Genomic DNA, 576,716 nt, shown 5'->3' with positions numbered 1-576,716 from the left:
TAAAAGCTTGTCTCTCTCACCAACAGAAGTTGGTCCAATAAAAAATATTACCCCACCAACCTAATCTCTCTAAGATGAACAAATAGCTTTTCAATTTGACTGGCAAATTCCAGGATGCCCAATATTTCCAATTTTATTTGCTTTTCAGTGGTAGTGAAGAACTCAGCAGATTAAAGACCTTTTTTTTGATGGCCTGATGTCAAAATTTAAAACAGGAAGGAAATGAAAATCAACAAATATTTTTAAAAGGATTGATCAGGGTCATAACAAGCAGCTAACTCAGCATTAACATATAAAATGGACCATGAAAAATTATATAGATCAGAAAAAGAACCTGAAAATCTATACAGAATTGAATATTGTGTCAGTGGGGAAACTTAAGGACAGGAATAATGTGACAGATTAATTTAAAATAGATTAACAGATTTGTAGATTTTAAGTCCAGACGGGACCATTACGATTATCTAGTCTGACCTCCTGCATGACGCAGACTATAGAATTTAACTGAATTTATTCTGTTTCAAATCCAAGAGCTGTGGTTGAACTAGAGTATATCTTTCAGAAACGCATCCAATCTTGATTTAAAAATTTCCAGTGATGGAGAATCTACCAGGACCCCTGGTAATTTATATCACAGTCCAGAGCTAGCTGTAACTTTCACCCCTCTCAGGTGATAGGCCCTGAACCTTCACCTCTCTCAGGGTGGAATCCTACAGTTCTCCCACTCCAGACTGAGTGCCCAGATTACAGTACCCCGTGTACCAATCATGATTACTCAGTAGCCCAACTGGATTTGGCTACCATTAGTTCTTAATGAAAAATAACGCACAGAACTACTTTTAAATAAAATTAATTATGGAGGGGTTTGCTGTTGACCTTTTGTTGGGATTCTGTTTGAACGTTTGGAAGCACCAGGAAATTTTAGCAGATAATGTAAATGTTGTGGTTGATCTTATGGATTTACCAGGTCCACAGAATGGTTATTGTCTCTGATATGTGTGAATGATAAAAGGAAAAAAAGGGAGGCAATTTAAAGACAGTTTGTGGAACCATTACATCTGAATTTCCTGACTTAAAAACATTTTTTCCCAACATTCTAATGAGGTTCCTTTGTATTTCCATCCGGAGCTCTCATAAAGTATTTTGTTTTGAGATGGAAACTTCATTCAGCTTTATAACATTCCTGCAGGGACAAATAACGAGTGCTGAAGTGTTCATCAAAGGATAAAACTGTATCTAGAACATCCCTTTAAAATTCTTAAATTCACTTGCTGAGTCGAGAGAGAATGCCAAGAGGCATGATGATGAACAAGGCTTCTTTCAAGAAATGCCAAGTACAGACCAGCAAAACTACACTGTAGACCCTTAGAATTTAATTTCAAGCATTTTTGAAATTTCCAGCACTTAACTTATTAAAAATAGCAAGAAACTGTACAATCTGCAGAGGCAGCACTTTAGACAGTGATCTATGTATTTACACAGACCAATGTCCTACGTATAGGTTAAATCCTTAAATTACAGTGTTCAGCTTCAAAAGGAGTGAATACTTCACGATTCAATTCAACAGAAACTAAGCAGCAATATCCATGAGAAATGAGTTTACAAACAACTCAACCAAAGTCCTAAAATTGCAAGATTCATATATATTATTATTATTTATTATTATATTACTACTACTACTTTTAATACATAGACTGTAGTAGCATGCAGAGTACTCTAGGAGGAATAGGGGCCTCATTGTGCTGAGCTATCTAAACACACATTCAAAATCACAGACCCTGTTACCAAGATCTTACAATCTAAGGAGTATATGCAATGGCATTTGCAATCAATAAATTTAAATGATATAGTCAAATAAAATTAACATTCCTGAAAAATATTTGACATATGCCAGATAGGGTCATTATAGATGAAGGGCTACAATCTGATCTCCATTACCTCAGTGTAAATCTGGATTAACTGAAGGGCCAGATTCTGAACCATATCCAAGTAATCTATGAAGTGTTTTAGTGAGAAATTTATTTTGCTTAAAAATATATTTTCTCTTTTTTTATAGAGTTGTGACTGCCAAATTCCAGGTTTTACTAAAGTGACATAAAAAACTTGAGTGTAGTTTTAGCTGAGTTGGTCCCAGGATATTAGAGAAACAAGCTGAGTGAGGTAATATCTTGTATTGGACTAGTTTCAGAGTAACAGCCGTGTTAGTCTGTATTCGCAAAAAGAAAAGGAGTACTTGTGGCACCTTAGAGACTAACCAATTTATTTGAGCATAAGCTTTCGTGAGCTACAGCTCACTTCATCGGATGCATACCGTGAAAACTGCAGCAGACTTTATATATACACAGAGAATATGAAACAATACCTCCTCCCACCCCACTGTCCTGCTGGTAATAGCTTATCTAAAGTGATCATCAGGTTGGGCCATTTCCAGCACAAATCCAGGTTTTCTCACCCTCCACCCCCCCACACAAATTCACTCTCCTGCTGGTGATAGCCCATCCAAAGTGACAACTCTTTACACAATGTGCATGATAATCAAGCTGGGCCATTTCCTGCACAAATCCAGGTTTTCTCACATCCCCCCCACCCCCATACACACACAAACTCACTATCCTGCTGGTAATAGCTCATCCAAACTGACCACTCTCCAAGTTTAAATCCAAGTTAAACCAGAACATCTGGGGGGGGGGGGGGGTAGGAAAAAACAAGAGGAAATAGGCTACCTTGCATAATGACTTAGCCACTCCCAGTCTCTATTTAAGCCTAAATTAATAGTATCCAATTTGCAAATGAATTCCAATTCAGCAGTTTCTCACTGGAGTCTGGATTTGAAGTTTTTTTGTTTTAAGATAGCGACCTTCATGTCTGTGATTGCGTGACCAGAGAGATTGAAGTGTTCTCCAACTGGTTTATGAATGTTATAATTCTTGACATCTGATTTGTGTCCATTTAGTCTTTTACGTAGAGACTGTCCAGTTTGACCAATGTACATGGCATGTACATGTACAATGTACAATACATGTACAATGTACATGTATTGGACTAATTTCTGTTGGTGAGAGAGACAAGCGTTCAAGCCATGAATGCTTGTCTCTCTCACCAACAAAAGTTGGTCCAATAAAAGATATTACCTCACCCACCTTGTCTCTCTAATAAAAAAAACAAGTGATTCCTGGGAGTGCAAAGAAGGACTAATCAAAGAATGAGCATTGTCTGCTATTTAAAAACAGACATTCATCTGCTGATCCTATAGATATCTCAATACATAGTGAATCATCGAATGATATTAGACTTTATCCTGCTCCTTGTGAATTGAACGTGCATTTTGGCATTGGCTTCAATAGGAACAGAATCAGGGTTCTTCCTTGTCCATAGAATCATAGAAATGTAGGGTTGGAAGGGACCCTGAGAGGTCATCAAGTCCAGCCCCTTGCACTGACCCATGACCAAGTGAACCTAAATCATCCCTGACAGAATTTTGTTCAGCTTGTTCTTAAAAACCTCCAAAGATGGGGATTCCAGTACTTTCCTTGGAAGGGTATTTCAGAGTTTAACTACTCTGAGAGTTAGACAGTTTTTCCTAATATCTAATCTATTATTTCATCTATTTTCTCAATGAGGAAATCACAACTTTCACTCTAGTTAAAGGGAAAAATTTAGCCATATTTAGCCACATAAGAAATAACTTCATATCTATACATTGCTTTCACAACAACAGATTTATTTTACATTATGGCTAAAAACATTTGTGGGGGAGGGGACCTGGAGGTGGGAGGGATCACTGCCCATAATGATAGCTGAAGTTCTGGCTGTGGAAACCTCACTTTATTGATTTAGTAGGCTCCTGTGTTTTAGCTGATATTTTCCATGTGTATTTTCCCAAAATATCAATGCCCATTTGTAACATAAATCGCACATCCATGCACCACTACATGTTTTCAGACTCTGCTTTCCACACCTGGTGGCAGAAATGTAGGGGACATTTTAACTGTTTTCTAATGTAATGCAATGCTGTTGTCACAATATAGTATGTGCAGATCAGAGAAACTGTCAACGTGATGGGCAATGGTGATCTTGAATGCTTTTGTACTTAATCTGGAATGAAATTTCCTAAACTGAATGTATTTGCTTCCACTGTAGCAAGAAAAATTCAAAATGTAAGTATTTGAAAACAAACAGACAGAACTGATTCAGATCAAACTAGTGTCTCCTAATCTTGCTTGCCCAGAAGTGGTGAACTGGCAACGATTCATCCTCTGTTCTTGCATAGCCAATGTCCATTCAAGCTGAAATCAGCTTAAGTTCAGCTTTATAGCTAAAACTGACTTGGGTCTGCCTTGGTTAAGTGCTAAAAAAACTAATTCAGCAGGTTTTAACTGACAAAGTTGTTAAGAACACACAGCTGCGGAGGAAAACTGTAGTTTGCAATTGTAATGAAATGAAATCTCATGTATTTAAAAGAAGAACATTAAGTGCATTGAATTGACTTGAATAGAAAGGTCCAGACCTAGAACCATGACTTTGAACAGCCCTTTAGGACTGATATTGTGAGTAAATGCTACTTAGCATGAATTAATGTTGTAGAATTGGACCCTAACCCATTTGCCTTGATAAAGGATATATCTACAGTTACCAATACATATGCTAGTACCATGTTCACAAAATGTCACTGTAAGTAGGTTAACATCCCCCCGCACTCTAAATAGACACACATCATATATTGCCATGGAGTTTCACTTTGTTGGTAACTTAATAACAAAAACTCCATAAACCTCATCTTACATTTTCTGCCCCCAAGTTTGGCTATTTTTAGGATTTTCCCTGAGAGCTCTGCTTTCTCCGAACCCCTAGTTCCCTCTGCCCCAAAGGGATAGTCCCAGTCCTCCTTACCCTGGTTGGTGCTATCAAGATCCACCTGGCAGTCTGAGTCAGCACTACGTGCTTGGCATCTTTGTGCAAGATTCTAGCACATGAGTCTAGGATGCGTCAAAAAAGAAGTCCTGCATTCCTATGCAAGTTCCTTGAACCTACCACCCTATTAGTTATTTATCAAAATGTCCTTGAAAGAAATATTTGGAACCATGATACTGGGAGAAATGTAACTATTGAATTAAATGAAATACCTTGAAGTCTATTTGGTGATGTACTCTATATATCCTCAGTTAAAGGTGCCTCTGTAACATACCATGTGCTAAAAAGTATTCCTTCTTTCCTTCAGTGACAGATCAATACAGGTGATTCCGAGTGAGCACACACAAGCTTGTTCTGTTGGACTGAACTGATTCCATTTCCTCAGCATGCGGATAATTCCTGGAATGTTCTGGCAAACTAATTGTACAACTAAAGCACTTATCAATTTTATAGGGCTGCACGAGTTCAAAGCTAAACCAAGTTCTCAGTATTTAGCTATGCAACTTTTGATAACTATGTAAAAAACAGGCTTCTTCAAAACAGAGTTTCGTTGGTAAGAAGCATATCTTCTGATCTGTCTGTGTTTAAATCCCTGAAACAAATATTTGTTGTGTATGGAACTAACAACAAATGACAAAGGAATGCCAGAAATAAAATGTGTATGTTATCAGATGTATCTTTTAAAAGAGATGAGTTATGCAGTTTAAGGGCCTGCTCATACTCTGACTGAAGTCCATAGCAGAATAGGTTCTGAGCTTTCTTATACTCATGAATGGTTCTGCTCCCTTTTCTTGGGAATGCCCCCTGTACTGGGGGCCAGGAGAAAGGAGTGGCATGGAGCTGCTTCTCTGACTCTTCAGCACTTGAACATTCCTTTTATACAAAGGGAAACCCCAGGCAGACATTTAAGCTGGCTTTCCAGCTGCTTTGGCCCACCAAGGTGGTTGTCCAGACTGTTTCCAAAATCTCAGAATGTTGTTGGCACCACAGCCATGGGTGTCACAGGTGCCTGGCTGCAATTACCGCAAACATAGGTATGCCATTGAATAAACTTAGCATGGCCAAAACCAGGCTCCTCATCTTGCCTTCCAAACCTTCCTCTCTTCACATTTTTCAGCTCCACTAGCCACCCAGTCACTCAAGCCTGAAACCCAGATATCGTTTTCCATTTTTCCCTCTCTGCAGGCCAGGTCCAGATTCTGCCACCACTTCTTCCATACCATTCTCAAGAGCTGACCTTTTTGGTTGGTCTACACAGCTAAAATCTTTGCCCTGGCCCTTATCACCTTCCTTTTGAATTACTGCAACCTTTGACTTTCTTCACTCCCACCCTGACCCTCTCGGAGCTATTCAAACTGCTGCAGCTAAAAAATCATTTTCCTGGTCCATCCCACCATCAACCCCAGCCTGGACCAGTCCACACAAGAGATCCATTTCCTGGACACTACAGTGCTAATAAGCGATGGTCACATAAACACCCTATACCGGAAACCTACTGACCACTATACTTACCTACATGCCTCCAGCTTTCATCCAGACCACACCACACGATCCATTGTCTACAGCCAAGCTCTACGATACAACCGCATTTGCTCCAACCCCTCAGACAGAGACAAACACCTACAAGAGCTCTATCAAGCGTTCTTACAACTACAATACCCACCTGATGAAGTGAAGAAACAGACTGACAAAGCCAGAAGAGTACCCAGAAGTCACCTACTACAGGAGAGGCCCAACAAAGAAAGTAACAGAACGCCACTAGCCATCACCTCCAGCCCCCGACTAAAACCTCTCCAGCGCATCATCAAGGATCTACAACCTATCATGAAGGACGATCCCTCACTCTCACAGATCTTGGGAGTCAGGCCAGTCCTTGCTTACAGACAGCCCCCCCAACCTGAAGCAAATACTCACCAGCAACCACACACCACACAACAAAAACACTAACCCAGGAACCTATCCTTACAGTAAAGCCCGTTGCCAACTGCGTCAACATATCTATTTAGGGGATACTATCATAGGACCTAATCACATCAGCCACACTATCAGAGGCTTGTTCACCTGCACATCTACCAATGTGATATATGCCATCATGTGCCAGCAATGCCCCTCTGCCATGTACATTGGCCAAACCGGACAGTCTCTATGTAAAAGAATAAATGGACACAAATCAGATGTCAAGAATTATAACATTCAAAAACCAGTCAGAGAACACTTCAATCTCCCTGGTCACTCGATTACAGACCTAAAAGTCGCAATATTACAACAAAAAAACTTCAAAAACAGACCCCAACGAGAGACTGCTGAATTGGAATTAATTTGCAAACTGGACACCATTAACTTAGGCTTGAATAAAGACTGGGAGTGGATGGGTCATTACACAAAGTAAAACTATTTCCCCATGCTTATTCCCCTTCTCCCCCCCCCCCCCCACCGCGTTACTCTCACCTTCTTGTCAACTGTTGGAAATGGGCCATCCTGATTATCACTACAAAAGGTTTTTTTCTCCTGCTGATAATAGCTCACCTTAATTGATTACTCTGATTACAGTTTGTATGGCAACACCCGTTTTTCATGTTCTCTGTGTGTGTGTATATATATATATATATATATATATATATATAAAATCTCCCTACTGTATTTTCCACTGCATGCATCAGATGAAGTGGGTTTTAGCCCATGAAAGCTTATGCTCAAATAAATGTGTTAGTCTCTAAGGGGCCACAAGTACTCCTCGTTCTTTTTGCTGATACAGATTAACACGGCTACCACTCTGAAACCTTCCTGGTCTGTCACTCTGACCATGGCACGGCTACTGTCTGAGTGCCCCTCATCCACTCCATCAAGACCAAGTCCTTATCTTTAAGGCAGGCTCTACATAACTTTGTCTCACCCTATCTATCTGGATTACTACTATCTAATCTTACTACATTGTCACCTGCCTCCTCTGCTCCACCAATGGTGTGAGATTTCCTCACCCATTTGCCTGCTTCTCCCACCTTCATGGTTTCTTCAGTGTCATCCCTTATGCACAGAACACCTTCCCTGAACTAGTTCATAAAACCACTCCCTTATCCTATCTTCGGCCTGGTCTACACTACGAGTTTAGGTCGAATTTAGCAGCATTATCTCAATTTAACCCTGCACCCGTCCACACAATGAAGCCCTTTTTTTTGACTTAAAGGGCTCTTAAAATCAATTTCTTTACTCCACCCCTAACGAGGGGTTAGTGCTGAAATGGGCCTTGCCAGGTCAAATTTGGGGTACTGTGGATGCAATTCGACAGTATTGGCCTACGGGAGCTATCCCAGAGTGCTCAGTTGTGACTGCTCTGGACAGCGCTCTCAACTCAGATGCACTGGCCAGGTATACAGGAAAAGGCCAGCGAACTTTTGAATCTCATTTCCTGTTTGGCCAGCATGGAGAGCTCACCTGCACAGGTCACCATGCAGAGCTCATCATCACAGGAGACCATGCAGTCCCAGAATTGCTGGAGAGCTCCAGCATGGACCGAACAGGAGGTACGGGATCTGATCGCTGTATGGGGAGACAAATCCGTGCTGGCAGAACTCCGTTCGAAAAGACGAAATGCCAAAATATTTGAAAAAATCTCCAAGGGCATGTCGGACAGAGGCTATAACAGGAACCTGCAGCAGTGCCCCATAAAAATTAAGGAGCTCAGGCAAGCCTACCAAAAAACCAGAGAGGCAAACGGCCGCTCAGGTTCAGAGCCCCAGACATGCCGCTTCTATGATGAGCTAAATGCCATTCTAGGGGGTGCAGCCACCACTACCCCAACCCTGTGCTTTGACTCCGTCCAAGGAGTGGAAGGCAACACAGAAGTGGGTTTTGGGAGCAAGGAAGACGATGATGTGGATGAGGTTGTAGACAGCTCACAGCAAGGAAGCAGAGAAACTGGTTTCCCCAACAGCCAGGATCTGTTTATCACCCTGGACCTGGACCCAGTACCCCCCAAACCCACCCAAGGTGGGCTCCCGGACCCTGAAGGCAGAGAAGGGACCTCTGGTGAGTTTATCTTTGTAAATATTATACATGGTTTAAAAGCAAGCATGTTTAATGATTAACTTGCCCTGGCATTCACAGCCACTACAGCTACTGGAAAACTCTGTTAATGTGTCTGGGGATGGAGCAGAAATCCTCCAGGGACATCTCCATAAAGCTCTCCTTGATGTACTCCCAAAGCCTTTGCAAAAGGTTTCTGGGGAGGGCAGCCTTATTCCGTCCTCCATGGAGGACTTTACCACGCCAGGCCAGTAGCACGTAGTCGGAAATCATTGCAGAACAAAGCTTTGCAGCATATGATCTCGGTGTTTGCTGGCATTCAAACAACATCTGTTCTTTATCTCTCTATGTTACCCTCAAGAGAGTGATATCATTCATGGTCACCTGGTTGAAATAGGGTGGTTTTAGTAAGCGGACATTCAGAGGTGCCCGTTCCTGCTGGGCTGTTTGCCTGTGGCTGAACAGAAATCTTCCCCGCTGTTAGCCGCGCGGTGTGGGGAGGAGTAAAGCCATCATCCCAGAGAATTGGGTGTGTGTATGTGCGGGGGTGGGGTTAGTTGGGTTTCTGCTGCATGTGAACCCGGAAACCGCAGCCTCTCCTTTTAAATTGCCAACCCATTTTTAATGGCCAACCCAATGGCTACTTTGTATGGGCAATGGGAGCGCTGCTATTTGAAACCATTCCCACATGTTATGAAGGTTAAAGAAGCCAAAGGACTGTGGCTTACCATGGCTGTCTACAAGCCGAATTCTGTTGCCTGGCCCTGCGTGAGTGATCTCTCACACCAAACCGGCATACCCTCAATAAGAGGCAAAATGCGACCTTGTAATGAAAGCACATGTGCTATGTAATGTTAACTGCAAGGTTTACCATGAAAGAGTGTACCCATTGTTCTATAAAATGTGTCCTTTTAACTACCACTCTCCCTTTTTTTCCCCTCCACCAGCTGCATGTTTCTCCTTCCCAGAGGCTAGCGAAGATCAGAAGGCAAAAAAAATCGCACTCATGATGAAATATTCTCTGACCTCGTGCTATCCTCCCACACTGACAGAGCACAGCAAAATACGTGGAGGCAGACAATCTCAGAGTGCAGGAAAACACAATATGACCGCAAGGAGAGGTGGTGGGCTGAAGATGGTAGGTGGCGTCAGCTTGCTGAAAGAAGGCAGGAGTCAATGCTCAGGCTGCTGGAGGATCAAACTCATATGCTCCAGTGTATGGCTGAGCTGCAGGAAAGGCAGCAGGAGCACAGACCGTCGCTACAGCTCCTGTGTAACCAACCGCCCTCCACCCCAAGTTTCATAGCCTCCTCACCCAGACGCCCAAGAACGCGGTGGGGCGGCCTCCGGCCACCCAGCCACTCCACCTCGGAGGATTGCCCAAGCAACAGAAGGCTGGCATTCAATATGTTTTAAAGTTTTAAAGTGCTGTGTAGCCTTGTCCTTCCCTCCTCCACCACCCCACCCAGTGCTTCCCTCCTCCACCACCTGGCCCGGGCTACCTTGGCAGTTATCCCCCTATTTGTGTGATGAAAAAATAAAGAATGCATGAATGTGAAGCAACAATGACTTTATTGCCTCTGCAAGCGGTGATGGGGGGGGGGAAGGGTGCTTAGCTTACAGGAAAATAGAGTGAACTGGTGGGGGGGGGGAGTGGTTTCCATCAAGGAGAAACAAACAGAACTTTCACACCATAGCCTGGCCATTCCTGAAACTGGTTTTCAAAGCTTCTCTGTTGCGCACCAGGCCCTCCTGTACTCTTCTAACCGCCCTGGTGTCTGGCTGCACGTAATCAGCGGCCAGGCGATTTGCCTCAAACTCCCACCCCGCCATAAACATCTCCCCCTTACTCTCACAGATATTGTGGAGAGCACAGCAAGCAGTAATAACAATGGGAATATTGGTTTCGCTGAGGTCTAACTGAGCCAGTAAACTGCGCCAGCATGCTTTTAAAAGCCCAAAAGCACATTCTACCACCATTCTGCACTTGCTCAACCTATAGTTGAACAGCTCCTGACTACTGTCCAGGCTGCCTGTGTACGGCTTCAGGAGCCATGGCATTAAGGGGTAGGCTGGGTCCCCAAGGATAACTGTAGGCATTTCAACATCCCCAACGGGATGTTCTGGTCGGGAAAGTAAGTCACTTGCTGCAGCCGTTGAAACAGACCAGATTTCCTGAAGATCCGAGCGTCATGTACTTTTCCCGGCCATCCCACATTGATGTTGGTGAAACGTCCCTTGTGATCCACCAGTGCTCGCAGTACCATTGAAAAGTACCCATTTCAGTGTATGTACTCGCTGCCTTGGTGCTCTGGTGCCAAGATAGGGATATGGGTTCCACCACAGTTAGGGAATCCCATTGCAGAAAAGCCATCCACTATGACCTGCACATTTCTCAGAGTCACTAGCCTTGATATCAGCTGCTCAGTGATAGCGTTGGCTACTTGGATCACAGCATCCCCCACAGTAGATTTGCCCACTCCAAATTGATTCCCGACTGACCGGTAGCTGTCTGGCTTTGCAAGCTTCCACAGAGCTATTGCCATTCGCTTCTCAACTGTGAGGGCTGCTCTCATCTTGGTATTCTTGTGCTTCAGGGCAGGGGAAAGCAAGTCACAAAGTTCCATGAAAGTACCCTTACGCATGCGAAAGTTTCGCAGCCACTGGGAATCGTCCCAGACCTGCAACACTATGCAGTCCCACCACTCTGTGCTTGTTTCCCGGGTCCAGAATCAGCGTTCCACGCCATAAATCTGCCCAATTGACATAATGATGTGCACATTGCAGGGGCCCATACTTTGTGAGAAGTCTATGTCCATGTCCTCATCACTCTCGTCACCGCACTGCAGTCGCCTCCTCCTTGCCTGGTTTCGCTTTTCTTGCAGGTTATGGTTCTGCATTTCATGCTGGATAATGCGTGCGGTGTTTATAGTGCTCATAATTGCCGTGGTGATCTGAGTGGGCTCTATGTTCTCAGTGCTATGGCGTCTGCGCTGAAAAAAAGGCGTGAAACGATTGTCTGCCATTGCTCTGACGGAGGGAGGGGTGACTGACAACATGGCTTACAGGGTTGGCTTACAGGGAATTAAAATCAACAGATCAACAGGCTTTGCATCAAGAAGAAACAGAATGGCCCCCTCAAGAATAGAACTCAAAACCCTTTAGCAGGCTGTTGATTTCATGGAGGGAGGGAGGAAGGGAGGAGAAAATGAATACAAAACAAATCTGGTCTATTTCTTGTTTTGATCTACTTCATCTATCTTTATACATCTTGCTGGCTGCAAACGGTGCAGTACAACTGCTAGCCATCGTCATCTCCTGGGTGCTCGGCAGAAGACGGTGCAGTATGACTGCTGGCCATCATCGTCTCCTCGCTGCTCATTAGAAGACGGTGCAGTATGACTGCCGGTAGGACTGAATCACCATGAGACGAAACTTAAAAGGGAAATGACCTGGCTGAGTCACTCCCATGTTTGCCCAGGTGCCCTGACTGACCTCACCGAGGTCGGCTAAAAGAGCACCCTGGAGTATGGCGACGATGGCTACCAGTCATACTGCACCTCTGCTGCCAAAAGGCAATGAGCTGCTGCTGCGTAGCAATGCAATACCACAACTGCCAGCACCCAGCAGACATACGGTGATGGTGAGCTGAGTGGGCTCCATGCTTGCCGTCGTATGGCGTCTGCGCGGGTAATGCAGGAAAAAAGGTGTGAAACGATTGTCTGCCGTTGCTTTCACGGAGGGAGGGGGGAAAGGGGGGGGACTGATGATATGTACCCAGAACCACCCGCGACAATATTTTTGCCCTTCAGGCATAGGGATTTCTACCCAGATTTCAACTGGAGGGTGGAGACTGCGGGAACTGTGGGATAGCTACCCCCAGTGCAACGCTCCAGAAGTCGACGGTTGCCTCAGTACTGTGGACGCACTCTGCCGACTAAATGCACTTAGATCATTTGTGTGGGGACGCACACAACTGACTGTATAAAAACGCTTTCTACAAAACTGACTTCTATAAATTCGACCTAATTTCGTAGTGTAGACATAGCCTTTAAATCCCTCTTCAAGGCTCTTTTTGGGTGCAATGCCTATGGTAAAGTACCGATGGATAACAACTAGGCAGATGGCTGGTAGGGATTTCTGATATATTTATCTCATTCATGTGTTATTTATATATTGAGAGAGAGAGAGAGAGGTTGTTACAATAATGAAATAATAAGGGTAGAAATTGATCTTTCTAGTCTACTGCGTTCCATTCTGGTCCCAAATATCAAAAAAGATTTCAGAATTAGAAAAGGTTCACAGATGGATGACAATAATAATTATGAAGAGAGATTGAAAAGATTAAGATTTACTGTACATAGGAGACAAAAGGGGACATGACAAAAATATACAAAATAGTGAATGATAAAGAGAAGGCCAATCAGGAACTTCTATTCACCATGTCTCATAATACAAGCACAAGGGGATACTCAATGAAACTGAAAAGTGGCAAATTCAAAATGGATAAAAGGAAATACTTTTTTCACACATTGTACGATTAACCTATGGAACCCATTGCCACAAAATATAATTGCAGCCAAGAAATTATCAGGATTCAAAAAGGGATTTTAAATCTATATGGATAACCAGAAAGTCCAGAGTTATAATAATAAATATTTAAAAAACACACAAGCAAGAGTTTAGGGAAGTTATAAATGCTTCAAAGCTTAAGCCAACTTCCAACTACTGGGGAAATTAGGAATAAAACTTTCCTTGGGACAAGGTTCTTGTGCACATTACTCTGAAGCAGCTGGTACTGGCCACTGTCAGTGAAAAGATACTGAGCCAAATGAGCCACTGGTCTGAGCCATTATGTCAATTTTTATGTTTCCTATCTAGTTTGGGAACCAGAATGGAAGACAATTGTGGAATTCTTGAGCTATAACATTTTCCAAATTCACTGGAATGTGGGGTTATATTATTTTTCTAACATTTTAAAGAAAAAAATGTTTGATGCCAATTTCATTTCCAGTGGCAGAGAGAAATCATATTTGGGAAGGGTGGCAGGAATCAGCTGACAATCTCTGGATTTCACCCCCAATTAAAGGTATGTACATACACAACTCTTGCATGGGGTGCACTATTGTTTGTTCTGTATTTATACTACAATTAATATTTAGTACTTATACACTCTGTTACATGTCCAAATTAGGCAAATTTTGAACAGACACTCCTCAGATTTCGGCTGTTACTTCGAGGGGGCAGGCACATTGTCACTGTCAATTAGTGCTAATAATGATCATCATCCACTACAACAGGGTTGGTAATTGAGTCAGCGCCACTTCCATGCTTCCTGAATTTCACTGGCATGTCTCTGACCTTGCTTTTCCACAACTTGGGTCTATAGAAGCAACATTTTAGCTATGATGTACAGAGACTTTTAACATATGAGTGGAAGAGGGGGAGGCAGAGGCACTAATCCCTTGTTTGGTTCAAAAGCATCCTTGCTGACACTCCCACACTGACAAATGACTGGCAGGTTGCAGCAAATGCATTTCCCTTTACTATAGGTGACACCTTAGTAAAGTGTTAAAATCAGTTCTTGATTTGGAATGCCTTATGCTTCTATTAAAGAGCTTGTCTCAGATACATAATAAGGCCTTGATACTAGAAACACTATCGCATCCTGGCTCCACTGAAGTCAATGGCAAAACTCCCATTGACTTCAATGGAGCCAGAATTTCACCCTTAATCTTGTACTTAACTCTGGCATGTAACCAGTTCCACTGAAGTTAAAGGTAAAGGTTAAAGTTAAGTATGTGTGTGTTTGCAGGATCAGCGCTTGTCTCCACCTTCCTTTTAAAAATAATATCTTACATTATTTCCACTCTTAAATTTTGCTCATTATATAAGAGGCAGAAAACTCTGGAAAGGGGAGAGTGAATCTATCACTGTGCTGTGTTTTTGCATAATTGTGGTGTATTTTTGTTGCTGTGCTGTGGCTCTATGGTATGTGTGCATGCAAATATTATAGTAACAAGGGCCATATAATTCCTTATCATATACAAAAGTTGCAAAGGTTTAATTAAAGATGGTTTTTAAATTGATGTAACAAGAGGGTCACACACTTTGTTGCTTCAGTAGGCCGAGTATATTGTACATTCTAGGGAAGGGGTGGGCAAACTTTTTGGCCCAAGGGCCACATTTGGGTATAGAAATTGTACGGCAGGCCATGAATGCTCACAAAATTGGGGTTGGGGAAAGGGAGGGACGAGGGCTCTAGCTGGTAGTGTGGGCTCCGGGGTGGGGCCAAAAATGAGGGGTTCAGGGTGTGGGAGGGGGCTCCAGGCTGGGGCAGAGGGGGTGCAGTGTGGGGTGGGGATGAGGTCTCCGGCAGGGGGTGCAGGCTCTGGGGTGGGGCTGGGGATGAGGGGTTTGGGGTCTAGGAGGGTGCTTTGGTTTGGGACCGAGGGGTTCGGAGAGTTGGAGGGGGATCAGATCTAGGGCAGAGGGTTGTGGCGCAGGGGGTGGCTCGGAGGTGCAGGCTCCGGGCAGCGATTACCTCAAGCAGCTCCTGGAAGCAGCAGCATATCCCCGCTCCAGCTCCTACGCGAGGCGCCGCTCCTGCCGCCACAGTTCCTGACCAATGGGAGCTGTGGGGGCAGCACTTGGGGCAGAAGTGGCATGCAGAGCGGAGCCCCCTAGCTGCCCCTATGCATATGAGCCAGAGCGGGGACATGCCACTGCTTCTGGGAGCCACACAGAGCAGCCCCCAACCCTCCTCCCCAGCTGGAGCGGGGGAAGCCCCAGATTAAAATGGCTGGTGGGCATGATGCGGCCTGTGGGCCGCAGTTTACCCACCCCTGCTCTAGGGACTTTGTGTCATACATTTCCCCTCTCCCCACAAGATAACTGTGTGCTACCTTCCCATTCCCCTCTATTTCAGGGACCCCATGCAACCCCCCCACCCCCTGCCATGCCAGGGGCTTTACCTGTCCTCCATTCAAATGTTAACCCCCGGAAGGAGCTCTGTGTGACCCCCATTTCCCTCCACCTCATAGCAGAGGCTCTGTGCATCCCCATGTTTGCCTCCACTCTTAACATTGCTCTCCCTTCTCCCCTCACTTGCCAGAGGCTCAATGTGCTCTCCATTTTGCCCTTCTCCACATACCATGGCCCCCCATTATTCCCTCCCAGTGGTTCAGTCCCTCCCCATTCCCTATTTTCCCCATACCAGGGGCTCTGGGTGCTCCCCTTCCTCCCATGACACGAGTCCCCATTCTCCCTCCCATGCCAGGGGCTCCATGTGAGGCCTCATTCCCCCTCCCTCAAACCCACTCCCACAAAAATCTTGTTTCTTTTCTTTCTGTTTAGGAGATAAGCCATTCTGGGTGCCAACATTTTCAAAGTATATTTTGGGAGGAAGAGCAGAGCCAAGATGGGCAGGGCGGGTGTTATGGGGGAAGGTGTTAATGGCTGTTACCAACTGGTTCTTTGATCTACAGAGAATTACAAAGGTGACTGAACCTGCTGGCTCTGCTAACCAGCTCTAAAGGGCTCCCATTTTTTCCCTTCCAGTTTTCACCAAAATCAATAGGGTTTGATCACTGATGCCCAGAACATTCCCTGAATTTTTGGAATTGATCGGAAACAGACAACCAGAGAAATGCCACAAAGCTGAGTGTAAAACATTGCTTTGCAGCTTATCCTAGTAAACCAATGCAAACCTCTGTATGGACACTCTTTCCTTAACCGTATATTATATAACCTTAATATTATATATTTTAACATTAGCTTTAATAAAATTTTAAAATTTGATTTAGAGTAAGTTGGATTTGAAAAGTTATTTTAAACAGGTGCAACTTTTGTGAATAGGCACGGCCTAAGTTCTAGCCAAAGTATCCAATAGCTGTTGTCCTGTACCATGTGTAGTCACACCAAAGTGAGTGGCGAATGCTACTTTCTCATTTACTAATCTTTACATCTACTTTGCACACTAGTGTAAATGACTACACCTGCTGTAGCGCAATAGAGAATCAGACAGCCCGTGTTTGTTTCTTTATACTTTTGTAGTGTGTCTGTGCTATGTATCTCTCTGTCAGCGTGGTGCTGAGCTATCTATGTCTCTTTATATCAATGTGCTGTGTCTGTGGTTCCCTGTTATCCTTGTGCCCTTCTGGTGCAAGTGTTTCTTTGTGTTGTCTTTTGTGTCCCAGTGTTGTATGGCATGCTTGTGTCTTTGTGTCACTGTACGTCACAGGGCTGTGTATTTCTGTCACTTTGTAAAAATATCATTATTTATATTGCAGTAGTGGCTTGGAGCCCTAGACATGGACCAGGACCCCATTGTTGGGTGCTGCACAAACACAGAACTGCGCGACGCATCGCTGTGCTATGTCTCTTTGTGCCACAATGCTGTCTCAATGGTGCGTCTGTGCCCGAGCTCTGTATTTGTGTGTCACTGTTTGTCTGTATTTCCATGCCATTGACTGTCCTTCCTCTGTGTTGCAGCAGTGTGTGTCACTGCACTGTGTTTTATGTTGTTGTGCTACCTGTGTGCGTTTCTGATACGCCTGAGTGTCTTTGTGTCCTGGTGTTTGGTTAAACCAGGCTGAAATAGGAAGGGGCGCGCCTATCTTGCCCCTCCGAGCAGGAGCCACGGTGCCAGATCACTGCTCGGGGACAGGAGAGGGAGCTGTGCTCGCCCCACTCCTGCTCTCCCCCTGCCCTGCCTGGCTCTTTGTCCCTGGGCGGCACTGCGGTCTGCATCCGTGCCGGGGTGACGCTGGGTCTCCCGGGAGGGGGTGCGCGCTGTCTCGGTGTTTCCCCCGGGCTCTGAGCGGTGCCTGGGGCGCCCTGGGCCGCTGCGTTGGTCCCTGGCCCGTGTCTCCTCCGCTCCTCCCCGCGCACCATTTTCTCTCCCCTCTCAGCCAGGCACAGGAGAAGCAAAGCGGCGGCGGCGGCGGCGGCAGCTCCGGCTCCCGCCCCTTCCCCTCAGATGCCCTTTGCTACCGCTGCAGGTTTATTATTACAGCGCGGGGCCGCTCGCTCCCTCCCGCCTCCCGCGCGCTGGGGCTGGCAGGGCGCCGCGGCTGTGCAGCTCCTTGGCCAGCCTCCCCGCCTGGCACCCCACCAGCCCGGCCCCGGATTATTTGTCTGGAAAGCAGCAGCAGCCGCTCTGCGGGGGAGGGTTGACCGACGGCGGCGCGCGCCAATGGCTGCTCGCTTCTCCCCAGCTCGGCGCTCAGGCCCAGGCAGCAGGGCCGGCAGCACCGCCGAAGGGAAGAGGGGCGAGCCGAGCCGAGCCCCGAGCCCCTCCCCCCTCCAGCGAGGCGGCTGCCGCCGGGTTGCCTGCGCTCCGCGCGGTGATTGGTCGCCTGGCTCTCTGGCTGCTAGACAGCGGGGGGACTTTGAGTTGAGCATTATTGCAGACTAAGCAGTCTGGCTCTGCAGCAGCAAAGCGGAGGGGGGGAGGGGGGAGAAGAGGGAGAGTGTGTGTGTGTGTGTGTGTGTAACGAGGGGAGGAGGGGGAGAGCTGGCAGCCAGCCAGCCACCATCAGAATTAGCTCATTGTTCAATAGAACCAGCACAGGCAACCAAACCCTAGCCTGGGAGAGCGGGAGAGAGAGAGACTTTTCTCCCAGCCGCCCCCACCCCTTTTCTTTTTTCCTCCAAGGCTGCTGCACTTTGGAAGAGGTGCAGTCATTCTTTCCCCACACCCCCAACCCTACCCACTCCCCCCGCCCCAACTATAAATTCCCTTCTGGAGCATGCTGCCCTCTTTTTAATCCACATTTGTGTTTCAGATCATGTAGAAAGGACAGAAAGGGAGCAGGGGCTTTTGTCTGTAAGTATATGCAATTCCAGTCCACAGCTCGGAGAGATCTGCATCCCCGCCCTCTCTTTTCTTTGTTTCTCCTCATTTCTTTTTGCCCTTGGCTGGACTCTGCTGCAGCAAATTCACTTGCCTCCCCCCCTCTTAACCCCCAGCTGTACATTTCAAAATAGGCTTTCTTAAAGAAGAGAAACGTGCAGTATACATATTTGCTTAACTATTTCTGCTTTAAGGCTGGATTTTTGAGTTTGGGATTTTTATGCACTAATGGAGAAAATATGCAGGGGTTTTCTGAAGCTGTTATTCCCTCCCGTTTTTGCAATCAGCCACAAAAATGCATTTTTTAAATCGACAGCACTTTGCTTTGCTAGCATGCATGCACGACTCTCGGGTGGCATTTTCTCCCGCTTGTAAAATGAATTTCCCTTTTCGCCGCCCTGGCTGTGGATTCCTCTCTAGCTGCCGGGTTATATTTTTAGAGAGCAGTCATTCTTCTTGCAGCAACCTTAGGCATTTTTGCATGTGCAGCAATTACAAAAAATCAGCCACACTTTAAGTGTTTTTATGCAGATTTAGTGATCTACTTTTCAGCAAATGTTTATATACACGTATCTACATGCGTACTTGCAATCTTGTATATAGTGTTTGTGTGTGTGTGTATGTATATGTATGCGTGTAAATGAGTTGTGACTAATTAAATTAATATACTTAGTATAAGAATTTTTTTCCCATACATACTAATGTTACCACCAGCGGTGAGATAGAGGAACTGTGCTGTGTACATAGTAAATAAAGCGGGGATTGCATTATAGTACAGTAATTAAATGTAGAATTGAGATGAAATGGTATAATGTTAGATATTCATTATTTTCCTGTTTAGGAATTGGGGGAGTGCGTAGGGGTGCATGTGTGTGTATTTGCGAGAGAGAGAAAAGGGGGTTACGTAATGCAATGCTATTTCCAAAAATATCCACACTGAACCATAATATTTTATGAAAATGTGACTTATTTTTGCTGTCTAGATTGCAAACAATTATAGGTGATAGTAAGTCTGGGAACAATGAACAACCTTTACATTCAGTACAGAATGATCTATTTTTGTCCTCTTGTCTAGTGGGTTAACCATTAAGTATGGTGCACTTCAAAGATGTGCAGAGTGCTAAGAATAGCACAGGGCTTTGCAAATCCAGGTAACAGGGATTCCTTTGTCCTATATTTAAGCCTATAGACCACTAAAGCACACAGAAGCATGCTATATAAATACAGGTCGTTAGACTAATTTGCATGCTTTTTGATCTGAGCCATTGAAGCGTATATTTAGCCAGTATTATATCAAATGAGCCAAAACCTTTTGAATTTTGTGACAATTATGGTGATATGATATTTTTTAAATCATTTGTAGATTATTCTCTTTGTGGTACCGGAGAGAAACTGCAGTCCCAAGACTTAAGAGTCTAAAAATGGTAAGAATTAGTTGTTTTAGCAAAGAATCAGTAGTTTCCCATGCTATCAAATATCAGAATTAACCTCCTTCCCCCACCCTCACCACATTCAGAAATATGACCTTTATAGACATCCTTTGGGATTCTGGGGATTTTGCCATACAATGATTAATGCACTTTGAAAGCTTTTGTGAGTTGGATTTTTCATTTTTAGATATTTTCAACAGAAACCTGAAATCAGTCTTCATGCAGTGAGGTTTATTTAATCAGAACAAGAGAAAATGTTTACTGTGTTGAAAAGAAACATCATAAGTTGCATAGATGGGAATATGCAGACAAAGCAACATGCCACCAAGTGCATCACAAAAACCAACAAACAAAAATTGATCATTGCATGTAGCAAATAAAACAGTGTTAGTATGTATAGCAAATACCTAAAATGCAAAACACATTTGCTTTTTATGAGGTCAATTTTCAACAGGAAAACCTCTTTTGGGGAGCTAATTGCTCCCCAAAAAAGGAAAGGTAGGTCTCAGCCCAGCTGAATTGAGGTTTACTGTATGTTGAATATAATTGTTGAGCAACACTACACATTTAAATCATTTAAATTTCCCTCTTTTAGTATTTTTCATTGCATTTTTATTTTTATCTATTTCTTATACCATAAAATATTTATCACAGATATATAAATAATCTTAGAGGTCAAACATGGTAACCTCTAGAATTAAATATAGCATCTTCTGACATGGGGCCTTCCAATTTAGGAGGTGATGGCCCTGAGACAATAGGACAAATACTGAGGAAAGTGTCTTAGTTTTTTATTACTATTTTTGGCTCTGATAAGGCAAACTGAGTAAAATTTTATATTTCTTGTCCCAATAATACTTTGTATTGAAAATGTGCCCATTACTTGAAAAAGTTGGGAATCCATGCACTGATAAAATTGATACACCTTGGCTGCTACATAGACAGGCTTGGCAGAATTCAATTTTTTATTTATTTTTTTGTAATTGATGGATAATATTGATATTTTTATCATCAATTTAACTGTTCACAGTTGTGCAAAATCTGGGGTGGGGGTGGGGGTCAAACAATTGTTTAATGACAGTAGACATTGAGATTCAAAAACCTAATGCTTTGTAATAGTTAAAACGTAAGTTATCATCATCCCATGTCAAAACATACAAAGTAAATAGCCTTAAGTCAAACTCTAAGAAGTTCTCAAGCAGCATTTTTCTTACTTTGCCTGTCTGTGAATTTCAGTTATTATTGATGGAAATATTTTTTGTCAGTTTGTGTGTATAGTAAAATCAATGGTTACCGACGTTTAAGGATAAAATGTTTACATAAACCCTATCAGGCTTCTTAGAAGAGCTCATTAATAGTTACAGGAGAAAATTCTGTGCTGGTTTATACAGGTGCCATCCCATTGTCTGAAGTGGAATTACCTAGGGTGTATATTAGCCCAGAATTTGGCCTGAAGCGTGAGGCATCTAAGTACAATATTTGCATAAAGTTAAATTAATTTGGATAAATTATATTTGTCTGATTCTTTTGTTGAAAACTGTCTTGATATGAAATCTGTTATGAAGGCCCACTTTTCATATTTGTCTACTGAAACTTTATCAGTTGTATCTTCAAACGAGTCATGCAAATTCGTATTCTTCCTGGAGTCTACTTTTATGGGAAGATTTAACTCATTTTCATACAAATGAATATATTGGGGTAGGGAATTGAAAGGGGAAATAAACTATGAATAGAAATCATGTTAACAGTCTTTCAATTTGCACCAATTTTGGAGTTTCTGATAGGATGTAAACCATCATGTTTCCCAATCTGCCAACACCAAGGGGGACAAACTGCCCATGATTTGTAAAGATTAATACAAATCTTGAGATTGCAGGCAGACTGTTATATTGGATATGAATTTGACACATGTGTAACAATCGCCCCCTCACCCATTTAGACCAAAAGTGGCCGTTGATTTTGCCAGCAAATAGTTCTATAAATCAGACCAGTATGCATGCCAAACCTAACATGTAAGTTAGAGCTATCCAAATGCAGAAAAATAATCAAACATAATTACCCATCTGTTAAGTTTTTCCATTGTTAACTCTGTAGTGCAACCTAATTGAAATTTCAGTTGGTTGGTCTTAGAAAGTTTTTTGGGATAAGCCAAGTTCCACAACTTATTTGTGATTTTTTTCATCAATATTTCAGCATGAGAGAGACCAGATTCCACGCTGGCTTGCACCCTGTGCAAGGTTGTATGAGGTGTAAATCTTGGCAGAATTTGCCTTCCTAATCCCCCCAACCTCCCTTTTTGGCGCAGTACCACTGACTGTAATGAAATCAGACCACTGACATACTTCTTTCATTACTAACACGAACATAGTTGCTATTGACATAGTAATAGTATAGTCATTTATTCCAAATATATATTTTTTTTGCAGTTCACATATGCAGGACTATTCCTTCATTTAAAATGTTAAAAATAATAATAATTCATGTGCATTGGACTGAGTACTGCTTCCATGCAATTATTAAGTACTTTTAACTACCTTTGGTATTGCTGCAGAATCAAGGGCTCAGTCCTGCTGTTACTAAAGTCAATGAAAGTTTAGTTGTTAGACTTCAGTGGGAACACTTTTAGGCCCATTTCTTTTAACCTTTTGGTCTTTGATCAAAATGAAGATGTATTATTTATTTGGTTAAACCTACAGTAAATTAAAATAGTGACTATTGAAGGCTTGTTAAGTAGCACAGATTCATCCTTTGCATAACTCCCTTGAAGTCTGTTCACTTCTCTAGGAGTTTCTTTATGTACTTTTTCCTATTACATGTGTTTTACAGAATGTATAATTTCAAACATCTTAGAGGCTCAATTTTGAGTATTTACTCTGCTTAATACAAGTGGCTTTTTCTGGATTTACACTTATGATGTGCTAGTATCAGGTTAAGGAATCTTTCCCTGCACTCTGTAATATTAACACTAATAATACATTAAAACAGGGTTGAAAAGACAGAAGAATGTACATAGTTTTCTTCTGTGGATTTTGGAGACATTTCATGCACATGGCATAGTTTGAAAGTAACTTTTAAGTTTAAAGGATCAGTCCTTAGCATGTGTTACTTTAATTCATTTATTAATTCCATTCATTGTGAAGTAAAAAAGGACCCCGTTTTACTTCTTTATGAGGTATAAAGGGCAGAAACTTTGGGGTTTTCTTCTTCTCCTACCTCTCCCCCCTTTAACATTAGAATTGCAGGTCATGGCTTACTTTTTTCCTGCACAACATAGATAATGAGGTTTCACTGCTAACTGAAAAGGGAAGGGATTTTTATTCAAAATGTTTTTTAAAAACCCTTTTTGTTTTGTCATTTGCTTTTGTTAAAATCTGTTTAACTCATATGCCTAACAGTTGGAAGAAAATATCTTTGTCAAAGATTCAACACTCTGTTAAGGGTTAGGAAGGCTCCCAGTCCACATGTCTGGGTCCTCCAAGAAGACCTGCAGCAAAACCAGAAAAGACAAGACTTGTTGTTTTGAAGGTAAAAATGAATAGGTGGTGGTGGTGAGACTATGCAAAGAAGCAAGAAACGGTACAAAGCCTGTCCTTCTCCCTGATCATCTTTAAAAAGGAGTTCAGTGTAAAGAGAACTTGTGAAATATTGTGCTAAGGGATGGGTTTATAGAAGTAATTCCCAGTGACCTCAATGGGAGTTATGTTTTGTTTGTCAATGACCAAATAGATTCTTTTGAATTCAAATCTGATCTATATGAGGGAAAAATTAATATTAAAATGTTAAATTTCAGGACAGGCCATTATTTTCACCATGGCATATCACTGTATTCCAGCATTCTTTTAAATCAATACTGCTGCGAAGGCACAGGGATTCAGAACCGTGCATTGACTGAGAATGTGGGATTAGTTGAATCTGAGCATATCCGAGAATGTGTGCATGGTAGGATTAGATCAGTTGACACCTCTTACAGCAACATTTGTATCTTCAGAGACCTCATTACCAACTTCTTTGTTGACTTCAGGCTTTGCTGCCATGTATGGAGAAAAATTTGTCCTGGTATTAAAAAATAATTTAGGTGTATTGTGGCAGGGATGCACCCCAGTGCAAAGGTGTTAGATTCACTGCCAATGAAGCATCTGCTCCTAGCTGATCCATGGTCTCACAGGCTCAGTATCTTATGCTCTTCACTTGGAAGAAGGACAATATGATGGTGACATATTGGAGAGAAAAACAATGGAGGAAGCAGGATTGGCAATTTCCTGGGGGGAAAAACTACTTTAGGACAAAGTGCTGGTAAATACTAGTTTAAACTGGGATGTTGGGAAACATAAATTATTAGAATATACTAATAAAAATTACAGGAACATTTAGCAACTTGATATTAGTTTTGCAATAATATGGTCTGTTTGATTTTAATTAAATTAAACCAAAAAAGCATCATCCTAAAGCTGTATACCAGGGGTCAGCAACCTATGGCACGCGTGCCAAAGATGGAACGCAAGCCAATTTTTAATGGCACGCTGCTGTCTGCCGGGGACCCCGCGGCAGACAGCAGCGTGCCACTAAAAATCCTGCCCAGCCTGGCCCGCTCTTCTCCGCCCCCGCCCCCCCCAGCTGATCTCCTCTTGCAGGGCAGGCAAGCTTCCCCCTCCCCCCGCCTCTTCCCCCAGCAAGCTGGGTTCCTGCCCTTCCTTCTCTCCCTCCCTGCGCAGCTGATCGGCCCTTGCTATGGAGGGGGAGAGGGAAAAGCGGAGCCGCAGCGCGCTCGTGCTCTCTGTTCTGGGGACGGGGGTGGAATCAGCATATCCCCTCCAGCCCCCTGCCGTGAGCCACTCAGGGCAGGGGGCTGGGAGCACCCCCATGACCCCAGCCCACACCCCCAGCCCTCTGCCCTGACCCCTGCACCCCCCTCACATGTCCCCAGCCCTCTTCCCTCACCCCTGAAATCCCAACACCCTCCAGCCCTCTGCCCTGACCCCTGAACCCCCCTACCCTAGCCCTGCGCCCTGACTCCAGCACCCCCCACAAATACCCAACCCCACTGCCCTGACTCCTGCACCCTACTCACACACCCCCAGTGTCCTGCCCTGACTGCTGCACCCCCCACACATACCCAGCCCCCCCACACCCTATGCCCTGACTCTTGCAGCCCCCACATCCCCACCCCCACCCTGAGCACCAAACAGGACCTCCTGCACACACACACCACCACATTCCCACCTGCACCCCTCGCACCAAATGGGAGCTGCCCAGGTAAGCGCTCCACATCCTAACCTCCTGCCCCACCCCTGAGCCCCCCCCCCCTCATTCTAGCTCCTGGCCAGACCCTGCACCCCAGCCCCCAGCCTGCTCCTTGACCCCCAGCCCTGTACTCGGAGCACTCCCCGCCTCATCTCAGTGTAGAGAGAGGAAGAGAATGGCTAGAACCAGGGAGAAGGTAGGTACCTACTCTATGTAGACAGGGCCGGGACCCCAGACCGACAGCGGGGCTGAGTGGGTCTGGCAGCCTGGACGCTGGCTGGCAGGAGCTGGCGGATGGACCCCCAGACTGGCAGCGGGCTGAGCTGCTCAGCCCACTGCTGGTCTGGGGTCCCGGCCACTGGCCCCGCTCAGCCCGCTGCCGGTCTGGGGTTCTGGCTACCAGCCCCTTGCCAGCCGGGATCCTGGCCGCAGGCCCCGCTCAGCCCACTGCCGGCCCAGGTGAATGGAACCCCAGGCCGGCAGCGGGCTGAGCAGGCCAGCGGTGTAAGATCAGCATTTTAATTTAATTTTAAATTAAGCTTCTTAAACATTTTGAAAACCTTTTTTACATATGATAATAGTTTAGTTATATAATATATAGACTTATAGAGAGAGACTTCTAAAAAACGTTAATATGTATTATTGGCACACGAAACTTTAAATTAAAGTGAATAAATGAACACTCAGCACACCACTTCTGAAAGGTTGCCGACCCTTGCTGTATACTATTGCCTTGGTGATCTCCAACTGAAATTGAAGTTTCTGAATCAGGGAATTCCCCCTTTAACAATGAAAATTATATGTTTGTTTAGTAAACAAAGAAGGGGAATTCCCAGATTTGGAAGTTTCAGTTTCTGTTTGAGGTAAACTGCCAAACTAACTGTCCTGTCCAGTACTCAGTCTCTTGATCTGGCAGGCTGGTATGCAACTGAACTCAATGAGTACAGTGACTCAGGTCAGAATATTCCAGTATGACTAAAGGTGGAAGACCACTTGGCCCAATTCCTGGGTATTTTGAGAAAGATCATGATGATGGCAAAAAGTCTCAGATGCAGAAACTGCAAAGGAAAAGTGACTGGGAAGGCAGACCGTATGAGGATACATTTTTTGCAAAATGCAGTAGAAAGAACAAAGTGACACCAGAACCAGTGACTTTGGCTAAACGTAGGAAAGTATCCAGAATCAGACGGGGAAGATGAAGGTACTGATATTACCATATTGCCAAGTACATCAAAAGAGCTCCAGATCAAGGTTGTCCAAAGACAATGAGAAAGATGTATCACATTTTCCCACCACAAATGGATATGTTTATAGCAAAAACAATTCTAGAATTGAAATAAAAGATAGAATTTTTTTACGGCTTGTGATACAGCATGGCCAGAAGGCAGCAGGACAGTGCTATAGGAGAGATATGTAAGTCCCAGGATGAGGAGAAGCCTTATTCCCTGTAGAGGGAAGAAAGGTTTCTACAGATTAAAAGCACCTGAAGCCAATTAGAGCACCTGAAGCTAGTCACCTGATAAAAACCTCCTGCTTCAATCAGCCAGGAAAAGGAGTTGGAGCAGAGTGGTTTGGAGTTGGAGCAGAGAGCAGTTGGAAGGAGTTGGAACAGAGTGCAGTTCGGAGGAATTGAAGTAGAGGAGAGTTTGGAGAAGTGCCATGGCTGGCTAGAAGACCAAGACCCTAGGTAAAGAGACACCTGGCTTGTGCAGAGAGAGAGAGAGAGAGAGAGAGAGAGGGCAGGAAGCCCCACAAGCTGAAGAGCAGGAGAGGGAAGTAGCCCAGGGGAAGGAAGCACTAGTTCAAGTGGTTTACCACTGTCCCTAGGGCCCCTGAGCTGGGACCCAGAGTAGAGGGTGGGCCCGGGTCCCTCCCTCTCCACTCCCTTCTCTGGGTTACTAGTGGTACAGTAAATACCCTAATTCAGGGGCAGGAAACTGCACCCTGAAACACCTCTCCCCCCCCACTCTCACCCCCCCCCCCAAAAGAGGAAACATGGCAATCATAATCGTACCGGCAATTTGCCACACGCTGTAATATTCCCTTTTTGGTTACTAAGCATCCAACTTTTCATGCAATGATCAGCAGCCTAAGCCCAGGCTACAAAGCACCCAATCGAAAGCAGGTAGTAGGTGAAATGTTAGATTCAGTTACAGATGGCTTGTGGGTGAAAGCATGCAACAAATTACACGGAAAAGCAATTACATTAATACAAGATGGCTAGTGTAATGTGCACAATGACCCAGCAATAGCTAACTGTGTGCAAATAGGGAAAACTGAAGTTTATGTATCAGTATGTGCTACTGTAAGCAGTAAGATGATTGGAAAGTACACTGGCAAGAAAGAGAGGCTAAGGCATTAGCAAATGAACTGTAAAGTTGTGGTGTTAAGATCTGCCTGGCAGACAATGAAAAAAGGATGCAAAGTATAGGAAGTGATTTGGAAGAATATGATGACACTTTGGTTACGTATGGATATGTATCACATTGGCTAACTCTACTTGAATAGGACCTTATTCCAAAGGATGCTGATGAAACATGTTGTAGATGTTGTAATCCCCATCAGCCTGGTTAAAAAGAGTCAAAATCTGTAAAACCCCAAATCACTGGTGACACATGATGGAATAGTCGTATAATATGCCTGGAAACATGCATTAAAAACTGGCCTCATTATCTCAGGGTTGATCATAAGGCAGAACTTGAAGATAGGATGATCAGTCTAATTAATCATCGAGGGATTTAATGGAAGCAAAGAACATGATCAGTAAATTGAAGCACTTGACACACTCCAAAGGGACACAAACAATTGCTGTTGCATGAAAAATACATTTGGATCTACTGACGAATGAAAATCTTGCACCACACAAAGCAAAAGTACAAAAGAGATTTCATGAGGCGATTACTACGCATATTGGCCAACCTCCTTCGTCCGAAATATGCAGGAAAAAAATGGTCAGTTGAACAAGAAAAAATTACAATCCAATGGTTGCTCATCAAAAATCCCGACTAGCATATTTACTTGCATTTAAAGAAAAAGAAGCTCAGTATCCAAAAGCTCAGTATCCAAAATCAATGTTTTCATACACTATCAAGGAAGATTTCCCCTGTAACACGGTGGAAGAACCTGAAGAATACTGATACTTCATAGAACTGATAGTGCAATTGCATCAGTGTCCAGCAAGCATAGAACAATTTTTTTCAAAGTTTGGACATATCCAATCAAAACTGAGGAATAGGCTCAGAATAAAATACTATCAAAGTTGGTATTCCGCTCCAGGATGCTGCATGGCCAAATGGACTTGGACTGGTAGTCTGTAACTCTGTATGCATGCTTCTGATTGCTCAGTGCCTCAAACCTGCAACTCTGCATTATCATTGTTTTCATATAATTGAATGCTTGAATTTTGTTTATATAATACTGAAAACTGAAATGAGTCATGACATGTATAACTTCCTTTAAAAAATACCTAACCAGAAAGTATACAGACGTTCTGATGTTCAGTATTATAATTACATATATTAGTATTATGCCCACTGCAGTTTTTATTTGTGAAATCCTAAATTAATCTCTGAATCTGCTGCCTTATGTAACCACGATTTGAATTGGTAACTAAAACTAAGTGTAATGTGGTGCACATTTATTAAACTGTTTTTAAAATGGAAAATGCCTGAAACTGGGACTAACTAGTTTTCTGGACCTGTAAAAACCACCTCTGATAAATTCCGTGCCATCCATGGGTGGAAGGCAGTTCTCATCACTAAGAAAGGGAAGCAGCAAAACCTGCATTTGAATTCCAAGGAGTGGGAAGGGGGGAAGCATCCCATTTCTGTCTAGAAGCTCAAAAGGAAATTGATGATATTGCTATTCAAGTTGGGCAAAGAAATGTATGCAATACCTTAAATTTTATACTAAAAACCTCATCCTGGTTTAACCGATTGAAAACAGGTTACTCATGAGTCCCTGAATATAGTTGGTACAGTTTATGATTGCAAATATTACATGATACTTACCTAAGTTTAGTTGGGACAACTACTGACAGCCTTACTGTATTCTGTGAAGATCATTGACCATACTTGGCCTGGCAAAGAGGCATCTGTACATATTTCAGACTTATCCTGATGAATATCAAGAGGATGAGGGACTACGATTGGGCACGAAACCCAGGTTATTAGTAGACACACACAGGCCAAATATAACCTGGGTTTCATGCATGATAAAGCAGGGCCCTAAACATCAGAAAAGCCCCAATACTGCTCATAACTTGTTGAATACTGAGCCTGGGGCTAGAACTGAGGTCTCCTGCATGGTAGATCGGAGCACTAGTCCGTAAGTATGATCACATTCTGAAGTGAATGGTGTTGCACAGGTTTAACCAACTGTAGAATTTGGCCCACAGAGATAGAAAGAAAGATCAGTTGTGAGATTTTTATCATCAAGAGCATTAGTGTGGGTGGGTGGGATTTTTTTTTTAAATGTTCTTATATATTATACATAGGATACTTTTTTATGGTTTTATTTAGTGTACTTTATTACTGAAGACTTGAAATTTTTTTCCAATCTCAAACAAATAAGATGAAATAAACAAAATTTACTCTGCTTAGAACTTTTTCAAGTGAGCTGCTCACAATTACAGAAAAACAAAACAAACTAAGGGATGGAGGGGTGTCCAAGCTGTACAGTGCAGACACTCTGAAGTTGAAGTTCAAATAGTTTTTCCTTTGTCCCAGACTGCTCTTTGTGGACTGTGTTCAAAAAAGCTAAAATATGAAAAACTAGAAATAATAAATTCATGCGCAGAATTGTGATACTTCACCATCAGAAAGTGGGGTTCAGGAAATAACTCAGTCAATAGAAAATTGTTTCCATTGCAGTTCCACTGTCCTACACGGAGTTCTGACAAAGATTGAATTATTTTTTGTGTGAGGTAGAGAACTATAATTATCATCCCCAGAAAGACTGCATAAAAGTAATTCACAGAGGTAGACAATATTGATTGGGATAAAATATTGAAATAAAAGGGCAATTTTGATTGGATTGAACAATGTAGGTTGTATTGAACAAAGGTTTATTCATTACTCTGATACCTCATTAAGCCTTACCAGGTGGGGAGAAAAGTTGGAAAGGTGCAAAATGTTCTCCTCAAATGTTTAAAATGGAATGATATTAAATAATTTGAGTCTGGCACAAAATACGGATTAGGCTGCTAGATTGGCAAATTCACTCTAGTATTACTGAAAGAGTCCCTGTATAGAAGTTCCTTTGACTACCGTTGTTTCCGTTTCTAAACACTAGACTTTTAAAAATCTCACAATATAGAACCACATATTCATTTTTTAACTTACAGGATAATAGATGCATTTGGAGTAATTTTGTTAAAACTAAACTCTTTCCTATATGTTCACATAGCACACATTATGGACGTTTTTGAAAACAAATAGCATAATGATGTTTAGGTATTTTATATTAAAATGATTAGAAACCATCACTTAATATATACATTATTCCTCTAAAAAGAACTATTGAATTCTTAATATTGTAATGTTCAAAAGCATGTGTTGCCCATTTTATGCCATCAGACAGCTGCTCAAAGATCGTTAAACTTTTCTTTATGTTGACATGAATGTATCTGGTGATAAATTCTCCAGTATAGAAGTAGTGGGTGGGTGTAATGCTTGGTTACCAGAGGGAAATCCTACAAAGATTTCGAAGTGCAATAACACTGGCAGGTTCTTTTACAGTTAAGTTGTCAGCTAAGGAATTAAATAAAGCTACAACACCATCATCACAAAAAACAGTGCTTGCTAGGCAAACTATTGTCATTGATATATTTTGCTTTCCAGTTGACTAGAGCTCAAATGATATATTACGTTATTTACAGCATACATGACAGAACACAGGTTAATTTGCCATACTTTTTTATGTAGGGTAACTGAAAGTGATATACACTGTAATAATGGTAGTGCAGTGATGTAGGCAAATGTGGCAAGATAAACTTTTGAATACTTATCACAATGTTGGACAGAGCCATAGATATTACACCCTGTTTCACTGAGATAGTGAATGCTGGTCAGGACAGTTGGAGTTATTTCCTACCCTTTTATAAAAGTGCCTTTGGATCTTTAATACTTGCCAGAGATAGAGGTGACAGCATGCGAGTGCCCTATGTGGGATCCAACTTTCAATCCTGAGTTCTGAGGGTAAGAAAAACCCACAACTGGCCCATGTCAGCTGACTCAGTCTTGTGGGGCTCAGGCTGTGGGGGTGTTTTGTTGCTGTGTAGACTTCTGGGCTCGGGCTGGAGCCCCAGCTCTAGGACCCTGCAAAGCGGGAGGGTCCCAGAGCCCAGGCGCCAACCCGAGAGCCAGTGTCGGCTAGCATGGGCCAGCTGTGGGTTTTTCTTTGCTGTGTAGACATATGTTAAATCGCATTATGCAGAGGCAGTGTACCTTGCCCCTAGTTGACATAGCATATTGTGGTAAGCTTCCCATGTATTTTGTATGAGGAACGGGATATAAATTTCAGGCTGTATCTTGGAGGATTTCTCCTTCTGAATACCCAGCCCACATTATCATTGCAGTAAGTTGTCAGTACTGGGTATCAGGCTAATAAAAGTGGCCCCAAAGCAAGAATATTGCCAACTAAGCTACACAGAGACTCGCTATGCTGAGGACATTTTGGGCCACTTTTGTAAGGGGCCTCAGCTCTGCATCCAATTTTACAGTTGCCATTTATTGCAGGTACAAATATTACACTTAGGTGTCTAACTACCTGATTGTACTTGCAAATCTGGTAGTTAATCCTCTGTATTTGAACCCACAAGTGGTTGTATCTGCAAAATTAGACAATACTTTTTGTAATCAGACCTGTTATATTTACTTCATAGAATCATAGGACCTTGAGAGGTCTCGTGTAGTCTAGTCTTAGTCCTTCACTCAAGGCAGGACTAAGTATTAAAGACCACACTGTGCCAGATTATTGCGGATTGACCTCACTGTGCCAGAAAATTCCACTACAGTTCAATGACATGTGGAGGATTTATCCCTGTAGGAGAACATGTGCTTGCACAATCACTCTCCTTCAGTATTATGCCAGTAGAAGACAACTTAACATACTTGTTGTAAGGCAAATTCAATTAAGCATTTAAAAATATAGTGGAACAGTTGTTTTAGCAGATATGAAAGTAACCAAAATAAATAAAAAGTAGAATTTTCCTTTAAGTTTCTAATTTTCTAAATATACAGATTGTGACCCTGATCTCCTTTGCACTACTCTGCATCATCAGTACAAGCCTCCTGCTGTGGCGTAACAACAAAACATCTTAAAACACTACACCCATTCACAGTGATGTGGTATTGATAATGTGACTGACAGGTCTTTCTAATGACTGCTGTTCTACTGCTCAGTAAATCACATGAATGTTAGTTGCACAAAGAAGTGTCGTACTTCTAAACTTCATGTTGTCCTGCTATGGAAAAGGAGGCAGCGGGAGACACAAACTTCGCTTCCATTTTTCCCATTAACCTTTTCTAAAGTATTAGTGAAATAATAATCATTTACAGCTTAATTACTTGCATACACAAGTGTGATTGATAGGTGTGATGGACAAGCTTCTATACTGCTGTAGTTTTCCTCACTGAAATCATGCTAAACAATGTGCTTTTTGGCTGTTCTTTATCCACTGTATAGTAGTAATCAAAGCACAGTGTAGGGCTGATGATTTCTGGAGTAAAGGAGGGCCAGGGAGGATGAGTGCATTGATAAAGCTCTTTGCATTTTATGAATTTCTCTTTGGTTTCCATTACACATCATTATGCTTCTCTGGCTCTGCATTTCATCTGGCATCATACTACAGCTGTTCTTTATTCTTCCCCATCTGAAGACTCAAACTCCCAACTGTAACAAGATGAAAAAGCCTAAATGAGACAAACAGGCTTTTCCTTTCATTTCCCATCTTCCTCACATTCCTCTCTGTGCTCAAAAAAATGAATAGAAAGTTAATTCATTAATTTCTTTTGCTTACCACTTTTTCAATTTGTCAGTTTCAGAGGACAGGATGTCATCTGCTCCTCCTCTCACCCCTACCCTGACCCATTGGACTTGATTTAATTAGTTTTCAAATATAAATCCTCCCTTATAAATCAGTCTTGTTTGACAGTGTGTCCTTCCATCTTAAAGCTTCCCCATATTCAGTGGGGATTGAAATCAATGGGAATTAGGCACCTAAATGCCTTTGGAGATCTAGGCCAAAGTGCCCCCAACATCTCTTCTGCCCAGGGCCCTGTATGTGGCCAGAGCAGCACGGTTCAAGGAGGGCATATGGGCAGCCTGAACTGAGTATGGTTAGTGCATAGCTTCTGCTGGTAGGACCTCCTCAACTGGGGAGAATTTCAAAAACTTCTGATTTCTCGTAGTTCTCTATGGGGGCTGCTTCCCTGAGTCCATTTCTGCAACAGCCCATCAAAATGGTGGATTCCCACTTGCTTGTCAGTTATTCTTTCTTAACGTGTTTAAGACATTTTAATCACAACCTTCAGTGATTTACTCTTCTGTGAAATAAGATGTATGGATTAGAATATCTTAGGTTACACTGGAGTTTCCCTTTCCAGGAGATTTAGAAGAAGAACTGACAACAGACTCACATGCAGCTAAACACTAGGAAGCCATAACCCCCTAAACAACAGTTGCTTTGTAGGATAAACCTTTCTTTCACTACATTAGTAATTTAGTGGGCATTAATTATAAAAGGCCCATCACTGTAGTAAGTACAGAATACTACAGGTGGGATTTTTAAAAGTGCTGAGCATTCTCGCAGCTCTTCCATTGAAGTTAGTGACAAAACCCCATATTGCTTTCAGGCTTCAGGGGAAATCACCATGCCTTCTAATTTTTTTCTTGAATGAGTTAAATAAGACTGACTAATCTAATGTTCAGATAGCAGTGCTACAAAATAGTAAAGAGTCTGTTTTAGAAGATATAGCTAGATGTTGATAATGGGCCACTGATTTTAAGCAGAACCTTCCATTGAAGTCAGTGGAGATTTCAGCTTAAAAATGGATGGCAAGTATATCTCAATGTAATTAGAATTGGGAAAAGTTGTCATAACTGAATGAAAACTGAGAAACCTCAGATACTGCATAGTAGGAAGAATCTCCTTAGGAAATCCTTGCTGCTCACTGTTCCTGCCAAGCAGGCAACTATGCCTGTAATATTGTTATCCTGAAAGAATGTGCATTAGAAAACAACCAAACTGTGGAAGAGAAGCTGCCAAACAATTTCAGTGGTGCTGAGATGGAACCAGGAAACAATAATTCACAACTTCCCTTTAGGAGCCATGGTGCCATTGACTCTTCTCTCATTACTGCACACATTGAACAAAAAACCCCAAACCACACAAAGAATCTTAGAGAGGATGCAGGTGTGGAAGTTAGCGATGCAAGGTGCAGTATTATCTTCAGTGCCCTTCACTGGTTGATTACATGCTAGATCCCCAGAGGACCAAGTCCTAAAGAACTGTTGCTACCAATCCGTCTTGGAATAAATCTGTGCCACAGAGCCCTTGGAGCCCTAAATTTACAGAGTTGCAATGGTGGGACTTTCACAGGTTTCTGTTGAGTGGAAATTACGCCACAGAGGTAGACTGTGGATAAGGTTTATCCTGTTTGTAGAATGTTGCTCTTTTCATCTCCTTTTAAAGAGTGGAAAACCTGTTCTGTTCTTTCCTCTGTTCCTTACAGTGGAAGGAAGCATATGGCCCTGTATGCCTAGTGTTGTGTTACTTATCTGGCTAATTAAAAAAGCTTATCCTGCATAGCACATCTTTCAAGGATTTCAGTGCTTCAAGGAAGAGTTAGTTGTTAGGGTCGTTGAGCTTCTCTATGCAATCAGGATTTCTGGAGCAGTGATAGATTCTTTCAACACTCCTTTATCCCACATCTTGGGTGGAATACTCTGAAATGACCTGCAACTCATCAAAAGCTGGAGTCTTTTGCGTTCAGAGCAGTTCATGATCTTTATCACAGGAGGAAAAAAAAATCTGGCACAGCAGCTTTGACCCAAGAATTCCAGACTGCTCGGTAGTATGTGAACTCTTGTGTGCCTGCTGGAGATTAGGATTTTTTTCAGCCGTGGTTTAGGGAAAAATGGAAAGAAAGTAATAACTTTTTATGCTTTCTTTTTTGTTGAGTACTGGAAGAAGCCAGATAAGCAGGTTAACAAGAATGTGTACCGAAGTTGTACTATAAAAGGTACAATATGTGTGAGAGACATCTAGACTGATGCTTCTCTGAAGGTTAGATCTGGGCAGCATTTGAAAGGTGCTGCTCTCAGGCCATAGCAACCAGGAGTGGGGAACAACTGTTTCACTTTACCACTTTGTGGCTGATTATGTAGCTCTATTCCTGTTCTGTTATAAATGTCATGCAAATGTTATAGAATGAAGACGGAACATAGTGTCCTCAATAGCTGTTGTGTATAAATATGAGGGCGTTATATAAGGGGAAAGATATGTTAGAGTGAAGGATAGGTGACAGTTTTAGGGCTCTGACACCATGGTTAAACCTATTACTCCTGGAGGCATTCTGCGCCAAAAAAATTTAAAATTCTGCAAATTTTATTTGTCAAAATAACACTACATAATCATGCTAGTTTCAATTAGTTTGGTAATTTATTTCAAAATACCTGTCAACAGACACCCACAACCCTTCCCCCCCAGAGCCCAGCCATGCATTCCCCCCCCCGCCCCAGGACACACACAAAAATTCCCCCAGGAGCAGAGAGTTAAATAACCCCTATGACATCCAATTCCTGTTTCTGTGCCCCCTATTTCCCCAGAGCCCAGCTGTGGAGGGGGTGGGGGGGGAAGATGTCAGACACCCACAACCCCTCCCCCCAGAGCCCAGCCACAGGCCCCCCCAGCCAAGACACCTGAACCCTTTTTTTCCCCCCCAAGAGCCCTGCCAGGGCCCTCCCCCTTTGCCCGGATGGCTGCACACCTTCCCTGCTAGAGCCTAGGGATCCAGAAGGAGAAACAGCCTGATGCTCGGTCCTAGGCTTGCATGGAGTTTTCTACACGCTACCCTCTCCTTCCCTTGGGGCATGCTGGGAACTACAGCCGCCAGAAACCCTCTAGCTCCTTTCCCCTCCCCTCCCCTTGGCAGTGTCTTCTTTGTGCAAGCTGAGCTCTGCTAGTGGCAACTAGCAGCACTAAAGCCCATTTCTGTGGGGGAAAGGAAATTCTGTGCTCACGTTAATTTCTGCAAAATTCTGTATTGCAGTGTCGCAGAATTCCCCCAGGAGTAATCTATTCCTTGCTGTAGTGGTATGAGGATTCTCAGTTTACATATTTCTTGAGGTGAATGAGGAAAAAGGTTCTTTGCACTATTACCTAAATCCTTTCACCTGCTGTGAAAAGGGGTAGAAGTAAACAACACTGTGCCCCTGTGTATGCAGTGATGCTCAACTGTGCTTGGTCCTGACTTTGTTCCAATATTATTGCCTTTGTTTTGATTTTTATAGCAAAAAATTTGAGAGGTTTTTTTTAAGTTGAAGTTTTACATTTAAACTTAGTTTCTGTGTCTTAAGTTAATAATAAGCTCCACATTACAAATTGAGGTCAGCTCCAGGCAAGATGCAATATCAGCTTGGCACATTGATTTTACTCAAAAGTTCTTGGGTTGATGTCTTCCTTTTTTAGTGATTTACTAAGACTTTAGGTATGATGCTTTGTCTCTCACATGATTTTGCTGAAAACAATAAAATCTAGGATTATGAGGAACTAAGATGCCTAAGGAAATGTTTAGGAGTGATTTGGCTTAGAGCTCAACTCTGATTTTCTTGCTGCTTAAGTCAAGCCTTCACACATGCAATAACCACAAAAATATGTGCCAAGAAATAAAAATATTATAATGTGAATCAGAGTTGCTGTGGGAAGCCTTTATCTACAGTATTTGCTTCATGTTAACAGCTGGACTGTTGTAAGTCTTTTTTCTTATTCTGTGCTGGAACATTTCTTTTTTACTTTTATATTTTTGTATATCTGTTCCTGAAATACTAATCTGAGGCTGTATGCTGACTGCAAGTTCTCTGTGTTTTTATAGTACCCTATTAATCAGCATCCCTGAACGCCTATTCAGTTTCTGCCGTATACAGATGCTGCAACTAGATGCGTAGGTTTTAGATGACGTTGTAATTTTGATTGATCTTGAGTCATGGATCTCAGTCTTTTCCATATAAGGATCTCTTTTCCCATTTAATTGGGCTGCAGTCATGACTACTTTCCAGTTTAATAATATGGGAAAGAAAGGGTGGTAATGACCTCCACAACACCCGTTCATGACCCCAGCATTGAGAATAACATAGGAATTGCCATATCAGGTGCAGGGAAGGAATTTTTCCCTGATCAGAGTGGCAGTGACCTTAGGGTTTTTTTGCCTCTCTCTGCATCATGGAGTGTGGGTCACATGCCAGCAGTATCTGGTTTTCTCTCAATTAATTCTCTGCCACTCTAGGGGCCTTGGGCATTGTTGCACCTCAGTCCCTCCTATTCTCTGCCTGTGGCACATAATAATTTGGTTTCCTGCAGGTTGTAATAATTTGGTTGTCGGATTTAGTGTGTGGATGACTGGGGGTGTTGGTAGCCTGTGATAAAACAGGACATTAGATTAGGTGATCTAGTGGTCCCTTCTGGCCTTAAACTCGGTGACTCTATGGCAGTAATCCCTGAAAGGCTCATTTACTATGCCATTGGTTCTGTTCTTTCAGTTTCTTAAAAGGGTGTGCGTCTTCTTCACTGGGTGCCATATCAGTCTTATAGTATCCACTTCAACAAATAATGGACTCTACGTTCTATCAAAGGAAAACTCCCCTTTCTCCCTCACCATCCAATAATCCTAATAGTGTGTAAAAACTATCCTCAACCTACCTCCTCCCCAGATGCATGGGTGAATAGATGACCTGGCAATATGACTAGGGGGTTGGATACGTCAAACCAAGTGGGAGAGTTCACAAGTTCAGGGGACTTCAGAGGAAACTCCCTACCAGCAGCTCTCCTGATTACAACAGAGAAACTCTAGTCTGCGTACCTCAGCTGATCTCAACTGTGGCACGAGGAGAAAGGCACTCTCGCAAGAAGCCGAGTCCTGAACGATATAGATCTTTACAGGTAAAATCAGTACTTTGAATTCCACCCAGTAGCCAGTGCACTTCCTGTAGTATTGCATCACCTTCAGTTTGAGTGCTCTCAAAATGCAGTCCCACATGGGAGTGCTTTATGTTAGTCAGATGATGACAAAAAGAATAAGTGTAGTAAGGTTAGCATCCAAATGCAGATAGAAAAATGCCTTCTGTTCTGTAGCTACCACCTTCACATACTATAGTAGGTTTGGTGCCAACTATACCTTTGCGTTACAAACCATAGTGACATTCTGGCAGATGCACTAGTTCATTCAGGGATGTTATAGAATACTTGCCAGTTCTTCTGGCTCCTCCCGCAATTTACCAACATTATCCCAGTCTCATCAGGATTGAGCCTTTGTTAGTTAGTCCTCGTAGATGCCCCAGTGTCTAGTAGACACTAGATAATCTTTTCCACTGCCACATCGTGACAGCAGAGTGACATTTGCAATTCCTTGTGTGACCAGTAACACATGGACTGCAGTATGTTCCAATAGCCCTTTTTGTAGCACGACAAAGGGTATATTCAAAAAGCACACACTCTTTTTGTTGTTGCCCAGTTGGTGGAGAGGATGTGAAGCGTGTTTCACCACATATTAGTTACGCAAGCTAGACACTCGCTACTGTAATGAAGTCACCCAGTTTTATGCAAGGAACATATATAGGTGGGGGCATCAACTCTTTTTGCACTCATAAAAGGGCCACACGTATTAAATTTGTTGCATAGAATGTTATTGACCAACAAAGCATCAGATTATGTAAAGTCGACTTACATAGATATCCATTAGCAACTCGTGTAACAGAGCCCTTAGGCACTCTTCTCCACAGACATTAGCAAAGGATGCCATCAAAGTCACATGAGCTTTATGAAAGTACATTTTCTACACATCACTATACCTATGGATAACTCTGAATTTTATCTGTATAGTGGCAGACCACACTGTTGTGCATGCATTTTAATGACAAGTTAAAAACATGTAAGTTAGTCATTATCAGATTTATTACAGAATGATTAAAATTCCTTTCTGAAGAATTCTTTTCCCTAGCACATTGTATTTGACAATGGGCTTAATTTTCTAGAGTATGCATCATAGTAGAACACCAAATAGCACATTTGGAAAATTGCATTGGCACTTAGTGTGTGTAAAGTGAGTGCCAAACTGTGTCCAAATATAGGAGTTAGGCTTCTTATTTGGGTGTCTGTTTGTAAAAGTCTCCCCATGAAAGAGGAGACCACAGAAGAGTAAGTTGCTTGCAAGGACACACTTGTGCAATCGTGCATTACAGAGCACTGGTTTTCTGCGGAAGAGGATCTTATTTATTTGAGGATAAAAGAAACACTTTGACTTCAGAATGTGCTAGACAGCTAGCTTACATAATGCCATTTAGCAAACATCTACAGTGGTGAGATCTGGGGAGCCCGTGAAAGGTGTGTGCATTTCTGATGAACCATGGAGCCCTGTTGTGTAGGGGACACTGGGTGTATTATCACAGGTGTGAGTGTAGGGGCTAGGGCAGAGTTGGTGGCTCTGCCACTACATGGATCCACCAGGCAGTCTCCACTGCAGACGGAGGAACACAGAAGCTATTCCAGCCCTTATGATGAAATAGCAATTACAGATTGGGGGCTGATAAGTATTCTTCCCTCCAGACCAAAGAGATCCCTAGTGCATAGCTTAGGGGCACTGGGGAGGCAAATTGGGGCTTAATGTAGCGAGGAATGCATATTGCAATAAGATATATTAGAACACTCCTAATTCTAGGATAGGCATTTTCAAACATTTACATAGTGTGGGCTACATCTTCATAGAATAGGAGTCTCCCGTTCCACTTCTCTGCCTGTTCTGGATTGCATGAATCATCTCCCCTACCATTTCCAATCCATCATAAACCTAAGAGAACAGCAGCAATTGCTTACATGGCAAAGATAATATTAAGTGTTCAGTGTATTTTTCTGTCTAATGTGATGCATTTTGTGCTTTTTTGGAGAAAAGTTAATGCCACTGTCCTTGTTCTTCATTTCATCTCCTCCCATTTGTTCTGTTCTTCTCCCCCTACTTCCCAACATGTACTATTTTGCTGCCTGGTTCCCTTCTCCTCCTGCACTTGCTTCTCTTTTTGCTTGGCTGCTTTTTTATTCTGAACATGCTGCCCAGCCACCTGATCATCTTCTTCCTCAGCTCTCCTGGGTTTACTGCCTAGCTCTGTAGTTGGACAGTTGTCCCTGCTGTTGACTGGCGGCTCTAGTCCTGTTTGTGGCACTGATTCTAGCAGTTCCCATCTTTTCCTCCTCAATCTCTAGAGGCAGTCACTAATAGGGACACCTATGCTAACTCCTCTGTGGTGAAGAGCTTGGATATTTGCAGGAGCAGGTGGTGATGAGGATGAACCAACATCCAGTGACTGGTTACTGGTGGCTCTCTGAAGACAATCAACAAGTACTCTGCAGACCATAGCATGAGAATCTCTCTTAGGATGAGTTTTTCCCAGTATTTTATTCTGTTTCATCATAATGTTGTTTTAAAGTCCAAATTGCTCTGTCTGGTTAGATCAAGACTATTACCATGAGTTTCTTTGATGTATATTTGGTGGCCAAGACTTTTAAGGCTAAATCTCGAAATAAAGATGAGAAGCACTGTTTTAGGGGAAGCTGCTATATTACATCATTCTTTCAGCATGAGCAAATTACAAAATTTTACTTTTAAAGAAAAGTTGTGTTTTTCTTTGTGATAGACACTATTGTTCATTGCTGCATATACTGGGGCAAACTCTCTGAATTGGGCTTATCTCCCCTTGGCTTTGCATCTTCAGATGCATAGTTGAGGCAATCCATTGTGTGTTTGAGATTTTTGAATGAAGACAGAAGGAACCTGCAGTATACTGATTATTATAAATGAGCAATTTTATGCGGTTTTTCCTCATTTGTTGCACTGAAGGAGAAACATTTCAGTGCATAAGCACAGAACACTGAAATGGAAGAAATCAGCAACTAATATGTGTGCCTCAGCCAACCAGAAAAATAAAGTGAAGAGTCAAATAACTGCTGTGGGAGACTGACAAGTATATTGAAGAGCGATCAGTCTGAGCATTGCCAGCTGTGACATATGGAACAAATATGGGAACTCATCGAGAAGATAGGATTAAAAACTAGGAGTTGGACACTAAAAACTGGAATGCTTGATGTTTTGAACCATACAATACAAGAAACAAAAGTAGGAAAATAAATCACGTGGAAAGGCATTTTTGGAAACTGAAGAAGCTGACGTGGCAACTGGCTAATAAAACTGGAGAGAAGAACACAGATTCATAGATTGCAGGCAAGAATGGACCACTTTGACCATCTAATATGAGCTCCTGTACAACACACACTGTAAAACTTCCCCCAAAATAATTCTTAGAGCATATCTTCTGAAAAACATTCTATCTTTATTTTAAAAATTGCCCTCAATGGAAAATCCACCATGACCCTTGGTAAATTGTTTCAAGTGATTGATTACCTGCCTTCTTCTTCAACGTATAGCCGAACAGTCTGCCGTAGCAATTGTTCACCATTTGGTCCATTCCTGTGTGGCCGCAAGGGCTTGACTGGTCAAAAGTCCAATATCAGAACAGACTTGATGCATCCGTGTAATAGGGGGTCTTAATTACCCTCTCTGTTCTAAAAAAAAAATAAAAAAAAAAATTATCCCTTATTTCCAGTCTGAATTTGTCTAGCTTCAACTTCTAGTCATTGGATCGTGTTGTAACTTTTCTCTGCTAGATCAAGTATTTGTTCCCTAGTAGGTACTTACTGAATGTATTCAAGTCAATCCTTAACCTTCTCTGTGTTAAGTTGAATAATTTGAATTCCTTGAGTCTATCCCATAAGGCATGTTTTCTAATCTTTTACTCATTCTTTTGGTTCTTCTCTGAACCTTCTCCTATCAGTAGTCTCTTTGAATTGTAGAGACCAGAACTGTACACAGTATTCCAGCAGCGGTCACAGCAGTGCCAAATGCAGTGGTCAGATCATCTCTTTGCTCCTACTCAAGAGTCCTCCATTTATGCATCCCAGGATTGTGTTAGCCCAGTGCCCATAGTATATACTGAGAGATCATGGCTAGCTGATTATCCACCATGACCCCAAAACCGTTTTCAGAGTCACTGCTTTCCAGGATAGAGCCCCCCATACTGCAAGTATAGCCAGCATTCTTAGTTACTAGATGTATACATTTAGCCATATTAAAAAACATTATTTGCTTGTGCCCAGCTTACCAAGGAGTCCAGATAACTCTGTTATCCGTTACCTGTCCTAATCATTATAGACCACTCCCCCAACTTACGTGGAAACGATCAATGATGATTTTATGATTTCTTCCAGGTCATTGATAAAAGTGTTAAATAGCATAGGAGCCAAGAACCAATCCCTGAGAGACCTACTAGAAACACACACACTTAATGGTGATGATTCCGTTTATAATTAAATTTTGAGACCTGTCAGTTAGCTTGTTTATCCGTTTAATATTTCCATGTAGATTTTATCATTTTAGGTTTTTGTTTTTGTTTTTTTTTTTAAATTAAAATGTTATGTGGTACCAAGTCAAATGTATAAGCCTATTATGTCATTACTATTACCTTTATCAACCAAATTTGTAATCTCATCAAAAATATATGAAGTTAGATTCTATCAAACTATTTTTCATAAACCCATTTTGATTTGCATTAATTATATTACCTCCTTTTAAATTTTTACTGTGAGTCCCATATCAGCTGGTCTATTATCTTGCCCAGGATCAGTGTCAGACTGACAGGCCTATAATGGTCATACCATTTACCCTTTTTAAATATTGGCACAATGTTAGCTTTCTTCCAGTCTTGTGAAACTTTTTTCCAGTGTTCCAAGATTTACTGAAAGCCAACATTAATGGTCCAGCAAGTTCCTCAGCCAGCTCTGTTAAAACTCTTGAATTCAAATTGGACCATTGGACATGTCTAACTTTAATGGCTGCTGTTTAACATCCTCCCTAGATACTAGTGAAATGGAAAGAGTTTTATCATGTGATGACATCTTTTTTCCTCAAGTATAGAACAGATATTTATTGAACACTTCTGCCTTTTCTGGATTATTATTTATAATTTCTTCCCATTTCCATCTTGTAATGGACCATTACCATTGTTAGGATTCTTTCTTTTTGTTCCTAATGTACTTAAACTCCTTCTTATTGTCCTTAACTTCGCTGACCATAGATTTATCCTTTCGTCCCTTTGTTTCCCTTATCAGTGTACTACGGTTACTAGCTTCTGATTCATACTCATTACTATCAACCTCCCCTTCCTTCCATTTGTTATTTTTTTAATTTTACAATAGCTGCGGAAATTGCATCTTGATCTTTGTGCCTGCTAGCTTGAGACTTTCTCTAGATCCCAGGGCTGCCTGCTCGCGGAATTTCTTTCTTCCCCAAGCCCATATGGCTAGGGGGAAAGAGAGGTGCACCACATAGCATGTGATGAATGATGCCATAGGCTTTCATTTGCAGGAAATTCATGTACACAGTTGCTTTAGCCAAATGCCAATAAAGCCATATTACTGTTATGGCTATCATATCTTTTGGTGTCTCCATTCTCTTGCTGCTCTCCCACACAAAAGAACACCGTTGGAGTGACAAATGGAACATCATCTTCTACACAAAGTGATACATACAATATACTTAAGGTACTCTAGGGGCAGATTCTGCTTAATCCAAATGTACACTAACTCCAGTGGAGTTTCTTGGATTTACCGTGGTGTAACGGAGAACAGAATCTGGCTCTTGTCTCTGAGGCAAGACTTCCAGAAGTTCAATTTCAGTGTTGTACTAATGAAATGTGTCACATGAATGCCATGTGATGGCATGGTAAACTTCTCTCCTTAATACAACATAAATGTATACATTTATATTCCACCAGGTGTATCAGCCAAGGTTAACAATTTGGGTCAGCCAGGAACTCTTCCCAACTAGCCAAGGGGATGGAGGATTTCCTAAGGTAAGGCTATTTCCATAATTGTCCTTTACTCATTTTCTCTCATATAAAGATGCACAATTTACTAAGCTTGCAAGCTCTATACAAATACGGGATTGTGAAAGTTTATTAGTAAGGCTATATTTATGTCATGGAAACCATGACTTCCAGAGACCTTGGTGACATTTTCTGCTTCAGCCTGCAGGACTGGAGCTGGCAGCCAGTGGGGCCCTGGCAGGCTTCCAGTGACAGGCGACAGCCATTTCAGGGACCCCCTGCAGGTTTTGGGTTGGGGGTGAGGGTGAGGACAGGGAGAGAACCCTGCAGTTCCCAGCCACCTTGTGGCAGGGGAAACCATGGAGCCGTAGCAACAAAAGCCACTAACAGGTCTCGGCTTGTTTATTGCCCATGACCTGCCCATGACTTTTACTAAAAATAACCATGACAAAATCTTAGCCTTATTCATTAGGTTTAATTTAAGATTATTTAAACCAGAGGTTCTCAACCAGGGTGGGATGGGGGATAGTGATAGCATGCAAAAAGCATTCTAATAATTCAGTAGTTGTAATAAAATTGCAGGGGAGGAGGATCCAGATGCCAGGTTGCAACGCCACTCATTCAGATTTGGCCCAGCTGCCCTTCCATCATAACAGAAGGGCAGCAAGGCCAAATTGGAGTTAGTGGTGTTGCAACATGGCGCATGGGATCACATCACCACTCAAATTTGGCTTTTTCACTATTGGAAGGGTTGGGGCTCCATAGAAAAAAATAATGTTAGGTGGGGTATGATTCAAAAATGGTTGAGAAACCGTGGCTTAAGCTATTGCCAACTCTTACAGTTTTATCATGAGTCATTTTATGATGGTAAGTGTTTTTCTTAAAGCCCCAATTCTGAGTCAGGTAATTACATGAGAATCTCAGCTTTCATAGAGAAATTAAAACGTTCTAACCTTCATGGTTGCAGAGAATAGCATGAAAACTAGAAGGCAAATAAAAAGAACCCAAAATTTATTAAAGTCTCATGTTTTTTAAGCTAGTCTCATGAGGTTTTTTTAATGCTTGGTGTTAGTAATGTTGGAATAGCAACTTATTAAAAGAAAGATTCAACTATCAGGAGTGGTTATAAACGGTAATAAAAGAGGAGACAATTTCTTTTTGCATCTGTCAGGGTTTTGAACTCATGTCTTACCTGCCTTAAATGAAAGTTGCACAGTTTGACTAAAGTTGTGTTTGAGAATCAGTAAGTATGTTAACACAAATACGGAAAGTGTGGTATATCTTGCAGGATTTAAGTGATTTTACTCTGTAACGAGCGTGGTAAACTCATAATTGGATAAGAAATTTGAGGAGCAAAATGAAACAGTTATTCAAAAACCAGAGAACATATTTGTTTCATTCCCATATCCTTGTTTGCTAATGACTCAAAATCTGGCAGTAATGTTGGCAAGTAAGCAAAATGGAAAACTGTTTAGATTATGTTTGTTACTATCTAGACTGAGAATTCCTGTGAACAAAACTCTGCTGTCCCATCTGGATAATAGCACAATTTCCATGCTTTTTTGAGGAAAGTATAAAATTCATTAGACTTCCCTTCCACTTATGAGATTTGCAGACTGTCTTTATGTGTGAGCTTGCATCTTTTAAAATTAAGATATGTGGCAGTAAGCTAGTACAGGGACAGACGTTACCATTATTGGCACTCAAAATACTGTCAAAAGTTCATCAAGTAGGCCAGTAGCAATGCTAGGTTAAGGTGGAGTTGGTACGTGAAATGATTTACATGAAATGATTTATGCAGTGTTACTGTAGCCAGGTAAGTGCCAGGATATTAGAGAGACAAGGTGGGTGAAATAATATCTGTGTAAGCTTGAAGGCTTGTCTCTCTCACTAAGAGAAGTTTGTCCAGTTAAAAAGATATTACCACACCCACCTTGTCTCTCAATGAAATGAATTTTTAGTAATTTCATAATCTCTAATAGAAAGCCGTTGCAGATCACACAACTGTTGTAGTCATACTGTCTCAGTTGGCAGTCTTCATTGTGAACATTGTTGTCCTGAACCCCTCTATCCACATTTATACAAGTTGGTCCTGCAGCACAAAGTTGAAGTGCGACTAGGTCAATGAAAGAACAATCCTTTCATTGCCCCTGGACTTGTGAATAACTGGAGTTCTTATTCGATGCCTGCAGTATGGAAACATAGCCTTAAAAAAGTTACCAAAATTGCTTAAGATTTTTGAGAGAGCCAGAACTATTACATTTTATTTATTTTCCATCTTAACTCTATTGTGTCCCTGCTTTTCCACTGGGGTGCATTTGCACTATCTTTATCTGCAGCTTCAAAAGATATTTTTGAATACTTGGGAGGATCAATATTTAGAACTATCTCCAAGTTTGTTTTGATAACAAAGTCTCAAAACTAAAATGAATATTTATATGTATAGCCTGTCTTCCTGCACAGTATGAGATTCAACAGAAACAAAGTGTATTTGGAATCTAATTCTTACATCAGGTTTATAAAGTTAGTCACAGTCATCTTCAGTTTAACAGCTTTATGAACTCTTTACTAATCCCAAACAGCCTGAAATAATGAAAGAATAATAATAAAGTGAACAGATTTTTGAACTCATAATTGCAGAAAAAAAGACCTTTTCTTTCTCATGGAACAAGCAAGTATACAGGCTATATTAAATAGAGAGGATGTATTTCCAGACCCCAGAAGGGTCACATGGGATTTTCTATTTTATGATTATATGGCAGAATTTCAGGACTGAGATTGTTTTCACAGCTGAAAAGGAACTGCCCAACACAAAGCTTCTGGAAACATGCCCAGATCTTTGGTCTGTGTGTGTTTTTGCATGTGTAAGTTTCTAGTTTTCTTCCCATCTCTTGTGATAATACATAAGTAACAAATTAGTCAACAAAAAAGCAAAAATATTAGTGCAGTTGGGGTTTCAGTTAAGTGGAAGAAAGTGTGTGTTTAGTAACTGGAGCTCAACAAGCCATGCTTAGTTCTGAAGTTCTCTCCCAGGCAAAACTCCCATTTCTGCTCCAGGAAGGACAGGGTAAAATGATCCTTTCTCCACCAAGCCCAGGTAGCCAGTCTTGGGTCAGAGATTGTTCCATGAGGCCTTGGGGAAGGGGAGACAGGAAGAGCTCCAGTCCCGCAGGCTGCAGATTGGCTGCATTGCTGCTCCCAGCACATGCCCTAACAGAAGCCTCTGATCAATGCATATCCTCCCCCCCCCTTACACCTATTTATATCCACTTCACCACCCTCTAGGGTTGCTAACTTTCTAATTGCACCAAACTGAACACCCTTGTCCTGCCCCCTGCCCCCACTCACTCCATCCCCTCTCCCTCCGTTGCTTGCTCTCCCCGACCCTCACTCACTTTCACTGGGCTGGGGAGGAGGTGTGGGGTGTGGGCTCCGGGAGGGAGGTTGGGGGCAGGGGATCTCAGGGCTGGGGCAGGGAGTTGTGGTGCGGGCTCTGGGAGGGGGCTCAGGGCTGGAGTGCAGGTTGAAGGAGGGAGTTTGGGTGTGCAAGGGGGTGAGGGCTCCTGGAGGGTGTTGGGGTGTGGGAGGGGGTTCCAACCTGGGACGGGGTTGGGACGCAAGAGGGGTCGCGGACTCTGGCTGGGCAGTCAATATATTAGGAAGGGACTCAGATTTCTTAAGTAAACAATATATTTTTCTTTTAAACTGATCAGTATGCTTCTCCTAATTGATAAGGCTCAATCATATTTTCACTTTAGTTCTCTTTTTAAAAAAAACCACAACAAAGCAAAACACAGATTTTTTTATGTCATTTCTAACAACCATTAACATTCTGCCCACAAGTGTCATGTTACTAATTTTACAGGGTTTACATTTTAAGGTCCCATTTGGCAGTCCATCACTATTCAGCAAAATGCTTAATTACATGCTTAACTTTAAGCACATACTTAAATGATTTAGTGATTTGGGGCTAATTATTGGGATGTTTAAATATTTGGGATGTGATTACTGAAAACCAGCCTAGATAGTTCACTAATACTGCACCACGTTATTAGCACAGACTCAGTGACAGTATGGTATATTGCCATTCCCTGGGCCTGTTGGAGAAGGGTAAATGTTTTTTTCAGTAAAGTATTACAGGAAAAACATTCATTAGTAAGTACCAGCTGTCTAAAGAAATAGCCCATTTTAAAGCCCTAAGCTCTAAAAGGTACATTACACTAACTTTGTGATCTTTTATAATTCAGACAGGTTTTCTGTGCACCAAACTACATGTAGCATAAAAAGGGAGCCTGGGGTTAAAAAAAACAATTGGTAGACCAACTCATTAATGTTCATTTTCTGTGCTCTCAGTTTATGGGTTTCAACAAGTACATGCACAGTGCTGTCAGGAAGCAATCTACCTGAGATGTATTTAGTGTAAACATTGTAAGTTAGATTTTTCACAGTCGCCTCAATCCAGTCTGTAAATTTATGCCCACAAATTTCAAATGCATCATTGTTTGCACACACACACAGAGCCTGCATTTGGGTATGTGTCAGAGAGAGAAAAATCAGGTATTTAGCCATCTGGCAACCATATTTAATTATGCAAATGTCTCTGTGTGCTAACAGATGTGCAAGATGTGCACATGCAGCTTTAGGCCTAGATTGCCCTCAGCTTTTCCGTAGGTGCATTTGCAGACTCATCTTCCCCATCTCTTTATACCCACCTGCACAAGGCTGGTTTGCAGTCGGTAAAGCAAAGGGACTTCTCCTTACTAGGCCTCCAGGGCCAAAAACTCCCCCAGAGATGGACAGGGAGAAGAGAGACCCTTTGTGCAACCAGCCCACAGAATTAGCTGGGTGAGTTGGGGTCGGGGAACAGATTGCACCATTTTGAAGGATAACAGTGTAGTGTGTGCACTTCCTGAGCATTGTGAGGAGTCGAAGGAAGGATTATGGCTCCTAAAGCACAAGCCCACCTCCCTCCCCCCAAGCTCCTCCTGGGGTGGGTTGATTCTGCACTGGCTCCAACCTGTGTGGGCCAAGGACTGAATTCCACCACCTGGCCTTTAGAGGTGTTTTTGTTAACTTAGTCTTATGAGTCTGCAAGACACACTGGCCCAGCTAAAAATAAAACAGACATGAAAATTCCAACTAGAAACTTCAAGGCTTCTGGAGTTGTTTAAACAATCCTTTTCCTTCTATGGATCTGATATTTATATTTGAGTAGACTGTGTTTAATATGTAAACCACATTTACAAGGCTATAAAAGTCCAAGGATATAAGGGGGCGATGAGGAGAGAGAGAAATACATTTAACAGCTTTCGTAGAAGTACAGCTAACTATTTTTCTTTCCTCCCGTGCAGGGAAATCTTACTATCCCAAAGGAAGTTAATCGCAAGAAGAACAATGAGACTGAAGCTGCGTTCCTGACTCCAGCAAATGGCTATGGATATCATTTCACTGAAATCAATTACCTCTACTCTTTTTAATCATAATTCCTCCATTTGTATTACATATGGTATATGGGTGTTGATGAGGTCATGGTGTCATATATCGGGAATTGTTTCTGTGTAAATCATCAAGTATAAGAAGAAACTATGGGACTCTGAGCCTTGCTTTAGAGAATTACAGTGGATAAATGTGTATCATACAAACAGTTTTTAACATTCTGACTCAAGTAAAAGCTCTCAGAATTTCACACTGTGAATCCATGTTTACCAACATTACAGGTGGGCCTTCAGGCCTGGTTCTGCCACAACGTCTTCCACTACTCAAACTCCACCGCTGACATGCAACCGGTAAACTGCTGCCTCTCCATTTCCACCATTCCTAACTGCTTCTTGCAGAGGCTGAGAGTCCCTCTTTTCCCCTCCCCCCCCGCCCCATTTAGATGTAACAAGCCTAGTAGTTTATTTTCATCAATTGTCTGTATATCTCTATATTTTATCCATGTACTCTTTTGATGTATAGAAGTAGTATGAAACTCATGGTTTCCTTGTGGTAAGTGATTGAGATGCTGCCACGGGATTTGAGACACTGATGAATGGTGCTATTTTGGACTTTAAACATGCTCCTTGGCAAGGTAGCTCTGATGGAGTTATTTTTTATTTCCATGTTCTGAGAAGGTGTTGGTACTTTGTTTTCCTGAATGTTGTTCTTTAGATGGGACTGACTTGTTTCTTGTGTCTTCAGTGTGGCTTTCTTATTCAGTGTTGTAGGGTGAGTAACTACTCAGAGTAAAAGTGAGGGACTGATTCCGGATCAGGGTACGCTCACAGACATGCAACCTGTAGTGGGAGCAATCACAAAACTGTAATTTAAGTCAGTCTCCTTTCTGTATCCTGTCCACATAACTTAGAAAAAGATGAGCAATAAGTTTCCAATAGTCTTTGGAAGTCTCTTATACTTTTGGGGGTGGGGGAGGGAAGGCTTTTTTGGAGGAAAAAAAAAGGGCACTTTTTAAAATCCTCATAAAATACGTGATGTGGTAGGGATGAAACAGTGATTTTTTTTTCTTAAAACTTCAAAAGGAAACACTCTTATAAAAGGCAAAGAGTATATTTCAGTGTCATCAAAGTGTAGATTTTACATTTTTGTTCTTGCTCCCAGGGTATTAAGAAAAGAAAAAAACCCCAGTACCATCTACTCATGGAATGTTGTTGTGTTAGACACAGTCTGAAAGCCCACCTTAATTTTTTTATATAACTCTGTCTTTTAGCTCTTCCTTTTACAGGGCAGGCCTTGTTCTGAACTGTTTTACCTTTTGACTGTTAAATACCAATGCATGCACGACACTGCTTAGGTTCTCCTCCCCACCCCCCCTTATTCCCTTTCTTGTAAGTTTTCTTTTCCAATAGATTAGATGCATCAACTGTGCTGTATATAGAGCAAGAAACAGTACTCAGCAGTTGTGTCATTTATGTATAGTTGCAATTGTGTACTGTTGAAAATGCAGGCTTTTGTAACAGTGTGATCTATAATAATGCACTGCAAGTACCCAATGTATTTTAGCTATTTTAGTAGGATTTGCTCAATAAATATGCAAGCTGTAAAGGTAACCATATTGTCTCTGTGTTTCTTTACCATAAGGGGAGAACTACGTTATTGTTTTTTGTACCAGTCTTTGAAGTGACTTTTGTGGCAATAAGGCTGCTTATTTCAGAAACTTCTACGGGTGTGACAATTCCATTAGAACCGTTGTCTGCTAAACAGTGACTATTATTACATAGCATAACAGATGTTGGGCATGCCCAATAAAAGCTTCTCAGCTATGCCACTTATTTAGCTTCGTACATTGCATGGAAAAATGCGTAGACAGAGCAACACAAAATTCAAATTGATTTAAAAACCATTAATGTGTTTATCATTCACAGTCCTGAACAAACCATTAGGTTAACCTGAAGTAGAATATACTATTCTCTTATAGGTCAAATATTTGCTATTATTGGAAATGAAACATTCAACCTCATTTATATTCTACTGTAGCATGTTATAGAAAGGCTGTATCTCCAATGCTTTGGATAATTGTGGCACTGTACTTCTTTATTCATGACAGATGGGTGAGATGGGATTCTGATTGTCACTTTTAATAAAAAATGGAAAATATAAGCATGGGCTCATGTGTACAGCAAGCACAACATGTTTGTTTATTTATTTCACATCAATAGAAGTCATTACAGTTACTGAACAGAGATATTGCTGAATGAAACTAGAAAACATTCTAAGTTTTGACTGGACTTTCTCTGCCCTGTGCTAATTGGCTATTTGCTCCAACCCTCCCCATCCCTCAAGTCTCTTCACCTCTTCTCCATCCTTTCCCTGCAGCTTATGTCCACCTAACTAAACATGACCCTCCCTCCCCAAAAGCATGGCACTAACATGCCATTTGCTGCCATCACACTGCTCATGCTGCCTATGTGTTAGACCCCCTTCCCTACTCGTGTTTGTCTTGTCTATTTAGACTGCAAGCTTTTTGGGACAGGGACCATCTTTGACTGTACAGCACAGTGGGGTCCTGGCCCATGACTGGGGTTCTGAATACAAATGCGGTATTTCCTTGGGTTAATAAAAAACAGCCTTTAGAAAGTCACTAGATGCAATTCTTGATAAAAAGTTTCTTCTACAGCAGCAGTTTGGGTGTGGGGAGGGACAAATTACGTTATACACACTAAATAAAGTGTCAGGTTTCAGAGTAGCAGCCGTGTTAGTCTGTATCCGTAAAAAGAAAAGGAGTACTTATGGCACCTGAGAGACTAACAAATTTATTTGAGCATAAGCTTTCGTGAGCTACAGCTCACTTCATCGGATGCATCCGATGGAAAATACAGTGGGGAGATTTTATATACACAGGGAACACGAAACAATGGGTGTTACCATACAGCCTGTAATAAGAGTGAGCGGGAAAGGTGAGCTATTAACAGCACGAGAGCTGGTGGGCCGGGAGGGGGGGAGAACCTTTTGTAGTGATAATCAAGGGGGGCCATTTCCAGCACTTTACAAGAACAGTAGGAGAGGAAATAAACAAGGGGAAATAGTTTTACTTTGTGTAATGACACATCCACTCCCAGTCTTTATTCAAGCCTAAGTTAATTGTATCCAGTTTGCAAATTAATTCCAATTCAGCAGTCTCTCCTTGAAGTCTGTTTTTGAAGTTTTTTTGTTGCCACATCTAGGTCTGTAATCGAGTGACCAAAGAGATTGAAGTGTTCTCTGACTGGCTTTTGAATGTTATAATTCTTGACTTCTGATTTGTGTCCATTTATTCTTTTACGTAGAGACTGTCCAGTTTGGCCAATGTACATTGCAAAGGGGCATTGCTGGCACATGATGGCATATATCACGTTGGTAGATGTGCAGGTGAACGAGCCTCTGATAGTGTGGCTGATGTGATTAGGCCCTATGACGGTGTCTCCTGAATAGATATGTGGACGCAATTGGCAACAGGCTTTGTTGCAAGGATAGGCTCCTGGGTTAGTGGTTCTGTTGTGTGGGGTGCGGTTGCTCGTGAGTATTTGCTTCAGGTTGCGGGCTGTCTGTAAGCAAGGACTGACCTGTCTCCCAAGATCTGTGAGAGTGATGGGTCGTCCTTCAGGATAGGTTGTAGATCCTTGATGATGCGTTGGAGAGGTTTTAGTTGGGGGCTGAAGGTGATGGCTAGTGGCGTTCTGTTATTTTCTTTGTTGGGCCTGTCCTGTAGTAGGTAACTTCTGGGTACTCTTCTGGCTCTGTCAATCTGTTTCTTCACTTCAGCAGGTGGGTATTGTCGTTGTAAGAACATTTGATAGAGATCTTGTAGTTGTTTGTCTGAGAGTTTGGAGCAAATGCAGTTTATCGTAGAGCTTGGCTTTAGACAACGGATCGTGTGGTGTGGTCTGGATGAAAGCTGTAGGCATATAAGTAGGAATAGCAGTCAGTAGGTTTCTGGTATAGGGTGGTGTTTGTGACCATCGCTTATTAGCACCATAGTGTCCAGGAAGTGGATCTCTTGTGTGGACTGGTCCAGGCTGAGGTTGATGGTGGGGTGGAAATTGTTGAAATCATGGTGGAATTCCTCAAGGTCATCTTTTCCATGGGTCCAGATGATGAAGATGTCATCAATGTAGCGCAAGTAGAGTAGGGGCGTTAGGGGACGAGAGCTGAGGAAGCGTTGTTCTAAGTCAGCCATAAAAATGTTGGCATACTGTGGGGCCATGCGAGTACCCATAGCAGTGCCGCTGATTGGAAGGTATACATTGTCCCCAAATTCTTCAACAAAAAAACTTCAAAAACAGACTTCAAGGAGAGACTGCTGAATTGGAATTAATTTGCAAACTGGATACAATTAACTTAGGCTTGAATAAAGACTGGGAGTGGATGTGTCATTAAACAAAGTAAAACTATTTCCCCTTATTTATTTCCCCTCCTACTGTTCTTGTAAAGTGCTGGAAATGGCCCACCTTGATTATCACTACAAAAGGCTATCTTCCTCCCCACACCCCACTGCTCTCCTACTGTTAATAGCTCACCTTTCCTGATCACTCTTGTTACAGTCTGTATGGTAACACCCATTGTTTCATGTTCTCTGTGTATATAAAATCTCCCCACTATATTTTCCACTGAATGCATCTGATGAAGTGAGCTGAAGCTCACGAAAGCTTATGCTCTAATAAATTTGTTAGTCTCTAAGGTGCCACAAGTACTCCTTTTTAAATAAAGCATATTAGTTTCAGATGCTTTTATCACTGAACCTAGGAACAGATGAGTTAAAAAAACCAAATGGAGCTACAAGCTAAGGAGCTGTCCCTTGATAATTTCTAGTCACTGAGCCAAGTTCATCCCTGGTATCATTCCATTCAGTATAATTTGTTATTCCCTCTTAGTGGAATGATGCCAGAGATTAATTTGGCCCAGTGTTTTTGACTATAAACAAACAACCCTTCTCTCCCCCTGCCCACACACACACAGTTTTGATTTAGTTGGGGATTGGTCCTGCTTTGAGCAGGGGGTTGGACTAGATGACCTCCTGAGGTCCCTTCCAACCCTGATATTCTATGATTGACCCACATTCACCCAAGAGCTAGCTCAATTAAAGTCAATGAACTGCGATGGGTTTGGGATGAAGTTGGCATACTCTGTTTTAGAAAGTGACTGTATTGAGTGTTTGGTGATTCTTCATCAATATTAAAAAGATGATGATTGATTTAGTGTGGGGGAGGGAGGGCCGCAACATCTGCAGGAATCAAACGGCTGTAAGAGCAGCACTGAAAGCTATCATGTCAAGTATCTTTATAATAAAAGAATGAAGAATCTGTGGATAATATTTTTCAACCAGGCTGCAAGACAATAGAACAGACTCCCCAAAAGAGCAGTTATTATTTATGTCAATACATGTATTAAAAGGTTCTCTCTCTCTCTCTCTCTCTCACACATACACACACACACACACAACTGTAATAGCTTTTTCTGTCTTACTGTACTGGAGACTTGAAGTAACCCTTGGCAATTTTCATACCCTTCACTTTTGATGGAGGCTTTTTTGTTTACACACACACACACACACTTTCAGACAAATTTAATTGACCTATTGGTCATTGCTGAAATTTTTTTAATTAGCACTGACATTTTAAGGAAAGTATGATTTCAAGACTTTAGATGATCAAATGATTGAAAAACCATGAAAAGTGCAATCCATCATTTGTTGACACCATAATATACAATAAAACAAACAAGCTCATCACTAGGTTCTCAGAACTACTTGAGTAGTATATGTCTGTTCAATAGACAAGCTAATAAAAATTTCAGGATGGCATTATGGTCAAGTGGATAGATCAGGAAATTTGGTTTCTATTCTGAGACCTGATAATGATGCACCATCCAGCCTCTAGCAAGCTGCTTAACCTTTCTGCCTCCGTGTTGTCATTTGTAAAATGGAAATAATGTTCACTAGGGCTAGCTGGAAAACAAGGTTTACATTTTGTGAAGAGTTTCGAAATTTCAACATTTGTTTTATTCCATATTGGAATGAAACCTAAATCTTTCCAATTAGAATAGTCAATAATCCAGGTATTCAAGCACTCACTGGGATATGGGAGACCAAGATGCTCATTCCTGCTCTGCCCCATTTGGGTCTCCCACCTCCCAAGTGAGTGCCCTAACCACTAAGATATAGGGTCAGTCTCTCTCAATCTCTCTTGTTGGAGCTGTTCCACTTAGCACAAATAATTACAGAAACACTGTGGTGGGAGACTCAGGTTTAGGTAAGTGCCCTTTCCCCTGGTCTATTGGCTACTGTCGGGAGTCTCTTTCGTTCTGAGCTGAAATCTTCCCAAACATTTCATCAAATCGGATACATATCCACAAAATTTAATTAATTAATTAATTAAAATCAGTTCTGACACAAAAAAGTTGACAAAACATTCCCTTGGAGCTCTCATTCTTACCATTTTTGTTAAAGCATTTGATATATAGGAGGGGAGAAATACTACACAAGAGCTACTTGTTACTAGTTTTGCATTAAATAATTAAAACACAGAACTAAATCTAAACTGCATTTGTTATGAAAGTTAAGTTATTCACCACAAGAAAACAAAATGACCATAGTTTGACCCAATTAATAAGATGGTAAATGAATATAACCGTTACTCTTCAGATCATAGAGTTTTACTACAGAAGAAATAGGAGCTAGGTTAAAATAGCTTTTTATTTTCATTAGATTATTCAGTAGAAAAATCAGCTATGAAGTCCCTATTGTTAGAAAATTAACATAAATGTATTATCCGATCTTAATACATAACATTAGAAAATTTACATAAAAACTGCTTTTTATATCAGACTTCAATTAAGTTAGCTGAGTTTATTAAGCAAAAAAGCCTGAAATATTAAACCCTTACTACTGTAACAAGTAAATGTAAATGTAACTTTCTAGATCCGTTTCAAACAAAAGAGCAAATTTAAGTTAAAATGGTTAATTCAAATTCTAGTGAAATCAGATTAAGTAACTAAGCCTCTTCTGCATTTCCCTCATTGTGCTATTGATGAAACAGAGGAAATTTTTTCATAATCACGGAAAAAACCTCTAGGAAGCAGAGCTTGTTGGAAAACCCTTTTTTCCCCCCTGCTTAAAAACAAAAGAAGTTAAGAGAAAAATCCATTTTTGAAATTTTTCAAAATGAAAAATGTCGGGGATTGTGCAGGACACTTCAAAAACTAATGTTTCCTTTAGTTTCATTTCAAAACATTTAGAAACATTTTAATTTTGTTTCTACTTAAAATTTTTCGTTTATTGGGTTCGTTTTTTTAAATTGAAAGTTTTTTGGCTTTCCATTTTGGTTATTAGATTTTCAGGGTTATTTCATCTTTTGCTCCATTTTGGGGAAAGTGATAAAGTATGTGATCTTGGGAAACAGCTTTAAAAAAATGTTTCCCAACTGAAAAAAAGAGATGAAAGGGGGAAAAAAAGAACAAAACTGAAATGGAAAGCCAAAATGTTTTGGTTTCCAAAAGTCAATATGAAATGAAAATTTAAAATAAAACTTTTCAGTTTTCCAGTTGGAAAAAACTTAAAAGTTGCATAAAAGAACATTGAAATTTTCCCATGGAATATTTTGATTTTAACAAAAATCACATTTTCCTACTGTAAATTTTTTAGCTGAAAAATGTCAACTAACTCTGCAGCTCAAACTCCTCATAGTTTATGGGCAATAATGTTAAAAATACAACACTAATTACCCGGTAAAGTAACAGTTATATAGATTGGGATCCAAAACAAGTTCATTATCGTTTTAGATGTACTAAAGATTTCAGAAATCTTCAGAGTTAAAATGAGGACACTACTACAATCAGCAAGTATCTCTAGAACTGGAATGATCTTTGAAAGGGTGGCCACTGTACCATTTCAAGTTGGGTAGATGGAGGCAGAATGAGGGGACTGTAGGAAGAGGGAGGAGAGAATGGAAATTTGGAATGAGGAAGGGAGAGAAGAGAGAGAGTCAGGAAACTTGCAGAGGAAAAGGAGGCTGAGACAGAGTAAGAGAGGTAGTGAGGAAAACAGTGTGTGTTTGAAGAGAGGCAAGATGGAGTAGGAAGAAGAGAGTGAAACAGTTATTGGAGGGCTCTAGGGTAGCCTCTAGGAACTAAATGGACAGAAGGGAGAGACTGCAAAGGAAGAGACTGTAGGAGGTTTTGGGAGAAGGAAGGGAGATTGGGAGGAGTGAAGGGGCTTTATTGGGAGAGGGAGCACAGCGTGAGGGATTTGTGGAAAATAGAGAGTGGTGCTTAGGACAAGGAGAAGAGAGTGGGAGAGCGTAAGAAGGTTTGGGGCACAGGTGGAAAACTCTGGGGGTACAGAGGGAGTGAGGAATTAGGTAGCCTGGAGGGGGAATAAAGGAGATATAGAGAAAAACAATGAGGGAGTTTTGGGGGAAGGGGAGAGTGAGGTGATAGAAATGAACGGAAGAAGTGTGGGGAAACAATACAGGAGATTAGTAGGGGGCAGAGAAAAGAGCTACTTGTAGAGTAAACTGTGAGAGTAATAATCCATGGAATTCAACAGAATTATTTGTTCTCTTAAACTAGATATGTGCTTAAGGGGCTTCCTGACTCAGGGCTTAAGAGAGGCAAAGTTTGGAGTCACACAAGTTACACCCCACTTTGTGTGGAACAGTTTCCTTTTCAGAAGGCTGTTCCCCTAAACTCTCAGCTACTCATCACAAGAAAAGGAATGTTGAAACTCGGAGCCAGATAGCAATAGTTAGATAGTGCCCTATGATAAGGATATGCGTGGCACGGGCCAGCAGGAGCAATGGGACTGTATCATTGCACTGATATTAGAAGGGTGCAGCAGTGCACTTCCTTTTCTAGTGGGCTGGCTCCACCGGCTGAGGCAGAGGAGGAGAGGAAGACCCTGCCTCATCTCCGCCCCAGTAGTTTGTGCCCCAGGGGCTGCTAGCAGGAAACAGTCCCTGTGGTCATGAATATGCTATGCCAGCATTCACATAATGACTGTTTTTATTCTTAGAGTTTAGCCAATGGACATGATAAAGCAGAGCACACATACTGCAGCAAACACAGTTCTCAAACTCTGTCACCTGCTTTAAGTCAGAGTGCCCAGCTCTGCATCTGGATAGTCCAATGGCACTTAGCTACCCAGACATCTGTTTTAATGCATTAAGAGCATACAGAGCAGCTACACTGGCTGCACTGGTTAATTGAACAATGTTGTAATTATGTTCATACTTTCAACCTACTATCTACAGAGCTGGTAGATCAAATATAGAAGTGTTGTGTCGGTTGGAATCAGTAACATGTCAGTAAATGACGTGTAACAGCTGCCAGTTACATGCTCAGGAGTTGAGTGAGGTGGAGCGTGAAAAACAGAAGTGTCTCTACTCTCCACACCAGTACATTAACTTAAACCTTACCCCTTCTTTTGGCCCGTCAGCATATAAGTGACAACTTACACTGCCTTATCAGCTTGTAACTCAAATCACTTTTCATGGCACCTTGATCCTATTTCTTTTCTATAGACTAATTTAGTCTTCTCTCCCCAAAGTCCTAGCAGCCTGCAGGAAATGGTCTCACAGTACATGTTGCTATGCAAACTTCTCTCAACTTGTGACTTATCTTCTCTTCTCCTACTTCTACTTCTTGACTGGAGAGGAAGAGATGTCAGCAGATGTTTTATCTAAAGAGAGAGTATCCCTTTAAGAGAGGAGCCCAAATACAAGGTACACAAATCCTCCTCCCAGTACAGCTGTGAAATTCCCACTACTTAAATGCAATTCCATTAAGAATTTTGAATTCTCTAGAAGTTCAGCAGTTTAGACTCCAGGTTTTGCTGTTGCTATGACTCAGTCACATTTCTACAAGACTATTACCTGACCAGAACTGTAGTTTGTTAAGTTTTAGGACTACGATTCCAGCATTGCCACTGAGTTTATAGTGGCTATATTCTGGATTTACTTTCCACCAATTATGAAATGAGCGACATCAATAACTGTGCTGACTCCTGTGCAACTGTTGCTAGTACTAAGTTTGTTAGCAGGCTGGCAAGGCAGACTTTATCCAGGAGGGTTCATTTCCCTTTGAGTGACTTTGGCTTGTTCACTGTCCCTTCACGACTGTTTGCTTGAAGGTAAGTTTCTACCTATGACTCACTAGCTCCATTGTATAGTCTGTTTTATTGAGAATCTCAGTTGCCATCTACATTTCCTGTGCAAACCTAAATCTACCCCCCTCAAGCCACCTGTATCCTTTCAGCATTTTATATTCCATTTGTTTTCTTTTCAAATCTGACACAAACTCTTTAGTCCCCCAGTTGAATGTGCATGTCTGAAACATTGCACAGTAAGGTTTCAGTGAGAATAGGGCTTTTTTTTCTTAAGGTGGTCAAACAGAGTGACCACTGCAGTTGAAGTTACTATGGCAGCAGGAAATGTTTGTCGGTTTTTGGAATGCTTGCCTAGACACAGCAGGAAGTGCTTAATTCACAATTGTTACTATTTAAAACTACACTTCGATCAGCAGAGTGGGAATGAAAAGTTGTAGATGCATACATGCAGACCTGGTTGGGAATTTTTCAGCAAAACTTTTCTCTGGAAAATGCTAATTTGTTGAAAAACTATTGGCAGAAAAGGGTTGGTTTCAACCTTTCAACACTTTTGAAATTGTCAAACCAAGATCTGACATTTTCCAATTTCTAACAGGTTCTATTTAAGTTTGACTTTAAAAAAAACAACAACTTAAATTTCAAAACAACTATATATTTTATATATCAACAAGATTGAAATCAAGACAAGGTTTGAAAATTATGGAAAACAAAACATTGGATTGACCCGATCCAAAAAATGTTGGTTCCCAACAATTTGAGGTTTCTACTTTTCATCCCAATGCTAAATGGGATGACTTTAAAATACTTGCAGGGTGGGAAAACTGTTCTTCCCCCAGCTCTAGACACATAGTGATCCGCATACTGAAATTTAGTAATCATAGCAATCCAGTAGAATTCACTTTATTGGGGCCCAGAAGGGACAACGAGTCCTACCAATCACTTTTGCTACAACCAATTTTTGACAGGCCGTGTGCGCAAAAAATTTCTTCTGTGCAAATTGTTGTGCTTCTGTGCAAATTTATGTGCGTGCGGTGTTTTGCCGGGTGCGTGGGGTTTAGGATCTGTGTGCACTCGCACACGCGCACAGCTTAGAGGGAACAGTGGCTACAACTCACTGTGCCAGTGAACACAGAGGCGGCTCATATAACACACCAATACGGTGAGCTCCATTACCTGCCCATCCTTTTTCTTGATTGAATTTAATATCCTAAGCTATCTGGGGCAAGGACCATCTTTTGAAATATTTTTGTAAAGTTGCTAGCACAACAGAGTACCCTTGGTTGTGGCCTAAGGTGCCACAACAATATAAATGTTAAATAATAGTGTTAGTCCTCATTTACAAGTGTCAAGGTTCCTTCCCCACTCTGAACTCTAGGGTACAGATCATAGAATCATAGAATATCAGGGTTGGAAGGGACCTTAGGAGGTCATCTAGTCCAACCCCCTGCTCAAAGCAGGACCAATCCTCCACTAAATCATCCCAGCCAGGGCTTTGTCAAGCCTGACCTTGAAAACCTCTACGGAAGGAGATACCACCACCTCCCTAGGTAATGCATTCCAGGGTTTCACCACCCTCCTAGTGAAAAAGTTTTTCCTAATATCCAACCTAAAGCTCCCCCACTGCAACTTGAGACCATTACTCCTTGTTCTGTCATCAGCTACCACTGAGAACAGTCTAGATCCATCCTCTTTGGAACCCCCTTTCAGGTAGTTGAAAGCAGCTATCAAATCCCCCCTCATTCTTCTCTTCCTCAGACTAAACAATCCCAGTTCCCTCAGCCTCTCCTCATAAGTCATGTGTTCCAGTCCCCTAATTATTTTTGTTGCCCTCAGCTGGACTCTTTCCAATTTTTCCACATCCTTCTTGTAGTGTGGGGCCCAAAACTGGACACAATACTCCAGATGAGGCCTCACCAATGTCGAATAGAGGGGAACGATCACATCCCTAGATGTGGGGACCTGCATCAAAACCTCCTAAGCTTACTTTTACCAGCTTAGGTTAAAACTTCCCCAAGGTACAAACTATTTTACCTTTTGCCCTTGGACTTTCGCTGCCACCACCAAACGTCTAACACCGGTTACTGGGAACGAGTCCGTTTGGAAACGTCTTTCCCCCCAAAATCCTCCCAAATCTTACACCCCCTTTCCTGGGGAAGGTTTGATAAAAATCCTCACCAATTTGCATAGGTGAACACAGACCCAAATCCTTGGATCTTAAGAACAATGAAAAAGCATTCAGTTTCTTAAAAGAAGAATTTTAATAGAAGAAAACGTAAAAAGAATCACCTCTGTAAAATCAGGATGGTAAATACCTTACAGGGTAATTAGATTCAAAACATAGAGAATCCCTCTAGGCAAAACCTTAAGTTACAAAAAGACACAAAAACAGGAATATCCATTCCATTCAGCACAGCTTATTTTCTCAGCCATTTAAAGAAAACAGAATCTAACGCATATCTAGCTAGATTACTTACTAAGTTCTAAGACTCCATTCCTGTTCTGTCCCTGACAAAAGCATCACACAGACAGAGAGGCTTTGTTTGTCCCTCCCCCCAGCTTTTGAAAGTATCTTGTCTCCTCATTGGTCATTTTGGTCAGGTGCCAGCAAGGTTATCCTAGCTTCTTAACCCTTTACAGGTGAAAGGGTTTTTCCTCTGGCCAGGAGGGATTTTAAAGTTTTTTATCCTTCCCTTTATATTTATGACAACAAGACACTGCACAGGGTAGGCTCAAGCGACTTCAAAGGTTGCCTAGCCATCCATTAGCTTGCAAACAGCACACAGAGATGCTTATAGACCAGCACATAAGACTCTCAGATGCAGGTACAGAGTATTTTCAAGATTTACAGCACCTAGATGGCCCTAAAAGTCCAATTATAGAAAATGTACACAAAAGGCAAGAAGGTTCATTTGTTCACATACACATGTAAAACATATCCTATTTGCAAAGGCTGTGGAAAAGTCTTTCAAAGGGTAGCGATAAGGATGTTATTGGGTCACTCATTTAAAAACTAGACTGGACAAAGCATTAGGAAATAGTATGTGATCTCACACTGGCAGAACAGATGGACTAGATGACTTGATGGGTCTATTCCAGCAGTTCTCAAACTGTGGGTCGGGAGACCAAAGTGGGTCACAACCCTATTTTAATGGGTTCACCAGGGCTGGTGCTAGACTTGCTGCGGCCTGGGGCTGAAGCCAAAAGTCCAAGCCCCATCTCCCAGAGCTGAAGCCCTCAAGTTTTGTGGGGGCGGAACTCAGGCTTCGGTCCCCCTGCCAAGAGCAGAGGGGCTCGGTCTTCGGTCCCCCTGCCGGGGGTCGTGTAGTAATTTTTGTTCTTCTTCGAGTGATTGCTCATGTGTATTCCACAATAGGTGTGCGTGCTTGCCATATGCACCGGTGCCAGAAGTTTTTCCCCAAGCAGTACCCATGGGGGGAACGCCCCCCGTGACCCCTGGAGTGGTGCCTGCCTGACGCGGTATAAGGGGAGCTGCGTGCTCCCCCCACCCTCAGTTCCTTCTTGCCACCAGTGAAGGTGCATCAGAACTGCTCTGCTCCAGCTTTGCTGTAGCTTATCCCCAGAACTGTTTGTTTGTTCAGCGTTAGTACCTGTAGTTAGTTAGCTGTTTAGTTAGTTTAGTTAGCCAGTGAGCCGAGGCCAGGGCATGCCCTGAGCCCTGGGGTTTAAGTCGTGCGGCTCTTGTAGGCTTTCTATGCCAAGAAGTGACCCTCACGCAGACTGTTTGCGCTGCTTGGGAGAAACCCATATCAGTGAAAGGTGCAAGATTTGCAAGTCGTTTAAGCCTCAGTCCAAAAGAGAAAGGGACATTAGGCTCCAGGCCATCCTGATGGAGTCAGCGCTGACCCCGACCCCGGCATGCCGCTCTGAACTGGTACCCAGCACCGTGGTGTTGGTACGCAGTGACCCTCCGGTGCCATTAACCAGTCGGCACCGCTTCCCATCCACGGGGCACGCCAAGAGGGCCAGGAAGACTCCTTCTTCGCAGTGACACCACGGGAAGTCTGGGACAGAGGCTAGGCCCATGTCAGGCAGTCATCGATCCCCACTGGGCCCCAGGCCTCCGACTCACGTTGAGTGGAGTAGCCCGGCCCCTTCGGAACAGGCCTCTCCGAATGTCCGGATGCCGTCCACACCTGAAGCCCTCCAGGCGGCCCGGGACGTTATGTCCATGCTGGTGCCCGGAACGCTGTCGATGTCGGCCCCATGCTCCAGAGGCAAGCCGCCATTGGGGTCTCCACAGTTGCCTCTGGCCCGGTACTGGTCTCGGTCAAGGGAACGTTCCTGATGCCGATCACCGCCCAGCGATTGCTCGGGACGGAGTCCAGGTGGATTGCCCTTGACGCCGACCACACTGTTTGGCTGGGTTCTGTCCGGCCGGGACTCACAGCACCTCTCATCCTCAAGGAGTGAATATCGGCGGGACCGCAATGGGCATCGCCATCAGTCCTCGTCTCAGAGAGGGTACCACAGTCAATCACGGCACGGTTGACGAAACGTGGACTCCCGCTCCAAGTCTCCTCCAAGACATTGCAGCCCCGGGCATCGATCGCCAGCATTTCACCATTGCGGGTCCTCCCATCGAGCCCGTTCACAGAGCAGCTGATACTGCCAGTACGGGTCCTTCACGTTGAGATTGCGGTCCCGTGGCCGTCGTAGATCCCAGCACCATTGCTCCTCCCGGTCCAGAGACAGCAGCAGATCTTACTCCAGCCCAGTCTCCATTCGTAGCCGTCCTTCAATGGGCCAGGCCAGCCAACCCGAACAGCCGGCCCCGATGGTGCCACAGCAGGTGCAAGTGGCACTGAGCGTCGTGGCCAACCCAATGGTACCAGTGGGCACCGTGGTCTCCAGCACAACCCCTGGTGGGAGCTTGCTCAGTGGGCGGAGCTTTGAAGGCACCATCAGGCTCCCTCTCCAAACCCCCGAGAAAGGAGGCGGTGGGACATGCATCCTCGGTACCGTGCCCGAAGTCCGATCAAGTGGCAGACCCTCCGGTGCCAGCCGACACCCAGAGCACTGCACCGGCCTCTTCTCCCCACCCGGAGGAGGCAATTGCAGCCCCACCCCCTCCATCCCGCAGAAGGACCTCACGGCCCACCAAGATCTCTTAAAGAAGGTGGCAGCAAACCTCCACCTCCAGGCAAAGGAAACGGAGGAGCCCTCAGACTCCCTGTTTAACATGTTGTCCCCTTTGGCACTGGGTAGGGTGGCCTTGCCTCTCCATGAAGGGGTGGCTAAGCTTTCAAATGCCCTGTGTCAAACACCAGCCTCATTGGCCCCCATCTCTAAAAAGGTGGAATGCAAGTACTTTGTACCCGCTCAGGGGCATGAGTACTTGTATACCCACCCTGTGCCCCGGCGTCGAGTCGGTCAACCACAGAGAATGGCAGGGTCAGTCAGCCCTGACCCCAAAGAACAAAGACTCTCAGAGACTGGACTCTTTCAGAAGGAAAGTTTATTCATCTTCGAGCTTCCAGTTACGAGTGGCAAACCATCATGCTCTCCTGGGCTGGTACAAATTCAATCTGTGGGGCTCCCTGCGCAAGTCTGAGGACTCCCTTCAGGAGTGTGATAGGAAGGAGTTCAAGGCACTAGTGGAGGAAGGGGCAGCAGCTGCTAGGGCATCCCTGCAGGCAGCCTCAGATGCTGCGGACATGGCCGCACAATCAGTGGCCTCCGCGGTGTCCATGAGACAGACGTCATGGCTCCTGCTCTCTAGACTGCCCAGCGAGGTGCAGTCTTCCATGCAGGATCTCCCATTTGACGGGAAAGCTCTGTTTGCAGCGGAAACAGATACAAGGCTGCATGGCATGAAAGACTCCTGCATGAGCCTCCAGACTCTGGGCCTCTATGTCCCAGCTCCGGCAAAACCCAAGTTCAAGCCGCAGTAGACTCCTGCCCAGGCCGCCGTCCCGAAGTACGAGGCTGCCCATAAGAAGCAGCGGGACTATAAGAGACGCCCTCAGAGGCAGTCTCGGCCTGCCCCCCAGCCTGGGTCCTCCAAGGGCAAGCAGGCGGGGAAAAGGCATTTTTGACAGGACACTCGGGGGCACCCCGCTAGTCCTCATCAGGGATCCACCCCCAATAGTTTCCCTTCTCCCACCGGTTGTGTGCTTTCCTCCCAGAATGGCTGCAGGTAACCTCAGAACGATGGGTCCTCAACACCAACTCCCTGGGTTACACCCTTCAGTTTACCAAGCACCCCCTGCCCCCATCCCTCTTGGGGGACCCCTCTCACGAAGCTCTGCTCGAGCAGGAGGTGGGGCGGCTCCTAGGTCTAGGATCTATAGAGGCAGTGCCCGAGGAGTTCATGGGCAAGGGGTATTACTCCCGTTATTTCCTTATCCTGAAGACCAAAGCGGGGCTCAGGCCATCATGGACCTCTGAGGTCTGAACCAGTACATGGTGAAGCTCAAGTTCCGCATGCTTTCCCTGGCCTCCATCATTCCCTCCCTGGATCCCGGGTAGTGGTACGCTGCCCTCGATCTACAGGACATGTACTTCCACCTCCACACATTCGAGGGGCACAGACACATCCTCCATTTCGTGGTAGGACAGAATCATTACCAATTCACGGTCCTCCCGTCTGGTGTGTCCACTGCCCGCAGGGTGTTTACAAAATGCATGTTGGTGGTAGTGGCCTACCTCAGATGGCAAGGGGTCCAGATGTTTCCCTATATGGACAATTGGCTTGTCAAGGGCACCTCCCAGTAGGAGGTGAGGGATCACGTGGCGCTCCTCCTGTCCACGTGCACCGCCTTGGGCCTGTTGGTCAACAACATCAAGTCCATGTTAGTCCCAGTCCAATGCATAGAGTTTATTGGGGAATTCCTGGTCACAGTGTAGGCCAGGGCCTCTCTCCCGCCATACAGATTCAAGATCCTGAAAGGTCTCATTGACTCAGTCACAAGGTTCCTGGTGACAACAGCCAGGGTTTGCCTACAACTCTTGGGTCACATGTCGGCATGCACGTACGTGGTCCGTTATGCCAGACTCAGAATGAGGCCCCTCGAGCTCTGGTTGGCCTCGAAGTTCTCCCAGGCCACGGACAGGATGGACCAGGTCCTCACTGTGCCGGACTCTGTGATCATCTCCCTAGGGTGGTGGTCTGCCCCAAACAACATGCTCCAAGGGGTCCCGTTCAGGGACAGGACCCCATCATTGGAGCTGGTGTCCGATGCGCCGGACCTGGGTTGGGTGGCCTATTTGGGGAACTTTCAGACCCAAGGCCTGTGGTCAGCTCAAAACCTGATGTTGCATATAAACGTCAAGGAGCTCAGGGCCGTGCGGCTGGCGTGCGTGGCCTTCCGCTCGCACCTGGAGGGCAAGGTAGTCAGGGTCCTCACGGACAACACAGTCTCAATGTTCTATATCAACAGGCAAGGCAGGGCCCAATCCTCTGCCCTCAGGCTATGGGACTTCTGTATAGCCCACGACATCCACCTGAAGGCCTTCCACCTACCAGGCACCCAGAACAAAAAGGCGGATCGCTTGAGCAGGGACTTTTCCTCGCAACACAGGTGGTCCCTCCATCCAGAAGTGGCTCCTCCCCATGTCCCGGTTCTGCTCCAGGGGGGCATGGGGAGGAGCACTATCTCCAATGCCTTTTTCCTGTCCTGGTCAGGCCAGCTTCTCTACATCTTTCCCCCATTCCGTCTAATCAGCAGGGTCCTGGAGAAGATAGACGGACAAGGCCTATGTCCTCCTGATTGCCCCAGCGTGGCCCAGACATCATTGGTACAGGACCCTCATGGGCCTGGCGGTAGCTCCGCCGTGGCCGTTGCTGCTCCACCCGGACCTGCTCTCTCAGGACCAGGGCCACCTCCTCCACCCCAACCTGGTGGCTCTTCACCTTGCGGCATGGCTGCTCAGTGGTTAGGTGGAGAGGAAAGGATGTTCTGAGAGCAGGTTCAGCGCATCCTCCTTGAAAGTAGATGGCCCTCCACTCGCCACGCTTATTTGGCGAAGTGGTCCTGGTTTTCTAGGTGGATGGCGGACCAGGGTGTCTCCCCGGTGACCGCCCCGATCCAGCTGATCCTTGATTACCTCCTACACCTGAGGGCCCAGGGCCTGGCACCCTCGCCATCCAGGTGCACCTGGCAGCCATGTCAGCCTTCCATCCGCCAGTGCAAGGACACACGGTATTTTCCCATGCTATGACTGTCCAGTTCCTTAAGGGTTTGCACCGTCTTTTTCCGTATTCTAGACCCCGGTCCCGCAGTGGGATCTAAACCTGGTGTTGGCTTGTCTCAAGGGGCATCCATCTGAACCACTGGCCAAGTGCTCCTGGTCTCACCTCTCATGGAAGGTGGCCTTCCCGGTTGCAATCACGTCAGCCAGATGAGTCTCAGAGCTCAGGGCCCTGACCTCAGAGCCGCCATACACGGTCTTTCATAAAGACACGGTCCAGCTCCGGCCACACCCCATGTTCCTCCCGAAGATGGTCTCTGCCTACCACATGGGTCAGGACATTTTTCTACCAGTCCTCTGCCCCAACCCTCACGGGTCCAGTGAGGAGCACCGTCTCCACACTCGATGTGTGGTGGGCTCTGGATTTCTACTTCAAGCAGACCAAGCCATTCAGAAAGTCCTCGCAACTGTTTGTCCCCTCGGCTGAGCGCACGAGGGGCAAGCCGATTTCCACTCAGCGGCTTTCCAATTGGATCACTTTGTGCATCCGTTCCTGTTATGAGCTGATGGGTGTCCCCTCACCCATTGGGAGGGCACACTCAACTTGGGCACAGGCCTTGTCGGCTGCCTTCGTGGCCCATGTTCCCATCCAGGACATTTGTAGGGCTGCCACATGGTCTTTGGTTCACACGTTCACCTTGCACTATGCGATCGTCCCCGAAACCAGGTATGACACAGGGTTCGGCAGGGCTGTCCTCAGTCCTGGGAACTTGTGAACTCCTACCCACCTCCAACAGATATAGCTTGGAATCACCTATTGTGGAATACCCATGTGCAATCACTCAAAGAAGAAAAGACAGTTACCTTTCCCGTAACTGGTGTTCTTCAAGATGTGTTGCTCATGTCCATTCCATATCCCCTCTGTCGGAGTTGTCTGGCAAGAAGGAACTGAGGGTGAGGGGAGCGCGCAGCCCAGGCAGGCGCCACTCCAGGCTTTGCGGGGGGTGCTCCCCCTACGGATACTGCTGGGGGAAAACTTCCAGCACCGGTGCACATGGCGAGCACACACATCTATTGTGGTATGGACATGAGCAACACATCTCGAAGAATGCCAGTTACAAGAAAGGTAACTGTCTTTTATCAGAAGGGGGTTGCGGTGCAATGAAGTTTGAGGAACCCTGGTCTATTCGATCTCCATTTCCTGTGATTCTGTGTTTGTATCCTATTTCCCATAAGGTGGGTCAAATGATCTCTCATTTGGGGGATGGTAAGGCCCTAGTCTTGAGCTGCTGGGGTCCCTGAGATGCAAAACATCTAAACCTGGCTTTAAATCAGCAACTGGAGGATTGTCCCCATGTAGGGGAATTCTTAGAGATCACAGAGCTGCAATGATGGCTCTAATGCCACAGCTGTCATGGTCAGGAAAAGGAGGTATGGCTGAGGCAAGCTGAAAACTTGGATCCCCGGCTGCTACAATGGGCCCTCAGGGACCAAGATGTCCCAGGGTCAGGCAAAAACAAAGGACATCCATTCCCCTGGCTCCACAGCCAAGGTACAAAGGTGGGGCCTGAGTTGCCTCTCATTGATGTAACTTCAATTAAACCTCTTCCTGCCCAGGCCCATTGTGAAGTTTGTACACCCCACCCCACCCTTCAATGCACATTCATAACACCCATTAATGCGAATGTGATACAGAAGGGCAACCCACAAGGAAAGCACACAATTTTGCATATTGACTGGACAATAGATTATGCACAATGAGATGGTTGTCTGCACGTCTGAAAATCAGATCACTTATTTTTTAGGTGCTAAATATGGACCCATTTTTTAAAAGTCTTGGCCTATACATTTCAGAATATGCACTGGCAAATTCATTTAAAACCCCTCATGCTCCAGGACTGGAACATGAAGAAAACAATTTTTAAAGAAAGAGGACTGAATGTGGGATTAACTGTGAAATTGCTTTCAGAAATACGTCGCTTTTAGATTTGTATTCTTCTTACCTAATAGAATAATATGCTTCTTCCGGTCTGTGCCAGCAAACCTTAAGACCCAGAACATACTGAGAAATGCAACAAATCAGAGATCTAGCCAAAGACTATTTGAGGTGTGCACAGGACTCTTCAGAACATTCTTCTCCATGTTGCAAGTGAATTAACAAAATGGTGAAATCTCCTTCCTTCTGCAGTAGTACAAATTTAGTAATACCTATGATGGCTGCAGGTTTGTTTAACACAACGTTGAAGCTGCATAATATAGATTGTCTGCTTCAGAGGAAGTAACACAATCATTTCATAAGCACATAATCCTCAGTGATTGAACCAGTTAATTAAAAAATAGTGCTGTTGAATAATCCACTCACACTCAGGGAAACCTTTCTGGGGGTCTGTCTGACATGTATGCTAGTCAAGAATTTCACTGCCACATATTACTTGAGTATGTATGGCCAGATTCTGCCTGGCCCTTGTGTGGGGCATGGAAATTTAGCATGGCATGCAGGACCAGATTAACTCTTCTGTGGGACCAGGTCTATTAGATTTTGTGGGGCCCCTGTATACAAGTCTTTTTCTTGGGAGGAAGTTTGGTGCAGGAGGAGGCTGGGGCAGGGGATTGGAGTGCAGGAGGGGGATTCTGATCTGGGGCAGGAGATTGGGGTGCAAAAGGGGGTGCGGGGTCAGGGAAGGAGTTTGGGTGCAAGAGGGGATTCTGACCTGGAGCAGGGGGTTGAGGTGGAAGAGGGGATGCAGGGTCTGGGAGGGAGTTTGGTGCAGGAGGAGACTCCAGGCTGGGGCAGAAGATTGGGGTGCAAGAGGGAGTACAGGGTCTGGGAGGGATTTTGGTTGCAGGAGGGCGCTCCGGGCTGGGGCAGGGATTGGGACGCAGGAAGGGGTGCGGGGTCTGAGAGGGAGTTTGGGTGCAGGAGGGGGATTCTGACCTGGGGCAGGTGGTTGGGGTGCAGCAGGGGCTGCAGGATCTGGGAAGGGGTTTGAGGTGTACACTCCGGCCGGGAGGCACTTACCACAGGTGACTCCCAGCGGGCAGCACAGCAGGGCTCAGGCAGACTGCCTGCCTGCCACAGCCCCATGCCGCTCCAGGAAGTGGTTGGCTGCTGGCATGTCTCTGCATGCCCTGGGGGGAGAAGGACAGTGTGCCTCCATGCACTGCCCATGTCTGCAAGTGCCACCCCCGCAGTGCATGGAGACAGTGTGTGTGTGGGGGGGGGGTGCGGAGAAGCAATGCGTGGAGTCCCCTCCCCTCCCTCTGCTGCCAGGGGCAGCAGAGACCTGCCAGCCCCCTCCAGGAGTAGCGTGAGGCCAGGCCAGGCCGCCTGAGCACCCTGGAGATGGCTGCCTGTGATTTATATTTGCGGGGCTCCCCTTGAGCCAGGGCCCTGGGCTGCAGCCCCTAAAGCCCCTGCCTTAATCTGGCCCTGATGGCATGGGAAGAGCATACAGGGCTGTCTCCCTCACCTTGTGGGGCCCTCACATATGGACCAGTGTTGTGTCTTTTGCTCTGTACAAGAGGCAGGTAATATGAGGGCATCCTGTGGCACAGTAGGGTCCAAATAACTATGTTTAACCCCTTAACAATATACAACATGAGAGGCCTAGCTACGCACAGCAGCTCTGGCAGGGTCCTGTTGGCATCTGAAACACAGAAGAGTGAGGGCCACTCAAACTATTTAAAGGGCTAGTAGTAACCTATTCCTGTCCATTACAGCCATGCAGAATTGCAACACTTAAGCACTAGAGTTCAAGTTTGTTTTGACGATGTGCTTCTTATTGTATGTGCCCATGCGTCTCAAGCCCGAGCCAACCTGAGGATATACATTCCTAGCAGCGAGGCTGCAGTGTTAAAAGCCTGTTCAATGTGCCTATCCCAAGTGGGTTTTCTGTTCTCGCCGACATTACAGAAGTTATAGCTACGAATCTCAGGCAATACCAGTTAGCGAGCCAGCAGCATGGAAGCATGTGGATTCAAGTCACTCAATAGTATGAAGTTGCTCTAAGTTTTTCCTTTTGCTTGGTTCTATGAGAGAGCAATTTGTACTACAATGGCTCTGAGTAGAGAGTGACCCCTTGCCACAAAGGACGTTATGTGGATATTTGCTGTTAATTGCTATCACTCTATTCATTTTGACAGGTTTCAGAGTAACAGCCGTGTTAGTCTGTATTCGCAAAAAGAAAAGGAGTACTTGTGGCACCTTAGAGACTAACCAATTTATTAGAGCATAAGCTTGAGCTGTAGCTCACGAAAGCTTATGCTCTAATAAATTGGTTAGTCTCTAAGGTGCCACAAGTACTCCTTTTCTATTCATTTTGGATTTGAGAGGCTTACACTAGTACACTGATTTTTCAAGTACATCAGAGCATACCAGTTTTGGGCACAAGCAGCAAACAATTTCTTCACTATGGAAAGAATGATCTGTGAAACTGGAAAAAAAGCAAAGCCAAGAAGCAGTAGGCCAGAGAGCAGCTAGTCTTTCAACACACTCAGGACTTCATCTTGCTAGTTGCAAAAATTAGACCCTGAGTGCAAGGCAAGGATATGTCCACATGAGACCCTTTGCATCACTGAAGCACCATGGAAGGGCTATTGAGAGAGCCATATTCACATTGGGGGGGGGGCGTTAAATGAGGCATTGCACCTCTGCATATCATGGATGGCTTAGCCCTCAGACTGGCATATGGGGCAGGAAAACCAGAAGGGGAATCCAGGTGATCAAGGAGTATATGTATACACTGAGAGAATTTCAGGGTAGCAGTAGCTGATATTCAAGCCTAAATTGGAGGAGGGGCAGGGGTGAAGGGTGAATTCCCTATCCAAGTTTTGTTCTGCAGAGCTATTTTCTCCCCACCTGTATAGCACCTGAAGGAATAAGAACAAATATGAATAAAGCTAAGGCCTAGACTGTGCACAAGAGTTTAACTCCCCTTTTATTTTGGTAGGAGCTGGTGTGTGTGTGTGTCCACCTTCCCCGCCCCCTCCCCCCCCACCCCATTGATCACAAACTTAAATCAATTTAATTACTGTACATATTTCATTAGTGTTAATGCCAATTCAGGATGCATTTTAAAGTCCATTTATTTAAACTGGTACAATCCAAGAAGTGTCCACACAGGGATTCTCCTTGCTCTAACAATAGTGATTTTTGTACCACTGCAACTAAAATCCATTTAATTTGTGTATAGACAAGATGTAAATATTTGATGGCCAGGACTAGCTGAGAAAGCATGTGTTGAAAGATGGAGAAGCATTCTGTTTGTGGGAGTATCCTCTCTCCCCCTGGTTAGTCTAAATAAGTCGATATGCCTAATGCTGTGCCCATAGTAGGAGCTGAGTGCATGGGTGCTCTGGGACTGGAGTACCCATGAGGAAAAAGCAGTGGGTTCTCAGCACCCACCGGCAGCCCACACTTATGCTCAAATGAATTGGTTAGTCTCTAAGGTGCCACAAGTCCTCCTTTTCTTTTTGCAAATACAGACTAACACGGCTGCTACTCTAAAACCTACTTAGATATAAGCTCCCCCCTGCCACCTTCAGGGTGCCTGCCTCACATGTGGCTGTGGTTCACCCATTCTCCCAGCTACTGTCCAGAGACAGGGGTGGTCCCTGCATGTACAAGCGAGCAGAAAGCCCACTGATCAGTTATGGAACACGTGCGTGGATATCACTGTGTTATGACTGTGGTCAATTATGGGCTCCATTATCAAACTTCCTGGTCAGTTACCCACATCGATCCATCTGTCAAGGCCTCAAGAGAGCCAAGCCTGGATCAGCGGACATAATTGAGTTTGAGGTTGTAAAGTCACTGTATCCCTAGGTGTGCTGGAAAGATTATGTACACTGGAGCTACAGCTCACTTCATATAAGTGATGGCCGCATAAACACCACCATATACCGGAAACCTACTGACCACTATTCCTATATACTTGCCTCCAGCTTTCATCTAGACCACACCACACGATCCATTGTCTACAGTCAAGCTCTACGATACAACCGCATTTGCTCCAATCCCTCAGACAGAGACAAAGACCTACAAGATCTCTGTCAAGCATTCTTACAACTACAATACCCACCTGCTGAAGTGAAGAAACAGATTGACAGAGCCAGAAGAGTACCCAGAAGTTACCTACTACAGGACAGGCCCAACAAAGAAAATAACAGAACGCCACTAGCCATCACCTTCAGCCCCCAACTAAAACCTCTCCAATGCATCATCAAGGATCTACAACCTATCCTGAAGGACGATCCATCACTCTCACAGATCTTGGGAGACAGGCCAGTCCTTACTTACAGACAGCCTCCCAATCTGAAGCAAATACTCACCAGCAACCGCACACCACACAACAGAACCACTAACCCAGGAACCTATCCTTGCAACAAAGCCTCTTGCCAACTGTGTATTCTATTCAGGGGACACCATCATAGGGCCTAATCACATCAGCCACACTATCAGAGGCTCGTTCACCTGCACATCTACCAACGTGATATATGCCATCATGTGGCAGCAATGCCCCTCTGCCATGTACATTGGCCAAACCGGACAGTCTCTATGTAAAAGAATAAATGGACACAAATCAGATGTCAAGAATTATAACATTCAAAAACCAGTCAGAGAACACTTCAATCTCCCTGGTCACTCGATTACAGACCTAAAAGTCGCAATATTACAACAACAAAACTTCAAAAACAGACCCCAACGAGAGACTGCTGAATTGGAATTAATTTGCAAACTGGACACCATTAACTTAGGCTTGAATAAAGACTGGGAGTGGATGGGTCATTACACTAAGTAAAACTATTTCCCCATGTTTATTCCCCCACCCCCACCATTCCTCAGACGTTCTTGTCAACTGCTGGAAATGGCTCACCTTGATTAGCACTACAAAAGGTCCCTTCCCGCCCCCACCGTCCTGCTGTAATAAGTGATCACTCTCGTTACAGTGTGTGTGGTAACACCCATTGTTTCATGTTCTCTGTGTATATAAATCTCCCCACTGTATTTTCCACTGAATGCATCCGATGAAGTGAACTGTAGCTCACGAAAGCTTATGCTCAAATAAATTTGTTCGTCTCTAAGGTGCCACAAGTCCTCCTTTTCTTTTTGTGAATACAGACTAACACGGCTGCTACTCTGAAACCTGTCATTACTTTAGCTCTTTTCTTGTCCTGTGTATCTTAAAATAGGCAAAATGATTTATACTACTTGTAAAAGTTATAACTCCAAAGAAATTTGTATAGGTGCTGCCCTACAAGTTGAAGTCAAGACTTAGCAAGATTCAAAAAAGGGACTGGACATTTTTATGAATGTGAATATCCAGAAGTATTATAATTCTGGAAGAGATAGTAACCCTCATGCCAGGGTTTAAGACAATCTCTATCAATTGAAGACTAAGGAAAGTGCCATTGTGGAAGCTAGATATCCCACATCGAACTACTGCAGAGTTCTTCCACCTTCCACTGAAGCATTTGGTGCGGGCCACTGTCAGAGACTAGTCCAATATCTGGTCAGTATGCTACAGTATGGCAATTCCATTATATTTGTTAGAAATAGAGCTGTCAATTATTTTAAAAACAAATAAAGATGGAAAAAAATTCCAAAGGATGAAACATTCCACTGACATTTTTAAAACAAAATTTTAAATGTTTTGACTTTCATTTCAAAATGGTGTTTTGTTTGGAAATATAGCTATATTTAACAAAAACACACAGGTAAAAGACCTGAAAATGAAGCAAAATGTTTAGATTTTGGTCAACCAAAATGTTTGACCCAAATTCAAAGTTTTCCAGTTTTTTGTTTTGCCAGGGAGAAACAAGTTGCCATTTCAGGTCAACTCAAAGGGAAAAGTTTCAGATTAGAGCTGACTGCACAAATTAAGTTGGTAATTAGAAGGTAGACAATCTAGCTAAGAAGCAGCTCCTAGTTACTGCCCAGAGGGTTTCCCAAATTCCTGTCTGAATTATTCTTTATAAAGGTTTCTGTAGTAGAGACGGTCTATCACAAAAAGGTTAAATGGTTATAAGGGACTACACCACAACAATCAGGAACTTTCCAGAATGAGCCACAGCCCATAATGTGGGGGCTTCCATTTGAGTACCTCTTTAAAAAAATGTTGCCGGGTATGGTAACATCTGTACATTTGGCTTGCTTCAGTAGGCTTTGTTGTGTAGAACAGAGCTCAGGAGGGCGTACACAGGGTTAGCACAGATACTTTTTACCTTTTAAGAAAGATGACTAATATCGACTTCCATATTGGACGACTTCTGTTCAAAACAATAAGATGATCCTATGCACAGGGCCCATCTATGCTACAGGGAAAAAAAGCCTGAGCTTAATGTTTGTTGGCTCAAATATATAAGCTCAACCATGACCTAACATTATACATTGACTTGGGCCAAGCTGAACAATTGAGAAACTTAGCACACTTATTTGAAGGCTTTTAATATAATGATTTAGCCAATTACAAATGCTGTAAGCCAGGTTGGACTTTTAACAATTTGAGCTCCATGTCTTCCTGGTATTTGTAATGGCACAAGAAAGAAAAAAAAGTGTTTCATTTCCACACTGCACACAGATTACCATGAGCTCCCTTCATCTGTTGCTCATGGTAGGGCTAGATAGGAGCCTAAAGATAGGCGAGAGCTTGCTACTCATCATCGTGTGAAGGCAAAATAATGAAAAAGGTAGAAAAGTATCATCAGATTTGCCTTATGTTTTGAAGAGTTGCTAAATAGCACTCTTAGGCTGTAGGTTCCTTTACTTAAGTGTTCATTTAAATGCAACTAGGTTGGTGTTACAGGTTTCTCAAACTATATGTACATTCATCTAACCAAATAAATCAAAGTTCTATTACAGAAAATCACTGAGTGACTGTGCTGTTTCTTGCTCCATAACTAAATCTGAGAGTAAAAGGAGTTCACTGTGGTTTTGTAAAGGACTTCCAGAGAAACACTGATTTCAGGACTACATCTTTGACAATTGAAATATAAGCAAGAGCTGAAACAGTGGAGAAAGGCAAAATAGAACAGATGCTTATGGGTATTTGAGATTATTCCTATGTTACACTCATGTGGAAGTCTCATTCTGGTGCATATTCTTCTCCCTGTGCATGAGAGTGACTTAATGGTATTGGGAATTATATGTGCCTTTTGAATGGAAAATAGGATAGAGGTGACTTAAGGGAACATTATTGTGTATTCTGTTATTTGTTTCTTGCAAGGAAAATACAGAATATTAAGGGCTCCTGCGTCAATCCCAATACACCACTGTGTAGGAGGACCATAAATAGCTCACGGAGCAGAGGGTGAATTCCCTCAGTGCACACACAGCAAAACGACTCTGTAAGAAGTGCTACACTGGTCCCTGCACAAACCCTAGCACAGGGAGCATGTTGGAATGGGCCTGTAGCCCATGGCACCATGAAGATTCTTGGCTGCTCTGGATTGCACCCGTCATAAAAAGTTTTTCCTCAGAAGTCCTCCCCTCAATGTTTTGAAGTGTCGCTCACTTCCTATATACTTCAAATCCCCCTTTAAAAGAGTATTTAGGTCAATCTATTTTTCCCCCACACACTGAAAAATAAAGATGAATGCCTCTCTTTATAAGTCTATGCCTTCAATAATGACTCTACAACCCAACTGCCTCCAAGTCGTACCTTCTGTCAGACGTATTCAGTCTCATTATCTCTTAGTTGTGTTGTAGAGGTATGAACTAGAAGATAGTGTGGTTGAAAACATTTGTGGCCTGCAGGAAGTTATTATAGGTGATAATGGGTGACTTTGAAAACCCAGGCTGGCTTTGCTATAAAAGTAAACTCATCTCTTTACTTATAAACTATGCAAGTTTGATCTGGAATTAGTGAGACAAACACAAAACCGCACAGTGCTGTTTTTACAGCAATACTTTACAAAGTAGAACTAAGCTAAGCTGATGAGATAAGTTAGCATGCAAGCAGAAAAGGAAATTTTTGAAACCTTTATAGCTCAGCCACAAACTCGCTTTTTACCAGACCACCAAAAGGCACATTCAATATGTTGCCATTTATCACCCTTTGTCCTTCAGTAAGTTTTCAGTCCAAATTACAATGTTTATATCAAAGACACCCTGAAAACTAATTCCACTTTACCAAAATCCAAGGATATCACATCTGTCTTTACAGCTGGTGTTTAGACTGTTTCTCCTTCGTCCACTAATTGTGTGATTCTATCAAAAACAAGCATAACATATCTGCCTGGCAAAATGTAATCTTTATAAATCCATGCCTATTGCTCATACTTATTACTCTCCAGAAGTTGAGGAATTCCCCCCCCCTTTCTTTAAATTGTTAATATTATTCTGTAGTGATAGACAGTAGACTCTTGGGGTCATAACTCATCTAGATAACCTTTCACAGAAGGAGAGAGAGCCATCTGTATAATGAAGCCGTGCTGACAAGGAATAAAGAAAAGCCTACAGGTACTAAGACACAAAGGGCTTCCAACAGATCTCCATGGGGATCTGTGGGGGGTTTTGGGGGACAACCCAATTCCTGTGCCTAGGAGGGACAATGGCAAGGCAGTGACTGAATGAAAACTGCTAAGGAAGTGATATTGTCTCCTCCTGCTGTGACTTCACTCGTCCACTGGATTCTCATCTACATCCCAGCAGGATTTTCCCCTCTGGGCCACATGGGATCTTCTCTGCATTAGCTCCCTGTGTCTTTAATGTAAATACGAATTGTATTAGTGCAGCATGTAGAGACCTCCCAGCTGAGGTTGGAATCCCCTTGTGCTAGGTGTTCGGCCAATACAGTTCCTGCCCCAAAGAGCAAATCTAATGGGACAAGACAAAAGAAGGTGAAGAAGGAAACAGAGGCACAGAGAAGGGACATTATTTGCCTAATATCAGGTTAGCGATAGAGTCAAGAGAAGGATTCAAGACTCCTGACTAGAGTGCTCTATCCACTAGCCCATGCCGCCTCCTAGCTCCATTAGTGTCAATAGGGCTACTCACATGCATAAAGTTACTGTTTATGCCTTGGAAAGGCTAGGGCCTAGTTCAAGAGTAGCAACAGAACCCAGTTCCTTCTTGATTCTCACCCATCTGCTCTGGCCACTTGACTATAACTCAGTGCCAACAGACATGAACATAATGATGAAACTAGAACCCTTGCTACCAAAAGCTAGAACATTCTTAGCATTCAAATCTTTGCATGTATTTAACTGCCCCAAATCTAATTGAGACAGAAAATGTTCACATATGTAAACAAGTGCAGTGCAGTGTGTGTAGACACCTGGATGTATCATCACTTATTATCTACAATAAGATTTCTTCCCTGTGCCTCAGAAGAATGCATCTATTACATCAGTAGTCTTTGGCAGGACTTTGACGGTTAATAGGACATGACCTGAACTTATTCCTTGTGCAACAAATAAATACTGTAAAACCCAGGATAAACTGGCTGACTTCCAAACTATTTCTTGGAAAGTGTTTAAGTATTTTCCAAAAGGCAACAGTAATGTAGCAAGTTGTCCAGCTTGGCATGTTAACAAGACAGACATGCCAGAAGTCCAATCCTATTTGCCAGTGTCAAGACTCTCGAGCATAAGTGGCCATGTGCAAGATGCCATTCTGTAAACCAGAGATTAGTATTAGTCATTTTCTCTTATGAGAAACAATGCAGCAGGCAAGCTAAGTGCTTTCCAGCCAAGTACACTGTAAGTTCCCTGGCAAAGCAGTATTTGGTTGCTTTTTAAGCCATAAGTGAATATCTTATTTATGGTGAAAGTTTTCTCAATTGCAGTTCAGTTTTATTAGTTAGTCCTGCCTAGAGTACAGGGGACTGGACTAGATGACTGCTTGAAGTCCCTTGCAGTCCTACACTTCTATGATTCAAAGGCAGTAAGAATTCAAGTGATAGGAAACTAGAAGTGAACAGAAGCCACAGGTTTCAGGTAACTGTCCTGGCATGATTGCTTCACAAGCTTTTGACATTCCCGAGTGAGTTTTCATGTTAGCTTAAGGATCTAATGCATGACCAGCACAACTCTATCCACTAGCGCACAAGACAATTGTTTGCAAGAAACAGTGCTGGTCTGTGGTTTGATAAAACTATCTGGCCTTTTGAGGCTAGCTAAGTACAACTGATGTGTGTGATATTTTGACACTTCCAATTCTGGTCCTGCTGAAACTACAATATTCAGAACAGCATGAACGTGTCTTACAGTATCCCTTTGAACCTGCAAAAAAATAAATAAATAAACAGTAAAAGCATAGTTGGAGAGATAGGAGAGGTTCAAGTCAGTTCTTATTTTGTGGTATGTTTCCCATATGGTTTGCACTTGAAAGCTGTAATGTACATTAATTTAGAGTCCATGGGGTATGTTTTGTATAGTATACTTAAACAGTGTATTTTGGGACAGATAGCTTCTCTTCTGATTCCTCTTGCCGTGAAATTTAGATGTAGGGATTATCATTCCTAGTGATGCACTTACTGATATAAATCCCTTGCACACTAATTTGATTACAGATTTTTCTTTAATAGAATGTCCTTAGAAGGGAGCCAAGCAAAACAACTTGCAGCAATAAACACCCTTCAGCAAATTTTTGCTTTAAACTGTGTTTCTATGGTCAGTATGAGATCTTACATTTCTTATTAGCTACAGTAATAAGCAAATGTGCTTACAGCTATACAAAATTCAAATGCCATTTCTGTAAATGGAAACTTCACCATTAAAATGTTAGCCAGTAGCATGTTGTGCCAACATACAATACTATTTACCTTGTAATAAGTATACAGTATACACGACCACTGAAAGAACCTGATAGAAGGGGGAGACGGGGGAGTTCGCCACACTCTCTCTCTCTCCTGCCCAATAGGTTAGATGTCTATATATCACTGTACTTCAAAAAAGGCATTTTAAAAAAAAAGTCTAGTCTTTGAGGCTCATTGAGGTTTGAGCATATGGACCTATTTTTACATTTGACTCAGGAGCTTTTTAGAAAGCTGTAATGTCAGTTACAGCAATCTACACTTTATAGAGTACTGGCAGAAGAGAAAATCTCCTCTGGACTATAAAAGATAGGGTAACAGAGCCAAGTGTTTAGAGTAGCCTCCTCCAAAGTGCTCCAAGTTTACATCCCCACCCCCCAACAACTTGAATGCCAGTTGGGATTAGGGTCAATACTGCCCACTAGTTTTGTGTGCCCTCACTTGGGATGGCCAATATGACACTTGAGGTCTGACTTTCTTTTTAAATGAGGTTGAGAATCTAAAACTCTCATTTAACTTTCATCATGCCCAAATATCTCAAGTTGGTTCCCCCAAATTGAGACAAGATTAAACACAATGGGATCTTTAAGGTTGACAGTCCATTCATCTTCTGCACAGTAGTCTCCATTACACCTATGAAAATATCAGCTAGTGGTGCTTGTTGTCATCCTTTGTCTGTGCTGTGCAACACTAAGGGCTTGCAAGCCCCAGCAAAGTGATATAGTCCATTGCATTTCTTGCATCTTTCCCCATGTGTCAGGGATTGTCTGGGTGTTATGGCATGTGCTATGCCATGTCTTTCTGCCTCAGGTCTCTTCTTATATTATTTTGCATTCTTCTTTGGTCTACAGTGACTTCCCACCCACACTCAGTTCATTCTGGAAAGTCCCTAAACTTCAGTGTGGATTGAGTGACTTCTGGAAATTCTAATTGTCATGTCAAGGGTTAATTCTGGGTCTCCCAGTAGCCTGAGTTTTTTGTTCCAAATTCCAACAATTAGCTCTGGTCAGGGACTTGGTTGCCCCTCAGAATTGCATTATTGGCTCTTCAGCTTTTGGTCAGTCACAGCCTTGGTCTACATTACTGGGTTAGGTCGAATTTAGCCGCATTAGGTCAATTTTAAAATGAATGCGTCTACAAAACCAATCCCGTTCCATCGACCTAAAGGGCTCTTAAAATCAACTTCAGTACTCCTCCCCGGCGAGGGGAGTAGCACTAAAATCAACCTTGCTGGGTCCAATTTGGGGTAGTGCAGAAACAATTCGACGATATTGGCCTCCAGGAGCTATCCCAGAGTGCTCCAATGTGACTGCTCTGGACAGCACTTTGAAATCCGATGCACTAACCATGTACACAGTAAAACCCCGGGAAATTTTGAATTTAATTTCCTGTTTGGACAGCGTGGCGAGCTCAGCAGCACAGGTGACCATGCAGTCTCCCCGGAATCACAAACGAGCTCTAGCATGGAGTAAACAGGAGACACTGGATCTGATTACTATTTGGGGAGAAGAATCTGTGCAGGCCGAACTCTGATCAAAAAGAAGACATGCTAATATATATGCCTCCCCCTCCCCCCCCAAAAAAATCACACAGGACATGGTGGAGAGAGGCTACAACAGGGACACACAGCAGTGCCACGTGAAAGTCAAGCCTACCAAAAGACAAAGGAGGCAGATGGTCACTCCTGGTCAGAGCCCCATACATGCCACTTCGATGCTCAGCTGCATGGCATTCTGGGGTGGGGAGGCAGGGGAGACCCTACCACTACCCCACCACTGTCCGTGGACACCTGCAAGAGGGGAGTCTCATGTAACAGGGAGGAGGATTTTGTGGATGAGGAAGAGTAGGAGAAGGAGAATGCGCAGCAGGCAAGTGGTGAATCCTTTCTCCCGGGCAGCCAAGACCTTTTCATCACCCTGGAGCCAATACCCTCCCAAGGCGGCATCCCCGACCCTGAAGACGGAGAAGCCACCTCTGGTAAGTGCACATTTGTAACTAAAGTACAGGGTTTAAAAACAATAGTGTTTAATGTTTGATTTGCCCAGAAGAATTGGGACGCATTCGTGGCCAGTACAGCTACTGGAAAAGTCTGTTAACATGTCTGGGGATGGAGCGGGAATCCTCCAGGGACATCTCCATGAAGCTCTCCTGGAGGTACTCTGAAAGCCTTTGGAGAAGGTTTCTGGGGATGGCTGCCTTATTTCTTTCTCCATGGTAGGACACTTTACCACACCAAGCCAAGTAGTCTGGAATCATTGCAGCACAAAGCATGGCAGTTAATGGTCCTGGGTTTTGGTCACATTCAAGCAACATTCGGTCTTTATCTTTCTGTGTCAGCATCAGGAGAGTGATATCATTCATGGTCACCTGGTTGAAATAGGGGAATTTTTGTGAGGGAACAGTAAAGGGATCATCCCGGAGAATAGCCATGCAGCAGGGGGAGGGGTGAAGGGATCATCCCAGAGAATAGCCACATGGCGGGGTGGGGGGGAGGTGTGCTGCACATCCACCCAAAAACCGCAGCCCCTCCTTTTAAATGTGAAACGCAACCGGCATTGCTTGCTATAGGAAAGGATGGCACTGCACTTTGAAACCATTCCCACATGTTATGATGGCGGTAGAAGACAACCCTGTGTACCAAAATGCTTACCATGGCTGCCTGGAAACTGAATTCTGTTGCCCAGCCATGTGTGATGTGTCACCATACCGGTAGGCACTCAATATAAAAGGCAAAATGCGACCTTGTACCTAAAGCACATGTGCTGTCCGCTGCGAATTGCTTGATTCACTGAGAAAGAGTCTCCCTTTTGTTCTCAGAAATGTATCATCTTAAATTTTACTCTCCCTTTTTATCTCCCCCGAGGTGCAAATGTTTCTATGCTCCCCCTATCATCTCGATCCCTGAGGTTATTGCAGATTAGAAGGCGAAAAAACCCACACTCATGATGACAAGTTTTCCGAGCTCATGCAGTCCTCCTGTACTGAGAAGGCACAGCTTAACGCATGGAGGCATTCAGTGGCAGAGGCCAGGAAAGCATTAAGTGAGCACGAAGAGCAGAGGCAGGAGGCAATGCTGAGGCTAATGGGGGAGCACACGAACATGATGAAGCATCAGTTGGAGCTGCAGGAAAGCCAACAAGAGCACAGACCCCTGCTGCATCCATTGTATAACTGCCTGCCCTCCTTCCCAAGTTCCATATCCTCCTCACCCAGATGCCCAAGAATGCGGGGCAGTGGGAGGAGGCGGCTCTGGGCACCCAGCCACTCAACTCCAGAGGATGGCCCAAGCAACAGAAGGCTGTCATTCAAACAGTTTTGATTTGTAGTGTGTCTACAATAAGCAATGTGGTCTTGTTCTTCCCTCCTCCTGCACCCCACCCAGGCTACCTTGTCAGTTCTCACTTATTTTTAAAAAAATAAATAAAGAATGCATGGTTTCAAAACAATAGTTACTTTATTTTCTTTGCCAGCTGTGATCGAAGGGGGGAGGGTGGTTGGCTTACAGGGAATGAAAATCAACAAAGATTGTGGATTTGCAGCAAGGAGAAACACACACAGCAGTCACACAAAGCCTGGCCAGTCATGAAACTGGTTTTCAAAGCCTCTCTGATGTGCAGTGCACCTAGCTGTGCTCTTCTAATTGCCCTGGTGTCTGGCTGCTCAAAATCGGCCACCAGGCAATTTGCCTCAACCTCCCACCCCACCATAAACGTCTCCCCCTTACTCTCACAGATATTATGGAGCACACAGCAAGCAGCAATGACAATGGGAATGTTGGTTGCACTGAGGTCTAATCTAGTCAGCAAACAGCACCAGCGAGCTTTTAAATGTCCAAAGGCACATTCTACCACCATTCTGCACTTGCTCAGCCTATAGTTGAACTGCTCCTTCCTACCGTCCAGGCTGCCTGTGTACGGCTTCATGAGCCATGGGAGCAAGGGGTAGGCTGGGTCCCCAAGGATAACTACTGGCATTTCAACATCCCCAATGGTAATTTTCTGGTCTGGGAAGTAAGTCCCTTCTTGCAACTGGTCAAACAGCCCTGAGTTCCTAAAGATGCGCGTGTCATGCACCTTTCCTGGCCATCCCACGTTGATATCAGTGAAACAGCCCTTGTGATCCACCAGTGCTTTCAACACCATTGAGAAGTACCCCTTACGGTTTACATACTGGTTAGCAAGGTGGTCCTGTACCAAGATAGGGATATGTGTTCCGTCTATTGCCCCACCACAGTTAGGGAAACCCATTGCAGCAAAGCCATCCACTAGGACCTGCACATTTCCCAGCGTCACTACCCTTCATAGCAGAACATCAGTGAGTACACTGGCTACTTTGATCACAGCAGTCCCCACAGTAGACTTGCCCACTCCAAATTGATTCCCGACTTACTGGTAGCAGTCAGGCATTGCAAGCTTCCACAGGGCCATTGCCACTTACTTCTCAACTGTCAGGGCAGCTCTCATCTTGGTATTCCTGTGCTTTGGGCAGGGGAAAGCAACTCACAAAGTTCAAGGAAAGTGGCCTTACACATGCAAAAGTTTTGCAGCCACTGTGAATCATCCCATACCTGCAACACTATTTGGTCCCACCAGTCTGTGCTTGTTTTCTGGGCCCAGAATTTGCATTCCACTGTATCAACCAGCCACACTGCCACCATGCTGTCCCAATTGGTGCAGCCTGTGCTTTCAGAAATGTCTGTGTCCATGTCCTCATCACAATCGTCCTCGTGCTGGCGTCTCTTAGCCTGGTTCTGCACATATTCCAGGATAATGCATGAGATGTTTACAATGCTCACAACAGCAGCAGTGAGTTGAGTGGACTCCATGCTTGCCATGGTATGGCGTCTGCATGGGTAACCCAGGAAAAAAAGGCACAAAATGATTGTCTGCTGTTGCTTTCACGGAGGAAGGCAGGGAGGAAGGGGCAACTGATGACATGTACCCAAAACCACCCTCGACAATATTTTTGCCCCATCAGGCACTAGGAGCTTAACCCAGAATTCCCATGGGCAGTGGAGACTGTGGGAACTGTAGGATAGCTACCCACAGTGCACTGCTCCATAAGTCGATGCTAGCCATGGTATTGAGGACACGCTCAGCTGACTTAATGCGCTTAGTGGGGACATGCACAATCGACTGTATAAAATAGATTTCTAAAAATCAACTTCTATAATATCGACCTAATTTCATAGTGTAGACATACCCACAGACTCTATAATGAGACTTTATGTTCTCGCAGGTTGAAAACATCCCTATTTCATTTTACCTGGAGTGCAGTACTGCTCAGATTTCTGTAATATACTTTGTTAGCCACCTGCAGGTGAATTAACTGAAAAACAAACATATCTGTTTCTGTCTTCTGACTGGCTCCCATTGCTCACCAATAATCAGCATTGCATTATAGCTCTGGTGGAGTGTTTAGCTGCTCCATTCTTCACTCAGATTAATTTCTGTTTCCTTCTGGTACCATGTGGTGTCCAGCAATCACTCTAAGCCCAAGGTGCTTTATTCTGTGACCATGGGCTTCTGCAGCCCCCACCTCCCAAGACTTCCTGTCTCAGAAGTCATACCCCTTACAGATACATTTCCTAACACCACAAATATCAATGATAGCCTTGTAATTTAGGGACACATTCTGACAGGTGATAATCAAGCTGCACTTGCTTTACTGAATGAGTAGTCCCACTGAAACAATAGGACTACTCATCGTGTGAAATATACTATTCAGCATGAAGAGGAGTCAGATAATCTGGCCCTTTTTGGACCAGATCCTCAACTGGTGTAAATCAGCATAGTTTCATTTAAGGTCACTGGAGCTATGGTGATTTCTGCCAGAGGTCTTTAATGGGTTAATTTATTCAGTGTGCTGAAAATCTGCTACAGAGGGTAAATACAAAAACATAGAGGAATCCTTGTAGCACCTTAAAGACTAACAAATTTATTTGGGAATAAGTTTTTGGGGGCTAAAACCCACTTCATCAGATGCATGGAGAGAAAAATACAGTAGGCAGGTGTGTATGTGTGTGTGTATATATATATGTATATATATATATATATATATATATATATTACAGCACATGAAAAGATGGGAGTTACCTTACAAGGGTAAATGGTTACACTAGACGCTTAATTATTATTATCATTACTGACAAGGTGCTGTTTAAGTTAATTAGCCAGGATAAGCTTGGGTCAAATATAGTTTAATGTATTGTGTATTGTGTACTCCCTACTAACACTGAATATCCTGAGTTTTAGGCAAGGAGTATTATCTAGGTCTAAGCAAAAGAAGTGTCATCACTTCTCTTCATAGGTCACCACAAATTAGTAACCCACCATTGTTTTAAGTAGTCTAATTTCATATATGTCCCTCTCTTGTCTCCCCTGTAGTGAAGAAATGGCTCTCAAGTATTCATGGATTTATCCTCAACATCCTTGTGAGGAAAGTAATATTGTTACCCCCTTTGATCCAAACAACCACAGTTTGGGGCCTTGTGGGTTATTTCCTTTAGGAGAAGACAAATCAAGTAGTTCCCTCATTACATCCCATTTGTTTATAAAAAAGTTTTCTCTGAACACAGCAGGAATCAAAAAGGAGATAGTTTCTTTGCTCACAGCTCCAAGACCCTTTTAGCTGGCACTCAGTACTGAGAAAAGCCTAGATAACTTCTTAGGTAATGCTCAGCCCAAGTCTGGTGCATTTTTGTTCCCTTCTGTGTCAGGCCAGGTCAACACTACGGACCTATATTGGTATAACTGCATCACCCAGGGTGTGAAAAATGTACACCCCCAAGTGACATAGGTTGGTATAACTAACCCCGTGTAGACAGTGCTATGTCAATGGGAGAGCTTCTCCTGTCAACATAGCTACTGCTTCTCAGGGAGGTGGATTAAGTATGCTGATCAGAGAAGCTCTCCCATTGGCATGGTAGCATCTTTACTAAAGCGCTACAGCTTATGTTGCTGTGTGCCTGTGCGAGAGAGAGAGAGAGAGAGAGAGAGAGAGAAAATAAGTCACCCCTGAGCAACAGTCACACTGACATAAGCCCCAGTGTGAACAGTGCTATGTCAACAGGAGAGCTCCTCTTGCCAACATAGCTACTGCTGCTTGTGGTGGCTGGAGTAGGTAAACTGACTGGAGAGCTCTCTCTGTCAGCTTAGAGCACCTACATTAGAGAGCTTAGAGTGGTATACCTGCACTGGTGCAGCTGTGCCGCTGTAAACTCGAGTGTAGCTGTGCCTTGAGATGTACTCAAACCTTCACAAAATAACCAGCAAAAGGCCTCTCCCCGCATGTGCCTTGCATATGCCTTTGTTTTGGGTGGGAATGTGCTTGTATTGGGGGGCAGGCTGCTATTATTTCTACTGCCTTGTTATTTAATGGAACGTAATGGCTTCTTACAACTGTAAAATGAGAGGCAGCAGTTACACCCACCCGTTTCAAAGAGGCTTAACCCAACAGTGGGGAACTGAGGCAGAGAGTACGGGCTCGTCCAACATCACACAGTCTGTGGTAGAGCTGGGAATCGCACCCACATCTCTTCAGTCTGAGTGCTCTGTCTTAAGCATTTAGCCCTGCCACACCTTCCCCAATCTCCCTCTCGTAAAAGCTCCCTTTAATTTTCCAGCTCTTAGGGTTGTTGATTCACAACACTGCTCAATGCATACAATACTACACAAATTCTGGAGTTGTGCAATGACTAACATTTGTTTGAGGTTTTAGTTACAGGAATTCAAACTGGTATGAACATAGGGTACAAATTTCCTTTCCTGCAAGAATGACCTCATTAACTCTTGTCCAGTCTAAATCTAGCTTCTAACTCAATTTCTGTGCAAGGGCAGGACCTTTACCTTCCAATACTAAGCATTAGAAGAAATGTAGTACTCTGATAGTTCACTTTTACTGGCATTTACAGGAAATCTCAGTCATGCTGTACATGGTTTTCAGAAACATGTCTGAAATTTGGGTTGCAGTTTGATTTTTTGACATTTACTTCTGCATAATTTGTCAGATATAGACATTGCTGCTCTAAACACCCCATAATTAAACCTGAACTACAATATTGTTTTTATAATTTTATCTTTTACAAACAGCTCACACTGGGTGTGCCCACATATCCTCTAGACCAGAGTCATTGGAGGGGTGTATTGGACTATTTAATTTATACAAAGGAAGTTAATCATGCTGAACAGCAAGCAAATAAAATGTAAATTAAATATCATGTAGACCAGTGCAAGATAATACTCATTGGAAAGAAAAATTTGAATTACTCATACACATGGATGGCTTCTAAAACTAACTATAACCTGACAGGAAATGTCATAGGTTACACTATGCTCCCCAAAGTTAATTTTAGTTCAGGGCACAACAGGGATCAAAAAGAGAAAATAAGGTGTTTAAATGTAGAATGGAACAAAATAATAATTCCATTATAAAAATGGATGATTTGCTCTCATCATAATTACTATGTTCAGTTTGTCACCCGATCTCATAGGGACAATAGCAGAAACAGAAATGGTTCAGGGAAAGACAATGAAAGTGTTATGAAATAGAATGCTATTCTAGTCAATTTCCCCACATGGACAAGAAAATAGAACAACAACAAGGTATACAAAACAATGAATGGTATAGAGAAGATCAGTCCTATTTACCCTCTCTCTGAATGCAGAGGTAAGAGGGCATTCACTAAAGGTAAGAGAGCTGCCAATTTAAAGTGGAGATGGAAATACATTTAACCCAAAGCATAATTAACCTGTGGAGCTCAGCACAACAAGGTATCACTGAAGCAAAGAGCATAGTTGGATTCGAAGACACTAGCCATTTACATAAATGAAGCTGTAATCTGCTGTTACACTATATAGGATAGGTTTCGGGGGGGTAGCCATGTTAGTCTGTACCAGTAAAAATGAGGAGTCCTTGTGGCACCTTAAAGGGTAACACATTTATTTGGGCATAAGCTTTCGTGGGCTAAAACCCACTTCATCAGATGCATGGAGTGGAAAATACAGTAAGCAGGTATAAATATACAGCACATGAAAAAGTGGGAGTTGCCTTACCAAGTGAGGAGGTGGGGAGTCAGTGCTAACGAGGCCAATTCAGTTAGGGTGTATGTGGCCCATTCCCAACAGTTGACAAGAAGGGGTGTTAAGCAAATACTCACAAGCAACTACACACCACACAACAGAACCACTAACCCAGGAACCTATCCTTGCAACAAACCCTGTTGCCAACTCTGTCTGCGTATCTATTCAAGGAACACCATCATAGGACCAACCACATCAGCCACACCATCAAGGGCTCATTCACCTGCACATCTACCAATGTGATATATGCCAACGTGGAGAGGAATATGCAACAAACTTCGCCACTTGAACTACAATTTCCCACACACTTCACTCCAACTTACTGGAGTAGATAAAGCAAAAACAAGTTTATTAACTACAAAAGATAGGTTTTAAGTGATTATAAATGACAGCAAACAGATCAAAGCAGATCACCAAGTAAATAAACAAAAATGCAAACCAAGTCTAAAATACTAGAAAGATAGGATATGAATTAGCAAATTCTCACCCTGGCTGATGATACAAGCAGGCTGCAGATTCTTAAGGGACAAGCTGCACTTGCTTTACAGCTTGGAATCTCCAAGTCTTTCATTCACAGGCTAGAAATCCCTTTAGCCTGGGTCCAGCACTTCCTCCATTTCAGTCTTTGTTCCTCAGGTGCTTCCAAGAGTCTTCTTATGTGGGGAGTGAAGAACACCAGATGATGTCACTCTCCCTGCCTTATAAAGCTTTAGCATATGGCGGGAACCTTTGTTTCAAAACTTGGTTCCCAGACCGGTTTGTGGAAAAATACTGACATCCCAAGATGGAGTTCAGAGACATGTGGTCTGGTCTCCTGCCCCTGCATCATTATAACCAACTCTCATTGGCTATGCAGTGATTCTGAAGGGAGGCACAGTTAGCTAGCAACTTCTGGGAGGTGTTAAACCCTTTTGTCATTAATCACATGCACTTCAATGGCAAGTATCCTGCTTACAAAACTAGCAATAGAAAGTGTTGATAGACACAATTTTGTTTGAGTAATAAAATTCATAGGAACAATTAATTGAATAGGATTTTTAAAATACTCAGCTCCATTCGCATTCAATATGTACTAGACATTACTCACCATAAGTGCCTTGAAGTGTCCTTTATTTGAAGGTAAGGTCAGAATAATTCTCTATGGGTTGGAGAGTCTGGATCTATAAGCCATCATCATGAAGAACTTCTGAGCCTGGATAAGAAAACAGCAATGTTATGCTGCTTCTAGTCTCATCCCCTTTGGTGTCTCTTGGGGGATTGATGACAATTATTCAATAACAGTTTTAACAATAATTCAATAAGACAACTACGTGTAATACAGCAAGAAGTCAGTCCATTATTTTGCTGGGTCCTGTTGCTCCGGTAGAAAACAGCCTCTGAATGTAGACAATCCAGTCCAGTCACATTACCAAGAATGCAACTGAAACTCAAAAAGAAATCTTTCTTGCTCCACAGCTCCCTCCAGCACACCTTACTATCCGTTACTACTTTCTTTTCTCCTCTATCCCAGGTAGGAAATTTCCCCATTCCCTCTTGCTTTATTTAGATATACCTGTGCTGTACATCCCTCTGAGAAGGAAGTGAAAGATCACTGTGAAATGGATTCATGTCTCAATGAATACTAGAAAGTTGTTCCTTCCCGAAAAGGACCACACAACTGAAATAGCTAGTTAAGCTCCTACACACTAAATCAAACCTGCCACAATGCAGGGTGATGACTAGATAATGCACTCGGGCTCCCTTCCAGATGAAGTGATTCTACAATTATAGAAATCTGGGATAAATGGTTTCATTGTGTTCTGTTACTCCTGAATCTACCTGTGACATTTGACGTGCTTGACCATGATGTTACTGCTGAGTCTGTATTCAAGACCTTGAGAATACACAGGAATGCACTGAGATGCCTGCAGTCCTCTCTCAATGACTGAACCCAGAGGGTTGCAATAGGTCAATCAACCTCCCACTGTGCTTTCACCTATGGAATCCAAGTGAGCCATTCTCTCCCCTATTTTATGCAACGTCTACATAACACCACTGTGAGAGGTAATTAAATATCATTGATTCAAATGCCAGCACAACACAATACTATATATTTCCTTCCCATTCAATACAGAAAACATCACCTGCCATCCATCCTAGTGACTAAGTAAAGTAAGTGCAAGGATGAAGAGTTGCTGACTAAAATGAACCCTTGAACCACAAGAAAAGGTAAAGAGGTGATTTCGTCATAGTCTGCAAGTAACTATATGGAGAGAAAATTTCTGATAGTAGAGGGCTCTTTAACCTAGCAGATACAGGCATAACAAGATCCCATGAGTGGAAGCTGAAGCTAGACAGATTCAGATTATAAGTAAGGTGCACATTCTTAAGTGAGGGTAGTTAACCATTTGTTTGTGATGGATGTGGTGGATTTTCTATCATATAAAGAAAAGGAGTACTTGTGGCACCTTAGAGACTAACCAATTTATTTGAGCATAAGCTTTCGTGAGCTACAGCTCACTTCATCGGATGCATACAGTTTCCACAGTATGTATCCGATGAAGTGAGCTGTAGCTCACAAAAGCTTATGCTCAAATAAATTGGTTAGTCTCTAAGGTGCCACAAGTACTCCTTTTCTTTTTGCGAATACAGACTAACACAGCTGTTACTCTGAAACCTTTCTACCATATGTAGTCTATAAATCTGGTCTGAATGTCTTGCAAAAAGATATATGCTGTATCTTAACATGAAATTATGGACTTGATGCAAAAATTAGTGGGGAAAATTCTACAGCCTGCATTATGCATGTGGTTGGACTAGAAGACCATAATGGCTTTTCCAAGCCTTAATAATCATCTATGTCTCTTGGCAGACAAGAGCTGACAGCCCACAACTGTGGCACTCCCTTCTGGAGAGATCAGGATAGCCACGAACCTCACTGCTTTAAAATGCCAGACACATCTTTACAATCTAGCCTTTCCTTATCTTACATCACACTTTCTCCTCTCCAACCTGGGACAAGAGGGGAGAGAGAATCCATGGCAACAAAAAAAACTATTATTTTACTTGTAAGGCACCCTGGTACCATGGTGCTGAACACAGTACAAAAACCCAGGATTGACAGAAATAAGACTCTTTGGCAATTTAGTTTCTATCATTCTGACATTTGAAGGACATATTTACACAGCACTTACGTGATAGGCCCTGCTTCTGATTCACCTATACTGCAACATGTCACTTAAGAATGGTACTTCTGGGACAAGATGCAACAGAACTGTCATCTGCTCAAAAGTTTATTAATAGCTGTCTTTCTCTCATATCATGGATTCGGGAAGAACAACCCAATGTCATTTGTCTTCTTATTCCTTTATAGGTGGCTAAAATAGAATCGAGATATTCCCACTAGCTTTGTTGGTGTTAAACTTTCTGAGTTTTCACAACAAAATTAATTGTACATCACTCCAAATTACTAATTTTTTTTGCTGTTTCTTTTCAAATGGTGGGATTTTGAGCAGGAGGTAGAATAATTCCCGTAGAGACCTTCTTTCCTCTGGGGTAATATGAAAAAGATGCAAATTCCTAGCTGCTCACCCATTAGGCTTGTGAGAAGCATATCTCTTACATTGCACATTTCTGTGCCTTGGAATTCAAACTTCTGCAAGGATAGTACTAAAAAATCTCTCCCTATTCTTTGAGCGAACAGTGGGCAAATCAGCTGTGTAAAATTCAGAACCTTGCCTCCTACCCTCTACCCTCCTCTTGGAATTTGCCAGCTCCTGGAAGGGAACTCTGGACTGAACTTTGCGAGCATCCTATCTCATGGACTAAAACAATAATGGCTACCATAGCTCTCTGACACCATTTCCCAGCACGCTTTAGAGTCAGGGATGGGGACAGAATGAACTAGAAACTCCTGCTGAGGCCAGTTGGGAGGCTTCCACATAGGGTGATATGGACAAGCAATTTTCTGGACCAATGAAGAGGCAGTACTGCTCAACCCCCACAGTGGGAGGGGAGAGTCTGACTCAGAGACAAAGAGACTAGGTTTAGTTTGAGCTGAGAGAGAAGCAGAACAAGTTAGGGACTCTCTGATTAACTCCCCTCCCCAGAGAGGGAGTTTGTACTGCTGTGGGATCTAGTTATGGATGAGGTATTCCAGCCCTGTAGAGACCAGAGTCCAGAGTGGCAGAGTTCAGACCTGGTGCCAGCTACTGAGAGGCAGCCAAGACCTCTGCAGAAGTCTGGACCAGGAAGCCAGGAGAGGATCATGGTCCACACTGGATGAAGACACTTTAAGAGGGCCCTGTGTTTGTTTAAATTGGCCAACATTCACAGCACTGGTCTCTGGCCTCATCCTCACTGTACCACCTGCCTAGAAAGGTGCCAGAGAGGGATCTGGGGTGTTGGGAAGAGTTGGAAAATTGGTTGATTTGTTAAGGTTTAGTATTTATTATTCATTTATTATGTAAACCTTTCCTTCCCCAGATCCTATTTTCCTACTCCCAATAAAATCTCCTTTGTTATATTGTTGGTTTTGGGTATGTCATTTCTTTGCTGTGGTTTATGTTGATGTACTTCATTGTTTCATGTGTGCTGGATTTTATACTCCTTACCAGCAGTGGTAGCATTATTCAGTTTTCCCAGTGAACTGCTCCCCTTGTGTCCCAGGCACAGTGAGGAGTCACCTTGAGTGAAGGCACCAGATATCACAAAACACAAACACACACACACACAAAACCAGGACCGAACCCATCGGGAGAAGAGAAGCCACTCCAACTAGGACGTTTGAGGGAGGAGACTTGAGCCTCACCTCAGGGGAGGGGCTACCCCTCCATTTCTGGAATAGAAATTAACCAATGGATTTGAGACCAACCAGCTTCTTCTTCAGATGTTTTAGATCTTGCTCCTCACCAACTTCTCTTCCCCTAAAAAAAGTCATGAAATATTCTGGGGAGACTACCAATCCATCATGTGAGTTTTGTGTTATCCAGCAGGGAACACCCACAAAGCAGAGAGTGGGTGAAGGCAGAGGTAAAAAGAGAGACAGGAGCAATGGAGATACAGAAAAGTAGAAGAGAAGAGAGCGATGCTACAGGACAAACTTCTACCCAACCCAATCTATTGGTTTCAGTGGAATGACACTTCCTTACACCAGGAATGTATATGTCCCACAGACTGGATATTTGAGTTGGAGTTGAGTTCCACTTCGGATGTCCTTACAATTTTGAGTTCCATCCCATTTTTCAGAGAAGTCACTTAGCTCCTGAACATGCAAGTTGCTGATCATCTTGTGCAGGATTCTGAACACCCTTGACTCCTTTTGACTTTAATGGCTGTTGAAGATGCTGATTATCTCTTAGGAGGAGCTCAGTACCATGCAGGATTAGACTTTTAATTTCTTTTTGAAGCTCTGCATAATCTGTGCCTTTGGTACAAGCAAATTCATTCAACTGACCAGGATGAACCCAGAATCCATCTGCCCCATGGTGTACTGTGTACAGTTCCTAAGACATGGTGGCATGGCATGTGGCCACAGCATTCTTACGTTTGGTAAAATTATTATTTTCGAATTAATGGAGGGGGCCAAGAGGAATCTGCCACAATTCATTGCTGAAAGTTCAAAGCAATAAATTCCCCTTTAGTGCACAGTGAATTATTCAAATGTGTACAGTGTAATGATTTTTTTTTTCTGTATATTGTAGACATCTGGCCACCACTTCTCCTGGCCCTCTGTTAGATATTAGTAACCAAGCAAGAGAGATACTAAAAGAATGAGTAGTTGTCGATAAAATGGTCATTAAACTGGTCATTTGCACACTTAGCTGTAATAACCAGTATTGTGAATTCCAAGCACTCAAAATCTTGAGCTAGGCCCCCCCAAATCATGACATTTTTTAAAAAATAACTTGGGGGTTCCTTCTTCTCTTGGCTTTCTGGTATGTGAACCTTTAGGTGTTTGCGTTTTCAGGCTTTTCTCCACAAGCATGAGGGCTAAAAACATCCTAAAAAAAACCACAACAGAAGCTATGTTCATATAATCACATGATTCCAAGAGCTGGACTTTAAGAAACACACCATACATCATGAAGTCATGAGAGTTTGCAATATTGAGTAACTGCTTCTATTCCATATTTCAGGAAAAAAGTCATATTGGACTAAAATGATCACAAGTTTGGACAGTACTTCCATTTGCTATATAACTGTAGAGACACCTTCCCTTTCTGTTACTTAGTATCTCTTCACATATCTTCCTGAAACTATTTGCATTCTTACCCTGGCATTATACATATAAGTCACTTTTAGTTAATCCAGTAGCAATCTGCAACATTTCATTTTGTCAGTTTCAACACTTTTTATCAGTGACTGCAAGTTCTTCTCATGAGAGTTTTTGGGATTAGGATGACTGTGAAGTATGATCATATAAACCTCTCAGGCACTTAAAAAACCCACCCTACCCTCTTTTATGTTGTCCAGAGGCAAGCTATTCCTTATGAAGATATTACTCCACTGTGTGAATATGTAAATGACATATCAGTGGTGTTTTTATGGTTTAACTGTGAGTGAAAGAACAGAGATAATACTGAATCTAAGATGATCCATATTTAGCAAAAGGCAATGTAAGTTTATTTGCTCTGTTTAAGTTAGCAATATCTGTTATAAGAAATACAAGGTGCAAAACAGTTAATGTACTCTCAAACCAGGCCAGCTTTTTTCAGCCACGTATCCATAGGACATGATTCTGATCCCATACCAGTCAGACTCAGTGGTAACTCCACATCAGCCAAGGTTAAAACTCCTGTGAGATCAGAATCAGGCAAACAGGCTGTAAAGTAGGCTATCGGGACACCCCACTGTTGCAGAGTTCATGGTTCTCTTAGCCATAGAAACATGACTCATCCTATAGGTACTTTGTAGTCATGGATTTAAGGAGCTTGGGAAAGTCAGGACTGGTAAATTCTTGCTATGGCTTGAGACTGTGCATTTATTTTGCAATCCAGCAGAAATGTGCACTGCTTCTATGCTTTCTGCATGTATATGAGGAAAAATAATTTATATCATGCAAACAAGTGTAGCTGTTTTTGTTAAAGGCCAAATAACTGAATGTTTAAAAATGTGCACTGCTTTTTCCATTCACTTCTAGTCCCAAGAGATTGTTGCAGATGGCTTCTTGGGACACACCAGCTATTGCTTTAAAATTACTTGGCCAGGCCTGGTGGCAGTGTTCACCATTCCAAGTTCACAAAACTTGTAATTTACTTGTATCTCACTCTTATTGCAGTATTCCACCATTAATGTAAGTTGCTGTTTGCCATTACCCTTGTCAGTGAAGTGATCACAAATCAACCACAGAAACAAGCACAAGAACAGCTAGAACAGGACATCAGGTCTTACAGAAAGTTCTAACTCACAGATTGGAACAGACCTTTTGGACAAGTATGTTGGCTTTCGCACTGTTTTGTGTCTTGAGAACATTTTGTGAAATAGTCATTGAATTATTTGCTCTATTTTATCCCAGGGTGGCAAACATATAGCCCACAAGCCACTTCCAGCAGAACTGATTCACTTATGAGACCTGGATTACATTCATATTGTACAAAACCTAAGCTTTCATTACAAGAAAATTAAGTTTCTAGCCACCACAGCTGCAAAGTTGTGAACTGGGTGAAACTAATGCAGTAGTGTTGAGTCAAGGGACAATCTGAAACAATGACACGGAGGTTTGCACTGCCCTATCCCTATTAATCTAATTGGGGCATCAATTCTACATCCCAATGACATTTAACCTGCATGTCAACATTAACTATTCAATTGCTGATAATTTTAACAAATAGAATGGGGAAAGAGGTGGGAATGAAGCCCACAGGGCTGGGGCATAAGCAAATTGGAAGTTGCTGGAGGGTAGAAAATGCTAAGGGAAGAGAGAAGGGGAGGAGAACATGGATTTTGCCTCATGACTCAGTCGTCTAAAGGATCCGCCCCTAACCCTCTGTCAGGTCAAGGACAGAGATGTATTTGGTGGCCCCTAGTCTCTCCAGCAACTCTTCCATTCTAGTCATAGGGCATAGGCACCGACTCCATGGGTGCTGCGGGGCTGGAGCACCCATGGGGCAAAATTAGCGGGGGCTCCACATCCACTGGCAGCCAAGCTAATAGTCAGAGTTAGAGCCCACAGTCGCCAATCAGGAGTAAGCTGGGTCAGAATACAGGAGGACAGAGGCAGGAGACAGACTGGAGGTCAGAACCATGAACCAGGAGTCACATCAGGTCAAGATGTCAGTAATTCAAGCTGCAGGAGTGGGAGGCACACAGCCCAGAATAGAGTGGAGCCCAGTTGTTCAGACAGCTTCCTGCTCCTGCTGCTGGCTTAAATAGGGCCAGCAAGTCAATCAGCTGCTTTAGAATTCCACCAAAAGGACTGAAGCAGCAGAGTCTCAAACTAGAGATGGGCTTCATGAGTCCCAGGTGGGCAAGCATCAGAAGGCTGCCAGATGGAGGGTTGGAGCATGGATGCTCCTATAAACCCTGCATACCCAAATTCAAGACCTGTTGGTCATGAAAATGGTGATAGGGTTAAGCAGATCCACCTCAACAAGGCTGAGAATTTGGAGGAAAAGTTTTCATCTAGTCATTGTATTTGATCCAACTGTTTTGGCCAGACTTCTTCCCCCATTCACACTGGTCCTAGTTCATGGACTATAGGTGCCTGCAGGGTTGGATCAGGCTCAGATGGTAAGTGCATAATAAAGAGGCCATCTTGGTATTTCTTGGCCTTCAGCAGGTTTTTGTGACATATCAGCATTTCTTTTCACCTCTCTAAGTGGCAGATTTCCTAATTGACCATCCCTACTTGTGTCACTATCTTGAAAGGCCCTTGCCACCTGGCCAACAATTTTAATTCCAAGTTTGGCAGGAACAACAATCACCTTATCCCTGGGCTGGAAGTCTTGCAATCTGTCCCCTTTATTGTGGGCTTGTTCCTGGCTCTGTTGTGACTTCTGTAAGTGCTCCTTAACAAAAATCCCCAGAGTCTTTAAATCTTTCCTCAGAGGGAGCACATATTAAACATGTCATTTTTTGGCCGTGTTCCTCCTGTGTTGCATGGAGGAGATCTAGGATTGTGTGGGCTGCCTTCCATACAGTAGCCCACATGGGGAGGCCCCTTAGCGGCCTGTGGCACTTCACAGAGGAGTGTGAATAGGAGGGGCAGAAACAACCGCGCCCAATGACGGGGCTCCAATGCCTCAAGCTTTGTTAGAATCTTCTTAGTATCTTATTGAAACGTTCCACTAGCCTATCTGTTTGGGGGTGGTAAAGAGACATCTTCAGTTACTGTGATGTTAAACAGGTCCTTTGGTTGGTTAGTATCTCCTTTGGGATTCCTACTTGAGCAGAGACTTTCATCAGTTCAGCTGCAATGGTCGCTGCAATTGTTAAGTGGAAGGGGATGGCTTTGGGTTACTGGATTATGCTATGTAGTGTCACCAAGCTGTGCTGGTATCCTGCTGTGCTTTTTTCCCCAGCAGCCTTACCAGGTCCATACGGATCCTTTCAAAGGGTACTCCCACTGCCAGGAGAAGCACTAGTGAGGCCTTTGGGGTCTGCTTGGGCCCCACCGACTAGCACCCAGGGCATTTGCTTATTTACACCTGACCAGTAAAACTGGAGTGCCACTCTTTCAAGGATCTTCTCTTGCCCTAAGGGTCCCCTGAAAGGTACTGTGTGAGACAGCAGTAATACTTCCCTGCAGAATTTGCTTGGTCCAGGAGCTACACCCTCAAATCTTGGGTTTGGAGGTCCTTCACCACACACTACAGTTTGTCTTCTCTAAGTTCAAACTGGGGCCACTGCTTTATCCATTGTGGGTCAAGCACTTCATCATTGGCAATTTGTTCATACTCCCTGCTTAGGGTTAGGTCATTCATCTGTCAACTACAAAGTCCACATCTGCTGCTAGCAAGTCTAAGCCCAGGGTTTGCCAGGTTCCCATTTTCCTTTTTGTGGGGGGGTTCCGCACCTGTCAGGAGGTCCATTCTTTGGGATCTTCTGCCCCCCCAATCCTTGCCAGCTCTTCTATGACTTAGAGACCCCTAAGTGTGAGTCAATGCCTTCAGGGGGGAAGTCACCCCACAATTTTTTGATCTCCTTGAAATACTTCCAATCCCAGCACAGAATTACCAGGCAAAATAAAGTGGGAGGCCAAGCCCACCCAGAGATTCCCCATGTGCTTTCCCACTGTCATTTGGACTTCCTTCATGGGGTATGGGGATATTGAAAGAAATTAAGGCACAGTTTTCATATCAAGTCATAACATATTGCAAAATCATTAAAATCCATAAAAGGGACATTATGAATGTGATTAGGCCCCAATATGTATCTTCCTTAAATAAAGGAAAATCTTGGGCTGCATCCTTAGATCACAACATCCAAACTTTGGGCAATCCAGGGTTGTATTGGTAACATACCACAATCCCAAGGATGTACTACATTTCATAATAAAAAGGAGCAAAGGCATCCTCATCTGCAATATGCAGTTACAGACAGTAGAGTCTTTAGGTCCCAGCATACAAAGGAGGCTTCCCATGTGGATCAAGACAGAGCCTTTAGGAGCTGTAACACCACAAAGACAAGGGTGGCAGTAGACCATGGTAAAACTCTGGTCTGCAGGCTGCAGTTTGTTCATCCCTGCCTTAGAGGGTGGCATTTGTGTTCTCAGTAAAACCCAACACATTATTTGGGTCCATGGCAACCAAAAATAGGGCAGGAAATGTAGTCAAGATAGTGTAACTGTGCACAGACAAAATAGTACAACCATACACTCTGTCCATGCACCCAATTCCCAGCACAGATCACATCAGGTACAAAAATTGTAGACAAAATAGTATATATATATTGGTGTGATTTTGGTACAGAGAGCAAGAAAAAAGCAGGCATTGGAGGTTGAATATTTGATGGGAGTCAGCTAGTAGACTCCTGAGAATTCAAACTCATATCTTCAAGAAACAGCAAGAGTTCAGTCAGACTCTGGCAGCAACATTTGGTACTTGTTTTGTTGATATTCTGCAAAACTGACTGATGTATTTAAATTGTTGTGGAATGTCACATTTACATTGTAATGGCTTCCCCAGGCTTTGTGAGATATTTTACACTTGTTTGACACCCAAACACAATAAACATATTTGCAGCTGGTTCCTTGCTACAGGAGGTTGTTAAGGAAGTTACACAAAGAATCTCATTTCAGACCTATGAACTCTGTTGCTATAAGCATGGATCAGGAATACATTCACTCTGGCTACCATTCCCTTCTATCTAAGTGAAATTTTTCCATTGTAACCATAGAAATTAAAGCTCTTTATTAATTATTTTACTGCACCACAACACTGAGCTAGGAATACACAAGATGCCTAAAGTCACTTCCCTGAGTCACTTACAATCTTATGTCATATATGACACAACAAACAGGTAAAGGGAGGGAAGAGCATTTATAGGAATAAGATTACACACAGACTCAGAAAACGTGTTCCCAGGATGGTTGAGTTTTAGGTTTTTAACAAATATGTCTGTAAAATATACAAATTGTCTCAGTTATTGAGACATTACCATGGTTACAAGGAAGATCTGAAAAGTAAAAAAAAGAAAAAAAAATTACACACCCCTTTTTAAAGTAATGCTCACAAGAGGACCTAACTGCACCTTCCTGCTACAAGCTGATTGGCTAGCTTAATGAGATGAATAAATAATGCAAACTGCTTTCTCCCAGATTATCCTACATACATTATCCTACAAGCTTTTTCTCCACAGAGGTAGGAGGAGTTTTTTTCAGTGGTCCCCTATTAATGCTAAGGGGAGAGATGGGTGTGGTTAATTCCCCAAGGCTCAGGTAGAATAGAGTGCTCTGGCTTTATAACATAATAGACTTCAAAATATTTGTTGCTATGAGAGAGTACTGAACTCTCCTTTAACATAGCTGCAGTCTCCCACTTAAGGAGTACTGCAGAAAAGCAGTATGTTGTGTGATCCTTCAGATTCATTAAAAGACAGTGTCACAGGCTAGCTGGCCCTTTAAGACAAGCCAGGCTCAGCCTTGCCTGTGATCTAGCAGCTAGTCCCCAACTGATGGACCAAGGAAGTGGCCACCAGGGGATGCCAGAGAGGAGGACCCTTTGCAAGGCAGTGCTCTGGCATAAGGGGGTGCACAGGTGGTGGGTGCACTACTTTACAGATCCTTAACCCCTAAATCGGATATTTCATAGAGGACTTGAGCAACAATGTTTTATTTCATCCCTTAAACTACTCATGCTGCTATTCAAAGTCTTTTCCAGGGGAGCAACTGGAAAACTGCAGCCACCCAGGGCACCATGTCTGGGATTCCTCCTCTATGCCTAGTTATAAAGGCTGGCCAGAAGACATTACCATTTTGCATAAGAGGTTTCAGAATTTGTTTTTGTTCCAATGAGGAACAAAAGAGGCCTTTGGGGAAAAAAAATTAAAATCCCTCTCCCCAAGAATAGCCATCAGCCCAGTGACTAGGGCACTCTCCTGGGATGTGGGAGTCCCAGGTTGAAGTCCCTGCTACAAATGAGGCACAGCAGGGACTTCAACCTGGGACACCCACATCCCTGGTGAGCATGCTAATCCCTGGGATACTGGCTATTCTGGTGTTGCCCTCTCACTCAGGTGCAGGAGGGAAAACCTGTTCAAAACTAAAGAAAGTTTAGTCAAAACCAAAATGTTTCTTTGAAAAGTTTTGGTTTCACCAAATCTGCATTTTCTGAGACACACATGCAAAAATTTAGTCAAATTCCTGACCAGCCCTACCCATCACGCCAGTCCCCAAGACCACTATGGGTCACTACAGGGTGCAGGAAATATATTTGTTTAAAATCAATGGCTAGCATAAAACATTACTGCAATCACCTTTTGTTTCTAATCCAGTCGATTCTTTGTCCCTTTTTGCTATTAGACCATATCCCTACGTCCTATTAATAATCAACGACAAGAATAATTGATGCCTTCCTGTACAATCAAAGAATTATTGCACAACCCCCTATTTCAAATACTTCGCAAGGATGTACCAAGATAAAATAGCTTGCTCCAATTATGTAACATCAGGGATTAATTTGGTGTCACTGGAGGTACACCAGGGATTAATTTAGCCCTATGATTTTAAGGCTGATGGATGGTCAAAAGAGAAAGGCAGTGATATACACTACAGTTGTAGCACTTCAAGAAATTAAGACATACATGTATGTTCAAACCATTACATAACTTTTAGTTCATTAGCCAAAAATGTGTTACATCTTGGATTACAAATACCATTTTCTTACAGGAAATGGCTAAGCAACTAAAGATAATGCATCTCACTAATTGAAAAAGTGCCAAACATATGCTTATGGATCTTACAACAATTATGAACACTTGGCCTGAAAGTAAATAGTTTCCATTGCATGAATTAGATAAAAATTCATGGGGAAAAATATCCAGTTTAACTAAAAGAATGTGCGTGTGAATGTGCGTGTGTGAATTTTGTGCTCATAAAGAAGCTGCCAGACGGAAATATGTGCAGACTGAAGTTCTCTATTTATGCACAGAACAGGCACAGCACAGATATATGGTTGTTAAAATTGAGCTTGAGAAGAGGGGTACAGCCCTATACCCATTCATTTCCATTTACCATACATCTAAGGTAGAATTTAACCAAACAGAAATATCTTCCCTAAGGTTACAATGTATTGCCGGTCTTGGGCTACAGCCCAAGAATATTTAAACTCTTTTCTTACTGCTTAATTTATCTATAGAATGTCTCAAAAAATGTAAAAAATGTGTAATTAGAATAAATAGAAGCACTGAAGTGCATGCAATAGTTGTCTCAGCTGAATACAGATGGATATTGAAGGCTAGAGGTTGTTCATAAAAATAATATGTATTCAACTGTAACTAGAACCTTTCGGAACATCCTTGATGGCTGAAAATATGAGTTTTATCTTTGTACTGAGATTAATTATCTTCTAAGTAAATCAATACAAAGAAGACCCAACACCAGATATCTTAAATTTCACCAGAAGCTGTGGATGATCTACTCAATCAGAAGGCTTACGAAGGCCTTTGGAAATTGCTAGTGTAACTGGGCTAAAGTCCATAGCACTGTATCCTCTGTTACTCCTCAAAGAGCTGATATCGCAGAGGAGGGTATTAGTCAAAAATCCTGATTTGCAAAGTCATTATTTGTATATTACTTCATTAATTGTTGGGAACCATGTCTTAAGAATTTGACAATACACAGGGTTGGATTCTAACCGCAATTATACTTCTCAACCTGCAAATGCCCCAATGTGTGACAAAGAACCAAACTAAAGGACACCATGCTATTCATGGAAAAAAATTAAAATGATGTGGAATTCATTCCTTTAATATAGATAACTTTTTCTATAACTCCAGTTTCATATTTCTTTATTTCTGTTATAAATAATTTTCTACAATATAAATTATGGAAAATCAACTTAATGCAGAATGTAGGTAGATTTGGGGACTACAATGAGTGACATCCCTCAAAATAAACAAGGAATGGCGAACTGTGGCCACTGGGAGCTGCAGACAGCCTTGTATGCGGATGGGCAATGTAAACACTGTCTCGCAGCCCGCCAGCGGATTACCCTGATGGGCCACATGCGACCAGCGGGCCACAGATTGCCCACCACTGCTATAGGGAGTCCAGGTAACAAGATAAAATATTTTTATGTGAGTTGTTCCAAAGTCATAAGCTCACCCAGAGGAAAGGGCTTTACAAACTAACCCATTGCCAGAAAGGGCTTTGTACCTAGTGCCATCTACTTGTGAGAATTACAAAGAAATTTATCTGTTAGTTATTGTCTACCATTCCAGATTTACTAAGGTATCTCACTGTGGGATACCCTATATGCAAGTTGTCAGCAAATTTAAAATATGTGTTTGCTCTTTGGGATATAATCAAAGAATTAATAACTGTAGAGTGACTCAGTTTATAACATCATGAGTTTTAGAATGCAGTTTTGACTGTTTACCTTCTCAGGGGAAAATTTTATGCCTTTGTTTTAGTTTTGGAGAGCTGCTATTAAGAGGCTCAGCAGCTATTAAATAAAAACATTCCCCACTCTGGAGCTGGATTAAATTGCTTTTCAATCAGACCATTTAGGGCTGCAACTGAAGAACTGGACTGGAAGTTAGTAGAATTTATTTAAGTGAAGTTCTGTAGTATTGTACTTGTAGGCCAGATCTTGAGACATGCCTGAGCTGTAGTTGACGTAGCTCAGGAAGGTGGTTTTTAAGGGTATGTCTACACTACGAAATTAGGTCAAATTTATAGAAGTCGGTTTTTTTGAAATCGGTTTTATTATATATTCGAGTGTGTGTGTCCCCACAGAAAATGCTCTAAGTGCATTAAGTGCATTAACTCGGCGGACCGCTTCCACAGTACCGAGGCAAGCGTCGACTTCCGGAGCGTTGCACTGTGGGTAGCTATCCCACAGTTCCCGCAGTCTCCGCTGCCCATTGGAATTCTGGGTTGATATCCCAATGCCTGATGGGGCTAAAACATTGTCGCGGGTGGTTCTGGGTACATATCGTCAGGCCCCCGTTCCCACCCTCCCTCCCCCCGTGAAAGCAAGGGCAGACAATCATTTCGCGCCTTTTTTCCTGAGTTACCTGTGCAGACGCCATACCACGGCAAGCATGGAGCCCGCTCAGGTAACCGTCACCCTATGTCTCCTGGATGCTGGCAGACGCGGTACGGCATTGCTACACATTAGCTGCAACCCCCTGCCTTGTGGCAGCAGACGGTACAGTACGACTGGTAGCCGTCATCGTCGTGTCCGAGGTGCTCCTGGCCACGTCGGCTGGGAGCGCCTGGGCAGACATGGGCGCAGGGACTAAATTTGGAGTGACTTGACCAGGTCATTCTCTTTAGTCCTGCAGTCCTATTGAACCGTCTTATGGTGAGCGGGCAGGCAATACGGACTGCTAGCAGTCGTACTGTACCATCTTCTGCCAGGCAGGCAAGAGATGAGGATTGCTAGCAGTCGTATTGTACCATCTTATGCCAGGCAGGCAAGAGATGAAGATGGCTAGCAGTCGTACTGTACCATCTTCTGCCAAGCAGCCATGAGATGTGGATGGCATGCAGTCCTTCTGCACCGTCTGCTGCCAGCCAAAGATGTAAAAGATAGATGGAGTGGGTCAGAACAAGAAATAGACCAGATTTGTTTTGTACTCATTTTCCTCCTCCCCTGTCTAGATCACACTGCAGTCACTCACAGAGAAGGCGCAGCGAGGTAAATCTAGCCATGTATCAATCAGAGGCCAGGCTAACCTCCTTGTTCCAATAACAACGATAACTTTGGTGCACCATTTCTTATTGGAACCCTCCGTGCAGTCCTGCCTGAAATACTCCTTGATGTACAGGCACACCCTTTGTTGATTTTAGCTCCCTGAAGCCAACCCTGTAAGCCGTGTCATCAGTCGCCCCTCCCTCCGTCAGAGCAACGGCAGACAATCGTTCCGCGCCTTTTTTCTGTGCGGACGCCATACCAAGGCAAGCATGGAGGCCGCTGAGCTCATTTTGGCAATTAGGAGCACATCAACCACCACACGCATTATCCAGCAGTATATGCAGCACCAGAACATGGCAACGCGATACCGGGCGAGGAGGCGACGTCAGCGCGGTCCCATGAGTGATCAGGACATGGACACAGATTTCTCTGAAAGCATGGGCCCTGACAATGCATGCATCATGGTGCTAATGGGGCAGGTTCATGCTGTGGAACTCCGATTCTGGGCTCGGGAAACAAGCACAGACTGGTGGGACCGCATAGTGTTGCAGGTCTGGGACGATTCCCAGTGGCTGCGAAACTTTCGCATGCGTAAGGGCACTTTCATGGAACTTTGTGACTTGCTTTCCCCTGCCCTGAAGCGCATGAATACCAGGATGAGAGCAGCCCTCACAGTTGAGAAGCGAGTGGCGATAGCCCTGTGGAAGCTTGCAACGCCAGACAGCTACCGGTCAGTTGGGAATCAATTTGGAGTGGGCAAATCTACTGTGGGGGCTGCTGTGATGCAAGTAGCTCACGCAATCAAAGATCTGCTGATATCAAGGGTAGTGACCCTGGGAAATGTGCAGGTCATAGTGGATGGCTTTGCTGCAATGGGATTCCCTAACTGTGGTGGGGCTATAGACGGAACCCATATCCCTATCTTGGCACCGGAGCACCAAGCCGCCGAGTACATAAACCGCAAGGGGTACTTTTCGATAGTGCTGCAAGCTCTGGTGGATCACAAGGGACGTTTCACCAACATCAACGTGGGATGGCCGGGAAAGGTCCATGACGCTCGCATCTTCAGGAACTCTGGTCTGTTTCAAAAGCTGCAGGAAGGGACTTTATTCCCAGACCAGAAAATAACTGTTGGGGATGTTGAAATGCCTATATGTATCCTTGGGGACCCAGCCTACCCCTTAATGCCATGGCTCATGAAGCCGTACACAGGCAGCCTGGACAGTAGTCAGGAGCTGTTCAACTACAGGCTGAGCAAGTGCAGAATGGTGGTAGAATGTGCATTTGGACGTTTAAAGGCGCGCTGGCGCAGTTTACTGACTCGCTTAGACCTCAACGAAACCAATATTCCCACTGTTATTACTGCTTGCTGTGTGCTCCACAATATCTGTGAGAGTAAGTGGGAGACGTTTATGGCGGGGTGGGAGGCTGAGGCAAATCGCCTAGCTGCTGGTTACGCACAGCCAGACACCAGGGCGGTTAGAAGAGCACAGGAGGGTGCGGTACGCATCAGAGAAGCTTTGAAAACCAGTTTCATGACTGGCCAGGCTACGGTGTGAAAGTTCTGTTTGTTTCTCCTTGATGAAACCCCCCGCCCCTTGGTTCACTCTACTTCCCTGTAAGCTAACCACCCTCCCCTCCTCCCTTTAATCACCGCTTGCAGAGGCAATAAAGTCATTGCTGCTTCACAGTCATGCATTCGTTATTCATTCATCACACAAATAGGGAGATGACTACCAAGGTATCCCAGGAGGGGTGGTGGAGGAGGGAAGGAAAATGCCACACAGCACTTTAAGCACAGCACTTTAAAAGTTTACAACTTTAAAATTTATTGAATGACAGCCTTCTTTTTTTTGGGCAATCCTCTGTGGTGGAGTGGCTGGTTGGCTGGAGGCCCCCCCACCGTGTTCTTGGGCGTCTGGGTGTGGAGGCTATGGAACTTGGGGAGGAGGGCGGTTGGTTACAGAGGGGCAGCAGTGGCAGTCTGTGCTCCAGCTGCCTTTGCTGCAGCTCAACCATACACTGGAGCATTCTGGTTTGGTCCTGCAGCAGCTTCAGCATTGAATCCTGCCTCCTCTCATCACGCTGCCGCCACATTTGAGCTTCAGCCCTGTCTTCAGCCCGCCACTTACTCTCTTCAGCCCGCCACTTACTCTCTTCAGCCCGCCACCTCTCCTCCCGGTCATTTTGTGCTTTCCTGCACTCTGACATTATTTGCCTCCACGCATTCGTCTGTGCTCTGTCAGTGTGGGAGGACAGCATGAGCTCGGAGAACATTTCATCGCGAGTGCGTTTTTTTTTCTTTCTAAGCTTCACTAGCCTCTGGGAAGGAGAAGATCCTGTGATCATTGAAACACATGCAGCTGGTGGAGAAAAAAAAAGGGACAGCGGTATTTAAAAAGACACATTTTATAAAACAGTCGCTACACTCTTTCAGGGTAAACCTTGCTGTTAACATTACATACATAGCACATGTGCTTTCGTTACAAGGTCGCATTTTGCCTCCTCCCACCGCGTGACTACCCCCTCAACCTTCCCCCCCTCCCTGTGGCTAACAGCGGGGAACATTTCTGTTCAGCCACAGGCAAACAGCCCAGCAGGAATGGGCACCTCTGAGTGTCCCTGAAGAAAAGCGCTCTATTTCAACCAGGTGACCATGAATTATATCTCACTCTCCTGAGGATAACACAGAGAGATAAAGAACGGATTTTGGTTGAATGCCAGCAAACATACACTGCAATGCTTTGTTGTACAGTGATTCCCGAGTACGTGTTACTGGCCTGGAGTGGTAAAGTGTCCTACCATGAAGGACGAAATAAGGCTGCCCTCCCCAGAAACCTTTTGCAAAGGCTTTAGGACTACATCTAGGAGAACCGCAAATGCCAGGGCAAAGTAATCCTTTCACATGCTTGCTTTTAAACCATGTATAGCATTTTAAAAGGTACACTCACCAGAGGTCCCTTCTCCGCCTGCTGGGTCCAGGAGGCAGCCTTGGGTGGGTTCGGGGGGTACTGGCTCCAGGTCTAGGGTGAGAAACAGTTCCTGGCTGTCGGGAAAACCGGTTTCTCCGCTTGCTTGCTGTGAGCTATCTACAACCTCCTCCTCATCATCATCTTCTTCGTCACCAAAACCTGCTTCCGTATTGCCTCCATCTCCATTGAAGGAGTCAAACAACACGGCTGGGGTAGTGGTGGCTGAACCCCCTAAAATGGCATGCAGCTCATCATAGAAGCGGCATGTTTGGGGCTCTGACCCAGAGCGGCTGTTCGCCTCTCTGGTTTTCTGGTAGGCTTGCCTCAGCTCCTTCAGTTTCACGCGGCACTGCTTCGGGTCCCTGTTATGGCCTCTGTCCTTCATGCCCTGGGAGATTTTGACAAAGGTTTTGGCATTTCGAAAACTGGAACGGAGTTCTGATAGCACGGATTCCTCTCCCCAAACAGCGATCAGATCCCGTACCTCCCGTTCGGTCCATGCTGGAGCTCTTTTGCGATTCTGGGACTCCATCATGGTCACCTGTGCTGATGAGCTCTGCATGGTCACCTGCAGCTTGCCACGCTGGCCAAACAGGAAATGAGATTCAAAAGTTTGCAGTTCTTTTCCTGTCTACCTGGCCAGTGCATCTGAGTTGAGAGTGCTGTCCAGAGCGGTCAGAATGGAGCACTCTGGGATAGCTCCCGGAGGCCAATACCATCGAATTGTGTCCACAGTACCCCAAATTCGAGCCGGGAACGTCGATTTAAGCGCTAATCCACTTGTCAGGGGTGGAGTAAGGAAATCGATTTTAAGAGCCCTTTAAGTCGAAATAAAGGGCTTCACTGTGTGGACGGGTGCAGGTTTAAATCGATTTAACGTTGCTAAATTCGACCTAAAGTCCTAGTGTAGACCAGGGCTAAGACAGCTTAATGCTGATGCTTGCCCTTAAATCCCGGTACTTCCCAACTTTAACATGTCTGTGTAACTTGGAACAGCCTCGGGGCTATTCAAAGGGCTCATCTACATGGGATCATCCAAGAAACCTAATCCAAATAGCTAAAAATGTGACTTTGAATTGGGTTAGTTAAACCATATTAAATATCTATATGGATGCAGTATTTCAGAATTAAAGTGGCTTTAATTCAGTTTAGATTAATTCACTTTGGAAGTGAATGAGGGTGTTCACACAGGAGTTTAATGTGGTTTAACTAATTCATTTCAAAGTCAATTCAGATTAGCTTTCCTGGAAGTCCCTGTGTAGACAAGTCCTGAATTACACCTGGATGCCCATGGCCCCATATTTAAGAGCACTTTGACCATGCTGCTCTCCCTCTTTACCCCTCCAACCATCCCTACGCACATTCCATATGCTGAAGAGCTAACCTTAGTGTCTCTGCATTATCCAGGGATTCACTTTATAGAAGGATAATCCTGAGCTGGCTGGGAAGGTGCAATTTCTACCTGCTTTGTGCTGCTGGAAAGTGTCAAAGAAGACAGAGCGTAGGGGAGGATCACCCAATTCCTATTTAAAAGTATAATATAGTATTTGAACTGTGCATTTATAGTAATCTTTGTAGAATATTATGTGGTTTTTTTTGTATGTTTTTGGAGGATTTCAACTTTCTTTGTTGAGGAACAAAGAAATAAGTATTCTAACCATTCACTGGACATTTATTCTGAACTTTCCAGCCACTGTTCTGAATTGGAGCTATGAGTACCTTTATGAATCTCTAGGATGATGACAGCAACAGACTGGTAAAATCGACTGTATATTTTGGTGGTGATTGAATTATGTGGAAATATTAGGGAGTTTTCCTTTTTCTCTTAATTGAAAGAATGATTTTCTGTTTGAGAACGTTGTTATGAAGAAAAGGCACTAGGAATCTGGCATGTTATTTGTGAAAGAAAGAGGCAATATCAGCCCCTGCTTAGACTAGAAAGAGGTTCAGGACCATTGTTAAAATGAGAATACTAAATTCTCTATTTTTAAGGGGAGTTTTTTCTATAGCTAGCCCCTTTTTTCTTTCTTTATTTATGCCTTTTAAGTGGAACAATTTTTGGGACAAATGAGAAAAATATGGAGGGTGTACCTGGACGGGACAGGATTCAATGGAGTAATGCATTGGGATACCCAATATGCAAGTTGTGGATTTGATATCATTTTGGATTATTTGGGGTCTAATATTATTGACTATCTATAGCCTTTTGTACTTCTTAATGCCCCAATCCTGCAAAGACTTTGCACATGCTAAACTTTACATACTGTGAGTTGTACCACTGAAGTTACTAGGACTACTTACAGTGCATAAAACTAATTACATGTGTAAATCATTGCAGGATCAGGATCTAAATCTGATTGCCAACTGTCGGAAACAAGTATATATGGTGTTTCTCTTTTGCAAGCCAGAAACATTTAGAATTCATTGGAAGGAATAATACTTCATTTATGAATTGTTATTGTGAAATATACTGTACGATTTTTTCCCAGAGTTTAAGTCTAATTTCTAACAAGATTCTTGTTGAAGTCTTAATAATAAAGAACAGTTGATATATTTATTTATTTGAAGGGAATGGGAATTAAATTAAGTCATTCTTGCTGAAAAGTCTCAACTTCAGAGTCAAAAGTTTACATATTTTTATGTGGGTTTGATTGCAATTGATTCTTATATTTTTAGATGAAAAGGAGTAATCATTTTTATATAAATTGATTTTTGGAGTCTGTAAACCATATCTGCAAGAAATTGCTATTCCCCAGAGCCTACGTAATCAAATTGGAGAAATGGAAATAACCATAGCTACGGTTCAGACCTCAAAAAGCCTGGGCCAGAGCTATATGTTGTCAGGGTTGAATTAACCTCTGATGTCCTGGTGGTGTTTCTGGAGGATATCAGAAATTCCCTTAGTCACTAAAACCATCTGACTGGCACTTCTATCAAATCTTAGAGTCACATTTCCCTCACTGCTCTGCACCTGGGGCAGTGCCGCTACCAGCTTGACCCTTGCTATATCCTGACAGTCAACAATTGAGTCTTAACTTTTTTACTGTTCATTATGTAAAGCATTTTGGGATACAGTTTGTATGAAAGATGCAATGCAAAATAAAGCTTCATGACACTGTCCACATGCTCTCAGTATGCAGAATGATGATACTTCTGAATAAAGTTTAGTACATAAAAAATAGTCATTATTATTATATGCTGAAGTTATGCTTGACAATGCACTGTGGAAATGCAGGAAGATCAGATGTTATCCATTATTACTGTGTATCAATCTTCTGATTCTGAAAGGTGGCTAAAAAACAATCTGCCTTAGGAGGTGCAGGAGCCAAGCTCATTCAAGCATATTTTGTACATGCATTTCAAAGTCCATGTTTTCTACTTCCCATGTGAAACTTTGGATTCATGGCCAATGTTAAACATAACACTCCTTGTTAAACTGCTTTCCTCCATATCTCATTTGGATCTAGACATTTATTTTAAACAGCATCTCTTTTGATATGTAAAATATATATATTGCTTTTCTGCCACCTTGTGGCTTCTCCAAACATTGTACCATTTTTTAAAAAAACAACAACCACTCACTTGTTAAGGGGTTTATTTATTTCAGTATTCTTATGTGGAGTTACATATGCATAAGGGCTCAAATTCTGCTCTCATTTACCATGGTGCAACCCGTAGCAGAGCACAGTTTGGCCTCATGAAGACATTCTCTCATAGGATTCAGTCCAACAAAAAGAAATGCTACTTCCTTTGCTCCACTTAGGTCACTGGACTGAAAGTAAACAAGCCATTGTTTCCTCATTGTGGAAACTCAGTTGCATCTGACCCAGGTCTGATTAATACAGTGATAATCTAAGCAACAGGAAATAACATGTGAAGTATAGCTCTACTCTGAAAAGTGAATATGTAAAATCTGAGCTGGATCCTAGTCTGATTCACTAATAAGTCCATAGAATTGTTAGCTAAATGCTGGGTCAAATTTTGCCCTTAGCTACATCTGTGAAATCCAATTGCTTCACTGCTACCCAGGGAAAAATGATGGCAGAATTTGGCCTTTAAGAATCTTTATTATTAGTGAGGATGCATGAGCCCTGAAAAACCAAGCTTGACTTTCAGATTTCAGGTTGTATTTGTAGGGCTGGAAGTTACAGGGAAAAAAGGTTTTAACCTATAAATTGAGCACATTCGATTTGAAAAGCAATGAGAACACTAACATGGAAACACACATGCCATTTCCATAGTTACAGCTCTACACCTTTCCACTGCCATCTGCTGGGGAGGAGGTATCTTTGCTAGGGACATCACAAAATTATGTGTGTACATGAAACCAGCTATTTAAGAAATGTATGAACTGGTTGAACATTAATCCTCAAATGAACCATTTGTTGATGTAACGTTAAGTTAGATCCCAGATCAGAGTGGGTGGCTAAAAAATTAAGCTAAGATGCTCTCTGAAATGCTAAAGTGTTAGTATGTAAATTGCACTTTCCTGCTCCCTTTTCTAGTAGCAGCTGCAGACCAAAACAGCAGATGCAAGTTGGAGCCTGGAGAAAGTAGTGTTGGTACATTGTCCTGACATACTCCAACCTACAATGACCCCTGAAATCATCAGTTGCTAACAGAGCAGGTTCAAGAATAAATGTCACAAAAACTTTAACTTTTGAAGTTTTCCATTTTGCAGGGTTTGAAATTGACCCATTTAATTTTTTTTTAAACATTTTAATTAAAAAAACCCTAAACCCCAGCTTTTGGTAACAAAAGTGTGTAATAATAATTTCTATAAGATTTTTGATTAAAAAAATCAATTTAAAATGTTGTAAAGAAAATTGTGAAACATTTAGAAAAATAGTAAACTATTTGACAGGGGACGTATAATATGAGTGGGTTACACTAACAAAGCCATTTCTGTCATAACCCACTATTAATCCTGAGTGTTAGAGGTTAGCGACTGCTGGAGTAAAATCATTGATGCTTCCCCTCTCACCATCACCACCACCAGTGTTATTGCCCAGGAACAGGTGATTGGAGATCAGGTAGTATGTTTTGTTTTGTTTTTTTGAGAACTGGCCGGACTTACAGATGTTTCAGAAATGTCAGTAGGCAGTCTTTGAGAAGGATACATTAATGACTTTAGGTAGTGGTTGACTGCTGGATTTCATCACCCATGAGAGCCAGGGGACCAATGTAAGAGATGTCAAAATTCTGCCAGACATGGCAGCATGGCCTTTGATTTTGCTGTGGTTCATAATCTTGTACTTTTCAGCACCGTATGGTAAGACCTCCTCACAGAGGACAAGTATTTGGGTCAGAGAATTAATTGAGAAGTCCTTGATTATTAGCTACTTGACTATTTGGAATAGCAGTACTACCTGTGTTTATGACAGAGAAAAATAAAGTTTTCTTGGTTTTCTTCATGACTATGGCATATTTCTATAGGAAAACTTTTTGTTGCTGTCATAAGGAATCAGAAAGGGTCTTGTACCACTCATGTTCTAGTCATCAGCTTCATGTTTCTTTTGACAGCGAATTGAGAAGCAATGGTAAGCTGTGTGGTTAGTGGGTGGGTGAGACAGAAGTAGATATTTAGAAGCCAAGGTCTCACTGGCTGAGACTACAAGGTTGTAATAGTGCTCCACTGGTCCAGCTGCAGGATGATGATCTATGCTACTACATTCTGGAAATGTCAGTTTCTGATAGTGAACCATTTCAGTGGGACTATCGTTCACTGGTAAGTGTTGTCAACCGTATATCAATGGGGAGAAGGTGATGGTCAGGTTCAGGAGCAAGACCAGTTTTTTATTCAAATTTATATCAGCTATGCCAGTGGTCACCAACCCGTAGATTGCGATCGACTGGTCAATCCTGGAGCCTCTGCCATTCGATCCTGATCTCCAGCTGCTAAAAGTCCGGTGGCCCAGAAGGGCTAAGGCAGGCTCCCTGCCTGCCCCAGCCCCATGCCACTCCCGGAAGCAGTCAACTCTCATCTGTGGCCCCTGGGGCAGGGAGCAGGGGTCTCTGCATGTTGCTCCTGCCTGCAAGCACCGCCCCCGCAGCTCCCATTGGCCGGGAATGGGGAACTGCAGCCAGTAGGAGCTGTGGGGGGAGTTCTTGCAGGCAGGAGCAGTGCACAGAGCCATGTGACACCCCCCCACACACACACAACTTTCTTCAGGGGCGTGTTGGCCACTTCTGGGAGCGGCATGGGACCAGGGCTGACCGGGAGCCAACTGAGGTAAGTGCCGCCCAGCGGGAGCCGGCACCCCAACCGCCAGTCCTGAGTCCCCTCCTGGAGCCAGCACCCCCTGTCCCCTCCTGCACCCCAAGCCACTGCTCAGCCCTGAGCCCCCTCCTAGAGCCAGCACCCCATACCTCTTCCTGTACTCCAACACTATGCCCCAGTCCGGAGTCCCCTCATGCACCCAAACTCCCTCCCAGAGCCTGCACCCCACACCCCTCCTGCACCCCAACCTCCTGCCCCAGGCTCAGCCTGGAGCCCCCTCTCACATTCCAGCCCCATCCCAGAGCCTGTACTACCTCCCGAACCCCAACCACCTGCCCCAGCCCGGTGAAAGTGAGTGAGGGTGGAGGAGAGTGAGCAATGGAGGGAGGGGGAATGGAGTAGGTGGGGCGGGGCTTTGGGGAAGGAGCTGGGCCTTGGGGCTGGGTAGATCCTGGGTTGCACTTAAATTCAAAAAGTGATCTTGTGCATAAAACGGTTGGAGATCACTGAGTTACATGGTGTGATCTGTTGTGTGCATAGGTTTAGAAACACATTGGACTAAAACAGCAGTCTCCCTTTTGCAGGTGCAATTTGCACGTGCTCTTTTTCCTACAGCTGAATTAAAGGAGCAAATCTGTGTATCATGCAGATCAGGTGGTTAGAGGTTCGAGTATTCAGAGTTTCATTTGCAATTCATTTTCCAGTTGCAAAATACATGTGTAAAAAGGGAGGCCAGGCCTCAGCCTTTTTGAAAATTTACTCCTTTGATACAAGCTCATGAATTCTATGCTAGATAGAAGGTTCTTGGGCTAGAGAATTAGAGGGGTTTTTTGGATGAAAGTTGGTGTCAGTGGGAGCTGCAGATATTCCACACCTTTCAGGATGTGCCTCTATGTGTTTTGCAAGGACTGTTCTCTACCTTTTTCTCATAACTGAAAATTAACTCATTTTCAAAAGATTATGAAACATAAAAACATTTTATTAAGTTTCCCATCAGCTGTTAATAAGTGGCATGAATATGCAGTTCTACAAAATGACACAGGGCACAATAATACATTTATAAAAGGTGAGCAATCAGAAAAGATAAAAAAGAAAACATCGGCAAAGTTTAGGTACTAGCAGATTTTAATGTTGCTTTTAGGATAAAAATCACAATTGTCTGAAAGCTAACACCTCAGAAAAATTTTGCTTCCACAGAACATTTATTTTTCTTGGGTTCTATTGTAAAATATTATTTAAAATGTCACAAGGGCAGCATAATAAATGGTACTAATCACTGAAAAAAGATTAAAGAAGGTATTAAAACAACTATAAAATATTCCTGAATTGGAGAGCTTGAGGTATCACCTAGAGCTACCATACTCTGATAGTTTGTTCTCCAGGAAAAGAACATTTTTATCATTAGCAAAAAAGTGCTGCTTATTTTGGCTGAGTGCACATGGTGGTAATGTATTAATTTTCCTTCTCAAAAAGCAGAATAAGGACATGGTAAGTGATGTTACTTTTGTCATTCCATCAATTAATGGGAGCATGCAAAGGCTCAGAAGAGTAAGGCTTGCCAATAGCCACTAAATCTTGAACTTTTGAAAAAAAGTTATCTGATGCCTGTGATTTTGTAAAAGTTTTACATATTGCTTCTATGAGGTTGATACGTCTGTTAACAAAGCTGAACACGGGGGGGTGGGGGAAGCAGCCTTTCATATTAGCTGTGGCTATGGATTAGTTGGTAAAGCAGTTGGACTACAGTAAGCCTCAGAGCCCTAACCTTCAATAGACATTTCGGTTTTCAAGCCTTAGTCTCAATTCTAAAGATCTATTCTTAATTTTTATGCTGAAGAGAGAGACACTTGCTCTCCTTCTTTACACAACCAAATGAATACAAACAACCAATCTTGCTGAAGATAAGGACAGTGTTGAGCAAATGTGATGTATTTAACCATGCTTATTTGTATCCAAAAAGATTGTTCTGTTAAGAACATTTTACTCAGCATGCACACTACAAATGCTGGTGGGGAGTAGATTAGTTGGATAAGTTGAAGCACAGAATTTGCTTAACAGAATAAAATTACATAAATGCTCAATGGAATTCCAGACACGTTTTTATAAACCGATTTTTTCAAAATTAAAAATACTACCATTTTCATTTTGACTCTGGCTCATCCCTAACTTTCTACACAGTTCAGTTAATCCAGGAAATGAGGACTTCCTTTTAAAATGCGATATCAGGCCAAAATTTTATTACAATTAATATTAAATAAAAGTAAGGGCTGTAAACTTAAGGACTCCAAATTGATTTCTGTTCTTTCAAGTGGAAAGCTAATTTAAGATATATCACATAGTAGGCCAGATTCAGCCTTAGTGGGACAGGAACAATTCCCACTGGTCTCAGGCCTCCCATGAGTTGAGCACTATGGCCCTGAAGTACTTTTCTGGACTATGACCAGAGTGCTCAGTTCCTTGCAGGACTGAGCCTACTGAATGCAAACTGTACTTGCCTTCACCAAAGCTGAATTAAGTCCATTATGTCTTGTACACTACAATAACGTTGTTACTTCCATAATTAAATTTATCAGGACAGTTCTTTGAGTTTAAAACATCTGAAAATTACTTTTGGTAAATTCTATAATACAAGCAGTTGAGAAGCAATTTCAACAATCATTCAAATAAGAAATTTACAAATTTTTAAGGGTATGTCTACACTACGAAATTAGGTCAAATTTATAGAAGTCTTTTATTTTAGAAATCAGTTTTATATATTCGAGTGTGTGTGTCCCCACAGAAAATGCTCTAAGTGCATTAAGTGCATTAACTCGGCAGAGTGCTTCCACAGTACCGAGGCTAGAGTCGACTTCTGGAGTGTTGCACTGTGGGTAGCTATCCCACAGTTCCCGCAGTCTCCGCTGCCCATTGGAATTCTGGGTTGAGATCCCAATGCCTGATGGGGCTAAAACATTGTCGCGGGTGGTTCTGGGTACATATCGTCAGGCCCCCGTTCCCTCCCTCCCTCCGTGAAAGCAAGGGCAGACAATCGTTTTGTGCCTTTTTTCCTGAGTTACCTGTGCATACCACGGCAAGCATGGAGCCCGCTCAGCTCACTGTCACCGTATGTCTCCTGGGTGCTGGCAGACGCGGTACTCCATTGCTACACAGCAGCAGCAACCCATTGCCTTGTGGCAGCAGATGGTGTAATAGGACTGGTAGCCGTCATCGTCATGTCCGAGGTGCTCCTGGTTGCCTGTGAGAGGTCGATCAGGAGCGCCTGGGCAGACATGGGCACAGGGACTAAATTTGGAGTGACTTGATCAAGTCATTCTCTTTAGTCCTGCAGTCAGTCCTATTGAACCATCTTATGGTGAGCAGGCAGGTGATACGGATTGCTAGCAGTCCTATTGCATCATCTTCTGCTGGGCAGGCAAGAGATGAGGATGGCTAGCAGTCCTATTGTACCATCTTCTGCCGAGCAGCCATGAGATGTGGATGGCATGCAGTCCTTCTGCACCTTCTGCTGCCTGCCAAAGATGTAAAAAATAGATGGAGTGGATCAAAACAAGAAATAGACCAGATTTGTTTTGTACTCATTTACAAACCCCCCCACCCCCGCCCCCCGTCTAGGGGACTCATTTCTCTAGGTCACACTGCAGTCACTCACAGAGAAGGTGCAGCGAGGTAAATCTAGCCATGTATCAATCAGAGGCCAGACTAAGCTCCTTGTTCCAATAAGAACAATAACTTAGGTGCACCATTTCTTATTGGAACCCTCCGTGAAGTCCTGCCTGAAATACTCCTTGATGTAAAGCCACCCCCTTGATGCAAAAGCCACCCTCCCTGTAAGCCAACCCTGTAAGCCATGTCATCAGTCGCCCCTCCCTGCATCAGAGCAACGGCAAACAATCGTGCATTTGAGTTGAGAGTGCTGTCCAGAGCAGTCACAATGGAGCACTCTGGGATAGCTCGCGGAGGCCAATACCGTCGAATTGTGTCCACAGTACCCCAAATTGGATTAGCGCTTAAATCAACGTTCCCGGCTCGAATTTGGGGTACTGTGGACACAATTCGATGGTATTGGCCTCCGGGAGCTATCCCAGAGTGCTCCATTCTGACCGCTCTGGACAGCACTCTCAACTCAGATGCACTGGCCAGGTAGACAGGAAAAGAACCGCAAACTTTTGAATCTCATTTCCTGTTTGGCCAGTGTGGCAAGCTGCAGGTGACCATGCAGAGCTCATCAGCACAGGTGACCATGATGGAGTCCCAGAATCGCAAAAGAGCTCCAGCATGGACCGAACGGGAGGTACGGGATCTGATCGCTGTTTGGGGAGAGGAATCCGTGCTATCAGAACTCCGTTCCAGTTTTCGAAATGCCAAAACCTTTGTCAAAATCTCCCAGGGCATGAAGGACAGAGGCCATAACAGGGACCCGAAGCAGTGCCGCGTGAAACTGAAGGAGCTGAGGCAAGCCTACCAGAAAACCAGAGAGGCGAACAGCCGCTCTGGGTCAGAGCCCCAAACATGCCGCTTCTATGATGAGCTGCATGCCATTTTAGGGGGTTCAGCCACCACTACCCCAGCCGTGTTGTTTGACTCCTTCAATGGAGATGGAGGCAATACGGAAGCAGGTTTTGGGGATGAAGAAGATGATGATGACGACGAGGTTGTAGATAGCTCACAGCAAGCAAGCGGAGAAACCGGTTTTCCCGACAGCCAGGAACTGTTTCTCACCCTAGACCTGGAGCCAGTACCCCCCGAACCCACCCAAGGCTGCCTCCTGGACCCAGCAGGCAGAGAAGGGACCTCTGGTGAGTGTACCTTTTAAAATACTATACATGGTTTAAAAGCAAGCATGTGAAAGGATTACTTTGCCCTGGCATTTGCGGTTCTCCTAGATGTAGTCCTAAAGCCTTTGCAAAAGGTTTCTGGGGAGGGCAGCCTTATTGCGTCCTTCATGGTAGGACACTTTACCACTCCAGGCCAGTAACACGTACTCGGGAATCACTGTACAACAAAGCATTGCAGTGTATGTTTGCTGGCATTCAAACAACATCCGTTCTTTATCTCTCTGTGTTATCCTCAGGAGAGTGAGATATAATTCATGGTCACCTGGTTGAAATAGAGTGCTTTTCTTCAGGGGACACTCAGAGGAGCCCATTCCTGCTGGGCTGTTTGCCTGTGGCTAAACAGAAATGTTCCCCGCTGTTAGCCACAGGGAGGGGGGGAAGGTTGAGGGGGTAGTCACGCGGTGGGAGGAGGCAAAATGCGACCTTGTAACGAAAGCACATGTGCTATGTATGTAATGTTAACAGCAAGGTTTACCCTGAAAGAGTGTAGCCACTGTTTTATAAAATGTGTCTTTTTAAATACCGCTGTCCCTTTTTTTTTCTCCACCAGCTGCATGTGTTTCAATGATCACAGGATCTTCTCCTTCCCAGAGACTAGTGAAGCTTAGAAAGAAAAAAAAACGCACTCGCGATGAAATGTTCTCCGAGCTCATGCTGTCCTCCCACACTGACAGAGCACAGACGAATGCGTGGAGGCAAATAATGTCAGAGTGCAGGAAAGCACAAAATGACCGGGAGGAGAGGTGGCGGGCTGAAGAGAGTAAGTGACGGGCTGAAGAGAGTAAGTGGTGGGCTGAAGACAGGGCTGAAGCTTAAATGTGGCGGCAGCGTGATGAGAGGAGGCAGGATTCAATGCTGAGGCTGCTGCAGGACCAAACCAGTATGCTCCAGTGTATGGTTGAGCTGCAGCAAAGGCAGCTGGAGCACAGACTGCCACTGCTGCCCCTCTGTAACCAACCACCCTCCTCCCCAAGTTCCATAGCCTCCACACCCAGACGCCCAAGAATGCGGTGGGGTGGCCTCCGGCCAACCAGCCACTCCACCACAGAGGATTGCCCAAAAAAAAGAAGGCTGTCATTCAATAAATTTTAAAGTTGTAAACTTTTAAAGTGCTGTGCTTAAAGTGCTCTGTGGCATTTTCCTTCCCTCCTCCACCACCCCTCCTGGGCTACCTTGGTAGTCATCCCCCTATTTGTGTGATGAATGAATAAAGAATGCATGAATGTGAAGCAACAATGACTTTATTGCCTCTGCAAGCGGTGATTGAAGGGAGGAGGGGCGGATGGTTAGCTTACAGGGAAGTAGAGTGAACCAAGGGGCGGGGGGTTTCATCAAGGAGAAACAAACAGAACTTTCACACCGTAGCCTGGCCAGTCATGAAACTGGTTTTCAAAGCTTCTCTGATGCGTACCGCGCCCTCCTGTGCTCTTCTAACCGCCCTGGTGTCTGGCTGCGCGTAACCAGCAGCCAGGCGATTTGCTCAACCTCCCACCCCGCCATAAACGTCTCCCCCTTACTCTCACAGATATTGTGGAGCACACAGCAAGCAGTAATAATAGTGGGAATATTGGTTTCGCTGAGGTCTAAGCGAGTCAGTAAACTGCGCCAGCGCGCCTTTAAACGTCCAAATGCACATTCTACCACCATTCTGCACTTGCTCAGCCTGTAGTTGAACAGCTCCTGACTACTGTCCAGGCTGCCTGTGTACGGCTTCATGAGCCATGGCACTAAGGGGTAGGCTGGGTCCCCAAGGATACATATAGGCATTTCAACATCCCCAACAGTTATTTTCTGGTCTGGGAATAAAGTCCCTTCCTGCAGCTTTTGAAACAGACCAGAGTTCCTGAAGATGCGAGCATCATGCACCTTTCCCAGCCATCCCATGTTGATGTTGGTGAAACGTCCCTTGTGATCCACCAGAGCTTGCAGCACTATCGAAAAGTACCCCTTGCGGTTTATGTACTCGGCGGCTTGGTGCTCCGGTGCCAAGATAGGGATATGGGTTCCGTCTATAGCCCCACCACAGTTAGGGAATCCCATTGCAGCAAAGCCATCCACTATGACCTGCACATTTCCCAGGGTCACTACCCTTGATATCAGCAGATCTTTGATTGCGTGGGCTACTTGCATCACAGCAGCCCCCACAGTAGATTTGCCCACTCCAAATTGATTCCCAACTGACCGGTAACAGTCTGGCATTGCAAGCTTCCACAGGGCTATCGCCACTCGCTTCTCAACTGTGAGGGCTGCTCTTATCTTGGTATTCATGCGCCTCAGGGCAGGGGAAAGCAAGTCACAAAGTTCCATGAAAGTGCCCTTACGCATGCGAAAGTTTCGCAGCCACTGGGAATCGTCCCAGACCTGCAACACTATGCGGTCCCACCAGTCTGTGCTTGTTTCCCGAGCCCAGAATCGGCGTTCCACCGCATGAACCTGCCCCATTAGCACCATGATGCATGCATTGGCAGGGCCCATGCTTTCAGAGAAATCTGTGTCCATGTCCTGATCACTCACGGGACCGCGCTGACATCGTCTCCTCGCCCGGTATCGCTTTGCCAGGTTCTGGTGCTGCATATACTGCTGGATAATGCGTGTGGTGTTTAATGTGCTCCTAATTGCCAAAGTGAGCTGAGCGGCCTCCAGGCTTGCCTTGGTATGGCGTCCGCACAGAAAAAAGGCGCGGAACGATTGTCTGCCGTTGCTCTGACGGAGGGAGGGGCGACTGACGACACGACTTACAGGGTTGGCTTCGGGGAGCTAAAATCAACAAAGGGTGTGCCTGTACATCAAGGAGTATTTCAGGCAGGACTGCACGGAGGGTTCCAATAAGAAATGGTGCACCTAAGTTATTGTCCTTATTGGAACAAGAAGGTTAGCCTGGCCTCTGATTGATACATGGCTAGATTTAGCTCGCTGCACCTTCTCTGTGAGTGACTGCAGTGTGATCTAGAGGAATGAGTCCCCTAGACAGGGGAGGAGGCAAATGAGTACAAAACAAATCTGGTCTATTTCTTGTTTTGATCCACTCCATCTATCTTTTACATCTTTGGCTGGCAGCAGACGGTGCAGAAGGACTGCATGCCATCCACATCTCATGGCTGCTCGGCAGAAGATGGTACAGTACGACTGCTAGCCATCCTCATCTCTTGCCTGCCTGGCAGAAGATGGTACAATACGACTGTAGCAATCCTCATCTCTTGCCTGCCTGGTAGAAGATGGTACAGTACGACTGCTAGCAGTCCGTATCGCCTGCCCGCTCATCATAAGATGGTTCAATAGGACTGACTGCAGGACTAAAGAGAATGACCTGGTCAAGTCACTCCAAATTTAGTCCCTGCGCCCATGTCTGCCCAGGCGCTCCCAGCCGATGTGGCCAGGAGCACCTCGGACACGACGAGGACGACTACCAGTCATATTGCACCGTCTGCTGCCAGAAGGCAATGGGTTGCTGCTACTGTGCAGCAAAGCCATACCGCGTCTGCCAGCACCCAGGAGACATAGGGTGACGGTTACCTGAGCGGGCTCCATGCTTGCCGTGGTATGGCGTCTGCACAGGTAACTCAGGAAAAAAGGCGCGAAATGATTGTCTGCCCTTGCTTTCACGGAGGGAGGGAGGGAACGGGGGCCTGACGATACGTACCCAGAACCACCCACGACAATGTTTTAGCCCCATCAGAGTGCTCCATTGTGACTGCTCTGGACAGCACTCTCAGATGCCCGATTGTTTGCCGTTGCTCTGATGCCAGGAGGGGTGACTGAGGACACGGCTTACAGGGTTGGCTTCAGGGAGCTAAAATCAACAAAGGGGGTGGCTATACATCAAGGAGTATTTCAGGCAGGACTTCACGGAGGGTTCCAATAAGAAATGGTGCACCTAAGTTATTGTCCTTATTGGAACAAGAAGGTTAGCCTGACCTCTGATTGATACATGGCTAGATTTACCTCGCTGCACCTTCTCTGTGAGTGACTGCAGTGTGATCTGGAAGAATGAGTCCCCTAGACAGGGGAGGGGTGAAGCAAATGAGTACAAAACAAATCTGGTCTATTTCTTGTTTTGATCCACTCCATCTATCGTTTACATCTTTGGCTGGCAGCAGACGGTGCAGAAGGACTGCATGCCATCCACATCTCATGGCTGTTCGGCAGAAGATGGTACAGTACGACTGCTAGCAGTCCGTATCGCCTGCCCGCTCACCATAAGACGGTTCAATAGGACTGACTGCAGGACTAAAGAGAATGACCTGGTCAAGTCACTCCAAGTTTAGTCCCTGCGCCCATGTCTGCCCAGGCGTTCCCAGCCGACGTGGCCAGGAGCACCTCGGACATGACGATGACGGCTACCAGTCGTACTGTACCGTCTGCTGCCACAAGGCAAGGGGTTGCTGCTACTGTGTAGCAATGTTGTACCGCGTCTGCCAGCACCCAGGAGACATAGGGTGACGGTTACCTGAGCGGGCTCCATGCTTGCAGTGGTATGGCATCTGCACAGGTAACTCAGGAAAAAAGGCGCGAAATGATTGTCTGCCCTTGCTTTCACGGAGGGAGGGAGGGAACGGGGGCCTGACGATATGTACCCAGAACCACCTGCGATAATGTTTTAGCCCCATCAGGCATTGGGATCTCAACCCAGAATTCCAATGGGCAGCGGAGACTGCGGGAACTGTGGGATAGCTACCCACAGTGCAACGCTCCGGAAGTCGACTCTAGCCTCGGTACTGCGGAAGCGCTCCGCCGAGTTAATGCACTTAATGCACTTAGAGCATTTTCTGTGATGACACACACACTCGAATATATAAAACCGATTTCTAAAAAACCGACTTCTATGAATTCGACCTTATTCCGTAGTGTAGACATACCCTTAGGTAAAGAAAGTTCCAACAGTTGGGTTCATGTCTCTGCATGCAATATTGTCTTTAGGTAAATAAAACTTTAGACACACTGCATAAACTAGTGGTCAAACTTTGAGAAAATTATCATTGTGCCTTTAAAGAAAAATCTGATCTATCAAGTTATTTTCTCAAGGTTTGAGATTGAAGTATTATTATTAGTATTGAAGTAGCACCTAAGTGCCCCAATCATGGATCAGGGCCCCATTGTCTAGGTCAGTGTCTCTCAAACTTTCCAGGCTACTGTACCCCTTTCAGGAATCTGTTTCACCTCACTTAAAATCTATTTGTTTACAAAATCAGACATAAAAATACAAAAGTATCACAGCACACTATTACTGAAAAATTGCTTACTTTCTCTTTTGTACTGTATAATTATAAAACCAATTGGAATACAAATATTGTACTTACATTTCAATATATAGTACATAGAGAAGTATAAACAAATCATCGGCTGTATGAAATTTTAGTTTGTATGGACTTCCCTAATGATTTTTGAAATCACTGTTGTAAAAGCCACTGTTATAAAACTAGGCAAAGAGCTAGATGAGTTGATGTACCCCATGGAAGACCTCTGTGTACCCCTAGAGGTACACGTACCACCGGTTGAGAATCACTGGTCTAGGTGCTGTACAAACACAAAAATAAATATTTGACCTTAATAAGATCAATGTATTGTTCTGATGTATAACGTTCATAACACACAATGAAAGCTTTCAAATGTGAATTAAATATAGTGTTTATATATTCATAGAGTTTAAGGCCAGAAAGGACCAATGGATAATTTAATCTGACTTCTTGTATATCACAGAATAGTAAATGTCACCCAGTTACCTTTGTATTGAACCCAATAACTTGTGTTTGGCTAAAGCATATCTTTCTGGAAGTGATCTAGTCCTGATTTGAAGACACCAACAGATGGAGAATCCACCACCCCCCTTGGTGGGTTGTTCCAGTGATTTATCACCCTCACTGTTAAAAATGTGTGTCCTATTTCCAATTTGAAATTGTCTGGTTCGAGCTCCAGCCATTGGTTCTTGCTGCATCTTTGTCCACTAGATTAAAGACACCGGTATTTTCTTCCCATGATGGTACTTAGACACTGTAATCAACTCATCTCTCAATCTTTGTAGATATATTAAATGGATTGAGCTCTTTAAAACAGGGGTTCTCAACCTTTTTCTTTCTGAGGCTCCCCCCTCAACATGCTATAGAAACGCCAAGGCCCACCTGTGCCACAACAACTGTTTTGCTGCATATTCAGTAGATTCAAAGCCAGGGCCAGAGTTAGGGGGTAGCAAGCAGGGCAAGTGCCTGGGGCCCCATGACACAAGGAGCCATGTGAAGCTAAGTTGCTCAGGCTTCAGCTTCAGTCCCCAGTGATGGGGCTTGGGCTTCAGCTTTCTGCCCTGGGCACCAGCGAGACTATTGCCAGCCCTGATTTCAGGTTTATTTTGGCGAACCCCCTGAAACTTGTTTGCGGCCCCCGCAGGGGTCCCTGCTCCCCTGGTTGAGAACCACTGCTTTAACACACTCACTGTAAGGCATTTGTTAAGCCCTTGAATTTTTTTTGGTTCTGTTATGCACCCTCTCCATTTTTTAATTTATGGGAAACATTTTAATGAATTAAAGTATTTTAATACATTTACACAGGGGATATTTATACAGAAACACTACATATTTAATCTAACAGTTTGGTCTGTGGCTAGTTCAGTATTAAACTGTCTCCTTTTTAGTGAATCTGAGTCTTTTCTTCATATTAAAGTCATTTACCAATTTTAGGGATTTTTAAAAAAACTTAAACATTCATCTTAATTTTCACAAAACTTTAGAAGTGGTTGCTGAATCAGTCAGGATCTGGAAGATTTTATAAAGGAATGAATGAACATGTTCATTATGTCAAAAAGTTCCAAGCCATCATTACAGGGCCAGTTATACCATATTTCATTATATAATATCTAACAATAGAATCACAGGCTCCATTCCTTCCTGTGATACATACATATCTTACAACTTGTCCGGAGTTGGATGATGTTTTGCAGGTTAAGCAGGCAGGGTTAAGAAAAGGATGCAGCACCTGTGATTAAATCTTAGCCTTGACCATCTTTATTGAAATGGTTTTCAACAAAATCTGAAGACAGGAACCCATCTTCCTGGATGTGTCCATCGCTTATGACACAGTTTGGCACACAGGCTTTTTGTGTAATTCTCTTGAGTTGCCCTGCATTAGGTGGTCAAATAGTAGAGCTTTTCCTCTAAAACAGGCAGTTCAGAGTACACATGGGCGATCATTGCCGTTCTTGGAAGTGTCAGATCAGCAGTCTTCCTCAAGGTTCGGTTCTTTCACCAATACTGTTCAATGTGTACATCAATGACTTGCCAGTAACACTCTCATGCAAGTTTATTTATGTCAACGACATCTGCTGCAGCTGTCCAGCTCAGTCCTTCTCAGAAATTGATAAGGTCCTGAATGATGATATGAAGCTTATGGCAGATTATTGTAGTTGATGGCGTTTAAAGACGAGCTTTTGCAAGATGGTTTCTGGCGTATTTCATCTGCACAATGCAAGCACAAGCCACAAGTTAAATATTTTCTTAAACGGCCAAAGTCTGCAGCATGACGCAAACTCGGTTTACCTCAGCATGATATCGGATAGGTCACTGATGTACCAGAACCACTTGAAGAAGCAGCAGCCAAAGTTAGCACTCAGAACAACCTGTCAGAAGACTGGCTGGCTCAATCTGGGGTGCAAGCGCTCGGACCCTTAGAACATCAGCCCTTACTCTCTGCTATTCAACAGCGGAATACTGTGCTCTTGTCTGGTGTCACTTGTCTCAAATGAGGCTGATTGATGTACAGCTACAAAGCTATGCACATTGTTACTGGAACTTTACGTGCCACTCCGTTGCTGTGGCTGCCAATACTTAGTTACATAGCATCGCCCCGTATTTGCCGTGAGGGGACTCCATTATGATGCTGGCCAAGATCTAGAAGACCTGCCTTTGTACACAGACCTCTTCAACCATCTGCCCTTTATGGTCACTTATGCCACCACAGGACATGACTGTAGAATCTGTTTGGCATAACGAGTAGTCAGCGATGACAGTCATCAATCACTCTCTCATCACCGACCCAACCACCTGCCTACCAGGTTTTGACCTGCCAGGGAACCTGTAGTCATCCCTGAACCGGTTTTGAACAGAACAGGGCAACTGTGTGGCCAATCTCTTCAAATGGGGTTTCTCTAATGACCCATGATGTAGCTGAGGTCAACTTCAAACTATGCTGCATATCCTTGACAAGTACCCACTGACTTACTTTGACAGCAGCTATTGGCTGTTCATCTGGCTGATGATGTTGCTATCAAATGGCAGGACACTTTGTGCATACGCTTAAGAAGACTGAAAATATTTGTAGCCGAACCAAGCAAACACCACCAGCAGCACTGGTTCAGTTTTAGAGCTTTTGTTGGTATGGACATATTATTAGGATAGAAGATCAATGAATTACAAAGCACATTTACCAAGAAATGCCACTACACAGTTGTCAGCCACATGGTTGCCAAAAGCTTCAGTGATGCAGTGAGTGCCAATTATCGACATAGACTGAACATCTAGACCGTCTTAAGGACCTAGCAAGAGATTGATCCAGGTGGCACTTGATCTTCTAGGAAGCCTATAACCTTTTGGGATTTGCTTTGATGATATCCTCAAAACCCCTGCTAAGCTACTACCTAACCCTGGAGACACCTAAATTCCCAATGTTAAAGTACACTAAGTCTCTGCCTGAGAGTATGTAAACTGCTACCTCAGTCTAGGTGCCTGGGCTCCTATCGCATGCCTAAGGGTATGTCTACACTACGAAATTAGGTCGAATTTATAGAAGTCGGTTTTTTAGAAATCGGTTTTATATATTCGAGTGTGTGTGTCCCCACAGAAAATGCTCTAAGTGCATTAAGTGCATTAACTCGGCGGACCGCTTCCACAGTACCGAGGCAAGCGTCGACTTCCAGAGCGTTGCACTGTGGGTAGCTATCCCACAGTTCCCGCAGTCTCCGCTGCCCATTGGAATTCTGGGTTGATATCCCAATGCCTGATGGGGCTAAAACATTGTCGCGGGTGGTTCTGGGTACATATCGTCAGGCCCCCGTTCCCTCCCTCCCCCCGTGAAAGCAAGGGCAGACAATCATTTCGCGCCTTTTTTCCTGAGTTACCTGTGCAGACACCATACCACGGCAAGCATGGAACCAGCTCAGGTAACCCTCACCCTATGTCTCCTGGGTGCTGGCAGACGTGGTACGGCTTTGCTGCACAGTAGCAGCAACCCATTGCCTTCTGGCAGCAGACGGTGCAATACGATTGGTAGTCGTCCTCGTCGTGTCCGAGGTGCTCCTGGCCACGTCGGCTGGGAGCGCCTGGGCAGACATGGGCGCAGGGACTAAATTTGGAGTGACTTGACCAGGTCATTCTCTTTAGTCCTGCAGTCCTATTGAACCGTCTTATGGTGAGCGGGCAGGCGATACGGACTGCTAGCAGTCGTACTGTACCATCTTCTGCCAGGCAGGCAAGAGATGAGGATTGCTAGCAGTCGTATTGTACCATCTTATGCCAGGCAGGCAAGAGATGAAGATAGCTAGCAGTCGTACTGTACCATCTTCTGCCAAGCAGCCATGAGATGTGGATGGCATGCAGTCCTTCTGCACCGTCTGCTGCCAGCCAAAGATGTAAAAGATAGATGGAGTGGGTCAGAACAAGAAATAGACCAGATTTGTTTTGTACTTATTTTCCTCCTCCCCTGTCTAGATCACACTGCAGTCACTCACAGAGAAGGTGCAGCGAGGTAAATCTAGCCATGTATCAATCAGAGGCCAGGCTAACCTCCTTGTTCCAATAACAACGATAACTTAGGTGCACCATTTCTTATTGGAACCCTCCGTGCAGTCCTGCCTGAAATACTCCTTGATGTACAGGCACACCCTTTGTTGATTTTAGCTCCCTGAAGCCAACCCTGTAAGTCGTGTCGTCAGTCGCCCCTCCCTCCGTCAGAGCAACGGCAGACAATCGTTCCGCGCCTTTTTTCTGTGCGGACGCCATACCAAGGCAAGCATGGAGCCCGCTGAGCTCATTTTGGCAATTAGGAGCACATTAAACACCACACGCATTATCCAGCAGTATATGCAGCACCAGAACCTGGCAAAGCGATACCAGGCGAGGAGGCGACGTCAGCGCGGTCACGTGAGTGATCAGGACATGGACACAGATTTCTCTGAAAGCATGGGCCCTGCCAATGCATGCATCATGGTGCTAATGGGGCAGGTTCATGCGGTGGAACGCCGATTCTGGGCTCGGGAAACAAGCACAGACTGGTGGGACTGCATAGTGTTGCAGGTCTGGGACGATTCCCAGTGGCTGCGAAACTTTCGCATGCGTAAGGGCACTTTCATGGAACTTTGTGACTTGCTTTCCCCTGCCCTGAAGCTCATGAATACCAGGATGAGAGCAGCCCTCACAGTTGAGAAGCGAGTGGCGATAGCCCTGTGGAAGCTTGCAACGCCAGACAGCTACCGGTCAGTTGGGAATCAATTTGGAGTGGGCAAATCTACTGTGGGGGCTGCTGTTATGCAAGTAGCTCACGCAATCAAAGATCTGCTGATATCAAGGGTAGTGACCCTGGGAAATGTGCAGGTCATAGTGGATGGCTTTGCTGCAATGGGATTCCCTAACTGTGGTGGGGCTATAGACGGAACCCATATTTCTATCTTGGCACCGGAGCACCAAGCCGCCAAGTACATAAACCGCAAGGGGTACTTTTCGATAGTGCTGCAAGCTCTGGTGGATCACAAGGGACGTTTCACCAACATCAACGTGGGATGGCCGGGAAAGGTCCATGACGCTCGCATCTTCAGGAACTCTGGTCTGTTTCAAAAGCTGCAGGAAGGGACTTTATTCCCAGACCAGAAAATAACTGTTGGGGATGTAGAAATGCCTATATGTATCCTTGGGGACCCAGCCTACCCCTTAATGCCATGGCTCATGAAGCCGTACACAGGCAGCCTGGACAGTAGTCAGGAGCTGTTCAACTACAGGCTGAGCAAGTGCAGAATGGTGGTAGAATGTGCATTTGGACGTTTAAAGGCGCGCTGGCGCAGTTTACTGACTCGCTTAGACCTCAGCGAGGATTGCAAATGTGTAGAGCCACAGGATATTTGGTTAATATTACAAATTTCCATTCATTGAAATAGCTTCATAGGATGTAAATGTTCTAATCAAGCTTCCAGGGGACAGCATGCTACAGTTTAATAGAATATTTTGGTACTATCCATAACATAATGCAGGACAACTAATATAAAATAGAATTTTCTGTAGTATCTGGCTGATGAATCTTGCCCATATGCTCAGGGTTTAGCTGATCGCCATATTTGGGGTCGGGAAGGAATTTTCCTCCAGGGCAGATTGGAAGGCCCTGGAGGTTTTTCGCCTTCCTCTGTAGCATGGGGCATGGGTCACTTGCTGGAGGATTCTCTGCTCCTTGAGGTCTTCAAACTACAATTTGAGGACTTCAATAGCACAGATATAGGTGTGAGGTCTTTTTTAGGAGTGGTGGGTGAAGTTCTGTGGCCTGCATTGTGCAGGAGGTCAGACTAGATGATCATAATGGTCCCTTCTGACCTAAATATCTATGAATCTATGAAACCAATATTCCCACTGTTATTACTGCTTGCTGTGTGCTCCACAATATCTGTGAGAGTAAGGGGGAGACGTTTATGGCGGGGTGGGAGGCTGAGGCAAATCGCCTAGCTGCTGGTTACGCGCAGCCAGACACCAGGGCGGTTAGAAGAGCACAGGAGGGCGCGTTACACATCAGAGAAGCTTTGAAAACCAGTTTCATGACTGGCCAGGCTACGGTGTGAAAGTTCTGTTTGTTTCTCCTTGATGAAACCCCCCGCCCCTTGGTTCACTTTACTTCCCTGTAAGCTAACCACCTTCCCCTCCTCCCTTTAATCACCGCTTGCAGAGGCAATAAAGTCATTGCTGCTTCACAGTCATGCATTCGTTATTCATTCATCACACAAATAGGGGGATGACTACCAAGGTATCCCAGGAGGGGTGGTGGAGGAGGGAAGGAAAATGCCACACAGCACTTTAAGCACAGCACTTTAAAAGTTTACAACTTTAAAATTTATTGAATGACAGCCTTCTTTTTTTTGGGCAATCCTCTGTGGTGGAGTGGCTGGTTGGCCGGAGGCCCCCCCACCGCGTTCTTGGGCGTCTGGGTGTGGAGGCTATGGAACTTGGGGAGGAGGGCAGTTGGTTACAGAGGGGCAGCAGTGGCAGTCTGTGCTCCAGCTGCCTTTGCTGCAGCTCAACCATACACTGGAGCATACTGGTTTGGTCCTGCAGCAGCCTCAGCATTGAATCCTGCCTCCTCTCATCACGCTGCCGCCACATTTGAGCTTCAGCCCTGTCTTCAGCCCGCCACTTACTCTCTTCAGCCCGCCACTTACTCTCTTCAGCCCGCCACCTCTCCTCCCGGTCATTTTGTGCTTTCCTGCACTCTGGCATTATTTGCCTCCACGCATTCGTCTGTGTTCTGTCAGTGTGGGAGGACAGCATGAGCTCGGAGAACATTTCATCGCGAGTGCGTTTTTTTTTCTTTCTAAGCTTCACTAGCCTCTGGGAAGGAGAAGATCCTGTGATCATTGAAACACATGCAGCTGGTGGAGAAAAAAAAAGGGACAGCGGTATTTAAAAAGACACATTTTATAAAACAGTCGCTACACTCTTTCAGGGTAAACCTTGCTGTTAACATTACATACATAGCACATGTGCTTTCGTTACAAGGTCGCATTTTGCCTCCTCCCACCGCGTGACTACCCCCTCAACCTTCCCCCCTCCCTGTGGCTAACAGCGGGGAACATTTCTGTTTAGCCACAGGCAAACAGCCCAGCAGGAACGGGCACCTCTGAGTGTCCCTGAAGAAAAGCACTCTATTTCAACCAGGTGACCATGAATTATATCTCACTCTCCTGAGGATAACACAGAGAGATAAAGAACGGATGTTGTTTGAATGCCAGCAAACATACACTGCAATGCTTTGTTGTACAGTGATTCCCGAGTACGTGTTACTGGCCTGGAGTGGTAAAGTGTCCTACCATGAAGGACGAAATAAGGCTGCCCTCCCCAGAAACCTTTTGCAAAGGCTTTAGGACTACATCTAGGAGAACCGCAAATGCCAGGGCAAAGTAATCCTTTCACATGCTTGCTTTTAAACCACGTATAGCATTTTAAAAGGTACACTCACCAGAGGTCCCTTCTCTGCCTGCTGGGTCCAGGAGGCAGCCTTGGGTGGGTTCGGGGGGTACTGGCTCCAGGTCTAGGGTGAGAAACAGTTCCTGGCTGTCAGGAAAACCGGTTTCTCCGCTTGCTTGCTGTGAGCTATCTTCTTCGTCCCCAAAACCTGCCTTCCGTATTGCCTCCATCTCCATTGAAGGAGTCAAACAACACGGCTGGGGTAGTGGTGGCTGAACCCCCTAAAATGGCATGCAGCTCATCATAGAAGCGGCATGTTTGGGGCTCTGACCCAGAGCGGCTGTTCGCCTCTCTGGTTTTCTGGTAGGCTTGCCTCAGCTCCTTCAGTTTCACGCGGCACTGCTTCGGGTCCCTGTTATGGCCTCTGTCCTTCATGCCCTGGGAGATTTTGACAAAGGTTTTGGCATTTCGAAAACTGGAACGGAGTTCTGATAGCACGGATTCCTCTCCCCAAACAGCGATCAGATCCCGTACCTCCCGTTCGGTCCATGCTGGAGCTCTTTTGCGATTCTGGGACTCCATCATGGTCACCTGTGCTGATGAGCTCTGCATGGTCACCTGCAGCTTGCCACGCTGGCCAAACAGGAAATGAGATTCAAAAGTTCGCGGTTCTTTTCCTGTCTACCTGGCCAGTGCATCTGAGTTGAGAGTGCTGTCCAGAGCGGTCAGAATGGAGCACTCTGGGATAGCTCCCGGAGGCCAATACCATCGAATTGTGTCCACAGTACCCCAAATTCGAGCCGGGAACGTCGATTTAAGCGCTAATCCACTTGTCAGGGGTGGAGTAAGGAAATCGATTTTAAGAGCCCTTTAAGTCGAAATAAAGGGCTTCACTGTGTGGACGGGTGCAGGTTTAAATCGATTTAACGCTGCTAAATTCGACCTAAAGTCCTAGTGTAGACCCGGGGTTAATTGCAGTGGGTGCCTCAAAGCAGCTGAAACTGAACATTGCTCTGCCTATCTCACCTGCAGGACCTGATCCGGCAGGTGTGCTCTGAACATACCTAACTCCACAAAAGGACCATTGCATATTTAATTATTGATACATGGGGACAGCTTAAACAGTAGACACCGAGACTCCTTCACCCCAAATGTCCCATAGGCCAGTGATTAGGTCACTCACCTGAGAGATGGGAAACTCCTATTCAAATTCCTTCTTCTCATCTGGCAGAGAGGGGAGCTGAACCTGGGTCTCTGACCTCCTGTGTGAGTATCCTCATCACTGGGCTAAAAGTTATAAGGGGATCCCGCTTCCTACTGCTCCTCCCATTGGCTTTTTTTGTGTGCATTTAGGCATTCACCAGCACCATTCTTCCAATAAATGGGTGAGGTGCCTGCCTCCAGGACAGGATTCAGAGCTGTGGATCCCAAGTGAAAATAGATGCCTCTCTCCAGCCTGCACTTAGGCTTCTAACTTCCTGAGAGGGGTGGGGTTTAGGACACCACCACCACCCTCCTCTTCATCTGCTATGGGCTAGCTTAGGCAGTTCCCTAATAGGGTGCTGGCTTTTGTGGGTCCAGGTCATAGGTGATTATTATTCCCCATGCTTTGTATCGGGAGCCTCGGTACCTAACTCAGGGTTTATGGATATCACTGTGGGGTAAGGTGCCTAAATGTTAGGTACTGCAACATGCAGCAGTGCAATACCTAAGACCCTTGTGGATTTGGGCCCTGTTGCTAGGAGAGGGCTAGCAATTGCTACTGCAGGAGGATACAAGGTAGCAGGATACAGGAAGAGGTGTGTAAGAGTTACACCAAGACTCTCTCATTATACCCCTTACTTATTATACCTTTTAGGAGTTAGGTTAGGAACTGTTTTCCTCAGTTCACGTAACTGGTAAAAGCAATTGTATCTAGGGTATTTGCATCCTCTATTTTATCTGCTTTAGCAAAGCAATCCTCTGTTACTCAGTGTGTGAGTATCAGAACCCACTGAAGTCTACAGCCTGTAGAACTTAGTGCTTGGAGTACCTGCAGTGTTTGCCTCCAAGCTCATGGTACACAGAGTATACTCTCAGACCCCTGAAGGGAAACGGCATACCACAACTCTGCAGCGGGGGTCAGGTGCCATATATGAGACCAAGGCTAAAAATGTAAACTGATAATGACTTGTTCATCCAAGGCACTGCTAGCTCTCAAAATATACTACAGAATATCACACAACACACTCACATCACTCCTCAAAAAGGGCTTTGCCTTGAAGGTTATCAAAATCAGCTTCAGTTGGACTGAAGAAGTGGGAAGAAGAGCAGAGACAAATTCCAGATTTGAGGATCCCCTTTAAGAAAATCACCTGCTACCAGTCCCCTCTTTAAGCTTGAGTCATGTTGTCAACCGCAACTGCAGCAGTATGACTCGCTCTCTTTGTGAATCACCATTTAATAAGCAGGGGGCTGCACTCTGCACTAACTTAAGTTTCCAGGTGCTTTAAGGCCACACAGAGAATTCCATTAGTGTAATCGTGAGTTGACAAAGGCAGAGATACTAGCCAGTTCTGCATCAAAAAGAAAACAAGTCATGCTTTCTTTACCCAGTGCATCTAAAATAGCAGGTTAGGCCACAGCTGAGCCTCCAAGAGTAGAAGGGAATCCAACAAGATTCCTTAACCCCAAAACTGAATAGTAAGCAGAAGACATATTCTTTTATCAGGACAATTGATAATCCTCCATTATACCACACCGTATCAGATTTCAACCAAGGAATATTAACACTTCAAGTTTGGTGTCGGTAAAATTACCTCAAAAGTGTTAACGGAGCAAGCTAAATTAATATAACAGAATACTATGGTACTAATTTTTTTAAAAAACGTGTAACACACTTTTTCTGGCTAAAAAATACACTGGCATTGCAATCTGCCTGTTGATCAATTTGCTTAAAAGTTCTGGGTGCCTGTCACCAGGAAACTGACAGATGTTGGTAGGTTGACTGGCTGATACAGACCTAGTCAGATCCTATTTGTGCAGATTTTTCTCTAAAGTTATGGAATACCTTTCTTAATTTTCTTGAGATAGCAAGGCCTTTAAAGGTCCCAGAGGTGAGAGCCACACTAGCCATATTGCTATCAAAGCCCTGGACCAGCTCACTCTGATCTGCAAGTTTGCGAAAGGGACAATGTATCTGTGATCAAGCTCTATTTCGTGCATTTGATTGCTTGAGGTGAAAGAAGTCCACTTGTGTATGTGGCAAGTTGATAAATATCAAGCCCCCTAGCAGCAGGCTGGGGGACACAGGTGCAAGAGGGTACAGAAACCACACCGCATGCCCAGCCACCCATTCATACACTTCAGCCCCACCCCACCCCATCATTCCACTCCCACTGGCCAATCACTGCACAATGCCCGACACCCGTCCCAGCAGCAGCCAATTAGAAGGCCCACCTGCCACCATCTCGGCCAATAAGGTCGCTCATATGTCAGTCGAAGGTCGGCCACATGCATCCGAGACTCCACCCATCTCCCCTCGCCGAAAGGGAGGAAGTGCTGGCAGGCGGGAATCGGTCTCTTTTCTTCCCGCCCCAGGTCCTAATTCCGAGGCTGCATCATCCGCTCAGGCCGGCGACATGAGACGGGCCGGCCCGCCCTGTGATTGGCTGCGCCGGGGAAGCCGGCTGGGCGCTCATTGGCTGCCGGTGTCGGCTGCTCGGCCGGCTGAGGAGGCTCAGCCGCACGGGGCACAGCGCGGCGGCGGGTGCGGTGCCAGGCGGGGAGCGCGGCAGCCCCTTGCCCACGGGGCCCAGGTGAGTAAGGGGCAGCCCCTCCCGCAGCCTGCGCGGGGCCCCGAGAGGGAACGGCGGGGCTCGGGCCGGGGCCCTGCCGGCGGGCACCGGCTCCAGCGCAAAGTCCGGAGCCGCCGCCTGCCGCTCGGGAGCCTGGGCAGGGGCCGGGCGATGCGGCGTGGCGGGGCCGCTCGGCCGGGGGAGGGGGAGCGGAAGCGGCAGAGCTCTAGGGGCGGGCCCGGCTGAGGCACTGGACGGGGCTCCGGGCTCAGCGCCCCCCCTCAGGCAGCCGCGGGAGCCCGGCTCCTTGGGCAAAGGTTTCCCAGCTGGGACCCGATAACCCTGCCCAGCCCCGCAGCAGTTAGCGCACATCCGCCCTCCGCTGGTGCCGCTGCTCGGGCGGCCGCGCTTCAGAGGCGCCTGTCCCGGGGCTGAGCGCGGCGTGTAGCCGTTACCTCTCCCTCAGCGGCAGCCGCCGCAGCGTGGGCCCAGCCCTGCTCGCTGGCTTAAACAATACTTCGGCGCCGTGTCCCCTCCCCCTCCCTCCCCCGCTTTAGTGATGCTTAAAGTTGAGTTCATTCATTGGAAATGTTTCTGATTTCCTCTTAATGATGCTGTGGCACATACAGTGAGCGCTATTTAATCTCTTCCTTGGGGTAGTAAAACGTTGATCTTTTTACATGTTCTCTGGATGTCATTCACTGCATATTAGTGAACCAAGATGGGTGAGTTATCTTTTATTGGTTTCAGAGTAGCAGCCACGCTCGGCTGTATTCGCAAAAAGAAAAGGAGGACTTGTGGCACCTTAGAGACTAACCAATGTATTTGAGTACAAGCTTTCCTGAGCTACAGTTCCCTTCATCAGTTGCATCCCATGAAGTGAGCTGTAGCTCAGGAAAGCTTATGCTTAAATAAATTGGTGAGTCTCTAAGGTGCATCTTTTATTGGATCAACTTCTGGTCCTGAGAGGAGACATACATATGTCAGTGGCGTGGTATTTGTCAATAGTAATTGCTTATAAGTAATAACAGAATATCTTAATATGCCATCTTTGGAACTAAACTCCCTATCTTTGATTTAAGTAGTCTACATCTATTGGTCTATAAGGTGTGTTGCAAAACACATTTATTTTTGTGGTCTTTTAGAAATGGGAAGTATGGTGAGATTTTTTTTTTTTTCCCAAGGGTGGTGGTGGAGGATGCAGGTATGATGCAGTATTTATTTCCCCTCTGGTTAATTTTAGGTAGTTTTATTTTAAAAAAGCTTACAAAATTGCAGTGATAAAAGTTCTCTTGACTACAGGCCGCTGCTCTGGCTGCATTGAGAGCTATGTAAATTAGACAGTTAATTTAGGGGGGAGTGTAGGTATTAAGATTGTGAAGTGTGGAGCAGTAGGAGCCCTGTGAGATTTCTGGCTTACTCAGCTAAAATTCCTCTAGGGTAAATTTACTGAATGGGCAGGTCTGCCACCATTTGTAAGGTTAGTTGGAGTGTTTGGGTCTCCTGAAGAAATTAGTGCTACCACTGGCACTAATTTGGGAGCTGAACCTCTGGTTTCCATCTTGTTTATAACTGACTCCCTGCTCAAGAGTTTGAGGAATGGAGGGAACACTCTTCCTCCCTTGCTATTTTCACCTTCCATGCACCTTCCTACTCGAGACAAACCAGTTTAACCCTAGGAGTTGTAGTTTAATAACAACCTAATATGAATCCATTTTTCCACAAATTAAAAACTAAAAATAAATCAATTAGAAAAATATTCCACTGCAGGATATTGAACCCAAACAAAGCATTGTGCTAGTGCATGAAAAGTAGAAAGAGAAGCTAGCCAGATAGCAAAGAGAAATTAAACTGATCTCTCTGGTTTCATAGCCCAAGCTAATAGTTCATTTGCAATGGCAGGGTCAGGTCCTACCATTAGCTTTCCCATTGATTTAAATGGGATTACACAAAGCATTAGGGCTCCATGTTTAAGATAGTAAATGGCTAACCACACTTAATTTTAAAAACTTTTAAAATTAATCTAAAATGCTACTAATAACTTGAGGACTTAAGGGTTTTTTTTTCATTTTACAGCAATCCTTTATGTAAGAATAATAGAGTGGATCTTCTCTGAATGGCTGTAGTTTTGTATAAAGTAGTTGTATTTTACTTAGGAATGGGATTTTTTTTAAATAAAGATTAATTGTCAAATATTTAATTTCAAATGCAAGAGTTGGCTAATAAAATTAGTTATGGGCTACATCCACAGAAGGATTTAGGTGTCTTATTGTCACTTTAGGTGCTTAGGTCCAAAATGTCCATCCTCAAAACCCTTGCTCAGCTGCCATCTAACCCTAAAGGCCTTATATGCTTAAGTTTCTCCTGGTAAAATCCTACATTTCTGCTGGTGGGTATGCACAAAGCTGCCTCAGCATCTAGCTTATCCCTAAGCCTCAGTGGGATCCTTGAACTACACGTTCCCCTGCTTGTCTTGTCTGTGGGACCCAATCTGGTAGGCATTCTTGGAGAATACCTAATTGCAATAAAACACTGGCAATAGTGTTCTCTTTATACCCAATAGTTAGAGCACTCACCCAGGAGGTAGGAGATTCAGGTTCAAATCTCCACTCTGCCTGAATCAGAGCAGGGACTTGAACTCAGGTCTCCTACCTCCTAGGTGAGGGCTGTTACCCATCTCCAGGGAAGGGTTCGCAACTGATTCCTGATGCTTCTGAGTTAGGCATTTAAATCCCTTGCCTGAACACTTCCTACTGGCTAGTTTAGGCAGCTCCCTGCTCAGCATACTGGCTTCTGTGAATTCCCATTTTTAGGGCCTAGTTCTCCCTCATATGTTGTATAGGGAGCCTGGGCACCTAACTTGGGCTGTGGATTCCACTGGGTGGCAAGTTGCCTAAAGTTAGGTGCTACAATGCTAAGCTCAAATCCCCTTTGTGGATTTGTCCATTTGCTTTTAAATATAGCCTTCACCAATTTTACTAAAAGACTCCTAGTTTATAGGCCTGGCTTCCCAGGTCTGTTTAGTATCTATAAAATAGTAGTTGTCTTAATTGTCAGTCTTGAAATTCCACAGGATCTGCTTTTTCCATTAGGTATTATTGTGTAGGGCTTTTTTTCACTAGATCATGTATATTGTGGGTGATCACCATTAACTTACATTTACAGCAGTTCCTGAGCCATACTTAAGCATGTGTGTGGTGCAGGTGTATAATATACATGTATGTATGAGAGTGGCTAAAGTAATGACATACTTTGGCCTTCAGTGATTTGATATGTTCAAGATACCATTAGTTTGCAAATGTCCTTCCAATTTAGAGCCTGTTCCCGCTGAAGTCAATGACAAAACTCCCATTGACTTCAGGGGAAAAGTATTCAGCTGTTCTTTTACTCTTTGGAAAAGTGTCTTAGGGCATGTGTTTGGACACTAGCTAAATTGGCTTAACTTTACTCAAAGTGTGACTTTAAAATGCAGTGTACGCCTATATGGATGCTCATGCAGAGGTGGTCTTAGTTCACTTTAGCTTAATCCTTTAATTCAGTTTAGTTTTCCTGAGTGTTCCTGCCCTTAAACTGGTGGTTCCAGATGTCAGACAGTGGTTAGCTTAGAAAGAAACTAAGCCTTCTTAATGGCTGATCTTGAACTTAAATTGTAAATTTCTATACAGGTGAAAAAAGAATGGAAATCCTTCCAGACGCAGCTTCTCTGGCAACAAAGCTGAAAAATACTCTAATCCAGTATCACAGCATTGAAGATGGTGAATGGCGAATTGCTAAGAAAATGGTAAATGATCCAGTTACTACAACTTATGTAATTGTACTACTGTTTTTATCAGATGATTAGTAAGTCATATTTTCCCCTTCTCACACACCTAAATAATGGTAGTTTGTTATGCATTGCTTTCAGATGGAATTCTCTGTACAGCAAAGGACCCAGGTCAGCTCCACTCTTGCTTGTCTGCTTTGAGTCCTAATATTGACCTTTTGGGGTCCGAGGCTTGAGCAGAAATGTTTTGTCTTTACTTGTATCCATAGTTGGGAAAGTATTTCACACTAGAAACAGTTCTCCAAGTTTTCCTTTATAAAAGTGTGGACTTCCCTTGGAACGATCTGATTCAAACATTTCTACTTTCTTTCTTTTAAGATTAGGAATGTGTTCTGATTTGTTTAGTGCAAGTTTATCAAATTGGTAGGAACAGGTGTAAGTTAGTATTTTTGCCACTTGCTATGCAGTAGCAGCTTTTTGGGCCTTTGTGGTCTGTTTTCAAGCAGATGTTGGTGACACAGAATCACATTTTCCTAGTGTAATCTGCTAATTTACAAAATGTAAATAATCCTATTTCTTAAAACAGGAGTAGTAACAAACATCGCGTAGACAACTCCCTTTTTGGAGAAACCTCAGAGAAGGGACCTCTGTGCTGATGTCTACGCTGACCGCAGAAGCAGATGTCTTGCACCAGCTCTGTCTCTTTCTTGGGCCTCAAGTCTCATAGCTTCAGTTTCCTCTGACCACTCTAATCTCTAAATTTTACACACGGGGAAACTTAGTGCAAGGCTATTCACCAAGGCCTGGACAGGTGGGTCTGGGCATCTACTTTCCTTTTGTGAAGTTATTCCACTACCCAAAAGAAGCTCGGAGTTCAACTGCCCAACAAAGCCACATGACTCTGGGTGTGGTTACTGTGTGGCATTTTTACTCTCTCTGGGAGGTTCACCCTGAGTATTTATACACCAGTGATCCCCAGTCTGAAAACAAGTCCCTCCGGATAGCTCCAAGACACCTAAGCATAGTTTTATACTTTTCATTCTTACTGTGTCTTTTAGAGAACGTGGTGTTACTGTGTCAAACTCTAGTGGGGTCCTGCAGTGGTCTGTCCTGGATCTAATACTAGTCAATATTTTTATTAATGACTTGGATAATGGAGTGGAGAGTATGCTTATAAAATCTGAAGATGACTCCAAGGCAGGAGTGTTTGCAAGCATTTTGGAGGTCAGGATTAGAATTCAAAACAACCCCTGACAAATTGGAGAATTTGTCCTAATTTAATGAGATGAAATTCAATAAAGGAAGGAAGAAAAAAAAACAAATCAAATGCACAACTATAAAATTGGGCATAACTCGGTAGGTAGTAGTACTGCTGAAAGGATCTGGGGGCTGTCGTGGATCACAAATGTGAGTTAACTGTGATGCAGTTGCAAAAAAGGCTAATATTCTGGGATGTATTAACAGGCATATCCTATGTAAGACCCGGGAGGTAATTGTATTGCTGTACTTGGTACTGAGGAGTCCTCAGCAGGAGTACTGTGTCCAATTCTGGGTGTCTCACTTTAGAAAAGTGGACAAATTGGAGGGAGTTCAAAGAAGAGCAACAGAAGTGATATGTTTAGAAAGCCTCTCTTCTGAGGAAAGGATAAAAAGACTGGGAATGTTTAGTCTTGAGAAAAGACTGGGGGAGGAAGGGAGACCTGATAAGACTTCAAATATATTAAGGGCTGTTACAAAGAGGACTGTGTTCAATTGTTCTCAGTGTCCGCTGAAGGTAGGACGAGTCGTAATGGACTTAATCTGCAACAAGGGAGATTTAGGTTACATATTAGGAAAAACTTTCTAACTAGAAGGGTACTTACGCTCTGGAATAGGGTTCCAATGGAGACTGTGGAATCCCCATCATTGGAGGTTTTTAAGAACAGGGATGGTCTAGGTTTACTTTGTCCTGCAACAGCATGGGAGGCTGGACTTTATGACTTCTCAGGGTCCCTTCCAGCCCTAGATTTCTATGATTTTAGAAAGAGATTAGCTCAGAATGGAGTTCACTAAAGTCTTTCTAAAATATGTAGGTCATTTCAAGTTTCCTTGGAAGCAGAAGATGCAGTGTAATATAGGAGTGGTGATAATTCAGGGAGAACCCACTGTTACAGAATAAGTGACTCACTTTTTAAAAAACATCTAAAGAGATGTATGTCTCCATGTACCCAATACTAATTTGAAATATGTTCTTTACAGTGTGTCCATCCACCTGAGGCTTTTTGTTGTGGTTACGTCCAACCCCAGTTCTGCCCGGCAGTTGACTTGGGTGCATCTGAAGATGGAGACCTAGAACACAGACATGCATAACATGATTTTACCTAGTCCACACAGATCAGGAAAAGTTTTTAAACCTGTTAGGCATAACTGATTTTAAGTTCAGCCAACTTGAATCTTTGGATGGTGTAGACCTGCCCTTAGACACAAATATCCTGTAGTTTTAAGGGTATATCTTCACAGCATAGTTAGCTCAAGGTATAACTGAACTGTTACCCCAACCCAAATCCCTTCCACACATACAAATCTGTAACTTAAGTCATGTGGGGCTTTAAACTCGAGCTAGTTGGCCATTGTGGGGGAGAGGGATGGAGCTGGAGTGCTACTGAAGCTCGAGCTAGTAATGCAGTGGGGATTCAGCTTAAGTGTCTTTTGCTGAGACACACTCCAATCTTTTTCCTGGGTTAGGAAACAAACTTCGCATTTATGTAACTGTAAACCATTTGTGTGATATTGCTGCATTGACTAGTCTTACATATGGTTTCTTGCTAAATGTTGTCTCTAAGGTGCCACAAGTACTCCTTTTCTTTATATGGTAGTACATTGTTACTTTTTCCTGGTGTCATTGCTAACAAGTTTCACACAAAGTATTCAATGCAATAATTTCATGGCTAAACCTGATTGTGTTTTAATAATAATGTAGGGGGATACAGACTTGTGCTGAACCTATTTTTAGGCCCTGATCCAGCAAAGCACTGAACTTTAGGATAGCGCTATTTCTGACAGATTTCCAACACTTGATACTGAGAAACAGCTCATTTGAAAGAGTGCATTTGCATGTTGTTGGTAAAAAAAACAAATTGGTATGTTTTCATGCCTAAAAACATGTAGAATTTCCCAGATCTAAAATTGATGCACACTTTAGAAGTGGACATAATAAATATGGTATTCTTCCACTTTGTTTTCCAGAAAGATGCAACTGTGTGGCGGAAGCCATCAGAAGAATTCAGTGGATACCTGTAAGTTTACCTTCATACTAGATAAGTAAGTTTGTGGGACTAAGACTTAATAGAAGCTGGAAAAGGGGGCTGTGGAAAAACCTATTAGAGCATCCAGTCCATCACCTTGTCAGTATAGAATTAGTCCCTATAATACTTATCTTAGAGTTTGACATTTTAATGCCTGCATCTTGTATATTGTCTATAACAAGACATGCAACTGTCAATGAAGACTCGGTGAAATTCTTGCTCCTTGGATATAAATGGTAAAACTCCCATTGACATCAAATGGGGCAAGATTTAATCCTTAGTGCTCTGACTTGCAGATGACTTTTCTAAGAACTCTAAGTCCAGACTTGCTGGCACTTGCATTTGACAGCTCACCTTGCATAATCCTGGTAATCTCATTTACCATGGAACCCACAATGGGTTAAGAAGCCGTCCTATGGTTGGGAAGAGTTGTGTATGTGGGTTTCTTGGCAGGGATGGGATCAGGTAACTTGGTGAAAGCTTCCAGGAACCTACTAAAACAGTTTCAGATGACTTTTGAATGTGTGGTGTAAACTAAGATCTATTTGGTATTGGCTACCAAAGCATATTGTGATTGCTCATTCTCAGTGAAAATTACCATTTATTTGTGCTTTATGGAGATTTGACTCCTCCTCATCCCTTTTGTTTTTCCTTTCTGTGTTTCTTCTTTGCCTTCCCCTTCACTACCATCCCCTTTACTTTTCCTTGTCCCTCCTCTTTTCCCTAGCTGACTCTCCTGCTCCTCATTGGAGAGGAACAGCAAATTGACAAGCTGTTTCAGAGATAGAGGATGTCTGTTTTGCTCTACCTCTCCATTTACCCATGCAGTGAGAAATACAGTAGTGATGTATTGCAGAAAATGGCCTCACTGTAGGTGTCAAAAAGAGACCGCATGAATGGGAGTACATCAGCTTATTGGCCTTAAAATAAATTTTAAAAAGCTAAGGAGTCATATCACATGGACTGAGAAGAGGGTTTGCAATTTGAGAAATACAGAATGTAGCTTAAGAACCTCTCTCTTAAAATACCAGTTACTGCAAGGGAAAGGACTGGATGATTGAATAAGTCTTTTCCTGTACCTGAACTTTTCTGATAGAATTGTTTAGTTTTTATCTTCAGATAATGTGTGTATAGTAAGTGGAAAGCATAAAGGATTTCATATTTTAAACAGCTACAAAGCTCAAGGAGTTATAGAAGACATTACCAACAGAGTAGTAGATCACATTCGTCCTGGACCTTCTAGACTAGATTGGGACAACTTAATGACTACAATGGACATTGTTGAAAAGTTTGAAGAGGTAAAAATTTGTCTTCTAGACTTCTAAATAGAACATGTATTTGTGTGGATGTAAATATGTATTCTACAGTACATCACAGCAAGTGCATCATCTTATGGTGATATAGCCTGAAGTTAATCCATGCACATGTCTATACATTTTTATCTTATGGCGTCATCTCACATATATGCTCCTGTATGTAATCGTCTTTTTAGTAGCTTGTTGAATTGGGACAGAATTCCACCATTGCTGAAATTAAGGATCAAAGGATAAGATTTAGTAGGTTATGCTCTATCTTCCAGTAAAAATCCATGTTCTGAGGGAATTAAAATGTCTTTTTTACTTTAAAAGATATAAAACTCTAAAGACTGCATTCATTCTGTGGGATGTAGCTTATTTATTTTTTTTTTAACATTGCAAAATGATGCATAGTTTTGACAAAACTACCGAGTCACCTGTTCCCTGTAGGCTGGCTCCAGTATGCCATCAGGATTTGGTGCTTGGAACCTGAATAGTGACTGTGGTGGGTCAGGACTTACCAAAAAGATAGGTGTGAAGTTCATCACGTGCTGACTGTTAGTCTTGTCCTGATCACTTGGGGACATTCAGTACAGCACTTCAAAGCCTTTGGTTTATACATCGATCACTTTTTACATTCAATTTTCCTGGCTTTAAGTTAGATCCTTACAGTGAACTATTTTACTTAATGTTTAATACATAGAACATTAGTATCCTCTTTAGAATTTTTTTTTGAAGATTACTGCATTCTACTTTATTACTAGCGTGGTGAATCAAAAGCACTTTGCAGAGCAGCCTAGTAGTTAGTGAAAGACTCCTGGGTTTTATTCACAAAACTTTTGCGTGTCCAATTTTAGACATCTAGAGCTTAACTTAGGCCAAGGACACTCAGCTTCTGTTGTCTTTACTTGCAGTTGCTCAACATCTCTAAATTTTAGGCACTTAAGGCCTAATGTTGGACACTTTTGAAGATTACCCTTTAATCTGCACTTTACGGTAGCCATCTGTAAAATGGGTAGCTTAGAAGGGAGAGTGGGATATAAGTAAAAGCTTATTTTTTGTTGAAAATGCTAGCTTCTTATGAACATTAAAAAGTTGACTTTGTTGATACATGGTTCATTGTTTTGCTATCCTCCTGAAGAATTGCTGTGTAATGCGCTACACCACTGCTGGCCAGCTGTGGAACATCATTTCCCCAAGAGAGTTTGTTGACTTCTCTTACACTACTCAGTATGAAGAGGGGCTTCTAACATGTGGTAAGATGTCATTGGCCACTACCTTTTTCTTATTTTGAAACTGATTACCATATAGTTAAGTGCGTATGCTGTTCTGAGCTCCTTTAAAACTGGAACTTTTAAAGGCTTTACAAGATAGTCTACTAAAAGTATTCCAAATATACTAGAGTGCTCCTGTATAGCACTTTACATATTCAAAGCCACACACAAACATTAGCCAAGCCACACAACATTCCTGCATGTTAAGCAAGTATCACCATATTATGCATGTGAAAATTGACCGAGAAACTGTGATATGCCCAAAGCTACATAGTAAATCAGATGGAGTGGAAATAGAACTTGCTTATAAATGGGAGTCCACTCTGGTGTAAAGTTATTGCTTGTCCAGTGAGAGATGGTTTGAATGAAGAATGGGCAGCCTCTGTGCATTAAAACTAGAATCCAAATCTTGGCTATTGATCCAAGCGTCTCTGAAGTGTGCCTGTCACTACTTGTAATATCCCTAAGAAGAAACTCTTACCTTGTATTTGCTCTTGCAGACCCTTTGTTTCTTTCACACCTCTTCTACTTCCCCTCCCTCGTGCAAACAAAATCTTTATTTTGGGTCTGTTGGCTAACTATATAGTGGAGAACATTTATGCAAAGGGCTGTATTTTCTGCTGTAGGATGTCAATGAGAGATGTGCCCATGGATCCAAGAACAGAACTAGACCTGCAACTGTGTACATATGACAAGAAACATGGCTTCCTGATCCAATCTTATTGACTTTTTTGTAACTTTTTTTTAAATTAGGTATAAGTCTAGACTATGGAGAGGTGAGACCTAATTTTGTCCGTGGATTTAATCACCCCTGTGGCTGGTTCTGTGTCCCTCTTAAGGATCGTCCTGACCAAAGTCTTTTGACAGGCTTCATCCAGACTGAACTGCGAGGGATGCTTCCTCAGTCCGCAGTAGATACTGCCATGGCTAGTACCCTGGCAAACTTTTACTCTGACCTCAGAAAGACACTGAAAACAATCAGCTATTGACCTAGATTTCCATACATGTCTTGCAACCATCTGTTCCTCCTTCCTGTATTGTATCAAAGCTTTGATTAGGTTAGCAGGTGCTGCCTAGGGGGTATGCATACATCCCTGGCTCAACATGTGGGTTTGTGCTCCCTGCTGAGCTCTGAAAATGTACAATGTAAAGACTGAACGTACAAAGTCATCTGCTTCCAAGGAAGATAGCTCAGAATTGGGGCTCAACTCTGGTAAATACTGAGTGACCTAAACTCTCACTGAAACAGGGGGAGTGGATGGGTACTCATTTTGCAAGTTCAGACCACCTGTGCTGCCAACATCTCATTGAAAATAGAATTTTACAGTGTATGCTTTTTTATTTTTAAGGTGCTCCTTTGAAAGATTAAGAAAGATATAATCTGTATGTGGAAGTTTCTACTTTTTATACATTTTAGTTAAATCCAAAATGACATTTTAAACGGTCTTTATTAAGGCTCAGAGTGGAATTCCCCAAAGGAATATTAAATTAGGTATCACTTAAATTGAGCTCTTATTTGAGATCTAAAGAGTCACATTAGCAAATTCCTATGTTGTTGGCATTTCCTAAATATTAGTCTTATCTATGACTAAAAGACTTCTTAAATACAGTAGTTATGTCAAGATTCTAAATATTTAGTAGGAATGCATTTATAGCTGCTCAGAGCCTATTGATGTCACAGGGGTCTTTCCATGGTTTTCATTCATCATGGATCAGGCCAATGTTAATCAAAGCACAAAACGCCAAGACATCCATCCATTATTCCTTTGTGCAATCTAGCTTTTAAAAGCAGAAATGTATTTATGTATCTAAACCTGCATCTACTGTAGACTGGGTTTTTTGGTTACTATTGGAAACCCTAACCCATTTTTCCCCACAGTTCAATTAAAACAAAAATCACTCAGTAACATTTTTAATTCTCTCCTCCACCCTTTATATTTTTCTTTTGGATTATATCCTCAAATTTGAGGTTAAATTCTACATCTGCCTTTATCAGCTCCTTCCATATCCAATGTGGCAGTTTATAGCTTTTCCCCCCATGTTAAATGACCGGACATTCTCTGAATTGAAAATTGGAGTAACTAACCACACTAAAATGCTCTGCAAACATAAATATTTTGGGTGTTTTTTTTTTAAATGTAAATCTCAAGAACTTGGGTAACCAACAAGCAGAAACCCGAACTCCAGTCTCAGCCTAGTCCTCATATGGCTTTGAATAAGTTTTTAGACAGAGGAGGTAGATGCCTTAGGCTCTTCTGACAATTCCATTGGATACCTAGCTACATCTTTAGGTGCCTAAATATCTTAGTTTGACCCTGAGCATTTTCTATGCATCTTTTGCTTTAGGGAAAACTACGTAGTTACCCATGCAACACTACAAATGCTTAAAGGGTATGTAGTTTGTTTGATTAGGGTTTACTTTAGTTGTGTGGTAGATGCAGTGAATATATTTTAATTTTTTTATAATTTTCAATGACAAGTATAGCAAGTAGCATACCATAAGTGATCGAGAACTACAGGAAGCTTAATTATGATACATACAGCAAGCTTAAAGGGATGTGCAGATAATAGTAGGCCTAATATTTAGATTTGATTGAAACCAAAGTTCAGAAACCTATGATCAACAAAGTTAATCAAAAACAAATGTTAATAGAAACTCAATTTTCCTCTGCAGCATTTACAACCCATTCAGAACACTGAGCTTTGTCTAAACAAATAAGTTATTTGGGGAAAAAAGGATTAAATAGTGAAAACAGATTTTAAAAAATCCTCACTTTGAGGTGTTTAGTGGAGATAAAAAAAAAGCCACACACATAATTGGAACCAAGTTAAGTCATCTTCTGTGCCTATCCAGTCAGAGGAGGCAGATAGTGTCAGATCCTCATTGGGTTTGTGTGCATGTGTTCAGCCTGTGATTCCCCACTTGTATACTCTTCTCCTCTAGATCCCAGAGTTAGGCCCTTCTTTTGGCTGGGGAACTATAATTTGTGATGGGAATAGCTTGACCAAGAGAAAGTGGAGCTGGCAGGGGCCATCCCCTGCAGGGATTCCTAGCCTTCATTAATACCATGAGTCAGTATTAACTCAGGCATTCTTCCTTTCTGGGACCTGGACCCTCCCTTCCTAGAGGGAGGTGATCCAAGGGCAGAGGCCAGTGTGGAAGACCCTAGCAGCACAGCTCCATTGGAACAGCATGGTTAAGGATTTAGAGGAAGTTCTGTGAGAGAGCTCACAGATTCTTCCTAAATATAGGAAAATCTGGGTAATTATATTTAACCTCCATGTCCTTTTCAGAGCTGATGCATCTAGGTCATTCAAAATATTTAATATAAAAATTGTCAGTTTTTGGTCTTTGCCATTCCTTACCTCTCCCTGAAGAGTGCACTCTAAACATCTCATTTATGAAGGCACTTCACTGGTGCAGAACAATTCAAAAGGAGCACCAGAAACCCTTTTGTAGGAAGGTGTGTTATTTATGACACTAGGCACTTTACAGACAAGACTACAAGGTTCCTGATCTAACTCCCTTTGTAGTCACGGGATGTCTTTGTAGAAACTTCAGGGGAATTGTTCTGGGCACTCAAGGAAGATATGCTTACTCTTGATCACCAGCCTATTTTGTTAATGTAATTTTTTTCAAATGGAAGGAAAAATTGATAGTATTTTAGGAGTAATGTTTAATTACCATATTCTCTTTACTTTCCATTCTACTTCCATTTCTCTATAGAAGTTGCCTTACCCTAGTGAGAACTTTTCCCAGTGACACTACTGGGGATCTAAAAAGCTCAGTTCATATCTCCTGTTGAGGTCCATAGGAATTATGTGCTTACCACGGAAACTAGACTACAAAGCATGTGCACTTTATTGCTAGAGGTTTTCACAGTCATTTCTGGAATTATATAACATCTGTTAGCCCTGGTTTTGTTGTGCAGTGCACAGACCATGATTTCATGGAGTGATTATAGATTAAGATGCTGAACTGCAGCTCTCTCCACTCTCTCTTTCTAAATAAAGAATCTGCCCACGCTCCAAAGTCAGTATGAATGTATAGTCTGTCCTTATTACATTCTTGGCACAAAGACCAGCAATTACCAGCACCCACTTCTGTAGTGATTTGGCTGTAGGTACAGCAGGCTTCTTGTAAAAACTGATTTCGTTGCAGAGTAACGTGGCAAGCTAATGTGGTTAGAATCATTCAGAGGCTGAGAGGCCCTACCAGGCTGCACTTTATCTATGTTTAAGGCACACAAACTAGTTTTGCACTTTTCAGCACCTGCATGCTATTGCTAATATCCAACAAGCCAGGCAATGTTTAAGGTAACAGCAAAGCAAAAACTCTGTAGGAGAGATCAGGGCCAGATATTTATTTTGACATAAGGAAAACATTTGACAAGAACTAAGGAATTATACTATGACTAGAAATTTAGTCCATATATTGGATGGGGAATGATTGAAGATAGGCTAAATTTGAAAATTGCCTCAGGCCCCCACCTTGCAACTGTATCATCAAATCTGTGCCTGTAATTATCAGTGTTGTAATTTTGTGAATACAATTCAGACTAATTTGAGTTAGCAGGAGTTCAGGTTGCTCAGCACCATCCACTACTGGGCTCTCTGCTGGTCATCCTGCACAGTTTGACAAAGGACATTTAGAGCCTGCTCCAGAATAGCACTTTCTCAGGGCCTGTGTTCCATTACTTGCAAAGTTAGAGTTCATTTGGCAGTGAACACTTGCAAAGAAAAGTATCGCCCTTACAAAAAGAGTTATAAAAATCTTTTACTGCTGTGAACTAGTAGTTCTAAATACATTGCTGGCACAAGTGGGCACAATTCTATTGAAACCAGTTAAGTTGCTTCTATTTTCATTAGGGTTGAATATAGTCCATGAGAGTGTTGGAGTTATCTTTAACGGACAAAAGCTTATAATGTATCATAAGATTGTATTTATATTTTGAATATGTTTTTGTGCTGTGAATTAAAATGAACACAGACTCTACTTCTTTTCAGTACTTTTACAGAGCCCTATGCTTACTCCATTAAGAGGCAACAGTTCCATTAATTTCACTGAATTGTCTAATTAAAAGCTGCTAAATGGCTGAAGGCAATTAGATGATGCTCTTCATGGTTTTCTCTTGGAAAAACTAGATGTATGTATTTTGACTCTACCACAGCACAATACACACAGGTTTTTCATAGCTTTGAGTATTTGGAAGTCCCTGGAAAAATATATCTAAATGTTCTTACCAAAAACTTGAAAGTCTTCTCTAAACATAATTCATAACAACTTTCACTTACCACACTCTTGCAAGAAGACTATGGAAATTGGCTAGTCCAGGTAAACACCCCCCACCACCACCACATGTTTTGGCACTCTAGCTTGTTACTGAAAAGAGTGAAGAACTTACCATCAAAATAAGTTACTCATCTTAGGCAAATGCACCAGTAGAATTCTGAAAATTGCATACCCTAGATAATGTAGGATGTAATTTAAGTGTTTCTAGACAAAATTCTCTCTTAAAAGATTGAGCCAAAACTCAATGAAGCAAAGGGAAAGACATCACTTATATAAGGAGCTGCACCAAATTTCTCTCAGTGCAGTCTATGTAAGGGCTAAGCTGTTTTATAGCTCCTGCCCTGAGGACTGGGAAGGGTGGATTAATTTCTACTCCTGGGGGGCTATGAATCCCCTTATGCATAGGGCCCTACCACATTCACGGCCATGAAAAACACATCATAGACAGTGAAATCTGGTCTTTTGTGCACTTTTACTGTATACTATACAGATTCGGGGGAGATAAGCATTTCTTAAGTTGGTGGTCCTAGTCCAAAAGGGAGTTGCGGGGGGAGGGGGTAACAAGGTTATTTTAGGGGGGAAGGGTTGAAGTATTACCACCCTTACTTCTGCACTACCTTCAGAGGTGGGTGACCAGAGAGCAGTGACCTAGGGCCCATCTCTGCAGATGTAAAGGTTGCAATACCATACCATGCCATCCTTACTTCTGCACAGCTGCTGGTGGCAGCTCTGCCTTCAGAACTGGGCTCCTGGCCAGCAGCTGCTGCTCTCCAGCTGCCCAGCTTTGAAGGCAGAAGCAGTAAGTTACACCCCACAATAGGGTATAGAAGCAGACACAGACTGCTTGGGCACTTTGGCTCTAACACCACTTGGGACTGAAAATGTCTTTCATCTGCTCCCTGACCCAAGAAAATTGAGACACTTACTGACTTTCAACTTCATGTTTTTTCTTAATAGCCATGTCTCCCAGAGTTTCACAGGAAAACTTCAGAGTGGCCTGAGATGCTTAGCATTTCAATAAGGCCCTTCATTGGATGGTCTTAAGTTAATTTTCATAGTGTTCCCCTTTTCCAGGAGTCACATACAGTTCTCAAAGTGCAATACAGAGACACAGGGTCTCTCTTCACTGCAACATTAACTTGTGCTATAAGTTCAGTATTCTCCCTAACTTAAATCCTGTCATCACAAAAAACCCTTAAGCAGAGCTAACTTGGAGGGCCGAGGCTAAAGCTCAAGTGAGTACAACTCATCAGCTGCTACTGTGACCGCTCTGTAGTATAAACAAAGGCTAGCTCCACTCAAATGCTGCTAGTCCTTCAGTGCCTTCCTGCAGTTTGTCTCTTCCTTGCCCTGCCCTGCCCAGCCCATACTCAGAGAGGATAGATGTGTTCTCCACCAATTCACTAGAAAAGAATTCACAGAGGGGCACAGCTTACTGCAGTGCAGAGTCATGGGCTCTGTGCCCAGATCTCTTTGCCACACTTGAGTGAGAGCAGCATCAGCATGGAGTCAGCAGTTCACGTGTCACTTTGCAATGTGGCTGCTGTCATTTGTGCTAGGCTAATTCACGGGAGGTAATGAAAGTGTAAGTACCCTGGTCGACTGCAGTGAAGATATTCCCAATATGACTTGCCCAAGGCTAAACAGAAAAATCAATTCTACAGCCAAGACTAGCCTTCAAACCTGTGATCCTGCAGTTTGCTGCATGTGGGTAGATCCCTATAGCTGCATGCAGCCCTATTGACTTTAGTGAGGCTCCATGGGGGGGGGGGGGGGGGTTAGAGGGGTCTGTCTGCATGGAGAAATTTGCAGGAGCTGGGCTGAAGACAATTCCTAATCATGCTTTACCCACTAGTTGATCCTCTGCCCTGAAGGAGAAATAAAAGCTTATAATGAGGGGGAGGGAAGACGTCTGTTATACAGTATTCTTAAAAAAGAAAAGAAAAGAAAAGGAGTCATACAATAGTTTGAGTGCAGAGACATGACAGTACAGATAAAAATATTGACATGTTCCAAGCCAGCTGCCTAGCTGTACATTGCAGACAAAATGGCATTTGCACATGTGGCACATACTGAAGAGGAAGTGGTGTTTTAACTAATAAGAAAAGGGAGGGAAAGACTAACATGGGATTATAGCTGGCTTCACTTCTGGCAGCATAGTAACTTTGGGTTAGATTCACAGAAGGAATTAGGTGCTTAGTTGCTATGTTAGGTGTCTAAAGCCCTGTATTGGGCCCTACCAAGATTCACACAATCCCTGCTCGGCTGTCAAACCCTGTAGAGGCCTAAACTTGCAAGGTGTGCTCATTTTTGCAGTAAAGGTTCCCTAGATGCCTATGTGTCTGCTTCAACATGCACGCTGCAGCCCCACACCAAGCATCCAGCTAAGCCCCAAAGTGATTCACAAACCAGAGGACAGGCATTCCTCCGCTTAACTCACTTGAATGGCCCAATCAGGTAAGTGTTTTAGAGCTTGCCTATCAGCATGTACCCCTATAGATAAGCTTACACAGCACAGCCTAGTGAGGGGAGAAAGTGGGAGGACAATGCTCTTCTCCTCACTGGTGGCTAGGTACTCACCTGGGATGGGATAGGTCACCAATTCATAGGGTGACCAGATGTCCTGATTTTAGGGTCTTTCTTCTTATATAGGCTCCTATTACCCCCCTGTCCCAATTTTTCACACTTGCTGTCTGGTCACCCTACTAATTCAAATTCTCCCTCCACCTGATGAGGACGAGAGATTAGAACAGGGCTCTGACACCTCTCATATGGGCTATTCTGATATGGGGCTCCTTAAGTCTCATCTGTTGAAACTTTTCCTCTGTGGATAAATAATTAAAAAAAAAGTCTTTGGAGCAGGTGGACTGAATCCTGGTCCCCTACCTCCCAGGTGAGTGCTCTAGGGTACAGAGTTGCTCTCTCACCTCTTACTAAAAGTGGAACAGCTTCAACAGGAGAGACAGAAAAAACCCTCTATCATAGGAACATAAGAATGGCCATATGGGGGTCAGACTAATGACCTGTCTTCCAACAATGGCTGGTGCCAGATGCTTAAGAGGGAAGGACCAGAACAGGGTAATTAAGCAACTGATCCATCCCTTGTCAGCCAGTCCAAGCTTCTGGCAAAGATTTAGGGACATCCAGAACATGGGGTTTAGTCCCTGGTTGTCTTGGCTAACTTACCTAATTCTTTTTTTAGCCCAGTTATACCCTTCACAACATCCCCTGGCAACTAGTTGACTATGTGTTGTGTGAAGAAGAACTTCCTTGTTTTAAACCTGCTGCCTATTAATTTCATTCAGGGACTCCTGGTTCTTGTGTTATTCTACTCTGTCACATAACACAGCCCTATTCACTTGCTCCACACCATTCATGATTTTATAGGCCTCTGTCGTATCCTCCCTTAGTCATCACTTTTCTAAGATGAACAGTCCCAGTCTTTTTAATTTCTCCTCAGGTGGAAGCTGTTTCATACCCCTACTCATTTCTGTTGCCCTATCCTGTACGTTTTCATCAGACAATCCCATAGCTCAGTGGTTAGGGCACTCACCTAAGTGGTGGCAGAGCCCTGTAAAAATCCCTTCTCATTGGGCAGAGGAGAGACTTGAACTGGGGTCTCCCACATCTCAGGTGAGTACCCTAATCACTGGGCTAAAAGCGATGAAGGGAGAGTGCATCCTCCTCTTCCTGCAAAAACTGCCTACGCAACTAACTCCAAGAGAGGGTTATAGCTGAGCAATGCTTTTAGAAAGAGGCATCCCCCTGCAGCCTGGACATGAATGCTTATCTCTGAGAGAGGGCAGGATTTAGCACAAACACCTTGGCATCTCCCATTGGCTAGCTTAGGACAGTGCTGGTTAGCTTCTGTGAATCCTCTATGGAGGCACCTATCTCTGCTCATTCATTGTACTGGGAGCCTACATTCCAAACTCAGGCTTTGTGAATCTCAGTGATTTTTCTAGGTGCCTAAAAGTTAGCCATAGTGACACTCATTGCTACCACTCCTAAGTACCTTTGTGAACCTAGCCTTTTGTGCTTTCGTAAGCTATAAGATGGCAGGATGTTCTGTGGGTCTCAATTTACTGTCCAGGGTGCTTAAGTTTCTGGACTATCTTCACTAGTGGTTCTATCAGGGATAAATGCTTGTCAGCTTATTGTCTCATGTGCCATCTGAATTTTTGGCTCTGTATTTTTAGAATATGACCTACGTAAGCTTTCATATTGTACCACAGGGTTCCATCATACTTTGTCACCCTGCAGATTTGCAAGTGTGGTTTAAATATAAAAAGTACAAAAACCTTATTGACGGAGTTTCAACTTCCAATCTTGCCTAGCTTGGGAAATCAAAGGAGGGCTACAACAGTTATTCCTATGAACACTCTTCAACCTCTTTCACGCTGACCTTAAAACACATCAATGTTTCACCGGTTAAGACTGCTCTCCTGTTGTACAAAACTACTAACTTTTGGGGGAGGGGGGTGAGGGGGAGAGAGAGGCCACATTGAAATTCATTCAAGATTAATAAGCTATAAACAAATACTGTATGTGCCAGGATATCCCTTTATAATAGCAACAATGTTATATTCTCCATTATACAGTTGGCTGTAACAGTTTTCATCTAATTGAATGACAAACAGGCATTTCCAGGCTAATTTATTATCATATTGTACATGCAAATCTTTTTTTATAAACTTCCCAGCATCAAAGCTTATTTTTTTCATTTAGCAAATATCAGCATGTCCATATGAGCATATAAAAGATTACATTAATCCCAAATATAATACATTGCCAGTTCTGCTGTTCCATACTCCTTTCTAGATCTGAATTCTCTCCTATGGTTTGTTTACACAGTATGAGAAAAGTTATTATACAACTAGGATTAGCCTGAAATAAAAGTGCGTACACTTAACAGGCAGCCCTAAGATTTTTACTTACTATGTTTTTGTTATTAAAGGTGAACAACTGTTGACGGTACAAGATTTTTCTTACATAACAAGTTGTAGAACAGTATGTCAAATGTAGAGAGAACATAGCAGAATTGAGAAAATATGGGTTATGGAGTCCAGTAAGTATACAGACCAACCTCAACTATTCCTAGCTTTATAAGCTTTTATAATAGGATTATAAAATACACCTTGTAACAAATCAATGAGCACCATTTGTCTGATTATTTTTTTTGGAAGTGCTGCCATACTACACTCTTTATAGGTAACTTTAATTAAAGGAAGCAGAGTGCTTAAGCCTATTGATTATAATTTAACAGGCTTTTTACCTTCACAAGTCAAGATCTCTGCACTCTGGTAGTAATTTACTGATCAAATATTTGACCTAGATACTGGTTCTTTAAGTTCGTCACCTCTCCAAGTCAGAAAGCAAGGTCAGGCAAAATAACAAGCCCTCCAACTAATGAGCAGCTTGCCTGAAATCAGCTCTCCAGCGCTAGCCTGTCCACAGGTAATCTCCTTACAGGGTCAAGGAAGGAACTATCCTAACACACAGCAGTAACCGATCATTAGCTGGCTACGAGTCATGGCCCCACAGGTGGGGGAAGTTTAGCAGATCTGCAGAGGAATGGATCCACCAGCCCCAGGGTTGTATAGTGGTGTAGGGAATATGATTCTCTTGCATAGGCTCCTCAGATTCCCAGTCACCTCATGGTTTAGTTCTGACACATGCCCCTTAAGCCTATCACTTTATAAAATACAAGTCCACAAAACATGCTCTCTCTGGGCACTATTTCTGCTATTTAAGCAGCACATTATGTACCACACTGCAAGACAGGGGTGGTTGAGTAAGAAAGTCAGGGCATGTTGTATGTAATACCAAGCCAGACCTGAGGTTTGCTTGAGGCAATGTGTATATATTTTAGTTATATTTTGTTACTCTTCAATGACAGTTCACCATCACCCCAGGAAATGGAGGCATGTGTAGAATGTATGATAATATGCAATACTGTATTGTGGTACTTCTGAGAATGAGGCAATAAAATTAAAATGCTGGTAGACTAACACTAATCTCCCACTTAGGGCTCTGCACTAGCAGGGAAAGGGACTGCATGAGCTGACATTATCCACTGCTTTTTGGGAAGGATATTACTGCAGTAGGATGTAGCAGATCCGTTGAATAAAGATTTTCATATACGTACAGACACATATGTAACATTTTGACCCATCTCATATTTTACACAGCCTGCCAACTGTTCCCCAACAAAGTCCCACTCAACACTTACCAGGCCAGCTTTGCTGAGTAGTGCAAGAGGGTTATTCAAAGCTACATACCTGAATCAGTCAGAACACTCCTCTGGTTTGGTATGGCAGATTGGAGAGGAGGCTGTCAGCCATATTAATGGAGCTATATATACAAGGTTTGGGGGTGGGTGTGATGAGAAATTCTTTTTTGGTTAAAACAGAAGTTGTGAGCAGGACTCCTCCCCATATAAGGGACCAGTGCATCAGGAGCTTGCTTCACTCTCTCATAAGTATGTGTGAGAGTGGCTAAGCCATGGTTATTGACAGATTTTTGTCTCCTCGGGAAGTGACCAGTGAAGAAGAGGGACTTGAGGCTTTTTTCCCCTTTCTCATTGCCCAGGTAATAAAAATAGAGACTTTCATGCAAGCCCACCAATAGCAGGGTGAGATAATATAGTGTTTTTGTTATGGGAGTTTACTGGTTGGTGGGTCCTTGGATTTTTCATTTTGGTGGGCTAATTTATATGTATTTAAATTTATGAGCACTTTTTTTTTCACCAAAATTACATTTTGGGGACTTTTTCCATAGGCACCCTGGTTCTCTCAGGTACTGTACCACATGGTCCTGTACAGAACAATGAAATGCAGTGACCGCATAAGACAATACAGAATGCAGACTAACTAGAAAGCCCTTTTTAATTATTTTTTTAAAAAAAAGAGATGGTCACCTTCCTAGCATTGGGAACTTTATTTGTAGAATGTGTACAATAGAAAATAAAATCAAATTAGAGGGAGTGGAATAGCATTAATTCCTTTGCTGCTTACTATATTATTGTGCTATGATGGTCTCATCTGGAAATCACAGAAATATGTAATTCTATAGGAACTCACAACACCACTGGCTCCTGATTCTAAAGTTTATATTAACCTATATAATTAGTTATATTTACATTTAGAATGTTTTATTTTCAGAGATTGACTACAGCACAATTAGGTCCTGATCCTGCAAAGACGTACACACATGCGTCTCCTTCCACACTGTGAGTAGTTCCATTGACTTCAATGGGCCTACCAACATTGGATAAAGTGAAGGGTGTATAAATCTTTTCAAGTTCAGGCTTCAATGCTGATATCTCAGATCTGTGTATCTCAAATATGTGAGTTGCTGCACTCTGCTTTCCATGTTACCAGTTCAGAGACCTAAGGTCTCAAACTGGTGCTATGATCATAGGACATCTGCAGATCTTAAGCCTCCTGGGCTTCTTTATGGTGAAAGAGGTTCCTCCCAGGGGAATGATAGAAACTTAATACTGTTCCAGCCTCAGTGATCCTGTGCCTGACATTGTTCAGGTGTGTCCAGGTAGGGGTGGGGCCAAAGCCTGAGCCCGGCCACCCTGGGTTGCAGGAGTGGGGGGGGGGAGCGGAGTAGGGTGATCAGATAGCAAGTGTGAAGAATTGGGACGGGGTGGGGGGTAATAGGTGCCTATATATGACAGTACCTCGAATATAGGACTGTCCCTATAAAATCAGGACATCTGGTCATCCGCGGGGGGGCAAAGCCAAACCGTGAATCCTGCCACCCCAGGCAGGGGAGGGAGGGGTAAAGTCTGAGTCCCACTGCCCAGGGCTGAAGCCTCAGTCTTCAGCCCCCATCCCAGGCAGTGGGGCTTGGGTTTTGGCTTTTGCCCTCAGCCCCAGCAAGCCCTGATGACCCCATTAAAGAGAGGTTCTGACCATGGGCGGTAGGTGAATGAGCCATTGGGGGAGGCTAGCCTCTGACCCATCCCCCTCTGCCTGAGACCCTCCCTTCTGTCCCCCTTCCCTGCTGGAACCCAGAGCACCTCCTCTGAAACCGCCGGTCCCCCCATGTGCCCCCCATCTCCGGAGTGCCGGGTAGGTGGCATGGTCACTTTTTAATCTTTCTAATCACACAAAAGTGATCACCCTAGCCCCACCCTTGCCCTGAGGCCCTGCCTCCACTCACTATATTCCCCCTCCCTCGGTGGCTCACTCTCCCCAACCCTCACTCACTTTTACTGGTCTGGGGCAGGGGTGCGGGCTCTAACTGGGGGTGCAGGCTCTGGGGTGGGGCCAGAAATAAGGGGTTCAGGGTGCGGGAGGGAGCTCCAGACTGTGGCAGGGAGTTGGGGTGTGGCTGGGGATGAGGGGTTTGGGGTGCAGGAGGGGACTCCAGGCTGGGGCAGAGGGATTCAGCATGTGGGAAGGGCTGTGGGTTGAAGCAGGGGGTTAGGGTGTTGGAGGGGGTGAGTGCTTGGGATGTGGGCTCTGGGGTGGGGCCAGGGATGAGGGGTTTAGGGTGCAGGAGGGAGCTCTGGGTTTGGGGAGGGCTCAAGGCTGGGGCAAGTGGTTGGGGTAGGGGCTTACCTCAGGCAGCTCCTGGTCTAAGGGCACCACAGCGGGTCTAAGGCAGGCTCCCTGCCTGTCCTGGCTCCGCATTGCACCCTGGAAGCGGCCAGCAGGTCCGGCTCCTAGGCGAGGGAGCCAGGAGGCTCTGCATGCTGCTCTCACCCACAGGAACCACTCCCCTAGCTTCCATTGGCCGCGGATCCCGGCCAATGGGATTGCAGAGCTGATGCTCAGGGTGGGAGCAGCATGGTGCCAGGACAGGTAGGGACTAGCCTGTCTTAGCCCTGCAGCACTGCTGATCAGATTTTTAACGGCCCGATCGGACTTCTAATGGCCTGATCGGCGGTGCTGACCAGAGCTGCCAAGGTTCCTTTTCGACCAGGCATTCCGATTGAAAACCAGACACCTGGCAACTCCAGATGGTGGTGGAGAGGGAAGAAAAACAAGCGGCAATTTGGCCTTTCTTAACATTTGTTAAATGAAATCAGAATTTAAAATGCCAAACTATGGAAGAGATGAGTCCCTCTGTGTTTGATATTTAAGTGTTGGCAGATTAACATTTTGGGACTGTGAGTTGCAAGGTTGTGTGTGTATAAGCTGGGGCAGTTGACATTCACCAGCATGGCAGGCACTCTGCATCCATCATCTACAGTGTTAAAGAGGAAGAAACAATTATGCTCAGAACTGAGGGGGTCTGTTCTCTTCCTGATGTGCAAACATGCTCCGTTGGACCCCCTTGATGTAATTTAGAGCAGCCTTAGAGCTGACTTAATTTCACTAGAAGTTTGTAACTGCGAAGGGCCATGACACGAGCTGGGGATCACCAAAGCCCAACATTTCTCCAGCCATGCCTATATTCTTTGGCCACGCCCTTCCTGCATTAGATAGCCAAGAGAGCTGGGGCACTCCTTCCGGTCCAGCTTTGTGCTGGCAGATTGGTACAAAGGGGCCATAGGACAATAGAAAATCTAGCTCCCAATATTTATTAACGCAAGTCAAAGCTACATACCTTTATTGAGAGAATAGACCCCTTAGAAGGAATTTTGTCCTGAAGTAAGTGAGCCACATTAATTGGAAACACTATAGCTTATCTTCCAATTGAGAAATATTGGAAAATGACGTGGAATGTCTTTAAAAAATTGCTGCCATGCTGAATGCAGACATGACCACTACGATATTTTTCAAGACTGTAACGAAATGTAGTGATATGTTTGTGTGCACTGAAGTCAATTAAAGTGGCCTGCTTGTGTCTGCAGACAAAATGTGGCTGCTTCAGATATTCTATTCTGTTCTACATAAGTTCTTATACTATGCTTATCACCACAGTTTCTGAGCATGTTCCAGTAGTGGATTAAGTGACATGACTAACATCTGTCACGTACCGGCAGAAGTGTGTGCAGTGGCGTGTTTTGTTATGGTATGTTTTAAAAATATTTTATATATATGTGTGTGTGCGCACACACGTATATTGCTATATGTTTATGTTATGAAGGCAAGGTCAAATAAATGTGTCTTGCACTTGATATCAGTGCAGACCCTGCATTAATCTTCATGAAACTATACTGGCTGTAAGGTTTACTTCCTGCCATGTTAACAACTGTGTTTGTTATTTAAATTCTTCTGCAAAAGAGGACAAAGACATTATTTGTGTGGATCATATTTTAAAAAGTAGCTTCAAAAACATATCCTGAAACATCTCAAATTATAGAGCACACAAAAACTGAGTACGAGGAATCTGAAGGACTTGCTCAGTTAGAATGTAACACAGCTATTTTAATGAAGGTCCAGTTGTGTATGTCTCTTAGGCAGTCTCTTGAATTAGGTATCTTTCAGATTTTAAACCTTATAATATTTTTTTCCTCACTTCAGTGTACAAATGATATATCGCCTGGGTGTTGATAGTCCCATTGGCTGAGATAATTAATCAGAAACGCTACAGCCTTATCACAAACAAAGAGTTTGTGTACACTGCATTACAGTCAGTAGAGCAGATCACGCCTATAGTAGGCAAAAAGTAAGAGCGGTGGAAGTGTGTATAGTGGCATGGTCTAAGGAAAGCCCCCATGTTCTGTATGCCCAGTCCCAAAAAAGAGAACTGTGCAAAAAGGAGCTCCAAGCAGCCTTGATCTACACACTTCAGTGCAGGATATATCGGGACTCCATTCTGACATCATGAATAGGGCCCTGTGTGTGTCACGGAGGCTGTGGAAGTCACGGATTCTGTGACTTCTACAGGGACAAGTGATAAGTGTGCCTTTGTTGCCAAGACAGCTAACAGCATATTGGGCTGCATTAGTAGGAGCATTGCCAGCAGATTGAGGGACGTGATTATTCCCCTCTATTCGGCACTGGTGAGGTCATATTGGGAGTATTGTGTCCAGTTTTGGCCCTCGCCCCCCATAACAGAAAGGATGTGGACAAATTAGAGAGAGTCCCGCAGAGGGCAACAAAAATGATTAGGGGGCTGGGGCACATGACTTAGGAGGAGACGCTGAGGGAACTGGGCTTACTTAATCTGCAGAAAAGAAGAGTGATGGGGTATTTGATAGGAGCCTTCAATTACCTGGGGGGTTCCAAAGAGGAGGGAGCTTGGCTGTTCTCAGTGGTGGCAGATGACAGAACAAGGAGCTATGGTCTCAAGTTGCAGTGGGGGAGGTCTAGGTTGGATACTAGGAAACACTATTTCACTAGGAGGGTCGTGAAGCAGTGGAATGGGTCAACTAGGGAGGTGGTGGAATCTCCATCCTTAGTGGTTTTTATGGCCCAGCTTGACAAAGCCCTGGCTGGGATGATTTAGTTGGGGTTGGTCCTGCTTTGAGCAATGGGTTGGACTACATGACCTCCTGAGGTCTCTTCCAACTCTAATCTGCTATGATTCTAAACGTGGCTGGCCCCGGGGCCACCCAAGCAGCTGGCTCTGCGGCCACTCCTGGAGCAGCCCTGGGAACAGCCACACCAGCTGCTGATCCGGCAGCCCTGGTAGTGGGTCCTGGGTGGCTGGCCAGAGCAGCTGTGATCCGCGGCCCCAGGCAGCAGTCCCTGGCATGCTGGAGCTGATGCGGTCCGCTGGCCCTGGCAGCAGTCCATGGTCCCCGGCAGCTGGTGCCGCTGGCCCTGGGTGCTCCCCCAGTAGCGCCTCCCCTCCCAAGATTTAATCACAGGCATTTTTAATATAAGTCATGGACAGGTCACGGGCTGTGAATTTTTGTTTATTGCCTGTGACCTGTCCATGACTTTTACTAAAAATACCCGTGACTAAATCGTAGCCTTAATCATGAACTATGGTGTGTGTGGAAGATGAGGGAATGTATATTGACAACTCAACATTCTTATTTGGGATTTCCTGAAACTCTGGCTGTACTTGCTCATTAGTGCCAATTACCCACTGCCATGCTGGTCATATGGAGTTCCCATCATTCTGTTTTCCTTTCTTATATGTGCTGCTGTCCAGTAGTGGGTACTGTGGTATAAAGCCCTTCCTGTGCGGTTATCCACTTCCCCTCCTGTTTCCTTTGATTGCTGGATTGACCTGTACCTGTTTTATTAACAGTAAGGCCACTATAAACTTACAGTAGTATAACTATGTCATGCAGGGGTGTGAAAAATCTACCCCTGGTTAGACAGCGCTATGTCAATGTCGGGGCTTCTCCTGTCGACATAGCTACCGCCTCTTGTGGAGGTGGATTAACTATGCCAATTTATTTATACAGCGTGTGCATACTATGGCAATGGGAGAAGCTCTCCTGTTGGCATAGTCGCGTCTTCACTGAAGTATTACAGCAGTGCAGTTGCATTGCACTGATGCAGTGTTTTAAGTGTAGACCTGCCCTAAGTGATGCAGCAGGCAGGTAGAGGTGAACAAAAGAGATCTTTATTAAGTATGTAGTGGCCAGTGTTACAGGCTGAGGCTCAAACTTTGATGTGGCAAGCAGACTGGGCCCAACTTGTATTTCTGACTCAGTCCCTCCTGAAACCTCACCCCTCTTTCTCCAGTTCCACTCATTCTACTACAGTATGCATAGGGCCTTTCATGGCAGATTGCTGACCAACCTTTTGCCCTTATAAGTGCAACATACATGGTGGTTGGCTCTGGTCATTCCTTTCTGCATACCAGCCTGGCCACACATTCTCAGAGCAAGGAATGCCCTTTCTTTTGAGAGCATTTTGGGTTAGCATTTTTTGCCCCATGTGCTCTTTTGCACTCAGGGAGGAGATCATGGGCCTAATATACACAAACCCATTACAGTGCACTTACATAAAGTAGGAATAAAAATCACAATGTAACAAGCCAACACCTGAATAATTCATTGTTTTCTTGTGCTTTGTAACGATTCAGTGACAAGTGAAGCGTTCCAAAGGATCAGAAATCTTTAATAGCTTTGGACCCAGTCTTCCACATTTAATTTTAAAGGGATGGGCATTCAAACAGAGAAGGGTTGTTTTTTTTGCATATTATAGCATCAGATTCTCACTCTGGATCTTTGAAATTTAGTTTTGTGTATGCATTTCATGGACTGATGATATCCTCTTTCTCTAAGAAGTTCTGCTCTGTTCAGATACTCTAAAAATGAAGGTTTTCCAGATCAGTACATCTCCCCTGTTTGTGACTGAAGAGCCCTACTGAGAGGTTACTTTCCAGCAGAGGAGGGAATTGGCACAAAATCAAAACTAAACCACATGATATCCTTAGTAACAGGTGGAATCTCAAGAGCGTAAGAGTTAAAGTAAGTCCAGTGGCTTCAGAGCCTGAGCATCATCCTGAGCCACAACTCAAAGGCACTGTCTTACACAGCTATTTTTAGAGTGCTGGCACGAGCCCCGCTAACTCAAGTCTGTCCTCTCAAGCTGGGAGACTCACTGCCAAGGGCGGTGTAGACATACCCTAAGTCAGGGGTGGGCAAACTTTTTGGCCCAAGGGCAACATCTGGGTATGGAAATTGTATGGCGGGCCATGAATGCTCATGAAATTGGGGGTTGGGGTGGGGGTGTGGGCTCTGGGGTAGGGCCAGGAGTTCAGGGTGCAGGAGAGGGCTCCAGGCTGGGATTGGGGAGCGGGGGGGGGGGGTGAGGGCTCCAGCTGGGGTGTGGGCTCTGGAGTGTGGCTGGGGATGAGTGGGTGGGGGTTTGGAGGGTGCTCCGGGCTGTGATTGAGGGGTTTGGAGGGTGGGTGGGGGGATGAGGGGTGCAGGCTTGAGTGGTGCTTACCTCAAGCAGCTCCCAGAAGCAGCGGCATGTCCTCTATCCGGCTCCTATGCAGAGGGTCAGCCAGGTGGCTCTGCACACTGCCCCATCTGTAGGTGCCGCCCCTGCAGCTCCCATTGGCCACGGTTCCAGGAGGGGGCATGCCTCTGCTTCTGGGAGCTGTGCGGAGCCACGGTACGTGCAGAGCGGGGCAAGACCCCCGACCCCGCTTGCCGGCTGGAGCAGGGCAAGCCCCGGATTCAGATCCCCAGCAGGAGCTCAAGGACCGGATTAAAACATCTGAAGGGCCGGATGTGGCCCTTGGGCCGTACTTTGCCCACCCCTGCCCTAAGTGGTGCCAAAGTCCCAAGTCAGTGCCATGACAAAACCTGCTGGTGGGTGACTTATGAGAGAAAAAGCAGTGTGTGAAAGATTCCTTGCGCATGCATGCCTCAGCGTGCTGCCACTCCTACTGTGTAATGTTCGACTGCATAAGTCAGGCACGCTGGTCATATACAGGTAATTCATACATCACAAGCATCTTAATTATTTGATGTTGAAGATACTAAAGGGGAAATTAGGTAAAGTGTGTACAAACCTCATACAGCCCCTCACACACAAATACCATGCTGCCTGTATTCTGCTGTCAGAGATGGCTTCTGTTTACACACATTTGGTTCATACTTGTCATACGTTAAAGACAGTCTGTGGCGTAACTAATCCCAGAATCATCTGACATACCTATTAGGACCACGGTTTTATCCTGCACAAATGAAAACGTATTTCAGATAAAGGTATCTCCATTCAAGGAAGATGATCGATAGACTCTTGAAGTATGGAATACCTGTGCAGCCTGCTCTATCTATGGAAGTTGGAACAAGCTAACCAAAATGATGGAAAAACCCTACATCAATTCAGCCGCTCCTATTGAACTAATTGCTGACTGAACACTAACAGTGTTGCTACTGTAACCAAAGGAGAGACCAGGTGTGAGAATGCATTCGTCCTACAGCCACCTCAAGGGGGAAAAACAAGCCAGTAAAATGGTAGGCAGCGGGATGTACCCCTCATCCTACTCCCAGTGGTTGTATCTGTAGGGAGTATTTTTTTCAAGTGAAGATCTGCAAACTCCTCCCTTTAGCCTATTCAATCAGATCTGTAAAATCAGATAGAAGTCCTGCTGCCATTATAACAGGAAGAAATCTGCCAGTGTTTTCAGCATATACACTTATTTTCTTCCAAAGAGCCATGTCTGGGAAAAGGATGGGCACTTGTGCTTTAAAATTCAGCTGCACTTGAACACCAAATCTTTGTTGTACAAATGTAAATAGCGAGTACTGTGCATCAGAAAACTCAAGATTACCACTTTGCAATGATGTTTCCCTTTCAGACAAGTTATTTTTCTGTTTTAGCACAGATATTTTTATTTAGCAAACCTACCATATGAATAATATTTCATTACCTTTTCTTTTAACTTCAACAAAAAACAAATTACTCTGGCTTCTCTCAGTAGCTGAAATAGTGTTGTTTTTTTGTTGTTGCTGTTTTTCAAGGCAAGTTTTGCTAGGCAAAGCAACTTCAAAACAGAGCAAAAGAGGAAGACTGAATGGATTATTAGGGTCTTGGGTAACTATCAGTATTACAAAGTATAACAAACGCAAATGGCACTGACATTCTTCAGCTTCTTTATGTCATTTCTGTAATATACCAATGCATTATGACATTCAGGTACTATCAAAATAATTAAATACATATTGATGCTGATAAGTTTTCAGTTCATATCAATTATGTCTCACATATGATCAAAGTAAATAAAGAGCTTGGCCCTGATCCTACAAGCTGGTCCATACCCATGTATCTTAACCAAAGTCATGGGAGCTACCCAAAGGCAGGGGTGCTGGAACAATTTGTGTAGTGGGGGTACTGAGAGTCACTGAACCAAACTGTAAACCCTGTATATGATGGAAACCACTTCAAGCCCAGGGGTGCAGCAGAACCCTCAGCAACTCTAGTTGCAGCACCTATGCACACAGGTGCAGGGATCTGCCCATGTAGATCATTTTACAGGACTGGCTCCTTTATTAGCAAAATCTGGATTCATTAAGTACTGAATGATGGAAAACTAGTTAGTCATGAGGTCAAAGCTTCTGGGTTGTATGTATCTATTCATCTATCTAGGTTCTTTACAGTGATGAGTACTGATAAGTATCTGAGTGCCTCCCCAGAGTAAAATCACCCTGCAGTAGAATAGCTTTCTTCAAGTATTTAGAACTTATGGAATTGCAGATTTCCCCCATAAAAACATTTTCTAGCTGCACGGCTTTATAAAGTAATGAATAAATACAATGGCATCTTAAAAAGTTGCGACTACCTTAATCATATTTTATACTAATCTATCATTCTGTTTTGCTAACATTTTACTAGAGAATGAAACGGCAGAAATCAGACTAATTTTGGTTATCATTAAAATACTGTATATAAACTGTTAAAGGTAGAGTAAGGCATTCTCAACACGAACTTGAGGAACATACAGTTTCATGGCCACTAGAACTAATTTCAATTTCTTACGAGGATTAGTGGAATGTTTCTGCATATAAATCTCTATACTATGTTCTCCTTGTAAACAGTTTATAAATATTACTGATAAAAAGCTCAACATTTCAGATGTCATTTTAAAAGCATGGGCTTGACATCAGTTCCCATTCATTTACTGTGAGATTATGATTCGGAAAGGAAACAGTTTCAAATAAATGATTTCTAGAAGATGTCTACTTTTGTAAAACAAAACGAAATAGTATTCATTTCAAACGTCACCTCTAAACACTCTCTAAAGGTATATGAAGTGTATGCATTAATGTAAGTAGTATTTACTGTCTCATGTTTCACTTGTTGGTATTACGGCAAATAACATTGTATCCATGACATACCTGATGGGACAATTTACTATTTTCATAAGCAGTCACATGCATTGAAGTTAGGACCACCAGCTGGTGCATTTTGCACTCCAAAGCAGAGCCACCAGACAGGCCAGGCTTACAAATCTTTCTTGCTGAAGGGCAAGATAGCTGGTGCATGAAATGACAAATCTCAGCTGAAAGAAGAAAGCAAGTGACCTAAGGCTTCTCTTCTGACGCTTCTTCTCCTTCCTGAGTAGGTTTCTCTTCAGGTTCACTGTCTTGAACTGGAGATGGATTACGGCTGGGCTTATTGCTGTCGTGGCTGCTGTGACCACTTGCACTCCCAAGACGAGTTGATGCCACAACAGCTTTCACTGCAGCCTGACAAAGATAGACAATTTAAATAAAATCCATGGCATATAACACCAACTTAGTCTCATATGATCAGGGAATTTTAGTACATTTATGCTTCATGTTAATATCCAATTAGCTAATAAAATAAATTCTAACATTTGAAACAATTTAATGACATTTGAAACAGACACTATTTCTGAAGACTAAACCTTGACTAGCATTAATAGAAACATTTTTTCAGACGTTTCTGAACCTAATTTAAAAATAAAATACACCTATCCATACGGGAGGACAAAGAACAAACTTGTGTTTTTCCCACAAGTATATTCACACTGATTATTTCACAAAATATGCCCGAGATGAAGTGGCTATTATTATTATTTATGTTTGTTATAGTAGTGTCCAAAACATGCTAGGTGCTGTATAGATATATAGAAAGACTCTGGCACAGATCCTTGCTGGTGTAAATTTAAGGGGAGGGATAGCTCAGTGGTTTGAGCATTGGCTTGCTAAACCTAGGGTTGTGAATTCAATCCTTGAGGGGGCCATTTAGGGGTTGGGGCAAAAATTGGGGATTGGTCCTGCTTTTAGCAGGGGGTTGGACTAGATGACCTCCTGAGGTCCCTTCCAACCCTGATATTCTATGAAATTGTCACTGCTCCAATTTACAGCAGTTAGGATCTACCCCTTGATCCCTGCCTGGTAAAGCAGATATTCTTAAAAAACAAATATATGTAAGGGGGCAAGTGGATACTTGACCCAGTAAAGGAGGTGGCAGCCATGGAGGGATTCAAAATGTGAGATGACTTGCTCAGATTGATGGTCTAGAAACAGAACATATTACCTGGTAAAATGATGCAAATTAAAGATAAGTGTAATGACCTTTACTTTTGGTTCTACTATATATGTATACAAGAAGCAGTTCTGATCTACTCTGCTAGAACTAACATTAGGGTTAATTCTGGAGTTTACAGCATTATAATTTTATAAAAATATGGCTTTCAACAGACAAAGAAAAACTAAAGTCCTTACATTGGTCTTATACAGGAGGTGGAGGTAATTTGATATGTATCATTACTTGTATAATTGTAGCTATATGTGTATTATTGCATATACCCTTATTAATTCAGTACCTAGATTTATATTTCATCCTTAGTTTTTTTGGAGAGCGATTTAGTTTTCATGCTATTAGCTATTTGGTAATTCTGTTCTTGATGTAAAAACATTAAAGAAATAAAAAACCATAGTTCTAATTAATCTCAAGTCTTGGGGTTTTTTAAATGTGTCTAGTTCAAGGTCTGAAAATAGATCTGTGGTGTGAGAATACAAAGAGAGTCAATGAAATATGCAAAACAGACACACACTTTTCTTAGACTCTTAGAACAATAAATGTAGAAGTTGACTCAGGAGGAGTTAATTTTGTACTCTTCAGGAAGCGCACTATAAAACAACAACTTTAATGGACATATGTAAGCCTGCTCTCTACAGGCTAAGTGTCACTGTGAATTATGTCTTCTCAGGATCTTTGTAAACACTTCACAACAGTTCTGTCCTCTTTTTGCCAACTAGACTTTCTCCGTCACATTCCCTAATAGCACTGAAAAATGAGAACAAGTGAAATGTAAGGGTAATTTCTTACTTGTGAATCTGTCTGTGCATGGACTGGATAGTTCCCAGTCCAGAGGCTAATTTATTATTTCCATCTGCCCATGATGATGAAGGCATCTCTAAATTATGGCTCCACAATAGCTGTTATTCATAAATATTGTGCACAAATACTCTGTGAAATCTCTTCCAAAACGAACACTATAGACACTAAAGACCAACGTTAGTAGAACGAGGGGGAGAATTGCAAACTCAAGTCAGTTAGGTGCCTAACTGCCAGCAGTGCTTTTGAAATTCTTCCCACTAGTGCCTAAGTCTTGTATGCAAGTATCCCAACAAAGGGGCAAATGGGTGTTTATTGGCCTGATCCAATTCCCATCGAAGTCGCATCTGCACAGCTGGTATAATGGTTCAGGTGTGGAGGGTATAAAATTACCCCAATACTTGTGAAGTTACCTGTAACAACAGGGAACTGCATATTTGGGCATGAATGTGCATATTTGGTATGCACAACACAGGCATTTAATTTTGAAAACTTGCCCCTCTGGGTCATAAAGTAAAGTGCTCTCAATGCATGTCTCACATTCCCATGGATACCTGTGGGAATAGCATGTGCGTTTCAAGGGTATCATAAAGCCAAAAATATAAAACATTAATAAAGTAAAATTTTAACCAAACAGATTAAGCATCTTCCAGGTTTGTAGATGTAGGACTCCATGAGGAAACCAGTGAGTCACCTGCTCTGATTTGGGCCCCTGCCAATCAGCACTCTAGGGATGGAGCATGCAGTACTAAACATAAAAAAGTCTTTAAAAAGATTTTTAAAAGCCATTCCTATTCTAGAGACCAGGTGGGTGAGCTAATATCTTTTACTGGACCAACTTCTGTCTGTGAGAGAGAGAAGCTTTTGAGCTTACACAGAGCTCTGTGTAAGCTCAAAAGATGATCTCTCTCACCAACAAAAACAAAACGAAAGATATTACCTCCCACACCTTCTCTCTCTAATATCCTGGAACCAACACAGCTACAGCAACACTGCAAATATTTCTATTCTAAGCAGTTTCGTTTCTATAGTGTTTACAGTCAGCTCTGCACATTTCCACTTGTCCAGCTGCACAAAGTGAATGGATTATCTTTAGCTTTTTCATCTTCATCAGTTATTATAGAAAAAGACAGAGGAATAGACTTTTTTTTTTTACTGAAGTCAAAAATTTTCCTGAAAGTTTTGTCAGGCTTCTTAAATAGTCAATGCTGCCGTGTGCTTTTAAAGTTCAGTGCAGAGACTTACCTTTAGTTTACGCCGCGCATTGAATTCTTGAAGTTTCTTTTGTGCATTGTCCATATGTGCAAAATTGGCTGCTTTTCCTGTGACCCAGGGGTGCTGCAAAGCTTGAAAGGTTGTGAGGCGCTTCTTAGCATCAAACACAATCAACTTTTTAACCTATGTCACCAAGAAAAGAAAAAGTCAACTTTCTTCCTCAATGATATGTTGTAAGACTTACTTTATGGGGTTTGTTCTTGGTTTTGTGAAGCTGCTCAATGAAAGGCTCTCTAGGAAATAGACTATCATTTTTGTTGCTGTACAACAAATGGATTCTAGAACTAGCAGACTCAACCCTGGAACATAGGTTTTTACTACTTATCTTAAACATGGAGATAATACTAAGTGTATTGCTCAAAGACACAAATGTGCTACTGAAAAAAAAACTTTAAAAACATTTATTGGTGTTGAACACTATGCTGTGTGAACTAGTGCATTTTCATTACAGCGACAGTCGGTGAATGCATTTGTCTAAGCTGCCAAGGAGAATATAATGCCCAAGTTGCAATATGTTAAATGGTTAATGGTAAATGGGCTTAAGTATAAAAGAGAGAAAGAGACAAAAGCAAAATAAAACACATTCACTTTGATTTTTGAACCTCCATGTACCAATTTTCTTGATTTGTTTTTATTGTAGCTCAAGTAGCTGAAAGCAGTTTACCAAAGAAAAAAATAATCCTGCATGTACTGTAAGTACAATATGCAAATTGATTGTAAAGTATGGCCATAAGAAACATTGCATTTGAATGGGTAAATATGCTTATTTGATAACTTAGGTCAGGACTACAACTGACTGCAAGGCTACATTAGAAAGAATATCAGTACACCTAACAAGTTTTAATGTTATTTATAGTGAACAGCTGTGGGGATTAGACAACAGCGGTTGAAAGAGGCATTTTGCAAATTTGGGTTCAAAACTGTGAATGGAATATCATGGCTAGTGGTGAAGGTGAAGTGATAACTGAGGTGTGTTCTGTGAATGGTGTCATATAGTCTTTCACTACCATGAGTCCTTGATTTTCAGGAGCACCAAATCCATTGCTCTTTCTACTGAGTCTGGAAAAAGTGCTTGGCACACTCATTGACTTTCACTAGCTCTGTGATAGTCCTTGGATCCAAGACTCACCTGTTGGCAGCCATTAATATCTTTCAACATAACACTTTTTAATTTTAAAATTGCATTTAATAGGCTTAAATCACATATACCTCAAAATATTGTGTATTTCCTGAATCACTCTCTTACCTACAGTATTTAGACCTCTACCGCAGCAGAATCAGGGCCTTATTTCAGTAACACTTCACTTGCTATCAAATGTGGGTTTTTAAAACTTGAGATTTAAGATTTAAAGGTGACTGGTAAGTTTTTAAAAATATAATCCAAACTAATATTCCACATAAAAAGCCATCTTTTCAAAGTTAGACACATGACCTCAAGTACATTTGTGCATGCAAATACCCACTGGAATTGTGCAAAATAGGGTGTGGTTTATTTTTTTTTGAAGCTCTGTTTCCTCTTTCTTTACACCCTACAGAATGTACTTTACAAATGCGCAAGTTGTACTAGGAATATGGGCTATGCATCATTGTTCACAGCTCAATGAAAGCACCTGCTCAATGCACAGTGGCTGGTCAAAAAAGTAAACAGCATTTAAAATGTTTAAAGGAACTGAACAGAAATTAATACAGGGTCAGATTCTATCAGAGATGGCAATTCCAGTCATCCTATGGAGGCACAGGTAAGCAGCAGAACCTGTACAATTCTGCTTATTAGAGCTTTATCCACATTAGCAGGAAATAGGTAATAGCAACTGCTGTAGGCAAGGGTCAGGTATTTTCATCACTGCGTCTTCTAGACCTGCTGTGAGCAGAGTTAGATGACATGGATTTAGCTATACTAGTGTTTCCACCATTGCTCCAACTGGTGGAGCTGCACCTATGTCAGTGCAATGGTGGGAAATTTCCTGACAAATGCCACTACAGACGCAGCCTTGGCATGTGGAAGGTGTAGAGAGCTGAGCAAATAGGTGTATGCGGTGAAGCTGTGTTCCACAGGTGTCCATCCACAGCAGGGCAGAGGGGCATTGTAAAACTAAGATAAAATAGAAAATGTTTTTAAAGAAGTGTGGACAGAGGAGGAGGACTGTAGCTAGTGGATCTAAAAATACACAGATCTCCTGGCTGAACACCCTTCATGAGCAGCGTGCACTGTGGCTGTGGAGTAGCTCTGCTACTGCTCCATGACTTAAGTGGGGGAAGGGGGATTCTGTTTATCTCCACCCTGGTGGGATTCCCCCACAAGTACTCTGAGGGAAACACACTGCCTCTCCTGAGAGCAAGTGAGAGGGTCACTGTCGTGTGTGCACCCTTTGAGTCCAAGCAGCAATTCTGGATCAATCAGTCAGAATGCCTCTTTTTGGCTCCAACTGAAACGCAGCGGCTCATCCCTCCCTACAGCATGGGTCATGGCTTCAAAGCCACAAACCGCCTCAATCTCTGGTTCAGGTTTTGCTTCCAACCATTCAGAATTGAAAATATGAGCTCCATTAGAGCAACTATGCTGGACCAACTCGCATAAATGGTGTATGCACACAAAGACCATCCACTTAGCTCTACGGCGGGATATTGTTTAGCTGACAGAGATGTAAATGGCATTTGCTCCATCTCAGAAATATTCTAAATCTAATACAACAACAATAAATACTTCGAACTTCTACCATGCCTTTCAGCTGAAGCATCCTGAAGCACTTTACAAACATTAATTACTGTAGCGTTTTATGGCACAGTTTGTACAAGTGATATGGAACTGAACATTTGTTGTTGTAATTTTAATGAAATAACTGAATTGTGTATGTATCATTGGGTAAAAATAGAAGTTGGACATGTTCATCTTTGTAGATCAGTATCTTTTGGATCCAATTTACTTTACCCAGTAATCAAAGGCTATAGTGCAGATAAAATGCTAAGGCTGGAGCACTACTAATGGATCATACTTAAGGGCAATGACTGACTGACACTCATCTACTAAAAACTCATCACAAAAAGCTCAGAAATGGACAGACTCTTATAGTCAGCAACAGCTGGGGCTTTTGTTATTTAATCTTTATAAGGAAAAATGTTCAAACGTGAAACCATACAAACTCTGGGGGGGGGGTCTAGTTTTTATGGCCCTTTTGAGGTTGAAACTCCATGAAGAAGAAAGAAATTGAAAGAAAAAAAAACCCGACTCAAAGAAATGATACCTACAAAAAAAGTCAGACACTAGAATCTTTAGCCAGGTTCTTTGAATATTAACCTGATCTTGAATAAGTGACGTATGATGTAGTGTGGGGACTTTTTACTGTAATTTAATAGACTTTTTTTAAAAAAATACATGTGCTGCAATAATCTCTGAATTTCTACAGCCTAATTTACAAGAGTACTTAAAAGCCACAGCTTTAACTGATGTCAGCAGGGGCAAGAGGTACTCAGCATCTCTGAAGTTCAGGCCACTGGAATCTATGGTGATTATTTCATTTTAACAAATTAGTCTTGATTTGCAGGCAAACAAGATAGGCAGGAATCAAAGTGAGATGAAGATATATGTGAAAAAACTCCACACAAATACTGTTTGCCTTTGCGGAGCGATGTCACATATGCATCGGAGAAAATGTTACACTTTGTGTTCTAGTTGTACTTACCAAATCCTTGGCATTTAGAGACACGTCATCCCACCAGGGGGACACAAAGTCATATTCACAATTCAAAATTCTTTTAAACATGTACTGGTCTCCCCTTTCATCATAGAATGGTTCAAATCCACAAAGTCTAAGGGGAAAAGAGAGCGAAATTTATCAAATATCTAAGTGATTTCAGGCTCCAAGGAACATCTCCCTATGTGATTTTTACCCACTCCACAGCTCTTTTCCCACCCTGCCTGTGAAAACAGAACTACTTTTAATTAAAAAAACAAAACAACAACAAACCTTTCCTTGGGTCTTTATACATATCACTTTAAGTGGTCCCTATATGTATATATACATTATAGGCAGGGCTGATCGCATCACCTATTATTAAGGTTGCCTGACACTCTCCATTATAAGACGTGTTTTCAGTTGATTATAACTTTGTCAGAGTTCAACTGTTTGAGCTGAAATTGTCCCTGCTGGGTGTCTGCCTCAGGGTGGATATTTTGGAAACGTTCAGGCAAAATAGTTCAGTTGTTTCTCTTGCTAGGAAGAATGGTGTTTGGCCCATGTTAAAAAATTCTGGTGAACTTGTCTTTCAGATGTTCTTGCACCCAGTGCTTTGGAGGAGAGACTTGACTGATGTGCACATAATTAGTGTCCAGTAAAAATTTTGGGTTAAATGACTTGCCCAGAATCACATAGGAACTCTCTGGCAGAGGCAGGGACAGAATCCATTTCTCCAGGGCAGCATTCAACTGCCTTAACTTAGAGAACCATCCTTTATCTTCCTGTAGTCCCCACCGTCATTCTCTATGCACCTTCCATCATCTGCAACAAACGAGGCAGTGGTCCTACAGGCAACAGCCTCCATCACAACACAACCCTGATTCATCCCCAGAGTAGGTCCAATCTGTGCAATGAATGAGACAAATTCCATAGAAAAAATGGTATATAGTCATGTAATTAGACGGTATCATAATACATACTCCAAGGAGCCTGAATTAAGGTTACACAGTCAACCTTAACTGTGGTACTTCCTAACTTTTGAGTGCTTGACTGAATCTTAATGTTTCTAGTATTTTTAATGTGATTTATTAAGATTTTTAAAAAGCAAACTGAAAATACAGGAATTCCATCATAGCATCCGATTGACACCCACATGAGTCTTCATCAGAGTCTTCACATGAGTCTTCATCAGAGTACTTGATACCTTTAGCCCCACTGCACAGGCTTTTGCCACTTGAGCTAGAGGGGGGAGGTGCCAAGTCTAGGTCCAGGCATCTGAACTGAGAGCAGGGAGACGGTCTCTCCTGTGATCTCAATAACACCCTGCTGGGCCCAGGCAGCATGAAGGAGAACTTCAGAGGGGACAAGAATTGGCTGGGATAAGGAGCCTCGTGGAGAGGAAGGACAGAACCTGGGATTGGGAGTTGGGGTGTGGGAAGATTGGGACTGGCTGGGCAAGGCGATTGGTAATGGGAGCCAGGGAGAGAAACAGGGGATGGAAGTGGGGGGACTGGGAGCCAATAGTTAGTGGGGAGACTGAGATTGTATGAGGAGCCAGAGCAGAGACAAGGACAGTCTGGGCAAGGAAAATGGGACTGAGGGGGGAGGGGAGCTAGATCAGATGAGAAGCTGGGGTAGAGGGGGAGAACTGGGAGTAGCTGCGCAAAAAGACTGGGACAAGGAGCTTTGGACAGGGGCAATATTGAGATTAGATGAGGAGCCTAGAGAGGGGGATTCGGACTGGGAGCCAGTGAAGATGAGGAATGTGGGCAAGGGGTGACTGCCAGGAGGCTAGGGTGGAGGAGAAAGATAGATTGGAGGAGGAGCCAGGAAGAGGAGAACTTGGACTGGCTAGGCAAGGAGACTGGGGACAAGGAACTGAGGTGGGTGAGGAGACTGTGAGCCGTGAGCCAGGAGACTGGAACTGGGAGTCCAGAAGGGTGAGACTATAAGGTGGATAGAAAGCTGGCTAGATTATCAGGCTCAACGGGTAGTGATCAATGGCTCCATGTCTAGTTGGCAGCCGGTATCAAGTGGAGTGCCCCAAGGGTCGGTCCTGGGGCCGGTTTTGTTCAATATCTTCATTAATGATCTGGAAGATGGTGTGGATTGCACCCTCAGCAAATTTGCAGATGACACTAAACTGGGAGGAGAGGTAGATACGCTGGAGGGTAGGGATAGGATACAGAGGGACCTAGACAAATTGGAGGATTGGGCCAAAAGAAATCTGATGAGGTTCGACAAGGACAAGTGCAGAGTCCTGCACTTAGGACGGAAGAATCCCATGCACCGCTACAGACTAGGGACCGAATGGCTCAGCAGCAGTTCTGCAGAAAAGGACCTAGGGGTTACAGTGGATGAGAAGCTGGATATGAGTCAACAGTGTGCCCTTGTTGCCAAGAAGGCCAATGGCATTTTGGGATGTATAGGAAGGGGCATTGCCAGCAGATCGAGGGATGTGATCGTTCCCCTCTATTCAACATTGGTGAGGCCTCATCTGGAGTACTGTGTCCAGTTTTGGGCCCCACACTACAAGAAGGATGTGGAAAAATTGGAAAGAGTCCAGCGGAGGGCAACAAAAATGATTAGGGGACTGGAACACATGAGTTATGAGTAGAGGCTGAGGGAACTGGGGATGTTTAGTCTACGGAAGAGAAGAATGAGGGGGGATTTGATAGCTGCTTTCAACTACCTGAAAGGGGGTTCCAAAGAGGATGGCTCTAGACTGTTCTCAGTGGTAGCAGATGACAGAACAAGGAGTAATGGTCTCAAGTTGCAGTGGGGGAGATTTAGGTTGGATATTAGGAAAAACTTTTTCACTAGGAGGGTGGTGAAACACTGGAATGCGTTACCTAGGGAGGTGGTGGAATCTCCTTCCTTAGAAGTTTTAAAGGTCAGGCTTGACAAAGCCCTGGCTGGGATGATTTAACTGGGGATCGGTCCTGCTTTGAGCAGGGGGTTGGACTAGATGACCTCCTGAGGTCCTTTCCAACCCTGATATTCTATGATTCTATCACTTCCCCAGGTGTGGGGAAAAGACAGGATGACACAAGGTCAGGTTGGAGGGGATGAGGCAGAAGGAATCACACTTGAGGTGGGGGGATGGGCAGAAGAGTCTATGTCCACTAGAGCACAATATCCTACAAAGCCTAGAATAGAACTCAAGATTCCCAAGTCTCACCATTCCAGTAACTCCATTAGCTCAAGTGGCAAAAGCCTGTGCAGTGGGGCTAAAGGTATCAACTCTGATGAAGACTCATGTGGGTGTCAATCGGATGCTATGATGGAATTCCTGTATTTTCAGTTTGCTTTTTAAAAATCTTAATAAATCACATTAAAAATACTAGAAACATTAAGATTCAGTCAAGCACTCAAAAGTTAGGAAGTACCACAGTTAAGGTTGACTGTGTAACCTTAATTCAGGCTCCTTGGAGTATGTATTATGATACCGTCTAATTACATGACTATATACCATTTTTTCTATGGAATTTGTCTCATTCATTGCACAGATTGGACCTACTCTGGGGATGAATCAGGGTTGTGTTGTGATGGAGGCTGTTGCCTGTAGGACCACTGCCTCGTTTGTTGCAGATGATGGAAGGTGCATAGAGAATGACGGTGGGGACTACAGGAAGATAAAGGATGGTTCTCTAAGTTAAGGCAGTTGAATGCTGCCCTGGAGAAATGGATTCTGTCCCTGCCTCTGCCAGAGAGTTCCTATGTGATTCTGGGCAAGTCATTTAACCCAAAATTTTTACTGGACACTAATTATGTGCACATCAGTTTTTGGGGACTGATGAGATAGCCTAGGGTCTGATGTGCAGAAGAACCGAGTACTAATACCTGCAAGTGAAGTCAATGGAGCTGTGCTTTGAACATATATAGTGCTTTATAAAAATGCTACTAATACTCCGAAAAGTCAGGTCATAGGCATTTCAAATTGGGCATCCAATATTAGAGGGTACTTTTGAGCTTAATCTCTCTGTGCTCAGTTCCCCACATGTAAAATGGTGATAACATCATCCCCATACCTCCTCTGGGTGTTATGAAGATAAATTCATTAATGTTTGATGCACTCAGGTACCACAGCGATGAACGACATAGCAAAGCCCAGGAGGAAATTAATAATTCTCTCTTCAGAACACGGTTTGAACATTGTGCGGTAAATAAGCCTAGGGCCACACACTGAACAATGGGGATAAAGCAAAACACTGAATAGCTGCTCTTTAAATGAGCATCATCTATTCTCTGCACTGAATGAGGCAGGGATCCTGTGGAAAGATAGTATGTAATCATGTAATTTCAGACTGTATTACAATGCATATGTACAAGGGGGCTGAATTAAGGTTAAATTAAAATACAAATTGACCAAAAAAACCCAAACAAACGAACCAAAAAAATAAAAAAAAAACCACAAAAAACAACCACACATACCCAGGAGATTGAAAGCTAGTTATTTCACTGGATTGCTTGGGCCAAATTCAATAAGTCCAATCAGAGAGTTCAATAAATTCAATAAATCCAATAAGTGAGTTTAGCTTTAGAGAAACGTACACTTTCCTGCCACTTCATGATGTATCACACATAAACCCACTTGCTAGACTACCTTATTCATACACTTGCACCTATTTAACATTACGTAATTTATATGTCTCTGAATTGGGTCCACTGATTACAATCCTGCTCCTACTGAAACCAGTTGTAGAACACCCAATTATTGTATACAACGGTTGGACTTAAATCTGGTATGTACAATGCATTCCAGTAATTTATCTGAATAATGATCCTATTTGCAGATGAGATACATTCAACAATATTTCAGATGAAAAGCAAAGACAATGAGTGACAGTTATATAATACACTGCCTCTTGTTTGCATTACACTGTAATCAGGCTTATCATTTTACAGTAATCTCCCATCTAATCAATAAGTGTCCTGATGCTACAGAGGATTAGTGTATCTGCTGTCATGTTGTCGGTAAATATGACAGGTAACACAAAATGAAGATAAGAAAACAATGAACTGTGAAGAAAGTGAAGAGCAGTGCTATCAGTTAAATACACAGTAAACTCCAGTATCTTAGTTTTGAAAAACAAATATTTTGCATGCTATCCTGTTTTTTAAAATGAGTGAGATGCATTAAAGCTCAAGGAACTAATGTTCTGAAAAAGTAGCGGCTTGCCTGTGGGTGGAGTGGCTGCATCGTGTTATGCAGCTAGCACAGAGACACCAGCCTAAGAATATTCTTAGAACGGTATTCATGCACAAGGCTGGCAGAGGTGGGTTAGACTACAGCAGTAAAATCTTTGAGTGCTGTATTTAAGTAGGTGGGAAGGAGTGGACTGCTGACCTCTTGACCTCTTCACCCCATTTGTCTGCTTCTCCCACCATCATCTTTGTGCTGGCCTCAGTGATGCCCTTTTCCCATGGAATGCCCTCACTCAATTGGTCTGTAAGGTCAGAGCCCTATCGAGAGCTACCAAGACATGTAGTAGAAATTAGGTAACTAATAACAGCAAGTCTGAAGACCAGAGGCAACTGATATTTATTTATAAAACAAAACAATATATTTAATGCACATAAAATGTACATGTTTTGGCTGTATATTTGTTCCCAACTTTTGTATATGGCTTGTCTTCTTAGCAAATCATGGGCACTACTGGGATATAAATAAAAAATAATAGCAATCATGCACCCATTGACATACAGAAGGTTTATGGCCATCCCACCATCAACCTCAGCCTGGTCCAGTCCACACAAGAGATCCACTTCCTGGACACTACAGTGCTAATAAACGATGGTCACATAAACACCACCCTATACTGGAAACCTACTGACCGCTATTCCTACCTACATGTCTCCAGCTTTCACCCTGACCACACCACACAATCCATTGTCTACAGCCAAGCTCTGCGGTACAACCGCATTTGCTCCAACCCCTCAGACAGAGACAAACACCTACAAGATCTCTATCATGCATTCTTACAACTACAGTACCCACCTGCAGAAGTGAAGAAACAGATTGATAGAGCCAGAAGAGTTCCCAGAAGTCACCTACTACAGGACAAGCCTAACAAAGAAAATAACAGAACGCCACTAGCCGTCACCTTCAGCCCCCAACTAAAACCCCTCCAACGCATTATTAAGGATCTACAACCTATCCTGAAGGATGACCCAACACTCTCACAAATCTTGGGAGACAAGCCAGTCCTTGCCTACAGACAGCCCCCCAACCTGAAGCAAATACTCACCAGCAACCACATACCACACAACAGAACCACTAACCCAGGAACCTATCCTTGCAACAAAGCCCGTTGCCAACTGTGCCCACATATCTATTCAGGGGACACCATCACAGGGCCTAATCACATCAGCCACGCTATCAGAGGCTCGTTCACCTGCACATCTACCAATGTGATCTATGCCATCATGTGCCAGCAATGCCCCTCTGCCATGTACATTGGTCAAACTGGACAGTCTCTACGTAAAAGAATAAATGGACACAAATCAGATGTCAAGAATGATAACATTCATAAACCAGTCGGAGAACACTTCAATCTCTCTGGTCATGCGATTACAGACATGAAAGTTGCGATATTACAACAGAAAAACTTCAAATCCAGATTCCAGCGAGACTGCTGAATTGGAATTCATTTGCAAATTGGATACAATTAACTTAGGCTTGAATAGAGACTGGGAGTGGCTAAGTCATTATGCAAGGTAACCCAACTCCCCTTGTTTTTTCCTACCCCTCTCTCCCCTTCCTCAGACGTTCTTGTTAAACCCTGGATTTGTGCTGGAAATGGCCCATCTTGATTATCATACACATTGTAAGGAGAGTGATCACTTTACATAACCTATTACCAGCAGGAGAGTGGGGTGGGGGGAGAGAAAACCTTTTGTAGTGATAATCACCCATTTTTTCATGGTTTGTGTGTATAAAAACATCTTCTGTATTTTCCACAGCATGCATCCGATGCAGTGAGCTGTAGCTCACGAAAGCTTATGCTCACATAAATTGGTTAGTCTCTAAGGTGCCACAAGTACTCCTTTTCTTTTTGCAAATACAGACTAACACGGCTGTTACTCTGAAACCTAGCACTTCTTTTCTTTCTGCTGTGCTAGTCTCTACTGATACAGTATTGGGGGTGGACAGGGCAAGTGAATGTCAGGGAGTTGGTAATGGTTCTGTGATCATAGGTCTGATTTCACGCCAGCCTTGAGGGAGTTTAAGTGTCATCCGCAAACTTTATCAGGAGTGATTTTGTGTTTTCTGCCAGGTCATTGATAAACATGTTAACTAGTGCAGAGCAAAGAACAAGTCCGAGTGGGACCCCAGTTAATGACGACTCCCAGTTTACATTTACACTTTGAGACCTGTGAGTTAGGCAATTTTTAATCCATTTAATGTGTTCCATGTTGATTTTGTATCATTCTAGTTTCTTAATCAAAGTTTTGTGTGGTGGTATGTCAAAGGCCTTACAGAAGTATATTATATCAACACTATTACCTTTATTCAAGCAAACCTGTAATCTCATAATAAAGAGATATCAAAATGTTTGACAGGATCTGTTTCCCATATAGCCATGTTGACTAGTATTAATTATATAACTGTTTAATTTTTTTAATTAATTGAGACCCATATCAGCCGTTCCATTGTTTTGCCCAGGATCAGTGTCAGACTGGCAGGCCTGTAATTATCCACATTGTCCTGTTTACCCTTCTAAAATAGTGGCACAATATTAGCTTTCTTCTGGAACTTCCTCAGTGATCCAAGACTTATTAAAAATCATCTAGAGATTTCTTCAGCCTACTTTTTTAAAACTCTTGGGTGCAAGTCATCTGGACCTGCTGATTTAAAAATGTCTAACTTTAGTAGCTGCTGTTTAACATCCCCCTGAGTTACTGGTGAAATTGAAAGTATTTCATCATCATATGATATGCTTTCATCATCTGTTTTTACCCCCAAACACAGAGCAGAAAAAATTATTGAACACTTCTGCCTTTTCTGCATTATTATTAACAATTCTACAATTTCCATCCAGTAATAAACCAATATCATTGCCAGGTTCTATTTGTTGCTAAATCTCTTCCTTATTGTACCAAACTCTGCTGGCCACAAGTTCTCTTGTGTCCTTTTACCTATCAATTTACTACAATTACTAGCTTCTGATTTATATTCATTACTATCAACTTTTCCTTTCTTCCATTTCGTGTGTATGTGTTTATATATAATATAATAAATCTGATATAATTGATATATTTGTGACGAATTGGATCACAGAAACCCCCTAGGGGTTGCCAACTGATGTGCCAAGACTACTTCTGCTCCTGCTTTCCTGCCCTGTCAGCTTAGGACTTCAGTGCCGTGCCTGGTTTGAGCCAGACCCGCTAGCCTGCTGCAAACCCAGACTCAGGTCTGAACCACGTCCCCTAACAACTGTAGACTTAATTGAAAGCAACTTAGGAAGTTTTCCTGTCCTTGACACTCAGATGCCCAACTTCCAATGGGGTCCAAACCCTAAATGAATCAGTTTTACCCTGTATAAAGCTTATACAAGGTAAATTCATAAATTGTACGCCCTCTATAACACTGACAGAGAGATATCCACAGCTGTTCCTCCTCCCCATCCCCCCCGGCAGATATTAATACATACTCTGGGTTAATTAATAAGTAAAAAGTGATTTTATTAAATACAGAAAGTAGGATTTAAGTGGTTCCAAGTAGTAACAGACAGAACAAAGTGAATTACCAAGCAAAATAAAATAGAACATGCAAGTCTACGTCTAATCAAACTGAATAAAGATAAAACCTCACCAGTTCCAGTAAGCTTTCTTTTACAGACTAGTCTCCTTCTAGTCGGGGTCCAGCAATCACTCACACCCACTGTAGTTACTGTCCTTTGTTCCAGTTTCTTTCAGGTATCCTTGGGGGTGGAGAGGCTCCCTCTTTAGCCATCTGAAGACAAAATGGAGGGGTCTCCCATGGGCTTAAATAGACTTTCTCTTGTGGGTGGAGACCCCCTCCTCTCTCCTATGCAAAGTTCAGCTCCAAGATGGAGTTTTGGAGTCACATGGGCAAGTCACATGTCCATGCATGACTCAGAACTACAGGTAGCAGCCATGGTTCACATGCTACCTTGAACGTCCTCAAGTAGACTTCTTATATGGATTGAAGCATTCGAAGATCCATTGTTCCTGAAGCAGCTTCTTGATTGGACACTTAACTTAGCAAATTTCTTTCTAAAGAAGCTGACCAAATGCCTTACAAAGCTTCCTTAGAAATCAAGCAAGTATACAGCCAATATTCATAACTTCAAGTACAAAAATGATACATACATATAAATAGGAGGAATGTATTCAGTAGATCACCACCTTTACAGAGATATGTTACATGGCATATGTTGCATAAAACATATTCCAGTTATGTCATATATACATTCATAAGCATATTTCCATAAAGACTTATGGGAGCACCGTCACACCCTCCTCCTGAACTTACTGCCAGAGACTTGGACACTGTCCGTGACAGAGGCAGTACATGTAGAATCTCCATTTGTCTTTGATCACACTCCTTTTCAGTACCTTTACACCATATGATGTCATTCAGAAGTGTTCTAGCCAGTTTTGGGGTTCCTGGAGCCCAGATGCCTGAACACAAGTTGGGGTGTATTATTGCTAACAGAATGCATACAGCAATATCTGTTAAAGTGTAGGTGTCTTGGCATTTAGCCACCAATGCCATGAGACGGTGTGCCTCAGTTTCCCTCTCTACACAGCAGCAAGGGCCTGTTATGCTTTTGCTGCTGTGCCAAGCTTCTAGTCTGTTTACAGGTATAGGCTGAAAAGTAACATGCTTGTGGGGCTGTCTTGTCACCATCCCCAGCATGTACAACAGTTTCTTCCACAAATCAGGTCTGTCCCACATCTTTAAAGGGTTAAACACTAGTATTAACTTCTTTTTGTCTTGACCCATAGATGAAATAGTAAAGACACAAGATTAACAGCAAATCTACGGTGGAGAGGCTTTGTTCACACAATTTAGCTTGTTTAGTGTCTACTGTATTTTCCAGTTCTTTGAGCCCCCTGGTAGGCACTCTGATGCAGACTCTTCTGCCTCTTTGAAGAAGGCTTTCAATTCAGGCATGGGTTTGGGGCTTTGGCAAGGAAAGGGTGTGCTGCAACCGTGCCTGCCCTCGGCCCCTCCCTCTGGAATTTCTCTGGGCTGCACTCCACTCCCTTGCGAAGTTTCACCCATGCAGAGATTTCCCCCCTCCTGTCTTGGAGAGACAGTTTTATCTCTTACAAGTGTAGCAAGAACAACATCTTTCAATGGAGTGCCTTGGATTGGTAAAACCCCTTTGGACACCCCACTTTCTGTTCTCAAAAGGTCATCTGGATGGACACCCCCCTTCCAGAAGATCTGACCCTCAGTTTTCCCTTAAAACCTGATCCACAGGAGAGGGGTCTGGCTTTTAAATGCAGACTTTTCACCCTCCTCCTGGAAAAGATCCTCCCTACAAAAGGTGGGCGGACTCTCCAGCCCCCCTCACCTTCCATCTGGGCTTCCCTCTCTGGGCTCCCCTCTGGGTCAGACACTCCTGTGTCCCCAAAAAGGGAAGGTGACCCTGGTCCAGCTGTGGGCTCACAGCTACCAGCTATGACAGACCCTTCACTGGCCAGCAAAATTCTCCCCTTTTCACTCAGGTTGGGCTTGCTTCCTGCTACAGAGTCCTTGGGGTCTGTTCCCACCACAGCAGTTACCAGGACCCCAAATTCCACCTTTGGGACACATGTCTCTGTGCACCCTAGGGCAGGCCTGGCTGCTGGGGTGGCCCCCCTGTTACAAGGTGGTACATTCCCCTCCGCTGGGGAGATGATCACGGGACAGGAGCTGGCTTCATCCAGCCCCTCCCTCTGGAACTTGCCTTGAACCCCGGGGCTACAGGAACTGGCTACAACCATCCCTGCCTCCAAAGCTGCAGTCTTTACCACTACATAGGAATCTAAGAGACACTCTGCTATTCCCCCAGCAGTCCATGTGACTTTACTGCCCTGCCTCATCCTCCCTCCCACCAGGGCTTTTAGCACAAGAGTCCTTCTCACTGCTAACCAACCCTGGGACAGATTCTGCCACATTAAAGAAATCATTCCCCAGTAGGAACGGTGCAAAATTGTATGCCACCGTTGCAACAGTCAGTTCAGCCTGCAAATCCTCAGGTTGCATGTGTACTTTAGCTAAAGGTGCAAGGACTTTGTTACCTCCCACCAGTTCTAATTCTGCCATTTTACCTGGCAACAAATCCTCCTCCTGGATCAGGTCCCTCCTGACCACAGAAATCTCAGCACTTGTGTCCCTTAATCCAAGAAGCGCTTCACCATTGATTTTAACAGCATCCATATGCTCACTGATTGGTTGTGTGAAAGCAAGTTTTACAAATCCTGTGTAGAAAGAGGCCTCAGTCTGGCTCTGAGAAGTAGCAGCTTCATGTGTTACTTGCTGCCAGTTCCCACTCAGCAAGGGACACTTATTCCTCAGGTGCTCAGTGGACTTACAATGGTAGCACCTCTTGGGCTCCTCTGCATGTACAGGAGACTTGGGACGAGTAACAGGGAAATGGGGAGGTGAACGCCCAGCCTCCTTTTTCCCAGGGGTAAAATGGTGGTTCTGCTTTCCCCCAATCCTGTCCCCCTCGGCCAGTGGTTTGTGTTTAATGGCAGCTTGCGCTTGCTCATAGGAGTCTGCAAACCCAGCTAATTCACCCACTGCATCCGCCTTTTTGTCCCACAAATACTGTTTTACATCATCACTGCACATATTTAGGAACTGTTCCTGAGTAACCAAATCACACATTCCTTCAAAGCTTGTAACACCTTTCCCCCTCACCAACTTATCTATCATATTTCTCATTTCATTTACATTAGCCACATTACTCATTCCAGATCCCCTCTTAAGACTCCTGAATTTAACCCTGTAGGTTTCAGAACCAGTTCCTTAAATTTACCATAGTTTGAAGCATCATCAATAGGCATCTTATAGAATATGTCCAGAGCTCTGCCAGTCAATTTTGCTACCAATGTGGTCATCTTTTGGTCTTCAGGGATTGCACAGAGGGTGCACAGTCTCTCAAAGGTGATGAAATATTCAGCAGTATTGCTGGATTCATCATACTGGGGACATAGTCGCTCCCATTTGTGGATTTTTCAGGACATGGAGCCAGCAGCTGAAGGGTTTTGTCTCTTCAACTCCATAACAGCCAGTTCATGCTTCTGGGCCTCCCTAGCTCTTTTGTGGGCAGCCTCCTCCCTGGCTGTTTCTGCCTCCATAGCTCTCTTGTGGGCAGCCTCTTCTGCCTCCACAGCTCTCTTGTGGGCAGCCTCTTCTGCCTCCGTAGCTCTCTTGTGGGCAGCTTCCTCCCTGGCTGTTTCTGCCTCCACAGCTCTCTTGTGGGCAGTCTCCTCTGCATTAATTTCTAATTGTCTTAATTCCATCCATCTCTTGTGTTCATTTTCTTTCTCTTTTGCTTCCAGTCGAGCCAGCTCTAGTTTATGAGCTGCTTTACTGATAGTCATTTTCCTGCGTTCTTGTGCTGGGCCACGCCCCCTCTGCAGTTTACTGAAACTGGGATGCACTCATCTCAGGGGCTTCTTAGTTAACAGAGACTTTCCCAGCGCCCAGTGTTCAGACTTTCTGGGTAATTTGCAACCTGTGCAGTTCTAGCTTCCTCTGATCTTCACTCTTACTTATTTTGCTTCCTTTTCTGTCCTTATTTCCCTTACCTGAAATAAGCAAACAGAAAATAACAAACCAGTAACCACTTTGTCTGTTCTCCAGCCACCACACTTAAAACTCACTTAAAATCACTACCAGTATCTCAAAGCAATCAGCTGTGCACAGACCCTCCTCGACTATGCCACTGTGATGGGTTGGATCACAGAAACCCCCTGGGGGTTGTCAACTGAAGTGCAAAGACTACTTCTGCTCCTGCTTTCCTGCCCTGCCAGCTTAGGACTTCAGTGCCCTGCCTGGTTTGAGCAGACCCGTTAGCCTGCTGCAAACCCAGACTTAGGTCTGAACCATGTCCCCTAACAGCTGTCTGCTTAACGCAAAGCAACTTAAGGAAGTGTTCCTATCCTTGACACTCAGATGCCCAACTCCCAATGGGGTCCAAACCCTAAATGAATCAGTTTTACCCTGTATAAAGCTTATACAAGGTAAACTCATAAATTGTACGCCCTCTATAACACTGACAGAGAGATATCCACAGCTGCTCTCCCCATCCCCCGGCAGGTATTAATACATACTCTGGTTTAATTAATAAGTAAAAAGTGATTTTATTAAATACAGAAAGTAGGATTTAAGTGGTTCCAAGTAGTAACAGACAGAACAAAGTGAATTACCAAGCAAAATAAAATAGAACACGCAAGTCTATGTCTAATCAAACTGAATAAAGATAAAACCTCACCAGTTCCAGTAAGCTTTCTTTTACATACTAGTCTCCTTCTAGTCGGGGTCCAGCAATCACTCACACCCACTGTAGTTCATAGAATCATAGAATATCAGGGTTGGAAGGGACCCCAGAAGGTCATCTAGTCCAACCCCCTGCTCGAAGCAGGACCAATTCCCAGTTAAATCATCCCAGCCAGGGCTTTGTAAGCCTGACCTTAAAAACCTCTAAGGAAGGAGATTCTACCACCTCCCTAGGTAACGCATTCCAGTGTTTCACCACCCTCTTAGTGAAAAAGTTTTTCCTAATATCCAATCTAAACCTCCCCCACTGCAACTTGAGACCATTACTCCTCGTTCTGTCATCTGCTACCATTGAGATCAGTCTAGAGCCATCCTCTTTGGAACCCCCTTTCAGGTAGTTGAAAGCAGCTATCAAATCCCCCCTCATTCTTCTCTTCTGCAGGCTAAACAATCCCAGCTCCCTCAGCCTCTCCTCATAAGTCATGTGTTCCAGCCCCCTAATCATTTTTGTTGCCCTTCGCTGGACTCTCTCCAATTTTTCCACATCCTTCTTGTAGTGTGGGGCCCAAAACTGGACACAGTACTCCAGATGAGGCCTCACCAATGTCGAATAGAGGGGAACGATCACGTCCCTCAATCTGCTCGCTATGCCCCTACTTATACATCCCAAAATGCCATTGGCCTTCTTGGCAACAAGGGCACACTGCTGACTCATATCCAGCTTCTCGTCCACTGTAACCCCTAGGTCCTTTTCCGCAGAACTGCTGCCTAGCCATTCGGTCCCTAGTCTGTAGCTGTGCATTGGGTTCTTCCGTCCTAAGTGCAGGACCCTGCACTTATCCTTATTGAACCTCATCAGATTTCTTTTGGCCCAATCCTCCAATTTGTCTAGGTCCTTCTGTATCCTATCCCTCCCCTCCAGCGTATCTACCACTCCTCCCAGTTTAGTATCATCCGCAAATTTGCTGAGAGTGCAATCCACACCATCCTCCAGATCATTAATGAAGATATTGAACAAAACCGGCCGCAGGACCGACCCTTGGGGCACTCCACTTGATACCGGCTGCCAACTAGACATGGAGCCATTGATCACTACCCGTTGAGCCCGACAATCTAGCCAGCTTTCTACCCACCTTATAGTGCATTCATCCAGCCCATACTTCCTTAACTTGCTGACAAGAATACTGTGGGAGACCGTGTCAAAAGCTTTGCTAAAGTCAAGAAACAATACACCCACTGCTTTCCCTTCATCCACAGAACCAGTAATCTCATCATAAAAGGCAATTAGATTAGTCAGGCATGACCTTCCCTTGGTGAATCCATGCTGGCTGTTCCTGATCACTTTCCTCTCATGCAAGTGCTTCAGGATTGATTCTTTGAGGACCTGTTCCATGATTTTTCCAGGGACTGAGGTGAGGCTGACTGGCCTGTAGTTCCCAGGATCCTCCTTCTTCCCTTTTTTAAGGTTCCCTTTTTTAGTTACTGTCCTTTGTTCCAGTTTCTTTCAGGTATCCTTGGGGGTGGAGAGGCTCTCTCTTTAGCTATCTGAAGACAAAATGGAGGGGTCTCCCATGGGCTTAAATAGACTTTCTCTTGTGGGTGGAGACCCCCTCCTCTCTCCTATGCAAAGTTCAGCTCCAAGATGGAGTTTTGGAGTCACATGGGCAAGTCACATGTCTATGCATGACTCAGAACTACAGATAGCAGCCATGGTTCACATGCTACCTTGAACGTCCTCAAGTAGACTTCTTATATGGATTGAAGCGTTCGAAGATCCATTGTTCCTGAAGTGCTTCTTGATTGGACACTTAACTTAGCAAATTTCTTTCTAAAGAAGCTGACCAAATGCCTTACAAAGCTTCCTTAGAAATCAAGCAAGTATACAGCCAATATTCTTAACTTCAAGTACAAAAATGATACATGCAGACAAATAGGAGAAATGTATTCAGTAGATCATAACCTTTACAGAGATATGTTACATGACATATGTAGCATAAAAAAACATATTTCAGTTATGTCATATATACATTCATAAGCATATTTCCATAAAGCCTTATGGGGGGACACAGTCACAATATTTATTTCATTCCCTTCTAAACCAGGTTTGTTTGTTGCTTTTTTAACCATTATAGGCTTCTTTCACAATTGTGGCACTCTGGGCTTCGAATAGAATGTTCTTAAACAGTTACACATTATCATTCTCACTTTTCTTTTAAAATTCTTTCTCACAGTTGACTTGGCTCATATTTGTTCTCAGCTTTGTGAAATTGGCCCTTTTAAAGCACAAAGTGTATATATTACTGGTTTGTGCTTTATTCTGTTTGAACATAAATGTGTTCAAGCCATTATCATCTGTACCTAAGCTACCACTAATTTTTAGTTCTGTGGTTTCTTTATCTGTTAAGAGGAAGTCAAATACAGGAGAATTCCATGTTGGATGCCACACTTTTTGAGTTCATAGAATCATAGACTATCAGGGTTGGAAGGGACCTCAGGAGGTCATCTAGTCCAACCCCCTGCTCAAAGCAGGACCAATCCCCCCAGTTTTTGCCCCAGATCCCTAAATGGCCCCCTCAAGGATTGAACTCACAACCCTGGGTTTAGCAGGCCAATGCTCAAACCACTGAGCTATCCCTCCCCCCCTAAGTTAATAAACTGCCATCTATAATATTCAGAAATTCCAAGGACATTTTAATACTAGCAGCATGAGATCTGCAGCACGTCACTTGGATTGAAGTCCCACAGCCCTTTTTCCTATACATGATAGATGTATACTTAAGGAGCAGGTCACCCTGTTCTCTGGTGTGATTTGGTGTTCTGTACCAGACACCAGCAGGTGCCTCATTTTGTGCTGTATCTATTAGGACACTGACCATAAGCATTCAAGATCATTTTCCTCTGAGTTGTCAGTGACTTGGAAACAGATAATGTTGTTTTTGACAGAGTGTCACTCCTCCTCTCCTTTTACCAGTTGATGTTTCCCATATAGGTTATAACCAGTGATTTTAACATTCCAATCATGGAAATCTGCCCACGAGGTTTCAGTAATACCAACGAGGTCAAAATCCAATTCCTGTTGATATGGTGGCTCATCACTGTTCTGCCACCTTCTCTGTCTTTTTCTTATTTTCTGCCCCGGTGCTTCTCCCTCCTCTAAACTTACTGGAACACTTATAGTAAAACATTAGTAATGTTAACTGGAATTGAAATACTAAGGCATAAAATTGGTCCATTTTACTATCATCTGAGAGGGCCCAACCCTGCAAGTGCAGAACAACCTCGATCCTCACTGACTTCAGAGGCAGGTTGCACACTCAGAACCTTTCAGAATCTGGCCTCTAAGAGCCCTCTTATTTTCTCCTTTCCCCCATTACCAATGCTTTGAACACAATTCAGGAAACAATCCCTGACAGGTTTCAGAGTAACAGCCATGTTAGTCTGTATTCGCAAAAAGAAAAGGAGTACTTGTGGCACCTTAGAGACTAACCAATTTATTTGAGCATAAGCTTTCGTGAGCTACAGCTCACTTCAATCCCTGACAGTGATCCAGCAGGAAGCACCAGCTCAGTTTACATCGGCTCAGCAGTGTAAAACCACCTCAGCTTCCCATCTTCAGGTTCTTTCCTGCCCTTGCACAAAATGCACCAAGTAGTAACATTTTGTAGTTTCCTATTTGTTAGAGATCTGACATCTTGCTGCTTATAACTGTGGACACAATGATTAAATAGTGGGTGAAAATGACCCTTAATTGCTGTAGTGTAGTTGCATGTGACAGCTAGTTTACTGAGCCTCCATATGAGCTAAGTCATGCATAATGCAGGAGAATACTTCCTTTTCTGAATATCAAATGAAATCTCAAATGTAAACAGTGGGGGGAAAATCCTGTAGTTCTCAGGGGGCTAAGGACTTCATTTCAGCAAGACCAGTTGAAGCTCTTGTAACCAGCATAATTAAAGAGGAAATATGCTAATAGCATCCAATTTGACAAGAAAAACAAGGTTTCTTCAAATCAAAGCTAAATCCTTTTAAAATTTAACTCCATCTAGAATTGTGCAGAGTTAATGCATTAGGAATGACACAGCTATAAACGGGTGTCACTGCATCAAGGGTTAGATTTTGCAATAAAGTAGAATACAGTTGTCCTAGAGATAATCTGGAAAAAACATAATTGCACATTGACTACTAAATGTAACAATGCCTCACCAATTGCAACATTTCAATGCTATCCGGCTTTGTTGTGGGTGCTTATATATGGTTCTTGCACTTATTCTGTCTGCTCCAGTTGCAGGCTCTGATAAACTATTCTCTATCTACTGCTACAAATATTGTCACAGTGACTCATTAACACCGTATGTTTGTAATGCTTATCATGTGAACTGAAAGAGAATTTCATAGAATAGGTGACTCTCCTACACATTATTACTACTGCTCATGTCTATGCTTCTACTCCAAATAGTTAAATGTTCCACCTATGCCCATGGTCTTCTGTTCTATATTCAAAGTTAGACCAGTTTAAATAAAGCTGTAATTTGAAAATGATTTCAATAAACTGGTGCAAAACATAGTGTGGACACTCGACTTAAACCAGATTTATATTGATTTACCTTAAATCGATTCCTTATCAAATTAAGATAAAGCAATATAAACCAGGTCTAAATTGGATTAAGAATATCCACATTGTGTTTTGTACCAAGTAAATTAAGTGGGTAAAAAAAAAAATCACAATTTTCATTAAACCAGTGCAACACTGACTATAGACAAGGGGCCTCATATTTGTTAATTACTATGTGCCTCTCTAATGTGGGATGGGATTTCTGGATACGTCTTTATAAAAGAATACAAGGCAGATCTTCTGCTGGTGTAAATTGTCCATCAACTTTCATGGAACAATGATAATAATTTACAATAGCTAAGGATCTGCCCCGATATAACTTGCATTAGAGGGGAAGGGGTAAAGCTGGATATAAGAGACAAGGTCTGAGGTGTACTCCAGGGCAGATTTGTGGCAGGTCTTGAGACGGGGAAACAAATTTTGTTATAAGAGAATAACGGACAACAAAATGATCATAGGAATCCAGAAAAGTAGGTTCCAAAATGCAAAACTGCCTGTGTTCCTCTTCAATACACAAACCACAGATCTGAGGTTTACACTAATAACTTATGACCTGCATGTAGCAAATCTCCTTTAAGAATCTTTTATTCTTTCCTATCAATCATACTCTAATTTCTTATATTAAGGAGATAGTGTAACTTATTATTTTACAGGAAAATGAAAGAAGATCGCTGATCTTATTTATGTTTTATATAAAAAAACTGCATTTCCCAAGATTTTGTATTAAAACAATTTGTCAGCTATATTTTATATATATTTTGTGTGTGTGTGTGAGAGAGAAAATGTACACACACACACATATATATATATAAATAAAAAAACCCTGTTTTCTTCCCCCTTCCCAGAATGTACTGACTGAAATCATGCCACAAACATGCTGCACAAAAGAAAACACATCAGCCTAGCATCAATATTGCCACAGGACTAACGGAAGTCGCTCATTCTCCCATAAGGAGAAGGGTCAGAACAACAGCATGTACAGCATGTACAATGCACAATGACCTTCAACTGTCAAAAACCTTCTTCAGAAGCATTTCATTTATGCAAAATAAAATAACTGCAATACTCACCACTGAAAAACAGGTCATTCTTATTTAGATACCAAACTACAGAGTTAGGTGCCTAACTTTAGACTTCTCTGTTTGAATATTTGGGCCTAAACTGGCAAAGACAGTTGTGTAAACAGTGCACAACACTGTAGAAAACTTGTTTGCCTAAAAAAGTTTGGGACACTTTGGATCTTACAATCCTTTGTCAGTTATATCTCTGGCTACAGAACAGTATTGAGTTTAAACTGTAAAGTGAAACATCAAATATTTTTATGATTATGGATCATTTCAATCCAGAAATAGATCAAACAAACTTCTTTTTCTTTTGGGTGGGCAGGCCATGCCTCTCCCCACTCTCTGTGCCCAACAGCTCACCGTTTCTTTTCTGCTTAACTGCATGGCAGACTTCCAGATGAGAAGCTGGATGTGAATCAGCAGCAATGGCATTTGGAATCATGGCACCAAAAATGTTGGAGGCTGAAGTCCCCAGAAACCCTGGTGCAGCTGTGCTCCTTGCTATTACAAGGCAGCTCAATTGCAGTCATGTGCTTTGATTTCTTTTTGGCCCACTGTGTCCGCTCTTTTGAAAAGATAATTGCTTCTATTCTCAACTTGCATCAGAGCACAATTCTATTTTATTCTTTTCTGTCCAGGTTTTTGTGGCACACTCCTCACTGTATAATATCTAAGCACACTAGTAATTTTATTTACAATATAGTTTAGTAAGTGCTCTGTTCCCTAAAAGGAAATACAAACAGTGTGCCAGATCCTCTGCTGCATCTGAGGAGTTCTCAGCTTTGTGCTTCCTTATTCCTGTGTGCTCTGAGCCAGGTTGGTTCCCTGGGATGTGCCAAGTTACACCAGTTGCCAAGACATTATGGCAACTGGCACTTGCCAGGGCATAAGGACAATTCCTGCAAGCCAGCTAAACCAGCTTTAGGGCAGTTATTCAGCAGCCGAGTGGGGCAAAGCTCCCCTAATGCAGCCCAAGAACGTACAAAGTTCATAACAACTAAGTTTATATCCAAAATCTTTGTGGGATGATTGTATATCCTTAAGTATTTATTAGTGGCAAATACAATGTGGCATTGCCTATGATATTTGCGATGTAGATATTTTCTACAGCTCGTAAGTGTTTTACTGTTATTTATTTAGACATGAAGAACACTATTTTACATGGTCTCTGTCCTTAGGCACTTATAATCTAAAGAGGCAAAACACATATGAAAGACAAGGAAAAGCTTTATTTACAGTATTTAATCAAGATTTAAAAAGAATCACCCATTATTCAGTGTGTCCAGATATCATTTGGAGTAATATGTTTATCCTGTATAAAGTATCTTAAAAGGGATACTTAAGCAGTCTAAGTACAAAGTTAAGTTTTTACTGGGGGGGGGGGGGATATCAATAATGAATCTAGTTATTAAAACACTGAAACATGGAAATGGAAACATTGCCCTTGAGCTTTTTCAACCCAAACACAACACTGTGCTAAAAATATGACACATAAATGATTATAAATAAGCCCATCTAGTTTCATTGTCCATGCTGAGTGAAATGCAAAAAATAAACATAATAAATGGCAAAAATAAATGATTTTTATAATTCTTTCATTTTTAATGAGTGTTTGCAGTAATTTAGACAAGCGATATTATGCTATATATGCAAATGTATTACTTGAATCTTATCAGTGCTCCTTCAACCTTCAAATCATTTAAATACCATTAAAAATATAACTCACATAAAACAAATTAAGAATTTTTTCACTTTCTGTTAGCACAGTTCAGAATGTCAGAAAAATCTGTGGCCTAGAAAATGAAACATCAAAACACCATATTTTATATTTCACTGAGTATTACTGTCTAAACTTACAGGATGTAGGTGATTATTCCCAAAGACCACATGTCCACCTCTGGGCCATAGGCACATCCGCGTAGAATCTCTGGAGCTGCAGATGATAAAAACATTGTCACTAAAACAAAAGTTTAATGCAGAAATAAATACTACTAATAAAGGTCAGGAATTTCATACACGTCTGACTTCTTAACTCAGAATGTAATTGCAATGTGTCCTCTTCAAGTACTGTAGAACAAATAGGGCCTCACTCTGAAAGTCTTTACTTAGGTAAAACTCCCAGGAGCTTGAGTTTTACTGACTACATGACATTTGTATTTTTTTAATAGTTCCAGTAATTCTGAAGTCAAGTTGTCGCTAAAATTAAGGCTATAATTGAAGGCTATAATGTCGCTATAATTGAAACCCACTCTCCATTACAAGTCCTTTTTCTGACCCCATCTATGTCTCTCCCTGCCCAAATCTATTTGTTTTAGATTTTCTCATGTTCAGCCTCTCATGGGAGGAATAGGGTGCTGTTTGCTAAAGACTGACACTCTTGGGCGTGGAAAGCTGCAAGAAGGATCACTCCAGAGTCAAGAACTTGAAAGAGCCCTATCCTATTGCCCAACTCAAGGAGTTCAACCCTGGGAACAGACAGCAAGAGCATTCCAGTCAATTGCAATTGCCACAGTAGGGCACAAGGGAGAGGCAGTACCTGAGGAGACTCACAATTCTGAAATGGCAAAGAGGAGCCATTATTCACCAGAGGAGCTCAACCCATGGATGATGCTGAAGAACAGCCAAGAGTATGATGTGTGCTTCATGTAAGATATGCACTTGCTGCCTATGCTTGATATGAGATACATACTCCTGCTGTTATGCACACACCTGCATGCACACTATATACGCCATGACGTGCCTCCTTGAAAATACCCCTCTGTTCCCCACAACTTTCAAAGGTTTTGTATTTTCCCCACTCCCTGACAAGTTTCTGACCAGCCCTGTCAGCTGTTGTACTCCCCTGAACACCATTATCAGAAGCCTCTGACTCTGCCAGCTGCCAACCAGCCATATCTTCCTGAGGCAAAGTAGCCTAATATCAGCAGGGGGAGCCAAATAAAACAAATAAAAGGAAGAAGCTCTTCTTCACTCAGTGCACAGTCAACCTGTGAAACTCCTTGCCTGAGGAGGTTGTGAAGGCTAGGACTATAACAGGGTTTAAAAGAGAACTGGATAAATTCATGGAGGTTAAGTCCATTAATGGCTATTAGCCAGGATGGGTGAGGAATGGTGTCCCTAGCCTCTCTTTGTCAGAGGATGGAGATGGATGACAGGAGAGAGATCACTTGATCGTTACCTGTTAGGTTCACTCCCTCTGGGGCACCCGGCATTGGCCACTGTCGGTAGACAGGATACTGGGCTGGATGGACCTTTGGCCATTCTTATGTTCTTATGTTATTCTTACATTTTAATTGATATAGTTTTGCAAATATGGAGGCTGAATCACTGAGACATCTTGAATAGCAAAACGCTCATGGCACTTACTTTGGGCTAAGAGAGGAGGAGGAAGAGAAGAACAAACATACAAACACATATCTTATATAACTTATATCAGAACCAAATGCCAGATCCACACTAAACCCATCTCTATGTGGGATTACTTAGGAAAGTAAAGGAGAGTCAGCTAAAGGTATGAGGTCAACACACAAATTAAAGCATGTTAAACCCCTGTGTGGCTGCTCTTATTCAGGAATAATGTGGCTTTGGTTCTCTGTAATTAATCCTTCTCTGAATCCTCCAAAAACTGTACTTTTGCCAGGGTAATTTGTTTTGTTTTGTTTGGTGGGGCTGGAATCAGGTATAATGGCAAAAGCCTAGTTTTGCTGGTATTAGCTGCATCACAAGGAATGCTTTGCTGTTTCCGTATACCACTTTCGCATTACCACTTTAGCACCCTGGTGTAGACCTGACCTAACTTGTCTTGTCCCAGCCCCACAAAGATGCACTATTTTTCCTCCTCTCTCTTGGGCTCTATGGAACTTCAGGAAATTCAGTACTAGGAGTTTCAATAACATTTACCCAACTCTTCTAACTTCATTGTGACTATCAGGGATTATTCTTACTTTCTCTCCAAAAAGCTATTATGGCTGGGGTGGGGTTGGGATGAGCTCCCAACACCTATAAAATGTTTATAAAAGGCCAATGTCTAGGATGGCCTCTGACAGCCAAACTCCCCATCACTTGTCTTCATGTGGCACAGATGTTTTCATTAAAAGTGCGGTGTATGAAAGTCAGGCACCTGGTGTCTTTAAAATAACCAGACAGTTCAAGACAGCCTACCTAGGAGAATGAAATCTTTGATCTCAAGCCCCCATCCATGGGTTAAATGAAGCCCAGCATTGGGCAGTGGTGACACCAGCACTGCCTTTTGACGATCCACCAGGTTTATGGCAACAAGGTGGGAAGAGAGTGGAAGCTTGTACTTAGTCTAATTAGGGAAAGTTCTTCTCACTGTGGTGTGTGTCAAGGATGGCAACTGATACACTAGAGGCTGGTTATAAGGAAGAGTGAGGCTGGCCTGTTTGCCTCCTGCCAGGGACTACTGCTACTGATCTTTCTGTCCTCTGCCAAAGGTTCACCCACTTCAAGCCTGGCAGCCCTGGGCCAGTAGGATTTCTGGCAGCCAGTGTCTGAACTGCCCTCTAGAGGGTCAGAGGATCAGAGGTCAGAGTGAAGAATCAGACTAAAAGCAGTGACTTGCACAGCCAAAGACACCCCATATTTCAAAAGTGGCAACACTCTGTATATCCAGTCTGACATATAAAGGTATGGAAGTCACTGATGTGATGGTAAGGAGAGGTTTCAATGTGATGGATGGGGAATGCAGCGAAGGGGTTGGCCTTAGGTTGTAAACACGCCTATGTAGGTGATGAAAGGGGGCATAACAAAGTGTGGGTGGCAGGGAGAGGAGAGCTGAGGAAGATGGTGTGCGCAGTTATTAGAGTAAGTGACAGACCATTGGCTGTTAAAAATTAAAAGTGTGTCATGTTTCTGATATCAGTGAAGGCATCTCAGCCCAGACGTGATGAAGAGGAGAAGGAGACTTCCTATCAAGATCTGCAGGTGCTAGTAGACACAGCAGCCCCGAAGGAGCTGCTGGTTGTGTTGGGTGATCTGAATGCACACACAGGCAGAAACAAAAGAGGGTATGAAATGTGTTTAGGAAAATGCAGCCTAGGCACTATGAATGATGAAGGGAAAACATTACTGTATTGCCAAACAACTTGATTCCAAAAGAGGGTGTGTCAGCTGGTTATGTACATCAGTGGTGGAAACAAAAGCCATATGATGTTGGAGAGGAAATCTCAATGGAGTCGAGTTATGGGCTGCAAATCAATACCTACTGAGATGGTAGCACTGCAACACAAACCTCCCGTGGCAATGATTGTGGTAGAGTACTGGACAAGGAGGAACTAAGCTCAAAAGAAAGAGGATTTAAATACAGAAAGTTAAGAGAAGTGCAGCAGAGAAGTTTGTGCAAAAAGTACAGGATATGTGTCCAGAAACGGATTTGCCATCAGCTGACAAAGAGCAGAACCACCTCAAAAGAATGTTCATTGTGGAAGTGAAAGAGGTTTGTGGACAATGTAGATGGGGAAAACCAATAGCAAGAGAGAAGTAGCAGTGGACTGACAAAGTGCAAGCAGTGATCCAAAACAAAAACAAACATACAAAAAATAGAGCATCAAGAAAAAGAAATGAATCCATTGCTGGAAATAAAAACAAATACAAAGAAGCTGCCAAGTGGGAAGTGAAAAGGGTCAAATAAAGTGCCCTAGATGATCTGTATGCTGAGTTTGTAAATGACTCACAGGTGGCTGGCAAAGAGACATACTGCACTGCTAAAATGAGATGCAAAGGTGGGGAGGATGGTATTGCACATCATTTGTAAATGATGATCAGGGAGACTGCTAGTAACATCTGCACAAGGAAAGGAGAGGCAGAAACAATACTTTGGGAGTCTCTTAAATGAGGCAAATCCCTTTAGGATGGAGTTGCCAATACGTGATCCAAATGTGGTGCCTGAGGAGGAGGTGAGAAATGCAGTCCAGGAAATGAAGAACAGTAAGGCAGCAGGACCTGATGAAAGTCCCACATGAGTGAAGTCCCACCTAGTGAAAGTCCCACGTGATAGAGGCATTACATGGATGAGTAGAGTGGTTACAGCCATATGGCAAGACAAGAGAATTCCCAAGGACTGGTGCAAGTCTATCCTGATCCCAATACATAAGAAGACAAGCATCCGTGAACATGGAAACTATTGAGGAATAAAGCTCTTGTTGCACAGGATGAAGATATTGGAACGTATCCTGGATGCTAGGATTAGGAGATTGGTGGAACCCCTCCTCGAACAAGACAAGTGTGACTCTAAGAAAGGATGAAGAACCACGGATACCATGTTTATAATTCAACCAGGGATAAAGAAGTGGCTACTGTACCAACAGGAGAGCTTCTGGGCCTTTACAGACCTAGAAAAGGCATATGATAAAGTGGACAGAAGGAAGTTCACACCAGTGATGAGGAAATATGGAGCGGCTGAGGATTTAATAACTATGGTGAATGCCCTATATATAGATTACCTAAAACAATGATCCAAAAATATTTTGGAACAAGTCCCTTTGAAGTGAATGTTGGACTGCAGCAGAAGTCAGCTCTAAGTCCGCTGCTGTTTACACAGAGAAAAAGATTTCAAAATGAAAGTATTAGGGTGGAAGTCAAAGTCCAATCTGTGGCTGACAAAATCCAGGAAGCACAATGTCATTGGTTCAGACACATGCAGAGGATGAATGAAGGGGACTTGATGATCATAGCACGGCAGGAGGTGATGGTAAGAAAGACTCCAAAGAAAGCTATCAAAGTGATGGACAAATTGCATCAAAGAATACGGTAAGCAGGTGGACCTTAGTGCTGCTTTGGACAGACAAAGATGGAGGATGCTTGCACGACAACCCAACCCTAATTGATGGGATAAGGGAAAAAAGAAAGGTTACTGGTCTGAAGCTTTGCTAGTCTGTTGGAGCAATTGTGGTATACAGTACAGATCATGGGACCAGCAATACAGTGCTTGAGGTCTAATTCTGGGTCTGCAACCAATTCCCTCTGTAGCCTTGTGTACATTACCTAACCTTTCTCTCTTCCTTGGTGTTTGTCCTCTAGGAACAGAACTGAGACCACTGGCTCATTTCACATAGTGCACCAAAAAGTGCACCATTTCACATAGTACATACCAGGGAAAGTAAAATGGGGATAACATTTCCTTTTTCCCACAGGAGTGTTGTGAGGGGAGTTAGGGGTTTGTAGAGCACTCTGAAGATGTAAAGTGCCATGTAAATTCCAAATTCTACTGAACTGCTGTTGTCAGAAATTCACTTTGCAGAAACAATTAGCTGGGGATTCTAAATGGGTTGAAACAATGGGGAGTCCTTGTGGCACCTTAGAGACTAACAAATTTATTTGGGCATAAGCTTTCGTGGGCTAAAACCCACTTCTTGTTAGTCTCTAAGGTGCCACAAGGATTCCTTGTTGGTTTTGCTGATACAGACTATGGCTACCACTCTGAAATGGTTTGAGAAACTCCTTCCAGCTCCTGTTGACTCAGAGTTTTATATATGTTTAACGTTCCTTCCACAATGAAAAATACAAAGAATTAGGTTTGAATCTGTGTGATGCTAAGGGCCCTCAATACCTCAGAGAGGCAATAAGCACACCAAGGATTGGACCCTTAATGACACACATAACTGCCACCCAGTCTCCTCTTCTCAATCACTGCCACACAAACCTTCTGCTGTCTCCTTCCCTCTGCACATATATGCAGTATAAACAGCGGAATCGTCACCACTTTGGAGGCTGCATTATGTGTTTGCTTCCTCTTCTTCACACAATCTTTTATAGTTACAAAAATGTAGGCATAAAAATGGCTTCTGACACTGAGCAATAACTACAGCTTTATGACATTTGCTGTTTACTAGCAATGATAGAAATTAGCATGGAGATTAATAATCAATACTCAAAATACAATTTTATGAGACTAAAGACACTAGGAATAGGTTTAATTCCAAGGGATGTTTAGTTCCTTTGTTTGCCTGATAAAGATACTGCACAAACAAATGTATGTATGACTTGCATCCTATCATCATTTACGTTACAAGCTAATAGAGTAATCTTGTTGCCTTCATCAATGTCTTCCCATTTCCTTTCGTTTCTATAGTAACAAACATCAGAAAGCATGGTCTGCAATACTGTAACTATTTGCTCTTTCTCTCCCTTTTCTTCTTTATGTTTATTCTCTCCAATCCACATTTACATTTTCATTAGCTAGTGACACTACTTCACAGGTATACAGATTTAACACTAAAAATAACCACTTCAAAGAGTTTGGATACATACAGAAGTTAACAGACAGGTTTACTCAGTGCTTCTTGTCTGATTGGGGCACAAAGACTTTGTCTATACAGCGTTTTGGAGTGAGCGGGGAGCAAGCCTCCCACCCTGGGTCAACAGACTTTCGCTGCTAGCGCTCTATAAATAGCTGTGTAGACAGAGATTTGAAGTTGCAGTTCAGGCTGGAGTTTTCGCTTTGAAGCCCCCCCCTCCCCGAGCTGCAACTTCAAAGTGCTGTCTAAACAGTTATTTTTAGAGTGCTAGTGTGAGGACCAGCAGCTCGAGGCTGAGAGGCTCACTCCTGTTTGTTCCAAAATGCTGTGTAGACACACTCAAAACTGCCGTTAAGTTCAACTGAATATAGCCTATAGACCAAATCCTGCTCTGGAGTCATAGAGTTTAAAGCCAGAAGAGCCCATCAGATCATCTAGTCTGAACTGTATATCACATACCACCACCGCCACCCAGCATCCACACACTAAAAACCTTTCCTGGTGATGGTCTGGAAGTCATCAATAGGCACAAAAGAGTTACACGTGGCCAGGGAGATAAAAGGCAATAAGAAGAGGTTCTTTAGGAGCAAGAGAAAGATGAAGGAAACTGTAGGTCCTCTTCATAGTGGGGAAGATGAGCTAATAACTGAAGGAATCAAGAATGCTGAGGTGTTTAATGACTATTTTGCTTCAGTCTTCACTAAAATGGTTAATGGTGACAAGATACTCAACACAATTAATATCAACAATGGGGAAGGAATGAAAGCCAAAATAGGGAAAGAACAGGTTAAAAATATTTAGATAAATTAGATATATTCAAGTCAGGAGGGCCTGATGATATTCAACCTAGGAGACTTACGGAACTAGCTGAAGCAACCTCTGAACCATTAGTGATATCTTTGAGAGCTCACGGGGCTCCCAGAAGACTGGGGAAGGGAAAACATCACACCTATCTTTAGGGAAACAAAGAGGACCCAGGAATTATAGACCTGTCAATCTAACTTCAATTCCTGGAAAGATACTGGAACAAATTATTAAACAATCAATTTGTAAGCAACTAGAGAATAATAGGATTATAAGAAGTAGCGAGCATGGACTTGTCAAGGACAAATCATGGCAAATCAACCTAACTTCCTTTTTTGACAGGGTTACTGGCCTAGTGGGTGGGGGGAAGTAACAGACATGATATATATCTTGGTTTCATTAAGGCTTTTGACACAGTCCCACATGACATTCTCATAAGCAAACTAGGGAAATGTGGTCTAGATGAAAATATAAGGTGGATGTACAACTAGTTGAAAGACCGTACTCAAAGAGTAGTTATCAATGGTTTACTGTCAAACTGGGAGGGTGTTATCTACTGGACTTTCACAGAGGTCTTTCCTGGGTCTGGCACTATTCAATATTTTCATTAATAACCTCGATAAGGGAGTGGAGGGTATGCTTATAAAATTTGCACATGACACCAAGCTGGAAGGGTCTGCAAGCACTTTGGTGGTCATGATCAGAATTCAAAACAACTCTGATAAATTGGAGAATTGGTCTGAAATCAGCAAGGTGAAATCCAATAAAAACAAATGCACAATTCTTCACTTAGGAAGGAAAAATCAAATGCACAACTACAAAATGGGGCATAACTGGCTAGGCGATAGTACTGTTGAAAAGGATTTGGGGGTAATGGTGGATCAGAGATTGAATATGAGTCAAGGATGTGATGCAATTATGAAAAAGGACAACATTCTGGGTTGTAGTAACAAATATGTTGTATGTAAGATATCCTGCTTTGCTCAGCACTAGTGAGGCCTCCGCTGGAGTACTGTGTCCAGTTCTGGGCGCCACACTTTAGGAAAGATGTGGACAAATGGGAGAGAGTCCAGAGAAGAGCAACAAAAATGATAAAAGGCTTGGAAAACCTGACCTCTGAGGAAAGAATAAAAAAAAAAGTGGACATGTGTAGTCTTGAGAAAAGAAGACTGAGGGGGAGACCTGATAACAGTCTTCAAATATGTTAAGGGCCGTTATAAAAAGGATGGTGATTGACTGTTTTCCATGTCAACTGAAAAGTAGGACAAGAAGTAATCGGCTTAATCCGAAGAAAGGGAGATTTAGGTTAGAAGGTGGGAAAAGCTTTCTAACTCTAAGGACAGTTTAGCTTTGGAGTAGACTTGCAAGGGAGGTTATGGAATCCCCATCATTGGATGTTTTTAAGAACAGGTTGGACAAACACCTGTCAGGGATGGTCTAGGTTTACTGAGTCCTGCCTCAGTGCAGGGAGCTGGACTTGATGACTTCTTGAGGTCCTTTCCAGCCCTACATTTCTATGAGTCTATGATTACTATTATTTATTATTTGTATTGCAATAGTGTCTGGGCCCCAGTCTGGACTTGAGACTTTAGGGCCTCATCCTGCAAGGTTCTTAGCACCCTCAACCTCTACTGACTTCAGTGGGAGTTAAAGATTCTCAGCACCTTACAGGATTGGGACCTCAGTGAGGCTCCAGTGTGGTAGCTAGATGTCGGCAGCAGGCGTAGTGGCATCTCTCCCGCCTGGAAGCTGGGGACAGGCATGATCTGCTGTGTTATTGGCAGTATCTTTACCTACTGCAGGGGAGAGCAGACACACATTGGTAACTCTGTTCTCCTGCAGGGAAGGGGGAATGCATCTACTGTGGCATTTCTAATTCCCAACCCTCCAGGAGGGATAGTGGGGGTCAGCAGGGACATTTCTATTTCCTTTCTTCCTTGCCCTCTGCAAGGAGGAACAGGAAGCAGCATTTCTTTGACACCCATCAATTCCTCTCCTCTGTCCCCTAAATACAAGAAGTCACAGGGCTCAAGAAAAAGATCCTAAAACTCTGACTCCAACAATAAATTGAGTATTCTAACAGCAGGGTCTGGAACAGTTCAGTTCTTTATGCAGCAATGACCATCTTTGTGGTGCCCTCTATGAAATGAGCCAATGGTCTCAGTTGTGTTCCTAGCGGGCAAGTGCCGGCATCACAGTTTACCAGCTGTTATTGGATGTTCCCAGTGCATCTTGTCTTCCAAGTGCTCGGTAGCTCTTTTCTCTTAACATTCGTCCCAGGAGTTAGCTAGGGCATGATGGTAAGACTTACTGTATGCTAACTGCTATGATTGCCTTTTTAAATTTTTTCCAAGATTGGTAACACATTTGCTTTTTCTTTAATTGAAGAGTTTTGCTCCCATATACTGGTGCAAGGATGGCTTTGTATTTTGTCCTTTCTGCCTGTACACTGTGAGTTATCTATGTTTGGGATGCAAGCCAGTTAAAAATGTATGGTTACACTTTTCTATTACATATTAAGCATACAGAAATTACAGTCAGCTGTGTTCATTTTGTGGCTGACTTATTTTCTCCCCAAAGCACTGGGCATACTACATTCAGCACTTAATTATTCATAGACTATTAGCATTACAGTTTCCTGATTCAGATCAGGACCTCTTCTCCTACTCGGCAGCTTGGCAACCTATTTTTGTCTGAGTATGATTCTCTGTGACTTTCTGTTTAATTTTCAGCATCCATGCTTTTTCTTTATATTCGAGTTAGTTGTGCCTTCTGTTATTAAAAGCCTCAGGCTTGTGGTGTATGATGTGTTATGATTTATTTCCTTTTACTGAAATGCTGTGAAATCTAATACGAAAACCCACTACATACAATTTAAAAATGTAACATTACATTAAAAGCAGGTGTTGCCAGCAGTAATATATTATTTTCACATTATCGTTTGTATTATTGCAATGTCATTTTATAATTATGATTGACTATTTAAACAGTTTAATTAAACTCTACTTGCAAATGGTGTATTCAGTTTGGGCCTATTGCTGCAAAACTGAAGTCAATAGTAGCTTTGCCATTGACTTCCATGGATTCAAGATCAACCATTTGAAGAAAGGGCTTCTTCCATGCCAGAATCCATCTTTCCTCTGAATTCAGTAATTAGAGCTAAATTTTCAGACAATAGAGGCTGACTTCAGCAAAGGTAAAAATATGGGTGCATCTGTATTTGTACATGCAAATAAGTGATTATGCATGCAAATAACTGCTCGCATATGCAATTACTTGATTTGTATGCAAAAATATGGGGTAAACATTTTTCCATAGCCAAGTCAACTTTCACTTTTGGAAAATGTAAACTTTAGTGAAGAAAAAGGAAACATACCAGAACAATATAGCTAACACATGACTCATTTTATAAACTGCATGCTTAGTGCCCATGATTAATACAAGGTAAAACAGTGTCATTAAGACTCTTAAGAGAACTTTGGTCAAGGCCTGTCCAATATCATAACATAAAAACAACATAAATATTGAATAACCTAAATTGAATAACTACTGAAGCAATAAAAGTTGTAGCTGCTATGTATTATACTTCATGGGTTACAGTCAGAAGCCAAATTTTGCATCCAAAGTTACATATACAATCGTGCACCTAATTTGTTCATGCGGTTATTATGACTGCACATGCATATTAGGCATTTATGAAAATAAATGGCCAGCTAGATGTTATTGTGCAGGCAAGCCCCCAGTTTGCATACATAAATGCAGTACCTTTGTATCGAAATCATGGATACAACTACCTGAAAAAAATTGTGTCTTGCATGCCTCCCAGCCTTTAGAGCTGGGCAGCTGGAGAGCAGTGGCTGCTGGCCAGGAGCCCAGCTCTGAAGGCAGAGTAGCCGCCCCAGCAGCAGCCCAGAAGTAAGGATGGCATGGTATGGTATTGCCACCCTTACTTCTGCTCTGCTACCTGCAGAGCTGGGCCCTCAGTCAGCAGTGAACACTCTCTGGCCACTCAGCTCTGAAGACAGCAGCGCAGAAAAAAGGATGGCATGGTATGGTATTGCAACCCTTGCTTTTGCACTGCTGCTGGCTAGGGGTGCTGCCTTCAGAGCTGGGTGCCTGGCCAACAGCCACCACCCTCCGGCCACCCAGCTCTGAAGGCAGCACAGAAGTAAGGGTGGCAATACTGCAGCCCCCCTAAAATAACCTTGTGACCCCCCTGCAACTCCCTTTTGGATCAGAATCCCCAATTTGAGAAATGCTGGTCTCCTCTGTGAAATCTGGATAAAAGCACATGAAAGACCAGATTTCACAAAGGGAGAGCAGATTTCACGGTCCGTGATGCAATTTTTTATTGCTGTGAATTTGGTAGGGCCCTATGTATAAGTGGAATATTATTGTATAATGTATTAATTTGTATTCCACATCAGAGTACTTTCATGTAAATTATGAAATTATATTAGAAAATGCACTGGAATATTGGTTCATGTGGCTTGGAACTATAGAGTATGTATGTTTTTGAAAAATTAACACTGATGCCAGCTTCTGAATTCTAGTTTTTGATTTAAGCTGTTCAGGGGCTTTGTCAATATTAAGAAACTTGCATTTGCCAAACACAGAAACTGGAAAATGTAAATAGTCTCTGAATCAAAGTCTAAGTCCAATATATAATAAGTAATAAAGGAACATACCACAGTACCCTGGAGTTCCACAAACTGTCTTCATGGTCACTTGATCTTCCACAATCTTGGAAAGCCCAAAATCAGCTGTCAAGATTTGTAGAAACATAAAATAAAAGTTTTATTGTCTGCTTGTAACTGTGTAAAGTGAGCATAGATTCAACAGGGAGAAGTACTTCACTTTTCTTTTTGAAAACACTACATTTAAGAAAAATCACTGTCATTTTAAGGAACAAATTAAAAGAAAAATTACTTCAAAAGAATTGCATGGAAACAAAATTATACAGAAGCAGAATTTGTGTTGATGGATTAAATCCTCTTGCTCTAAGCTCACCAAAATATTTTTAAAGTACAACTTGTGCTAGCTTCCCTAAAGACAATGGAACATACAGTAGTCAGCAAGGAAGAGTCAGATGCAGAGTCAATCATGTACTCAGAACTTCTGATCGGAGCATGAAATACAAAATACTATGAATACAAAATAAATAAATACAACAGAGAAGATGTTTAAAAACTGAAGAAGGTATATTTTATAAAATAGAGCACTATCCAAGTCACACAAATGAGAGTCATTCTTGTCAGTTGCCAGCTTGTGCAGATCAAGGAGTGACTGGTTCACATTCTTTTCCAGGTGCAAGGCACACTCCATTCCTGTCAACCTATTCTCCCAATCATCACGATCTGGTTTCTTGACGTCCTGCAAAAAGATGTGACCACCCCTCTAGTTCTGTAGAGTATTGTAGAGTATTTTCAAGAAAATAGGGCCTTCGTTCTGATGATGTACTTAGTCCACTGGTTCCTTTGGAAGATAAATTATTTTCCAAATGGATGATTTTGTACTGTTAGAGAAATGTGTGTCTTTCAGTTCTGAAACACATCACCCAGCTACTGGCAGGTCAGAAATTCTAATTACCCAATTCGCCTGTAAAACAGAAGGACAGTAACTTTTTTCTGAGATCATTCCAAAAACACTGTTCCTGGTAGTGCTCTTTCTAGGAGTGACCCTGGATACATTGGGTTGAAGAGCTACCACTTTGGACTTTGACTTTTTCAGATCTTATCAACTAAGTGGGAAGTGGTGTGAGGTTTGATCCTACAAGGAACTGAACCTTTGAGCTACAATCCAGAAAAGCATTGAAGCAAGTGCTTAACTTTAAGCATGTGAGTTATCCCATTGTTTTAAATAGAACTACTGGTGTACTCAAAGTTACACCTCTGCTTAAGTGACTTGCTAGATCAGAGCCAGAGCCCTGAGCACCTTGGATCAAGCCTTTGGGTAGTATTTCAATAGCAGATTTCCAAGGAAAACCTAGGCTTTGCCAGAAGGGGGTGTCAGCAACTCTGCATGTGGCACCCTTCCCTCTGAATAAATACTGAGCAGCCAGGAGCAGCACGTTGTCATAGGTGGCACTTGCATGTCCCATCTTTCAAATGAGATTAGAACTGAAGGCCTAACCAATTGTATTTCTTTTCCTATGAATGATCTTAGTATCTTTGTCATCATCCAAACTGGAATTTGAACATCTGCCTTAAAAACTCCAGAATATAGTTTGTTGGTTTGCTTTTGTTTAACATGAATTTAAGTGTGAGTACTCTGAGCTGAGAACAAGAAGATAACAGTTGATATTGTGTTTTGAAAATGCAGATTTAGTATAGACTCATAAAATATCAGGGTTGGAAGGGACCTCTGGAGGTCATCTAGTCCAACCCCCTGCTCAAAGCAGGACCAATCCCCAACCAAATCATTCCAGCCAGGGCTTTGTCAAGCCTGACCTTAAAAACTTCTAAGGAAGGAGATTCCACCACCTCCCTAGGTAACGCATTCCAGTGTTTCACCACCCTCCTAGTGAAAAAGTTTTTCCTAAAATCCAGCCTAAACCTCCCCCACTGCAACTTGAGACCATTATTCCTCGTTCTGTCATCTGCTACTACTGAGAATAGTCTAGATCCATCCTCTTTGGAACCCCCTTTCAGATAGCTGAAAGCAGCTATTAAATCCCCCTTCATTCTTCTCTTCCTCAGACTAAACAATCCCAGTTCCCTCAGCCTCTCCTCATCAGTCATGTGTTCCAGTCCCCTAATCATTTTTGTTGACCTCTGCTGGACTCTTTCCAATTTTTCCACATCCTTCTTGTAGTGTGGGGCCCAAAACTGGACACAGTACTCCAGATGAGGCCTCACCAATGTCGAATAGAGGGGAACGGTCATGTCCCTCAATCTGCTGGCAATGCCCCTACTTATACAACCCAAAATGCCATTGGCTTTCTTGGCAACAAGGGCACACTATTGACTCATATCCAGCTTCTCGTCTACTGTAATCCCTAGGTCCTTTTCTGCAGAACTGCTGCCTAGCCATTTGGTCCCTAGTCTGTAGTGGTGCATGGGATTCTTCCGTCCTAAGTGCAGGACTCTGCACTTGTCCTTGTCGAACCTCATCAGATTTCTTTTGGCCCAATCCTCTAATTTGTCTAGGTCCCTCTGTATCCTATCCCTACCCTCCAGCATATCTACCTCTCCTCCCAGGTTAGTGTCATCTGCAAACTTGCTGAGGGTGCAATCCACACCATCCTCCAGATCATTAATGAAGATATTGAACAAAACCGGCCCCAGGACCTTAGGGGCACTCCAGTTGATACCGGCTGCCAACTAGACATGGAACCATTGATCACTACCTGTTGAGCCCGACAATCTAACCAGCTTTCTATCCATCTTATAGTCCATTCATCCAGCCCATACTTCTTTAACTTGCTGGCAAGAATACTGTGGGAGACAGTGTCAAAAGCTTTGCTAAAATCAAGGAACAACACGTCCACTGCTTTCCCTTCATCCACAGAGCCCGTTATCTCATCATAGAAGGCAATTAGATTAGTCAGGCATGACTTGCCCTTGGTGAATCCATGCTGACTGTTTCTGATCACTTTCCTCTCCTCTAAGTGCTTCAGAATTGATTCCTTGAGGACATGCTCCATGATTTTTCCAGGGACTGAGGTGAGGCTGACTGGCCTGTAGTTCCCAGGATCCTCCTTCTTCCGTTTTTAAAAGATGGACACTACATTAGCCTTTTTCCAGCCGTCCGGGACCTCCCCCGATCGCCATGAGTTTTCAAAGATAATGGCCAATGGCTCTGCAATCACATCTGCCAACTCCTTTAGCACTCTCGGAATCAGCGCATCCGGCCCCATGGACTTGTGCTCGTCCAGCTTTTCTAAATCGTCCCGAACCACTTCTTTCTCCACAGAGGGCTGGTCACCTCCTCCCCATGCTGTGCTGCCCAGTGCAGTAGTCTGGGAGCTGACCTTGTTCGTGAAGACAGAGGCAAAAAAAGCATTGAGTACATTAGCTTTTTCCACATCGTCTGTCACTAGGTTGCCTCCCTCATTCAGTAAGAGGCCCACACTTTCCTTGACTTTCTTCTTGTTGCTAACATACCTGAAGAAACCCTTCTTGTTACTCTTAACATCTCTTGCTAGCTGAAACTCCAGGTGTGATTTGGCCTTCCTGATTTCACTCCTGCATGGCCGAGCAATATTTTTATACTCTTCCCTGGTCATTTGTCCAATCGTCCACTTCTTGTAATCTTCATTTTTGTTTCTAAGATCAGCAAGGATTTCACCGTTAAGCCAAGGTGGTTGCCTGCCATATTTACTATTCTTTCTACACATCGGGATGGTTTGTCCCTGTAACCTCAATAAGGATTCTTTAAAATACAGCCAGCTCTCCTGGACTCCTTTCCCCCTCATGTTATTCTCCCAGGGGATCCTGCCCATCAGTTCCCTGAGGTTGCCAAAGTCTGCTTTTCTGAAGTCCAGGATCCATATTCTGCTGCTCTCCTTTCTTCCCTGTGTCAGGATCCTGAACTCAACCATCTCATGGTCCCTGCCTCCCAGGTTCCCATCCACTTTTGCTTCCCCTACTAATTCTTCCCGGTTTGTGAGCAGCAGGTCAAGAAGAGCTCTGCCCCTAGTTGGTTCCTCCAGCACTTGCACCAGGAAATTGTCCCCTACACTTTCCAAAAACTTGATTGTCTGTGCACCGCTGTATTACTCTCCCAGCAGATATCAGGGTGATTGAAGTCTGCCATGAGAACCAGGGCCTGCGATCTAGTAACTTCCGTTAGTTGCCGGAAGAAAGCCTCGTCCACCTCATTCCCCTGGTCCGGTGGTCTAGTAGATATCGTGGGCTGTACAAGAGCAGTGGCCAATTAGCCACTTGGCCAATGGGGCCCATGCTCAGGGGCCCCGGCCAATTGGGGCCTCCCAGAAAAATGGGCATCCCCATTCCCCTGGCACACTTGCTAGGGGGCGGGGTAGGGGCGCAGGGGCTTGCCCCATTCCTTTTGCCAGCCTGGTGCTTCTGCTGGGGAGTGGGGGAAGCCCCAGTGCCCTAATCCCCCTCCCTGGCAGGAGCACTGGGCAGGCAAGGTGGGGCAAACGCCTCCGCCCCAACCCCGCTCCCTGGCAGGAGCGCCATGGGAGACTGCAGGTGAAAAGGGTGAGGAGGAGCCCCCACTTGCTCTGACCCAGGGTCCCACAGAACCCTAATCTGCCTCTGCCTGCCTGGGACTCTGAGAACATATTTGGTTTTCTAGCCCATGCGGAAGCCTATGTCACTGCATCTTCACTTTTGGGAAGAGATGTCTCCTTATAAAAGAGAGGGCTCAGAAATCCTTTTTCTTTTCTTTACAATATGTACAAGTCAGATCTCTTTCAGTTATCACATCAGCAATGCCACAGCCTACATGGCTCATCAATTAGCATTCTGCTACTTTCTCCTTTATCATAGTATGCCACTGGCCTGCCATAAACTGGCACACAAACTGTAGATTCCCAACATAGAAGTGGTGAATATTCATATCTCAGAGGCTTAGGGTCTGACTTTCAAAGGTGCTGAGCACCCAGAGCTCCTACTGACTCCAGCTGCAGTTGCAAGTGCTCGGCGCTGCTGAAAATCAGGCCCTCAGTGAATGCCCTCTACGCCCTGGTTTGTGACAAACTCTGCCAATTCAGGTCAGCTTGTAGCTTATCTGGTTTCTTCCCACCCTTTTTCATACTGCCACCTATGCCTGGAATAACTTCTCTAATCTGTGCCATACAACCTATCTCTCCTCCTTCAAGTTCCTCAAAACTCACTCCTTTTGGCTTGCTTTCATCGCTTACCTCCACCTTTGCACTCTCATTCATATTTGTCCCAAAATTGTAATATATTGTCTAACAAAAAAGGAACTAACAAGTGGTGTATGTAGCTAGAGTCTGATCTCATAATCTTTCCCTGCTGTGATCTTCACCCTCCCAAATCCCATTCTTCCTGTGTTTGTCATCTCTTGAGGTATTTCGCCTAATTTAGGCTGTAAACTCCTCAGGGCAGGGATCTGTCTTTTATTTATTTTTGAAGGACAGTGCACAGCTGTGCTGCTGTATAAAGAATGGACCTGTTCATCTGGATATCATTGCTAAAATAGAATACAATAATGGGGAGAAGAGAGGAGACACATGTGAAACACACAAAATAATACCAGTACAAGGGAAGGACGGGACGTGTATAGGGAGTGCTGCTCACCTATTTTTAATGGTGCATCTGGCGCTGGTGTTGCATACAGGAGATTCTCTGGCTTCAGATCACGGTGAACAATCCCATTTGCATGCAGGTACTAGAAGGGAAAAATCAAAGTGTCTAAGTCATAGTACGAAAGAAGCTTTTTCCTAATCCTCTATAGTTACAGTCTACTGACTAATATTTCATGACAAGAGACAACCCAATTAACCAGATTTGAAAAAATTGTTTACAAAACTTCTCAGCATGAGACACTTGAATACAGTTTGTCATCTGAACAAGAAACTGAAAACTAAAACAGAGAGAGCATCAGCTCTCATGGTTGAGAAGGAAAACCATCCCTGAGGGGCTTATTGACCATTTAAAATACAATGGTAACATCTCTAGGGGTTAATGTTAAGATAATAGATGCTGAGATATTGAAATCTGAAGCATCAGAAAAGCATTAGGCAGCTTTGTACGTTAAATCATTCTAAGAGGTCAGAACTTGGTCACCCAACTACTGAACCACACATAAACTTTGATGAGAACAAGCATAGTGGAGAACTTAGCATGTGCAGTGCTTTAAAAATAAAATCTTTACTTTCTACAGCAGACGGATGGATTATAATACTCCACAGGCCTGAAACCTTGGTTTCACATGCTCATGGCTTTCTCAAAAGCTGTCATGGTTTTGGGTTGAAAATGTCAAGGCTTCATCTTATCCCATTTTTCTGAGTGGAAAATTTGGGCAAAATCAGTTCAGCTCTTTTTTAGTTGTCCGAGTGTGGAATCATAGATCTCTTGTTACAAGTTAGTAACAAATTTTATTTCTATTGATGAAAAAAAAAAAAAGCCTCTGTCTTCTTCAGCACAAAGACACTGGGCAGCCAGATTCACACCTTCAGGAAGGAGGCCACTAGCTTCCTCTCTTCCAGAGCTACTTTGCTCCAAGCAGCTCTGCTCTTTAAGGTTCTGCAACGCATGTAGTTGCCTTCCTTCCCTCCTTATGATCTGGGCCAACTGTCACATACAGATTGAGTTCCTGGCATACAACCAGTACACCCAGGGCCTTCTGAGCTTATGCCCTGATTGCAAAATCAGTCCCTTACTTGGTAAATACCCTGGGCCTGACTGTCCTCTTGTTTACACCATTTTTTGGGGGGGGAAAGGGGGGCCGGGTTTGGTTTTTTTTTTTACTAGTGAAACTCCAGTAACTTCAACCAGGGTAAGTGAAAGGAGCATCTAAGCCCCAATATTTTCAATATGTAGTACAATGGTTATTTGTACTTGTAGGCTACTTGATAGTTACACTCAGGCCTTGTCTACATGTGAAAATTGTACCAATTTAACTAACTTTGTTTTGAAACTGATTTCGTTAAATCGGTGCAGTCACCTTATGTGCACACTCATTTCAGTTTAAGGCGATAGTGATTTGGCTTCAGTTGATTCCTCACTGATTTAGTTTAATCAGTACAATTTTTTTGTAGAAACAATGCCTTGGTACTGTAGGTCCAAAGTTAATTATCATGAAAGCTGTGCTTTGAATTAAAAGACAGAAACAATTATATACACATTGTAATTACCATGCACAGCAAACACCCTGCCCCTACCTTCTATTTACTAACTATGACATTTAATGGTCAACAGTTACCATGAAAATAAAGAGACCAGGGGGAGGATCATGGTCCAGTGGATAAGTCACAAGCCTGGTCTGTTTCAGGCTCTCCCAGGAACTCACTTTGTGACCTTGGACTCCATGATTCACCTCAGTTTCCTCATCTCTAAAACAGGGATGATATTTGTGTAATAGGGTTTTAGGTCTGTGAATGAAAACTGCTGAGAGTATATGGTACTATATGATAGTTTATAATTACATTTGCTCTCTATAAGACAAAGAGATATTCAGCTATTAACCAAATAGTCTTGCTTGCACTTTCTTCTAATTTTCAGTAAATGGTTCTAGAATGTAAAAGACGGTTGTTCACTGTTTGCAGCTTCATTAATCTGTGTTACCACCATAAACTGTTAAGTAGAAAATTTGTATTTACCTCACAGCATTGTATTTCCATAGCAACATTACTTTGATATATTCAGATTCAGTAAAGTCCTGTAGCATCTGTGTACTAAAGTACGTGATTTACTTGTCAAGTAACAGTAATTAGTCTCTTCAGAGGTGCGTTACAATAAACAAGAACAGGATGAATTACTAATGTAACAATTGAAAAGGAGAAACACAAAAAGAACAATGCAAGATCATGAAAAGGGCATAATTTCAGTGAAAAGGTCTTTTTGAGCATACATATGGATTTACACTGTATTGAAATTATGCTGATAATCATTCTTACAAACGAAAGTCAGACAAAACTTAATCTACTAGCATTTAAGGTGAGTGGGTAGAAGGGAATTTGAAATGAGTTGTTTGTGGTTTAAAAAACTCCCAATCCACAAGTGTGAGAGTGCAGATCAGGTATTTTGCACCCAGCTAACCACTTTCATGAGCAAATGTGGGCTGTGTGTGGAAACCAGTGGGCCTGGCAGACTTTTGTAGGTTCGTAAAAAGTTTGATCTTTAGGATATGTCTACGCTGCAATTAAAAACCCGGGGTGACCTGTGCCAGCTGACTTGGCTAAGGGGCTGTTTAATTGCCATGCAGACATTCGGGCTTGGGTTGCAGCCACAACTCTAGGACCCTGCAAGATGGGAGGGTCCCAGACCTCCGGAGCCCAGAAGTCTATGCTACAATTAAACAGCCATGCAGTCTGAGCCCCATGAGCCTGAGTCAGCTGGCACTGGCCAGCCACGGGTGTCTAATCGCAGTGTAGACATACCTTGAATGTTTCATTCAGAAACTTTTAGAACTGGGCAATCTGGAATCAGCCCTGTTTGGGGGAATACTACAGGGCACTGTCTAATTCAAGTTTTATTTGACTTGGTATAACAATCTAAATACAAATTATTTACTGAGTATTTTTGTTTTGTCTAGTCATATCCAAACAACTCCCCGTTGCAGTGCTTGCAACTCTACATTGCATCATTGTTACAGTGACCAGACTTTCGGCGGGAAAGCTGGGACACCTGACATGAGCAGGGAGGTGGGTGTGCAAAGGATGACTTTGTGGCGTTTCGAGGTTTCATGCATAGTATGGTGAGAGAGAAGAATGAGCCCTCCCTGCCTCCCCAGCTCTTTTCTCAGTCAAGCAATCTTCCTCTTTCCCTGCTACCTGATGGACTTGACTGAAGGGGAGGTGATGGCTTGGCTTGATGAGATTTGTATGAAAGAGAGGTCACTGGAAGGCCTCAGGGAAGAGGTAAAGTAAGATATCAACATGCGTCAGACCTAGAGGTTCTTCATGTACGTGCTCAGTCAATTTCACCAGTTCAAGTGGCCAGTAACACTTTCAGTTGGGCCAGGGGGGTTCAGTTTGCAGGGGGTTACAACACTTGAAAAATGCACCATTTTAAAAACCAAACATTTACAACAGAGCCTATGAATGGGGACATTCCTGCTTATTAGGAACACAGTCACCCAAATAGTACACAAGAACCAGAAAGAAAAGCAAACAAAAAAACACAGAGAAATTAACTAGAAACAAAAGTGACTATTTTAATTGTCTAAGCTGATTGAAATGCACATAAATGCATAAATGGTGAAAATAATATATTCATGTGATGGGGTACACTACCAACCCCACACTGAAAGGGTTAATGAGACTCTGTGGGCACAATCAGCCAAACCCTACTACCCCTGTAGTCAGTGTTGAACCTGAAGAGAGGAGGCCTGGCTCAGTCTCCACACAGAATAATGACCACAAAGAGTTGTTTATTTTTGTAAAGCCATTGGGCAGGGACTGTCTTCCTATGCCTGTACAATGCCCAGCACACCTAAGCACTACTGAATAAAAAAAAAATCATATTGATGATGATAAATAGTCTTTGCCCATTGGATCAACCCTGGGGGAGCAGAATCCTCTTCTTTAGCAGGTGAAGAAGCACTAGTGCAACTACTCAGTGGCCACCTTAATTGCCTGTCAGCTGTGGAAACATCAGTTGTGACATACCTTTCCCCTCCAAATAAAGGAATTTTAGCCATGAGTCTACATAGCTTTCACCCATTGGCTTTGCTCTGTCTACTCTCCCAGCCCTGTCCTGCTCCCAGCCCTTATGTGCACTGCTACAGAATGTACTGCCTCAGAGAACTAGTCTGTGGCGCACAGGGCAGTCCCTTGCATTGCCTCTTCAAAGTCTATCTACCCCCCACATAACAGAACGGCACTTGTTCGCTAGCCCAAGTGCGGTTGGATTTACCCCACGGGGTGTTGAGCAAACTTCAGGAACCCAGGAGGGTACTGCAGTATAAATTTGATATAATCTCAGAAGATCTGGGGTAAATATATTTTAGGATTCAGAGTGTCAAATGGATTATTGTTGGTTGTTAAACTCTGATATGCTCAGCACTGTACAAGACAAAAATAAAGTCAGACCCTTACCCCGTCTACTCTATATAATGCAGATAGGCTTTCTCCTAGTTTTTAATTCATGCAACACATAGTACCAACTTATGATTGGCACATGCCCATGTCTCCTTAAAGGTGACATGAAAAGAAAATACCATTGATTTTCTGCCCCACTCCCCATTTTTTTGCTTCTTTATGAGACCTGACAGCTTCTTTTATACCTCAAAAATTCAAGTCTCATCTAGCCTGAAAGATCTGATGACTAGATGACTAGTGAAATTATGACAACATCACAAGAATCATGAGTCTGAAAGATGAGGAACTGTTAAGAGCAAGGAAACTCTGGTTTTGCTTATTTATATTGGCACCTAATTCACTTTAATGTCTAACAAACAATGTAGAGAAAGAATGTTTTGGTTGAACACTCAATACTCCTGCACCTACAGTTGGTGACAACTCCCAGTAGGCATTGATTTAGCTGTGGGAAGAAGTGGGTGACACTGGGCTTCAATGTAAGCTTTTATATGATGCTATGTGCCAATGCTTCAGAGTATTTTTGTATAGAATATATATATAGTCTTGTAATACCTGTCTGCCACTTTAGTGAGTATTTAATTCACTCAGAGAAGTTAAAAGGGAGAAGTTTTTATAGCCTCTATTTCTGCTATTTTGCTACAGAATATTTTTAGGACTTTCACATGGAAGCTATTACTATATCAAGGCTGCAGGATACAGGAGAGTGGAACAAAAACCATGGGTTCCAGTTCAGCATTGGCTCTCCATAGCTAAAAATGCTACTAAAGCTCTGAATTCTCTTTAAAAAATGAAAAGAATGTTCTTTTTCTCTGATTTCAGGGATGTCTAGACTTGTAATTAAGCTTTTTCTATGGCTCTAACAAAAGTGTGTCATTGTGTAATGAAAGTCACAGCATCGTAATTTAGTTTAATTACAGCTACATGATATTTGATGGGCATATGGGTAATTGATAATGCCCCTGGAACAGCTAGGAGAAAGTATAAAGAACCTTTTAAAGAACCTTACAGGACCAAGGAGGCCCATTCATTAAGTGAAAAAGATTCTTCTTTTCTATTCCCTTTTCTGTTGGTAATATTATTCTGATTGTTTTTTATGTAAACAGGCGATGTCTCTAAAATGGCAGAACAAGATTCCAGTTAATTCTGCTTAAAACACCATGCTGCACAAATCACACTATATAGAGAAAGACAAGCCTTTATCTTTCAAAATGCACTCCCTGGATTACATACTTCCATACTGACCTAGACTTCAAAAACCTTTTCAAGTAGTGAACAGAAGAATACTGTGTGCTCAATAATTAAGATTTCAGGGAATGAGGAGGAACAGAAAATTTCATGGCTAGAGAGTGGCTCTCTAAAATCAAACTGCATATGAGATGACTTATTATTTGTATAGTAACACAGTAATAATAAACACTTTGCTGTCTGATATGTGGGCAAGATTTTTGACATGAAAATCTTACAATGTTTTATCCTTGGGCAAATTACTTAATCTCTCTGCACCTCGCTCTCCCCATCCATAAAATAGGAGTGATGATTACTTTTGTAAAATGTTTTTATTTCTATGGATGAACTGCAATAAGTGTACAATGCTATATAATTTATCATTACATTTGTACTTCCCCCATTGAAGTCAATGCAAAACTCTCATTGTTTCAATGGAATCAGGGGCTTTATGTCCCTTTTAAAAATGGAAGTAATATGTTAAATATAAAAGATTTGGTCCTGGGATCCTTGTGTGAATCAGACTGCAGATAACTTGGAAGGCAGGATTGGGCCCAAAATTGCGTAATGTCTAATCTTTGGAAAACAAGATAATCTAACATATATTGATTGTAGAAAAAAGCGTATATTGGATTGTTTTACTGATCATATTAAGAATGATTTATTTAGGTGTATAACATCTACTTGATGAAACATCTTAGCAGTTTTATTCTTTCTGAATTAGGAAAAATAAATGAAATGCTATATATGAGTGAATTATCTCAGAAATAGAAAAGTTGTTGTACAAGATGTTGGCACAGTTTTTGAGAATTCTCACTTATTTTCTTTCTCCAGTGTGGAGAGGTAACTAACTGTGTGATAGTTACAAAGGCAGGCCTACATTCTGCTATAAGTTACTGATTCAACTCCACCAGAGTCAATGAGGTTGCAGAAGTATAACTGACAAATAATGCATTGTCAAATTGCACATGCACACCATAACTTTCACTATTTTATTATTCCCCTTTAACAGTGCATGTTGTCTCTAGGACCTGGCAACCAGAAGGCTCTTTTTATCACTGCAAGTAATAAAAGCAACACTGAACTGTTATGGGCTTAATTTAGCACATTTTGGAATTTTGCATGTGGTTAAAATTCACATGGTTATTTAGGAAGCTAGCATGTTAATTAAACCTTATAGTACATTCTTGGCACAAATCACTCTCGTTCACTTCCATGGGAATCTGGGGTTCATAAGAATTTAGGATCAGGACCTTAGTCTCTTTGTTGTTCAACAGACCCAAAAATTTCCAGAAAATTTGTTAGTTTAGTGAAACCAATTTAATTGAATTTTAATCAGGTGAGCAAAGCATACTTTCCTTCATGTTTTTAGAACTATGCATTATGTACAGCCAGTTTAATTTATTAAAATGGTGAATCTGAGTACTATAAAAAAGTGTGAAGAAACGCAACAATATGGCTCACAAATCAAAAGCTATGCTTATTTTCTGTTTGTTTCCACCACATTTCACACCTTTAAATAACTCTCACTGGAAATTCTAAATCAAACAACTTGATTTATCCACTACAAGAAATTTAGACTGTAACCTCCACAATTATTTTCTTTTAAATGAAGAATCAATACACTCATTTTACCCTTAAATGATAACCACAAACAACACTTTCATCAATCATATTTAAAGCTCTGTTCTAGAATTATGTTTTTCTTTAACAATGGCTGTGAAATCTAGACCAGCTAATATCCAAAACTAACTGGAATTTTTTGGCATTACTGGAATGTAAAACAGAAGTCAGAGTAGCAGCCATGTTAGTCTGTTACTGCAAAAAGAAAAGGAGTACTAAGGTGCCACAAGTACTCCTTTTCTTAAAACAGAAGTGTTATCCTGCTCTTGAATCAGACATGACATTATCCTAAAGGATGAAATGCAAAGTTCTACTACAGTATTTAATCATGGTGTGACACACACAAGTGCTGGTAAGAGACTTCCCTAATCCCAGCCACCTGTCATGGGTCAGGATTACAAAAGATTAATATCCTTGTGGCACAGAACACGAGTCAGTGGATTGACCCTGTGCCTACTATTATACCTCCTACCGGGCAACATATCCTTAACCAACTCACTTCAGTATTACCAACCTTGGGTGGGGGTAGGGGGGAATACTGTCTGCTAGCATTCTTTCCCATCTCATAACAGATCGTTCCTTTCATGCCATTCCACAATCCGTTCTAGTTTGAATGGATGCACTTTCATAAGAAGAGTGTTTGAAAAGCCGGCGATCATTAGGAAAGAAGATGAATAAGAGAAAAAATGATAAAAAATTATATAAAATAATGAGCTGGAACTTCTGTCCTCCCCATGTCACAGCACAAGAGCAAGGGGACATTCAATGAAATTGAAAGGTGGCACATTCAGCACAAATAAATGAAATACTTTTCCCACACACTGTATAATTAGAATGGAACTCATTGTCAAGAATGTCACTGAGGGCAAGAATTTTATAAGATTCAAAGAGGGGTAGGATGCTTATATGGATAACAAGAATAGCCAGAGTTATAACAGTTAATGCAAACAAAGAGTTTTTGAAGGCATAAAATCATGGCCGGCCCCAGGTGTTTTGCCAGAGTGGTAAATGTTTTCAGCGATCCAGCTGCCCCTGGAGTGGCTGAGCAAACAACCAACCAGCCAATCAGATTGGCAGAGTGGCACAGCAATGTAGTGCCCCCTGTAACTTGGTGCCCAGCACTACTGCCCTCCTCACCTACCCCTAAACCCCTTCTGTATAAAATCCTTGTGTTTCAGGGTTTAAGTCAATCTCTAACTATTGAAGATAAGGACAAGACTTCCTGGGAGGCAGATTATCCCACTGTGGGCTTCTTAAATCTTCTAAATACTGACTTTCTTCTACCTACTGTGGGTTTCTTGCATCTTCCTCTGAAGCATCTAGAGCTGGTCACTGTTGAAACCAGCATACTGGACTAAATGGACCACGGTTCTGATAAAGTCTGGCAATTCCTGTATTCTTTGTGTTGTGTTATTTGTGTAAACCATTTTAGTATTCGGTAAAATAGCAAAGAATTCACAGACTTCATTCTCCTAAAATGGTCCAGAGTACCTTACTGAGGCAAAATGCCAGCTGAATTCAGGATTAGAATATAAGGAATAATACTTAAATCTAACCCTAGTTTGCTCTGGGGCAAGTTAAAGCAGCCCCAGAGATTGCAAGGCTGCCTATGGGCCACTCTATCTTCTGCCTCCAGCATGCCTCTACATGAGATGCTGTGGAGTAGGGTGGCCTAGGGACTGCCTACATTGGTCCTGCACCATCCCTTTTCTGGGTGAATTCCCCCGTGAGGTCATTCTATACCCTTTACACTGCTGGAGTAATATAAAGGGGCAACACACCAGAAGAGGTATTCTGTCTCCAATTTTGGAAAATTTAATTTGGCAGGTGACATTTTCTGAAAATTATGAATGCCTAAAATAATCAAAATTAAACAGGGACTTAAAATAAAAACATTCAGGCAGCATTGCCTATAGTTGTCCCTAGCACTCCACTTATAACACTATACAAAGCGCGACCATGCCAATACGACTACAGCGCATATAGCAAATTCTCTAGGGGTGTGTGTGCGTGTATGATAGAATGCACTTCTTGCCACATAATGCCCAAGTGGGCTTTGTGCAGGGAACTAAATAGTTGTGGGGCATGGAATTTACCTCTCAAACCATGACTAAAGCCACAGAGCTGCAGCTGCTACTGGCTAGAAAAGAACTTGCTAGGTGGTGTTACCAGTCACTGGTCTGCAAAGTGCTGATTTAGCAGCCTCTCCCAAGACCCATCCACAAGAGCCACTCAGCACCGGCCTAGTTAGAGTTGACAAAGAGTCCCTCTTAACATTCCACACCCCATACAGACACTATCTGAACTTTCTCCTCCTGCAGGCCTGCATCTGGGCTTAATTCTTGCAGAGGCAATGGTTCAGGCCCTCTACACTGGGAGCAATTTCACTCATATCACTTTTCATCCACGGTGTACTACTGCAATGCACTGCAGTTTTGTGGTTTTACATAATTAAAAAATGACGGCTATATATTATAGTGCTGGAAAGCATGTCAATGTGGGAGAAATCAACAGTGAAAATCCTGACATTAGATGCAATAGGTAATGCTGCATAATTGTAGTGGGTTGATAAATGGCTTGGAGCTGGACCCAAACAGCAGTTAAAAATGAATGTTGTAGGGCTGCGGTAGGTTTTCCTCTATACAAAGAGGAATTCTCAAAGGCCTAAGAGACAGTAACTCCTGAGTTCTAACTGTGCTTCTGACATTGAGTAACTCTGTGGCTTTGGGTAAGTCTCACTTCTCTGATTTTGTTTCCTCATATGTAATGACACTTGCATCCTCAATGTGCTGTTGTGAGGCTTAATTTGTGTTTGCACGGCAAGAAACACTATCTATCTGCTAAGCTTTAGCATCATTTAAACCCATATAAAACCAGGGCGCCTAGCCAAACAAATCAAATAATATAATGGAGCAAAAGTTATTAATTAACGTACAGACACCCAAAATATTTGAAATGCATTAGAAATATAACTATCTTAAGAACAGAGTAGAGGAGTTACCTGTTTGAGGAATGATTATATTCAGTGTCAGTAAGCTAAACTTCAGAAATGAATGAGTTCTGTTAATTGAGTTTATCCTTGTAAATTCATACAATTACACTAAATCTACAAAAAATTGAGGCCAAATTCTGCCAAATCCAAGACTATTTCCATTTAAGTCAATGATGTAAATTTCGAAGTACTGACTACCCTGTATTTGTTTGCCTGCATATTATGGTCCTGATCCAAAGCCAACTGAAGTCAATGATTGATAGTCTTTCTGCTGACTACAATGGGTTTGGATCAAGCCATATATAACCTACATGGGAGTCATTAATGACTTCTTGCATTGAGGTTTAGACTTGGGCCAAAAGAGGAATCTTCTTGTAAACCTAGAGGAAATTACCTTCAATTAACACATATGGCCCAAACTTCTAAATTATGTTGCAAATGCTAGAACTATCTTCAGATTCTCATGTCAGAGACCAACACTCTCCCTGTCCCAAGAAAACAGAGGCAGTAATAGTGCCTCCAAGAAATTTAGCCTCAAGTATAGAAATTTGGATGTTTTCTACATTCCATGTAGAAATATAATTACAGAATGGTAGGAATAACAGGATCTTTAATTCCTACAGTGCCTTTTATTTCGTATTGAAAGATGTAGCGTGTTCTTCATTTGATGGTAAAGTAGGGTTGAAGAATAAGGGCTAGAGCCTCAATCCTTCTCAGTCCCTCTGGGACTTAGAGTTGCTGACAAATTCTAGATCAGTAGCTCCTGGCCATCCAGGTGACGGGAGCAGCTTCTTGGGAGTCATTATTTGCTGGTACAACTTAGAGCAGGCCTAGTGCTCCTGTAACTAGTGCCTGAGGCTGGTTCAGGGCCCAGCAACCTCCAGTATTAGGATAACAGAAAGCTGATGGAAAGCCATCTACGGCCTCCTGACCCCAACTGCATAGAGGACAGTTCTGGAATACATGGGGATCTGACCCTCAGTGTTTGCCAAATCATCAAGTGTTACACCAAGCAACCAATGGAGGCAGAGCTGGTTGATCTAAAACAGTAAATTTTAACTTTCTTGTAGTAAAATCCTTTTAATTTTTTTATTTTTCTTAATCTAAGCCATACTCAGCATCTTAAAGATTTTTATATTTTTCTTTCACTTTTCTAAAAGAGGTTTTTACACTGAAAAGATATACTTATACTGTATGTTCTGATAAGCCTACATATGCTTGAGTATATATGTCAAGGTCTATACTTGTATGATTAGGAGAATAAGGCAGTGTTGTTCTGTACATACAGACACCTGAAAATAAGAAGAGAAAAACTGTTTGTCCTCAGTATAGTTGCAATGTGCTGCTAATTCTACAACTAGAGTAGTTCCATGATCACAGCTGTACAAAGAACATGTCCAAATATAATGATCAAGTATGTGTTTTAGGATGTCAAATGATTTTAAACTATTTTCACGGTGAAGCTTCAGGGTATTGAGCCTATGCAGTATGATTACATTTTTTTTTGTCCATCTGTAAAATCTTCCTGTACTATACATATAACAAAGTCTATTATTTTAACACATGGTTGTACCTAATGAATATTTATATTCAGGATTTAAATTCTCATTTATGCATAAACAATGTGCAGATGTTTTGTGCTGCTTGTCTTGAATTCCGAAGTCTGGTCTGCATATAATTGTATCACCTTCTAAGACCAGTATTGATCTTGCAGAAATAACTTAAGGAAGAAAGGCCTGGATCATATTATATATTTTTAAATACTTTAATTTTTTTAACATTTCTTTTGTATGCTTGTTAAAGACTTATTCTATTCTTAAATGCCTCAAATACAGCTATAAATGACATAGCCTGAAAAGTCAAGGCTGACAGAAGTGCTGCAATTTCTTTTTTTCCTCTGTGGGTGTAAACTTATTCCTTGCCACACAAATCCCCATAGCTGCTCTAAATTGCACCAGATTTTAACAGGCTTCAGGGACAACAGACCTCGATTAGCTGGAGTGCAGCAAATTCTGGCTCCATTCCCCCTTTCCCTAGCACATCCATATGCTGGAGGCTGCAAAGCAGACAGACAATGTAGCTGTTCTGACAGCTCTATGGTACTCAAGGAATGCCGTACGAAGGGGTATTTTGTGGGGGCTGGTTCCACAGGCCATATGGACCCTTTGTACCTTTGGAGTCGTATAAAGGGGCTTCAGGAGTAAAAAAGTATCTAGCACTTGGTCTACCCACGGCTTCTATGCACCCTCTTCTCCTGGAAGAAATAATCTGTTTGGACAGTTATTTAGGACCTTAATGCCAGCTAAAATGAGACACAGAATAGACTCCCATTCTGGGGAAACAATCAAAGCCAGAATCTGGCTCCAAATGATTACGTGAAAAAAACCCACATTTTACCATTACAGTCTATAATATGAACTATTGTAAAGGAAAATAATCAGAACATAAAAATAGTATGTGGCCAAAAAAATGTATTAGAATGAGTTAAGAAATGCCAGTCCCCTGGAACGAAGGGGAGGGCAGAAAGCAGAAGCTGCAGGTATTGTATTATAAATGTGGTCTCCTGCTGTGAAAAAGATCTCAAATGATGTATGGATAAAATTATGTTTTCTGGGAGTGAATACTAGGTGATTTGTGCAGGCTTCTGAATGCAGAAGAACAATTCAAATCACACCAAGTGGTAGAAAATGTGAGCCTTATTAACGTCTCCAGTTCCCCTCCAAACCCTGGATGTCTAAATGCTGTAAGGTTAGAATTCTAAAAGAGTAAGTGATGAATGGAATATGAAATATAGCCAAGTGAAATACTGAATTTTAAACTTGGATTTTCCCTAAAGCTGTCACTATATCAAATTTTATAAAATGAAGACATTCTTTTTTCTCTGTAGGATTAGCAACATATAAACATAGCATAACTAATTTTTTTAATGAAGTCCTCCTTCTATGCTAAGTGCTGTAGCCCTGAGCTTTAAGCAGCACTACTAATTTTTTAAAAATTGCTACACTATTCATTTCTAGTGTTCAGAAGGCCTCAAGATACATTGTCCCTTTGCTGGAATCTGATTTAAGGCACTAGATTACTTGCACCATAATCCATTTGACCCAGAACTTTAGCCTTTCAGTGAAGAGTTTCCAGAGTCATGCTTTTACACTTTCCTGATTTCCACATGTTTCTCTTCATTTAATTGCAGGACATTAATTATTATGGCTCGAATTTTTAAAGGGAGCCTAAGAGTTACGTGCTGATTTTCATTGACATTTAATGGGATTTGGGTGCCTATCTCCATAGGCTCCTTTTAAAGAATCAGAATCCCTGTTTATAACCTTAAGAACAATCTTATACTAACTTTTGCAGGGAACTACAGCACTTTGTTAGTTAATATACCTTTAATATTAACATTTACTTATTTTGCAGAGTCAAAAGCAAAATCCTTAATATTTGACTTCTGTACAATGATAAGTAAGAAAGTATTTCAGCCTTTTCCAAATCTGTTACCTCTCAGGGCTATTTTTTGCAGGAGGGAAATGATAATTTTGTGACAAATTAATACACTCTGCAACTGTTCTTCTGGCAGCGATAACAGGTAGCTTCAGAACATGCTGTTATCTCCCGTGTCTTTTCAAGATTCTGTAGTCAAGGGACTACAGCCAGGGAATCTGACACTTGAAACAAGCTCAGGTGTAAGTGGTGAGACTTATGGTACATAACTGTCTATAATGATAAGCGGTGAGAGGCAAGTCAGTACTGAATGCACTGGAAGTAAGAGCATTCCCACTGATTTCAGCGGGAACAGGACATGACTGCTAGTTTGAGTCACTTTATTTAAGTACTGCCATGATTAAAATATCTTACCGGTCATGAATAATACACAGACAACTTTGTAATGGCAAGATATTAGGTTATCTTTATAAGGTCACTTTAGATGTGATAAGTAATGCCAGACAATCCATCAGTCACATGTTGCCAATGCACCATGAGGGCTGAAAATCTATTGAAGGAACATAGGAGATAGGACTGGAAGGGGCCTGCTGAATCATCAAACCCAGTTCCCTGCTATCACAGGTAACTCTGTCATGTACTCTAAATCTCTCCATTTTGGGGGACAGAAATTAGGATTGGGTTTTTAGGCAAAAGGCTTGAAAGTATGTAGAGTGTGGTCTTCCCTGATTGTTTGAGGGTTAGTGGGAAATATATGAGCTTAACCCCTTACTGAAGAGTTTAACACTCTAATGAAAGGAGTGGTGGTATTATATCTTTAACAAAAGCATTTTACTCAAAATATTAAACTAAACACAAAGGGTGAAATCCTGGCTCCACTGAAATCAATGGCTAAGCTCCAGGATTTCACGAAAGAGTTTTAAACAGTCTGATTACAGGTCCCTTCTACTCCTCATAGCTCAGCTTTTACTGTCTTGCTTATTGTGATGTCATTTACACCACCTGTCCGGTCAGAGACTTTTCTGATCTGGGCAGAACTGGGAAAAGCAAATAAACAAAAAACTCAAATCCTTCTCAAGACCTTCTTTATACATCACACACAAGCCAAAAAGCCAATTTTTTCCTCTGCAGATCATATTAAAACAGAACAGAGAAACTATTACCAGTCTAAAGAGTACTAATGGGACAAAAATCAATACTAGCTTGAAAAGTTTTAAGGAACTGGAGTATTTTTCCTTAATATCATTGAGAAAACACTCTGCCATCTCCTCCTTTTTATTCTATTATATGATTCTACAACTACATAAAACGTAAAGCGATTAACTCTATAAATATGAAAACTGATGTTGAAAAAAAGAAATACCCATGAACAGTTTAGCCAGAGAACAAAAAGCTTGGCAACTTCAGAAGTTGCAATCATGCAATCCTATGAGGCAACCATGTAGGCTTATTAAATTAGTGAATTAGGGCAAAATTATCCTGCACAATGCGCAGCTCTCAGAGCCAGAATATACAACTAAGATCCACAAGGTTTTAGGTTTACTGCTTTTAGTTTGTCGTGAATTTATTTAAGTGGCTGATACTGAAGATCATTTGACGTATTTGTTAAACAAAGAAAAACAGTGAGGCGACAGTTGAATGAATTAATTCTTGGAGCAACTTGGCAGAATTTCATCTTGCTACCTCCTGGAATTTTCTTGGCCTACGTTGAAAGTAATTGGTTTTCCAAGCACTGACATGCTCTTTATCTGCTTTAATGTTGATAAATATTTAAACAGCAGTGGTTTTATTTACAAACCATTTATGCAAACTTTACCTATGCACTGATTGTACAAACACACCTTATGCATGTGAATGGAGTAAAGAGATACCAGTTTAGAAAACCAGTTCATATCCTACCAGAACAGGGATTTGGTTAGCATCATTCGGTTAGCTTTCCAATTTAACTGTAACCAGTCTTAGAAATAATTAGAAAAAGAAGTACAGTCAAAATGATTATGTTTATCCATGTTGCAAATATATTAAAAAAAATATTTGAACTAATATACAAGTGTGTCAGTTAGGGCATTGTTAAAAGATAATATTGGGAATTAAAAAAAACTCGATAGCACTCTTCCAAGCCCCACATACAAAATATACTCTGCTCATCTGAGTGTCACAATTAACAACACTGCTCACTGTAGATGGTGCAGACATTGACAAGAAGAGCATGTGTGCTCTCTGGACTCCATTGGGCTCCTTGAGATTGCCTGGCCATCTGCGGGGCTCTGCTAGGCTCTCTGGGCTTGACTTCTTTATTGGGGTATCTCGCAACCACCACCCACTAGTGGCACCAAAATCTGATGTTGCGCACAATAAATTGTGCAGATCTGCAACCCTCCCTCTTCTTTCTTACATGAGAAATTAAATCATTAACATTATTGACTTTAAAATTATTATCACTGGGCATCTTAATTAACTCCTCACTAAACTGAATGGGGCTGTTCACACTCCTCTGGGCTTGTTTCAAGCTCTCTGCATACTCACATAGATGTCCCTGCATTAGTTAGGGATGGTCTACACTGGGAACTTAGGCCTGGTCTACGCGAAAAAGTTAGGTCGACGTAACTATGTCGCTCAGGGGTGTGAAAAATCCACACCCCTGAGCAATGTGGTTAAGCTGACCTAGCCCCTTTTTCTGAGAGGTGAATAAAATCAAAATTTTAAAATTATTTTAAATTTCTAACAAAAAATAAACTACATATATATTTATTACACATACCAAATTATCAAATGCCTTGTGGATTTTTCTTTTTTTACATTTTATTGTCCAGTTATCAATGGAGGAAAACAATTTGTAGTGTTTTAGGTAAAGTTTAGATTTTAGCAGATTTTATTTTAAACCACCACCTTTTTCCCCCCTACCAGACATCTTTGTAAATATGTTAGGCACCTTTCTCTCTTTACATTTTAGCTCCTCGCAAAACATTAAGCTGCAGCTTTTTATCATTTCTAGGGGTTGTGCTACTTATCAGCCAATAGTTTGGGGATGCCAGACCAGCCACCAGATTCTGCTCGCATTTCCTCTGCTCAGGGACAGACTTTCCCATCAGTAATGGGGTAGGGCCAGGGACCAGAAGGAGAAAGGGAGGGCCAAGGTTTCAGAAGGGGAGGTCAAGGAAGGAACCAGGGGCTGGAAGCTGCCGCTGAATTGCCGCTGCCTCGGAAAGACGAGTGCCGCTTTGACGGCACACGGATTCCCGCCCCTTTCACAGTGCCGCTCCCAGCACCTGCTTGGAATGCTGGTGCCTGAAGCCAGCCCTGGCTGGAAGTGTAAGTGCTAGGGGAGAGACAAAAGGCCAGAAGGGGTGGACTGAGATGGGCAGTGATATCACTGGAACTGACATCTCTGGAAGGGGTAACCTTATCCTTATATATCAATCAGTCTCCATTTAACATTTACTAGGGTGAACATACTGCGAAAGAATTATGTCCATATAGCCAATGCAGCACTATACGTGATGGGTTGGTGAGCAGTGGGAATGACTTTTCTGCCTACTCAGTGCTGGAATGGAAGATTCTCAGATGAGCAATGTCTTTTGTCAGGCAAGAATAGCTCGGGCAGCAAGACTATTAACAAGCACGTCAAAGAGGAATGATTTAAGTGGTTGCTAGCTCAAGTCAAAATCTCCAGGTGTAATGTGGGGTAGTGAGATCTCAGAGCTCTGTGGGGGTGATAAAAAGGAAGTCTTTGCTGAAAACTAGTTCTTTATATCTGGGATGCTGAGAGAGTACTGGCAAACAGACGTTTCCAGAACACTTTTGACAAACACCCAAGACAGCACTATACAATGTAAAGCTGAAGTTCTGGGCAGCCTTGCTTCTTACAACATGATATTTATAATGCTCTGTTATTCTTCAATTTATGTTTTTAGATATATTATTTTTAGCTACTTTGTCCTCTAAGCTCTGTTGTTCTTTTGTCAGATTGTTTCTAATTTATCTTGGCCATTTTCATTTTTTTTTTAACTTGCATTAATTTATCTTTAAGTTTTCTCCTCTGAGTCCTCCAAGACAAAGAGCAAGGATAAGTATTCATTCATTTTCATGAGCCTTTCTAAGCCTTTCCGTTCACTCCCTCCTGTGTGCCATCAAAAAGACCCTGCCTAGCTAAAGCCTGTTCTGTTCTGCCAGCCTTTGCACTGTTCCCATATCCTAGCTAACAAATGCACTATTCCCATACTCCCATGCCTACATATCAGTCCCTCTCCAACCCTGTGTGTGTCTCCTTTCTGGCGGCTTCAGTTTTTCAAAGCCCCCTAGACTGCACAGCTCTCCATGACCAATGCCCATGGCAAGAAGCTATCACTAGTGGAGATGGTCTCATATTGGTGTAACAATGGAATATAGCTCAGTGATGGTGAGGTCTTGTTTCCAATGAGTTTGTAAAATGTCAAAATCTTTCTCGGGGTGGTCTTCAGGGCCTGAATAATACACCTTCCTGTTATTTGTGAACAGTCTGCATAATGCTGCAAAGCCTGTGCGACAATTATTTTAACCACAGGAAGGAGAGAAGTTCAAAAACAAAAACCATTACCACATCTACAGCTCTGGAGAAGTCCAGAACAAAAAGGTGAGCTTGAGACAGAAAAAATATCACCAGGAAGCACCGCTCAAAAAGGGCCCAATCCTGTGAGATGCTGAGCACCTCCTCCAAGGGATGGAGTCAGTGGGGGCTAGATCCTCACCTGGTGTAAGTTGTCAAGGCGCCATTGACTTTAATGGAGATATGATGAGTTACACAAGTATAGGATTTGGCCTTGGGAGTTCAGAATACTTTGTACTTCACAGGATTGGGCCCCCCGTTAACCGAAAAACAAGGAAGAGTCCTAATTCTGTGCAATAGCGCTGTCCTGAGCAACAGAGGAGGGAATGGAGTGGTATAGTCACATATGGGCCAATCTGTTATTAATTTCTACTGCTCTACTTTCACACACACACCAGATCTTTCTCTCTTAATTGTATCATTCCTTTCTTTCATCTATTTTAGAATATATTTATTTTTTCCTAGTAAAGTCATAAAGGAGAAAGAGCAGGGCTCGTATTAGTTAAAAAGAAAGCGTAACCATTCAGCTCCTGTGAGATTGCAAAGGCAGGCATGAGTGTGTTTAGACAAATACAATCTAAACAAAGATTGCACAGTGCCAGACAACTGAATACAGATGCCAAACAAATTAGGAAGAAGTCATGATCAGCACAGCACCAAAGGTAAAGTTCAGCAACACCCCCGAAATACACCAGTGATCAAAACACCTACATCAATCACCAATAAAAAGTCAGTAACCACAACACTGTCATTTCCTAATCTGAATACAAGGGGAGCTCTGGTAACCTCAGGTGCCACTCTGTCTAAGCTATGGAGCTCAGGAGCACACTATGGTGCCGCACTGTACAGTAAATGTTGACAAAAGTTGATTTTTCAATGTACAAAGATAACAGCAGTTCCTATTAAAAGCAGGATAATTTACAGCTTATGCCTGTTCGTATATGATAGTTCCGTATGTGTGCACTGTATGTTCAAATTCAAAAACACATATACACTTTTCTTAGGCTTTCTCTATACTAGACACCACTGGCGGGGGCATGTAGTGGACATGTAGCTACACGCTGCAGTGAAAAGCCTGTGCGTCCACATTGCCTTGTGTAGCTACGGGAGGGAGGGAGGAGGGCGACAGCCGGGAAAAGCATCGCCAGCTCCCTGCTACTGGAGCCTTTCACTGTGATGAGGAAAGGCTCTGGCAACAGGGAGGCAGTTGGGAAAGGCTGAGCTGCTGGAGCATTTCCCTACAGCCAAAGTTTTTCCGGTGGTGGGAGCAAGCTCTGGCAGCAGGGAGATGGCAGAGCCTTTCCCTGCTGCCTTCCCACTGCCAAACTTTCCCCGCAGGGAGGCAGCAGGACACTACACTGTTAAAAATAGCTGTGTAGATGGGGAGGCAGAGTTTGGGCAATTGGAAAGCACGTAGGGTATGTATCTGCATACATACCTACACACCTAAGCCATTCCTCACCACGTACTCTACTATTTATACTCATGTTAGGGGGCTATGTGGGTGTGTACTCTATATACCGCCAAAATCAGCATGCAGTATAGATGTACCCATAAAGGAAACTATCAATACATTTACTTACTCTGATAGGGCCAAATTCTTCTCTCAGATGTGTTTGCACACCAACTTCAACTTCAGTTAGAATTACACAGGTGTATCTGAGGGTAAATGCTGGTCCTTAATAATAAAATCAAGAGATGTTTCTCAAGAATCCCTTCTGCCACAAGCTTATAATCCATATGTGACAAGTGTTAACATGCTCTGGTAAGTGAGAGGTTTCAGGGTTCCTGCCTATCACACGGCTGATCTTTGAGTGGAAATATTAAAGGAAAGGGAAAGTTGGTTACTAAGGCCTCCGATAGTTATTATCAAGTAGCTTGAACGGATCTGATTCTCCACAACTTCAATGGAATTAAGTGCCACTAGTGGAGAACTGATGTAACGTGGAGAATCAGATCCACAAACTTTTAAGTGTAGAAGTATTCTATTGCATGCTGCACATTAGGGGGTGTGCGAATCTTCGAAGTTTCAGCCCTGGTCTACACTAGGACTTTAGGTCGAATTTAGCAGCGTTAAATCGATGTAAACCTGCACCCGTCCACACAATGAAGCCCTTTATTTCGACTTAAAGGGCTCTTAAAATCGATTTCCTTACTCCACCCCTGACAACTGGATTAGCGCTTAAATCGACGTTGCCGGCTCGAATTTGGGGTACTGTGGACACAATTCGATGGTATTGGCCTCCGGGAGCTATCCCAGAGTGCTCCATTGTGACCGCTCTGGACAGCACTCTCAACTCAGATGCACTGGCCAGGTAGACAGGAAAAGAACCACGAACTTTTAAATCTCATTTCCTGTTTGGCCAGCGTGGCAAGCTGCAGGTGACCATGCAGAGCTCATCAGCACAGGTGACCATGATGGAGTCCCAGAATCGCAAAAGAGCTCCAGCATGGACCAAACGGGATGTACGGGATCTGATTGCTGTTTGGGGAGAGGAATCCGTGCTATCAGAACTCCGTTCCAGTTTTCGAAATGCCAAAACCTTTGTGAAAATCTCCCAGGGCATGAAGGACAGAGGCCATAACAGGGACCCGAAGCAGTGCCGCATGAAACTGAAGGAGCCGAGGCAAGCCTACCAGAAAACCAGAGAGGTGAGCGGCCGCTTCGGGTCAGAGCCCCAAACATGCCGCTTCCATGATGAGCTGCATGCCATTTTAGGGGGTTCAGCCACCACTACCCCAGCTGTGTTGTTTGACTCCTTCAATGGAGATGGAGGCAATACGGAAGCAGGTTTTGGGGACGAAGAAGATGATGATGAGGTTGTAGATAGCTCACAGCAAGCAAGCGGAGAAACCGGTTTTCCCGACAGCCAGGAACTGTTTCTCACCCTAGACCTGGAGCCAGTACCCGCCGAACCCACCCAAGGCTGCCTCCTGGACCCAGCAGGCGGAGAAGGGACCTCTTGTGAGTGCACCTTTTAAAATACTATACATGGTTTAAAAGCAAGCATGTGAAAGGATTACTTTGCCCTGGCATTCGCGGTTCTCCTAGATGTACTCCTAAAGCCTTTGCAAAAGGTTTCTGGGGAGGGCAGCCTTATTGTGTCCTTAATGGTAGGACACTTTACCACTCCAGGCCAGTAACACATACTCGGGAATCATTGTAGAACAAAGCATTGCAGTGTATGTTTGCTGGCGTTCAAACAACATCCGTTCTTTATCTCTCTGTGTTATCCTCAGGAGAGTGAGATATAATTCATGGTCACCTGGTTGAAATAGAGTGCTTTTCTTCAGGGGACACTCAGAGGAGCGTATTCCTGCTGGGCTGTTTGCCTGTGGCTAAACAGAAATGTTCCCCGCTGTTAGCCACAGGGAGGAGGGAGGGTTGAGGGGGTAGCCATGCGGTGGGGGGAGGCAAAATGCGACCTTGTAACGAAAGCACATGTGCTATGTATGTAATGTTAACAGCAAGGTTTACCCTGAAAGAGTGTAGCCACTGTTTTATAAAATGTGTCTTTTTAAATACCGCTGTCCCTTTTTTTTTCTCCACCAGCTGCATGTGTTTCAATGATCACAGGATCTTCTCCTTCCCAGAGGCTAGTGAAGCTTAGAAAGAAAAAAAAACGCACTCGTGATGAAATGTTCTCCGAGCTCATGCTGTCCTCCCACACTGACAGAGCACAGACGAATGCGTGGAGGCAAATAATGTCAGAGTGCAGGAAAGCACAAAATGACTGGGAGGAGATGTGGCGGGCTGAAGAGAGTAAGTGGCAGGCTGAAGAGAGGGCTGAAGCTCAAATGTGGCGGCAGCGTGATGAGAGGAGGCAGGATTCAATGCTGAGGCTGCTGGCAGACCAAACCAGTATGCTCCCGTGTATGGTTGAGCTGCAGCAAAGGCAGCTGGAGCACAGACTGCCACTGCAGCCCCTGAGTAACCAACCACCCTCCTCCCCAAGTTCCACAGCCTCCACACCCAGATGCCCAAGAATGCGGCGGGGGGGCCTCCGGCCAACCACCACCCCACCACAGAGGATTGCCCAAAAAAAAGAAGGCTGTCATTCAATAAATTTTAAAGTTGTAAACTTTTAAAGTGCTGTGCTTAAAGTGCTGTGTGGCATTTTCCTTCCCTCCTCCACCACCCCTCCTGGGCTACCTTGGTAGTCATCCCCCTATTTGTGTGATGAATGAATAAAGAATGCATGAATGTGAAGCAACAATGACTTTATTGCCTCTGCAAGCGGTGATTGACGGGAGGAGGGGCGGGTGGTTAGCTTACAGGGAAGTAGAGTGAACCAAGGGGCGGGGGGTTTCGTCAAGGAGAAACAAACAGAACTTTCACACCGTAGCCTGGCCAGTCATGAAACTGGTTTTCAAAGCTTCTCTGATGCGTACCGCGCCCTCCTGTGCTCTTCTAACCGCCCTGGTGTCTGGCTGCGCGTAACCAGCAGCCAGGCGATTTGCTCAACCTCCCACCCCGCCATAAACGTCTCCCCCTTACTCTCACAGATATTGTGGAGCACACAGCAAGCAGTAATAACAGTGGGAATATTGGTTTCGCTAAGGTCTAAGTGAGTCAGTAAACTGCGCCAGCGCGCCTTTAAACGTCCAAATGCACATTCTACCACCATTCTGCACTTGCTCAGCCTGTAGTTGAACAGCTCCCGACTACTGTCCAGGCTGCCTGTGTACGGCTTCATGAGCCATGGCATTAAGGGGTAGGCTGGGTCCCCAAGGATAACTATAGGCATTTCAACATCCCCAACAGTTATTTTCTGGTCTGGGAATAAAGTCCCTTCCTGCAGCTTTTGAAACAGACCAGAGTTCCTGAAGATGCGAGCGTCATGGACCTTTCCCGGCCATCCCACGTTGATGTTGGTGAAACGTCCCTTGTGATCCACCAGAGCTTGCAGCACTATTGAAAAGTACCCCTTGCGGTTTATGTACTCGGCGGCTTGGTGCTCCGGTGCCAAGATAGGGATATGGGTTCCGTCTATGGCCCCACCACAGTTAGGGAATCCCATTGTAGCAAAGCCATCCACTATGACCTGCACATTTCCCAGGGTCACTACCCTTGATATCAGCAGATCTTTGATTGCGTGGGCTACTTGCATCACAGCAGCCCCCACAGTAGATTTGCTCACTCCAAATTGATTCCCAACTGATCGGTAGCTGTCTGGCGTTGCAAGCTTCCACAGGGCTATTCCTACTCGCTTGTGAACTGTGAGGGCTGCTCTCATCTTGGTATTCATGCACTTCAGGGCAGGGGAAAGCAAGTCACAAAGTTCCATGAAAGTGCCCTTACGCATGCGAAAGTTTCGCAGCCACTGGGAATCGTCCCAGACCTGCAACACTATGCGGTCCCACCAGTCTGTGCTTGTTTCCCGAGCCCAGAATCGGCGTTCCACAGCATGAACCTGCCCCATTAGCACCATGATGCATGCATTGGCAGGGCCCATGCTTTCAGAGAAATCTGTGTCCATGTCCTGATCACTCACGTGACCGCGCTTACATCGCCTCCTCGCGCGGTATCGCTTTGCCAGGCTCCGGTGCTGCATATACTGCTGGATAATGCGTGTGGTGTTTAATGTGCTCCTAATTGCCAAAGTGAGCTGAGCGGCCTCCATGCTTCCCTTGGTATGGCGTCCGCACAGAAAAAAGGCACGGAACGATTGTCTGCCGTTGCTCTGACGGAGGGAGGGGCGACTGACGACACGGCTTACAGGGCTGGCTTCAGGGAGCTAAAATCAACAAAGGGGGTGTCTTTACATCAAGGAGTATTTCAGGCAGGACTTCACGGAGGGTTCCAATAAGAAATGGTGCACCTAAGTTATTGTTCTTATTGGAACAAGGAGGTTAGCCTGGCCTCTGATTGATACATGGCTAGATTTACCTCGCTGCACCTTCTCTGTGAGTGACTGCAGTGTGACCTAGAGGAATGAGTCCCCTAGACAGGGGAGGGGGGGAAGCAAATGAGTACAAAACAAATCTGGTCTATTTCTTATTTTGATCCACTCCATCTATCTTTTACATCTTTGACTGGCAGCAGACGATACAGAAGGACTGCATGCCATCCACATCTCATGGCTGCTCGGCAGAAGATGGTACAGTACGACTGCTAGCCATCCTCATCTCTTGCCTGCCTGGCAGAAAATGGTACAATACGACTGCTAGCAATCCTCATCTCTTGCCTGCCTGGCAGAAGATGGTACAGTACGAGTGCTAGCAATCCGTATCGCCTGCCTGCTCACCATAAGACGGTTCAATAGGACTGACTGCAGGACTAAAGAGAATGACCTGGTCAAGTCACTCCAAATTTAGTCCCTGCGCCCATGTCTGTCCAGGCGCTCCCAGCCGACGTGGCCAGGAGCACCTCGGACATGACGAGGACGACTACCAGTCATACTGCACCGTCTGCTGCCAGAAGGCAATGGGTTGCTGCTACTGTGTAGCAAAGCCATACTGCATCTGCCAGCACCCAGGAGACATAGGGTGACAGTTACCTGAGCGGGCTCCATGCTTGCCGTGGTATGGCGTCTGCACAGGTAACTCAGGAAAAAAGGCGCGAAACAATTATCTGCTCTTGCTTTCACGGAGGGAGGGAGGAAATGGGGGCCTGACGATACGTACCCAGAACCACCCGCGACAATGTTTTAGCCCCATCAGAGTGCTCCATTGTGACTGCTCTGGACAGCACTCTCAGATGCCCGATTGTTTGCCATTGCTCTGACGCAGGGAGGGGCGACTGAGGACACGGCTTACAGGGTTGGCTTCAGGGAGCTAAAATCAACGAAGGGGGTGTCTTTACATCAAGGAGTATTTCAGGCAGGACTTCACGGAGGGTTCCAATAGGAAATGGTGCACCTAAGTTATCGTTCTTATTGGAACAAGAAGGTTAGCCTGGCCTCTGATTGATACATGGCTAGATTTACCTCGCTGCACCTTCTCTGTGAGTGACTGCAGTGTGACCTAGAAGAATGAGTCCCCTAGACGGGGGAGGGGGCGAAGCAAATGAATACAGAACAAATCTGGTCTATTTCTTATTTTGATCCACTCCATCTATCTTTTACATCTTTGACTGGCAGCAGACGGTGCAGAAGCACTGCATGCCATCCACATCTCATGGCTGCTCGGCAGAAGATGGTACAGTACGACTGCTAGCCATCCTCATCTCTTGCCTGCCTGGCAGAAGATGGTACAATACGACTGCTAGCAATCCTCATCTCTTGCCTGCCTGGCAGAAGATGGTACAGTACGACTGCTAGCAATCCGTATCGCCTGCCTGCTCACCATAAGACGGTTCAATAGGACTGACTACAGGACTAAAGAGAATGACCTGGTCAAGTCACTCCAAATTTAGTCCCTGCGCCCATGTCTGTCCAGGCGCTCCCAGCCGACGTGGCCAGGAGCACCTTGGACATGACGATGACGGCTACCAGTCGTACTGTACCATCTGCTGCCACAAGGCAAGGGGTTGCTGCTACTGTGTAGCAATGCCGTACCGCGTCTGCCAGCACCCAGGAGTCATAGGGTGACGGTTACCTGAGCAGGCTCCATGCTTGCCATGGTATGGCGTCTGCACAGGTAACTCAGGAAAAAAGGCGTGAAACGATTGTCTGCCCTTGCTTTCACGGAGGCAGGGAGGGAACGGGGGCCTGACTGTATGTACCCAGAACCACCCGCAACAATGTTTTAGCCCCATCAGGCATTGGGATCTCAACCCAGAATTCCAATGGGCAGCGGAGACTGCGGGAACTGTGGGATAGCTACCCACAGTGCAATGCTCCGGAAGTCGACTCTAGCCTCGTTACTGTGGAAGCGCTCCGCCGAGTTAATGCACTTAATGCACTTAGAGCATTTTCTGTGAGGACACACACACTCCAATATATAAAACCGATTTCTAAAAAAACAACTTCTATAAATTCGACCTTATTCCGTAGTGTAGACATACCCTCAGTCTTTTTCTTTAGGCAAATTAATTTCTTTCTTGAAAAGTGACTAAAATAGCATGAGGCAAATCACTTTTTCTTTTTACAAAATTTTCTTAAGCCATTGGATAGATCCTTTCATTTTCTTGACCCAGGAGAGCTATTTTGATAAATGGCCTGAAGGCTTTTTATTTTCCCATTCATTTGTGGAAGGCACCATTTTCTTTGGTTTAGTTCACAAGAGCACAGGCCTTTCAAGCCTCTATAACATTTTCCTATTGTGATGGTGGTTGCAGGCAAAAAAATACTTGAAGAAGATCAAAAAGTAAAATCCTTTCATTTTTGCTGCTTTCTATTTCATTGGCCTTTTAAAACACCCTTTCTCCTGACCTTCACAATAATGGTAGAGGAGCTGGGTTCACATAATCCTTGACTGACAAATGGTTACAATTCAACCTGTCAACATTAAGACAAAGGGGAATACACTGCTAACACTACCCACAGGACCTCTCCAACTTGCCAGAGTTTTACTTAAAAAAAAAAAAAAAAGTAAAGATTAAAGATTGAAGATTTCACCCATCAAGCAACAGGATAAGACATAGGTAGAGGGTTTCTTACAAATAATTTGTCACAGGTCATATGTCATGTCACTCATTTGAAAGACAGACATTTTTCCCAGTGTTGCAGTAAATAAACTAATCAGATGGAATGCCAAATAGTGTTTTTGAGAGATTTAATTTCAATATGGGATTTCAATTAGCTGTATTCATTTCAAACATACAGAACATTTTTCCCTAAGGTAGATAATTTATTTTAAATAAAAAGTGGAGCTGCATTACCAAATCATGTTAAACATTTTTGCTAATGAATTAAAATGCAGCCTGTGTATCTGTTAATAAGCAGAGAGTTTAGATGTCCAGAGAACAGAACAATACATTGGATAATTCAATACAACTTCGATTACATTCATATTTTTCTAATTTAAACTATTTACTTTAAATAAACATCTGGCCATGGTTATTACTGAATGTTGGAGCATTTCCTCTCCACAGAAATATTACTATGAATGGGGCAAATATAGGGAAATACAACAAATGAAAATGGTGAGTACTGTTAAGAAAATGCATTGAACAGACTATTTATTATTAGTTAATATTTGTATTATGGCAATTCTAATAACCCCAGTTAGGACGGAGGACCTGTTGTACTGGTTATTGTGCAGATATGGTTCCTGTCCAGAAGAGTTTACAATGCAAGATGAGCAACGTATGAAAGGTAGTGGAAAAAAACAACAGTCAAATATACACAGTATGATGTGTATGCAGAAAGATACATAAACACACTTTTATTTGGGTGTCTACATTTGCTGCTTTTTTGTTTTTCAAATAAAGACTGTAATTACATAAAGTTTCGATCTTCCACACCTACCCCTCATCTGCCTGTCCCAATTACCCAGCAGCTTAACTGTTATGCGTTGGATGACTTTTTTTTTTTTTTTTTTGAGGAATCATGGCCGTAAGTGGTTCTTGAAAAGAGATTTGAATGAGAGGCTGTTAGCTTGAGGGTTCCATTTAAGTGAGTGCCCCACATAAGATGTGGAAGTGCAGAGCTGTCTGTTGGCAGAGCAAACAAGCTGTCAAGCAGTCAAAGCTGGCATCACTGGCAGCACTTGGGGTGATGACAATAAGAGAAGAGGTACGTAGGGGCAGAGTTGTGATGGTCTTAAAAGTTTGTTTTTTTAGGAGGAGAAACTTGAGCTTGATACATTGGTCAAGTGGAGACAGTGGAGGGTATCAAAGAACGTGCAAAGTGACAATGACATGCAGGGAAGATAGTCTTAGGAGTCCCATTTTGTAACAGATCACCTTTCTTTCCTATAGTGAACTTTAAAAGGGAATTGTGTGTTAAGGGCTTGTAAAATATGAATGATGTTCATACAGTCAAGCTAAAAGTTTCAGAAATACTGCTCTTACATTTGGTGGCACTGTAATCACAAATAATTCTATGAGGAAGCAAAATATGAGTAGTTGCCTATCGATATGAACCAAGTGAAACTACTGTAAGAGTAGGTCTGATAAAAAAATAGTTCATGGAGACAGAGTCAAATTAGCAAGAGGATGGTTAATGTTATTAATATAAAGAGATAATTATAGAAACAGTTCTGGTATACATATGCCTGGGTAAATCATGACACTATGACAGTTGTCTGGGTTTCCTCCCTTTAGAGTTTATGTGCCCATATGAGAGCTCTGAATTAGGAAGGGTGGACAGAACACCTAGTTGTGTGACTTGTCTATTGTTTTTTTTTGAAAAAATAAATATGACACTGTAATATGACTGAATTGGTCAGTGGCCAATATCCATGGCAATTTAGAAGTATTATTTTGCTAATGAGTTAAAATCCATACTGTTCTCTTTCAAGTACAGTAGAATGAATCAGATTGAAAATTATAAGAGAAACTGAATCAAGCAATGACTGCAATAGTTACAAAGAGAAAACAAAGTGTATTCCCTACTTAATGGTAAATTACTGGGTGTTTTGCTTGATCCACCAACAAAAAGCATCCTGGGGCTGGAAACGAAGGAAGAAGTTGGCAAAGTAAATTCTAACATACCCTGGTGTACTACGCTTCTCTTGTGCAAAATTATGGGGGGCTTAGACAGTAGGGAGGGTCAAACAATGATTATTTAATGACAGTAGCTGTTGAGATTCAAAAAAAGTTAAAGCTTTATCACTTTTAAAACAAAGCATCATGACCAGGTCAAAATATACAAATAACCATAAACCAAACTCTAATAAGTTCTCAAGCAACATTTTTCTTATGTTGCCTACCTGTACATTTTGATTACTATCGATGAAAATATATTTTCAACCTGGTGAAACTGATGTTTTCCACTAAAAATCTACCCCTTCCGAGCCTAACTACACTACATGAAAGAGCGTTCATCCTAAACTCTAGGTGCCATTTTAAAATGCATTCATTCGTAAAGAGACTCCACCCATTATCCAAATACATTGCCCTGGCAGCAATGTGAACATAACAAAAATGTAATAAACTCCATCAACAAAACCACCACCAGAAGTATAAACCCTGGTGAAAGGCCCGATTGGCAGGAAGTCCACCAAGGAAGTACAACCCCAATCTCCCTTATGCCAGACAACTCAACACTACACTGTTAAGGGTTAAGTTGTAGCCTGTCCTGCATGCTGGCACAGAGGAGTGGAGGGGTCATAAGGAAACCCTTTCTCCCTTGTGCCAGTGCCCCATGCCACCACTTCCCACACATAGGAGGAAGTAGGCTTTGCAAAGCTTCTCCAGCCCACCCTCACACAGGTCGGAGTGGGGAAGGGGGAGGCACAGCCTTAACCGTGGGTTGTGTAGGATGCCAGCACATTTGGCCCCTCACAGTTTACTCCTTCCCCAGAGCAATGGGGATACCAAAAGGGAGATTATGACTGAAGAAGACAGCACAACAATGCACTGGCCACCTCTATGGGCTAGATTGCAAACCGATGTTTTAGCCCTTATTGATCCTTTAGGGAACTAACTAACAAAGGAGTAAATCACCTGCATTGAAAGTTGCAGTACGTTCAAAATTTAACTATTTCACCTTCCTGCAACTAACACGTGAGTGGCATTTTCCAGGAGCAGCTGTGAAGAAGAGCATAGAGGATCTGCAAGCTATTTCATCAAGTGTAATACATTCTTGGCTTTATTAGTTAGTAAATCCTTATTTTGTGAGGTCAGATAATGAAAACCAGCCAGTCATTCTAAATCTAACCTCCCATGATCCTGTGTCATTTCAGAAACAGCAGTCCCTGAATCCAATTACCTGGAAATGTTAGACATTGCTGCACCACTTGCTGACACGGAAGACAGCAGCAGCTTGACAGCTCATCAGAGTGCAAATCAGATTCCTAAATATTTTGCTCTCATAAGCTATTGTTATTTCAAAACAACTTGGGTTCATTTGGGATACAAATTAAGAGGAAAGGTAAATATTTAGCAGTTGAAGAACACTGTTGCATACAATGCAGCATATCAGCTTTACAAATTTGTCAGAAAAATCACAAATAGAAAAACGTAAACCCTAACTTTAAATTTTGAGGCAGTGTAGTGTAATGGATGGAGCACTGGATTGGGGCACAGGAGAAGTTAAATTCCTGGCCTGCTGGGTGACCTGGAGCAAGTCACTCCCCTCCCCGTGCCTCAATTTCCCCATCTGTGAAATGGGGCTAATGATAACGCCCTTTGTAAAGCACTTTGATGGAAAATGCTATCGAAGGGCTAGATATTATCATTAGCTGTATATTTATACAGCCTAATGGGCCAAATTCTGCACTGTCAAGCATAGCCAAGAGCCAAAAAAGTGGAACCAGCATGATTCTGCCAGAAAGGGGTGCAACTAAAAAAAGCCCACTACATGCAACTGTGTTACCCCTGCATATTATGCAGCAGTGCTCCATGGTAGTTTTCTGTGTGCCACTGTGCATGGAAGGGGGTTGGTTGGAGCTGAATAGCCAATACGGCCTGCAGCCCTGCAACTACACAGATTCACAGTTCAAAACCCCTACAAAGTGTTATTGGGGCGATGAAAGATGCTTCCCCAGGTTCAGAAAAACAGAAAGAGCCACAGAGCAACTCCATGGGTACTCTGGAACCTGTGAGCATATAGGTGAAGGATTCTAACTCCCTTCCCAAATTGCACGTACTCAGACTTTCCACAGATGACAAGATTTGATCAAATATAAGTTGTGGTTTTTTTCCAGTTGAAAATTATTGGGAAGAGGATTTAAACATTCTCTTGAAGTATCAGAATCCATAACACAACAGCGTTGTGCTAATAGAGGAGAATCAGAAACTGAAACATAAAGGTCCAGTGACAAACAGGACTCATTCTGCTACAGGCAGACTTTTGTGTTTCCAATGTTTTCCATGCCAAATTTTTGATGACAAAAATTCAGATTTGAGCATGCAAGTTGGGTATTTAGGGCTCGCCTGTATGGAGCGCTGCAGGGTTCTATTTTGTCACCTCTCTCATCCAATGTATAGATATGGGTGCAAATGAGCTGCTGAGGAGGATGAATTTTGCTAGGGATTTCAGCTGTAGGAAAACATAAGAGCTGCCCTGTTTGGTTCCTGTATTTTGTTTTTGTTTTTATGTTTGTAAAGTTGCATGGAAGAAATTCAGCCAGAGAATTTTGCCAACTACAAAACATTCTGGGTGAAACCCTGAAACACACCCACCCCTCACCACCATCCACCCTTTGCTGGGAAGGGGGATCTATGTTTGAATCTGATCCTCCAGTGGACTTTGTCTCTTATTGCTCCATACCTGCCCTGCCATATTCAAAACAAGGATTGTTTTTTCTCATGGACTAAACCAAACACATGAAGCAGAGGGTTCTTAAAATATACTATAGCCAACACTGAAAAATATCGGAGCATCTTCCATTGAAAGGGAATAGGAAACCTATGGGTTGCTGTAAACTGTTCTGTAATTTCTAACTCCTAGGATGGATATTAGACTGTATTTTATTTTGTTTACAGTATGTTCAAACTATGTTAAGAAGCAATAAAATAAAAAGGTCATGAGAAAGAGAAAAAGCAATGAAAAATAGGAGGCAAAAAGTATTATTAGAGCTGAATAACTCACTTTTTAAAAGCTTCCGCCTCTTTTTGTGCATCAGTTTTACTGTCATATTAAGTATATCAAACTTGAGGCATTTTAGAACTGTATGAATCTTCGCTTTCACAGATGAAAGACTTCCTGGGGAAGAGAGGGTATTTTCAGAGTTACAGAGGCTGCTCATCTAAATTGATCTGGTTCTGGCACTTGTGTTGTGAGGAAATTTGCAGACCACAATGAAACTGACAGAATGCCACTAGAACACATGAGCATGAGTGCAGGGACTCAGGAAACCCCAAAGATGAGCCTGGTGAGTTTGTGCTGAGGGCCTGAGTCTCAGCTGGGAATGTCAGAAAAACAAGCTGTCTGAAAGAAAAATGTTGTTGCTACTACAGTTCAAAGTTGGATCCAGTCAAAAACATAATAAGAATCACAAAACACATTTACAATAAAGGACTGCTTGATTGAGTTCTACTTGTGGGGGGAGGTTCTGGATCAGGTCCTTAATTTAGACAGGTTTGTTATCCTCAATTGATTAAATCAATCTAAACGGTAATTTAGATCTACATAGAACAGCAATGAACACTACAGGGGTGTGATTTTAGAAAATCACACCCCTTAGTGCACATTGATGCTCCGTGTATACAAGCCCTTAATCTTTCAGGTGATATTTCATAAGTAATGTCTCATGTATCATCTTGGGCCATAATGGTGGACACGTGTAGTTGTCTTGAATATAGTATATGGGTTTTACATTATATATTTATTTTATTTAACTATTTCTTCAAATTTCTAAAATGGAACTATCAGCTTCCCATCCTGTGCTCCTATCCCAGAAACTAAATATCAAAACAAAGCTAACTGCTCAGAAATATATCCACCTTAGCCCACCTCTCCTCAACAGCCTTAGAGAAAGGAGATAAAAAGATGGGGTTTTGCAGCATGATTAACAGATCTGGGCTCTGGCAAACCAAGGTGAGGGAGTGAGTTCCAAAACAGATGACCCCTCCCAGACTGGTGGCACAGATGGCTCCTTGCTCCCCTCCTCCCTTGTGTACCTGGGCCAGGCACAATCCACCCTTGATTACTTTACTGAGCAGCTGATAAGATTTATGTACAACTTGCCTATCCAGTATATTTAATAAAAATACCATCATCACATGTACATAAAAGTTACTGTCATCCAAGAGAGGAGTTATACAATTTTCATAAAATCCATGTTGAGAGAGAGAGAACTGTCTTAGGTGATGACACAAGGAACTGACAAAAATCAGTTGATTAGCAGAGGTGGACTTCTACTAAACAAACATCACTGCATACAACCCTTGATGATACTTTGAAGTGGTCACTTAGAACTCAATAGTAACATACTGGAGACAGACTATGACTGTGTAAGGAGAGATAATATAGGATCGTTTATGTCTTCAGGTGTTTGTTATCCAATTTTCCCTCTTTGCTACTGTTCATATTCATGTTGGTGTTTTAGTCTGAACATTCAGTAAAGCACACTGATAGGAACAGAGCATTTACAGCCTATCAGTGATGTGTGAACTAAGAAGTCTTACAGTCCACCTTGACATGATATAGAACAGAAGGTAATGATTCTGAAGCAACCATTGTGGTCTATCAGGTCAATAAGTTGCTATTTAAAAAGGCTGTAAATATTCATGAAGACAGAAGACTACAAAGGATCCTCTGGAGTTATTATGGTCTACTGACTCTATAACAACACATTATAACGTCACTTTACACACATATTTATATGATACAGTAACTGCAATAGTTCCTTTGAAGCATTAAGTTCATGTGTTAATTGTTACCCTATCTTTTCTAAAACTCTGTTTCTTAAATAAGCAAAGCTCTGCTTATGGTTCCCTGACAGTAAGAGAAATTACTCCAACAGATGAATAAATGTACAGCAGACTTCATACTTCATGCAGTAAATATTGCCAAGAATTCAATTTCTGAATGGACACTGAATAATTGCCCACTCTTCCATATGGATTTCAATCCACCTAGAGAAGAGAGCGCGCTGTGATCCATGTCTCAAATTGATGAATGCCTCATCTCTTTTATAATTTTTCCCTTATCTGTTTCGTCACAGGATCCAAACAGAGAACAAGTAATGGAAAATGGATTCTTTTCCACTGACACATGGCCTCGTCCTCAAGGGAGGATGAGTGCGGATGCAAAGTTCATGTTGCTAAATGGTTTCAGGGAGTGGTATTCCATAGCCTTAGAAGTACAGAGTATTCTGTACGGAACATCACTTAACACATTTAGAACCACCCCTCAGAAAAGCTGTGGTGGGTTAGAACTAGAGGGTTGGGCACTTCATTCCTTCTCTATGTGGAGCTGTACGCCCAATGAGAGAGCAGCACATCAGACAAGCTGTCTGTGATGTGTTTAGGCAGCAGCAAGGGGCACCAGACAGATTCCTTTGCCTACACAAAAAATGAGCAAGCTGGGGCCTTTCACCAAAATCAATGGGGTTCTGCTTCCTGAGGCCTAGAATGGTCCCTAACATTTTGGAATTGATTGGATGTGGTGTTCAAAAGTTAGCCCATTACAGACAGAGAAACAGAAAAATGTCATTGAGTTGAGTGTAGGGCCTTCCTTTGCTTGGCTAAGCAGGAACATGCACACAACGTGATTCACGGCACAGCCTACGGCCCAACGGAACCAGATTACAAGTGTTGAGTCCGGACAGGGAGGGAAAACAGCTGGACCCTCTTGGGGCTCGGGTTGAGTCAGCTCTCTTCCACCTGCGCATGGGGTCGGTGTGGTGGTGGCTGCATGCTCCATTCCTGCTGGCTGCCACCATCACACCGCACTTTGTGCATCGCAGAGTGCGGGCACGCCATAGGCACAGTGCCCCTCACTTTGCAGCACATACAGCGCAGCATGGCGTGGTGGACGGCAGGAGCAGGTCACACAGCTGCTGCCATACCAACCCCACGGGCAGGAGGAGGCAGAGGCGATGCTGACTCCGGTTGGGGGGGAAGGGTCAGGGTCAGCTCAGAAAACAATTTGGCCCTCTCGGACTTGTGTCAGGTTGGCTGGGCTTGGGTCCGGTTCAGGTCTGGGTCAGGCCTAAAAATTAGGCCCAAGCAAACCTCTATAAAGCACAAGATACTGCATCATGACTGGGCTAACTGTAGCTAGTAGAACCAGCAGCTAATTGTTACTAATTATGGGGCCACTCCTGCCCCCACCTCCATGGGTCTGGAGAACCATAGATATAGCAAAAATTGTGCAGTTGTGCTGCCTGGGTTGGGGAGTAAAAAATTTGTGTGTGTGTGGGGGGGGAATTCTGAGGGGGGGGGAGGGCAAGGAAATCCCTTTGTGGTGTGGAGCCTACCTCAGTTTGGGGGGCTCTTTTGTGGAGCATTGATGGATCCACCACTCTTGCACCTCCACCAACCATTGCCCTTGTGGAGCAAGTGCACAAGCTGTGTAGAGGCCACCGCAGCCCTGGGGGCTGAAGTAGCAGCTGCAGAAGAGTTCTGTGGTTGCTCAGCTCCTGGGAGATTCCTGCTCAATGTGGATCTTCCTGACACCCAGCCAAATTACTTGGACTGGGTAATGGGCAGACAATTTGCCCCTCTCTGTCCTCTGGATTTGTAAAGCAAATTTTCTTTATGTTTGTGTGCTCTGCTGATTCATCATCTTGCATGTGAAATCAAGTCACATAAGTGTCTCAGAATTGATCCAGAAGAAGCAAGATATTAGTGGGGGAGGGAAGGAGACCCATTTCCACAGATCTCTTCCCTCAGGGTAGTGAGAGCAGAACTTTTATATATATTTTTGATAATGAGAACCAATAGCATATTTTCTGAAGCCACAGCCACTGTGTTTCATTGGCTGAGTTCTGTGTGCAGGTGAACGAGCCTCTGATAGTGTGACTGATGTGATTAGGCCCTATGATGGTGTCCCCTGAATAGAACTGTGTGTCCACACCATCATAGGGCCTAATCACATCATAGGGCCTAATCACATCAGCCACACTATCAGAGGCTCGTTCACCTGCACATCTACCAATGTGATATATGCCATCATGTGCCAGCAATGCCCCTCTGCCATGTACATTGGCCAAAACGGACAGTCTCTACATAAAAGAATAAATGGACACAAATCAGACGTCAGGAATTATAATATTCAAAAACCAATTGGAGAACACTTCAATCTCTCTGGTCACTCGATTACAGACCTAAAAGTGGCAATTCTTCAAAAAAACCCCTTCAAAAACAGACTCCAATGAGAGACTGCTGAATTGGAACTAATTTTCAAACTGGACACCATTAAATTAGGCTTGAATAAAGACTGGGAGTGGATGGGTCATTACACAAAATAAAATTATTTCCCCCCCCCACCACCACCACCACTGTTCCTCACACATTCTTGTCAACTGCTGGAAATGGCCCACCTTGATTATCACTACAAAAGGTTTTTTTTCTCTCCTGCTGGTAATAGCTCACCTTATCTGATCACTCTCGTTACAGTGTGTATGGTAACACCCATTGTTTCATGTTCTCTGTGTATATAAAATCTCCCCACTGTATTTTCCACTGAATGCATCCGATGAAGTGAGCTGTAGCTCATGAAAGCTTATGCTCAAATAAATTTGTTAGTCTCTAAGGTGCCACAAGTCCTCCTTTTCTTTTTGTGAATACAGACTAACACGGCTGCTACTCTGAAACCTGTCATTACTTTAGCTCTTTTCTTGTCCTGTGTATCTTAAAATAGGCAAAATGATTTATACTACTTGTAAAAGTTATAACTCCAAAGAAATTTGTATAGGTCCTTTTACATGACGTATGTTAGTAAACACAGTTATTTGGGCCCCGGAGTGCCTATGTGTTTCCCTCAGATTACGTATATATTGTTCAAAGAACCAAAGTCATTACAGTATCCCTTTACAGGTAACGGTATTTGATCTAAGTCTGGGCTTTTTCCTTTGCCTGCTTCACTTTATTAAGTGCTGACAATGTGCTTAGTGCTGTAGAAGACAAAGTAAAGCAGTCCCTGCTCCAAAGAACTCAAAATCTAATAGACCGACACCATGAAGATGGCATGCATTCAGAAACACTGAGGAAGGAGGAGCATTTCCCTCTCTGCACCTTTCATTTATAGGCATCAGACTTATTGCCTGCAGTAGCTCTGGATGCCATGAAACCAGCTGGCAACAAGAGTGTCTTCTGCTCTCTCTCCTCTTACACTGAGGTTCAAACGGATGCTCCCTGTCAGCTGATCCAACACACTTCCTCACCAAACATTTCATTCCTGATGCAGCACCTGAATTCCAACTGGGAGAATGGCGAAACAGGCTTCCAGTTGGATAGCAGGATTGTCTTCAAATGCACTCCAAGATTATTACACCACGTAACTAGCATGGAGGATTGGGCTGAACCAGCCTATCCCTCACACAATACTTCCAGTAAAGATGCAGATGAATTATCCAGTTAACTGAGGCAGAAAAGCAAAAAGCCAAATCCTAAAGTCCTTATTCAGCTCGTAGACAACATTTCTGATGTCAGTGGGACTTTCATATGAGTAAACTAACTTCAAGAGCTGGCTCAACAACAGCAGTACCTGGAACTTTCATGGCACTTAACATTTTCAGTGTGTTGCATAAACATGAACTAATTAACAACTTTAAGAGAAATTGAAAATATTTTTCTCAGCAAATATTGGAATTATTTCTTTAAAAGGGATAGCTTATCCATATTTTAATACATTAACAGCCCAGCAAATATGATCCTGAGTGAGTCCTTCACTGGACACCAGATGTAGTTCAGTACATCTGCAGTTTTGCAGCAGGTTCATTAGTGCTCGTTTCATTTCCTTCATTAGAGACAATAACAGATAAAATATCCTCATTTCCGTATTGCTCCTGACACGATGGCAACATGACCAGACTCTTGCATCTTAACTTTCACTTTTGCCGGGCACCAATGTGGGGTTGGAGGCACCTTGCACCAGCTCAGGAAAAAGGTTTCTGACAAATCATTTTTGAACCATACAAGTGATATTGCAATCATGCATACATTTGTTACATAAGTTACTGGATGTCCTATTTACTTTTTGAGCTTTAAACATTCGGATGTATTCTCATCAAAGAGAAAACATTGAAACATTAATTTTAAAAAATAGAAAAGGCAAGCACAAGCATCAAACTGATGAAGTTACAAATTCAAGATGTCCTTACTTCCTGAACATAGTATTTTCCTATTTAAGAAGCTATTTTTAAAGTTATGGAATGCTCTCTCAAAGGAAGTATATTTAGGGCCCAATCTGCGCTCCTTACTCAAGCTATGGGAGCACATGAACAGGTCTCTAATATAACTTGACAATTTACATGCCCGTTTGTTGGTTCGTGACAGCAACGTGCTGGAGGGGGCACTTGGGGACACTTGCAAGCCCCTTGTTAAAATTCTGTTACCAAACTGAGGGCAAAGCTGGGATGATTTCTCTGCCTCTGATGGAGTCACCTCTACTCTGGATTCAGCTAAATCATCCCTGCCAGAAATAACTTCTCTCTGAGGCTCATAAATATGCTGCACAGGAGCAAACCACTTGTCTGTGGAATGCATCAAATGGCAGATATTTTCAAAAAACCCTGTCGGGTGTATACTGCTTGGCCCCCACTACAAAAGATACATCTTGCACACTGTGCATATAGAAATATATTCATGATAGATTGAAAGGAACAAATTATAAATGTTTCCTGCAAAATGTAGCTTAATATAAGCACAAGTGATGCTGCCTCCTTCATTGATTTCAGTCACAAAAAAGCATTTTTGTTTAAATGAGAAAACAAGTGAAGACTCCCCCAAACTTCAACCCTCCTCCTTACACAACTCACTGCCTTGACATGCAGGGTTTATTTCTGGGCCAAGGGAGGAAACAATTATGTTAAAATACCAGCAGTACATAACACAAGAACGAGGGGGTCACCCAATGAAATTACTAGGCAGCAGGTTTAAAACAAAAGGAACTACTTCTTCACACAACACACAGTCAACTTGTGGAACTCTTTGCCAGGGGATGTTGTGAAGGCCAAAAATATAACTGGGTTCAAAAAAGAATTAGATAAGTTCATGGAGGATAGGTCTATCAATGGCTGTCAAGATAGGTGGAGATGTAACCCCATGCTCTGGATGTCCCTAAACCACTGACTGCCAGAAGCTGGGACCGGACAAGAGGGAATGGATCACCTGATAATTACCTGTTCTGTTCATTCCCTCTGAAGCACTTGGCATTGGCCATTGTTGAAAGACAGGATACTGGGCTAGATGGACCATTGGTCTGACCCAGCATTGCCATTCTTATGTATATTCTTGCACATCTAATACAGTTATCACTTAAAGATGGATGTATATATTAAGGCAAGAGAATATGAACAAGATCACATCAGATATTGAATAAAGGTTATGTTTCTCATTAATGAACAGAACTAACTGAGCTGGTCTTTACTGTGATTTGTACAGAAGTTTATAAATAATAAAATGCTAAAATAATCACTGTATTTATTAAATTCCCTTCCCTTGTCAGAGCTCCACGAGTGCTGTAAAATCATTCATTGTAATTATAATAAACTGTAACTATAATAAGATCCCACTCAGTTATTGTTCCATCTTATTTCATAACATGACTTCAAACAGAATTCAGAGCATCTATCAATTATCAAAACTTGTTAACTCAGTAAGAACAATTGGTATCTCTCTCTTGACATTTTCTTCATAAATCTGCATACAGAAGAGATGGTGTTCTGAACTTTTTGAAAGTTATAATAACCTGTACACACATCTTCAGGTCAGACATTTCTTTGAAATTCACAATTCACAAATGTTTTGACACACAAGATGCCAATCATCGTGACCACTGCCACTTTGAACCTGCATTTTGAAACTATCATTTTGTCATTATCAGCAAAATTAACCTAAAAGAAGCAGATAAAACGCAATGAAGGTTTACATGTCATTATGCTGGAAGCTGTTATTGATGGGTATTTAATCTATAGACCTGTTTAAAGCTGATGGGTGTGCTTGACACCCTTTCTTCAGGTTAAATGAATTGCGATAGCTGGAAACAGTAGACATCACATGAGGCAATGGGCAGCATGGCAAAGCTTGATCAGAAGCTAAGCTGTGTGGGCAGAGGGGTTTCCTGATTGCAAATATAGAAACTGGGGATGGTTTGGCATGCTGTCTGAGTGCAACAGAAAAGAAAATGAGCAGTCAGTGATAGAAGCAGTTATGAGCATGGCTCTGAGAAGGAACAAAGAGACAAAGCTCCTTGGGGCACAGCACTGATTGGAGGGTCAGACTTGGAAATTGTGAGAAAGGAAGCTACGTGTGATTGTTTGTTTCTACTGTGTTCAGGGAAACAGGACTTACTGTACATACTTTGTAAATAAACAGGATTGCAGCAAAGAATATACGTAACTTGTATTATCCATTTCTTCTCCTAACAGAAACATGTGGCAAGGCCCTAAATCAGTGGTTTTCAACTCTGGTCCACCGCTTGTTCAGGGAAAGCCCCTGGCGGGCCGGGCCAGCTTGTTTACCTGCCGCGTCCGAAGGTTCAGCTGATCGCTGTTCCCACTGGCCGCAGTTCGCCGCTCCAGGCCAATGGGGAATGCAGAAAGTGCTGTGGGCAGAGGGACGTGCTGGTTGCCCTCCCCGCAGCCCCCATTGGCCTGGAGCGGCAAACCGTGGACAGTGGGAGCTGCAAGCGGCTGAACCTGCAGATGTGGCAGGTAAACAAACCAGCTGGGCACGCCAGGGAATTTCCCTGAACAAGCGGTGGACCAGAGTTGAGAACCACTGCTCTAAATATTGGTTAACCACTCCAGTCAAAGGGACTACAATATCTTAACTTCCTAGGTCAGTAATGTGATATATGGAATTCGAGGGAAACTTTAGGATATTATGAATACCAATATTATAAAATTGCAATGAATTATGCCAGATATGCCATGTAAGGTATTTGCAAAAATGTTACAATTTTTCAAATATGATAATCTTGTCTATATGTTCATATCACCTTTGTATTTTGGATTATGGATATGTATGTATGTCTTTATTTCAAAACTTGTGCTATGCTTCTGGATGACACCCTCCAGACAGTTTGGCACCAGTACTGCCTAGATTTGCTTGATGGCCCATTAAGGACCATCAGCTATATAACTGACCCATTGAAAGAAGGCAAGGGATACACCTTATGACTCAGAAAGGCATACAGGGGCATGCCTATGGACAGAACTCTAAGACTTCCAGGCCAGGTGCTGGACAGCTTGAGTTTGGAAAAAGGAAACACAAGCTGTATGGTAAAAGACTATAAAAGGCTGCATCTTCTGCTTTTTGTCTCCATTCCTGCTTCTTACCTGTGAAGTAACCTTTCTACAAATGAAGCTCTGAACAAAGGACTGAATGACCCATCCAAGCTGTGGATGTGCTCCAGAGAGACTTTCAAGCCGGCAAACTCACCAACACTGCTAGGAACCTGATGGACTTTGAAGTCTTTGTATGTTCGTGACTGTTTTACCATTTAACATCTCTCTTCTTGTTCTTTCTTTACAATAAACCTTTAGTTTTAGACACTAAAGGATTGGCTGGCAGCATTGTATTTTGGGTAAGATCCAAACCTATACTGACCTGGTAACTTGGCTGGCCCTTTGGGGTCAGAAGAACATTTTGTATATGTGAATAGAGTTTTAAAATAACTTCTCACTGTACTGGACCTAGGTGCTGGCTGGGAGCCAGAGGACTGGAATGCAAAAAAGAGGGCTGTGTGATTTCTTTTTTTGTTCCTTGATAACAAAAAAAGGGGATCAGAAGCACAGTTTGTGACTTGTTGGGGAATTTAACTTTAGTGTTACCCACCAGTCTTGGGAGTATCTGCTCTCCCTTTTGCAGCCTGCCCTGACCTTGGCATTTCCATTGAGGGCTACCCCAGGCATGCCAAGTAACACGTATAGCAAATTTTTAAGGTTTCCAGCATGCATTAGTCCAATTATTATTTTTCAGAAACCAAAAAAAAAAAAAAATCAATTAAAAGTATCTTTTCAGAATATATGTAACTGCTGTAATATAAAAAAAATTGATTTGAAATAAGCTTTAATTGTGTATAGAAGCATACAGAAAGTTTGGTAAACTTATTTAATCAAAAATGGATATTTTGGGCCAAATTTTCAAAGCTATATTTAGATTCAGCTAGTTTGTATCTGCAAACAACCAATGTGCCGATGCAAATCAGGTACTGCACAGATACAATGCCAATTAAGTGCCCAGCTGGACATGCATACAAGCAAATACCTGATTTCCCCATGAACCCATCTGATATCGACACAGATAAGTCAGGCGCACAAACTGCATGTGCACATATGCACTTTAGAGAGTTATTAAAAAAATATTATAGTTTAAGAAACATCTAACAAAAATGTCAATGAGTTTGAGGATGAATAATGATTATGAATGGTGGTTATTACTAACTTTCTGCTACAATAAATAATCAGAATATAAACTGTCCATGAACAAATTGAGGCTGGAAATTAGGAGGTTTCTAACCATCAGCGTTGAGGTTCTGGAATAGCCTCCAAATATAAGTTGTAGGGACAAACAACTTAACTAGTTTGACTAGAGAGCTGGACACATTTTTGAGTGCAATTGTATGATGGGGTTGTTTATGATGCTAGGGGGCAGGACTCCACAGCTCTGCGGCTCACTTCTGGTTTATGTCCTATGTTCCTAAAGCTCATACTTCAGGGTTTCAGCTGGCCACCAGCAGGAGTCTGGAAGAGATTCCTCCCCCTCCCACGTATTCTGGGAGGGATTTTTTTTATCTACTTCCTCTGAAGCATCAGGAGATGGCCAGGGCTGGAGATGAGACACAGGATGGGGTAGGCCAGGGCTCTGAGATGGCACTGAACATTCTCTCTCTCAGGTGCTTGGCTGGCTGGTTCCTGCTCACATGCTCAGGGTCTAACTCATGGCCACATGTGCGGTCAGGAAGAAATTTTCCCCCAGGTCAGTTTGGCAGAGGCCTTGGGGGTTTTCATCTTCCTCTGCAGTATGTGAGTGCCTTGTCAGGATTATCTGGGTATATGTCACTTAAACATTTCCTTTCCAGTGTGGGGGCCTCGAGCACTGGTGCACCTTGGTCCTCCTATTCTCTCCCTGTGACACATAATAGTTTAGTCTCCTGTAGGCTGTAAAACTTTGGACTCATTTTGGTTGTTGGGTTAGCGTGTGGATTCTAAGTGGTGTCAGTGGCCTGTGACAGATGATCAGGCTAGATGATCTCGTGGTCTCTCCTAGCCTTAAACTCTATGACTCTAAATAGAATATGTGAATGCACAATTTACAGTATTGCTTTATCCACTATTCAGGTAATAGTTCTGAAGCTCAATAACATCCACCTATTTGGTGTTCAACCAAATATTGCAATTAAAAATTCAGTACATGCCTATGCTTCCTTGTCAATGGATCAGCCCCAAGAAGATGTATTTTCTGTCTGTAAGTTCAGCACTAAAGTGACTATTAGAGAGGCAGCAAGAGGCATAGTCCTAACTATCACAAGACCCAAAATTCTGTAATTTCTTTAACTTGTTAAGGGCAGAGGCTTGAAAAAAATTCAGATGCCTGCTTACTTGTGGGCAGCCCACATGTATGACTAACCCACCAGCCTCCTCATCTGATAATATGGCATCTTGTTAAATTCAGTTGTCAGGGGCATTATTTGCTGTAGTGACAACATTCAACATGGGTGGCTCCAGTTAGCTGAATACCTATAGGTCAGTCAAGAATTGTGGGATTCCTGTGAGTAAGCAAAATCTGTATTACTCACCCAACTCTAACTGACTTTCTCACATTAGCAAAATGAATTAAACCAGGTAAATAATGTCAATATTAGACATTTCCAATCTTGTTAATGGTTTGCTATTTATTCACTGCATTCAAAAAGGAAAAAAAGAGATTTCCCCCCAAATACATAAGAATATAAGAACGGCCATACTGGGTCAGACAACAGGTCCATCTAGCCCAGTATCCCATCTTCCGACAGTGGCCAATGCCAGGTGCTTCAGAGGGAATGAACAGACCAGGTGAATGTCAAGTGATCCATGCCCTGTCGCCCATTCCAAGCTTCTGACAAATAATCAGAGGTTAGCTTCATTAAAAGTTCCTATTAATAAAACAGTAAGGAAACATAACAGAACATAAATGAAAAATAATTTGAATTTTTAATTAATGCAAATTTGTCATATTTAGACTCGCTTTACTTTACAGCAGCTGGAATAGAAGTATTGTCAGGAGACTCCTTAAGATGTATGAGAACACTTTAATTTACAGTGTGTGCATGAACACACCTAAAATGCCAATACAACCCAGAGCCTATTGGATCATTGCACAATCCTAACAAAACTTTTAAAGATCTTGAGCCGTCTTGTGAGTTTAATCCAAATCTGTTAATATTTTTTATAAAAAGTCTAATTCACACTTGTTCTTATGCAACTTCCTAATACTTGACAACAGGCAGAGCCAACTGATGCCCTAGGGAGGATGTGGAGGACAGGACTAACATGGTCTCAAATATTCTACTAAACTGGAACACCTAAGCACAGATTCAGCTAGTTTGTATCTGAAGAGCTCAAAAAGAGGGAAAGGTCAACTGGCCCCAAAGACAGAAGGCCACCAGGTCACCCTCTTAGAAAACGTCTCCAGGTAAACGTGTGGCACGCAGGGATGTTGGACCCATAGGAAATGGATGGCTGGACCCTAAGTGACTGGACCCATCCACTCCTATTTCCTCACTAACTCGGTCTAAGTTAGAAAATTTTCATCTTTATAACACACCTCATGTCTTTCCAACACCAAAGGTGTTTACACTGGCGCCTCAAGTCTTTCCAACACCAAAAAGCCACAAAATTGGGTCACACTATAATTCTGGAGTGATGGAACAGACCAAACCCACTAAAACTGCTCCATTGCAACTGGTGTTCCCAGCACAGCCCACAATGCTCCTGAAACCCTTTCATCGAGCAGACAGTGCAAGAGATCTCCTGTACTCCTGACAACTTTATTCTGAGCTTCTGAACCATCTGCAGTGTTATGCATACAAGATTTCAGTTTTATAAGGTGCAACACATGAAATCTTAAGGATGTTTTTGTTTCAGAAAAACAAGTATTTGTATGCAATACTATTGCCATTTCATTTTATAAAATACATATTTTATGTATTGAAAAATGCTTATTTATGTGGTTCATCTTTAAAAATAAATTGGCACAGACCCCCAAGCTGTAGATTGCTACTAATATAACCCCCTGCTCCGGGACCTCTGTTTGGCACTGTTGGATAGATACCAACAATGCACCGCCACTGCAGCAGCTGGAGGGCATGCTCTGTATGTCACTATTAACATATTTATACTAGCTAGCATGGATACACTGCAAGGTTACCAGTTACACCCATTGTAAGCTGTAACAGTACAATTGTCTAGTGTAGACAGGGCCAAATGAGAAGTGAATGCTTGGTTACACACAGGAGTGTGTGTCCTTTTATTTCTCCTTCTCATTATGCTTAGGATGGAGAGATGCCAGGCCAGGAGGGTCTTTTTGTTAATCCATGTGAGGCCAAAGGGGAGTGAGAAGGATGAGCCAGTGGCAGGTATTTCTAGTCCTCTTTATGTAGCCGGGGGACTGAGTGTTTTCCTTTCCACGCTTTCCCTTTCCAGCAGGCAGACATGGGAAGGGTTCTTTTCCCTCCTCCACAGAGTATACTAGTTCCAAGGGATTTTTCTCTCTCAGTCCTCCTTCTGTGGTTAGGAGAGCGGTGTTGGCTTACAGGTTGGCTTACAAGAGATATATGTCCTATTCTTCAAATTTCATATTGAGTTCCTTCCCCGACAAGTGCTTTGAATATTAAACTGACATGCAATCTAGAGAGATCACTTCATGCCCGTGCAGCCCTTTCTCAGGATAAACCCAGCATCACTAAACAGTTTAGAATAGGAAGTGATTACATTTTCCCAAAGGGAAAACAGAACACCACACAGGGCCGGCCTGGGGACCCCCCTCTCCTCCCCTCCCCAGTGTGTGCGGCCGGCTCAAGCCCCCCTTCCCCTCCCGCCCAAGGTCCACCTGCCCAAGGCCCTCCTCTCCCCCACCCACGTGGGACCAGCCTGAAGCAGCTCCCACTGCCTGCCCACACGAGGCAGGGCTGGCCTGGCTCGAGCCACTCCACCCCTTATCCCCTCATGTTCCTCCCTGCCAGGAGTCACACCCCACCATTTTGGCAAAACTGGGCATTTGTCCTGTTGGCAAGAGCTAATGGGACAAATGCCCAGCTTTGCCAAAAAAGTCAGGATGGCCAGAACAGGGCTTGAAAAGAGAGACTGTCCTGGCCAAAATGGGACATATGGTAACCCTAGAAGGGAACAATAACTTATTCAACAGAAAATACAGGGAGAAGAATAGGCCACTAGAATGTGATTATCCATACTGGCATTTGTCCAGAACCTCAAAGTTCATACTGTTGCATGATGGGGTATACCAACCCCACCCTGAGTCACCAAGGACTAATGAGCTGTTATGGGCCCACTCAGCCAAACTAAACCTGCACTCACTGTCAGTTCATAGAATCATAGAATATTAGGCTTGGAAGGGACCTCAGGAGGTCATCTAGCACAACCCCCTGCTCAAAGCAGGACCGATCCCCAATTAAATCATCCCAGCCAGGGCTTTGTCAAGCCTGACTTTAAAAACTTCAAAGGAAGGAGATTCCACCACCTCCCTAGGTAACGCATTCCAGTGTTTCACCACCCTCCTAGTGAAAAAGCTTTTCCTAATATCCAACCTAAATCTCCCTCACTGCAACCTGAGACCATTACTCCTTGTTCTGTCATCTGCTACCACTGAGAACAGTCTAGAGCCATCCTCTTTGGAACCACCTTTCAGGTAGTTGATAGCAGCTATCAAATCCCCCCTCATTCTTCTCTTCCGCAGACTAAACATCCCAAGTTCCCTCAACCTCTCCTCAGAACTCATGTGTTCCAGTCCCCTAATCATTTTTGTTGCCCTCTGCTGGACTCTTTCCAATTTTTCCTCATCCTTCTTGTAGTGTGGGGCCCAAAACTGGACACAGTACTCCAGATGAGGCCTCACCAGTGTTGAATAGAGGGGAACGATCACGTCCCTCAATCTGCTGGCAATGCCCCTACTTATACAGCCCAAAATGCCATTGGCCTTCTTGGCAACAAGGGCACACTGTTGACTCATATCCAGCTTCTCGTCCACTGTAACCCCGAGGTCCTTTTCTGCAGAACTGCTGCCGAGCCATTCGGTCCCTAGTCTGTAGCGGTGCATGGGATTCTTCCGTCCTAAGTGCAGGACTCTGCACTTGTCCTTGTCGAACCTCATCAGATTTCTTTTGGCCTAATCCCCCAATTTGTCCAGGTCCCTCTGTATCCTATCCCTACCCTCCAGCGTATCTACCTCTCCTCCCAGTTTAATGTCATCTGCAAATTTGCTGACGGTGCAATCCACACCATCTTCCAGATCATTAATGAAGATATTGAACAAAACTGGCCGAAGGACCGACCCTTGGGGCACTCCACTTGATACCGGCTGCCAACTAGACATGGAGCCATTGATCACTACCCGTTGAGCTCGACAATCTAGCCAGCTTTCTAGCCACCTTATAGTCCATTCTTCCAGCCCATACTTCTTTAACTTGCTGGCAAGAAAACTGTGGGAGACAGTGTCAAAAGCTTTGCTAAAGTCAAGGAACAACACATCCACTGCTTTCCCTTCATCCACAGAACCAGTTATCTCGTTATAGAAGGCAATTAGATTAGTCAGGCATGACTTGCCCTTGGTGAATCCATGCTGACTGTTCCTGATCACTTTCCTCTCCTCTAAGTGCTTCAGAATTGATTCCTTGAGGACCTGCTCCATGATTTTTCCGGGGTGAGACTGACTGGCCTGTAGTTCCCAGGATCCTCCTTCTTCCCTTTTTTAAAGATGGGCACTACATTAGCCTTTTTCCAGTTGTCCGGGACTTCCCCCGATCGCCATGAGTTTTCAAAGATAATGGCCAATGGATCTGCAATCACATCTGCCAACTCCTTTAGCACTCTCGAATGCAACGCATTCAGCCCCATGGACTTGTGCACGTCCAGCTTTTCTAAATCGTCCCGAACCACTACTTTCTCCACAGAAGGCTGGTCTCCCCATGCTGTGCTGCCCAGTGCAGTAGTCTGGGAGCTGACCTTATTCCTGAAGACAGAGGCAAAAAGAAACCGTTCTTGTTACTCTTAACATCTCTTGCTAGCTGCAACTCCAGGTGTGATTTGGCCTTCCTGATTTCACTCCTGCATGCCCCGGCAATATTTTTATAGTCATCCCTGGTCATTTGTCCAATCTTCCACTTCTTGTAAGCTTCTTTTTTGTATTTAAGATCAGCAAGGATTTCACTGTTAAGCCAAGCTGGTCGCCTGCCATATTTACTATTCTTTCTACACATCGGGATGGTTTGTCCCTGTAACCTCAATAAGGATTCTTTAAAATACAGCCAGCTCTCCTGGACTCCTTTCCCCCTCATGTTACTCTCCCAGGGGATCTTGCCCATCAGTTCCCTGAGGGAGTCAAAGTCTGCTTTTCTGAAGTCCAGGGTCCGTATTCTGCTGCTTTCCTTTCTTCCTTGTGTCAGGATCCTGAACTTGACCATCTCATGGTCACTGCATCCACTTTAGCTTCCCCTACTAATTAAGAAAGTGGTCGTTAAAAGGGGAGGAGTAGCTCAGTTGCTGGCTGACCAAGGAGGAGAATAGACCTCTTGTCCTTTGCTCCTTGGTTCCTTGAGGGAAAGGGCCAGCTCAGGACCTCTGCAGATTGCAGACTGCTGGAGCCTCTCCAGAGGAAGGAAAGCCTGGCCCAAAACTACAGAGTCTTGGGACTATTTTTCTTTGCTTCTTTATAAAAGGACTATTGGCCAGGCTAGAAGATGCCTGAGGGGCCTGCTGACACTGTTGCAGGGAACTCCTGCCTAGAAGAGGTGTGGGGAACTGCATCAAACTCTGTGGACTTCTTGCACCCAACTCAAGCCTGCCCTGTTGTGTGTCTGAGACCCTGAAGAGTGTATGGTCACATGTGATGGAGAATGTGGACATGATCTCCCCCTCTAATGAAGGGAGAAGCCTGAGTCACCCAGATCTTCAGGTACACCAAAGTGGAGAGTCAGGAGGAGCTTGCCTTGCTGGGAACCACCTGGACCTGAATGAGTAGGTGGCTCAGAACCAATAGCAGCAGCAGCAGCAGCAGCAGCAACAGCAAGTGGCTCAGCAACAAAAGATCATCCCTCACAGTTTATGTATTGCAGATTCTTGAAGTGTAGATTCAAAATTCTGATTTGGACCTTCTGTGTTTGCTGTAAGAGTATCTCAAGTGTCACCATAAAGATCTAGATACAAACATGTTCATGAAAGATATCAAAGCTCAACCACTGCCTGTACATTACGACTTGATAAATGCAGGCATTCTTGTACACAGTGGAGGAATGGCTACTCATACTCATCTGAGGCCAGATCCTCAGCTGTTGTACATGGTCACAGCTCAACTGACATCATATAACTTACAAACAATTTACTCAAGTAGAGGACCTGGCCCCCAGTCTTTCAAATTCTGGCTACATCTTTTTTGCAACAAGACACTATCATACTTTGCCACAAGGCCCTAACAATTAAATACTGTAGAATCCACTTAATTGGTACACTTTGGTGTGAACAGAAATGTGTCCATAAAGTAATTGTCTCAGTTAAGAGTAGCTCATACAAGTATATTGTGCTGGGAAACAGTCACAGTACTGAGAGTATAAATTAAATTTAGACTACATTAAGAGAAGAGTGCCTCAGTCTGCAGTCATAATAGATCAGAAAGCAGCATGAAGTGAGCGAAGAGTCACCAGTGTGAAGAGAAAAGGAGTACTTGTGGCACCTTAGAGACTAACAAATGTATAGCACTCATTTTCTTTTTGCGGATACAGACTAACAGGGGTGCTACTCTGAAACCAGTGTGAAGGTTATGCAAATAAACACCAATTCACACTTCTTAACTACTGTGAATAGGCTTTCAAACAATACTAACCCAGTCCTTTAGTCTTTTCACAACTGGCCATTCCCTTAACCCATTGTTTAGTGTAAGGGAAATACACTATATTCAATCTTTCCCTATGAATCATCAGGTGATATGCTATTAAATGCATTCCAAGTTCCTTGAACTCAAAAACCAACAGACTTTAGTAGTGGTCCATATTCCCGGGAGTGGAATGAAAGACTGTAGTGCTTATTGATCATCTAACCCCACTCCAGTCCACACAGAAAAATCTCCCATCCAGGTCTGAGGGTGCCTTAAACCCAGATTAACATACAAGGCTGAAGGCATAGGTCTGAGCCAAGGTTTTGCCTCCCTCTGGGCTGGCAACACGTCTACTTTACAGTGAGGGTAAAAAAGCCCAGGAACTGTTACTCCTCCAATGTCTTCCCACAATTCTACCTGGGCCAATTTTTCTTGTCCTCTCCCTCTCTACCGCCTCCCTTCTTCTGCACCAAAGTCACCTGCACTGGGGTGGTGTTTAAACTCCACATTGGCTACTACATTTCTTCTGCGCTTCCACAGCATTTGAACAGAGATGCCATCTGAGAAATTCTTCTCCCAGCATGCTGCCAGCTGGTGAGAAACTGACACCAAGCTTCTGGTGAACCTCTGGTGTGAGGTCAGTTAGACCCATAATTTAAGGAAAATCAGCAGTTCTAAGAGGAAATTTCCAAACAGCTGGCAGCAGCATAATTCAGCAGATAGGATCTCACTGCAGGAGAAAAATCAGATTCTTGAAGACCATGTACAGGAAAGTCAAGGGGATCACAACGCCACACCTGGCATATCACCAAAATTGTGCCCATTCTACAAAGCGTTTGAATGGATGCTTGACTCTACCCCAAGCACAAAACACACTTTCCTGCTGGACGGGCTTTTGAAGGAGGAGGAGATCATAGAGGAAGTAAGGCAGCCTCAGCAGAGACTAGAGGCAAAGGGAGTAGACCACACAGAGCTGATGCTTGCCCATATGCCACTTTGGGGCACACTCAGGAGTTTCTTGCACCAGACCCCCAGGAACTCTACAAAGAGGTGACGGGAAGGACCCAGGATGATCTGGCATTTCTGCAGGTGGGCAGGAAGCAGAGTGTGTAGAGATGTTTGCTATTGTTATTAGTGATATTACAAGATGGGGGGTAGGGCTTTGCCTGTTTAAGGCCAATCTCATTAATGATGTTACATGCTGTGGGCAGAATCTGCTCCATTTTGCCTTTGTCCCTCTTCTTCTCCTCCCCACACACTAACCCCTATGAGTTAAGATGGATTACAAGTGGAAGAGAGAGGGGAGAATTCAACATGCAGACAGTGATTTGCTGTGGCACAAATTACTGTGCAAAGCAGGGATTATTAAGTACAAGTAGAGCAATGCCCGCAAACACAGGGACATGAATGGCACAGGCATATATATTTTACTCAGTGCTTTTTCTCACATTGACATTAGCACTAAAACTCATTCAGAGGCAGCCTAGATATTAACTCCACTGCATTACCTGTGTTGGTATTAAGTCCAGAGCACTTGCAAAGTCTCTAGAACCACAGTGTCAGTTAAGAGCTGCTGCTGAAGATGAAGTGGGGATTGTGGTGGAAAGGTACATCTGTGGTACTTCTAAGCAGCTGCATCCTAGTTTATGTTTGCCCAAATTTTCTCCACTCCTGTGTTATACCTTTCTGAAGAATCCATTATTAAATAGCAGTTCCCCATGTAGGTACTTACAGAATATAATCAAGTCACCCCATAACTTTCTCTTTGTTAAGATAAATAGATTGAACTTTGTGAGTCTATTGTTTACTAATCCTTAAATCATTCTCATGGCTCTTCTCTGAACCTTCTACAATTTATCCACCTCTTTCTTGAATTAGGGACATGAGAACTGACCACAGTATTCCAGCAGTGGTTACACCAGTGTCAAAGAGGTAAAATAACATCTCTACCCCTACTTGACATTCCCCTGTTTATGCATCCATTAGCCCTTTTGGCCATAGCATGGAACTGGGAGCTCATCTGCAGCTGATTACCTACCATGTCCCCCACATTTTTTTTCCCTGAGTCGTTGCTTCCCAGGATATAGTTCCCCATCATGTGAGTATGGGCTACATTCTTTGCTCTTAGATGTGTACATTTACATTTAGCCATACTACATTAGCAGGCTGAAAACAAACAAAAGGAAATACTTCTTCACATAACACAGAATCAACCTGTGGAACTCGTTGCCAGATGTTGTGAAGGCCAAAACTATAACTGGGTTAAAAAAACAATTAGATAAGTTCATGGAGGATAGGTCCATCAATGGCTATTAGCCAAGATGGTCAGGGATACAACTCCATGCTCTGGGTGTCCCTAGCCTCCAACAGCCAGAAGCTGGGAATGGACAACAAGGGATGGATTACTCAATAATTGCCCTGTTCTGTTCATTCCCTCTGAAGCACCTGGCATTGGCCACTGTCAGAAGACAGGTTACTGAGATAGATGGCCCATTGGTCTGACCCAGTATGGCTGTCCTTATGTTCTTAAAATGCATATTGTTTGCTTGCTCCTAATTTACCAAGCAGTCCTGATTGCTCTACGTCAGTGATCAGTCCCCAATTTTTGCATCATCTGCAAACTTTATCAGTGATGATTTTATGTTTTCTTCCAGGTCATTAATAAAAATGTTAAATAGTGTAGGAACAGAAACAGATCGCTGTGGAACCTCACTAAAAATACACCTATGCAATGATGATTTGGCATTTATAATTACATTTTAAGACCTATCAGTTAGCCGGCTTTTAATCCATTTAAGGTGTGCCACATTACTTTTATATCTTTCGAGTTTTTTAATCAAAATGTAATGCAGTACTAAGTCAAATGCATTACAGAAGTCTAAATATATTATGTCAACAGTATTGCGTTTATCAACCAAACTTGTAATTTTGTTTTTTAAAAAAGATGTTGAGTTAGTTTGACAGGATCTATTTTCCAAAAAGCCATGTTGATTGGCATTATTTATAGTATATTCCTTTAACTCTTTATTGATAGAGTCTCAAATCAGCCACTCCATTATCTTGCCCAGGATTGATGGCAGAGTGACAGGCCTATAATTACCAGGGGCATCCCATTTATCCTTTTCAAATATTGGCACAACATTAGCCTATTGGAACTTTTCCAGTGTTCCAAGACTTACTGAAAATTAACTTTAACAGTCCAGTGAGCTCTCAGCCATGTCTTTTACAACTCTTGGATGCAAGTTATCTTAATGTATCAGTTTCTTAATTTCAGATAATTTTAAACTAATGTTTCTTTTCTCTAATGTAAAGATCACTAACTTCAATATCAATTAGGTATTCAGGGTACAAATATGCACCCATTTACTCGAACTCACTCTTCAGTAGATTCAAGGAGAGCCCTGCAATTGCATTTGAGGTTTAAATATCATGGCGATAAAAAGCCACTGCTGAAATCTATATGAGGACTCCCAATCATGCTACAACAATGGGATTTTTTCCCCTAAAATTCCCAGGGTAGATAATGCCTAGGTCAGTGGTTCTCAAACTTTTGTACTGGTGATTCCTTCCACATAGCAAGCCTCTGTGTGCGACCCCCATTTTAAATTAAAAAAACCTTCTTTACATATTTAACACCATTATAAATGCTGGAGGCAAAGTGGGGTTTCGGGTGGAGGCTGACAATTTGTGACCCCCATGTAATAATCTCATGACCCCTTGAGGGGTCCCGACCCCCAGTTTGAGAACCCCTGGCCTAGGTGAAAATTAAACTCAGATACACTGCAGATATAAATATGAGCATTCTACATTATGACAAACAGATTTGATAGAACTGTACAGGGTTTGCCATCTCCTGAACATCCCCTTGTGGCCAGAGGCCATTCTGCAGCAACCTGCCTCTGTTTCCTCCTTTTCAGGGCCCCTCACACAGATTCCACACACTTTTTCTGTGGTCAAAATACCTGTCCTTGGGGTCAGGGTTTAATTAATAGTCCCAAATTAAAGTCCAACAAACAAACATTTCTCTTCTGACTCCCAGGCCTTCCTGCCTGTAGAGGTTTTGCAGTCTTTTCCCCTACTTGGTCAGGATCTCTCCTGCCTTAGGAGGCTACTTCCAGTCCTTGCTAGCTGGAATCTTAATCCCAAATCTCATTCTTAGCAGTCTCCACTTTCCTGAGCATTCCCTTCTCTGCAACTTCCAGCTGCTCTTTATAGGGGAATCACCTAACCCCTCTCAGGTGTGCCTCTTTTAGTAATCAGGGTCGGGGAGCCCCAGATCGTCTATCCCTTACAGGGAAAGCCACCCTGCTACCATAACATATGGCAAATAGTGCTGAGCAGCAGAATAATTTATGTACAAAACAGAAATGCTGCTATTTTTGCAGAGGACAGGATATAGATTCACACTAGAAATTCATCACATTTAGAGGAAGGCTAGAAAGCAAACAGAAGCAGAAACTAGCAGAAGTCCTGGATCCTCTAAAACACTGAACAATGGAAGCCAGTCTGTATTTTCTCTTCCTCTTACCAAGATTTTGTGCTGTGCCAGAGGTACAGCACAAAACATGTAGCCTAGGCCACCCTGGTGACAGGAGAGGCCCTATTGTAACTGCATATCCTCCCAAACCATGGAAACAAGCAGTTCAGTCATTTATTACCCCATCTACACTCTGCTTATCAGTTTTCCTCTCCAGCTGCAGCTTTCTTCTTTCCACCACCTCAGAGTTCAGGTCTTCACCCTCATCCTGAGCCACTAATGGGCCTCCTCAGCCTGCAGCCAAGTCATGGGCTATATATTGTGTTTTGATTATTATTATATTTAAATACTGCATACATTTGTTATTAATATAACACACATATAAATTCCCTTTCATAGTACATTGAATAATTTTATAATCATACCTGATGTATTCCATTAAATCAGTTTTACATTAGACAAATATATTGTACTTTTCTCATTTTAAACATGCATGGTCTTCCCTTCCATCCTGCTCTGTTTCCAGAGAACATTTTGTTCTGTGTATTTTCTACGGTTGGATAAATTATATATATGAAAAAAAAAACTTATTCAATGAGTTTAGCCCATTTTTCTGCTGATGAACAATCCACAAACTGATCTCACTTTTTCAGAATTTAGTTATTGATGATACTTTGTTCAATTGCTTTCCCAACCAAAGTCTAACGTAGATATTATCCTCAAATTGAATACTACTATTTTTTAATATTTGTTATTATGTCTCATAAAAGTCACATATTTTTGTTTCTGCTCTCTGATAGGATGAAAAACCAGGAAAATCACATAGTGAATCAGATTTCACAAACACGATCACAAATACATTTCCGCACTATCTGGCCAGCTGTAGTGCTTTCTATCCAATAACTACATTAGCAAAAGATTCCACAGACTAGTTTCCCATAAAACATATATCTGAGGATTTATCTTTTATTCATTGACAAGGACATCTCATCTATGGACCCATTTTCTGATAACAGTAATCAAAACACTATTCTGCGAAAGTTATATTTTATAACATTTATTAACCTATATTTACTTTCATGACTGTATTTAAAAATTTCATCTTTTGATTGGAAACAATATGCACTCAGAAAATTCACTTTTTTCGCAAGGTCAAAATTGCAGTACTTTGGCCTCCATTTCATACACCAGAGGTATAGAAAGAAAAATCAATATAATCAGTTTACTGAGTTGTATTTATCAAGCTGAAAAGGAGTTGTTTTCGGAGAGATACACATATCTACAGAGAACAAAAAAACAGTGTAAACCTATTGTTTAACTTGGCTTATTTAAAAGAAAGTGTAGACAAGAGAATCACTGCGGGCCCAATTATCTGACTTTTACTCATGTGGGAAAATCCTGGCCCCACTGACATCAATGGCAAAACTCCCACTGACTTCAAAAAGGGCGCAGAATTTCACCCTCAGTGAATAGTTTCACTGAATATGGGTGGCAAAATCTAGTTCTTAGTTTTAGCAGAACTTGTCAATTCTTGTGAAATTTAGATGACCACCACATTTTTTATACTGTGTCCCTTTTTCCCCCTCTGCTTCCCCTTCTGATTCTGCTACCTGAACACCTTTGTTTTAATCCAAGAGAACAAGTGAAATTTTTCATATGGAGCCTGAAGCCCTGGATATCTACCAAGCAACAGGGTGTTTAGCTCTTTGCTTACAGGATAAATACATCACCTTCCCAATGTGGTTAAGAATCTTTAATAGGAGCAGAAGATCTGAAGTTATTATACAGTAAAAGTATGTTTCAACAAAGCTCCATGACAATTTTAATGAAATAAAAATGAGGAAATCCTCAGAGCACCCTAATTTCCATGAAACTGTTATGAAATCTAGACCTATGTATTGCCTTGTCTCAGCTAAACTCTATTAACACAGAGGAAATAAAATCTTTGTTTAGGTGGAGTTAAGGTTCCAGGCACTTCATAGTGCCCTTTACACAGCTTGTAACCTTCTAGAACAGTGGTTCCCAAACTTGTTCCGCCGCTTGTGCAGGGAAAGCCCCTGGCGGGCCAGGCCGGTTTGTTTACCTGCCGCGTCAGCAGGTTTGGCCGATCGCAGCTCCCAGTGGCCGCAGTTTGCTGCTCCAGGTCAGTGCGTGCTGCTGGAAGTGGTGCGGGCCGAGGGACGTACTGGCCGCCGCTTCCAGCAGCTCCCATTGGCCTGGAACAGTGAGCCGCAGCCACTGGGAGCCGCGATTGGCCGAACCTGTGGACGCGGCAGGTAAACAAACCGGCCTGGCCCGCCAGGGGCTTTCCCTGCACAAGCGGTGGAACAAGTTTGGGAACCACTGTTCTAAAATGTGAGGGGACAATTTCAAAAACTCAGATGTTGGGAAACTAGGAAATGTTGAGTTCTAAGCCCCCTTAAAAGCATCAGTGTACTATTACAAGCAAAACATGAATGTAAGAAAACCAGTCAATACAGTTAAGGTTGTGGTAAGAAAGAAGTGTCAACTTAACTGCCCCTCATGGGGCTGGCAACAGGAAACAGCACAGTAATTTATCCATTTCTGTATATCCATCACAACCCAAAATCATCATTCCTCTCAATGCACTTCAATGAGCCATCACAGTTGTCTATGCTGCACCACTGATCTGGGAAGTAGTTGCAAATGATTGGCAGAGATCACACTACACAAAAAAACACTTAAGAAGAACTTAGAAAACCAGGCAATGCAGAGTTGGTGCATAGGAACTGTCACTAACTCTGCATTGCCTGGTTTTCTAAGTTGGTGTTTTGTTTTTTTCTTATAACACTAATGATCTTGTAAGTGGAACCTTAATGTTATATTTTCTGGTCACAGAATATCTGAGCTTTTGGAATTGACATATTTCTAGAAGAACACAAGGTGCACAAGACATTATGGAGTGTCTGGAAAGTTATTCCACATAAAACATGTTTTTGCATGTAACTTCACCATTAGAAAAAATGAGTGTAGTGAAAGGGGCTTGGTCGAGAAACATCTTTGCGGGGGCCTGGGCTGGCTTTCTTGGAGCTGCTGAGCACCCTGTTCTTGCTGATAGAGGGATATACGAGTTATGAATGGCACAGAAATTAACAGCAGCGATTAGAAGACAAAACTTGAACTCCTGGCCTCTTGGCCCCTAGTCCAGGACAGTTTTCCCTAAGCTACAGAATGTTTGTGGGGAACTCAGTCTCCCTTTCTCACCCCACACTAGCTGGAAGCCTGCACACAGTGGTATTGGTCCATGCAGGACTGCAGTGGTCTCACTATTGCTACACTACTCCATGGAACCAGAAATAAAGTCTAACAACTTATTAATTTGACTCAGAGCCTTGTTCTGGTACCGGACACTAGAACTCTGCAGGGATAGTCCAGGTTGCTGAGGAAGTTTCATGTGGTTATTGCCCATAATTTCCCCACACACACATATTTCTGCACAAGAAACCGTTGTAAGAAAACTGAAATATTAGGAGCATACAATATGGGGAAGAGGGCCGTGTCTTTGGGAACTCCTTGACCAAATGACTAAATTTTCACCATAAACTTTACCCTGGGCCCCAAAGTGTCCATCTGGGGTCACTCTGTATGTTTATTTTTGAGAGGGTTGAGGATTTAGCTTTAACCAGACATTCTGTTGCAACCTAATCTACTTGTCTCCCCATAATCCATCTTGCTTGTATGTTCTATATTAAGCAGTTCCCTAAGGTTGTATGTGATTTGTTTAGAGACCTCTGCATACATGTTAGCATACATGAAGTAACATTTGTCAGGCAGCAACTGCAAATGAAGCAAAATCTCTTTATTCCTGGCTTTACTCTGCAGGAAACTCCCACTCAAGTTTCCCTAACACGCCATGCAATCTTACTAATTCTTTCATTCCGTTAGTCTCTCAGTGTTGGATGGAAAGGTAATGCAGTCTGTTCCGTATAAAAAGGAATCCTAAATAAATGATAGTGATGTACTTCACAAAAATTTGAATGGAAGACTACAAAAGGGCCAGCAACCTCAAATCATTTTCTGTCCTAAATGACCTATACTGACCTTTGCAGGTTTTTGAAAATGGGTAGTGATAAAGAACATTAATTCAACTATAGCAGATGAATTATAGCATGAGATATATTGGTGTCACTCAAGGTCACTTTTGCCTCTGAGATATCACTACTTTTGGGGGATTGATAGAACAGTAATTATAGAAATGAATGTATAGACTAGTTACAAGGAACAGCTGCTTCTTTTGCACCTGTGTACTTATTAAGCAATTATTCCAAATAAATAAAAGATTATTATGTGCTGAGCCTGTGATCCTAGGTAATACTTACAGCAACTGCCTCCAGGATTTGTTTAACAGCATCGGCAGCATCTCGCTCACTGTAATATCCTTTTTCCACAATCCTAGAAAGAAGCAGGAGATACTGCTCAGACTCAGATATAGATAAGCATGCAATGTAGGTAAATGCTTCATAAAAAAATTAATCAGAAATAATCAAATTCGGACATGTCAGGTAGGCTGCAATGCTCTCTGTAGAATCAAAATTGCAGATTTCTGATGGTTAAAGCTAGGTCTATACATCTGTACTTTACCTGCGGTTCCTAGTTAACATAAAAAAAGAGGATTTTTAAATACCAGTTTATTGTTGTAGAAGTAAAATCATAACTACTAATAAAGTCTGCAAAAGAAAGGTATTAGAACTCTATAGGATGATGAATTTTAGAAAATCCCAGCTAGCCAAATCATCTATAACATCTTTTGGGGATGCTTTCCTACATTTATATTTAGTTTAAGCCATTCTTCTAAAAATGATGTGCCATCCATTTGCAATGTCCCACTAAGATCTGTTCTTCACAGTCAAGCTAGGGTGTTTGGTGTTAGAACCTGCCGGCTGCAAATTATCCATGTAGCAATCTGCTGATTTGTCCTCTACAATGCAAGACTTTATTGTTCTTTAATTCATAAAGCCCAGTACAGTATGTGCATATTGCTCATGACAATTAATAGCCTGATTTTTCAAAAATGCTGAGCACCTGCAGCTCATAGTGAATTCAACGAGCTTTGTTGGTACCAGGAACCTCTGAAAAATCTGGTGACTAAATCTTCTTTTCTAACATTGATTCAACTCTTTATCAGAGAAAAATATATGTGTTTAAAGAGTGTTCTCTTCGGAAGTGTTCTCTTTTAAACAATGGTACATTAATATATAAATGCCTTTTTTTAAAAAAATGGGTAGCAGCAATGACAGAATTTCTGGTGCCTGATTCAGGGTTTCATGTTCTGGGACATTCTGGAAGACCATAAACTAATATTACTGAATGAAACAAAATATGAAAACACAGTTAAATAAGAAAATTTAAAAAAAATAAATAATTATAATCATTTAGCATTTTGGGGGTTTAAAAACTGAATTAATTTTCAAAGCCCAGCACAACAAATACGTTGCACTCAGGTCATATATTGTTACTTGAATATAAACTAGTAAACTATGTACAAAAAATTTAGAAGATTTATATCACTGAACACTTAGAAAAATTCTTCATTTAAGAACTCCCCCAGTAGTACTCTTGTCAGTATTTTCTAACAGCATTCATGACCAACAACATTTCTCTCTAACAGAGTTACACCAAAGACACATTTGACTGATAGGTTTGATTATTTTATTGATTTTTAAAAGCTCAACCTGACATATACCGATTTTTTTGTCTTAGATACAGTACATAGAGGTGCATGGCTGTGTACTTTCAGTAAGATCAATGACTGCAAGCTGTGTGACTGATTTTAGTGATAAGGCAGAACAAGCTTCCACATACCTGGAGCAAGGTTGAGAATCTGATTTATTGAGGAGGGGAACACTTGGCATATGTCTTCTGCAGTACTTATTTCAGCAGTGCTGTTGTGATGAGTGTGGCAATCAGAATGAGAGCCCCTGTGATGGGGCGCCTGCCCCGCACTGGGCTCTAAGAGGTTAATAGAACCCCAGGAAGGCTGCACAGGAGACAGCCAATCAGAGAAGGGCTGCAAGGACTAGCCAAGCAGGGCCAAGCAGGCCCATATAAAAAGGGAGCTGCAGGGCAGAGGAGGGCAATTCTCCGCTGGGAACCCTGGGAGAAAGGACTGTGTCTCTGGAGGGCTGAGAGAAGAGGTTTGAACATTGGCCTGCTAAACCCAGGGTTGTGAGTTCAATCCTTGAGGGGGCCATTGAGGGATCTGGGGCAAAAATTGGGGATTGGTCCTGCTTTGAGCAGGGGGTTGGACTAGATGGCCTCCTGAGGTCCCTTCCAACCCTGATATTCTATGATTCTATGAACTGCCAGCACCCTGGACAGAGCAGTGCTGCTAGCAGGGACCAGCAGAGTGAGAAACAGCTCCTGGCTGGCTGCTGAGATTTGTAGGCTGAGGCCCTGAGTGAAGGGCAAAGAGAATGCTGTGGCCATGAAGAAGTGGCCAGACAATTTGCTGTAGTAGCCACTAAGTGAAGTGGCCGAACAGCAGAATGCAGGTCCCCTCGAAGGGGGGAGCACAGTGTGTGGCACGGCTGAAGGGCTGTGTCGTTGAAGAGGATGTCGAGGTCCTTGGAGAAATGTAGGTCCTAGAGCACGAGCGACGGTGGCGAGGCACCACCTGTAGCGGGCACACTAACATGCAGAGATAATCCTCAAGACAGCCAGCAGAAGGCGCCAGAGTGGTGAGTGAATCCTGTTACAGCCACCCTCTGATGCGTTTCATTATGACAGCACAAGGGCTGATGAAAAAGGTGCTTTGTGACAAAAATTATTACGTAGTCACTGGTACTTTCAGTATAATATATATGACTATCAAAAGGTAATAACCCACCAATCAGGGTAGATCTAACAAATATGGTAGCCCCTTATTGTACCTATATAGAGTGAAAGATGGGTTTGTTTTGAGTAATGCCATTTACAGTTTTATCATATAACTGACAAGCAGTAGAGAAATATATAGTAAAATGATGATTCAGTTTGACTGGAGGGAAAAATCCAATGAGGCAGGGATATTTTTCAATGTATTGTTTCATAGTCTGCCTAATAATCAACACTCATTCTATTCATCGTTCTTCAAAGGGAGACACAATATAGTCTAAAGTGACACCCATTCATCAATGCAACAGTAAAAACAGCAACTTATGGTACTTGCTGTTTCACTAGAGAATCAGAGAAAGAGACTCAGTTGTTACTCTCGGGAATTTCTGCAAAAAATTCAACATAAGAGGAGTTTTCTTGTGGTTTAATATAACATAGCACTGAATTATTTTTAGGTGCAGATTTTAGAACAATTTTTAAGAGCTGTAATCTTAAACATAATTTACTTTCTATGCTATTGCTTTGACTGTCTGGATACATGAGGGCCAATATTCTCTGTGTTGCCATTTTCATGCACTTGTCTTCAATAGACCACACAGTTCTAGTCCGAAAACACATCCCACAGCAGTAGCTGTTCACTTCTTAAGACCAGTTCTGTATCACCAGTAAAATATATTATTTATGGGACAGCTGCTGCTGACTCCCTGGTACTTTTAAATCAATATTAACACTAGTTCACACATATATTAATAACCACTTTACACCAACAGAACACAGCATAGTTTTATATAAAATTACATCTTTCATACCAAAATTATCCCAAAGCGCTGCAAAACATTGAGTTAGAAAACTGGGAGAGTATTCACCAATGTGACTGACATTATGCACTCAGGAATAAATTTATCTGAGGAATTGAATAGTAGGAATGTTTAACGGACAGACAGCACATGTTGAAGAAATAAAAGACATCGCCTACACTTTTCAAGAACTGACAGAATGTTGAGCTTTCATCAGTAGTGCCATGAGAAATGGGCAGAAGAGACCTGCCTCATGCAAAGGATACAATCTCTGTCAGTGTAACCCCTTCGACCTCTAGTCATTTACAGTATTTTTTAGTGTCAGCACTGAGAAAGTCCTGGTAAACATAAGAACAGACATACTGGGTCATACCAAAAGCCCATCTAGCCCCGTACCCTGTCTTCCGACAGTGGCCATGCCAGATACTTCAGAGGGAATGAACAGAATAGGCAATCATTGAGTGATCCATCCCTGTTGTCCTTTCCCAGCTTCTGGCACTCAGAGGCTAGGGACACCCGGAGCATGGCATTGCGTCTCTGACCATCTTGGCTAATAGCCATTGATGGACCTATCCTCCACAAACTTATCAAGTTCTTTTTTGAACCCTACTATAGTTTTGGCCTTCACAACAGCCCCTGGCAATGAATTCCACAGGCTGACTGTGTGTTGTGCGAATACTTCCTTTTTGTTTGTTTTAAACCTGCTGCTTATTAATTTTATTGGGTGACCCTTCCTTCTTGTGTTATGTGAAGGAATAAATAACATTTCCTTATTCACTGTCTTCACACCAGTCAAGATTTTATAGATCTCTATTATATTTCCTTTGTGCCCTGGTCTACACTGGGGCAGGGGATCTATCTAACTTACACAACTTCAGTTACGTGAATAACGTAGCTGAAGTCGAAGTACTTAGATCGACTTACCGGGGTGCCTTCACCGCGAGGAGTCGACTGCTGCAGCTCCCCCATCGACTCTGCCTGTGCCTCTCGTGGCGCTGGAGTACAGGAGTCCACAGGAGAGTGTTCGGGGGTCAATTTATCGTATCTAGACTAGACACGATAAATCGATTCCCGCTGGATCGATCGCTGCCCGCTGATCCGGCGGGTAGTGAAGACATACCCTAAGTCATCTCTCTTCCAGGCTGAAAAGTCCCGGTCTTTTTAATCTCTCCTCATATTGAAGCTGTTCCATCTCCGTAATACTTTTTGTTGCCCTTCTCTATACATATTCCAATTCCAAAATACCTTTTTTGAGATGCGGTGACCAGAACGGCATACAGTATTCAAGGTGTGGGCATACCATGAATTTATATGGAGGCAATAGGATATTTTCTTACTATCTATTCCTTTCCTAATGGTTCCTAACATTCTGTTAGCTTTGTTGACTACCACTGTACATAAGCAGATGTTTTCAGAGAACTATCCACAATTACTCCAAGATCTTTCTTGAGTGGTAACAGCTAATTTAGATCCATCATTTTGTATGTACAGTTGGGATTATGTTTTCCAATGAGCATTACTTTGCATTTATCAACACTAAATTTCATCCACCATTTTGTTGCCCGGTCACCCAGTTTTGTGAGATCCCTTTGTAACTCTTTGCAGTCTGCTTTGGACTTAACTACCTTGAGTAATTCTGTACTATCTGCAAATGTTGCCACCTCATTGAGCAGGGGGGAGTGGAGCTGTGGCTGGGGCCAGAGCTGAGCTGGGGGCGGAGTTGAGATGGGGCTGAGGCCGGGGCCAGAGCTGGGCATGGAGCGGGGCTGGGAGGCGCTCCCACCCTACCCCACATGCTTTGCCACATGCCCCCTGAATGTTCCTCTGCACCCCCACAGGGAGGCATGCCCCACAGTTTGGGGACCACTGTCTGACACAAAATGTGATCAAAATTGCCTGAAGCACTGATCCATATTTTGGCCTAATGGCCAACAAAATTTTAGTTTGAAAATCAAAATTATTTTATAGTTTAGAAGCCACTGATGGTGGGTTTTTGTTTTGTTTTTTGGGGTTTTTTTTTTTGCTGCTGCTGTTCTTTAACATGCTTATAACAATTCAAGAGGCAATAAATCTCCACCCCACCTCCTCCCAACCCCTCACAACTTTCAGATTTGATAAACCTATTCCCCTCCTGGGCTCTGACTTTGGATGCAAGCCTGGAGTAATTTGTTTTTATGGTGAGCAATTAGCTCTTGTAAATTTATAAATGCAATGCTGACACAATCTTAACTCCATTTCTGTTATCACTGAAACTACTCTGATCAGTCTGATCTGATGAACTACTTCAAGGCCATGGGCATGTGCTAAGACCTATGTTCTCATTTTATGAGAACATTAATTATTTCATAATGAGCCCTGGCTAGGTTCATCTGGGGAACTAGGGAAACAATCTTGGACAAATCTCATAATTGAATGCCCCAGACAACCATATTTTTAATTCTAGCTATTTTTACCATGGTGTATTTATTATGTGTTTTTAACATATTGCCTGTGTGCTCGTTGCTATAGAGCTCTTTACAAAGATTAAATCCTTGTCCAAAAACATTTACAGTCTATAGTAAATAGACAAAACACAGATGAAGGCTGTGTGGCGAGGGCCGTGTGTGGAAGGTGCAGCAGAAAAACAGTGATAAAGTGATTATTTCTGGCATACAGCTTGTTAGTTTGTTATAATGGGAACTACAGGTGCAAGCCCGATGGACTGTCCTATCTGCAGCCTTTATAACCTGAAGTTATGTTCTAGTTCCTCATTAGTCTAGATCTTAAATTTCTGACTGAGAATGTGAGAAGTCAAGATTATTTGTAATATAATATTTGTAACTGATAATGTTACAAATTGAAGGTAAAACCAAACTGCATCTGTTAAAATGGCTATCCAGCAAAGCAAATGGGACCTGCGTAGGTGAGATGAGGCATACTCCTAGGTAGAGACTGAACCTTTATTGTTTAAAGGACTCTCCACTGTAATTTAGACTGAGCAATAATGCTGGGAGAACATCTGAACTTTGTTTGCTACAATGCACATCACCCTGCTGCATATCTTAGCTACACTAATATGAAGAAGGTACATTTTGAATGGCAACATTACTTTGGTGTAATGACCTCTCAGATCTTCTGGAGCCTGAAAATTGCCTTCTTTACAGCAAGTTTCAATGCAAACTACCCTTTTAGAGGACATTGGTCATTCCCTTATTGACCATCTCCATAAAGAGAAAGAGATTAATAGCAATTTCTTATTCTGTCTAATAAGAGCTGAGCTGATGCTTTACATCTAGCTTAAAGAAAGGTCATTCTATAAGAAGAATGTGGATGAAAAAAGACCCCCACTTCACTGAGAGGACAGCTGAAAGAAAGCAGCAAGAATGAGGAACTTTAAAAGAAACAAAAGGAAGACCGTCCCCTCAGTATTTAATATATAGGGGTGAAAGCTATACAGAAAACAGAGAGCCAGACATGCCAAAAAAGTATATATATATATTTATTTTTGGAGGGAGGAAAGGAGGAGAGATACCATTAAAAAAGGAAAGAAAGAATAAGCCACGAACAGATGTGAGAAAAAGTAAATCTGGAATCACATATTAATAAAGTCAATTAGGAAAGAGACGCAGTACTGAAAATGACTAAAACCATCTAAATGAAACAGACATTTTATTATAATGAAATGTTCTATTCAAGTTCCACACGCTGGGCCATATTTTCAAAGTTAGGTATGTGCATTTGATCAGTTCAGCACCTTACTGGGTATGTGTACAACCAAATATACCTAATTGATATTCACATGAGATGTTTACATGCATAAAGCTGGGTGTGCACAAGCATATGTTAAAGTGCCTCTTCTGTTCCTCTTCACATTCTTGAGAACTTTTCTACTTACCATTACTTTGCATCCTTTACTCCACATTACAAGCTTTTCTGTCATATTTTTCAACTGCTGTCACACGAGAAGTTGTTAATTACCTAAATACTCAATACAAAACTAAAATTAATAGGCAAGCAGCATGCACCAGCCGTGGTCAACTTAATGTACCCACTCTACACACATGCATGTTATACATCACATGAAAGATTATTATGTCTACTTTAAGATGAGGTATGATGTGGAGCTGTCAAGTGGTGCTGTTACCATAAAAATAGGGATAAATAATGACACCATCTTTGAAATATTTGCATTCATTTCTGTTACTGACAATGTATTGTTTCAAGACATAAAATTGGATTTTTTGTGACCTCAAAGCATCACAACAACAATGAAAGGATAAAACAAAATCTGGAAAGAAATTTGTACAGGTACCATTGAAGTGTAATAGCGCTGATGACATTTCTAGTCATCATCATCTTGTTCCTCATTATGATCTCTGTCAAGAGTGGATAGGTTACTACAGTCTTCATTGCCTGACACGTACACAGATCTGTGCAGGTGAGTTTGTTCCAATTACAGACACAGGTGATTGTGCAGCGAACTCTAATGGTAAAAATAAGATCTTGTAGAAGCTCAGATGCCATTGGGCCCTTGAAGAATACAGGAAGTAACTCATCATCCACATTTTCTGTCCATGTTGCACCGGTCATCCAATATCTGGTTTACCCATGTGCGAAGACATCCAAATCTTTGTTTGCCAAGATGCTTTTCTGACATGCTCTTCAAAACTGTCACCACATGGTGGGAATTTGGCCAGTAACTTGTTCTTTTTGATGGGTAGATTGAGGCGCAAGCAATTCAGGTCTCCATGGGTCTCCTTTTCTTTCTTACTCTGGTCATGCAGCACTTCTACCAACTTTCTTGCTTCAGAAATTGTGGCTTCTCCATCCATCTCTCCCATTTTGGCAAGATCTCTGAAGTGGTAATCTCCCTTTGTTATGACAATATTAAAAAAAGATTTTTCCCCAATACCAAATAGGACACACAGTCACATCCTGTTAATGCAGCAAGTATGTTGAAATGTCAGGAGTGAGTGCATCACAAATTGCTTGCACAGATATGAAGCAAGGCATGTCAGTTGTGCTAGTAATGTTATCTATATGCTCCATTTTTGGAATATAGTGAACAGCAAGGACAAAACATCTGGTCAGCTGATCTAATTACTACATTCCCTTTAACACCAAGAGACCCAAATGCTATATTGGCACATACAACATCCAGAAGCATCTGATGTCTGCTTCCTCTTGAGTGCTGTACAAGTCTTCAGCTTCAACACTTCTACTGGTGATGGACTTTGCTACTTCACCACTGGAAAAGCCTGCAGCAAGGATTGTTTGTGTCATCTGCATTCCTACATTCCCAGGTACATTTTGAACAATATACTCACAGAGGATTTGTACTAGTTACTTCTTGTTGGATGTCATGTTTAGAAACTTTTACCAGGGGAGGCACAAGGTGTCTACAAAAAGAAAAGGAGTACTTGTGGCACCTTAGAGACGAACAAATTTATTTGAGCGTAAGCTTTCGTGAGCTACAGCTTTTGCTCAAATAAATTTGTTAGTCTCTAAGGTGACAAAAGTACTCCTTTTCTTTTTGTGGATACAGACTAACACGGCTACTACTCTGAAAGGTGTCTACAATCACCTAGTATTTCTTGAATCCAACCTTAGTTCCTCTCTAGCACTGTCTTTCTGCAGTTTTCACAGAGTTCATAGAATATCAGGGTAGGAAGGGACCTCAGTCCAACCCCCTGCTCAAAACAGGACCAATCCCCAACTAAATCATTTCAGCCAGGGCTTTGTCAAGCCTGACCTTAAAAACCTCTAAGGAAGGAGATTCCACCACTTCCCTAGGTAACGCATTCCGGTGCTTCACCACCCTCCTAGTGAAAAAGTTTTTCCTAGTATCCAATCTAAACCTCCCCCACTGCAACTTGAGACCATTGCTCCTTGTTCTGTCATCTGTTACCACTGAGAACAGTCTAGAGCCATCCTCTTTGGAACCCCCTTTCAGGTAGTTGAAAGCAGCTATCAAATCCCCCCCGAACTCTTCTCTTCCGCAGACTAAACAATCCCAGTTCCCTCAGCCTCTCCTCGTAAGTCATGTGTTCCAGTCCCCTAAACATTTTTGTTACCCTCCGCTGGATGCTTTCCAATTTTTCCACATCCTTCTTGTAGTGTGGGGCCCAAAACTGGACACAGTACTCCAGATGAGGCCTCACCAATGTCGAATAGAGGGGAACCATCATGTCCCTCGATCTGCTGGCAATGCCCCTACTTATACAGCCCAAAATGCCGTTAGCCTTCTTGGCAACAAGGGCACACTGTTGACTCATATCCAGCTTCTCGTCCACTGTAACCCCTAGGTCCTTTTCTGCAGAGCTGCTGCCGAGCCATTCGATCCCTAGTCTGTAGCAGTGCATGGGATTCTTCCGTCCTAAGTGCAGGACTCTGCACTTGTCCCTGTTGAACCTCATCAGATTTCTTTTGGCCCAATCCTCCAATTTGTCTAGGGCCCTCTGTATCCTATCCCTACCCTCCAGCATATCTACCTCTCCTCCCAGTTTAGTGTCATCAGCAAACTTGCTGAGGGTGCAATCCACTCCATCCTCCAGATCATTAATGAAGATATTGAACAAAACCAGCCCCAGGACAGACCTTTGGGGCACTCCACTTGATACCAGCTGCCAACTAGACATGGAGTCATGATCACTACCCGTTGAGCCCGACAATATAGCCAGCTTTCTAGCCACCTTATAGTCCATTCTTCCAGTCCATACTTCTTTAACTTGCTGGCAAGAATACTGTGGGAGACCATGTCAAAAGCTTTGCTAAACTCAAGGAATAACACATCCACTTCATCCACAGAGCCAGCTTTCTCGTCATAGAAGGCAATTAGGTTAGTCAGGCATGACTTGCCCTTGGTGAATCCATGCTGACTGTTCCTGATCACTTTCCTCTCCTCTAAGTGCTTCAGAATTGATTTCTTGAGGACCTGCTCCATGATTTTTCCAGAGACTGAGGTGAGGCTGACCGGCCTGTAGTTCCCAGGATCCTCCTTCTTCCCTTTTTTAAAGATTGGCACTACATTAGCCTTTTTCCAGTCTTCCGGGACTTCCCCCAATGGCCATGAGTTTTCAAAGATAATGGCCAATGGCTCTGCAATCACATCCGCCAATTCCTTTAGCACTCTCGGATGCAACACATCTGGCCCCATGGACTTGTGCAAGTCCAGTTTTTCTAAATAGTCCCAAACCACTTCTTCCTTCACAGAGGGCTGGCCACTTCCTCCCCATGCTGTGCTGCCCAGTGCAGTAGTCTGGGAGCTGACCTTGTTCGTGAAGACAGAGGCAAAAAAAGCACTGAGTACATTAGCTTTTTCCACATCCTCTGTCACTAGGTTGCCTCCCTGATTCAGTAAGGGGCCCACACTTTCCTTGACTTTCTTCTTGTTGCTAACATACCTGAAGAGACCCTTCTCGTTACTCTTAACTTGCAGCTAGCAAGAGATGTTATTGCAGTTATTATTGTCATATCTGTCAAAGACTTCAATTACACAATTAGCTTTGTCAAATCCTTTTCGGACCTGCCTCAAGTACTCAGCAGTAAATTAATCAAATGTGTGGAATTTGTCTCCAGCCACCATTTGTATGACATCCACAGCAGCTCTGGTGCACACTGTGGTTTCTTTGTTGCATGCTTTTAGCTCAGATTCTTTCAGCTTGAGCTTCCAGTTAATGCCCTAATTCAGCTTTGTCTGTTCCTCTCACTGTTTCATCAGCTTGGAAAAAAGGACACAGGCATAAGTCCTTTTGGATGACTAAGAACATTTTGCCATTGAAACATCATCTCTTACTCTTAGGGGAATTCTGTGCCACTGCGCATGTGCAGAATTCATGGTCCCTGCAGATTTTTTTCTCTCTGCAGAAAATAGATTCTGCTGGCGAAGTGCTGCAGATACGCCTTTCACCCACTAGGGGCTGCTGTAGCTCCAGAAGAGAGGGCAGCCAGCTGGGCAAAGAGACTGCGGTTCTCACAGCAAAGCCAGGCGAGGAGGCATGGGAGGGACAGAGCAGGGCATATGAGACTGCTGAAGGGTCAATGACTGGGGTTCAGAAGGGCTAGTGAGAGTCAGGCTGGGGTGCAGACTCTGGAGCTAGTGGGGTGACAGCATTGAGCCAGAGACCGAATGGGAGGGGGCTGCAGGGACACACAGGAACAGGGGCAGGTGTGCCTGATTACATGGGAAAGGCTAGGGGTCAGCCAGGATCTGCATGAGGGAAGCAGCTCCCTAACTCCCTAACCATTCCTCCTCCCTCCCACCCCCAACAAAAACCCTGTTCAATACTTCTCTCACTCACAACCAACAATCTTCCAGGTTCACTCCCAGGTTCCTTCCCTCTCCCTCAGCTCCTCCATTACCCAGACTGCCCCAATCCTTTCCCCTGCTTCTGAGAGGTGCAGGAAATACATTTCTGTATTGTAGTTTAAATGAATTATTACTCAAAGTTCTGTATTAATATGCCTAGTAAGGAATTTGTCAAAGAAACATTTCCTGAATCTTTTTTGTTGTCTGTATTGTTACAGACATACTTGCTGACAGGTATTTTGAAATAAATTACCAAAACTATTGAAAGTGTCATGATTATATTGTTATTTTGACAAAGAAAATATTCATAATTTTAAAATATTGTGCACAGACAATTTAATATTTGCATAATTCCCCCACCCCCCACCCCCAAGAGTAATCTCTGCATCTTGCTAAGGACAGGACTCTAGGGAAAACAATTTCTGGACTAATAGCTGCAGTGATTGTCCCTCTCTTACCTGATTTAAATTTAGTTTTCTTGGCCATGTCAGCAAATGTTTTGATGCCAGATTTCTTGACTGGGTTGAAGAAGCTGTGTGTCCCATCAGAATCAAGTGCATCTCTCACAAATCTCCCCTTTGGTTTTTCACCAACATTTGCTATTTTCAGTGGAGAGTCTTTGTACATCTGATGGTAGATATATTATCCAGTAGATACACAGCTCTGGTTGTGATTCAGGGTCAAATGGGTTTGCCATCTTGCTGATGACATGGTTAGTAAAAGCTGTAACATAATTTTCACCCCTTCTCAGTGCAGAGGCAAGGACTGCTTGTGGACTTTGTCATCACCACTTCTTGTTAGTCCTCTTCTTTCTCACATGGCTTTTGTATATTCATAATATGAAGCTGTGTATTGTTATCTCTAACAAGAATACTGACTGGTGCATAAATGTTATTGAATTAAAAGCTAATTTCTACAATAATTCAAAGCATAATACTGCACGCATAGGCAATTACAAATTAAACCTTCTACCAGGCAGACTAGATGCTACATTGTATGTACAAAAGCTTACCAATGGAGAAGCATAACATTGGAAATTCATATACATTTATATCTACCCACTACGCAGTACAAACTATGGACCCACCATCTACTGCTGCATGTGCACAGCCTTCAGTGCGAGACTGATTTAGTCAGCAAATTTCAATTAAAAATATAGAAAACTGTTATAGTCGCTTGTGAAATACTTTGACAATTAAGAATATGCAATGTGAAAATAGTTAACGTTAGTATATTCAGAAATGTTGATACTTGCCATTTTTGCCACATGCTAAACAGCGTGATCATTTCTGAAAAAAACCCCAAAATCTGCCCATGTAATACCAATAACATTCTTTTAATACACTGTTATTTGGTAGCTTTGATCAATAAACACCACATAAACATGTTGAAATTAACTTAAATAGTAAAAACTGTAGTCAGTCATGTTGAATCATTTCTGGAACTATGCAAAATATGGTAATCATTTTGGGTATCATTGTTTTACTTCGCTTACAGCAACACTTGACAGCTCCCCATCATAACTCATCTAAATGTACATAAAATAATATTTTAAATGATATACAATGTGGGTGTGTTTAGGGAGAGTATATTAAACTCCAAAAACATGGCCCTTAATGAAGAATTGCCACCTGACCATATGGCATCTCCAGTGTAAGAATGCCGAATGTGATGCCTGTATCAGTTGAGTACACCAAACTGTCTTCTCACTCAATCTCAGGAGAATGAGAATTCATTCTACAGTTGCAAATTAACAGAGACCCATTTTAGACAAGGATTAAAAACTAAATTACTTGACGGCAGTAGGCACAAAGAAGATTCCTATGCTGGGCAGAGTGCAAGTAAAAAATTTGTAGAGACCACTTCTACACTTTCCACAGTATGCATCCGATGAAGTGAGCTGTAGCTCACGAAAGCTTATGCTCAAATAAATTGGTTAGTCTCTAAGGTGCCACAAGTACTCCTTTTCTTTTCACTTATTGCAAGTCACATTTGCCTCTTTCCCAGAGATGAAAGAATAAAGGATGTTCCTTAAACCCCTCATTCATCTAAACACTCCTTCAAGCAAATGTTTGGGAACTGAGCACCACACTGTCTCACAAGATACAGCTTATAAGATCTTTGGGAAAGTGAATTCCAGAGTCAAGGGACCTTCACTGAGAACACCTGGCTACCAGCTCCGTGACATTCAAATATAGACTATTAGCTCAAATGTCCAGTTTATATCAACCACCGACAAGATTCAAGAGAGGGGGGTGGCATGTAATCAGGATCTGTTTTGCAGAGTTTTTATCATAGATCAAAATCAACATTTTGAATTGTACCCAACAGGAAACCAGTACAACTTCTATAGCACTGGTGTGATCTATTCCCAGAATTCAGTACTGGTTTACAGTCAGTGTATAGCTGCATTCTGCACCAGCTGTAGCATCCAAGTGATCTTCAGGCACAATTCTCTTACTGCAACGTGCTTGCACACTTGCCGTCTCCCATCCCATCTTCCCAAAATAGTTTCTTCATGCGAGGTATTGAAAAGTTAACAATTTTAAGCCTTTACTTTCCAAGATGACCTGGTTCACTGTAGCCCTGGATATCTGGAAGTGCGCTTCTACTCTAAAAAGCAACTATGAAAAAAAATGATTTCTTGTTATTCATAAGATTTTCTTTGCGCGCATACTCAGATATATCTGCTGTATCTGATGATTAGAAAAAGTTCTTACTGCTTTTTACTCCCTGTTACACACACACATGCAGCCCTACAGGGCCAGCCCACAACATTTTGGCACTTGAGGCGGGGAGCTCAAATGACGCCCCCAAACCCCCTCACTTGGGCCAAAACTTTGAAAGGTCTCAATTCTGCCTTCTTCCTGTTCTAATAGTCTCATGGTACTGCTCTGCTACCCACCCCAATAAAGGCGAATGAACAACTCAAAATGCCTTGTTCAAAAATTTTAAGTAACACTTAACTTTCAAACGCCTGAACAGCAAATATAACTTTGCTTGTCTGCATAGTAAACACTGGCATTTTTATCTGTTTGAATAATCAAAGTGGTGCTTTCCGTGCTTTCTTGGTTGCAAAGATTTGAACTGCTTCCTGAAGGTCCACGGTCTGGGCCAGCCCATGCTCTATTGAGATGGTTGCAAGGCCAGCCAGCCTCTCCTGTGTCATTGTGAAGCGTAGATGTGTTTTTATTAGATTCAGCTTGGAGAAGCTGCGTTCTCGATGAGCAACTGTTACAGGAAGTGTTAGAAGTATGCACAGAGCAACAAAAGCATTTGGAAAGAGGGTGGTCATCTTATTTGTGCACATATTTTCCAAAACAGCCTTTGGAGTTGATCCTGCTGAATGTATCTTGAAAGGGATTTCAGTTCATCACCTAAATCACTTGCATCAATATTGCGCATGTCACCATGTGTCAACACTGTCTCTAGTGCCCTGAATTGCTCGTGTAGGTCTTCTTCAGGTATAGTGAGGAGTTTTGCAATATCATACAACATCCCAAATATACGGCTGTGTTCCTGGAGCTGCATGAAATGTTCTTCAACTGACTGTATTACACAATCTAGCACCTGGTTAAAGAATTCAACTTTGAATTGTTGTTTGGGGTCTCTTATGGGATTATCCCGTGCCTTGTAATCAAAATGTCTGCTTCTTCGGTGACTCTTGTATTCTTGAATGGGTAGGAAAATAGCTTCAGTGTGAAGTTCCTCTGACAACTTCTGTGCACTCTTCAGAACATTTTGAAATCCCTCATCTGACCGGTAAGACTGTAGGTATGACTTTGCTTTGTCCAGTTGTTCCATTGCTCCAGATATATCAAGGTCAACACCTTAGTCTTTTGCTTACATTTATTTCAAACAGTATGTTATGCCACAACACTAAGCCACAGAGAAATTTGAAGTTATGTATGTTTCTGGTGATTCCACTTCCCGCTGCCATTGTTCTCCCACGAATAGTTCCTGTCATAGCATTATCCTCCATAATGGCAACTATGGCATCATCTATCTTCCCAATTTGGTGTTTGATAGGCTTTATCGCCTCCACTCGACTTTCCCATTGTGTGGCACTCAGTGGTTTCAGTGACAGAGAGGATGTTCCCAGATGTTGCTTCAAAATTTGCCATTGATGAGTTGATGCAGAGAAAAAAACATAGAGGCTTTGAATTACATTAAAAAATTCAGCAGTCTCACTAGAAGCTGATGCTGCATCACTGACCACCAAGTTTAACAAAAGAGAAATGCATGGGACGAAAAAAGGTTGAAGGTTTAACTCTCGGATCCGTGTCTGCACTCCTCTGGTCTTTCCTCTCATGTTGGCACCATTATCGTAGCCCTGACCTCTCATATCAGCTATCGCAATTCCTGTATCTTCCAGCTTTTTAAGAAGCACATTTGTCATACCAGTTCCTGTAGTATCATCAATGTCAATAAATTCTAGAAAATGCTCTCTGACAGTCACCATTGCAGGGACATTTTCACTAGGTTCTGTTGTTGCTGCAAAACGCACCATTAAAGTCATTTATTCCATATGGCTGATGTCAGGTGTGCAGTCCAGAATAATAGAGTAATATCTTGCTGACTTCAGATCTGCCACAATCTTCTGTTTGACTTTTGTTGCCAGTAACTGTATGATCTCATTTTGAATTGTTTTTCCAAGGTAGTGGTGTGTGTACATTTCTTGAGTGGTGACTCTTCTTAGATGCTCCCGGAGCACAGCATCAAACTCAGCCATCAGCTCCACAGTTTTAAGGAAGTTTCCATTGTTTGGCACATACAGCTGATCTGAAGTGTCACACAGTGCTAGGTTTTGTGTAGCAAGCATTCTCACAATGGCAATGAGCCTTTTCAGAACATTTTGCCATTAAAGAGACTCTGATGCAATCATCTCTTGATGCTGATCACATATGGTGGCCTTTAACCTTAGTCTCATCTCAAGTTCTTTACATTTATGGAATACTCGCTGGTGATTTTCTGCCTTCTCATAGCATGCCAGATTTCTAGCCAGATTTTTCCAGTCCTTTGTTCCTGTAGAACCCAATGTGGCTGGAATATTAGACTGGAAGAGTTTGCAACAAAAACAGTATGCAGCATTCTGGGTTTTTGAGTACATAAGCCATGGCCACTTTGTCACCATTGGGGATTTCATGCCAGTAATGTGTTGGATGGAAACTTCTATTTTCATTGTCTTTGGGGAACATGAAGTTTTTCACTTGCTGTGGCCCATGCAGTACAAGGAAGTCCCTCAGGCTACTACTCAAGTAGGTCCACAGTCCTGGATCATCTAGACTTAAGGAACTAAACTCAGCAACAGCTGTTTCTTGTGCCTCCACCACACTCTTCTCTGATCTACATTTTTCTTCAGGAATGGGCATGGTTACTTCCATTTGGGATGGAGATATGGATGCTGCAGTAGCTGCCAGGTCACCTGCACTCTGACTAACTGGAAGATCAGGCATCTCTTCACCACTCATATCCTCACCGGGGCCAGAAGGCTCACCGTGAACACTTGTGTCTATGTATCTCAGGAGAGCTCCTTCCTGCTTAGATAGAAAAGCTTCCTTTGCTTTCTTTCTTTTTCTGAATGCTGCCCCAGAGGGGCGTTTTCTTCTTTCACTCACGACTGCTGTTCTGTGCCAGCTATAGTGGCTCTCAACACTCAGTTGAAGGGAACAAATAAGCAGGCTGGTAGCAGGGCCTGAGTGAGGGAAGATATCAGCGTCTTAAGGGCCTAACTGGCTCCTACTACTTCAGTTGACTGCCTGTTCTCCTCAAGTGGGTTCAGGGAAGCAGCAGGAAACAGGAAGCTCCCTGAGAAACTGGTGTTAATCAGTCCAGGTTCCTGGGCGTGCTAGACAGGTACATAAGAGGCTCCTCCTCCTCTCTCTCCCTGCAGCTCCTGCTGCTTTCTGTTATTCCCTCTCACCTTTTCTCCTGCCTGCCTGTTATGTCTCTTGTTCCCTCCTTCCTCCAGCACAGCACTCCACCAACTCTGTGCATCTAGAGCAGAGAGAATACACATGCACCAGCAGCAGACACCATTTTCTACACTCTGGATCAGAGTGGTGCCCCCCCACAGTCTGGCACCTGAGGGAGCTGCCTCAGTTCGCCTTATGGTAAGGCCAGCCCTGCAGCCCCACTAAAGTTCCCTCCCGTTAGACACTCCCGGGCTATTATGTTTGGAGCCCACCTCACTGGGCTCTGTGTGCGTTCAGATTCAGAAGACTTAACAGAGTCCAGACATTGCCCCTGGCATGGGGTCTCTAGGCACATGCTTGAGGTGCAGATCCTTTGTCTAGTACCCACCTCGGAAAGCTCAGACACCATGGTCCAACTGCCTATCCCCAGGGACTGGCAAGGACTCTTCAGATGCTCTTGTATCTTAAACACACCCTCTTCCAGAACTGCAACCCTCTGGGTTCACAGTTTACCTCTGCAGGGGCACACAACAGTGCAAGCCAACAGACCAACACTCTTTGCACAGCATTCTAACACCACCATTATTCTTTACTTAGCCTCATGACAAATACACAGACCTACAGAAAATAATAAACCCACCTATATGCATTTCCCCGCTTCAGTTTCTTCCCCACTCTGGAGAGGTCTTTGGGTTGGGGCAGAGTCCTCTAGGGTATCCTCCCTACAGCTAACAGCATCCTTCCAGAATCATGGAGCTTCCCTCCCTAGGTCAGCTAGCATCCTTCGACCTTGGCTGGTCCCATAGTTAAACCAGACATACACACACACCCATTTTTTCCTCTCTCCTGCCCAAAGCTTCCTGAACGATTCTGCAAGTCTTCCCTCAAGTTTATGTATCGCCCTACCCACATTTGGTTTCCTTGTTCTCCTGTTGAGGATTTTCCACTGCCCCTCACTCCAGAGAAGCTTCTCCCAAATTCAGTCAAACCGTTGTCTCAAGGTGTTTCCACCTGAGTAGGCAACCATGAAGGTTTAATGACCAGCTAGCATCTCTCATAAGCATGTGCTACAGCCCCATCAGCAAACTGGGGATTCCACATCCACCTAGTGACATTTCATAACACAACAATTTCATATAACAATTTCACAAAATCAACCAATATTCAGAAGTTGTACATATACACTTTCCCCAAATTGTCACACTCCTATTAACCCTGCAGTAAATATAGCTAAGACAGAGTATGAGCTACATTCTATTCATTCTGAAGCATAATTTTCAGAATTAGTTATGGTGTCTGATCACTTACACTTGTGCAAACTCACTGAGGGCAATGGGATGGCACAGATGTAGCTACGGGACTACATTTTCTGGTGATGAAGTATGAGGAAAGAACCACCAATCTTGACTTTCAGAGTGCAGGTTGAGCTCTTTGGGCTGACAAGATAAACTTGTAAACCAAGCACATTGGATATGGAAATCAACGAGACACAAGAGACATGGAACCCCACACTGCCATTTTTACGGAGTTTCTTTTCAGTGTAGAACTGAAGTTTAAATTCTTGACATATATTTTCCACCATAACTCCAGTTAATTGAAGTTTGTATCCTGGGGAATAATCACCATATTAGGTCAAAACATGGAAGTGATCATTTTTTAAAAAACTGAACTAAATAGTAGGATTTTTGGTTCAGTTACAGTTGAAAAGTCATTGCAAATCCCACACGAATAACAAAACTAAGCACCAAATCATCAGCTCTGCCAAAGTCCTATTTGCATTGCTCTAGTGGTACAAAAGGGACTTTAAGCTTCCTTAAACAGGCAGATGATTTCCCCGGTGTGGCACAATCTTTGGCTGGCATAAAGTCAGCTCTGTCATGCACATATCCCTCACTGGCAGAGGGGAGGTGTCGCAGCAGGCTCAGATGGTTTTGATTAGAAGACAATGTTCAAGATCTGCGGGACAAGTGATCTTCTCTCCTCGCTGCTACCACTTTTTTGCAACAGTAATCAAGGTTACTGTTAAAGAACTGAATTAGAATTTAATGTAATTGTGCAACGGAATATTTCAATAGTGAGATACAAATGAATTCTTATGGCACAATGAGCTCCCAAGACATCACATTTGACCTTCTAGCCATTGCTTTACTTTCTGACTGTTACTGATGCCCACCGAACAGTCTCATTTCTTATTTTTATATAGCCTCTCGTCTTGGAGTTTTATCTTGAGGACATTTTCCTCTCCTCCTAATAAATCTTCTGAGAAATCAGGACACCCTGAAGGAAAGCAAGACAAACTTCTCGGAGATTGAGGTTTTGTGAATCTGTTGAGCCATTTTGCAAAAGTTTTGGGATTCTACTCTACAAAAGTTTGGAACTTCACAAAATTAATCTGAGTTTTATTCAACCCAAACTTTATGAAGCTGTTCAAGAGTTTGGGATGCGTGGATAAAGATAAAGACCACTTCCCCCTTTTCTCTCTTACTCGGAAGAGAAGGGTGAAGATGCAGGTGCTTCTTCTGACCCTCTTCCCATCAGATCCAACTGCACTTCTACTACTATCTTCTAATCAGTGGCTCCTCACATAGTCTTTCTGCAGCAGCAGGCTGACTCTACTATCTCTGTCTTTGGGGGAAAAGATGAGGCTTTCTGCCTTTTCTCAATCCCAAAAGCAGGATTTCTATCAACAGGCACACTTCCCACCGCCTACCTAGCAACTGTGAGTCTGGGGAAATACTTTACCCAGTCCTACTGCACTGCCCGTTCAAATACTAAGGGGCAGAAAATATCTCACCTAACTGTAGGCAGTGATGTTCTCAACAGCAGAAATGACTAACTATGGATGCTGATATAACTCAGCCACGAAAGATTTTTCTTAAAGGGGCTATGGTGTAGAAGCACCTTTCTCTGGCTGACAGCTGCTTTGAAGAGCTGGATGTGCCATCTTGAGGAGAGAGGCAGACAGGTCACCAAACATTTCTTTTACCCCCATGCCCTCCCCTCCCCAAAATGGCAACTGTGGAGAAAGTACTTCTCTATTTTGAAGCAGAGGCCTCACATGTATGGCAGTACCCAGACAAACCAACTAGGAACAAGCTCATTTCTTTTTTGGGTCTGCATGGTCAGTAGGGGTTATTTCAGCCCTAGGGCTGTAGTTACTCCTGCAGCCTCCTGGCTCCAGCACAAAGCAGAGAACTATCCACTCTTTCAATCCCCTGCTCTACCCTAAAACATGAAATTTACGAATAACATTTGCTTCATGCTTCCTTCATCTCAGGCAGATTAGTGCAAATTAAATTTTAAGTTAATTAGCCCAGGCACTTAGCACACAATTTGGATCTTGTCTTTTCTTTAAGGTAATCTGCACATCCTGTCTCTAAACTAGTATTTAATATTGCTGCTATAATGCTTGCCCCTTCCCACTCTGCAGCTGGCTGCATTTCAGTAGTAGATGAAGTGATAAGCATATCACTTATCTTGCAAAATGCTTTATACATACACATGAATATAACAATAACTGCTAACATGTTCAATACTTTTGCACTGCAAATTCAGATAAAATATTTTTAAACCCAGATTTTACTCTTTAATATTCCCTGCTCTCTCACTCTCTCATCCTCCCCCTAACTATATTTTTCCCATTACAGATCACTTGGCAGGAACATCTCAGAATAAACATTTTTTTATTTTTATTTTTTCTATTTTCAGTGTGCATTTATCTAACCCTTTTGTTCCATGTGTTGCTAATGGACCCTGTTGTCCTGGTATAAATCCTGTATTAACTTCAAAGGGAAATTGCCTGCATAAGGACTACAGAATCTGACCTAGTGTTGACACAGTCTTCACCTTTCTTGATTTCTCATTCCATTATAAAGGTTTTCATGTATCTAAAAACATTTGGGCTGTTATGTAATCCTTCTGTAGTTGTACTTTTAAAATGTACTAACCTGAAACATTTCTGTAGATTAAAACTGTTTGAAAAGTCTGCAGAAATCATTAAAGGAAAATCAGATCACCATAACCTATAGCAGAATGGTTGCCATAGGGTACACTTTTCCAAATGGCTCATGTGTATATTGAAATGCGGTTCCAATTTCTTGCTGCCTTGATATGTTTAGTTAGTTACAAAGCCACGCTCCTTTGTAAGTGAGGTAAAACAAGTTAACCCAGATTCTTTATATTACCAGGGTTGAAATGTAATGAATATAATTACCTTGAGTCTCATTCAGTATGCTGTTTGCCCTGATTTTAAAAGCATCTCTGTATATTAATGAAGAGTAGCATTTGGCTTCTATATGGATTCAGACTTTACAACTACATTGTACGTCCATCTAATTTATGAACAGTATATTAAAAATGGCTGCCCAAAGTTAGGCTCCTAAATCCTTTTTTTAGGTATCTAAATAAGTGGCCTGATTTTCAAAAGTGAGCACCCAGCATCTCCCTTGGAAATAACTGGGTATAGTTAGTTGCTCCCCAACTTCGGTGTTCCCCAAGGGTCAGTCCTAGGATCAGTCCTATTCAACTTATTCATAAATGATCTGGAGAAAGGGGTAAACAGTGAGGTTGCAAAGTTTGCAGATGATACTAAACTGCTCAATGTAGTTAAGACCAAAGCAGACTGTGAAGAACTTCAAAAAGATCTCCCAAAACTAAGTGATGGGGCAACAAAATGGCAAATGAAATTTAATGTGGATAAATGTAAAGTAATGCACATTGGAAAAAATAACCCCAACTATACATACAAGATGATGGGGGCTAATTTAGCTACAGCTAATCAGGAAAAAGATCTTGGAGTCACCGTGGATAGTTCTCTGAAGACGTCCACACAGTGTGCAGCGGCAGTCAAAAAAGCAAACAGGATGCTAGGAATCATTTAAAAAGGGATAGACAATAAGATGGACGATATCTTATTGCTCTTATATAAATCCATGGTATGCCCACATCTTGAATACTGCGTACAGATGTGGTCCCCTCATCTCAAAAAAGATATACTGGCATTAGAAAACGTTCAGAAAAGGGCAATTAAATGATTAGGGGTTTGGAACGGGTCCCAGATGAGGAGAGATTAAAGAGGCTAGGACTTTTCATCTTGGAAAAGAGGAGCCTAAGGGGGGATATGATAGAGGTATATAAAATCATGAGTGGTGTAGAGAAAGTGAATAAGGAAAACTTATTTACTTGTTCCCATAATATAAGAACTAGGGGCCACCAAATGAAATTAATGGGCAGCAGGTTTAAAACAAATAAAAGGAAGTTCTTCTTCACTCAGCGCACAGTCAGCCTGTGGAACTCCTTGCCTGAGGAGGTTATGAAGGCTAGGACTATAACAGGGTTTAATCAAGAACTGGATAAATTCATGGAGGTTAAGTCCATTAATGGCTATTAGCCAGGATGGGTAAGGAATGGTGTCCCTAGCCTGGAGATGGATGGCAGGAGAGAGATCACTTGATCGTTGCCTGTTAGGTCCTGGGCAGGTGCCTCAACTCCCCACCTGTACAATGATAGTACTTCTCCCTGCCTTTCAGGGGTATTGCGAAGATAAATTCATTCTTGATTGTGAAGCAATCAGATAAGGCCTGATCCCATTCCCATTGAAGTGAATGGGTGTGTCTCTCCACTGATTTCCATGGGAATTGGATCAGGCCTATACTGCAACCATGTGGCCATGTGCCTAGGTAGATAGGAGAGATCATGTTGTTTGTATGTGAGGTTGAGATCACCAGGAGTCACAGTCTTCACATTATTACCTAACAAACTGAAGTGCTTCATAGACCTTGTGTGTAACACATTGACTTTCATCTATTTTGAATGAGGTACCTCTCCCCAGAGAGCAACCAGCAATAGATACCTTGGTCCTGACTATAACTGCCCATGCTAATGACTCCTGAGAACTCACAGGGACAGACAGCCAGGGCAAGGCAGAAGGACCTTTTGAATGAAGTACTGCACAACCTCCTTCAACAGGGCTAAGAACAGTGAGACTTTAATATTTTATCAGTTGACGTTTTGAAAGTGGCAAGCAGCCAGTGAAACACTCAGACTCTCATCTCTCAGTGGAGCGCAAAGGTACATTCCTTTTTATGCCAAGCAGTATTACAGTGGTGCCAGCAGCGTTGCTTAGATGGGGTGCTTCATTTGTAATGCTGTGTGTGTTTTGATACCTAATGTTGCAGCTATTTCTAAGTGCATCAGGGAGAAACAATGTACTAATTGTACTGTAAACAATTGCTTTCTACAGTCATTTACAGGGAGTCATTTGAATTTGGACTCTGTTACTCTGAAAAAAAAAATTAAACAATAAAATTTACTTTAACCCAATGACAGAGATAACAAGGTATTGACCGTGTACAATTAAAGTGTTAAAACACATCATTACAAAACGATTGAGAGCAACTAAGTACCAAACTGCATTGGCAAATCTATAAATGCACACTTCCGTACTTTGTCATTAGTCTAGGGTCTCATCACTACAGTCACTGATGTTAAGAGATACCCAATGAGCTGTTCAAAACATTAAGAGCCAGACTCACAATTCCAAGTAGGCAGAGGAGAGCTTTCAGCTGAGTAAAGCCAACAGAGCCAACTTGCGTACCAACTGCCTTCCCCAACACTTCGCATACAGAAGTGTCTGAAGCCTGCCAGGTCAGAGCTCTGTTGTGCTGATCCTCAGCTGGTCTATGGTTCCTTAGGGACCATACCCTGCTGGTGAAAATTAGGGCTGCTCTAACTCATGCTGGGTGAGGCACAGCTGCCCCACAGGATAAGGGATCCCTAACCATTTCCCTAACTCCTCCTCCACTTCCTGTACAAAGAAGAGCTCAGACATGGGGGAATCTGTTACTAAATCAGTGATATGCTAAGTGATCCACACACCAGTGGCTAATGGAAAGCAATACAGGTGAAGAGGAACCAATGGGCCTTTCCATTGCTAATTCCCATGAACCAGGGACAAAGAGGTGGGCCTGCAGGCTTCAGAAGGCCCCAAAATTGGCCTTTTCCACACCTCATTTCCACTCTGTTAGCCATCTCTGCAAAAGGGGAGCTCTCCAGAACCACATCACCCATATTTGGTTTTTTGGAAGCTCCACAAAAGTATGAGATATTAGCTCAAATCTACACTACTCCAGATTTTTTTTAACAATGGGAGTGATCTAGATTGCGTCAAGTGTAGACAATATTTTGGAGATGACATTGGGCAGATTTACAGCTGTGGGTGAAAGCAGCTGGAAAAGAATTAGTGGTCAAGATGTCTTAGTTCCTCAGAACAAAGGGAATGTGAGGGTTTGTTTGAGTAGGACAAAGTAGATCTGAGTTGAGGCGGGAAATGGGGTGACAAGAACTATTTTTACCAATTTGCAGAAGATACGGTTTTGGTATTTGGGAAAAAAGAAGTTATTAGTACAGCCAGGAATTATTGAAATTAAGGTATGGCGAATAGTGAGATGAAAGTGATACAGTTCAAAGGAAATAAATATGAACAACATCTAAATAGAAAAGATAATCTGAGATCAGTTTCAGAAAAAAGGTAAGCCTGGGAAAAGGCAGAGACATAGTGGAGGGGTCAAGAGCAATACTACAGCGGGCAGGTATAGCAGCAAAGTAAAATCTACCATTGTCTACCATAATGGAGAGACAGTTTAATAGGCAAGAGCAAAGCCAGAACAACAGGGTGCTAAGATTCTAATGAACTGTACCAGGTGACTGAGAAGCATGTCAATGGAAGTTTATGGTAGTTAACAGTATCAACCACCATACTATTTTTAGGTCAAGAAAGAGGGTAGAGGGGGTAAAAGAAAGAGGAAAGGAAAAGCTCATTGACTAGACATAAGGGCAATATCATTATTATGAAAAGAGCAGAAATGAAATAGAAAAATTATTGAGGATGTCATGTAAAACATGGCTGGTGAGACCAAGGCAGCTGGGAGACTAAGGTAGTTAGCCAGGTGTTTGCCAGTAGAGGAAGGCAGGGAGGTAGTTTTACTTCAACCTGCAGATACTTCACAAGGAAGAACCCACAACAGGAAGAAAACAGCACCTCACCTCTGTTACTCCTCTGCCTCACCTGTGGAGGGCCCAAGCAGACAGACATCCTGACCCTGGAAGCTTCCACCCAGATCCTGGTCTTGACTTGCTGCAAATGTGGCCTGCATGTGCCCATCAACAAAAGCCAGGCAGAAGGAGCCATCCAGCATCAGAGGTGTTTGTTTGTGGAGTCCCTCAGGAAGCATGTAAGACAATTGCAGCAGGAGCAGGACGTTTGCCTCACTAGCACTCAGGAGCACGAGGAATTCATTGACAGGATGCACATGGAGATGTTCGGGATGGAGGATGCTAGCTGCCTAGAGAAGACTACAGCAGCACCAGAGGAGGAAGATGAACCAGCTGCTCTACAGGGAAGAGAGACTGGCTGCTGGCTATCTTAGGCAGCAGACTATGCTTCACCTACCTATCCATGTTCCCCATCCATTGCACTCAAGAACAGGTATGCAGTACTGGCAACAGGAGGTGAGGAGCAGACTGCAATGGTCCCCAAGGCTGGGAGGCTCATGTGCACCACTACCAAGAGGAGAAGGAGAAAAAGTGTGGCAGTAGTCAGTGATTCCCTTCTGAGATAGAGGCCTGATCTTACATCCCAGGAGGTGTGCTGCCCTCTTCAATCATGGGATGGTGTCCATGAAGGAGGTCTGCTGGGAAGAGATGGGTCCACCTGACCAAGAAGGGAAAAGTACATCTTGGGGACACTGACTTGCCAACCTAGTGAGGAGGACTTTAAACTAGGTTCAAAGAGGGCAGGTGACAAAATTTCACAGGTAAGCATAAAACAGGTGACCTTTACACAGAGCTAGAAATTGGGGAAGGACACGGAAAATTACAGCAGGATCATAGGAACAACAAAAGTGGAAATTAGTGGGGGAATGGAGTATGGGAAATAAACAGGAAGAACTGGATGTACTAGTACATAAGCTAAATTATGACTTAACTAGTATCACAGAGACTGAGCAGCATAAATCTCATGACGGGAATATTTGTACGGAGGGGTATAGCTTGTTCAGGGAGGACAAGCAGTGTAAAAAGTGAGGAAGAATAGCCACATATCTCCAAGGTAAGGAGGCTCAAGCACACCTCCACCAAAAGGAGGAGACAAAGGCTGGTGCTGGATTATATATCAAGAATACAGACACTTGTTTTGAGGCCCAGAAGAAGCTTGAAAGTCTCTGGATAAAGATAAGTGGAAATATTGGGGTGACATCATGGTAGGGGTTCTACTATAGACCACCAAATCAGGAAGAAGAGGTGGATGAAGTATTTCTAGAACAAATAATAGAAATATCCAAAACACAAGAACAGGTAGTAACTAGGGAATTTAACTACCCAGACATCTGTTGGAAAGTAACATGCAAAACACAAACTGTCTAATAAGTTCTTGGAATGTTTGGGGCCAACTTCTTGTTTCAGAAAGTGGAGTAAATAACCAGTGGAACCGCCATTTTAGATTTGATTTTGATTAACAGGGAAGAATTAATTGCAAATCTGAAGGTAAAAGACATCTTGGGAGAAAGTGATCATGAAATGACAGATTTCATGATTCTAAGGAAAGGAAGGAGTGAGAGCAGCAGAATAAGGACAGTGGACTTTTTTAAAAAAAAGCAGACTTTAACAAACTCAAAGAATTATGGGAAGAAAATCTAAGGGATAAAGAAGTTCAGGAGAGCTGGCAGTTTCTCAAAGAGATGACATTAAATACACAACTGCCCACTATTCTGATCCAAAGGAAAGACAGGAAGAATAGTAAGCAGGCAATATGGTTCCATCAGGAGCTCTTCAATGCACTGAAAAATCAAAAAGGAATTTGCATTCCTTTGAAGTCATAGGGCCTAAACTCTTTTCCTACTGTGGCTTTTAATTCAGATTAAAAAGTTTGACTCTGTATATTTGAACTAAAATTCAAGACATTGCCCAAGCACTTTGAAGACACTTTAAGAGTAGAGCTATCAGGATTAACTCAGATTTCTCCTGTTACAATAAATGGATGAGAAAAGCTGCCAGGCTCTATCTTCTGATTATCTACATTTTAAAATAACATGGAGCCTATTTACACAAATTACCACTACATTTTTGCTCAGCATGAAGTCATCCAAAGGAGAAATTACTTTCAAGAACTGATTTAATCTCTCCTCTCCCCAGGCAAAATCTTCAGAAGAAATATAAATGACCAGCTCCACACCTGTGGCTAAGCATCATTCACTGAAGATGTGGGGTGAGGAAGGGGTATGAAAGTATGCTTTGTTCTCTCCTTCCCAAATCCTGTGGCTCTCAGCCCATTAGGCCAGATGCTGGTCTTGATTAGAGCAACCTTAATACTGCTCAAATTTACATTGTCTGGCAAGGACCTCAAGAGGCTCTTTTGGCACCCACGGAAGGGTGCAATGAAGGGAAGCCTTAGTCATGTCCCCTGCACTGGTGACTGGGCAGCGTTTGGTAAAGAAGCTGCCATACTTGAGGGAATCTTCCAGTGACCAGTTAAACTGGCTTTTAGGCTGCTCCACAGAACTGGAGCCAGAGCAGCACAATGCAGTCAGAATGCAGGAAAGGATCTGATCCAGCATTTGGTCTCACACATCTGAGACTTCTGTGCAGTGTAAAGTTAAACTCAACATACCCCAAAAGCACAGCATTATCTGTTCAATTATCAGAATAGCAAAAGTTATCAGCAATGTCAACACAAATGTGTGTTTCGATGACAAACGCACAACACATAAGCCATACCTATTTATCAGACATGGGTAGAGTTCAAGTTGCTATGTTTTGGCAACATAAGTTGTATGTGACTTTAAATATCATGAATGAAGGAGAAGGTGATTTTTAAAGTCTGAGAAATAAAATTCAGGAAGGTTCTCTGATTTTTTTTATAATAGAATTCAGCTGAGTCAGAGAATTAAGACTGCTCTTTCAGTGTTTGAATTTCTCGTTTTTGAAAATATAACTGAAGAAATATAATATTGAAAGCACAGTTTGATTTCTTATACTTATCTGTGAGTGCATTTATTGGTATATTATGTATGACAGATAAAGATTTCTCAAGGCTACGTATATTTTATTACTACACAGACCTTTTCATATGAGGGTGGTATGAAACCAACAGTGCATGAAGAATCCCAGTGTGATGATACCGGAGAACTAATCTGACACAAGCTGTGGGTGTTTAGATGCAGCATTATGGCTACAAGAGAGCAAATGTGCAACCAGATTTGTGTGTGTATTCTGGGCATTATGCAGAGGTAAAAGCAGATGAGAAATGAATTGCTCATGTGTAGTTCAAATATTATGGTAATGGGAAAGATGGTGGGAAAGCAGGTATTGCAGATAAGACCCAGCAGTATAGTAAAGGGACACTTGACATGGATATAGCTGTGCGTGGATAGCCCCAATTAGGTGGCAGATGACTTGGAAGAGGCATAGGAATAATTCCTTTACTGTATAGCAAACTCGTCCAGAATTTCAAAAACAAGTCTGTTAAAAACAAGTAACTTTAAAATACTCACCGTATCACTTAAAACATTACAAAAACTTCAGTCCTGCCAATTCAGTAAGCAGGAGGAGTTTGGGACGGAAATATTTTAGTTTTCAATTCTCCTATTTAATTGCATTTTTCAATGCAACCTTAGCCCTGGAATCCTAATTGTGGCTTTATAATTATTGCTGCCCAAACTCTAAATTTGAAGTAGATAAAAAGAAAGTTTGTTCTAGTAGAAACTCTTGGCTAAATCCATAATTACAGTTCAGCTGATGACGCACTCCTAAAAGATGCGCAACCAGTGCATTGTGGGGAGGTAGGCTGGTCCAGTGATTAGGACACTTGCCTTTTGCTCAGAAGACCTGGTTCAAGTCCTTGTTCAACCACAGATGTTCTGTGTGACCTTGAACAAGTCACTTAGTCTTTCTGTGCCCTTGTTCCCCAGCTGTTAATGGAGATAAAAATACCTCACTACCACAAAAAAGTGTTGTGAGGATAAATACATTAAGGATGGTGAGGTGCTCAGATACTGTGGTAATGGGAGCCATATATGTGCATAAGGCAGAATGCGGAAGGCCTCCTAAAGGTAGGTCAGCACATTTCCTGCATTTAAGAAAAATATAGAATGTAGGAGAAAACATGTGAGGTTAAAGAAACAGCAAGGGAGAGAAGAAAAGGAGGACATGTAGGGAGAGGAGAGAAGGTGGAGGCAAGAGCTGGTGAGTGAAAATGCAAGGGAATAAGGAGGCAAGAGAAGTGGATTAAGATATGGGTGAAGAAAAAGGGAAAGTGGACGAAGAAATGGGGACTGAGAAGATAGATTCCTACTTTGAGACAAACTTCCCACATCACTACAACCTGTAGGGCAGCTACCTTATTTCAGCACCACAGTGCTACTGTTAATCTTGTCGCACAGCTAAAAGGGAGAAGGAACAGCTAATGTAGAGCTGTTTATATTAGATTCGTGAGAGGAAGAATTTAAACCAAAAAAATGTGAATGTTAATTGGGAATTGTTTAAGAACGCTTACTCAAGGCACAAAAAGCCACAATCCCCAAATCGAGGAGGAAGGCCATGTTGGTTAAGAAAAAACAACACCTGGTTTACAGGGGAAGAGTTTTAAAAGAGCTAACTGAGGAGCTCACTGGAGTGTTAATGCTCATGGTTCTCTGGGGAAATTCCAGAAGTCTGGAAGCTAATGTTGTGCCAATATTTAAAACAGGTAAATGGGATGAACCAGGTAATTATAAGCCTGTCAGCCCGACATCTATCCCGGGCAAGCTAATGGTGCAACTGATATGGGCCTCTCCCAATAAAGAACTAAAAGAGGGTAAAATAAACAATGCATATGAACATGGGTTTATGGAAAACAGAGCTTGTCAAACTGACCTGTTATCTTTTTTTGATAAACTACAAGGTTGGTTGATAAAGGTAATAGTGTTGATGTAATACACTTAGACTTCTGTAAGGCAATAGACTTGATACTGCCTTAAAAAAACTTGTATGATATAAAATTAACATGGCACATATTAGATGCCTTAAAAAGTTGGCTAACTGATAGGTCTCAAAATGTAATTGTAAATGGGGAATTGTCATCAAATGGGTATGTTTCCAGTGACGTTCTGCAGTTCTTGGCCCTATGCTATTTAACATTTTTGTTAAGTTACCTGGAAGAAAACAAAATAATCACTGATAAACTTTGCAGATGACACAAATATTGGGGCAGTGGTAAATAATGAAGAGGACAGGTCACTGATACAGAGTGATCTGGATCTCTTGGAAAGCTGGGTGCAAATAATGTGTTTTAATATGGCTACATGTAAATGTAGACATCTAAGAACAAAAAATGGATGCCATAGAGATGCTCTAGGAATTATTTTAGGAAGTTCTATGGCCTGTGTTATACAGGAGGTCAAACTAGCTGATCACAATAGTCTGTTCCGGCCTTGGAATCTATGAATCTAATGCAAAAGATGTTGGCTGCGCAGCTGTGTTAAATTATTTTCATGCTTCTGCTGGAGAGGAAGCCACTGCCTTTTGTTAGAAATAACTGATGCAAAATAACTTGATGATTTTTCAAATCACACGTAGAGTGAAAATTTACTACAAATATTTCCAGAGATGCTCATCACCAGTATCAGAAGGGTGCACCATGATTCTAGGCACTGGCAAAACCTCTTTGCTTCAATTAGCAATGTTGTAGATGGAGTTGGGCAGTTTGTAGCAGCTAACTTGTTACTCCAAGTGTAAAATTTCATGGAGGGCCCAATCCTGAGAAAGAAATTACAGCCTAATTGCTGTCGTGTGAAAACTTCATTATGTTAGAGCATGAAATCCCAGCTTCCAAAGTGAAAGCAAGTCCCAGACAGTCTTCAAAGTTGGGCTGCATTCAGCTACCGTAAGTTGAGATAGTAGCAGATGCTACCTTCAGCACCCCCAACCTCACAAATTATTGTTGTTCACAGACCAACACACCATTTCTTTGGCATGTCCATATTTTCCTTTTCCATGATACTCTACAAACACCTGCCAGACAAGTCTCCTTTATGGATAAATACGGTGGTGTACTGTCTCCTTGCGTGCTAGCTTCATGGATTCTAATGGTTTAACTGACACTATGATTTGCCTTATTGCTGTGACTGGATATGGCATGTGTATGCACAGACAGGCACATTTTTCTTCTCTCTGAATTGAAGGAGTGAGAGAAGGGTTTGCTTCTGCTGCGTTCAGAAACTGCTCATGTTGAGCTTATTGCTTTGATTATTATGCATGAACTATTATCCATAGAAAAAGGACAAGTTTGTGTTTCCCCTAATCAAAGTGCTTTTCACGCTCCATTTCTTTAATGCATACTTATATTATATTCCATTTAAATCTTAAACAGTTAAGCTTAGTGGAGAGAAGATTAAATATCCTGATCTTGCATGATTTGGAAAGCATTGTTCATCAGTAGATAAGTTCAGCAGTACAATTGATTTATTCAACAAATGAGCAATGAAGGCTTTGTGTGTGTTTTGCTCTAAAACAAGAATAAACAGCTCTCTTAAGAAACTCCAGCATTAAACATTACCAAAAAGAATACTTTACAGGATTTTTCATAATTTTATACACAGACACCAATATGTTTTGAGTTGTGAAACATTATCATTAAATAACCTGCAGAATTTAACCATTTTCTTTCAGAATCTTTTACAAATGTACAGAATTTTCACAGATATAATCAAGTGCTAAATGCGGGGAAGGGCTTCTCTCATTGCTAGGTTGATCAACTTTTTATTTGGCATTTCTCTCTTCTATCTGCTATTCAGCTGATTTTTGCCTAGCATTTTTTCTGCTGTCTTCCCAGTGTCCCTCTCACTTCTCTGCACAACACACCGTTTCCCTGTTCACCACCTATTTGCATGACCCCGCTTTGATGTTTGCCTGATGAGTCCCCTCTTGCAACACTACATGCTATTTAGAATTTATTGACTGTTTCCTCCCTTTTTCACTTAATTGGAATTTCATTTTAAAAAATCTCCAATGAGAAACCTTTTCCAGATGCCCATTTCGAGCCAGATCCTGCAGACTTTTACTCATGTAAGTAGTCTTCACCCAGATGGAACAACTTCAATGACTACCGATATAAGGATTACTCGGGAAGAGGGGGCAAATTCTGAAGGATCATACCCTTGTTGAGCAATGCATTGTAAGGTGAACACCACAAAATTCCTTGTGCATGCTGCGGTTTGCATAGATCACCCACCTGTCAAATAGCTCCCCTCCTGTGACCAACTCCAGAACAAGACTGATTTCTGTGGGGGTTTCAAATATCTCCTTCAGTTTTATCTGGGAAAAGATACCAAACAGAGTAATTATTTGAGTCCATGCACTGTACAATAGACTACAACAAGGGGACTGTAGTGAAGCGGAAGACAGTACTAACAGTGATTACATGGTTCACACTCAGATCAGTTAAGAAATTTATTGTAAGTACTGTTTATGGTGCCTAATTATTTCTTTTTTGCTTCTTTTGATCTCCTCCTGGATCCCTCTTTCTTTCATCCCTACACATTCACTTCTCATAACTCAGCAACCCTCTCTCAAATGCAGGAAGATTAGAGACTGCTTTATGGCCAATCAGGGCCTCTGCAGGAGTCTTACAGAGGAAGTCCCTGAAGACAAAGGCAAGGCTTTCCCTCCCTCCAGGGAGTAACAACCATGACACCACCAGCTGGCTCTATTTATCCCTTTTCTGCCAGGTTCCCCTTTAAGCAAAAGGCTTGTTTTTGTAAATTCTGTCTTGCTACTTGGCGGAAACTTTAATAATTTACTTTAAAATGTAACTCTGACCCAATGATCTTAGATAAAAACCCAGATTTTTAATCAAAGCCTCTCATACATTAGCATACAATGTGAGCTATGAAGATCAATACTGCGGTCTCAGAAACTGAATACATTGTTAATGAGAGGAGATACAGTGAAATATTCTAAAAATACCCACTTACAATATTTGGATGCGAGAGGCGAAGGAGAACACCTATTTCAGTTCGGACAATTTTCTTGTCTACCTGGTTAAAAGAAAAAAAGATGTGAAGTGTGACTGCAATACTCATCTGAGAAACATCTAATGGCATTACAGGAAAATGTCTATGAGCAGATTGCTAGATTTCTTAGGAGAATGATTTGTGTCTCTTGCACTGAAGTCTAACTGGTAATTATCCCTCTGTATGAAGAGAATGAGAGTTTGCCCATGCTCTGGAATAATGTAAATTTTCTCTCTAGAACACTCACATTGCTGCAATCCCTTGCAAGACAGCAAACACATGAAAGACAAGCCTGAAAAAGAGGCTACAGATTGTATTTGCTATTCTGCCCCTGTGCATCTCCATTACACCAGAGGATGGATGTGGCCCAGCATGATGTGTTTAACAGTGTGTGTCCGGTTAGTTGGGAAAGAAAGGATTCTTCACGCTTAGGTGGAGTTTATACCTTTGTGGTATATTTTGCTATAAAATTAAAAGGTGAACATAAAGGATGTCCGCCCCTGTATGGGCCAAACATCCCTTAGCTGGAGCCCAAATCAAGGTGTAAGGTTTGACTTGCTTCAGGTGCACCTCATTTCAATTAAATTCTGAGGAGGACCCTCCTCCCATTTGCTGCTCAACAACCACACTCTTCCAAGATCCTGTCTCTTGTTCCAGGTTCAGTTTCCATCTCCCTTGCAGCACATCTCACTTATAGTAAAGCTGAGGACCAATTCCCCACAGCTGGTCCAGCCCTACTGCACCACAGGGTCATTCATTCAGGATGACTACTGTGCTCCTACTAGCCAGAGGAAGAGGGTTAACCCCTTCCAGGTTTGGAGAGGGTCGGTGTACCCCATCATACTCAGGTACTGAAGTGCACAAGGAAAAAAAAACTGTTAAGTTTGAAAACATGTCATGAGGTTTATTTTATTTATTTAGCTAAAGTAACCAGTAAGTTGATGGAAGAACTGTCCTAGTAACAGATACTTTCATAAAATGAAGATAATAGATAAGCTATTACCAGCAGGAGAGTGGGGTGGGAGGAGGTATTGTTTCATGGTCTCTGTGTATATAATGTCTTCTGCAGTTTCCACGGTATGCATCCGATGAAGTGAGCTGTAGCTCACGAAAGCTCATGCTCAAATAAATTGGTTAGTCTCTAAGGTGCCACAAGTACTCCTTTTCTTTTTATAAAATGAAGAGCCATACTGAAAATGCTAATAATTAATGTTTCAAATGTCCCTAACTCAGTAAGAATTAGTGGGTTAATCATTATCAACATGGATAAAGGTAACCCTGTTATAATAAAAGAGAATGAGAAATATGAAGGATTCCACCCTCAAATGCATTTCGCTATTCTTGTACAGGCTTCAGAAATGATAGCTTTTCCATTTCCTAGTACAGTTTGTAGAAATATTTGTGACATAACTATTTTTTTTAAATGTATGGTCGAGTTGCATTAGCTATCCTGTGTGGGTTTTTTTGTTTGTTTCACACAAGAACTCAATGTTATCCAAGGGAATTCACCGTGTAAGGTAGAAAATTGCCTGATGAACAAGTGGAACTTTATACTCAAGGTCTGTGCCTGTACTGTGGAGGCATATTCTTGAGTACTTATCATGGTTGTGGCTAGAAAGTAAGTAACAAATGTTTTTAAAAGCCTTCATATTATAGAAGCAGGATACCATTTGGAAAGAAGCAGCACTGTGCTTAAATAAAAGCTTCCTAAATTTTTACCTCGATTGTAGGGAAACATTTTGCTTCAACAGGGAATAAATACAGCAGTTGTTTTTCCAGTGACAACAAGCTTTAAATATTTTTCATTTTCAAAATTATAATGGAGATATAAAGCTCAATTCTCCTCTCACTTACATAAGTGTAAATCAGCTGAAGTCTATGGTGTTACACTAGGGTAAAGGTGGTGTATGCAAGTACAGAATTAGACCTGTAGTCCTTCCTTGAAGCTGCTCATTTTAGTATGCTCTGACAGGAGACCAAAAAAGAAGAGCAACATTGAAGAGACACTGTGAAGGGGTTCCCTTGTCCGACCAGCACGAAGAGGCAAAAATGGAAAGCGACTGAAATAGTTGAGTGAAAACCCTGTGTAGACTTCTCTGTAAAGCTGCTTCATAGTAGCAAGCCAGATAATCTTCAGTAAAGGTAATCAACTGAGACTACTCACAGAACATGTCAATCAAACTGACCTCAAAGTATAAGTCCTCCCAAAGACCCACACTGGATTGGAAGCAACATCTTTGTAATTATGTTCTATGTGTGCTCCCCTTAAAAAAAACAAAACAACGTAGGGAGTTTATTATCCCAGCACAGGCCATGCAGGCTTGTGTCAAAGTAGAGACTAGGGATATTGAGTTATACATCTGGAAGTTTTCATCACTATTGCATTATGGGTGTCTGTCTTCTGCTTTTGAATCCCACTTCCTTCCTACATGTTAACAAGTACATCAAAACATTCACATTGTGGTGGTGATATTCTCACCCAATGCTACTTTTTAGTAAGCGGCCATGTGTGGATGGAGTGAGGTGCAGTTGGCATCATTTCCTAGCTCCTGAAGACAGTAAACATCATGTCTTAGATCTTGCCTTCTCTAGTTTGTCCTTTAGAATAGCTTTTTCAAATTCTAGCGGTTGGCATATTTAACTCCTATGGAAGTTGAAAGGTTGGATTACTACATTTCAAAGCTGGAAATATGAGTAATGTGGTCTAATGATAATGATATGTGATGCCAAGCAGAACACATAGATTGACTCTAGTCAATTGACTAGTTGGGACAGTCTCCACAAAAGTTTGGAGAGTCAGATAAGAAGAAAAGAAAATGGAACTGTGACATCTCCAGGTGCATTTCACCTCCCATGATTTTCACAATAGTAGTGTAAGTGAAATGGGTGGTTTGATGGGATTCCTGGGATGCAGCCTGGGACTGTGAGACACTGTGCCCCCTTAACTCCCCAGTGTGGGCTGTCTCTCACAATGCTTTGCTAGTGACAAGCAGCAAACCCCTCCAGGTACTGTTACCACTCTGCTGGACAATGACCGGTGATGTCTCTTCAGCACCCACCCGGCCATTGGTTACCTCCCTTGTCATGGTCTCTGGAGAACTCGTATCTATCTGGGTGCTTCCCAAACCCAGAGCATATTTTAGTGAAAACCATACAACACAATTCTTATAATTTTATATGCATTAATGATACACTTTTAGATGGAACAATGGGTTTCAGCAGATCATAACCTTTCCCCATATACCTCACATGACATGCTTTATATGCAATATCACAATTATATATAGATGAGTACTATGGGGGTTACAAGACGCTCCCCCGAAGTATAGTGTGTTACAGAGGGCCCATAACCAAACTTTCCTAAACTTCAAAGGTATTGGCTCAGTTTGAAATATCAGATTACATTCTTTTTCACAAGTGGCATGCCCTCTCAGGCTGTATACTCATCTCCACAATGAGGGGAGCTTCTTGTTGTTCAAGAAGCAGCATTACCTGAACAATAAAATAGTTTTGTTAACATTAACCAATAGATTTCAAAAAGTAATTGTAAGTGGTGAATTGCCATTGAAAGGAGGTGTTTTAGTGGTGTGCTGCAGGGAACTGATCTCAGCTGATTATTATTCAATATCTTTATCAATGATTTAGAGAAATATATAAAACCAGCGCAGGTAAAATTTGCAAAATTACAAAAAAAAAATTGGTGGAGTGGCAAATCATTAAGGGGACAGGTCAGTTATACAGACCGATTGGGATCGCTTGATTAGATGGACTCATTGGAACAGCATGCCTGTTAACACAGCCAAATGCAAGGTCATAGACCTAAGAACAATGTACATGGGACACACTTCTAAAATGAGAAACTATACTCTGAAAAGCAGTGACTCTGAAAAGGACTTTGGGGTCATGGGAGACAATCAGCAATCTTGTCGCTAAGAGGGAGAATGCAATCCTTGGCTATACAAGCCAGAGAATATGAAGTAGAAGTAAGGAGGTAGTATTACCTCTGCATTAGTGAGGCCATTGATGGAATAGCATGTCCAGCTCTGGTGTCCACTTTGCAAAAAGAATGTGCTCAGAAACAAGCTACAAGAATGATTTGAGGTCTGGAGAACAAAACTGTACAGCAAGAAACTAAGAGTATGTCTGCATCACAGCTGGGAGGTATAATTCTGGCACTGCTCAAGCTAGCCCACTAAAAATAGCAGCGTGCCTGGGGAGCAGCATGGGCTAGCCACCCAAGTACGTATCTAGGACCTCGAACGGGGGTCGCCTGAGGCACTGCCCATGCCACCCTGGCCACATGGATATTTTGAGTGCACTAACTCAAGCAGAGCTAGCTTGTGTATGTCTACCCAAGCTGGGAATCAAACCTTCCAGCTGCTGTGTAGAAATACCCTTAATAAGCATTTGGAAGAAAGGTTACCAGGTGACTTGATCATGGTCTACAAGTACCGACATGGGGAAGAGATTTCTAACCGATGGCTCTTTCATCTAACAGAAGAAAGCATAACAAGATTCAATGTTATAAATAAGTAAAAAAAAAATTAACAAAGGAGGGCAATTAACCACTAGAACAACTTAGCAAAGTTTGTGGAGGATTCTTCATAACTGAAATCCTTAAAGGAAGACTTGATATCTTTTAAAAAGCTATCCTATATCTCAAACTGAAGGTATGGGCTTGATACAGAAATTACTGGGTAAGGTGCTGTGGCCTGTGTTATGAAGGACGTCAGACTAGATTATCATAATGGTCCCTTCTGATCTTAAAATCTGTGGATATGTAACATTAGTGAATCTAAATCCCAGTGGTGCAAAGCCTTTTTTGTACAAAGTGTTCTGAAGGGCCATCACAGCCCTATAAAAATTACAAATATTTCTAGTATTATAAAGTCAATAACTCGGCCTTTAGTAAGTGTATTAAGTGTGTAAACGGGACATTTTTTGAGGACTTGAAGGTAAGGCAATTGCCTACTTTCTTGTGAGCTGATATAAAAACTAGGGGGCTGTGACTGTAAATACTAAGTATGGGCATAATCCTGCAAACCGTTACTCAAAGGAGCAATCCCTCAACATCAATGAGGCTACTCATGTGCGTAAAGATTACCTGTGAGAGTGAAGATTTGGAGGATCAGGCTTTAAATACTTACTAGATTCTCAAAGTCAATTCCTTCCAGCTAGAAAGGTTTAAGGAGATTGGAGACTGATGAATTCTGGACTTGTTTTCATAATTCTCTGTAAAATGTCTGACTAACCCAGTAGATATCAAGCAAATGAATTCAAAATATTGCACAAGGCGGTTATTCCCCCATGAAAGCTATTTAAATGTGGCAATCTACTTTCTCCAGCATGCTGTAGGTGTCAAATTGAACAGTACACAGTTCATTTTCTCTATTTTTGGACATGTTCATGCATTATGAATATCTGGCAATAGGTATGCAATAAGACTATGTCTACACAACAGCTGCACCGCTGTAGCACTTCTGGTGAAGACGCTCTAAGCCGACAGAGAGAGAGCTCCTGTTAGCTTAATATCTCCTGCCTGCGTGAGAGGTGGTAGGTGTGTTGGTGGAAGAAGCTCTCCCACTGACAAAGCACTGTCCATGTCACTCAGGGGTGCAGATTATTCACACCCCTGATTGAGGTAAGTTATACTGAAGTAATTTGTAGTGTAAACATGCCTGAGTTTTCCTTTTGGAACCAAATGGGTATTGCTAGGGTATAATAAAGAGCTTAAGGAACAGGATCCTGATTTTATCCGCCTGATGGCAACATATTAAGAGAGGAGGGATGGTCCAGTAGTTTGTACACTAGCCTGAGACTCGTTCAATTCCCAGTCCTGCCACAGACTTCCTGTGTGACACCAAGCAAGTCACCGAGGCTCTCTGTGCCTCAGTTCCACATATGACAAATAATGATAATGAAACTTCATATCTCACAAGGGTGCTGTGAGGTAAAGATGTTAAAAGATTATGAGGAGCTCGGATACTACAGTAATGGGGGCCATGTAAGTACCTAACATAGTTAGATATTTGTAAACAGCCTGGAAAGTGATAACCAAAAATGGCTATGGGGATAAATTTTAGCAACAGGAGAGAGAGAAAGAGAGAGAGAGAGAGAGTGTGTGTGTGTGTGTATCTATAAAACATAAAATCTCTGTATGGTGAGAGTATCAGCCTACATAACACAGTCATTAGGGAGATCATGCTATTTTACCTCTTACATTCATTTCCTTACCAACTCACATGCAAAGTGTCACGTGTACCACAACATATGTCACCACTTAATTTAGTCCAGCCTCTTCCATGGAAGATGCATCTACTTACATAAGGTCTGAATTTGGTGCTAGATGTTTATCCTGGATACAAGCATCTACAATTCTGTCACTGAGGTTTATCTATTCCTGAAGGCAATCACTTTGCTAGGAAAACAATTATGCACTTTGAAATAAATATTTTTAAAACATTGTATTTTAAAAATCACATTTAAATTCTTGCTAATAATATATTTTTGTATAAATTTTGTTAAGCTAACAGAGGTAAAAATGGGCCCAAACATGAACCATTTATCCAAAAATACCCCACAACCCCAAGTGTTTGGATAAAAGACACCCAGATATGAACCATTAGTTTGAGTTGTGTAAACGAATATCCGAGCAACACATTTTCACAAAACTAGAACCATTCTTGATTTTGCCTGGATGCACTTTACAAATTCAAAGCACATATCAACTAGGACAATTTATCTGAGCCTGAGTCTACAGTCCTTTCACATGTTGTGTGCTGCTTACATGAGTAAGCCAACAGGGCTATTATCATGAGTAAATACCACGCAGTGAGTGTAAGTGTTGCAGAATCAGACCCTTTGAGAAGTAGTAGTAAGATCAATACTAGCTGCCAGCAGTTCACTGGTTACAGTAATTTAGTGACTATCCTTGGATGACAAAGAGATTATCCTTTAATTTTAATCTGTTCTAAAAGGGCTCATCAAAAGTATTTGATCTCTGGGCATAAAATCCCTTCTTCCTTTGAAAACCTACCATGTGTTTTTTACTAGCTTGTGAATGCCAGGTTTGGATGACTTAACAATGCTGAGACTTAACTGAACTCTGTTTCCCATCTCCAAGTCCAATATTGCAAATCAGTTAAAAGCAAACTGAAAGATATTTTCTGTATTGGTGTGTTTGCTTTACCTGTTAGTTCTTCACTGCTGACCCTCGGCAAGAAGTTTCCAGGAACACAGACATACATTCAAACAAAGTGCACTGGGGACAGCATGTAATTATTTATACCTTTATTCTCATGCTGTCATGGTTTATCTGTGCAGACACCATATAGAGTGTTAAACTGCCAAAAGCCAAGCAAGAAGCAAGAATTGTTATGAAGAGTGATATGACACTGTTCTTTAGCATTCTCATTCCTATTTGTATTCTGGTGTGCATCCACAATATGCTAGGCACTATCTACACAAACAGGAAGACATGTTCCCGGCCCCAAAGAACTCACAAGATAGGCAGTATATGGAGGACACAAGACAGGGATATAATCAAAATACGTACAATTCTTATATGCATAATGGCTAGGTTGAGGGCCAAGTTGAGGAAAGATTTATTCATATAGAAAAAAAAACATTTATTGGGTATTTTAACACTTTAGCTCACATTCTGGTTATTGCTTGTCCTCTCAGATTGTGAAGTCTCTGGGGCAAGGATTGTATCTGCATGTATGGTTGGACAGCACCCTGCACACCGAGAGCACTATTACATACAAAAAATAAGTTATGATGATGATAATAATTTAAGTGAAGTATGTGTGTCAAGTGGTCTTTAGAGCTCTTCCGAGCCAGCTTCCTGCTGCAGGAGTGGAGCCCACTTGCTTGTGCATTGTTGACAACATTTACAAAAGTTTTTCAAGTAACAGTTTTCCAAATAAGCAGGGGTTCTGGATGCAGTTAGGTCCCTCAGCCATTGGATAGATGTCTGTGTGTTCTGGTTAGTTTCAGGACTTATACAGCACTTTACAAACATTAAAGCTGAAATCCTGCCTCAACTAAAGTTAATGGCAAAACTCCTATTGACTTCAACAGGGCCAGGTGTGACCAAAAGCACCCCTATGCAGTATTGTAAGAATCTCTGTATAAAATATGCCTTGTGAGTTATCATTTGAAAACTAATAACTCACTGGTCAATAATATCATGATGAAATATATGTAGCAACATTATATGTAAAGTTATTAATTCCCCCTGTATGATGTTATTAGCACATGTTCAAAATGAGACAGCCGTGCCTAGACAAAAGTTATTAAACAGGCCTATCCTAAACAAAGGAATATGTGACTACCCCAATTTACATACAAGTAGTAAACAGGATCCCTGAGACAGCAAAGGGGGAAAATGGCAGCAGACGAAGCAAATCTTCATTTAAGCAAACATAGGTGAGAAGAAAGAGCATAGAGCCTCCTTCATCTCCTTATTGCCTTCTTTACTGTTTGAGTAAGCTTTGCTTTGAGGGGTAATCTTCAGAAGGTTCCACTTCAACGAGTGACTGGACTATAAAAGTAAGGGGCAAAAACACCCCAGATCATCTCTTTTCTACCTAAGAAGACAAAGGAACCAACCCTTTGACTTTGGGAGCAGATCCTGACCTGAGAGTTTGATCAGCCATGCTAGGATCATGTGGTAAGGATTTTACATTGAACCAAGTCTAGCTTAATGAGTTTTGGTTACTAGAAAGCATTTTATCTTTCAGAGTAGCAGCCATGTTAGTCTGTATTCGCAAAAAGAAAAGGAGTACTTGTGGCACCTTAGAGACTAACCAATTTATTTGAGCATAAGCTTTCGTGAGCTACAGCTCACTTCATCGGATGCATAAAGTGGAAAATACAGGATTAAGTAAATTAATTAAAATAAAGTATTTTCCACTTTATGCATCCGATGAAGTGAGCTGTAGCTCACTTGGTTAGTCTCTAAGGTGGTTAGTCGCTAAGGTGCCACAAGTACTCCTTTTCATTTTATCTTTATTTCTCTTGTAACCATTTCTGACTTTAATGCTTGGTACCTGAATTCACTTAAAATCCTACCTTCTTTTGTTAATAAAACTTGTTTCACTTTTAATCTAAACCAATCCAGTGCTGTGTTTAAACTGAACTGTTTGGTAACTCCAGTTACAGTAGCAGACTGTTGAATACTGACCCCATACAGGGGCAAGGGACCTTTACTATCTGAACTTTCCAGGAGAGGACTGGACAGTGCAGAACATACTTTTGGGGAAAATTTGGGACTGGGAGTATGTTGGGGATCACCCTGCAAGTAATAAGCAAGGCTGGTGGATGCCAGAGTGTGGCTGGTGTTTGCTGACAGGCTGCTGGGGTCAGAGCTGCTGCAGGGCTGGAGCTATACACAGACACTCAGGGTGTGACCTGCATGCTGGCAGGCTGTTTGTGAGCAGTCCATGTTGGGCGCTACAGCAGCAAAGCATTGTGAGGCACCCAAGGTTAAGGGACAGGGGTGACAACCTCTCACTGGTCTGGATTGCACCCTGGAATGTGATACCAGGATTTCACCTTAACTTAATTGTCACAATCTCTCTGTGAGGCAGCCAGGTATTATTATCCCCTTTTCTCAGATATGGAAACTGAGGCACAAAGTGTTAAGGACATTTACAAATGTGGGTGTATACAGTTAAATGGCTAACTCCATACTGAAGCACCAAAATAAAAGTGGCCTGATTTCCAGTGGTTCTGAACCCTCATCTCCCATTGTTTAGCATCTTGGGCTTTTGCTCTTTACTCTACACACATACATTTGAAAAGTTTGTCTTTGTCTAAGCTGGAATTGTCTGCATCCGTTTGAGGGGGTGCCACTGTGACCTGCGCAGGCCTACAAATGCTGGCTCTGTCTGCATCAGATCAAATCTGAAATGTTAGAAGTTGTAACAAATGAATCCTGGGTTTTCCCCAACTGGTGCCCCACAGCATAATGCTCTATCTTTAAACAATCCTGTTAGTCTGTCTTTGCAAAAAGAAAAGGAGTACTTGTGGCACCTTAGAGACTAACCAATTTATTTGAGCATGAGCTTTCGTGAGCTACAGCATCCGATGAAGTGAGCTGTAGCTCACGAAAGCTCATGCTCAAATAAATTGGTTAGTCTCTAAGGTGCCACAAGTACTCCTTTTCTTTTTTTAAACAATCCCTGATCTGCAATCCTTTCCACTGTCTCACGTACATACCTCTAACTTTGGTTTGATGTTACATTTGGTTAAGTTTTTTTTACCTCTGTCTTCACGAACAAGGTCAGCTCCCGGACTGCTGCACTGGGCAGCACAGCATGGGGAGGAGGTGACCAGTCCTCTGTGGAGAAAGAAGTGGTTCAGGACTATTTAGAAAAGCTGGACGAGCACAAGTCCATGGGACTGGATGCACTGCATCCGAGGGTGCTAAAGGAGTTGGTGGATGTGATTGCAGAGCCATTGGCCATTATCTTTGAAAACTCATGGCAATCGGGGGAGGTCCCAGATGACTGGAAAAAGGCTAATGTAGTGCCAATCTTTAAAAAAGGGAAGGAGGAGGATCCGGGGAACTACAGGTCAGTCAGCCTCACCACAGTCCCTGGAAAAATCATGGAGCATGTCCTCAAGAAATCAATTCTGAAGCACTTAGAGGAGAGGAAAGTGATCAGGAACAGTCAGCATGGATTCAACCAAGGGCAAGTCATGCCTGACAAACCTAACTGCCTTCTATGATGAGTTAACTGGCTCTGTGGATGAGGGGAAAGCAGTGGATGTGTTATTCCTTGAGTTTAGCAAAGCTTTTGATACAGTCTCCCACAGTACTCTTGCCAGCAAGTTAAAGAAGTATGGGCTGGATGGATGGACTATAAGGTGACTAAAAAGCTGGCTAGATCGTTGGGCTCAACAGGTAGTGATCAATGGCTCCATGTCTAGTTGGCAGCCAGTATCAAGCGGAGTACCCCAAGGGTCGGTCCTGGGGCTGGTTTTGTTCAATATCTTCATTAATGACCTGGAGGATGGTGTGGCTTGCACCCTCAGCAAGTTTGCAGATGACACTTAAACTGGGAGGAGTGGTAGATATGCTGGAGGGTAGGAATAGGATACAAAGGGACCTAGACAAATTAGAGGATTGGGCCAAAAGAAATCTGATGAGGTTCAACAAGAACAAGTGCAGAGTCCTGCACTTAGGACGGAAGAATCCCATGCACCGCTACAGACTAGGGACCGAATGGCTAGGCAGCAGTTCTGCAGAAAAGGACCTCGGGGTTACAGTGGACGAGAAACTGGATATGAGTCCACAGTGTGCCCTTGTTGCCAAGAAGGCTAATGTCATTTTGGGCTGTATAAGCGGGGGCATTGCCAGCAGATCAAGGAACATGATCATTCCCCTGTATTTGACATTGGTGAGGCCTCATCTGGTGTACTGTGTCCAGTTTTGGGCCCCACACTACAAGAAGGATGTGGAAAAATTAGAAAAGAGTCCAGCGGAGGGTAACAAAAATGATTCAGGGGCTGGAGCACATGACTTATGAGGAGAGGCTGAGGGAACTGGGATTGTTTAGTCTGCAGAAGAGAGGAATGAAGGGGGATTTGATAGCTGCTTTCAACGACATGAAGGGGGGTTCCAAAGAGGATGGATCTAGACTGTTATCAGTGGTAGCAGATGACAGAACAAGGAGTAATGGTCTCAAGTTGCAGTGGAGGAGGTTTAGGTTGAATGTTAGGAAAAACTTTTTCATTAGGAGGGTGGTAAAGCACTGGAATGGGTTACCTAGGGAGGTGGTGGAATCTCCTTCTGTAGAGGTTTTCAAGGTCAGGCTTCACAAAGCCCTGGCTGGGATGATTTAGTTGGGGATTGGTCCTGCTTTGAGCAGAGGTTGAACTAGATGACCTCCTGAGGTCCCTTCCAACTTTGATATTGTATGATTCTATAGTAACTAAGAAATAATACATATTGTTTTGAGATAATGCAGTAACTATATTATAACTCAATAGTTCTTTGCACTTCATAGTCCATGGTATCAATGTTGCTGCTGCCTACTACTTTATAACTCTTGTCACTTCTTTATCTCTTTAACTTTGAAGACCGTTCTTAATTTCTCAGATAAACTATGCAGAATCATTTTCTGGTCCACTAAGCTTCTGAAAGTCATAACTCTTAGCAGCAAATGACATACTTGTCTGTCTCCATAAACCAAAGTCACTTTTGTCTTTGTGGATAAATCAAAGGCTGCTAAAGAATATGCTAACTGACTAATACAAGTAACTTCAGAGGCAGCTGTTTTGACAAGGCATTTTCACATTTTTTTTTTAACAATCACATTTTAATTTACTATAATGAAGCTGGAAACTGAAGCATAAGATCACAGGAACTAGCTGCAGTGCACAGATGAAAATCAGTCTTAACAAATTTAAGTAACCATTACTATAATACTTTGGTTGTTAATAAGAGCAAAACTGAGAATTCAATCCACAAGAGATCCTGTTACATATAGGGGAAAAGAGCTTATAGCAAGACTGAAATGTGGGACTCTCCTACTCACTCCATGGATAAGTAAACCCGAATCAACATCAGGTGCTCATTAGGACTTCTGCTGGCCTGGCCTCAGCTGTCAAATCTTCCAAAGGAGAACTGGTAAGTGCACATTGCAAGGTTACAAATTGCTCCAAGGTAATAGGGGGTCCGTAAAGGGAGACTAATAAGAAACGGAGGCAGCTCCCAAAGATGCATTTGGTGAATAAGTAGTAATGTACTGGGTAAAGATTTAAACCATCTATATTTAATTCAAGTTGCTGACAATTAGAGTACTCAATCACTCATTCGATAATGCTGGCAGTTTATACCCTACATTATTATTATAAAACGTTTGTATAGCACAGTAGACTTACACAGAGTGCTTTACAAACACACAGCGAATAGTAGTAGGAAAGGATCAGGAATACAGATGAGAAGTTCTGTTTTGGAGAGAATTTGTTTGAGACAGAAAGTGGACATCCAAGACTAAATGTCAGAAAGGCAGGTGCAGACACAAGACTGGGTGAGGAGAGAAGTCGGGCTAGTGAGACAGAGCCAGGAGCCATTGGCACAGGGTTGGAGACATGGAAGGAGATAACATAGCAAAGAGTGTGTGTGCACACAGAAAGAAGATAGAAATGAGTATAAAACCCTAAGGGACACCAACAGACAGACAGGAGTATGAGAGAGTTTAGGACAAATTTAAAAACATGGTAGAAATGTGGTCAGCAAGTTAGGGAGAAAGCAGGGAGGGCACAGAATCATGTAAGCCCAGGAGAGAGAGGGAGAGACAGCAGAGATTGAGACAGCTATGAGCAGTGTCAAAAATACAAGACAAATCAGGAAGAAAGAGAAAATAGAAGCACCCCATCGATTTAGCTAGAAAGAGATCATTAGAGGCTTAATGAGAGCTGTTTCAGTCGTATGGAGAGGGCAGAAGCCAGATTGGAGGTCACAAGGAAAGAAAGTCAAGGCACTGAGAGTAACCAGCATATTTCAGGATACTGAGGGATACTGGGGAACTAGGCAGCCCACCCACCCACAGGCAGCCAGCCAGAGAGCCAAGCAGGGCAGCCAGGCACCCACCTCACAAACCAGCTTGACAAGGGAGAAGCCAGCTGGGGAGCTGGGCAGCCTACCTGGCAGGCAGTTGGGGAACTGGCAAGCCTGGGAATCTGAAAAGCCCACCCCAACACAAGCTGGCCAGCCTGATTTCCTGACAACCTGCCCACCCACCTGTCAGCTGGCTGGTGTGTGGGCAGGCTGTCAGGAAACCAGGTGGCCACCGGGCCAGCCTGCTGCCTTCTGTTGAAAGTTTTGACAGAACTGACACATTCCCCCAAAATGTTTTGATTCCATCAAATCACCATTTTTCTGGTGACACACTGTTCCATCAGAAAACTTTTGACCAGCTCTGCCCAGTAATGTTTCTATTTAGCCCATGACTTCTGTTTGAGCTCTAACATAGTTTTAAAAAAAGAGATCTGCACTTGATTTTAAGATTTGAATGTTATAGAATATTCCAGGTTTCAGAGTAACAGCCGTGTTAGTCTGTATTCGCAAAAAGAAAAGGAGTACTTGTGGCACCTTAGAGACTAACCAATTTATTTGAGCATAAGCTTTCGTGAGCTACAGCTCACTTCATCGGATGCATACTGTGGAAACTGCAGAAGACATTATATACACAGAGACCATGAAACAATAATAGGTATTGAAATAATAGGTAATGAAAAAAAATAGGTATTGTTTCATGGTCTCTGTGTATATAATGTCTTCTGCAGTTTCCACAGTATGCATCCGATGAAGTGAGCTGTAGCTCACGAAAGCTTATGCTCAAATAAATTGGTTAGTCTCTAAGGTGCCACAAGTACTCCTTTTCTTTTATAGAATATTCCATGTCCCTAGGTAAGTTGTTCCAGGGTTAACTCCCTCACTGTTAAAAACATGCCCCTTATTTCAAAGCAAGGACGTGGCAGAATAGTCTTGTACTTTCAGATATTACAATTTACAAAATCTCTGACAGCCTGTATAACGTCCACCTGTGAGAGGACAGAGAAACACACAATAAAACCAGTGCAAGAAGTCTTCTGAGAATATGGGTCTCTATGTTGGCTCGTGGATTTTGGACATTCGGATCAGATACTCAGCCACCGAAGTCAGTGGATCAGTGCTGATTCATGCCAATTAAAAATGAGAATAAATTAGGAAAATTGGGGGATACACTTTAAAAAAAAAAACAGTAGGGCAGAAAATTCCAGATCAAATACCATTAGCTGCTTATATTTAATCAAGTTTGGATAATATTTTTCAATTGTACTGGGGCACCACCATCACCAGCACCAATACATATGAATACACTTCTATCGAGTGTATGCTACAGATGGGGCATGCATTTGACATCTACTGAAGGTGACCGTATACTCTAATTTAGCTTTTTGAGCAAAGTTAAGAGTTTCTATGAAGTAAAGGTTTTGTTTTTCAGAAGCCGTTCACTCTGGGACAAACTTTCTCAGTAATGCCTACAGCCATCTCTTATCAAGGCAATGACCCCTGTGTACAGGGTGACAGACAACTGTCTTTAAAAAAATTTTGGAAAAGTTTATTTTAAGAGTATTGTCTAATAAAATATTTGAAATTACTTTTTTGAGACTTGGGGAAAAGATTGTGGTTTCTGGTAAGATAAGGTTTTCCCCACACTCGCTTAAATGCTGCAGCAAGCTGCTTGATGGAAGGAGCAGGGAACAAAGGCCTGAAGGATAAACAAAAGAGGAAAGGTGAAGAATGAACAATAAAAATAATTTAAAAACAATCTTTTGTCTTCTAAGCTGGATAGGCTTTTCTACCTGCATCTCTACTTGAGCTGAATATTGTGGCCCTGTAGAACACATCAAACATACAATAAAGCACAGCAGTAATTGCACAGCCCTGCAATACTTTTTATGCACCCAGCAGGGAGTTTTCACTTCATACATTGCTCAACTTTTTGCAGTGATTCCATAAGTCAATTTGCATCCTTAATGCAAAGTAAAGAAGACTAAAATATACACATATGTACGTACAATAGAGTCAAACATGTACACCAACTGAATAATTGCATCTGGAAATTGTATGAATGTGTCTGAACTTAGCCTGTTCGGTACCTAAGCCAGTGTGTGTGTGTATGTAAATACTTTACTTGCACATAAATATGTATACATAAAGTAGGTGTTAGCAGATGCACAACTTTGAAGAAAAGGAAGATGGGGGATGCAATACCTGAAGATAACAGCATCAGTTCTTATGAAAAGGTCAATTTTTATACTCAAGGGCCAACTGCTTCCCTTATTAGCTAAAACAAAGTCTGTGAAGTCATGTCACAGACATTCTCAGGATGAGCTGACCCATTGGATCAAGGAACAAATGTTAACAATCTGTGTTTTGCCATTTTGACTTTATTAAGCTTATACCCTCTGTGACATATATGATAATATTTAAAAAAAAAAAAGCCAAAAGCACATAACACACTAAAAAGTCACCCAGTCAATTGTGGGCTGGCTCCATTGTCCCACTGGAATTCATTATATTGGTGACACCACAGAACAATTCATTGTGGGTCATCATTGCATTTAAGAGATTGCAGGAGCAACACTGATGATGTGAAATAATTTTTACAATTTGAGTTTAAAATTAATTATATGCTGAATAGTGCAGGCCTAATTATGTGTTGTGAATTAGTTATCTGACTAATTTAGCTGTTGCTTCTGTTCCTGACTCATTTGTGAACTGATTTCTGCAAATGTGTTTATTGCACAAGGAACAGTTTATGCAAACAAATTTCAGCTGATGGGGTTTTCATGAACAGTTCATTTCACCTATTAGCTGACCAATCAGACACCATGACTAGCAAAGTCACATGGCATTGTTTCTGCTCCCTGAGTTGATGACTGAAACTTTTTAAAAAGGAAAATAATGAATAATGAGTGATAAAGAATGAATAAATCAAACGGTGAATACACATGTTCACATTCATATATCCTTACTTGCATGAATGTTTGGAAAATGGCCTGGTCCACCTGATTTTTCATGTTTAAAACCCCATGCACATTTGTACAAATGCTTGCAAATGGGAATGAGAATGATCACTGCTGAAAAACAACCATTTAGCCTCTGAATGCCTCATTAATTGATCTTTGGGGCATTCAGGGCATAAAAATGTGCATACTTACATTTTTGATAAACAATATATGATAAACTAACATTTGTATCTTCTCTCCTGTTATTCCCCTTGGTGGGCTTTTTTCTCTCTCTCCAGTACACAATGGCAATCTTGCCGCATGCTAAATAGGTAATCATGCAGTGGTCATTTTCTGAGGGTGTGTCATTTGTGTATAGAACACTCAAAGTTTATGCATCCACAGTACCTGTGGATGTGTTATTGGTACTTACAGAACCAAAGGGGGGGGTTAGAATATTTCATTATCCCTCTCTAATACACAGTAGTAGGAAAATGCCAAGGCACTCTGCGAATGAGATACATTTGGCCCAAAATGCAAGAATTTAACAGAACAGCTGAGAGACATAATCATATTACAATAGAGTTCTCATTCTGTCTGTTCTAATTAATTCATTGTTTTTATTGACAATTAACACACTTATAAACAGGATTAATAAGTCTTAATGATACAACCAATTTGAGATAGCTGGCATTTTGTACCAAAGATGTGATGTGCTTCTTTCTCTTACACATGCAACCTAAGAAAACTGAACTAAAGAACTCCCACTTCTTCTGAGTGCCTCACGCAGTAGCAATCCTCATGAAAATCAATAGGTTCTAGGTGACAAGATACTTCACTTGGTACTATTGTTATCTTCAAGCTACTCCACTCTATGTTTCTAGAGGCCTCAATTGCATCAAAGATCTATCTTGGTTTGTGATACATTATGCTTCCCCACATTACCAACCTAGTGCCACTCTTGTGGCAGTTTAAGAAATGCACAGAAATATTCACAAGAAGCTAATTTACACATTTGGTATCTATGTAGTAGTTCACTGAAATTACATAGCTTAATGTGACCTTTTCAAGTTAGCCTGTTCAGGTATAATACAGCAATGCCATCATCCATAGGGAAGATTGCTCTCTCTTTCACAAATATAATTGTTCCACACAAAGGCCAAATACATAGCATGCCTCCCATTTTTTAAACAATAGCACAGCGGATTGGTGATGGCTTCAGATCTATAGCCCATTCTATTAGTATACTGTACATACCACTCTACAGTGGGTAAAAAGTCAAATAACAGAGTCCTTGCCCAATAAGCTTCTGTAGAAAGACACAACAGAGTGGAGTGAGGTACTTTTAACTTCAATGCCACTCAAAACAGAGATGTCTTCAGAAGTTTTATGAAGAATGGGGGCAAGCAGAGGAAGGATCCCTTACTTAGAGGCTGCTCAAAGCATAGGTGACAGAATGAAAGGAGACATGAAGTTGGGAATGGGGGGGGACACACACAAAGGAGCAGTTGAGGGAGCAGAACAGGATGTGTAGGTGACATGTAGAGGTGATTAGGTCAGAGATGTAGATAGAGACTCAAAGGAAAAGATTAGGAGCTATTTTAGGGGGGCACTAGTTTCATAAGGCTCCTAAACTATTTCTGGTCTTGTCACCTGTATAGGCCTATGCTAGATATATGAAAGCACAACATTAAAAAATTTAACTTATTATATGTTTGTATGAATGAAGCCTAGAACTGGGAGGGACCTTGAGGTACTACTGGAATACAAATAAATGAAAGTAATAGTTTAGACCTCGGGACAAGATGTCAAGGTAAACTGTGAAGTCAGCTTTATTGTATATATTAAAGACTACACTTGAGACTAACTATTATGCATGATCTAGGTATATGAAATCAGACATATTACAGTGCAGGGAGAATGAACGACATAACCTGCTAAAGATCTTTTCCAACCCAAAAGATTTTATATCTATAGATATTAATACTCATGGTAGAAGCAAGCATAGAAAAACTGGAAGTCTGTGTTTACTCCTAAAGCTTGGTCAGCATGGATAATCTCTTCTTAGGTCTGTCTCACCCATTCTAAGTATAAATGGGTGTTAGAGCTTAAATGTGTTAGAGCTCAACACGATTTTTGGACAAATTGAAAAAATCCCACTATTGTGCCTGAGCACATCTATACATGCCTGAGTATACCTTCGTATAGCATTGTGCCCTATACCTTTATGACAGAGTAGTAATGGCTATGGCATTAAGAAGGATAAACTACTATACTAAAATGAATTAACTTTATGATTTAAAGAATTATACCATAACTGAGCTGAGACTAACCCCAGGTCCTATTGAGTAATATATGAACCATATGCTCCACAGATAAAGACTGACACAGACAGTTGCCGTGCAAGCCATTTGTAATCAAAGACTTATGAGATCATTGCTGTCTAATGTATACGTATATATTTTACACACACGCATGCACGCACACACACTTGAGCTTCTTACTTTTTTGTCAAGCCAACAGAAAATCTTTTTGCCAAATACTGGAACTTTTTCTCTGGCAATATTAAAACCAGCACTTTTGCTCTCATGCACACACAATGCCACACCCTCAGCCATGCAGAGCTGCGCCAGCTGAGGATCAGCACTCTGCTTCACCAGGGTAGGCTTCCAATGTGAGGGTGGGGAAGTGGACAATGGAGAACAGGCTATAGCACCCAAAGATTTCCCACAGTCAGGGGAATCATCTGTTGCCCTATTAGGAAAGGGAGACCCTAGACTCTGTCACTCTAAATGTTAGAAATAGGGATCAAGTGTTTAAATAAATAACAGCTACAGAATTACAGCAGCATCATATTTAACATCTTGTTACAAAGGACTGAGAGATTGAACCTTTAGAATTTATTGTATTATGGTTCTAAATGTCAGTATCTATTAAAATAATTCTCATTCTCAATTTCCAAGGCCTGTTCAACTGAACAGACGAACACCCAAAACTCAAAAGGAATTAGAAGTTAATACTACCAATTAGATGTTATCTTATGACGAGAAACTACGTACTCATTTCACTGCCATTGTAGATTGTAAGAAAAACAAACCCCTAGGTCTGCCCACATGAATCTCCCCTCTTTCATACAGCAGGGGTCTCAGTCATCTTCATGGTGACATCTCCTTCTTGGGATACTACAAAGGCCTCTTTGCATGGTCTGTGGAAGGGGTGAAGACTGGGAGGGTTGAGGACACAGGGGATGGGCACTGATTTCCCTCCAGCCTCCTGGAAATGACAGAAGAAATAATACAACCTGAGGCAGAGCCGACCCTATGATTTCCAGAGACAGCTACTGCTAGAGGGTGTCCACCGGCACCATGGCTTTTTCCAAAGTTTGGGGGGAAGGGGAAGAGAGGGGACAATTTTAAAAATGTTTTAAATCCTACACCTAAATGAGGAATACTGCCTGACTGAGGAGGAATCATAAACAAACACTGATGCAAAAATCACAAGGCAGAGAGCTGTGTTAATTGAATCTTTAAAGGAAAGATCACTAGGTTAATTACCTGGGACTCGGGAGATGTGGGCTCAATTCCCTACTGTGACCCTACACAAGTTGCTTAGTCTCTCTGGCCCAGATCCTAATGGAAATTAGGAGCCTAATTACCTTTGAGAATCTGGTTCTCTGGGCTTCAGTTCCCATTCTGTAAAATGGGGATAATAATACTGCTCTACTCACAGAGATTTTATGAGGGTAAAAACATTAAAGATCATGAGGCGTTCAGATAGTACAGCAATGGGATACTATACAAGCACTTAATATGCCTAAATAGAATAACCAAGTCTTCAGAATAAGACATTAATAAGATTACTTTTTTTCCAGTGCGTTAATTTACAGGATTTTTGGCTTCTTCCTTGTCCTAGTCTTCAGTAATTAGGACAACTCCTTTCTCAATATTCTGAAAGCTAAATTGTTAGCGTTCTCTTGACCTAAGACTACTGTTTAGCCTTTTGCACAGTTACACTGAAGTCTCACACCTACTATATTTGCAACACATTTATTTTAAAAGCTCTACTTTTTATTGTAGTTTTCTTGCTGTGTTTTTACCATGACCAAAACACAGGGTAGGGATGAAGTGCACTTAAAAGAAAAACAAAACAATTGGTTAAAATATGTACAAAAGGCTAAAACTGCTAAGATAGTAAAGATAAAACCTAGAACTCTGCTAGTTATTAGCTACCATTGAAAGTCTTGCTTAGGCTTGCTAAGAAGCTACAAGATTGTTTATTCTTTCTGAACCCTGTGGTGAACTCTGAATCCCCATTTTCTTGAAAAAACTTATGAACCAAAGCAATTAGAACTCTGTACAACATAAATATAACAGTCTTATTTATATTATTTCTTGTTATTTTATTGAAATACATCCACCTAGTTTTCACTGTATTTACATTTTCCATATTAGCATTCTTCAGTTTCTTGGAACCAAGCCCACTTCAGGTTTCAAACATCTGCTAGCGAAATAAATACAAAGCATAAAGGAATTATATCTTTGGAACAGCACAATAGTTAGTGACAGTAGGGTGCTTAAACAGAAGGGGCTGGAATACTGAAGAAATATTTTAATTTAAGTTTGAAGGGATAAAGTTACACTCCTCTCCTAGGAAGCACATGGCAGCTTGCTCAGAGTGGCAGTGAACTCAGCATGACAAAGAGGCTGAATGGTCATCATGACCACCAGCCCAGTTATTACCACCACTGCAGGTTGGCACCTGAGGATTGACCATCACATCACTGAGCCGTCTTTATCCTGTCTTGAAAGATGTTCTGCCCAGACCACACAAAGAGAGGAAATCAGACAAGATCACTCGCTTCATGGCCCTCTCCTGAGCAACTCTCCTGATGTGAACCTACAATTCCTGATGCCCCCTTCTCAGTGTTTTTAATTTTCCATCACCACCTTATTTCTCCAACCTGTTTCCTATCCTTCCCTTTTGCCGTCTTACTAATAATAGTGAAATTTAGCCATTCAGGACAGATTTAACTTTGCAACACGCTGTCATACCAAGTTTGGCAGGCTAGTAAATACTTAGCAGCCTGAGCTTGGTAAAGACAACATAAAATACATAACTTCATGTTTTAAAAAGAGGGAGATATACCTCCCACAGGGGCCAGAGGAAAATAAGAGCAACATTGCTCGCTACCTTCCCAAGTCAGAGAATGGTTAACTGGATCTTGCACCATATGCCATGCTTGTGATCTCCCAACAACTGAACTGCCCGCAGCAGATAGAAAAAGAAGCAGTTTCTTATCTTTTACTCTTCTCTTTTCCTTCCCTTTCATGTATATGTGTCTGGTTTTGTCTTTAGAAGTATGCAAGAGAAACCAAACCCCTGTCAACCAAACCCAAATTGCTATGCTATGGCAATAAGGAAAGTAGCAAATACGGTAACATCCTAAAAATCCTACCCAATTCTCATGGTGCCTGAGGAAATCTGATTCTGATTCCCCCAGGGAAGAAACAGATCTTCACAGATCTCTAACCCGAACCCCATAGACCTCAGGCAATCCACTGCAAGCACAGAGCCATCCACTCAGAAGCACTGTTCTTCCACACCAACTCCTGGCCCTGTGCTGTTCTCCCCAGCAGGACAGCTCCATTGGAGTCAGGCTTCCAAGGCTTCCTCAGCCAGTAGTGGCATAACCGCACCGAGTTCAGAACAGAAGAGAGAGACTCTAATAAAACATTCATCTAGCCTCACATTGGCTCAGTGCATTTGAAGATTTGCTGCTGGGTGCCAGGGGAACTGTGCAACCCAGCTTTCTACCCCAGCCCTTCCATGGAGTTGGACCCTTTGCTTTTGGTTCCACATGAGGTCTACCAAATAGCTACCTATCTCTCTCCTATTCCCAGTCTCAGGTGTTGTGCAGACTTTGGACACAAAGAGCACCGTGTAGAAGCAGCTGACTGCCCTTTCATGCAGGAGGAGGTGGTTGGGGAGGGAAGAACAATCAATATTAAGGGTGCCTTCTGTGCCTGGATGGGGGTGATGAGAAAAACTCTGGGGCACAAATTGCCTCATAAATGTTCAAATCAAGTTGTTCCCTCAATTGTAGCTATTTAATCAGTGTGTGCGCAATTTGGTTCCTTCTCACTAGTTTAATCACCTGAAAGATGTTCTTTAGCTACTAATCATTATTAGTTCAACAATACAAATTATGCAATAAGTCAAACTTCCTCAAATTGTACAGTAGTATGGTAAGAAAGCTGAGTTTCATAGATTCCTCTTTTCATCAGTTTGGCTAACTTTTACATGTCTGAAAATTAATCTGTTAACATCAGAAACTAAAGTTATCTAATTATCTGTAAATTAAATGCAGTGCGAAAAAGACACAATACAACGTCTCTTTGTTCTTGACTTAATATCTTAACCCTAGGAATGACTTACTCATGAAGTAAGTACTCTGGAACAACAGAGACTTGGTGGGATAACTCACATGACTGGAGTACTGTTATGGATGGTTATAAACTGTTCAGGAAGGACAGGCAGGGCAGAAAAGGTGGGGGAGTAGCACTGTATGTAAGGGAGCAGTGTGACTGCTCAGAGCTCCGGTATGAAACTGCAGAAAAACCTGAGTGTCTCTGGATTAAGTTTAGAAGTGTGAGCAACAAGAGTGATGTAGTGGTGGGAGTCTGCTATAGACCACCAGACCAGGGGGATGAGGTAGATGAGGCTTTCTTCCGGCAACTCACAGAAGCTACTAGATCGCATGCCCTGGTTCTCATGGGCCACTTTAATCATCCTGATATCTGCTGGGAGAGCACTACAGCGGTGCATAGACAATCCAGGAAGTTTTTGGAAAATGTAGGGGACAATTTCCTGGTGCAACTGCTGGAGGAGCCAACTAGGGGGGAGCTTTTCTTGACCTGCTGCTCACAAACCAGGAAGAATTAGTAGGGGAAGCAAAAGTGGATGGGAATCTGGGAGGCAGTGACCATGAGTTGGTCGAGTTCAGGATCCTGACACAGGGAAGAAAGGTAAGCAGCAGAATACGGACATTGGACTTCAGGAAAGCAGACTTCGACTCCCTCAGGGAACTGATGGGTAGGATCCCCTGGGGGAATAACATGAGGGGGAAAGCAGCCCAGGAGAGCGGGCTGTATTTCAAGGAATCCCTGTTGAGGTTACTGGGACAAACCATCCCGATGTGTCGAAAGAATAGTAAATATGGCAGGTGACCAGTTGGCTTAACGGTGAAATCCTTGCGGATCCTAAACATAAAAAAGAAGCTTACAAGAAGTGGAAGATTGGACAGATGACCAGGGAAGAGTACCAAAATATTGCTCGGGCATGTAGGAATGAAATCAGGAGGGCCAAATCACACCTGGAGCTGCAGCTAGCAAGAGATGTTAAGAGTAACAAGAAGGGTTTCTTCAGGTATGTTGGCAACAAGAAGAAAGCCAAGGAAAGTGTGGGCCACTTACTGAATGAGGGAGGCAACCTAGTGACAGACAATGTGGAAAAAGCTAATGTACTCAATGCTTTCTTTGCCTCTGTCTTCACGAACAAGGTCAGCTCCCAGACTGCTGCGCTGGGCAACACAGCATGAGGAGTAGGTGGCCAGCCCTCTGTGGAGAAAGAGGTGGTTAGGGACTATTTAGAAAAGCTGGATGTGCACAAGTCCATGGGGCCGGATGCGTTGCATCCGAGAGTGCTAAAGGAATTGGTGGCTGTGATTGCAGAGCCACTGGCCATTATCTTTGAAAACTCGTGGCGATCAGGGGAAGTCCCGGAAGACTGGAAAAAGGCTAATGTAGTGCCAATCTTTTAAAAAGGGAAGAAGGAGGATCCTGGGAACTACAGGCCAGTCAGCCTCACCTCAGTCCCCGGAAAAATCATGGAGCAGGTCCTCAAGGAATCTATCCTGAAGCACTTACACGAGAGAAAAGTGATCAGGAACAGTCAGCATGGATTCACCAAGGGAAGGTCATGCCTGACTAATCTAATCACCTTCTATGATGAGATTACTGGTTCTGTGGATGAAGGGAAAGCAGTGGATGCATTGTTTCTTGACTTTAGCAAAGCTTTTGACACGGTCTCCCACAGTATTCTTGTCAGCAAGTTGAAGAAGTATGGGCTGGATGAATGCACTATAAGGTGGGTAGAAAGTTGGCTAGATTGTCAGGCTCAACAGGTAGTGATCAATGGCTCCATGTCTAGTTGGCAGCCAGTATCAAGTGGAGCGCCCCAAGGGTCGGTTTTGTTCAATATCTTCATAAATGATCTGGAGGATGGTGTGGATTGCACCCTCAGCAAGTTTGCGGATGACACTAAACTGGGAGGAGTGGTAGATATGCTGGAGGGTAGGGATAGGATACAGCGGGACCTAGACAAATTGGAGGATTGGGCCAAAAGTAATCTGATGAGGTTCAACAAGGATAAGTGCAGGGTCCTGCACTTAGGACGGAAGAATCCAATGCACTGCTACAGACTAGGGACCGAATGGCTAGGCAGCAGTTCTGCGGAAAAGGACCTAGGGGTGACAGTGGACGAGAAGCTGGATATGAGTCAACAGTGTGCTTTTGTTGCCAAGAAAGCCAATGGCATTTTGGGATGTATAAGTAGGGGCATAGCGAGCAGATCGATGGACGTGATCGTTCCCCTCTATACGACATTGGTGAGGCCTCATCTGGAGTACTGTGTCCAGTTTTGGGCCCCACGCTACTAGAAGGATGTGGAGAAATTGGAAAGAGTCCAGCGAAGGGCAACAAAAATGATTAGGGGTCTGGAACACATGACTTATGAGGAGAGGCTGAGGGAACTGAGATTGTTTAGTCTGAAGAAGAGAAGAATGAGGGGGGATTTGATAGCTGCTTTCAACTACCTGAGAGGTGGTTCCAGAGAGGATGGTTCTAGACTATTCTCAGTGGTAGAAGAGGACAGGACAAGGAGTAATGGTCTCAAGTTGCAGTGGGGGAGGTTTAGATTGGATATTAGGAAAAACTTTTTCACTAGGAGGGTGGTGAAACACTGAAATGCGTTGCCTAGGGAGGTGGTGGAATCTCCTTCCTTAGAAGTTTTTAAGGTCAGGCTTGACAAAGCCCTGGCTGGGATGATTTAACTGGGGATTGGTCCTGCTTTGAGCAGGGGGTTGGACTAGATGACCTTCTGAGGTCCCTTCCAACCCTGATATTCTATGATTCTAAGTGAAAACCAATTCAATCTAAATGACGACAGCTGAAAAACATTGTTCTGCTTTAAGTGATTTTACACATTATCTGCATTACAATGTATTAGAATACAATATTTTGCAATGGAGATTACCTGTAAAATGACAATGTATAACAGGACAATATTTTTGAATAAGTGAGAGAGATTTTTCCTGTTGTGAAGGATCTGGTAATACAGACAAAAAGCACTTTTCACTTTCCAGTGAACACAATGCTATTTTCCAAAGTTCTTTGTCATTAAAAATGTCCATGTACACTCACTGTATCAAAAACTATAGGTCATAAAATCAAAACCAGGTATCAATCTCATTTCAGAAGAAGTATTCTTTTAATTGCTCTATTCTTTTACCAGGTATTTATGTAAAAAGAACTTTATTGTGCTTCTCTGTAGACTGCTTATTTGGTGGAATTAAAATATATTTTAAAACTGAATTCTTTAGAAAGGGGGGGTCGAACTATTGAAGTCAGAGTCTTTTCCTTTTAGAGACAAGACTGGATGTGAACAATGGGAAGCCAAAGCTTTTTTCCATTATGCTACATGACTTCTTTATTTGTCAAAAATCTGAATGAGATATTTTGCTCAGTTTTCAAATGAAACGTATATAACAGTATGAATCACAAATTAATAACACTTGATGACACAGATGATTAAAAAGCAATACATCAAGAAAAATAAAGCCATCCAGGCATACAATAGCTAGTGCTACTGGCAAAGAGGTAATTAAACAGTCATTATTTGCCAACAATGACTACACGGTGGTACTGTATTTAGGATCCTAGTTCTCTCAGAAGTTAGTGGCAAAACTCTCTTTATTCTCAGAACAAGAAATGACGATAGGGGAAAATGTATCTCAGATGCCACATTGTGGTGTCTGTTGACAAAATATGGCTTTTCAAAATGATGACCAGAGAAACTATAGTTTATTCTTATTCATTCATACACAGTTACACATATTTATGTTTTTTTTAATCTAACACACTACATCTTAACACATCATGCTTAAAATAATATTTAGTTTGCAAGTCTGAGCCCTCAAAAATTAGGAAATGCTAAAATAAGGCTGCCCATACAACCTTAGTTCTGCCTTCTTGTGAGAGTGCATTATGATTTGGGCTGCTCAAAATTTTTCTATCAAAACCCTTTTGTTTTTTCTTGTCAACTCAATTAATTTAAACAAAAAAAAAGAAAAGAAAAGAAACCGAGCAGCCAAAAATCAAAAAGTTTTGATTTCAAAATATTGCTGGGGTTCCTCAGGGAAGCTGTAGTTTAGGTACCTCATGCCCCATTCTCCTGTATGGACCGGATTTCCCAGCTGGACTACTTCTCTCATGATTAGTGCCCTACCAAATTCACTGCTGTGAAAAATGCATCACAGACTGTGAAATCAGATCTCTCCCATGCAATCTAGCTATTGTAGGGGAGGAGAGGAACAGGTCTGGGGGTGCCCCAGGCGGGACCTCCTACTGGGCACTGGGCTCCAGAGGCTAGTCCCAGTGTGGCTGGGGAGGGACAGGACTTCCTCTTCCACTGCACGGCTGCTCTCGGGAGGAGCTCAGACCCATCTCCGGGTACCACCCCTGGCTGTAGGAAGCTCCACAACTGCGCTGCCTTCAGAGCTCAGCTCTGAAGAGAGTGCAAAAGTGAGAGGAACAATCCTGTGACTCCCCTACAATAGCTTTGCGACCCCTCCATGACCTCCTTTTGGGTTGGGATCCCCACAGAAATCGACTAATTTTAAAATTGATCAAAATGTATCATGAATTTGGTAGTGCTCTACTCATGATGCACTGTGGCAGCTCAGCAAGAGGGGAGACTGTGGTGCTTCATGGGAGATGTAGTTTGGCCAGGGAGCCCAGCCTCAAGAGAAGAACTGGGGCATGAGACACCTGAACTACAACCCCATGAGGTTCCTTGGCAACATCTCTGAATCAAACTTTTCAGTTTTTACAGCCACAAGTTTTTGTTTTTCCAAAAAACGGTCAAACATTTTCAGAGGGGAAAACACCATTTTCTGACCAGTTCTAATTATGATTCTCTCTGAGCCTCACAAACATTAATTATTTTCACAACACACTGTGAGGTAGGGAGGATGTTCATAGATGAACTGAGATTAAGGCCAAAATTTTCCAAAGTATTGACTGTATATGTGCAACCTACTTGAGACATGTAGGGTCTCATTTTTCAGAACACTTAGCATTCTTATAGTACTTATATATGTTCAACACACTGTAAAGACATTAACAGGTTATCCCTCACAACACCCCTGTGAAGTAGGTGGACAAATATTATCATTCCCATTTTACAGACAGGGAAACTGAAACAAAAAGGCAAAGTAACTTGCTCACTGCCACACAGTGAGTCAGTGACACATCCAGGATTAGAATTCAGGACCTCCTGACTCCCAACCTTATACATATTACTCCAGACTATATTGCCTTACTGTCAGAGATGCTCATCATCCACAGGATCCATTGACTTCAGCTGCAGCTGTTAATGCTCAACATGACAATCTGGGGAATCTATGCATAGCTTATGAATTGTGGCTGATATTGGGGACTCTCTGTTTGTCTTTGCTGGATTGCAGATTATTTTGAATGTGGAGCTCATTTGGCTTCTCTGTGTCTTTTATGTCTTTCATGTTGAGCTAAAACCCCCAGGCGGTAATAAGAGAAATTCTTGCAGCTGGCACAGGGCTAACAGTAGAGGTTAATTAAACTTTGATCATGGTCCATTAAAATGGGTCGCCCTTGTACAAACAGATGGCAACCATTCAAGCTAAACTGGTTTTTCAAATCTGAACTCCAGGGGAAAGATAACTAAGCAACAGATCTCCTGGTGGGGGACTTTGATCACCCGGGAAGAATGACAAAAGGGGATGGACTGGGAGTGGATGGTCACTACAGAAACTAAATCAATTTGTTAGTCTTTAAGGTGCCACAAATACTCCTTGTTGCTTTTACAAAAACTAATTTCCCCTTGCTAAATACTCACACCTTCTTGTCAACTATTTGAAATGGGCCACCTTGTTTACATTGGCCTCATTAACACTACAAAAGTGATTTCCACTCCTTCTTGTCAACGGTTGAGAATTGCCTACTTCCAAATTAAACTGAATTGGCTCCTTAGCACCGACCTCCCCACTTGGTAAGGCAACTCCCATCTTTTCATATGCTGTGTATTTATACCTCCCTACTGTACGTTTCACTCCATGCACCTGATAAAGTGGGTTTTAGTCCATGTAAGCTTATGCCCAGATAAATGTGTTAGTCTCTAAAGTGTCACAAGGATTCCTCTTTGTTTTTGCTGATACAGACTAACATGGCTACCCCTCTGAAACCTGTTAAGAAGAGTGGGTCTCTCTTCAGCCATCCTGGGAGAGAGCAGAAGGAAACTGGCTGAACAGGAGACAGAGATTCCATGATTCAGAGGAGAAGTCATGTGCAGGAGAGGGGCTTCTAGACTCCTTACTGGACTCGGATCTAAGCCCAGAGAACACTCAAGAGTGGTGAGGAAACTGACACAGGGAAATGCATACAGAAGTGTTACTGTTTTGTTTAGATCTGTGTATTTTTGTGCTAAATGAAGTAAAGAATAATTGTCTCCAGAAAACTTTGCAAATGCCTATGTGTGTGTTATGTGCTACACTTATCACATGTCCCTGAGCTGTAAACCCAGAGGACCCAGAAGACTGGAGCTCTGGGAGAGGGTGTATTTAAGCTACTTGAAGTCTGTGGGGTCAACACTGATCCTGGAGCCTAGGGCAGATGGGCTGAGAGGTCCCATTTCCCTGAAGGAATAATGGACAGAAAGCCTGTGCCCAGGTGCTAGAGAGGCCTACAAAAAAAGTGCTACAGCCTGTGGTTGGATATTGACAGATGTTTGGCTGCATGTGTGTGTTCCCTCCGTGTGCCGCCGCAGCCCTGCGCAGACAGCTGGCACAGCAGACCTCAAGCGAACCGCCCAATGACCACAAGCTCCATTAAGAGACGAAGGCACCCAGCCACGTTTATTGTCGACGAAGCACTTTACTAGCATCCCGCAGACTCTACTGGACCACTAATACATGTATGCCCGTAACAATGGACCAGCTCAGCGAATGGTAGGACTTTCCGTTCCTCCCTAGGCCAGACCAAGACACTCTCTGAGAGATACCTCTTTATACCCTGTTAAAAACAAGTTACATACTGCCCCTCTGACATAATTAGTTACTGCCTCCTGACGTGACAAGTTACTACCTATCTCCCGTACATGTTGGTTCGATCAAAACATCTCTATTCATCACACTGTCATCCTGACCTTATCTTTTAGGTGGGGTCAGTGTGTTCCTGTTATCCTTGGGGGATGTTTTTGTATCATCCTTGATATCGGGATGTTCCGGTACCACACTTCTGGAATGCGTTGGCATGAATGCTCTGTGCCGAGCACTTCATAGGAAGGTGCGTTTCCGCACTATCCGCCCTGCTCTTGCCAGGTTCTGTGAGCCTGCACACCGGCAGAGCCTGACCTTTGCTCACAGCCTGACTTTTGCTAACTCTGCTTTATATCAGCAAAGCCTGCCCGCTACTTTAGCTCAGGTCTCACTCCCGGCCTCTGATACACGGGCTTAGATCTCAGGCTCTTTGTCTTTTTATGGGAAGGATGTTTACCCATCATCCCGGAAAAGCATAATGCACAGACTGAAGATGACCCAGTGGTCTAAACACCATTATGTGACCACCTTACTTTACCATCCATGCATTTCTGCCCCATCTGTCCCCTGGTCTCCTCCTACTACACAGCCTACTCAGATCAAGGGAAGCTTAAAAGCACACGCACTTCACCGAGGTGGGGCCCAAACAGCAGTCTGGTGAGCATCCAGCAGAGGGTGCTCTCCCAGGGCTGTGTATGACTCATAGACTTTAAGGCCAGAAGGGACCATCATGATTATCTACTCTGACCTCCTGCGCATTGCAGGCCACAGAAACTCACCCTCCACTCTGGTAATAACCCCTAACCTCTGCCTGAGTTACTGAAGTACTCAAATCATGATTTAAAGACTTCAAGTTACAGAGAATTCACTATTTACTCTCGTTTAAACCAGAAGTGACCTATGTCACTATGGAGCATGTCCTCAAGGAATCAATTCTTAAGCACTTAGACGAGAGGAAAGTGATCAGGAACAGTCAGCATAGATTCACCAAGGGAAAGTCATGCCTGACTAATGTAATTGCCTTCTATGATGAGATAACTGGTTCTGTGGATGAAGGGAAAGCAGTGGACATGTTATTCCTCGACTTTAGCAAAGCTTTTGACACGGTCTCCCACAGTATTCTTGTCAGCAAGTTAAAGAAGTATGGGCTGGACGGATGCACTACAAGGTGGGTAGAAAGTTGGCTAGATTGTCGGGCTCAACGGGTAGTGATCAATGGCTCCATGTCTAGTTGGCAGCCGGTATCTAGCGGAGTGCCCCAAGGGTTGGTCCTGGGGCTGGTTTTGTTCCATATCTTCATAAATGATCTGGAGGATGGTGTGGATTGCACCCTCAGCAAGTTTGCGGATGACACTAAACTGGGAGGAGTGGTAGATATGCTGGAGGGTAGGAATAGGATACAGCGGGACCTAGACAAATTGGAGGATTGGGCCAAAAGAAATCTGATGAGGTTCAACAAGGACAAGTGCAGAGTCCTGCACTTAGGACTGAAGAATCCAATGCACCGCTACAGACTAGGGACCGAATGGCTAGGCAGCAGTTCTGCAGAAAAGGACCTAGGGATGACAGTGGATGAGAAGCTGGATATGAGTCAACAGTGTGCTCTTGTTGCCAAGAAGGCCAATGGCATTTTGGGGTGTATAAGTAGGGGCATTGCCAGCAGATCGAGGGATGTGATCGTTCCCCTCTATTCGACATTGGTGAGGACTCATCTGGAGTACTGGAGTTTTGGGCCCCACACTACAAGAAGGATGTGGAGAAATTGAAGAGAGTCCAGAGAAGGGCAACAAAAATGATTAGGGGACTGGAACACATGACTGATGAGGAGAGACTGAGGGAACTGGGATTGTTTAGTCTGCGGAAAAGAAGAATGAAGGGGGATTTAATAGCTGCTTTCAGCTATCTGAAAGGGGGTTCCAAAGAGGATGGATCCAGACTATTCTCAGTAGTAGCAGATGACAGAACAAGGAGTAATGGTCTCAAGTTGCAGTGGGGGAGGTTTAGGTTGGATATTAGGAAAAACTTTTTCATGAGGAGGGTGGTGAAACACTGGAATGCGTTACCTAGGGAGGTGGTGGAATCCCCTTCCTTAGAAGTTTCTAAGGTCAGGCTTGACAAAGCCCTGGCTGGGATGATTTAGTTGGGATTGGTCCTGCTCTGGGCAGAGGGTTGGACTAGATGGCCTCCAGAGGTCCCTTCCAACTCTGTTATTCTATGATTCTATGTCCCATGCTGCAAAAGATGGCAAAACCCCCCAATTTCTTCCAATCTGACCTTCACAACCCTTCACAACCCCAGATATGGCAATCAATGAAACACTGAGCATGTGGGGAAGACACACCAGGCAGATACCTGGGAAAGAATTCTCTGTAGTAACTCAGAGACCTCCCCATCTAGAGTCCAGTCTTTTGCCACTGAAGAGATTTGCTGCTAGCAGTCACTGATGGGCCACATGTCATTATAGGTAGTCTCATCAGGCCATCCCTTCCATAAACTTATCAAGCTCAGTCTTGAAACCAGGTAGGTTTTTTGCCCCCACTGATCCCCTTCCGAGTCTGTTCCACAGCTTCACTCCTCTGATGCTTAGAAACCTTTGCCTAATTTCAAGCCTAAACTTGTTGATGGCCAGTTTAGATTCATGTATTCTTGTGCCAATATTGGTGCTTAACTTAAACCACTTCATCCCCTCCCTGGTGTTTATCCCTGTGATGTATTTATAGAGGGCATTCACTGCATACCTGAAAATCAGGCCCCCCAGGTCTCAAGTTGGACACCCAGAACCTGAAGAACATACAGTGGCACTTGTGAACTTGGTTTAAAGTGACTTGCCCAGAATCACATTGAAAGTCTGTGGCAGAGACAGAATCCAATTCTCCTGGATGGTATTCAAGTACCTTAATTACAAGATCATCCTTGTTCTTCTTCCTGTCCTTTGCCTCATTTATTACACAGCTTTCAAATTCTGCAATAAATGAGAAAAGGGCCTGCAGCCTTGTTCACCAAATTACCTAGATTCCTAACATCCAGGAATCTCCTCTTCTCCCAGAAAACCTTCTGGGTTGATCTATGTGACCTACTTTGTTTATAACAGTAACAGTTCTACTATACTGATGAAAAGGTCTCTATAAGCAAAAGATATAATTAATATGACTGGCTAAAATTTTCAGGCAGGTTTTTAAGTTCTTTCTTAGAACAGTGTTATTGGTCTTTACAAAGTACATCCTCTTAAATATTAATGGTGTATAAGTGATTGTGCAATGTCCAAAATGTGACCTCACATTTGCAACCTTAACTTACAGTAGTCTGAAGACAGTTCATCATGGCATGGGGCCCCATTATTTGAGAGACTCTTCTGAAGGGCTAAGTAGGACTGACAGCTCTGCTTGTTCCACATGATTTAAGAATACTTACATTGCCTGGTTCATCCTTCATCTGCTTCCTATGTGGATAGATGTTGGCAGAATTTTAAGAACTCTCCTGAAAATAGTTCAGGGTTACACATAGTTCGGTCTCTGCCAACCAGACCTAGCTCAGGGACAGTGTTTGGATCAAGTCTATCGGTAAATATGAGAGAGAGTAATTTACCAGGCTTCTTCACTGTACCACAAAATTTAGTTTTATAAAAAGTTAATCTTTTTATTGATGTCTTCGTGAAATAAAAATTCCAAACCTAATTTCTTACTCTAGAGTTCTCTCCAATTTTCACCATTATCCATGCCGACTTTTCTTTCAGCTTCTTTAATCTTGCTTTTTAACAGACCAGTGCCTTCTTCTCTTTGTCCACTTTTAGCTGCCGTAGAAGCTACGATCCTACCTTGCCCGACAGTCTTACTTGCTATAGTAGCCAGAGAGATCACAGGAATATTATTCTTATCAACATTGACAGCAGTGAGATACCAAAGGGAGTCTAGATCTCCCATTACATACATTTCCACTGAACTGGCACATGGTCCTGCCCAGAATTGTAGATCTCCTAGATGGCAGCTCAGTAGTTAGCTACTAGATCATAAAAAGTTATGGCAGAGGGATAGCTCAGTGGTTTGAGCATTGGCCTGCTAAACCCAGGGTTGTTAGTTCAAACCTTGAGGGGGCCATTTACGGATCTGGGGCTAAATAAATAAAGTGGGAGGTTGGCCCTGCTTTGAGCAGGGGGTTGAACTAGATGACCTCCTGAGGTCCCTTCCAACCCTGATATTCTATGATTCTAGTCTTGTTACTTAACTAAAATACAGTATAAACAGGAGCTACCACATTGCAGCCCATCCCAGAGAGAGCATGATTTCTACCATTGTCTTATGCCCTGGTTTTTACAATCATCTCTTTTTTCTCTTCCCTTTCTTCTCTCTGCTGTCCTACGAAACATTAATCATTGGGTGGTTAGAAAGCGAAACTGGAGCTAATCTCACTTCTTCCATCTTTTTTCTTCCTATTTCTCTGTGCTCCCAGATGCTGCTTTATGAACAAATAGTTTTAGACAATGGGACTGTGACATCTTTTTCAGTGGGATCCTGTGTCAAAGAGGTAAAACCAGCCACAATCCCTCTCTTTTCTTCACTCATCATACCTCCACTTCCCCCTCTTTATTTCATTTGCCTGCAGCAGTCCTCTTAGTTATAATTCTTGTTCTTAAGATTTTATTTCAAAAATTTAAACTGATCAACATTTTAATGGCATATTTAATTACAGAAAAATATTATCTAAATAATACTTAATCACTCTTTAGACTGAGCTCCTCTGGTCAGAGACCAGACCTACTTTTCTGTTAGGAAGAGCTTAGCACATTGTTCACTCTGCCGTAAGTGATGATAATTTGCCCAAATTGGAACAGATCTATAGTACTTCATCAAGCACAGATACAGACAGCTGTACATTATTATAGTATGACCTTGATTATCTGGTCAATTATCCAAATGAGCCCAATTATAAAATACCACCTGTTCTCGGTAACAGGGGTATGTCTCCCACGCTCTATTAATTACACACAAAATTCCTTCAGTTACCTGAACTTACCCACTGTTAAGCACAATATTCAGATAAGCAAGGCTGTACTGAATCTAGCCACCATTGTTATTCAGGGACATACACTTCACTTCTTATTATGTAATATATGATGTAACAGACTTAGACTCCTACCAGGTATTTGACCTGGTACTGTGTGACATTTTGATTAAAAAACTAGAATGATATAAAATGAATACGGCACACATTAAATGGAGTAAAAACTGACTAAATGCTAGGTCTGAAAATCTAACTGTAAATAGGGAATCATCATAGAGTTGGTGTGTTTCTAGTGGGGTCCTCAAGAGTCAGTTCCTGACCCTACACGCTAACATTTTAATCAATGATCTGGAAGAAAACATAAAATCACCCCTGATAAAGCTTGCAGGTGACAGAAAAATTTGTGGTAAATAATGATTAGGACAGGTCACTGATCTAGCTGTCTGGATAACTTAGTAAGCTGGACACACGCAATGTGTGTTTTAATACGGCTGAATGTAAATGTATACACCTAGGAACAAAAAATTTAGGCCATACTTACAAGATGGGGTACTCTATCCTGGGAAGCAGTGACTCTGAAAAAGATTTGGGGCTGTGGTGGAAAATCAGCTGAACATGAGCTCCCAGTGTAACGCTGTGGCCAAAAGGGCTAATGCAGTCCTGGGATGGTTTGCATAAACTGGGGAATCTCAGGTAGAAGTAAAGAGGTTATTTTACTGCTGTATTTAGCACTGGTGCAACCGCTACTGGAATATTGTGTACAGTTCTACAATTCAAGAAGAATGTAGATAAATTGGAGAGGGTTCAGAGAAGAGCCAAGAGAATGATTAAAGGATTAGAAAACATCCCTTGTAGTGATAGATTCAAGGAGCTCACTCTATTTAGCTTAATCAGAGATGGTTAAGGCGTGAGTTGATTACAGTCTATAAGTACCTAAAGGGGAAACAAATATTTGATAGTGGTCACTTCAATCTAGCAGAGAGAAGAATTACATAATCCAATGGCTGGAAGTTGAAGCCTGACAAATTCAGATTGGAAATATGGCATACATTTTTAACTGTGAAGGTAATTAACCACACAACAGTTTGCCAAGGATCATGGTGATCTCCCCACTGCATTTTCCACTGAATGTATCCGATGAAGTGAGCTGTAGCTCTCGAAAGCTTATGCTCAAATAAATTTGTTAGTCTCTAAGGTGCCACAAGTACTCCTTTTCTTTCTGCATCACTGGTAATTTTTAAATCACAAGTGGGTGTTTTTCTAAAATACGTGCTCTAGGAATTATTTTGGGAAGTTCTCTGGCCTGTGTTATACAGGAGATCAGACTAGATCAACGGTTCTCAAACTGTGGGTCGGGACTCCAAAGTGGGTTATGACTCCATTTTAATTGGGTTGCCAGGGCCAGGACTAGACTTGCTGGGACCTGGAACTGAAGCTGAAGCCTGAACTCACCCCAACCCAGGGCAGTGGGGCTCGGACTCCAGCCCTCTCTCCCCCGACCCGGGGTTGTGTAGTAATTTTGTTGTCAGAAGGGAGTCGGGCTGCAATGAAGTTTGAGAATCACTGGACTAGATGATCATAATGGTCCCTCTGGCCTTGGAATCTATGACATTATTACTTATTTTTCTCAACTTTTATGGGTTTTTAAACTCTATGTCAATCATATAAATGAACTAATCTGTACAGACACTAAAAAATTAATGGGATTTTTTTGAATTATACCATTTGTTTTCTTAGTGCATTTCAGAATAAGAATCACAAAAAAATTAAATGAGCAATTGTTTATTTTTAAAATGTTATACGAATGTGAGAGTGTAGAGAGCTAAATGCTGAAACTTGAAACTAAAGACCTCTGTTTTACCATAGAAAACAAACAGCACAAGCAGTAGCAATGCAAGCTTTTAACGCAACTACCTTTTGCCTCCCGCCAGCATGCCAAACATAGACGCTGAAGGAGCACCTCTAGTTTCATTTCTATGCCAGTTTAATCTTTGGCCTGTTTTCAAAGACTACAAATTAGTGCCGACATCTTATTGATGCAAAACCTGTCCATTATGTCTTGCACCAATTAATGTCGCAGTTAGGCATGTTTTCACCTACTCACCTGCTGTTATGTTGCCATTCTAGCACATGAATAAAAATCACATCCTTGAACTCCAACCACCCAGCCTTCCCTCAGGTACTCTTTTCCACCCAGTCAGGACCCATCATTTTTCTTCCCCTTCTCTTGGCCTCCTACTACTTTCCTTCTCTGCTTGAGTTCTCCCCACCCCTTTACCAGTCTTAAGAGTGTAGGCCTTACTTATTCATGCTTTCCACCAAATCCCTTTAAGTATGGGGAGCAGAAGATGCTCTGCTGCTGGGGTGATGGATCTCAGAGGTGAAGAGGGTCCAAATTCATTACCAATCCTATCAATACAATGCTGTAGTAACCAAAAAACAACGTACAGTTTTCTTCAACATTTTGACGGCGTAAGGCTTCTGGGTTCCTTTCTGCCTGCATCTGTAGACAATGGATGTAGCACCACTAAATGAAAAAGAAAAACAGTGTTATTATTGAAGGCTATTGAATACATCTTGTCTAATTAGACAACACTGTGTGACTTCTTATTTCCAACTGGAGATTTTAATAAATTGCAAAGCAAAGGGTTAAAATATAAACTGCTACATTCTCAGCTGTTTCAGCGCTCAGGTTCAGTGCAGCTAGAGGACAAAGATGTAATTACATTGCCTTTCTGCCCCTCAAATCCTGGGGGAAGTCAGAACATGATACTGCCCCAAATGCAACTCAGAGCAGCTTTAGGTCTGCCCTAACTTCCACCAGCCATCCCTTTGGGCTCTTCTGCCAGTGGAAATTGCCAGATCTCAGTGAAGTTCAGTCACACCTTCTCCTGCCCCCTGACGTGCCCGGAAACTCTCCCTATGCCGGGAAGCAGAAAAGATTGTGAAGCAGAGGTTTAGGGGGAACCCTTTTAGGGAAAATGTAAGTTCCCTCTGCTGCTGGAGTGTCACAAAAGAGACTTAATATGGCCCAGGCTCTAGACCAATGTATCTCACCTTTGTTAAGATATTTGCAAAGGGGAAAAGATTACTGTGCTAATATCCATTCAATTGCCTGGTTAATCATAGCAAACCCAAATCTCACCCACTTGCTTGCAGGCTGTGACACTAGAAGACAAATTCAGCCCTAACAGAAGCAGAAGATGCTTTCAGTTAAATCAATGGGAGTTGTACCTGCTTACCCTAAGCATTTGAATTTGGCCCAAGATCTTCAATTTCTTCAAGGTGGATTTATTAAACACATCAGGTCAGGGCACTGATAATATGCTCAAACCAATGTGTTCCATTTGCTATTGCCAAGAAAGGAATTGTACTGTATCCTTTGGTTAGAAGCAGGAAAGACCTTTGGGATAGTTTTGGAGGTTCTGAGGATTTCAGTTAACCTGTCATTCCATTATTTTTCATTTTAGCATTTGAATTTCTTATTGCCAACTTAAGTCAGAAGCAGAAGTACCAAAATACTGATCACCATCACTGGTTCTTGTGACATATCTGGACCAACTGGAATCAGGAATTACTTGAAACTTTACAAGAAAGATAGTTCTCATGAGATTTCCATTATCAAAATTACTGAGTCTTAAAGTTCGTAGAGTCATAGGTTTTAAAGCTAAAAGGGTTCATTATGATCATCTCATCGAACCTCCGGCAGAACACATCCTCTAGAATTAAACCCAGTAATTCCTGCAGTGGAGGGACTTTCTTCCTCACTACATAGAGTGAGCACGATCAAGCCTATAATTTATGATTGAATTAGAACATACATTTGAGAAAGGCATCTTCATGACAGGTCAGTTCAGAAAAGGTTTAAATAAGTAATTGCTTGAGAGCTTACATGTATCAAACCATTGAGTCTTTTGAAGTTTGTCGATTTCTTCACACAACGTACAGTGCAGGTACTGTATTTCTTTAGTGTGCTAAAATTAATTTTTTTTTAAATTTGTAACAACAAATTGATAAATGTATAGGAGTATTCTAACCTCCAAAGAATTTCAGAATGATTAAATATATTTAACCAGAACATTTCTCATTAGCCAATATAAAGAACTCTCAAATGGCTCTATTCAACAAGACAGAAAAAATACCCAGTTAAAAAAACCCAAACCCTCTAAATAAAAAAAAGAGTTAATCTGTAAGGACACATTATAATAATACATATCTTTTCAATATTTTACTAAAAAACTTCAATAGGAAGGTCACTGTATCAATGCAAATCATCATTATACAGTGCTTTACATATTTAAAGTGCTATATAAACATTACACTAATTAGTCTTCATATACTCCTGTGACTAAAGACAATAAACCCTCTAGAACCAATAACATAAAACAATATCAAATGTCATCTGATTAAGGCTGGAAAAGAGGAGACAGATTTCTGGAGAGGGGTTTCGTGAGAATACTGGGGCAGTCAAAGAAAAGAATTTGGGGTGGGATTTTGAGTTGTATGGTAGGTGTCTGGGTTTGTTATCCACATTTCAAAAGAAATGATTCAATATAAATATAGAAGGGCAAGTTTAGAAATGGGGAGGACTTTGTTGTAAAGAGCATTTTCACTGCATCCCCTGGAGTCCTAATTTAAGAGCCACATTCTTTCCCAAACAATGGAACATCAGGCAGCTGGAGAAGAATGTTAAAGAGGCCATTGCTGGTATACCTACAAACAGTCATGGCTGAAAGCGCTGTTTCTGTCAGGGAGGAAAGGAGCCTTCTAATTAATACCTAACCCCCACCTCCCCCTTCAGAAACAAGTGGCAAACTATATGAACAGGAAGACCCCCAAATTATTTGACTAATGGTGGGGTGCTCATAAAACAATTGCTGTGAGATCAGAAACCCATTTTCTTCCAACCTGATGATCGCGATGGGAAAGATCTTTCCTTTTTTTTTTGGTTTGTTGTTTTAAATTAAAAGCCCCTACTCTAGAGCCAGTCTTCCTCCTGGGATCATGCAGAATGGAGCCAGAGGTTTAGAAAAGAGGGAGTAGCATAATGTCGGAGGTGGACATTCATTTTCATGAGTTCTCTACTGCTCTGCACAGCTCTGCAACATGCTCACAAGAAGTACATCTTGCTTTGTTTATTTTAGATTTCTGCAGCAGCCCTATCATGCATAAATCAGCCTACTGCTTGACCAACACACAGATCTTTCCTGGACCTGCATGGTTTGGAAGGTCATTGATATATTTTTCAGATTAGACCGTCAGTTAAGAAAAAATAGTGGAAAACTTTGGTGCTGAGAAGCTCATGTAAGACAGGAAAGCTCAGAGCATTTGTAATCATTATAATTGGTGCCCTCATCTTGAGTTTTTCAGTGTGGCAAGTGACGAGTCTTTATATGTAAGGGGACTGTTGCCCCCAGGGGTGTTTTAGTTGCTAGCTCCCAGCACTAAAAAGGGGGAACGGTTGACGGGGAATCAGGACCCTGAAACTGACAGCCCCCAGGAGCAATGGGGAGAGGCCAATGCTCCAGGTCAGCCTGAAGGACAGGGCGGGCAGGCTAATCAGGGAGTCAGGAGGCCAGGGACGTCCCCTCCTCCATGTGAGCTGGAATTGCCTGGGTCAGACAGAGTGGGGCCGAGCTAAGGAGAAAGCAGGGGCCTGAGCTGAGGTGGGGAGCAGAGCTGTGCCAGATCCAGAGGAACCAGAAAAGCAGCTCAGAGAGAGCAGACCCTGTCCTGGGGGCAGAGCTGCAGCCCCAAAGCCAGAGGCACAGCCCAGAGCGAAGAGCTGCAGCAATCAGAGTCAGAGGGGCCAGAAAAACAGCCCAGGAAGCAGGTCAGTGCTGGGAGCAGAGTCACAGAAGCAGCCTGCAGAGGAGACCTGTCCTGGGAGCAGAGCTTCAGCAACCAGAGCCAGAGGGGCCAAAGAAGCAGCCCAGAGAGCTGGAGGCAGAGCAGCAGCAGCAGTGCTGAGACGGAGTGGTGGAGCTGGGGCTGGAGCAGTCTGGAGCTGGGTGCGGTGAGCAGCTGGGGAGACCGAGGGGGAACCTGGGCAGAGGGCCCAGCGCAGGGAGACGCCTCAGCCAAGAGGCTCTGCGGGCCAGGCTTGGATCATAACCCTGACAGGGTGGGGGCGACACTGGGAAGAAGGGTCCTACCACTTAGAGCCTGAGAGCGTGTGGCCACCACCAGAGCAAGTGTCCAACCCACAGCATCCCTGCAGAAAAGCCAGGGCCTGAGAAGAAGGCCTGGGACTTACAAGGAACAGACTGTGAACTGCCCTGACATTCCAGAGACATGTTTGTGATGTTCCTTGCCACAGAGCAGGGTGATGTGTTTCCTTTAACCTTTCCCATTTTTCCTTATTTTTTTTAAAATTAAATTGATTGTAATAGTTGATTAAATAACTTGCATTTGCTTTAACTTGTATGTAATGGTCAGTGGGTCAGAGAAGTGCCCAGTGCAGAGAGAGTATCCCGGAGTGGGGACACCCTAGCCCCTGTCCTAGGTGACTACAGCAGGGCTGGGGGTCGAGCCCCCCAGGAATCCTGGACCCAGCCTTGTTGGGGTTACGAGGACTCTGCCAGACAGGAGAGTGGAAGGGGAGTCCTCAAGGGCAGGGAGGCCACTGGGTAAAGGAAGTGGGAGCAAGGACTCAGATCCTTTCGCTAGCCCGCTTCACTGGGGTAGTGCAGAAGCCAGGAAAGTTCCCCACAATAGCGGGACTATTCCCCTGCTTATATAATGTTAGAAAAGAGATTTTCATGAGCAGGCAGGGTTTGGAAGGGCTCACAACTTCATTTCTGGTTCCCTCTCTCTCTCCTTGGAGTATTAAAGTCTAACTAAACTCCAAGCACAAATTATTCAGAGTTGGTTGGAATCATATTAAGAGGACATATAAGAGAAAACAGAAGTAGTTTGCCATGCTAAGAGTCTGAATTTCTACTCTGTGGAAAATACTGGAATTTCTTTTACAGCTCCTGGAAATCAGGTTAGTGATTTTGGATGAGATTTATTTTTAAAGCTGAGATACATACTGCACAAATGAGTGGGGTTTTTAAAAATAAATAAATCTTGCTCTGCTATACAGAGGGATGCCTACAGCAATATCCAAAGTCTGAACTTGCAAAAAAGCCTAAGAAACACTATATAAATCTCATCTAATGCTGCTTGAGTATGAATGACTGTGACCCTAACAGCATCCCAGTGCAAGAGGGCACGGGCCTCACTGGTACCTGGTAGTGAGTTTCAGTTGGCCTGACAAGTTCAGTGTACCCCAATTCATTAATGTCAGATGGTATCTGATGCATGTCATGTACAGCATCATTGGAAGACTAACACCACACTGATCATTAATCTTCTTGTGTGGTGTGCATATGGTAAATGCCAAAGGTACAACAGAAATATCAAGGAAACATGGAACTAAAATGTATTTACCAGACAAGACTGGGGACTGGGTAAAGAGGTTTCTCCCCGACAAAGAACAAGCTGACATCTCCAGCCAGCTGTCATCAGAGTTGCTTACCAATCACATGGCAAGTGTCCATTCATTTGCAAAGAAGAGGGAAGGAACAGATTAATTGGCATTTTAGCAAACACCTAGAGAGAAGGAAACTAGCATGGAACTTCCTTTGCAATCATACTTCATGTCTCCTTCCATACAGCTTGAATTGACTTTATTTTGGGAGGCATCCTTCAGAAGACTCCATGTCAAAGGTTCACTGGACTGTAAAAGAGAGGGGCAGAAAACCCCAAGTAATCTTTCACCTAAGATGACAGACACACTGAGGAATTTGTCTTTGGGAAGAGATTCTGACCAGAGGGGAGGTCAGCTATCTTGCTGGAAGAAGTGGGTGGTAAGAATCTTACCTGATACTTAGACAATAGTTTGTTTCAGTTTTAGCATTAGGAAATGTATTTTTCCTTTGTTTGTAACCCTTTCTAACTGTATTCCTTGTACTTGGCATCACTTAAAATCCTCTCTCCTTTGGTTAATCAGCTTGTTTGACTTTTAATCTACACCAGCCTAGTACTGTGCTTGAACTGAAGTGATTGTTAACTCCAGTTCAAGTGAGAAGCTGTGCCTTGTGTCTCTTCAGAGGAGCCAATGAACCTTATCATTCCTCTGAATGGTCCAGAAAAGGGCTGGACCTTGCAGAGCACACGGTTTTGTGAAATTCAGGACTGTTGGGGAGGGGGGGTGTTGGATTCACTTGGCTGGTAGTCACAGAGGAAACACACACCAGTACCCACTCCAGGCTGGTGCAGCACAAGTCTCTTATTTACCGTCACAGCAGAATATTCCCCACCCCCAGTGCCAAAGAAGTCTAACAAAGTCAGCATTGGCACTGCACCACTCCCAAATGTCTAGTAACCAAGGCTGGTGGATACCAGAGTGTGGCTGGGGTGTAACAAGCAGACTGCTGGAATCAGAGTGCTGAGCCAGACCTGCTCAACACATTGACCGTGCATGCTTATCTGCTGGCTGTCAGTGTACAGGCTTTGAGCCACTGCAGCAGAGCATATAAAGTACCAGAGTTACAGGGAAGGTGGCGAACACAACAATGACATCTAAACATAAAAGTGCTTTGAAAATAAAAACACTTGCTCCCATACAATAAATTAATTGCACTAAGATTAGGGACAACTTGTGGGAGGCACCATTACTCGCTCATTGTGAATGTGGACAAGCAGCTAGGAAAAAGAGTTTTTATTCTACAATGGTGCTATTATTTTGTTGCAATTGTAATGATTTTGGCAAGCGGGAAAATTTAATTTCAGTTGTCAATCTCAATGATTTTGCTGCTTTTATTCTTTGAGCTTTCACACAAACTTTAGAAATGAAATCAGAGGGAAAAATGAGATGACATACTTTGCATATATGTGCTATAATATTTTGCTAATTAATTTGAAATAGCTCTTAAAACATTCAAACACAGGAATAAAGCCCCCTTTTTCTTCATATATTTGTATGTATGTATCTTGGGTTTTGTTGTTGAATATTTTTAGTCATATGTTGTGTGTGAATATTATGGATTTTTCATATTTGAGTCTTTTGGAATTGCTGAAATGTAAACCAAGTAGAATAGCAGAAATGATCATTTGCACACTGTTTTTATTTTTTATACACACTCAACATATGTAGAGTTGGATTATGTAATTAAAGACTGTTTGACTGTGTTTTTATAGTACTTAGAACAATGGAGTCCTGGTCCATGATTCGGACTTCTGGGTGCTACAATATTACAAATAAATAATAATATGCATACACACAAGAGAGATGAATTAAGGTTTTATGATAGCCAGCCACCATCTTGGCAGATACTAGGAACTGAATCAGGGAGCTCCAGAGTTAAAAGCATGAATTTCTAAAGCTTGAGCCAGGTTTCATAGCTGGAGCCTGTAACAGATATGCATCCTCTGTGGATTAGGCACTGAGGGAGACACATACCACACGCTGACCAGTGTGCAGAAATATCACAGTCAGCTTTAATTTGGGCATTTTCTAACCTTTGAGCATTCAATTTTGCAATCCCAATGTCCTTTTGTAAATAATAATATACATCATGCAGTTATTCTTGGGGGTTTTGTTAAAATTTTTTGTCCTGAGCATAACTACTGACTTTCATTTAGACTAAATGTAAAGAAGTGACTGAAACAATAGCTGTCTCCAAATCCAAACATGGATACATGTCTCCACTTAAAGACTCCATCTTCACTGGAATAACCCACATCATCTTGAATCTAACTGCTCAGGCAAAAAAGGGCAAGGCTATTAGAATCATAGAATCATAGAATATCAGGGTTGGAAGGGACCCCAGAAGGTCATCTAGTCCAACCCCCTGCTCAAAGCAGGACCAATTCCCAGTTAAATTACGCTAGGGGTGTATATTAATCAGTGCTACACTTCATCTTTCTCAGCAGCTCCAGAGAGCTCCACTCAGTACAATAATACTAACTTATATACTCTCATCTATAGACCTTATGAAGGCAAATACATTTATGAGGTTAAATAATAATACCCAACAAGCAAACTTAAAAGAGATATGAATTGAGAGATGATTTCTAGTGGAAGTTAAAACAAGATGAGCACTCTATGAAGTAGAGAGAGATAAAGGAAGGCTGTTCTAGTCAACAGACACTGCAAAGGAGAAGGCTCTTACTCCAAGAGTGGTGAGATTAAGAAGGAGGACAGCGTGGAGGACAGCACCAGACAAGCAAAGGGAAGGGCTAAAGAGCATTGAAGTGTTTTAAAAATTATGGGGTGGAGGGAAGGGAAGGAATGAACTGGATCCTAAAATGAGTAGGTAGCCAGCAGAAAACAAATATAAAATGAATGACACTTGCAAAATATTTTGTAATCACTTTAAGGTGCTCAGACACTATAACTGGTATGTACTATAAACACTTGGCAAAATAGATTAGCTATCTATATCCATGATAAAATAGGCTCAATTAGGTCAGACAGAGTTGTTTGGCCAAAAGATGATGTGGTCCTAAACCTTTATGTACTTAAGAAGGCACGGCAGAAGCATTCTGCTTATGTTGGAGATTCGAGACTTGGGAAGGCTACGGAGAAGGGAATGAGTATTCAAGGAAATCAGAGAGACAAGGTGGGTGAGTATAGTGAGGCGGTGTGGCCTCCCTCCGACCTAGATGGGGAGGAACCACCCTCTGTGCCCAAGTGGGAGGAGCCAGGCCTGACTCGCCCCTCCTACCAGAAGTGGGTAACAGGATGTATAAAGGGCAGGGCCTCCAGCTCAGTCAGTGCAGAGACACTGAGGGAGGCAGATGGATCCCTGTGATTTAAATTGATTTTTTTTAATATCAATTCCATTTGACTTCATCTAATCAAACCATGCTTATACAAACAGGAAGGTCCCAATCAAAGAAGTTGAAAGGATGAATGCTTTGAAAAGAATACTTTATCCTGTGCATTTAAATGGTCTGCATTATGCAGTCACATTAATCTGTGCTGTCACAGGGGCAAGTTAATAGAGTTAACTCTCAGTTTTAGGATTTCCGTAGCAAGATACTGAACGTTTCTATACTCTACAGGTATACAACAAGTTAAAAATCAAATCTCTCTCTCTCACCCACACACAGTAATGCAATATCAAAATTAATTGTCTTACATCTACTGTATGACTTACTCTCAATCTTCCAAATGAAGTGGCCCATTAGAAAATTGTTGAGGGTTAAGCAGAATAAAACCACATTAACTGTTATATAAAACTGCTGACAAACACCAATGAAAACATCATCTGAAAGATTACAGGACTTCAAGATATTACTTCCTGCATTTCTGTAAGCTATGTGAAGTCAGTACCTTTCATGGCTTAAAGTCTTGTGAGAAAGCAAAATACGAGAGCTATACATTAAAAGAAGAGCTCCTACCTCAACATATTTTTAAAAGAAATGTTACTCTATTCTGAAATGCAAGCACAAGAAAGATTCTGCAGCACAACTAGTCAGGGAAATGCACCTCATCTCTTTTATATCAAACAGTAATTCTTTTCTATCACCCTCAGACACTGAATTTAATACTGATTCTTAATAACTTTTTGAAAGCTTTCTACTGGAGAAGATGAATTTCTATGATACAGCATAAAACATACAACAAAATTATTATTATTATTATTATTTTTTTTACAGAGGTACAGGAATCAGGTATATAATTTTGTATTAGTGTAGGGTTTTTCCTCATTATACTAGGGATAATACAAGAAATAGAAATACCATAAAAACGTCTGCAATTCTGCAAAGGACTGGAGAATCAGGAAGAGACTCAGGGATTTTATCTTTTGCGGAGAGACAAGCTTGAATACCCATGTTTTATATATTCTAGATGTATTTTGGAGCGAGAAGGCATGGGTGTTGGAAGAATGCTCATAGTGCATAAAAAAGAAGCCCAATTCTCTTATGTTTTAGAGTTTTGTCTGGCTTGATTTTGACAAGAGAGAAAAATCAATATCCTTTTAGCTTTTGAATCCATGACTTTTAGCTTCCACATTGATTTTCTACCATCTGATTTGACAGTTCAATTTAAAAGTCTGTCCTCATCTGGCGTGGCCTGCAAAGACAATGCCATAGCACAACAGGGAATTTTAGATGTTTTCTTTCGACCGTAGATACAGAAAAACACCTTATTTGGGAGCAGAAGGACAGAAGTCAAAGCAGTTTGTTAGAGTCCCGCTATCTTTGTTACATTTCAAATAGCCAGCTTTCCCCAATCCACTTCAAAACAGTCTCAGCTACATACACCAATATTAAATGTTAAATCAAGCATTCTAGTGTTTGCCAAGATCCTTAAATCCACTGCTTCCTAGATATTGATTTACAAAATTATAGTTTCTTAGAGCTGGGCAAGGTTGGTAGAATGTTAAAATCTAGATGTGCACAGCAGTGGCACCCTCCTCCTGGAGGTGGGTAGCTGATAATTCCAGGAGGCACTATTATAAACCCAACAAGATGAGGGCTGGGTTGGCATTGCTAGGAACTTGAAGAGACCAGATGATTGTATTTCTGATTAGACTCTTAGGTGTATGGAAACTCTTCTTATGAGCTGAGAATTGCAGGAAGCACATACACATTGGTGTTTACATAAACTCAGCTGGAGCAAGACTCCAGAAACACAGTTTCTCATTATTAGCAACTAAATGTCTTCTTATCCAGTAGGGACTTACCCCCTTGGGAGGTAAAATGCCCCCTTTTTGACAGCTGAATTTACAGTTACATAATTTATCTTCCTTAAGTACTTCTACGGCAGAGGTGGGCAAACGACTGGCTGTTTTGGGAGGCACAAGCCTCCCCTAACTGGCCCTCCATACAGTTTCAGAAACCCGATGTGGCCCTCAGGGCAAAAAGTTTGCCCGCCTCTGTTCTAAGGGGTCTATTAACATGGTACTTAAGAACACCAGTTACACAGGTGTGCAGGATGAGATGCACGACACAGGACTATAATATCTGAATTAGCCGTTGACTAATCTGGCTTCTCTGTCCTATACTGAAGGTGGGGGGTGTTGTTTCAGAGATTGCAAATTCTGTATCAATAGACTTGTGTATTTCAGTGGGCAGCAGAAAACAGCCTGATCCACTTCTATTTCTTTTAGTAAAACAGTGCTCACGTGGTCATCTAAGAAAGATGAGGCAGAATTTGGACTGCAGTTTATTTCTGATTTTGCTGTTTGACAACAGTAAATATTGCTACTTTGATACCATTCCACATACAGAAGGTTAGCTTCTGAGCAATGCTGAAAGGGAAAATGTGGTAATGCAGATATGAGCTGGGGAGCAGAGCACAGTAGTTATATAGTATCGTTGAAGTGAGCCCTGCAGAACAAAACTATTCAATAACTCTTCTCTCCTTCTTTCATCATCTCCTTTCAAGTATTGGGCCAGATTGTTCATAAAAATAACTATTATTCCTAAAACAATGGGTGTGCTTCTCCTGCATGATTAACAGTTATTTTTCAAGTCAGAAAAGACACAAGGCAAACAGCCTGTGTCAGCATCAAACTATTTTTTTCACAGACTCATAGAAGTATAGGACTGGAAGGGACTCAATAGGTCATCTAGTCTGGTCTCCTCCCTGCATTCAAAGGAGGACTAAGTAACAACTAGACCTTTCCTGACAGGTGTTTATTTAAAATGCTCTTAAAAACCTCCAGTGATGGAGATTCCACAACCTCCTTAGGCAATTTGTTCCTGTGCTTAACTACCCTGACATTTAGGAACTTTTTTCTAATGTCCAACCTAAACCTCCCTTGCTGAAATTTAATTAAACCCATTGCTTCTTGTCTTATTTTCAGAGGTTAAGGAGAACAATTCTTCACCCTCCTCCTTGTAACAACCTTTTATGTACTTGAAAATGGTTATCATGTCCCCCCCCTCAATCTTCTCTTCTCCAGACGAAACAAGCCAATTTTTCTTCTATCTTCCCTCATAAGTCATGTTTTCTAGACCTTTAATCATTTTTGTTGGTCTCCTCTGGACTTTCTCCAATTTGTCCACATCTTTCCTGAAATGTGGCACCCAGAATTTGACACAATACTCCCAGTGAAGCCTTATCAGCACAGAGCAGAGTGGAAGAATTACTTCTTGTGTCTTGCTTACAACACTGCTGCTGAAACATACTCGAATAATGTTTGCTTTAGCTTTTGATCCACTATAAATAACAGATCTCTTTCCACAGTAGTCCTTCTAGGCATTGTCATTTGTGACAAGTCATAATATTGAGCAGCTCTAAGAGTTCAACAAAGTTGAAAATTGGTTTTAAATATTTTACACTAAGATTCCCATTGACTTCAGGGAAGTCAGGGTTTCTCCCCAGGTACTGAACTTCTTTGAAAATACTGAGTCAAATTTTCAAACCATTTGCAAACTGCACAAGCAGCTATATAGTTTTGAGCAAAAAAAAAATTTAAAAAAATCACACAAGAGTGTGTGCATATTCTTACAACTGGAGATTCTGTACATGCACCTTTTGCATATTTGCATTCCATGCAGCTATCATTACTCTCCATGCACTATAGCATAACCACTTACAATATCTTTGAATATGTGTAAAAAAGCATATCATGCAGTTAGTCCTAGTTTTTAAAAATCTTTCTTTGTTCAATCAGTTAACTTTTATCGCACAAGCAACAACTGAGTCCTTTTTTCCTTAAGATAAATTAATGAAGAATACAGGTAAGAGCCTCCGAATTTATTCACCTTGGGGAGAGGGAGGGAGGAAGAGAGAGAGAGAGAGAGAGAGAGGTGAGCAAGACAGAAGAGGAGAACTAAGCAGTAGGTGTTTGAAACAGCTTCTAAAAAGCTTGTTAAGATCTTCCCATCTAGCCCATTTAAGATGAGTTGATCTTTTCTTCTCCTTTAACACATTCTTACTGACCCTTTGCAAACCCTGGACGAGGGTCAACTGTGGTGTTTAGATGCTGCTTGTAATTATTAGAACTGGGAGCACGGGCTGTTGGGAGTCTGAAAGGACAGGAAACAGGAAGGGGGGGAGAAGTTGAGGAGGTGGAGTGAGAGCTACCAAGGGTGCATCAGCAGCTTGGTAAAGACATTTCCACTTTAAAAATAAAGTCCTGTTGAAGTTTGTTGGTATCTTGCCTGGTTGCTACAACATACTGGCGATGAGGATGGATCTTCTGCCTCTGAACCCACCTGCACCCTTTCTGCAAAGCCCAGGTGAGCCTCCAATTACTTCTACTGCCTGGATCCATGTTTGAGACTTATCTGCTTGCAATCATTGCTACAGAGATTTCTGAAGTAAGAAAGCATTCTCTGCTAATCCCCTGCCTTGAAGCAGAAGGCCAGCATATATTTTACACTTTCCCCCTTGCAGACGATAACTATGAGACTGCACTCACTGCATTAAAGAACTTTTTTGTGCCAAAAGCGAATGAAGTAGCTAATCGCTACAGATTTCGCTAGCGTGAGCAGAAAACAGGGGAAATTATAATGCAGTATATTGCTTCCCTGAGGAGTCTATGACTTGTAACTTGTGACTTTGGGAATATAGCAGATGAGATGATTAGAGACCAGCTCATTGAGAAAACAACCTTGCTTCATGTAAGAGAACACTTACTTCTAGAACCACAACTTACACTAGAAAAAGCAATAACCATTGCTACTCAAATTGAGTCAGCTACAGCTGAAGCCAAAATAATGAGCATGGATACAGGAGGCACAGTCCAGGCTGTGACTCCTTTGCAGAAAAGTTCACTATCACTGCAAACAAACGATTACAAGAGGAAAACTAATGGAAAACCACCGAATCAGCAAATTCAAAATACAATAAAAGCATGCTGTCGCTGTGGATGCCCACAACACCTTGCAAGCTACACAGGATGTCCGGCAAAAGTAGCTCAGTGCAATCATTGCAAAAAGATTGGGCATTTTGCTAAAGTATGTCGCAGCAGCCAGTTCAATCAACAGGTGCATGCAGTTACAATACCAGATGTTACTGTGCTGAGCGTGGACAAAATCACTACTGCACATATTCCAGAACAAATAAAGTGCACTGTAAACGTTTCCGCCATACTGCAGGCAAATCACACACTGTTCAGCTAACGCTGGACACGGGCTCAGCAGGCTCTATACTACCTGATTCCATCTATTTGCATTACTTTAAAGATGTGCCTCTTACTGAACCCAAACTTCATTTGGTGTGCTATTTGAAAAAAACATATTTCAGTACATGGCTGCCTGCCAGCAATAGTTACTTTTGGTAATTGCTGTGTAACTGTAGAGTTCTACATTGTCCACAAAGGCACTCCTATCCTTGGCAGAGGTTTATTGGCTGCTTTAAATTTCAGTGTAGTTAATGGATGAATTGATCTTCCTCAGCAAAGCACTCTTGCGGTACACACACCAGTTTCAGCTGGGACCCAACACCAGGTTGAGGAGAAACTCGGCTGTGCTTATGGGTTTCTGCATAAAGTTAAAATGCAGAATAATGTGATGCCTGTACGATAGAAGTTACGGCGCTTACCATTTTCAGTCAGAGAAGCTGTTTCAGAGGAACTTAGAAAACTTGTTCAAAAGGACATTATTGAAGAGACTGACTCCTCAGAGTAAGTTTCACCTATAGTAGTGACGCAGAAGAAGGGTGGAGGCATTTGCCTTTGTGTGGACTTACGGGAGACAAATAAAGCTAGTGTGATTGACAGCCATCCTCTTCCTCACATAGAAGAAGTATTTGCAGAACTCCGTGGAGCAAAGATGTTTTCTACTCATGATTTGCATACTGCATACTACTAGGTTATGTTGCATGAAGATAGCAGAGACCTCACAGCATTTATTACACGAGGGACTATTTTGTTTTAAACGTGTTCCATACGGTATTGCATCTACCCCAAGTGCCTTCCAAAAAATGATGTCATTGATTCTGAAGAATCAACATGGAGTTCAGTGCTATCTGGATGATATTATCGTGTTTGGAAATACTTCTGAGGAGCATGACAATAACCTGCAGTCTGTACTAAACTGCATCAGCAAAGCAGGCCTCAAGCTCAGTAGGTCCAAATGCAAATTTAGACGAACTGAACTCTTCTTTCTGGGCATACAATTTCACAGGCTGGACTAAAACCTGATCCAGATCATATCTTGGCAATTTCAAATGCTCCTCCTCCAACAGATTTGGAAACCTTACGTTCCTTCTTGGGTCTTACCTCCTGGTATGCAAAATTCATTCCCAATTATGCTTCTGTCATTGAACCATTACAAGAATTACTAAGGAGAAGTTCAACCTTAGTGTGGACAATGGATGCACAAGCTGGTTTCAAAATGGTGAAACACTTGATTGTACATAGTCCAGTACATGTACTATTCACTCATGCATTGCCCACAATTGTAACTACTGATGCTTCTGATTATGGACTTGGGGCTGTCCTCACACAACTTCATGAGGACAACACAGACAGGACTGTTGCATTTGCTTTAAGGACACTAAGTAATGCTGAGAGGAAATATTCTACAGTCGAAAAAGAAGCACTTGCTTGTGTCTGGGCTACTGAAAAATGGAGAACTTACCTGTGGGGGCCGCACGTTCAAGTTGCACACAGAGCACAGCCTCTTGACGACATTGCTCAACACGAAAGGACTGGGAAGAGCAGGATATCATATTGCTAGATGGTCTGCAAAACTCTCTCTTTCAATTATGAACTGGAATATAAGCCTGGAACCCAAAATGTCGTCACTGACTGCCTTTCTCACGGGCCTTTGCCTTCACCAGATGGTCCAGTGGAGGATGAGGATGTAGTAGTTGCACTTATTACAAGCACTCTTACTGCAGTTACAAAAGAACAATTTCAAGCTGCTTGTTCAGCATGTCCAATTCAACAAAAACTATGGGAATTTCTGACAAAGAGATGGCCCAGTAACCCTAAAATCCTTGACCCAGTTTTGCTGCCTTATTTTAGAGTTTGGGATGAACTTTCTTTGCTCGATGGTTGTGTGCTACGAGGTACACACCGGCTACTTGTGCCAGAATAATTACAGTCAAAACTCATACACCTGGCACATGATACTCATCAAGGAATTGTCAGAACCAAACTACGACTATGGGATCTGTATTGGTGGCCAGGGATGGACTCCCAAACTGAAGCACTCATAAAATCCTGTGTCACTTGCCAAATGCATGATAAGACAGCAGTGACATGTACCCCTCCATTACATCCTGTTCCTCTTCCTGAATCTGTATGGGAAAAAGCGTCAATTGACATTGTAGGACCCTTTGATACTGCTCCAAGTGACTGCCGTTATGCCATCACTTTAATAGACTATTTCAGTAAATGGCCTGAGGTAGCGTTTACATTGCAAATCTCTTCTGCTACAGTAATTAAGTTTCTCTCTTCAATTTTTAGCAGGGAAGGTAACCCCAAGAACTGGTTTCAGATAATGGTAGTCAATTTACTTCCCTGGAGTTTGAAACTTTTCTAGCAGAGAGGAACATTTTACATAGAAGGTCATCCCTATATTACCTCAAGCCAATGGGGAAATCGAATGGTTTAACAGAAGTTTGCGAACAGCTAAACTGGAAAGGCAATTGTGGATAACCTTCACTACTGATTTCTTGCAAGCATACCAGGCTACACGACATGCCACAACGCAAAGATCACCCGCAGAGTTACTGCATGGAAAACAGATGAATACTAAACTGAACACTGCTGGATTGTTAAAGGCACGACCTGATACCCCAACCGAGGATGATGTGAAAAAAACAGTTGAACAGAACCAAGCAAAGTATAAAGCTTTCACAGACAAGCGGCGGGGTGCTAAGGAACCAATGTTTGAGTGTGGTTCCTTCGTTAGAATATGAAAACCTGGAATTTTACGCAAAGGGGACCATAAATTCATAGCTCCTCTTAAAATCATAGGGAAGAAAGGACCTTACACCTATCGACTTTCTGATGGACGGGTATGGAATACTTCTTATCTTGCACCTGCCTATGTACCAAGAGGAGATTATGCCAACACCCAGTTTGCATTGGATGACTTCACTGTTGTATAAACACAACAAGACATTGCACTGGAACCGAGGCTTGAGAGATGGCCTGTCAGACCCAGACTACCACCTGTCTGGACTAGAGACTATGTTATGTAGTATCTACACTGTTTTCAGTATAATATTTCTGCCAACAGTATAGTGTCTTGTTTCATATTTGTTCCTGTGGTTAGAACAACAATGTTTATTTTAATTGGGAGAGTTTCTTAAGAGAGGAGGGAATGTGGTGTTTAGATGCTGCTTGTAATTATTAGAACTGGGAGCACGGGCTGTTGGGAGTCTGAAAGGACAGGAAACAGGAAGGAGGGGGGGAAGAGAGAGCTACTGAGGGTGCAGCAGCAGCTTGGTAAAGAGGTTTCCACTTTAAAAATAAAGGCCTGTTGAAGTTTGTTAATACCTTGCCTGGTTGCTACAACAGTCAACATCCTCTGTTAAGTCTCTCGTGATATTCCCCAGGTGCTTAAGACAAGCAAGATCAGCTCTTTATGGCAACAAAGGACAGGATAAACAACTGTGGAATGATTGTTCAGTTATTGGGGACTGGCTGGGTTGTTTGTTTTTTAGTGCAGGATATTTATTTTATTAATAGTCAGGTTTAATGAAGAATGACTAAATCTTAAAATCAGACAGCTCCCATAGACTGGGCAATTTAAGGGGTATTTATTGGGTGCACTCCTAAACCAAACTTCAAAAGATACTCCCTAGAGTTTGACTCTATTTTGATGGAAGCCGCTGCATAAAATTTGATGGTACAATATAGTCCTATGCTCTGATCCTGCAAACACAAACCTGCTTGACTTAACTGCTGCAAAGACCTCCACTGTGGTAAATAGCAAAGTTATGTAAGTGTTTGGAGGATCTGGACATAAAGCCCTATTGTGACATCTAGTTTTATGCAACAGCTCCCATCAAAACCACTGAGTTTTGCTTAGAAGTTTGTGACCCAACGTGGCCCAGGGTTTCCAGACCCAATAAGAAGGATTTAATTTTAGTGTTTGATAGACTGTTAAAAGTTCTTTACTTCTTTCTAGCTCCTCAATTTATTTTTGTTCTTAATCCAGTTTGTGATATGAATTTAGGGGCTATTCACTATGGCAGCATGAAAGGGGTTCAGATAATGCTCTCAATAACTGCAAATGCACATCAAACACAAATGTTTTATATGCTTTAAGGATTTCTGGTTAAAATGTTATGTAATCCACTTATAAAACGATTGTGGTTTTGGAGTGAACAATGATAGCTGAAATCAAAGATTCGTACAACATGATATCATTTCTGTCATTTCTAATATTCCTGGAATAATGAAACAACTTAGACTGAGCCATTAAACCTTAACGATAACAATAACTTGAAAAGAGTCACTGCTACTTTCAGCTGCAATTTTATTGTGAATACTTATTTATTATTTTCTACATCCAAATGGGGTGTGTATATATATAAAAACATACAAAGTACAAGTTAAAGCACCTAGCACACCACTGGTATACAAATAAGAGAAAAACAGTTTGCACAAAACTAAAGGTTTCAGTATGGTGGTACATTTAGTCTTAAATTAAATCAACAAACTAGATTACACCAGTGAGACTGGAAAAAAAGCCAATTTGCTGTATTTAAGGACTGACCCTCCTAGGCAGTGAGCACTTCCTGGGTAGTGCCTCGTGCCTTCTGTAGAACAATGAGTAGGAATGGAGAAAGTGGGTCAAGTCTAATGAGGGAACTAGTTTGGTGTGACATCTAGTGGTCAGGAATGCAGGCTGGTGGCCAGGTTGCTACTAGACAAGCACAGGCCTCTCATCAAATAACATTGGCCTCTGTGCAAGCTCTGTAAAGATCTCTTTCCTACAACTTTGCCTGCTGTCACCAATTGCTCATTGAACACCTTCAGCTCTCACTAACTTCAGCATAAATTGAGCGTGCTTGGGATTTAGCAGAGTCAAGCCCCTACTCACTACCATGGATAATCCTGTGGAATTAATGTCTATGATTAACTGTATTTCCAAGAGTTTGTTAAGGGTGCCCCCAGGTGGGTGGTCTTTTATGTGGTTATACATTTAGGTAAATTAATAATAAATATTCTAGAAAAGGATTCCAGATCTTGTCAATATAAATTTTCTTTAAACATCTGTAGAGAATCATTTTTTAAATTGCCTAAAACAGTAAATGACTAATCTGTGGCTCTATAGGATGTATTAAGTACAGATTGCAGTTTCCAACTTTTGTGATTTCCATTTTGAAAGAATCAGTCTTTTGGCTAGTGGCAGTGCTCTGTAATGCAGGATAATGATTATAATTTAATATATGTGGATTGGTATTTCCAAGTATAAAGACTTCAGCACAAAATTGTATTACAAGTTTAAAGTTAAATTAATTCTCTCATGTTATCCCCAAAGTGGTGAAACTTCAGTTACTGCATGCATTAGATGTCCCTTTTGACTGGTATTTCCAGCCTCTCTCAGAATTCAGCATAATAAAATCAAATTTAAGCAGTGTCCAGTACATATTCCGTCTAGGATTTATGTCTTCCCCCTACTATATACACATAGACATAGTAGTTTCATCACATTTAGGATGTTTTAGGGTCAAATTTTCAGAAAGATTTGAAGTAAAAAAATGTGGTCAATTGTGTATATGTATTGGTGCATGCAGTTACAAAGCACACACCAGGTATATGCAGATGCAAATGGCTAGTTAGATGTCTAAATGACCACTTGCACTTACAAATATCCAATTAGTACCACAGTCACAGAAAGTATGTTTCACTCTGCAAATGTAGAACTGCAAATGCATGTAAACATCAACCCTTTCTCTCTATTAAATCCTAGGACATAATATTTTTATTTATAAGACAATTAATAAATTATTAAATTAGTTTAATTCAATTCTCCATGTTTACATAAATTCAATTTTACCTTGAAAAGTGGCTGTGTAAAAATGGCAGTATCTATCCAACAGCTCTGTTTCTTTTGTGTATTCATTTGTGTCTGTTTACTTTACTAAAAAAATTGCTCTTTTCTCCTGTTAACCCTGTAGAGTGAACACAGCTAAGGGAATGAGCCAGACTCCATTGCTGCTTGTGCACCATCCACAGAAGTTATACTCAAGTTTCCACCTGTGCAAACCCATTGATTGGGAAAACAGGTTCCATCACAACCCTCACCATAAACACTGGTATAGTTGCTACACCCTCTCAAACATCAACAGGCAGCTGAAAAGGGATAGTTCAGCCATGTTGTAGAGTAATTTGTACTCTGAAGACAAAACATTCAGCAATGGGTCACCACTCAGAGTACATTTTCCATCGTTTGACCAGAATGACAGACTTTCTAAAGACAAGAGTATTGAACCCCTAGTACTCGCTGCAAAAACCAACTAAAATAATCAAAAGGCACATTTAATGAGCAAATGTATACTATAGCTGTGTTCAAATGCTGTCTAGTTGAGAAATTAGGGTTTTCCTATCCATGGGATAGTGACAAAACAAGGAGAACACACACACTGGACAGAAACTGGCTCAGCTAATTCTGGCCTAATTTTCAGCCTGTATGGGTACCCACACAAATTGAATTTAGGCAGGATTTTCTGTGTGTCGATTAGCTTGACTTCACATGCAAGAGTTTTTGAAAATTTGGACCACTGCCCTTCTTTCCCCCCCCCTTCCCCCAGAATGAAACTGATTTGTGTGAATTAGATAACAGGATGGCCTCTCTTCTTTGGTGACTATTTCTTTTAGGTTGCAAACTTTGGTCACTGGTCATTTCACAAGCAAAAGAAAGCGGAGGAGAGAGAGCATACTTTTATAATCCCATGTACTAGGTGAAAATATTGTAATCCAGGAGATGACCTCAGCAACAAAATCAAATCTCAAGGATTTTGTAAAGGTAATCCTGTTCCATCTGCTGGAACCCATCCTGGATCTACATCCCAGGAGAAAGCTCCTATTAGGATGTCCATTTTTTCCATAGACATGAATATCATTTAAGCCTTTTCATGCTGAAGATCTGTTCTTGAGACCTCAGCATGATTCGAATGTATCTATCCATGCTCTAAAGACCAGGCCAGGGTCTTCCAGACTAGGATTTCACCATCCTGATTTACCAGAGATTGGACTACAGTTGAATGGAAATTCTTTTTTGAGGGTAAAACAGTAGGTATTTGTCTCTTACTGTGACTAGAAGAAAAGGAGTACTTGTGGCACCTTAGAGACTAACCAATTTATTTGAGCATAAGCTTTCGTGAGCTACAGCTCACTTCATCGGAGCTGTAGCTCACGAAAGCTTATGCTCAAATAAATTGGTTAGTCTCTAAGGTGCCACAAGTACTCCTTTTCTTTTTGCGAATACAGACTAACACGGCTGTTACTCTGAAACCTGTGACTAGAAGATTATCCCTCCATCTCCATTGCTTCACTGTATATTTGGAGATACTGTAATATACTGCATAAGGACCAGAAAAGTTTCTGGTATCATTTTGTAGAAAAAAAATAATCAGTGTCACTACATATCTCAATTAGATAATTGCCTGTCTAATGTCAGGTAAAGTTAAGGCCATGCTCTCTATTTTCTGGCTTCAAAGAGGACAAAGTACAGTATGTAAAAGGCCTTTGCACATCTTGGAGAAGAGAGAGGAAGTTTTGTAACATTCTGCATGATTCTGGAAAAAATATTAATCTTATTTTCCACTCATAGAACTTATTTTCTCTCTTTCCGTGTAATCTGCAGCCATATAGACATAGTTCCTAGCCTCTGCAAACACAGGTTTACAATCTACCAGTTTTTTTTTACCTAATTCATAATAAACCTGATAGAAATGGCAAATATGGAAATTCAGTATGAAAGCTGCAGATTTTTTAATGCAAGTTCTTAAGGGATTGCTAATGATATGCCGCAGCCACTTTGGATGTTGTACATGTTCTATTTCTACTTTTAAAAAAACCCTGAACACTGCCAAACTTGAAAAATTGCTGCAAACTCCTAGGACACAGTATTTTGTAGAGTACTGTGTCCAGTCGCAATAACAAAGGAAACTGGATATGTCTGACAAGAAATTAATGATCATGTCTAAATCCAGCCCTGCTCCTTTAGCATAACCAATTTATATTACATGCATTATGTATATTCAAGGATCTGCTAAGCATTAAGCACAATGCTTTATAAACACAAGATAGTCAAGGCTCTACACAACACTCATCCCTGTCAACATTTTGTCTCATTTCCTGCCATTTCCCTCCTCATGCTTTGCACGTTACCAGCTCCAATTCCCTCCACTCTCCATTTCTATTTTTCTCCAAATGCCTTCACACCTTCTCCCACGTTGCTCCATATCTGAAATGATCTCCTTGTCCTGTACACTGTTTAACTTTCCTATCTTTCTAATGCTTCCTCAAACCCCATCTTTTGATACCTCATTCCAATGTTAGGGTCAATTTAATAAAATAAAAGTCAAAATATATGAAACAAGCTCAACACCTACAGTGTGAAAACAAGTAACATCATGGCCTTAGGCTATGTATAAACTGCTCTCTCATTTCCGTACCCTTCCCTATTATGTCAACCAGTGGCACGTCATGTCTACAGTGAAACCTAGATTGTTCTTCTAGTTTCTTGAGGCAGGGATCGTGTCTGAAAAACACTGTGCATACTTGGGGTGTTGAATGCAAAGTAACTGTTATTTGCCTGCCTACATGGATCAGCATTAGAAAATATACTGTGAAGCTGCTTTGGCAAGGAATACAAGAAAATAGAGGTTTCTAATAGGAACAGCTATTTCAGATACCATTTTTTCTGGAAAATCATTATAGAGCTGGCTGGCAACCCACACTCAAGCACTAGTAAACCTCGGTCCTTCCTATTCTCTGCCCGTGGCACATAATCTAGTCTCCTGCGGGCTGTAATATCTTGATGTCATTTTAGTTGTTGAATTATTGTGCAGATGCTGGGTGGTGTTGGTGGCCTGTGACATACAGCAGTTCAGACTAGATGCAGTGGTCCCTTCTGGCCTTAAACTCTATGGCTATGAGGTCCTACTGATATCTCAAAGGCTAGCTATAGTGTTTGAATAGCTCTAGTGGAGAGAGCAGAAAAACTGGATGGAGTAGGAAAGCTAAAAAGGGGGTCAAGTAATGCAATAGCCTTTCCACTAAGCAGATTTAATTGAGGCCTGAAATATAGTAAAGGTCAAAAGTGAGGAGGAGTTTGGTAGTCTTTTGCAGTTGTGAAATAAGACAATGACCACACCAATTCGCACAACTGCCTGCGTGAAAGGAAGAACCAGCACCAGAACAGCACGATATTAAAAAGCCAGAACTGAGATACCATAGAATGAGAAATGTTTACATAATACCTGCCTGGCTCAAGCTATTAGTCTCTCATGTTCATAAGCAATACATTCACTCATTCTTTAAAGTTATAAACAAATTGCAAATAGTTATTTTCTTGTTCTTATACACAGCAGATCTGACATGTCTGAGTTGCTTAGAAGTTTTAGATTGTGTATTTCAAAGTATTGTGTAATTTCTGTACATTTCAGGATACAATCTCTAAAAATCATTGTTTATTCCCTTAGGGAAAAAACATTTGTTGCCTAACCAGCATGTTATCATCCTACATTTGCTCCCAATATCCCAGGATTTTGCTCTGTGGCAGCCTCTAGCCAATTAAAGTGATCAGTGCTCTTTGAAGTCCACGTCTTCAGTAAATATTTCTGCAATAGTGTAACGGCAAAATTTGCCCTATGGGCAAAACTTCCATTAACTGCAATGGGAGCAGGATTAAGCCCTTATAGTGAAGCATTGTGTTGTATTAATCATTGGAGATGGCTTATTAAAGTACAGTATATTAAATTTGCTCCATCTCCACTTCAAAAATATATATCCAAAGCGCATAATTCACTTAGTTCAGAACTGCTCTTACATCAAAAGATACGTCAGGAGTGGGAAACAGAGAAGGAAGCAGTCCTGTAGTTCAAGCACAAACTTTGATTTTTTTAGAAAAGCGAGTGGGGAGAGAAAAATTCTCTCCCCTAATTGTGGGCCTCACACACACCAGCTAGCCCTACTAGGTTTGAGCCTACTCTTGGGATTGTTTAGCGTTTTTGAGCCATAATTACTCAAAGAACACAAGTTGTCACAATTAAGTGATTTAGCTGGATGACTGCCAGCAGCCAGAAACCCCCTCCTTGTTACAAACATGATTTCTTGTGACAGCACAGCTTGTCTTAGACAAGGGATATGATTAGCACGGGGAAAATTGACTTGAGAATGTTATTTCACTCTTTCACTCATCTCCTGTGGGAGATGAGGCTATACCAAGTTAAAAAAAAAAAGAGTGATATATCACTATACTGTACATTTTAAAGATAAAATCCACAAGACTTCAATATCCATAAAACTGCATGTTCTATATTTCGAGTGAAAACCACCAGCTCCTGGCATAGACCTTTTAGTAAGCGAGGTGACCTGGCCATATGGAGAAATTTAAATTCTGATCCTGCAGGAAGATATGATGCCCTGGCCATATGGTGATATTCTTCAGAGCGAGAAGAGCAGGAATTAACATTCTAAGGAGGTCACCCTGACTCAAAAGAACCACATTTCTCCAGATGATTCCTAGGGGAAATAAGACAGCTGCTGGCTTCTGTTGCTGGATTGCTCTCTGTGGGCAGATGTGAAGGACAACTAAAAAGTTATACACAGTTTAGATACCAGCATATAATGGAGGATCAGCCAGGCTATGAATCTGGTTCTGAATTCTGTAGAAAAGATGGGATAGATTCTGTTTTAGTGCACTCCCATATCCTCTACCAAAAAGAGGGACAAAGAAAATAGACAGACTGATTTAGGCTGCTCCTTGAACTACTTCTTATAATGCATAATTTATTGGCAGGAAAACTGTAGTCTCCTCTCAGAGATCTCTTTCAGCACCAGCGTGAAGAAAAGAAGATCATGTTTTCTTTGTAAAGTGGGACTCTACTGTATCATTAAATAGTCAACTGCCCATATGTCTCTTCCTACAGAATCTGTAAGCTAATGAATTTGAGATTCCATGGCCATTAAATTGTTCACTGCCCAAGATTTTAATTAACCCTGTAGTTTCACAGATATAAACCATGAACTGGGATGAAAAATACACGCTGTAGTTGTGAATGGTGTGACGAGCCAGATTTTTCCCACTGTAGTACTGATATTAAGACATCACACCAGCATGACAAAAGCTAGAAGCAACATTTTAAAACTAAATGTAGGATGCTGTCGCCAGCAAAGAGCACGAGTTATGTTCTCATCCATCCTCCTGGCTCAGAGTAAGGACCCAGGCAGAGAGACACGCACATCCTGGAGATGAATGTATGGCTGAGCAAATGGGGTCCACCTGACCAAGAAGGGGAACAGCATCTTCACAGACAGACTCCCCTGCCTAATGAGGAGGGCTTTAAACTAGGTTCAAAGAGGGCAAGTGACAAAAGCCAACAGGTAAGTATAAAAATAGTGATCTTAACAGTGGGTTAGATATTGGGGGCGAGGGGGGAAGGGGAGATGGAAATTACAATAGGCTCATCGGAGCAACAAGAATGTATTCAGTGCAGGAATCTGACCAACATCTGAGATGTCTATACACAAATGCAACAAGTACTGAGGAACAAACAGGAAGAAGTGGAAGTATTAGTACATAAAATAGATTATGGCTTCACTGGCATCACAGAGACTTGTTGGGATAAATCTTAGGACTGGAATATTGGTATACAGTGGTATAGCTTGCTGAAGAAAGACAGGCAGGAAAATAAGATAGGAGGTGTTGCATTGTACATCAGGAATATGTACACTTGTCTTGAGGTCCAGAAAGAGGTGGGAGGCAAACCAGTTGAAAGTCTCTGGATTAAGATAAAAGGGGAAAAAATAGGGGTGATGTCATGGTGGACATCCACCAAATCAGGAAGGGGAGGTTGATGAGGCATTTCTAGAACAAACAACAGAAATAGCCAACAAGAAGACATGATTGTAAGGGGCACTTTAACTATCCAAAGATCTGTTAGAAAAGTAACATGGCAAAACACAAAATTTCCAATAAATTCTTGGAGTATTTGAGGACAAATTTTGCTTCAGAGAGCAGTGGAAATAAACCGGGGGACAGCCATTTTAAACTGGATTCTGATTAACAGGGAGGAATTAATTGCAAATCTGAAGGTGAAAGGGAACTTGCGTGTAAGCGATGATGAAATGATGATTTCAGGATTTGACGAGAAGGAAGGAGTGAAAGCAGCAGAATATTGACAAATGGGAAGAAAATCTAAGGGAAAAAGGAATTCAAGAGTGCTAGCACTTTCACAAGAAGACAATATTAAACACACAACTGCAAACTGTGTGGACGCAAAGAAAAGATAGAATATAAGATGCTAATATGGCTGCATCAAGAACTCTTTAATGGCCTGAAATTGAGAAGAGAAATCCCACACCAAGTGGAACCATGGACTAATTGCTAAGGATGAGTACAAAAGAACAGCACACGCAAGAAAGGCCAAGGCACAAAATGAGTTACACCTAGCAAGGGACATAGAAGGCAATAAGTAGAGGTTGTTTAAAGACATTAGGAAAAAGAGAAAGATGAAGGAAAGTGCATGTCCTCTACTTAGGAGAGCTAATAACTGATGACATCAAGAAGACTGAGATGTTTAATGCCTATTTTGCTTCTGCTTTCACTAAAAAGGTTAATGGTGACCAGACACTCAACACAATTAATACTAACAACAAGGGGGAAGGAATGCAGGCCAAAATAGAGAAAGAACAGGTTAAAGAATATTTAGATAAGTTATATATCAGCAGAGCCTGATGCAGTTCATCCTTGGGTTCTTAAGGAACTAGCTGAAGCAATCTTAGAACCCTTAGCAATTATCTTCAAAAACTCATGAAGGAAAGGTGACATCCCAGAGAACTGGAGAAGGGCAAACTTAGTATCTATCTTTAAAAACAGGAACTAAGAGGACCCAGGGAATTATAAACCAGCCACCTGAACTTCAATACCTGGAAAGATATTAGAACAAATTATTAAACAATCAATTTATAAGATTCTAGATGATAATAGGGTTAGAAGCAATAGCCAGCATGGATTTGTCAAGAACAAATCATGCCAAACCAACCTCATTTCCTTCTTTGACAAGGTTACTGACCTAGTGGATAGGGCGAAAGCAGTAGATGTGATATACTTTGGATTATAGTAAGGCTTCTGACACAGTCCCACATATCATTCTCACAGAAAACTAGGGAAATGTGATCTAGATGAAATTACTGTAAGGAGTATGCACAATTGGTTGAAAGACCACACACAGAGAGTAGTCATCAACGGTTCACTGTCAAAATGGGATGGTGTATCTAGTGGAGTTAGTCCTGGGTCCGGTATTATTCAATTGTTATCCAAGTCATTAATGATACTGAGTGGAGAGTACGTTTATAAAATCTGCAGATGACACCAGTGTGGGAAAGGCTGAAAGTACTTTGGAGGACAGTATTAGAATTCAAAAGAAGCTTGACAACTTAGAGAATTGGTATGAAATCAACAAGAGGAAATTCAATAAGAACAAAAATAAAATACACAACTACAAAATAGGGCATAACTGGCTAGGCAGTAGTACTGCTAAAAAGGATCTGGGGGTTATACTGGACCATAAATTGAAGATGAGTCAGCAAGTTGATGTAATTATGAAAAAGGCTAATATCATTCTGGGGGGAATGAACAGGAGTGTCGTATGTCAGACATGGGAGATAATTGTCCTTCTCTACTTAGCAATGGTGAGGCCTCAGGTAGAATACTGTGTTGAGTTCTGGATGCCACACTTTAGGAAAAATGTGGAGAGATCCAAAAAAGAGAAACAAAAAAGGTAAAAACTTTAGAAAACCTGAAAGCTAAAAAAACTGGGCATATTTAGTTCTGAGAAAAGAAGACTGAGGGGGGAACCTTATAACAGTCTTCAAATATGTTAAGGGCTATTATAATGAGGACAGTGATCAGTTGTTCTCCATGTCCACTGAAGATAGGACAAGAAGTAGTGGGCTTAATCTGCAGCCAGAGAGATTTAGCTGATATTAGGAAAAATCTTTCTAACCATAAGGATAATTAAGTTCTGAAATAGACTTCCAAAGGAGGCTGTGGAATCCCCATCATCGGAGGTTTTTCAGAATAGGTTGGACAAACATCTGTCAGGGATGGTCTAGGTTTACTTGGTCCTGCCTCAGCACATGGAGCTGGATTGATGATCTCTTGAGGTCACTTCAAACCCTACATTTCTGTGATTCTGTGATCCTTAATACACATCTGATGTGTTCACTACAATTTACATCACATCACCAGGTTACAACTGGCTACACAAACACACATATTCTACAGATGACTGCTGGAGAATGGAGAAGTGGGGGTGAGAATGGAACATTGAAAAATGTATTTTCTATTAATTACTAAAAGGTGTAACATTATTTCCCACCATTTAAAGGGCACTCCTTTCCTCCATTCCCTTCCCTCTCCCAAGCACTATCTTTACTGCTGAAAAAAGGGTGTTCTGTAATGAGCACTTACATAATTTTATTTTAAAACAAAGCAATATCTTCCCGTGTCACCACCATTTAAACACAGAATTCGGTCAGCTTCTAAGATCCTCCTTGAGGTGAACTTAAAAGGCCAGTGGGACTTAGACCAAGATGGTCAAAGCCCTGGCTCCAAATTATGAAGTGACAGTTTGTGGGTGAGTGTCTCTTTTTCCATCTAGTTACAATTTATGGATAATTCTGCAGCAATCAGTAATTCCTCAGCACATAATATCAAATTGTTACAGAAAGTTAAGGTCTCCGATTATAATCATTTTTAAACTTATGATAGGAAAAAAATCATTCTAGAATGCATCCTAAGTAAAACTCAATTAATGGCCTATTCCTATCATTTTGAGTCAAGCTTTCACTTGCTTTTTGACCAGTATTTGAAGGGCAAATAAATTCCTTAAAAGCGAAGAAAAAGAACCTGGAGAAATGAATAAGGAGGAATCCATTGAAAAGAAATCCCTAGACATTCAGACTATATTCAGCCATTTGGCACTAAGCCACCACATTTTTAGTAAACAATAGATGGAGGAGAAAAAAATTACACCAGAGGCTGGATGTGAGATGCATGATACCAGTAAGTATCATAGACTTCCAAAGGAGGCTGTGGAATCCCCAAAAATAACAAAAGAGAATCAAAGAGTTTCTAGTGATCAGATGTTTTTATGCATCAATGCTCTCTACATGTGATATATTTATAGCATATGATATTAAATACAAAACATACCAAGAAATAGATGTATTACAGTTACACTCGTCTAGTTAAGGAGACTTGTTTCAGTTATTGTTACCAGGAATTGCATGTGAAATATGCTACAGGTGTGCTAATTTTTCAGTTTTGTGTTTATGAGAGGGGACTGAGGCATAGTGAGTCTAAACCACATGCCTCCATTTTTTTAAAAATAGCTGTTACCAGCTGATGATCACTCAGCAAAGGTGCCCAATTTTACAGGTTATTACCACCTTATTGGTTAGGCATAGCTCTTTTGTAATATAAAGCTTAAAAAGTTACTTTTACAAAGGAACAGAGATTTTTTTATACATTCCGCACCAGATCGTTCCATTACCACCTTCATCCAGAGGTTCCCTATCCCCATCCTGTGGCCTCTCTAGCTTTGTAGGACTAGTACTTTCCCTTTTACCTGGAACACAGCAATCAATACATCTTCTAACGTCATCTGCAAGGCCAGCCTATGGCCCTACTAGCAAGCTGTGAAGGCACATTAATATCCACTTCCCCCATGATGCCTCTTAACTTCCCCTAAACCAGCATACAGGAGTTCTGAGATCATGTACTCAGCATTTGATCCTGCACTCACGGACTTCAGTGGTGCAGGTGCAACATGGGTTACACAGGACCATGCCTTTAGTTCTTCCTCTGCAGTAAATGTGAAGTGCACATAGTTTACAGCAGTTAACCATAAACAAAGATTGCTAGCTGCCCAGTTTCCAGCAACTCAGCCCAATGACAAAAAGAACTGACTTTGTTGGAGAAAGCTCATCTCATCAACCGTCTAAGTAGCAAACAAGAGGCTCTAAAAGGATAAAGCAATGAAACAATTATAAACCCAAGGGAGTCACTAAGTACAGAAATACGAATGTTAATCATCCATGTTTAAAATTCTTGGACTTCAAGACCTTCCCTTCTTCACTAGCAGTATCTCCATTGCAATCAGCAGTAAGGAGAAGTGTACCTTCCCTCTCTGTACTATAGACTGATTGAAACAGCACTGTATCTCAAGCTACATAATTGTGATAAACAGATGTATAAGAAAATCTGCCTGATACACATTGGGACTTCAGATTTTCTATGCTTCATATGATTGACCTTTATAATGCTGTTTTGTATTTTTGTCACAATATTTTTTTAAAATTGACAAATCTGGAATACAGGAAGTAAAGAACAGCTGCTTATCTATTCCCCTTAAAATGATAAGTTTACATTGCATTGACCTTTCCATAAATGTTGTCACCATTTACGCTAGAGTCTGACAAACAAAAGTGGCTAGATCCTTTTCATCACAGCCACATTGCTTGTCTAATCTGAAGTCACTTCTTTCATCTCACCTTCTGCTCTCCCTTCCCTCATGTCTCAGGGCAGACCAACAAGTGTGATGGGACATGCAGAGGGAAGGCAGGGAGACAGCTGCTGGCTGCCTTAACACCCATTTCCCCCAAACTTTAACACTTTACTAATGTGGGAGAATGGGGCTGCAAAAACATCAAGCAGAAAGGGGGAATTCAAGGGAGGAGAAGAGACCACAGGGAAAAGGAGACCAACAGGTGTTGGGAAAGACATTTTGGAGGAAACAGGGTAGTTATCCTAGATGGGCAACACAGAGAGACTCCTGGAGGTGGGGGTGGGAAGACAGACAGACCACAGGGAAGAGAGAGGAGGAACTTTTGAGTAGGGAAGCAGAGGAGATAAGAGCCACCAAGGAGTATGTGGTGAGCATGTATGTATGTGTGTTTTGCGGAGTGGGGAAACAGACATCTCAAATGAAGAAATAATTGATGTGCAAGGACATGGGCAGAACAAAAAACATTTGACTATCACAGAAACACAAAGTTGGGAATTGGGCCACTAGAATCTAGAGGTAAGTGAAGAAACAGAAGAAGGAAGCAGCAGAACATGAGAGGCAGCAAGACATGGTGGACAACAGGAGGGGGAAGAGAAGACTGTGAAAGAACAGAGAATCAGAGGAATGGCCATGTTGCTTTTCAAAGAAAGACAAGGGGGAGACATAGGAAGAAAAAAAGAAAAGTAAAAAGAATTCCTTGAAAGGAATGGGGGGGAAAAATGGAATGAAGGCAGAGTCAAAAGACAGAAAGACAGAGAAGGGAAAAGGCAAGAAGTAACTTTTGGTCAGTGACATTGAATTTCCATTTAACCCAATCATTAATGTTGTCATGCAGATAAACTGCTGTGGAACATGACACACTCCATTCCTTATTCTAGGGCACTGCACTAAAAGTGAAAGTTCTTAAATTAATACCGTTGAACTGATACACTCTCGTCTTCTGTCCTCCTTCAGGCATTCAGCAATTAGAACAAAAACCTAATTGCAGTAAATCCAACCAAGTGCTTCAAAAAATGACCCCTATTGCACCTTTACTAAGATCAGATTCCAAAGCACTTGAGGTCTGGGTGTATAACTCTTAGCAAAATAGCCAGAATTCAGTCAAGGCAGGACTCTGCATTTGTTATGCAAACAAGCTGCCTAAGATCTGACAGGTTCTACTGGCCTGAAACTACAACTAATTAAAAGCAGAGCAGCTACTTTCAATCAGATATGCCTCAACAAGTCTGAATATCACCACCCTCAAAACTGGAAAGTATTTGCCAAGTTTGACTGTCCGTCAAATGAAGAAATCTGCTACAAAATTATTCTATTGACCAGGGATCAGCAACCTTTCAGAAGTGGTGTGCTGAGACTTCATTTATTCACTTTAATTTAAGGTTTCACGTGCCGGTAATACATTTTAATGTTTTTTAGAAGGTTTCTCTCTCTCTAAGTCTATATATTATATAACTAAACTTTTGTTGTATTGTAAAATAAACAAGGTTTTCAAAATGTTTAAGAAGCTTCAATTAAAATTAAATTAAAATGTTGATCTTACGCTGCCGGCCCGCTCAGCCCGCTGCTGGTCTGGGGTTCCGTTCACCTAGGCCGGCAGAAGTCTGAGTGGGGCCTGCAGCCGGGACCCCAGCTGGCAAGGGGCCAGCAGCCAGAACCTCAGACCGGCAGTGGGCTGAGCAGCTCAGCCCGCTGCCACTCAGGGGTTCCATCCACCGGCTCCTGCCAGCCGGGGTCCCGGCTGCCAGACCCACTCAGCCTGCTGCCTGTCTGGGGTCCTGGCCGTGCCCACATACAGTGGGTACCTACCTTCTCCCTGGTTCTGGCCATTCTCTTCCTCTCTCTCTGCACTGAGCTGAGGGTGGGAGTGCTCCGAGCACAGGGCTGGGGGTGAAGGAGCAGGCTGGGGGTGGGGTGTAGGGGTCTGGCCAGGAGCTAGAATGAGGGAGGGGTCTCAGGGTAGGGGCAGCAGGTTTGGGTGTGGAGTGCTTACCTAGGCAGCTCCCATTTGGTGGGAGGGGTTCAGGTGGGAATGGGGGGGGGAGGTGCAGGAGCTCCCGTTTGGTGCCCAGGGTGGGGGTGAGGATGTGGGGGGTGCAAGAGTCAGGATGTGGGGGGTGCATGGGGTGTGGGGGGCTGGGTATGCGGGGGGTGCAAGAGTTGAGGCATGTGAGGGGGGTGCAGGTGTCAGGGCATGGGGTGTGGGGGGCCTGGGTCTGTGTGGGGGTGCCAGAGTCAGGGCTGGGGCGGTGTGTGAGGGGGGGTACAGGGCTCAGGGCAGGGGCCTTGGGGGTGTGGGGGGCTGCAGGGCTCAGGGCAGAGGGCTGGGTGTGTGAGAGAGGGGGTCAGGGCAGAGGGCTGGGGGTGTGGGCTGGGGTCATGGGGTGCTCGTGGCAGGGCGCTGGAGGTGATATGCCCCGCTTTCCCAAGGCCCTGCCCCCGCTTCTTCTCTGTCTTCACAGGGAGCAGCGAGCACGCTGACTCCGTTTCTCCCCCACCCGCTCCCCTGCAAGGGCCAGCAGGGAGGGAGGGACGAAGAGGAGGAGGGTCAGGAACCCAGCACACTGCGGGAAGAGGCAGGGGAGCCGGCAGGACCAAGCTTCTGCCCCTTGCCCCCACGGGAAGGGGCGGGGAGCGGAGAAGAGTGGGCCGGGCCGGATTTTTAATGGCACGCTGCTGCCTGCTGGGACCCCGGCAGGCAGCAGCGTGCCATTAAAAATGGGCTCGCGTGCCATACGTTGCTGCCCCTGCTATAGACTGACAAATAATCCACCTTCCCCAGGTGCAGTTCTGTGATCATCTATTCTTAATTTGCTAATAACCATTAAGAATAACTGCAAAAGCTGTAATATCAAATAATCTTTGATATATTACCTATGCTTCCCTTATAATGGTGCATCTACATTGTGCTGCCTAAGTGTACGGTCATCTTAAAGAAACCATTTTAACTTCTCCACCTACTGCTAACAGAATCCATTATATGATTTAACTGTGACCTTTTATAACATATACTTGCCTACTACCATTTTGTAAATGTTGAACTTTTTATGTTAGTTTTAACATTTAGTTCTAAATGCACTTACAGCACATCACTTAACATTTAAATTAAATGGCAGCTATTATTAAAGTTTGCTTGCTGAGATAATGAACTCACATTTTTAAACTATTGGTCATTAATCATCCGCCATGAGAAAAATATCAGATCTTTCTAAATAACCTTGTCCAACAAGAAATAAAGAATCTAGAAGCATAATTTAAGACAGCCTATTTAATTTCTAATGGAGTATATTTTTAAAGAATGGGGTGGTTTTAATCTAATGGATTAAATTTCCAACAGTTTAATAAAAAATTGCCTTTAGATATTTTTCTGTTAATCAATGAGTTACTGCAATAAATGGGTGTTTTTGGGAGCACTTTTGCTAGGGCTCCCAATAGTCCTTTATTACAAGGGACATCCCTTATTTTTTCAACTCTGTACAACAAGATAGAGAGTTGTTGAGTGCTGCAAAAAGCAGCAAGAAATACCCCTAGCACGTGCAGCGGGTCGCATAGGCTGGGGGAGGCTTTGCCTCCCCAAACAGCCAAGCGTGACCTCCACCCCTTCCTGTGATGCTCCCTGCATGTGGCTCCAGTCCTCCGGCTCCAGCCCCCTAGTGCTCTGCTGTGGCTGGGGCCACCTACCTTCCCGCGCTCCGGAGCTGGGGGCACGCACTCCCCGCCCTCCTGCACTCTGGGGCTGGGGAGGCTGCGGCTGGCTTCCTGCCCCCCTGGGCTGGGGAGGCTGGGGCCAACTAGCTCCCCAGCTCCTTTGGGGATGGGGAGCTAGCAATGGGACTGGGCTGGGAGCCATGGTGAGGGAGGCAGCTCTGGGCTATGGCGGGGCCTTGGGCAGAAGGTGAAGGGTTGGGGCCTAGCCTCCCCCGGCTGCCGGTTCACATGCTGCCCATGACCCCTAACAAATGTTGGTAAGTACTGATTATTTATTATTATTAGTCATAATAGTAATAATATTGATAATATCAGGAGGAGGAGGAGGAGGGCAGGGATGCTAAGAAAACAGTCACTTATTTTTGAAATACAACGTTGGCAACCCTAACTTTCATTCATTTTCAGTGAGTCCATTTAAATGTCCCTCCTGAAGCTTAGTGATTGCAAATCTTGGTCTCCAATATTGTTTTGCAATAGAAAATATTTTAGCAATATGTGGCTATGTTGCTTATGACTACAGCTGATAGAGAACATTATATTTCCATTCTTACATACCTGAAAAAGTCTTAGCACACCATAGTGACAGAACCATTTGAATGGATTACCTCTGATGTTCGTTCACTGAGAGTTGACTCCACACACTAACAAACTGGTAGGAAATACAACTAGTTGCTTTGGAAAACAGCCAGGATATAAAGATATTGCTTGTGTAAACCATTAGATCTCACACAATGCAACGAGTTTCCATACTAATGCCCACAATTGTAAAAATCCTTGATCTGCTACTGACGGTAACAGTGGCGGCAATCTGCTTTATAGAAACCTTCACTATTACTCTAGCCTTCCCACCAGTCTGTGCTGCAGTTCAGAAAGATACTAAGATGACAATGCAAAAGAAATTAAAATGCTCTCATATGGCTCTCTTTGCTTTTTATATGCATTGACTTTGTCTTACCAATTGCTGGGAGAAGGAGAGACATGCCATTGTCCATGACTGCCATCTATTCTGTGCTCTCAATTCTCTAGAGCTGGTTGTTGCAGTAAATGTCAGAAAATAAATACTTCCACACAAGTGGGGCTTCTGTTTTTCAGGTTTTATTCATTTCATTTTTCAAGTTTTATTCTCAGCAATGTTTGAATTTTATGTAGATACCCAAAATTCAGGGTTCTCAGGGCTCTCTCTTTGTGTGTACATATACTGTGGTGAGTAATCTTTGTAATGTTCCCTAGTGTGTTTTAATGAAGGGAATGTCTACACTGCAGCTACGAGCAAGTCTCCCAGGAGAGGCAGGCAGACGTGCATTGGTGGGGCTCAAACTTGCATACTAAATATAGTGAAGTGGACATTCTGGCTCAGGCAGAATCTTGGCTCTCACCCACCTCTGACCCCTAGGCCTAAAAACCTGAGCTTTCATCTGAGCCAGAACACCCACACTGCTATTTTTAGCACACTATCTCAAGCCCTGCTAGCGCACCTTGGTTGACCCAAGCTGGGAGGCTCACTCCCAGTTGCAGTATAGACACACTGTTAGTACTGTTTCAAACAGCAGTAGGTGAAAGCACACTAGGAGACATTTCATGTCTACACAGACCAATTCATGAACAATGTGTTAATACACGCCCATAGTCCATATTATTACTTCATGCAGACAAGCCCTTATATAAAAGCAAACATTTCCAATGTTTTCCCAAGGTTAATTGGATAAACATCAAGGTTGTTTTGTTTTGGTATATGGGGTATTTATTGGTACTTATCAGTTAAAATGAGAAGCCCTACACATGAGCAAGTTATCTGTTTTTTCCCCCCTGCTAGATGGGAAGAAAAATTCCAGAGTTGCTTCTAAATTCTGTTTTCAGTATAGAGTATTGATTTCACTCCACCAGACTCAGAATAATTTATGAAATTAACACCTGACCTTCCTCTGACACACACTTTTTACACTGTGTTGGCTTTGAAGTCTTTGTTAACTACCGGTATGTCAAGATACCAATATTTTACCTGAATATATCATTTAAAGTAACTCACATCATTCACTTAGTTCACAAAATAGTGTCAACTCATCAGTCCTCTCCCACATACCAAGCTAACGGCAGGTGCATTGTATTTCTAATGACCTTTTCTTTTGCCAACAATTTTCTTATGGGAAATTAAATCTCTTACTATTAATAAATCTTCATTATTAAACTATTACAAGCATAAGGTCACAGAAAAGCATATTAATTCTGGAAGAAAAAAATGTACACTTTTCCTGCTGATCTCATTTCTAATGACAACCTTGACAAAGAAATAAAGTGGGAGGCTGACAGGAAATCAAACTGCATTAGTTGTTCAAGAACTGGGAAAATAGTAACATGTGGACCTGTACATTACTTTTGCTTTCCATATTGCAGAACAGCCCTGATATTTCATTTTACATTTGAAATAGGTCTCTTCTCAAAAAGATTTCCTCCCCCTTTCAAACTTGACACCTAGCCATTTAAATTGGTATTTTTGTCCTCATTAAATTGTCAGGATTCAAGAAGGTAGCTGTCAAACTGGTTTCCCACTGTTTCTGGTTTATTTTAAAAAGATAATAGTATCTATCATATTCATCAGTGATCCACTTTTCCCACTTGCGTATTGCTCATTATAAAAATTGAAAGAAGATGTTTGGCATAAGTAATACCAGCCATAATTTGGCAGGATTTTTTTAGAACTATTCTCTCATAGTTAAGAACAGAAGTGAACTACAAAATTAGAGCTGGTTTTATCATTATGCTCTTCACCACTAATTAATCAGCTGACTAGATTCTGCAGACTTCTGTCCACTGGGCTTTCAGACACCATGCATGTCTGAGGCAGACAAAAAGGGTTTTGGGTAAAAACTATGGAAGGGGCATTGACTTTCTGCTGTATCATCCCACTTAAAATACAAAGGGCTATATCCTCTGCCCCAATTCCAGTCTCTTTGCTTCAGCCAGGCATTGCAAAGCTGCACTAAAGGAGCAATCAATGTTTCCCCTATTTCAGGGAATGTTGGGTGGCATAAAGCGAACACTCCGCCTCCAAAATTCAAAAATTAGGGAGGCCTGTAGCTCTACAACTGCTCCTCTGAAGAGATCTCATTTTGGGGAATATTGCCAGAAGACCCTGCAAAAGATCAAGACGGGGCTCCCAATTTAGGACTCTCTTATTATTTGTATTGCAGTAGTGCGACATTGCACTCCATATGATTTTATGAAAATATGCTAATAAGTGTGAATATAATGTAATTGGAATATGCTTCATGCAAAAGGTCTCTTGTAAGGTATCGTTACAAAGTTTATAATCTGAGGGTGTTCATACTATATGTATGAATGTATCATTCTTGTATCTGAAACTAGAAATATGAAATTAACTCTGAGGTCCTACTGTAATTATGCAAAGTGTGGGCCGTGGTGGTGGTTTGGAATCTTGATGGCTCCCATTAACCAGGACAATTGACTGTAGATGGCCCTGTTTAGTTGCAAGCCTTCGTGTGAGTCAGGCCAGAAAGAATGAAGGCTTGGGGTCTCACAGGACATGTGACCAGGTCACCTGGTACTGAAATCCATCTTAAACCTGGTGCTTTTCCATTTAGAAGGAGAGGTGCGGACCCAGAGAGACAAAGATCCCCACCTTGTGCCATAGCTATAAAAGGGGGTAGAACAGAACAAAGGGGGCTGCAGTCATGAGAAATCCCCTAGCTACCACATGAGCTAGAACAAGGACTGTACCGGGGAAAGGATTGGGCCCAGACTAGAAAGGAGTCTAGTCTGTGAAAGAAGCTTATTGAAACATCTCTGAGGGTGAGATTTACCTGCATTCAGTTTCTTACTGTATTAGGCTTAGACTTATGTGTTTTTGTTTTATTTTGCTTGGTAACTTACTTGATTCTGTCTGTTATTACTTGAAACCACTTAAACCCTACTTTTTGTGCTTAATAAAATAACTTATGCTTATTAATTGACCCAGAGTAAGTAATTAACACCTCGGGGAGCAAACAGCTGTGCATATCTCTCCATCAGTGTTATAGAGGGCGGACGATTTATGAGTTTACCCTGTATATGTTTTATATAGAGTAAAATGGATTTATTTGGGATTTGGACCCCACTGGGAACTGGGTATCTGGGTTCTAGAGACAGGAGCACTTCTTAGGCTGTTTTCTGTTAAGTCTGCAGCTTGTGGGAGATGTGGTTCAGACCTGGGTCTGTATTTGCAGCAGGCTAGTATGTCTGGCTCAACAAGACAGGGTACTGAAGTCCCAAGCTGGCAGGGAAAATGGGCTCAGAGGTAGTTTCAGCACATCAGGTGACAGTCCCAAGGGGGTTTCTGTCACCCAACCCATCACAAGTAGCATCTAGAAGCCTTAGTCATGGACCAGAAGCCCATTGTGCTAGGAGCTGTGCAAACACAGAACAAGAAAATGTCTTCTCTTCCTCTGGGAGAACATCTGTGTTTCTCAGAGAAGAATGGGCCACAATCACATTAGACCAATCCTCTCAGTGGTAAAGAGAGGATATTTAATAGAATTTGAAAGCTTCCCCCCATTTTCAGGGTCTGGAACATTGTCTTGCACTTAAAGTCAGTAAGAAGCAGTGGTCCCTGTTTCCCATTCAGAGCAGTTGTGGGAGCAAGAAGAGCAGGGAAAGCTCTTCCTAAATCTAAATTACTCAAAAAATTCATTCCTAAAAGACATTTGTGCATAGCTGAGCCAAAACTAGTATGGTAAAGCATGAAACAACCATGCCCACTGGTTTCAACAAAGCCTTGTGTTAGATTTTTTCCCAGATGGTATTGGTTTCACGGTCAATTGTATCATCACCTTCCTTTTTGTTCATTATTCTGTTTTCTAAAATCCCAGAGGTATGAAATATAAGGATAGTTTCATGTGAATTTCTAATGCTTAATTGTGACCCTACAGTCTTCCAATATTTCTTTGGTCCATGAGAACCTGTGCCCAACCACAAAAACAATCTTGGTGAAGTTGTTAGATTGAACTGTGGCTCCCTGTACTGACTTTACTAACGGTGCTTTGGTTAATTCTCCCATATCTGGTCCTTCTTTCCTCTAGGAAAAAAAAGTCAAGTATTTCAGTAAAATGCCACAAGCTATCATGGAGGTTTACAGTGACCCTCATGCATAAATTCAGAACATACTGTCTGATGTCATTTATTCTTTATTAAATAGAATGTGTGAATGGTTTTTTAAAAAGCTTGCAGGTAACAACACAGAAGCTGCTGAATAATACATTAGAGGTCACTCAGAGTGTTTCACTGAAGAATATGAATGTTCAGTTCCTATTTTTAATACTTTGCACAATCCTGCTATGTTCAAATTCAGGCCCACTATAGAGATCAAAGAGTAGCTTTAAAAATTATAAAAGAGGTTTGATTAAGGTGATGGTGATATACATTTAGGTTGGTGAAAGCTTCCAGAAATTAAGGTGATATAATCTAAGGAAAGGAAATTAACAGTGAGTAGGAATTTGGGCAAATGAAAGCCATTCCATTGACAAGACACCAAATATATAGAATCAACTACTAGGAGAAGTGGTTGAAGAAAAGAGCTTTAATGAGCTCAAGATTTGTTTCAGGAGAAGAGGACTGTGAGGACTAAAAACCTGGAAAATGAAGTCAAGATAAATGCAAACCAGGATAGGCGTGCTGGGAAAGATGGATCCCCCACTCCAGCCCCCATAAGGGAATCTTCAAGAGCATAACTGCTTCTGCACCATACCCCCATGGTCCCTGGTATAGGGCACATGTTTGAAGTATCCCTATGCCCCAGTAATACCCAACTGCTGGAAAGGCCCCTTGGTAGAAAATCCACAGGCTGTTCTAATTAATGTCATTGGCCAGCCCAGACCAAATCAGTCCCAGCCATAAAAGTGGCTTAAAGCGAGACACCTTTGCCCCCTCCCTCTCACCCCTAGTCATAAGCCAAGGGTAGCTCAGACTAGAGGATCTGGTCCATAAATATTATGGCTAACACACAGTATACTGACATTAAGGCAAAGTACAGCTCAGAAAGTGAGACTATAAAACTAGATTTTTTTTTCCACATGAAAATTCTCTTAATTTTTTTTCTTTTCTCCTTTCATTGTTTCACAATGTGCCTCACAACACTTGTGACTGCCCAGCACGAGTGGCTGTGTTTGTGCTGCATGTGTACGGCGCCCTTCTCAAGAGAGCAGCAAAACATACATGAGCCTAATTCACTGTTCTCTGCAGATCAAGTTATAAGCTAAGAACAACAAAAGCTAAACACACTTTTTAAGGCGCTTACAATGATTTTGCAGAGCAAATATCTTCAAACATGGCACAGATCATAAAACAGACGAGCATAATGCATCAGAGACATTGGTCCTCATAGAAAACTACATCCTTGGTAAGTCTGAAGGTTAGAAGCAGACCCATTTGAACATCTGAAGTGCAAACTGTCTTGTCATTTTTAAAAATGACATTTTGTTATACGTAGCTGAGGTAGGTTAAATGATTTGTCCAACATCACAAAAGGAGTCAGTGAATCAGCAGGTATTAAAACCCAGACTCGCCCTAATTCCCAATCTTTTGCTCTAACCACTTTTCTTATATAGCCTTCTAACTCCTTGCATATTAATTTCAGAAATATTACTTTGACATTACTGCAGTTCATCATGATTTGCAATGATGTGAATGAGAGGAGAATCAGGTCCTTATGCTTCCAAACAAACATTCAGAACAAGGCTAGAAATGTTGTCACTGACCAATAAGCAAATCAGAGTAACAAAAATCCCATCTGGCATTGGTAAGGCAAGAGGAAGTTAAGACTTCTGCTTTTCTGCTGTGTACTTATGGAATGTTCTTTATGCTAAACTCTATGGGTAAAAACGCGGACGCACTGAAGTCAATACTCAGCTCTTCTGTTGTTACTTCAATCTCTCAAGTCACGCCCACACCATTTGTTTGATTTATCCACTTGTTTTGTCCTGTCTGTCATGCTCTGCTTTTTGAGGTTGGCAAAGTGGCTTCACACTCCTACCTCATATTAATTCATTGTAGTTTCAATAATATATAGCATTCCTGATATGTTTCAGAATAGCACTATTGTCTCTAAAAGCATCAGGAACATCTATAGTGTTATATAAATGCTATAGACTATCATAGGTGCTGGAACCAGGGGTGCTGCCGCACCTCCTGACTGGAAGTTGTTTCCATCATATACAGGGTTTACAGTTTAGTTCAATGGGTGTCTGCACCCCACTATATAAATTGTTCCAGCACCCCTGTGGACTATACCCTGAAGTTAATAGCAGTTGCATAAGTGCAAGGATGGCAGAATTTGTCCTTAATAAAATAACAAACTCATATACTCTTGCCATAATCTAGCCCATCAATCAATAATGACTGGCAGTGAGACACTCTGGCCTCTCATGTTCCGGGTGAAAGATCTTTGATTTTTTTATTTGCAGCTCCAATTTTCTTTTTCTACACTTTTACCTTCAGCTCTCAATTTTTCTAAAATTATTTTTCTTTTAAAGAACATCTGATTAAATATTTTCCTTCTTTGAACTACATTGCTCAGTTGTGACAATTTGTCACCCACATACAGTAATTATGGTCCTCAAGAAACAGCCAAGTATAACTCAGAACTAGGAAAGGGAATCAAGATTCAGTCAAGCGTTTAGTAGCCAAATAGGAAGGTGAGAAAGCTAGTGACCTGGGTGCAGCTATGAACTAAACAAATATAATGTTTAGGAAGTACAGTATAGACAACTGTCTACAATTCTTTATTTATACTTTGTGAATTTTTCAGCATTTGATTTGTCTCTCCAGCACCATAAAGTTTTGATTGGCTTTGTGATGGGCGGCACTCACTCCTGTCAGCTGGATGTAGTACTGCAATCTTTTTTCTCCTGGCGGCCCTGTCATAGGTGCTAGAACTAGGGGTGCTGCTGAACCCCTGGCTTGAAGCGGTTTCCATCATATACAGGGTTTACATTTTTGTTCAGTGCCTCTCAGCAGCACCCCCACTATACAAGTTGTTCCAGCATCCCTGTCCCCTGTAGGTTGTCAACTTAGTTAGGCAGGTATTCAATGGGTCAGCCCTCTGGCTAAGTCACACAAAGATGACCTCCTTTGGGGTAAAAGTCCAGCTGAAAGTCCAAACATCCAAGCAAAGGATTTGTCTCTTCCTTTTGGCTTACTGAGCCCAGAATGCAGACTGACGTTCTAACTTCTGGGGTAACTTTAAGTCCTTCCCTACCGTGTTACAGAGCTCTGACTTCCAGGCTGCTTTCCCTGGAGTCCCTTTTGCAGTCCAACAATCACGGAAGTTCCCTGCTCTTCACCCCTACGCCTGCCCCTGCAGAGTTCTTCTTTGCTTCTTAAACTGAGCACTGCCCCCAGGGCTGTCTGCCTGGAGACTCTATCTTCACAGGCTCTCACTGCCCCAGCTCTCCAGCCAGGTCGTCTCTCAAGTTCAGTTCCCTTCTGGGGTTGCAAAGAGTTCACCAAATGGTCTGTCTGCCCCTACCACGGTCCTCAGCCGCATCTCTGGGCTTTAAATCCCACCCTTCACTCGGGCTTTTAAGTGAGCCTTGCCCCGTTCTCAGAGAGTAGGCCACTCTCCCAGTGGCTGGTGGGAATCCGGGCCTGCCCACTACTCCAAGTCCCAACTCAGGGATCTCATAAACAGCAGCCACATACTTCTTCCTCCTGTTCGCTGCTGCTTCCCTGAGCCTTTTCCCATATAATCCCTTTCTCTTCACCCTTATCTCAAGGCTGAAGTTCTCAGATGATCTTCCTCCTCACTGAATACAAATATCACCAGAACCCATCTTCTGGTTCTCTCCTGTGACTGGCAAGGAGTACCTTCCTTGATCCTCTGGTCCTATCCAGGAACCGACCTGTTCAGGTCCTATGGCTCCTTTTATCTGAGCCTGCTGGGCTCTGATTGGCTGCTTCTATGAAGTCTCTCAAGGAAGGCTTGGAGGACCCACCTTCGCTGTTCCTTTCCTGGGGGACAGGGCCTCCAGCAGGGGACTTCAGCTGGGCCAGATTTACCCCGTCACAAGCTTCTTCAGAATTCTTGATGTTTCTCAGACACTGATGTCCATGATACAACTTCTCCTCCAATTTCTCTCTAAGATTTTCAGTTCTAGACAGCTCTTTCTAGCTTGAAGACTTACTCAGAAAAGGTCTGTATTGGTTATGGTAGACAACATGTCATCCAAATTTTCAAGAGAGACTCCTTTAACAGCTTCAGGAAATCATGTTCAAAAGCATTTGACCGCTCATTTGAGAACTGCAGCTACGATGAGGCCAGCTGCATGTGACTCCAGGAATTAGTTTCTAAAGAAATCATTTTTTTTCATACTTAGACTTCCCCATATTGTCCCCAATAAAGTCAAGTCCAGATCACTGCGCGATCATGATCAGAAATCACTAAACCTAGGAAGAAGGCTCAGCAAAATTGTCCAAAAAATCTCTCATGAGGTAATATGGGATGGGGGAAGGGATAGGATGGGGAGACCGTGAGGGCCCTGGGCTGGGAGGAGTCACATGGGGGTGTCACGTGGTGAGGCCACTTGTATTCTGTGTTATAACTGAAATCAAAGTGTATATTATTTTTGATTATCATTTTATAGTGCAAATATTTGTAAACAAAAGAAATAGTATTTTTCAATTCACCTTATACAACTACTGTAGTGCAATCACTTTATTGAAAGTGCAACTTACAAATGTAGATTTTTTTTTGTTACGTAACTGCACTCAAAAACAAAAGAATGTAAAACTTCAGAGCCTACATATCCACTCAGTCCAACTTATTATTCAGCTAATCACCAAGACAAAAAAGTTTGTTTACATTTACAGGAGATAATGTTGCCCTCTTCTTATTTATAATGTCACCAGAAAGTGAGAACAGGCATTTGCATGGTACTTGTGTAGCTGGCATTGCAAGGTATTTATGTGCTAAATTCTCTCTAAGCTGTGTGCCTGCGCAGCTGCCTATTAAGCTCTGCACGGGGCTCAGGGCTGTGTTGGGGAAAGATGGCTCTCCCCAGCATGGACCTGCTGCGGCCGCGGGAGAGGCACCCCTCCCAGCCAGCCCCAACAGAGACCTGCTGCGGCCAGGGGAGAGGCGCGCCTCCCCACCAGCCGCAGCGCAGACCTACCCCAGACTTGCCACGTCCGGGGCAGAGGAGCCTCTCCTTCAGCCTAGCCTGGCCCGGCCCAGGCCCACCAGCGTTGCCGCAGCCGGGGAGAGGCTCCTCTCCCCCTGACCCAAGCTGCTGCGGCCAGAGAGGGCTGGGGGGAGTCCTCTCTCCCTACAGCAGCCTCACCCCAGAGCCCACACCCCAAGCCCCCCATCCCCAGCCCCACCCCAGAGCGTGCACCCCAACTGTTTGCTCCAGTCCTGAGCCCCCTCACACACCCCTCACCCCAGAGCCATCACCCCTAGCCGGAGGCCTCACCCCCTGCACCCAACTCTCTGCCCCAGCCCTGAGACCCCTCCTGCACCCCAAACCCCTAATCCCTGGCCGCACCCCAGAGCCCTCACCCCCGCCACATCCCAACCCTCTGCCCCAGCCCTGAGCCCCATCCCACACTCTGAACCCCTCAGCCCCACCACATGAATTTTGTTATGTGCACCAATATGAAGGTGATGTGTCACGCAGCACCTCCATACTGGTGCACATAACAAAATTCATTCTGCACATGGACATAAAAAATTAGAGGGAACACTGTTTATGTGCCAGATATGCTAAACATTTGTATGCCCCTTCATGCTTCGGCCACCATTCCAGAGGACGTACTTCCATGCTGATGATGCTTGTTAAAAAAAATAACGTGTTAATTAAATTTGTGACTGAACTCCTTGGGGGAGAATTGTATGTCTCCTGCTCCGTTTTACCCGCATTCTGTCATATATTTCATGTTGTAGCAGTCTCGGATGATGAACCAGCACATGTTGTTCATTTTAAGAACACTTTCACTGGAGAATCAACAAAATGCAAAGAAGGTACCAATGTGAGATTTCTAAAGATAGCTACAGCACTCAACCTAAAGTTTAAGAATCTGAAGTGCCTTCCAAAAATTGGAGAAGGACGAGGTGTGGAGCATTCTGTCAGAAGTCTTAAAAGAGCAACACTCCGATGCAGAAACTACAGAACCCGAACCAGAAAAAGAGAAAAACTCAACCTTCTGCTGGTGGCCTCTGACTCAAATAATGAAAATGAACATGCGTCGGTCCGCACTGCTTTGGATAGTTATCGAGCAGACCCCGTCATCAGCATGGACGCAGGTCCTCTGGAATGGTGGCTGAAGCAGGAAGGGACATATGAATCGTTAGCGCAGCTGGCACATAAATATCTTGCAACACTAGCAGCCTGAGAATGCCTGTTCTCACCTTCAGGTGACATTGTAAACAAGAAGCAGGCAGCAGTATCTCCTGCAAATGTAATCAAACTTGTTTGTCTGAGTGATTGGCTGAACAAGAAGTAGGACTGAGTGGACTTGCAGTTTCTAAAATTTTACATTGTTTTATTTTTGAATGCAGGTGTTTTTTTTACATAATTCTACATTTGTAAGTTCAACTTTCATGATAAAGAGATTGCATCTCAGTACTTAGGTGAGTTGAAAAATACTATTTCTTTTGTTTTTTTACAGAGCAAATACTTGTAATCAAAAATAAATATAAAGCGAGCACTGTATACTTTGTATGCTGTGTTCTAATTGAAATCAATCAATATTTGAAAATGTAGGAAACATCCAAAAATATTTAAGTAAATGGTATTCTATTATTGTTTAACAGTGCAGTTAATCGCATGATTAATTTTTTTAATCGCACAATTAATCGCGATTAATTTTTTGTATTGCTTGACAGCCCTAATATATATATGTCTATATCTGTTAGTCTCAAAGGAAAGGTAAACTGAAGTATATTATATATATATATATATATATATATATATATATATATCAGACAGAAATGAAGTGAGGTACAAGTAAAAATGCTAAAGAACAAAAAATGGGATTTATTTTGGATCATAACACAGATCATTAAAATTGGAGAGATTCTCTTTTACAGTGGTGCAACTAGAGGTCAGCTGGCACCAACAACAATTGTGACCTTACCAGCAGACAAGGGTGTGTGTGTGAGTGAGTGTGGGGGGAGGGAGGGGAAATAATGTAGATCCCAAATTGGAAAAGCTACAGGTTACTGCTATGTTAGATGGAAAGTTAAATAAATTAAGAGGATATTAATAATTCAGAATAGCATACTAACAGTTTAGAATTTCAATTGATCAAGAACAATGTAGGCATTCAGTTGTGGGAATGGAAAATATCACAAGGCCCTCAAGCTGCGGAACCAGCTCTCAGAGAGCAGCCTACTTGTAAATTTTAGTTTGAAATTCAGATAAAGTACCATAGGAGGGTCTGGTGGTTTCGGAACTAAAAATAGTCTTTCCTTCTATATTCACTGGTTTAAATCACGGGGTGAAATGGCTATGATGGGAGAGACCAAAATCTGTTTCCATCTGACGGTTCAGCAAGACAGCCAGTGTAAAGTGACCAGGCAGTCCCATTCCACAACTTGCATCATAAAAAATAATCACCACCACAGTTGGCACAATTGTTAGTCCCTGGAAAGAGATGAATGATCATGGAGATTAAATTACCCTCTCAGCTCTAAGAAGTGTCCCTGAAGAGTTGAGGCTCACTGCAGAGGCAGCATGGGGAAGCATTTAGTACTTGTTCTATGAGCAAATGAAAAGCTCCATCCCTCCAAGACAGTTTTAAAGCTCACGCCAATTTTAGAAAAAAATATTAGTACACATTAAAACAGAACTCAGTATTAACTATCTCAAAGTCCAATCCCCAATTTGTTACTAGGAACCCTTTAACTGACTCATAAAGATGACAAGGAAAAAGCTCAGATTCACTAAAATTTGAAGTTCTCTTCTACTAAATGCCTCCCACCATGTATAAAAATATATTCCTAAAGATCAGGTACCTTTTATTCCTGCAGTGCCCAATATACGGATCGGGAACAATGATTGGCTTCTCTGCTGCCAATGAACAAACATTTAGACATTAGCAGTGTTTGCAATCAGATAAGCAGCTGGGAGAGAAAGCCAACTTTATTCCAGTGAAAAGTGCCCAGAAAGTGCTAGCCATCCCTAGGGTACAGTGAATAGGGGAGACTGCCCCGGGTCCCACACTTTGGGGGTCCCCGCAGGAGGTGGGCAGGGAGGTGAAGGCGAGAGGCAGGCGGATGAGCGGGATGAGGAAGCGAACAGGGAGGTGAGCGGCAGGCAGGGCAGGGCAGGCACCACCAGAACCTCCTCACTGCTGCCCCTAGGGACAGCCCTGGTGCTCGCTATACAAGAAAAATTGAGAGAGCTGAAGGAAAAGAAAAGTTTCAACTTGATCCTATATTGCAGTGTTATAAGTTCTTGACAGGAAATCTTTGCCTCATTTTGTGTGGTGACTAATACAGTGGTGTGGAAAATTTATGTCAAACCTTAAGCCCACTCAGACTAAGCTGGGGCTCAAGACTCGAGATGTTGTGTGAAGCCAGAAGAATATTTCACAGCAGAGAAATTTACAAACCTTCCTGAAGCACACTCTCAGACAGCTGGCACCCCTCTTTCAGAATCCCCCAAAATGTCCTGGGAATCTCCACTTACTGTGACAATCTTCTCACTCTCTTTCCCTGGACCAATCACTATTCACAGTCAATCATAATGACTGTGAATTGCTGCTACGAATTACAATGGATAGTCACAGGGCAAAAGGATGAAAATGACTATCATCTGATGCTTAGGGCACTCACCCAGGATACAGAAGTCTGAAGTTCATGTCCCTGCACCAGTGACTAATTTATTTATACAAAGTGGAACAGCTTCAAAAGGAGAAAGAGATTCCTGTGTCAGAATATCCTATAACCCAGTGGCTATGGTGCTTTCCTGCAATGTGGGAGACCACAGCTCAACTCCCTTCTCCACATCTGGCCAAGGGGGAAATTGGACCCGGTCTCCTGCATCCTAGGTGAGTACTCTAACTCCCGGGCTAAAAATTATAAAGGAGTCCTCCTCTGCCACCGCCACTGATCCATTTTGGTTCAATTTATTCAACCCAAAATGGATTTTTTTCCCCTCACCAAAATGCTTTTGCAGTGTTTGGATTCAATCCAGGTAGAACCGTTTTTTCCCCCCAGCACTGCCAGCCACCTGAAAAAAGCCACCTTTGCTTCCCCGTACTGTTTTGCACTTACTCCCTTTTTCCGAAAACCTCGTCTCTGTTCCACCAAATTTTGGGGGGAAAAAAGAAAAAAAAGCCATAATAGCAGTTTCATCCCTGCTCCTCAAAATGCCTCTTCCTAGTGATGACTCCATATAACTTCCACCCCCAGACTTCTAACCCTGTAGTTTCAGCACTTTAAACCACCGGAAACTCCTAGTTGTTTACCAGCCAGCTTCTCTCTCAGCTTCAGTACAAATCTCTAACTCCTTCAGTCATTATCTGACATTTTTCTCAGAGAGGAGAAAGAAGTAAACAGCCTCCCAGCTGTGTGAGCACCTCTCTGCCTGCTCATTCAAGGAGGAGATTAAGGCTTGATTTTGTGTGCATAATGATCAGATTTGCATGCTCACATAGCCAGTTAAACTAGAACACTGGCATAACCTTAATTAGTTGTTCATAGTATTTAGAAAACCCGAGATGTCATCCAAGTTCTCTTGGTTCACTGTCATCAAACAAGGTTCCAGCTTCCTGCAGTCGATTCTTCCTTATATTTTTCCACATTCAACTCCAAAATTTAACTTAAACAATATATTGAAAACAAGTTTTTAAATCAAGGAATCAAAACCATCAGAGATTATAGGCCCAGTTTTCTAAATACTATGAACAACTAATTAAGGGTATGCCAGTGTTATAGTTTAACTGACTATGTGAGCATGCAAATCTGATCTTTACACATACAAATGGCCAGATACAACAACTGCATATTCAAATGGTGCAATGTGCACATTGGGTAGGTATATAAGGTTAAAAATGCATAAATACTATTTGTGATTGTTGCAAATTACACACAGGCTAGCAATAGTTTGTTTTAGTATTAATTCTGCAATACATTTTGCAGTTAGGGTTGCACCATTAGATGACTTCTTGGCATCTTTGCTGTGAAAGAATTCTTTTGAGGCAGAGTTGGTGAAAGAATTCCTCCAGTTCTCCACATGTTATTTTGGTATCAGGTTCTGTGATGGTGCAGAAGTGCAGTCCCTTCGGGTATGTCTACACAGCAAAGAAAACCCCATGGCTGGCCCGTGCTAGCTGACTCAGGCTCATGGGGCTCAGGCTGTGGGGCTGTTTCATTGCTATGTAGACTTCTGGGCTTTGGGACCCAGAGTTATTTAGTCTGCAGAAAAGAAGAGTGTGGGGTGGATTCGATAGCAGCCTTCAACTACCTGAAGGGGCGATCCAAAGAGGATGGAGCTAGGCTGTTCTCAGTGGTGACAGCTGACAGAACAAGGAGTAATGGTCTCAAGTTGCAGTGGGGGAGGTCTAGGTTGGATATTAGGAAACAGTCTTTCACTAAGAGGGTGATGAAGCACTGGAATGGGTTACCTCGGGAGGTGGTGGAATCTCCATCCTTAGAGGTTTTTAAGGCCCAGCTTGACAAAGCCCTGGCTGGGATGATTTAGTTAGTGTTGGTCCTGCTTTGCGCAGGGGTTTGGATTAGATGACCTCCTGAGGTCTCCTCCAACCCTAATATTCTATGATTCTATGACCCTCTCACTCTCCAACCCCACAGGTGCTCCAGCCTGAACCCAGAAGTCTACATAGCAATGAAACAGCCTTGCAGCCCAAGCCAAAGTTGGCTAGCATGAGCCACCCGAGGGTTTTTCTTTACTGTGTCGACATGCAGGGATAGCGAGTCACATGGGCCCATGGTCCAGGAATATTCTGGGCCCAGGGGCCTGGCTCCCCCAACATTTGGGGCCAGGTCTCTCCCCTGGCCCCGCCTACCGCCCCCGCGCACCTCCCCCAGCCCCACCTGCCATCCCTAAACAATTTAAAAGGACCCAAGGGCCCCCAGCTGCCACCACCAGCAGTGCAGTGGGGCTAAGGCGGCTTCCTGCCCGCCCTCGCTCCGCGCCACTCCCGGAAGCAGCCAGAATGGCCCTACAGCCCTGGGGCTGTGTGTCTCTCCGCATGCTGCACCAGCCCGGGGGGGGGGGTCTCCGCATGCTGCCCCCGCCCTGAGAGCCAACTTCACAGCTCCCACTGGCCAGGAACTGTGGCCAATAGGAGCTGCGGGTGTGGTGCCTATGGGCAGCGATAGGCAGACTCCCCAGGCCCCCACCCCTTCCACCTAGGAGCGGCTGCCAGAGGGGTGTGAGAGTCGCTTTCGGGAGCCACCTGAGGTAAGAGTCTCACTCCGCACCCTGTCCCAGCCCGGAGCCCGACATTGGTGGATGTGCAGGTGAATGAGCCTCTGATAGCGTGGCTGATGTTATTAGGCCCTTTGATGGTGTCCCCTGAATGTCCACCAATGTGATATATGCCATCATGTGCCAGCAATGCCCCTCTGCCATGTACATTGGTCAAACTGGACAATCTCTACGTAAAAGAATAAATGGACACAAATCAGATGTCAAGAATTATAACATTCATAAACCAGTCGGAGAACACTTCAATCTCTCTGGTCACACAATCACAGACATGAAGGTCGCTATCTTACAACAAAAAAACTTCAAATCCAGACTCCAGCGAGAAACTGCTGAATTGGAATTCATTTGCAAATTGGATACTATTAATTTAGGCTTAAATAGAGACTGGGAGTGGCTAAGTCATTATGCAAGGTAGCCTATTTCCCCTTGTTTTTTTCTACACCCCCCCCCCCCCGGCCTTCTGGTTAAACTTGGATTTGTGCTGGAAATGGCCCACCTTGATTATCATGCACATTGTAAGGAGAGTGGTCAGTTTGGATGAGCTATTACCAGCAGGAGAGTGAGTTTGTGTGTGTATGGGGGTGGGGGGGTGAGAAAACCTGGATTTGTGCTGGAAATGGCCCACCTTGATTATCATACACATTTTAAAGAGAGTGGTCACTTTGGATGGGCTATTACCAGCAGGAGAGTGAGTTTGTGTGGTGGGGGGGCGGAGGGTGAGAAAACCTGGATTTGTGCTGGAAATGGCCCAACTTGATGATCACTTTAGATAAGCTATTACCAGCAGGAGAGTGGGGTGGGAGGAGGTTTTGTTTCATGGTCTCTGTGTATATAATGTCTTCTGCAGTTTCCACAGTATGCATCCGATGAAGTGAGCTGTAGCTCACGAAAGCTCATGCTCAAATAAACTGGTTAGTCTCTAAGGTGCCACAAGTACTCCTTTTCTTTTTGCGAATACAGACTAACACGGCTGTTACTCTGAATCCAGTGATAGAAGTCTCTCAAAAGGTTCTGAGATTTATTTTGAATAACTATCTGAAATTTTCGGGTCGTATTCCTCCTCCTCTTACCCTGACTACTATAGATGCTTATCTGGCAATGTCCTGGTATGACAAGTAGCAAATTTAATAAACTCCACTGGCGATAACCGGCACACAGAAAAGAATTAATAGAAATACATCTCTTTGGCTATGACATTCCAAGAGACCAGGGATACAATGAGGTCACATGTCATAATACATATCACAGTAAAGACAACAGTAACCTTCTGGTTGGTTACTGAATCGTTGCATTTGTTTATTCATTGAATATACAAAAAAGCAGTAGCCATTTCTCAGGGGTGTTTCCAGGTTGACATACATCAGGTTCAAACTGCAGTATAATTCAAAGAGCTGAAGAAATCCACAGGTTCCCCTTTCCTCTCACTTTCTACCACCAAATATAAAGACACAATTTGGAAACAGAGCTGCAAATGCCAATGGGGATTGGTAGAAACAAGCGTCTGACTCAAATTCAATACGAACTAAATAAAATCTGTTCTGAGAAAGTAGAATTCCAGTTTCTTAGCGAAAATACTTATAGCAGGAATGAGGAAACAAAATGAGGAGACTCCCATCACAGTAAATCTGAAAGTCAGAGGCCGTAATGCATGACATTAGCAATTACAGATTAGCTTGGCTCTTTAATGAAATCTGCACTCACTTTTGCTGCACTTTTTGCTATGCTAAGATGCTAACTCAGCATGTGGATCAGCAGATCAAGCCAGATGACTACTTAACAATTACAGACTGGGTCATGGTATATCAAGCATAACCCAGTTTGTGTCCCAATACCCACACTACAAAAAATACCCTGGCTTGGTTCAGCTGACTCAGGTTTGCGGAGCCATAAAATTGCACTATAGACATTCAGGCTTGGCCTGGAGCCTGGGCTCTGGGACCCTGCAAGGGGGGGAGAGTGTTTTATTGTAGTGTAAACATACCTAAAAGACCCTGAGAAGCTAGGACCAACCCTGCAGTGTACTGAGCATCTTCGAAGCTAGGACCAATCCTGCAGTGTACTGAGCATCTTTGACACATTAAATTCAGAGGGAGTAAAGATTACTCAGCAACTTTGAGGACCAGGCCCCGAGTGAAACAAAAAATAAAATTAGCTAACACCACTATTTATTAGTTTCTAGATGGGCCTTGAGATTTGAAAGTGGATTCTACCAAAAAGGCCAGCTAGAACATAAATCTGAACTCAGTTCATTATAGTGTGGTGGCCTTTACCGACAAACTCAACAGGAAATGGAAGAATTTTTTAGGGCCATTAAAAGAATACTGTACAATGGATGTACAGGTTAAAGATTAATTTACAGACACTTGGACCTCATTCTGATCTCTCACTGATTTTACACTTTCACATGGACTTAAAGTGGAGATGAACCTGATTTACATGGTGAAAACAAGAGCAGAATTAGGCCAGGTTATTTTTTATGCAATTTATCATATATTAATTTACAAACAAATGCTATATTAAGACAAAGAAGACTTATGATTGACCAGCAACGCTGTGCTATTTTTACATTTTATTATTCTGTTGTAACTATTGAACACCAAAGCCCAAAATATATGGAAAACTGTTTTTCACACAACCTAGTTGTAGGCTATTGCTAATGCCCTGACTCCAGCAAGCCAATCTGCTCAATCTCAATATTTCCTTTCTTACAGTGGAAATATTGATTTGGCAGGTTTACTCAGTTCTGTGGAGCGAGCAAACAAGAGGAAGTAAAAGGCAGATTAACTTTTCATGGAGAAGATGGTTTTGTCATTCCTGAATGCAGCTTCCTCAGAAATTTATTTCCTTTTCTCCTTTTATTTGGGTCTATCTGATTCCAGTATTTACCAGCATACACTTGAGAAATTACAGCAGTCATCTATACACTGGAAATCTAACCAACCCCCAAAATGTTTCTTTTGTGGTTAATTTCCAAACTACACTGTCAGAAGTAGTATTAAATAAAAATACTGTTTTGAACTGAAAGATTGTATGCTCTTCAGGGCAGGGACTGTATCTCCATCTGAGTTTGGAAAGTACCAAATGTATTTTGGGTGCTACCACGATCTAAATTAAGACTCATTTTCTGTACAATATCTTTGATTACTTCCAGAAGTCTGTATACAAAGTGCAGTTCAGAGCTCTGAACAGTCTTGGTTGATATTTTATAAAGTGCTGTGTAAATATACAATGCTGTAGAAACGATTACATTATAAATGTTATCCTGTGGTTCAACCGTGAACTGCTGAATGTGCTTTTTATGCAAATCAAGCCTTTTGTCCACTAGAGAAAATTAGACATACTCCAGATAAGTATAGACGATATGGTATCAGGAGCCAGCAGGCCATCGTCACTAGAATTAACATTGCCAACACTGATTTTGCTGAACTTGAGTTTGCAGTGGTGGGAAACTTCCTAGTATACAGTAGGCCTAAGGGTCAAACACTCAATAGGCAGCAGAGACTAACTAATATATCTTAGTCATTCTTTTTTTCTTAAAAGAATAAACGTAGGCAACCCAAGTTTAGGAAAGTTATGATTTTTTTTTTGAATGACAAGTAAATGCTTTTGCACTTCACACCACTCATTTTCTGGACCTCTATTGTTACTCAGCCTCCATCCCTCCTACATGAAACTTTTTAAAATAACTGCTCTACCGTCAGCACAATGCACCTGCAGTTAGTCTGGCTTTTTAATGTAACTGCCTATTTAAAAATTTCGGGTTTGATCTTATAATTCCACCAATTTCTCTTCCTTCCTAAAAAATAAGAAAAACAAACTGTTAAACTGAAAGGCAGCAAAATCGCAAGTAAATGCTATTGAAAAGCTGCAGCTGGCACATATTTAACATTTTTTATGTTTAAAGCTGCACAGATATCAAAAATAACTCATTTCTAAAATAAAGTTTGCTTCTGATGTGTTATACGGACTATTAAATACATATATACACAGAGAGAGAGAAAGACATTTGAAAGGTTTCTAAGGGCCAGATTCTGCTGTCCTTGTTAAATAGTACCTTCCTCCACCTATGTCCAGCTGATCTTATTTGGGCGACTGCTTGAATGGTACCTTACGCTATGTGAGTATGGGCAGCAGAATCTGGCCTTAATTAAATGAAAACATTATATATATATATATATATAATGTTATGCCATTAAGAAAAACAATCTCTATGTATTATACTTTAATAATGATTACAGCTTCTAAAACAATATATTTAATAAGTACTTGGGGCCATTCTGTCTAGATAGAAATGCGTTACTCGTTACACCCATGTGTACTCATCATCATTTGTGTTTATTCTCCTGACTCAAACAGTTACTCATGTTAACTCGGCAGATCCAAAGAGAATTGCAGGAGAATGAACTGCAGCCTGTTCCCTCTTGAGCAACATCAACAGAATTGTGAACTAACACTCTGATCCAGCAAAGCACTTCAGCACAAGCTTGACTTGGATGATATGAATAGTTCCATTGACATCAATGCTCAAGTGCATTGCTCAATCAGGACTTGAATTCTGATTGAAGAATCTTTATTCTTGGTGAAGTATGAGCCAGAAAGAACAGAGCTTGACTTCTAGATTCTAGGTTACATTTGCAGGGCTGGCAATTAGAAAAGTCATCTCTTTAAATCTCCTAATTTTACAAGTCATCTCGAAGTCAGTGAGATAACAAAATATATCACTCAACAATGCCATTCATGGTATCACTTTTCAGATTAGAACTGTTTTTTCATTCTCCCTTTTCTTCTTGTAGACATCTATTTTTGTACTGCCATCCTATCTGCCACAGCTGTTGCTCTTAAAAAGAAGCTTCTGTTAAATTAAATCTCCAAACTCTCTAGAATTTCATAAACTAAGTAATTTTGGGTCACAGAGTGTCAATTTCCAGAAGTATGACTGATCCATCAATTTATTACTCATCACAAAACTGTTTTATCCCCAGTTCACAAACAAATTAGTAGAGTTGGTTAGAACATTTCCATTAAATTAAGATAATCAACAAAAGATGGGAGGGAAGGCCGAAATCTTTAAACATTTCTTGATAAATGTTTTCTAACATGATCTTTAACTTATAAAGTTATCAGAACCTGGATCTTTAACTTATATGGATCTTCCACCACCTGTTGAAAATTTGTTCTGACCCACTCTATAGTGGTTAGGTAAAAGAAAACACTTTCTGGGGAAAAAAGAAAACATTTTTCCGACAGTTTTATAAAATTACTATTAGGCCATCCATGGGCTCAACAACTCCTGTACTTTTCTCTCTTAATCCATTCCCCACCACCCACCCTCCCACCCTTTGACTTGTATCCAAATCAGGACTAAAGATAATTCTCTGCAGGGTAAATTTGATGTTGAGATTGTCTATTGGCTTATGTTTTGATCTATCCTGTTTCATCCTCTGCTACCAATGTGGTTCTCTCGATCTCTGCTTCAAATATTCTTGAAATCCTTTGTTGGCATTTCAAGGACACTAAAAAGACATTATATATTGAGGACACAGAAGGTCTGGTTTTAGTAAGAATATTTAAAAGGTCACACAGGAATTTGTTTTGTGAGTACACCATGCCTGATGTCTATCAACTGGCTCATTAATATCTCGGTTTTAAATATGGTCAGTGTTTCTTTCCCAAGATTAAAGGACTCTGTTTCCCTCCTCACAGCTCAGAGATCCTTCTTTACAAAATTCCCAGCTAAATATCAGATCCTTATTGGTCCATTATGTCCAAAATATTTTTGTATTTTCTACTTTGATCAATAGCAGCTCATCACATATGCAAAGAAGATATAGGCAAATTCAAAATTTACTTTTGAAGATACTGAGTTCGTTGACATGCTTCATGATCATGAGTTGATGGTATTTCTGACTGTGGTACTGGATGTTCTTCATAACAGAAAAATGAAATAATTTCAAACACACTTCACTCCAGGCTCAATCAAAATTTAAACACAAGTGTGCCCATCAATCTCAGTTTCCATGTATTTTATTTAAATTTCATAAGTGAATATCTAGTTCTCTAGGTGCTGTAAAATTTTTAGAAAAGCATATAAAGGATCTATCTCTAGGAAAGAAGCAACAAAGATTGCCCTGTTTGCTACCCCCTAAAGCCAGCCCTTACTCTGTGGAAACGAGGGATAAAGACCCTTGTCTCTGGAACCTATCACTGAGAATACCTTGTGATCAAACTCCTTCCAACTTAAACCAGATGGCTGTTAGCTCTATTGGTGAGCTGCCGTTCACAATTGCAGCAGTTTAGAGATATACCTTTGAGATCTACTGATGAAAAGTGTTATATAAGGGTTTGCTGGTATTATTACACAATGAGGGAGGTGGTCAGAATCTAAACACTAACTTCACTTCCACCTGAAATTTGGAAGGCAAGCCTAGGTTTGAATCCATATTCGGACTGCTTTAAAAATAATCTGAATGGTTATGTGAGCAGTATCAGTGCAGAAAATAAAATAAAATTGTAGAGATAAACACTAATATTTTTGCTCACAACTCCAAAATGTAAGGGATTTGGAGAGGCACAAGGAGGTAGAGGAATTGTTTTGTTTGATTTTTAATAAAGCCATTTACAAATCATTTTAGATTTTTTTAAATTAACATGATCATTTGATCTTTTATGAAAACAGGTTACATTATACTCACAGTAGCTTTGTCATGGCCAATTGTAAGAGATATTATATCAAATTCCTCAGGGTTATAGATCAATTTTCTGTAAACTAATGATCTGTTCATTTAATGAACTACATGTTCACTATGCTGGGTGCTGGTGGGTCAACCCCCAGTCGTAGAAGTGCCAGGTGATAGGAGGAGGACTTAGAGATCCTCACTCTGAGAGAAGATTCTCTGTGCATACACTCTCAGCCATAGTATGACAGAGTGGAAGAGGAGAACTTAGGGTTTCTTGCTCTGCCCCTGGGAGGGGTTTTGCAGATTTGCACTTGGTGTATGGGCCCTCGGTGGTAGAAGGCCAAGTAATACGGAGGGAGACTTAGCGTCTCTCTCTCCGGCCCAGGGTGGGTAACATTGGAAGCCCCAGTGCCGGCGTTCACCATGTGAAATCTCAAGTGATTAAAGTTTTTCAGAGTGATACTAACGGATTGTGATAACATGTGCAGGAAACAAAAGGGTACAGCTGCGGACTCGGGAGTCCCCCAGTCATGGGCGATAGCATCAATCATGGGTTCAATGCCAGACGTACGAGCATTAGGGAGCACGGACTTGGTAGTCCAACTGCCCGGTAAGCTGGTGTCAAGGGAGGCAGGTGGACCGGATGCCCGAGCCACGGGAGAGGCAGCAAAGGGGGACGGGACCCTATTGCCTCTTTCAAAGGGGAGTGAAGACCTCTCCCGGCTGGCAAAGGCTCTCACCAAGGTGGGGTACAATCCCTGGGGTTCCGTGGCAGAGCTTCAGAGAAATGTGCATTCTTGGCAGGCTTTGTTGGACCTATATACTAAGTATGAAAAGCAGAAGGGTAAAAACCTAGGGACAGCTGTGGGATTAATTTGGACTGCAGCAGCCATGTGGCATCAAATGTTGTCCGGACAGAAAGAGGAGTTGGGGAGAAGGGAAGAGGAGTGTAACTGACAGCTGGTGGAAATGGAGCAACTGAAAGCGCAGATTACTAGCCAGGCTGCAAAACAAACCTATGCCCAGGACAAGTTGCAAGCCTTGAGACAGGCGGAAAAGCAGAACACACCCACCTGGAAGCACTGGCTAAGCAAGTACGGGACCTTCAGGGACTCGTCAAAGACTTGACCATCCGCGTTCAGCATACACCACAACAGCAGTGTGCTCGCCATGAAAAGGAAATTGAGCAGTTAAAACGTAAGGTGACCATGCGTTTGGTCCAGGTGGCAAGTCTCACGGAGGATGACTCGGGTGAACCTTGTGAGTGATATTGTTTAAGGAAAGGAACCAGAGAGGTGGGAGCTGGTTGAGAAGCCCACCCTCCTTGCTAAATTGGTAATGGAACGAAGCCTGTGCCCATGGAAAGGGACAATTCAATAAGAAAAACAGGATCGGGCCCAGAAAAGCAGGCAGGCAATAGTTAAAGAAATTGAAATAAAACAGGTTGGAAGCCCTAAGGGCATAGTGCCAGAAGTAAGGAACGAGAGTGAGAAGTTAACTCTACAGATGCTGGAGGGAATTAAGCAGTGAAACATTGTGAAAGTGTTAAAAAGGAAAAGTGTTAAAGAAAAGAGAATTCTTGGTTTCTTTGCAGCTATTCTGAAGGAAAATGGGCCCTTTTCCAAAGGAATGTCTGTAAATAATCCAGGCAAAGGGACAATCTGATTTAAATCATTTGACTATGGACAATTTAGTCAAATTTACTAAAAGAATATAAGGGGGTTCTACTGGACCTTAAAGACCAAAGTTGTAGCTGCAACAGGGCAGCGAAAGCCAGGAGAATGGGAAAAGATTTTAAATCTGTTATTTTGTAACAAAATAGCAGATAAAAGGGTAGTAAAAGAGAGAAAGACCATGCCCCAAGCCCCTTAAGGTGGCTCTGTGTAATCAAACTGTCACTTTGCCAAAGGGAGACACAATAGGTTGTGTTTTCTTCTTCAAATCACTGTGTGTTTGGAAGCAGGAGTTAAAAGTGAAAAGTAATCAGAAAACTCTGGTGAAAGTTGATTGTTCCTTTTAAGACAGAATCTCAGAGCTGCTGATGACTTTGAATCCAAAAGCAAGCCAGAAAGCGTCTGTGTTAATGCAAATTACCTAACTGATAAAGGTAAAGCCATTGAAACCTAGCCTGCCTATAGAACAAACACAGGAAAATATGGGGGTAATTCCTCTGTTTTGCCTGCAATCAGCAAGGGTATTTGTAAAAGAAAGAAATATTCTGAGCAATAATCTGCCACCCCCAAAGGGGTAGAAACATGTTCTTTTGTCTTTCAGAAAAACAGGAAAAGCTGATACCAGCTGAAAAGCAACTCAGAATACCATGAATCTACTATCACAGGAGAGTCTAATACAGAAACAAATGGAAACAAAAAAACATACTGCTATAGCTATGGGATGTACTGAAATGCAGCTACTTGCTTTGCTCACCTTGGAACACAAAATGTTTTGGGGTAATATCAAGAAACACTAAGGTTTTGACACACGTGCTCAAGCCAAAAAAAAAAAAAATCACTGTTTGATACTTGTCAGTGCGAATGGATGCAGTAGGTTTTTAGCATAAGGCCAGCCCTTTTAACTGGGGGAAATTGTTGATAAAAATCGCACTCCAACAGGCTCTGGAGGCAAAGATATGGAAAGTTAGCTCACTCCCCATATTGCACATGGGATCCTTCTGGCTACCCTGGACCTCAAGCCAGGGGGATGGGGAGGGAGGGAAGCGATTGGACACCAGAGGTTGTACCGAGTGGACTCCTCAAAAGTGGGTGTACTTGTCCTTTCTCCAGAGCCCTGTAGTAAAGACATTTCACTAGGATCCTGTATGTGGAATGAATTAGATAATGAGACCAAAGTACTGTATGATGGGCAATGTGTATGTGTTAATTCCTGCGAAGAAGTGTTTTGGGAAGATGGAAGTGTTAGCAACCTGCTAATAGACCAATGTAAATGTAATCTAAGTACTGTGTTTACCAATAATCACATTTACTGTTTGCCACAACCAAAAAAGTCTCAGCTTTGCCCAGTTGAGGAAGGAGCTATGTGAAACCCCTGAAGCTGTAGAGGCCACTTAAGATAAGAAAAAGGTCAAGTGTAAGGGGATCGTCAAAGACATCCAGGGATGGCAAATTGGAAACAAGGTAATGTTGCAAAGGCTGGGGAAGGCAGCCCACACTCTGGACGCCAAGTGGGTGGGTCCGTACTCCATTGTGAACCGCATCTCCCCAGCAGTGTACTAGCTTCAGCTACCAAGCAAACTAAAATGAGTACATGCCAATCGGCACAACACATATGCTTCTCCCTAGCTTTCTGGTCATGGCGTCGTGGGCCTTGGTTATGGACCAGCCGCCTGCCTGGACCATCCAAGTCTCCAGCGGTCCATGGGATTATCTGGATAATCATAATTAGGAGGAGGGAAAATACCTTCAAAGGCTCTCCCTAGCTCGAGCGGCCAAAGGAGCCCGAGCCACGGAAGGCGGGAGGGGAGGTGCCTTGGAGACAGTGCATAGCCTGGATAGACACAGCAAGGCCACAGCAAAATACCTGGTGGGTGGCCCCGAACCTCCCCTGGATCCCATTGGGGCAAACCCTGTTCATCCTGTGGTGGCCTGGAGTGGAAGTAAAATGGGAAGCCCTTTGGCAAGAAATAGTAATTACTGATCTCGGGATGTAATATTATTGTTGTAACCTCAACCTTAATCCTAACCAGGCAAACAACATCCATGATGAAAGCCAGGGAGGGCTGTAGCTGGACAAGTAATAATTTAGAGCGTTTTTGTATGTACCTCAGTTTCCCCAATAGGTGCAGTTACGTTGTTGCTTTTTTCCCCCTTTTCCTTTGTTAACAGGACAAGGCAGTAATAGCAAGAGCCCAGGGACACCCCAAACAGGAGTGGTGGTTCTGCTCTTGCTGCTTTAAGACTGCAAAATTCGTCAGGGCAAAACAATGTATGTATGGTAGTATTTCTTTCTGGGAATCCTCGGTTTCTGGATGTTTTGGGCCTCCTTTGTTAATTTTACCACTGTTCAGAATTGGCCATAGTGGAAGAAAAAGTCAATTATCCATTGGCAGAGGGGGCAATTGTAGCTTAGCATCCTGGGAATGTGGCATCACGTATTATCTGGGATTGGACGGTCCATCGCGACACATGGGAGGTGGCTCCCACCAATGACATAGCTAAGCGGTATGGGCTGACTACATCTTTTATCAGCACATATGGATAGCAGAGGGCAACACTTGGCAGCTGTGGCCTATGGAGCCCCCTCAATGATATGCAGAGAAAAGGCAATGCCAGGCCAATTTTATGAGGTAGGTCAACACATCTGCTGGGAAGGGGAGGCATCGGGATATGCCCCTTCTAAAGCCCATGTGTTTATCAATACCTCTGCGTGTGTTTGGAGGACCACCTACCCCAGGGTGTCACTTGATTTGCTGTTACACTTTCAGGCGCAAAAAAATTTCAGTACATTGGCCTGCGGTTATGCAAAGTATGATTAATATCTTTCACTATGTTGTGTTTAATTTTTCATGGATTGCACCCAAAGTTTTCCTGTCCTTGACGCATAGCCAGGAACAACTGACCGTATTCCAGATAGATGCCTCATCCTTTATCGTGTGGCAGCACACGTTTAATTTGGAGAAAGCTGCCTTTGCCACAGAAATTCGAGTGGGGCATCTATGCCCACAGGGAGATGTGCTATGCTATGTTACTAATGAAGCCAGAAGTCATTATTGGCTAGTGTATGCAGTTGTTGTTGCCCTAACAATTCTGTATATGTTATATTGCTGTTTACGTAGAAGGCCAACAGTAGCCCTAGCCACCATGTCAGAGGGAGGATGGAAGCTGAAATGGTGACCCCTCACAACAAAATGTTGATTCGGGGTCGGGGGGGGGGAGGAATGTCACAATCCAATGGCCCCCTCCCCTTAGGGAGTCCCCCGGGAAGGCAGATCAGCACTGTATATTGCTAACGCTGTTGCAAGCATCACAAAGCATTTTGGGGAGGGTCAGAGGTGTGTGAGTGGGGAGTGGGAGTTTCCTTTGCAGGTACGAGAGGCCGGGTGGGAGAAGAGAGAAAGAAGAGAATGGGTTAACTAGTCTGAAGATAAGAAGCTGACTTCAGCCCAAGATCACTGGCTACCTGCCAAGACAGAAGGGGGAAAGTCCAACCCACCCCGACCAGCTGTAAGAAGAAAAAAAACTAAGTGAAGTAAAGCTGCAAAGAGAACAGCAGGAACAGTGAGAGCTGGAGCAATTACAGCAAAGGCCAATACAAGGGAAAACAAAGTCTCTGGAGTCGGGATGTTTTGGAAAACCGAGAAAGCCACAGCAAGCCGGTTTGGACTGACACAAAAAGCACCAGGAACAGAGGTCGCAGAATGGAACACCCCCAAAAGAGCCCAGAGCTTAAAACCCTCCTAAGAGCTGGAGCAATTTGGAGAACACAGCAGATCCTTGGACGACCTGGGCCCAGGACAGCACTCCCATTCGCCTTACCCCCACACACACACCTTCTTTTGACGTTACTCCCAGACTTGGCCAGTCTGGGGCGTGAGAGTGAGAGTATGAAAGTGGGTTAGGGCTTGAGGCATTAACACTTTCTTGCTCCCCCTGAGTGACGTGGGAGAGTTCCCAGCAGTTTCTGCTGTTATTTTATTATTTTATCAATAAAGCTTTAAAATTTAGACACTTGGTGTGTTTCATCATCTCCCCCCAACGATCCTGCAGCGTCAGCCTGATCACCTGATGCAGCGGCAGATTGGTAACAAAAATCTGTCACAGCAGGGCAACTACCTGGGGTCTCATGCCACATAGGGGCCCGTGAAGCTCAGTTGATCAGGCTTTAGCTTCAGCCCTGGGCTTGAGCCCCATACAGTGGGGCATCAGCTTTCTGCCCTGGGCCCCAGCAAACCTAATGCCGGCCCTGCTTCGCAGCCCCCGTGAAACCTGCTCACAGCTCTCCAGGCGGCCCTGGACTCCTGGTTGAGAACCACTGCTTTAGACTGACATGTCCAGCAGGTCTCAGCAACACAGTGTTAGGAATTTAAACATAATCATGTGAATGATTAAATCAAAATAGATAAGAATACCCCACCATGCATGTTTGAATGTATAACTTAAGACTGAGCTTTGCTACATAGGCAATCTCTTATGTTTTGTTAATGTAGTAGAGCAAAGTCAAATGGTGCTGAAGTTAGAAGTAAATGACACAGTGAAGTGTTTAGTGGTGCTCTGCAGAAAGAAAGGAAGGACAGTTATCTTTCAGTCAGAAGAGCTCTATGAATATATTGCTTTTGCAGTACCCAATGTAGGAGTTATACACCATTGTTCATGGGTCAGCAAACCATATGCACAGCTCTTAAGTGAGCAAGAGCGAGGCAATTTCATTATGGATGATTTAGTTTTAAGAACAATTTGAACCCCCAAAAAACACCAATGAACAAGTTCATAGTCAATTAACAAACATAGTTCTTTGGCCTACCTTCGTGCAACATCATTTTTCCAATGACAAACAGTAAATATTGTGGGGGAAGAACCAATTAAAATTGTGTTTGTTCTTAACATCAAATTGCTAACTACAACAGTATTCTAGTTTTAGCAACCACCACATTAGCAACTTCCATGTGTATCTGTGAATTGCGTAGATATCATAGCACTTACACTGCTGTGGAACTATTTTGGGAAATACCTGCTTACATATTTTATAACATGTTTTAGAACGTGTCTTTTACTCTAAAAATAGAAGGTAATCCTCCTCCTTTTTTATGGTTTCCTTATTAATTTTTATTTTATAGAAGGAGCTTTTCCATGTTATATTTCTTAAAGCATATTTTAATAGCATCTAGCTTTTTTTCCCTCTCTCTAATAAAACTGTTTATACTTGGAGCCGGAAAGGAAGGACAATTTCTCTGAATAACAAGCTATGAAACTTGTTTTTTATATTCAAAAGAACAAAATGCTTGTGAAAATGCAGCACTGACAGTGCAGAGAAATTAAATCTTCTATCCACAGAGTGGGAGAGAAAGAGCACTCACAGCGCTGGGGCAAGCTTCCTCATATCACCCAATGATCTTCTGGAGGGTCTCCCTCTTGGGGAGAGAGGAGAGGTCAATCTCAATGCCCACCTATTTTGGCCCGAGGATACAAACAAAAGGTATAAATTATTGCCAACCTTTGCTGAGGAATGATCTTTTGCTACCTTCTGCACAGGACCTAAGATTTTTCTTCTACTCCATTTAACCACAGAAGTCTCCTGCTCACTCTATTCAAGCCCCACCTGCCAAAGTCTGGTTTAAATAATTTGGCCAGAATCACATTGGAACTCTGTGGCAGATACAGGGAGAGTGTCCAGTTCTCTAGGGCAGCTCTCAACTGTCTTAACTATGAAACTCTCCTTTCCCTTCCTGCAGTCCCCTGCCTCATTCACTACACACCTTCCAACTTGTGCAACAAATGGGGAAGGTACCCTACAGACAACAGCCTCCTTTACCATACAACCCTGATTCATTCCCTGAGCACGTCCATACTTTGTACTGAATGAGGCAGAGGTCCTGGGGAAAAAATACTATGTGATCACGTATCATCAAACACTATCATAACACATATGCACAAAGGCAACTTTAAATCTGGCATTTCCTAATTTTTGAGTACTTGACTTTGCAACCTTAATAGTGTTCTTTTAATTTGCTACCTCAGAGGTCCCCCCCAAAAAAATGGGGGAGCAGGGCAGTGCGCACATCCAGGATGATGCTAAATCCACACAGCTGGACAGCTGGCAATGTGCATTGAGCACCCTTACAGATTTCCTAGGCCAGCTGCCTCAAAAAAAAAAAAAAAAAAAAAAAAGGATGACTCTGGGAAAAACCTATCTGAGGGGGAGATAGCACATGCGCAGGCTAGTTACACACAGGAGCCGTGAGGGGCTGAAGCATATTTAGTGAGGATGGAATCTGGAGATTTTAGTTCTCAAACTCTAGCAAATCTCTACTGAGCATGTGCTAATTTCAGTTTTTCAAAGCCTTATAACTTGGCCAGATTTGGGCAGGTTTTCACAAGTACTGCAAAAAAAACCCTCATCCTTGACACAAAGGCCGCCAAATTCTAATCCCCTGCTCCAAAGCATGGGGATACTAGAAAATTTCTAAGAAAAGATCTTAATTTTTTTAACATGGGCAAAACAGTATATTTCCCTAGCCTCTTTCTTGGAAAAGGTTGAACTGGTTTGGCTTAAATTTTCCAAAACAACTTCAACCTGAGGCAGACATCTGGCATGGAAAATTTCAACCTGAATGGTCAAAATTTAGTAAAGCAATAAACAACAGAAAACAGGGTCTTACAATGGCAAGTATTGAGCAGCCTTAATAATAGCTCCACCTTAATACTGAAATAGACTATGTCAGCAGGGTTATTTACATAACTCTGACTAAATGCAGAGTTACATTAGTTTGCAGCATTACCCAAGTTCCTGCTCCTTGACTTATGACTTACCTCCCAGACTCTACACCTGCAATAAATAGGACAGACTAAGTTTTCTAATATTAAATATCTTTAAGCAAGGTTAGATTAAGCCATAAGCCATAAGGCACGAGACCCAGCTCGTGGAATCACATATTGACATCATAATTTCAGCTTTTATCGAAAAATTGTTTCTAACCCCCAGAATTATGAAGACAATTTTCAAAATGTGAAGATGGACAGGGCCATGGTTGTACTCAGGACCCTGGATTACCTTCATGTGGCCCTATCTTGAAGACATAATTAAATTCAAGTAACCATGAATGTTTCAAACATCTCATGGGTGATTCCTGTTAACATGGCAACATTTGTAAACATGCCTTCCTTCATTCCTTCCCACACAGGATATTCCCACAGTGATCAACTTAAAAGCAAGGAAATTAATTAATTCTGATTTACAACTCAAGCTGACCTTGGGCACTTTCAATAAAATATCAACCTACTGAAGAATGTTCAAAGAAGTCAAAGTATCGGCAAAAAACAAACTTGCTGTGAAAATAACATTTCCAGAAGGTAGACTTGGCATACAAGTAAAGTCCACAACAACAAAAACTAAATTTAAATGCCACCTAAATTTTTCCACTTTTGTTAACTTAGATGAAAAGTAGCCATTATCTGATGTTCATTTATTAAACTAGTAATATATATTGATCTCAACCCTCCTACATACCAGACATAGTATTTTAAATCTATGTTTTAAATCTAACATAAAAGAAATAAAACTCTGTATAGTTCAGTCGAGTTAATAAAAGTACAGTTGGTTACAGAAGGTGACTCCATATATGCAAGGGGAAGGGAGAGGAGATACAATTACCTTGTAGCTTTTGGGCTTTTAAATTTTCCAAATTAACATTAAGAGATTTTTACATGTGTCAAGGTTCCCTCCCCACTCTGAACTCTAGGGTACAGATGTGGGGACCCGCATGAAAGACCCCCTAAGCTTATTTCTACCAGCTTAGGTTAAAAACTTCCGCAAGGCACAAATCCTTCCTTGTCCTTGGATGGGTACTGCTGCCACCACCAAGTGAGTTAGACAAAGACTCAGGAAAAGACCACTTGGCGTTCCTGTTTCCCTAAAATATCCCCCGAAGCCCCTTCACCCCCTTTCCTGGGGAGGCTAAACCTCCCTCTTAGCACAGGGAAAATTCACAAGCTAAAACAAAAGATAATCTAATGCATTTCCTTGCTATTACTTACTATTTCTGTAAGTTTCGATGTATCATTCAGTGGGAGCTGGATTACTTGCTTGGTCTCTCTCTTCGTCTCTGGAGAGAACACACACAGAGCACAAAAACAAAGCCTTCTACCCCCCCACCCCCCCCGCAGATTTGAAAGTATCTTCTTTCCCCGTTGGTCCTTCTGGTCAGGTGCCAACTAGATTAATTGAACTGATTAACCCCTTACAGGTAAGGGGATTCTGTACCTCTGGCCAAGAGGGAGTTTATATTACTGCATACATAAAGGTTGTTACCCTTCCCTTTATATTTATGACATGTCCCCCAAATCACAGATGGTGTGGGACAGCCTGTTCCACAATGGATGTGATTTCTTCCTGGAGCTCTAGGAGAAAACAGAGTTAATAAGACACATGCACCTTTATGATATACTACTAACTATATAAAAACTTAACATTTTCCACATTTCAAGGAAGATTTTAACCAGTTGATTCTGGGAAACTTCCATGGGAGAGTGCATCAGCCACTTTATTAGACGCTCCTGAAATGTGATGTATTTCAAAATTAAAATCTTGGAGAGCTAAACTCCACCAAAGAAGTTTTTTGTTATTGTCCTTTACTGTATGAAGCCACTTCAGCACAGCATGGTCGGTTTGCAGGTGGAAACACCGCCCCCAAACGTATGGGCGTAGCTTTTCCAGAGCGTACACAATGGTGTAACATTCCTTTTCAGTGACTAACCAGTGGCTTTCCCTCTCAGACAGTTTTTTGCTGAGAAACACGACAGAATGGAATTCTTGATCCAGTCGTTCCTGCATTAAAACTGCTCCCACAACACACTTGGATGCATCCATGGTTACTAGGAAAGGTTTGTCAAAGTCTGGGGCTCTTAGCACAGGGTCAGACATGAGTGTCACTTTAAGCTGGTTAAAGGCCTTCTGACACTTTTCGGTCCACTGCACTGCATTTGGCTGTTTCTTTTTGGTCAGATCTGTCAGTGGGGCAGTGATTTGGCTGTAGTGCGGTACAGATCACCTGTAATATCCAGCCAAGCCTAAGAAGGATTGGACCTGTTTCTTCGACTTTGGGACAGGTCACTTTTGGATAGCATTCACTTTGGCCTGTAGGGGGTTGATAGTTCCTTGACCCACCTGGTGTCCAAGGTAAGTCACTCTGTTTAGGCCTATTTGACACTTCTTAGCCTTAACAGTTAGTCCTGCCTCCCTTATGCGCTCAAAGACTTTTTGCAGATGCTGCAAGTGTTCTGCCCATGAATCAGAAAAGATGGCCACATCATCAAGGTAGGCGATTGCAGATTCTCCCAATTCCACTCGGAGACAATCTACAAGTTTCTGGAAGGTGGCGGGTGCATTTCGCAGCCCGAAAGGGAGCACATTAAATTCATACAGCCCTACATGGGTGATGAAGGCTGACCTTTCCTTCGTGGATTCATCTAGTGGTACTTGCCAGTACCCCTTCGTTAAGTCTAAAGTAGAGATGAACTGGGCAGGTCCCAGTTTCTCCAATAGCTCATCTGTGTGTGGCATTGGATAGTTGTCTGGGCAAGTCACAGCATTTCACTTACGGTAGTCCATGCAAAAGCGTATCTCCCCAGCTGGTTTGGGAACTAGAATCACTGCAGATGCCCATGCACTGTTAGAGGGGAGGATTACACCCATCTGTACCATGTCCTGGATCTCCCATTCTATAGCAGTTTTGGCTTGAGGAGACACCCGGTAAGGTTGAACTCTAATTGGGTGCGCATTACCTGCGTCAATGGAGTGGTATGCCCATTCGGTCCATCCTCGGATAGCTGAGAACATTGGCACGAAGCTAGTGCACAGCTTCTTGATCTGCTGTCGCCTGCATACATCCGAGGGTCATTGAGAGGTTCACCTCTTCCACGCCACCGTCACTTTTTCCTTCGTAGTAGACACCTGCAGCCAACTCAGCATCATCTCCTCCCTGAGCTGTAAACTGACAAACCTTTAATTCTCTGGAATAAAAGGGCTTTAGAGAATTAACATGGTACACTTTAGGCTTTAGGGTTGAGGTGGGGAATTCTGAGATAATTAACTGCTCCCAGGCGCTTTTGGACCTTAAATGGCCCTTCCCACGATGCTTCCATCTTATGGGCCTGGAGCGCCTTCAACATGACCTGGTCCCCTACTTTGAAGGAAAGCTCTCTGGCATGCTTATCATACCAGGCCTTTGCTCTTCCTGAGCATCTGTTAGGTTTTCTCTAGCAAGGGCTAAAGAGTCTCGGAGAGTGTTTTATAGGTTGTTTACAAAGTCCAGAATGTTAGTTCCTGGAGAAGGCATAAACTCCTCCCATTGCTGCTTCACCAACTGTAATGGCCCCTTAACCTCACGGCCATACACAAGTTCAAATGGTGAAAACCGTAAACTGGGATGTGGTACAGCTCTGTAGGCAAAGAGCAACTGCTGTAACACTAGATCCAATTATTGGAGTGCTCATTTATGAATTTACGTATCATGGCCCCCAAAGTTCCATTAAACTTCTCCATCAGGCCATTTGTTTGATGGTGGTAAGGGTTGGCAACCAAGTGATTCACCCCATGAGCTTCCCAAAGGCTTTTCATGGTTCCTGCCAGGAAATTAGTTCCCGAATCCATAAGGATGTCGGAGGGCCAACCTACCCTGACAAAAATGCCTGTTAATGCCTGGCACACACTTTTAGCCCTGGTGTTGCTTAGAGCTACTGCTTCCAGCCATCGGATGGCAAAACCTATGGAAGTCAGTATGTACTGCTTTCCTCTGGGTGTCTTTTTCGGAAAAGGACCCAGAATATCCACAGCTACTCGCTGAAATGGAACCTCAATTATGAGGAGTAGCTGGAGAGGGGCTTTGACCTGGTCTTGGGGTTTTCCCACTCTTTGGCACACCTCACAAGACCGGACACAGGTAGAAATTTCCTTGCTCATTCCCTCCCAATGAAAGGGCTTCCCCCAAACGGTCTTTGGTCCTGTTCACCCCAGCATGGCCACTAGGATGATCGTGGGCTAAGCTCAAGAGCTTTACCCGGTACTTAGTTGGAACTGCCAACTGTCTCTGAGGATGCCAGTCTTCCTGGTGTCCACCAGAAAGAGTTTCCCTGTATAAAAGTCCTCTTTCTACAACAAACCTGGATCGATTAGAAGAGCTGAGAGGTGGTGGGTTGCTCCGTGCAGCAGTCCTGTTCATCTGCTTCCTGTTCAGCCTGGAACTGTTCCCTTGATGCTGGAGACATCAGTTCCTCACTGGATTGTGGACTTGGGCTTGGTCCCTCGGGAAGTGATGCAGGGGACGAGGCTGTTTCCGTTGACTGTGAACCACTCTCTGCTGGCGCAGTATGTTGGGTTTCAGGCTCCGGCTGAGCCTCTTGCGCAGGTTTAGCTGCTGCTGCCAGAGCAGGCTCGGTGGTGCCCTCTGGTGTTGGAGCTGTAGACGGAGTTGCAAGCACTGGACTCAGTGCTGGCAATGGTTCTGGTGCTGGTTGCTCTGCCAGTTCCAGGACTGGCTCTGCCTGGGTCTCTGCGATTAGATCCACTACTGCTGTCACAGACATTGGCATGGGGTCCGGTTCCACCACCTCCATTTGGGTCTCTGGTAACACAGACGGGGCCCTGGTGGAAGGCTCAGGAACAGGGATAGGTGTGAAAGCTCGCTTAGCCTGTCTGCGGGTGACTATTCCAACCCTCTTGGCTAGCTTCACATGGTGGGCCAAGTCTTCCCCCAGCAACATGGGAATGGGATAATCATCAAAGACTGCAAAAGTCCACATTTCTGACCAGCGCTTGTACTGGACAGGCAACTTGGCTGTAGGCAAATCAAAAGAGTTTGACTTGAAGGGTTGAATCATCACTTGGGCCTCTGGGTTGATGAATTTGGGGTCCACTAAGGATTGGTGGATAGCTGACACCTGTGCTCCAGTGTCCCTCCACGCGATAACCTTCTTCCTGCCCACACTCACAGTTTCCCTTCACTCAGAGTATCTGGGAGGCATCTGGGCCTGAGGACCTTTGGTGTGACCCTGGTGCAATGGACTGTAATCTGTTGGGGTTCTTGAGGGAGTTGGCCTTTACATGCCCCAGCTCATTACATTTAAAACATCGTCCAGCTGACTGGTCACTGTGGCAGGGTGGGTTGCTGGAGAATGGTGTGGTGGGACAATAAAATGTCTGGGTTTTTTCTTGGGGTGTAGTTGGGGCTTTGGGCTGCCCCCGGTGTATGGTGTGGTCTCAGGGTGTCCCTTCTGGTATCCACCCAAACTGCGACCAGGGTTGTTCCTTTCTGCTACCTCCACCCGTTCTGTTCCGATTTGCCCTGCCTCTGTGACGGTCTGGGACTGCTCGTATTGATCCACAGAAGAAGCAAGACTTTCTGCTGAGTCCATTTTCTTAACCCATAAACACTGTTTTATATCATTAGTCATAGTCAGGAACTGCTCCTGTATAACCAAATCACACATTCCTTCAAAGCTAGTTACACCCCTTCCTTTGACCCATTTATCTAAGAGATCCTTCATCTGGTTTACATAAGCCACATTACTTAGTCCAGGCCCTCTCTTAAGGGCTCTAAATTTTACTCTGTAAGTTTCAGGTATAATGTAAAATTGTTTCAAAACCAAATCCTTAAATTTACCATAGTCAGAAGCATCCTCAACAGGCATCTTGTTGAATATGACCAGAGCTCTGCCAGTCAATTTTGCTACCAATGTGGTCATCTTGTGATCGTCAGGAATTGCATGAAGTGTGCAGTCTCTCAAAAGGTGATCAAATATTCAGCAATATCACTGTATTCATCATACTGTGGACCCAGTCGCTCCCATTTGTGGATTTTTGGGGAAGTGGAACCAGCTGCTGAAGGGTTTAGTCCTTTTAACTTTATTACCTCCAGTTCATGCTTCCTCTCTTTCCCTCTCCTCCTGAGCATGCTGCCTCTCTTTTTCCTTCTCCTCCCTAGCAGCTTTTTCTCTGGCCACTTGTGCATCAATCGCCATCTGTTTTAATTCCAGTTGTCTTTCATGTTCCTTCTTTCTTTCTTCAGCTTCCAATCTGGCTAAATCTAGTTTCTTTTGGACATCACTTTCAGTCATCCTAGCCTCCCTGCGCTTAGCCTAGCCTAACCCGAGAGCTAGAAAGAAAAAAAAAAAACCCAACTTGTGAATTCCCTTGCTGTAGCTTAACTACTCGGCCTTGAGGCAGAGAAGAAAGGGCGGGGGGAGAAAACAAAAACAAAGCAAGTCATCCCATTGGTCGTCACCCCGGCATGCTCTGTGCACAGCAGTAGCTGACTGCAAGACAGCCTAGCTGGGGTGGGCACAGCGGCAGCCCATTCCCTGCCCAGGCTCGACTTCTGGGGACAGGAGCCAACTCCGAGCACGCTCAAGGGACAGGGGGAGGGGCTCCAGCTCACTCAGCCAACTATCCCCAGAAGCTTGCCGCAGCCAAGGGCTCTCCCAATCAGCCACCGCACTGTATCGGGCAGTATCCCAGTCTGTGTAGCTGGAAGAGGCTCTGGCCCTGCCCCTTCCTCTCCCTGCCCAGGCCAGCCAGCTGCTGGAGGGGCACTTGACCCTTCGTGCCCCTCCCACCAGTCACCTCTTTGTAATTACACCATGGAAGAATTGAGCCCACTCAGTTTAGCTAGCCAGTAAAGGTCGTCATTCTCAACTGACGTAAATCAGGGTAACTCCACTGAGGTCAATGATGTTTTGCCAATATACACCAGCCGAGGTCCTAGAAAGAGCGAGTCTCCCTGGTACCTGTATGATCTATCATTCTAGCTGCGGCAATATCAAGAGATACTGCATACAGAAGTCAGTCCCATCAGTCTGTCAAGATTTGAGTGTTTCTTTGCTGTAACTGCAATTTTATTTAAGACATACCTTGTCTATAAACAGACCTATATATGCATGTATGCCTGTCTTTAGTTTATTTGTCCATTTTGCTGTATACGTTAGCCTTTTATTTGTAAATAGCTTTAAAACCAATGCTGATATAATTGATGGGGGTGACTGATAATAAATATTGACATTGTCTAGACACCAACACCACAAATTTTGTCTGCTCAAGAAATAGGGACAAAAAGATGAAGCTCTCTGTGTATGTAACAATTACCTTAAAAGTCTTTCAAAGATGGCAACTGTATAAAGCTGTACAATTCTGAAATGTCTGGAGAAATCTCCCTGCAATAATGCAGCAAAGACACCAAGAAAAGACCCAGATAAGAGTGGATGTAACATAATAGAAGAACTAGACAACATATGTTTCAGAAATAAGTGCAAAAATCTTCCACATTTCCATACAAACCTTGTGTGAGCACATTTTTCATACATCAGAATGCAAGCTACCCTAGGAAAGGAAATCAGAATCAAATGTAAAGCAGTTGAAGAAAATCCACCAACACAAGTACGGAATGAAACATTACTTTCAATCCCAGGAAATCAGTAGCAGGGAGCCTCTCTGATTTATTGCACTTCTAATGCTTGATGACACGATGTGCCCATATGTTACTGTTTCATTCAATGGACATTATTCAGCCACCTGCCACAAATACAAGCCAAAGACTTGTTCCAGCCTCCATTTGTACCATATATGCATTACCCTACAACCAACAGCTGAAAGAAACCAATATCTGTCAAATCATGAGGAGTGATTGGTACACAGAGCTGGCTGCCTGCTGGCCACGTCTATACTAGAAAAGTTTTGCCAGTATAGCTATACCGGGAAACCCCCCTGGGTAGATACTTTTATGGCAGCAAAAAAGTGCTTTTGCCAGTATAAACCTGTCTTATTTCACTTGAGGAACTGGTATAAGTTGCCTGCCAAAAGCACTTTTTTGCCACTGTAAACTGTTTACTCTAGGGCTTCTGCTAACATGGAAAGATCATTTAAAAAGCCACATAGGTAAGCCAACATTACTATACCAGGGCCAGCTGCTAGTATAGACCAGGCCTTAGATAATTAATACCTACTTTGTGTAAACTAAATGAAAGTTAAGGACACAACATAAATTTGCATGCAAATATGTGTAATCAGTGGTGGTACTCAAGCATATACTTCCATTTTTAAAATATTGATTTCAAATGTTGATGGAGATTATGGTAAAGCAAATATGTGTTCTTAACACTGTGAAGACATGAAATAAGTATATGTGCATATATTGAAGGCAAATTCTTGGCATGTGGCTGGAGTTTTTGCATCTTCTAAAGGAGACGCATTGGGAGCATTTATAACTTGAGGGATTTTGGGGAGAGAGAGGGACTTCAAGGTCCACTTATCACACACTATATGAGCAAAAGATTGGGAAGGGAGTACAACTCAAGTGCACAAAACAGGTATTTACAGATGCAATCAGACAAGTGATGCATGTAAATTGGCATGCATGATTGATCGGTTATGAAAGTCTGGATCTTGCTTTTCCCACACAAGTGTCTATATAAAGTGAAAGTCAATAGCCTCTAAACTAACATGTGGGTCTCTCAGTATTCTTCCATATTCCAAAAAAGCACATATTTCCTGATTTGCATTACCTTTTTTCTAAAAAAAAAGGCAGATCTCCAAAGAGCAGCAAGAAGGAGGATTCATATGCTAAAGTTCTTCATATCTGCCATCTGAAAAAGGTGTCACAGGAGTAAGTGTTTGAGCATATTTTATTCCATAGCTTTGCTGAAATAAACTAGTGTTTTTTAATGTAGGCAAATTTATGATTAATTGGGAGTTGCAGTTTTTCACACAGGTTCAGCTAACTCAGAAATGAAGAGTCCAGCACTTGGGGAGATGATGTAGTTTTACAACATTCCCTGGAGGACTTTCCCACTATGAACCAGTGACGTGAGTACACTCATCTATATACTATATGCAATTTTCATGAGACATATAAAATTGATAATATTCTTAATTTAATAAATAAACCAAATGTTATTCAGAAAAAAAAGTTAAAATATTAATGGAAATTACTTCAAAATGATTAATCATATACTCAGTAAGTAAATGGTGTACTGTGTTACTAGGATATTTTATTATTGTAACAGTCTGATAGGATATGACTAAAGGGTAAATATTATGAATGAGGCAGTGGTCCTGTAGAAAAATAATATGTGATCATGTAGTTGAAGATTATATCATAATGGATATGCACAAGATTGCACAGATAAACATAATCCTGGCATTTCCTAACCTGAGTGCTTGATTTTGAAAACTGGTTCTTTTAACATACAGTTTTTTGGGTGGGTATGTTTGTATACATATTTTACACACACCAGTATAAAATTAACATTATATACAGATGCTGTATGTACACATTTTTCAGAAAGTACATACTGTGTATGTTTTAGTACAAGATATAGTGTACATATATTTGTTAGCTAATTTTTCACTTTGCTATTATTCTTCACAAACAACTATTCACAGTTGATAATGCTCTTTTTACTGTATAACCAAAACAGAAAGGACTATAAACCGATTTTGGTTGACTAGCAAAACGTAGACACAAAAATGCTCAGAGTGCACCCCTGTATTCACACGTTACACACTATTGTAATCTTTGTAGAATGTATGCCTTGTAAGGTATCATTTGAAAGCTCATAAGATTTGGTCACTATCGTTCTGATAAACATATGTGTAGCAACATTGTATTTAAAGTTATAAGATTTCCTTATTTGATGTCATTAACACATGTTCCAAATCCCACACACCTGCCCAAGCAGAGGTTGTCAAAAAGGTCACAAAGGAATATGTGCTCTGCTAAATGTGCATTTAAGTAGTAAACAAAGTCATCAAGCAATAAGAGAAACAAATAAATCTCAAACAGGTGAGAAAAAGCCAGCAGGGAACATCCTTCCACATATTGACTATATTTGTCAGAAGCATGGGTCAGGAAATCCTGTCCCCAGTCAGGTTTGCAGAAAATAGGGGTAGAACCTGCACTGTGGTTCCCTTCCAGCATTAACGGGGTTTTTGAATTCAGAAGAGCAGAATTTCATCCTTAGAGCTGAAAGTGGCTCTGAGGGCTTTTAGGCAAGGAGATGGGGTGGGGGGGCGTGCAATGGAAACAGAAAAAAGTGAGAAAGCACTTCTTTCATTTTCTTTCCTAAAGAGTTTAAACTGTAACACTCCCAGCTGCAGAGTCAGCTCTTTTGCTGAGCAGCCAGTAGTGCAATCGGAGGGTCTGCCCACAAGAAAGGGCAGTCTGACACCAGGTGAGGCAGCATGGGGTAAGGAACTAAAGGTATGTCTTTATGCTGTACGTGTAGTTAGCAGATCAAGGAGACATGCCTGCGCTAGCATCTCAGATGTATTTTTAGCGCACTAGCTTTCATCAAGCTAGCGCAGGTAAGTTTACCCAGGCCTCCAACCAGCTGCAGGCTAGACATACCTGCAAGTTAGAGGCTGAAACCAAAGGACTAATCCTACTTCTCACACTGGCTCATTTTGTGGCTCAATATGTTCTAAACTTGGATATTTTAGGTGCTTAACTTTAGGCAATCAATGTGAGTTACAGATGTTCAGCAGCTCTCAAAGTCAGACCATTTTCATCTAGATGCCAAGATGCTGAAAAACTGGAGAGGATTTAGAAGGAAAAAGAAAAAAAATTCTCACTAACCCTTTCCCAGAACCTCAGGCAGGCCCCACGCATTGAGGTGGGAGACAATGATTGATTCTGCAGGCTCCCCAAAACGCTACAGGTGGCTCTGCTGTGGAGCTCCCAAAGAAATACTAGTGGACAAAACAAGCAGCGTTTCTGTTTCTGAGCACTGGTAACTGACAAAGCAGCTACTAAGTCTTGTTAAAATGCTATATTACAGTCTTGATTCCCCACCGCACACAAAAGCCACATGGGCAGATAGAGGATGGTAGGCTGCAGGGATGTGGCTTGTGGCTCCCCAATTCAAAGCCACACAGTCCCAGACTGCACAGCCCTAACATGTGCCACTGGTGTAAAGTAAGCAACCTTGTACCAATGGAGAAACATGCAGAGCAGAGCTCATTTAGCCCATTGCTTCGTCATAATGCCCCTCTTTTCCATTAAGCAAAAGGGAAGCATAGCTGGTGCAGAAGAGAGCCGGGCCACCTCTACCAACTTTCCATCAGCGAAGAACATCCTTGTGCAGAGGGAATTCTTCACTGATTTTCTCTGAAGACCATTTCATGCTGCTTATGCATAAGGCTAAGATTTTGTCACGCATATTTTTAGTAAAAACACAGACGATAAAGAAAAATTCACAGAAGCCTGTGACCTACCCATGACTTTTACTAAAAATATGCATGACAAAATGGGGAGCTGCAGGGTCCCCACAGCACCCCTGGGGGCTGTCCGGAAGCTCCCAGGATGCCCTGATGCCCGTAGCAGCTCCGATCTCCCGGGGCACCCCGGTTGTCTGCGGCCCTGGGCGCTCCAGGCCCCACGGTTCCCAGCCATCACAGGCGATGGGGGGACCCTGCAGCTCGCAGGCACTGCGGGCTCAAATCACGGAGGTCTCTGGAAGTCACGGATCCGATGACTTCCGTGACAAAATTGTACACCTACTTATGCAATGGAGAGCAGCATTAACAGACCAGAGCATCCAGCCCCACATCTCCACCAGCACCAGAAAATATTACTTGTGCAGAATGGACTGCAACAGAGTTACCACAAACTTGTTTTGGCCATTTCTTGATTGCGTCTGTTATTGTGGCTTCTCCAGAATACAGCTTTATAAAACAAAGTGATCAAGACCTACTTGAGTTCTTTCATGAGTCAAGAGACACTCTGAGGATTTGCAATGATAGCAATAGAACATGAACTGACAAAAAGCCTTAAGTACGACAGCCTGACAGATGAATCTGTATGCAGAAAAATCAGGAAGGTCCCTCTGGAACTGAGAGTTGCTGGAGTTTAAGCTGCTGTAAAAGCTAGTAGTTTTAGACAGAGAGAGAGAGATGTGAAAAGAATAGCTATATGGGTATACAGACCTTATTTAAAAATCTGTATTTTAAATGGGTTTCGCCTTGATGAACTTTAAAAGTAATTTTTCTATCAAGCTATAGATTTCAGAAGATGAGCTGTCTCACTATAGCCCAGCTCCAAAATAGGAAGGTTTTTGTGACTGCCTTGTGTGCAAGAACATTTCTGTTTTTAGATTAGTGAAGGAAAAAGTGGAAATGATTAATCAATCAGAAAATAAAAATAAATTCAGACTTATGATCAATTTAATGTTGAGCAACTGGTTGCCAAGATTTCTCCAATTAGTCAGTTTTATATTCAATTTTCTGTAAACTGGTGACAAATGTCTTTTTAAGACATTTGATCAGATGAGACCATGCCAGCTTCCTCAAAAGTGGAATGAGAGCCTCATTCAAAATTGACTGGAACGAGCTGAATGGTTCCAAAGTAGGCCTCACACCAAACTTCGGAGAAAGGTGATGGAAAATAGACTGAGCAAAATTTGTAAACTGTAAGAACCCAGGGTAAGGCCTAGAATCCTCCTCTTTTGGGTCAACAAGTCACCTGAGGTGAGACAGATGTTCTAAAATCTCCAGGACCGACCACTTTGAGGGAGGGGACATCACAACATCAACTAATAGGCCATCATTATTTATTGTATTTTTCATGTTAGCTAGGAGACATCAGAGTCTTTTTATATTCTTTCCTTTTAGGATGTGGAAATAAATGTGTGGCTACATTCATTCATGAGCTCCCATGAAGCCCACACACAAGGTGCCAGAAAAGAAATTTCCCCAGGTTTAAACTGCCCTAAACACTGTCTTACAAAGACACTCTGTGTATTCTTGGAAAAGCCTTGACAAATTTGAGATTTTAATCTGTAATTTCTAGTAAATAAGAGTTGTTAAACTTCTATTTATTGAGAGTGTTCTATTAAAGATTTTATTATAGATGGGTCTACACTTACCCTTGAAGCAGCTCAGATCACTCGCACTGCCAGGGCTACACTCTGTTTTTAGCATGCTAGTTCAATCACAGGAAGAGAGGGTATATCTCCTTGAGCTGGAGTTTACACCTCCATCCAAAAGTGTCGATGTACCCATAGCGTCTATGTGTTGGGAGGAGGGACAGGGATGGGTTAGCTACCATATAAGAATCAGAGCAGGGTAAAATTTTTCAACCAAAATGTAAAACAGAATAAAATAAAATATGTAACTTTGGTGTCACCAAAATTATTTTCAAATTTGTGTTGATTTTGCTGTAGTGTTAGTCATGAAAAAAACTAAAAATATTTTTTTAAAATATCAAAACATTGTTTTGACACTTTAGAAACCAAACATTTTGATTGTTCAGTTCAAAACAAGTTTTCATTTCAAAACTTTTTATAATAGAAATTCAAAAATATTTCTCATTTTTTGATTCTGAGCAATTGCACATTGCATTCATCCCGAAATGCATTTTTTTCAACTTTTGAAAATTGCCAACAAGCCAAAAAAGCCTTTATTCGCTCATCTCCAATAAGAACTTAAGTCTAAGAAGGAAGTTTTATAATTGGCTGTGAGTTCATGCTTCACAAATTAGACAATAATTTGGTTTCAGTATTAAGATACTCAACCAGATTTAAATTTTCAAGTTCCTGATGCATTTGGTAAAATTCTTTCAATGGGGTTTTTATAAATAAACGGACAGCCACCTTTTTAGACTCCTTCTTGGAAGGCATGAGGACTGATTACTTTTGGTAGTAATTTGAAGATTTTTCTCCAATCCAATATTGAGACTATTTTGTTTGATTTAATTCTGATTTGAGAGATTGTTGTATTCTTCATTTAGATTTAAAATGAAAAAAGGAGCCTACCTAAGGCTCTAGGTGCCCTAATATCTTCATTAATTAAAAATATAAATAATGAAATCCCAGCAGCATTCAAATAATCACTCTGACAGGAACTCAGCCCACCAGACACCTACAGAGATTCCTTTCCACCCCTTCATCACTGTGGGAAACACAGCTTCAGCCTTCTCCAAAAACCCTCTCAAACAGATGTCTTTTGCATCGTGCTTAGATGGTCACCAAACTCTTCTCATTTGTACCAAATGTGGAGTGGGGGAAACCAAGTAACAGAGTCTAGGAGCCCTCACAGAGCCCTACCTTTTATGAGGAGGAGGAAATCGAGCACGTGTACCCCTGCTGACCGCAGCTTTGGCGGTATAGGAGAGAGATGTCGTGTTAATAATAGCTTACCTTTGGCAATATTTTTTCTTGACTATTTTAGGAGATTTTTAAAATTATATACATAATAGAAATGGATATGAGTTATATTTCTCTTAATATGGTACATGGGTCCAAAACCTCTGACACACTGGAATAGATACCAGCCAGTCAAAAGCCTGACCACCGGCTCCCTACAAATAGTCTATGGTTCTCAGAGGGAGCAGGGTTCAAAGAGCATATTTTGGAGAGGATTGAGGAGGTATCCACTAGGGATTGTGAAACTGAGGGTAGTAGGCAAAAGAGATTACAGAAAAAAGAAGGGCACCTCCTCATTTTCTATGCTTTTGTCTTTTAACCTTTTCCTCATTTACTTCTCTCCCCGCCCCCTGCCTTTTCCTTGTTTTTCTCATCCTCTGTCCTTCCCCCTTCTATAGTTCTCACCTTCACATCACTCTACGTGCCACTGGGGAATGGGGGAGAGCCTCCAAACACCATAAATTCCAGGGATCCCCTGAGCAGAAAGGCTCCAATGCCATAAAATTGTTATCCCTCCCTGGTCCTGTATGGCAAACCCCATCTCTAGTGGCAGCCTAACTCTCTGAGAGGGACCAATACCGGTGCAAAAACTCTGCACGTGCAGTCCTCCTCACTCTCTCACCAAGAGTTCAGGCATGTAGCACAAGTTAATTAAGCTCCATGCTGCATTAACTCCTATACAGATAATTGCTCACATTGCTGCTCACTGACACTGTCCCCTTCCAGAACTTCATACCCCTTCTCAGAGTTTTGTTCCCTATAGTGCTTCAGGGCCCAGAATAACATGGCCATACGAAAATCATAACATTATAGCTGGTTTGACAACTGAAATTTTACACCACCATTTTTTGGCTGCAATTCTTGATAAGATTTTCTGGAAATTCCGAATTTCCAACAAATTAAAACCACTTCTAGATGGCATTATCAAGCAGCTCAGCCCACAGATATTTAGTATTTTATAATACATGAAGTTCACACAATGCTCATGCCAATTTAATCTTTAGAAAAGCAGTTGCTATGATAGTGTTTTAGATTTTTCTTCATTCATGAAATTTCAGTTCTGACAATCAGAAACACATGCAGAGCCACAGCTAGGAGATACACAAAGATGCAAGTTTCTTTGCTATCAGAAACATGATAGGATATTTTCCTAGCATAACTAACTTCTACAGGAAGAGGGGTATTCCATATTTTATTCTTTTCAATGTGGTAATTTTAAACTGTCATGGTAACATCCCCAAATTTGTAGACAAAAGTGCCACTTAAAGATACTTTAAATCGCCACCATTCCTGCACAGTTCATTCTGTGGAGCAGCAAGATAACCCTTAGTTTGCAAACACCTGATCGAGCTGAAGACTGACTACAACAGTAGTTTGAAAGTTCACTTATTGAATTTGCTGCTGCTTTGTTAAAATTCAGAAAGACTTCTGATAGTCTACTGTGCTATACTTCAGCATTTGCTTCCCAAACCATTTGAAATTAAAGAATGAAATTGCTGTTAGTGATATGTGCTTTCAATACAACATTTTTTATGTTTATGCCTGTTGTCCCAGGTGTGAGGGAAACCTGAGCTCTTGGCTCTCCCAGTCTAGTAGAATTATATGAATAAACACAGCCAGTTGTCCTGTGCCAGATATATTCATTGATCCCTTCCATACCACACTGTGAAAATCAGTTTTATACATCTGAACCTAGCTGTTTCAAAAGCTATGTTGCAGATGTAACTGCAGTTGATACAATATGTTGAACACTGCAGATTTGTTCCCATCAAAAACACTGACTTTAGCAACTTACACAAAAAAACTTACAAAAAAATATTCAAATGGTGGGTTCAATCATGCAGCAATGCAGCAAACAAGTTGTAATGTAACCTTAAACTTTGGGCCTCTGCAAGGCTGGACACTGAAAGGGATCTGCTAAATCTCTGAATAGAATGAAGACTTCATCATTCCTCATTAGCACTTTCCGAGTAATTTGCTCAGCATCATGTATTAGAAATAAACCAAACAGAGAAAATGAACCATGTCCCCCTCATGTGGGATAGAGGCAGGTGCTACTTCAAGAGGACTTGGGAAATAAAAAATAAAACCAGGATTAAGGAGCAAGAAGAAACCCATTCACTTTCTAGCATGTACAAAGTTGACAAAAAGCCTTTACTGGTGAATAAGCAGGGAGTCAGGAGCACACTGTGGAAAATCAGAGACGGGTAAAAAATATTGGGAGACTATGAAACAATGTGTTTTCTTTTCTTCTATATGTACTTTGATTCCAGCTGAGTATCTGCTTCTTACTGAAACTGTCATGCTGAACAATGCAGGTATTTAAAATGATTCCTAGGCTTTCAAGTTAGCACTTCATTTTGTTGACTAGTAAAGAAAGGAACAAGCTGGCTGAAGACCGTTTTCTAGAAGGCTGAATTAGCTTGTTTTAGGGAATCCTACTTCTCCATCCATAATATCCCAGGCTTCTTTGCTAGTGCCTTTATTAGGAGAAATTCACACACACAATTTGGTATCAAAGATTCTCACTTTTAAAAGAAATCTGATTTGTTCAAGGGAGGCGGCAAGCATAGCGTGCAGCATCTGCCTCCAACCTGGCCTGAAGAGAACATCTCTAGGGATGAAAGGATGCTTTCAATCTTAAACCTTTTCTCCTGAGTCTGCCCACAGCTGGCACCATTGTTATTTTGTGAGATGGACTCAGTTCACATTATCTGTAGTAGACTCAGTCAATGAACAGCAATCAGAACAGCATTCAGTCACTACTGATGTTGGCTGGCCTGAATTCAGCCCAGCCAACTAGAGGCAGAAACCTTCATATCTTATTACTAATCTCCAGATTTTATTTTAGGCTGCAGTTCAATCTGAACAGTTTAGTAAGAAGAGAGTCTGACACAGTGAGAACAGAAAGGGAGAAAGTACTTCTTTAAAAATGCATTTTGCTTTGAAATGTGAATTCAACACAGCTACAAGGGCATCTCACTGTTTTGTTCTAATTACATTGCATGACAATCATGGGCCTGGACGGGGCCCACTGAGAAGCCCAACACTGCAGAATGGAGGAGCACTGTCTGAATTACATCATCCTTGTTTTGTCACCTGCTTCCTCTTCAGACGATTTACTTTTGAACCAAGTACAATTCACTTATATTAGCTAGCACTTTCACTGACCTGACTGAAAATCCTTACTTCCTGTATTATTGAGGGACCATATTAAAATCATTTTTTCCAAGCAACAGAAAGCCAAGCAATAGAAATCAAGGGTCTCAGGAAAGGTAGATGGATTATATAATGGAATTCTGTAACTTTAGTTTTCAAACATGGGTGAAAGATATTCAGTAACGTTTGCCACAACAGATTTTCCTCACACTTTTCAAGTTCACAAAATTACAAGAAACCAAAGGGCTTCTTATGGTGATGGTGGTGCAATGAAACATACAATAAAGTCTTACGCTCAAAAATTGGCAGCTGTAAATTTTCTGATAGTGAACAGAATAGACAGATGGACCCGGATTATGCTCAAGACCCACTTTTAACCAGAGCCACTTAAAAAAATACATTTCTTTTGTGGCCATTTTTATTTCTTTTAAATCTGAGAATCTATTGTTACCCTGATTTAAAAGGAATGTGTTATACAGCAAATAGAAATGTTCTGGATAGAAGATCCGGAAGAAGCCAACATGAAAGTCTCAGGTTATTTCCCCACTGTAGACCAGTATGCCTGAGGCCTCATATTTCAACTGTGAGCACTCACTGACTTCAGCTGGAGTTGTGTGTGTTCAGGTCACCTGACAATCAAGCCCTAGGGTTCATTGCTGGTGCAGATCATTAATGTCTCTCTTAGGGAGGGAGCAAGTTATCAGCTTCTCTAACAGAAACTTGATTGCATCCTCTGCTCGAGAAACCAACACCAGAAGCTGGGTAACTATCAGCAAGTATCACATCTTCCATTTTTTGGTTAAGATCACAGAGAAGGTTGCAGTGAAACAACCCTGAGTACCTCATTGCCTCAAATCTCCATGATCCCTGTCAATTTTGTTTAAGACCTGTGTACCAAACCTAAGCTACACTGGTTGTATTGAAGCCAATCCTCCCATAAACAACTGAAGATCCAGTGTCTTTAATGATACTGTGAGATACATCAGTAGCTTTTGACACTGTTGATCATGAGGTATTGTTAACTCACCTGCTAGACTCCAGCAGTGGATGGGGCTGATGTTAGGTGGGCTCCAATATTTCCTGGCTAAACACTCCCAGAAAGTGATATGAGGAGGTTGTGCCTCTTCTCTGAGAGCTATTATGTAAAGTTCGGTAGGTATCCATCTGGTCTTCCCTCCTGTTCACGGTGTATACAGAGCTGTCAGCGAGAGGACGCAGGCGGCAGTGTTTTCAGTATGACAGCTCTCCACTCTATATTCTCGTGCTCCTGACCCAGTCATTGCTGTTGCACATCTTGCCCAGGGCCTAAGGAAGGGTGGGACACAGCTGAGAGCCAGATGGCTGAAGCTCAATATAGATAAGGCTGAGGCAATACTGATAGGATATGGGAAGCATCTGGCTGATATAACGAGGCTGGTGCCTCCCCCTTCGACGAATGGTGTGCTTCTGCCTTTTGTTACTTAAGTTTGCACCTTGGGGTTTTACTGACTCCCTAGTTGCTGCTGGATGATCATACAGCAGCAGTGTCTAGGAATGCTTTTTACCATCTGTACTTGGTCAGGAGATTGTGACTTTAGTTGTGTTATTTTCAGACACACAGATGCAAACCTTACTAATGTATGTAACCATGCCTTTGTCATCTCAAGGTGGGATTACTACAATGCACTCAAACAAAAGGTTCCATTTTAGGCCAATCCAGAAATTTAAGATAGTGGGTAGCTGTATTCTGCACTTACTGAGCAGCGCATCTCTGTGGCAGTATAGGTCACGGGTCCTTCATGATCTGTACTGGCTATCTGTTGGTTTCCTGATTGAATTTAAGGTGCTGGTTTTGATCTATCAATCCCTAAATAGCTTTGAACCTTGCTACTTAAGAGAATGCTTCTCTCCATGCACCTATCAATGGGAGCAGTACGTAGGACAGAGGGGATTTGGGCCTGAAGACTAAATGGATCCAGAGGGGGGCACGAAGGAATTATGAGGGAGATTTCAAGGTGCATGAGGGAGAGAAGAAAGAAAAAAAATGTATAATTTCCACATCTGGTTTTGGCTGGAAATGCAATAACCAAAATACCATGAGAAATACTATTCTACAGTTTTTGGCTCAGCTGAAACCTGGAAGTACTAAAAATGTCAAGGGAGACCTAAATTTTGCAAAATATTTGCCTTGGTGGCTTATTCAAACTGCTTCAGATAAGCTTCAAAGAAGCATTGTACCTGAACTTGAGAATGTTATGTTTGCCCATCGCTAATGTAAACTGGGAGTTTCAAAAAGAGAAGCCTAAAGCAAGACTTCTAAATCCATATTTATGTACCCACCTCAATTTCAGAAGAGCTGAGCACCCTACAGCTCCCATTAATTTGAAAGTGGCAAGGAACTAGGTGCTTAGCACCTTTAAAAAAACAGGCAGGGGAGTCATGATATCACCCCCATGAGCAGCGTCATCCTATACATAAACATGGATTGTAATTGGTTCCAATTTTAAACACATGTATGATGACATAATTACATTAAGTAACCTTGCCCCATTAACCTCGACAGACCCCTTCAAGGTCTGTTTACAGCCACGCATTGTTGATTTTTTGTACATTCAAGTGCATGAGGGCTGTTGTAATGTGAGGTCATGAATGAGTATTGACAGAATGAAAGCTGACAGAAAAGACCCAATGTGCCAAAGGGCTGATTGTTCATAAACTATTGATTAGCGAGCACTGAAAAAAAAAAACAACAACAACAAACAGCAATTACCCACTTAGCCGTGCTGTGAGTATACTTCAATCTTATATTCCAGTAATGAATGACTGGGTGGAAATATTGTCAAGCAGCAACACACATTTCTCGATTAAGCCACAGAAGAAATATCTTTCCTTTAATCATTTGCAGTGCCACTAGCAAACTGCAAGCTACTTTGTCCCAGATATTGTATTGTACTGACCATTTTCTATTCCAACAAGCCATACTTAACAGTAAGTACTATTTTTCAATCTGCTTGTCTACAAGCTATTAACTCAATTTCCAGCTTTCAATTTTTATTCTCAGCTGATCAGCAAGATAGAGGAATTGATTACTCATGTGGAAAGGTAGGATAACATAACTAAAACTCTGCATTGCTTCAGTCATGATGATTTCTGTATAGCTGACTTCACAGTAATTAATGCAGTGCAAAGGGATATAAAAAATACCAACAAAAGTATTTCAAAACCTTAAAGGGCAGTGTGACCGGGTGCCTGGATGGATCACGCTGAGAATGCTATACTCAGGGCAGACTGCAGTGAATGGGGCAGACAATCCCTAGTACTGGTGGTTTATTCTATAATTAGATTCACCAAACCAGTAACAGACCAGCTTCTGTAATACCACATTGATTAGAAGAAGCTATCTACAGTCTCCTTTAAGCAATTCAGTCCTTGGTCCCCATCTAGACAATCACATCTAATATAGCGAGGGTTTACTGAAAACCTGATTCACCATATGTGAATTTCACCAGTCTCAAAGGACCGGATACTGATCCCCAAGTCAATATGAATTTCATATCTTACCCAATAATTACACAGATGCCAAACCTTTACTTACTAAAAGATTAAAGATTTAATAACAAAGGGAAAAGGAAATAAGAGAGTTGCAGTGGTTAGAGATCAATATACATACAGATATGAGTAAAGCCCTTAGGTCAGTTTCATAGCAGAGATGGTGAGGCTGCTGATTTGTAAAAGTCTTTCTGGAATCAATTTAAAAGGTTATAGTCCAATAGGCAGTCCAGGTCAAGAGTCTGTTAGAGTTTTTCCATGCATTTTCCAGGTTATTTCAAATAATTATTTGGAAGATCTCCATCTTATGACATATTTTCCCAATTTGAACAGATTAGAGATGGCAGGATCAGGCTTGGGGCTTTCCTTTAAAGTCCTCTAGCAAGCTGATAAACCTCTTGACACAGCAGGAGCTTCCCTGAGGAAGAATAGGCAGTGCAGATAGAAAAGGAGGACTTGTGGCACCTTAGAGACTAACCAATTTATTAGAGCATAAGCTTTCGTGAGCTACAGCTCACTTTCTCAGATCATGTAGCTCACGAAAGCTTATGCTCTAATAAATTGGTTAGTCTCTAAGGTGCCACAAGTCCTCCTTTTCTTTTTGCGAATACAGACTAACACGGCTGTTACTCTGAAAGCAGTGCAGATAGTTGCTTTGAAGCTAATCTTCTACTTCCTATGCATACACAGGTAAACTAGTTGCATTCATTCACAAAAAGCAATTAGCCATTCAAACTATCAAGACAGTTCACAGGTGATTTACTATGTGGAATTACAAGGAGAGATTAGGACAATGATAGTATTAGGCCACAAGTCCCATCTAAATGATAATATCCCCTTTTGATCTCTGAGTCAATAGAATACAGTAATGAATCATTAGAAGACAGGAACAGGATTTAGCATCTACAAGCCAATTTAGATCACTTTGTTATATTTCTAATAGAATGCAGGTAAACACTTAGGCCACGTCTACAGGATCGGCGGGTAGTGATCGATCAGTCGGGGATCGATTTATCGCGTATAGTGTAGACGTCACTCTGCTGTCGACTCCGGAACTCCACCACGGCGAGAGGAGAAAGCGGAGTCGACGGGGGAGCGGCGGCCATCAATCCTGCACCGCAAGGATGCGAAGTGATTCTAAGTTGATCTAAGATACATCGACTTCAGCTATGCTATTCTCGTAGCTGAAGTTGCGTATCTTAGATTGATCCCTCCCCCTCCCCAGTGTAGACCAGGCCTTAGTGTCTACCCTTGATTTCTACTGCTGGTCTAGTACATCTCTTTGAAATTCACATACTAGTAGATGGTCTTCATTACATTTCAATGCCTCTTGTTAAGTTGTCATGGGTCACACACAGGTTGGTTAGTCTGTCAGTGGCACAGGCAGATTCTCTGCCTTACCCATGCTCTGCAGGGGTACACTGGAAGGATGAGCATGGGGGGAGGGAGAGGCATAGAAATCTTGGTGCAGCTCCCTGCTCCTCAGCCACTTGACACTGGCATAAATTAAAGATGTAGGGACCAGTGAAGAAGTAGATGTAGTGGACCTCTGCTCCATGATATCCTTATGCTTCAGGCCCACAGCACCCCTGACATGCTCCTTCTCTTCCCTTGTGCCAGGGGTGGGGGAACAGCTGGTACAAGAGGCAGCCAATCCACCACTGTCTGCTTTCCTCAGGCTGACAGATCTCCTGCACATCTACTAGCTTTCAGCACTACTAGAGAATCTGCCGCTAATAATTCTAAAAATCATTGTTCTGTGGAAAGTTTGGCATCTACTGAACAAATGAAGATGAGGTATTTTAGAAAGATTTAATTGGTAAGTTGTTCAGGATAGCCAGGTCCACCCCAACTTCCAGCATGTAGCCCATATACGCACACACGACATTTTACAGCATAACTAAAAATGCTTCTGGGAAATTTTCAAACGATTGGACAGAACTGGCCAGAAATCAGAGGTGGAAAACTCATAAGATGCCACCAATAAAATCCCCTCGGAACGGAATTCTCCCAGACACTACAGATTTTCTGCTTAATGAAAGTGCAAACTTAAATGTTTCTATTATACCACAAAAAAATGGACTTATTCTGACAAAATTTTAAATCCAGTACTGCATATGCATTACCTAAAGAAACAGTGACAATTTTAGACAACCTTTGTACTAGTCAGATCCTGAAGATACAGTGCTGCACAAAATACCAGGCAGTCAAAGAAGATTTCAGTTTGAATTCTAGATAAGGATGCACTGGAAAAATAAAGACTGAAGCATTGATGATATCAAGGAATCCTTAGTATTGAATCTGCTAACACCACCACAGACAGATACTGAAAAATCAATAAAAATGGTTAAGAGAGAGCAAGCAAACAAACCAAAGACACTTACTTCAAACACTAATATCAAAACAAACTAGAAACACTGCAACAGGAAGACTGATGCACTTCTGGCAAGACAGACCATGTTTTGATGGTCTGAGTACACAGAGGAAGCTCCTCGGGGACCACAGGGAGCATATTTTGGAGAATTGTTTTGCCTTTTTGCGACAGTCTCTTGTTCATATTCAGACCTTGCATAGAGCAGAACTATTCCAATGACTGCTTACACCAGCACTATGTTTGGTCCTCTCTTTTAGGGACATGTGGCTCTAAGTCCTATAGAGCTGTGGAGCTTTTTTCCTTTGCTCCGGACACAGAAAATGAGGTATCCCGTCTTTGTATGCTGAGTGACAAACAAGAGTATCATTGCTATGCAGGTCAGAAAGCCAATAGAAACCTGACATGCAGTGTTTAATGCTGGTGGGAAGAATGGACTAGATTTCAGCAAAGAATGGTAGATAGCATTCCACCAACTCCCCCTTCCAGTTTTGGGAACTAATTAGAAATACAAGTTTAATGGTACATAGAGGTAGAAGCACTCACCACCCCAAAAGTAACAGAGATGAAAAACCATGTACTCCTTAATTATACTTTTAAATCCCACAGATGGAGCATCTGTCAAACATAGGGCCCAATTCTTCACTGCCTTTCATCTCACGTAGTCATTTACTCCCATGGTTTGAATAGAACCGAGCCCAAAGGGGAGAATGGGGTAAAGAGGCATCCAAACTACAACTCCCATAAGGCACCATGGAACATAGGTAGATGTAGTTTAATGTTGAACTGACTCAAAATGAAATATTTTGATTCAGGAATGTTGAAACATTTCATTTGAATTTTAAAAATGTCAGAGCAGTTGAAAAAGGTTCACATCTTGATTTCAGATGAAGACAAAAGCTGAAATACTGGACTATACAATGGCATGGAAATTCTGATTTTCACTCAGTTCTACTCGTTCACTAATTGTGACCATTTGCATAAACAGGTTTTTGTTTTCAGGAGTACCTGAGGGGGAACAGCTGTTCATCGTACTACATATGAACACGTGTGCGCTAATCATTTGCTACTTGTTATTTTCCTGTTTTAAAACTTATCATCCAATAAGGGAGAAAAAATAATATGAGGCATTGTAGGTGACCAATCACTCACTACAAACAACAGTTCAAGAGCCACCCAAAGGCTAAAACTTATTTGACCAAGCTATCTGGCAAGTATTTACAAATAATGAATGCAGTCATATAGATCCCGCGGTATGTCTATACTTCGAGCTGGGGAGGTAAATTCCAGCTTGAGGAGATATACCTGCATCAGCTCTCATTGAGGTAGGACACTAAAAATAGAATATAGCTGTGGCGGCATGAGCAGGTAGCCACCCCACGTTCCCACCTACAGTCTTGAGATTAGGATTTGTTGGATAATTTGTTTACAATAAACCATTTGGCCAGCTCTAATTATACCTCCATCTTCTGTTAGGAAATAAGCCTATTATGATTATTTCTGCCACTAAAGGTATTTTATCTTGTCTGAAGTCAAACATAGGAATGTGATGGCTACATTTTCTAATTTGGATAGTTTTCCGGATGTTGTAAACACTACCTAGATTAGATGCTGCAGCTCTACACAGCTGAAAAGTGGCATTATAGCAACAGGGGCTATTGTTTCCATTTTATATCTACCCAAGCAGAGGCTTCAAACTGGTCACAAAAGATATAATTCCACAGATGATAAAGAGGAGACTAAGTGGCTGATCTGCAATTTGGAATAAATAATTCTTTGGAGATGTAAGAGGATTCTTTTTATACAATGCAGCTAGTCAAACAAGCTCTATACAAAGCTTCTTTCAGTACTAAATAAAATGCCTTTTTAACCTGATTTCATTCCAATTACACCTGCTTCAGAACAAAACAAGGAACAAAGGATTTTAATGTAAATACAAGAAAGACTTTACCTTTTTCCTTATTATGATGGAAACTGGTTTTCTTTTTATGAAAAGAAGGGGAAGGAGAAATAAAGGCTAGTTTGGTAAAGTGTTTTGCAACATTGCTTTTCCAATTCACATTGACTCAATCTAGTAATTCGTATAAATTTTACTGCATGGTTACTGGAAGGTGACATAAGGTTATTAAGTTCTAAACAATGGCCCCAATTCTGTTCTTACTTGCACAAGTGTTATTCAACTGACATACAGTGGAGCTACTCTTGATCACTGTTCCCTTTTAAGCTGTGTATGTGTGCGCGCGCACACAGATCCTAAACCCCACACACACGGCGAAACACCGCGCGCTCAAAAAATGAAATACTACATCGGAGCCAGGCCGAAATATCATTGACATTGTTCGCCCGCCATCTATCCACACTTCCAGATTCTACTAGCTGGCAAGGGGGGGAAAGGGATAATGTATACGCATTTTACTCGCTTGGGCGCATTTGCCTCATGGCGCACAAATTTGAACTCTGCTTCAAAAATTTGCACAGAAGAAATTTTTTGTGCACACGGCCTGTCAAAAATTAGAGGGAATATTGCTCTTGATTTAAACTACTGTAATTGAGAGGAAATCAGGCTCAACATTTGTAATCCTCCCCAGAGACCAAACTGAAGGAATTTAAAATTACAATTGCCTTTTCAATGTAGGGTTACCAGATGTCCCGATTTTATAGGGACAGTCCCGATATTCAGGACTTTTTCTTATATAGGCACCTATTACCCCACCCCAGTCCTGATTTTTCACACTTGCAATCTGGTCATCCCAAGTGCACTTAGTTATTATTACAAAGGAATCTTAATTATCCAGATCATTTGGATGATGCCAGATATGCTCAGGGAATCAATAGGACACATACACACAAACACTAAGAATTCACTATAAACTACAATGCAGATAGTGGTGTTGGTGGAGAGAGCTGGTTGGACCAGGACTCCTGCTGTATATTGTGTGTTTGAGCTAGTGTAAACCTAATTGTATAACAGGAAAAGCTGACAGGTAAATATTTACCAGCTAAGAAAGTAAATGATTCAATGGAGTTGCACTAGTGTAATAGAGCAGAATTTTGATTTAACATTTTCAAAAATGCGTCAGTGAAAGTGTACTGTACATTCCACACCAGCCCGTGACAAAATTTATCTTGAAGTGCTATTGCTGTAAAACAATCATTAGCCTTTTCCCTCTTTTCTTGGATACATAATAAGGATTTAGCCTTTTAACAGCAACATGTGAAACAATACCATTATATGCCATAGGAATCTGAATCTTACTGTTACCATCTATACCCAAAGCATCACTCTCAAAATACTTTCAGATATTCCCTGGCTCAGAATGTCAGATAGGTGCAGAATGCCTAAGAGTTCAGACCTTTTAGACTAATATAAGCAAGAACCTACAGAGTTAAAAATTGCTGACAAATTACATATCTGAGTACTTCTGACCACGTGAAAAGGATATTTAGTTCTCTTGCTCAAAAAAAAAAAAAAGGGGGACAATAATTTGTCTCCAAAATTAGTCTCCAGAAAAGGAGACTACAACAACTATTTGAATATTAAGCATACAATAGCAGTTCTTCTGCAGAAGGGATCTAAAAGTCCATTCATTTTAATCAAGCATTTCATTTTACCACAAAATAAAAGAACACAGCATAGAATTCTTTAGTGTTGGTAGCATGCCTGTGCTCCTAATGTTGATTATCTGAAGATAACATTTTTATTGATTCTTTATAAGTTATTTCAAAGTACTGTCCGATAATTCAAGATTGGTTATCCCATGAGGGTTAATTGTTAAAACAAAACAACAACAAAGCATGAATTCTTCATTATATTCGTTACTTCAGTTTGTTGCAAGTCATTTATCAGAGAACTTTAACCCTTGGTTCTGTTTGCAAATCAGTCCTGGTTTCTTCACACACATTTGTTATTCATTAGTATCCACAGAGTAGCTGATGTGAACAAATTTCAGTTGATGGGTTGTTCCTGAACAATTTACTCTGACAATTCATTAGGGAATCAATCATGCGCACCACAACTGAGTCATATGTATGTTTTTTCTTCCTGACTGGATAACTGAACCAGTAGAACAAAGACTAATCAATCACACACACATTTGTGGTACAAATTTTTGGACAACAGTCAATCCTACTAGAATTCATGAAACTTTCAGGATTCATTGATATTTTAAACCAGATATCATCTGAATATTCTAACCACTAATAATATGATCCCATTGACAGAGTGCACTTGATATATGTTTATTTTCATGAAAAATATTCACACTCTTTGTATCATCATTCACTTGGCTCTATTCATGACATTGTTGATTTATGATGATAAAGATAGCAAATGGTCTCAGGTGAAAGTGTACAAAGCAGTTATTAATCCTTGTTGGGGGAAATATGGAAAAATGAATATAAACCACACACATGCTGTATCGATATTTTAGCTTATTCTCCAAACCTGAGCAAGTGTGGTTTTCCAAAACTGTGCAGAAAGGTCACAGGGAGATGTGTTATCTATTTGTGGTGGGGAGAGTTGGGGAAAGAGTATGGGAAGACAGCATCCCTTCTGAGGTAAAGATACAGTTTTAATAGCTTATCTGTCCTATCTGGTGGTTATGTTCATGGTGAGGTGCGTGTCTTTGGGTGGAGGAGGAGAAGGTAACACCAAAGTAGTTTTTTTATGAATACACATGCACAAAAAATCTAGAAACAGTTGATGAGTAAAGCATGGTTTCCAGCTCTAAAATGGATGTGGGTCGATTCTAATCCCTTCTGCAACAGTTCCAGGCAAAGGTCCTTTGCCATTATGCTCCTGCTGAAAGACGGCACTCCCATTACTGTCTTCTGCAACATCCTCATCTCCGGCCTCGACAAATGCAATCTTGCCTCCTTTATATCCTGTCATGGATCCACAGACTCGGTGCTATGGCTCCAGCTTTGGAGCAGTGTCTAGGAGGAACCCCTTCAAGGTGCCAGACCTCCAAGAGATCTCACTTTTCCTTCAGGATAAGCCACACGGCTTCACCGCCTCCTTAGACTGGACGACTGGGTCTGCAGCACTCCTTCACATTGTGAGCTTTGTTCAGTGAAGACCAAGAGAGACAGACCCCGATGGAGACTCTTCAGGGACTAACGTACCTTGCCAATCCTTTGTCACAGCATTGTCAGAACAGTAGGGTTTATTAGCCATCTGGAACACAGCATAGGAAGCCCTTAGGTTAACACAGAGGAATGAAGGTCAAAGCATAGTGACCATTCTGGGTAGTGCAAAGCCTAGCCATGCTATAGCAAGCAACATTGTTTGAGCGGTCTCTCTCCCCATCCGATCTCCTCCATCAGACTCCAGGTGAGAGCCCCGACTGCCTCCAGCAGCCAACACTTACCCCATCTCACACCTCTCCAGTCCTTTGTTCTCACACTGGAGAAATTTTGCGCTGTCCCGCCCACTGAGAGGAGAGGAAGTCTCTCTCTCTGGGTCACTGGCTGCTAAGTATCAATGTCAGAAGACAACAGTAAATCCAGTTGCCCTTATATGCTCCACTGATATGGGGGCCGAGACCCAGACAGCTAGGCAACACCCATATCTATGTCTCTTCACCTACCCTGAGAGCAAACTACCCTTCCCTACCCGCTAGGTAACAATACTGCACACAGAGGAAGCTAAGGACACAGGCCTCATAACAATATTACAAAAAAATTCCACTTAGTCACATATCAATTCAAAACACTGCTGTAAAGATAATTTTTCTGGCTTGTCACTTTGATCATGTCACCCCTCTCTTTGTGTCCCTCTGCTAGCTCCCCTTTCTCCACCGCACCAAACACAAAACTACTTGGCTCCACTTCCAAGACTCTTCATGGCCCTTCTCCATCCTCCTTATCATCTCTCATTTGCTATAGAGATGTAAACTCTGACCTCCACTCTGCCAGTGATGGCATATTTCACTTACTTGTGCTTATTTGAAACTGTAACCTTTGTGTTTTCAATCATACTGCTCTTTATACACAGGTATCCACAAAGGCAGCTTATTGTCCTCCTTAAAACTTATTTGATTTGATGCCTACAAAATAGTTGTCAACAGTTAGGCAGCTGGCATGCTGAGACCACTGCCTATCATCCTGATCAATACTGTCTCATTGTTTCCTCATGCTGTGTCAGTGTCCACCTGTTGTCTCCTGTCTTATATTTAGACTATAAACTCCTTGGGGCAGGGACCCGTTTTTTTGTTCTGTGGTTGTACAGCACCTTGCATAGTGGGGAATCTTGATCCATGACTGAGGTTCCATGGAGCTACTATGAGATAAACAACACTCACTGTACAGTACAAACCTGCTGTAGACCTTGAGGGTACATGTGCACAGCAGTGTGTCAGAGAACCCTGGGCTTGAGCAGCTACATTGCATTTTAACTCTCTGTTAAGAATCTTCTGACCAGTATTCAAACCCTGGGCTCTGGCATCCGCACTGCAGTGCACAGACCTGAGTCAAAGTAACCATATCCCAGAGAGCCTAGTGACCCCCTCATGTCACCACTCTAGCCCTAAGAACATGGTGCACTATGGGAAAACTCTACTGCCCATGCTGCACATTACAGGAAGTTTGAACCACCCACCAGCACAGCTTGCCGAGCAGCCATTATGTTCTGTGCACTCCCAGCCAGAGTAGTAACCTGGAGGAAGTGCCTTTTGACAAACTTCTGCTTGCTCTTTCACTCCTGTGTCAGGAAACTGGCAGAGCATCCGCGAGGCACTGGTGGACATTTCAGCAGTGTTTTCTGTCCCACCACAGGTACCTGACAGATTTCCTGATGGAGCTGCAGGAGGAGAAGGAAGAGTACTCTAGCATCACAGACTAACATTGGCAGATGCTGCAGTATACTTGGCATAGCCACTGATGACCCCTATGTACATGGCAGCTTCTAGTGCAGGGCAACAAGCATGGACTAATGGCACCACATGATCATGCAGACCTGGGATGACCAGCTGTAGATCCAGAACTTTCGCATGAAGAAAGACACATTTCTGGAGCTTCGTGAGCAGCTTGTCCCCACCCTCCAGATTAAAGACACACATCAGAGGTCACCCTTGCTGGTCCAGAAGCAGATTGTTATATCCGTCTAGAAGCTAGCTACCTCAGACTGCTACAGGTTCATTGACAACCAGTTTGGGGTTGGAAAGATGACTGTAGGTAAAGTGGTGGTAGAGGTGACTAAGGCAATCAGGCATGTGGTTTACCCCAAGGTGGCAGGCATTAAAAATATTCCACAGGTAACTGCTGGTTTTGAGAGAATGAGGTTTCCTAACTGGCGAGGCCATTGATTGGACTCACATGTCCATACTTTACTTTGCCCTCCTCGAGGAGACACGAGTACCTAAACCGCAAAGGGTGCAACTCCATTGTTATGCAGACACTAGTGGACCTCAGAGGCAGATTTATGAATGTCAAAATTGGCTGTATAGGAAAATTTCACGATGCCAGAGGTTTTTTTTGCCTATATTCATGGACAGGCTGGGACACTATTCTCACCAAATGACATTGACAAATTATGTTACTGTCCCCACTGTTATTCTGGAGGACCCTGCATACTCTCTCTTTTGCCTTGGCTTATGAAACCATACCCTAATTTCAGAGGCCCTGGCAAAAGAAGGTTTAATTACACTCTCAGCAGGCGTAGAATGATTACTGAATGTGCTTTTGGCACATTAAAATCTCGTTGGAGGTGTCTACGGACCTGTTTGGATGCCAGTGTAATTAATGCTGTCCGCATTACTGTGGCTTGCTGTGCTCTTCACACCCTGTGTGAAGCCAGACGTGAGCCATTCCCCCAAATGGCCCTATGACAGCGAGGGGATGCTGGGTCAGCACTCCCAGCGAGAAAGTGCAGCTACCACTGAAGGAGCTGGTTGCACCGAGGCAGGAGAAGTAAGAGATGCTTTGTGTGCTCACATTAGGGACTCACAGGTACTATTCTCCCTCTTCCACTGGGCTATGCATGAATATGATGTGGGGAGGAGAGAGAGAGAGAGAACACAGAGTAATGGATCATTTTGGACAGGGGGCAGTACCTGGGAGGGGTGGTCTTGACTGCCATGGAATGCAAGTCAGAATGACATGATGAAAAATGAATTTGTTTGTAGGGTGGGGGCAGCACAATGGCTGTACAGATGGAATTTACTGAAGAGCTGTACCTAGATAACTAGAGGAATACTGTTTGCTTTGTAATGCTTAGTTACTCCTTAACATGTTTTTAGCTTTATTATCTCAAATCATAATTGTATGATGTGATGCACAGATTACAAATAAACAGACATGTTCTGTTTTCAAGAAAGTTTATTGCTATCAGTGCATCACAGTCTTGGGCAGGCCAGCTGCCATTACAAAACCATACATCCAAACAGAAAGGGCAGGAAATAGTTCATAACCAGCACAATCCGCCTATTGCTGGATGTCCCCTGGCCTCAAGCTCGCCTTTCTCTTCTTTACTCATTTACTCTTCCACTCCACTCTCCTGCCCCCAAGTGAGGTTTACACTGGAGAGGGGTGGAAAAAGGAAGGCTGCACGGTGTTTAATTGTCCTGCCCAGCAACTAATGAGTCCTGAATACAGGGGCCGCCCCAACAGGGAATTGTCTAAGCTACTCCTGAGCTGAGGGTATGTTGCAGGGGCATCATGCCATGGGAGAGGCAGCAGGGACCAATATTCTTGTAGCCATTATAGACAGGACTTTCTGGAACAGTTTTCTCTGTTGGGCTCTGTCCTCCCCACTTAGCTGCCGCTCCTGTTCCAGTAACTGTTTACCCTGTCCTCCCCCTGGGCAGCATGCCTTAGCCTTTCCTCCTGCCTCTCAGCATGCTGTTGTTTCAGTCTTTTATCCTTCTTCTGATACTGGACCTGCTGGTCTGCCCTCTCAAGAACATTGATTATAACTTCATCACAGAAGCGCTTCCTTTTGGAATGGTCCGTGAGTACGTTGGGCCAGAGATCGAGTTCCTGAAGAACAGCAGGCAGGATGGGCTGAGAGTCCTGAAACAGGACAAGAAACAGGGTGTTATTGTTTAAAATAGCTCTGTGGAGGAGCACAGAATTAATAACTGTGGAATTCAAGGACAAAAAATATAACAGTTCTAAAGTGAACCTACACACATTGTGAAGGGGATGCGTCAGTCCTCACACTGTCTCTTGATACAGCTTTGTTAATCATAGTTAAAGAAGTGCAAAGGCAATGGTAAATTTAAAATTAAAACCTTTACTCTGCTTCATAAAAAGTTCATAACTAATTGCCATATGGAAGAGAGGTGGGTGTGTCTAGAGCCCTTGCTGCAAACAGCTTTTTCTGTCATATCGGGCCTTTCATATTTTTAAAAACATAACTGTTCTTGTGGTGCCCTAGTGGCAGAGAGAGATGTTATTCCAAACTAAAGGAGGAAAACTTGCAGTGTATGCAGCAGAAGTATTCAAACGAACAGTGACCGAATAGCATATCCCGGAGGGGAATGGACTCAGTGCTTAATCTGTGCCAGGGCCTGGCACTTCATAGCCCCAGCACCTCTGAGCTTGCTGGGCCAGTTATGAAAAAAAAATCTCTATTTTTTGGTCTGAAGTGTGTTTTTCTTAAAAATTCTCAACACAATTGTATCCATCAGGACATTAACCAGGACAGGGCAAGCGGGGCAGCCACCTGGGGTGCAAATCCGAGGGAAGGAGGCCAGAAAAATGGGGCAGACAAAAAAAAAGTAGGGGGTAGAGCCCTGCAGCAGGACTGGGATCTCGCGGGTCCCATTACCATACCACCCTTACTTCTGCACTGCCTTCAGAGCTGGGTAGCCAGAGAGCAGCCTAACATGAGAGTATCAATTAAACACATGGCTTTCCCTGTTACTTGCTGTATGCAAAACTCTCTGAAATCTGCAACATGATTCCACTCCAGTATCCGCCCCACCAGGCTTACCTCTGACAGAAATGGACTTGGCTTGGGAATACAGAATACTGTTTCCCAAACACACACAGTTCACTGTTTACAGGAAGCTGCACAGACCCAGGAAGAGTGACTGCATAGTGGCAAATTTCTAATTAATGACAGGAAAACAAGAATGACCATAGCAAATCGGAAGAGGAGGGCTGCCTAGATGCCATGATGCAATCCGCCATTAGTGACTAAACAGTGATCACCATTTTTGCATTGCTTCTTAAAGCAGAAATCCCTCCTGTTAATGTAATAATAAACAGTAAATTTAAATCAGACACTTACCCAGCTCCGGGGAGGCTTCTGTCCCCATGGAGTTCTCAGCAGGCTTGGCTGCAGCCTGTTCCTTGGCGGCAAACAGCTCTTCCAAGTAGGGAATGGGAATCTGCTGTTGATCCTGATCCACACCCGGCTCTGGGACTGGTTTAATTAAAAAAGTCACTTCATGATCCTGGCTGGGAGCCTGCTGTTGGCTTCAACCAGTCCCATGCTGCTTTCTGGTGGACGGCAGGGCACCATCCTGCCTCACCAGGTCGTCATGAAACACGGTTGGCTCTGTGCTGGGCGCGGTGCCCAGACCCGGTCAAAGTTATCATAAAAGGGGCATGTCGTTGGCAAGTTGCCCGACGTGCAATTCTTATCCCTTGTCTTCCTGTATTCACTCTTTAGCCTCTTAATTCACTTACTGCACTGATTACCTGTCCAGAAACTCTGCAGAGTTTCCAGCTTTTTAGCTATCTGCCAGTATTTCTGGTGCTTTTGCTGAAATCCACAGTTCTACTGGCCTCACGCCACAGATTCACCAAAATCTGGCTGTGCTCTAGTGGCCAAGAAGCAGCTCACTTTGCAAAAGACTTGATCAGATCGATGTCCATTTCAGACCCTGGAAGCTCTCTGATACTGTGCTTGCAGATTGGTGATCAGAAGACAATGGGTTAACACCAACCTGTCATTCGCAAAGGGGGGTGGCTTCCGTTTGCAATAGAGTACATTGCAGATTGTTAGCATAGAGAGGACTAAGGAAGTTGCCCCAAGGAACTCTGGCATTCCTCCAGCTAATTTCTTGGACTCAAGTAAACTGGTGCCATGTCTACCCTGCAAAGCAATAGGGCTCGGACACTGTGTTCCGGCTTGACCCAAGCTCGGACCATCCAGCCCTGCAGGGTCCTGGGATCCTGGTTTCAAGCCCTGGATTAGGGCAACTGCAGTGTGGATGCAAGAGGAGTGAGGGGGGCTTGCCTTGAGATCAGGTTTACACTGCTGTGTAGACATACCCTGAGCTTTGCCCTGACAATACTAAGCATTAGGTCTTTGGTTTGGGTGGAGTTAAGTCTGTTTTTTGCATAGACTTGCTCATTCTAATATTGCATACAATTATAGTTTTAATAGTTGCCCTGTTAACAGAGAAACTTACAGCTGCATTCTCTAAGCTGTTAGTATAACTTCTGATATTTTTGTTGGTGAAGGACATTTCATTTTAAGCACTAAATTTACTGTGTAATTTTGCATGCCTGTGGATGTTGGTATAAATCAGAGAATCTGAACATCCTGGAGTTTCCAGATTTGGCTCTGTAACAGGGCTTGTTTGCCCATCAAGGCAGGCTGCAGGCCTGGCACAGTCCTCTTGCAGACCCTTAACAGAGATCAGGCTAAGATATGAGGTCTGATCCATACCCCAAGTTCAAATCCAGGTATATCACTATTTTCAAAGGAAAGACTTAAAAATCTCAAGAATAAATAGGAACGAGGCTATAGCACTCAAAACATGTTCAAGAAAAGCTACAAACATCCAGCAAACCAAGAATCATTTCACTTGGTTAGGAAAAGCCTCATTTCCATGAAGATAAGGTCTAATTTTAATAAAATGCATTCTTCTTAAGTACTCAGTGCACAGTACATTAATGGAGACAACTTAAAATGTGAGAAGTATGGACACTATAGCCTATATGTGTCTGTTTTTCTTTAACTGGCAGTAAGAGTTATTTTCTTCTAAGTTTTGTTTAAAGTCTCCTCAAGTAACTTAATAAACACGAAGAGTCTCATTTGGAAGATTCACATAAGCCAGGGCAAAGTTGTAATGAGAGTGCACACAGCTGGTTAGTTCAAATTTCAGTTTGGACAGACTTCCCTTAGAAAAGATTAAAGACAATGATGTGTGTGTATTAGTATATACCAAAATGGGATGAAAACAGATGTAAGCAGTGTCAGGATGAGCTCCACCCTGACATCTGGTGGTGAGGTGTGGCAAGTGGTGGAAAAGAACTTCAGGGGCCGATCTCATTTGCATAGGCACACCCACCCCCCCTAGAATGAGGCCCTAGCTGCCCAAATGGTCACTTTGGTTGCTGTGGGATCCCCAGTGTCTCTATTATTGGGGCAGGAAGAATAAATTGTTATTACCCTGATTATGGGAACTGTGCTTGGAACTGTACTTGGCCTTTTGTTATATGGAGGGACTCACCATCAACTAAGTAGCACTCGCTAGGCAAGGGTCATGGTTCCAAAAATCTGTGAATTGAGAGAGGCTGGGGATAAGTATTAATACTTAGTGGCATGGGCCCTTGGGTGAGGGCCTTACATGCTAATTGCACTTTCTCCTCTCTCCACTGTGGAATATCAGAGCTAATTTTGATTCCATTAGGAGTCTCGTTACAGGCTGCTGAGCTCACTTTGGGCTAATGGTGCACCAGCACTGAGGCTCCCCTACTACAAGCTGAATTCACCAAAGAGCTGAACTGACTAAGAGCTGAAATCACTGAGTGTTGTGTTAAGTAGTGGGGGAGCCTGAAGATATATTGTGGAGCAGTTTGTGGGACGGCTGGCGGAGCGGAGCGAAGGCCCATGGAGCTGTGGGGCGGTCAGCTTCAGATCATGTAAGGTGCCCCTTACCTCTCTCCACCCAGGTTGGGAGGTAAAGCTCTGCAGATAAACTTTCGAACTCTGGGGCTGCCCTGACCGGGGACAGAGACTTTTGGGTCATTTGACTTTTGGGACTTTGGGTGATTTGGGGTTGCTGGACTCAAGAACCAAAGGGAAAGGGCATGCCCCAATTTGCTTGGGGTGGGTTTTTTGCTCATGGGTTGTGTTACGAATCCTGTTGGTGGTGTTTCCCCAACATAATGCCACATTGTTTCTCTCGGTTATTAAAAGGCTTTTTGCTACACTCAGACTATGTACTTGCGAGAGGGGAAGTATTGCCTCTTGGAGGCGCCCAGCGGGGGTGGTATATATTTGTCCCAGGTCACTGGGTGGGGGCTCGAACCGGTTTGCATTGTGTTATTGGAATGAATCCACTAGATATTGAACCCGGCCCTTGTTGCTGCCAACTCTGACAGGCAGAAGGGTCACACATATATTGACTCACACACACGCACAAAAAGGCTAACTGGCCTTGAATTTAATAAACTATTTGTCACAGACTTTGTTTCCCGTGCCCTTGGGTTGTGACAGGGCCATGCACTAATCCAGCCTCCAGACCTCTGGCTCCAAACAGTCATCAATACAGGTCCAGGCATGGGAGATTCAGCCCTTCAGCCAAGTCCCACTTGAGTCTATCCCTTTCAGGGTTATCGGAGGTCCACAAGTGGAGGCGGGGGCTGACGACTCACTCTCACACACCTCCCTTCCTTCAAGTGGCCTCTGGCAAGGTATATTCTAGTTCAGCAGCCCCCTCCCCCCAGTAAGTCACTAATAAGAGTTACAAAATAATCGTAATCATTCGGAGGCCAACAAACCTTTCACTGAGGGGGCTCAAATAGGCAGCAGTTGTGCAAGCAGTCTCTGTTCTCAGCTACACTCTCCTCTGGGAGAGGAGGACTGAAGGTCTGGTCTCCTCCCAGGGCTACTGCTAACTGAGCTGAGTTTCACCTTTTCAGGCCCTTCTTCCAGGCCTGACATGCCTGGCAGGTGTAGTTGGGCAGAACTGCGTGAGCCCATAGCAGTTTGTTAACCCTTGCCTGGCCAGTGCGGGTTTGTACACACTCCACCACACGTCAACAAGAGGTTGACAACAGGGAGAGATGAAGGTGTCAGAGGAACCCAAGAAAAAATCAGACTGTTTTGTTACAGTAAACAAAGCAAAACAGTACCATTTCACAAGAGAGCCTAATCAACTTATACATTTCTGAAGATGATTTTCTTTTGTCCCTTCTAAGACAAAACACTTAGATTTTGGGGGACAGAAAGCTGAATTTTGTAATCATAGCAAATTGCACTCACATATATTAGTATACCTGCTTTCACCCACAAAAAAGGCAGTTAGATATTCCAACCATTAATATTAATGCCCACTGTTCAGTGCAAGCACAGAATTGTACCTGAAAAAAAAAAAAAACACACCACACACACAAAAAAAACAAAAATTGAAAAACAGAGATTGAGTTGAGGTCTGGATGAAAATCTGTCCTTCAGTCCTTCCTGACAGTTGCTTTACATTATGTTAACCTACAAAACACATCATTATAGCAGAGGGTTCATGACTGCAAAAGGGCCTGCCTCCACAGGTGCTAGGAGCAGAAAAAGAATGTCATGGACATGGTATGCTTCACCTTCTGCATTGGCAGGAGGAGATATGTGCACGAAGAAATCAGAGAGGTATGATCCAGCCCTTAAGCTTCCTGTAACTTAATTTGCTCATCTGTAAATCAGGGACAATGGTGTTTGGAGACCAAATTAATTAGAACATATAAAAAGCAGATTGAGATATATAAACGCAAAGAGGAGACAAAGATTTTTCAGATAAATGAGGATTAGGTCTTTGGAATCAGGGGCTTCAATCCAGCAGTTGTGCACAGAAATCACATAGAATGTTGGTCTCCAATCCTCCTTTGAAATTAATAAAAATTCCATACATTGCACAGCTGCCTACTTTGGCCCTTCATCAGTACTGGAGAAAAAGTCTGAACAACTAAAAGATCTGCAATTTGAATTATGTGCAGGTGAACTGTCTACAGGCTTATTTAGGACCTGCACTCCAGTAATTTCCCACTTTTGTAAGGAGTAACAGCAAATTATGGGTTTTTTTAAACCCCATTTCAATATAATCAGTCCTGGCTGAAAAATGCTGAATGTTTCTCAGAAACACTGTCTAGAATCTCTATTTTTAAAAACATTTTAACTAGTCTTTAAAAGTCACCCCCAACAACTTAGAGTTTCACATCATTTTCAGAAGTACAAAAAAATGTTGACCATTTCTAACAGTCAGCTAGTGAACCAATTCTCCCCTCTCTTTACCCAATGTGCTTTGATAGCAGAAGGGCCTCTCTCTAGCTGTGATTTCATATGCAAGCCCAGGATCAGAGCCCTGTGGCTTTGGCAAACACCGACACCCTTCAGGCCTTTGTGCCAAGGAATCGTGTTTTATTAGTTATCTATCAGGGAGCTTGGCACTCTGTTCTGCATAGCCTTATATTAAGCGTGTTATGCATTTCAAGTCCTGCAATCAGTTCCATGACCAAATTTAGCACCCTACTTATCTTCTGATGACCAATAAGTCTTTCAAATAGACATCTGATTTCTTGTTCAAGAACATTAAATTCCCCCCAAAAAAATCCTATTTAACCCAAACTTTCCAAAAACTAACACTATTCATGAGTTGAGACTATAGATAGATAAAAATATATAAATGAGAGTGCAAGCACACACATGTACAACTCATCTGTGCTAAAATACCCTATTTTAGTATCCTGCACTCCCCCGCTACCTCTTGAGGTCTCATCCACCTGTTAGACCTTACCGTTCAGGCTGTAAACTATTTGGGGCAGGGACTGTCATTTCTGATATGTAGGTAATGTTTAAACATTAAATAATAAAGTATTCTGCCCATGAAAAAAGCTACATAACCTAATTATCTAGTTATAAAGGACAGAATATTTTACAAGCTTTTAAAATAATCCATTTAAGAATTAACATTAGTCTCTTCATCCAGTGCACAACGCCTATTGATTGGCAATGGCAGTTGCTTATGTGGTTTATGGACAGTACATAACCTAAACTGTCAAACAAAATACTGGAAGAGCTGCTCAGACAACTCCTTATTTGCATTTAGAATTCATATAAAAAAAAATGATGATACAGCTCTGTGATCTGTGCTTATCATTTCTCTCCACTATCCCTTGCAGAGGAAGTTCAAAGGGGACATTTACATTGTTTGCAATGCTCTGCTTGGTCCCTCAGCAGTTACAATTCTTTCATTTTTCAGAAAACCAGAAAGTGAACTAAAGCCAAAAACTTTGTTGACTTCAGAAAGCTAGTCTCAGAAAGATTTTATTTATTTATTTATTTTAGTGTAGAATAAAAAGCTAATAGATCTTTACACTAATGAACAGATGTATGGCAATAACCATAACACACTTAGTGATATCCTCTATATCTTTTTATACATATTCATGTTGTTTTCATAAATTTAATTCTAAAATCATTAGGTGAATGTACCTTCCCATTTTAAAAGTAATGACATACCAAAACACAAATGTGTGGATATATAATCAAATGTATTTAATTGGAACTTAGAGCATTTGATAAATGTTGTTTTGGACTTAAAACAACAACGGGCTTCCATGTCCTATTTCCAACAGTGTTCTTACTCTTTTAATGTGCTGACAGTTCTTAAGATAGGCGAATATCTTTTATAATGTGGTCAAAACCTGCTTTTCCTGATCACAAAAAATCTTAATACTAAAAGGGAAATTACATTAGGTTTGGACTTTGTAGACCTCAGAAACTCAGTTACAATAATTAAAAAACAAGAACACCCACAAACCACAAGTTCTCTGCGCTGTCCAGGACACACCAGGATAATTCTCCATTATCCCACCCCTCCATGGGGTAACCTGGGTAAGTTCTACCTTGTTTACCTTGCCCTGGAACATTCTTCCAGCTGGTGGGCCAGCTTGGACAGAATTCTGTACTGTAATGTACTATGCAACAATCCACCCTACAGCCTCATTACAGGAGATGTGGGCCTAATTTGAAAACCAATCTCACTTCCTGGCACAGAAAGACCTGGGAACGTTCTATGGGTAGTGACTCTCCCTCTTGAGCTGGAGAAGGGAGAAGCACCTTTTTCTCGCCATTCTTGAGCCAACTTCTCAAGGCTGAAAAGTGGTGCTGGTGGGCTCTGGAAAGAGCTTCATCCAGCTCTCCTTCATCAAAAGGAACAGTCACCCAGAAAAGGCCTTTGGTGGCAATGATGGAGAAATAAGAGGGCAAAATGAAGAGACCACAAAAGACAACACTCCCCCATCACCCAAAAAGTTTCCATACTCTATATACCATATGCTTCAGAGAATTTCACAGAGTCCTGGGGTCTGATTCCAGATAGTATTTTAAAAAGAAAAAGATGCTGGAACAGAGCTTTTAGTTTCTAAGCAATAACAATTAAATGAACAAGCATTTCCTGGGAATTAATGACTGGCTGGGGAAGTTGATAGCACAAGGCAAAAGCTGAGGATCATTAACCTTTGGCCAGTCATTAATTCCCCGGGAAATGCTATTTGCCAAGCTTGTCATTTTTATTTTCTAAGTATATAATATCTGACACGCCATGAATGAGAGACAGGACCACTACTCAAGGGAGGGGATGGGCAAAATCTGCTACCTTACTCCAGTTGAGTATTCCTTATTCCACAAGTAGCCTCCTTGAAATCAATGGTGCTTCTCAGAAAGTGAGGGATTACTTAACATGAACAAAAGTGCCAGAATTAGGCCCTTAATACGGTGAATAGATATAACTTTAAATCTGTAGCAGCTGTGCAAAATTACATGGTTTAAATTCTGCTACATTGTGATGACACAACACAGGTAGATACAATGAAGTATATTTTCTTCTCAGTGTATGTACTTAACTCCTAATGCTGATAGGTGCTGTACACACACAGCTTAATACACATGCATGTCTTTGCATCTTTGTTCAACGGAAAGGTTAGCGTGAGAAACTCTCTCTTTACAAGGCTACATTAGTGACTGGTATCCAGCTGGATACCAATGAGAGATAGTTCACCATTAGGGAGGCAGAATAGTCCAATGGATAGTACACCAGGCTGGGAGAGGAGGCGGCCTACTTTGGTCTTCCAGATTTGGCCCTTAGATTACCATGGCCAACTCACTTAACTTCTCCACGCTGTCTCCCAACTCATCTGTTGGGGACCATTACCCTCCTCTACCAAGGATTTTGAGATCTACAGATGACAAGTGCTATTGAAGTGCTGAGTATTATTATTTCACAAGGGCCACCACTTATAGTTGGGGGTGGGTTGTTTGGTTGTTTTTTTTTTTTTTTTTGATATGATCATTTTCTATGCCAACAAGCAGCAGGCATTAAGACATCTATCACTGGTAGCCATCTACCTATACTACCTCATGCAGTCACCTCCAGCCCGGGTTATTCACACATCATAGGCCTAGTCACAGCCATGGAGATAACTGGATGGGCCTTGTACATCTCTTTTGTACCATACAGGGCTCCATCAAACTTAGGGCAAGCACTGGCCCATCTAAACAATAATTTAAGGTTGTTATAATAAAGTCCCATTTGGAGAAAAATTTCTGGCAACACTTGAAATACATGTATTCTATTTCTCATATAGGTTTTCTGCGATGAGTTAAACAAACAGCTTTCTTAGTTCTGGACTGCAGATTATAGTGCTTTTGCAGAATTCCTCATAGCTTCTCAAACATCTCTCTCACATCCTAAAGTAACTGATACAACTCCATTATTTTCAGTTTCTGAAGCCCAGACACATCTGCAGTATTTCTAAGAATTTTTACCTCAAGGGTAAGTATTAATTTTTCATGTGACAAATACAAATTTTCTAGATATTTTTTTAAAACCAAAAAGCCACCACAAAGATGGATAGCTTCTGGAACAAATAATGCCATAGAAATAATAAATATAAACTGTTCTCTGGAGAGTAACATTCTCCATTTTAACAGTCCTTCCATAAACACAAACAAGCTGTGAAAATTATACAGAAAGATCCACCTACAGCAACCATTTCAAACCACCTCCAGCACTTATTCTACAAAAGAAATTGAAAGGTTCACTTGGTTCACAGTACAAGACATTCTGCATATTAACTAATAAGGGGTCAGTATGCAAATACAATGTAATACTCTGGAAACACAGTATATTCTGTCACTGCCCATTCAGAAACCCTAATTCTTGATTTAAGAGTGTTTAAACCCCATCCCCCCTATATATCCTGTCTAGTTTACAACTATATATAGGGCAAATGACAGACATCTTGCACACAAAATAAAAATATTGTTCAGGATGTATGCATTACTTTTCTAAAGTATGCATGGTAATAGAACTGGACCTGATAACCTCTAAAAAACAAATCCATTTTGTGTTTATTCCCCAGGTAGCACATCTTTCAATGCATCTGTAATTGAAAATAAGTATCTGCATGTCCCAATCAGTAGTCTATTTTGTTTGGTTTGAAAAACTTTGCTCACATTACAGTATAAACAAATTATATGTTATAAGATGAATTTAGGTCCCATGAAAGGTATCATTGACTGCACTGAAAACTGAACTCCTCTATTTTCCTACAGAGCATGTAGGAGCAGCTTCTGCACACTGCCCCACTGATGAGCTTTAGGCCATTCCTGGAGAAACATGGCAGGCTTAGCAGAGAAAACAAACATTGTGGAAGCCAACAAAGTTAACAGTTGTTGTGTGGACACCTTTGTCCACTGGGAATTACTGTAGACTGAATCAGCAAACTCATTTCATATAGACTATGTTCTAACCATGATATGGTAATAATACTTCAGTCACAGTACTATCAAGGTGAGACTCAAATAAGCAGTAGTGAAAAAGCTCTATTTTCAGTTACCCATTTCTTGAGCCGTCTCAGAGATTTAGGTTTAGATTCTGCAATCCTCATTCCAGCTAGGGAGAGTCTTGCCTGAATAAGGCATAGATGACAGATTAGATTAAATCCTGGCCACATTGAAGTCAACAGGAGTTTTGCCACTGACTTCAGGAAGACCAGAATTTCTCCTAGTCCTTAAGCATTAGCAAGCAAATTTTACGATTAAGAAAAAAAAGAGTGGACCAAATTCTGTGCTGCTTTGGAAACTCATATTCTTGCAATTCGAAGTGGCCAGACACATCTTTGTACTGATGTTTGATTAAAGCTCAAAAGCATGAATGAATTAGGCCATTTCTGACTTTAATTACACATCCCTGCCACCCCATTAAAGTTGAAGGCTAAATGGGCTCCACAAAGTAACTGAGCGTGGAATTTGACTTGTGACATTTGGACTTGGATGCTCAATACTAAAATATTGTCTTATTTGAAAGTGAATTAGGAAGATGCAAGTCTTTGTACCACCAATAACACTCTTCTGAAAATACAGGTAGTAAGAGATTTAAACAGGGTTGAAAGGGTTAATAAAGGATGTTTCTTGAGTCATCAGCTCGGGAACTTCCAAACATTCTTACTGTACCGAATTGCCAATCTCTGATGCCTTTTTGCTGTGGTGACCGCATTTTTTCTGTTAATTGATATTAGGGTCCAGTCCTTCGTTCCTTGCACATCGGTTAGTTCTCTATTTTACTGCAGCTTCAATAGGAGTTCTACATGTATAAGGATTTGATCTGGCATCCCTTAACCACAGGCAGTTCTACTAAGAAAGTAAATGATTTTTAAATTTCTCTTCTTTTATGGCATTACAGTACAAGTTTGCTCTGAATTAACCTTTAATTCAATTAGTGGAAAGTGGAAAGTTCCTACATAAATGGCATATTAATTTATCCTATTTTTATAGAAATAACAACACTTGTGAGCAGACAGCCAGATCCCGAAAATACTACCAGGACAGTGCTTTCTACAGCAACTTCAATACAACTACTCAGAGCAAGCGTCATATTAATTCGTGTTTGCAGGACCAGGCCTTAGAGAGGCAGAAGAGAATAATCTTTTCAAGTACTTGTTCAGGCTGCTTTGATAAGTATTCAATTATTTATACATGACATAACTCAGGGTAGAAATTTGTTAATTAGAGACAGATGGGACAGAGTAGCCTAACTCCAAAGCTACTACATTGTCAGAGCTCATTGTTACAGACTCTGGTTCAACACTTGCACTTTCCAAAAATATATGCATTTGGGAGGAGGGGGGAAGAGACTTGTCTGGCAAAAAATAACTGAACAATGAGTCAGTGTAAAACAATGAATTAATACATTCAATACTAGAATCGAGACCACAGTGTTCTTTTAATACAAAGATCAAATTACAGAGCTAAAAGATCTAGTTTATGAAGCCAACTTGAAAATATGAAAGTCTCAGTTATTAACTCCATAAAGGCCAAAATCCTGCTCACCCTATTTGCGAAATCTTAATGGGACTACTTGTATTAGTAAGGCAATCAAGATTGGCCTACCTCAAAAAGCGTTTTCTTTTTTTTTTTTTTTTGGGGTGTACTGCAGAATAACCCACCATTGTAGCAAGCAAAGATTGTGTCAAAAACAAAACAAAAAAACCCGAGTGGTATACATATAGTTTAACACCCAAAACAAACTGAGCTTCTCAACTGGGCACAGAAAGCACAGTCTGTACGACATGCAACTCTGTAGGTGATCTATTTATGAAGAGGAACTACAAAGCTGTTTTGTAGGTTGTCGTCACATGAAGTTCTGCAAGGTGATATGACAGCAGACAGCACTGACTTAGAGTTTCAAATAAAATGTATTATTGCCTTCTAAACATATGCAAAATTAACCCATTTCTATAACAATAATGCTGCTAAAACAATTGCTGTTACCTGACTTTAGAATTCCCTTTCAATTACTGCTATATAACAGCTTTCATGAACAGGATTATTAACATAAGATGTTAGCACGGCTCACTCAGCATCACTAAAAGATGGTGGGTTCACAGCACACAAGTACTTGAGCTCACCCTGCATTGTGTCATTAGGGATTGAGGCCTGGATACACAAAGAGATTTAGGCGTTGCCGCACTGTGTGTTGCAATGCCTAATTTTTAGGCACCTAGGAAAAAAAATCCACAGGAACAGTGCTAAGTCTGGGCTGCAGAGAGGTATCTCTCTCTGCACAGATGATCCCCAAACTGGAACCCCTCTCCTGGAGTCAGGCAGCTTAAGCACCTACATAGCTTCTTGTGGTAGTGAGTTGGGCAGCTGCCTCACTCCACACAAAACAGTGGCACCAGTGCCATGCCCACTCACCTGATTGCTTTAACCACTGGGCTAAAAGATTTGCCAGTGTTGAACCTGGATCTCCCATAATTCTCTTCTCTGCCAGAGTGGGGAAGAAAGGATCTGAGCAGGGTTCTTCTACCTCTCAGAAGAGTGCTCTAACTGCTAAGCTATGGGATATTCTGATGTGGTGCTCCCTCAGTCTCTTCTCTTGAAGCAGATCCATTAGGTATAAATAATGAAAGTGATTGGAGCAGGGGAACAAAACCTATGGCCTCCCACCTCCCAGGTGAGTTCCCTAACCACTGGGCTCAGTGGAACAGTCATTGGGCACATGAGCAAGAAAGAGACTCTGTAAACCGGTGGTTTGGCCACCCACCTTAGAAGTTGAAGACAGACAGTCCAATCCCCTTGCTCCAATCACACTTTCATTATTTATCCCCAATGAAACAGCTTGTACAGGAGAGATTGAGGGAGCCCCCACATCAGCATATCCCACAGGTAAGGACTCTAGCCACTAAGCTGAGAGGTAGGAGACCCTTTTCAAATCCTTTCTCCCTGCTCAGGCAGGGAAGGGCATTGAACCTGGGCCTCCTACATCCTAGACAAATGTTCTAACCACTGGACTAAAAGTTCTAATCTGGCTACCACCACTGCCATCCTGGCCAGATTTTGATTAGGATTTGACCTGGTAGGCAGCCTCTCAGCATACCTACTGAATCTCCTAAGAAACGTGTACTCTAAAAAAATATAGGCATTGAGTGAATTTTGGCACCTACAGGATTCAGTGCAAGTTTTGTGGATCACAGTGGAGGCAAAAACCAGGACTTAGGTGTCTAAGTCTGGGGTTTAAGCATCTAAGTATCTTTGTGGATTGGGGCCTGAGTGCACAGTGCTTTCCCAATTCCCATTGGAAATACAATGGGAACTCTGGGTGCTTAATACTCTCAGGATAAGGACCTTGATGAGGATTACACTAGCGAGGCTATACTTTAAATGAGAAGTTAGCCCAGAAGGTTTCTGATGATGGTTCATGTGCACAGAAGAGTCCGCTGTCATTTTTTGACAATGAGGGAATAACTCTAGCGACCCAGCCAGAAATATTCCCTAATAGTCAAACTGTGTATGAGCTGTTGGCTCTGCCAACAATCAATACATTAGAAACATTAAACTTTTCTGTCACTTTCTGATTCAAGATACGGAGTGCATAAAATTTGCCATACCAAAATAAATTATATTCAATACAATTCCAATAAAAATGATATCTGCAGATATGTTCACAACTTAAATTGCCTTTTTTTAAAAAATGCATTGAGTATCAAAGGAGTCATTTGTTACATAATTTTACCTCTCCTCTTCAAATAATCTCTTTATACTAATCTCAATTGCATAAACTCTGTACCTGATAGTACATAAAAGATTTTATGTTTCTGGGATACTACAAGTGTAGTATTTTATGTTTAACATTGCTGCAAAACCTTTTCTCAGGATATTGTGAAATGCAAACTCTCAGCTGAAAGACACACTGGGCAAGATACAGAAAATATACAACTCACCAATTCTGCCACCTACAGAGTATTAACAAGTGCTGTATTGTTAAAGTCAAATGCATAGAATATCATTCATGAAGGCCTTTCGGTTCAAGTTATTATCTATATGGTATGTGCAATCATCATCATAAGTGACAAAAAGGGAGGAATGTTAGCCAAATACTCAACAGCCAATAAGATTTTGTTTTTTTTTAAACATGCAACCATGTCAGTTCAAGGATTTACTTTTCCTTTCAGGTAAAAACATTGTAATTACAAGTCCTTCTGTGAATAAACTGATGCAACTGCGCTGTCATCTGTGAAATTTTTCACTACGAGATCGTTGATCTCATTTTACTTCCTACTCTGTAAAGTTTATGACAACTCATCCATCCCTATTATACATGTTACTGCATCACATCAATTCTTTTATTTTCCACTTCTAAATGCAATATCATCTGCTAATAATTCTATACTGATACAGAAAATTCTACACAGATATAAAAAAGGAATACTTATGGCACCTTAGAGACTAACAAATTTATTTGAGCATAAGCTTTTGTGAACTAGATCTCACTTCATTGGATGCATGCAGTGGAAAATACAGTGGGGAGATTTTATATACACAGAGAACATGCAACAATGGGTGTTACCATACACACTGTAACGAGAGTGATCAGGTAAGGTTGTTTCGTGAGCTACAGCTCACTTCATCAGATGCATGCAGTGAAAAATACAGTGCGGAGATTTTATATACACAGAGAACATGAAACAACCTTACCTGATCACTCTCGTTACAGTGTATATGGTAACACCCATTGTTGCATGTTCTCTGTGGCTCATTACTTCAATGGCAACTTTGCCTGAGTAAGGACTGCAGCAGCGTGCCCAAATTCATACAAACATGTCTAGTATAAAAACTCAGAATTAGACTGTCAATTTACTTATAAGTGTGGCCGATTCACAGAAATTCTGAACAGTCACTCTGCACAGTATTAAGCCCAGATTCTACAAACACTTATGTGGGTAACTCTACTTATGTAAGTTACTCACATGGCTAAGCATTTAAAGGATTGGGCCAATAGTGTGTTTTTCTTAAGAAATTAACTGGTATTTTCCTTTTAACATAGGACTTGCATGACTTTCATTCTGAACCGAATTTGTTTTCTGTGTTTGAACATGCGTGCACACCTGCAAAATGGACAGATATGCATCCAGCACAAAAATACTGACACCTCTTTGGACCATCATTTACAGTTTAACTTTTTCAGCTATTGAAATCAGGGTGCATTCATCATCAAGACACTGTAATTGATAGACAACAGCAGTAAATGCCTCATCTTGAGCTTTCCTAGTACAAAAGAGGCAACCCTGAAATGTGTTAAATACTGTAAACCTTAGAGTGAGCAAAAAGGTGAAATGTCTACTTCTCAAAATAGTTATGGTGCCATCTCTGTCAAACCAAAGTAGGCAGGTCACAGGTGAAGGGCAATAGCTGTACATGCTGGTCACCATGAGGACATGATCTCCAGATGGTATTTGGAATATATATTCTCTTCCGCCGCCCCCCACCACACACACACACACCAGTACAGGGAAGCCTAATAGTTTAGGCTCTTCCCAGATAATTAGTGCTAAATTGTTCCCATACAGGGTTTCTCTTTGTATCAACATGTCAGTTTATAATCCTGCTTGCAACTGTTTTAAGTGATTCATTCTCCCCTTCACTACTGAAAAGCCACTAAAGCAAGCTGGTATTTAAGTTTAATTTCCCATGTCACTGGTCTTAAACAGCAAAAACAAAAAGTTTACCATCACTAACATCATCTTGACTGTCCCCTCCCCAGCCAAAAAACCCAAACCCCCCGTAAGTCTTCATCTCCCTCTAGCCCTGGAAACGCGGGGATCTAGGAAATGCTGCATACTCTACATGTAGGGGAACTGCCATAGAGCCAACAGCACTGGGGAAGAGGCGGTCTCCCTGGCTGTCACATCTCTCCCCTCCAGTTTCAGGCACCCCTCATAGAAAGAAGCCAGCATGAGGGGTCGGGGGAGAGACTCTAAATACGAACCACACTCAAAGGAAATGCAGCAGGCGGGGTGGGGGGGGGCAGCCAGCCCCACCTCGCAAGGGAAAAGTCCCCGCAGCCTCTGACACCGGTTGCACGCGTGGGATCCTGCCCTCCCCAGTCGCGGCCACAAGCCAAAGCCGCCGGCTCCGCCGCCCCGCGCAGCGGAGGATGCCCCGGAAATGCCCCTCGCCCAGGGCGGCAGCCGCCCGTTCCTTACCGTCCCAGCTCCGACTCCAGCTCGAAGTAATGGGCCAGGGTGTCTTTGTTGGAGCCGTCGATCCAGTAGTCGGGCGCCGCGCCCCCCGCCCTGCCCGCGGCGGAGGCGCTGGAGGACGAGGAGGGCACGGTGACTTTCAGCATGCCGGGACCCCGGCCGGCCGGCGGCTGCCTCCCGCTCCGGCCAGGCTGCGGAATCCGAGCGCGAAGGCGGCCGGGCTCGGCGCTCCCCCCCGCCTCGCCCTCAGCAGCGGCCGCGGCTCCTCTCCCGCGCTGCCAGGAAAACTTCCAGCCTCAGCAGCTGCTGCGCTGCCAACCGCCCGGCAGAGGCAGGCGGGGAGGGAGCGGACGGGGGTCCGGGGGCGGCGGCGGCGGCAGCGGCAACACACACCGCGGTGGGGAGCGGGGGCTGCAGCTCCCAGGGGAGCCCACAGCAAAGCCGCCCCAGCCCTCCCGCAGCGGCTCGGTCCCGGCGCGTGGAAGGTGTGAGCGGGGGCATCCAGGGGCGGGAGCAGCGCCTAGAGCCACGCTTGCGGTTTCTTTACTTGCTGGGCTGCTGCCATCGCCATCCACTTCCCATTAAAGTGATGCTGGAGCCAGTCCCGGGATCGGCTGAGCGAGCGCAGAGCCTCCCACTGGCACCGGGCCCCCAGCAGCCTCTCTCTGCCTGTATGTGAGCTGCAGCCAGTAAGTATATCAGGGTACCTGCCTGCCGCGCCGCCTTTCCCCGGGGCCCTAATGCGCTCTGGGTTCCTCTCCGGCCCTCGCAGCAGACTGGAAGATGCTCTGTCAGAAGGGAAGAAGCACTGTAAGAACCTAACGCCCCGAGCTGTTCCTTCTCCCCCCGCTAGCACTCCCCCGAGCGACTGTTAAACTAAAGATCGCATCTATTTTTTCAGACTTTTCTTATTGTTACTAAAATCTCTTGGTTATAAACCGGCTGTTTTTCTGCCCTTCACTCATCTCGGGAAGGAAAATTAACGGGCTAGTTTCACTCCCCAGCCCCCACTAGTGAGTTTCACTTTCAGATTCTCGTGCAATGCCATAACGCTACAAAGTCTGGGTTGCGAATACTGCAAGAGACTGGTTATAAACTAGGGGAGAGGTGTGTCCCGTTTTCATTTACATTCATAGCATCGGTTTCAGAGTAACAGCCGTGTTAGTCTGTATTCGCAAAAAGAAAAGGAGGACTTGTGGCACCTTAGAGACTAACCAATTTATTAGAGCATAAGCTTTCGTGAGCTACAGCTCACTTCTTCAGAAGCATCGTGTCTTTGCTTTAAGCACCAGTACTAAAAGTTGTCTTCACTACGTGGCAGTATCTCTTTAACTGTAAATGATTACACTCCAATAGCAGCTCCCCTTATTTACTGCACTGCTACATTACAAACATTAAGAACATACCACTGCATTTATAGCACATGGAGACTGAATTGGGCTCTAGTTCTGAGTATATTTACACGTTTAATTTTACTCAAATGAATAAAGGCAAATGGGTTTTTGCCTTATCAGGCCTAAGTGTGTATTATAGTTATACTAAAAATATTGGAGTACTTGTGGCACCTTAGAGACTAACAAATTTATTAGAGCATAAGCTTTCATGGGCTACAGCCCACTTCATCAGATGCATAGAATGGAACTTATAGTAAGATTATATATAGATATATATAATATATATCTATCTTCCGACTTATCTGTGTGTGTGTGTGTGTGTATAAGTTGGAAGATTATATATATCGATATATATAATATCTATTATAATCTTCCAACTTATATACACACACACACACACACAGATAAGTCAGAAGTTACCATATAAACATGTATGTATACACACACACACACATAAATTGGAAGATAGATAGATATTATATAGACATATATATAATCTTACTATATGTTCCATTCTATGCATCTGATGAAGTGGGCTGTAGCCCATGAAAGCTTATGCTCTAATAAATTTGTTAGTCTCTAAGGTGCCACAAGTACTCCTGTTCTTTTTGTGGATACAGACTAACACAACTGCTACTCTGAAACTAAAAATATTGTTAGAGTAAATTGGCTTGTGAGTTAATGGGGAAAATTTAGTCTTTTTGAGTTAGATTCCCTTCATTTTTGGAGCACAAACTTGGTGCTAGAATTGTGTCCATATTTACTTCATTGAAAAGCCTCTAAGAACCTATATATAATTTTTCACAGAAGTTTAGGACCGTCTCTGCCTCAGAAATTTAGGGCCGATTCTGTTATATTTGAGATTAATTTGGGGCTTACATTCATGCAAGATGGACAATTCCAGACCCAGGTGGGGAAAAAAGTCTTTCTACTTTTAGTAAGTCTCAAAACTTATGCTCATTTTAAAAAAAATGAACCAGTGTAGATATTTGAGCAGGGGAGAGGCTAGGGCTCCAGCTATGCAGTCTAGGAGAGATGCACAAACCCAGATATGCAGCATTTCACCAGCCCCAGAGTGGAAGTGGTAGAAAGAATGTAACACACATGCATAGGATTTGTATAGTTTGATTTTTTTTTTCCTCTGTTGAACTTGAGAGAGAGAGAAATTTTGGAAAAGAAGGATTAACAAATGTCCAAAACAGAACAAACAGTAACAGAGAGAGAGCCTCCTTTCCCTGCACAAAGCCAATATAAATTACTCAAAAGCCCAAAGGGGCAACACCACTGGGACAACCTGCCAAGTCTGCAGCAGTGATATGCATGTAAATATAACAAGTACATTGCTTTCCTGGCTTCAGCTCCCATGCAGAAGGATCTACTTAAAGGCAGTTTCTCCTGATGTAATCATGAAATAAAAATAGCAGCAGTTGTGTGTACCCAGCATGCACATGCCATGCCATGTCAATTCTACTCTCATCCACTTTTACTGCCATGCAGGCAGATAGGTACATTGTAAAACGTCCTACATGCAAACCTGTTTAGCTCGTGCACCAGAAGTGATGTGCAATATGTCCTCCAATATGTAACCATGACCTGATAATGTTTTTAAACACAACTATCCTGGTTCACAGTAAGGGGAAAAGGCTTGTTGAACATTGTGTTAATGTGTTTTCTAACCCAATTCATTTCCCCCACTACAGACAAGTCCCCATTCCAATTCTGGGGAAGTGCAGCTACAGATTGCCCCTTATACAGAGTACTGCTTAAGAACACAAATCTAGCCCTATATTATTAAAGCAGCTCTCTTCTTCTCCCTCCTCTTTCTCTCTCCTTATTTCCTCAGTCTCTTTCATAGCTCCCAAGTGACTGGTGATATTATTAGAATCAGAGATTCAAGGTTAAGTCCTCCAAAGCTTTAAAAAAAAAAAAGCAAAAGGTCTTGCCTACCCTTAAAAATAACCTATTCACTAAATCTGTTCTTGGAAAAGGGATACAAGTAATATGGCTTTTTCTAAATAGTGGGATCAAAACAGGAAAATAATACTGTCTCCTCTGAGTTGACTATTTTGGATTAACAGTCAGTGTTGGAATCCACATGATATTTTACTCTTTTTTTTTTTAAGTTAGAATAAAGTTGCATAAAAAGTAGCAAAGACTCCAGCACTGTGAAGCTAGTTTTCAAAAAGTCATTCACAGGCAGAAGGCCAATGGGCTTCCCTCTCCAACAGCTTGGTGTCCAGGGTACTCACCATAGCAGTTGTTCGATCATTCCCAGATTTGGGGAATTCTGCTCTTTGGGGGTCCCCAGTTGTTTATGCTTGCTGTTTCCCACTAGCTAGTTTGGAACTTTTCTACCTAAAGCTTCCTGTTGCTAGGAGACATTTTGCCTTTTTTTGTGACATCTTGTTGCCACAGCACCTCTTGTGAGCACAAGCACAAATGCCCAAGCATGGCCAATGACCACTAAAGACATGTAACAGTGGTACTTTATATCTTCTCTATTTTTTTATCATTTAATTAGGGGTTTGACTAAACAAAAATATTAACATTGTATGACCCAAAGAATCTACATGTTCTCATTATTTTACAGTTATTTTGGTAAGATCCTGTTTATTCAGGCACCCATAAACTGAGAGACACCCTCATCCAAAAGGTGTTATTTGAATTAAAGTTATTTACATGCATTAATATGGTCTTTATCACAACAGGATATCTGAACACTAACTTGAATTAATCCACAAGACCCATTTATCCAAAAACATTTGATTTACCCTTAAGCCATTGGGCAGGGTCACACTGGGTGGACAACCTAGTACTTTGAGACTGCCATCTTGTTCGCTAGAATCTCAGCTTTCATTAAAAAAAAAAAAAGAGCTGTTGTCCAGGCTGGGGATCAAGTAGGAACATCCCCTACCTGCTGAGTCTCAGTAGCTCCCCTCACTCAAAATGCAGAGCACCAACCCTGCTTCTCTTCATCCCACCCCTGCACCACATCCTGGCCTCCCCATACAGAGCACATCTACCCTGCATTTGAGGTGAGCTTCAGCTGCCTCTGCCAGAGGCCCTCTGCAAATTTAGGCAGGCATCACTGCATCAGATACAATTGGTCCGGATTTTCAAGCTTTTCTTGACCACTGGCAGAGTAAGAAACAGAACTTTTTAAAGAACAGAAGCAAACTTGGGCACATGCTTATTTACCTATGTCTTAATTTAGTTCTGTTCATGGGTGTATCCAACCCCATTAATGGGGAGCCCAGCAGAGCATGTGTGATCATATTTTGAACATTTTTGTGAGTAGGATCTCATTTTGGCATCTCAAGTCAGTAGTTCTTGGTTTGTGGGTGGAGTTTAGGAGGGTACCACTGAAGGGTTAAAATCCATTGTTTATGTAATAACCTGGTATATGGATTTGTGTACAGGCCCAAAGTCCAGAGTTTGGTCAAGAGGTCAGAGGCCTAGCAAATAGGGATTAGCTAAGAGAAAGCAGAATAACCAAAGATAACCTTGCTTAAGATACGCCTGATCAGCACAATGCCAGATGTTGGAGGTAATAATTGTGTCTTATTCAAAGTTGCAAAACCAACCTTCCACACAAACTTCCTCGTGGCTGGACTTTACTAAAACTAGACAAGCCATTTACAACACACACACACTTTGCTTCTCTACAAAAGAAAAAGGACACTAAACTTTCTAAACTACTACATGCCACAAGGGGCCACAGCAATGGTTCCTTCAACCCACCCAGCAATATTGTTAACCTAGCCAACTATACTCTTAGCCCAGCAGAAACAGCTGTCCTATCTCGGGGCCTCTCCTTCTGCCCCTCCACCCCCACGAACATGATACAGTTCTGTGGTGACCTAGAATCCTATTTTCGAAGTCTCCGACTCAACACACCTCTGAACAACATACTAATCCACAGAGACCTCCCTACCAACACTACAAAAAGAAGGATTCTAGGTGGACTCCTCCTGAAGGTCAAGAAAGCAGACTGGACTTCTACATAGAGTGCTACCACCGACGTGCACGGCCTGAAATTGTGGAAAAGCAGCATCACTTGTCCCATAACCTCAGCCGTGCGGAACACAATGCCATCCACAGCCTCAGAAACAACTCTGACATCATAATCAAAAAGGCTGACAAAGGAGGTGCTGTTGTCATCATGAATAGGTCGGAATATGAACAAGAGGCTGCTCGGCAGCTCTCCAACACCACTTTCTACAAGCCATTACCCTCTGATCCCACTGAGAGTTACCAAAAGAAACTACAGCATTTGCTCAAGAAACTCCCTGAAAAAGCACAAGATCAAATCCGCACAGGCACACCCCTGGAACCCCAACCTGGGATATTCTATCTACTACCCAAGATCCATAAACCTGGAAATCCTGGGCGCCCCATCATCTCAGGCATTGGCACCCTGACAGCAGGATTGTCTGGCTATGTAGACTCCCTCCTCAGGCCCTACGCTACCAGCACTCCCAGCTACCTTCGAGACACCACTGACTTCCTGAGGAAACTACAATCCATCGGTATTCTTCCTGATAACACCATCCTGGCCACTATGGATGTAGAAGCCCTCTACACCAACATTCCACACAAAGATGGACTACAAGCTGTCAGGAACACTATCCCCGATAATGTCACGGCTAACCTGGTGGCTGAACTTTGTGACTTTGTCCTTACCCATAACTATTTTACATTTGGGGACAATGTATACCTTCAGATCAGCGGCACTGCTATGGGTACCCGCATGGCCCCACAGCATGCCAACATTTTTATGGCTGACTTAGAAAAACGCTTCCTCAGCTCTCGTCCCCTAACGCCCCTACTCTATTTGCGCTATACTGATGACATCTTCATCATCTGGACCCATGGAAAAGAAGCCCTTGAGGAATTCCACCATGATTTCAACAATTTCCATCCCACCATCAACCTCAGCCTGGTCCAGTCCACACAAGAGATCCACTTCCTGGACACTACAGTGCTAATAAACGATGGTCACATAAACACCACCCTATACCGGAAACCTACTGACCGCTATTCCTACCTACATGCCTCCAGCTTTCACCCTGACCACACCACACAATCCATTGTCTACAGCCAAGCTCTGCGGTACAACCACATTTGCTCCAACCCCTCAGACAGAGACAAACACCTATAAGATCTCTATCAAGCATTCTTACAACTACAATACCCACCTGCGGAAGTGAAGAAACAGATTGATAGAGCTAGAAGAGTTCCCAGAAGTCACCTACTACAGGACAGGCAAAGAAAAGAATAGAACGCCACTAGCCGTCACCTTCAGCCCCCAACTAAAACCCCTCCAATGCATTATTAAGGATCTACAACCTATCCTGAAGGATGACCCAACACTCTCACAAATCTTGGGAGACAGGCCAGTCCTTGCCTACAGACAGCCCCCCAACCTGAAGCAAATACTCACCAGCAACCACATACCACACAACAGAACCACTATCCCAGGAACCTATCCTTGCAACAAAGCCTGTTGCCTACTGTGCCCACATATCTATTCAGGGGACACCATCACAGGGCCTAATCACATCAGCCATGCTATCAGAGGCTCGTTCACCTGCACATCTACCAATGTGATCTATGCCATCATGTGCCAGCAATGCCCCTCTGCCATGTACATTGGTCAAACTGGACAGTCTCTACGTAAAAGAATAAATGGACACAAATCAGATGTCAAGAATTATAACATTCATAAACCAGTTGGAGAACACTTCAATCTCTCTGGTCACGCGATTACAGACATGAAAGTTGCGATATTACAACAAAAAAACTTCAAAACCAGACTCCAGTGAGAAACTGTTGAATTGGAATTCATTTGCAAATTGGATACAATTAACTTAGGCTTGAATAGAGACTGGGAGTGGCTAAGTCATTATGCAAGGTAACCTATTTCCCCTTGTTTTTTCCTACCCCCTCCCCCTCCCTCAGACGTTCTTGTTAAACCCTGGATTTGTGCTGGAAATCATAGAATCATAGAATATCAGGGTTGGAAGGGACCTCAGGAGGTCATCTAGTCCAACCCCCTGCTCAAAAGCAGGACCAATCCCCAATTAAATCATCCCAGCCAGGGCTTTGTCAAGCCTGACCTTAAAAACTTCTAAGGAAGGAGATTCCACCACCTCCCTAGGCAACGCATTTCAGTGTTTTACCACCCTCCTAGTGAAAAAGTTTTTCCTAATATCCAACCGAAACCTCCCCCACTGCAACTTGAGACCATTACTTCTTGTCCTGTCCTCTTCCACCACTGAGAATAGTCTAGAACCATCCTCTCTGGAACCACCTCTCAGGTAGTTGAAAGCAGCTATCAAATCCCCCTTCATTCTTCTCTTCTGCAGACTAAACAATCCCAGTTCCCTCAGCCTCTCCTCATAAGTCATGTGTTCCAGACCCCTAATAATTTTTGTTGCCCTTCGCTGGACTCTTTCCAATTTCTCCACATCCTTCTTGTAGCGTGGGGCCCAAAACTGGACACAGTACTCCAGATGAGGCCTCACCAATGTTGAATAGAGGGGGACGATCACGTCCCTCGATCTGCTGGCTATGCCCCTACTTATACATCCCAAAATGCCATTGGCCTTCTTGGCAACAAGGGCACACTGCTGACTCATATCCAGCTTCTCGTCCACAGTCACCCCTAGGTCCTTTTCCGCAGAACTGCTGCCTAGCCATTCGGTCCCTAGTCTGTAGCTGTGCATTGAGTTCTTCCGTCCTAAGTGCAGGACCCTGTACTTATCCTTACTGAACCTCATCAGATTTCTTTTGGCCCAATCCTCCAATTTGTCTAGGTCCCTCTGTATCCTATCCCTGCCCTCCAGCGTATCTACCACTCCTCCCAGTTTAGTATCATCTGCAAATTTGCTGAGAGTGCAATCCACACCATCCTCCAGATCATTTATGAAGATATTGAACAAAACCGGCCCCAGGACCGACCCCTGGGGCACTCCACTTGACACCGGCTGCTAACTAGACATGGAGCCATTGATCACTACCCGTTGAGCCCGACAATCTAGCCAACTTTCTACCCACCTTATAGTGCATTCATCCAGCCCGTACTTCTTTAACTTGCTGACAAGAATATTGTGGGAGACCGTGTCAAAAGCTTTGCTAAAGTCAAGATACAATACATCCACTGCTTTCCCTTCATCCACAGAATCAGTAATCTCATCATAGAAGGCGATTAGATTAGTCAGGCATGACCTTCCCTTGGTGAATCCATGCTGACTGTTCCTGATCACTTTCCTCTCATGTAAGTGCTTCAGGATTGATTCTTTGAGGACCTGCTCCATGATTTTTCCGGGGACTGAAGTGAGGCTGACTGGCCTGTAGTTCCCAGGATCCTCCTTCTTCCCTTTTTTAAAGATTGGCACTACATTAGCCTTTTTCCAGTCATCCGGGACTTCCCCCGTTCGCCACGAGTTTTCAAAGATAATGGCCAATGGCTCTGCAATCACAGCCGCCAATTCCTTCAGCACTCTCGGATGCAACTCGTCCGGCCCCATGGACTTGTGCACGTCCAGCTTTTCTAAATAGTCCCTAACCACCTCTTTCTCCACAGAGGGCTGGCCATCTATTCCCCATGTTGTGATGCCCAGCGCAGCAGTCTGGGAGCTGACCTTGTTCGTGAAGACAGAGGCAAAAAAAGCATTGAGTACATTAGCTTTTTCCACATCCTCTGTCACTAGGTTGCCTCCCTCATTCATTAAGGGGCCCACACTTTCCTTGGCTTTCTTCTTGTTGCCAACATACCTGAAGAAACCCTTCTTGTTACTCTTAACATCTCTCGCTAGCTGCAGCTCCAGGTGCGATTTGGCCCTCCTGATTTCATTCCTACATGCCCGAGCAATATTTTTATACTCTTCCCTGGTCATATGTCCAACCTTCCACTTCTTGTAAGCTTCTTTTTTATGTTTAAGATCTGCTAGGATTTCACCGTTAAGCCACGCTGGTCGCCTGCCATATTTACTATTCTTTCGACACAATTTACTATTCTTTTGACACACCTTGATTATCATACACATTGTAAGGAGAGTGATCACTTTAGATAAGCTATTACCAGCAGGAGAGTGGGGGGGGAGAGAAAACCTTTTGTCGTGGTAAACACCCATTTTTTCATGCTTTGTGTGTATAAAAAGATCTTGTGTACTTTCCACAGTATGCATCCGATGAAGTGAGCTGTAGCTCACGAAAGCTTATGCTCAAATAAATTGGTTAGTCTCTAAGGTGCCACAAGTACTCCTTTTCTTTTTGTAAATAGAACAAAGAAGCCATGTTTCTGTTGTGTTAGTTTCTTCTGTAGGGAGATGTTCTTCCCACACATCCAGCCTTGAGTTTATGAAAGGTTCATGCATGTCAGTATAAAATATGGCCTCCTCCTACCTCCCTTTCCCAGGGACCAATGCCTGCCTTAAAACACAAATAAGCAACTTGAAAGAATCTTTATTGCCATATACTTTCACTGTTTCTTTGCTTTTACCCCTAGATATGTATCTGTTGGACAATCGGAGCTACTTCATGCCTATGGACCCCAAATCAGAATTCAACATATATTTTATACTAATACATTTATTAAAGTACTATTAAATGCTAAATGTTAATTTGTGAACCTGAGACCATGGGCGGAGACATTATGTAACCTTTTGACCATTGGCTACTGTGCTATCATGTCTTGCAGCTGAACCTATCCGGGGGTGTGGGACTGCCTATCCCGTCACTTTCCCCCGCCCATAAAAAAATCCATATATTCTATTGTAATCAATTGATTGACAGTGTCTCTGAGCCTAATAAGCAAGGGAACACTCCATCAGCGCTGTACGTAATAAACTCCTGTGCTTGACGTCTACACGGTGTGAATTTATGTCCTTCAACCACTATTCCTTCCACTCCTCCCATTTCAAGCCCTGCCTGAAACTTCTTTCTGGCCAGATAGGATTGTACTGTCAATACATTGTTCCCTGTGGGATCCTGAAAAAAATCCTTCCTATTCATCCTATGGCACTGCTATACTTCTCTAGACATTGCACTCTAGCTGCTTGTTAAGGTAGAAAATGCCTGCTGCAGTGTCTAGCGTATGCTATGCAAGTAAAGCAAGCTAGGTCTTCAGGTAAGAGTTGCCTCAAAATATTGGTCTTTTCCCTAAAGCCACTTATGGTTCAGAACAATTCAGGTCAGGAGACTCTGTAAAAGCCTCCCTTTCCTTTTTGTAAAGTGACGCACACTGTTCCTGTCCTCAGATGCCCCAGGAACCTCTAAGACTCTCCACTGAGTGGCAACTTGGGTATGTAAATAAACACACAAAGACCAATACAGTCACACTGTTATATAGTGTGCTTCTCTACCTTTAGCCCTTTCCCTCAGGGCCAGGGAAGAGCGGTGGTCTTCCTTCCTATAGATCGCTACACTCACAGAGCTCAGCAAGCCCTAGTTACTCCTTCTCCCCCAGTACCATCTTTCTGTATCCTTAATAAGGACAACCTGGGGAATTACAGACCAGTCAGCTTAACTTCAGTACCAGGAAAGATAATGGAGCAAATAATTAAGCAATCCATTTGCAATCACCTAGGAGATAATAAGATGATAAGTAACAGTCAGCATGGATTTGCCAAGAACAAATCATGTCAAACCAGCCTAACAGCTTTCTTTGACAAGGTAACAAGCCTTGTGAATAGGGGGAAGTAGTAGATGTGGTCTATCTTGACTTTAGTAAGGCTTTTGATACTGTCTTATATGACCCTCTCATAAACAAACAAGGAAAATACAACCTAGATGGAGCTACTATAAGATAGGTGCAGAACTGGTTAGAAAACCATTGCCAGAGAGTAGTTATCAATGTTTCACAGTCAAGCTAGGAGGGCAAATTGAGTGGGGTCACACAAGGATCAGTTATGGGTCCAATTCTGTTCAATATCTTCATCAATGATTTAGATAATCGCATAGAGCAGCGGTTCCCAAACTTGTTCTGCCACTTGTGCGGGGAAAGCCCCTGGCGGGCTGGGCCAGTTTGTTTATCTGCCGCATCCGCAGATTCAGCCGATCACGGCTCCCTGTGGCTGCGGTTCACTGCTCCAGGCCAACGGGAGCTGCTGGAAGTGGCATGGGCTAAGGGACGTACTGGGCGCCACTTCCAGCAGCTCCCACTGGCTTGGAGCAGCGAACCGTGGCCATGGGGAGCCGCGATCGGCCAAACCTGCGGACGCGGCAGGTAAACAAACCGGCCCGGCCCACCAGGGGTTCTCCCTGCACAAGCAGCAGATCAAGTCTGGGAACCACTGGCATGGAGAGTCCACTTATAAAGTTTGTGGATGATACCAAGCTGGGAGGGGTTGCAAGTGCTTTGGAGGATAGGATTAAAATTCAAAATGATCTGGACAAACTGGAGAAATGGTCTGAAGTTAATAGGATGAAATTCAATAAGGACAAATGCAAATTATGGCACTTAGGAAAGAACAATTATTTGCACACATACAAAATAGGAAATGACTAATTAGGTAGGAGTACTGCAGAAGGGGATCTGGGGGTCATAGTGGATCACAAGATAAATATGAGTCAACCGTGTAACACTGTTGCAAAAAAAGCAAACATCATTCTGGGATGTATTAACAGGCGTATCGTAAGCAAGACAAGAAGTAATTCTTCCTCTCTACTCCATGCTGATTAGCCTTCAACTGGAATATTGGTGCCATCACAATCCACAAAACCCTTTGGAGGCCTAACCTCACTTGATGCTTAAATATCCACTGTAAAAGTTCCTGCTTCTAAGCATGGGCAGAAAGACTCATTCTAGGTGCCTGATGCTTGTCTCACACCTAGCCCCAGTGCAATCCACAAACCAAGGGAAGATAGATGGAGGAATGCCTGTAGGTCCCAATCCAGTAGGTTTCCTCAGAACCTATCTAGCCCCACATAAAATGGCCAGCTGAGAAGAGGAAACAAGTTGCCTCAATCATAACCTTTAGTCCAGTGGTCAGAGAACTCACCTGGGATGTGGGAGACAGATATTCAATCCCCCCTGTGCCTGATGAGGAGATGAGATTTGAAAAGGGATCTCCCACCTCTCAGAGGAACGCCTGACCACACCCTCTGGCCCAATTAATAATATTCAGTTATTAAATTAAAGTGAAAGAGCTTCAACAAAATCAGTTGTGAGACCCCCCTCCCCCTCCCCCCCACATGAGCTCAGTGGTTAAGATACTTTCCTGAGAGGTTGGGAACCACAGTTCAAATCCCTTTCATCACCCTTGCTATTTTTACTTATAATCTGCAAGGCTTGCTACGCATACCGAGCACACACATAACAGTCTGAACTTTTCGTCTTTCATGCTGTTTAAGATGTAAATCTGTATCAGCTTAATTACTTCTAAAGCTGCCTGACAAGCAGTTGATGGACAAGTCCACCTTAATGGGAAAAAGTTTTATTTGAAATGAATGAACATATGGTGCAGGGAACGGGTAGGGAGAGATTGGGCTATATGTACTTGGAAGAGCGGGAGAAGACTGTAATTTCACAAAATCATCACAGCTAAGTAGGATGACCTGAGAGAAGAAAGAGGCAGCAGTAACATTCCGCACACACACACCCCTCACATTTTTAAATCAAAAACCCTTTTCCCCAGGCCTGGAAGAAAAGCTGCATATGCAGGAACAGAAGTGGGTACCTGGGGAAAAGTTGTCAGGGAGCAATGTGACTCAGCCAGCTCTGAGTCTCAAACCCAGCAATTCATTACACAGTTGTTGACAGGGTTGTTTCACAATCAGACCCAAGCATCTTTCCATCTGAATATATTACACAGACCAGAGTCTTTCTTTACCAGCCAGACATGACAACACTCTCCCCTTCAGGTGAGAAAACCAAGGCAAGGGGTGGAAATCTTCCTGAAGCATTCCCTTTTCCTCTAGACATTAAAACACCACATTTTCTTGTCCAAAGAAAAAGTTAATCAGGTTTGGCTATGCCATTAAATAAAAATAAGCCATCTCTTTTTCTAGGAGGCTTCATAAACCATGTAGTCCTTTGCTGAAACCCACAGAAGGTTCCTGGTCTCCCTCATGGAATAAAGCCCAGTCTGCTGTTTCCTCCTCACTAATCCCTGCTCTGTAATGAACCCTAGGTGGAGATCCCATCCTCCACGACTAGCAGCTTAGGTGATCTCTCTCCAGTAAGATGGATTCTCTTTCCTGTTCCTCGTGCTGATTTATCTTAGTTAGCCAGCAACAAAATACCACCAAGCCCCTATATTATATATCTTACATTCATAAAATTAATACAGGTAACCCCCACATTCTTCACACTAAGAACAGATTTAGTTGAAAATCCCAAGAAAATGCAATCTCTACTGAAACATCATATGATGAAAATTTGGGGAAAATATACTGTAGTCTTCATACAGAACAGAGAGTCTGAATCCCTCCTTTAAGTGAAAAACAAAGCCTAATCTTAATATATATAGCCATGATTGCATGAAAAAATGTATTGCCAAGGAAAAGTAGTAGGTTATGTGTGCACAACTGAAAGTACAAATTAGGAATGCACATTTCTGTATGCACAGTTGCACACTTAACTTTTTGAAAATCTGGACCTTTCATTTAATTAGCATGGTAGTTGGTAACTAGGTTCTTGAACAGAGCAAACAGTGGGTCTTATTGCTCTATGAGTTACTCAGGCTAGTGGTTTTCCAGTAGAAACCAAGAGAGAAGCTGAAGGATTACAATGCAGTCTGCTCTAATTTCCAGTAGGGTTAGTATAGGAACCCTTTATATCATTTGTCAAGGCTGATTCCCCACTCTGGCACTTCGAGTGCAGAAGGTGGGGAGCCGCAAAGACTCTAAAAATTAATACTTGCCACTCCAGGCTCATATAAAACTCCTAAGGTTACAGCTTTTCTCTGACCTCGGATGGGTAGATGCTGCCAGCACCCAAGTGAAAAATCCCTTTGAGAACTCAGGAAGGTGCACTTGGGAATTCCTTCCAGTGGGGTACTCTCAAGCCCTTTCACCCCCCTCCCCGAGAAGAGCTGAGAAGAAAAAAAAAAGGAAATCAGCTGTTGCCACCAGCTAAACAACCAACCTGTGCACAAACCTCTTAAAACACAATAATCCAATTCTGTTCTTTAAAAAGGTACATTTTATTAATAAAAAAGAAGAAGAAAATACATCTGGAAACATAGACTTTTGCTAAATTAAAAAAAAAACACTACAAGGCTTAACCCTCAAGAATAGCTCTCGAGGTTCGGTTTAAAGGTTACAAGCAAAACAAAAGCATCTTGGGTTAGCACAGAGAAATCCACAAGCCATAAAGAAATAAAAGAGATAAACCTAATCACATCTTCTTAGACATTCCCTAATCTACTTACAAATATGGGGTTTCAAATGAGTAGTTTCTAGGTATGATACCGATGATTTTTTCATACCTGACCCAAGCATCTCACAGCATAATTCTGCCCTGTCCCCTCTCTCTGGGAGAACAGTCACAGACAGACAAAAGGGGAGTCTTGTTTCAATTTTAAAAAGTTCTAGCCTTCCCATTGGCTCTTTTGGCCAGGTGCCCACTCACTTCCTTTTACCTATGCATAGCAGTGAGACTTTTTAACCCTTTACAGGTAGAGCACTTAGAGAACAGCTACTAAGAGGGATTTTATAGCTACTGGCTGGCTGGGCATCCACAACAGGGAGCTACCCTCCACCCTCCTTCATTTATCACATCATTTCTAAAAGACTTGAAATAAACATTGGACTTTGACTTCTGTATTGTTATGTTCTGGTACGATCTCTCAGTGTGTCAAAACAAGCAATCATCATTCAGGACTTGTACAAATAATTTTCATTATTTGTTCCTTGCCCAAAAGGCTAGTTATCATTGAAGGCATAGATGCTAGAACTGGGGGTGCAGCCGCACCACTTGGCTTGAAGTGGTTTACATCATATACAGGGTTTACAGTTTGGTTCAGTGGCTCTCAGCACCCCTACTATAAAAATTATTCCAGCACCCCTGTTTTGAAAATATGTTTAGACTGCTGGTATATATAATATTTCTATAGTCTCCAGGTAACATTTGACCCGCTCTAGTCACTGGATTCCCTTTACTATACTGTCAAGAAGCAGTAACATGTTTTTATTGTTCTTCCTTATCTAAATTCAAACAATCAACAGAATATTAAAGAGCATTTTATAAATCCTAATGGGAGCTGAAATGTTTTGAACACTGTTCAGTACATTGTTCAACTGAAAACAGTTTATTCTTGGATTTAAACATTATTTTTAGTGCTCAACACTCAAAAACACAGCTGCATTGTACTAGAGAATAATGGAGAAAAATATGAAGCAGAGTATAAACAGACAGAAAATGACCACTTAACTTCCAGGACCAAGTTTCTAGGAAGTAGAGGGCCAGACTTGTGCATCCAAAAATGCATGTATGTCTTCAGTGCACATAATTACTGTGATTGCACGCACAATTCCTGCATTTATGCAAGTGGCAAGACAAGACTCTGGAAAAATCACACCCTTTGTTCTTCCACATAGCCCAAAGGTAGCAAGCCAATATTAAAATTAAAAGTAACTGAAGAATAAGCACCAGGCTATTGCCTTTCAGGGTTTCCCAATGCATTCTGTCTAGTCTGTTTTTTAGGATTGTAAATGTTTTATAACTGAGACTTGTTTATTTTGTGTCTTGTAAAGTGCTGAGCATTTTATCACATCACAAATAAAATAATAATAATGGGGCAAATTCTGCTCTGATTTACACTTGTACAAATCCACTAAAATGAGTGTTATTGCACAGGTGGAAATGAAAGATGAACTTAACCTTTCTATCTGCAAGGTGATTGGGATATCAGTTTTCTTCAAATGTTAACAGTTAAAAAACAAACACACCATTTTTATAAATACCAGATGAGATGTGCTTTGATCTTATTGTGAATATCTACTGACAAGCCAACCCTCCATTCTTTAGCCAAAGCTTCCATTGAGAAAGCATTGTGATAGCACCGGTGAGCTTACATGAGTTTACTTACCACTATTATACTTTTCTGTGAATGTAAAAGAGAGACTGTTATGAAATGTTTCCAATTCTGCAGATAAGCATCTCCATGCATGTGGGGAAGGAAATGTGCATTCTCTCTGCCTGTAAAGCACAGTGGAAAAAAAATCAGCCGTACTGTTATGTTTCCATACGCTGAGAGCAAAACAGAATCATAGAAATGTAGGACTAGAAAGGACCTCAAGAGTTAATGTAGCCCACTCCCCAGTGTTAACATAGGGCCAAGTCTACTTAGACCCTCCCTGACAGGTGTTTGTCTAACCTGTTCTTAAAAACCTCCAGTCAGAGACAGATTAAGATTTACTGGGGCCCTGGACACAAAGAACACTTGGGCTCCCTCTACCCCATTAAAAAAAAATATATCAAAATGCATTAATACAAAACTTCCCTGCCATGAAGTGCAGTCTGGGCCGACGGTGCCAACCTCTTCCCAGTGGGGGGTGGGGCATTAGCCCCCCTTCACCACAAGACCTGGTTCCTTTCAGTAGCCTCGCCCCCTGGCCAGACCAGAAGCCGGAGCCAGGCAATGGTAAGAGCCATCCAGGGGGCCCAGACTCTCCACCTGCCCTGGGTGGCATGCTCCAAAGGGGCAGGGACACGGGCCAGGGACTGCTCTCAGGCAACCCAGCCTCCAACCAGGGCAGGTGGAGGGACCTGGGCTCCCCACAGCAGCTTGGGCTCCCTGGGCAGCTCTTGCCACTATCTGCCTAGAGTGTGGGGCCTTGGGGAGAAAAGGAAGAACAGGAGAGTTGGCCATAGAGAGATGCAGGGCCTCAGGGCCCCCCTCCATTCCACTAAAATTCTGGCACTCCTGCTGGGGGCTTCTAGGCCCAGGCCCCTTGGGCCCATGTGTTTATCCACCACTGCTTCCAGTGATAGGAATTCCACAACATGGGCTTTCAGTTTGATGTTACAGAAAACAAGAAGAAATAACAAATGTAAAGTCTCCATTAGCGAGCACGGAGGGTGGGTGCATTTGTGCATGTCTTCTTTTACAGACTAGAACAGGGGTGGGCAAACTTTTTGGCCTGAGGGCCACACCTGGGTATGGAAATTGTATGGCGGGCCATGAATGCTCATGAAATTAGGAGTTGGGGTGCAGGAGAGGGGTGAAGGCTCTGGCTAGGGGTGCGGGCTCTAGGGTAGGGCCAGAAATGAGGAGTTCAGGGTGCGGGAGAGGGCTCTGGGCTGGGGGAGAGGGTTGGGGCATGGGAGAGGGTCAGGGTGCAGGCTCTGGGCGGCATTTACCTCAAGCATTTCCCAGAAGCAGCAGCATGTCCCCCCTCTAGCTCCTACATGGAGGTGTGGCCAGGTGGCTCTGCATGCTGCCCTGTCCGCAGCCGCCGCCCCTGCAGCTCCCATTGGCATGGTTCCAGGTCAATGGGAGCTGCAGGTGCAGCATGCAGAGCCCTCTGGCTGCCCCTATGTGTAGGAGCTGGAGAAGGGACATGCTGCTGCTTCTGGGAGCTGCGCGGAGCAGGGCAAGCCCAGGACCCCACTCCTTGGTGGGAACTCGAGGGCCGGATGCGGCTCCCGGGCCGTAGTTTGCCCACCCCTGAACTAGAAGCAACCCTGATAACAAAATGCTGAACTCTGCGAAGAGGGGAGAGGTTTTAGAAGCTTAAAGGAAGAATAAGCAGAAAACAGAGCAACAGTTTGATAGCTGTATAGTTTTAGATGTTAATGTTTATGTTAATAAAAATAAACATAACCAATATAATGAGTTTTTGCTTTGGTTACCTGATGGGCTGTTAGGTTACGTCTACGCTGCAAATACATATATATCTACAGCAGTGAGTCTCAGAACCTGAGGTCAGCTGACTCAGGCTTGCACCATGGGGCTAAAAATAGCAGTATAGACATTTGGACATGAGCTGGGGCCCAGGATCTGAAATCCAATGTGGAGGGGGTGTCTCTGAGTCCAGGCTTGAGCCCAAACACTTATACTACTGTTTTTAGCCCTGTAATGTGATCCCAAGTCAGTCGACCTGGACTCTGAAACTTGCTGCCATGGGTCTTTTTTTGGCAGCGTAGACATACCCTTACTTGCTGGAATATCTGTAGGAGGTTGTTTCACTTGTGATCAGATGTGAGTCCAGAACAAGCCCTACCAAATTGTTAGGAGGTTCAAATAATTTCAGATATAGAAGGTAAAGGAGCTATTGAAACAAACAGAATGAAAGCATTGCCTTGTGATCATATCCTGAATGCAAGGTCACTGGATATGTTAGGAGAGCCTGAGGCCAGTCTAGGATAGCAAAAGAGACAGAGCCTACTGAGTGCAGAGGCTTTAGACAAATACTGCATCCCCAAAAATATCCCCCCCCCCAAACCAACTATTGTTAAGTGGGGGGCTAATTTAAAACTTTTAAATGTGTGTAATACTAAAGAGGGACACATTTTTTCAGTCATCAGGAGTTTTGCCTCAGTAAAGAGAGGGAGCTAAATCCTTGCCACTGTTCCAGGCTTGGTACATGGGTTATATGGAAGGGAAATAACCCTACCTTCCATGCGGCAAAGTAGCAGTAGACACACTTTATGGCTGCACTTGCAGCTCTGAGGCTTTAGTAGCTCTTGCTCCCCCGTGGCCAGTACGTGGTGGCTTAAACTTAAGCAGATCCACCAGTCTCGCCCCACTTCCTGTTCCTCAAACCCTACACTTCAGAAGGATATGCAGGAGTCCTGAGAAGCTTGGCTGTATATTTATTACACAGTGGCCCCAGACACTGCATTGACTCAGAACTGTACTGGCTCTGCAGCATCTGGAGCAATCTGCAACTGCAGAAGAGATGAAGGGTTCACTCCTGATTAAAAATGGAGTCAGAACTGCAGGAAGTGGCCTATTCATAATTGTCCTGCTCTTGCAGCATAATGGTGAAACATCTTTGTTAGCATAATTATGGATAATGTTTTCCCGCTCTAGTCGTGTAAAATAAAACTTTAGTTTCTCTTTCTGAAATTGTCCCCTGCTTAAATAATTTACATTTGTGATACAAGCTGCATCTCCATTTGTTAATTTTATTATCATAAGCTTATAAAATATGTAGAGCTTCACTAAATCTGATAACAGATGAGAAGAGATCACTAAATTGTAATTTTATGCAGGTTTCAAATTATACTGTAAAGTACTCCAGCTTTATTTGTGTGGTTTATAATATTGCCAGAACTTCTTGATTAAATTATAGCATTTCCAAACAGCCTCACATCAGTTATCCTGCATGTGATTTTTCATCAAATATGGTTTCTTCAGCTGTATGACTTGCTGTTCCACTTGTCACATACAAGTGGTAGGTACAGGGATTCTAGAAAATTAAAGACAGAAAATAACTTTGAGGCCACATTAGAGACTGCCCTGAAAATCGGGAGCATTCTTGGCTCTCCCATTGACTCAATGTGTGGCCTTCAGTAAGTCACTTAACCTCTGTTCCTTCATTTACTCATCTGTGTAATAGGGATATCAATAACTAATAAGCCTTTGTAAATCACTTCAAGATCTTTAAATGAAAAAGCACTATAGATTTGAACTGCCAGGTGGCAGAGCACTTTGGTCCCAGTGCAGCAAATACTCCAGTGTGTACTTAACTTTAAGCATGAGTAGCCATATTGATGCCAAGGGAACTACTTAAGTGTCGACGGGGCCACAACCCTCAGCAGCTTGCAGGATCACGCCCCACTGAGTATCGGTGCTGGAGCTACAATTCGTTTTTAGAGTCATCTTTACAAATCTGGGCTAAAGCCTCCATTTTTATATGTCTAACTCCTCAAAACCAATGCCTTTGAAAGGAGATGTTTTGTGATCCTGTATATGATATTTTAAACTAGACTGAACAAAGCAATCCCAATAAAGTCAGGCCTGAAAGACAACTGACATATAGAATCAGTTATCAGAGAAGGCAAATAAATCAGTACTTTCATTTACAACTAGTCTTGTCCCTGCAGGACAGAACTGAGGGGCATGGTGGGAAGCAAGGTTAAGATAAGCTTCAGAAATCCATGTTAATTTAGATGCACTTTTCCTAAAGTTTCTAATGTTGTTATTGCATTGATTGAATTAGTGAATCCCAGTCATTTATTCAGTAAATTCAGTATCATTATAGATCAACTTCAGGTCAATGCACCCACCTTTGAGAAGCAAAGCAGCACATTACAGGATGCAGTTTGGAAGACCACTAGTACTCTTTGGTTCCACATAAAGAATTCTCCCAGTGCTCCCAAGAAGCACGATCACATCCAGATCAGTAAAAACAACAAGGAGTCCTTGTGGCACCTTAGAGACTAACAAATTTATTTGGGCATAAGCTTTTGTGGGCTAAAACCCACTTCATCAGATGCATGGAGTGGAAAATACAGTAGAGATGTATAAATACACAGCATATGAAAAGATGGAAGTTGCCTTACCAAGTAGGGGGCCTTACCAAGTGTGTGTGGGGGGGTCAATGCGAATGAGCCAATTCAGTTAAAGGTGGAAGTGGGCTATTCTCAACAGTTGACAAGAAGGGGTGGAAATCACTTTTGTAGTGTTAATGAGGCTAATGTAATCAGGGTGTCCCATTTCAAACAGTTAACAAGAAGGTGCGAGTATCAGCAGGGGGAAATTAGTTTTTGTAGTGACTTATCCACTCCCAGTCTTTATTCAGGCCTAATTTGATGGTGCCAGTTTGCAAATTAATTCCAGTTCTGCAGTTTCTCGTTGGAATCTGGAGCCAGCAATGCCTCTCTGCCATGTACATTGGCCAAACAAGACAGTCTCTACGCAAAAGAATAAATGGACACAAATCTGACATCAAGAATTATAACATTCAGAAAGTAGGAGAACACTTCAATCTCCCTGGACACTCAATAACAGACTTAAAAGTGCTTAAAAGTGGCAATTCTTTAACAACAAAAAAGTTAAATAGACTCCAATGAGAAACTGCAGAACTGGAATTAATTTGCAAACTGGACACCATCAGATTAGGCCTAAATAAAGATTGGGAGTGGATGGGTTTAGTAAGAACTGCCTGTCTGATCTTAAGATGGAAACGTTGTAAGACCCACTTCTCAAGAATTTAGCAAACAAAGGCTGAAAATTAGGGACTATTAGGACTAAAGGCCTAAAATGAGAACATACAGACAGAGCCTTGGAGGGCTTCCTGTTGTACTTAGCTTCCAAGTTTTTCAAGAAAATGTATACAGTATTTAGCTGTTTTTATATTCAAAGCACTTTAGGTGATGGTACTGCTGGCTTTAGAAGGTGTTTTTTCCCTTCCCACTATAAATCAAAACTGCTTTTTGTCTCATACTAAAAATGTGTAGACTGCAATTTGTTTTTTGTATCTTAATGTAGGCAACTAGGCTTAGAGCTGAAGCCTGTTTCTATTGAAGGCAATGAGAGTTTTTCTATTGACTTTATTGGGATCAAGGCTCAGGTCCTGATTCAGCAAAGCATTAAGCACATGCCTAAGTGCATCTCTTCTTAGCAGAATACAAATGTGCATAGGTCCCACTGAAGTCAACAGAACATCAATCGCATTTTTTAAGCGTGTGCTTAACTGTTTCACTGAATCAGGACCTGGGTCCTTAGGGCCTGATGCTGAGCCTAGTAGCCAGCCAGGCACTAGATAGAGGTGGCAGGAGGAATTTTCCCCACAGGCAATGTAGCAGCCTCTGTGGACTGACTCTGCAGAGCTATCACAGCCTGTACCAGCAGTAGCTTCTGTGGCTCCAAATGTGGCCTCCACCATAGTATTGGGGGGCAGCGTGAGGGACTACAGGAAGATCAGCATAGAGCGTATCCTCCAGCCCTTCCTCAGCCTCATCTTCAACCCACCCTGCTTGGTCCTTAGCCTCACCATGCATGAACTACTCAGGGAGCTCCCACAGAGGAGGGCTGCTGCAATGATGTGTCTGCCTCTGTGCAGTTCCCACACTCTCTGAAGCTGGCTAAATCGTCCCTACTGGGAAGGATTTATCCCCTCATAAATACTCTGAAGAGCAATTGCAGTCTTCTGGCAGGGACTTGTTTGCATCAAAGTGGTGTGCCTCCCTCCTTGATTACGGGGAGAAGAAAATGTTTTTGTTTAAATGAGAAAACAAATCAACAGCTTTACTGGTCCATCACCCCTCCTCTGTGTAGCACTCCCTTCCCCACTGGACTCTCAGGCTTGGGGAGGCTAGTATATTGTTTGTGGAAGCCCTTGTTAAACTAGTGACAGCACATCATTGTTAGCGGTGGGCCATGCTGTCCCCCATCCTCACTGGGTTCTTTTGGCAGGGTGGCTGGGCTGTGGGAATCCTACCTTAAAACGGATAGGATCCAGAGATTTCCTACTGGATTGGAAGTACACTTTTGTAATTTTTAAATCCACCACTTTGTCACTGCAGTAATGTCAAACAAGCAAGCCTTGTGTGGAAACTATAATTCCCAGTTTCTAGACTTGGATCCAGTGGGTGCAGTTTCAAAAATGCATGAACATTCACTGTCTGTAGAAATACCTGTTTGCACAGGCAAGTGTGGGCTTTTGTGTTACCTCCATGTTTAAAAACAATGGCCCATGATGCTCTGTGATATTTTGCTGTAGGACCAGCAGAGGGAGCCCATGTTCAAAAACAACACTTATTCAATGAAGTCACACAAATGAGGTTCATTCTTGTCAGTTGCCAGCTTGTGCAGACCAAGGAGTGACTGGTTCACGTTCTTTTCCAGCTGCAAAGCACACTTCCAAGAGGAGTTTTTACACAGTGATCCCACTGAGTCAAATAAATAAACAGTCTTCTTTGCTTGTGCTCCAAATAATACAATAAAGACTAAATAATGAATAGTTTATATAAGAAAGAAACCCAGTCAGTGTCTGCAAATAGGAAAGGACAAACTCGCAGGGAGAATGTTTTGTTTGCTTATTTTTCAGGTTTTAAGTGTCTGTACACAATAGACACTGCATGTATTAAGCACCAGTTAAACTCTGTTTTAAATAAAGGATTTTGTGGGGTTACATTAGCTGTGCTAGCCAGGAGTGCTATAATTTTTTTAAACAGATACCTACACCATGACTCAGTATACTTAGCACTCTTGAGAGCATATATACTAAATTTTGGCTGGAAACCATGAGCAGCAGGTCATACTACAGGAAAATATCCATCTTTAAATAACTACAAAGAAGTGAAAAATACAGCTTACTTAAAACTGCACGCACATATATCAGTCCAGACAGCAAGGTATATTATATATAATCAGCAATGCAGTATATCTTAATTAGTCAGCGATGTCAATTTTAAATCTTTCTTTTAAAAAGAAAAGTAAAAAAAAAAAATCTAAAAGCTAAAATATTATGGTAAAATCATTAGGAAGGTCAGTGAAAGTGTGACTATCCCCCCTTTATAGGTAGGAGGGGCTGGGGTCAGTCAACCTCTGTTCCTAGGATTTCTGGGGGAGATAAAGACCTAGCAAAGGACAGAGGCAGGTTTCGTGCGGAGGGAAGATGATCCTGAGGAAATGGTTAAAACGCAACTTACTGTTTCTTTAAGGAGTGGGATGAGGAGCCTTGCAATAGAGGGTGGGGGGCAAGGCTCCCCTCTCTTCCAGCCAATAGAGAAAAGTTCTGGAAAGGAGGGGAGCCTCCTCTCATGACAGGGGAGATACCAACAGGGGAAGTAGTGCTGACCTTTCTCAGCCCAGGGAGGAAAGGGACTAAGCTACATAAGGGGACAGCTTGGAAAGAAGCCAGTTTAAGGCTTTTGCAAGCCTGAATCAACCCAGACCGCAAGAAGAAGGGGACAGGTACTCCTGAATGAAGGAGAAGAGTGGGGCCTGAAAAAGTCCTTGTTTGGAAATAAAATAAACCCCACAAAAGGGGAATCTTGTTTTAGCATTCTGGCCTGAGACAGTCATTCCAGGGAACCAAAGGCAGGATGCCATGAGAGGGTGCTTTGTGATTTGACACCTATCCAGCAGGCCCCAGTGTTTCAGACACACACATGCTTAATTTTACTCACATGAGTAGTCCCATTGCAGTCAGTGAAGGCATTTGGGTGCCAAACTTGACATCTTAAAATGCCTGATTTCCCAAAAGCACTAAGCACCTCTGAGGTCGTCAATGCTGCTAACATGTTTAGCATCGGATACAGTGGATGTTTTCTGATTGTCTCCTGGTATTTCCAAGTCTCTCACTTTTTCTTGACCATCTGGACATTTGTGATGGCTTTCACACTCATCCTTAACCATACACACATTCTTTACTCACACCAAACAATTTTACAGAGACTTTCAGACAGGATAACATTTTGGAAAGGATTATATGGTTACTAAAGGAATTACAAAAGAACCTTACACAACTTAGCTTGCAATGCATACAAGAAGCAAGACCTTATAGCAAATACTGTAATGAACTCTTACCCTAAAACAAAAGGTGACCATAATCAGCCATAAGGACTATTCTGGTCTATTCCTGCCTTGAAATCAAAAAAGGGTGGCTGGCAGGATGAAATCAAATCACACATTAATACATACTACATTATTATAACCATCAATCATTATAACCTCTAATACAAATATAAAATCTTACTCCTACACCCCAACAGACAATGCTTGAACCCTGGTGAGGGCATCACACACGACAGCCAACTTCTCTAACATTAAACTAAACCCAAGGTACTAACTATTATCTACAGGAAAACAAAAATCTCTCAGAAACCTGAGACTGAAATGTGAGGTGAAAACATCAGACTGAGCTCTGACTCTAGCCGTGGGCGGTGAGAAGGGACAGAGGTGGGGCTGGGGCAGTGCCACCCTTATATTGTCAGAGAAGGGGCTAGTGCACCCCCTTTACAAGTACTGCTAGGCAAAATTCTTCAGCTTTGGTGAGCTGGGTGTATGCAATACATGGCTGCATCTACGCAAGCACTCCAGCCTGCTTCTACTACTGTTACTCACTCTGCACCACCAGCTTCACAAACCATGCGTTTCCATTAACATTTGGGTAAAAGTAGGACTCTTAAGGACAACTCAATCTAATAATGGGCCAGAGAGAGATTTTTCAGACTTGTTCTTCCGGGGTGAGTGCAAGCTTTGCTGACGCCTATTGGACTTGGTTTCTTCCCTGGCATCTGTTTAACCTACTGTGTCACATTATGGCATTTGGAACCTACTTGGCTAGTGTTGCCAGGAGGCCATGTAATCAAGAGCTGCCAACACAAGTGACAGCAACACATATGCTAGACTGGTGTCAATCAGCTCTACTTATGTTTCCATCAATTCCTGGAACAGAAATGCCTGGCAACTGTAGTTGATGTGGGTCTTCAGGATAAGCTCAGTCTGAAACGATCTAGTTTATTGGTTTGGTTTGGAAAGGATTATGAATCAATTATTCGGACTGTCTTGGGATGCTACGTGCTAGAAACATTTCATGAAAGCTACTTGAAACCATTCTATTCCAGCAAGAGATTCGGGGGCACTATATAACAGGCTAGCATAGAGCAGAATGTGACTCTTTGGTGCCAATGCAATGAATATGTGCTGAGTGGAATGCTTTTTCAGAATTTGCTGCTTTGGTTTACTCACTCCTTGAACACACCAATGCTTTGCACCCATATAGCACTTTTCATCCAAAGACTGAAAAAAACTTTAGAAAAGGTGGGTGTTAGTATTCCTGCTGTATTGATGAGGAAACTGAAACCCAGATTACTGATTTGTCCATGGTAGAGTTGGGAATAGAATCTATGTCTCCTGGTTTCCAGTCTGCAAACAACACCAGTAAATGTGCAGAAAGCTCCAACAAATAGTAAGCTCAGCACCCACTTTCTCCCCTCATCATTGCCTTTCACCATTGGGAGGTAAATAAGACCTGCTTACTTATGAAAGCCAGGAAATCTGCAAGACCTGGTGGTATATTATTTCCTAAACACCTTGGAGCCCAGGGATAGAAATAGCTGGTTGCACAGTTCTCCACTATTTATTCCTCCTGGCTTGTCCCAAGGATCTGGCACAAGGCTATGGTCATTGCCAGTGCCAAGTGTGGGAAGCCAACCAGTAATGCGTCATTATACTGGCCCACATGACTTCTGTCTACACTGTACAAGCTCATGGAGAGAATATTATTGGCAAGGATTATGCTGCTTATAGAAGCAATGTTACCGAATGAACAAGCAGGTTTCTGACCAGGACACAGCTGTACTGACCATATTAGCCTTAACATACACTGAAGCAGGACTGCAGCAAAAAGTCAAGACTGGGGAAGGTTTCTAAGGCTTATCTCCAGCCTATGACATCATATGGAGGAATGGCCTTCTCCTGAAAGAGAGTAAAATTACTTCATGCAATGCAACAGTAAAATTATTCTGAGAAATCCTGACTAATTGTAGGTTTAATGTTTTCCTGGGTGGCCAGGTCAACAGGCCACACACTCTCAAAGATGGCTTACCACAGGGATCACTCTTAGCCATGATCCTGTTTAATATCTATATCAGTCACCTTCCTTGAACATCATCATGGAAATTTGTCTATGCTGGTTACACTGCTCTGACTACATAGGCACAGGATCTAGCCAAGATCTAAATCCTAGCCAAGGACCTTAGAACTATGGAAGAGTATTTCTTATATTGGCAGCTAAAACCAAACCCCAGTAAGATTGTTGTCTCAGCATTTCATTTAAACAATTGAAAGGCTAGGGCAGAACTGCTTGTGAATTTTTGTGGCTAACAGACAACATGATCCTACCCCGAATAATCTTGTTGTGACATTAGACTGAAGCCTGACATACCACAACCCTCCTTCCCCCCCAAAAAAATATACATGGTAAAATAAACGTGTGTAAATCTCATCCAGAAACTGCTAAGAATGACCTGGGGAGCCAATGTAATACACTCTATGAACCTCATTACTGGCCCATGTCTTCTACTCTACTGCAGAATATTGCTCACCACTCTGGACACAGCTCCCATATATTACTTGTCGATTTTCAATTTAACACATTCATGCAGATCATTGCAGGCACAGTAAATCGTCTTCACAACCATGACTTCCCATACTGGCACACATCTATCCACCCCAAATTCATCATGAATTGAGAATCCTTTGGGAGTTGGATCGTATTCCAGGGAACAAGGATCTCCCAGTATATGAAGGCCTAAATAATATTCCGAAATTCCAACTCAAATCCAGAAAACCTTTTTGGCTTGCAGCGTAAGACCTGAAAGACTGGGGGTTCTCCCTTTGAGATCAATGGTGAGGAAGGTGGAAGGATGCCAATGTCCATATAAACACCTTATTAAGGACCCAACCAACGAATCCAGTGACTTTTCACTCCCTTGGAAAATATGGTTCATTTTGGACTGCATCCGCACATGGGCAGATGGGCCTATATCCTGCATAAACGATGACAGAGACACGATCCTATTTGACTGCAGAAATGGACTTCAGACTGTGGAGCATCTTGCCAACCAATGTTCAAATGATTGTATCCTGGTGGTACTTCTTCCATCCTCTCCATGGCACCTGAAGCAATAAATTGGATCGCCAACCTAGATGTGGATATCTAACATTTCTCCTCCCCACCCCCACCTCCATACTTAAAAACAGCAGACAAAGGTAACTAAAAAATATTGCTTTCCAGATAAAGTTTGCTGTGGCATGTAATAAAATTCCATAGTCATCATTACCATTTAGTATTAATGTATGATTTATACCCCAAATCCTGGCCTTGGACTCCTTCCCCTTTGAAATATTCTGTGAATCCATGGCTGGTGCAGAGATCCCTAACAAAACTGCTCCTGATGGTGTAACTGGAGAGCTGTCCTTAGGCTACTGTGATGGGGTCTATTAGGCCTTCTGTGCCCCCTGCTGGAGGCATTAGCACCCTGATACCCCCACACACACTGAGCTACCAACAAGACAGTTCTCCAGAGGCCTGGAAGGGCTAGGAGGAAACATTGGCCAATCAGGAGCCAGCAGGCTAGTCAAGAAGGCTTGTCTGCTGCTTCTCAGAGGTGGGGAAAGACTGCAACAGAGGAGGAGCACGTCTGTACTAGCCCAGAAACCCAAGGCTGGGTCAGGGCCAGGTCTTCAAGTGCAGAAACTAAGTGCTTGTATTGGAGTTTTTGTTTCTCTACTTAAAGGGTCAGACAGCCAAGTTTCTGCATTTTTAATTTGTTACTTAACTGTTTAAGAGACTGAAACTGAGCTTACGGCACAAGCCACCCTGCTCCAAGCAGGTGGCCTAAAGCTTGCAGACTAAAGTAGGGAATGCTTGAGGTACCATGCTTGATTCCACAGGGGAACTACAGAGCAGCACCACCTGCCACAGCTACTCTAAGTAACTCTCGAAATTGATTCAGCCCCCAATCAAGCTGAGGATTAGATGAGAGCAGCTCAGCTGGACCCAGAGATCTGGCTCCAGGTGTTGGAGAAAGTCAAGCTAGCTCTTTGTGTCACTATCAAACAAAAATACCGTCCCATTTAGAAAACAAACACCTCAAATAGTGACCATAGCTAGAAGATTCCAATTTAAGGCCCTTAAAATGATGATTTTTTTCTGAGAAGCTGAGAAATTTAAAAATGTGCATTGCTGTCTACCATTTTCACATGCATGTGGAGCAGAAAGATTGATCTAAATGTGTTTTTCTAATAACTTCCAAATACCATTTCTCTAGTTAAAACTTCACAGCATGGTTGTACAAAGGGCAGAGATTCACAGGACTCATCTTTAGTAATCATATAGAGAACTGAAATGCAGCATGAATGAAGAAACTGCAAGTCCGTTACATGCTGTAGATCAGAGTTAGATCAGGGACTTGAGTCTGTGACAGCTGGGGCTAGAATTGGGGAAGGCAGATGGGGTCCTTTTATTGACTAAATATGAATATTTATTGATTTTGACCAAATGTTACCAATCCAAAATAAATAAAATAATGTAAAATATCATATCTAGATTCAAAAGAAATAAATAGTAAAGAAATATCAATTGGACTGTCAGTCAAATTAAGGTTCCTGATTAATATTAATATTTGGCTTTTTCTTATTCTGACTAGTCAAATCATATCTGGTCAGTGTAAAATATGAATATTTGCGTGGTTATTTAAATAACCAGTCACCCTTCACAGGAACAAATTATAAAAGTATTGTGTGTTCTGAAACAGAGCACATGTAATTTCAGCAGCTTTGGGTTTGTGTAGTTTCTGCACAGACAAGAATCCTATCTAATTTATAAATATGCTGCATTAGGTCTATAGTGCTTGGATTTTTACAATTGATATGCACGGTTTTCATTTTTATGTTGGCGAGAACATCATTATTAAAAGATATCAACTCACTAGACATTTTCTAGTTCATCGGTAACGAAATTCAAAGGTAATATGCAGAGCCCTGCAAATCCGCAGATAGCCACTTTTTATCCGCGGACTGGTTTTGCAGATCTGGGAATAAATGCAGATACAAATTTTGTGTCTAGATCCCTGCAAATCTGTGGATATCTGCAGATAGCCGCATCCGTGGCTTGGATGTGGGTACAAATTTTGTATCCATGCAGGTCTCTAGTAATATACTAGCTTTAAAACTAAGAGCCAGACAAATTACTGATTATCATAAGGTGTAAAATATCCTATTAAAAACTACAAAACATTCATACTGTATTTAAAATAGAAGATATAATAAATAAAATAAACCTCTCCGCAGTTATAATATTTAACAAAGTAGCAAACCAAAAGGTCAGACTCTATACTGTGCTTTGCAGGAAGCACAACATAAGGTCAGGGAGGGCAAAGGTGACTCTCTTAACTTTGAATGTCTGAAGTTACAGGCTGGTCCAGGGCCAACAAGCCTCCTGGTGCTCTCCAATGTACTGCAGCTGTGGGCAGCTGCCAGTGGGCTACTCTGCAGCCCAGTAGAGCCAGAGCACTTGGTCAATTCCCACCTAGGCCTGTGATACAATCCCTCCTGGCCTACCCACTCTCTCAACATGCTCTCAGCCCCATTCTGATGGGGGAATTCCCTTACACAGAAGATTATCCAGTGGTACACTCTGCCTCTTCTAGACCGTTGGAGCAACATCAAGTGGCCACTGCCTGGGCCAGAATCTTGTCCAAAATATTTGCATTACTGCTCATTCAAGGGAGCCAAATGCTGAGACACACTAACCTATTCCCTTCAATATGGCAAACCAGAGCCTTTGGGGCTTGATATTGTAAGGTGCTGAACAATTTTCAGTGAGTGATTTATTAAGCAAACATGGCCCCCTTTTCTGTTTGCTAATTATCTACAAAGCAGCTTTTATGAATGAATTGTCTTTTCGCAACTGTTTAATAAATGGATTGTCTGCAAACTAATTGTTGTTTGTTCACAGTTTGCAACTTATGCTGTGTAACTGGACATATTTTCCACTCCCTGAGCGGACTGAGCGTGGCTGGCTCATTACAAAAGCAGCTTCGCCTCTCCTGGAATTGACACCTCTTCATCTATTATTGGGAGTGGACTACACCCACCTTGATCAAATTGGCCCTGTCAACACTGCTTCTCCACTTGTGAGGTAACTCCCTTCTCTTCATGTATCAGTATATTTATGTCTGCATCTGTAATTTTCACTCCATGCATCTGAAGAAGTGGAGTTTTTACCCACGAAAGCTTATGCTCAAATAAATCTGTTAGTCTTTAAGATGCCACTGGACTCCTTGTTGTTTTTGTGGATACTGACTAACACGGCTACCCCCCGATACTTGTCCCTGAGGGGGTAATTCTCAAACCCACACTTAGTTTCTAAAAGGTTTGTCTAAATTAGAGTTTGGGGTCCTGTTTTAATTCAAGTTAATTGACTGCCAGTTAACTAACGTGAATAAACATTTATTTCAGGACACAAATGTTTGTGGTTTACCCTACACTGAGCACAACTCTGAAAAAAATCAGGGCCCCCCTTAATGTATCTCAAGGTGGGCACCCAAAATATGGTGTCACCTCAAAATCACTAGTCACTGCCTAGAGAGTGGCCATTTGTCGCTATACTTCCCATTACAATCCCAATCATATTATGCTTCCCTCTATAATGACACAGAACTAAAGTAATCAGCCTGAAATTTCATGTGCATTTTCTCAGCTCAAGGTAAAATTTTATAGCAGCATTGGAGGAAATAAGGGAAAGGAAAATATTTGAGAGATATATTATCTCAGAAGCAGAGACTGCTTTCACTTCTAAGTAATTTTCCTAATTTATTTATTTATTTGGCTCATCATAGCACAAAACTTGCCAAACTTAGAAATTGCTCTGTTGATGTGTGCGGGCATTTATGAGGACTGGTACTTTTGATTTATTGTGAGGGATTGGGGTGCTTAGATATTAATTGCTGATAATATACATCCTGAAGTCCACCAAGTTTAGAAAGCCATATGGTGGCTTATCTGGTCCTAAGGAAATGCACAGCAGTCTGATGTGGGATTCCTGATGTCATGCATATGTATCTTGGGATGCCTGCACAGGAGTTGACACGTAAACACCAGATCATAAACCCATTTTGCCACCCCAGAAATGAACAATAGAATGTCCAGTCCTGCCCTTAAGGGAAGGAAGTTTGCTTCTTCAAACTATTATTTTTCTCTCTCTCTCTCACACACACACACACACAAAGAGAACATTAAGTCTGCAAAGTCAAGCATTCAAAAGTTAAGAAATGCCAGAATTTAGGCCCTTTGTGTATGATACACTTTTTAATTATATGATCATACACTAGTCAAGAATCTTGAGTTCCATTCCAGGCTCTGGAGGGGAGTTTGTTCTTGGAAACTGCTGAAACGTTTTGGCTGAAACTTTAAGAATTCTGCCAGAGGCAGACACACAGCACGGAAAATTTCAGTCCAAATTATTAAAGTTTGACAAGGATATAAGCAACTGAAAACATAATGGAAAGTGTCAGACAGCCTTAATAATAGGTAGTATTAACAGCCCTGTGTATAAAAAAAAATTCTGAAAAAGCCAGGACATTAACAAAAACACATCTTGTGATGTTTACTCCTCTTCTCTCTCTACAACTATTCATTATTCTTTGTTGTGTGAGGTTTAATACAAGGTCAATCGTACAGCCAACTGAAGTCAAGGGAAGTTTTGCCATTAATTTCTATAGGGGCAGAATCAAGTCCTTGGATTGTAAATTCTCCAGGGCAGGGACCTTTTCTTGTTATTTATGCGTAACTCTAGGAGCTGCTGAAAGCCTTTTACAAGTGCTGAGGCTGTCCTCAATTCCTATTGCGGCACAGTATGGATCCCTTTTCCTGTAGTAGGAACAACAGAACACAATCTGACTTGAGTCAAAACAGGCCCTAAATGTTTGACTAGTCATGCAACTAAGACCATGAGTAATGCCAACATGGTACTATTTATGTTTTCTCTGAACACACACAATAACACTGCTTGTGCTGGTGAAGGGAGAAGGCTTTTCTGAAGATAGCTTAGTACGTCAGATGGACAGCAGGAGAAGATCTAGGGAATTATGGGAAACTCATGGATAAAGTGACTGGATGGCTTTTATTACAAAAGTGCTAGCATTCCAATTCTGGAATCAGACTAATTTGGAAGCAGAAAGAAGGTGTAAGTAGGTACCCTGTTTAACAATGCAGAAAACCTCCATACCACCTGATCTTAACCTGTCATGAAGGTAGTGTTAGCTAGTAGTTACAGCAAGGAACTTAGAGTTAGGATTCTATAGTTCTATTCCTGACGCCCCCCTGATTTGTTGTGTGAGTTTCAGTAAGTCATTTAGCCTCTCTGTTTTCCTATGTGTAAAACCTAATAACGCTTTAGCCTACCTTTGTGAGGCTAAATTTAGGCATTAGTTTGTAAAGTGCCTTGAAATCTTTGGGCGAAAGGTACTATATACAGTAAGTGGAAATTAATTACTACTACCACCACCACCATTGAGTGGGCACTGCTAAGATTTAGAATTAGCTCATCACAACTAGGTCACTACCTGAACAACAATAGGAAGAGTGTGCATCTGTTTCTTGGGTCAGTCCCAAAGCAGATAGACAGTCCCTCAGCATAACTGTTACAGTTTGAATTATGGGGTCACCATCATAGTTTGTCACTCCAAAAACCACAGCCAAGACCTGGTGTTGTCACTTGTCTCAAATATTTCCTCGGAGTACAGGATATCGATGGCTCTCCACATTTGAGATCAGTCCTGAACTTCCACTGGGTCACATTGAGCAAGAGCGGGGGTAGCAAAGACCGGTGACAATTTAGAGTACACCAATGTATTCATTTGAGGTCAGTATCTGGGGGAAGTTGTTCTGAAGGAACCAAGCTCCCCAAGATCAGCAGCATTTCATCCCTCTGTGGCCTTCCCAGCGGTATTTTGGGGTAAGATTTTCAGCTGCAAAGCTCTTTCTGGACTTCAGACTCATAGGTGGTGGAATGTGTCCATACACTGGATATCTTGGATCATGCCCCTGTTTTTGTCTCTCCTTTTTACTGAAAGCATCCCGCCTCCCCAATGGTGGTGCAGTCCCTCGGAGGCATAGTGACAGTGTGGGAGTTTGTTTCAAAGTCCCTGTGATGATCCTCCTGGATTGATTAAGTTCAGTATCAATTAGATGTGCCTGGGTTAAGAGCAACCATACTGAGGCACAGATCTCCACAGATGTGTAACAAAGGATGGGACTAGTTGCTTGAAGTGTTTTGGGGTCATCTCCCCATTTTCGGTTGGCCAGTATATGATGTCTGGCATTCACTTTTTCAGCTTATTGAGGTGCACTTTGAGTGTCAGCCTTTGGTCTAATGTGAGCCCCAGGTACACTGAGTGTTCACAGTGCTCAAGGACTGTATCATGCCATGATGTCTGGAGTTTTTGCTTGGCCTGATGAGGTTTCAGGTGGAAGGCACGCACTTGTGTCTTGCCAGGGTTTGCATTCAGGAATCAAGTGGAATAGTATTTTCCAAGTACACTCAGGTAGCCAGTTAAAATACTCTCCATGTCCTAAAATCTTTCCGAACGGGTGGCAACACAAAGCTCATCTGCACAAATCAATCTTTGCATGTTGGGGAATTCTGGGTGGTCATTTGTATAGACATTAAACAGCAAGAGTGACAGAACTGAACCTTGGGACAATCCATTCTGCTGAGTACATCAACTTTTCTGACCCTCCATCATGACAAAGAAACATCACTTTTCAAGCAGGGAGGAGATTACCTGGAACATCTTGCTATTTCTCAAAATTCATCCCAATTTCAGTAGAAGTATATGATTACTCACAGTGTCATAAACAGCGGACATCAATAATCCTGTAATTTGCAGGTTTCAAAGACATCTGATGTATTGAGTTGAGTTTACAGTTTGGTCACAGCATCAACCAACCTGGTTTCTGTCCAGGGAGGTAATCAGTCAGCTGCCCTTCCACTACTGGTGCTACTCTGCTCAACTAACAAGCTATTTGAGCAAATGATAACTGGTAGAGTAAGGATATTGGGCAGTAACTCTTTGCAGAGTTAAGGTCTTTATGTGGCCTGTGTAGTGCAACCACTTGGGCCAGTCTCCACAGACTGGGTCTCTGCATTGTCTCTGTCCAATAGTCAAACAGCCATTTCTGCACTCTCATCTAGTGTAGTAATAATTCATCAGCTATACCATCGAGTCCAGCTGCCTTTCCATATTATAGAGTTTTCATGGCTACTGCCAGCTCCTCAGTGTTGAGCTGCTCATTGAGGAACTTTGCTGACTCTGAGAAGTGAGACAAGTTCCTTCTTGACTTGTTTCATTCTGTGCTTTGTGGGTGGTTTTGCCATTTAGGAGGCGTAGGCATGCAACTAGGTTGGGAGAAACTGCAATGATGTGCTTTGCTTGGTTGCTGTTCTTCAGGGTTCAGCTTGCAAATGGCGGTCCACACTTTTTTACTCTTCTGGCACAGGTTTGTTGTTTCAATTAGCTCCCTCCAGTGGCAGCACCATTCCTATCCTCTCTCTCTCTCTCAAGCATTTCCTCAAGCCTAGTGATTTCTTCACTGAAGGGATCCAGGTCAAACATTTCTGGCTGTTCTCTCTATTGTTGGCTTGTCTGTTTTGACAGCCCAAGTCCATAGAAGGTACGTTTACACTGCAATTAGACATCCGTGGCTAGCCCATGCCAGCTGACTTGGGCTCACATTGCTGTTTAATTGAGGTTTAGACTTTCAGGCTCAGGCTACAGCCTGAGCTCTGGGATCCTCCCACCTCACAGGTCCTAGAGCCTAGGCTCCAGCCTGAGCCTGAATGTCTTACAACTGAAATTAAACAGCCCTTTAGCCTGAGCCCTGCAAGCCTGAGTCAGCTGGCACAGGCCAGCCGCAGATTTTTAATTGCAGTGTAGACATACCCATAGTGTCCGATATCCTCTAGGACAGTGGTTCTCAGCCCGGGGCCCATGGGAGGAACACGAACAGGTTTCAGAGGGTCCACCAAAACAAACCAGTGAGCAGGGTCAGCGTTAGACTCACTGGGGCCCAGGGCAGAAAGCCAAATCCAGAGCTGCGCTGAAGCCAAAGCCCGAGCGACTTAGCTTTGCGGGGCCCCTGTGGTGTGAGGCCCTGGGCAATTGCTCCACTTGATACCCCTAATGCCGGCCCTGGATTTTAATGTCCTGAAAAACAGTTGTTGTGACACAGGTGGAATTTTTATAGCATGTTGCAGGAGGGCCGCAGAAGGAAAAAGGTTGAGCACCCCTGACCTAGGGATGTGCTTTGGGGCAGACTTCCATGCCAGGGAGACAAATTCTCCACAGTGCTTGTGTGTGGGAGTAATATTATACATGGATTCATCTAATGCAAAGGTAAGCCTAGGAAGGCCTTTCTGAAATTGAATCTTGGCAGACAATGCTTTCCTGAGTGGTAATGCAGCCTCTGTTGTCACTTGCACTGGTCTATGCTGTGATTACTATCATGACCTCCCTTTTGGAGTTGCCTGCATTATCAGGGTCACAACGGCTAGGTTGGGATTGTACCTCTTATTCCATCGTGAGTTTTGGAAGTTACATTCATCCTTGAAGTCATAAAACAAGGTCAAATTGTTTGTTGCTGCCCACTTCTCAGCTTCTTCCCCCTTGTTGTCATTGTTGGGGTATCCCCAAATGGTGTTGTGACTGAAGTTGCCTATGCTAAGACATGGATTTCTTGCAGGAGAAAGTTGGCTGGCTATGGAAACTGTTCACCTCATGGTTTGTAAACAGAAACTATTCCAATTTTATTGAGTTCAACCATGGTAAGAGACTATTTCTAGGGTAATTAAAAGGCTAATGGAACAAAAGATTTTTCTTTACTCCCCAATATTACTCATAGCAGACACTTTCTCTTTTGTTTAAAGGAAGAAACATACCTAAACAATGCAAGAATAAAGTTCTGCTTAAAAGGAGGAACATAGATTAGAAAGTGCTGAGATGACCAGATGTGACTAATGTTTTATTCAACCTTTGTGATTACTGGCTGTGATAAATGGAAGCAGAGATGGGAATACAGTGAAAGAAATGTGATTATTGAGAGTAATAGAAGGAATAACCGGAACCTCATTAATTAATACTAACAAACCTTATTCTCTTGATGTTGGAAAGATCATAATTATAACTCAGGGAATATCTGAAGATAAAATCCTTTTGGAAAAATAATTACCTACGATCTAAGTAACGAGGGTCACAGTGATGAGAAAGAAGAGAAATTGGATAATTCTAGAAAGCAACTGTCAGAACATGAAAGGTTTATAGTTTACCGTATTGAGAATATCTTTTCAGTTACAGATTTATGGAACTCTTCATCTGTGATCACCTTCTCTTTATTTTGATAGATTAGAAAAAGGCCTATGAAAGAAGAGGATTACCCCTCCCTTCACTCTTCATTCATTCCAATTTGTGTAAAACCTCTCATATAGGGTCATTTTAATAGAATCAAAGGACTGGAAGGGACCTTGAGAGGTCATCTAGTCCAGTCCCCTGCACTCATGGCAGGACTAAGTATTATCTAGAAAAATAATAAAGACGGTAATGTTGCTGAGAATACTGTCAGTCTCCACTTCTCTTTAATCCAAGTGGTTGATTAACTCATTTTTCCCCATTGCACATAAGTAAAACAGCTGTTCTTTCTGAATTTATTTCTGAGTTATTAGTTAAGATTCTAGGGGCTTTATATAGAAGTCTTGTCTTCATCAGATTACCCAGTTGCTTTTGTTTAAAATTATAGGAGTTTCCAAATCTCTTTAAAGTAGCACATTAGTATATTACGCAAAGCAGTAGAGAATTCACCCACGCATTTATTATAAGAAAGAAACATTCTTCTAATCCCTGTCAGTAGTGAGTCTTGGAGTACAGAAGAGATCTTCTCTCTTCAGTGGTTAGAGATCCTGTGCAGATCTTTCTTAACAGCAGGATTTTATCATTTTAATTTACCGATCATGCAGACTGTCATTTATTAAAAGCAAAGTCATTCAAAGCTGTAGTAATTGTGAAATGTTCTCCAATACAATTAGACATTAACTCAATCCTTCTTGAATTGCTAACCATGCCACAGAAGAAGTCTCCATGTTGATGACATCTGGCCCCTCAAATGCACTTTTCCTCACCCTCACTTCATTTGACCTACAGCCCTGATACAACTCTCCCACTCACTAAAAGTGCTGTTCACTTGATTTGGTCTTCTCCAAGTATTGCTCTTCCTCTGATTCCTATGTTGCTGAGATCCCCCTCTACCACCACCACCTGGTGACTTTCAACATAGTTCACTAGCCATCCCACTGCCCCAACATGCCCTGTCATTCAGCCTTTCTGTGACATTCAGTCCATCAATGCTAATGACTTTTCAACTGTCCCGTCTTCCCCTTCTTCCATTAGTATGTTGTGATTCTCTTCATGCTTCATTCTCCTCCATCCTTGACTCCTTTTCCCCTCTCCCCCATCACAAGCTCTGCCTGCCAAACCCATGTTCTGGCTTACACCCAACATCCACTTCTCCACCTTGCTCTTGCACTGTGGAGCATCTCTGATGTAAATCCTGAGACCAGACTGATTTCCTCCACTACAATTTGTTCGCTTTTCCTTCAGTTTTGCCACCTTCCAAGCTAAACAATAACACTTCTCTAACTTAATTGAATCCCATGTCCTCAGTCCCAGCACCTTTTTGCCACCTTTGACTCACTACTCAAACACTCCCCTCCTTCTGCCTCCACTTTTCCCTGCGCCAAGAATCTCGCTGATTTCTTCCAAGAGAAAATGTGACATTTTCCCCCTCCCCTTAGCTTGCCTTCCCGTTCCCCTTCCCCTCCTACAACACTCATCTCCTTCTGTCACAGGTAAAGGTTTCTCACTTGTTCTCCTCCTTTAACCCCTCCATTTGCCCCTATGACTCCATCCCATCTCCTGTTCACCCTCATCCTCTCCCTTACTCTTCCTGTAACCTCTCACTCTCCTTTGACTCTTTCCCCTCACAATACAAGCATTGTCTAGTCTCTTCTGTCTTAAAACAACCTTTGACCTCACTTGCCACTCCATCTACCGCCCCATCTCCGTTTCATCTTTAAGCTCATTGAACATGCTGTTTACAATCATTGTCTGCAGTTCCTCTCCAATTCCATCCTGATCCTTTCCAATATGGCTTCTGCCTCTCACACTCCACTGAAACTACTTTTGCCAAAGTTTCTAATAACCTCTTCCTAGCTAAAGCTCAGAACCAATACTCCATCCTCACTGACCTGTCAGCCACTTTGGACTGTGCTGTTTTCTTGAAATCTTGTTCTCTCTTAGCTTTCATGAATCTGTGCTCTTCTGATTCTCTTCCTGACTCCCTATTCACTATTTCAGCATGTCCTTTGAAGGATCCGCCTCATCACCCTCTCCAACTTTCTGTGGGAGTTCCATAAGGCTCCATCTTTGTACCTTTCTCTTTCCCTCTATACCTTAGTCTCCTTCAGAAACACAAAAATTAATTACACTGACAACTCACAGATTTACCTTTACTGCAAACCTGTCTCCTTCTGTCCACACAAAAATTTCAGTTTGTCTCTCTGACATCCCTTTGTAGATATCTACCCATCAGCTCAAAGTCAACATGGCTAAAACAGAGCTGTTAGGTGGAAGCAGAGAGCTTGTTGGGAAAGCCATTCTCTGTCCACCATCCAGCCTTATTCAGGACTATTACCTCGGCATCATTTTTGACATGGACTTTTCTGTCAATACAAAATTAATATGGCACACATTAAATAGATTAAAAGCTGTCTGACAGGCCTCAGAATGTACTTGTAAATGGGAAGTCATCATTTAGCAAGTGTGTTTCTGTGATACTTAACATTTTTAATCAGCGACATGGAAGGAAATAAAATCATTACTAAGTTTACCCACCAATTTCTGTGCCATTTGCAATCAGCTGAACATGGTCTCCCAAAGTGATGCTGTGGTCAAAAGGGCTAATGTGATCTTTAAATGTATAAAGAAGGGAATTTCAGAGGTATGGAGCACTCTCAACTCCATATAAGTCCATGGGAACACTAGCTGCTCAGTATCTTTGAAAATAAGGTCCCTTAAAAAAATACCTCTGCCAATGATAAAAGTCTTATCCTGTTTCAATGTACTTTGATTTTATGATTATTGGTGATTACATTTGTCTTTGTTTGGCATTTACCTGTGTCTGTCCATCTTGTTTTGATGATAGCTTTCAGCTTTTTCAAAATGCACTGTGCCCCCTCCGTTCGACCTGCAGTCTGCTGTTCAGCCACTTCCCTTAGTGGCTACTGCAGCAAATTGTCCGGCCACTTCCTCGTGGCCCCAGCATCCTCTTCGCCCTTGCCTCAGGGCCTAAGTCTGCAAACTCCAGCAGCCAGCTAGGAGCTCTCTCTCACTCCCCCAGTTCCTGCTAGCAGCACTGCTCTGTCCAGGGTGCTGGCAGTTCTCTCAGCCCTCCAGAGAGGGTCCATCCTCCCTGGGCTCCCAGCAGAGAACTGCCTTCCTCTGCCCTGCAGCTCTCTTTTTTATAGGGGCCTACTTGACCCTGATCGGCTGCTTCCTTCAGCCCTGCTCTGACAGGCTGTCTCTAGCACAGCCTCCGTAGGGCTGCTTTTAACCCCTTTTCTGCCAGTGAGAGGCAGCCAGCCACCCCATCACATATACTATTTCCGATTGTTAGCACTCTTATTGTCATTTGTTGCCAAAAACACATCTTTCAGCATGTGGGAATTTGGATGACTTGTATTCTGTAATTATATGGAGTTGACAGGGAGCACCATTATCTTTTGAATAATGCATCACCATTGGTGCACATCACTATAAAGAAGTAGATCAATCAAATAATTAACACAGCAACACCTCTATGATATTTTTTGTAATACATGATTAAAGCAACAACTCATTCTTATAACGTATCAAGATAAAAGCAAGTATCACTTGATGACATATATTGTAAGTGAGTCAAAGACTACATAACGGTAAATTGGACAACTGGCTTCTCTCACTCGTATGGATTCAATGATTTTCATGCCCTATGCCTCTGGACTCTAGGAACATAAACTAGCATGATTTATCTTATGAAGACATTTTCTCTTATAGGTAGGAAGTTAGAAGCTGTTCCACCAACGTTACAAACATTTGGACAGAATGTTGCAAAAATAACCAGAAAAAGTGATCTCATTTAGGATCCAACAGTTTGCAATACAATGTGGGAAGTTAGAATTCTGATGGAATCATTTTCCTCTCGTTGGAAGGAGGGGTACGTGGAACAGGATTTAACATGTTACTTTGGTCTCTAAAGAACTACCACTGTTGGGGTCCCAGTCCAACAAATGTTAATATATTTTTCAGTACAGATTTGGAAACAAACTTTTTTTTTTTCTAAATTGGGTAAATTTAGTGCTGCAAAAGGTGCTTGGATAGAAAGCACAACAGAGTGAAGTCATTTATCCACAAAGCAGGCACTGCATGGGCATTGGCCATGCAAGCTTATTCCTGTGGCCTCATCACTTACCTAAAGTTGAGAGGGCAATTCAGTCTCCATGCATGTTCTATCCTTTCCATTTTTTGTAACTACCAACAAGTGTGCCAATTAAGAACATAAGAGCAGCCATACTGGATCAGACCAATGTTCCAGGTAGAGGCCAATGCCAGGTGCTTCAGAGGGAATCAATAGAACAGGCAATCATCAAATGACCCATACCCTGTCATCCACTGCCAGCTTCTGGCAATCAAATGCTAGGGACACCCTGAGCATGGGATTGCATCCCTGACCATCTTGGCTAATAACCATTGATGGACCTATCCTCCATGAACTTATCTAGTGGGGTTCTAAAATGAATTATAGTTTTGGCCTTTCCAACATCCCGTGGCAATGAGTTCCACAGGTTGACTGCATGTTATGTGAAGAAGTACTTCCTTATGTTTTAAACCTACTCCCTATTAAATTTGTTGGGTGACCCCTAGTTCTTGTGTTATATGAAGGCATAAATAAAACTTCATTATTCACTTTCTCCACACCATTCATGACTTTATAGACCTCTATCAAATCCTCGCTTAGTGATCTTTTTTCCAAGATGAAAAGCCCCAGATTTATTAATCTCTCCTCACTTGGAAGCTGTTACATACCCTTAGTTATTTTTGTTACATTAGAATTGGAAAAGGCACAGAGAAGGGTATCTTTTTTTTTTAGATGAGGCAAGCAGAACTGCATGCAGTATTCAGGGTTTTGGCATGCCATGAATTTGTATAGGGGTATTATATTTTCTGATTTCTCTCTCCCTTTCCTAACGTTTCAGAGTAACAGCCGTGTTAGTCTGTATTCGCAAAAAGAAAAGGAGGACTTGTGGCACCTTAGAGACTAACCAATTTATTAGAGCATAAGCTCTGAAGTGAGCTGTAGCTCACGAAAGCTTATGCTCTAATAAATTGGTTAGTCTATAAGGTGCCACAAGTCCTCCTTTTCTTTTTTCCTAACGTTGTTAGCTTTTTTTGACTCCTCTTGCACATTAAGCAGGTGGTTTCAGAGAACTCTCCCCAAGATCTCTTTTTGAGTGGTAACAGCTAATTTAGATCCCATCATTTTGTATGTATAGTTGGGATTTTTCCAAGGTGTAGTGCTTTGCATTTATCATTGCATTTCATGTGCCACTTTGTTGCCCAGTTACACAGTTTTGTGAGATCCTTGGTACCTCTGCACAAGTCTGCTTTGGACTTAATTACTCAAGATAGTTTTGTATCATCTGCAAATTTTGCCACCTCACTGTTTACCCCGCTTTTACCCCACTTATGAAGAAGTTGAACAGCACTGGTCCCAGCACAGATCCCTGGAGGGACTACCACTATTTATCTCTCTCCATTCTGAAAAATGACCATTTATTTCTACCCCCTTTCCTGACTTTTAACCAGTTACTGATCCACAAGAGGACCTTCTCTCTTATCCCATGACTGCTTATTTTGGTGATGGACCTTGTCAAAGGCTTTCTGAAAGTCCAAGTACATTATATCCACTGGATCACCCTTGTCCACGTTTGTTGACCCCTTCAAAGAATTCAAATAGATTGGAGTGATTTCCCTTTAGAAAAGCCATATTGACTCTTCCCCCAACAGGTTGTGTTAATCCGTATGTCTGATAATTTTGTTCTTCACTATAGTTTTTAATCAATTTGCATGTTATTGCTCACTGACCTTTAAGTGCCAGGATCACCTCTGCATCCTTTTAAAAAGAATTGGTGTCACATTAGTTTCTGTACCAGATGACTGGAGGATACCTAATTTAAGTGATGGGTTACATACTAGAGTTATTAGTTCTGCAATTTCATATTTGAGACCTGGTGACTTATTACTGGTTGATTTATCAATTTATTCCAAAATCTCCTCTATTGACACTTCAATCTGGGACAGTTTCTCAGATTTCTCACTTAAAAAGAATGGCTCAAGTGTGGTAAATTCGGCCCATCACACCTAATCCTGACAATGCTATTCAAAAAGTGGTTTGCTGTCACTTTCAGGAAAATACGTAGCAACCAATGATCACATCTGTGATTATTATAATTTGTTATCCCACTTAGAAAATGAAGAGCCAAATGCCGTGCTGATTTTTCTCCAAAATTCTCTGTTGTGTTCTATGACTCATTCAAAAGCATCAATTCATTTCAAGTCAGCAGAGGCTCTTGTTTAATCTCTCAAAAGAAACCTGTTCACTCCCATTTAGCACCATATTGAAAAGCATGGGTCAAGGAACATTGAAGGTGGTAGCAATTTATAATGACCCAGGTCCACTGCAACCCCTATCTTAAAAACTAAACAAGAGGACATCACAAACTGAGGTGTTGACAACAGGGAAAAGGTAGAGGTGATTAATAAGGTGGAAGCAGAAGAGTGATGAGAGTCAGATTATTTAAATATACCCAACTAAAGGGTTTTAGCCAAATCACAACCCTGAAAAGTCAAACAAAGTAATCAAGCATTATTTTGGGCCCGCACAAGATGTTTCGCAGGAAACACCCCTTCACACAGGTGACAGATGCCATGCCGATACTACAGCTGCTGTGGAAGTGCAGCTGTAGCGGGAACAATTCCTACATCAACAAAAGGTGTTTTTGTATTGATGTCGTTAATTTTTGTGTGGACCTAGCTGTGTCTACACCGAGAGCTAGTTCAACCTAACTACCCAGTAGGTAGGTAGATTGGTCAATCTAATTTTAAAGCGTACACCAGACCTGAGGCACATACGTAGCTGCAATGACTCCTGAACTCCACAGCAAGCTGGATCTAAATTCTGGAGCAAAGACTCTGGCTTCTATAGTACTGTGGCCCAGGAGACTAAGATTTTAATGCAGCTGTTGCACAACTTTAAAAACAGTTTTTTTCTAATTAATATTAAAATATGCACTATACTCAGGCCAGTGGCCTGATGTTTTAATGTTAATGTCTTATGCTGTCTCCTTATGCATTTTGAAAAAAGTAAATGTGAACTGACAACTCAAATCTACTGCACAGAAATTCTCAGGATGGAAGCTATTACACAGTGAAAGATGTCGCAACTGACGATGATATGGGGAAGCTTGGGACAAGTATATTAGCTGGATGTTTGTGCTAAATTGATCAACAATGGAAGAGACAGTACTGACTTTTAGACTGACTTCCTTCAATTTCAGTGTTAAAATTCCATAGAGTGAATGGGGCAGTTCACAACTCTGAACTCATCTCAGGCTGTAAGTAGAATCAGGAAGACGACACTATCACATCTATTTCACATTTTTAGGTTGCCTTCGTACTCAGGAGGCTAGAGACTTTGTTTTCAAATAAGCGCTTAGATTCTGAAGTGTAATTTTCCATCCAGGTGTATTTTGAAGCAAACTCCGCAGTTATGGAACCATAGAGTACACTAGATCCTGACCAAATCACATCCATTCTTTTCCAGGACCAGGCCCTCACTACAGTATTCACTCTTTCCATCCAGCCTGAAAAATTGTGTTAATAACTACATGAATCAACCAATGGAGGCACAACATGTAGAAGCAAGCAAGCACCGCCTCAAACAAATGCTTTAGTGAGCAGCACTTAAAAAAAAAAAAAAAAAAACACAAACAAAAACCACACAGACCCAAAGGCAGATTGGAAGAAGGCTGACTTTTATGGCTGTTTGGTGAAATATACTTTCAGTTTAAGTGAATTTAGCATCCAAATGCGAAAGCCCAAGGTCAAAGCAGAGCACAGTCAACCAGGGATCGGAGCCAAAAGTCAGAACAGAAGTCAAAGTCCCAAATGCAAGAGCCAAGGGTCGAGAGTTAGAGCCAGGAATCAGCCAAGGGTCAGAAGTTGGATTACCTGAAGTCAGAGAAGGCAAAAGTCAGGCTAGTTCCAAGACAGGAGCAAGGCTAGAACAAGGCTGGGCACAGGGCAGGGTCTACGCTGGAGCGGCACAGGAACATGGCTCGAAGCAAAAACAAAGACAGGGAGGCAGAGAATCCATGGGCATGTGCATTGAGCTGTCACTGATCCTCTGCAGCTGCTGGGTTTAAGAGTAAGCCACATGACTACCTTTGCCAATCAGTTGGTTCTGCTGTGGCTCAGATGCACTCGTTGGCTGCCTGACAACTGGGCAGGTGCAACTGCAGGCCCAGGTAATTTAGATTATCAACAAAGACATGAAAATATCCCATTCCTTTTGCTGCTGCTGTTTTGAGCCATCATCCACTCCCTCACTTTTGTTTAAGTATGTCTAAGTAAAATACAGGTTCGCTGTTGTACGTCTATTTCAGCAGCTTTATTTCCATTGTTCTAATGATGTTCCACTGACACATTCAGTTGCACACTGTAATATTATAGGTTTCAGAGTAGTAGCCGTGTTCGTCTGCATCAGCAAAAACGATGAGGAATCCTTGTAGCACCTTAGAGACTGACAAATTTATTTGGGCATAAGCTTTTGTGGGCTAAAACCCACTTTATCAGATGCACAAAGTGAAAAATACAGTAAACAGAATATATATTATAGCACATGAAAAGATGGCAGTTGCCTTACCAAGTGGGGAGTCAGTGCTAACAAACCAATTCAATTAAAGGTGGAAGTGGTAATATTATAGTTAGATGTACTGGTACTTTTGGCAGCAAGAAAGAAAATATTTTAAACCTTTTCTGCCATTTTTTCCATTTTAAAAACAGATTTTATTTCTTCTCATTAACCTTTAGAGACATAAAGCTCTTTCAAGTGGATCGCCCTGGCAACTGTCATTTTAATGGCTTCCAAGGCAGACCAGGTCATCTTTCTCCAGGGAGATGGAATAGCAGCCAATCTGAAACCCTACCCACATAAAGGAATCATGGAAGTGATTGTGCAGGAGGAATAAGGTACTTCCAGGGTTGTTGTAGGATGGCATGTCTCTTTCCAAAAAGAAAGACAAACGGAAGATCAGCAGTTCACAGAGTTGAAATACTAATCAGGAAGGGGAAGGAGACCGAATGAGGAGCAATTGGGCCAAGCATACTTCTCTTCATTGCTATTTAAGGATTAATTGTTTCAATCAGATTCAGGTAGAGATGGATTGCACATACTAATGTTTCTATACCAAGCCCACAAATGTGTCCACAATTAAGTCTCCCCACAATGAGTAATAAGAAAGGCCTTTGGTTTCTAATTTAGATTTTTTTCAATACTTAGACTCATAGATTCTCATAGATATTAAGGTCAGAAGGGACCATTATGATCATCTAGTCTGACCTCCTGCACAATGCATGCACAATGACCTCCATGCAGGCCACAGAATCTCACCCGTCCACTCCTACAATAAACCTCTCACCTATGTCTCACCTAGTGAAGCCCTCAAATCATGGTTTAAAGACTTCAAGGTGCAGAGAATCCTCCAGCAAGTGACCCGTGCCCCATGCTACAGAGGAAGGCGAAAACTCCCCAGGGCCTCTTCCAATCTGCCCTGGAGGAAAATTCCTTCCCAACCCCAAATATGGCGACCAGCTGAACCCTGAGCATGTGGGCAAGATTCACCAGCCAGATACCCAGGAAAGAATTCTCTGTAGTAACTCAGATCCCACCCCATCTAACATCCCATCACAGGCCATTGGGCCTATTTACCATGAATAGTTAAAGATCAATTAATTGCCAAAATCTATCCCATCTAATAAATAACTTCCAAAATTTGTAAAAAAAAATTATTATTTTTACAAAGAAAATTTAAGATTTTTTTAATTTTGATGTAAAAGATTATGAACTGTTCCTTCAACATATCTGACCCCAAAATTTAGGTGTGCAGATACCTGAAGATTGCTATTGTCAAGTAATCCATGCATATAACCTTGTTAGATCCTGCAAGCCTCACAAGACTTGGTCTGGGCAATATTTAGCAAGGAAAGCCCCAAGAAAAACCCAGCTGCAGGAATTGGTGCTATTCCCTATGAAGGGGGCAGTCTTACCACTGAATCAGTACTAAGCCAACATCTCAGCATGGTGCTAGAATACAATATACTGATGGGGTTGTTATTTTTCAGATAAAATATAAAGAACATAGTCCTGGCCATTTGTAGCAGTTCAAGACACCATGGCCCTTTGCTTACGGGAAGGTGTGTTACTCCTGGCCAAACTCTAACATGGATAATTACATTCCGGGGAGTGGGTCTGCCCCAAGCAGGAAAAATCATTCCTATGTGAATTTTCACAAGTCTTCTGAAAAACATTTTATGAAATGTCATAGAAATATTTTTAAAAGTCAAGCTTCAAAAGCTAATGGCAAATCTGAAAAAGTGACAACTGGTAATTTTGCAAATGTGTTTATTTTGTCCAAATATATCATACAGAACAAACTATTCAGCCAGTTCCAACCCTAACATTTCCAATTCTGCCCTATCAAGTTAATTTGTTCTCTGCACTACATTTTGCTTGTTCTTCCAATCTAACAACCATAGGGACAGGATGCTGCCACCTTTACTCACAGCAAGTAGTGCCCTGCTCTGTGACAAATCTCATTGAAGAAACTGGTCCAACTTCTGGAATAGGCCACTACTGAATCAGAGTAAGAGTGAGGAATCCAGCACAGTACTGTTACCTAGGTTGGTTGGTTTTTGTTTTTATTTCCTTTCCTCCATTCCAGTGCTATCTTTTGAAAAGTTATGCTCATATACTTGCCTGTCCCAAATCTCATCCTATGTAATCTGACCTACCCTCTATAAACTCAATTGCTTTAAAAGAAGCCTAGAATTTCTCCACATACCTAGCCATGAATGTAGATCCAGTATTATTTCTCAGAAAGCTACCGTGGAAAGCCTATTTGTTAAAGTAAATTTTAATCACTTAATCTTGGTTTGTAAGATGTTCTTTCTGCTTCCGTACACGCTTGTTACTTGTCTCAGGTTCAACTCAGACCTGCAATAAACACTGCACTCCATCTTGATGTAAGACACCCAGGAGACAGAAGATGGTCCTCAGGTTCAAAATTATGATTATACAAGGTGGACCAAATTCATTCCTGGTATATTTCCACTGACTTTAATGGAATTACATCAGGTGTGAATTTGACTCTCTAGTCACATCTCTTATTAAGTTGCTCACCATTAGCACCTGCCTTTTCTTATACATTATACCCCTTCCTTTCTCATTAATAGCCTTAACATATGCTCCATGCTCCTCTTTTTGCTCTACTGTTAGTTATTTGACATATAATTTTACACTGGTGCAACATTACTAGGCTTAGATATCAGTTGAATGATTTAACACAATTCAGTTAAGTATGCAAAAGCCTAACTATGGAGTTCAATTGCAATTCTACTTAAAAATTTTTGAAGTACAGTTTAAGTTCCTGCTGTATAATCCTATTTATCTCCAGACATATCCTATCAACTATTTCTAGACATTTCTAAGTAACCAAACATATTTTAAGATGAAAAACAGAACTAGCATAACTAAAAACTGGAGCTGATCTTGCAAGTTGCTGACCTCCTATTTGCCAACAACAACAAAAGTGAGCTGAGGACATTCATCGCATTTCAGGAAGTACTCCACATCTTGCAGGATTACTTACACCAAGACCCCGTGTCTGTATCAGAATATATGGCCAGATTTCAACTATAAATGGGAAAGAATAGGAATAGGAAAATTTAAAAGAATACTTAAAAAAAAAATCAGTTTCTCTCTCAGGCAAGATTTTATGTCTCTTTAACAGCTTGGCAGAACACAATGCAGTGCACAGAATTCAGCTTCTGCGCTGCTTTTTACATTTAGAGTTCATTACCTGTTGCACAGGAAATACCAAAATCTGGTTGTGGCCCATAAAAAGCCTCTGTTCACCAGGGGTTCTTAGTAAAAGTTGGAAATTACTGTTACATATAGAAATATTTGTGGTACACGTGCACATTTTTAAGTGAAATTCACCTAGATACCAGTGCAGAGGTCAATTCTTTTCTTAAAAATCCCAAATAAAAGCAGCCGCATTTCTTCAAATATCTCCTGACAGCCAATTTATTTTGTAGAGGTTATACCTTCTGAAGTATGAACACTACACCCTCTCCTGGCTGAAGGAAGGGATGCTTTGACATTTGGCAGCTTTTCAGAACACAGAGGAGAAAAATATCAGTTGAATTCTGTAAAATATTTACATTTGTTTTTTTCAACTCATTTTTGCAACCCCCCCCCCCATGCACCCTGAAAGTTTAATGCAGAGCTTGCATCAGGTAGCATAGCACACTTTGATAAATAAGCATGAGCTGCTCTAGAACAGATTACTTAAAAAGAAAACAATGAAACTGAGGTCAGTGGTTTTAGTGGAATGAAAAAAGTTATGCATATATGGCAATTAATCAGTTTACTTCTGTTTCATACTTATGGTGTCATATGGTATATAAGTAAGATTAGAATTTTGGCACAGAAATTTTGCGTAAATTTCACAGCAGAGATGAGGGAAAAAAATTTATGGCAAGGCCAGGGGGCACTGAAAAGTGAGGCCTGGGACTGGAGGGGTGTTGGAGAGTGAACTCACACTCACCCCAAATCAGTGGCTCCTGTCCTGCAGGGCTGGTCCCAGCTCCCTCCTCTGGGCACTGCAATCTGGTGCATGGGATCGCAACGCCACTCAGGTTTGGCTCATCTGTCCCTCCACAGATGGAGACAGAGGGATGGACGGGCCAAATCTGAGTGGTGCTGCACCCTCGTGCACAGGTCGCAACACCACTCTGGTTCATGGACTTCATTCAAATTCACAGTTTCTGAGATCTCCATGACAAAATCACAGCCCTAGGTGGGCACCAGCCCCTTCTAATCAGAAGTTTTTCTAAACTACATATACACACCAGCTACTCAGTGAGACAATGCTTCTATCTGTAGTGCATGAAACAGAATGAACTAACTAACTTGTCCAACAGAAAACCATTCTTGGGCTTCTAGACATATTCTGAACCAGCAGCACTTGAAACAGACCCTTTTAAAATTCAAGATTCTCTTTGAAAGAAAAACTAAGATACCTTTTTTATTGAGGGTAATATTCATTTGCATAGTTAACATTCAGTGCTGCTAACAATGAACGTCAATCTGAATGCTTTTATTCCCCATTATCACTAATGGAGTCTCATAAAATTTCAAGATAATACATTTCATACATGCAAATGCAATTTTTTTTTACATTCTATCTTTGATATTACAGCTGGCAATCTTTGCTTGAGTAAAAAGGATCTGAATAAAAAGAACAATTTACAAGAGTGTGAAAACAAACTAGTTTCTTCAAATTGGCTTTAGCAAGCACTTAGTCATGACAATGACAATTTGGCTTCAAGGAGGTGTGCAGTTTCTGTATCACTATTTTAGCTCACAGTTAACATTTGTTAACAAAGTAATGGCTTTTTATAAGCTACAGCATAAGTCTAACAAACACAAAGTATTTTATATACACAGACTGGCAGGTTTATTGCTTTCTCTGTCTCTCTCATAATTTGCTGCCCCATTTTGTTTTTGGTCATGATACTATAGCTTTGCTACGCTATATTTGTCCTTAATTTTTATTCATCTCTAAAAATAATTTAGATTGCCTCCAGTAGTCATTTAATGGGACACTTTACATTTTAAAAATTTGTAAGTTCAATTTTTGACACTGAATTTAAATGAGCTAAATAAAAGTTAAATATTGAATTCTGTATTATTTAACAAAGACATATAAAAGCTGTATTGTTGGAATCAGAAACTTATCTGCAATGTAAAAAGTACCAGCAAGCTGAGGGGATTTTTATCCAACATTAGCATTCTTAAATAGGAACAAAGGCACATTATAACAAAGCACTTTTCATATAATTTAACACACACAGACTTTGATTGAAGAGAGTCTGTAAATGGATCCAGGTTTCCTCTAGTTGGGTTGACACTTTGGCTATTTCTTCCAGCAAGACTGGCTCTGAAGAAAGGATTTTAAGATGCAACTGAAATGAAAACGAGTAGTCAATTATTTAAATTCAAATGATCACACTTGGGGGGGGGGGGTGTCAACTTTTCTATTCACCCCACATCTTCCTTTCAGTGATGCCCCAAGTAAAGTTATTTTCTTTTAATAAATTCAATTTAATGCTGTCTTTATTTTGTCAGACCCCTTTTACCATCAGTTATTCTACTACTACTTTCTATGTATTACCTAGGAGAAGGCAGCAAATTTTCTCAAACACAATGCCAAACCATATATATGAATGAAAAGATATGATCATTATACATTCCCATCTTTTTCCCAAGGAGTAACTCTGCTCTTCCTAAACATCCTGCATCACAGCCAGTCTCCCTCTGGCACAGACAGGCTGGATTCAGCACTCTGAAGCCAATCAGTATTGCTTATTCAAATGACCCTTTACTGACTAATGCAAAAAGAATGAAGCCAGGCACTCTCCTCTTATCTTGGGGCTGAGCATAGTGACTTCACATAGTTAGCACATGTTGACCTGGAGCAAGGGACAGAGCTCAGAAACAAATTTTAATCCCATGCAGGGTAGCATACTGCACCACTACTATACTGTAGCCCATGTAGTCAATATGTAGCTATGGAGTAGTCACAGTTATATAGTAAGTAAACAATAAGGAGTAAGGAATGGATAGCAGAAACACAAGAGACTGACAGGTTTCAGAGTAACAGCTGTGTTAGTCTGTATTCGCAAAAAGAAAAGGAGTACTTGTGGCACCTCAGAGTCTAACCAATTTATTTGAGCATAAGCTTTCGTGAGCTACAGCTCACTTCATCGGATGCATACTGTGGAAAATACAGAAGATGTTTGTTTTTATACACACAAATCATGAAAAAATGGGTGTTTACATAAGCTATTACCAGCAGGAGAGTGGGGTGGGGGGAGAGAAAACCTTCTGTAGTGATAAACACCCATTTTTTCATGATTTGTGTGTATAAAAACAAACATCTTCTGCATTTTCCACAGTATGCATCCGATGAAGTGAGCTGTAGCTCACGAAAGCTTATGCTCAAATAAATTGGTTAGTCTCTAAGGTGCCACAAGTACTCCTTTTCTTTTTACAAGAGACTGATCAGCCTAGCCCTATAAGGTAGCTTAAGCAGTTAGCATAAGTATAAAGCCTTATAGCGTGAGGAGGAGTTCCTCAATAAGTTAGCATACATAAGTAAACAAACAGTGACCTTAAGTCACAAGATGGCACAAGGCTTTGTTTACTGTTTTGTAATAATCACAAATGTTGCAAACTACTGAAGATGCTAGTTTACACCAGCTGGGGATATTTTTATTTAGGGACATCAACAGACATCTGACCACAAGAATAGCATATATGTCAATTTGTTTACCATGATAATAAACTTGAGGTAAAAAAATTAATAACCTATGGAAGAATGGCACCACAGCATTAGTAGGGTGAGGAATTACAAATGAGGAAGAGGGGCTGAAATCCCGACTGAATATGCATTAGGAATAGTGGTGTCGGTATAACATTAGAAAAGCTGTATCCCAGCCTTTGCGCCTGTGGTGATATGCCAGGATGATGACCACTGGTGATGGTGATCATGGGGAGCAGGAAGATGACAACTAACACTTCAGATTGTTTTGCAAGAGATGGTATGAGTATATGGATGCTTAGCTCATTCTGTGTTATCTTTGCCATGGTGAGTTACAGTGTTTGGGACTTTGCTAACCGTGTTAATAAAACTATTATAAATACAGTGTGATTTCCTAAGTCTGAGTGTTGCAACTGTACACATTGGGGTTCCCAACTGAACAGTAATTCTGCTAATACTGAGCCTGATCTTGGGACAAGAACCTGCCAAATTTCAGAGTGCTAACTGGGAAAACTAAATCAGTAATGTAATCAATATACAATCAACACATCAGGCAACAGTACCACTGGGCCAGCTGTTCACTTTTCTTTATACAGTTAAATTTATCGGTCACATTGAGGTCGGAATTTCTGTTCTGCCTAAATTCTACAACAGGGGTCGGCAACCTTTCAGAAGTGGTGTGCCGAGTCTTCATTTATTCACTCTAATTTAAGGTTTCGCATGCCAGTAATACATTTTAACGTTTTTAGAAGGTCTCTTTCTATAAGTCTCTAATATATAACTAAACTATTGTTGTATGTAAAGTAAATAAGTTTTTTAAAATGTTTAAGAAGCTTCATTTAAAATTAAATTAAAAGGCAGAGCCCCCCGGACCGGTGGCCAAGACCCAGGCAGTGTGAGTGCCACTGAAAATCAGCTCGCGTGCCATAGGTTGCCTACCCCTGTTCTACAATATATTAGTGCTCAGGTATCACAGAAAGACAGTTTTTTCCCCCTGTGGACTCTAAATAAAGAGTATGTTTGTATTTCTTTAGCCTAACTAATTTTAAATAGCTCCCTCTCCCTTAAATTTTAATCTCTGAAAGATTGTTAAACTGCCTTGATTAAATGGAGACTCTCAGTGTGTGAATCTAAAGAGACAAAATTTTAAAAAGTTGTAACTGTAATTCCTTTCCTACGCTATAGTACAATAAAAACAGTCTCTCTCAACTAGCACAATCTACACAGTCTATCATCATTAGAAAACAACTTTAAGAACCATTTTACTAAAAAGCCACTTCCATTTAAAAGAGTGCCCGTTGCCATGCTAAAGTATGACAACTTGGTATCAGAGGGGTAGCTGTTATGACAGCTTGGTAATCTTCACACCTCCTGGAGTACATTCAATGTTAACCCACTGGTGCTTAAGTCATAGTTTCTCAAAATCAGCAGTCTAAGATGCAAGCTGAAAACTACAACTCCCGGGGTGAAAAGAACAAATGCAATGAAATGTTTATAGGTAACAGTTATTTAACTACACTTTAAGTAACTGTTGGTTAAGAAAAAGCAGTAAGTCATATTCGAATGGCAAATTGGAAAAAAACCAAAATGAACATAAGCAATGTATTGTGTTCAAATGTAGGGTTATCAAATCAGTCAATAGATACAGTAAATCATTTCAGTAAACCAGAATCTACCACCATAAAAGATGATAAATTCTTCAAAGCAGGTCTGTTTTTTGTTGGACAGATTTTATCTATTTTACAGAGCAATGTACCATTATGGTATAATAAGAAGTAGCAGCAGTAGCAATAATTGTATCAAAATATATACAGTTACCTTTAAAAACAATGCAAGATATGCCTGGGCCAACTCAAAGTCACACTTTGTGTTCAACATTGTCCCAATCAGTCTCAAAAAGCTTTTCATCACCTCTACAGAGCCACCAGCATCTGGAGCCAAGCCTCTTAGCTCTGTCTCAATACTAGATGGTCCCATTTCCTTTAGAATACTAAGTGGAGACTTATCTGTGTTAAAGCGTTAAAAAAGAAACAGTTAAACATTTGCAATGAAGTGACATAGAAACACTCAATATGAAAAAAATATATTTCAAAATCTTTGAACTGCTATTTGGTAGCATTCTAGATGAGTCTTTTAGTTTGTTGGGGTTTTTTCTTTTTGGTTTCTTCAGAATGTCATCTCTGTCTGCAATTACTGTTCCATCACATATTGAGAGGAAGTATGTATCTGAATCTCATCACCAGTAGTAGGAGTTTGGCTCTCCCTAAGGACTACCTTCATGAATATTTTTTATGCCTTCTGACTTTGGTGCCTTCAAAGTGTTGTACAGCTTATCATTAACAACTTTAGTCTTACCATTAGCCACCACCTTATCATTAACCACTAATTCTTGGCATAAGAAAAAGTGCAGACTGCCACTTTCAAGCTGTTGATACAATATATACCAAGGCATGTGAGTTGAATAGCACTTTGGTTGAGGCAAGCCTTTATTTAAGTAAAACATGGAATTATTTATTTAATCAAAGTTATATAATGCTTTTTCAATTTATTACTTTTGCTAGTGATTAATTTCCCCCAGCATGATGGCAGAAAGATGGCCACTTTGTAATTTTAAGTGTTCTTTTCTCTTCATTACTCTTCTTACCCACTATTTCCAAATACTACAATCCTACCTGATTTTTGATACCTTTAGTTATGCTTCTTTTGAAACTCAGAAGTAAAAGCTGATGACAAGATCAACTTCTAATGCAACAGATCATAAACTAATGATCTTAAATACCCTTTGTATTCTGTTAGAGTTTGAGTTTCTGAAGTTACTGAGAAGAGACCATAACCTTCATTATATTGTTTCTAAAAAAACCTTTACCATCTAGAGTGTTATAGTAGCTACATATGAGGCAAGAACCATAAAACTACTTTTTATTTGTAAAAAAGTCACATTAATATAGTGCTGGTAAAATGCAGCATCTAATTGCCAGAGATATTCTTAAACAAGAAAAGCATACAAATATGCACCATATTTACAGAGTTAATATTCAGAGAATACTTGTAATTGTTCAAAAAGGTTTTACACTTGTCTATACAGCAGCTTTGAAAAGATTCAGTATAGTGCTGTGTACTGAGATACTAAATGCACTGTATGAAATGTATACCAGTTCTTGTATACAAAATAGGATCTAAAAGGTACCTAATTTTATCAATCTATCACCAACTAGCACTATGGCAGGGAACGTTAAATCAAAAAGTATCAGTCACCAAATGATAGAATATGCTACGTAAAACGTACCTACTAACACCAGAGGAAGGGAGAAAAGATGGATAAATCTTGAGTCTACTAATTCTGATAGTTCCTTTAAACTAAAATCCTCAATTTTCTTAAAGCAGTAAGAAATAACCAGGCTGGGCGATAATGACCTTGGTAGAGGGGTGTGAGGAAATAGCCTTCTCCAAATCACTCCCATCCCCACCACCCAGTTGCACTGAGTCTGATTCCGTAGTCACTCCATACACAGAATTTCCTTTGAAATCTATGGAAATTCCACAAGCAAAGTGGCTGGAGGATCAAGCTCACTACTTGGCTGGAAACAGTTTTCTGTAGAAAATGGCTGACAGGACAGCAGCACCTCCATTTTTATACTGACAACTTTATCATTGCAACAGAACAATACAAACATATGGTAGTGAAAATTAAGTTTGCAGACTATTTCAGAATGCAGCAAAATGGCACAGACTAAAAACGTGACAATTTCTTCATGCTTGTGATTTACTCTAGAACTTGATGTTGAGTTCTTTTTGCTGAACTTGGTCCTAAAACGTGCAGTTTGTTCTTAAAAAAATGAGAAGGATTTCTTTTGTTTTACTCTCCCACAATTCAAACTACTGAAAATTTTTCAATCAAACTTAAAAAAATAGCTTAGGACAGACAAAGCATGAAAAATAATCCAAAATGTGAAAGCTGAGTGCATGTGAAAACAGGAGAAATTGTTACAATGGAAACCGCTCTGCAACCCTACCAAGGACTGCCTTACTTTAATTGCCAGTGTATGTTGTCTGCAAAATTTCATTTATACCCAATGTTAAATCTGAAATACATTCCTCCTTCGTTTGAGCGTGACAGAATAAGCTGGCTCACTTCAGAAACCTTATTTGAAGGGTCTAAGAAGCAGCAGAAGAAATCTTAGTAAAGCTGGCTTACAAACAAGTCTCCAGTGACAACCTACTGATGTTCAAGTTCTGCTCTTTTTAATTAACAGTTGCTTCTAAAATCCTATTTTAAAGTGGCTCTGCAGAGGCACCATTTAAACAAGCAAATGAATCCACCAAGTATATGCATCTCTACAGATGATTCAAAGCATTTCAATTTCAAAATGCACCAACTAAGCGTTAAGTTACCCAAAAGATTATTTTTATAACCAATTATTTCTGTTAAAGCCTTATGTTTAAATTATCAGGAAGAGATCACAAGCCTTAAATTGTCTAAAATATGGTGAGCAGGCCATTCACAATAAAAGTTAATAAAAAGGTATTGCTAAGCCCTGGTCTACACAGGGGGTGGAGGGGGAATTGATCCAAATTACGCAACTTCAGCTACGTGAATAAGGTAGCTGAAGTCGACGTACTTAGACCTACTCACCGCGGTGTCTTCACTACGGTGAGTCGATGGCTGCTGCTCCCCTGTCAACTCTGCCTGCGCCTCTCGAGGTGCTGGAGTACAGGAGTTGACGGGAAAGCGCTCGGGGGGGGTCGATTTATCATGTCTAGACTAGATTTATCGCTGGATCGATCGCTGCCCACAGATCCGGTGGGCAGTGTAGACAAACCCTAAGATAGCTCTAGAGAATCACCATCTTAAAAGCATCAGATGTGCAGACATTACATTAAGCATTTACTGCCTGTCTCACAGACCAGTGTCAGGTCATCATAAGTTTCAAGGTACTGCAGCATATTATCTTTAAGAAGTCAGTCTCATTCTCTTATGTAGTGGTTATATTTTATTTATTTTTTAACTGTTTGCCTAGTGCCACTGTCTCTGCAAATATATGATAGACCTCTTTTCCATGACATACTAATACTTCATCAGAACTCAGACATTTATCCCAATATTAATAGTTTGACTTACACTCATTACTGCTCAAGGCTTCTTCAAGTTGAACGTAGAAATCAGATTTTTGTGCCAATACTCCGAGGTTTACTACCTTTGACTAAACAAAACAAAAAAAGGTCACACATCACTTGGAGCATATACCAATATACAATGTGTACTTTCACATCCTACGAAGGTATTTTTCATGGATAGAGCATATACCAATATACAATGTGTACTTTCACATCCTACGAAGGTATTTTTCATGGATAGGAAAAAACTTTTGAGGAATCGGGATATAAATTTGTTTTATATAACAGTTGGCGCTGAAAAACTGTTTTGACAAAATTTTATTCACAGGACTTTTAAAGTATGCCTGGGATATGCAGGGAAAAACATACAAAATATTCAAACTCTATTCAGTTTTATCTTTACCTGCTGTCCATCGTTTTCTTGCTTAGCAGCAGCATATCGTGGTATGAGACCAGGAACTGTTGGGATGAAAAATGGAGCTGATTTGGGAACTTTTGGTGGCTCTCTTGGTTTATTCTTTTTCTGTTTAGACATTTGAATTAAAATCATCAGGTTTATTATAAAAAAGTTTTTGATTTTACAGGTTTAAAAAAGATATCCTTATTGGGAAGATAATCAGGACTGTTAGAAAAATAAACACTTCTATATTTGGGAAATGTTTTATTGATTAAAGTTAGGAAGACTCTTAAGAGTACATCTACAAAACTGTCCCCGGCATTATGAAATGCATTACGTATTTTCCGAATGAAAAATCCTAAAATAATATTGAAGACAGAGGGATGGTCTTTTGGACCAGCTCTTCTATGCCTGATGCAGCACATGGGGGGCATGTAGAGCTGTCTTTATACCTCTTTTCATTCCCCTCTCTTCCAGGCACTGGTCTGGTGGCACAACGTACAGCAGATTCATAGGGGTGTTTAAACTGGTCTGACTGGAAAGTGCCCTCAAAACAGGCCAGTGTAGTGGCCATAGTGGCTGAGGTAGTGATACAAGAGTCCTTATGCAATTCCTGTACCATCCAGGGAGTCCCTCCACTCCAAAGGAGTCCTAAGGCAACTGGTTACGTCAGCTGTCTTGTCTTGTGCTACCAGAACTGTCCAAAGTAGGTGGGACAGGACCACAAGTTCTGGCCCAGAGGCCACAATAATAAAAGCTTTTCACGATGAGGTGTGCATGTAATATTACCTTGATAACATCAAGATTGAGGAGGTTTTTCCATCTTGATTCAGACAGTGCTGACAAGGTCACTAACTGCTCTTCCAATTGCGCTGGTGAATTATAATCAATCATTTCATTGCTTGTTTCTTCATCTCCTGTGATGTCCACATCTTTCAGAGACAAATTTCATTTATAAACACATGTAAACCAAAACAAGTTATATCAGCACTGATGTATGATGTTTACATGAAAATATATTTGAGTTCTAGAGATATTTTTAAATACTTTGTTGAAATATTAAATTTTATTTAATACAATGACAAACTATTATAGGTAATCTAGAATCAGGGAAACCTGAAAAGATTAAAAAAATTGTTCAGGTACCAGTCTGACCAAATTTAATTTGAGATCAGCTGCATTAGATCAAAATAAAGTTAAATTTGACAGTTTTTTCTAGTTTCTTGACTACTATTAAAATGTTGACAGGATGAACAAAAATATTAGACGCAAATATTTGATGTTACTAACTGTGTAATATATTAAACAACAAAAGTGATTGGCTAGCACAGTTACATGTGCCTTTCAGAGTAGCTGTTGATAATCCAAATATATATTATGGCAGCAAACTCATTTATGATCTCTGTGTGTGGAGAAGCAGACAGGGACAACCGAGAGAAGGGGAAGGGAAATGTTTACTGATTATGGGACTCTGCTGATAATCCTTAGACTCTATTCATCTACTGAAGTGTGTACAATATTTATAGAATTGCTCACACACAAATATGCATACAATTACATACATGAAAGGAAAGATGGTCTTATGATTAATGCACTGTAAGGAGATCTGGGTTCTGTCCCTATGTCTGCCTGAGTCTCCCTGTGTGACTGAGCAAGTCATGTGATCCAGAAGCAGGAACTAATTTTAGGGACTAAGGTTAGTGTGTTACATTTTAAAACAGTAATTTCCCCAGAGATGGTAGAAAAGAGTCCTTATTTTAATTATAAGCAAATTTTTCCTGTTACATTAATTTCTTTATGGTCAAAAATACTGAATTTACACTGAGAAAATTAAAAGTCTGCTATTTGAGGTTCATTACACAACTAGGAATAAGCCTCTTTCATCTCAGGATTACCTTGTGTAGGGCAAGTTCCAGGAAGCATTATTACAGAAGGCTCATAATCTGCTGAAAGTGGCCGTAAAGAAACAAGTGAATACAAGGAACGGTTGGACCTGAATAATCGAGACAGAGACACATTAAAAACATCATTTGACTTTTTTTCAAGACAAACATGTGGACAATTATTTTAAACTGTTTTTTAAACTTCTGATATTACTACAATATGACAAATCACTGACTTTCTTTCTCAAGATTAGATTCACTCATCTCTACAAAAACTAACAGAGAAAGTCTAAAACTTGGAAAAAGTTTTCTGTAAAATATTGGTACAAGTGAAAAATAACTTCCATGCTTTTAAAAATCATGCTGCAAAAGCACATTTCAAGACCAACAAGCCATCACTACAAATGGCATTATTTCTACTACTGTGTAAATTGCAGCACATCTTAAATTTCTCGTTCCCCAGAATGTGTGTTTATTATGTTGAGTGGAGGACAAGAGCTGGGATTTCTGGCTCTCAGTTACTGTGCAACTTCGCTTAATCTTTGCGGTTTCTCTCTAAAAAGGTAGACTTACCCACCAGTTTTTAGGCTTAATGTTTGTAAAGTGCTTTACATTTACACTGCTTGTACAACGATTTCCCAAATTATGATTATCATCATCAAATAGCAATTATTCCCTCAATTTCTATGACCAGCAGAAATGTGTATGAGGGAAGCTTGTGACAAATAAGGCCTAATCTATACTTAAAATGTTTTATTGGCATAGTCATGATGATTAAAATATATATTTTTTGCTAACCTAGCTATACTGACAAAAGCCCTAGTGTAGATACAGCTATACCTGCAAAATTAAGTCCATTTGAATGGTTTAGCTTAATTCACGCTGGGAAATGGTATAAGTTATACTCAACAAAAGGACCTTTTTGCTGGTGTATGCTGTCTCTGCACTAGGATAGTTTGCCAGTATTGATATATTGGCAGTTTTTAAAGTGATTTAATACAGGGAGGAAGTCTATCACCACCCCTATATCTGTGCAGCACTTCATATTGTTCCAACCCACCCAATCAATCCTGTCTCCCTAGTCCCTCCATCAATTCTGCTCTCGCATCTGTTCTGCCCCCCACAACCTCTCAACTGGTCCTCCGATAGCTCCTGCATTTCCATACCCTCCTCCTCCCAGGCTTGGTGGGCGATGGGTTGCAGCAGGGCCTCCTCTCTCCCTTCCCTGGGTGTTGCAAGGAAGGGAGGAAGAAGCAAAGGAGCCTTCCATTAGAGGGGACAGGGAAGGAGGGAGCGGAACCATCCTGAGCTACTGGGCTTTCTGCTCCTCTTTCTCCTTCTGAGACTAAGCAGTACTGAGGAGAAAATTTTAAAAAGGAAAATAATCAGCTGATTGTTAGGAAAAGTGTCTAGATCATGAGATATTTAATGGTAGAATTGTCCCTCTAAGAATGGAAGCCTTTTGAGAATTTTTAACTGGAGAAGACAAAATAATGGAGAATATACTTAAAGGAACAATTCTTAATTTGCAGTAGAAGGATAGGGTAATTCAAGAGGCCTTTTTCCCATCTCCAATTTCCATAATTCTGTGCCCAAATAGGTATATTTCTGAATATTTATTAAAATGTATTATGTACTCACCATAGATAAATTCCAAGATCATCTACATGTGATGAAGCTAGATAGTCTCCAGTAGGAGACATAGAAATGCTGATAGCTGCTGAGTCTAACAAAAAACAGTCTATGAGGCTATGGGGAAAAAAGGAAAGAAAAAAGAACAACCCACACAAACAGGATTATATACAGGACAATGAATTCATTTTCTTAACATTTTATTATGAAAACATATGTGATTTTCACATTTGCACTCAGATTATGGAAGCATACAGACAAACTAGATTTTTTCAAATAATCCAATAAACTGTGTGTATTTTAGCAGGTGGATGACACTAAAACCACTTATTAATCTTTATTACTTTAAGTCACCTCTTTTTTGAGGCAGTATAATAAAGTTAAGTGCCCCCTACACACAGTTTTACATATTTTGTGGAAGTCAAGAATCCATTTCTCCACAGCCAATTCCACAGTTTTACTACTAAATTGGTTTTTAGGGGCAAGAAAGTACATTTTATATTGTCAGTTACATCTAAATAGACACACCGTTTTTGGGCTCTCATCTTGTTTTCACTTCCCCCTGCTCCCACCAATGGGCTGCCACTGATTGCTAGCTTGTGCTACCTTATGTGGCATAAAAACACTGTTAGCATCTCCCAGCTAAACATTAAAATCAGCATGGCATCCTCAACTGTACTTGGATTCTCTCATTTTTCTCCCATCATAACTTGTGGAGAGGAAAATTCAATGTTTTGTTTTTTTGTAATAGATTTAAAAAAATTGGATTTTGTATTTTTTAAAAACCTCAACTACAACTGTTATTTTGACAACAATGAAGAGGAAAATAGAAATAAACTAAATAGGCAATATCCAGTTTAATTTAACAGCCCATCACCTCATAATAAACTCATTATACAGTTTTAACTGGTCACACAAGCACATGTCTCCCAAGACAAATATTTTTTATCCTACCTAAGTTACACTGTTAGAGCCTGATCATGTGTATACACCACTTTCCACAACCTCTCCTGAAATTCAAAATCTGCACAGTATGGCAAGAAGCTCCTTGCTAAGCAAGGAATTTGAAGTTATTTTAATGAGCATTTCTTCATATGCACTTTCAAATAAAAAAAAAACAAACTCTTTATTCCAGGGGTTCTCAAACTGGGGGTCAGCCCCCACCTCAGACCCTGCTCTGCATCCAGCATTTATAACGGTGTTAAATATATTAAAACGTGTTTTAAATTTATAAGGGGGGGGGGTCACACTCAGGCTTGCTATGTGAAAGGGGTCACCAGTACAAAAGTTTGAGAATCACTGCTTTATTCTATATGGTGTAGGAGAGACAGTGCTTAGTAAATGAATCAGTGTTGTAGTGAACAAATCCGCACAGCCTTCCCTACCCGGCCGTCGATACAGTTTCGCAACCCCAATGTGGTCCTCAGGCCAAAAAGTTTGCCCATCCCTGTATTAGCAGGAAAGTTGTAAGCAAGACATGACAACTCATTCTTTCACCCAATCTGTGTTTATAAGGCTTCAATTAGAATATTGTGCCCGGTTCTGGGTGCCATATTTCAGGAAAGATGTGGACAAATTGGAGAAAATCCAGAAGAGAGCAAAAAGAATGATTAAATGTCTAGAAACCATGACCTATGAGAAAAGATGGGAGGGGAAAAAAAAAGGGAGGGGGGGGTTTAGTCTGGAGAAGGGAAGACTGTGGGAGACAGTATAATAGTTTTCAAGTGTATAAAAGGTTGTTACAAAAGGAGGAGGATGAAACATTGTTCTCCTTAATGTCTGGGACAGGACAAGAAGCAATGAGCTTAAATTGCAAGGGAGGTTTAAGTTGGATATTAAGAAAAAACTTCCTGTCAGGATAGTTAAGCACCGAAAAAAATTGGCCTAGGGAGGCTGTGGAATTTCTGTCACTGGAGGTTTTTAAGAACAGGTTAGACCAGTGGTTCTCAACTAGGGTTATGCATACCATTGGGGGTACACAGAAGTCTTCTGGGGATACATCAACTTATCTAGATATTTGCCTAGTTTTACAACAGGCTACATACAAAGCACTAGCGAAGTCAGTACAAACTAAAATTTCATACAACTTGTTTATACTAATCTATATACTATACACTGAAATGTACACACAATATTTTTAGTCCTATTTATTTATTATACAGTAAAAATGAGAAAGTCAGCAACTTTTCAGTAATAGTGTGTTGTGACGCTTTTATATTTTCATGTCTGATTTTGTAAGCAAGTAGTTTTTAAGTGACGTGAAATTTGGGGTACGGAAGACAAAAATCACACTCCTGAAAGGGGTACAGTAGTCTGGACAGATTGAGAGCCACTGGGTTAAACAAACACCTGTCAGGAATGGTCTGGTTATTACTTAGTCCTGCCTTAAGTGCAGAAGACTGAACTAGGTGACTTATTGAAGTCCCTTACAGTCCTACACTTCTGAGAGTCTAGAACATGCTTGTATTGTGAGAGGAAAGAGCCGAAAGGGAAGGGACAAGAGTGGGTACAAGGGAGATCAGGAGACGTGATGGGGTCACTGAGGTGAGTGGAGGGAATCTTCTCCATCTATGACAACGGAGAAAGATGAGAGTAGTTGTAGAAGAAATCAGAGAGCTCCTGGGTGGAGAGAGAAGTGGGCATATGAGGAGCAGAGGGTTTGAGCAGTGAGCCAAAAGGTAACAAAAACGCACCTGGGACCGTGGGTGTGAGGTTTAATTAAGTTGTGGTAGTAGAGTTGTTTAGCAAGGAAGATGGGAGAACTGAAAGAGGAGAAAACAAATCTGTAATGGAGGAAGTCAGCCAGGTCATGGGATTTCCAACAGAGCAGCCCAGCAGCACAAGAGCAGAAGCATAGCAGTGAATGTGGGGAGAAGAGCAAAAGAAGCCCTGCAGATGCCTGTATAAACACACTGTCTCTTGCAAGGAGAGAATCCATAAGCACTCAAAAAGGAAACGTAAGTATGGTGAGTTAGGCTGGGAGGGGCAGAAGGATGTGTTAGCGCATACTGAGATCACTAGGAAAAAGTTCAATGCTAGAGAGAGTTAAAAAAATAACCCAGATTAATGTTAATTTACATGTCCTGTACTCTTAATTTGTCTATCCAAGCTACGCTGAGTAAGAAGAGAAATTTGCATACAGTTACATCAACTAAAATTTTCTTGTCTGGAATAGCTTTTGCACAAATTACACTTCCTAACTTGCATGCAAAAGCTACGTAACTAATTACATACAATTAGTCACAGATGGATCATCAATTTCTGTGAAATTTAAGGAAACCATTTAAACATCATTCAGATTACAATAGAATTTATACACAACGTACTCAATGAGTGGACAGCAGAGTGCACACTAAACATGGATGTATCATAACTTGTAAAAGATTGATGTTTTTGAATCAAATTAAATCTGATTTTTCTTAAGTAGAGCTTCAAAGTTAGCAATTGTTTTTGTATGTGTAAAATAGCTCCTATCTAAACTCTTCCATTTATTAATTCCTAACCATACTAAGGGAAAGTAAGATCTGCAGCTGAATTTTTAATGAGCATCATTGCTCTATTTCAGTATTTTCCTCTGCCTATACAAGAGCAAAACCATCTCTCTAAATTCCAAGCAAGATAAATTACCCTAATTTTTTTTCAGACAGAATATGTAATGTACTTACTTAAATTCCATATCAACAAGAATTTTGCTAGAGTTATTTTGTTGTCTTCTTATCTCCAATATATATTATAAAATATAATAGCATCTATGTACTACAGCGACAGATGCAAATGTTAAACAAGCTAAACCCTCAAGGCAAGTGCAGTGATGGTCTTAGATTGCCTTTAAAAACTTTATCATATACTTTTCCAAGTCATTTCTTTAATAAGAAATGAAATCAACATTAAGAATCTATAATAGCTTTGAGGAGAGAAGCTCTAAATTTAATTCATCTATTAACCTTTTGGTCTCTAACTTGAGGCATGATTTTCAACAATCTATTGACCAATCTTTCTATGATACAACTCACATCATGTACTTTAAATGAAAGACTTCATAAGGTAAGTAATTTTCAGTTAATACTGTCATAGCAACAAAACAAGGCAAACCTTTGAGCAATTGGGACCCAGCTGCAGTCAGAGAAGCCTAGCCTTTAGGCTTCTTTAACTTACACTAAGGGCACATCTACACAGCAAAGAAAAACTTGTGGCTGGCCCAACTTGGGCTCGAGGGGCTTGCGACATGGGGTTGTTTCATTGCCATGTACACTTCAGACTCGGGCTGCAGCCTGCGCTCTGGGACCCTGCGGGGTGGGAGGGTTCCAGAGCTTGGGCTGCAGCCCACGGCCAGAAGTCTACACAGCAATGAAACAGCCCCACAGTCTGAGCCCCATGAGCCCGAGTCAGGCCAGCCATGGGTTTTTCTTTGCTGTGTAGACATGCTTTAAGGTATCAACCCAGATCAGGAAAGCACAAAGGGGGTCTGAAGTCACCTTTGGGCCTATCTTTCCCATCTCCTGAATTATACTGTGTACTTCTCAGCCAAAACTGAACAGCCAGGGCAGAATATTCACTTTTGAGCAGAGGAGAAATTTTCAGGAAGTTTATAAGCAAGTAGAAATGGAAAACTAAAGTTGATTTGCAATCTTAACGTAGTGTTTGATACTACAGACATGATAACACAGTCATTTTATGCTTTTGAATTTACAAAGTGTTTTGCATTGACATGAAGCACCATTCAGGAAAGCAGAACATAAGGTTATATGGTTTTATTATCAAAGTAAAATTGACCTAACTTTTTCAATTGTACATGTGCTTGAAAGTAAAAAAAACAAAGAGTCCTATTGTTCACAATTTCACTGTCAGGCTTCAAACACTGCCTATACTATACTAATATAATTTACTATAAATTCCCATTTACAAGAGCTTCATAAAATGGCTATAAAAATTATTAATACCAGACAAAACAAGTCAGTTTCAAATACTAATTTTCAACAAATATCAACTTTTTGATTAGTGTAGGTTTATGGGAAATAGTCAACGCACCAAGTCTTTTTTGTGGTTTAATGCATGGAATTCATATGCACGTAAGAGCTCTCTGCTACAGTACTTAAATTGACTTACCATCCAGATGGGAGGTCCCAAGTCTTAATGGTGCAATCCATTGATGCAGTTATTAGCCAACGGCCATCAGGACTGAAAGCCTATAATAATAATATATCCAAATGAGTATTTTAGAGCATACACATCCTGCTTTAGTTCATAAGAGATAGCTGATGGTTTCATCCCAGTCCAAGCAGACATTTGTCCACACAACAAAATTGATAGTCTCTGATTATAGGAGACCTAAGGCTAGAAAAGCCAGGGTGTAGCAGGATACTGTATAAGTGCAGTGACCCATATTATGTTTGTAGGCCCTCACTTTTGTGCACACAGACAGATATTCACCACAAAACGTGAAAGAAAAATAAAAACAAAAGACATCAACATCAGAGATGTACTCATCTCTTGGTATTTGGAATAAATTAGTAACTGAATACAAATCCTGACAGCATTCTGAAAACATATCTAATTCACATCAGCAGGTCACTCTTATGTGCTGTATAATAAACACATATAGCTATGTAATGATTGATGCTTAAAACTACTGTTTATACTTCTGGTTTGTAAGGAATCTCTTGTGCCAATACAGACTTTGAAGAGATGGATAGCTTCCCAGTTGCTGCCCTCAACACCACCACTGTGACCTCAAATATCTGTTACGTTACTTCTAAATTTTCATTTGATTAAGAACAAAAAAAATAAGGTTTCACACACATTCATTCTTTAAACTGTCTGTCCTTTGGTAATAAAATTCCAAATCTGTACTGGTGAGCTAAAATTTCTATATTTACTATTTGAACATTGAGCATCTGAATCAAAAAACTATATTAATTCTTAAGAGGACATATACACATGTATGGTTGAGGTTTCCAAAGGGGTAACCCTGAATTTTTTGGCTTCTGCAGCTGAACACAACAAGAAAGGATCCAACTTAAACGCACATTTATATTTTATTATTTGTTATATACAGAAAACAAACCTATCACCCTCAAATTGAATTAACTTTTGTTGCAGATCATGTGCAGGCAAATATGTACAGTATATAGTCACCATGTCGTTAATCTGGCTGTGGTGTCCTGAGAAGTTCCTGACAATCCTTCTTGTTTCTATATCCAAAATGCTAATGCCAAAGTCATCTGAGGCAATTCCCAGAATGCCACTGGAAAGAATTAGTAGTATATATTAGCAGTTAATATTCAGAGATAAAACAGACAAGAATATCCTAATATTACCTGACAAAATTTTATGTTCTACTGAAATTTCCTAAGCAAGATAAGTTTCCATTTCTTCTGCAATATAAAAAGCTCCTTGCAGGACAAATAGTCATTTCTAGCTTAAAATGTTAGGAAATGAAAGACTTTTGTCATGAACTTTTATTAGAGGCTTGGACTTTAAGGCTACAACAAAACAACCAAAGCTGTAGTTGAAAAAGTTTTAGATTCTCACCTGTCTCTGTGAAGCAGCATTGCACTTGGAGAAGAAGAGAGATTAGCAGAGTAAACTAGGTCCATGGTCTTGAACTTCCAGAATTTAATTAATCCTTCACTTCCAGCTGTGATTGTCAACTGGTTTAATCCATCCACTGCTACCCCTCTAATGGGACCTTCATGTGCTTTAATCCAAAAGAAAAAAATAAATTACATTTCAGGGCTTTACACCAATCTTAGGTACCTATATAGTGCCAATTACTGGTGCATCTAAGTCCTTTCGGAGCGAAGGACAGATATTTAAATAAGAGGAAGGTATCGGACAAACAATAGTAAAGCCCCCTGACAACTATTACTTGAATATTATAGGTTTATATACTTAATCAGGACTTTCCATCTGTACACAGGCCAATTCTGTTTGATTAAGGTACCTATAACTAAGCATTAGTGTGACATAGTGAGATATACAAAAAATATATGCTATGAACAAGATTAAGATGGCAATTCAAAATGTTTTAACTGAACAATTTTTCATGTTGTTGACACAAAGCAGAATATTAGTCTTCATTATTTGCTTGAAAATCATGATTCTGAATTTGCAATTTTGGTTTTCTGAATTGCTTTTAATTACTTTACCTTCCTATTCTGCCACTAATAGGACACTGAAATTTTGAGACATTGAATTATATATATTCCTGATGTAGGTTTTCCTGTTATGAAAATTGGTAAATCCACATATAAGTATAGAATATATGGCAATAATCAGCAAACAAATAATATAAGCAGGAAGGCACTAAGACTTCATTAACTTTTAGAGAGGAAAAGCCTTAAAAGGCTGGCAGCTTTTCTATCCCCAATGTAGAACTTCAAGTATTACCAAAAAACATTTAAACTGTCTTGCGTCGCTCTTGGGGTACAGAGAAACCACTGGTTAACTCATTCCCCAGCCTCCACTAACATCTTACTTAAAACTAGATGCCAAAGTTGAAGGGCCCCAAATCTAGCCTAAAAGTAACTTGCTCCAACCGTAACATCTCATTTAACATGTCTGTTCTGTATTTGGATCAGAAGTCAGTTGTCTGAAACAAGGGTGCAACACAACTAGAGTCACAACTTTTCAAGAGAGCAATTCAACAGCAAACCCAAAGAACTGGGCTAGGTTACAATCTGCACGCATGCATGCTATCCCTACATTCTCTTTGGAGCAGGGAGCATACTGACATGTACAAGAATTTGGCGTTCTGCTAGGGAAGTAGAACAGAGCAGGTCATGAGGGATATGATGTGCATAGCCACAAGCCTAATCAAAGCCATCATTTTATACCCAACACATTTGATAACCAACAAGTTTATGTTACTTAAAATTAAATAGATGCCAACTCCACAACTATCCACAGTAGTGGAAGTGTTGTTGTCCCTCACCCAGAGAGAATAAAAGACAACTGTACAGTAATCTCAGCCACCTGTTGCTTCAATAGCAAGATTCCTGCATTCCACCCAGAAACAACAATAAAAGTATTTCGATTTGCAGCTAGTCTCTTAGGATGTAATTAAAAAAAAAATTCACCTTTTTCTTTTCCATAATGACCTCTATGAATGCCAGACTGCATGTTGTATACATCTACATGTCCTGTTGAAAGCCCAATTACAGCAAAGTTTCCACATGAAGTAATGTCAACTACCTTTGAAGGGAGGAAAAAAAAAAGAGAAAGGAACTTAAAACACATAGGTCATTAGCAAAGAAAAATAATATGTTTAATTGTAGATGTGCTTGTCTATATACAGCAATTACAAAGCATCTCATATTGAAAAAGGAAAATCTTAAAAATCTCTATATTACAATTTTCTTGTGGTTTTAAGATTAACATAAAAGATGGTTTACCTTCTCCCACACAGAAAGGAAAGCTATATTTGCTTTCTTGAGAGAAGTTATGATAAAAATGAGCACGTGGCAGAAAGAGTAAGCAATGAAGATGAGAGTACACAAATAAACAAGTTAGCGACATTCTCATAGACACCTCACTAATTGTAAACAACATTTACATCTTAATGCCTGTTATATGGTATGATCAATGTAACCTAAAAAAACCAAAATCTATATGATTAGCCCTCCATTGCACAAAAGGACATGCTAGGGAAGTTAACTTCGAAGTCTGCTGCCACCAGATTTTGGTGCTAGAAATGGAGAAACAGTATCTGAAAACAATCAACTACGATGCATGCAGAAAAGAGATGAGAGTTTACATTTTAGATCTTTCAACCCAGAACTTAAGAAGGAAGAGACATCACAAATAGGGGTCTGGATACACACACAATCCAATCTAATAGTTATACCCAGTGTATTTGGAGTTGTGAGCTCACCTACCGCCACCAAATTCAATAGAGTTAGCTAGCTATTTTCCTATAATGGGATAACTTGTAAGTTCCCTGATGCACCACTGATTACCCCCTTCAATATATACAGTAACTCCTCATTTAAAGTCGTCCCGGTTAAAGTTGTTACATTGCTGATCAATTAGGGAACATGTTCGTTTAAAGTTGTGCAATGCTCACTTCTAACGTTGTTTGGCAGCTGTCTGCTTTGTCCACTGCTTGCAGAAAGAGCAGCCCAGTGGAGCTAGCTGGTGGGGGGCTTGGAACCCGGGTGGACTGGCAACCCGCCCATCAGCTCTCCACTCCCCTAAGTTCCCTGTGCAGCAGCCTCCCAGCAGGTTATCAACTGACAGGCAGTTCAGCTGTCCCTCCCCACTCTGCCATGTGTTGCTCTTGCCCTCTGCCTTGGAGCTGCTCCCGCTGCTTGCTGTGCAGAGGTGATGGGGGGGGGGGAAAGGAGTGCTAATGCCAGGTGTCTCCCTACCCCCCTTACCCGCGCTTTGCTTCTGTACTTATCTCCACGGGAGGGGGACACGACAGGGCTCAGGACGGAGGGAGCTTGCTGGCAGCAGCTGCTGTCTCAATTTGCTAATCTATTTAAAAAGGCAATGTACTTAGAGTAGGGTCAGTATACTCAATGGGGCAATGCGCAACACTCTCTCTCTCTCACACATGTCTCTGTATCTCTCTGCCATGCTGTTTCCCCTCCCTCCATTCGTGCTGCCTTGTAGTGTGTGAGGGTACATTAACAATAATGTGTTAACCCTTGAGGGCTCAGCCGACTGCTAGTTCATCATTTAACAGTAAGGCATTCCCTGGGAAATATCCCACCTCTTCCACGCTCTGACTTCACCACCTCAACCAAGCTTCACAATCATTGCTGTGTACAGCATTAAACTGTTTAAAGCTTATTTTGTGTATATGTGAGAGTATATATGTATATAAAATAGCCTTTTATCTGGCGAAAATATTTCCCTGGAACCTAACCCCCCCCCCCCCCATTTACACTAATTCTTATGGGGAAATTGGATTCGCTAAACATCATTTCGCTTAAAGTAGCCTTTTTCAGGAACGTAACTACAACGTTAAGCAAAGATTTATTGTACAAAGAATTCTCGTCTAAATTATCCATGTCTGAAGAAGCCTGATCTATCTGCTTAGCAATATATTTACTTATTAGGTTGGAAAAGATTTCACACTCATTTGTACTAAGCACTCTGTATTTTGGTTGCTATTCTTGCTGATAGAACTATTATATGCACTTACCTCAAACTACCATCAATTCCTGTTACCAAATGGAAAAGAACTAACTGTGGGCAGAGATTAGTGATATTGCATAAGAGAAAACAAAACAGAAAATAAAAAATTTATTCTGAACTAAGTTCAGGAAAGTCATTATAGAAAGAATAGCAGCAATCCCTATATTTAGGTTGCCTAACTCTTTCCATTATAAAGGATTAAGAACTTTTCTTTGAGAAGCCCTCACACTTCCATAGTTTGCAGCAGGCCTTTGAAATTCAGCAGAAATGAATGCCCTTAACTAGAGAAGTGTCTTTTCTTTGTCCCATGAAATTCCACTCAGATGTAGCCATGATAAATTGTTTTAAGAAAGAATCACCATTTTCCTTCTCTCACTTGGGTTCCTCAGGAAATTATTATTTTGGCAGGATGCCAAAATTTAACGGGAAGCTTCTAAGCCTGGTTTATGTTTCTACCCAAGTAGAAGCTACACTCCCCAACCAACACCCACCCACACTGGAACATCTGGGAGCTGCCAAAGTAGTGGGGGCAAGAGGAGTAAGGAAGGGGGTCCATGTCTACTCCCCAACCACACTTTTCTCTGGACCAGGCACACAACACAAGCCTCACTTTCCCTCCTCTGTGGGCATCATATGGGGCAGAATCTGCCCCAACTCCTATAGGCTTAGACTAGAGAGCACTGAGAAGGGCTCCCTCCACCCAGACTTAGTACATGTACTTATTCAGTACACAGGTTGGATATCAATGAGGCAGAATTAAGGCTACATGTGCAATCCTAAATCTGGCATTTCCCAACTTTTGAGTGCTTGACTTTGCGCCCTTAACATTCTTTTAATGTACTTTTTTTGCATGCAACTTAGAAATATACCGATCATTTTCAAAGGTGTTAATCTTGAGAAACTGTTGCTTAACATTACCCTTACAAAAGTGTCATGACAGTTTACAAGCCCAGGCACAAAATCTTCTCTCCCACCATAAACAAAGATGAAAGTGAGAGGAACAAAGGTACACAATGACTATTTAAATGTCTTTGAAGTAACTACAAATCTTCAAATAATTGGAGCTCATAAAACCAAACTTTGTTTTCCTCCCCCATGTATTTCTGATTCAGGAGATAATTTTAGATAACTTGGAGTTTCAAGATAAATAAGATTGAAATAGTTAGCATTTACTTTATTATTTTATTCACTTATAAAAAATTATTAACTCCAATGTAGATGATAAGTAGAATTTTACAAGGCTTATTTAGATCTTTACCAAATGGTTCTTGGTTTTAAGTATTCAGTTTCTGTGCAATTGGATAGCAAATTAGCAGCCATGCCACAATAGGGCATAGAAATAGAAATAAGATTACCCCAAAAATCACACTTACTGTTGCATATACATCAAGAGGCTTGTTTTTGCTGAATGCTTTTGGTTTCAGTTTATGGGCTCCCATGGAAGTTTTCTGGTAGTTCCAGGTTGTACAAGTTATATAACCTTGATGGCAAGCAATGATCCCATCCCAGTCATTCTGACGTGCTATCTCTGTAATACAATCCAAATTGTTACTCCAGAAACTGACATTCTGAAGTGAGAGAGATTCTTACATCACAATTTATAACATTAGTTCCAAAATCCGTTATGTAACAAAGCCATTGCAATTTTATATTTTCATTGACTAGTCAAAGGGCTACGGTAAAAAAAAAAAACAAAAAAACTAGAGTAAACATTGCTAAAAAAATATTTTAAAAATATTTGTGGAGATTTTAATAAACCTGAACCACATAAGGAAGCTACATTCTCACCACTAGGATATAAATTGCCACAATCTAGATTTGTGAGCATTCTGTTCACCAGGGTGCATACATTTAAAAAAATGTTATCAAAACATGTTTTACATTTAAAACGATTTATTACACAAAGGAAGTATCTGTTGTATTTAATTAATTTAACTGATTGTTTCTGATCACTACATCCTTCAAGATTTTAGAACTAGTAGATTTCAACCTCTCAGCTAGTTTTTATTCATACCTTTGAAAAGAAAAACAAAAAACAACCCAAGCTCTCTTGCTTTTTAAACTCCCAACTGGTTTCTTAATTTTGAATGAACCATTGAACTGAACTAGTTGAATAAACCGAAATGAAGAAAATATTCTCTTTTCACCTGCAGACAAGGTTACTGCTGTCAAAAACTGGTTAGCACTTGAACTAACTCTGGTTCCAGACACTTAGCAAATGACTTCCACCAGTTCAGTAGTTTCAATTTCTTTAAAACTTAGCAGCAAACATGTACTGCTTTATATTGTTTTTTGTATTTCAATCTAAATAATTAATAGATAAGAAGTTTGACAACCTATATTAAGGCCTATTTCAATTTAATTTTAAATGGGTCTATTTAAAAAAAAACAAAACCCAAAACCCTATATTTAAATTTAAAAAAAAATTTCAATTTTAATCTTTTAAATAGATTTGTATGCACATTGTTGTACCCTTTTACTAGGCTTAACTGAACAAATCAGTCTGCACAACATTGGACACTGAAATGAAAGAAAAGCAAAGTGAAATTCATGCTTCTGAAAACTGCTAGTTAAAGGCCCGGGAGATTGAAATCTACTGCAGAGCACTCTCCGATTGACTCCGGTACTCCACTGGGAGCAAGACTAAGGTGAGTCGACCCTGCTCGGAGTAGACATCGTAGTAAGTGACACTACGTCGACTCCAACTACGTTATTCACACTATGTCTACACTATTGCAGTAAGTCAACTTAAGTTACACTACTCCAGCTATGTAATGTACAAAACTGGAGGTACAAATTTCTATAATACATCCCCCATAAATGTTTAATATGATAGCGGTTTGCACTTTTTAATTTAACCAGCAATGTTTAAAAAAAAAATTTTTAACAACTCACTGGAGGATAAGATTTTCGTTTTGCCCACCAAGAAGGTAAGGGTGCATTGTCTGTAGGCATCTCGTCCCTATATTCTCTCAAAAACAAGATGTGAAAGTTCACCAATTTGATTTTATTATTAATTTTCTCTATTGCAGTAGCACCTACAGGCCCCAACTGAGATCAAAGCCCCACTGCGAAAGATGCTCTACAAAACACATAGTATGAGGTCACCAATGTCCCAAAGAGCTTATAATCGTTATCCAATACATATATGTTGGGCATAGCATACACCACATTAATAGGTATTATGTGCATGGTATTAATAAAATATGCATGATATGTATTGGTGTTGGGAAGTTATGTTAGCTGAGTGTATTATGCTCTTCCCACAATTCTGTTCACGCATGTCAAGCACCCCACAACACTTTGCAAAGCTGAAGTCAGCTTTGGCATTAGAAAAATAGGAAACCTGTCTAAGCAAAAATGCATGAATACTTTGTACCAAATTCAGTTAGGAAGTAGGTACAGCGGTGTGGATAAAAATAGATTTAAAAAATTAAAATTCCAATTTTATTTTAAAAACACACAAGTTCTTTTTTTTTTTAAATAGACCTATTTAAAATTAAATTGAAATTAACAACCTATATTAAGGCCTAAATTTAACACTTGGAATGTAGTATTCAAAACGAAATAAAGGCAAGTGTAAGAGGAACGAAGGACAACGTTAGCACAAACTAATAGGTTAAACTTAGAGTTTAAGTGATGTATAAAAAGTTTTGTAACTTGTCAAATCATACTATAAATACTACTAGCTGAAATGCTACCTTTGAAGCACACCTTTTGCGTAAGGGGAACACGCTGCAAAAATCTGTTTCCTGGAAGGAGGGTCTCCTTTTTGTATTGTACTGCTTTGTCTCAAACAATAAATTTGGCTAAGTTCAGTTATTTAGTCTCGAACATTTTAAAAAATGAACCGCAAGTATAGTCAAACAATATAACCTAAATAGACAAGAAAAATGCACAGGAAGGGAAACTGAAGTATAGAGATGTGGAGTGATTTGCCCACGGTCACACAGTAGGTCAACAGCCACGCTAGGAATAGATCTTAGGTCTCTTGGCTCCCACTCCAGTAACTTTACCGATTAGAGCACATTCTACATCAGATGAATTTTAAATATTTTAATACTCTTGAAAGACCTTCACCCGTGGCCAACTAGGTCAACAAGTTTAAGGAACTTAAGGACATTGAATATAGCACTATGATAGCAATTACAAAAACAATGGGTAACAATTACTACTGAAAGAGCCAAACCAGGAGTGTGTGTTATGCAATATATGAACAACCAAAATGTAAGCTTTAAAATTACACAAATTATAATTGAACATTGTCTTTTTACAATATGTAGGCTATTTATGTGTTGACATTGTTAAAATGCAATTGCAACTACAATTGCTTTTGCTTCTGGTGCAAGAGGATGAGTTATTGGGGCCTTACTCTTAAGGAGAAAATCCTTTTAATGTATTAACATGACAAAAAAAAATCCAGTCTGAGAATCATCATATTGTAGGCACTATCAAAAAATACTGAAATATTTCTCTGCATATGTTCATCTACATACAATTTTACTGACAATGCAGGATACACACATTAGTAACAGTAAGATAATTTAACTATGCCATGAACACGTGTTAATCACAAATAGCTATTTCCTTACACTAGGAATTTCTCCCAGCTGGTCCCCCTGACTGCTAGTCCTACAAATTCAGTCGGGAGAATATAAAGAAAGTTAAGGGGTTTCTGACTTGTGTATCAGCAACAATAAAGATTCTCCAATCAAAATTTAGTTAACTCCGATGATGCATGAGCCAGAGTAAAATCCAGTTCATTCTTAGACATCTGTATTGAGTCTGTAGCTCTATTGAGAGTACTCAGAAGGCACAATTTATATAAAAATGCCACCTTGTTACCCAGCTAGTCACCGTTCAGTATTTGAAGAGCTGTACCAATTTAATATATCTCCTCAAAAAGATTAATTTGGGTTTCTGATAAATTAGTAAATTTTTGAATAAGTTACAAAAATGTAAAATTGAAGAAGCAGGTTCCTGTGAGCAGAGGAACGACTCTCTCCTACATATGACATAAAATATTACCTACCTGTTGCAAATGCAGTAATAGGTGGAAGGGCCATTGTATCATACTGAAGACCTTTCCTTTTTGATTTCTTTTTGTTTATGGAACCTTTAAAAAACCAGAAAAATGTCAGCAACTCTCAGTCAGTTAAAAATATATGCAGCCACAAACTTTCCTTAAGGTATAAACAATCTACTAAATGTAAAGTTCACAGCAAAAATATAGAATACATTAATTTTTTGTTTAAAAAACTTATTTCTAAAATGTACAAATTGAAACTTTTAACATTAAAGTCATAATGGGCAAAACTCATAGCACTGCTTATAAAGTTGCCCAGCACTTCCCACTATAAAGACCTTGTTTTCAATTGCTTAAATTTTGCCACACTAACTGCTCAGAGTAAGATTTTTCATGCTGAATGTCTGCCTCTGGTGGAACTGTTTGGGAAAGTTTCAGCACAAACCATTCAGCCATTTCTGAGATTGAGATTACAGAAACAAATCGTTTTGCCCATGTTAAAAAATTCCTCCAATCATTTTTCTGAGACGCTCCAGTTCCTCCATGCTTTGGAGCCATGACTTGAAATTTAGCATGCAGGGGGGCTGTTGCACTCGTGTCCAGGACACAGTCTCATGCTCTGGATGCCCCTGGACCTCTGGTTGCTAGAAGCTGGGACTGGATGACAGGGTATGGATCACTCAAATTGCCCTGTTCTGTTCATTTTCACTGAAGTGTCTGGCACTAGCCACTGTTGAAAGGCAGGATATTGGGCTAGATGGACCATTGGCCATACTGGGTCAGACCATTCTTATGTTTGGGATGCGCCTTTTGCTGTTCCTGGTAAAATCTCACTAAATTTGGCCAAGTTATAAAGCCTTTGAAAAAAAAACAGTTCACACATTGTCAGTAGCAACTTCTAAGAGTTTGGCAGCTAAACTCTCAGAAGAGAGAGTCTGTATTGGGCTGAAGCAGGACTTTTCCTCAACTGCTCCTTTCAGCAGCCAGAAGCTGCTGTGGCAGCTCTCCTGTGCTCTTGATGATCTCCCTGCTGGAGCCCACAAACAGCATGAAGTAGCAGCCCAACTCCACTGCAGAGGGAACAAGAGCTGGACTAGTGGTGAGGACAGATGAAGTAGATTAGGACAAGGAGTTGTCAGGGGATGGGGGGTCGGGGGGGGGGGGGGAGAAGAAGGGAGAAAGGGAAAGAACTGGAACTGGGAGCCAGGGAGAGGTGAGTGGTCAGGCTTCCTGGGGGACCGGGGACAAAAGGCTCTCTACTACTGCACTCTCCACTCCAGAACCTGGAACTGAATGCAAGATTCACAAGCCTCTATATTCCTCTCTGTCAGCAAATCTCTGAAACCCACTGGCAAAGTGTGCATCAAACCCCTTAGTAATGGTAGACCAGCCAATATAATCAATTACTCCATTCATTCAGGTGGCAGGTCTGTGCTGTGGATCTAAAGGTCCAAATCCTGTTGATGAATCATGCAGGGATCAGTATGATTTCATGTGTTAGCATTTCTACTTTTTTCTAGTTTGCTTTTTAAAAAGCCAGGCGATTACATGCAAAAAAACTACATTAAAACACTATAAAAGGTTGCAGAGTCAAGCACTGGAAAGTTAGGAAATAATTCAACATCTGTGTGCATATGCATTAGGATACAGCCTTTAATGACATGATCACATACTATTGTCATTCAGTGCACCAGATAGATAGTGCTCTGGCAATGAATCAGGTTTGTGTAGTGAATGAAGATGTGTTCTGTAGCATTCCCGTACTCTTTGTTGCAGTGGCTGTCGTTGGAAGGTGTGCAGTAAAGGAGGCAGGAGACTTCAGGAAAAGAAAGGACAGTCTCATAATGAAGGCAGTTGAATGCTTCCTTGGAAAAAAACTGATTCTATCCCAGCCTCTGTCAGAGTCTGTATCATGCGGCACAAGCCACATAAACCCAACTTTTCACAGGTGGTCACTAACTATGTATTCCTCATGTGTTCCTGGGAGTCTGACTTGAGACCCTTGAACTCAGCACACACAGCTGTTACTGAAGTCAATGGGAACTGAGCTTTAAATACATATTTCTATAAAATGCTACGTGTGCTGAAATATCTCGCCTAGGAATTTCAAAATTAGTGAATGCTTTTAATCTCACTATCTCTGTGCCTCAGTTCCTCATCTGTAAGGGAATAATGCCACCCCCTCACCTCCCACGGGAACTATGACAATTAATTCATGTTTATGAAACACTCAGATACTAGAGGGATGAGCACCACAGAAAAGCCTACAATGAAATTAACACTTCTGTCTTCAGAGCAGGGTTTGAATAGTGTGCAGTAAATAAGGCCAAAGGCCACAAATTCAATGAGAAAACAAAATATGGAATAGAAGCTCATTCAGTAAGCACCATCCATTCTGTGCATTTAATGAGGCAGAGGTACTGTGGAGAAATATAGCATGTAATACTAGAAAAGGGGACCAAGCAAACATTACACAGGCAAGTTTAATTCCCGCATTTCCTAATTTTTGAGTGCTTGACTCTGCAACTAACTCTTCTTAAATGCCATTTCTGTGTGGTGGGTACCTTCGATCTTTTCAGAAATGTTATATACTATTTTTACATTGGAGTAGGAAATCAACTCTTTTGTGTTAATCACTAGATTGTGAGTCAAGAAATCTGAAGTTCCTGTGAGAGTTTAGCAAAGTCTTAATTGAATTTCAGTTCCTCTTAGGTAAAATTTGGATAATACTTCATGTTTCTCAGGATGGTGTAAGGCTTAACTTATTAATGTACTTAGATATCACAAGTATAACAAATTCCCCAGAAAACAAATTTATGACATCACCAGATGACCACTTTTACAATTATTTGTATCTATGCACATTTGTATCCCCATTATGTACTTTCAGTTAGTGGAAAAGCAAGTCCCTCAGATGCAGCAAAGGTTACTTTCAAGATTATTTTTGTTAAGAGGCTAAATAAGGAACACAGCATATTCCCAAAATGTAGTCCCACCAGTGGGGGGTGGAGGGGGAGGGGCGCAGGGGAATATGCTTGAAAGCCACCCAACCAGCTGCGAGATGCTGTTGGAAAGTGAGAAGAGGAAGTGGACAGCCAGATTTAAGAGATGCAATCTAAAGGGTGAGGGGGAAGAGAGAAATTTTAATATTAAATATGTAAAAAATTAAAATAGAAAAAATGCCTACTATTCTATACTCCACTAATACAAAATAATTCATATCACAAGAACCAGAAATTATTTCCCATGACATAGTTCTAAAAAAAGTCAGTCTTTAAATTAATTAGAATTATTTGCTGAAGTGTTTAACTATACTACCACACAAAGACACTTCAGTCACATGTACGGTATGTAAAATGTGCACTGAAGCTCACTGTGCCCTACAGGATATGCTTTGGTACTTGTAGAAATAAGAAAAACAAAGTCATCTCATTTTTCAAACTATATTTTTACATAATTAAAAAATGTTTTATTCCTTTCATTTGTACATTCATTGTACTACTTACCACGTCCTAAACTTTTATTGAACCTTTCGTGCACTGTGGAAAAAGACTGCAAGGTTCCATCCTGACCTGATGGAATATTAAGAAAAAGAAAAGTAAATACCTACCCATAACAATATCAGCTTATGCCCAAGTCACAAAAATCAAAAACAGACATTTGAACAATGATAAACCAGAATGCTACAGGAATGGTAAAGCAGTTTATGTCCAAATCTTGATACACAATAAACCCAGACAAAAACAAAATAACCTGGAGTTAGGGTTAGAAGCACAAATTTACAGGTACAAAACCCCCCAGAAATTTACAGTTATCCCAAAACAGGTGTTACAAACCCAGGAAATTAATAGAAGTTAACCTTTAAAGAAACCAAAACAGACTAAGGCATCAAAACACAATTAAGGTACACAAATCAACCAAACCAACTCGTGCCGGGAAGGGAATAAAAAGGAGCAGAGATGAGTGAAAGCAAGGCTGCATGGGGTTGGGACGGTACCTGGCAGGGGATGGGCATTACAGGAGAAGACTCTTTCGGGAGCAGGGGAGCAAGTCAAATAAGTGGGGATTCAGTGGCAAATTTTGGGGTTGGGGAGACCAAGGGTGCACATGGGACTTAGGAAGGTTATGTGCAGGATAGCTTGTATTAAGAAAACCAGGATTGTATGACAGGAGTCTGGGGCAGGGAGCCCAGTCCCTCTGCACCAAGACGTAAGTGCTTGAAAGGTTCCTCACAGATCAATGATCTATATGAGCCCCAGACTTTAGAGTCTTTAGGTCTAACAGTGCCCTTGGTACCTGAGGAACTAGCAGACTCATACCAGGCTGGAGAGCAATGAGTGCCAAAGTGGCTGGAGTCACCAGAAACCACAACTTCTGAAAGGGAGAATTCCAACCTGGAGAACTCAAGGGACGGTCTTTGGGAGTCTTATGGGAAGAATCTTGGGTCTTCCTCTTAGATACCCTCAAGGAATGTGGCTTGGAGGCATCAGTCTTATTTGGAGACTGGGGGGTCCCCTGGCCTGGGTCAGAAGCCAGGTGCTGCGAGGTCTCCATCATGAGGTGTCCAAGTTTGATCTCCCTATTTTTTTTCTTGACTCTAGGTTTTAATGCCAGACTGAAGTTTGCACTTTTGGGAAATGTGAGATTTCCCCAAGGCAACGGATGCAGCAGGAGTGTCCATCACTCACTGGGACTGCCTCCTGGCACGAAAGGCAACGTTTGAAACTCAGAGAACCAGGCATACCCTCCCAGTAAAGTAAAATGCCCAGGAGGGGAGAAACTATCTAGCAAAAAATTTTCTAAACTAAACTACTACTACTTACTAACTACAATTAAGGTTGTGGGTTTGTCACAGAAGTCAGAGATTCTGTGACTTTCTGCGACCTCTGTGACTTCTGCAGCAGCCAGTATGCCTGGCTCAGGGGGAGCTCAGGCAGCCCCTGCACCAGTTGCACTGGCGGCTGCTGGGGCAATCTTGGGCGACCGCGCCCCACAGCAGCAGCAGAGTTTGGGTGTGGGAGGGGGCAGGGCACAGGACGGGGTGAGGCGGGCTCTGGATGGTGCTTACATGGAGGGCTCCCCAGAAGTGGCAACATCCCCCTCACTCAGCTGCTAGGTGGAGGCATGGCCTGGCAGCTCTGCACACTGCCTCTGTGCAGAGCTCTGGCTTCGCAGCTCCCATTCTCCGGGAACCGCGGCCAATGGGAGCTGCAGGAGTGGTGCCTGCAGCTGAGAGAGTAGGATGTTGCCGCTTCCGGGAAGCCCCGGAAGAAGAGCCAGGTAGGGAGTCTGCCGGCCCTGCAGGTCCCCCAGCACCAGTGGGGGGCCCAGGCTGTGTGCTGCCTCTCTGCCCCACAAGTTTTGGTCAGGGGTATATAGTAAAAGTCATGGACAGGTCACGGGCTGTTAAGTTTTGTTTGCTGCCCGTGAATGGTCCATGACTTTTACTAAAAATACTAATGACTAAAATGTAGCCTTAACCATAATAAACTAACTACAAAAAGAGCTAAGGGGACACAGTTGAGCTAAAACGCAACATGGACAATGACAAAGGCTCAATCTCAGGCTGAGGTGCTTGAGAAGGAACTGAGGGCAGTTTGCCCACACAGTGCTACGTAACAATGGCACATAGCACAAGGCTAGGTAACACATGTGTGGGACAAATGGACACTGCTATGAGAAATCTCCAATCAAAGGCGCTGGGGACGCAAGTGCACTTAGAGTGGAGCACCCATAAGGACACTACTTGAAGAACTTTATCTTTTTCAAGAATTTGTTGAATTGACACATGTCTAAGATTGGTCTGAGACCCTCTTATCCTCATCCCAAAGGGATGGAGGGTAAGAGGGTCTCAGACCAAATAAAACCCCTTCCCTCTGAGATCACATGGAACCTACCCTGCAGCTTCCAACCAAAGGGGAGATTGTACCTCCTGAAAGAGGTGCTCCTTGTGAGAGTGATCCCTGAGGGGGGCAGGGAGGGAAGTTGTGAAGGAGGGGTAGAAGCAAACTGGAGAGTATATCCCATCTCCACAGTGTTCAAAACCCACAGGTCTGAAGTAGTTCAGAACCAAGCACTGAGGAAGCAGGACAGACTGTTTGCAAAGGTGGGGGAATATGGATTTGGAGTGACGGAGAATGGCATGGCAACCTCAACAGGGCCATCAAAATGACTGCTTGGTACTTCCTGGATATCTTAAGCTGAAGCAGCAGAAGGGAGAGGCTTGCACCTAAAACCTTTGGACTTCTTTTTTGACAGGTAATGTCGAGCAGATGGAGTGGGGGTGGGGAGAGGGGCAGGGAAATCAGTGTCTCTCTTGATGTTGAGATCTTCCCCAGTCAGAAAGCACTATGTACAAACCCAAGGACTTTAAGGTGGCTCTAGAGTTCTTAAGCCATGGAACACTCTGTCCACCTGGTCTGAGAACAGAGAAGTATCTTCAAATGGCAAGTCCCAAGTAGTATTCTGGACTTCAAAGGAGAGAACAGAAGACTAACCTAGATAATTTTTACTTAGCAACCGCAGAACCTGTGGTCCTAGCTACTGAGTCTGCACTGATATTCTTGCAACTAGTTTGCCCTCATTGACCAGAGAAAAGAACTCCTGCCTAGCCATCAGCAGACATAGGTCTCCGAACTTCTACACAGAGCCCCATAAATTAAAACTGTACCGCCCCAGCAGAGCCTGTTGGTTAGCAATACACAGCTGCAAACCCTCCATGGAATAAATCTTCCTGCCAAATAAGTCCACTCTCTCTGTGTCTTTTGATTTGAGGGCAGCAGTCTGATGTCCTTGTCACTCACCCTCATTAGCTGCCATAATTAATGAGGCCCAGAGATGGGTGGGTACAAAGTTACTCAAAACATTGGGTGGGCACATAGTATTTTCTCTTTGCCCTCTTTGAAGCGGAAAGCAGTGATAACGGGATTTGCCATGGAGCCTTTATAGGCTCTAGTATTGCCTCATTAATTGGCAGAACCACTTGGAGGGACCTACAGTTGATACTATGTCAATCAACTGATATGAGGACTCCCGGACCTGCATGCCCATGTCTGCAGTCACTCTCTTTCACAACTCCTCAGACTTTAAATTCATCCAGAGAAACCACATCATCTGGATAGGACGAAGAGAAAGCCAGGAGTGGAGGAGATTGAAGCTCTCCTACAGGCTGTTCCTCTGCTTCTAGGACCTCTTCCTGATGCTTGGTTTTGGTCCTGGAACCAGACCCTGCAGACCAGTGCGCAGGCTGTCCCCAGATGAGGGCACTGAATAGGCATGGTGAGGGGGGAGATCTGGAAACTGGGGAAACCCCAAAGCATTCCAAAATGGCTACTGGTACAAGGCTCGACCTCAGTGACCTAGCCACATTTTCTTGGCAACTCCCATTGTGGGGTCTCAATGGTAGGTGGGGAGAGAGGACTGAGGACTGACAGGTCCTGCTTCGGGCTTGTGAGACATAAGATCCCATCTCTAAGTGGCTCATCCAGTCAATACCAGGGACTGGTACTGAGAACCTGGTGATAGGCGGAGCGTCCTCATCACTGCAAGGTTCCCCTTGGTGGGTACGAATGGGCTGACCGGGGAAATAGGCAACTTCAGTACCACACGTTGGCCTGCTGGAGATGGCAACGGACAGGACAATGGTGCCGAGGGATCCGAGTCCTGTACAGATGGAGACACCAGCATCGAGAGGCAGAGCAAATTTCTTGCTGACTCAGGCACCTCCGGGGTAGTTGGCACTGAGGTGGTATCTTGTTCTGGTGACAATGAAGTTGATTGTGCCGCTTCTGGCACTGGGCTCCATGGTGCCCTTTGCAGCACTGAAAGCAACTGTGCTGACTAGAGCACCGATTTGGGAGAGGAGTGCTTAGGTTTCAGATGCACTCAGTTCAACGTGTTCTCACCCCTCCTACCAGACTTTAAGGGTAGAGATCTTCCCCTGCTCTGAGCCTCTTTGGAAGTCTTATATTTCTTTCTTAGCACAGACAAGAGAGATCGGTGCCCAGATTCCAATAATGCTGGAGGTGCACTTCTCACTGAAGCTGCAGCACTCAGCACCAAGTCAGACCGGACTGGCTTCAATGGTGGCCTGATTGCCAACTCCCAACAGCAGAAATTTCACCCTAGCCTCCCTATGCTTCTTCATTCTAGGCACTGGTCTTTTTACTCTGCTTTAGCCAGACCCCTCAGGCAACTACAGTAAGTTGCTCACTAGCACAGGCCTCGAGCAAGAAGCACAGTGCTTGAAGCCCAGTGACTGGGGCATACCTTGGTGCAATCAGTAGAACCCTGAAACGCAGGGGGAGGGGAGGGGAAAAACAAGACCGAAAAAACTGTTGTTTTTTTTTTAAAATATCAAAATCCTACAACTACCAGACTAGCTCTATTATGTACATCATCATGCACAAAGCTGACAAAGAAGTGTTCTGGTAATGAACAAGGGTTCTGATGACTGTCATGGGTGACAGGAAGGAACTGAGTGGGGCTAGGAGCAGCTCTGCCCTTTATACAATGGTACATGGCAGCAGAGGGAGCACAAGCCACCCAACAGGTACAGTTGAAGGAAAAATTTCCCAACAACCGAGCGCTAGGTGCGGACACCAAGCATGGAATGCACATGTGCAATCACTTGAAGAATTACTCAGTTTGCTTAATATATCTAAATGATTAAATACAGTAATTTGCAATGCGCTGTCAAAATCAAAGACATTGCTAGTCATATCTCTTTTATCACTAGCCAATAAGCTGAAGAGTTTATTTAATAACAGTGCAGAACAAAATGGGTAAATTTGAGAAGTTGAGGATTTCTACCTGCACTAAGAATTTGTTGTCCATTTTGCCCATGGTATCTGATTTTTGTTGGAGGAGCACTATGTCCCATACGGCACCTCAACAAACGACCACCACCTCCAGGGCCATCGAAAATCCATATCTGCTCGAGAAATGCAAAGAAATGGAACATCAGTAAACATAACAACAACTCCCATTGAAAAAATAGATTGGAATAACGTAGTTAGAAACAACAACTTGTCTCATTCAGTAACTTTGGTTTTACTATACATGCTGATGCAACTGAAAAAGGGCTACCTCAAGTCTACACAAGTATTCGTACTTTGGAGGACCACTGGAAAAAAATAAATTTACCACAATGGTAGTAGCAGAAAAAATAGCTTACCTTTATAGCATTATCAGCGCCATTAGTAACAAGAAGTGGCTCTCCCTGGACAAATGACATACCAGCTATTGCTGTGGAATGGGCATTTCGCATTTGACTAATTAGTTTCTTCTCTTCCAGATCCCAGAGTGCAATGTGTCCAATAGGACTTCCAGCTGCCATGACTGGATGACCATCTGATCACAAAATGAAGAAAAAAACAATCCAAAGCCAAAAATTTTTTTTATTATACGTTGCTTATAGCTTTCAATCATTTTAACTTTTTAAAGTTCATGTAAGCAAATCTGTCTCTCAAAGATTACAATCAGAGGAAAAAAATAATTCCTAAATAGAACATTAAATTAAAGCAATCATTTATCATAGCGATCTAATTTTTGAGAGAGAGAATGGACCATCAGCACGATAAGTAACAGGACCAGAGGATTTGCAATATCTGATCAGACCAGGTATATCTAGTTTATTATCTTGGTCTGACAATGGCCAGTACCAGATGCTTCAGAGGAAGATTCACGAAACCCCACAGTGGATATTTAACTGGCTATCTTTAGATTTCAGAGTTAGACGAATGACAGGAATGGGCGCTGCTCACACATCTCAGATCTAATTTCTGTTTGTATGCTTACTGCACCAGCTGACACGCTTATATTCTCAAGGTTCAGTTCACAAGCATTAGAGCTTGATATATTTAAATAAAAGATTAGATTCAGGAGCACAATTCTGCAGCAAGAGCCAAATCTGCTGTATTGAAAAATACTGACCCCTACAACTAGGCTGATCTGTTCTGAGTCAATATTACTTCCTATTTATTAAATAGTAAAATGTTGCAGTACACAGATTTTAAACATTCCCCTGTAAGATTTGCAATTTTTCCAACTATATAAAGAAAATATCACAAGTTTATTACTATTAGCCGTTGTAAACTTTAAAAAAACCCAAGACATACAACCCCAAGTTTTGTGCCTACAATAGCTTAAAAATGTGTTTAAATTTTTCTACTTTTCAATTAATATTACTGTTTTAATTTGATCCGCATATATGACTAATCAAACTGCTAGAATTTACCTGTACGGAAAGATATTGCTGTGATGGGACCCCAGTCTTGCTGAAATTTCATCAGTGTTTCATCAAACTTAATGTTGTGCACAATGATATGACCAGACACGAGACCTATTGCAACTACATCTACTGCTGGTGCCTGTGAAAGACAGTTCAATGATGAGAGAGAAATTAAACAGATTCCTCTCCATCCTTCTGTATTTTTCCTATTAAAAATAAGTTCTTCTGCATGCATTAATATATTCTTTAACTACATATCTTATTATTACAACATCACTGCTTCATTCAGTGCACAGGTTGAATTTGCAAAGCAAATGAGGTACTTCTTCTTAGCAAATTAGGCAGGGATTCTGCTCCATTCTAGCCAAAAACTTATGTTTGAAATTACACAACATCAATTCAGAATAAAACTACTGAGTCACTTGATTTGACCTGATTTCATTATAACTCTGAGCAATTCAGCTTTCAGTGCACAGGAGCAACAATGTGTAGTGTGGCAGGAGGGAGTCCATGGATATTCAACTAACAGGAGGGAATGCATTAAATTTAGCATAAAAATAATTTAAGAAATAAATTTAAGCAATTAAAAACTTTCCTAGAAAAAATAAAAAATCTTTTTGGTAGATAACTGTACTGGATAAAAGTTTTCTTTTAAATATGTTCAAAATATGTTTTAAGGTCAGGCTTGACAAAGCCCTGGCTGGGATGATTTAATTGGGGATTGGTCCTGCTTTGAGCAGGGGGTTGGACTAGATGACCTCCTGAGGTCCCTTCCAACCCTGATATTCTATGAAAAAAGTCTAATAAATTTCACATCTGTTCCTCGTTCACTGTGCAACTGGTGCATTATGTAAGGGAGGCAGTCTTACACAATGTGTGTATGCATGATACGTAACTAAAACCTGTACAGTATAAAATATGCACAAGGATCTTATTTCCTGACTTGAGTGCTTCATTTCACAAACTCAGTTTCTGTAAGGAATATGTTATGTCAAGTTCTATGTAACCCACTTCATGGTCCATAAGCTTTTCCTATACCAATATGTTACAGGTACAGCAAGTTAACACCCGATATGCATGACATTAAAGTAAATTTAGGTCTAAAATAAATGGTTTAACCTTATAGTCAGGTACTTAATAAATCTTACACTTCGTTTCCTACCACGTAATATCACTTATTTTAATCTATAATTGAGCATTTGACCATTCTAAAGCATTAAAGTGAGACTGAACATGTTGCATTAAAAATAAATTTATATGAAATCAAAATTGTTCACAGAAGCTTGAGCAGCCGATGTTATATGATACCATCTGGTATAATACTTTTAGTTTGTTTGTAATAGCCCCATTTTTTTCTTTTTGGAGTTCTTTTCATTTTGGCAAACGTTTGATTTTCCCACCTAGTTTCTCTTAAAGCAAAACAAATTTCAGAAGCAAGAAACTTGCAACATAATTAAGCTGACCTACGGTACATCAATACCCTACAAACTTAAGTCACCGAAGTAGCCCTTACTCAATGGAGTAACCAGAATGAAGTTAAGAAAGCTATGTGAGTTAGTAAGAGTTTACATGGATGGTCCCCTAGATTGTATGCTTCTCAGAGCAGGGATATTATCTGTACTCTCTGCACATAATATGCACCTATTCCACTGTACAAGAATGTTAACACTGACTGCTGTTCTATATTTACCTTTTATAAACAAATGTACTAACAAAACTACTAACCTGTTCGAGGGTTGTCACACCCCCTAAACGCCATCCTGGAAATGAGTATAAAAGTTTGCTGTGAAAAGAAAGTGTTTTAAAAGTTACATTTAGAAAAAAATCTATGTCAAAATGAATGTCTAGCAAGTACATCTAGAAAGAACTATGACAAAAAATGAAGGCTAGCAGCATATATTAAAAAAATATGGAATTTAAAAATTTGGGTAATACAATCATTTATATGGAAAAGTTAAAAAATATATTGGGTGCATTCGGTCTTCAGGATGAGACCATTTTCAGGCACAGCAGTGGTAAAACTGAGTGCAAAGGAAATTGTAAACAAGGCCCTGATTACAGAATGCTTGAAACATGAGAGGTGCATGAGTAACACTAGTGACTAAACTACATGACTGAGGATATGTACCATCACTGTAAGCAATAAAAGTATTTTGATAAAATAAAGTTTGGCTGTGTTTATTAGTTATCAAATAATGAAACAAAATGTCTAGTTTTGCATGCTATACAAAAAAAAAAAGTTGACTGATTTTTGTATTTGGGTTACAAGGCAGATTCACTTAAAATCAAATTTAGGGCTCAATCTTGCACCCACTAACTGGTGCGGATTACCACAAATACTACCACTGATGCCATGGGATTATCTAAATCAGTAAGCATTGAACTAGGCACCTGGCTCAAGATCAGGCCTTTAAAACATAATTCTCGATTATGTTTACACACAAGTGTGAAAATGCTGAAACAAGCGCAAGCAGAGCATTAATTTCAAACTGCAATCACCTACTCTATCTTTGTTTAAAAAGGAATTTAAGAAAAAATTCTATTTTAATCCTATTTTAGTAGTTTTTGTACAGCATCTATAGCACCATATAGCTACCTTGAATAAAAATAAAATAAAATAGAAGAGCAATGATATTACTGAAAATGTATAACTGCTATGAGACTAAAACCCTGAACTACATGACAAGTGTAAATTCTCATGAATTGTAGTCATATATATTTTCACATTTACAGAGAGTGTGTGCGCACCCATAATGAGGTCTCCCACTCTATCTTTCCATGAGCTGGCTATTTCCAACTCTAGAGTACCAACACTTAAGTCAAGCTTATTAATAGTGACTCAGCCATCGGCCATTGCGCCAAAACCAAAATATATTACAATGAAACTTAAAACTAAATCCAGATTTTTAAAGTATTAAAATACATATAAAAACAAACTAAAAAGAACAAACTCATTAAAACTGTATATAATCACTGATTAACACTTATTTGGCCTGCACAGTCTTTAAAGAATTTACGTTATTTTAAAAAATTAAGTTCCTAGCTCTGGTTGCGAAGATATTCTAAACATGTCCCAATGCAGTGGCAAGTCTGCAAGCGAACACAGCTATTGTTTCAGTCTAACACAAGAATGGAAGGTCCTAAAATACAGCAGAGTTTCCACTCTGCAAGGATGCAAGGAAGGAGGGAAGAAAACATATTAGTCTGTATAAGAGGACTCGGCACCATGTAGTTTTGTGGTTTGGCAGAAAGAGTGCAGATGAGCAGCCTGGAGATTTGCCACCATATGAATTCACATACCTAATCAGCACACCATACAAGAGAGAGATAAAGGCCTACCAGCTACTATAAAAACCATGAGTCGTAATTATGGTTTTTGTATTAATGTGATTACTGAAAGTAAATGGGACTTGGCCTCCTCAGTGCCAAAGTCATTTCTGAAAATTGCACTTAGGAGAACTGGAATGTACAACAACGCCCTCCAGCCCAACAACTTCTACAGTGCAGTAATATGTTTTCAATTTCAGATGCCTGTACTGGCAAACTGGGGCAATGTAAAACAAGTTGAATCAACAACAGGGCAGGACCCCCAATCAGCAAGTCTCTTCCCCACCTTGAATTACTGTAGTGGAGCGTGAGGAGGCACAATTTGAGTAGTGATCTCAGTCCCAAATCCTGCAGCAGCTGCACAGGTGTGAAACCTTGCTCCCCACACTCAGCTAAGCATAGGGTGACCAGATGTCCCGATTTTTTGGTTCTTTTTCTTATATAGGCTCCTATTACCCCCACCCCCTGTCCCGATTTTTCACATTTGCTGTCTGGTCACCCACGCTAGGCATATCTCCCTCCTCCTCATGGGCCCACTCAGTGGCTGGACAACAATTTTAAAGGGGAGGAGTTCTACAACTACTTCCACTGCCGTACTTCATCAGACAGACAACTAGCCAAAATGCTGAGTGGGGTCGGGGTTGGGAAATGAAAGCAAGGAACATTACTGAAAAAACCTGCATGATCCCTGTTACTTCACAGCAAAAAAATCCTGGCTAGAAAAATAGCATTTTCAGTCACATGAGAGAGGTAACTGTATTGCCCATATTTCTGAAAACAACACTGAGGGGCTCTTCTGCTGAAGGAGTTAGAAAAAACAGACCTGCATTAAGAGAACATTTTATTTAGGAAATATTAAAACTCGGAGTATAGCTCCACCTAGAGAGTGAAATGTACTTAAAGAATACATAATCTTACTTGGATTTTACATTCCATAACTGCAGGCTTCCTTGTTCACTGCCAAGGAGGATTTTATTTAAGTAGGTACTTGGATGCATAATGGCAGAAACTGCAAAAACAGCCTTATCAAAAGTCAGTTGTAGGTATTCTTCTGCAGACATAAGAAACTGTGTTAGTTATGCTGCCATTACAAAATTCCAAGTTAGAATGATTATTTCTTTAAAATTTGCAAAAATGGCTCTCTTTTACATGCACAAGTGGAAGAAGTCCTCACAATTGGGATTTCTTCCCTGAAAGCACCAGAAACCTCGTATGAACCTGACCCATCTCATGGCAAGTTATGTAGCTTACTTTATATTTTCCAGCAGAACAGATTTATCTCATTATGAAGGATTCTTATTGTGCTTTCTGAGCAGAACATCTCACTTGATTAGCATATCTTCTGTTTACATTATAACAAGAAGTCTTGTTAATACATGAACGCCACCTTAGAAGCATAGTAGTTATTTTAAAAATTGTTAAACGCCGCAGACCACCATAAGAGAACCTGTCAGGCTAATGAGTCATTGCCCAATGCCAAATTTGGACAATTCTTTGAAAAGAAAGAATTAAGCCACCGAAGTGCGATCCCACCTAACAGTGAGCCATCAAACCTTATTTAAATGTGGCACAAATAGCCTTTATAATATCGATGGATAATATTTAAGCAATTTTTTTCTATTATCTATTTAAATTTTCACAGTTGTGAGAAACTATGGGTGGGGTCAGGCAACAGGGGTAGACAATTATTTCATGACAACAGAGACAGATTAAAAAAAAAGTTTTTAACTACTAAAACAAATTGTCAACACCACATGTCAAAATACACAAAGTAAATGCCTTAAATCAAAACTCTAAGAAGTTCTCAAACAGGACTTTTCTTACTCTGCATATCTGTAAGTTTGCAATCATCATTGATGGAAATATTTTTTCATTGGTTTGTGCACATATGGTGAAATCAACATTTATCGATAAAAATCAAATCCTTTCAAACCTATTCACTCAAGAGCACAAAAGGCTACTGACAACTAAAAAACTTGGCACTTGATCTTTTTCTGCTGCCAAGAGAGCAAGCAATTTCCATGCCATACCCACTGTCAAGGATAAAGGGACTGAAGAAATTTTAGAACTGCATATGACACCAAACTTCTTTCATCACAACCCTCATGAACAAAGGGAATGTTAAGAGATACCAGTTATCCAAGAGTAGAATTCTGCACCCACATGCTCCTCCAACCCTTTCTCCTCCCAAAGTCAATGGAGCTTTGAATGGGTGCAGGGGTCCACCAACGAAGCTCACTGCAGGATCACGACTTCAAACACTAATGCAACAACTGTTTTATTTTGCCTTAAGAAAATTAAGAACTCTGCCATAAGCATTAAACAAATTGTCTTACATTATCAAATGCTTACTACCTTTATCACATACCACAGATACAATTTGGACAGTTACAGAATGAGGCAATAGTGACTCACCTTCTGATTGTACATCCCAAACAATAAGAACGTTATCAATATCCACAGAGATGACATGATCACCAAACGGCTGCAAAAGGCGAATTTCTCCTTTGTGACCCTCATATATATGAACCACCTATGATTTCAAAGTACACATTATTTAAGTAAAAGCTTTTCACATATTGTAATATTTTAGTATATTACTTGAACGATAGCAACTACCTGTAACAGAAACCTGTTAATACACAACTTTATACTATATTTTATCTAGTAAATATGCACCTTTATTAATCCTCATTTATGATAGCTTCCTCGGTACTGAGAAAGCGTACTTGGCAAATCCTTTTTGTCAGTTTTAATTGTATTTTAACTTTTGTGTCCTGAAGATCATTTCTTTATTTTATAAGTGTCACAGCCCAACCACTGTAGAATTTGTCCTTAAACCTTTTTTATTTTAACTTATCCATTGTTGTTATTGCTGAGCATTGTGAGGCTATTGTCCCCAAAACTCGTGAAATTAAATTATAATTGATATGAATAAGTGACTTAAGTAAGAAAACATATCAATATTGGCTTAGTGTCTGGTCATTACACAATAAATAAGTTATAAAAACCTCTTTGTTCCGGGCAAAAGCATGGAGAAGATTGCCATATGAAGCAAAGACCAACATTCTGTCTGCTGCCAAACAAGTAATGTCTTGTAATAAAGCATTACCTATGAATAAAGAGGGAAATAAGTTTAACAATTTCCATTTTCACAATAAAAAAAGAATGTCTTACAACGTATCAACACATTCATGGTTGCAAATTACCAACAACAAATTAAGGTACATCAGGAAGAGAAAATTATCCAATATTGTCTTTGGGCAACAAGTGGCTAAATTATAAGAAATGTTTTCCTAAGAATGAACACAATGAGAAACTATATAGGATACACTGCAAGTTATGGCATGAATTAACTTTTAAAATATGGCTGCATTATACATGACAGAAGCTACCCAAAAATAACATTTTCAAGATTCCTACAGCCCAAGAACAGCCTTCTTAAGAAAACTGAATGCATGTTAAGACAGGAGCATATAAAACAAGTGACACAAAAAAGTGTCAACTATTTTTGTATTTGTCATTAAGTCTTGAGAGCTCCTGACACTGCCTACAGTTAAGGTTGCTTGACACATCCCAATATAAAACCCCACTTTCACTGGCTAATATCTTTGTCAACGTTAAACCATTTGGACGGAAATTTTCCATGCTGAGTATCTGCTTCAGGTTGACTACTTCTTAAAAGTTTTAGCTAAAACAGTTCAGTTGTTTCCAAGAATGAGATTACTAGAACACACATTGTTTTGACTATCATAATTCTTTTCCCCCTACAATGGTTTCATTTGGAAGTTCTACTGCCCCATGCTTTGGAGCAGGGACTCAAAATCTGGAAGGTGGATGGGGTTAGCAGATTCAGTGGGGTGGGGTCTCGGTGTGGGGGGTTCAATGGGGGGGCCCAGGTGCTGGGAAAGTGGGGCTTGATGGGGTGGGGGTCCAGGTGCAGCTGGTTGGGGAATCAGTGGGATGGGAGTCTGAGTATGCGGGGCAGGACTTGTCAGGATGAGGGTTTGATGGGCCTGCTTAACGGGGAAGCTCCAGCTGCTGCTGAGGGGATGCTGCATGCCCGGCTCCCACTTCCCCCATGATTCCCATATCCCCGTTTCTTCTCCATCCTCCTCCCCTCACTCCCACATTCCCCTCCCACTTCCTTCTCCACTGCATCTTCCCCCCCTCACTCCCCCTTACCCAGCCCCATCGGAGGCACTCACTGTTGCACAAATGGGAAACAGGAAGGCTCCCAGCACACAGAAGGGGAGCACAACTGGCACGAGGACCCAGAAAGCAGTGTTTAGCTGCAGAGTCAGCGGAGCCAAAACAGCCTCCTTTGGCTGGACAGCTCTGCGCTTGCAGAATGGGGGCTGGAGGGATGGTGTGCCCCTGCCATGCCTCACTTCTGTTTGGAGGGGGGCAATCCCCCCCCCCCCCAAAACTGCACCCATGGTTACCCCCCACCCTCCCGTGTGGATTCCCTTTGCTTCCCTGCCATTTTCTACAGGGAAATGCCGGGGGGGGGGGGGGGGGCGGAATTCCTTCCCGACCCCAAATATGGCGATCAGCTAAACCCTGAGCATATGGGCAAGATTCACCAGCCAGATACTACAGAAAATTCTTTCCTGGGTAACTCAGATCCCACCCCATCTAACATCCCATCACAGGCTATTGTAGACTGATGTGTTAGCTGTTTGGGGGGGGGGAATGTAATTTGCAGGATGTAGAACTGTATACTTACTAACAGCAACTATACCAAGTTTCTTTACCTGTAAAAAAAAAAAAAAAAAGATAGATCTTTAATAGTTTTCTGCTCTGAATTTCCTACAAATACTAATCCGGCATTCTAGAAACATTAGCATTTGCAAATTCAGAACTATGTAGCAAAAGGGTCGTCATGGCTCTAAAGTGCAGGAGCTGACTAGAAACCAATGTGTAAAACTCCAGCAGAGACAGGGCCAAATACTACTCCCAGTCACTGAACGTCTTCATAATCATCTCATCTGGGAGACAAGATTTGCATCCCCCAGCATGGAGCAGGTCCTAAACCTTAAGGCATGCCAAGATCCACAAGAAAATTCTGTGGATATCAAAACATCTGCAAAGGGCTGGTATATATGTACAAAGGTGCTGGGTGGCTAGATTCACATATGTCTTAGGCACCTAACTACCACTTTAGACACTCCCAGAATCCAACATTTAGGGGCCACTGAGATCCTCAGAACACACGGTCAGCTGCCATCTAATTCTGTAGGCACTTAAGTCCCCATATGCCTACATTTCCCCCATTAAAGTCCCTCAGGAATCAAAGTTTCTGCCAGCAAGCACATGGACAACTGCCTCAGTCTGTCAGGGGTCTCAAACACACGGCCCATTCCTGCAGCCCACCATAAGCGGCAACTCCACCGGCAGCCAACTCCCTGCTCCTCCGCCTAACTCCCAGTTCTTCTCACAGCTGTTTGGCAGTGCTTAGGACTTTCCGGGGGGGGAGGGGGGAGGAGTGGGGGGACGACGACACGACACGGCACACTGAGGAGAGGAGACGTTGAAGAGGCGAGGCTGGAGCGGGAATTCGGGGAAGGGGTTGGAATGGGGCAGGGACTTTGGGGAAGGGGTTGGAATGGGGTCAGGGAAGGGGTAGGAAGAGGCAGTGCAGAGGCGGAGCCTCATGGACTAGACGAGAAGTCTGAGGTATGAAGTTCAGCATGTATGATTCTTTGCTGTGAGTAGTTGGGAAGAATGTTTGTTAAAAGTGGCAACGTATTTTGTACGAATAGTTACTTTAAAAAGTTCCTGCCATTACAGCCATGTCGATAGACATCAGTGTTACTGACCACCTAATAGTTACAGGTGTTTATATTTTATTAAAATGCCTCTTCACATTACAGATTTTAAAAAGTTAATACATTGACTTTTAATAGCATATTACATTACTCTTCATTTTTGACTATACTTTTGTATTGTTGTATGAAAAGGTTTCAGTGATGAGGCCCTCGGGCCAATGTACTAGTCCTCATGTGGCCCTCATGGGGATTTGAGTTTGGGATTCCTGGTCTATGTGCTCAAAAGCCTATCTCATGCCTAAGCCCAATTGGGATCCTCAAAGTGGTCCTCCACCTGTCACACCCACAGGGCTCCATCTAGTAGGCAGGCGTTCTCTGAGAGCACCCCTGTCAAATCATGTCAAACCATTCCTTTGTTCTTGACAAATCCATGTTGACTGTTACTTATCACTCGTGCAAATACAGACAGACATTTTCCTTTCCAAATGCAAACAAATGGACATCATACCAAAAGGACTGACGGTAAAAAACCATTACAATCAACATACCACACAGACTGTGGTGAGAGATTGTGCCACACACTCTCAAAGAAACTGTGGAACCACCTGACCAACATCCTATACAGCAAATAGGAGAAGATCAAGAATGAACTCTCAAAACTAGAAACTCTCAAAAAACAAAAACCCCAACCTTTCACACAAACTCCCTCATGGCTGGACTTTACAAAAACTAGACAAGCCATTTACAACACACACTTTGCTTCTCTACAGAGGAAAAAGGACACTAAACTATCTAAACTCCTACATGCCACAAGGGGCCACAACAGTGGTTCCCTTAACTCACCCAACAATATTGTTAATCTATCCAGCTATACTCTTAGCCCGGCAGAAAAGTCTGTCCTATCTTGAGGCCTCTCCTTCTGCCCCACCACCCCCACAAATACGATACAGTTCTGCGGTGACCTAGAATCCTACCTTCGACGTCTCCGACTCAAGGAATATTTCCAACACACCACTGAACAGAACACTAACCCACAGGAAGCTTCCTACCAACACTACAAAAAGAAGGATTCTGTGTGGACTCCTCCTGAAAGTCGAAACAACAGACTGGACTTCTACATAGAGTGCTTCCGCCGACATGCACGGGCTGAAATTGTGGAAAAGCAGCATCACTTGCCCCAGAACCTTAGCTGTGCAGAACACAACCACATCCACAGCCTCAGAAACAACTCTGACATCATAATAAAAAGGCTGACAAAGGAGGTGCTGTAGTCATCATGAATAGGTCAGAATATGAACAAGAGGGTGCTAGACAGTTCTCCAACACCATATGCTACAGGCCACTATCCTTTGATCCCCCTGAGGAGTACCGAAAGAAACTACACCATCTGCTCAAGAAACTCCCTAAAGCAGCACAGCAACAAATCTACACTGTCACACCCCTAGAGCCCCGACCAGGGGTATTCTATCTGCTACGCAAAATCCATAAACCTGGGAATCCTGGATGCCCCATCATCTCAGGCATTGGCACCCTGACAGCAGGATTATCTGGCTATATAGACTCTCTCCTCAGGCCTATGCTACCAGCACTCCCAGCTATCTTCGAGACACCACTGATTTCCTAAGGAAACTACAATCCTGTAGTGCTCTTCCAGAAAACACGATCCTAGGCACTATGGACGTAGAAGCTCTCTACACCAACATTCCACACAAAGATGGACTACAAGCCCTCAGGAATAGCATCCCCGATACCATCATGGCAAACCTGGTGGCTGAACTTTGTCCCCACCCACAACTATTTAAGATTTGGGGACAATGTATACCTTCAAGTCAGCGGGACTGCTATGGGTACTCGCATGGCCCCACAGTATGCCAACATTTTTATGGCTGACTTAGAACGACGCTTCCTCAGCTCTCGTCCCCTTATGTCCCTACTCTACTTGCGCTACATTGATGACATCATAATCATCTGGACCCATGAGAAGGCGGCCCTCAAGGAATTCCACCATGATTTCAACAATTTCTACCCCACCATCAACCTCAGCCTGGACCAATCCACACAAGAGGTCCACTTCCTAGACACTACAGTGCTAATAAGCGATGGTCACAAACACCACCCTATACTGGAAACCTACTGACCACAAAACTTACATACCTGCCTCCAGCTTTGATCCAGACCACATCACACGATCCACTGTCTACAGCCAAGCTCTAAGATACAATCACATTTGCTCCAATCCCTCCAATTTGCTCCAATTGCCCAGAGGCAAACACCTACAGGATCTCTATCAAGCGTTCTCAAAACTACAGTACCCACCTGCTGAAGTGAAGAAACAGATTGACAGATCCAGAAGGGTACCCAGAAGTCACCTACTACAAAACTTGCCCAACAAAGAAAGTAACAGAACGCCACTAGCCATCACCCACAGCCCCCAACTAAAACCTCTCCAGCGCATTATCAAGGATCTACAGCTTATCCTGAAGGACAATCCCTCACTCACAGACCTGGGGAGACAGGCCAGTCCTCGCTTACAGACAGCCCCCCAACCTGAAGCAAATACTCACCAGCAACTACACACCACACAACAAAATCATCAACCCAGGAACCAAACCCTGCAACAAACCCCGGTGCCAACTCTGTCCACATATCTATTCGAGGGACACCAGATCGGCCCTAATCACATCAGCCACACCATCAGGGGCTCTTTCACCTGCACATCTACCAATGTGATATATGCCATCATGTGCCAGCAATGCCCCTCTGCCATGTACATTGGCCAAACCAGACAGTCTCTACGCAAAAGAATAAACGAACACAAACCTGACATCAGGAATCATAACATTCAAAAACAAGTAGGAGAACACTTCAATCTCCCTGGTCACTCAATAACAGACCTAAAAGTGGCAATTCTTCAACAAAAAAACCTTCAAAAACAGACTCCAACGTGAAACTGCGGAACTGGAATTAATTTGCAAACTGGACACCATCAGATTAGGCCTGAATAAAGACTAGGAGTGGTTGGGTCATTACAAAACCTAAACCTAACTTCCCCCATACTAATTTCACCCTACTGTTACTCACACCTTCTTGTCAACTGTCTGAAAAGGGGCACTCTCATTACCACTTCAAAAGTTATTTTTCCTTGCTTGTTATCCTGCTGTTAATTGAATTGCCTCGTTAGACTGACCTCACACTTGGGAAGGCAGCTCCCATCTTTTCATGTATTTATACCTGCTCCTGTATTTTCCACTCCATGCATCTGATGAAGTGGGTTCTAGCCCATGAAAGCTTATGCCCAAATAAATTTGTTAGTCTCTACGGTGCCACAAGGACTCCTTGTTGTTATCACCTTAGTATCTTCTAGGTGTTTGCAAATTGATTGCTTATTTGCTCCATTATCTTTCTGGGTACTGAAGTTAAACTGATTCGTCTATAATTCCCTGGATAATCCTTATTCCCCTTTTTACAGACTGACACTACATTTGTCCTCTTCCAGTCCTCTGGAATCTCTCCCATCTTCCATGAGCTTTCAAAGATAATGGCTAATGGCTCAAATATCAACTCAGTCAGCTCCTTGAGTACTCTAGGAGCTATTTCATCAGGCCCTGCCAACTTGAAGACATCTAGTTGTCCAAGTAATTTTTAATTTATTTTTTCTATTTTAGCCTCCGATCTTACCTCATTTTTACTGGCATTCACTATGTTAGATGTCCAATTGTTACTAATCTTTTTGGTGAAAACCGAAACAAAAAAAGTAATTTAGCTCTTTCGCCATTTCCACATTTTCTGTTACTGTCTTTCCCCTTCTCTTTCAGTAATGGGTCTATCCTGTCCTTTCTCTTAGTTCTAATATAGTTTTAAAATGTTTTCTTGTTACCCTTTAAATCTCTAGCTAGTTTAATCTCATTCTGGGATTTAGCCTGTCTAGTTTTGCCCCTACATGTGTTTTGCTTGTGTTAGTTTTTTTATACTCAATAATCTGACCTCAATCCCCCTTTTTGTGGGACTCTTTTTCTGAGTTTCAGATCACTGAAGATCTCCTGGTTCAGCCAGGATGGTCTCTTGCCATACTTCCTATCTTCCCTACACAGTGAATGCATAATAAATGCTTGAAAAACTGCCAACTCTCTTGAACGGTTTTTCTCCTTAGACTTCCTTTCTATGGGATCTTGCCTACCAACTTCCTGAGTTTGCTAAAGTCTATTTTCTTGAAATCCATTTTCTTCACTCTACTCTTTTCCATCCTACCATTCCTTAGAATCATGAACTCTACCATTTCATGATCAATTTCACCCAAGCTGCTTTCCACTTTCAAATTCTCAACCAGTTGCTCCCAATTTATCAAAAATCAAACCTAGAACACCCTCTCCCCTAGTAGCTTTTTGCTTCCAAAGCATTCCAAGAACTCTCATTTACTTATAAGACCCTTTTTGTATGATTAGATTAACTCTCTGGATGATGTGGCCCAAGTGGGGCATTTGAGGAGAGTCAGCATTACAGCACAGAGGAAAATCTGCACAGATCTAGAGGAAGGTGCTATGGCACCCATACTGATCGTGGGAAACAGAGAAGTGGTGGGATTCCGGGCAGGAGGATACACAGTAAAAAGAAAAGGAGTACTTGTGGCACCTTAGAGACTAACCAATTTATTTGAGCATGAGCTTTCGTGAGCTACAGCTCACTTCATCACTTGCATCCGATGAAGTGAGCTGTAGCTCACGAAAACTTATGCTCAGATAAATTGGTTAGTCTCTAAGGTGCCACAAGTACTCCTTTTCTTTTTGCGAATACAGACTAACACGGCTGTTACTCTGAAACCTGTCAGGATACACAGTGTGGGTGTCACAGACTTATGCTTTGTTTTCACTTTTCCCTGCTTAAAAAGGTGGGGGAGGAGATTAGGGGGAGAGGGGAGTTATTGCAAGTCTTGTAAAATCCTAAATGGAAACAAGGCACCTTGTAGGTCAGGGGTGGGCAAACTATGCCCCGCGGGCTGGATCCGGCCCCTCAGGGCTTTGGATCTGGCCCGCAGGATTGCCACTCCTGTGGTGCCATGGGCCCCGTGCTGCTCCGGGACGCAGCCAGCACCATGTCCCTGCGGCCCCTGGGGGAGGGGAGGCAGAGAGCTCTGGGTGCTGCACTTGCCTGTGGGTACCTCCCCCGAAGCTCCCATTGGCTGCTTCCTGGTGCGCACCATTGCCACCCCGGAGCCCACACCCTGAACCCCTCCTGCACCCCAACCCCCTGTCCCGAGCCCGCTCTTGCACTCCACACCTCTCCCTGCACCCCTGCCCTGAGCCCCCTCCCGCACTGTGCACCCCAACCCCTTCTCTGAGCCCCCTTGTACACACCACACCCCTCCTCGGCCCTAACCCCTTGCCCTAGGCCCTTTCCTACACACGGCACTCCCTCCCGCACCCAACCCCTGCCCCAGCCCTACACTGATGGCCCTGCAGGCAATTTCCCCACCCAGATGTGGCCCTCGAGCCAAAAACTTTGCCCACCCCTGCTGAAGGTGCAGGTGGCTGGGCCGGGAGAGGGGGCGCGGACTGGGGCGACCACGCATGCTGCGGGACAGGAGTGGGCACCGGAGCCCACGGGGGGCCGCTCACGCTGCGGGGGAGAGGGAGGGGCCACATGATCCGGCGGGGCGGGAAGGGCTATGGGGGGTCGCTCGGGGGAGGGGCAATGGGAGCCGGGGAGAGGCGGGGGTCACTCACGTTGTAGGTGTGGAAGCTCCTCCCCGCGGCGGTGAGCAGGTAGAACTCGCGGTGGCGCTGGTGGTAGCGCAGCACGTGGGGCAGGTGGTTGGAGTAAAGGCCGAGAGCGCGGAAGCCCGCGAAGAGCGCGCTGCCCCCGCCGGGGGCCGCCCGCACCGCGCTGCCCGCACGCGACATCCCCCCAGGCTGGGCCGCCGGCACCCTCACCCCCCAAAGCACGCGCCCGTCCCAGAGCGCTGCGGAAACAGCCCCACCCCTTCCGGCGCCACCGGCTCGTAGCAACGGCCCAGCGGCCCCGGAGCGTCCACGAAAGGGGCCCCCCCTACGCCTGCGCCCGCGCGCTCCGAGTTCCGCCTTCCGCGATGGTGGGGGGGGGGCTGGGAGAGAGAAAGACTCCCGCCACAGCCGGTCGCGTCTGCGCAGGCGCTGCCCCTGCCGGCGCCTGGTTTCTTGTCGAGCTCCCCGTGGCGTAGCCAGTGGTCACCTCGCCGCCTTCTCTGAGGTGCACAGCAGCTCGGGTGCCCCGGCCTCCCGATAGTTAGTTGATTGTCCCGCGGCCCGAGCGATGAACGGTCCGGACGCCATTTGTCCTGATATTCTGCTTCGGCAGCTCTCCAGCTTTTTTTTTTTTTTTTGGCTTGGGGCGGCAAAAAACCTAGAGCTGGCCCCGGGGGGCGGTGAGCCTGTGGCTGCCCCCCCTATGTGTCCCGATATTTTGTTCTGGTCATCTGGTCACCCTAACTCCAGTGCACCCAGCCCTGTGGCTCCTGACACCGTTTCCTAGAATATCAGGGTTGGAAGGGACCTCAGGAGGTCATCGCGTCCAACCCCCTGCTCGAAGCAGGACCAATCCCCAATTTTTGCCCCAGATCCCTAAATGGCCCCCCTCAAGGATTGAGCTCACAACCCTGGGTTTAGCAGGCCAATGCTCCAACCACCAAGCTATCCCTGTCACTCCCCCCAAACCCTTACATGTCCTGTGCCAGCCCCACCTGCTCCCAGATTGGGCCACTGATGATCCCAACTAATGAAATGGGGGCTCTCCTCCCAGGTGATGGGCTCAGACTTTGCTCCACAGCTGGGCTCGGATCTTACTTGTTTATTTAAAGGTGCAAGCTGAGAGTCTGGTCACCTGACACCCTGACTCTAAGAGCTGAGGCTTTGAGAAAAACAACAAATCTCACCAGACTAGAAAAAAAAAGCAGGAGAGTGAGCCCCAATGCTGTCATGGGGAAAAGCATGTCAGTTTTATATGATTATAGTCTATTTGTTAATCACTGACATTACACCCCGTCCTGCATGAGATGCAGATAACAGCCCAATCCTACAAACTTGCACCGTGTTTGATGCTAACATGAGCCATCCCCATTGATTTTAGTGGTACCCTTCACAGAAGTAAGAAGTCAATAATACTCAGTATGATTGAACTTGGGACACCAGAGGGTGTCTAAAAAGAGAGTTTGTGTTCTAGATTGGATTGATGTTTTTTCCCCTTAGTTTCACACAAATCTGGCATTCTCTAGGGTTGCCACCACTGAGGTACCAAAAAGCCAAAACAAAACACAGGACATTCGGGATGATCCTGAGCCCAAAAAACTGAACTGATGGTGGTGTTTACTGAGCACCTTTACAGATTTCCCAGGACAGCTAGCTCCAAAAAGGGACAAGTATGGGAAAACATGGACAGGTGGCAACCCTAATTCTCAGCATGCTATTGTTTTGTTATTTACTTCAGAATAGCTTCTATGGAAAAATCTTTGTGACAGAAAAAAGAAAAGCTGAAAACTAAAGAAATAATGGTGGTTAAAATCTGCCTAACCTCAGGCTTTTGACCTGAGACTCATGCTTTTGGGGGATTTTTCCAGCCTATGGAACTGTTCCCAGAACCTAAAGCCTTTTGTGGGTGCCATAGTTGTGGTTGCTGCAAAAGCTGTTGGTACAGATACAGCAGCCATAATGTGGCTACAGAGAATCTAGATTAAATTTCCCACACGCTGCAAAGAATAGATGCATTCTTGGGTTTCTGTATTGGCCTAATTCACCTAAAATAAGTGAGAGATATTTTCCTGATTTTTCTTTAGAATATATTTTGTACCAATGTATTTTGAGACAACAAATAGAAGCACAGGGAGAAGAACAAACCACCCAGAAGGAAGATCTGTATTTTCCATTGTAGAGATGTATGGCTGACACCCTAAATGGAAGGGTTGGTGGAGGGAAGAGAAAGGATCTACTGAGAAAAATTTTCATTAATGCAGAATTAAGGTTGCCTGGTGGCGTCTTGTACCCTTCCAGAACATTTTTGGGCACACTTGGCTTCTGAAGTTCTAATGGTTTAAAGGGAATTGGAGGTTGGGATGGAAATGGTGGAGGGGATAATATTTTGGGTATGTGGTTTGGGAGAAGACTGGCACACCAGTCTTTTCTCACATGCTTAAAGTTATTGTAACCGCCCAACTAGTTTGAGTACCATTTTCAATGGTGCTCCTCCATCGGTTTAGTGGGTGCCATGGAGTAAATGTTGAGTGACTGAAATCACTTTGAGCACATTCAGGGGCATGGTTTGATCTGCAGTGCTACACAAAAGAGTTGGTTAAATCTGCCAACATTAAGAAATGCTGGGGGGGGGGGTGGAGAGAATTATATCTCTGGGATCCCTTTTGTGATTGCCCCCAAATTTGGATCAATAACCCTACCGTAAACCCACCTGAGGCATACCACATTTCAAAGCATTACAAGAAGCATGTGGATTTTAGAGCAAGTTCAAGAGTCAATCTTTAAACAGAAAGATGTTCTCAATCTTTATTACAGTGCAGCTGGCATTCTGTTATAATGAGAAGGGCCATGTCTACACTGTACAGACTATAACGACATAGCTACCGCACTGTAGCTCTGCTGGCATAATCCTGTAGCATAGATGCAGCCTACAGTAACAGAAGGGATTCTTCAATCAATGTAGGAACACCACCTCCCCAAGCAATGGTAGCTATGTCTCCAGAAGCATTCTTTTGTTGGCCTACCTGTGTCTAGAGCAAGGATTAGGCTGGCATAACTGTGGCACTCAGAGATCTGGATTTTTCAGACCCCTGAGCTCCATAACTATGTCAACCTAAAATTTTAAGTGTAGACCAGGCTAAAGTAGAGTAGCTTTTAGGATCGCCTTTCCCTTCCCTTATTCCAGTAGAAGGGTAGAGGTGAAAACTAGGAATTCCACCCCCTTCTTCTGCGCAGTCAGGTTGGATAGGGAGAGAGAAGCGATTATGTTATTTGATAATATTGTGTTGTATATCGCTGCCCACATGCTTTAAACAAATGAAACCATTTTCTGATTAAACCAGGTATCTGGGAATAACTAGATGGGTGTGCGCACATTTGTGTGTTTTTAGGTCAAATTTTACCAGGGCTTCAAAGTTGAGACAGTTTGGTTGTTAAAGTTCCACTGCTAGCAGATCAATAGGACAAAAATCAAAACATCCACTAAATCCTATATTCTTTACCTCAGGTGTTGCACTGTTCAAATACTGATATAATGTATGTGTCTTCATAATGATGAAACACTGGAGAGGTGGGGGAAACAATTGCACAAAAGCACAGTGACTAATACTTTCACTCTTACAGACACATGCGTGGGTATGCACAAAAATGTAGCAGCAACAATCGCCAAAAAACATAAGCAGACATGCACAAAATCCAGTACCAATACTGCCAAAAATACACGCATGGACTCATGCAAAACCTGCCACTAGCACTGCCAAACATACATATAAGTACATGCACAATACTCACTACCAACACTGATAAAATGTCTAAAACCACACATCAACACCACCAAACTATAGTTTGGAAAATAATTGACACACAAAACCTACTACCAGCATTCATAAAAAATTACATTGAAGGGACATTTGGATTAACAACCCCCAACATAGCCAGATACTTTTAAAAACATGTTCAAAGTTTTAAGTCTCTTTCTTCTGGCTGATCTTTCTCCATGCCCCCATATATTGCCCTTTCCCTATATCCCATTATTTCCCCTTCATGTGGATCTTTTCTAATCTGTTCCAAGATGCCCCCCTTTGACCCACATACAAAGTATGGCAAACCATTTCATGAAAATTGTTTTAATTAATAAATCCTTACATTATGGTACTAAGCTATTTGTTTAGCAAATATGTACGTTAAAGGTTTTTACAAAATAAATTAAAAACATTTAAAATTCAAATTGAAAAAATCATTTGTAAAATTTACAGCTTTACAAATTTGCATCATTGATAATAAATATTTCTAAAATGAAGAGGGAACCTATTTGTTGATATTCATATAACTCCTCAATACAGCCAGTAGTTCTTGAAGTCTGTGCTCCTCACATGGTTGTGCTCTCTGAGATCTCTTTCGCTTTTTCATTCGATGGATATTGGATCTAGATTCTTGACATTCAACATGCTGCTGACCATGAGAGCAGAGTTCAGTGAATTATACTTTAAACTGTAACCACATTTTACAGAGTTGATCAAAGACACTGGCTAATGGTTTTCTGGGTCTGACCCTGCATTTTCTATGCACACAAAACTCCCGCCGAAGTCAGTTGGAGTTCTGACTGTACAAAGAATGCTAGATCAAGCCCCAAGAGTGTTTTTCATACTGATGCTGTTTCTTCTTACATCTAAAAAATTATTAATCTGCTGTGCATTTCTGATTGTAAAAGATTTGTGCAAGGACAATATTCATTTTGAGTTATAATTCAGATTAAATTGTTAGTTTTTACCAATAGTTTGGCAAATAATATTCATTCTGAAATGCTAACTTCCTTTTGTGTTACATAAGAACTTAATACATTCAGAGGAAGCACAAGAAAAATAGCATAATTATTATGAACAGTGGAACATAGCTGAAAAATAATGACTTTAATTAACAATATTAAAACCCACCACATCACAATTCTCTGGGAGCAGGGGGTGAAATTCACCCCTATGCATAGAGGTAAATAGGACCCTAAATGGCACATGGGTCTTGTGCTAGCTGAACTGCATCTGGGACTCTGAATAGCAACATATATTGAGCAAATTACCCTAGGAGGCAATCCTGCTCATTGAAGTTGGTGAGATTTTGCCAGTCACTTAACAGGAGCAGTATTGAGCCTCTGGTACAGAAAGGATTGTGTTGTTGCCACAAAAACTGAATACATGAGGCAGTGGGGGAAAGCTGAGTTTAAAGAGAGTACTTTTGTTTTTTTAAAAAAAGAAAAGGAGTACTTGTGGCACCTTAGAGACTAACCAATTTATTAGAGCATAAGCTTTCGTGAGCTACAGCTCACTTCATCAGATGCATATCGTGGAAACTGCAGCAGACTTTATATATACACAGAGAATATATAAAGTCTGCTGCAGTTTCCATGATATGCATCTGATGAAGTGAGCTGTAGCTCACGAAAGCTTATGCTCTAATAAATTGGTTAGTCTCTAAGGTGCCACAAGTACTCCTTTTCTTTTTGCGAATACAGACTAAGACGGCTGTTACTCTGAAACCATTTGTTTTTTTACTTACAAAAGGCCAAGTCCTGTTTTCTTGAGTCAGGTAAGCAGCCTCTTTGACTACTTGCATGAGTACAACAGGCAGGAGGTTAGTCCAAATACTGTAAAACTTCTACAGAACCCAGCCCCTATCTTGAGCATCAACATTAAAGTATCCCGAAGGTTTCCATCAACGTTCATTACATTCCTCTCAACCTTTAATTAAAAGCCACTTCTGCCAGGCAGTAACTTAAAGCGTGGTTATGTTCTAAAACGTGACACTTCAAAACCAGCATTGAACAAATTGCTGGGTTTACACGGAGGTTTTTACCCTCTCACTAACTTCCAGCGCTGGAAACTCAACCTGGGCTTAGAAAGTCAAGCTGCTCTTTCTGGCTCACACATCACCAGTTGTAATCAGTTCTGCTGCTGAAGTTTAGGGGCAAATTCTGTCTCTGAGACCATGGAGGTGCCCTTGGCAGTGAACAAGAGCGGTTCAACTGCACAAACCGGACAGGATCAGAGGGAGGCAATGCAAGGGATGTACACCACCTTCATGGCACAGCATCGTCATCTTCATCAGCGATGGACTACCAACACATGGCACAGCCCTCTCACAATGGGCGGACCCCTGAATGGCCATATACATTGAGCTGATGAAAGTGAGATCTGGGCAGGCCAGTAGACGGTTGGGGTTAAAGGATCTTGTCACTGCTTAGATCCATCCTCCTTTTGCATGTAAAGACTGGGAATCCTTCCCCCCCTTCTGCCCACACATCCTCTGAAACAATAGCCAGACTATTTGTCCTTTAGTTAATTCTGTCTACTATGCATGAGCCATAATAGAACCTGGTTCACTCTCCCATAGTTGTAGTGGTTTCGTGTGCTAATAAGAATGAAAAGTTGTAAACAACTTATTTTTGTCAGTAAAAGGAATCAACTGTGATTTGGTATGTGGAGGGGGAGCAGCTCTGAGTGAGAAGGCACTATTTTTACATGGTCACTTTACTGATCTTAGCTACTTTCTAACCTTATGTCTACACTAGAATTTTTACTTCCAGTTAATTGATAGCTAACAGGTGTGCATAGGCTAATCTGAACACCCCTACATGTTTGTTCCCTGCTAAAAGTCCTTTTTGGTTTACCCGAAAGATCAGCCCAGTGTTAACCACTTCCAGCTAGTGGGTAATTAACTAAGTTCAATTAAAATATTCATAATAAAGACGTGCCCAAAGATAGAATCATAGAATATTAGGGTTGGAGGAGACCTCAGGAGGTCATCTAGTCCAATCCCCTACTCAAAGCAAGACCAACATCAACTAAATCATCCAAGCGAAGGCTTTGTCAAGCCGGCCCTTAAAAACCTCCCTAGGTAACCTATTCCAGTGCTTCACCACCCTCCTAGTGAAATAGTGTTTCCGAGGATAGGTTTCACTATCTTGGAAATCAGACATAATACGTGTGGAAAAGCAGAGTGAAAATAATAGCTAGAGGATACACTACAGATTAATTTTTGGGGAAAATAGCAGGATCTCAAACATATTTAACCGTTAAGCTAAACAGGAAACAGATTTCCTCAGAGTCTCCTCGACACAGGCAAAAATAAGACCTGTAATTCATTATCAATGTTGCTTCGTAAACAATAGAAACTGTAGTACAGACAGGACTCAGATGGGTTTAGATATTTTTACCACTTTTTTATGGTAGTAAAAATCACCTGGATCAGGACTATGCTATAGTTTCCGGTGTTGATATCATCAGCTGCGCCAGTAGGGAATTAAGAATCTGATTTGAGTAAACAAGACTGGAGAGGTATGGTGCTGCAGAACAGTGCCCTGGGACAATAATCTGCGTCTGAATGAAACCTCCGGGAAATCATCAATTATCTATGGGCCTGTCTTTTTCACTTTGCTCCACGAATCTTTAGCATACTCCCTTTAGTGGGAAGTATTTTCCTTTGCCCTTTTTTTTTTTTTTTTGATTGCCTTCGAGTCCAGCGTTAGGAGAAAAATACAAAACCTCTGGCTTTCGAAACAGCGTCAAGTAGTCAGTGATTTGCATATTTCCCAAGCTGACTTCCGAAAGTAAAAATAAGCGCTCTCCACCTTCCTCAAAACATTCAAGAAGAAAATAAAGACGTGCTATAGGTTCTGTCCTGTTCTTACCTTCTCTGGGAAATAATCAGCACAATTTGCATTCAGAATGGTACGAGTTAAGGTCCAGACATCCTCCTTCTGTGAACCGGCTAGGCAGCATCTGATAGTGTTTTGTATGCATTCCAGCAGTTCGCCTTCCTGGTATGTGGGAAGAGAAGCAATGCTGTGACCAGGACACTAGCGGCGGTAATGGCGCATAGTAGCCGATAGATGGCACCCATTATAGCCGTCCCAGCTACTAAACCAGCTGTTCCCTATTCTTTCCTCAACCGTATTCCTTCTAAACCAGCTATCTGAAATCACTTGCTGTCTTAGAAGAAAGAATCATAAATTTATACTTTCTTCCCGCTTCCAATTACATCTTTTAACGCAGTGAGGGGGGCGAGAGACACTCGGGTATCCACGCTTACATCTTCTAGTCTTTTTGTTTTGTTGTTGCCATTCAACATAGCTTACCCACCCCATACATATAATATATGTATATGTTATTAATGCAAAAAAAAAAAAAGGTCGCTTACTAACGATGTTGGGATTTGTTCACCTAGTCCAAACTTCTGGCTGCTCTGGCACCTCTCCACGGTACCATCATTGCACGGCTTCAGAAAGCAATGACGTACTATATCAACACACACACACACACATCACTCACTTTTTCCCCGCATCCGTGAGAATCCTGATCTTTTAGCTAGAAAGAAAGAAGATTATAATCTTATGTATTAATTAACCAACAGTCGGTTATAGAACGAGAGGGTCATGCAAAACAATTTATAACAGAGAACCTTCTAAAGTATTGTTGGGTTTGTATCTATTTTATACATCAATTTAATAATCTTGACAGCTGTATATACGGTTGTGTTTTCTTCCCTTATCGGGTGCCCTCAAAGATACATCACTTATCTCAGTTTATTTAGGTTATCTGCCAAAGTCCTAGCTAGAGGCGTTCAGACCTGTTTAGCTCGAAATTACAGCGTGTTTTTGGTTTTATATCTATTTTGAAAATCGGCTTGTACTTATTTTACACTTTTGTATTATTCTCTTGTATTTTCTTCCTACATCCTGTGCCCTTAGAAACACGTCATTTACCTCCAATTAATCAAGTTATGTGCCAAGGTCCTAGACAGAGGAAGTCTTAGCTTCAAAAAACTATGCTCTGTTTGTTTTTTACTAAAGCGTGTCTGTATAGACATATGTACACTGCCTTTATGTACTACTTACACCCAATCATAAACATTTATCACATTGATAATAAGCAGTTTTCTCCAGCACTTGCGAAATACTGTGCATGTTATTCCCCCCTTACCTCACCCCCAGCCTCCTTACAGCACTGAAGTGTGGAATAAACCGCAGGGTTTGGAAGGAACGTACCCTCTTTGTTTTCTCCTCTTTTAATCTACTACAAATTACAGGGTCAGCTGGAAAGAAATGTTACTAGCATACTTTCCACCGTTTAATCATACCTATATAGACACAGGCTGCGTCTTGCCCAACACAGCTTCATGTCACCCTGGGAAATTAGGGGAAGATTTTCCCCTCCTCTCCAAATGTATTGGAGTTTTCTGAAGAAAACCATCTTCTAAATTTTTCAGGTCCCAGATTTACCAGTCAGCGTTTTCAAAAAGTGTCTTTCCACTAACATTAAAGACAATTGTAGAAGCAGCTACTGTACCACCAGTTTCCATTTGATGCTGTAAGACAAACAACCACACCTTATAAACTCACTTTCTACGGTACCTTTTCCAGATGTACCGAGATAACGTTAAAAAATGCATCCTTTATGGCTTCATGGTTACAGTTACTGAAATTGTAGGTAGACATCAGCACTAAGTCAGCAAGCTGAAGAAAGATGATCAACCTAAGGAGGACTGTTGAAGAAGAACAAGAAGGAAAACAAAAAACACCCAGCATTAGTTATCAGGAACTATATTACCAGCAACGAAACTAAAATTTTAAGAGTTATAGTTCTGTAGAATAAGTAAATCAAGTGATACTTGTAGTTCTGAGTACTAGATGAACATGATGATTACCCATTATGTTCTTTGAAGTTGGATTTTCAGTGCTGGGGTTCAATGCTTTGCTGGTTTCATATATATATTGTATGCATCTGAACGCCTACGGTCAATGGTATTTTCAAATGCCATAGCTGGGGCTCATTTTGATGTCTCATGCACCTCTTTTCCTGGACTGTAAAATAGTTATTCATAGTATTGTAATGAAGTTGTGTAATTACTAATTTAAAAAGAAATAGAGAAATCTTGTAGTACAAACAAAGTTTGTAATCCGGGGTCACCTCCATAAAACGTAAGACAACTCTTGCAGTAAGTGCACAGAGTTCAACAGCTGCGGCTTGTTCCATATCCCTTTGAAGCAGAATGTCCATATGTATGTCCGAATAGCCAGACAGACATATGCACACTCAATATTTAGGTGCAACATACGTCAGTTTTAAAGAATACACGGGGGGGGGGGGGCTATAATGAATGTGCTGACATTAGCCTTTTCACGATCTTAATCAATGTTAGGGTTATATACTTTGTCCGGAAGGAAATATTATGTGTTCGGCAGGCTTGATGCTGTTAGAAGCAGATCAGCTGGCCACCTGGCAGTCCTCAAAGAAGGGTTTCCAGCCCGTACAGATTGGGACATGATTGGAGAGGGATAGTCCATGGCCAATATGTGCTTTCCCCACTAAACCTGCAACCCCCCCCCCCCCAACTGTTCAAAAGCGAAGACGCAAAGAAAAATCTTATCTGCACGATTGTTAACCAGCCTAGTAACAATTAAAGATCCGACGGGGCAGATGATGTCCATTTGCAGCCGGTAATCACACTGTTTGCAGCCCTGGACTGAACGCAGAGCCAAGCACACTCACTGATTGTTCCCCTTTTTATTAATTGTGTGCCACCAAAGACGCGTCTTGCGCAGATGTGTTTAGTGAGGAGTATTGCCTATGCAATACTGTATTATGCACACTGCTGTCCAGTGCAGAGCTATTTAGCTATGCCGGGGACTCCCCCAGAGCGAGGAGAAATGGGCTGTATATAGCGCCTGGTCGGAAGGGAAGAGTGTAGCATCAGCAGACTGTGTATTGGAAGAGCTCTAGTTAGGGGCTTCTGGATTCCTGCGGTTGAGAATTCTCTGTGTATATATAAAGTTTGCTACAGTTTCCACGGCATGCATCCGATGAAGTGGGCTGTAGCTCAGGAAAGCTCATGCTCAAATAAATTGGTTAGTCTCTAAGGTGCCACAAGTCCTCCTTTTCTTTTTGCGAATACAGACTCACACGGCTGTTACTCTGAAACCTGTTTGGGAACAGTTTCAAATCCAGAGCCATTACTTTACTGGCAAGTTTGACTGATTTTACCCCCGCCCACACCCCGTCTGATGACTGAGGCACCCTTTTCATGTCCAACATAAGTTCTCAGTTAAAAAATCAAAATGTTGACTGTGGAGCGAGGGAAACGTGCCACAACTTGTAAACACACTAGCGCCTCTGCATAAACAAGCTGGCAGTGAGATGGCATCCACGAAGTTGCGAGGGGCCAGAACAGCACCTGTGTGTGCATCGAGAGAGACCCTACAACTTGGCCTTCCCAAGTCCCCCTGGTGCCCATCCAGAATCCTTTCCCCACGACACCCCCAACCCTCCTAACATACGGAAGTGTGAGTGTGCCAAGATTGGGGCTACGGAAAGTGTCCTGGAAAGCTCTCCAGACAAACAGGTAAGCGTGCAATGACCCGGCTGCTCGGGCAGCCGGGGGGCAGCAGTGAGCTGGCTGCGGGGCCCCTAGCTCCAACGCGTGGGCGCCGAGAGAAGAGGCAGGGGGCTGGGCAAGCCCCTGCAGCCAGAGCTGACCTCAGCGGGGCTGTCAGAGCGCCGCCGCTCCAAACTCAGCGCGACCCTGGGTTCAGAGGAAGTTGGAGTCGATGACTCCTAGGCGTGAGTCATCAAGAAAAGCCCGAGGGGGGCAGCCGGCGCGCGTGCCAGGTTTGCTCTAGGCGCGCGAAGGCTGAGGACCGACCCAGGCATGTTGATGGCTGGCTGAGTGCCGGCCTGACTCTGAGCCATTGGGGCGAGTTTCCGCTCTCCCGGAAAACACTGCTAGAGAGCGGGGGACTCAGCGAGGGCGGGAGGGGAGGAACCGTAGCCTCCTACAGCCCCGGGAACTGCACAGCCGCCTTCAGCTGAGGTCTAGGTTCTGTGCAGGGGGCTGGGCTTCCTGACCTCTGGGGGACCCTTGCAGCCCTCTAGTTCTGTGAGTCTGAAAAGGCCTTCAGGGCAGGGCTCTGCACAACCCCTCATGCAGCCTGAGGGCCAGGTTAAGTAGGATTGCCAATTTTGGTTGACTAGATTCCTGGAGGTTTCATCACATGACATAACCTATCATTAAAGATTAATCTTTAATGCCTGGAGACTCCAGAACAATCTTGGAGATTTGGCAACTTTAAGTGTAAGAGTGCAGACCAGTGCAGCTTGCAAGGCTAGATCGAGCAGGCTGAAGAGAGCTTGGGGAGAACAGATTACCTTGTAGGTTGCCACAAGGCCTAACATCTCCTGCAGAAGCACAGTGCTACTTCACTAGGCTGCCAGGCACCCACTGTACAGCTATTGACACTTCAATTAACCCAGCTGTAATGGCAGATCAGAACCTCACTGCAGCCACCTGTTTTGACAGTTATGACCACCATTGATTTCCTCATTCACCATACTGGATGTGCTAACACTGCCTTAGGGAGATGTGTACATAATGTAAATAAAAATAAAGTAGGGAAGAATATCTTGAGGATACCCATTCATACCCCTTTAAATAAAACCCACTTCAGGAGGGGAATCCTTTTTGACCACCAGGATACCTGGACTCTCTGATAATGCTGAACACTAAGATGCCTAACTACAGTCCTAACTTGTTTTTAACCAATAACAAGCCTTAAATAGGCTAGGACCTGTTTACAACAGTGGTTCTCAACCAGGGGTATGCGTACCCTGGGAGCATGCAGAGGTCTTCCAGAGGGTACACCGACTCATCTAGATATTTGCCTGGTTTTACAACAGGTAACATAAAAAGCAAAGTCAGTACAAACTCAAATTTCATACCGACAATGTCTTATTTATGCTGCTGTATATACTATACACAGAAATGTAGGTACAATATTTACATTCAATTGATTTATAGTTATATAGTAAAAATAAAGTAAGCAATTTTTCAGTAAAAGTGTACTGTCACACTTTTGTATTTTTATAGCTGATTTTGTAAGCGAGTAGTTTTTAAGTGAGGTGGAACTTGGGGTACACAAGATAAATCAGACTCCTGCAAGGGGTATAGTAGTCTAGAAAGGTTGAGAACCACTGGTTTATAAGGCTGTCTCTCTCGCCATGCAATACTGTACCAGACGTCCTGCAAAGTCAACCTTTCTTTTCTTGTTCTTTCTTTTCCCTTTCTTCCTCAGGCATTTAGGGAGGAGGTGGGTTCAAAGACTGAGGGTAGTCTGGGGATCACTGTAAGAGACCCTTTTATTATATGGGAAGTTCAGATAGCAAGTATACTATAGATTTTATAATGTTGTTACACTTTTTTTAATATGTAAGTCACCTAAAACTTTGGACAGGCACTGAAAAAATCAAAATACATTTAAAATACACTATCCTTAATTTACTGTTACAATATGCCATAGGTCCCTGTGGACCGTAGAGTACAAAATAATTAATGTATAATAACAGAGATAGCTAGAGCCAAACTCTAGGGGGAAGTCTGGATCCATAGCTAGTATTTTATGACTATAGTTCCCAGTTCTATGGTAATTAAACCAAGACTCTGGCTCCAGATATCTCCAAGCTATAGAAAGCTTGGATCTGTACCCAGACTTTGTGATTAAGGCCATTTCTAGCATTCACACTGAGAGTCATCTTGGTTTCAGAATCCAATTTGTGTCTAAGAAAGGAGCAGGAAATATTCACAGCACTAGGGGTCTCAGTGGAAGCACTTAATAAAATGTAGCAAAATCACAACCACTTACCATTCACATTTCTATGTGCTGGACTAAGAACACAAAAGCGGAGTCAGTGTGCTGTAAACTATAATCAGCCCATAAATAGAAAGAGATAAAACAACAGACCATATTGCAAACATTATGATCCAGAGGTTTGGAAGGCTTGTTAACAGTGCCCTGATAGGTATCAACAGAAAACCAATGTGTTTCCTATAAAAAGTCTGTAGTAGTGTTGTCAGTAAGTCTCGGAAACTCCTCACACCTTATGCTTTCAGTTTTCTCACACTACACTATATGCTTTTGGTATTCGGTGATTAAAGAACAGGACTGAGGACTAGGAGTTTCCTTCCTATTTGTACCTCTATCACAGACATCCTGTATGAACTTGGGCAGCTTATTAGCATTCACATTTTCACAATTGGACACAATTTTAGAGCCCAGAACGAGACACCTTGGGAAGGCTTGCCTAATGAAGGGCTCAGGGAAGCATCAGAACCTTAATGTTTGGCTCTAAATCAGTTGTTCTCAATGTGTGGTACTGAGCCTGCAATAAGGTTGGTTTAGAGTACTATATCATTATGAAAATCCATTCTTACTATACTGGTTGAAATTGCCAAAGAGGTACACTACAGACGTTTGAGTTTTAGATGTGCTAAGTTAGGTCTTAACATTTGAGAAATGCTATCCAATCTAGTACATACTGTTAACTGAATTGTTGAGTCTGGAAGACAAGATGCTACATGTCAAGTACATCTGTATTTTATATAAATGTATGATTTACCTAGTCCTTTACTAAACTGCGTATGACAGAGAGGACAACTGATCAAGGCATTCACAGCTGTCCGTTTTCCAGGGTTACCAGCAACATAATTTCTTAAAGAATTATCAATTTACTGCCTTGCTGGAATATATGATGGTTATCTTAACTGGCATATTCATTGTGCTTTGTATTTATGTAGCTTATTGCATCTGAAGATGTTAATATGTTTTACAAATATTAATTAAATCTCACATGCCCCTTGCAAAGGAGTTTAATTAATTATCCTAATTTTACAGATGTATAAACCAAGTCTCACACACAGGTAAAATGACTTGCTTAACACAAAGTCCATAGTAGAGCTAGGACTAGAATACATGGGTTTCCTAACCCCCTGTGTTCATTCAGTGGGAGATTTGCCTGAGTAAGAACTGCAGGATCAGGCCATTTCAGTATTGTGTGCAATAGATGCACTTAAGGTGTTATTGTGTAGCCTGTGGATACACATTTTATATTGGAATGAAATAGAGACTTACAACTTATGATGTATTTCTTTGTGCTGTTACAATAATTAAAGGATAAAATTCCCATTGATTTTAATGTGAGCAGGATTGGGCCCCAATTCTCCCAAGCTTCTATCAGTTGTCCAGATGATTTTATTTCTGACCTATAATTAAGTGTAGATATAGTTTGGAATGTTCAAGAACATAGTTTTGGGGCCCAGTCCTTTGCCTGCTAAGTTTGCCCATTGACTTTTTATTAATGTAACACCCTCTATAGGTGGGAGGGGATTTACAGACAATACTAACAACAATAAAGAGAGACATCCTCTGCCTTGAGATATTTACAATCTAAATATAGGACAAGATGCAACACATGAGATGAATAGAAGGGGGGGGGTGAAGGAAAGTTGGAGAAGGAATAGCAAGGGTTACAAAAATAAGGTTACGTGCATGGTTTGAGGCTTCCATTGTTACAGTAACAAGCAGGACATCACCCCTTTTAAAATATATTATTATTTATAGAATAAAGGTGTTTTTTTTTAATGTATCCCTCTCCCTTTCCTTTGGTGGGGTGCAAAACTGGGATGATAGGAGAGTAGTAGTCACAAGGTGTGTGAAAGCTGAAGAGGTCATGCAGAATGGAGAGGCATAGCAAGAAATGGGCAAGGACCAAGGATTAGGAAAATGAAATAGGAGCTATGGTAAAGCAGCAGGCAGAGATGTCAAAACCAATTAATGAGACTAGGACAAGTGAATAGACAGGTAGTGACTGAGTCACTGAGTTATTGCTGAAGGAGTCTGTGGTCCTATGTGGTGGTGCTGAATTTGGTAGCGCGCAGGTGCTGACATCAGGAAGGAAGAGTGGGGAGAGAACCTGGAGCCTTTGAAGGAGTGAGTCTGAGGAAGATGGAGGTTTTGGAGTTCTCCCCCTATAGGCCTGTTGCTTGTGCGGGTCGCTTGGCAGGTACTGCTGGGACCCATTATCCATGAACAT

The 576,716-nt window shown here is 42.3% G+C and overlaps 4 protein-coding genes across 12 annotated transcripts; 1 reads left to right on the top strand and 3 right to left on the bottom strand.

Annotated features, from left to right (window-relative positions):
* Window positions 1-108,247: 108,247 nt before the first annotated feature.
* Window positions 108,248-110,326, bottom strand: LOC140911942 (uncharacterized). Its single transcript, XM_073346103.2, has 2 exons — window positions 109,399-110,326; window positions 108,248-108,810 (listed from the first exon to the last, which is right to left on the bottom strand). The coding sequence occupies exons 1-2, from the start codon at window positions 109,979-109,981 to the stop codon at window positions 108,269-108,271; spliced, it is 1,125 nt and encodes a 374-aa protein (XP_073202204.2). The 5' UTR covers window positions 109,982-110,326; the 3' UTR covers window positions 108,248-108,268.
* Window positions 110,327-137,149: 26,823 nt separating this feature from the next.
* On the top strand, window positions 137,150-148,905 carry STARD4 (StAR related lipid transfer domain containing 4). 5 transcript variants are annotated; one of them, XM_073344686.2, is made up of 6 exons: window positions 137,150-137,407; window positions 141,052-141,167; window positions 144,375-144,424; window positions 145,605-145,731; window positions 146,870-146,984; window positions 147,756-148,905. In XM_073344686.2, the coding sequence occupies exons 2-6, from the start codon at window positions 141,063-141,065 to the stop codon at window positions 147,989-147,991; spliced, it is 633 nt and encodes a 210-aa protein (XP_073200787.1). In that variant the 5' UTR covers window positions 137,150-137,407; window positions 141,052-141,062; the 3' UTR covers window positions 147,992-148,905. The 5 variants fall into 5 exon arrangements, with proteins under 5 accessions (XP_073200787.1, XP_073200786.1, XP_073200789.1 ...); XM_073344685.2 differs by lacking the exon at window positions 137,150-137,407 and adding an exon at window positions 137,692-138,111; XM_073344690.1 differs by lacking the exon at window positions 137,150-137,407 and adding an exon at window positions 141,736-141,960 and having other exon boundaries at window positions 141,082-141,167.
* Window positions 148,906-167,707: 18,802 nt separating this feature from the next.
* On the bottom strand, window positions 167,708-459,634 carry CAMK4 (calcium/calmodulin dependent protein kinase IV). 5 transcript variants are annotated; one of them, XM_073344680.2, is made up of 12 exons: window positions 428,141-428,437; window positions 417,095-417,136; window positions 344,058-344,136; window positions 306,653-306,715; window positions 305,911-305,993; window positions 273,156-273,228; window positions 214,321-214,411; window positions 208,777-208,851; window positions 196,887-196,962; window positions 175,889-176,015; window positions 172,179-172,331; window positions 167,708-169,312 (listed from the first exon to the last, which is right to left on the bottom strand). In XM_073344680.2, the coding sequence occupies exons 2-12, from the start codon at window positions 417,118-417,120 to the stop codon at window positions 169,148-169,150; spliced, it is 1,011 nt and encodes a 336-aa protein (XP_073200781.1). In that variant the 5' UTR covers window positions 417,121-417,136; window positions 428,141-428,437; the 3' UTR covers window positions 167,708-169,147. The 5 variants fall into 5 exon arrangements, with proteins under 5 accessions (XP_073200781.1, XP_073200784.1, XP_073200780.1 ...); XM_073344683.2 differs by lacking the exon at window positions 417,095-417,136 and adding an exon at window positions 340,294-340,446; XM_073344679.1 differs by lacking the exons at window positions 417,095-417,136; window positions 428,141-428,437 and adding an exon at window positions 458,948-459,634.
* Window positions 459,635-509,325: 49,691 nt separating this feature from the next.
* On the bottom strand, window positions 509,326-561,067 carry WDR36 (WD repeat domain 36). The gene is made up of 23 exons (XM_073344678.1): window positions 560,812-561,067; window positions 554,050-554,077; window positions 552,332-552,432; window positions 551,736-551,853; window positions 550,239-550,371; window positions 547,719-547,776; window positions 546,000-546,132; window positions 544,938-545,113; window positions 544,574-544,694; window positions 539,269-539,334; window positions 535,769-535,852; window positions 532,110-532,264; window positions 528,672-528,786; window positions 527,125-527,290; window positions 526,729-526,837; window positions 525,700-525,779; window positions 520,603-520,710; window positions 518,974-519,071; window positions 517,868-518,010; window positions 517,085-517,204; window positions 516,686-516,767; window positions 513,385-513,572; window positions 509,326-510,208 (listed from the first exon to the last, which is right to left on the bottom strand). The coding sequence occupies exons 1-23, from the start codon at window positions 560,986-560,988 to the stop codon at window positions 510,059-510,061; spliced, it is 2,709 nt and encodes a 902-aa protein (XP_073200779.1). The 5' UTR covers window positions 560,989-561,067; the 3' UTR covers window positions 509,326-510,058.
* Window positions 561,068-576,716: the final 15,649 nt, after the last annotated feature.

Source organism: Lepidochelys kempii, chromosome 5 (genome assembly GCF_965140285.1).
Source record: "Lepidochelys kempii isolate rLepKem1 chromosome 5, rLepKem1.hap1, whole genome shotgun sequence".
Lineage (NCBI taxonomy): Eukaryota > Metazoa > Chordata > Testudines > Cheloniidae > Lepidochelys > Lepidochelys kempii.
This window is presented reverse-complemented; position numbering and strand designations above follow the sequence as displayed.

Excerpts from the sequence above, each read along its gene's own strand:
- LOC140911942 (XM_073346103.2), bottom strand. The coding sequence starts at position 109,981 with ATGCAGAGCTCATCAGCACAGGTGACCATGATGGAGTCCCAGAATCGC. Across the intron at positions 108,811-109,398 it reads AGGCGGAGAAGGGACCTCTG|CTGCATGTGTTTCAATGATC; the intron begins GTGAGTGTACCT and ends TTTCTCCACCAG.
- STARD4 (XM_073344685.2), top strand. Across the intron at positions 144,425-145,604 it reads GAAGAATTCAGTGGATACCT|CTACAAAGCTCAAGGAGTTA; the intron begins GTAAGTTTACCT and ends TATTTTAAACAG. Across the intron at positions 146,985-147,755 it reads AGAGGGGCTTCTAACATGTG|GTATAAGTCTAGACTATGGA; the intron begins GTAAGATGTCAT and ends TTTTTAAATTAG.
- CAMK4 (XM_073344679.1), bottom strand. The coding sequence starts at position 459,090 with ATGCTGAAAGTCACCGTGCCCTCCTCGTCCTCCAGCGCCTCCGCCGCG. Across the intron at positions 306,716-344,057 it reads TCAAAATGTTGAAGAAAACT|GTAGACAAGAAAATTGTCCG; the intron begins GTACGTTGTTTT and ends TCTTTTAACCAG. Across the intron at positions 176,016-196,886 it reads GGAATAATCACCTACATCCT|ACTTTGTGGATTTGAACCAT; the intron begins GTAAGTTTAGAC and ends TTTTCCCCTTAG.
- WDR36 (XM_073344678.1), bottom strand. The coding sequence starts at position 560,988 with ATGTCGCGTGCGGGCAGCGCGGTGCGGGCGGCCCCCGGCGGGGGCAGC. Across the intron at positions 532,265-535,768 it reads TATTACTGCATTTGCAACAG|AGATAGCACGTCAGAATGAC; the intron begins GTAGGTAATATT and ends ATTGTATTACAG. Across the intron at positions 517,205-517,867 it reads TCAATCTTGATGTTATCAAG|AAAAAGAATAAACCAAGAGA; the intron begins GTAATATTACAT and ends ATGTCTAAACAG.